This window comes from Rousettus aegyptiacus, unplaced genomic scaffold (genome assembly GCF_014176215.1).
Source record: "Rousettus aegyptiacus isolate mRouAeg1 unplaced genomic scaffold, mRouAeg1.p scaffold_m13_p_5, whole genome shotgun sequence".
Classification (NCBI taxonomy): domain Eukaryota; kingdom Metazoa; phylum Chordata; class Mammalia; order Chiroptera; family Pteropodidae; genus Rousettus; species Rousettus aegyptiacus.
This window is the reverse complement of record NW_023416308.1, coordinates 21,599,800-22,060,177: the sequence shown is the minus strand read 5'-3', so window position 1 is coordinate 22,060,177 and position 460,378 is coordinate 21,599,800. Positions and strand designations below refer to the sequence as shown.

General features: G+C 43.4%; 10 protein-coding genes, 1 long non-coding RNA gene and 6 pseudogenes across 29 annotated transcripts; 10 read left to right on the top strand and 7 right to left on the bottom strand.

Moving 5' to 3' along the window:
- The first annotated feature begins 1,237 nt into the window (after positions 1–1,237).
- FOXN4 (forkhead box N4) lies at positions 1,238–27,562 on the top strand. 3 transcript variants are annotated; one of them, XM_016125058.2, is made up of 11 exons: positions 1,238–1,295; positions 2,209–2,297; positions 16,121–16,266; positions 18,073–18,197; positions 18,300–18,413; positions 18,720–18,847; positions 19,492–19,588; positions 20,661–20,868; positions 22,787–23,179; positions 24,283–24,435; positions 24,717–27,562. In XM_016125058.2, the coding sequence occupies exons 2-11, from the start codon at positions 2,212–2,214 to the stop codon at positions 24,788–24,790; spliced, it is 1,524 nt and encodes a 507-aa protein (XP_015980544.2). In that variant the 5' UTR covers positions 1,238–1,295; positions 2,209–2,211; the 3' UTR covers positions 24,791–27,562. The 3 variants fall into 3 exon arrangements, with proteins under 3 accessions (XP_015980544.2, XP_015980543.1, XP_015980545.1); XM_016125057.2 differs by having other exon boundaries at positions 24,283–27,562; XM_016125059.2 differs by lacking the exons at positions 1,238–1,295; positions 2,209–2,297 and adding an exon at positions 14,824–16,013 and having other exon boundaries at positions 24,283–27,562.
- A 3,872-nt stretch (positions 27,563–31,434) lies between these two features.
- On the bottom strand, positions 31,435–135,697 carry ACACB (acetyl-CoA carboxylase beta). 8 transcript variants are annotated; one of them, XM_036220361.1, is made up of 55 exons: positions 135,605–135,697; positions 133,760–133,892; positions 130,070–130,154; positions 118,520–119,162; positions 99,099–99,231; positions 97,491–97,629; positions 94,123–94,232; positions 93,829–93,910; positions 92,566–92,664; positions 91,453–91,562; positions 91,239–91,349; positions 88,237–88,446; positions 87,772–87,942; positions 85,952–86,113; positions 84,404–84,567; positions 82,374–82,524; positions 82,180–82,283; positions 81,016–81,097; positions 78,451–78,596; positions 77,844–77,994; positions 76,453–76,587; positions 74,786–74,932; positions 73,178–73,366; positions 72,417–72,517; positions 70,810–70,898; positions 70,596–70,720; positions 69,841–69,954; positions 69,540–69,653; positions 68,915–69,004; positions 65,997–66,115; positions 62,500–62,637; positions 61,578–61,677; positions 61,382–61,489; positions 58,576–58,632; positions 58,299–58,340; positions 57,073–57,288; positions 55,360–55,515; positions 54,366–54,569; positions 53,356–53,511; positions 49,202–49,324; positions 48,834–49,103; positions 47,799–47,896; positions 46,643–46,763; positions 44,732–44,842; positions 43,529–43,672; positions 42,794–42,914; positions 41,211–41,307; positions 39,328–39,424; positions 38,658–38,793; positions 37,428–37,605; positions 35,927–36,039; positions 34,850–35,004; positions 34,080–34,250; positions 33,831–33,967; positions 31,435–33,124 (listed from the first exon to the last, which is right to left on the bottom strand). In XM_036220361.1, the coding sequence occupies exons 4-55, from the start codon at positions 119,152–119,154 to the stop codon at positions 32,998–33,000; spliced, it is 7,359 nt and encodes a 2,452-aa protein (XP_036076254.1). In that variant the 5' UTR covers positions 119,155–119,162; positions 130,070–130,154; positions 133,760–133,892; positions 135,605–135,697; the 3' UTR covers positions 31,435–32,997. The 8 variants fall into 8 exon arrangements, with proteins under 8 accessions (XP_036076254.1, XP_036076251.1, XP_036076255.1 ...); XM_036220358.1 differs by lacking the exon at positions 130,070–130,154; XM_036220362.1 differs by lacking the exons at positions 133,760–133,892; positions 135,605–135,697 and adding an exon at positions 131,201–131,459.
- On the bottom strand, positions 39,663–39,781 carry LOC118603535 (annotated as a pseudogene).
- Positions 45,579–45,698, top strand: LOC118603674 (annotated as a pseudogene).
- Positions 130,673–130,791, bottom strand: LOC118603408 (annotated as a pseudogene).
- Positions 135,698–135,800: 103 nt separating the features above from the next.
- On the bottom strand, positions 135,801–145,835 carry UNG (uracil DNA glycosylase). Of its 2 annotated transcripts, none has more exons than XM_016125027.2 (7): positions 145,620–145,833; positions 144,785–144,991; positions 144,150–144,245; positions 141,962–142,059; positions 141,279–141,367; positions 140,373–140,551; positions 135,801–137,031 (listed from the first exon to the last, which is right to left on the bottom strand). In XM_016125027.2, exons 1-7 carry the CDS (start codon positions 145,749–145,751, stop codon positions 136,891–136,893), a joined length of 942 nt encoding a protein of 313 aa, XP_015980513.1. In that variant the 5' UTR covers positions 145,752–145,833; the 3' UTR covers positions 135,801–136,890. The 2 variants fall into 2 exon arrangements, with proteins under 2 accessions (XP_015980513.1, XP_015980514.1); XM_016125028.2 differs by lacking the exon at positions 135,801–137,031 and adding an exon at positions 137,038–139,853 and having other exon boundaries at positions 145,620–145,835.
- On the top strand, positions 143,151–143,736 carry LOC107500123 (annotated as a pseudogene).
- Positions 145,836–147,950: 2,115 nt separating the features above from the next.
- On the top strand, positions 147,951–151,457 carry ALKBH2 (alkB homolog 2, alpha-ketoglutarate dependent dioxygenase). Of its 3 annotated transcripts, none has more exons than XM_016125051.2 (4): positions 147,951–148,030; positions 148,560–148,974; positions 149,947–150,145; positions 151,132–151,457. In XM_016125051.2, exons 2-4 carry the CDS (start codon positions 148,698–148,700, stop codon positions 151,436–151,438), a joined length of 783 nt encoding a protein of 260 aa, XP_015980537.2. In that variant the 5' UTR covers positions 147,951–148,030; positions 148,560–148,697; the 3' UTR covers positions 151,439–151,457. The 3 variants fall into 3 exon arrangements, with proteins under 3 accessions (XP_015980537.2, XP_015980538.2, XP_036076934.1); XM_016125052.2 differs by having other exon boundaries at positions 147,971–148,030; positions 148,676–148,974; XM_036221041.1 differs by having other exon boundaries at positions 148,012–148,077; positions 148,676–148,974.
- A 143-nt stretch (positions 151,458–151,600) lies between these two features.
- On the bottom strand, positions 151,601–178,029 carry USP30 (ubiquitin specific peptidase 30). 2 transcript variants are annotated; one of them, XM_036221040.1, is made up of 13 exons: positions 177,775–178,029; positions 174,492–174,601; positions 173,170–173,352; positions 167,803–167,906; positions 163,207–163,305; positions 162,606–162,648; positions 161,162–161,256; positions 157,932–157,991; positions 157,338–157,424; positions 156,622–156,702; positions 156,311–156,530; positions 154,536–154,656; positions 151,601–154,012 (listed from the first exon to the last, which is right to left on the bottom strand). In XM_036221040.1, the coding sequence occupies exons 1-13, from the start codon at positions 177,855–177,857 to the stop codon at positions 153,748–153,750; spliced, it is 1,551 nt and encodes a 516-aa protein (XP_036076933.1). In that variant the 5' UTR covers positions 177,858–178,029; the 3' UTR covers positions 151,601–153,747. The 2 variants fall into 2 exon arrangements, with proteins under 2 accessions (XP_036076933.1, XP_015980536.2); XM_016125050.2 differs by having other exon boundaries at positions 151,607–154,012; positions 162,606–162,651; positions 177,775–178,023.
- Positions 161,609–161,727, bottom strand: LOC118603512 (annotated as a pseudogene).
- A 5,371-nt stretch (positions 178,030–183,400) lies between the features above and the next one.
- LOC107500144 lies at positions 183,401–186,126 on the top strand (annotated as a pseudogene).
- A 1,885-nt stretch (positions 186,127–188,011) lies between these two features.
- LOC107500141 (SV2 related protein) lies at positions 188,012–253,056 on the top strand. Its single transcript, XM_036221186.1, has 16 exons — positions 188,012–188,255; positions 200,465–200,625; positions 203,068–203,153; positions 204,218–204,316; positions 208,043–208,114; positions 216,091–216,215; positions 227,128–227,191; positions 229,103–229,228; positions 230,985–231,113; positions 233,003–233,076; positions 235,594–235,670; positions 239,096–239,203; positions 241,692–241,803; positions 242,743–242,824; positions 250,677–250,766; positions 251,951–253,056. Exons 1-16 carry the CDS (start codon positions 188,221–188,223, stop codon positions 252,155–252,157), a joined length of 1,647 nt encoding a protein of 548 aa, XP_036077079.1. The 5' UTR covers positions 188,012–188,220; the 3' UTR covers positions 252,158–253,056.
- Positions 253,057–255,197: 2,141 nt separating this feature from the next.
- On the bottom strand, positions 255,198–274,267 carry DAO (D-amino acid oxidase). 3 transcript variants are annotated; one of them, XM_016125046.2, is made up of 12 exons: positions 274,117–274,241; positions 270,513–271,298; positions 269,672–269,874; positions 268,498–268,612; positions 267,171–267,247; positions 266,437–266,502; positions 264,975–265,029; positions 263,625–263,729; positions 262,680–262,762; positions 261,353–261,470; positions 260,588–260,686; positions 255,198–259,313 (listed from the first exon to the last, which is right to left on the bottom strand). In XM_016125046.2, the coding sequence occupies exons 3-12, from the start codon at positions 269,863–269,865 to the stop codon at positions 259,182–259,184; spliced, it is 1,044 nt and encodes a 347-aa protein (XP_015980532.2). In that variant the 5' UTR covers positions 269,866–269,874; positions 270,513–271,298; positions 274,117–274,241; the 3' UTR covers positions 255,198–259,181. The 3 variants fall into 3 exon arrangements, with proteins under 3 accessions (XP_015980532.2, XP_015980531.2, XP_015980534.2); XM_016125045.2 differs by lacking the exon at positions 270,513–271,298 and having other exon boundaries at positions 274,117–274,267; XM_016125048.2 differs by lacking the exons at positions 270,513–271,298; positions 274,117–274,241 and adding an exon at positions 273,999–274,082.
- An 11,721-nt stretch (positions 274,268–285,988) lies between these two features.
- On the top strand, positions 285,989–342,800 carry SSH1 (slingshot protein phosphatase 1). 4 transcript variants are annotated; one of them, XM_036220388.1, is made up of 16 exons: positions 286,048–286,144; positions 290,373–290,413; positions 302,871–302,966; positions 312,290–312,393; positions 316,139–316,203; positions 316,710–316,831; positions 318,981–319,049; positions 320,097–320,162; positions 322,711–322,905; positions 324,107–324,200; positions 325,115–325,243; positions 327,672–327,718; positions 329,102–329,248; positions 330,811–331,011; positions 332,993–333,560; positions 336,806–342,800. In XM_036220388.1, the coding sequence occupies exons 4-16, from the start codon at positions 312,309–312,311 to the stop codon at positions 338,057–338,059; spliced, it is 3,042 nt and encodes a 1,013-aa protein (XP_036076281.1). In that variant the 5' UTR covers positions 286,048–286,144; positions 290,373–290,413; positions 302,871–302,966; positions 312,290–312,308; the 3' UTR covers positions 338,060–342,800. The 4 variants fall into 4 exon arrangements, with proteins under 4 accessions (XP_016015484.2, XP_036076281.1, XP_016015485.2 ...); XM_016159998.2 differs by lacking the exon at positions 302,871–302,966 and having other exon boundaries at positions 285,989–286,144; XM_016159999.2 differs by lacking the exons at positions 286,048–286,144; positions 290,373–290,413; positions 302,871–302,966 and adding an exon at positions 307,484–309,105.
- Positions 342,801–366,823: 24,023 nt separating this feature from the next.
- CORO1C (coronin 1C) lies at positions 366,824–431,465 on the top strand. The gene is made up of 11 exons (XM_016159994.2): positions 366,824–366,949; positions 387,829–388,028; positions 406,227–406,349; positions 418,527–418,656; positions 421,223–421,404; positions 422,568–422,687; positions 423,540–423,644; positions 425,560–425,705; positions 427,413–427,470; positions 427,578–427,823; positions 429,034–431,465. The coding sequence occupies exons 2-11, from the start codon at positions 387,834–387,836 to the stop codon at positions 429,151–429,153; spliced, it is 1,425 nt and encodes a 474-aa protein (XP_016015480.1). The 5' UTR covers positions 366,824–366,949; positions 387,829–387,833; the 3' UTR covers positions 429,154–431,465.
- An 8,567-nt stretch (positions 431,466–440,032) lies between these two features.
- SELPLG (selectin P ligand) lies at positions 440,033–452,070 on the top strand. Its single transcript, XM_016159996.2, has 2 exons — positions 440,033–440,263; positions 445,767–452,070. Exon 2 carries the CDS (start codon positions 445,772–445,774, stop codon positions 447,047–447,049), a length of 1,278 nt encoding a protein of 425 aa, XP_016015482.2. The 5' UTR covers positions 440,033–440,263; positions 445,767–445,771; the 3' UTR covers positions 447,050–452,070.
- A 372-nt stretch (positions 452,071–452,442) lies between these two features.
- On the top strand, positions 452,443–455,121 carry LOC118602872. Its single transcript, XR_004950936.1, has 3 exons — positions 452,443–453,994; positions 454,102–454,192; positions 454,283–455,121. It is a non-coding gene; the product is annotated as an uncharacterized LOC118602872 (long non-coding RNA).
- Positions 455,122–460,378: the final 5,257 nt, after the last annotated feature.

The following is a 460,378-nucleotide window of genomic DNA, read 5'->3' as shown; positions in this document are numbered from 1 at the left end:
AGTTCCTGGCCGGCTGCCCTTGGCTCATTCATTATGGCTCAGAGAGTCAGTTTCCTCGTCTGCAAAAAGGGGCCCATCTTAGTCCCTGAGGGGCTGGTGTGAACAATAAACGAGGCGGCAGAAATAAATAAGTAAATAAAGGGTGAATGTGCCTATTATTATTGTCGTGACCATGGCAAATTATTCCAAAGGAGGCTCAAGAGCGAGGAGGCCGGAAATGCAAACTTTCTCAGGGGATCAAGCTAATCAAGCCCCCTAAGGGAACTGGGGAGACCTTTGTCCGCGCCCGGCCCCGCCCGCTGCCCGCGGTCCGCGCCACCTTTCCCGCGGCGGGCGCCGGGAGGGGCGGGGCGGCCGGCCGCGCGGGCCCGGCGGCGGGGAAGGCGGGAGCGCGGGCGCACCCGCGGGCCGCAGCCCCCAACGGCTCGGCTGGCTGGGATCGCGGCTCCGAACCCGCAGTGTCGCAGCCTCCACCGCAGCGGCAGGCCGGGGCCGCCGCCCAGCACCGCGGCGCTCGCTCGGGGCCCGCTCACTCTCCACGTGGGCCGGGGGTACGCAGCGCGCAGACCCCGGGCGACCCCGCACCCGCCCGCCGCGCTGCGCCCGGCCCCCCCTCGCGGCCCCGGCAGGTGGAGACGCCCGGCGCGAGCGCTCCCAGCCCCGCGGTCCCCTCCCGCCCCGCCTCGCGCGCCAGACCGCGCGGGCGCAACTTTCTTAAAGGGACAGGTGGCCGGAATCCGAATCTACCTGGGGCCGCGATTCGGCCTCCCGTCCGGTTGTCCCTCCTTTAGGGGAGAGACGAGGTTGCAATAGATCTCTCTACCCAACCACCTACTCCCCACTGCCCCAACCCCGACGCAGTGACGGATTGCAAGTTTTAATGCACCCAGCATCCTTTTGCAATTTAAGTCTTTTGGCCTAAATCTCCCTTTTACTGCTACTTAACGCAGGTTCGCAGGCATGCAGTTGCTGCCACTGTGGGCAGAGTGTCCCTACCCTGGAGCCCCACCCCACCTGGAGTCCCGGGGTGTGCAAAGCTTGGTGCTGCTGGGATACGCCCTCTGCAATCCCCTTGACCCTGCCCTGTAACTGACCCTAGGGGAAAAAGCCCCCCGCACGGCTACTGCGCATGCTCTGAGCTGGACAGCTCCAGAGAGGGAAATTTAAAAACGGTTCTTGCTGCGACGGCGGCCAAATTGCAGAACGCGAGGGGCGAGCGCGAGGGTGTATCCCTCCGAAACCCTCGCCCGCCCCAGGAGCGCCGGTAGCGGCGGCCCGGCGAGGATCTGCTCCAGGTACCGCCTTTCAGGGTCGACTTTGCTCCCTCCTCCCGGACAGTGCCCTGCATTGCATTTCCAGGGTGGAGACAGGCGCAGGAGCTGCGGGGGGCTGCCTCTCTCCGCTCCCCCATTTTCCTTCTGGGGAGTACCTGAATGACTTTTGGGGCTGCTCTGAGAGTTTATGGTGGGGTTCTGTGTACGTTTCAGGCTCGGAGTTTGAAACACTTAGGGACGATTTCTTTTTTTAAGGCTGTGTTTGTGTGTGGCCAGGGTGGGGTGGGGGTTGGATTGGTTTTCCGACAAGGGCATGTGGCATTTCTGAAGGCATTCCTAGGGCGGGAGCCATGTGGGATTATTCCCTTTGCAAGTGGGAATTGGGCTTCCCCAGAGATACATACGTGACACATCAAGCCGTCCTTTTTCATTTATTTTTTATTTTCAAAGTGATCATAACTGAGCTGCGGTTGAACATACTAGGCTTGGAAGGGAATTTGATTTTTCTGATTTCTACTTTGCGAACCCACGTTTTCCAAGACTTGACATTTAGATTCTAGAGCTTCCCTCTGCCCTTCCCCCATTAATTAGAAAGAACCTGGAATTTCATTCTATTCTCTTTATTTGCTTCTAAAATCCTGAAGAATTGCCCTGGGAAAGTGACCTGTGACGCCAAGCAATATAGTTCGTTCTTTCTTTTCTTTTCTTTTCTTTTCTTTTCTTTTCTTTTCTTTTCTTTTCTTTTCTTTTCTTTTCTGTTCTGTTCTTTTTTTTCTTCCTTCTTTCCTTCCTTCCTTCCTTTTTTTTTCTTTTTTGAGTATTCTGTTAGTTGTTTAAGCTCCATCCCTTTCTGAATTGTGGGAAAACTGTGGGTTTCTGCCCTGTCCACATCGTTGCTCATGGGAGCTTTGTTTTCTGCTTGTCTTTCCCCAAGGAGATGATAGAAAGTGACATCTCATCCATAATGTCAGGAATTATTCGAAACTCAGGGCAAAATCACCACCCCTCTCCACAGGAATACAGGTGAGGGCTTCAACAATAACAAACAATATATTTTGTAATTGTTTAAAGTGTATATGTGCTGTTTATGGTTTCTGAAAACTATGACATTAAATTCTGAGATTTTGCGGGAGATATAGAAAGTCTTGATTTCAAGGTTGGTCTCTCTGAGGGTGTTGTGCCCATGGGCTTGTGGCCTGGGGCGGTGGGACCACTGAATCCCCGCAGACTTTTGTCCCCTCCAAGAGAGGTCCTCTCCTGGGTTAGAGACTGGGTTATGATGTGAATGTTAAGATAACAAAAGCAGCTGTTGCCTTCCCTCCAATGGTCCTAATGAGGCTCCAGGAAATTCCCCCAAAACTTTTTTAGGGGGTGAGGGATTGACTTCTTTTCTCCTTGGATGTTGGAAAAATTGTGAATTAAAATTCCTGGGTTCTTAGCCTGGTTGTATGACTTTCAGCAAGTCCCTTGCCCTCTCTGGGCCGCTCCTTCTTCAGTTAATGATGCTCTTGAATTAGATGGTCTTAAGGTCTCTTCTAGGTCTCCTTTATTTGAAGATTAAATTAGATGGAGACTGAGGCCAAAATAAATTATTTCTTGAGACCAGATGAAGTGAGATACAAGCATGTGTATCTTTTTCATCTTTTTTATCTTCAAACCTCAGACCTAGAGAACTGGGACTCTGGGTAAACCGGTCCAGCCCCCTTCTTTTACAGATGGGGAAACTGAGGCCAAGAGAGGAGAAGGGGCTTGTCCAAGGTGACACAGTAAATAAGAGAGAGGAGAAGAAAAAAGGAAGGAACTGGAGTTCCTCTCAGCTTCTCTCCCTCAAGCACGGGGTCCGGGCCGGGGTGGGCTACACTGGTTCCCAGCCTTCCCTACCCCATGGCAAGCACCATACTCACGGGTTGAAGGGTACAACCCAGTTATGGAGTGGCGACAGGACAGAGGCTGGCCTGGGAATAGCAGGCTGTCACCTTAGACCACCCCCACGGACCCCCGGGGCCACTACAACTCACCAGCAGTGCCTTGTGGGGCAACCACAGAGGGCCGCTGCTTCCTGAGAGCTGTGGGTCCGGAGGCTGCCTTCTGAGACCCAAATAAGGACACACAGTCAAACGGGAATTTGCCGTGTGTGGAGCTGGGATCCCAAATGTGGGCCAGGCACCCAGCAGTTTGTAAGCACCTACTGCCCTCACTCACTTCAGCCTGGGAGGTTGCTTTGATGAGTCCTGTTGTACAGGTGGGGAAACTGAGGCTCAGAGCAATGAAATGGCTTTTCCCAAGATCATACAACCAAAGACCTCTGGGCTTCCCTCCAATGCTGAATGGGTTTAAATAATGACAGGTGAAGTGGGAGCAGCCTAAGGGTTAGGAGCTTGGGCTCTGGAGTCAGAGTCCCAGTTCTCTGGCTGTGTGGAGCTCTCTGAGCCTCAGTTTCCTCATCTATAAGATGAGGATAGAAATAATACCCACTGCATGGGTACTATGTAAAGATTAAATAACTATTTCTGACTCTGCTGCTTGCCGATTGTATGATCATGGGCAAATCCTGAGTGCCTGCCTGGCCTTTCTTACCCATGTGGATTCAGGGCTGTCTTCTTATATTAAAGAGCTAGCATATCCAGAAGGCAGAATAACATCATCATCATCATCATCATTATAACTGGTGGTGTCTTAACACTTCAGTAGCTGCTGGCCCTGTGCCACAACCACCCCATCAGAGTAGCGCCCGCCATTGTGCCCATGTAGCAAATGAGGAAAACAAGCATCGACCAGATCAAATGGCTTTCATAACAAGATGACACAGCTAGTTATGGGTAAAGTGAGAACTTGAACCTCGCTCGGGCTATCGCACCCAGAAGGTATTGTGGCTACCACACCCCATCGGTGAAGAGCACAGGTGCAAGAACAGAATAAGTTGCTCTACCACCTTGCAACTGCGTGACCCAGAACGAGTAAGTCACTGACCCTCTCTGTTCCTCAGTTTCTTCATCTGTGCAGTGGAACAATGAGAGGACCCAATTCACAGGTTATTGAGAGGATTCTGTGCCTCCATCTAGAAAAGGACTGGAACAGAGTGCTTTCTCATGGAGGGGGAGCTTTAATGATCATGCAGCCACCCCCCTGCCCCTTCCAACCACTCCCATTTTTCTCCCCACATAATAGCCCTGAAGAAGTTTATGGGCTTCTGATCCCCCCTCCCACATCTCCATGAACATTTCCAAGGACCGCTCATGGCTGCCGGTCCCGCCTGGTTCCAGCCCCCATGCAGCCCTCCACTAAGCTGCCTGCCACTCCATCCCCAGGGGCCAAATTTGGCCGTTAACTTTCAATGGCTGTGTGCAGGGAGGTGGAGGGAATGGCAGCAGCTGGAGGCTGCCCTGTCTCCAGGGAGCTGTCGGGAGTCAGTGTCCCAGCCTAGACAGCAAACTGGCTGCACTCTCCCCACCTGCAACACAGTGGCCAGGGGCCAGGGGGTGGGGGCAGCCCTGACCTCCTGGGCAACAGCAAACAGCACTTGCTCAATGTGGGTTAGCCAGCTTCCCCTTGGCTCAAAGGCTAGGAGAGGAGTCCACTCTTAAAGGTACTGAAAAATGGAATTATTAAGCACCTATTGTGTGCTAGGCACCTGCTAAGTTCCTTAGCAAGTGCACTACCCCATTTCATCTTTATAAAAACAACCGTGATATAGGTATTGGCAATATCCCAATTTACAGCCAAGGATGCCAGGGCCCGGAGCCATGACTTGCCCAAAGGCATGCATTGAGGGAGAGTCAGAACTGCAAATATTAACTACCTGCCCCAACTTTTGGAATCTGTTCTAGAGGTCAAGTCCAACAACCTCGTTTTACAATTTGGGAAACCGAGGCCTAAGGAGGCAAGAGAAGGCAGGCTGCTGGCTGCTCGGACCCCCATGTGGCTCAGTGGTTCTCCTTATAAATCCTTGTGTCCCAGACCCTTAGTCTCTCCTCTAAGAAATAAGGTGACTTTGGGCAAAACCCTTCTCTCTGGAAGGTAGTTTCCTCATCTTTGAACCATACTGCAGGGTGCATACTGTTGGGTGGGTGGATGGTTCAATGAATATTGTGAGAAATAATATGTCCATGGAAATGCAGGAAGGCTGTACGCTTGAAGGATGACAAAGTCCTGTTGCATGGTCCAGGACAGGCAGACACCACCTGACTGCCCTCTTAAGCCCCCACTGAGCTGTGTAAGGGGTTGGTTTAACGCCCATATCAGTGTGGTTCCACCCATGAGCCGTAACCTCCTTGCAGGGGGTGTGGGGGCTCCATCTGTCAGGGGCGTGACTATCCCAATATCCTTACAACTCTTCACCCTTAGGGTGCCAGAACAGCTCCTCAGGGTGCCTGTGGGCAAGGAAGAGAAGTAGCTTTCCTGAGGTTTAGCCCTCCTTTGGGGGTCTTGTGGTTCCACTCCCATAAATGTGTGTGTTCATGAGTGTGCGTGCGTGCATGTGCACACACGCACAGACACACACATACACCAAGTTCCAAGCCAATTCCTAGAAAGGGAAATTTCTCTTTTCGAAATTCCTAATCAAATCATTTCACATTATGCTTGCTCTTGGCCCAGCTGGGAATTTCTGAGCTTGCTAAATTGCTTTTGATTTTCTTTTTCCTGGAAACAATTACAAAGGCTATTATAAAAGATATGTTAGCTAAATAAACACCTCTGTGAAATGCTTAATCCTTTTTGTGTAAAAATTGGATTAGAAATAAGAACAGTTTGTGGTGACGTAACAGTTTCTTACTAACCACATCTGGAGAAGGCAGGTGAAATTTCCTCTTGTAACCAGGGCAGATATGATGTCCCAGGGAGGGCTGCATGTGCCTCTGCACTGCTGAGATGGTGAGCTGAACCCTAGGGACAATATCTTCTGGGCAAACCCCTCCCAGGGACCATGCAAGTCAAGAGGAAAGAACACAGTGGGAAGGAAGAAGGAAATGTAGTTTCTGTACTTACTGTATGCAGGACCCTGTGTTACAGTTTCTCTGATCTTATTCTCATGACTGACCCCTGTGGTTGAAATCATTATTGGTCCATTTTATAGATGAGGAAACTGAGGCACAGAGAGGGGAAGTGATTTGCCTAAGTTCCCACAGCTGCAAAGGGGTTGAAATGGGATCTGAACCCCAAAACGGATGGTCCTTCCACTGCACAATTGCTGTATCAGCTCTGAGGAACACCAAGCTAGGAAATAAAGGGTTTGATGTAGGCTCTAGACTTCAGCTCTGTAGGCAAAGATCCCCACAGAAACTGTAATCCATGCACAAATATGCGTGGCCCTGTGTAGGCCCTTGCCAGCTCCTCAGCAAGTGCATCTTCCCATTTTCCCTTTACAACAGGACAGCGATCATGGGGTCCAGTTCACTTTGGGTGCAATCAGGTATGAGACAAAGTCATTCCTGTCCTCTAGGAGTTTAGCATCTAGAAGGTAGAGGTAGATGAGAAGAGACACCTGAGTAAAATTAATGGGCGATCTCAGGAGTCTATGCTGTGTGTAGACACTAATAGCCTGAATCATTCCAGGTGATGAAAGACTGGGAGACTGGTCTGGGAGGGCTTCCTGCGGTGTGTAAGCTGGGCAGGAAATGAATAGAGATTGGGGAATGCAAGATATGTTAGGGCTGAGCTGAGGGATCCTTCCTCCCTCTCCTACTCCAGCAGGTATGTAATAAAGCCGAGAAGATGCCAGGCTTTGTGCTGAGTGGTGAAAAAAACAGAGGGCGTGGCATCCTTGCTCCCTTAGAGTAGAAAGAGTAGAAACACATATATAAATGAATACTTTGTTGCAAAATGCTAAATGTTCTGCAGAACACAGGAACAACCACTAGTGTTAGGGGGTGGCCAGGAAGGACTTCTCTGAGGAGGGGATGTTTAGGTTGAGACCAGAAGCATGAGAAAGAGCCAGCCATGAATGAGTGCATGGAACAGCATTCCAGGCAGAAGGAATGGCAAGTGAAAAGAGAACTTAGAATGTTTGAGGAACTGAAGGATAAGCAGGTTTGCTAGAGCAGAGGGGATGGGAGGGAATAGAAGGGAAAGGGATAGCTAGGGGCCAGGTCATGGCAAGAAGCTGGACTCTTACTCCCCTGGCTGGTTTTAAGGACAGTGACAAGTTCTGATGCCCCTTTTGAAAGGCCACTCTGGCTGCTGAGTGTTTCACAAACACTTCTCTAGCGCTTGAGCCAAACACTGTGCTGTGCTCTTCCTGTGGTTTACTTACTAAGAGGCAAGCCCCGTTATCACCTCTGTTCCACACACAAAGAAACTGAGGCTCAAAGGCATTGAGTCATTTGCCTAAGGAGCCCCATTAGGAGTGGAGCCAGAAGTGGACTTCAAGTTTCCCTGGCCTCGCCCCTCCCGTGCCCTGCTCTCCCAGCTCATCTTCCATCCCTCCAGCAACGCGACTGATTAATTAAGGGCATGGTTAATTAACATTGTCGGATTGGTCCCTCGATTAGTATAGGACGGCACCACAGACTCCAGTGGTGTCTCACTTTGCCCAGGGCCACTGCAGAGTCCCCTGCCCATGGAGGCACCTAGAAAATTTTTCTAAAATTGGTATGATGACAATTTGCCCTTCCTGCCCACAGCCAAAATGGCAGAGTGGCCCAGTGAGGAGGCTGCTGGATGGGCGCTTTAAATCTCAGCTCCTTTGCTGACAAGCTCTGTGGCTGAGGGGCTTCTCTTCCCCTCTCTGGGCCTCAGCCATCCCACAGGCTGTTGGGAGATGGGGAAGGTGCAGAGCTAGGAAGGTGAGCAGGAAGGTAGGCTCGCCACGGGGCACACTTCCCCTCCTTTGTGTTTTAGGTCAGTTAGAAAGTGCTCTTCTTGGACAGAGAGGGAGATTTGTCTGCTTTCCAGAACAAGGCCTGGCAGTTAGGAGTTCAGGAAATATTTATGGAATGAAGCAGATGCTTACTGAGTGCTGGACACTCTGCTGGTCGCTGTCCCCACCAAGGCCGCTTCACACTGAATCCATACTCTTCAGAGGATGTTTACAAAAATATAAACTGCTACCATGAAATGCACATTGACATGCTGGACGCTTCACCTTCATTGTCTCATTTACTCTTCACAATATCCCGTGAGATGGGTACAGGTGTCAGCATCCCCATATTACAGATGAGCAAACTGAGGCAGATGCCTGCAGACAAGTCCCACAGCTATTGAGTGACAGGATGGGATTCAAACCCAGGCCTGGCTGATCCTAGAGCCTACACTTGCAACCAGAACACTGAATTGCCACAAAGAGAGCAATGAGGGACCCCATGGCCCATGGTCCCCAGCTGAGATGTGCTCAGGATGTGGCATTGCTGAGGGCTTGGGCCTTCTGATGAGCCCAAAGCCCTCTGAGCAGAACTCACAAGGGCACACAGGGAATGCATGTGGCGGTAAGCACATAGGAGGCACCCAGAAGATGGTGGCTGGATTATGACACTGAGGACATAGCGTTATTCTGTTGTTGATTTTCCCAGGATGCCGCTTTGCTCCTAGCTGGGGTGTACCCTCTCTTGGACAGTCCATGCTCTGACCCCTTCAGAATGGGGCTAAACCCTTCAGCTTCCCCCCACTGCCTGGCAGAGGTGGGCTGTCCAGCTCTACATTCCCCACCCTGGGTGGACCTGAATGTTGTGGGTTCTAGAGAGATGGAAGGGGCTCAACCCCTTGCATTCCAGGTGGGGAACCTGAGGCCCAGGGAGGGTCAGATGGGAGGTGCTAGGGCAGGTACCTGGGCCGCTGGCAGGAGGCTGCTGAGGCAAGTTCACCCGGCATGGCCTCACCTTTCTGACCTGTGAGAGGGGGTCATGATACCCCTTGGGATGTGTGTATGTTTTAACAATAGAAAGACGGATGTGGCTGAGCTTCGAAAAGGAAGAAGTGCCTCTGTGTGGGGCGGGGAGCTGTGGATGAACTACTGAATTCGGAAGGGAACTCTGAATTCTCAAATGTCTTTTCATTTTCTTTTTGTCCAAAAAGCTCTCCACTTACTAATGAGAACCGCCCCTCCCCCCCATCAGTGACAAATCCCTCAATTGGTTTGAGAAGGATGCATTGTCATGGGGCCACCTGAGGACCCTGAACTAATTTGCAACCTGCTTTTTCAGAGAGGACTAGATGCTTCATCTGATCTGATGCTTGGCTTAACTGAACTGTTAACGAACAGGTGCTATATTCTCCACAGCCACTTGAGTGTATGTGCTACTATCGTGACCCTTTTAGACAGGAGGAAATTGAGGCCCAGGGCAGGTGAGTTTACCTGCCCCAAGTCACACAGCCAAGGAGTTCAGGCCCAGGCCCACCTGCCTTGGGGTTCCTGCCTGCTCCTAACCACGGTGCCACTCTGCCTTCCCAGAGCCCTAACGACAGTGAGGCCCTGGGGGTACCTCTGCTGTGCTGCCGCCGCTTTACAGATGGGGAAACTGAGGCCTGGAGAAGGGAAGGGCATAGAAATTTGGAAATGCAGTTTACCCACACACTGCTCCCATGAATTACAGGGTCTTTGCATTGGAAGGGACCTTGGAGGCCACTTGGGCTCAGCTTTCACCACCAGGGGCCTGGCTCCTGCTTGAATGCTCCTGGGACAGAGAACTCACTACTTTGTTCGTTGCCTCGGTACTTGGCTCCCTGTTTTAGAGTCCTTCCTCGTAACTTCCTCACCAGTGGGGGTGGCCTGGGAGAAACCTTTTTAAGGAAACGTACTAAAACTCAAAATTCCATGAAATCGGCTCCTGAGATTTCCAAACCTAAATCAGATTTCTACTTATGTTAAGCCAATGTAGAAACACTGTAGATTTTTCCATTAAGATCGAAAAGAATGCTCCAGACCACTGTGGCCTAGTGGAACTTTCTGTGATGATGGAAATACTCCATGTTTGCCCTGTCCACTATGGCAGCCACTGGCCACGAGTGGCCACTGAGCACGTGAATGTGGCTAATATGACACACAAACTGAATCTGTAATTTTGATTTTAGTGAAATCAAATTTAAATAGCCACACATGGCTACCTATTGGGTAGCACAGTGGTAGAATTTTCTAGAATTCCCAGAGCACATATCTTCACCCATTCCTCATAGGGCAGGGAGAAAGGACAGTAGAATTGTAATCAACCCAGTCTCTGGCTAGGAGACCTTAGCCGCCGCTTTGCCCTGACCTCTGGGTCCCCATCTGGTGATTGGAAGACAATAATGTTAATACTTGCCTGATAAAACTCTTGCGTGTTTGACATGTGACCAAAAGTGTAACCCCTTTAGCTCAGGGCTGGTCACATACCAGGGGCTCGCCCATCCCAAGCTGTGGCCACAGGCTTTCACCCTGCCTGACCCTGAGGAGAAGGGGGGTGGGGCATCTGGAAAGCTTAGGACTATTTGCTCATTTGTCCAATCTATGAAGACTTATTGAGCACCACTGTGTGCCTCAGCCCTGTGTTAGGCTCTTGGGGGTATGGCTTCTCCCTCAAGGGGTAATGTGGTCCCCACTTCAGCATCAGGGACTCCTAGGGTCTCCTGCACTCAGCAGTGAACTCAGACCCTGTCCTAGCCTCCTCCCTGCCAGACCTGGGGGTCCCAAGACCTTGGGGTGCAGCCCCTGCCCTCCTGGGGACATTAACTTGGCTCAGGAGAAGGTGGAGGCTTGTGTTCAACTAGGGGGCTCCCCGGGACTCAGAGAAATGGGGATTCAGTTGGGAGGACACTAAAGGTACAAAGAGGGAGAAGGAAGACATCCTTTGTGAGAGAGAGAACAGGAGGCACAGAGGAAGATGCATGAATTGTGTTAAAGGAGTCGGGATCGATGCCCCCCAGGCCGCAGGGCTGGTCACACACTGTGCCTGTGTTAGAGCATGGGGTCACCTGAGCCAGCTGCAGGGCAAGGTGGGGGCCGTGGCTTCCGAGCACTGGGTGTGGAGGAATCAACTGAGGGTGGGGGGTGCAGTAAGTGCAGGTATGGGCTTCATCCCCAGAAAGCCTAACTCAGTGGCTCTGGGCAGCTCTGGTGGTGGGGACATAGGATAGACGATGTGTGGGACGGAGACAGGTCTGTTGGAGATTGGGAGGCCCTGGATGCCACATCAGCGGGGGAAGAGGAGAAGATGGATGCTTATTAAGGGCCTGCTATGGGGGCTTTGCCTTGCTTGTCGTTGTCCTCATCTTGCAGATGAGGAAACTGAAGCTCAGGAAGGTTTGGAAATGCAACTGATGTCACCAGACAGGAAGAGTAGGGCCAAGACTTCATCTCAGGGCCCCTTAGGCACAGTGCCAGAGAAAGAGAGGGGTGTGGGGCTCACACACGGAGTGACACGGACACGTTCACAGAGGCACAGAGAGGACAAAGACACAGGAAAGTAGAGTGTGGGAGAGAATCAGACAGGGAGATGGGAGCGATGGGGACCAGGTGAGGTGGTGGAGGAGCAGACAAAAAAAGCAGGGTCTTTGAAGCCTGATTCTTGCTGCTTCCTCTGGAGGTGACCCCAAGTGGGCAGGCATAAGTGACTCGGTGAGCTGGAGTTAGGAGGAGCTGGGTTTCCTCCTCACTCAGGTATTGAAGAGACAAACTAAGAGACAGGGAGAAGGACAGGTCTTGGGCAACCCCAGGGCAATGGGGTTGGTGAATGTTCTATTGTTTTCTAGTAGAAGAGAAACTCATTCAGGACATTGGCCCAGGAACACAGACACACACACGCACGCACGCACGCACGCACACCAGGGAATAAACCCAAATCCTCGCAGATGACAGTATGGTTCACGAAGCCACTTTACCTCCACACCAGCATGCAGTATGCCAGTCCTGGCGGGCAGAGGACAGGTATTGCGGCTGTTTTTATCACTCATGTCCATTTTACAGGTGGGAAACTGAGGCTAGGGGTTAAGTACCCTTCCAAGGGTCTATGGCTGGGAAGCCAGAGTGGTTCCTGAACCAAGAAGTCTTTCCCACATCACAGCTGTTTGGGACCCTGTGGTTTATGCCACTAAAATTAAGTGCCAAGAGATAGTAAGAATGGGGCACCCAGTGACATCTTTAATGAGGGAACTTCAGGCGCTGGTGAGGGCGAGGCTTGGAGAGGCCTTCACATGCCACTGTGAAGAGAGGCCTGTGCTGAGGCGTCTCGGGGGATGGTGGAGGGCAAGGGGACAGAGATGTTTATGCACCTGGGCCAGGCAATGGAGATGAGACACCCATTTAGTCCCTGGCTCAGCCTCCTATTTCTGCGATGCACAGCGAAGGGCTGCCTGCCTGACTGCCAGATGACCCTATGAGGCAACAGGAAGTGAACCAGGCTTTGGGGCCAGCAGTTCCCACCAAGAGCTCCTGGGCATACATGTCCATTGCAGGAGACCAGTAAAGCCAGCTGGGGCCACCTGTCAGGCCCACTGAGGCAGACATTTTGGCATGGGCAGTAGGGAGGACAAGACCACCTTTGGGCTGCCTGAGGCTGCTGGCCAGAATGCACAGCAAACCCCCAAGAAGGGTGAATGGGGGCCAGGCCTATAGCCAAAGTTGAATACAACAGGCTCATTAGATCCTCACAACATCCCAGCGAGATACGAACTATTATTCTCCCATTTTCCAGATAAGAAAATGCAGTCTCAGGGACCTGAAGTGACTTATTTGAGGTCCTGCAGCCAGGAGAATCACAAATATTTGAACCCGGATCTGTTTAGTCAACACCAAGCTGTTTCCAAGCTCCTGCCACACCCCCCCAGGGCTGTGCTGGGAGGCATTAAAATACAGCTTCCCAGGCCTCAGAGCCCATAGGTGGGCCTTGGCCATCTGCATTTGAACCAGCTTCTGGGAAATGCTGGCTCACAAAGCCTCAGATGAGAGTCCCAGATTCAGGTTGAGGGTGCCTCCCCCAGAGGACATCGGGGTCTCTGCCTGTGGTACTGAGATTGGGGCAGACAGACCCAGGTTCGAGTCCTGGTCACGATTTTGCTTTCAGTGGTTTGGCCTCAGCTTTCCCATCTGTGAAGTGGGGCTGCCTACTCCCTGTCGCTCTCCTGAGGGTGTCACAGGGACTCAAGGGGGCAGAGGATGGTTCCATGAGCAATTAAAGTGCTAGACATGACAGTTGTTGTCACTACATTCTCCAGGCTGGTGGCCTGGGGTCATCCTGTTTCAAACAGCCAAGCAGGCATTTAAGTAGCACTACTGTGTACAGGACATGGGGTGATGTGGGACTTAGGGCCAGCCATCCAAGAGGTAGGGTGAGGGCAGAGGGATGGAGGTGTAGGAGCAGTCAGGGAGCAGACAGGTCCCTGAGCTTAGGGTCTGGTGGCAAAGACCTCTCAGGGGAAAGGTGAGGCGGGGCGGGGGCGGGGCCCGTGCTTGGCTGTGTCGAGTGGCACAGACGCCCAGGCAGCTGCAGCTGGCTGCTGTGCCTCACGTGATTGGGCAGGGGCTGAAGGAATGAGGAGCCAGGCGGGGCCCACGAATAGCAGAAAAAATAATAAAAGGACAATCAGATAGCACCATTTATTCAGCCCCTACGAGTCAGCCACGCGCTAAGCGATTACTTCGTGAGCTCCTTCCTCGGTTGGGAAATGGGCTCAGGGTCTCAGCTTCTCTCTCTGTAAGATGGAGAAGCATGTAGCCCAGGGTCTGGCATACAAGAAGTGCTCAATAAATGGAAGCCACTAGGGGTAGCAGCAGCAGAGGCACGTGTGTGTGACCCCGGTGCCTAAAGCTTCGATGTTCTTCCAGTCTCCTGAGGACCTAATAATAACATTAATATTGCTATTAATGTTAATGACAGCTAAGTCAGACACTTCCAAGTGCTTTATGTGCAATAACATGTTTAATCCTCATATCGCCCTGTGAGATAGGAACTATTATCATCCCCATTTCACAGGTGAAAAACTGAGGCTCAGAGAGGTCAAGTCAGTGGCCCAAGGGCACACAGGTAAGTGGAGACCAGGATTAGAACCAGTGCCCAAGCTCTTAACCATCCCGGGTACCGATTGTCAGAGTTACCTGCTTTCAGAGAGTCTGTTCCACAGTAGTGCCCAGGACCCTGGTTTGTTTACAAGCCCTCCGCTGGCATTCAAGGGGCTTTGATGGGACCCACACCGTGAGAAATCTACCAGTAGGAGGTGGCCTGAGCTCCCCACCCCTCCCATGCTCCTCCCTGTGGCCCCAGCGCCAGGCAGCTGTGTGAGGGCAGAGGGAGCCGTTTGCTGAGCAGGAGTGGGGCACGCACCGCCAGACGCTGGGAGGTCTGTTGGCTGTAGGGTGAGGGCGGGCGGGGGCTGGCCAGGCATTCCTGACCAGCAGGCGACACACCAGGCCCTGCCCCTCAGCCTCACCCATGGATCTCCATGGGCCCAAGGGGACAGATGGCATCGCTCAGGCCTGGGCCATGGCTGTCACTCAGCCAGATGAGTTACGAGCAGGCCGAAGGGGTGGCAGCCACGGGGTGGGGGGTAAGGGAGCTGCCGAAACAATTGCATTGAGACCCCAGAACAATGGGGGCCACGTGCCACAGGGGCAACAGTCGTTTGTCACACAATGGGCCGCTGGGGGGACAGCAGCCAGGCCAACTGCTACCGCTGACACGGGCTGGCCGAGTTTTCAAATCATTTCCAGGTCCTGTTTTCCTACAAGGCAGCCAATCACCGGGGCAGTTGCACGGTCACCTGATGCCAGCTTGGTGGGCTGAGGGCCCAGGCCCTGCGACAACTGAGCAGCAGTGGCCATGGCAACGCTAATTGTGGCCCTAAAAACACAAGGAAAGAGAGAGCGGGAGAGATGGGAAGGAGTGGGGAAGAGAGACAGAGAGAGAAAAGGAGAGACAGGAAGAGAGAGAAGGAGAAAGAACACCGGACTGAGGTGGCCCTGCAGATAGCAGGAGGAGGGTACAGGCTGATGTCCCTCTGTGGGTCCATGGTCTCATCCATGAGAACACCAGAGGCTGCATTTCTCTCTCTCTCTCTCTCTCTCTCGCTCTCGCTCTCTCTCGCTCTCTCTCTCCAGCTCTATGAGGCCCTGAGACCTCTATTTTTGAAACTTGGAACTTGGGCCCCTGGCGAGTGGGGTAGCAGGCATAGTGGGGTTTGCAGCCTCATTACAACACAGACAAGATATGTGGGGCCCAGCGCTCTCACAAATTTGGGTACCTCTCTGGCATCCTCACTGGGCAGCCTTTTTTCTTCCATGGGAAGTGATGTTTTTTCTCATGAATCTGTTGAGGGGTGTTGGGCCCGGGTCCTAACTGGTGCCTACAGGGGCTGCCTTAGGTCATGGTGAAGAGCCTCGGCTTCAGGCCACACTGCCTGGATTCCAGCCCCACCATTCCCAGTTCCATGGGGCCTTGAGCAAATGATTCAGTGCTTAGAACCTCAGTTTTTTCATTGATAAAAGGGGGATATGGGCATGTCTTACTTCTCAGGGTTGCTCTGGGGATTGAATGGTACCGTGCCTGCTGAGCGTTGAGTCCAGTGCCTCAGTTTCCCATCTGTAAAATGGGAATAATAATACCTGCCTCAGGGATTAACTGGGAGTGTTAAATGGGTTAATACCTCCGACGGACTTGTATGATGCCTGGCACATAGTAAGTGCTCAAGAAACAATAGTGTTTATTATTTTGAGGTAGAGGCTAAATAGCACGACAAAAGAGCGAATGAAGAAATGATCTGAGGACATGTGATCTGGCTGCCAAAGTGAAGATCCTGGGACCAGGTTCCCACACCTAGGCCCGAGAATGGGCAGATTGAAAGGTGGGGTGGCTTGGGGAAGTGCTAAGGGGGTGATTCCAGAGATCGAGGAGCCCCTGGGAGGTGGCCCGAGCTCCCCACCCCTCCCAAGCTCCTGCCCCTCCCTGCAGGCTCCTGGCCACCACCAGCGATGACGACCTTCCCGGGGACCTGCAGTCACTGTCATGGCTCACAGCTGTGGACGTGCCGCGGCTACAGCAGATGGCAAGTGGCCGTGTGGACCTGGGTGGCCCCAGTGCTCCACATTCCCATCCAGGTAGGCTCATGTGGAAGGTGGGGGTGGCGTGAGGGTGGTGCAGGGAGGGGTGACACCCAGCACTGCCACCCACCTGCTGCGTGGCTGTGGCCAGGTCACTTTCTCTCTCTGGGCCTGTCTCTGGTTCTGTGATATGTGACTAATTCCATCTTCTACAGAAAAAATGTGGTTCATTCATTGCTCACTACTATATACCAGGCCCCATGTAAGCTCAGGTTTTAGTAAAGACTAGACAGACCTACCTGGGCACCTCCTGAAAATCTAGAGCAGTCAGCAAACTATAGTCCACGAGCCAAATGCAGCCTTTGGCCTGTTTTGTGCAGGCTTCCTCTTAAGAATGGTTTTTACATTTTCCCAGTGTTATAAAAAAATAAAGACAGATGCCATATGGCTAGCAAAGTCTAAAATGTTTGCTGTCTGACCCTTTAAGAAATGTCCTGACCCTTGATCAAGAGATTCAAAGAGATAAGACATGGCAAGTGCTGAGCACATGGCCCGGAACGCAGTAGGTAATCAGTAAGCGGCAGCTAGTTGCAGTTATAGCAAATGGATTAAATGCCTAGAGACATAGAAAGTGGTGAAGAAAAACAATCAACAAAAGCAATCATCGCAGCACATTAAAAGTTGACCAATTAGTGTCTAGGAATATTTATTTCGTTGGACAAATTGTTCTTGGCCAGAACATCTATAGCAGAGGCCAGCAAACTTTTTGAAAAGGGTCAGGTAGTAAATATTTTAGACTCTGGAGGCCATACGGTCTTCCGTTAAAACTATTCACCTTTGCCATTGCAGTACAAAACCAGCTGTAGATCATATGTAAATGAATCGGAATGGTTGTGTGCCAACAAAACTTTATTTACAAAACAGATTTGGCCTACTGGCCATAGCTTGTCAACCCCTGGTCCAGAACCTCCAAGAAACAGCTGTGTGACCTTGGGCAGGTGCCTTCCCCTCTGACCTGTTTCCTCATCTGCAATGAGAGAGCAACAGAACTGCCCTCATGGTGTGTTGTGAGGATTCAATGCAGAAAGTATTTTCCACACAATAGATGTTCGATAAAGGGTAACTGTGAAATAAGGCAGTCCTTTCCTTCACGGTATTGCCGCATGCCTCCCGTGTGTCTGTCACTGTGCCAGGCTTTTGGAGCAGTGAGTCGTGTAAGATATGGTCCTGGTTCTCAGGGGGCGGAGGGTCTGGTCAGAGAGAGAACAAAGTAGACAGACCAAGGCACAAAGGCCAGAACGCAGAAAAGGAGCTGAAGGACCCAGAAGGCTTCCTGGAAGAGGTAGCCCTAGGGCAGAAACTTCTTTGGGTTGGCTTTGTTTAATTGGAGGTGGCTGCCTAAAATGAGGCTCAGTGCAAATCTGTGATAGGCTAGCAATGTCCATCATGGGCCCAGCTTGGGATGGTGTGTGTGTGTGTAGCTTCAGGAAGAACAGGAACCAAGGTATTAATTACATCACCATTATCATGATTATTATTAGTGACTCATTTGTTGCGTTATTATTACGTGCCCAGCAATGTGCGTTACAGACATTTTTCCTTTAACCCTCACCACAACCTATAGGTAGGTAATGTCAGCAGTCGCATTGTACAGATGGGGATGCTGGGCTGGCCAGAGGTTATACGACTGACAGGAACCTGCTCTTCATAACTATACCCCAGGGAAGCGATTTACCAAGCACTTATTATGTGCCTGGCCCCACGGTGGGGTGTGGCTCTACTCTCTGGAAGTGTCCAGGGACTGGACTATCCCTGCCCATGGCCACAGTTCTTTCAGCTCATCTGTGTGCTTCCCTTTTGCAGGTGCCTTGGCTGGGGTGGCTGACCTGCATGTGGGAGCCACACCAGGTCCCCTGCTCCATGGCCCCACTGGCATGGCCCCCCCAGGCGTGCTGGGTCTGGGCACCATGGCCAGCTACAGAGCCAGCGTAAGTGCTGCCACATGGGTTGGAAAGCAAGGAGGCTGTCTCTCAGGCCTGGGGCTTCCCCGCCCCACCCCGACCCTCTGTCTTCTCCTTTCCCGGCTCCAGCAGATGAACCAGTTCCCTGTGGGAGGCCAGCCCTCCTCCAGCCTGCAGGACCCACCACAGCTATACTCTTCAGCATCCCAACCACAGTTCCCACTGCCCCCAGGCATCCAGCAGGTACTGGGAGCTTGGGGGGACCCTGAACTCAGAGGCAGACACCCCTGGGACCTCCTGAGCCTCAGTTTACACACCTGGAACATGGGGATAACATTCCCCACCAGACCCATGTCTTGGGGTCTGTTATTCAGCTGCCCACAAAATACCCACAGTGGGCAAAGACAAGATTGTCTCCTGGTGTTGTAAACCCCACATCTCATCTCGCTTTTCAAGACTGGGGTTGGGGTGGGGTTATTGTGAGTGACTTATGCTCTCTCTCACCTTCTTTCTCTCTGCCAACCACACCCTGTCCCTGCCTGTGGGAAGTGCCCTCCCGTGGGCCTGTATGGCTCCCCGTTTGGGGCACGACCTCCCTACCCCCAACCCCGCATGGCTGTGCATTCATCTCAGGAACTGCACCCCAAACACTACCCCAAGCCCATCTACTCATACAGGTGAGGTCCAGAGCGGGCTGAGGCTGTGGGGGGCTCAAGGAGGAGAGGGGTGAGGGCTGCCTAGTTTAGGGTATCTCAAACAGCTAAGTGCGGTGGCACACATTTCCAAGGGGGAGGTTTTGGGGAGTAGAGAACTCCCAGGTGGGATATGCTCTCAGAAGTGACAATAGTGTGATCGGTCAACCCCCCAGGGTTGAGAACCTACTACAGATATCGAGGCCAGGGCTCCACACTGTCACAAGCTGTGTGGCTTTGGGGAAGTGAATTGGCCTCTCCGTGCCTCTGTTCCCACTGATGTCCAAAGTCATCAAAGTAATAGTATTGTGTGCCTCATAAGAATTTGGGGAGGGAGTAAACAGCCTAGTTAAAGTCGAAAGGCCCACAAATATGAACTATGGGGAAGGGATAAAGAGGAAAAGATGAGGTTTCTTGAGTCAGTACCAATGACAGAGCTCAGGGTCGAGGAGAAGGGCAGGGGTAGGAAAGACATAGGGCCATAAAAAGATATCGAGAGCTAACACTGTGTGAATATGCAGGGGCTGGTACTGGCGGGGTCAAGCGGGACAGGTTTCTTGGCACAGGGGACCTTGTGCTGTCAGCCTGAGATGACTTCACACCCGGCCTGCCCTACCTTTTGCCTCCAGCTGCCTGATCGCCATGGCCCTGAAGAACAGCAAAACAGGCAGCCTGCCTGTGAGCGAGATCTACAGCTTCATGAAGGAGCACTTCCCCTACTTCAAGGTGAGGGGCCTCAGACCAGGGTAGTGGGGTGCCAGAGCTGCTCTGGCCTCTCCCTGGCATGGTCAGAACCCAGGACTGACCCCAGGCTGAACTGAACCACCTTGTCAGGCTCCCGGTTATGTCTGTAGACCTGGTAGTAAGGATGCTTGCACATGTGCAGTCACACAGACATGGGCAAAAAAATTCAGACAGACAAGGGGGCATTTGACCTGGGCTTTGATGGACAAAGAGGAGTTCACTACGTATCCCAGGGAGACAAAGAGTAGAGAGGCCAACCGAGGTATTCAGCACAGACTCAGTAAAACATGATACAAAACGCAGATCTGGCAAGAGCTTTTGCCTCTCTGAGCCGCAGCTTCCTCATCTGTAAGAAGGGGAGAATAACACCCAGCTGGCAAGGTGAGTGAGGATTTTGCACGTAAAGGGCCTGGCAGCTCCTGGCACATAGGTGGCCATTAGTAATGTTATCCTTGTTGGCATCAAAGCAAAAAAAGAAGCAAGAGGTCAGAGGGTACAAGCCAAGTAGGGACAGTGTCCTTAGCAGAAATATTGTAGCATAGTGTGTGTGTGTGTGTGTGTGTGTGTGTGTGTGTGTGTGTGTACGTGTATATGTGTGTGAGAGAGAGAGAGAAAGAGAAGGAATAGAGTCGGGTATGAGGTACGTCACAGTATCTGGCTACCTAACAGTAAAGTAAGAGCATTTACAAATTATCGGCATTTAACACACTTGGCCAGTGTACACGTGTGTCAGCATCATCTCGCTTGCTTGCCGAAGGGGAGAGAGCGGAAGAGCCAGCAGCTCTGGGCCCTGTTCATTCTTGTGTAGTAACCAATGGCTAGAGCGAGCTGCAGCTGCCCCTTTAATCAGGGCGAACGCCCTCTAGTTTGCCACAGTCCCCACACTCTCTCTCGTCTTCAGAAATCAGGACCCAGTGACGGCACACCGTCATTTTACCCCTGCCACTCTTGTGCCCTACTCCTCTGGGCCTGAATTTGAGATCCCCCTGAATTTGAGAGGCAGGGATTATAAGGTCTCTGGAGGCGTCTCCTGCGTGCCTGTTTGTCCCCACAGACGGCCCCCGACGGCTGGAAGAACTCAGTACGGCACAACTTGTCCCTGAACAAATGTTTTGAGAAGGTGGAGAACAAGATGAGTGGGTCCTCACGCAAGGGCTGCCTGTGGGCCTTGAACCTGGCCCGCATCGATAAGATGGAAGAGGAGATGCACAAGTGGAAGAGGAAGGACCTAGCTGCCATCCACCGGAGCATGGCCAATCCTGGTGAGACCTGGGCCCCCGCGCTCACACGCACACCTCACACATCACCGCCCCGCCCAGCCCCAGCTCCGCCTGCATCCTTACCCACCAGCAGCAAGTCCTAGCCACGAGGGTGGGGACGTGGGTGCCTGGAGAACTTCATCTCTTTCCCTCCTTCCCTACCCCAGGCTGGGGGACTGAGGGGCCTGGTCAGAAACGAAGGAAAAGCTGTTAAATCTCACTAAGCAATCCCAAGTTTCTCACGTAGAAACACGGAACTAAATAACCCTGGGAGAACAATGTCACCTTACCTTTCCTACCACACTGGCGCAGACTTTAAAAATAATAAAGTAGGAATACCCAGTGTGAACTAGCATGAGGAGAAATAGGCACCGTCATATACAATTGCTGGGAATGTAAGTTGTTCAGCTTTTCCAGGGCAAAGTAATATATCGAAACCCTGCATACTGTACCCATCTATTGGTCCAGTTATTCTACTTTTTGGCAATTAATGCAGAGGAAATCAAAGATCTGAGCAAATGGTTTATGAACAAAATTAGCCATCACAAAATTATTTCTAATAGTAAAAAACTGAAAGCAAGCTAGGTATCCTGCAATAGGGGATTAGTTAAATGGATATAGTGTCATATAATGTAAGTATTAGAGATAAAAATATTTTGGGAATATAAGTGAAAAGCAGCAGGTATGATCACATTTTAAAAAACACATATATCCACATCCATTTATATATGTGTGTGTATATATGTTTACACATATATACACACACATATATACACAGACGCATATATCCACACTCATTTATATATATATTTGTATGTTTGTGTATATATATACACATATCTCTCTGTAGAGAGAGAGAGAGGTTGGTAGAAATACAGCAAAATCTTTACTGTGAATAGAGAGACTGCTGATAATTTTTAGATTCTTCATGTTTCTGTAATTTCCAAATCTTCTACCTGTTCATGAATTACTTTTATATTAGAAAAAAAATTACATTTGCATTTTTAAGAGATGCGAAAGGAAGGACATACGAGTAACACATGAATAGAAAATGGGAAAGGGGAGGCTAATTTCACCCAGCCTTAGGAATATCTGGCCTGGCCCTATGAATATCGTCCTGCTTGAGGTTTGGGTGTGAAGGGGAGTAGGAATATAGCTCGGAGATAAATGATTCAGTATGGTGGGGAGGACCATAGTAGGATCCAGCAGGCCCTCCAGTGAGGGGGTACCACATGATACCCGCCCGCAGAGAACTCTAGGGTCTGGCTTGAGACCCAGGGCCACTTCTGACACATGTAGTGTGACATCCTAGACAGGCCATGTCACCTTCTGGATTCTACATGTCCTTATTTCTAAAATGGATGTAACCCAAACAGATCTAGGGACCCTAGTTGTCCAGTCTCAAAATTGTGTTACATTCAATGAAACACAAACCAATAACCAAAAATAATTCAAGAGTAATTTCAGTTTTGTTTATATCCAAGAACTTTTAGGATCTAATTTTTAACAATACTTTTTGATGTCTCTTTAGTAGCAGGGAGTAGCCAGGACCCCTTGCATGTTAATCAGTTTTGTCCCAGTCTTGTGGGATCTGTAACCCCTGCCTTACCTCCCTCTTGCAAGACTGTTATGAGGTTAAAGTGAAGTCCTAGAGCTCCGGTACAATCCTATAACTCCCAGTGAGAGGAGCCAACGTTATTATCTGAGGCTCCTCTCATTCCTCAAAGTCCCTATATGATTTGTGATTTCAGTACATTTCCATAACAGAGTATTTGATACCATCTCATAGATGAAGAGCCCGAGGTGCAGAGTCCAAAGTCTTACTAAGGTCACAGAGGTGGTAATGCTGGGACTTGAACCCAGGCCCGGGGCCTTGGAACTGTAGGGTGACTTCTGAGTGACCTCTCCCACTTGCCTGCAGAGGAGCTGGACAAGCTGATCTCAGACCGGCCAGAAAGCTGCCGACGCCCTGGCAAACTTGGGGAGCCCAAGGCCCCCGTGCTGACCCATGCCACCTCGGTGGCCATGGCCCATGGCTGCCTGGCCATTCCCCAACTCCCGCCCCAGCCGCTGATGACCCTGTCGCTGCAGTCAGTTCCCCTGCATCACCAGGTCCAGCCCCAGGCACATCTCGCCCCAGACTCTCCTGCCCCAGCCCAGACCCCACCCCTGCATGCTCTGCCGGATCTGAGCCCCAGCCCCCTCCCACACCCCACCATGGGAAGGGCTCCTGTGGACTTCATCAACATCAGCACCGACATGAGCACCGAGGTGGACGCCCTAGACCCCAGCATCATGGACTTTGCTCTGCAGGGTGAGGCTGGGGAAGGGCGTGATGGGAACGGAAGGGGGAGGGAAGAGGCCGGGGGTGCCAGAAAGACAGGGGAGGGCAAGGGAGAGGAGGGCTGTCTGCTTTTACCCCACAGTTCATTTCTTCAACAAACACTTCCCAGCCACCTAATAACAGTGAATTACATCAAGCATTTAATGAGCGTTTACTGTATACCAGTGTCATGCCAAGTGCTTAAGGGCAGCATTCCATCTCATTCTATAACCATCCCATGAGGCCACTGCCATTTCATATCCCTATTCTGCCAATAAGGAACCTGAGGCAAAGACAAATGAAGTCACTGGCCCAAGATCGCCTGGCTAGTAAGTGGCCAAGCCAGGATTTCGACCCAGGTCTCTCTGACCCCAGACTTTCAATCAGTAACTGCTTCGACTTGCATGTCCCAACCTCACGCCAGGTCACACTGACCTGCTCTCTGCCACGGTCATCCTTGATACATGGGGAATAAACAAATGAACAAATGAATAAACAAGAGAAGTTCAGGTTTCAGTGAAGGCTCATGATTCATCCGTTTACTAACACTTATACACCTACTATGTGCCAGCCAACAGCCCCGACAGCCTCTGCCCTCAAGGCATGTCAGGTAAGGGAAATGGACAAGTAAGCTGGTTAGTCAGCAAGTTAGTAAATTAGTTACAGCTGTGAAATGGGTATGTTTAAACCTCCCTGCTCTCCCCCTGGATTATCGTGTGGTTAAACTTATTATTATGTGATAAAGAAGGGAAATCATTGTTTCGTCCCCTGGCTTTGACCATGACGGTACCACTTAATAATGGTTAAGTGCTTTTCACGCATCCCCTGGTTTAAGCCTTGGGTGAGGTCTCTGATCACCTTCATTTAATTCTGCGGAGTGTGAGGGAACTGATTTTTTGAAACAGAACTGATTTTCCCAAGGACGCCCAATGGGAAGGGAAAGGCTGGGGCTGAAACTCTGGCCTCTCCATGTTCTTCTCACGTAACATGCCACTTTAAATTCTACACGTGGCCTTGGCTCGTCCCCGAGACAGCATGCAAAGTCGGGTGTTTGACATGAAGCCAGCTCACCCAAATGTTTTTGTCTTTGAAAGGGAACCTCTGGGAGGAGATGAAGGATGAGGGATTCAGCCTGGACACTCTGGGGGCCTTCGGAGACTCCCTCCTTGGCTGTGAGCTGGGGACCTCAGGTCTGACCCCTGTCTCTGGCAACAGCGACCAGTCCTTCCCAGATTTGCAGGTGACAGGTCTGTATACTGCATACTCGACCCCGGACACTATGGCCACGTCAGCTTCCACTTCCTCCTCTCAGTACCTGGGCACCCCAGGGAACAAGCCCATAGCTCTGCTTTGAGCTGATGGCCTCACCTGCCCCAGAACCTGGGCCTGGGCAGAGGGCTGACTGAGCCAGGCGGTCCTGGAAGAAAGACCCCTCACTGTCCCACAGGCCTCTGAACCTCTTGTGGGGCTGCTGGCTAACAGGGAAGCAGTTCCTCTCACCACCCCATGGCCACTCACACCTCCACAGGAAGACCGTGGGACCTCCCAGGTCAGAAGGACAGAGGAGAGTGGATGAGCGTCCCGGCCTCCCTCACTCCATGACGCTTCTTCGAGACCTGAGATATGAGGCCTCCAGCCTGCTTCCCCGTTGGGCCCCCTCCGTGACCCACAGTCCACTTGGGGATGTCTTGGTGCACTGTGGAAACACCCTGCTGGGAAGAAGGCCCTTTAATTTATTCTTCTTGGATGAAACATCTGCCTCAGCCTCCGGCGGACAGGCCCTGAAGCCTGGACAGGAACTGGCAGACTGTCTCACTTCTCTCGGACCGGGACGGGCTGAACTCTGAAAATGGGTGCCCACCCCGTTGGCCTCCAGGCCCACTTCTGTAGTCTGCTAGAATTTCATAGAGCAGGTACCTGGGCCACGCCTGACACTGTGGCCCTGTATACATTTATTTATATTTATTGGAGCCCATCCGCACCATCTCTTTGAACCCAGCCCACAGCCCCATGGCATGAGACTCCTGGGTCCCTCACTACATCCCAGCGATCCTACTGCCTCAATTACCTGTGAGTCATGCCTCCAACTGGCTCCAATTTTCTTTGCAGCCTAGGGCTGCTTTTTTGGAACAAGCAAGCACTTTTGATACTGTGAAACATCCTGTTTTTAAAAATTAGAAACCAGATATTTTTCTAACTGTTCAGTCATGATTCAAATCTCTCCCTATATGCACCTTAGAGGGGAGGTGCCATAGTTTTGGGTTCCAGGGGCTTTCTAAGGACAAGTTGGGATGGAAATGGGAGGAATAGCGGGGTGGGCGGCTTTTTGTACTGGAATGTAAGACACCCCAATGGAAAGAAAGCAAACTGAACCGTGTAAAGCTTGACCCATTTAGCAAGTGGAGCTGAAGAAGCTGCAATGCAGAGTATTTATTGGCACCTGTTACCTACTTCATTGTCCTGTGACCATTTTAATGTTTTTCCCCGCTCCTGTCACCAATTATTGCCTTTCCAAATGAAGGTTCCAGAAACAGTTGGATTAGAGGGAGCCTGATGAGTGGCTGGAGAAAGGAGGTAAATAGGCATCTTCTAGTAATTTGAGACCGAGAAACTCAGTAGCAGCTCAGCACTTTCTCTCTTGACTATCTGGATATTTGGCTCCTGTGTCTGGGAGTTCCCGAACCCTAGAGCCAGAATTTTCCGATTAATCAACAGGTCGGCCAGCCACCTGGGAGGTTCAGTGTTAAGCCCTGTCTTGAATGACCATCTTTAACTTCTTCCTAGTTCTAAGCTTTCCGCTGAGTATCACCTTTAGATACAGCCCAGGGCTGCCCGTCTGCCCAGCACTGCTCAGCTGCTCTGTGTGACGTGACCTCCGATAAGTCAACGTGTTTGGGTTGTTAATGGAGACCCCGTGTTCGGCTGATGCCAAGCCTATGTAAGCGTAGTGTTGAATTATTGTCTTCTGTCAATAAAGGCTGAATGTCAGCTCTCGTGGCTTCAAGTGAGGTATGAAAGTGTGAAGGAGGGGAAAGGACAACAGTGCCACTCACTCGCCCCTCACTAGTCAGACTCCATTTACGGACGGAGAAACTGAGGCCCAGAGAGGCTGCACCACAGCCGCCCTGCGTCCAGGTCTCCTGATGCCAGGTTCCCACCTCACCAGAAACTGGGCAGAGTTTGTCACCGATAAAATTAGCAGGGTTGCTGTTCACTGTCCTTCAGTGCCAGGCTCTTGAGAGGCATGATCTCAGGTAGGGATGTGAACCCCATTTACTGCTGAGAGAGTGGAGGCTCAGAGAGGTTTGGAAGGACTCAAGATCAACTGAAGAGGAAGGACCGAGTCCGTTGTGCTCGACTCCAGAGCTGGATTTCAGCGGTGCCTCTCGGAGCTGCCTCTTTGGTATATACCTGGGGTCAAAGAAGGCAACAGGTGGAAGGAATTGTACCCTTTATCAGGCCCTGTGCTAGTCACTGCTGCAAATTCGCTCATTCAGTCCTCATTATAACCCTAACAGGCATATCTTATTCATATACCCATTCTGCAGATGAAGAAACTGAGCCCTGGAAGACTTAAGCAAGTGACTTGCCACCCAAGATAACAGCAAAAGGGAGTATTCATTAGGAGTCTAACTCTTACGCCTACCCAGGAAGTGGCTTGCAGCCTCACTGGGGAGGCCGGACTCGCATACATGTAACAATTAGCAAGTAAGGAAGAGAATGGGATTACGGGACAACAGATAGCTACTGGGAAGCACTGAATGGGGCCCCACCTCAGCGGCGACCAGATAGGTGGCAGGGGAGGGTGCCTGGAGCAGCCCGGGGCTTCCTTTCTCTCCCTTGCACCCCTCCTCAGCTTGGCTCCAGGTGGCCCCGTGGCCAGGCCTGGCCAAAGCGGACGTCACAGCTCCCCGCCACCCCAGTGATTGGTTGGGGTTGGGAGCAAGTAACCCTGGTCACAGCCAGTGAGCATTACTCCATGGGACAGGGGTTCCCTCCACGGGAGTGCTAAACTGGGAAGATGAAGCCTGAGCAGTAGGGTCAACATGTGGAGAGGGCTGGAGAGCCCTAACTTGAATGACAGCCATTCCTTACACAGGCAAGTGGGGCCAGGATGCAGAGCCAAGGTGAAAATGCCAAGGTTACAGTTTTTTGTTGTCACAAGCTCTAGGCGAGAGTCCTGTTCACAGCCAGAGCCACACCTGCACAGGGGCCACGCTGGTGCCGGGAGAAAGCACAAAGGAGAGTCTTCACGGAGATTCTTGGGAAGAGAAACGCAAATCGCCACCACTTCAACACCAGCCGCGGGGCTCACTGAACCAAACATCCATCAGGCAGCATCTCCCTGAAACAGCACGACCACCTGCACGCCGTCAGGGGTCTCAAGTCCCTGATGAGGAAACAGGCTCCGAGACGGTGGTCGTGCAGTTTCCCCCTTCAACCAATCACACACATTCTAACAAAAATAATAACACTGGCTATCTACGGGGCTTACTCCATGCTACACGCACTGTGACACCGCTTATCCCGTTTATTCCTCCTACTTCCCATGGAGGAAAGCTGTTACTAGCCCTTGTGGTAGTCAGAAATGATGGCCCCCAGTGGTGGCCATGGCCTAATCCCCAGAGCCGGTGACTATGTTAGATAAGGGGACATGGGCATAGCAGATGGAATTAAGTTTTCTGATCAGCTGATCTAAGATAGGGAGAGTATCCTGGATTACCCAGGTGAGCCCAGGGTAACCATAGGATCCTTAGAAGAGGGAACCAGGAGGGTCAGTGTCGGCTCCGAAGATGGAATGAGGCCTCTCGAAGCTGGATAAAGCAAAAAAACAAACAACGAAAACCAGGTTCTCCCTTAGAACCTTCACAAAACCACAGGCTGCCAGCTCCCTGATTTTAGCCTGAGACCCATTTCAGACATCTGACCTCCAAAACTGTAGAATAAATCTGTGTTGTTTTTAAGTCACAAAATTTGTGGTCATTCTAACAGCAGCCATAGGAAATAAGCGTATCCTCATATTTACGGACGAGGAAACTGAGCAGCTTACCTGTGATGAGTGAGCGATGGAGATAGGATACCAGCTTCCCTAAGGTCTGTGCAATCTCAGAGGGCTCGGCTGACCCCATCTGCTTGCTGGTTTAAAGAGGAGCTAAACCTCTCTGAGGTTACGCAGCTGGGATCTAACCCCAGGTCTGCAGATCTGTCAGCCCCTTCCACGGCACTGTCTGCTGTAGTGTTTGCTCCTGAGTGGAGGTTTAGGAAAAGGGATAAAAGATCTGGTCAGCAGTAGGAGATGAGGTGGCGGAGCCAGGGTTCACCTCCTCTGGACGATGCTGGTTATACCCATGCTGTCCTTCCTGTGTGTGGATGCCGGACCTCCGACCCAGTAGTCACTGTCCCCTGAGTCTAAGAGTAGCAGGATAGACACCAAACTGGTGGCCGAAATATGGGCAACTTCATGGGAGGAAGAAAGGGAGGCATGGCAGCTAGGGCAGGAGCAGCTGGGCGGGCGAGGGAAGCAGGAGGCAGAGGAATCGGGACTTGAAAGGCTCAATGGTGGGGTCTGTCTATCCTGTCCATGACATTTTTGAGGGATGCAAGTAAAAAGGTTCAGTGACTTGAGTTAAAATTACTCTACTCATTAGAATGGCTACTATTAAAAACAAACATTAACCAAGATCGGTGAGGATGTGGGGAAACCAGAACTCTGTGTACTGTTTGTTGGTGGCAATGTAAAATGGTGTAGCTGCTACGGAAAACAGTATGAATGTTCCTCAAAAAATCAAACAGAATCATCATATATCCAGCAATTCTACCTCTGGGTGTCTACCTGAAAGAAATGAAAATAGCAACTTGTATAGCTACGTTCATAGCAGCATGATCCACAAGAGCCAAAAGGTGGAAGCGACTCAAGCGGCCACCAGTGGATGGATGGCTCAACAAAATAAGGTCAACCCACCATAACAGCCTTGAAAAGGAAATTCTGACACCTGCTACAACATGGATGCACCTGGATAACATTACACTGAGTGAAATAAGCAGTCACGAAAGGACGAATATTGTATGACTCCTTCTACGAGATACCTAGAGTAGTCAAATTTGTAGAGACAGAAAGTAAATGGTGGTTACCAGGGGCTGGAAGTAAGGAGAAGTGAGGAGTTAATGGGTATGGAGTTTCACTTTGAGTTGAAGATGTTCTGGAGAGAGATGGTGGTGATGGATGTACAACGAACGATGTGAATATACTTTATGCCACTGAACTTCAAAATGGTTAAAATGTAAATTGCTACATATGTCCTACCATAATTAAAAAATAAAAAATGTCTTTTAGCCTCTTGGCCTGTTTCTTGCATTCAGTGGTGCTCAGGGTATCACAAGATACAGAGAACATCACTGGGAGTGGCCTCTTACCTCACTTCCCAGAAGGGAGCCACCTCTCTACCAGTAGACTGCTGTCCAAAATGCACCCTTGGCTCAGCAGCCACAGGGATCTAGGGACCCCCAGGTCCCTACATTTCACTTACTTCACATATATCCCAGAAAAGGAGCTGTGGTCTAACCCCCTGGAAAGGTGATCAGGGAGGGCTGCCCAGAGGAAGGACCATTTGAGTTGGGTTTTGAGGGATGAGTAGGCGTCAGCCAGGAAAAGACAAGGGGGAAGAGTGTTCCAACAGGAGAAACAGTCTGTGCTCACTTAGAGGCAAGTGAGAGATGAACTGACTGTTGGGTCTGGTTAGTGCATGAGACTCAGTGGCAGGAAAGTAGGGCTGGCATTGGCTTTAGGCCTCCTGGAATGGGGAGGGTGGAGAACTTTGTCCTGGGGGCACTCGGAGCAAGGAGGGGACATGTTGGGAAGATCTTCTGGCTGCTGAGCAGATGTGTTATGGGGCATAAACTACTGGCAGAGAGCCTTGGCGTGGCTCAGGGCGTCAGCCTGAGGGTAGGTTTGCCCATGCTCCTTGGGTGGATACACAGAAGCCTGTCCTCTGCATGGGGGTCATTTATGGAGCCTTTCTGTGGTCTGCTTTGGTGATCCTAGTTTCCTTCTCTATTGCATTTCTATCGCAGTGACTCTGAAAGGTGGATGTCTCTGAAAGAAACAGAACATTAAAATACAACAAACCTGAGGGTACTTGTGGACTTTTACACTGTTTTGACTAGTCTTGACCCTCGAAGTCCCCTTATGGTTAACCACTTGCAATTGCTACCTGCTGGGGACCCCAGATGTCAGCTTCCAGTAAATAATTCAACTTTTTTGTGTTTGGAAATTTTTCATAGTGTCAGGAAAAGCTGACCCTGGAAGAAAAGGCCAAGTGATTTTGGAGCTGAGGAAGGTAATTAAGTGGAGAACAAAGAAAAAGAGGATGGGAAGGCTCTAGCAGTGTTGCGGGGTGGGTGGCGGGGCAAGCACCAAGTTCGGGAGCAGCTCACATTCATGATGTGGACAAGTCAGATGTGCAAGGACATGGGGCTCACCTGGGTGGCTTAGGGAGCTCTGGAATCTGCTGATTCAGGGAGGGGGAGACTTTAGGGAAAGTGGGCAGAGCAGGCGTCCACCCCAGCCCCTGACGTGAGGACCGGCACAAGAAGTGTGAGATTTTTGATGAGGGACCTGGATGACAACATTGGCTGGATTAGCCAGGGAAGGAGAGAGGGAGGGAGGAGTGGAGACTGGTCTAGGTTGTGTTCCCATGTTTCAGAATAACCCTCACAAAGGGTCAGGATATATGGCAAGGCATAGCCAGATTGGGTCTGGGTTAACCCGGGTCCTTGGCCCCACCTCTTGCCAGCTGTGTGACCTTGGACAAGTCTGTTCATCTCTAAGCTGGGGTTTTCCTGTCTATGAAAATGAGGATAGAGTACAGCTCAGAGGCTCATGAGGATTATGTGAGACGAGGCCAGGGCAGTAGCCAGTAGCCATCACCCTGAGCATTCAGTTTGGATCTGAGTTGCTGACCAAGGCCTCTGTCCACACTCGGTAGTCTGATCCCTCTCAGCTGATTGCCAAGAGTCTGAACTCAGACCCTGCAGCCGGTCACTTGTGTCCATGTTTGTGATCAAGCTGAAAAGACTAAATACTCCACCTGTGGCCTTCGGGATACGAACTCCTATCCGAGCTAAGTCCTCCTAAGCTGGGGGCTTGCTGCAGATCTCAGCTGTGGCAGGATGGTGAGCTGCAAGGGACTCGCCCAGGGAGATGGCCTGCCCTTTCTAGTTTAGATAATAAGTCAAGGCCAAAGTAATTCCTTTAAAAATAATTTATTCCACACATCTCCTGGTAGGTTTTTCTGCCCGCCATTCCTGGGTAGCAGCTAGTCATCGACTGGTCTTTCCCTCTAGAACCAAGGGGGCCTTCCATACCCGGAAAACATTGTCCCCACGGCAGCCTGGATTTCCCTCCACTGGCCTCAGGATGGGACAACAGATAATCTGTCTTTCTCCCACCCCTCGCAGCCCCCACGCCACTTTCACTTGCCAGGGCTGTCACTGCCTAATGGCCAGACTATTTTCTCAAGCATCCAGCTTGTAGGGGCTTCCCTAGGCAACCTTTTTGGCCTCCTCACCGTCCTCCAAATTGGCCACACGTTAACATTGGGTGTCCTCAGACAACTGCCCATCACCACAGCGGTGGGTGGCCAGCTCCTCCTATCACTGGCACCCAGGGACGATGGGCAGGGCCAGGAGGATGGCAGGCCCTGATGCCATACAGCCTTTAGGGCTGGGTGTTGATGGCAGTGTTGAAAAGGCCTCCCTGAGCAAATCGGTGTGGTCCTTGTGGGCCAGTCCTTAGAAACTAATGGCTCTGCCCTTGAAGCCAGATCCAGCCATGTACATCAAGGCAACAGGTAAGAGAGTGATGGTGACTTGAACACACCCTCCAAGGGGTAGTGGCAGTCACAGCAGTGAGACTCATCAGTAGGCTAGGCTGTGGGTTTAGGGAGGGCTTGCCCTCCTCTTCTGTCTCTCAGCAGGCCAGGAGGGTGCACGCCAGGAAGGGTGGCCAATCCTATAGTGCGGGAGGGGTTAGTCCTTATTGTCCTCAGAGGGAAGGGGCAGGCAGAGGGCTATGAGTCTCGCAGGAGAGAGAGGGCTATGAGTCTCGCAGAAGAGATCTCCAATGTGCTGGAACTTAAGGCCAAATCATTTGCTTTCCTTCTCTCAAAAAGAGAATCTTTGCTGACGAGTGCTAAGCATGGCCTGCCAATGGGGCATTCCTAGCGATTCACTAGGGGCCACTTGGAGAATAAAATACCATTTTATTACCCTTATAAAAAATCATTCATATTCTTTCCTGGGTGACTTGACAGCCTCCAGATATTATCATTACAAAACCAGGTTTCTTTTCCTCATCTTGTCTCTATTTCTTTCGTTGGCCGCTTTATTCTGCTGAAACAGAAGATGCTTACATCAAGAGCTGGTCTCAGTGTAAAAAAAATAAATGGTTCCATGATCTGATATAAAACAGGTTGAAAAGAACACCTGGATCCTGCATGCCAGGCCAGGCACTGGGAAGGAAAAGGAAACTGGGGTGTTTGGGCTCAATTCAATTCAGTGATGCAGCAAAAATGTCTTAAGAGGAGAAAACAAACTTCCCGATGATGGAGAAAAGGCTCTTTCTGCTTGGAAGGAGGCACTCCTGAGCTGTTTATTGAGATAGGAATGAGTTGGGAGTCAGCAGCCCTGCAGAAATTCCCAGGAATTTTTTTAAAAAAGTAAACCCTCAAGGTCTTGGTGAGGGTTTACGGTCAGCAGGTCAGTGTGGTTTGTCTTGCCCATGGTCCTGCAAGTGGCCGGGTGAGCAGGGGTCAGGTGGAGGCCGGGCTGTCCATGGTGGACAGGAGGTGAGCGACTTGGGCCCGCTCGGCCGGGCTGATGTGCTGGCCCATGTGCATCATGCAGTCCAGGGCCACCTCAGGATTTTCCTGGACCAGGCTGCAGGGATGGGAGAGAGAGATTGGGGTCACTGCTCCCACATAGTTCAGTGGGCCTTAAGGTGGCCCCAAGAATCCCTGTGCAGGGCCATGTCACGTTCCTGGGTGGGCAACAACCTGGAACTCCTGAATCTCTTCCTGCTGTGGTCACCATGGGGACAACAGTTCCATGGAGCAGGAGAAAATATGATCCGAGGAACAACGATGGACCCTGTTGGTCACTAGCTATGTGACCTGAAACATGACATGTCCCCCAAACTTCAGCTTCATGCCTCAAAAGGGTCCCACATGATCTACTGCCTTCTTCCCAGGGGACCCCATGGGGGAAGGAGGAGCAAATCCTCCAGAAAGTCTGATACCAAATGGAGCCAGCAACCTAAGGCCTATGAGTTCAGAATATGGGTTCTCTAAGCAAACATGTTCTAGCTGTGACCTTGGACAAGTCACCTTACATATTCCAACAAGGATCATGAATTGAAGTCACTGCATACCCTCCACGTAGCATCCCCGAGGTTCTGTGCTGAGACAGTGGATATGGGGAAGCTTTGGCCTCTTTCTGGGGGGCTGTAGACCCCAGCCTGAGGCCTGGGACCCTGCAGTATAGTGGATTTGAGTGGCCGCTCTGAGGTCAGGTGGCTGGAGGTGAATCGTGCGTGGCTTGGGTGCTTGCTGCTAAGTCCAAGGGACAGGGTGGGGCAGCCACTCACCCTCGGATGGTCTTAAGGGCAGAGTCTCGCTTCAGATACTTGATGTTTTCTCGGATGGTGGAGTGCAGGCCATCCTCCACCTGCCAGTGCTGCTCCAGCCACTGCACCACCATCTGGTTGTTGTCCCACAGGTAGGCCTGGGGAGGAGGCAGAGGCACCTCAGAGAGGAACCCTGCTACTGGGCAGGCCCACCCCTGGCCCCCCATGACACCCACCCACTCTCCTGCCCTATCTCCGGCCCAGGCCCACCTTGACGGCCCCTTCTGTCTCCACGAACCAGCGGCGCAGCATGGACTGGATGTGCACGTGGCTCAGCTCGCTGCTGATCTGCAGGATCTCCTGCTTGACCTGATCCTCCAGCAGGAGGCGGCGCAGGCGCCAGTACAGGAAGGATCTTGCAGTCTTCCATTCCAGAATGTCCTGCGGACAAGCCCCAGGCCTGAGTCTCCGGAAAGGGGGGAGGGGGTGGGGGGGATGGTGAGGCAGTACGCTGCCTGGAGCTGTGCCCTGTGCAGGGTGCAGCTCTGTGATCATTCCCAGCGTGGGGAGGTAAAGGCACTTTCTAGGGAAGTGGCAGAGCCAGTACTTCTCCGGGACTCTTGACTGGCTTAGCAGAGGCACGACGAGCTCAGGGTGGCTAAGGAGGAGCATGGGACACAGGGATAGGAGGCGACTATGACATGTCCTCTTGGGAGTGGGTGCTAATGCAAGGCAGAAACAATGGAAATCTGGCCCAGCGGTTAGAGACACACACATGAGTCAGACTGATGGTTTTCCCAAATTTTGCAGACTACTAGAATTTCTTGGGGATTTGAAAAAATATATACTGATTCCTGGCTCCCATCTTAGATATTCTGATTTCACTGGTCTGGAGAGCCATTTGAGTACTGGGATTTATTTAAAGCACCCCGGGTGATTCTAATATGCAGCGTTTGAACCCAAGTCTCTTCCATGCGCTGGAAACCAGGTGACCTTAGGATGGGCCATTCGCACGCAGCCATGAAGCTGCCGGCTCTTACAGAGATGACGCCTTTCTCCAGCATCCTGCCGGGCGTATCGTGGAGGTCGGCGAACTGCACCGCCACCTGGTGGTACATGGGAAGCAGCAGGTCCTCACGGGCCTTCAGCTGGCTCTCCAGGTCCTTGCGGTCCTTGCTGGAGAGCTCGGACCTACCTGTGGGCAAGCGCACAAACCAGAGTTTGCAGGACAGGCCTTGCCCCAAGAGAGCTCTGAACTTTAACTCCGACAGCACTCCTCAAATCAAGCTGCTCATGCAGTCTCAGAAATACATGCACTTGAGACGGCATTCAACATGCAACTTTAAAATGCCCCCTTTTATTGGACCCACTGTGCTTGCTTGTAGGATACTGTCAGTTACTATTTCTAATACCTATTATAAAATATAATAAGGGAATATTATAAGCAATTCTATGGCAACTTAACAACTTTGATGAAATAGACAAATTCCTTGAAAGAGAAACTACCAAAGCTCATCCAAGAGGAAAGAGATAACCCAGTTAGCCCTGTACATAAAAAAGATGAATTCAAAGATTTAAAGATATAATGTTAATACAAACTCGGGAAATAGGAGGGAACATTTCCCAACTCATTCTATAATATCAGCATTACTATGATGCCAAATCAAAGAAATTATGCACACATACACAGAGTAATAAATCTTGCAAACAACACAGTTATAAAGACACTGCCACCTAATATTTACTTTCAAAGAGAAATAGATCCAAGGCTACCAGTGAAACAAAGCTATCGCTCAAACAAAATGGTAAAATACTTCATGTCTAACTGGAAATTCTAAAGAGACATTTTGCTACCGCAATTCTGATGCTTCTTCATTGGCCCAAAATACTGCAATGATTATATTTTATGTGTGAGGAGAAAAAAATTTACTAAGGCATTGTGTATGTCTTTTAACGTTAAAGGGACTGATTTGCCATGTGTGCACATTTAAAATACCTCAATTTTTGTAGCTGTGTTTTGGTATATCTTTACTTTAAATTTAAATATTAGAAACCTCAAACAATGGAGTGGTCTGGGCCTCTCGATCTGAGGGGTGATGCATTTTGGACCCTCTCACCTAGCTGTTCCACAAGCTTCTTGTAAGTTGGGTCGATCCTTCTCATGGCCTTTATCAGATCTTTCTTTCGGAACTTAATCTCCACTGTTCCCTCTGGCTCCAGAATACCCCCCCTGAAAAAAGAAGAGGGGGGTGGAGGTGCATGAGGGGTCCACCAGTAAGTAACAGCCAGCCAGAGACACGGGGGTGGAGGTAGAGAACCAGGAAACTGGTGTTAGTTCTTGGCTTGGTCACAGACTCTATGACCTTGGGCAGGTCATTTCTCCTCTCTGGTCATCTTTCTATATCCATACAATGAAGGACTGAACCACTTTTTAAAATAAAGTTTTCAAAACTTGAGAAGGCCCTTGGAGCTTCAAGGGTGTGCGACCACTTCCAGAACAGCACAGCCTCCTGCTCTGCGGCCACAGCCCTTTCTGACCGTCCTGACTTCTGCTCGCCTAGCACTGCGGTGCTGTTTCTGCTCTCCTTAACGCTCACAAAGGCACAATGCGGAGTCCAGTGTGGTCCCATTTCCAACCCCCTCACTCATCCCGCTGCCCCCCTGTCTTCTGATAGCTTGGAAAAACTGAGGAATACTTTATATAGCTCTGAGATTCCTGGTGGCCTGAATAAAAAGTTATTTATGACCCCATTCGAGGCTGCTCATGTCCTGAGTCTTCCTGAAGGGCCGACTTCAGCAACCCCCACGAGAGCCTAGGTGCACTGAAGGCAGGGCAGGTTTGGCTCATTTGCCTAACATAATGCCTGGTATACAGTAGGTACTCAATAAATTTTCACTGAATTGATGAATGAACAAAGAAGTAGACATAGGAATGGGGTGTCTATATTTTGGAAAGAATTACTCTTGAGGCCTTTATGTCCTACACAGCATGTAGTACAGTGTCTTCACTTTGAAGGCACTCAAACAATATTTTGCAAATATTATTGTCATCCTTTCTGTAGAAGTTTCTGGGACAAATTCCACCTACAAAAAAAGTACCAAGAAGGTTTCTCTCCCCAAAGAATGGATATCCTCTCAAGGGAGTATTCATCCAGTCAGTCGTTTGGCCAGTATTTCCCAACCACCCACTAGGAGTCAGGCACTATGCTAGGTATTGGGTTACATAAAATGGATACAATACAGCCCCTATAGAAACTCAGAGTTTTGGGAAAGACTCAAGAGTCTAATGTGAACTAGATGACTGGTCACATTTCCCTTTTCATCTTGGCTGCCAAGAAGCTCAGCTGTTTTGGGTCTTTCCTTATTTGACTGCAAACTTCCTTGGGCAGCGAGTGAGTATAAGTTATGAAAGTAAAAGACAATTCTTCTACCACCTCCATTCTTCAGCCACTGGCTCTACTGGATGCTAGTTTCAGATTGGTAAAACTGAAGGCTCCCTGTCCTTCAGAAACTCAGAACATCCCCGTGACCCACAGCCAGGGGCTCAAAGGTGATGGAGCCTGAGGAATGGCAGTGAGAATAAGAAAAGGCTAAGCCGGTTGAGGGCGACACACCCACCTGCTTTCTTTGTCCGCGTACATTTCTATGCACAGAGGGTTGATGGTGGAGTCCAAGACCACCCAGGAGCCTCCTCTGAGCTCAGCATAGGGTGGGATGTAGATGAGAATGGGCTGTTTGTATTGCCTCAGGCCATCCACGATATAGGCTCCAAACTTCAGCACCTGGTCATACATGTCTGAAAAGCAAAGCAACTGTGTAGTGAGGCAACTTCAGGCCTCAACACTGTCCACATGCAAAGCCCACAGTCTTTGCTGTCCTGGGAGAACGTGTTCAGTGGGGAGGCTTCATAGTGCCATAGGAAGAACACTGGGCTGAGATTCAGGAGCCAGCCCTGACATTAATGGCTTTACCATATGTTTTACCAAGAGGCAGCTAAGTGTCTATGTGACCTTGGACAAGTTACTCTCCTTTCCTGGGCCTTGGTGTTCCCATCTGTAAAGAGAGGCATAGAGAGTAACCAATCTCGAAGATTCTTTTCATCTCTGACCCTTCCCACCGTCCTGTCCCATCGTTTCTAGCACAGAATCATGGAGTGCCTTTTGTCCTGCCCACAGAGAAAAGGCCCTTATTTTCTACTAAGTGCCAAGCAGCTGACTTGTAATAATAATGTAATAATAAAATCAACCATAATCACACCAAGAGCTAATGCCATGTACCAGAGACTGGCTCATCAAATCCTTTCTTTGGCCCTGTGAAGTTGGCCTTATTCTTACCCCCTTCACAGAGGAGGGAAATTGAAGCTCAGAGAGGTTAACTAGCTAGCAAGGAATCACAGAGCAAGTCTGCCCACCTCTCAGGCCAGCTCTTTCTTCAACATTCCACTGAGAGCCACTGTATCTCAAAACATGCTTGAGGACTTAAAAAGCACTCACACGACTGTCAGGTCACTGAGGCTCACAGTAGCCCCTGGAGGAAGGCAGGGCAGACACACCTTCTCCTCATCTTACCCTAAGCAGGAAGGTGACCGCCCAGGTCATTCAGCAGATTCTGAGGTCGCCCCTCCCTGCCCTGTCACTTGAGACCTACAACAAGTCACACTGGGAATCCTCAGTTCATCTGTAAAATGGGCTGACGTTACCTGAACTGCTTCTATCCACAGGGTTGTGTAGGGTGACGACTAAGATGACCGTGGGACCATACACAGAAAAACAGCATCACTACCCCGAGGGGGCTGTCCTGGGTGCTGACCTTGTGGCTTCAGAGCACCCACGGGGGAGGCCACCTTACCTTTCATGCCACCAGAGAAACCCCTCCAGTTAGCGAAGATCATCAGGGGTAACTTCTCCCGGTTGAAATCCTTGATGACCTGGGCTGTTTTGTAGGCTGAGTCTGGGAACCACACCTGGCCTGCCTGCTGGATTATCTGGAACACAGAGTCAGCTGGATGAGACTCTTGTATGCAAGGATAACCTCTGGACATGGGATGGGCAGGCAACTGGCGTTGGCATCAACACCGGAGCCAGGGAAGGCCCAAAGCTGATGTCTAAGGATCCCGCTGGAGCCTCACACTGCAGTGCAGAAGGGTTCCTGTTGCCCCATTTATAGACTCAGAGCGGTGCCAAACTATTTGTCAAGGCCACACTAAGTTGGGTCCTAGGACCCACCCTCTGGCTTCTGAGCTCCTTCCAGTATATGGTATGGCCCAACCTAGAAAAAGCAGGGATTTTTGGAAGCAAGAGGCGGGAGGAATTCTTAGGGACCTTCCGTCATCCTCTGCGGAAGAAGGAAGATGGCGTGGAACACTGCTGCCTGCAGAGAGTGTGCCGGAGAAATGGCACCGAGTCCTGATTCTGGGCTGTGACTCCTCTGAGCTGGAAAGGCAGATATGCAACCACCAGGACCCACTCCTGTTGCTGAGCCAGTTGAAATAGCAGCCCGAGCTCCCCGACCCCCTCACCTTGGCCTCAGAATCTAGGTTGGCAGGGTCCGCGGGCACCGCCACCTCCACTGTCCGTGTCTCCACAGCAATTACTCCAACAGGGATCCCCCCAAGCCTGCAAGGCAGAGCGCAGGTGAGCACAGCTGGGCACCACCTCCATGTAGATTTAAAAGCAGATGGGTCCACCCAGGCTTCACTGACATTCTATGGATGTTCTGGGAGCAGGCACTCATGACTGGAATGAGGGCATGCAGAGGCCTGCACTGCTGTCACTCTGGCAGGGTATTTTATTTTATTTTATTTATTTATTTACTTATTTACTCATTCATTCATTCATTCATTCATTCATTTAAAGCCTACAGCATCTGGTCTTCCTAGGTGGTCTCCCATCCAAGTACTAACCAGGCCCGACCCAGCTTGGCTTCTGAGATCAGGTAAGATCGGGCACGTTCAGGGTGACATGGCTGTAGACTGGCAGGATGTTTTATTAGAAGGCAAAGCAGGAGCCCAAAGCAATAAGCTACATGAGCTGGCCAGCTGAAAAGGTCCTGTTGTGGCCCCCTTATTGGGGCCACAGCCATTCTGGGGGGTGGGTAGGATCAGGTCAGTGCAAGGTTTGAAGCTGCACTGTTCACTATACCTTTCTGTGATGATGACCACGTTCTCTATCTGCTCTGTCCAGTACAATAGCCACAAGCTCCATGTGGCTACTGAGCACTTGAAATGTGATGAGTACAACTGAGGAATGGTTGTCAACCTCTTTCATTGTAATTCATTTAAATTTGAATTGTCACATGTGGCCGGCGGCTACTATATTGGAAGGCACAGGTCTAGACACCAAGTTGCATCTGGAAAGGACTGAGTGATGCTGAGCCCGAAGGAGCTTCAGCTCAGGCGATGCCATGACATCTGTAACTGTCACCGGTGGCTGCTGGCCACTGCCATGCCGTGTGCATCCCTGGATTACTCTCATTTACTCATCTAACAACCCTACAAGGCAGGTGCGGGAGAGGGCAGTCTTGGAATAAAGGAAGGGTTTCCATGCGGAAGGAGTAGATTTAATGTCAGATTAAAAAAAAAAAAAATTTAATGAAATCCTTATGAACTAGTGCCAATACTATAGGCTTAGGGTTATAATGTTTATTGCCCAGGAGGTAGATAATAATAATAATCACGACAGTAATAGCAGCCATTACCACTTACGGAACATGTATGGAATTTTAAGTACTTAACGTGTATTACTCCTAAATTATCACCACAATCCTCTGGGGGTAGAATCATCATCCCCGTTTTATAGATGAGGATGTGAAGGCCCAGAGAGGGCAAATGACAGAGCAGGGGCTTGACCCTGAGTCTGACTCCAGAGCCTAGACGTGCAGTAACTACTGGGTGCCAGGAATCTGAGTGGTACATTATGAGGATGCCCCTTGGGCTCCATAAAAGGAGGAACTTTTGGGTCACCAGAGGTGCACCGAAAAATGGTGGCTACACTGCTGAGGAAGGCATTTCAGCAGTTAAGCCTTCCACGATCTATGGTATACAACAGGGTTCCTGCCCATGGGCCTCCGGAAATGAAATTCACAGTTTTGAATGTCTATGTAGTTTTCTGATGAGAGCACTAAGGGCTGCCTTCTGATTCTCAAAGGGGCCCAAGTCCCCTGTGGCTAGAGAGCCCTGTCCCGGGGGCAGACACTAGGAACAAGGGTCCCGGCCTCCAGCAAGAAGTTGGCTGAGATGCCTTCTAAGGCCACAGACAAATCTAGACTTTATGAAGAAGTTTATCATCCAGAAAACCATCCACCAAGTCAGTCTTTCCTTCAGAAAATCCTGGGGCCAGGAAGAAAGTGTCCCAGTATCCAGTGAGGTCAGGTGTATGCAATCTACCCCGCCCTCAGGGTTACCTTGCTCGTCCCGTCACCACAGTCTGGGCCCAGGGTGCCAGGATTTCTCTGAAACTGTCCTGGTCGAAGAATCCACTCTGCCAGGATCCCTTTAGAACTGTGGGCAGAAGGCAGAAGCCCGGGCTGAGGGGCAGGGTGGATGCGGGCCCCCAGAGTCCACCTGGTGGAGCAGGCTGCTCCACCATCTAAGAATAGAAAGGTCTTCACCTGACAGCCCTGATACCTTTTTCCCTAGAAAACCAGGAAGATCCCAACCCCTGCCAAACAAACCAACCAACCAACAAAAAAACTCAGGGCTGCAAAAAATACACCAAGTCAGGAATTCAGTTCATATAGAATATCCAACCACATCAATTTCCGTCAATGCCAAAAACATGGAGATCCTAATCACAGAGTGATGGACCCCTTCGGAGGGTGGAGATTCAGGAATGGACCGCCTGTCATGAAAAACTTATCCCTGACCTGTTGGCTGCAAGTTAATAACCATTTAACTTTCCACTTAACAGGGAAGAAAATCTTCAATATGCCAGAGGGGGGCGAAGATGGAGGGAGGGAGAAGCGGGGAGAGAGAGAAGGTGTAATGATGTCAGCTGCAGGTCCCCCTAGAAAGGAAATGTGACTTAAACCTACACCGTGGTGTACCTGACTGCAGTTTGTACAAGAGCAGCCAGGCAACAAGGGGAGTCTCGGGTTGCAGGTGAGGTTGCAGATGTCGAAAGCTGGGTACCTGGAACAACGCTGCCCAACTTCAATGTCGGCCTGAGGACTGGCCTGACTAGATGGTGAAACTGTCAGAAGTCAGACATTTTTTTTACCAAGCCAGCTAGCTTCCTCCATTCTCACAAGTGTGAAAGGCCAAAAGCAATGAGAGGGGAGCAAGCCAAGGGGCTTTTGCCAGCAGAGTCCGGCACACTCCCAACGGGCACCTCTCCTGCACCACGCAGCAGGATGAGCAGACTAACTTCTAAAGGTGGCACAGCATGTGAAATTCTAGACTCAGGATGATGGTAACAAACAGGGTAGCTCAGCTTTCCTGTTCTGTTTTGGTTGCTCAGAATGTAATCACATACCTCCAGGGGACAAATCTACCCCTTCTGGAGAGAGAATGTGTGTGTGTGAGTATATGTGTTAACACGTGTGTGCATGTGTCCATACACATGTGTGTGGAAAAGATGCTAACTTGTCTGTCCTGGGTAAACTCATAGAGAGCACCCTTGTGCAGGTTCAACAAAATAGAGAAAGAGGGAAGGAGAAAAGGAGAGAGAGAGGAGTAATCTTTGAAACTGATGTGTCAGCCCTGGATTTTTTCACTTATGTAACCACAGGGCAGTTTGGGGAAGGAAGGCACAATCTCCACTGCACCTGACCTCTATCCATCAGCTCCAAAAACCAGAGGCTGTTTCCATCACTTGGTCAATAGCTCAGGAAAAGCACAAAGTAAAAGCTCAACTCCTCCGCTCTCTCTGCATTTGACCTCAGGTGCACCCCTGGGATATCTGACCAGATATCAATGCTTCTACATCACCCCAGGCCCAGAAAAGAAACCTGAGGCCCCGGTCTCAGGAAAACACATGAGGACTTACTTGGGTGAGGCCTTCCTGCAAGCATCCACCGAGGATCATAGGAAGCTCTGGATGGCAGGAATTCGATTTCTCTGTCAATGGGGTCAGTGGGTGTGATGATAGGGACCGGACTGTGATTATCCTAGGAAAGAAAACCAGGTCTCCAACTTAGTCTCCCTTGCTTATCAACAAAGCCTGGGATTAAGCCTGGTTGTGCAGCAGAAGCCCAACCCTAACTACCTAAATCACCGCAATTCTGAGTAGCATTTGGCGAGGACCTACCAAGTGCTGGGCTCCAAACAGCACTTAGCTTAATCATCAGGATAACACCCTGAGGTAGGGGATACTGTTAATCCCATTTCACAGATGAAGAAACTGAGGCTCAGAGAGATTAAGAGACTGTCCCAAAGTCACACTGCTACTGAGGAGAAAGCCAGAAATCAATTTGGCCAACTGCAAAATTTGAGGATTCTCTATCATCCAATGCTACCTCTTTTGACGAGAGGCAATGCCATCCCTTCCTAAAGGACCAACGGATATCATCCCTATGTTAATTTTTTTTTTTTTTTTTTAAGCAAAAAACAGCTTGTACAGGGCTGGTGTCAGAGCGGGGAGAAGGGAGAAGCCAAGAAAACTTCACCTGGCTACCTCGGCAGCGCTCCTCGCTCCCCGTGTTCCCACACCACCCCGCAAGCGAACCTGCTAAGAGTCTTCCCGGCTCTAAGCTGCAGGGGGCGGGGGGCGAGGATACTGCACCTTCGGCATATAGGACAGCCACTCCAGGATGGTATAAACGCCCTCGAAGTCGTCCGGCACGATGACGTGGGAGATGCCATTGTAATACATGATCTGCACGCCACCCAGCTGGTTGTTGGATGTGTAAACCTCTCTGCCTAGGACCTGCTTTGACACGGCATGGTTAGCAAGTGCTGTCTGGCTGGGTGCCCTTGCATCTACCTGGAAGTCATCTCCCTCAGTGGTCTTCAACCCTGGTTACACGTTAGAATCACCTGGGAGCTTTCAAAAATCTGGAGGCCCATGCTGTACCCAGACTCATGATATGAGAATCTTTGGTAGTATTTTTAATTTCCAGAAAATTCCAACATGCAGCCCGATTTAGAGAATCGGTGATCCAGCTGATTACTTTGGCCATCTCAAAAGCAAAACTCTACCTAGTGTTTCTGAGTCAGCAGGTCTGGGGCGGGGCCTGAGAATCTGTATTTCTAACAAGTTCCCAGAGGATGCTGATGCTGCCAGTTCAGGGCTGGACTTTGAGACTCTCAGTGGGATTTTAGCCAACATTATATTATTATAGAGGCCTTATAGCAATGTGGAAAATGTTTCATAGAATGAAAAAAGTAGAACACTAAACTACATATTTACTATGAGTCATGTAAAGCAGGGGTCCCCAATCCCCAGGCCACGGACCAGTACCGGTCTGTGGCTTGTTAGGAACCTGGCCACCCAGCAGGAGGTAGGCGACAGGCGAGCGAGTGAAGCTTCATCTGTATTTGCAGCCACTCCCCAGAGCTAATATCGCTGCCTCAGCCCCACCTCAGATCATCAGGCATTAGATTCTCATAGGAGCTCTGGTCCCTGGTGCAAAAAAGGTTGGCCGTTGACAGATGATGATGAGAGGGAAATATACCAAAATTATAGAAGGAGCACAATTACTTTTTTTGGCACTTTTCCAATTTCATGCAATGGGTAATGCTATCTTAATATATTTTTTAATTGAATAATGTCTTAAAATTTAAAAATTAAAAATATTTAAATATAGAGTTCTAGCAGAAGAGCCTAATACTTTTGGAGGGAGAGATTCATAAGATGCCCAGATAATTGCAAATTGGAAACACAGCTCTTATGTCAGTAGGAATGAAACTGGCTTTATACTGAGAGAAATTCCCCATCAAGGAACAGTGGGGATGTTACAAGGACCCTAGGCCTCTTCTCCGTCACCTTGTTGAGAGCACTGGCTCCAGTTAAGATGATGTGGGAGTTTTCCACCTGGATCACTCGCTGGCCCAGCCTCACCAAGTAGGCCCCGATCCCAAGGGCTCGGCAGGTCACCTGTGGAGACAGGATCCCTTCTGAATTCCCAAGGGTGGCATACTCCGCCCCACCACAGCAGGGACAGGGGGACAGCTCAGGAACCCACTGGATGCAGATGGAAGCTACGACATTGCCATTGGCAACCTGACTTGGGACCACACAACAGAGGGAAAGCCTGCCCTTCAGGATCCTGCCTAATGTTCGCTTCCTAGCTAAAAAGAACATGGTTAACCAAGAAGAGTGGTGAACCAAGCAGACGTGGAATGTTCTGGTCCTTCTGAGCTGGGTCATTCGCAAGCCATCGCAGCCTCTTACACACCCAAAAGGATGGCTAGGAGTGCGTGTGAAACTGGGGAAATGCGAGAAAGCTCTGCACTAAGAGTACTGCGCCAACGTTGAGGTCCTAGTTTTGACAATGTACTATGGTCATGGAAGACACTGTCATGGGGGAAGCTGGGTGAGGAATACATGGGGGCTCCATATAGTAATCTCATAACTTTGGATGAGTCCAAAACTATTTCAAAATAAAAAAATAAACACAGACACAGTTGACCCTTGAACAACAAAGGAGTTAGGGGCACTGACACCCCTTCCCTTGCAGTCAGAAATCTGCATATAACTTCCTACCCACCTCCTCCAAACCTTAACTACTAATAGCCTACTATTGACCTGAAGCCTTACTGATAACATAAACAGTTGATTCTCACATGTTTTATATGTATTATATGCTCTATTCTTAAAATAGAGTAAGCTAGTCTATGGCCATGCTACCCTGAACATGCCCGATCTCATCCAATCTCGTAAGCTAAGCAGGGTTGGGCCTGGTTAGTACTCGAATGGGAGACCACCTAGGAAGACCAGGTGGTTAAAAAAAATAAAGTAGGCTAGAGAAAAGAAAATGTTATTTAAAAAATCATAAGGAAAAGAGAACACCTTTACAGTATTTATTGAAAAAAAAAATCCACATATAAGTGGATTCAGTTAAACCCATGTTGTCCAAGGGTCAACTGTGTGTGTGTGTGTGTGTGTGTGTGTGTGTGTGTGATATATATACATATAATAAGGTATATCTTTTGGGCTATATAAACATATATATCTTTTTATACAATAAAGATATTTCAAAATGAAAAAATATTTTTAAATATGTAAAATATATATCTTTTTACATACATATTATATTTTTTTATTTTGAAATATATACAAAATAAATACATATAGCATCTAGAAAATAAGCCTAAGGAAGACATTCATGGCTAGCATTTTCGCCCTGGAAACTGAAGATCCAACACTGAATGTAAAAATAAGGTCCTGAATAACAGTTTACCATTAAAGATTACTGCTACTGCTACTATGAAAAATAGAAAATATTTTTGAAAAGGCCCAGAGAGGAGATACTCATCCTCTACCGCTTAAAACTGGACAAAGTTCTTCTGAATACTCAATACCTTCTAAATAAGAGGAGACTGGACCCAGATTCAAACAAACTAAATATTAAAAGGCATTTCTGAAATAACTTAAAACTGAACCCGAAATGGGCTCTGATCATATTAAAGAACTGTTGTTGGTATTGTTGGATGTAATAATAGAATTGCAGTTCTGTAAATTGTGTGTGTGTGGGGGGGAGTCTTTATTTAGTAAAGATCCACACTGTGGTATTTGCAGATGGAAAGATATGATAGGGGGTTTGCTTTAAAATATTCCAAATTGGGAGACAGAGGGGTTGAGGACACAGTTGGAGCTGCAAGATGAACACATAGGGCCCATAAAATCTCTGTAAGAAATAGTTGAGACAGAAAAGAAAATAAAGAGAAAACTCACTAAGCTAATGGTGATAATCTCTTCATAAGCCAGGGAGGACTCCCCAGCAATTTTGCCTGAAGCCCGCAGGTTCTCAACGCCCAGTTCATCATCCTTCCCAATGATATCTGTGATGACATACCTTCAAGAACCAAACACAAGTTAAAGACCGAGATCTAGTCCAGAAAAATCCAAGGCTGATGCGTTTCCCAAGGACCTGAGGCAGGGGAGGCAAGCAAGGTAAGGGACTGAAAGGTGATAAAGCATCCAGAGGTGAAATGAAAGCAGAGGTCTGGAACCTTCACAATTGGCCCTAGAGTTTCTAGAAGAGCAAGGTCAGCATCAATAATTGTCATCCCCCCAATCAAAGATGTCTGCCTGTTCAGGGGCTCTCTTAATGAAATGTCACCCCCTGTGCATTTCTCCAAAAGTAATCCAGAGTAGCATTTCGTCTACAGAGAGAGGGGGTATTCTTGGGAAGACACTTGGTTCACGATCGATTAATCGATCAATCAAATCAATGAATCAAGATTCCATGCCCACATAAGCATGAGAGACACTGTACAGTGTAACCTGTTAGAGATTCATAAGGCACTTCAGCACACGAAAGATTCTGAGAAGGCCTGCAGTAAAGATGCTTGTGAGATCCCATTTAACTCAGTGTTTCCTAAACTTACCTGACTATGGAAAGTTTTCCTCCCTCCCACATATCAACTAACATTCCAGAAAACTCAGCCTGGAAAAATCTATTTAATCAACCTTGCTAAAAAAAAACAAACAAGAAAACGAACCAACAAACAAAAACCCCCAATGATCCCTGGAAAAGACAGCCAGTGGCCTTGACATTCGCAGAGAAGAGACCCCTGCCCTACCCACACCTTCCCAGCTTGCCCAATCACTGCTACAGCAGTGAGCCTGCAGCTCTGAGGACATCAAAGGAATCCAATCTAATTCTCCTGTGTGATGAGCTATTTTTGTGAGAGGCAAGGCTCTTTTGGGGATGACAAAGGTGGATTCACCCTACAGAATGCCCCAGGTAAGCTCAGGAGCCCCACTGCATAAAAAACCCCACCCATTTGAAAACAGCACCACAAGCAGGGAGCCAAAGAGACCGGTTCCCCAGTAGTAGCTGAAATTAACGACAGGCAAAATGAAGCAGCTGCCTGTTGTTGTTTACCTGGATTCTCCTTCTTCTTCTATGTGTTCACAATGGACGGAGTTCAGGGAGCTGATTCTGGTGTAGTCTTGAGGGGTCAGGTACAGGTATTTAAATCCCTTAAAAAATATATACTCCAGTGAGGCTATGACTCCAGTCCCCTGCACTCAGTCACTGTTTTTTTTTTTTAAATGTAAACACTGTAGAGGCAGATGTTAGTAACATGTTAACAATGTCGATAGCATGTTAATGTGTTAATAACATGCTAACGTATCTGATGTTAAATGCCATGTCAATAACAGCTACGAACTGAAGATCTGCTCTGTGCTAAGTGCTTTCTCACTCATCCTTACAACACGACCTCACTTTTTTTTCTGGGCTGACTGTTTCTTAAGCATCTTTTCACTACTGCTCCTCCAAGGAGTCTTCTTAGACTTTTTCTTTATTGCCAGCTCCACCTAATTTTTATTATAGATATATTCTTTAAATGCCATGTGTGTGCATATTTGTGTGTATGCTTTTTACATGAAAAGAATAATTTTGGCCCCTTTGGGGGAAGCAATATCACCATCTCCTTGGAAATGCATGCTCTAGTTGTAAAGAATGACTCTGTCCCCTGCATTTTCAGATCACGAAATGTGTGCTTCTCTCTCATTCATTTGGCCTTTTGTTGTACTTGGTGTCTCTGTATCTCCCAGATGATATTTAAGAACCCTTTGAAGCCAGAAGCTATGTATTTTTCATCTCTGCATTCTCAGTGTCCACCGCATTCAGGAGATGCTCAGTGTGTATCAGCTCAGTGTTCACAAATGTTTTTGCACTATTGTCCCTGTAAAGAGCCTTTTTAGACAGTTTTTCCTAATCACCATTCCCTCCCATTAAACTTTAATACTGACATACTGCATGCCTGTTTATGTACTGTATGGACACTTGTGCTTTATATATAAAGAGGAATAAGACTCTTTCCACTCCCCTTGTGGGTACTATCACCTCCCATACCAAAAACACAATGCTAGCTGAGTGGAATCACACCACCACACCTGCTTCGTGACATACTTTGTGGGGGTCTTCTGGGTTCACCCAAGCCACCTGGAACATGTGTTTGATTTCCTCTGCAAGACCGATACGGGCCCCACTGTTGGCTGCGAGGTAGATTTTGGGGATACCCTCTGCCCGGGCCATCTCGGAGGCCCGCAGGTACAGAAGGTCTTCTTGTAGGCCAAAGGATCCGATGCGGAAGGTGATATCATTGCTAATGATGATCACGTCCCGCCCTTCTGGATACTCTCGGGTCTTCAACTTCATTTTGAAGGCCACCATGCCTATCTGGTGACAAATGCACAAGGAAAACAGGTTTGTGTCTTCAGGTAAAGTTTTTTGAAAGGGTGATTTCAGTCCGGGACTGGGCTCTGCTGAGTTTTTACCTCATTTCCTCCAGGAAGTCGGTTCATTTCTACCAGCTGGCCCTGAGAGTCCAGCACGAGTTCAGTGTATGTCAGGATATCTTGGGGGTACTTGTCTGGGGAGCCCCATAGTTTAAAGAGAGCCTGGAGGGAAAAGAAGAGAAAAACTTGCTTGAAGTCGTCAGTAGGGAGGCACACAGAAAACATGCAGAATAATAAATACCTGAGCATTCAGTTCATGGTTTTGTCAAATCATAATTTTTCCTTAGTTGCTTAAGATTTTTTAAGGAAAAAAGAAAAATGTGGTTGAAGCCCCAAGTGTACCCCTCCCCATCCCATTTGTCCCTCTACCTCCTCCCAAGTAATCATTATCCTGAATTTAGTGTCTACCAATCCTTTGCATGTTTATGTTTTTATTTCATCATGTGTGCATACTTTTAAAATATGTAGTATTATTTTGAGTGACTTAAACTTTAAATAAATGTTATCACAGTGGACACGTTCTTCTGCACCTTGCTTTTTAAAGTCCCTGATGTGTTGGGAGATGTATCCATATAGATAAATTTAGCTCTGGTTTCTTCATTTTCCATGCTATTCAATCTTCCATGGTATGAATATATCGCAACTTATGTATTCGTAACTCTTTTTAGGAACATTTTAGGTTACTTACAATTCTACAGTATTATCAAATGGTATAATAAACATTCTTATATATAGTCTCTTCTTATAAACACGAATGAGTTTCACCAGATATATACCTAAAAGTGGAACTGGTGGGCCATAAGGTTTGTGAAACTTTGATTTTACTCGATATTATTAAATTGTTCTCAAATTTTTGAAACCCTTTACAGTCCCAGTAAGACTTTATAAGAACTCCTCTGCTCCACCTACTTGCCAATACTTAGTTTTGTCAAATGTTAACATTCACCCATCTGCTGAGTGTGAAATTGTATTTTAGTACTGATCTTTACCTCACTGATAATTAGTATAGTAAAAGCCTTTGAATATGTTTATTAACCTGATGAGTTTTTTTTTTGCCAATTTCCTATTTATAATTTCTGCCCATTTTTTAAAAAGTTTTGCTTTTTTTTCTAATTGATTTATAAGAGCTCTCTAAATCTAATTCTAATCCCTTGCTGATAACAGGTATTGAAATATTCTCCCAGTCTGGAGTTGGTCTGTTCTCTTTTAAAAAAGAACTTCCAAATTTTAATATAGTGAATTTTATAGGTCTTTTTTTTGTATAATTTATGCTTTTAATTGACTCCACGTGACTTTAATCCTTTTGAAATTTATTTTTGTATACTAAATGATGTAGAAATCAAAATTCATCTTTTCAGTTAGATATTTCCTTGTATATTTTAGTGTAGTTTGTCCTTTTGACTCACAATCCCACTTCTGTATTCTGTCAAGTTTCTGTTTACGAATGAGTTTTATTCTAGGCTCTAGGCTGTTCCACTGGTCTATTTGTCTAGCTCTGTCACAATCATACTATATTGTATTAAGTACTGCTGCTTTAAATAAGTAATAACATCTGCTAAGATGAGTCCTCTTGGCTCTGTCATGGGCTTTTGCTTTTCCCTATGAATTTTTAGGTTTCACCAAAAAACTCTGAAATTATACTGAATGTATTAATTTGGGCCAAACTAATATCTTTACAATATTAAATCTTCCCATCAAGTTATGCATGATTTATTATACCATTTATTTAGGCTTAAAGTACTTTTAATACAGTTTTAAAATTTCTTCCATAAAGGTCTTGTATGTTATGATTTATTCCTAGGAAACCTTACAGTTGATCTTAATATATTTTTTTCTAATTTCATTCTACGGTTATTGCTGGTTTATGAGAATGCAATTAAGTTTTGTATATTGATCTTGTATCTAGCATTCTTGCTGTGCAATCTAACTGGTTCTATAGATTCTCTTGGACTTCTTATATAAACATTTATATCATCTACAAAAAACACCATTTTGATTTTTCTTTTTTAGTCTTTATATCTTTTATTTTTCTTATCTTATTGCATTAGCCAGGACCTCTCGTAAAAAATACTGAATAGAATTGAGGATAATGGCTAATTCTGTCCTGTACTTGTCTTTAAAGAAAATATTTCATTAGGTTTTATTAAGTTGATATCTTTTATCAAGATAAATTCCTTTCTATTCCTAGTTTATTAAAAGTTTTTATTATGAACAGATGCTATCCTGTCAAATATTTCTTCTATACTTACTAAGAAATAAGGTTTTTCTTAATCTATTAAAATGATAAATTATGTAAATAGATTTAGTAATATCAAATCATATAAGCAGTCAGAAGATAAACCTTGGTCTAAGTATTTTTTTAAAAACCATTACTGGATTTTATTTGCTAATATTTTATTTATAATTTTGTGTAAATGTTCATAAATGAGAACTAATTTCCTTTCTCTTAATGTTCTTACCTGGGATTAACTTTAAGGTAATAATAACCTGAGAAAATAAATTAAAAGGCACTTTTTTTCATACTATCTAAACAATTTGTATACAAAGGGAATTATCTATTATTTGAAGGTTGGATAGAAATGGCTATAAAATCATCTGAGCCCAATTTACTGAATAGATTTTTTTAAACTATTAATTCAATTTCTTTACTGTTTTTAATCTATTTAGATTTTCTACTTGTTCTTCGGTCAGGTTTGATAAGATATTTTTATTGAAAATTTTCCATTTCATCTAAGTTTTCAAATTTATAGGTTGTCCATAGTGTTCTGTTTCCTTATTTAAAAGAAAGGGGATAAACTTATGCCTGATTTGTCTGTTTCTTATCCTATGGTCCTTGAGGTCAAGGCAAAAAGATACAAACTATGACATCCTTAATCTTAAAAGTTTCCATTTATCAGACATCTATTGAATACTTTATATATATATATATATTTCTTACAACCTTGTGAGGTGGATACTACTATTATTCTCATTTTACAGAGAAGGAATTATAGCCCAGAGAGGTAAAGAAACTTGCCCAGATACACACAGGGAGCAAAGGACAGATCCAGGATCCAAGCCCAGACCTCAGTGACTTTAAACAAGTAGTGACTTTAAATAGCTGTTTCTGCTATTCTGTGTCTCCTATGCTTGAAGTGAACTGATGCTTTCCTGCCTACAGTGAAAGGTCCGTGACCTCATTTTCACGAATGTCATTCACAAGGCAATGGAAGGGATGTAACATACATCTATATCACTGATACCAGTGTGTTCAGTCTTCTTGAAAAGCCCTACTATAGAAAAATACTAAAGTCACAGGAAAAAAAAATACTTGAAGGAAACACACTAAAATGTTATTGCAGTCCTCAGTGGCACATAGTACCTATGGGGAAAATTTTATTTGCTTATTCCTATTTTTCTGTTTTTTCCAATAGATACTTTAGTAATCAGAAAACCATGACAAAACATTATTTTTTAAAAGCAAACTAAAAATTCCTCAAAGGCAGTGATTTTATCCTCTTTCTCATGGTCCATCTACTCTTAGAATGGTACCTGAGAAGTAGCAGGTACTTAAATGAGCAGTGAAAAGATCAGAAGGAAACACATCAAAATGTTAAGCAGTCTGTCTTCAGAATGTGGAACTGAGTTACTTTTTTTCTTCTTTCTACTCTCCTTTATTTTCGGAAGTTTCTATATTATATCCCATTTATGACTGGGATGAAATAGGGTTTATTTTAGGAAAAAAATACTATGAAGTCATTCCCAATATTATAGTTGACCCTTGAACAATATGGGTTTGAACTGTGCAAGTCCATTTTGATGGATAATTTTCAATAAATACTGTAAATGTATTTTCTCTTAACATTTTATTTTCTGTAGCTTACTTTATTGTAAGAATACAGTATGTTATAATATACATAACATACAATATACGTGCTAATTGACTATATTATCAGTAAGGCTTCCAGTCAAGTTTTGACTGGTAGTTAAGTTTTTGGGGAGCCAAAAGTTATATGCAGATTTTTCCACTGCAAATGAGGTCTGTGCCCCCAGCTCCCATGTTGTTCAAGGGTCAACTGTAATTTCTTTTTCTTCATGAAGGCCTAGTCCTTTAGGCTGGGGTCTTCAGAGGAGCAACTGAAGGAAAGATGGTGTGGTTTGTGGAGTCCCTAAGGTGACCCAGGGTTTTGCTGTGTCTCAGCCTCAGGACTTGCCTGCCTGAACATTTCTGGGAAGTCGTACACATAGGTGGTTCCCAAGGACTGGGCCTGGAATCGCTTGGCCTGAAGCAGATCCTTGGTGACGTAGGGAGTGTTGATCAGCATTCCATGCTGAGGCCCTTGTTTGTTGCCAAAGGAGTGAAACATGATCTGAATCAAAAAGAAAAACAAAACAAAACAGAGCATAAGGGAGGCAAGTCTCAGAGAACCACATTCCTGCTGAAATTTTATTTTTACCCAGTCCTCAATGAAATGCAGCGGGGTGTGCAAAACATGTCAGATCACATAACAAAGTGAGTGCCTGGGAGACCTAATCTCTTCTCTGCCACTATGGGAAACTAGAATGAGGAGGAGGAGTAGAAGATATGGAAACATAGCCTCCAAAATGTAACTACCATAGTACTATACATAGACACAGACAGAGACACATACACCCCACAAATAACAAGAATGTATAAAAACTGGTGAAACTTGAATAAAGTCTGCATTTGAGTATCCATGTCAATTTCCTATTTTGACAAGGTCCTACAGTTACGTAAGATGCTATCATGGAGAAGTTGGTTGAAGGGTACATGGGAATTCACTGTACTATTTTTTCCTCTGTACTAATTTTGCAACTTCTTGAAAGTAATTATTTCAAAACAAAAAGTTATATAGAACTGGCAGTCAATTGGATATTTGATTCATTTTACAAAAGTCTGTTCTAAAACATAGTTGGGAAAAATACCTCTTTCCCTAAGTGAATCAACATGGAAATTGCATTATAATCAACCACATCTTATCCCAAATACGGTCCTAGAATGAATTAAACATTAGAATCATTCTCCTTTACAGGAGAATAAACAACTGGGATTCAGAAGCTAACTCATTTATTATAAAGCTCAGAGGGGCTATCCAACTCTGGCATGGCAAAGTAAGGCAGCCACCAAATGTCATTTTAATCTACATCTTGATCACCCGAGCAGCCTGCCTCCATGGACCTCCATGACCCGGCCCAAACTTACATTTCCAGATCTGGGGTCGGTGACTTCTTTGTAGAGGCTGATATCCAGGTAGTAGCCTGACTCATTTGTGAGGAACAGGCGGATGGGAATGACACCTCCGGTGGTGGTCTGGCGAATGTTGATCTTGACCTCAGCCTGTAGTACACGGAGTTTCCACAACCGGCTGCCATAGCGCATAACCATGGAACGCACCGACTCCTCAATCTGCCCCAAACCACAGCAATTCCAATTTCAGAACCCATTCTGCGCACATTTGCAATAATTCAAGCACTAGTAATAATGAAATGATGAGATATACTGAACACAAAATGCCTGGGACATAGTATTTACCCAACAGCTATTAGCTATAATAATCGAACCTTGCTAAGCATTTAAAGTTCATTATCTCACCTCATCCTTATAAATACTCGCAGAGGCTGGCATTTGTATGCCCCATTTACATGAGGAAATGGGCTAGTAACTGCAAGTCAGTGCTTCTACATTACACTGCCTTTATCTCCGTCATGCATCTCAAGCCTATGTGTCTTCTCTTCTGGGGACTATGTGGACTGGTGGAGGGGGGCATTAGCATGGACACTCTCTGCATTCCAGATGCCAAGCTAGCATAACAGGACTCCTTTCACTACCATAAACCCTGCCTGCTCACGAACAACCAGCCAATGGAGTTGCCAACAGAACATGGAACCAGGAAGAAGCCAAACTTTTGTTTTGCAAGACATCTGGGGCATCCATGTTGTCCTAAAAGTGAAGCATGGCCATGGAGGGTGAACATCAGAACCGGGGTAGACCTAAGGGCGGAGGCTAAAATACTGCTCTAGAATTAAACAATGGAAGGTTTGTTTTCCACCTACAGCAACTAAAGTTCAAATGTATGCATCCTGGAACTAGGGTCTTAATTGCCAGGAGACAATACCCGAAGCAGTATAGTACAAAGAGACATAGGCCCCAGTGAAGGTGAGCCCAGAGCTCAGCGAGGGCCCCCCAAAGGTAAGACCTTATAGGGGTCCATGATGACAGTGGGCACGAAGTTGAGGAAGATGTGGTTGCAGTCAGTGCGCACGCTGGTGTTGTTGAACGCCACCTCCAGCTCATCCATGGCCTCCAGGAGCAGCCGCTCACCCTCGTTCTGCAGGTACTCGAAGGAGGCTTCCTGCCAAAGGTGAGAGGGGCAGCCGCTGAGGCAAGGGGGAGAGGCAAACGTTCTTCTCCAAAGGCTGTGCCAGGTGAGAATGGCAGAGCCCTGCCTCCAAAGGTGAAGACATGACCAAGGCTGTCTAGTCTTGGCATTCGCCTCTTGTATTTTCTGTATTCTAAAGCTTTGACGAATGGGACTGCTCCTTCCAGAGTTAGCCAAGTCCTAGAGATAGTAAACTCCTCACCCGTGAGCACACTTTTCAAATTCAAACCAACCAATCCAGAACCCATACCCCAACCACCTCCTTTATCAGAGTCTCACACTCCAGGCCACTTTCCTCCTGCCCTCATTACCCCTGGCTCAGGTATCAGATACCTAGAGATAGCCCCTATGCTCGGAACCGGCTGAAATTACTCAAACTAGCCAGTCTCAACCCTGAGTACCTTGCCTCGCCTGTTCCTTCCTGCAGGCTCTTGCCCAAGGTTCCCCCTCCTCTCTTGCCTCCCGCCCAACTCTGGTGCTTCCTGGTGTGGCCCACTATGGAGTGGTGAGCCCCTCCTCTTGGGCATTCTGAGTAATAAATAATCTTTTCAATGGTAACTGTCTTCTGCTCTGTTTGCCTTATTGTTCCTGAATAATAATAAGACTTATTAAAATATCTAGTTGACTGAGGCAGCAAAACATTGAGTTTAGTTTACCATTCATTCGCAGGGGATTAGTAAAATATTACATGAACAGCCCACCCAAGGAAATAGCATGGAGTGGATTATCTTCATTAACATGGAAAGAGGTTTATAAGTAACTGACCAGTTTAAAAAACTGATTTTCACTAGTCTTCAAATAATCTGTCCACCTGAGTTCCATCTGTAATAGTATACCTACAATGCTATATATGGAATTATGCCTAGAAAGGATAACCAACAGGGCTGACCCCTGAATGGCAGGATTCTGGGTCCTTTCTCTTGATTTTTAAAAGTGCAGCTGACCCTTGAACAACACAGGGGTTAGCAGCGCTGACCTCCCACACAGTCAAAAATCCACATATAACTAGAGCCTCTAACATACATGGATTCCCACGCACAGAGTTGACTCTTGAACAACACAGGTTTGAACTGTGCAGGTCAACTGAAAAAAATGTACATAGTTCACACACGCGGTGTTCAAGGGTCAACTGTAGTTTTCAAATTGTTTGAAATTTTCAGAATATAACCATGGGTTACTCTTCTAAATATAAGAAACAATGAAAAATGATCAGACAATCAGCAAATACAAGAAACTTAACATATCAGCATCTTTCTATCCTCTTAATTCTCTCCTCATGCAGAGAGACCCACATGACACAAGAAACAGATCCGCATGACACAAGCCGGGACATGAAAATAGGCCACATGAATATCTGCCTCGCCTCTAGATGGGAGTGACTCCAGGGCAGGGCTGTGTGTGCCCAGTACATCCTGTGATCTCTAGTGTGAAGCCCAGGGCCTGGCACAGAGCAGGAACTCAACAAAGGGAAAGCCAGCACGTATGAGTGACAAGTTCAGAGGGAGAAAGAAACGTCCTGTGACATTTTACCTTTGTAATCAGGTCTGAGTGCCTGATGATGGCGCGGATGAAGAACCTGTGGTCTGTCACTTCTGCACCTTCCTTCACCTTGGCAGCGCCCAAGTAAAGATGCATCTTGTGGTTGGCACAGGGCATGGCCTTCAGATCAAAATTGCGCATCCGGCTAAGCTCCAGCTGGAAGGCCAGGGCAGGCTCCAGGTGACGGTAAATGCAATCTTCTGCAAACTGCAGAAGATCAGAGAGATTAGACAGACAGACACGCATACACACACCGAGTTTGACACTGGGGCCACGAGCCTGCTTGGTCCGCACCCTGCTCTGCAAACCCCTGGTGTCTACAGGTTTAGCACTCAGTCATTGTGTCACCTAACTAGAAGCAATGTCCAGGACTCAAGAGATCTGAGATGTTGTGAAGGTCCGGAGGACAGCCACAGCATGCAAGTCTGGTATACTGGCATAAGCCTCCTGGTGCCCAGATAAGCCCAGCTAGACCCCAGCACCTGCCAGCACAAACAAGCTGATCTTGATCTGCCACAGCACAGAGCATGTCTTAAAAATCACTACTCCCGGTTTCTTTGTGGAAACTGGCCAGAGAGAAACAACTGACAGTGCTGGAGACTGAACTGGAGAGAAAAATGAAGCAGCTAGAGAAAGGATGGGTCTTAACTAGAGAAGGCTTTGGACAAACTAAAATACAAAATTCTGAATCTGGTAGAGTCCTGAATCTATGTTGGGACTGAGTCCATCTGTTCTAGAAGAGAGATCAGCAAACTCTTCCTTAAAAAGACAGAGGGCTGATGGACCACAAAGTCTGTCATGACTACTTGAGAGAGCCACAGCAGACCATATGTGATCACATGGGTATGGCCATGTTCCAATCAGACTTTGTTTATAACAATAGGTGGCCAGCCTATAAGCCATAGTTTGCCAACCACTGTTCTAGAAGAACATAAGTAAAAGAGGTTGGGAGGACCATCTTACTGAGTCTTCCAGCAAGTACAAAAATTGTCCATGTGAGGTGTTTGTAGCGAAGGCTGAGAGGGCGGGAGGCGTGAGGTCTGAGTTCCACATAGAAATACAGGGTTCTTATTGGAAATAAAACCCCAGAAGAAGGCCAGAGTCTACACAAAAGTTGCCATGTTCTAGAACACAGGAATACCTTGAGGACAGGGATATTCTTCCTGAATGTCAAAAAAGGTCAGAGGAGAGAGAACAAATATTGCTTTCGGTCATACCTCATCTCTTGCTCTGAATGTGAAAAACTTGGGAAATTCTTTCTGCAAAAAGAAATCCATACAAAAGACAATTAAATCAAGCAAGACTCATTTGAACATTTGTACACTTGTTTTTAACAATAACCCCATCTGCTTCTAGAATGACTCATTTGGAAAGCCATCTTTTCTCTAGCAATTGATCTCTCCCACTCCAATCTACAGAGTAAATGTCAAATGAATGGCACTGAGTCTTGGAGAACAGAAAAGACTCATATGATGCACTGCAAATCAGACTGACCTCTTGGGCGATCAGGAATGTGATTCTTCGGAGTCCGTAATCCACAAGGATGTTTTTCTGTATTAAAAACCAAACACACAATAGAACTGTATTTAGCCACAAAAAGGAATGAAGTCCTGATACATGTTACCACATGGATGAACTTTGAAAACATTATGCTGAGTGAAAGATGCCATTCACAAGAGACCTCATATTTCATGATTCCACTTACATGAAATATTCAGAAAAAGCAAATCCGTGGAGTTAGAAAGGAGATTAGTAGTCGCCTATGGCAGCAGGGGAAGGTGTTGGATTGAAGAAAAATAGGCAGCAACTGCTAACTGGTACAGGGCTTGGAGAAGGGGGTGATGAAAATGGTCTAAAATATAATAATAATGATGCTTATATAACTCTATAAATATGTCAAGAAACATTGAACTGTACACTTTAAATGTAAGAACAGTGGGGTATGTGAATTATATTCAATAAAGCTGTTATATTAAAAATACATACATACATTTTTTTAACGTTTCATGAAATCTTTAATGAAACTGGTAGGAAGGGGCACTCTTTCTTATATTAAACAGAAGAAGAAAAAGATGAGTCAATTATTCACTTACCCAAAATTCAAGAACAGACCAAACTAAGCTCTATTGTTAGAAGTTAGAACAGTGGTCGATCATCTCTGTGGGGGGGTGGGAAGGTGTAGAGGCCAGAATGGGACTCAAGAAGGGGCCAGAAACATTCATTTCTTGATCTGAATGCTGGTTAGACTTGGGAATTCACTGTGAACAATCATCAGGCTATACATTTATGATTTGTCCACTTTTCTGTATGTTAGACTTCAGTAAAAAAAACCATGCAAGAAAAGTACAAAACTGTTTCTAGTCTTCCCTTAAACAAAAGAAATACTATCAAATATAGTTTTATAGAGAAAGAAAAAAACCCAAAAGACAAAAAAAAAAACAAAAACAAAACAAAACAAAAAACCCTAAGGATATTAATTTGTTTATATGGTAAGAAAAATTATTAGGGGAAATGAATAGTCTTTGCCCATTTCTTAAAGAGATAAATAGATATGCACAAAGGACTGAAATTAATGGGATATAGGCTGGAAAGCGAACAGGAGAAACTGGAAAATGAAGAGGATTCTCATGTGGGGAAATGAGCCTGGTTATGGGAACCTTATTTTTTTGGTTTTCAACTAAAGGTGTGCATGAATGTGTACATGTGCATGTATGAATGTATATGTAAATGTGTGTATGTCAATGTACACATGTATCTGCTTAATGTAAAAAATTTTAAGTCATGTAGAAATATATAACATAACATTTCTTTCCTGTCTCCTAGTAGGTATATATTCTTCTAGCTGTCCTCTCTTCAGGATATCTCTGTCTGTCTGTCTCTCTCTCTCTACACACACATACACACACACACACACACACACACACACACACACACACACACACACACACACGCTTTATTTGTACAGAGATACCCACACTTAATCTTTCCTAGCTCATGAATATCTTCCTGGGTTGGTATTTAGAAAATGGTTTCTTCCCTTTCCATAGCCACATGACATCCATGATGTGGTGCTCCACACTTTCCACAGGTGATTCTGACACTCCTCCCACCGACTTCACTGAACCAAATATCCTGAGTGTCATTTGTTTAGAGAGGCAGGTGAGCTTCCAATCAGTTCTAATGTCACCTTATCTGGGCTACAGGCTGCCAAGATGAAAATCCAGTAAAGGCATCGGTTATGTCAAGAAGGAACAGGCTGGGAAAACTATACCAGTATTTTCACAGTGGCCTCTGGCTGGTGGGACTGTGGGTTTTGTTTTAAAACTTACTTTTCAGATTTGTCTACACCTCAAACATTTTCTACAGTGAACATCATTAACTGTTGATTAACCAAGGAAAGGCTAAGTAAATCATTAACAATGATGTCCACAAGCTTTCATGGCTTTATCCACGACTCAGTATCATTGGTCTGTCTCCTGTCCAGGAAGCACCAGGCCATGTCATTTGAGGGATGCCAAGTTAGAGGAGGTAAGAGTTGTCCCTTCCACCAAGATAATACAGGGAATACAACACAAATACAAAGGAATGGACTAAAAAGTAACAATGGAAAACTTCCGAGTATTCTTAAAGACCAAGTCATGACGGCCAAGAACTAATATGCAGACAGTGTTTAATTTATGAGCTAAGAATCTCAGCATCCCATTTTACAGATGAAGAAACCGAAGATCAGAGAGGTACAGTTACCTGCCTAAGGTCACATAGCACCTTTCTACTCTTTCTACTACCTGCATTTGCCAAGATGCTCCACATCTGTTTGTGGCTGAGGTCCCTGAGCATACATAAGCATTGTTCCTGCTGCCACAGTGAGAATATATGCTGGCAATGATCACCACATGTTTGTAAAAGCAACCTGCAGTTATTTGCATATATAAATGTCAATGTAAGTGACCATTTTAAAATTGTGAGTTTTCTGGGTTATTCCAACAAAAACATTTTCCCCAAACCTCAAACTATTTATTGAATGTGTCTTCTGTGCTAAGTGACATATATACTGTGTGTCATTTTGTCATTGCAACACCCTGGGGGAGAGAAATGCCTCCCTCATGTTATGGAAAGAAGCTGAGGCTCTGCCACATTCGGCCACCTCTTCCCAAGGTCATTGGCAACGAGGAGTAGTAGAGCTAGGAATGGAAGCCAAGTCTATGGCTCTGAAGCACTCAGCAGGTCTCAGGCATGAGACATCTCACCAAGACGATGCTCCGCTCACAGGGACACAGAACCAGAGGCATGCCCAGTCTACCTTGGACTGTACAAACGTCCGTAAAATCGGCACCAGCTCCTCATCCTCCAGGTGGTCCGCATACTGTATGGCCACATTCAAGATGTGGATTGGCTCTTCTCTCAGGTTCTAGGAGTAATAAACAAAAGTGAGTGATAGAAAGACCTGGGGCCGCAGCCCGCCCCCTCCTCTGCTTGCTCCCTGCTCAGACACTTACCTTGCCATCATCCTCAGGGTACAAAGAGGTTTGGGCCTTGCTGAGGATGGGGGTGTTGGTGAGCACGTTGGCAAAGCAGGAGATGACTTCGTCGAAGTTCCTGGGGGCATGGGGCAGAGAGGGAGAGCTGAGGGGCTGCTTCCTCCACAGGGTTGTAGATCAGACCCAGGCCCTTCCTCTTTCCCAACCACTGCCCCACAAGCTCATCCAACTCTGCACAGAGCTCATTTGGTTCCTGACCATTTATTTCCAAGGCACCACTGATGGGGTCTTTTCCAAAAAGGAAGAATAAGCCCATGTTGTCTTAAAGTGTGAATAAAAGAAAGGCTGTCCAAACTCTGGGGCATCAGCTGGGGCCCCCCTTTTACTGTCTAGGAGACCCTCAAAACCTCTCCTCATCTCTCCTAGTCAACTGAGAATAACAGAAGTAACCACTACACATCCTAAGGTTGCTGTGAAGATATAAGACAATCAAAGCATGATGGATAATATGCAGGAACAATTCAAAAGAGTGCGATAATAATAGGACTGATTGCTGACATTTATTGAAAATGTTATTTACTATCGATTATACTTTAAATACAATATTTAATATGCACTACCTTGGTCAATTATCTTGGTGATCCTATGAAGTAGGTCCTTCTCTTATTCTTATTATACAAATAACAAAACTAAGGTACAGAGAGTTAAGTAATTTGCTCAGAGTCTCACAGTTAGGAAGCTCGGAGCCAGAATTCAAGTGCAGGCAGGCTCACACAGAAGCCCACTCTCTTGGCTACACTGATATTATATTATTAACTCGCTGCGCCATGTGTCTGGGCCACCCCCACCCCATGCGTTACATGAACAGGTAGGGGGGTCAGGGAAACCATGCTTGGCTCTTCTGCTCAGGGTGTTTGGGAGGCCAGGCCATGCTGGGTACCTGGTGAATTCCTCGAATCTCCTGAAGGCGACCATGGCCCCCAGCCGCTGGCACAGGGGAGAGAAGCCACTGTCCATGAAGAGCTCAGTGCTGTGCCTCAGCAGGTCGGGGTTGGTGACGTTGACAGGCATGGCTATCCTGCAGGGGGATGGGAAGTGAAGTCAATGAGGCCTCTGTTCACAGATCTGGCTTCAAGAGCTGTTCCTGCCCTGGAAACTTCAGTGAACCAGACCAGCATTAGAGCTGCCCCCCAAAATGGGTGCTTAAAATTGGGGGTGGAGGGTACAGAGGTCAGGGCCAGGGGCTGAGGACTAAGAGCTCAACATGTGAGTAAATGAATGAATGATGCTTGCATATAGGCATACGTGTCCAGCCCCAACATAATTCCCAGGTAAATCCAAAGTAGTGAACTCGGTACAAAGAAGGAAAACTCTCAGTGACAGTTTCTCTTGGAGAGCCCCAGCCCCGGGAGCCTGGTGAGGGGCAGGCTTCTCAAGTGATACTCCAAGCCTCTGCTCCCTTAAGCCCTCCCAAGCCATTACACCTGCCCTTGACGGGGCCAGGAACCAAACCTGGCCCCAAGGCCATCAGCCCATTAGAGTTCAGCCGGCCACTGCTCCCAGGGCTGGCTGCTCACCAGGAGCAGATCCAAGTGGGCCATTTGGGGTCATTAGAACTGGGTCCTAGAATCAAACAAGGGGGTTGTTTATCAGATGGGGTATAGACAAGAGTCAACAGAGCAGGCCTGAGGCTGCCCTCCTGGAAAGGAGACCTGCTTGCAAGGCTGGGCTTTGGATGGCATCTAAGAACTTGAATTGGAGGAGGGTTCCCACTACTCCCTAAGTGATAAGGGAAGGTCACTGTGCCCTAGTTGTTTGTACGGTGTCATTTATGCTGAGCACCTGCTTTCCCTCTGGACTCTGGGACTTGGGTATGTGTTCAGCAGAGGGTGCGGGCATGACCAGCTCCCACTGAAAACCCTGGGCGCTGAATCTCTAATCAGCAGCTAGACAGCATATCACATGTGGTCACAACTCTTTGCTGGGGGAATGAAGCACATCTTGTGTGACTGCACTGGGAGAAGACTCTTGGAAGCTTGTGTCTGGTTTCCTCTGGACTTGACTCCATACCCCTTTTTCCTTTGCTGACTGTATTTTGTGTCCTTTTGCTGTAATAAGTCACAGGGGTGAGCATGGCTATCTACTGAGTCCTGTAAATCTTCCTACTGTATCATGGAACCTGGCGGTTCCCTTAGGGACCCTTGACCCAGGTGAAGCAGGGGCTATGTGCCTTCCTGTTAGATACTTCTGAAATCATCATCCAGGCCCTCTGCTCTGCATGACGAAATGCAGGGGTAGCAAACTGGCATGGCAGCATGGGCTGAATTCAGCCCTCTGTTTGACTTTGGTTTATGTAGCATTTTAAATATATCCCTATACATTAATTCCCTGCCCATATAGCAAATTGAGGAATTGTAGATTTTTTTAAATCTAGATGCTTTCCTCCTCTTGAAAAAACATGGAAAGGTTTGGCCTCGCTGGCCCGTTTTCCTGTAGGACAACAACCAGTGGGCTAGAATAGCACCCCTTAGGCAAAGGCCATGCTCACAGCCCCACTTGCTCCGGACCTAAGTCCTGGCTGCAGGCCACGTGAAACCCTTGCTGTCCTCCCATCTGTCTTCCCCATGGTCTCCTGACCCAATTCTCGACACGCCTGGCTCTATAGACACAGGTGTGGAGGGTCTAGTCAGGTCCTGCTGGGAGATGAGGCTTCATTCCTCGTGGCTTTTCCCAGAGTCATTTTAGAGTAGGGTTGTGGGGCAGCTGCAGGTGGGGTCTCCTCTGAGGCCACAGGCCCCAAAGCTTCTGGCACTTCCAGCTAAAAGCAACGGTGAGAACCTGAGTGAGTCAGGGAATCCCACCAGGCCATCGACATCTTTCTGGGTGAAAACAGGATACTGTGCCCATGCCGAGGGTCAGAAGCAATAACCCTGACACACAAGTAGGTCCTTCCTAAAAACAAGGTGTGACCGACCCACAGGCTTCATGACAGCCGCCCTTCCTTTCCTAACCTAGTTGAGCTTCAGAGACAACGAAATTGAAAAAGAATCCTCCTCAGGGGCGACAAATCAAAAGTTCTCACATCACACCTCCCACAGTGCCCAAAATGATTCCAGGCCATTAGCAATCAGTCCCCTTTTCTCTTCATGGGGCAAAATATCACAATCCTTTTTTCTCCCCTGGAAATAAGAAGGGTAAAAATAAATGATAAATATGAATGGAGGTGACCCATGGGGAAGTACTTCTTTCCCTCATCCATAACAGAGCAACACCTTTGTTCTTGAAACCAAAGGAAAGAGAATCATTTTTTTAAATCCCAAAAGAACAGAAAATTCCAGGCTTCAAGAAAGCATGGACCCTGTTGCCCGTAGAGATACAAAATCTGATCAACTCAACACCTAAATCATGATGAGACCATTCTAGCCACAAGCAAGGCCTTTGGGAACTCCCATGAGAACCAGAAACAGAAGGATGATGAGGAAGTGAATGAGAATGTGCCACATCCCAGGTAGACAGATTGCCTTATAGAAGATACCACACTCTACCTGATCAGAGTGGTATTTCGGGTCCTGCAATAAGATGGATTAGAAATGAGACAGTGAGTAAGCAGCAAAGACATACCATGACGTCCCCAACTGAGAATATCGTGGGGATCCGGAAATAACAACACATGTGCCCATGCTGCCAGCTCTGGAGGGCCCTCAAATGCTCTGGAAAGACCTCTGAGGTGAAAGCATGACCTGGGCTCATGTTCCTGTAATTTGGAAGTGAAGTCCCTAGGGCTCATCTACAAAACGAAGATGAGAACAAATTCTTGACTGATGGTGAGGGCTGACTAAAATAGAGTGTGGGAGCACTCTAGTGGAGGCTTGACCAACGGCGTGCCAGGGGGACAGTGACAATGGTGTCGGACATCATCATCACAGGGATCTCTATCGTACGTCGACGACTTTCTGTGTGCCAGGCACTGTCTTAAATGCTGTGAGAGCCTCATCTCATCTGCTTTTCAAAATGGCCTCTGATAGCACTGTTCAATAGAACTCTCTGTGGTGATGGAACGTTCTACAGCTGTACTGTCCAATATGGCAGCCGCAGGCCGCCTACGCCTACTGAGCACTTTAAATGCAGCTGGTATGACTAAGGAACTGAATTTTTAATTTCCACTCATTTTAATTTAAATAGGCCACATGTGGGTAGTGGCTATCATACCGGACAGTGCCAGGTGTATGAGGCAGGCATCGGATTATCTCCATTTTGTAGGTGAGAGAACAGAATGCAGGCAGATGCCACGGTGGGGAAGTGGTGTCCCCGACATCGCCCCAGCAGTGTTTCCAGACATACTTGCTGGGTCCCTCCAGAGACAGGACTATGACAGTCAGGGAGAAAAGAAACACGAGCCCCCCCTCTTCCCCGTCCTGGGTACGGACCACTCCATACCGGTTTGGGTGGGAGATGGGGAGCATGAACTGGAACTCCACCACGCAGGTGCCATCCGGGAGCTCCCGATGCTGTAGGCTGTTTAACTCATAGGCAATGTAGGCCCTCCGCACATAAACCTAATGGAGCAGAAGCACAGGGGACATTTTCTCAGAGGGCACAGCGGACTACCCTTGAAACCCGAGGAAACTCAGGTTGGAGAAACGATCTCTAAGCAATAGTTAAAAGCAAATTTGTTCACATTTCTGAATGTTAATTTCTCTGCAAAGGACTAGACAGTAAATATTTTAGCCTTTGTGTGATATATCATCTCTGTCTCAACTACTCAGTTCTGCTGTGGTGTCACAGGAGCAGCCATGGACGATATGTAAATAAATGGGCATGGCTGTTCCAATAAAACTTTATTTACAAAAACAGAGTGGGGGGCAGGTGTGGCCTACGAGCTGTAGTTTGCCAACTCCTCTTCTAGAGTAACACTGTCCAACAGAAATATAACATGAGCCACGTATGTAATTTTAACTTAAAATTTTTTAGTAGCAACTTAAAAAAAGGCAACAGGTAAAAATAATTTTAATAATTTCATTTCATCCCCAATACCTAAAATATTCTCATTTCAGCAGGTGATCAACATAAAAATTATTGAGGCATTTTAAATTCTTTCTCCATACGAGACTGTATTTTACACTTAGAGCGCAGCTCAATTCAGACTAGCCGCATTTCAAGTGGCACTCGCCACATGTGACCAGTAGCTGCCATATTGAACAACACGGTTCTAGGGTTTTAGCACTGAGAGTTTTTTTAACTAAACAGAGAATACAAAGACTGTGTAGAGGTAACACAGCAGGGCTAACTGCTATTCTATGAAAGGCTTGCTTCAAGGTTGGTCCTTGGCTAGCATCTAGGAACTTGGATTTTAGAAAAGTTCCCACTACGCCCTGATAAGAATGGTTCACGGTGCCTAAACTGCTCAAACACTATGATTTATGTTCAACATGTGCTTTCTTTCTAGGAGTTTAGAATTTTGGTACGTGCTAGGCAGGGGGTGCCCTACATATAAAAACCCTGGGCGCTGAGTCTCTAATGAGCTTCACTTCACATGCATTGTCACAAGTCGCTGCTCAAAGAATTGGAAGTGCCTGGAGGACCAGTGGAAGCTTGTGCCTTGTTTCCTCTGCTCTTCGCCCCGTGTGCCTCTTCTCCCTGCTGATTGTTTTGTGTCCTTTTGCTATAATAAGTCACACACACCTGTGAGCATAACTGTATGCTATGCCCTATGAATCTTCCTAGGGAATCATCATACCTAAGGGTGGTCTTGGGGGTGCCAGACACATTTAAAGCAGGGACAAATCTCTGCACTTCTCAAAACACCAAGTGCAATACTCATCTTGAGTCATGGAGAAAAGGTTGGACTATGTTCCATAAATCTGAACGAAGTGATGGACTGTGCACAGAACTCTAGAAAATTCTCTAACAGAAATAAATGGGATTCCGCACTTCAAAAAGAAGGTGGGCTGCTGCTTTTCACCTGACATAGGGCCCCCCCAAATAGGATAGGTGCTTGGATAACAGGTGGCAATGGTGACCAATATCCACTTCAGGTGTTTACTCATTTACCTTCAAATTATCCTGTGAGATAGATGTTATTGCCCCCACCTAAAGCACGAGAATCTAAGTCTAGAGAAGAAAAGCAACTTGCCAAAGGTCACGCACCTCCAACCTTTACATAGCTGTTCCCACTGACTGAGCTCTTTCCCCTTCTCCCTTCCACCAATTCCTACTCACTCTTCAGATGCTTGCTTTCATATCATGTTCTCATCAAAGCCTAAGTTGAGTCTCCTGGTAAGATGAAATCGTGCTGTCCAATTCTCACCATAACCCTATTTTCCCACTGCAGCCCTTCCCCATGTGTAATTAAAAGAATTTTAACATATGCCTCTCCCCAACCAGAGAAGCTCCAGAAGGCAAAAACTATGGCTGTTCCCTGCTATATCTCCAGCACTTGGCACACAGTAGGTCTCAATAAATACACTGAAAATTGAAGTATCAAAGAGCTGTACTGGGTCTCACTGCTGGAAACAAAGTGGGACCTGAGGAGGATTCTCTGAGTTGAAACCAGGGAGGGAGTAAAAACTGTAGGCCCAGGAGACTCTGTGGGCTGTGATATGCTCACAAGCCCTAAATGGTCTCCATGGAGACCCAGACAACCTCCTGGCAACAGGATGGGAGACTCACAGGGCCTATAAGATGGCAGAACAGGGAATGGGGACTATCAGAGGAAAAGAGGTTGAAAACATAGGACATCACGTATTTCCTTGAAAGGATTCTGAAAGAACAGATTAAACACCGTGATGCCTTAACACAAAACACCCTTCAGCCCCTGAATTAAGGAAGATTGAAGCTGAAGCAAGATGACTGAGCTCTAATCTGGGTTTTGCTGCTGGTCATCCCTTCTCTGCCCTATCAAACAGGGAGGTCATCTTAAATTGTCACCTAGGCCCTTCCGGCTCTTGTAGTTCTACGTGGAAGTCTTTCAAAGGTATTTGATATAGGTGAGTTGGAAAGTTTGGACGAGGTGACTTGGCCTCGGCTCTTGAGGGTTAATGTTTTAACTGTGCCCTGCCTGGGAGAGGCAGGAATGGCCAATGAGATAGCAGCAGTTACCAGCAAGGACTCTGGACTAAGACAGATCTAGTATGAACCCTGGTTCTGCCACTTCCTAGCTGTGTGGCCTTGAACAAGTTGTCTGATGTCTCTGAGCCTCAGTTCCCTCCTCTGTAAAATGGGGATAGTAGGGGTACCTACCTTATTGGGAGAATGATGAGATCATGTTTGTAAGGCATGTGGCCTGGGATCAAGTGCATGGAGGCTAGAACTGGCAGGTGTGGTACTGTGCTGTTACATGGGCCTTTCCCACTTACCTCCAAAGATGCCATGCAGACCACTTTGTTAGTGTGATAGAAGAAAGTGGGCAGGACATCAAATATGGTCGTTTCTGAGAGTATTAATTTCTACAGGAAATAAGGTAAAAAAGGAAAAAAAGATGTTAAAATATTTTAACCAACAGTCAGATGAGGGGGAAGAGTGGGAGCAGGAGGCAGAAGCCAGCGGTGTTATCATGAAATGCTGCCAGGGCCCCAGGCCTATAAGAGCCAAAAGCGGAAGCAGCCCTGGGCTGGCTGCACCTGGAGGGCTCCCAGTTTCAGATGCAGAGTGGGTACCTGGAAGCTTGTAAATGAGCCAGAGTTAGGACAAGGAGGACCTGGTAATATGAACCCCTGACTCAGCCATGTGAGGCTCCTAGCTTCCAAAAATGCTCCATCACACCTGAATTTTAAGTCATACCTCCCGGGCCGGCCTTCTACCCGAGCCCCTCTTGTAGCCCCCTTGGGGCAGCTCTGGTCACATCAGACTAAACCACTGGCATTTGTGACTCTGTCTCGCACCTGAGTGCCAGCATGCTGAGGACATGGGGTACCTGTGTCCCCCAGGGCTCCACCTGGGCCACAGCATGTGCTCTGTGGAGGTGGATGGAGACAGCCTCACCTTGAGGTTGTCCGGGAAGAATTCGTGGCCGTACATGTCAATGGCAGACAAGAAAATGGACTCCACCTGGTTGTGCCTCAGCTCGTAGGAGGGGAGGTGGGAGGCAATCAGGATCTGCAGGGGGAGAGGACAGAGAGGCTGGGTTGAGCCAACTTTACAGGGGAGGAGCCAAGGGCTGGGCCCATCAGGTAGGACATGGGACAGCAGCAGAGGGGCTGTGCACAGTGGAGGTCAAGCATGGAGGGGAGGGCAGCACCCCAAGACGCCTATGCAAAGTGGGAACCACCCGACATAATCCTACCTGTCTGGCTCTGAGGGCTACTTTGCAGTGCTCGCTCTTGCTCAGCTGAGTGAGATCGTTGAGGATGGAGGTCAGCTCCTCTGACAGGGAAGGGTCTGGGCCACAGAGCTCATCCTTTGGGGGAGGAAACAGAATCCAAGTGGCTTGTTTCACCAGAAGGAAACATGCCAGCTCTCACCCTCTGCCAGAGGTGCAGTGTCCTGGCAAACCAGACAGCTACCTGGTACAGCCTGATGCTCATACCCTTATCCCTTTCCACTGTGTACCCCGCACACATTCATTCACCCATTCGTCCACTCCAAAACGTGCCCTAAGCACCAAGTAAGAAGGAAAACACATCTAAGTCTCACTGCATCACTATTAATGGCCAGCAGCTAGACTATTGACATTCAGCTCCCCAAATTTTCCCAAACCACTGAGGAGTCACTATCATGATCTTCATTTTATAGATGAGGCATAATATGCCTTGCCCCAAGTACGTCAGGAGTGCCTGGCATATAGTAGGTGTTTTGTGAGTGTCGGTTATGATCCCCTCCAAGGACTGACAAATTGCACCCACTGACTGGTTTTATAATGTTTATCATGCCCACAGTCATGCCCACTTGTTTATGTTGCACAAAGGCAGCTTTGAGAGATTAGGCCAGAGACCATATGACCAGAGAAACCTAAAATATTTACTCTAGTTCTTTCCAGGAAAAGTCTGCAGACCCCTGAGCTACCCCGGCTCTGGGTACAGGGTGCCCTTTCCTACTTACAATCAACATGATCACCAGCTGGTTCTTCTTAGCCACCTGCGCATGGGAGAAGATGCAGTCCAGCACGTGGGACATATTTGGCTTCAGCTGTTCCCTGAGGTTTATCACACACTTGTCGTAGTGGGCTACAGGGAGACAAAAGGCCGCAAGGGGATAAGACTTGGGGCCCTGCCCGCCCTGTGGGTTTGTCACCAGTGCCAGTGGCGACTCTTGCCTTGTTGGAAATGGTGCTCAACTTGCAAATATCTTCGCAGAAGATCCAACACCACTGCCTTCATGTAGCCAGGGGTCCCACTACGGTATCTGGGGAGCAAAAAAAGGCTGCTTCAGTGATCAACTCCACTTCTGGGGGAGCCCGAATATCTACAGCCAGGGCTTCTAGGATTTCAAAAAGAAGAAAACTAATAAAGTATCTTAATCCTTAGGTCTGGGAGGGATGTGTGAGTTGGTTCACTGGCTCTAACTCTATAAGCCAAAGAGAACAGTGACTTGCCCAAGGTCATACATCAAACCAGAGGCCAAGACTGGACCTTTGGATGGCACTTGCCCCGTCCCCAGAGAGAGAAAAAAACACTTACAGAACTGATGCTGAAAGGGGTCAGCCTTGCATGCATGGTTGAAAACAAAAATTTTCAATTAAGCATCCGATATATGAAGAACATTTGGGGAAAAAAACAAAGCTTAACATTTGCCAAAAGAGTTCTGTGTAAATTTCACTTCCCCTTTAAAACCAAATTTTAACCTGACGGTCCCTAAACCATTTCCTCTTCTAAATCATTTCTGAACACAAGGAATGAAGTTTCTTAGGAGATATAACACCGCGTTTTAGAGAAGTGGAAACCAGCTTAACCCCAACACCACCAAAGAGCAACAGAAGGACCTGAAGCGCTCATTGATTCAAACGTGATTAAAAATACACACACAGCATAGGAGAGATATTTGATATTTATGTTCCACACAGAAAAATCTGCTAGGGAGTTTGAGAAATTTATTGGTTCATTTATTCTAGCTGTTTCTCTGAAGCTAAAGAACAGGTTTAAGGTTAACAGTTGAAGTATCCTCAGGAGGAATGCCTTCCTAGGCCTTGTCTGTGAAACTTTCTCTTTTTGGGGAATCCACACCAAGACCCCTGTCCTCAGCTGCAATCCTGTATTGTCAGTATGACTCCCCAGGAGCTAGGGAGTCCCCTGAAGAGAAGGACTGTCCCCTACAGGCCTATGATCTCTGCATCTCTGACCGTTTCTAGAAGACAGTACACAAGAGCTGAATTAACTCGCTCAAGTCTTCAATTGTCTTTATAAGCAAAGCTTTCTTGCTGAGATTTTTCATGCAAAATGGCAGTTCTGTTTATCATCAGACTCAGTTTCTCTGCTCAATAGCTATTTAAGGTAAAATACAAATTCTTCATCAATCCTCCTTTGCAATGATGCCCCAAAACCGAAATGATAATTTGTATAATCCTTTGCAGGCGCATAAAGCCATTTTGTCACATTGTCTCAGAGTCGAAGCTGCTACAAGGACTCAATATCAGCACTTTACAAAAATTAATCTGCTCACAACTTGGAATGATTTATTATGTGTGGGGTATTTTTATTCCCATTTTCAAACTGGCAAACTGAGATTCACTAAAGAAAGTTCCTTGCCAGAGAGAGGTTCTACTGTTAAGAATGACTATGCCAGGGCTGTAACTGGGGTCTTTACAACCCACATGCTTTCTGCCAGTTTGAACCTCCTCTTAAGAGAACCCAGAGCGTCACCCTGGTGCAACACACAGGCTGATTCGGTGTATCAACCACACCCCACGGAGGGCCCAGGATTCACCTCTGAACCAACTGCACGATGCTCTGGGTGTTCATAAAGAAGACCTCTCGGTCAGCCTTCCGTTGCAGAGTGGCTGCGTGGCAGTCCAGGATGGTGGCTATCTGGACAGAAAAAGAAGACAGGTGGGCTACTTACAGCCATACAATCTGGTCGCCACACAGAAGTCACTGGAAGGACCCCTCACAGGCTCCCACAGAGGTCCCATCTAAGGCTCATTTGAAATGAGAAAATTCCAGCCCCAAAGCCCTCCAGCCACCCAGAAACGGTTCTGCTCATCCCACTCAATGTACTGCTTGAGGAATTCAAGAGCCCGGAATGACAGCAATAACATAGGGATATACATACATTCATAGGATACCTTGCCACAAATATGGAAAAGAGAAGGGGATTTCCAACCCCAGGGAGTATGAGGGTGCTGGGTGGGGAGGGGTCCTACTTTTATAATTAGATTGAATGTTATTGGCATATTGTGTTTGGCAATAAAAATATTTTTAATGAATAAATCTGCAATAAGGACAAATTCCTGAAAGGTCCAAACATGTACTTTTTTCAATTGGTGTCCTTAGAGTTTTGTTTGGTTATTTTTTAGTTGAAATATAATTCACATACTAGAATATCCCCTCCCCCCCTTTTCAAGTATACAATTAATTTGGTGGTTTTTAGTATATTTAGATTTGTTCAGACTGAATGGGAGCTGAGTTCCTAAGGAGCCACCTGGCCTGGTGCCAGCACCCTGATGGGGCCAGGTGGGGGGCACATACCTGCTGGCTGGGGAACTGGCACAGCACTGAGGTGATGTTGCTGGCGTACTGGGCCATCACCCTGCGGACCGACTTCTCCACAGAGGCAGGGATGCGGCCCGACACGCTGGTCATGATCTCTTGCAGCTCTAGCAGCGGCAGTGATGGGTGTCGGAGAGTCACCATGAGCTTCTGCACCCACTCCTTCAGCTGCAGCAGCGACCACAGCATCAGCCTGAGGCCTTGCAGGGGCACAGGTACCACCATCCACCACAGGCTGTCTGACACGCTCAACCCATCCAGGCAAGTGCGCTCAAGTAGCTCAAGATCTGGACCCAGCAGACTCTGGGACGGTCCCGAGTGGAATGGCCCCCTGACCACAAGGGGAATACCCAGTCTCCCCACCCAGGAAGGGCCCTCACTCCCCTCTGCCTATATCCAGAAAGCCAATGTAGTGTGGGGATAAAACGTAAGACCACGTGAAGCGCTAAAGTTTGTTGGGACACTTGCTTAGACCAGACACAGTTCTAATGACCTTCATTTGCATGTACTCATTCGATCCTCAGAAACAACCCTACGAAGTAGGTATAATCCTTATTTCCATTTTATAGATGAGAAAACTGAAACAGACAGGTTAGTGAAGTTACCCAGTCATCCAGCAAAGCCAAAATGCAAATCCAGGCCATTTAGCTCCAGAAACTATTAATGGCTGCTCCATACTGTTTCCTGGTGTCCCAGGAGTCAATATGTTGATGGTTTTCGAATGAATAGGATAATGGTGCCATAATGTGGTTGTGAGGTTTAAAAATGAAAGGATGCACACACTAGCGAGTGCAAAGACTAAAATAAATGTTGCAATGGTAGCAATCGCAATAAGGAAGCACGGGATCGGGGTTAAGAGCATGCACTCTGAAGCCAGAGGTTCAGATCCGTATTTGGCTCTTTATGGGTGAAACTGGCAAGTTTCTTAGTCTCTCTGTGCCTCAGTTTCCTCACCTGTAAAACGGAAGTAATGAGAGTTTCTACCTCATAGGTTGAAGATTAAATTACCATACATTTTAAGTGCTTAGAGCTGCAGCTGACACATAGTATGTACTCGACAAAGGTTGGCCATTTTTACTACCATTACCACCATAATTTGCTATTCTGAGATGGAATGTGATGCAGCAGTTTTATCACTACTGATGTTGGGTCTTTCACAGACGTCTGCAAATCTGAGAACTTCTTATTTCTCTACAGAGTGAGTAAATGGGACCCTGAGATGGTGAACAGTGAGTAGAGTTGTGTTTCCGAACACAGCACCTTCCCCTGTCTCTCTTTAAGAGGGTGACCCCCACTAACTCCTCTCTTCACTCAGTACTTGAATGTTCTCAGTGTCGAGCTGAACTGAATCCCAAAACCCAACTATCACTTTTACAACCATTTATAATCAAAGAGAAATGTCCATGGACGTTTACAAACTGAGGAATTCTCTGAGAACAGACCCTTTATAAAAACAATAGCGGACTAACCATTTTCTCATTCCTTACATCAATAAAGACCTCTGATCTTATGGAATCAATGAGATCTAGCTCTTCACGTGGACCTAAGGTGTGTAGAATACACACCTACTTTTTACGTGTGACCTACCTTTATGCTAAAAATAGGCTCCGGCAGACAGTAGCCGCTCATGACGTTAGTCAGGTTTTCCAAGACGCTGTGGAAGACCTGGTGCAGCTTCTCCCCAACGATGGGCAGAGTTTGCTGGGAAGGGAACTCTCCTGTGAATGGCTCAGCCTGATGAGATACAACAAGAACCAGGGGTCAAGGACACCGCGGCCTTCTGAGTGAGGCAAGACAAGCCAAGGGCCAAGGCAGAGCTACCAATATCCAACGTCCACAATACACTGAGGGTAAAGTCTGGGGCAGGGGGGAACAGAAGAAAATGTCATATCTGAGAGTGAAAACTGCTAAATTCACAACCCATGTGGGTTCTCCAACTCGGCCCCTTTGGAGATGTCATAGTAAATTATGTCCCCCAAATAATTTTGGAGGGTTAGACTTTTTTTGTTTTGTTTTGATTTCTAACCAAGATTATCTTCTTATTTGCTCTATTGATTTTCAGCACCAAAGATAAATGCCTAGTAGGAAGGAAATTTTTGAAACTCTCATACAAACATACCTGATTTTTGTAAATAATATTTAGCTTCAGAGAACCGAAACATAAAAAGCCCCCCAAAGGGGCAACACAAACTTAATATGCCCATTTGTCTATTAATAATTCAATAAATACCCACTAAATGTCGACTTTGTGTTAGGCACTGGGACCCAGGAAGTTTGGGACATCTGTTCTGCTGGCCTGGAACCCTCAGTTTCCTGTCCCTTTCCCCTCATTCCCAACTCTGCTGGCTCCTCCAGTCTTTGAACAGCTAACTGGAGGGTTTCCTTCTCCACAATGTGATTCTGGCTTCTCCATATGGCCTCCCGTAGAGTAAACTCCTTACTGGACTTACTGAGCTGAATTACAAGGGGTTATTTCATTGGTATATATGGACATGCAGGGACTGATGGCCTAGCCCTGTCTCCTGTACCAAGCCCGGGAAATGTTTGCTGAAAAGAAACACACTGCAGGCACAGAGACCTCCCAGTTATCTAAAAAGGCTCAGTCTATTTCTAGCTTTGAGAATAATGAAAAGAATAAGAAGAAAAAGATGAAACCAACAGAACATCTGGAGGAAAGAAACATTGATTTTTTAAAATGTTTTTCTAGCTTTTTTCCCGGGCATATGCACTAATAAAATGGTAGAGAAAGAGCAAAACACACGTAAATGGCGAGCAACCTCCTACATGCAAGGCATACTTAGGAAGGTGTAAACAGTCATTAAGGAGACCTGTTTCTGCTAAGCACTCTCTGTGCCCGAGCACACATGAATAAAAGCGCTGACAGTGAGAGGGCGAGCCCTACAAACAACTAGGGGAAGGTCCTTCTAGGCAGAAGGAGCAGGCCCTACCCAGGTGGAGGGGTCTGCTTTGTTCAATTAAGTGCCAGAGAGAATGGATGAAGCCAAAGAAGTGAGGACAGCTCATCTGGGATCTTGTAGGTCATTGGAAGAACTTGGGTTTCATTATAAGCAGGCTGAAGAGCCGCTGAGAGGGATTTGAACAAAGGAAGACATGTTTCTGCACCCATCACACTGGCTACTGGGGTACATGGAGGCAGGAGATCCAGGAGCCTCCAGTTGGCGTGGCTCCCTGAACAGGCAGAAGTCACGAGCGTACCTGAGCCAGTCTGGGTGGCCGTTACTGGTGCTACATACCGGGCGCACTTTAGAAGGGTCATCGAGCTCCAGCTTGGCCACCACACAGCCTGCTTCCAGAACGGCACCCGGGCGCTTGATGTACTTCACACAGCCACTTTCCTGCACATTCAGGGCCATGATCATCTTCATCACCTGTTTTCCAGACAGAAGAAATAAGATGGAGCCCACCAGGACTGGCCCAGCTGTATGACACCCAGAATCACCCAGAACTAGTAACTCTGGAGCAGGACCTGCATCATTTAAATAGAATGATTCCCTGGCAGAGTTCAAGTGGGAAGAACAGAGCAAACTGTTATGGGAAGCCTGCTGCATGCCAGGTGTGAATCACCTCTATCTGAAAAGCCAGCCGGGGAGGTAGATGTTTATTGTGCCCATTTCACAGACATGGCAACTGATCCTTCCTTTGGCAGTAAAGCTTCTCTTGGAAATACAGTTAAATCATATTACGTAGGGTGATTAATATACATGTTCCTAAAATGTGGTAGATTTCTAAAGGCAGTGAAGAGAATCCCCTGGGGACACTTTGTCAAATGAAGAATGTGCTTGCGGTACAGTCGGTCACTGGCCCCTTTAACTGGCTCGAGCGTCCAAATATATGGACATGATGGGTTTCTGTCTCTGTGGTGTGGGTTACAGACACTTAGTACTGTGCCCCTGTTGCTCAGTTAGTTCACAGTTTGCACACCCAAGTCAGTCAAGCATGGGCTGTGACCCCAGCACTCCATCCATCACTCTGTGACCTCCAGAAATGACTTCTCCTCTCTGGGCCTCAATTTCCCTTCTTGCAAAATGGAGGATAATGACAGTCGTGCCTCATGGGCCTATTTAAGGAATCAGCATGATAAAGAACCTGACATATGACAGGAGACCAGTTAACCTTGGCTCCTACTGTTGCTATATTTTTCACTGTCATTATCATTTTCTTTGGCTGCAAGAAATGAAGGCTGGATTTGAATCCTGGCCATATGTGACCTCAACTGAGATCCTTAGCCCACCTGGGCACCATTTCTTTGTTTGTATAATGGGGTTCAAATTTGTGCCCATCTCCTATGATTGCTGGGATGATTAAAGAAGGTAATTTAAAACAGATAAATTGCTCAGAATAGTGCCTGCCATGTGGTAAGTGCTCTGCAAGGATCGGCTTAAGATTTTTTAATAGTCACTATCATTATTGATCAGTTCTTACTCATTCTGGGGAGGTGTGCATTTTTGAGGTTTTCCCTTTAAATATTGCAGGAAATCTGGGCTGACCCCCATATACTAGCTCTCTTAGAAATTCACAGCTGGTGGCCCAGGTGAGAGGTGAGGCCCGTTTGCAAAAAAATGCCGGATGGGGAGCGGGGATGTGGGGGAGGCCTGAGTGACCCAAGGGCCTGCTCTGTGCTCACCTCCATCTCAGCGTAGCTGTCCCCAGCCTCCACGTGGCCCCCATCCTCCACCATGTACTGAACCAGCTTCCCAGCTGAGGGGGCTCTCAGGACTGTGGGATCATTCTCCTTCTCAAATACACACATCTTGTTGCCGATGGTAATCCAGTAACTGGGAGAGAGAAGGAGCAGGGAGGTGGGGAGAGACTGGGAGGACCATTGACCCAGTGTGCTTGAGTTAGCAGTTCTAGAGTCTTTTCTCTTCCTAAAGGCAGCCATAAGTGTCATCCTGTGTGTGGTATGGGGAATTCCACTTTCCCAAACGATGGCGTTTGACAATCACTGAAAATTTACTGGGCGTGGGTTAGAGGAGCAAAGGGAGGGACCCTTTTCTGGCTGAAAACTAGTTCCTTTTCATGGACATAATTCCAACAGGCACAGAGAAAACAATCAGTAAATATTAACCAATAAATATTTACCAACTTAAGACTTCACCTTATAACTGAAATAGGGAGAGAGGATGCCCCATGGGTGGAGCCTGCAAAAATCTTGAATATTCTTGGCAGATAGAATATGAGTGAAAAAGAGGGAATAAAATATTGCTCTGGGATGAATCTAGCCCAGGTACCTGTTGATCTCTTCTTTCATGTAGGTCGTGTAGCTGTTGCCATTGTAGGACAGCAAAAGCCCGCCATCGTTTAGCCGGTGGGCATCTATCTCGATGTGACTGCCATTCATGATGAGGACAAACATGGTAAGAGACTGCCGGGCCACCTGTGGGGACAGGTTCAATGTCCTTACCTGAATTCAGGATGCCTGTGTGTCCCTGTGCCCCCAGAGCACCATGTGACCCCCTTGACCAGGAGCTAGAGCTAGTGATCACAGCGGGAGTCCCAGAGTGAACACCTTGCTTGTCTAGTCCCAGCTCTCAGTCACCCCGAGGAAGCAGCTTACAGGGAGAGAGGGGAGTCAGGGCATCACACTTGCCCTGTGGGTAGGATAATGGTTGCTGGCCACATTTCACCAACTGTGTGCCCTCAGGAGCTAGGAGCTTTCTTCCGATTCTTGCTTCCAAGCATCAGCCCCCAGCAGAGCCACCCTGGGTGACAGAGAGAAGGGGCCTCTCTCTGGGTGAGGCAGCCCTGAGACTCCACCAATGACCTGGATGTAGTCTAGGGTTCTGCCCCCTACACTTGGCTCTGCCCAGGGGCACATAAGAGACTTGAGACATTTGAGAGAGGCACAGGTGGCTAGGACCTGGCTGTGGCTGTGCCTTTCAATATGACATTCAACATGTGTATTCTCTTTCAGAAAACAAACACCCGAAGAAGGCTTCGACTTATAAAATATACATTTTGAGACAAAAGATGGTAAGAAATATAGGAATATCTATTGCAATATTATTTATGGTAACAGCAAGACTTAGAACCAAACTAGATATCTGACGATCTGGCAATGAAATATTCTAGACCTGCACTGTTGAATACGGTAGCTCCTAGCCACTCGTGGCTATTTAAACGCAGATTAATTAAAATTAAATAAATGTAAAATTCAGGTCATCAGTTACACCTGCCATATTTCAAGTATCTGAGAGCCACAGGTGGCCCATACTGGACGGTGCAGATCTAGAACATTTCTGTCCCTGTGGGAAGTTCAACTGCACAGTGCTACAGATACTGAACTGATGTTAAAGAAAACTTGTTAAGAACATGGAGAGACTTTATGCCATGATAACATCAAAGCAGTAAAACTGTACTTGCACCATGATCTTAACTTTGTAAAAATTGGTGCATGAGGGGAAAAAAATAAATAAATAACTGAAATGAGATTTGCTAAAATGTTAAGACTGCCTCCAAGGGCCAACACATGCTGGATTCATTTTTCTGATGCTTTATGCTTGTATGAAATCTTGAAGTGTTCTACAATGAGCAGGTGCCATATTTAAAATCAAGTTGGGGAGGCCCTGGCTCCCAAAGGTAGCCAGGAAGCATAGGATAAAAAGGAACTTGGTTTTACAGCACAGTCCCATGGAGTTTGGCTGAACTAAGCCTAAAAATCTGCAAAGTTGAAAGTTCAATGTGTGCTTGGCAGTATTAAAAAAAGAAAATAAAAATTCTGTCTCAGAAGCAGACTTGAACTCCATCCTCTTTTCTCTCCCCAGAATGTAAGGCTAGGAAGTGCCAGGAAGGCCTCAGTTCCTGGGGACACTTTGCGCCTTACAGCTTACCCCAGCTCAGACCTGGGACCTCATCCTGCATTTTCATCTCTCAGATACTGTCGTTCTCTGCTGAAATGACCTCGGATGGCACGGGAAAGGCAACTGAATACTTCCACCAGGGGAGAGCAACCCTGAGAACACTCCAAAGACACCACAGGTGGCACAAGAGGAGGTCAGAATCCCACATGCTAATTCCTGGTTCAGAGGCACAGGACAAAGCCAGCCTCACAGACCTTAGGAATGGACCTGGGCACTATGCCTGCTCTTGCTCTGGAATGGGTTGGACAGTGTCCCCCAAAATTCACGTCCTTCCTGGCACCTCAGAATGTGACCTTATTTGGAAATAGGGTCTTTGCAGATGTAGTTAGTAGAGGTCACACTGGAGCAGGGGGATGGGGGGTGTCCTAAATGCAATCTGACTAGTGTTCTCCTAGAAAGAAGGGACCTAGACACATAGGCACAGAAAGAAGATGGTATGAAGACACACAGAGAGAAGGCAGCCGTATGAAGTTGGAGGCGGAGACTGGCGAGGTGATCTATGAGCCAGGAAAAACGAGGACACAGTGATTCTCAACCAGGGGCAATTTTTGCCCACAACCACCAGAAGCTAGGAAACCAGGGAACAGATTCTCCCCTGGATCCTTCAGAGAGACCAGGGCCCAGGCGACACCTTGATTTTGGACTTCTGGCTACCAAAACTGAAAGAATACATTTCCATTATTTGAAGCCACCAGTTTGTGGTACTTGGCTACAGAAGTCACTGGAAACTAATATACTCTCCATTGTGCCTTGTGCATATTGCTCAAGCCTATGCGTTCTTAAACCGAAGTGTTTGGGTTTTAAGGTCACAGGCTACATGGGGCATCCTGGGACCCAAGCATGACAAAATCCACTCCAGGGAGGGCTCATCACAAAAATAAAAACTCCTTCAAGCCTCCAGAGTACTGGGGACATCCAAGAAACACAGGCCTTTACCGTGAGAATGTATTTAATGCCTCCGTAAATTAATTCCACATCCACGGTGTTCAGGAGGGAATCCGCAGGGAGGACCTGGCCCCTGAAAGAGAAGACAGTCCTGAGGGTCAGCCTTGGGAGTAACAGAACTCTGTGGCCCTCCCCTAGATTTAAAAAGATCACCCAGCTCTTTGCCTTGCCTAAACACCAACACACCTGGCTGTACTAAGAAAGCTAAATCTGGTTAAAAGAAACACGGATCATCCCAAGGAAGCAGACATTCCTCAGGACTTGAGGAAACTGCTCTTGCTGAAGGATGTGAAATTTCAAAAGGGCTTTCCAGGAACCAAAGTTCATAATGGCTTCTTCTTAAAAGCTTCTATGTAGGAATCCTGCTGCCTGCTTATGAAAGAAACCAGTTCACAGACTGATTCTATCACCACTCAAAAAGCATGATAAGTAAGCACTAAAAACTTTTATCCTTTTATTTTCTTTTTGATATTTTCATTTGCCTAGCACAGTGATTCTCAACCAGGGGCAATTTTTGCCTCTACCCCTGGAACATTTGGCACCGTTTAGAGAAATATTTGACTGCCATGAGGCCCCAAGGTGTAATGGTCAGCACTCTGGACTCTGATTGTCATGACTTCTGGGGAGAGAGGGGACACTCTGAATGGGGCCAGGGATGCTACAAACATCCTACACTGCAACAAGACAGTCCCACAACAAAAAATTATCCGGCCCAAAATGTCAATGACGCTGAGGCTGAGAAACTCTGGCTCATCCGAACATTTAGCACCTGCCCACTGCCATGCTTGTCCTTTTCACTAGGCACTTGCTGATTCAGGTGAAGGTCTGGGAAACACCCATTTGTAGAGGTTACCTATAACTGCTTTGCTTCTCAAATCCACAACCTGACTCTGAACTCCTGTGATGATATGCTTTACTCAAATTGGCATGAATAAACACATGACTGTATGTTGACTGCTGTCTTGGCCTTAAGAATCCTGTCCCCCCACCTTTTCTGGAGCAGCCCAGGTACCTATGAGGAATTTCAGAAGTAAGCACGTAAAAGGTGTTCACTAATCACCTGGTGACTGATTTGCAGCCAAATATATTATGTTTGGATTTACTTGCCACTAAGACATATCTCAAAAGGGGAAAAAAATTACCCTCACGCCCTACCTTTCCAGCGAGTGTAAGAAATCTGTCATGCAGGTTCTGAACATCGCATCGGCCACGTTCAAGGCTCCGCACACCACCCCAAGCATGATATCTGGCTTCTCGGCCTAGGAAAGACTATGCACTTCAGTATCCATGGTGACCAAGCCCACAGGGAGCTGGGGGTCTCTGCAATCCAGAGGTGAGACACTCCCCACCTGTACTTTCTCAGCGATGAGATGATCCAGCCACCCAGTGTTGATGTCGTTATTCTGGAAGCTCTCGGTCTCCAGAAGGTTAATGAGATATTCCACAGTCGTCCTGAAGTCACCTCGGATGGACAGTTCCTTCAAAGCCACCACCATGTTCCTTGAGGAAAAAGGCACACACATTGTTTTCCAATTAACATACAAATCGACAAGAGTTCCCGCCAGGTTCCCAGAGAGCCAGAATAGCACAAACTGGAAGAGGGCCCTGAGTCGGGCGGCCTGGGCCCATCTCAGCTCTAGCGTCTACTATTTAAGTCATCCTGGGCAAGTGACTTAACTGCCTGGGCCTCAGTTTCCTCATCTGGAAAATGGGGAAATAACCCTGACAGGGGCTTAAGGATCCTTGAGGCAATCAATATAAAGCACCCAACCTAATCAATAAAAGTCAGCTGCTATGAACATGATTAATTACAGTGAATATAATTTTAATTAACCACTACCAGTCGCTCTGTCTCTTTCTCCTGCTGGACATATTCAAATTCAAATTCCTGTGTCCCTGAGCTAGTGCTGCGCCCCCAGCCCCCGGCCGTGTGCATGGTCCTTCTGACCCCAGGACACAAAGTGCACTTGCAGACGGCTAGCTCTGCTACCCCACCCAGGGCTTGGCAGTCACCAGCCACATGTACTTGGCTGGAAACCATCTCCCATTTCCCAAAGGGGCTGCCTCTCCCCAAAAACGGTCTCCAGTCCAAAGGGCTGAAACCTCCACTTGCTGTGAAGCCACAGAGAGAGTGGTTTGGAGGAAATAAATATGCCAGAGCAAGAAGAGGCATTAGAAGGCGTCCCCTTCTAGAAGAGGAGAGCTTTTACAGCGTTCTTGCGTGCTTTTACAGCAATGGCCACTCTGGATGCAGTGGAGTCAAGCAAGGTGTCAAAAGGCTGCGGTTGTGGAAGCCGAACCTGCATCTAAGAGTTAAGCCACTGCACTCAGGGTGACCAATTTGTCCCAGTTTGCTCAGAACTTTACCAGTGTTAGCACCAAGATATCCCAGTCCCAAGAAAACCTGAATAGTTGATCCCCCTACTAGACTCTGACAGCAGTAAAAAAAAAAATTTTTTTTTAAAATAAGCTGGATTTTTTCCCCCTCTGAATCCTGCTAAAGTTGCTATTAGTCATTCATTCACAGCATGGAACAACCCACAGGCCATTTCTTTTGGAGTAAGCTGGGCTGACTGGCTGACCTCCCTCCCTCTCCCTATTAATTCTTATTTGCTGAAATGCTCCCTAAACTCCAAAGGTCTCCAGTTTTTACTGAGCATCATTAAAATTAATTATTCAAAGCTGGCAAAGAAAGCCAGCTCATCAAATCACTAATCTCAATTTAATTCATGGCTAAGTGCCTTGGGCCAGATAGATTTTAATACTTTTTAAATGAAATATCTACAATGCCTTTAGGATTTCTCACATTAAAGGACAGTTATCTACCCACCCAAGAATGCTGAATAACAAAGTGGACTGGTTTTGACCTTTTTGTGCCCAGGTCAAGGCAGAAGAAAAATAAGGTGTGTTTCAGAATTCCAGGCCCCCTTTGTCAATGTGGGTTTCTCTGGAAACTACTTATGAGACTTAGATTAAGGAGTTCCCACCCCACGATACAACTTTAAAAAAAAAAGAAAAAAAGAAAGAAAGAAAAAAGCTGTAGTACTCAGCACCCTTTAAACTTTTGGAATCACCGTGTGAACATTCTTTGGATCTCCTTCAAGTTCAACCTATAATAAGCTCAGGAGTAATGAATGACCGTGGTGAGGTCATTTTACTTCATGGAGCTCAAATACAGGAAGAAGGTAGGTAGACTTTGTTCTTGAATTCAGCACAAGGTATTTAAAACAAGGTTTGCTCTGTGATTCACTTCCCTTGATCTCCTAACTTGCGAAAGTATCTGAAGCTACAGGCTTTTAGTTTTTCAAAGGAAGAAAGGTAGAGACAGGAAGGAAGAGGGGAGGGAGGGCAGGTGAGAGGGAAGGAGAAAGATACTGACGAAATGGCCTCTTCCCGGTTCTCTCCCCAAGAGAAGCAGTGACCAAACTGCGAATCAGCAAATTCATGTAAGCCACCAGCAGCAGCCACGCTGAAATAACCCCACACATTCTTGCTGCTGCGAAAATTCAATTCCTGGACTGTTCCGGAGCTCGGCTTAAACCCCTGGAACCAAGACAGAAAAAGCAAAATGGAAGAAACCATTACTCCAGACCTATTTTCATCAAAATTAAACTCTAGAAAAAACCAAGAATGCCTGCCACAACCAAAAGACTATTGTGATCAATGAAACATTGATACCTCTTATTCTTAGGGGTATGGGTGTAGCTGTGGGTGTATCCATGTGAGCAATGCATGTAATTTTTACTTTAAAAACACTATTAAAAAATAACAACCAAGTTGCAATGGGGGAAGGAGGTACAGATACAATATGGGTGAATGGTGATCATTGATGGAGCTGAGGGAAGGTACATTCTGATTTTATACTCTTGACACTGTTGACAATAAAAAAATTAAAAAAGACTAGATTTCCAATTTTGAATTATGAAAATTCAAGCATATAAAGAAACCCACTGTTAGCCTTGCTGATGCTAACACACCTGTAGCCTATCCCACTCTGAGTGTAATTTTGGTAAGCAGGGGTGGGGATGGGGGAGTGGATACAGACTCTCTCTCTCTTCTCTGGGATTAGGGCTCTTGACCTGAGTGATGGAGGCATTCATTTTGATAGAAGTGCCTGGAGGCAAAAGATAGAGTTCTAGGTATCTGGGAACTCCATCATTTGGTCTGATCCTCCATCCTCCTAAGGCGCCTGTAAACAAGCCACCATCACTCCTAAAAATTCCCATTTTGCTGTCTACCACCAGAGCTGGTTGTTTGCTTGCAGCCGAAGATCCCAAACTAACACAGCTGCCATAGCTTAATATTCTTTAGTTAAAAGGGGGAGGGGAAAAACAAACCTCTCTTACTCCAAGTTTCTTGAATGTAATCATGAAACGGGTTGTGATAGACTATGGAGATGATGTGACAATCTACCATTAATAAGCATGTAAACTGTGATAGATGCCAGCTGGTTAATTTTTTCAAGGCACAAGTAAGAACAAATCACAGACAGACTCCTTACATTGGGCTAGACTGCATCGATGATGCCGCAAAAATTCACAGGACCAGTAATCCAAGTACCCAGTCTCTAGCCTGGCTGTTTGATCCAAAGATGGACGTGGCCTTTATAGACCACGACGGGGGTTGGCCATGGCCTCAGCATGTCCCAGGCTTGAGGTGTTAGGCAAGTTTCCCCAATCTCTTGAGCTATAATGTGGCAAGGACCGTGACCAGCAGCACCAGCGTCATGTAAGCGAGCAATGAGATGTATAAAGGGATCTGCCCAGTGCCTGGCTCACAGTATGTGTCAATAAACCATGATTTGTCCCTTCCCACACCTCAGTTTCCCCTTCTATAAACTGAGAAGCCTAGGAGTTTCAGCCTGGGGGTCCGTCCCACATGGAGAAATTGGAGATGGCAGAAACACAGAGCCCTCCCCACAACTTGCCTCATCTGGGTTTTCACTGGTGATTCTGGCTGCAATGACGTGGCCTCGGACAAGTGGAGGGTGGGTAGGGTTTTCAAAAGAAATGGGTGTCATCCCCCACGGTGACTCTCCGTACAGAAGTCGGATATCCTTCAGCCGGTGCAGTGGCACACCCATGGCAATCTGAAATCAAAAAATACATCCCGCGACTGTCAGTCCCACGAGACCTCTGGCTCCCAAACACTCAGATACAATGGAAGAGGTGCAGTGAATGAGTTCAGATATCCTGAGAACCTCATGAGCACACCACACTGCTGTGTGGTAGCAGGAGAGACAAAGAAAGACGACGACAAAAATCTTGACTCTGTAATAGTGTCAATGGAGAGGTGACGTTCATAAAACATCACGTGGTAAGAAAATGTCAGATAAAATTTACAAATTTTAGTGCTACAGAAGGTGAGAAGGAAAGGTGTCTACTGGCAGAGTTACAGGTTTTGTGAAGGATTCAGGGAAAGTTGGGCTAGAAGAATGAGTAAAAACCAGAAAGTTATAGACACCAGCTTAGCCACATGATCATAATTAGCATGCTGTGTCTTGTTATATGACTCACAAGGGACACAACAACACTTGTGGGATCCCTTGCCAAAATGTTTAAGATACTTTAACCAGGAAGAACCAATCAGACAAATCCAGATTGAGGGATATTCTGCCTGAACTCTTCATAAATGTCAATGTCAAGAATGAAAAACTAAGACTGAGGAACGGTCACCAGATTAGAGACAAATGAAAAATGACAATGAACTGTAATGTGTGGTCCTGGATTGGATCTTAGATTTAAAAAAAAAAAAAAAAAAAAAACAAGCAACAAACGACTACAAATTTGGGAACTTATTGGGACAACAGGAAAAATTTTAATGTGGGCAGTAATACTAGATTAGATACGTGGTAGCTTCAACGCTCTATTTCCCAAGTGTGGTAATTTTATTGTGGTATTGTAACAAAATGCCCTTGTTCTCAGGAGGTCCTTACACTGAAGTATTTAGAGGCAGAGCGGCATGACAAGTCAAAACATCTCTCAATAGGTTGAGCTCTCCCCCCAAAAAAACAACATTATACACACAAGCACAGATAAGGCAAATATAGAGGTGCTAACAATTGGTATATATATGCATTGGGTATGATATTAACTTGTATTATCCTTGCAATTTTTCCAAAATATTTCAAACCAAAAAAAGGATAATAAAAATTCTAGTGGAGGAAGGAAAGGAGGAAGAAAGAAAACATTAACAACAACAACAAAACTGAGTTCCTATTAATGCAAGAATTCCTACCTCTGAGTCACAAGTTCTCAATGGGAGTGACACTTTCCCCAAGGGGGCAAATACTTGCTCTTAGGAGTGAAAAAATCTTACTCTTTGTATGTATAAAGCACAGGTATATCGACAGTACCCAAACAAATGGGGGAGGAATTAGGGGCAAAAAATGTCTAAAAAGGCTCTTTAGGGGAAAGGTGATAATAAAAAAAAAAAAGGCTGATAAATACTTCTCTGGGTCTATTAATGAGTATCGGCGATCCACAAATGCCCTGAAATTGTAATAAAATACATTTTACCACAGAGAAGGTCTGTGGCTTTTTCCAGTTTCTCAAAGGATTACATGGCAAAGGTGAGAAACCACGTCACAGAAGATTCTTAGTCTGTGTGGCTCTCAGTGCTACTAACGTATTACAACAGTTATTCCTCAGAGACAGCCAGCCAAGAGGAGCAGAAAGGTCTAATCTGGGTAGGACCGGGGACCCCACCCTGGGCAGAAGACCCAGGGCTCAGGGCTCGTTCCCTCACCTGTAGCTGGGCAGCCGGCAGGTTCACATCAGCGATCATTTCTGTGCAGGGGTGTTCCACCTGCAGGCGGGGATTCAGCTCCAAGAAGTGGAAGCTGCCATCCTGGCTATAGAGATATTCAACTGTCCCTGCGCTCACGTAGCCCACCGTCTTGGCCAAGAGGACAGCACACTGCAAAGAAACAGAGACCAAGGGGTTTCAGTGGTTTCCTCAAGTAGTTTTAATGGTGGTTTATTAGTTCCCCCATCAAATGCAGACCTGCTATGTGTCAATTACTTTGGGACCGCACAGCTCATTCTCTAATAAACCCATGCCAGGCTGGAACTATTTCCATGATGGGCCCTCAGTCCCTTCTTGGGCACCCACCCAACTCTGGCGACATGGATGATGGGGAGCTCTTGCTGACTTTAAGCTGACAGGGCTTCCCCTGAAACTGCCCCTGCCCCCCAGCTCTGCAGACCCCACCTGCTCCATGAACTCAAACACAGCAGGGGTAGCGATGGTGGCAGGTGCCTCCTCGATGATTTTCTGATGTCGCCGCTGGATGGAGCAGTCTCGCCCAAACAGGGACACGGCGTTCCCATACTGGTCTGCAAGGATCTGGACCTCCAGGTGACGGGCGTTCTGAGCCAGCTTCATGAGAAAGATGGGGGAGCCTGGGATCTCGCTCTGCACCTGGTGGGGAAGGCAGAGTGGCTGGCTCTTCCCTGGGCAGCCAGGGCTAGAATAGGAAGTTCTCCAAAGAGTGAGAAATGACGGCAGTGACGTTCATGATCTTTTAGTTTTGTTTCACCTCTCTCAAAGACATTACATTCTCACTGTTGTTTTAAATCCAACATTGTGAAAATATATAACGTAGAAGGTAAAATTTCCCCACAATCCCACCGCCTAAAGATAATGTGCTGTTAAGAACTGGTTACAAACCGGTTAAGAGTTTACAGTACTGTTAAAGAGTTACTGTAGTTGAGAGTTAACTAGTTAAGAGTTAATATGCTATTAAAAGTTGGGTGTACAAACTGGTTTTCTGCTAAACATTCAGTAATACACACAGAGAATGTTTCTTTAAACAGAAACAGGACCAAAACACACTACTCTGTAGCTTTCTTTTCCTCCTGCTCAGTGCACTTACTCAGCCAGCTCTCCACAGTAGAACCTATGACTGACTCCATCCTTTTAATGGCTGATATGCATTACAGGGATGTCTTATAGGGATGTCATCTAGAGATTCTTAAAGAAAGATGACATAAAAACAAGTGTTCACATGGAATGATTTCTGGGACAAATATTTTTAAAACACAGGCTATAATTACATATGAGATGACCCCACTTAAGTGAAAAATAGTAAAACCAAATTATATAAATATCTATATAAACGAATATACAGTAAAAATGCTGGAGAGAAACCCAACTGCTAATAGTGCTTCCATCTGAAAAGGGGAGAGGTATTAGGAGGTGATGGTAAAAAAGAAATTTTCCTTTTTCTATTGTTAATATATCACTGAAGTATTTGAATTTTCATATTAAGAACATGTTTATATTACACTCATATAATTAAAAGAGAAAAGCTTGTGGGAGGTCATGCATGTGTAGGGGGCAGAGGTGCACGGGAACTCTACTTGAAGTCCTACCACTTAACACCATCAATGGTGTTAAGGTTCTATGACTTTAAGCAAAATGACACATAACAAAACCAGTTTTACCACAGGCTGACTGACATAAACAAGAGTTCAGTTCTTACAGCATCTCATCGACCTTATAACCAAATGAAACACTATTGAAGGAAACTATGTTATGTGAGGACCTACTGTGCTTTTGGCTCAATTCTACTGTGAATTAGAGAGTGCTCTAAAAAGTAAAGTCTATTTTGAAAAAAGAAACAAAAAAAGCTTTAAAACCTGTACAACCCCTAAATGTAATGGTGAGACCTGAATCACGCCTGGAGTTTCCTTCATATAAACATATCATTGTTAATCTCTGAACTGTGACAAAGACAGCATAGTTACAGAAGATGTTAATAATGGCAGAATCTAGGAAAGGGAGATGGGAGCTCTGTATTACTGTTGCGACCTTCCTGAAAATATAAATTCTTCACCCAAAATACCCCAAAAAGAGACACATGGTAGCAAAACCACTACTTCACATAACACTCACATATGGCCCACAGCTATATAATTGGTAAATTTTTAGAAAGCAATTTACTAATAAGTACACGTAAAGTGTATGCTATTTAACAAAGTCCTTCTCTCCCGATAGTCTTTACCCAAGAAAATAATTCAAAAGAGGGGGAAAAAGCTAAGTATTAAATGCCATGTTATTCTGCTATAATGAAAATGGAAACAAGCTGAACATTCTAAAAGGAAAAGTTTGATAAATGAGACTATGGCCACATAGGGAACACTGCGCAATCATCGAAATCATCATTAAGAACTAGAACAACATGGCAAAAATAAAAATGTTCATGATCCACAATTTAGAACTTTTTAAATGTAGAAGAACAAAATATTGTGTAGATTGAGCACGCCTCTTTAAAATATACACATGAACAAGGTGTAGAAGAAAACCTAGAAATATTAAAATAGTTGGGTTAAGAATAAGAAGATTGTCAGCATTTTTTTTAAGCATTGCCAATAATAGGCATAATATTTTAAAAGTGGAAAACACATACAAATAAGTGAACACACAAACTACAGTCGACCCTTGAACAGCGCGGGGGTATGGGCACTGACTGACCACCCAGGCAGTCAAGAATCTGCCTGTAACTTTTGACTCCTCCAAAAACCTAACTAGTAATAGCTTACTATTGGCCGAAAGCCTTACAAAGAACATAAACACTCAATTAACACACAAGTGTGTATATTTTATGGTAGTAAATGATAAAATAGGCTCGTTATCTACATATATTTTATGCATTCATAACATACAACCTTTTTCTTAATTTTCTCAATATATCTAGGGTATTTAGTTCTTCCATGAGTTTTTTCAAATTATTGCAAATCTATAAAAATTGTTTAAATATATTTATTGAAAAAGTCCATGTATAAGTGGACTCATGCAGTTCAAACCTGTGTTGTTCAAGAGTCGACTGTATAGTTCCTACAATAAAAACCAATCATCTAAAAACATTAAAAATACCAAGACTACTAAAATTTACAAAATATCCCATCTCTCAATAGACAAATATAGTCATAGATATTCTGACCCTATATCTCTGAAACTATTTACAGACATCCTGATTCACAGACCTGAACATCTAAGGAAATGAATGGTACACCGATCGACATAAACCGCGGACTTCTGCGAGTGAAATATACGCATTCGCATCCAAACAGCACATCAATATTCCAGCTCCCACAAATGCCCTCTAAGTTGTGACAGAATAATGCTAATAGAAATAATCTGGTGGCCAACAACTGAATAAAGACAATTTCTAAATATATGTGAAAAAATACACAGCAAGAACAGCTCACTTGTCTGAAGAGGATCGGGAAGTCCTCAGCACTCTCCACTTTTCGGATTCCTTTCCCTCCGCCGCCTTCAGAAGCTTTGATCATCAATGGAAAACCAATTCTTTCTGCTGCCTGGGGACAAAGGACAAACAGACCTCTTTAGAGGTTAGTTTCCATCCCTACGAGGACAGTGGGAAGGTTCTGGCGCCTAGACGCCCACAGACTCTGCGTTTACCTCCAAGGCTTCATCTACATCTTTCACACAACCCTGGTTATAAATGTCTTCTGGGACACTGATTCTTTTTTCCAGCTGCAGATCTTCTTTTTCCCACTTCACTGTCAGACCTGGAAAGGCACAAAGAAAGCTGAATCCTCCAAGGGCAGCAGAGACACACACAACACAGAAATCACAGAGCCTCTCCTCACCAAAGCCACTCTAGACCTGGCCTCTAGACCAAGAGAATGCAGACATGACCCTTCAGCTTTAATTAAGAGCTTTTAATTTTCTTAAAGACTGATTCAACTCTGAATGGGAAATCAAGCTAAAGAAATTCAGACTGAGTTTACAAGACCGACCATATTAAACTGAATCCAAAAATATCCCAAATCTCCCCTATGGAGTAATTTATACACGAATCATTATGTTCTAATACTGTGAAGATTAAAAAACAAAAATGAAAACAAGTTTTCCATTCCAAATTTAAAATTTAATCTTTAGAGGAAAACAAAATCAAATTCAACAGGAAATTCCTGAGACTTTTTCTGTTTATTTTTTAATATAGCCTAGAAATTTCACTTAGAGGAATTTATCATAAGGAAATGCTTAAAATGTACATAGAGATTTAGCTACTAGATGATCAAGCCTCCATTACTTGTAATATTTCTTAAATTAAAACAAACAAAAAAAAAAACTGGAAACAACCTAAATGTACAGCTAGAGAAGACTGTTAAATAAATCATAGTATATCTGTATAGTATAATTTTTTGCAGGCATTTTAAATCTTGTAAAGTATATTTATTGACATAGAAAGATTAGTGAGAAATAAGTCCCGAACTAGTAAATATAAGATCTCTGGTTTTTTAAAAGATGTGCCTTTTAAAAAGGCAGGAAAGGTAGACAGATAGCCTAAAATACAACAAAGTTCAACACCAGATCATAGGATTATGGATGATTTTTTTACTTCTCATATTTTCTAAGTTATCTACGATGAAATTATATCACTTGTTTAATCTAACTTAAAATTTTTAAATGAAAGAATAAAAAAAGAGAGTATTCCTGTCACCCCTCTGCTCACATTAGCAAGACTGAGCCAAGGAGACCCCCAAAGTGAAGCTTGCAGCCCCTTACCACTTCCACTCCAGGGCAGTGTGGGAATCTTCAGCGTCTGGGCCACGATGGTGGAGGCGATCTTATCACCCAGGGCCCACATGGCCTCACTGGGAGGGCCTGAGGGATCAGGGACAAGGGACAAGTCAGAATGAAGTCAGCCACAAGACCCTTGCAGCTGAGTGCCAACCAAATGAAAGAAAAATATTCAAGTCCCAGGTCTCAAGTTTACTGCCAAGTCAGGGAAGAAAAAAATCTTTTAAGTCTGCTACTTTATCAGTCAATCTTCAACATATGTAGATTGTAAACCTAGTCTGACTTATAACTTAAAGCTGTACAGCATACACAAAATTCACTTTGCAGGGGAAGGCAAAAAGTTAAACCAAGGGTCAAGCTAGCATCTCAAAAAACTAGATCATGGTGGGCAAATTTTTCCTATATAGCTGCTGGTCTCTCTGTCACAAATACTAAACTTTGCCAGTTTTGGGCAAAAGCAGCCATATGCAATACATAAATGAATGAGCAGGGCCATGTTTCGATAAAACTTTATTTACAAAAGCAGGCAGTAGGCTAGATTTGGGCTGTGGGTTGTAGTTTGCCAGCTTGTGGGCTGGACCATCAACCTTCAGAGGAGCTAAAACTAAAGGATAAAAGAGTCCTGTGTGACAGGCAATCAAAGACCATGGACAGAAAAAAACATCAGCTAGTAAAGGTCACCAGGCCAACCCTTAGTATATCAGGTGTTAATTGAACCGAGCTGCTTCATACAAAAGTCTGTATTATTGTGGATGATAATTCCCCTAAACCATGAAAGAAAGTCAGATAATATAATTGTACAAAGTTTACAAATGTAAGTTAAAATCTTGAAACCAACAGATGTCATAGATAATAAGTATCCTTTATCTAATAAGTAGTAAAGATGAGGGGCTCTGGTCCCAAGGGGTGAGGGCATTCCGAAGGCCTGAGAATGGCCCAAGGAAAGCTGTGGCCTCATCCGAAATGTGACCTTTAAACCTAGTGATAACTCTGGACCAACAGGAACACTAGCAGAAGTCTGCTTGTCCCAGCATCATTCCACTGTGGTAACCGTTGTAACAGCTCCTATTTCTCTGGGCTGGCTGACCTACCCAGGTGACCTCCTATCCATAGACTGGCTTGCTCCTGACCATGAAGTTTTGAGTGGAAATACTGAAGTGACTCCCACCTTACAGAAAAACAATCTGACCCAGCGGAGTGTTCCATCAATGCCCCAATTCCCATGTATCTGATGGAGACACACTCTACCTAAGAAAGCAATCTTGTACTTGCACAGGAGCTCCGGAAGTTTGGGGTTTTCAGAAGCATGGCCCCAGCCAGCCCACACCGCCTGCAAACACAGAGAGACATGAACAAAGATCTTCCTTCAAGAACCCGCCTCCCATCGCACACCAAAAGCTCTTTGCCAGGTCATATCAGTCTTGGAATTCAGAGTCTCACTGGACCTGGCTTCTCTGCCCCTTCCAAATTACGGAACTGAGCTGCTCCAGGGCTCAGGGCATCACCCGCCGTGGGCAGACTGGGGTGCCCCATCTGACTTGCCTGCACAGGGATTCTCTTGGCAATGTCCACAATCAGCTCCACATTGGCATAATTGTTGTTGTTGGGCCCTCCTGGGACAGGGACATATTGATCTGCCATCTTGATATACTCTGGAATTAAACAGGAGAGAAAAGGAATGAACAACAGAGAGATGGAGTCAACTTGTAGGAAATCTGTCAGACACGACTGCATATGGCATTGAAAGGATAACTGTGACAATTCTAGGGCAAAAATGAACAAATAAGTGTGATAATCAGAAGAAAACCGAATATGACTTTAATTATATACAAATATATGCATGCCTGAACCAGGCCTGGAAGGGAACAAAAAGGAAAGAAGCAAGCTATCAGGATAGTGGATATTTTTAACCCTATTTAAAGTTTATCTTAATATCGTTTAGCCATTAGACAATTCAATGCTTATTTTTCATCATAAGAATAGCATAACAAAATTTACCATCTTACTCATTTTCTGAGTGTCCAGTTCAGAAGTGATAAGTATATTCACATTGTTGTGAAACAGATTTCCAGAAATTTTCACAAATTAGAAACCCCCCCTTCCCCCCCTCTCCCACCCCAGCAGCCACCTTTCTGTCTCTATGATTTTGACCACTCTGTGGACCTCATATAAATGGAATCAGACAGTATCTGTCTTTCTGTGATTGGCTTATTTTACATAGCATAATGTCCTAAAGTTTACCCATATTATAGCATGGGACTTCAATTCTTTCCTTTTTGAAGCTGAGTACAATACAATGTTTTAAGCCACAAATTCTATTTGGAGAAATACATCCTAAAAAAAAATCATTGGTGACATGGACCTCTCTTCTGCCTCCACCCCATGCTGTGAGCCCTCCTTTGCAGCCTGCACATTCCCGCTAGTCACTCCCCTAGCTAGTCGGCCTGTACCCGAAAGGGGCAAGACCCAGCAGTGCATCCAAGTAATCAAGAGAATGTCCATCTACTCCTCCAGGTCTGTGAAATCGGCCACACGTGCCAATAAATATGCCCTCCTCAGCCTCCTCCATGATCCTCCCCAGGGCTAGCTCAGCCCCCTGCATTCATTAAAGCTGGAGATTGCAGCTGCCAGCCAACACACAGCACATGGCCTGGCAATCCCAAGATGATGAATGAAAAAAAAAAAGAAAGAAAGAAAGAATGAACAAATGAACGCGAACGAATGAAAACACACTGGGAAGGTCCCAGCGATTATAAAGAAGTCAGATAAGCACCTTCTCCTCGCAGAGTTTTACCCTAATGTTGGAGAAGATATACAAGAAAACAAATGCAATAACTACAGACTGTGGTCAGTGTCAGAGATGAGATCCACAGGAGGACAAGAACTGAAGGTTGGGGCAGAAAGGCGGGGAAGCCTACTGTGCAAAGAGCTTCAGGAAAAAGCACTATCAGCAGAAGGTCCAGCACATCCCAAGACTCTGCAACAGGAAACAGCAAGGCTAGTCTAGGAACCAACAAGGCCAGTATGACTGGGACCTGGGGATGGAGGGCAAGAGGCATGAGATGGGGCCAGGAGGCCAGCAGAGGCCTAATTGTATGTGGCCTTAATTGGCCTGAGTGAGGATCTGGAATTTTGATCTGAGCATGATGGGAGACTCTACAGGATAAGGCTATGGACTCAGACAGCCCTGGGTTCCAATCCTACCTGTGTCATGTCAAAAAGTAATAATAAATGGAGCCACTTTGAAACGGAGCCAGAGCTGCCATGCCAGAGGAACTGCCTTGCACGTCTTATGCCTCAAATCTTTGAAATGTTAAAAAGGGGAAAATAAGCAGCATTATCCACAGTGGCCAGGACATGGAAGCAACCAAAGTGTCCTGTAATAGATGACTGGATAAAGAAGCTGTGGTACATATATATAATGGAATACTACTCAGCCATAAGAAGAGATGAAATACTGCCACTTGCAACAACATGGATGGACCTTGAGATAATCATGCTAAGCAAAAAAAGCCAGACAGAAAAAGTTGAAAATCACATGATATCATTTTTATGTGAGATATAAATCTTAAAGCAATAAATGACAGGACAGACAAACAGAGACTCATGGACATGGACAATGGACTAGTGGTTACCAGAGGGAAGGAGCGAGGAGGAAGGTCGATGGGGTAAAAGGGGTCAAATATATGGTGACAGACAGAGACCTAACTATGGGAGGTGAATACACAATGTAAAAATATATATATATGCGCCTTACTGTTAAAATGTATGACTGAAACTTGCTGGATTTCATTAACCAATGTCACTATAAAATAATTAATTAATTTGAGGGGGGGGAAGGGCAAAATAACCTTTGGACTGGGCCTAGGACAACATTGTGTCCCCCAAAAAAACTACTTGTAAAGATAATAAGACAGCAGTTAGATTACTGGACTGAAAATTAAAAACACTATTTAGAATTAACATCATGTTGTTATCTGCACCAAAAACAATGCCTTCCTTCTAGTGATATCATTGTTCCCCTTTCCTTTCTCATTGTTTTTAAACCCTAATCCGAACATTATCTGGGCTCCTGCCTGAATCACGCCATCCTAAACAGTTCTTCTTATTGATCGCAAATAAACGTTTTTTACTTATCACTTCGAAAGGCCTTTTTATTTTTAAGTTAGCAGTCACATACCATTTGGATGACCCTACACCAAGTGGTTGGTGTCCCTAGACTTTCACTGTCTCATCTGGAAAATGGGGCTAACAATCAAACCTATCCTCACTGTGCGTTGTGAGTTAGCTGCATCTGTGTAGGGTAGAGCCCAGGGCCTGTGCCCAAGGAGGTTGGGGTGGGGACAGGAGAGGTTCAGGGAATGGGGCTGAGGTTGGTGGTGCTGGGAACAGCACTGCAACCTCTGAAGCGTTTAAGAAAGGCCTGAGCTGTGTTTTTAAAAAGTCAGTTTGGCTTCTCTGTGGAGAAGTGTCTGTAAAGAGATAAGATTGTTCAGGAAAAGAAGCAATTGTCCAATATTTATTTTATAGAATGCTCTAGGCTAACAAAGAAGGTTAAGTGAATAGAAAAATGAACAAATAACTGAAATGTGGTACATACATCTGCAAGAGAAGAAACATCTGGAGGAATAGACACACCAATCTGTGGTAACATGGACATTTCTCAAAGATGGGGTTTCTGCTTTGCATGTTAACCATCTGCATTTTTATAAGGGATGTAGGTCATTCTTGTCATCAACAGACATTTTAATTAAATAAAGAAGAAAGGGCAAATAAATGTGGGCTCATGAGAGGTACCCTGGGGCTCTGTTCGGGGTCCAGAATGGATTTTCCCACATGGGGAACAGGTGAGGACAGGTAAGGAAGGAACGTGATGGGGTGGTAGGGGGAGGGAGTCAAGGACCAAATACCTGCATTGGCTTTGAGGTCCTCTGGAGTCACCATGACTACAAACCGAATGGCCCGCTCATTTCGAAACATCTCGTAGGACCACCTGCGGATGGAACGCATACACTTCACAGCAGCAATGCCATTGTTGGCGATGAGCACCTGGATGGAGAAAAGGACATCTACCTGGACTAGATGTCGTGTGCCACCCCAGGGTCTGTTTCACAGCTACAGAGCCTCCCGCAGTATATAGAGCACATCATCCTTCTTCGTATTTTCACAGCACACAGCCCAACACAGAGCAGGTGCTCAGTCTTCCAACTGCATGAATGAATAATCAGATGGATAGATGGATGGATGGAAAAATAATGGATGGATAGATTAAAAGATGGATGATGGATGAAAGGATGGATGGATGGATGGATAGATGGAAAAAAGGAAGGATAGACAGACAGATGAAGGGATGGAGGGAGGGATGGATGAATGATGAATGATTTTGACTCCTTTATTTGGTGCCACCATGATCACATTTTTTGAGTGTTTCGTATGGACCAAGCTACAGTACAATGTATCTCACCAGCATTACTTCATTCCATCCTCACAACAGGCCTTTGCAAGAGGGTGTATTATTATCCCTACTTGGGATTAAAGACATTAAGACTCAATGGCGTTAAGGCACTTGCTCAAGGTCACACAGCTAGTAAGTGACAGAGCTGAGACTTGAGCTCTCCACAGTGTGACCTGTGTTGTGAATGGACCCCTGTGGCTGCCTCTGCATCCTGCAGGTTAAAGGCTCCAGATTTGGTAAGGAGGAAAGGCAGTAATGTTGGCTGGTCCCAGAAACAGAGAGCAATAGAAGAAACCTGGTTTCATTCTCATTATGAGATGAACTTGGCTGTGTGACGTTAGGCAGATCCTTCTCCCTCTGAGCTCGTCTCCACAAAAAAACTCAGACTGACCAACCACTTGGCCCGGTCTCTAAGAAACAAAACCAAGCTCTAGTTTTCTTATTTAAAAAAATTAGGCACATGTCTGACTTACAGAGCAAGTCCATAATTTTAAGGCCCTTACATCATGGACTAATCTTCACAACAGCCCTGAAGGACAAGTCTCATTAGAGATTTGGAATGTGACTGCCTCTATTTTACAGAAGGGAAAACTGAACCCAGATGTGACATTCTATGAGTGGCCACAGCAGAGAGACTCCAGAACTCCTGGTTTAGGTTTAGCGTTCTTTCTCCCCTTTCAAAAATGGCAAATTTTAGCTGTTTCTTTTCATTACTGTAATTCTAGTAAATAGATCTCCTCTCCTCTAAGAAGCTGTAAACCTTGAGAAGGCAGGGCTGGGTTTCATGAGTCCCTTCCAATAACCTAGGAACCCTTGCACAAAGGCACCTTCGGGTCCTTTGGGGAGCCTCCTGGCCTTCTCAGAGGCCTCAGTCTCCTCCTCTGTGAAATGGAGTCAGGCATGCATCTGCTGCTTCAGGCTGCCATGAGGGTGAAAATCTTAAAAAGTCCGGCACATAGCACTTAGCAAGTGCTTGTCTTCTCTCTGCAGCGTGAGTACCTGCCTGAAGCTGGTCCTCCCACACCACCCAGCCCCACCCAGAGTCCCAGGACCCCATCTGTACCTTCTCAATGACCCGATTCCCCCCAAAGCGTGTGACAAACTCAGCTGGGGAAGCCACGGTGAAGTCTCTCTGTTGATCCACCTTCCTCTGTTCTCGGCCCCTCTTCACCAGGTGGAGTCCCGACATACTGGATCTGCAGAGGGAACAGGACAGACATGCATGAGCCAGGAAGCCTGGGACTCTCAGGGAGGAAGTCGGGTGCCTGGCATCTATAAAACCCACAGGGACCTTGACGCATTTATTTCAAGAGGCCAGCTCACAAATAAAGCAGGTGTGATCCCCTGACCCACACCCCAGGCTGTATATTTAGATTTTTAATCTTAAATTTTTACTTTATATGCCCATAATTTAGGAACCCAAATAATACCGAAAAACTTAGAGGTGGAAGTCTATGATCAGGAAGTCACACATTCTAATACTTCAGATAGGTTAAGCAGTATTGATAACTGTCATGTACTTTTTTGTATGCATATATCAAAAAAATTTTTTTAAGTGAAAACGAACCCAAAAAATATATAATAAAAAAGTTTTGCCCCACCTCCTCCATAACACACCACCAAAGAAAATCACTTGTGTGGCATTTACACATCTCCATAGTTCTTAACAATGTGAGTGGACTATTTTGTGGGTCATCCATCTGAGACACCATCTGTGGCCTTCCTATTTGGGATGAGGAATTAATGCTCTAACTCAGCCATCCCATCCATTTCCCTTCTCCCAACCTCTCAATAAAGCCATGCAATTTGCTAAATTCACTATTTGGTGTTTTATGAGTCTGGGATCATTAGTCACAGGTGAGCGTCAGGTTAAGCCAGATTTTCCTTTATTTTTTTCTTTCCTGGAGTTAATGATTTTTCACTGACTTGGTTTTCCTTTTATGTGTTGCTAATTCATCCCATTCCTTGTCATAGCCTCCCAGTACACAAAAAATAATGGATCATCTCCATTATTTTTCCACTGCTGACACTCCTCCTGGATGACCTCTACTTTCCTTCATCCAGACTGGCTATTCTCTAGACCCCCTATACAATTGTCATTCTGGGACTTCCCATTGCTGACATCCTTAAATTCCCTTTGCCTTTCTTCAGAGACAGATGCCTAATTTGGGGGATCACAGAGCCCTCTCTTCCTTAGAGGACTTTCTTGTTTTGCTAGGGAATATCCTCCAATAGTTTCATCTGGTTAAAAAGATGGTACAATGGCAGGGCCCATGACAATGATGCCCTTGGCATGGCTGTCCTGCCAATGGCTGCACTGGGCTCCATCGTCACTGCCACCACAGATTTCCTTTGATTCCATGTTGGATCTGTTTCTTGTCTTCCTCGTGCTGCTCTTCTTTGATTTACTCTTTTGTTTCAGTGGAAGACATTCTTCAGTAGCTTCCTACGAAAAGATGTTCAGAGGGGTAAATGTTTTGCCGCCAAGCATGTTCGAGAACTGTCTTTCTGCTCACATTTGACCCTCTCATTTGGCTGTGTATGGAATTCTAGCAGGAAAAACCTTCCGTTTTGAAAGGCTGGTGTCATTGCGTTGTGGCTTCCAAGTATGCTAGAACCAGAGCCATTCTGACCCTGGATCCCTTGTGGATGACCTGTTTTTCCATATCCAGAAGCTTATAGGATCTTCTCTGTCTTCTATATTCACAACTTCATAGGGATATGAATTTCCATCAGTGAGGCTGGGGATCTGTTGGGAACCTTCGACATGGAAACTCACGTCCGGTAATTTGTCTTCGAATATTTCCTTGGTGATTTCCCCGCTTCCTTTTTCTCTGTTCTTTCCAGAAGTGCTATTATGTGGATGCTGAAATTCCTGGACTGGCCCGCCATGTTATTATTTTTCTCTCTTCTATTTTTTATCTCTTTTATTTTCTGGATGATTCCTTTAGCCTTTTAATTCCGTTCAGTGGAACTTTTCACTTCTGCTATTGTTTTAAACGTCTAAGAGCCTATTTTTAGTCTGCGAAGGTTTCTTTTTATGCGTCCTGTTCCTATGTGTAAACCTCTCCAACCTTGATGAGTATTATTAATAGCTTTTTCAAGTTCTTGTCTCCTAGCATGATTTGTTTCTTCTAAGTTTCCTGTGTCATTTTGTTGGTTTGTTTGGGGCCTGCCTCCCATATTAGAAACCACCCAAATGTTTGGTAAGCCTCAGACACTTCCTCATGACCAACAGCAGGAACTTAAGGGTTGATCAGAACTACTGGAATGTGATAAGGCCAGTGGACTCTGAGCTCAATACAGGGTGATCTGGAGGACTCTGTCTTCAGAGTCTTCCTCACTGGTCCAATTCCCCTGGGAGAAGTCTCTGGGGCTCCTGCCTGGAGGAAAGGCTGGCCAGGAGCCTGGGCAAAGAAGGAGGCGCAACTTCTCGGACAGGTCTGCGGAGCAGGACAAGTTGTAGGACTGGGTACCTAAACAGACCCTCATCCTCCTGTTAGGAATACTAGCCTCACACTCTCCACTGTGCCCATCATTCCCCAGTCCCAAGGGGCTCTGCCACTCCCTCTCCAGAGAACAAAACTCTTGCCTTCTGTTGGATGGAAGTGGGCAGCCCCCAGACACACAGAGCAAGCGAGGGGATCTGGGAGTCTTTCACCCGATCCTTCTCATTTTGTTACCGCCTTTACCCCCAGTTGCAGAGGCTCTAGGCGCTGCCAGCCCCTGTGCCTATTGACATCTAGTAGGTTTTCAGCACTCCTCACGGCTGCTTTACCAATCTGCCCTCTTGGTTCTGCTCAGCCACTTATTCATCTACTTTCCAGCTTCCAAAATGTTGCTAACCTCCCCTCCTGTCCTCCCAGGCTTGATGAGTTTCTATCTTTTTTTTTTTTTTTTTAAAAATCTCTTCGCTGGCACTTGGTGGGATTTTGACAGGAGTGGAATCAGGCAGACACATTCAGTCCACTTCCACTCACTTAATCCTGCCACAGGGTATTCAAGCTCAAAGCCACTTGCCAGGAATTAGGTTAGAGGTTAGCCACCCAGAGGTGTGTCTAGAGACTATGTCATCAGGCATCTTGGGAGGCTGGGGCTGAGTCAGCTCAGGGGGCCAAAAGCCTGGGTGAAAAACTGACTGCTCATAAGGAACATCACCAGCATGCTGTGGCTACTGCCTGAGCAGGCAACAGCAAGGATGGAAACAAATAAGCAGTCAGGGAAGAGAAGTTCCATTTTATAGCTGAGAAAACTGAGGTCCAGCCAGGCAAAGGGGGTGGGTCACCAGCAAGCCAGCAGGCCTGGGGCTCTTTCTATCACACCAAGAAATGTTGGGTGTAGGTGTTTTCTGCTATACAAAGATTTTACATCCAGTATAGTTTCCCATGGGAAAAAGCCTTCTGCAAACCTACAGTCTGTCCCCAATCCTCAGTGAGCTTACCTGTCAGAGGTGAAAAAACAGACTTCTAGGTTAGAGGAAACAGATATGAGCGACAGAAGTCATCATGTTTATATGCTACTACAGGATATTTTCAAATAGGACCTTTTCCATGCTACTGCGCTTATTCATGGTGACTGATTGAATGAACAAATAAATGAACAAATGATTTCTGGCCCTTAAGACAGCCTCATTGCCTCCTCGAAATTCCAAGCATCTTTTCTTCTAAAACCTCCCAGATTGAACTGCTGCAATGAAATAGGATTTAGAAAAGTATTTTGGAAGGTCAATATCATCTTGCAAATGTAAACAGTACTTTTATCATAAATACATTTCATTAACAAGTAGTTCAATTCATTTTCAAGAATTTTATTTCTTTACAAAAACAAGCATATTTGGCCCAAGGGCCATAACTCGCAGACCCCGATCCAGAGGACTAGACACCAAAATGTTAACAGCAGTTATTCCAGGGATGCTGAAAGCCATGGCCATCCCATTACCCAGGTGTTGGGTAAGGCACTCAGTTTCCTTATCTTTAAAATGAGAATAACATAGACCTTACTGAGGTCTGAGGAGTAAATGAATTAATACACAGAAAGTAAAAGATAGCATCTGGCACACATTATACCTTATATTATTATATCAGTGCAGTAAGGCTTGGGCCTGTTGATCTCTCAACCTCACCAGCAAAGGCATTAGGCCACCCCTCTGCCCAGGCCGGCTCCCCATCTGTGCACTCTCCTCACTCTGTCCAAGACCTTCCCCAACTGGCTGGCTTGATCCTTTGGCTTCAGAAAGTCTGAGACATACCATTTCCACACACACGAACATTAAAACTCCAGCAATCTGACCTAAAGTGCAACAAAGCAAACCTCCACCATTAGAAAAACACCATTGTATGGCCTGGGGAAAAACCATTCGTGGCCACCATTTTGATATCAAAACTGGTGACAGGGCCAGCTGCTCCATCATGTGGGTCACAAACCCATCACAGCAAAGTAGGTTGGTGAACACATATAATGCTTGGCGGGGGAGGGGGGGTGGGGGGGGGGGGCTTGTTTAAGGCCCTGTCTCCAGGCTGATGGCTATTTTTATTTGTTTTTGACAAAGCTGGAGGCCAACCAATGTTGGCTCTGGAGGGCTGACCTTCGGCTTGCATTTGCTCCAAGGCAAGTGTGGTGGCTGAAATATTCCATGGTGACTTTGGAAATGGCTTCAGGTGCTATCAACTATGCAACAGAGCTGTCAGCCAAACACCAACCATAGTCAGCTGCTGAGGTACGAGACCAGGCAGAAGCACACTGGGAGGGGGGAAATAATACTCTGTGGTGTCACGATGGATAAAGCACAGGGGGCTTCTCACTGCATCCTCACAGCCTGTGCAGGAGAGGCCACCATCTCCTGCTCACGATGAGGAAACCGAGGCTCAGACAGGCCCCCACAATCTAATTTTGAAGCAGAAAGCTATCTGAGATAAATGAAAGTACCTCTATTGTCTGGCCTTTAAAAAAACAAGCACAATGAGAGGCAATAAGTGTAATGCAGGATCCTCAGCCAGGGGTGTGGGGGTAGGGGACTACTGTGCTCCCTGGGGACATACAGCAATGTCTGCAGACATGTTTGGTTGTCATAACCTGACGAGTGCTATTGGCATCTAGTGGGCAGAGGGCAGGGATGCCGCTCAACATCCTGCGAAGCTTCCAGGACAGCCTCCACCACAAATAATTATAAGGCCCTGAACGTCAATAGTTCTCAGTTGAGAAACTCTGGTAGACCAAAGCCATTCTCCCAGGCTTTGGGTCTGGAATCTACTGCTTATGACCTGTGTAATTGTGGGAAAGTTGCTTCAGTACTGTGTGTCATAGCTTATCTGCCCCATAGAGCGTATCTGCCTCAGAGGTTTCAGCACTGAGTCTGGCCTGCAGTGAAGAGCTTTATGGGAGGCATCTCTCTGCGGGGAAGCCATTATAAAGGCCCCAGTATGGGGTCATCAGGCTAGGGCCCTAGCATTTACCAGTCTTTAAATCCCTTACCTCCCTTTTCCTTTTTATAATAGGGAGGTAACTGCAGAGAGGTGATGAGCTAACAGAAGTGAAGGCCTAATTATCATCAGCATACAAGTAAGGAAGGAAGGACATTGCATAGCCCATTGTACAGGCTGGTAACTTTGAATTCATCTTTGGGCGGCTTCCAGACAAATGAACCTATGGAAATGTCTCAGGCCACCTGTCCCCTCAGCACTCCTGGGATGACCCCTTTAGCCAGGGGTTAGCCTACTAGGGCCCAAGCGCTAAATCTAGTCTGCCATCTGCTTTCGTACCTCCCACAAGTAAATAATGGTCTTTATGTTTTTTAATGCTTGAGAAAGAATTGTATTTTGTGACATGTGAAAATTACATGAAATTCACATTTCAGTGTCCATTAAGTGTGACTGGAATATAGTCAGGCCCATTTGATTATATATTATCTATGGCTGCTGGCTCAGTAAACAGCAGAACTAAGTAGTTGTGATAGAAAACACACGGCCACAAAGCTGAAAATATATACCATCTGTCTCTTTATGAAATCAGTTTGTCAACTTCGAGTTAGGCAGCAGTTTTCAACTCCAACTGTACACTTCAACCCATGAGAAGCTTTAAAAAATACTGATGCCCAGGCCCCATGTGGACTAATTAATAAACATGGCTGGGGGTGAGGATTGGGTAGCACCTGGACATTCACATTTTTTAAAAGCCTTCTCCCCGTCCCCCTCCGTGCCCCCCTCCCCCTCCTCCTGCCGCTAGGAAATTCTAATGTACAGGCAGGGGTGCAAAACACATATAGATCCACAGCCAGCATTTGAACAGACACAGCTGGCCTTGACTCTGAGCAGAATTCCCATGGCGGTAACATCACTCATAATGGGGCATTGTGGAACTCACTGAAGACCAGATTCCTTCGCCATCCCTTCCTTAATTTTATTTCATCCCACCCAATTCAAGTCTGTTCTAAGAAGTCCTTCTCCCCAGCAACTCTCACTCACATGCATTTCTCTATTCTCTGAGCTCTGGCCCTGCTTGCACAGCAAGCGAAGCAGGTCAGCATTTAATTCTGGCTCTTTAGTAGATAGTCAAGCCTTCAAGAAAGGATCCCAAAAGCTTCTTGACTCCACCACAGGTCTCTTTCACAAAGGAACTCTGTCATTACTGCTATCAGTTGTGCAAACAAAGTTTGTGCTGACCTGGGACAGCACTCGAGGCCAGCACCTCCTGAGCACTGGGCATCTTCCAGAGCTAGATGGACAGTCTCAATACCCCTGGAAAGGCCTATTAGTATTAGTCCCATTGATAGATGAGGAAACTGAGGTTCAAAGGGTTGATGACATTTGCTCAAGGTTGCACAGCTCAGTAGCAGAGTGGGGTTGTCTAACTCCCACCTTTTTAGCAACTCTAAGCTAAGAGAGGAACCTTGCAGTGACCAAATAAAGCATCTTCGAATTATTATAAATACGGTAACCACATGGCCTGGACCTGCAGGGACAATTCCATTTTCTTGCAAGTTTATTCTTCTGGATTAAAGTGGTTTGTGAAAGATATTCTTTTGGATTAATGTGTAAAATTAAATGTGATTCAAGATTTATATGTTAAACTTCTGGTGTGAATAGCTTTATAGATCAGAAAAAAAAAGTATCCTTCATAGGCCACATGGCTTGCTTTGGGTATATTCCAGCACTTGAGTGTTTTTGCCAGAGGAGTTAGATCAGGGCTCCAAATGTGCTAGAAATGCGACCTCTGTGTTCAACAAAAGTCTGAGTACACAAGACGGACTGTGATCCAAACCTAGGCCCCCTGCCCCTCTGCAGGCCCTTTGCTCACACACAACCTAATCACTCCCAGGAGGATCCTCCAAAGACTCTGTTAGTCTCCCCCGCAAAAGGACTGAACAAATGCAAGGTCAGCCTCCCTCCTGTAAGGCTGGACACATGTCTGGAACATGTCTCTTGCCTTTTTTGAATCTCCCATCAAAGGAATTAAACAACCACTAAGGCTCTTCCAGCTCCAAGAGTCCTCACTCCCTGGCGTGCTCATTAGCTGCACTATTTTTCTGTCCAGTCCTTTCATCTTCTGACCAGTCCGACATTAGGAAAGACCTCTTAGTTTTGAAGTTGTGCTCTTAAAGTGGTAGAAATTGGCTGCCTACAGAGAGCCCTTTGGGCAACAGCCTGAGTGAGAATCCCGTTTATACCTAGCACTGAGAGCCTCAGTTTCCTCATCTTTAAAACGGGGATGACAGGCCCCACTTAAGCAGCCCCTGGTGGTGTTGCAAAGATGGCATGAGATCATACTACAAAGCGGTCAGTCTGGCATACTGAAAGCACCTCAAGAATGGTAACAGTGATCACTATTGCACCCCATAGGCCTTGAATTTGAATTACCGAGAAAACACCCAGCTCTCCAACTGGACCAAGAGTTCCTAGAAGACAGAAGCATGTCTCCCAAACATTTGTGTGCCTTCCTGCACCCAGATGCAGGCCTCACCCATGGGAGGCGTACAGGGACTATTTACGGACCAGGTAAAGATATCCTGAGAAAAGGGCAAAAGATGGGGGCAGACTTAGCTACAAAGCTGTCCTTCACTGTGCTGGTTATTAGCCAAAAAAAAAAAAAAAAAAAGGAAAGAAAGAAAGAAAGAAAAAAGAAAAAATGAAAAGCCCACGTATTTGCTATATATAGTGGATTATTTACACATTTTAAGGTGTATCCATTTAAAGGAACCCAACAGACATAGTAAAAAGCATGTTAAAGAAAGGTTGGCCAATGTTTTCTGAAATGAACCAGATAGTAAATACTTTAGGCTTTATGGCCCAGGCAGATTCTGTCCCACTACTTAACTCTGTCCTTGAAGCCTGAAAGCAGCCATAGAAAATAGATAAATAATGAGCATGGCTATTTTCCAATAAAACTTTATTTGCGAACAAAGTTAAATTTCATGTAATTTTCACGCCACTGACTAGTATTCTTTTTTTTTTTCTTTTAATCATCTAAAAGTTAAAAAGCCATTCTTTGCCTGCAAGCCATACAAAAAAATGGGCTGTGGGTCACAGTCCACTGAGCCCACTGGCAGAAAGTTTAATGTCATTTAATATCAATTCAAAAAGCAAGTTACAATACAATATGCTCTGATGCTTCGAATTCATAAATTAAAACATAACTGCATGGGGGAAAAGGCTGCTAATGACACTGTTAATAAATATCATGGTGGATGCAGGTAGGGGTGATTTTTGTTCCTCCTTTCTGTTTATAATTTTCTGAATTTTCAAAAGCAAACATAGCATCACTTTAGTAATTTTTTAAAATGCAATAAAGTGAAGACAAAAAAAAAAATCTAGCAGGTGGGGCTGAGAAGCACTCAAGCACAGAAATGCCTACACTAACCTGCTCAGAAAATACCCTTAAATGTGATGCTTGCTCAGGTGCACGTTGATTCGCTCCGGACTTCATAATCACTAGGTTTCAGAGGCCTGCCTTCTCACGACCATCACCTTTGTCAAGGATAAGGGGAGGAAGAGGTCAAACTTGCGGCACCTGTGTGTTCCTGCGCACCCTCCTCCAACCAACATCACTGCCAAATCGGGCCTCCTCCTCAACCGCCAAGGCCCGGTAGTGTTCATGAAAGTCAGGCTCCGTCTCCCCACCAGATAACTGAAGTTTGCATTTCTTTGGTTAGAGGCAAGGAAGAGGGGGTGGTGCTAAGAGGACACACAGCTTAACTTCGCAAGGGGGCGGGGAAGTGGAGAGGGCGCTGCATAAGTTTGTAAAAGATAAACTTAACACTCATTAAAACTGCAAGCTTGCTTACTTTACTTTGCGATCAAGGAAACAGACCTTGCACTTGGCAGGACTCAGGCTGACCGACCCGCGGACCAATCCCACCGGGCTCCGGCTGGGATGCAGGACATGCAACCCCCTAACCCCCTGAAGCGAACCCAGGTCCCGGGGCCCAACCAGGAAGCCAGGTCGCCACCGGGAGGCGGAGGCGCGGTTCTAGAGCGTGTCTTGGGAAGTTTTGTGCAGCAGCCTGTAGGCACCAAACTTGGCGCTGCGGTTCCTCCATCTCGAAACGCCTCCTGCGCGCAATTGTCCTGGGTGGACACGCCCGTCCTGGGCCCGCCCCCAAGTAGAGCCTTCCTCCACCGAGGGTCCCGCCTCCTGCACCTAGACTGGATCCAGACGCAGCCAACTTCCCCGCCCCGTTCCCGCCCCGTCCCCTCTCCCGCGCCCCGACCCACCAATTGCGGAGCAGCTAACCTGCGGCGCCAGGCCGGACCCGAGACTTGAAAAAAACCTCTTAGCTACTTTCCTCCCAGCTCCCCAAACTGCTGTAGAAGAGTTTTGGGATGGCTGCCTCCTACAGGCAGCTGCAAGAACCTCGCAAGCAATTAATGAGCTTGAATACACACACAATATGGGAGTGTTGGACAATATGGGTTATTTAAAATGAGCCAGCTGTCACCACGGTGCCTGGTAGAAGGGTCCCGTAGCAAGTCAACTTCTGTCTTCCAAGTTCCTGTTTTTGCTTATTCCTTCTTTCACCTCTGCTTCCAGGGACATGTTTGCTCCATGTCCTCTTCCCCCAGTGAGCTTCTAGCACATACTTTGAACCACCTAAGTCCCCTACTAAAGTGAGGGCCTCCTAGACAGGAAACGACCCCACACACAACCTGTGACCCTAAAAAGCTATTCTGGGGAGACTAACATTTACCGAGTGCTCTTTTATGCCTTTATCTCATTTAATCCTCCCAGCAATCTTATTTTTTTCCCCTATAATGCAAATAAGGAACAGTATGACCTGGCGACGTACAGTGACCTAGAGACGTATGTTGCCCAAAGTGACAGAGCAGTGACCTAAACCCGAGCAAACTGATTCTAGTTAGAATAAATAAATGCTTCTCCAAACAGTTGTAATAAATAAAAAAGATACAAAACACTGCCTAGAAAACATTGCAAAAATAAATTGTAGCCTACTTTACAGCAAACAAAAAAATAATGTAAATGTTTACAAATGATTCCCTTCAAAAGGCACAGCAGGGCCACACCTCCAAGGGGGCACCATCTAAGAGGCCAGAACAGGAACAGCGACTTTCCCCTGGAACAGTATAAACAGCCCTGCCTGAGGGCACCGGTTAGCTGTGCTCTAACAGCATATTAAACAATGCTCCAATAATAAGTTTAAAAATTAAAATAAAAGAGGTAAACAAATTTCTTAGTTCTTCAGAGTTCCTAGAAGGTTCTTTGTGACTATATTCATTCCCTCCAAAAACAGAAAGCCTCCTTAAGCTGATTTTTTAAAAATTTCAAACGAAAACCAATAAAGTATTCATCCCCCAAATGACAAAAATTTAAATGTAACTACCTCAAAATAGAAAAAAAAAAAAAAGCAATTAAAATCGTAAAGTCAGGATCATGCAGGAGAGAATTCCCACCAGTTTACTTGCATTGCTCTAGATTTTTATTCTCTGTTAACAAAACCCCAACACTTGTTGAACACTGTGTGGATATAACCTTTAATTTCTCTGCTAATACAGCCTTAGAGACATGCTAACACACCTAGCTTTACCCAGGGCTCTCATGAAAGGGATTTCACTTAGATGGTTGATCTTTCATGTCATCAGAATGATGACGACTTGGGATTTTTCTGCCTGCATTATTAGGGAATAAAAGATGAGGATAACACCACTTTTATGCAAACGTCATTATTTGTGATTTTCAATGAAATAATTCAAACTTGGCTGTACATGTAGTCTTGTGCTATAAACTCTTCTCCTCAGACTTATCAGAGGCTAAATTTAACCTGTTGGTATTGCAGAGGGAAAACCTAGGTCAATGACAACACACACAAGATTAATAAGAAAATCCACGTGCAAGTGACTAGCAACACGGTGGAAAGACCTGAGCAGTGACTGACCTGGGCCCGTCCCTACTTGCTGTGTGACCTTGAGCAAACCCCTTCTCTCCACTTCCTCTTCTGTTTGAGGCAGGTTAGCCGAGGGAAATTTCCCACAGGGCTCCAGAATTTTTCTTAGTCCCTTACTCAGCCCTCTCCAAGTTTTGATTGGCAGCCTGAGACTCAGGCCAGAGAAACAAGCCAAGGCCTGGGAAACAAGATAGATGGCCTTGGGCGCCCCCTTCCTCCAGGATAAGGCTCCACAGCCCTTCCCTTGTCCTTTGTTCAGCTTTGGCTAATTGGAACATCACCTACATTGCCAGTCTCACATTTCCACTCCCACCCTAAGAAAACAAAAGCCTGTAATCCAAACAGCTAGGGTGACTCTCAGAGTTTGCCTTCACTTTTCTTTTAAGTGAGTACTTTTGCTTTAATAAAATGTCCTGCTGGCTGTTTGTCCTGTCCTTGAATTCTTTTCCACAGCTTAAGACAAGAACCTGGTCACCAGAGATCCAGGTCAGGTCCATCTTTGGACTCCTGCCCTGTTGACCTCTCTCACATCACTTTCATTAAAAGAATAAAATAATCCCTTTCAATATATGATGGGGAAAATGTTACATTAAGTACATTAAGAGGAGTTAATGATTTTTCTAAAACAGGATGCTGATGATTAAGGGGAAGGGGAAAAATAAGAATGTTTAGTCACTCCGCACCCTGTATCAATTTAATAGCCAACCTTCCCCCAAACCTCAATATCCATTCCACAAACAGAACAATAAAAAGACAGGGATCCTTTTTATCCCAGGTTCCCATAAAATATCTTGGGGGCTTAAAGATTTGAAAATGGGGTTTTTGCTAGCCTCGTAAATTAACATATGAATAAATAAATAACACATTATAGAACAACCTATGGCATTCCATTTAGGGACAAATAAAAATATTTATAGACAATTTAAAGTGTTATGACCTGCTCACTACTCAGAGCTGATAAGAAAAAGGTGCAGATGGTGACCATGAACAGGAAGGGACTGGGGAAGCACCCACCGCAAGCCTACCCGTGATGCTACTGGGGACAGGGAGGGCGATACAAGGTCCCAGGTGTTCGTTTGCTTTCTAGTGTGCTTTCACTCCCAGTCAAGGCCCCCTCCTCAGAGACCTTCACTTGCCTTCCCAGAATCTGAGGTCTGTGTTGCTAAAGCTCTCTTAAATTCAACACTCTCAGAGTGGAAGTGAGCAGTTTAGGAAATGGCAGGAAAAAGAGCCAGTGACTGTGTGCTAGTTTATATTTTATCCTTGTATAAATCCCTCTTCCTCCTCTGTGAACACAAACTACCATACCTTAAAAGTACATGTCTGGAGGAGTTTGAGGAAAGACATGGCCACAGGCGACAACTCAGAGGGATGCCCATTCAACAAATAGCAACCAGGGGCCGTCTACTCCAGGCACTTCATCCCATGTGCTCTCAACATGCTCCGAGGTAGGCACTATATTATCCTGCTTCAGTAGAGAAGGAAATTGCAGCTCAGCAAGGTCATGGGACTGCTCTGAGATGTGAACCCAGACACATCTGACTGTGAGTCCTGGGCCTCTTTTATGGCACTGTGCTTTGTTTGCACTTAATGACAGTGACTGCAGGGTAGACACTACTATTGCTGTGCTCATAGCAACTCAATTAATGATGACACTGGCCCTGTGAGGTAGATACCAGTGTGGCCTCATTACAGACAGCTTAGGCCCAGGTCACGTGATGGCTGAGTGTAGGAGTCAGCAGGCCAATCCTCAGCTGCCAGCCTCCAGCATGACTGCAATTATCTGCTCCACCATTCTCTCTACGAAAGAAAATGCTCTTGGCTTGTGGCTTCTCGGACCCCTACTCGGGCCTCCCCAAGGGAAGGGGCCGGGTCTCACCATCTACATATTTATAGTACCAACTACAGTGCCTGGTACCCAGGGTTGCAGTAAATGTTCCCAAGAGAATGAATGGAGGGGACAAACCTCAGTTTCTCTCCTTGACCATTTCATCTCTTAACTTGTCCTTAAACTTGCCTGGAACCCAAACCGTCTGCCAAAAGAAAATAGTTAAATTAATAAGCTTTTTCCAATTTTCTAGCCACTCTCTTCCTCCATCTCCTAGCCCCTCAGCTATCTATTCACATACAAATAAATGTAAGCAGAGACTGTAAGAGCCACAAATGACCTTGGAGCATCCAGTCCAGCCAAGAGAAGGTAGGTAATGTCCCCGAGATCACACAGCTGAATGGTTCCCAATAAATTGCCCTGTCTCCTAACTCTTCCCACTAATGGAAAGAATAAGTTAGAAAGACAATGGAGGTGCCTTTGTTGGAGCCCAGATCAGCTGGCAACATCAACACTGGGAGTTCACAGACCACTTTTTTTCCCCCCATAGAACACTTTCTAATCTGTATCTGCTGAAGGTCTGCGTTCAAATGGCACTCTGGGTCTATGGTGATTTTGCTGGGAGACCTCAGACAGACCCCTGAACCTCTCAGCTTCTTATCTAGGAAGTGAGATGACTGGTTCGCTTCCCCCCCCCCAGTGTTTTTTAACAATGTTTTATTATTACATATTGTTAAAACCTGTTATAACAAAATTTACAGCAGAAGATTAGAAAACACAGAATAAAACTTAAATTATTTATAATTGTGCCTCATAAAGACAATGGTTATTAATTATTTGGAGACACTCCTCCAGTCTCCTAGCCACATCCACACATTAAGGACAAACATTTTTTGTGCTTACTATGTGCCAGGAATGTTCTAATCATGTTACATACAGGTCCACAATCCCTTATCCAAAACTCCCAAGGAATTTTGGGGGGTAGGGTTAGCTTTATGTTACACATTTTCATGTTAACATTTCAGTAGTAAATTCACACAAAAATGGAATATATAAAGATTATGAATAACTTCACAACTATTCCAGGCAAGTTTTCTGCTAAATGAGTTCACCATCAATTTATAAACTTGAGTTTCATAACTTTAAATTTCAGGACTGAGTCATGGAATCCTGAACCTGTCCCACCCCACTTCAGTCCACACACGCACCCCATAGGGCAAAACTATTAGGGTAACAAGCTTGTAAGGGGCAGCTCTGGTATCTTACCCCAGGCCCATTATGCCCTAAACACACTGCTGCTCATTAAACAAAAGAAGATAACCCTGTAACCTTCATTTCTTAGTATGTGAGCATCTGTTTTGCCACATTATGTCATGTTCTCATCAGCTCTATTTCTAAGGGTTGCATGGGAATTCTAACCTGCGGAAACTGTTTCCAAGTCCAAGAAAAGGCCAAGCCCTACCTACCCCCTGGCCTGAGATGAACCCAAAAGGGAAGAGAACGGTGGCTGGTGGGGACGAGGGCTGAACAGATAGCACAAAGCCATTGGATCTATTATCTTAGCCAGCTCTTATCAGGTGGGAAAATGGAAGGGAACAGGGAGATTATACAACTGTATTAAAGGCAGAAGAAACATTCAAAATAGTTTAACCCCAGAACTAGTCTATTAAGTCACAAGATGTATGCAAAAAGAATTTTATGAAAACAAAAATTCTATTGCTGACATAGAGCAACAACAAAATGCCTACTCATTTGTTCATTCACTCATCCATTTCGCCTATACATTTTCAGACTCATTCATCAAGTGTTTCGCCTGACCCAGAAACACAGAATTTTGTCTTTGGCCTGTCCGGGTTGCTCATTTCATTCATGCATTTGGCAAATATTTATCCAAAGTCTGCCATGAGCCCACACTAGGTAGCAGGAAAAAGTGGAGACCCCATAAACGTGGCCCTGTTTTCATGGAGCCTACAGTCCAGAGCAGGAGACAGGTAAGAGCCAAGTAAACGAATAAGGAAATTAAAGACATCTTCTCAAGGGGTGATTAAGTATTGTGAAAACAACACATCAAAAGTGATGGATCAAGAAACTGGGGGCATGAGGGGAATACTTTAAAGGTAGTGGGGCAGGGAAAGCCTCAGAGGGGATGACTTTGGTGGGCCAAGAGCTGGAGGTGGAGGCAGGACCAGTTACAGAATTTACGGGGCTCAGTATAAAAAGGGGAGCCCCTTGTTCAAAAGTTATTAAGAATCTCAAGAGGGCGACAGTTGAGCACACAACCAGGTACGTCAGGCCCTGGGTAACTGCATAGGTCACATGCTGTGGAGCAGGCCCTGGAGGCAAGTCTAGGGCATGAAGGGGAAAAGGGAGCATTCCAGTTCAGAGTTCATAGCAAGTGCAAAGGCCCAGAATGAAGCTGCAATTGTGAGTATTCTGGGATGGGAGAGCACAGGAAGAAGAAAAAGGCCCCTTTACAGATGGCTTCAGAAAGAACTTCCTCCCAAACCACAACATTAAACATGAGCATTTTCTATCCCTGGCCTAGCCACTCTCCCAGGTGGTACATGGCAAGAAGAGGCCAGGGTGACCTTCAGGGTGGCACAGAGGCCAAGCGGTAACTGAGGTAACTACAAGGAAGCAGGAAACTATAGGAAGCAGGAAAGATCCACAGACATACATCCCTTCTTTGCTTTGCTTTCCATGAGAGTGAGAGCAAAGCCCTGAAATAAACTCCCCAAGCCTGTTTTATATCTGACAAATAGAAGAGGAGTTAGTACAGGGCTGAAAGGACTAGCCCAAACCTCTCTTCTGTTTTGTAGAAACTGGGCCCAAAAGATTAGGAGATTTGCCTGGGGATCCAGACTATTGAGCAGCTTATCAGGGAAAAACATGACGCTAATAAAGGGAACTTTCTGGAACTATAGGGAGTTTTTGTCATCATGTTTGCTTTCTTACATCAGGATTCGTTTCCTCAATGTTCCAACGAGTTGCAGGCAGCACAGCAGCCTGCTCACCTGGCATTCAGTAACTCACATCCAAAACTGACCTGAGCATTTGACCTGAGGGACCCCAGGAAAAGGTGTCACCACCCTGTATAAGAGAAGCAGCGAGGCAGTGGCCCTCCACAAAGCAACACTCTGGAAGTTTTTATTGGGGTGTGAGCAGAAGGGTCAACAGGAAACTGTTACTGAGGTCCCCAAAGGTGCCAAAACACCAAAGCTGAAAACTCTACAACAGGAAAACAAAACGCTCAGCCTCATTTTGATGTATTGTTTGAAACTGGCTGGAACACACAGGTTTTGAAGTCATTTTTTTCATGTAGCCAAGCCTCAAAGGCAGCAGCACTAGAACAAGCATCTAAGCCTTGACTCCCCAAAGATACATCCACATGGGACTCTGGGGGCTGGAAATGTTCCTCACAGAAATGCCAGTATCTTGGGAGGCACCAGCAGAACTACCCGAGTTGCCCCGGATGCGAAAATTCTGAATTCCCAACTTTGAAAAACACATTGACTTGGGGACAAAAGAATTGTGTGTATAGTGAGTTTTGTGGCCAGTGGTCACACCTCAAGGGGCTGGGCCAGCCTCCTCATGCTACAGATGAGGCACTGGAGGCTGAGAGAGGGTAAGGAACCCACCCGAGGTCACAAAGCACAGAGGTCCTCTCTGTGCCCTTCACCGCCCTTTGTATCTCCCACTACCCCATCTCAATGTTTGGCGCCTCCGGTTTATAGAAAGAGATACCTCTGTCCACCCACCCCCCCTTTGCTGGGACAAGGTACAATAAATGATTTACCTAAGTTGTATGCTAAGTTTCTATGCAATGAAGATACACGGGCAGAAAATTCACTAAATATTCAGCTCACAACAATGCAGACAGGCCCTCAGTTAAATATCTCTTGCTTTCATAAATTCACCAGCTTAACTAAGCTGTGGTTTAAGCCCAAAACACCAAACCTCTCAAAGTGGTGGTGGAAGACAGTGAGTAGAAAGTTGGGAGACTAACCGCCTCCCATCCATATTTTTAATGTTTTATTGAGGGCTTTATTCTCTTGCTAAGTACCTTAGAAATAGTAGTTCATTTACTCCTTACAACTTTCTGAGATGAGAATAATAATAATAATGACATATTGGCTTGATAAATTCTTAATCAGCACCAGCAGAAATAATTCACAGTTGGTTCCTCCTTACCCATTAGGGCTGGGTCTGCATTAATACAGTAACCAGCAGCCACATGAGACCTTAGTTTTAATTTAATTAAAAATTTTTAATTCAGTTCTTCAGTCACACCAGCCACAATTCAATCTCAATAATCACATGTGACTAGTGACCGCCATATTGGACAGCAGAGTTCTAGAATATTTCATTCTAGAACATTCCATCATGGCAGAAAATTGCTTGGGTCTAGTTTGAAAGTTGCCCCTTCCAAGTGCTCTTCCCTCACCTGACCTCATCTTTCTAAAATAGATCCCCTTAGATATTCCCTCTCCTGTACTGTTTCCTTCTTGGCATTGGACACGCTTGGAAACTATGTTATCAGCTTGCTTATTTATTTGTACATTTCCCATCTCAGAGCTAGGACTATCTATCTTGTTTCCTGCTGAAACTATTGTGATAAAAGGATCTTACCATCCTTCTTAGATAGATACCAGTTAGCAATCCCTGACCGGACATCCACTTCTAACAATCTCTGATGTTCACCAGTTTCGGTGAATTGGTTCAATAAACTGGTTTTCTCTAATCCCCTGCTGAAATTGCCACATTGAGGGAAAGAATGGGGTATGGAAGGGAAAGAATGTTGGAGATTACTGGAGAGGGCACACTAAGGCATAGTGGAACCTGGGTTCTGCAGTCTAACGGGTATGGCCTTCAAACTTGGCTCTGCTACTTCACCTCTCTGAGCCTTGGTTTTCTCTTTTGTAAAATGGGGATCTGCTACTAGCCTTGTACCATTGTTAGAAGGGATAACTGGGCAATTTATACAATTTGTAGGTAGAAGAGGGATGAGGAAGCTCTAAGTAAATTAGAGTGGTGTGTGCTGGTGGCCAAAGGACAAGCCCAGGAAAAGCGCTGGGGAGGTATCTACTGCTTTAAGCACCTACTGTGTACCAAACTATGCATACTTTACAAACATTATCCTATTTAATCCCCTCAACATTTCAAAGATGAAAGAGACTGGAAGAGGTAAAGTTTAGCCAAGGACTAAACCCATCTCTGGGTTCTTACTCCAAAGACTGTGCTCTTTGTTCCAGACCCTGAAGCCTTCTCTTCCATTAACCCTTCAAGAAGCTCAAAATAGTCTTCCCTGAAGATCATCAGCATAGGGAACCCGTGTGTGTGTGTGTGTGTGTGTGTGTGTGTGTGTGTGTGTGTGTGTGTTTCTCTATCTCCTGCTTCCAGTAAGGAAATAGATGGAAGAGCGTGTCTCCTTCTCCAGGTTTTTCGTTTTGGTCAAGTGAGCACAAAAGCTGCTTAAAGGAATCGCCGACAAGATTCTACCCCCAGGGAAGACAAACTGGAAGGAGGAAAGAACACTGGAAGGGAGCAGAGTTCTCCGTGGCTGGCAAAGTTGTGGTTGGTGCCTCTTTTCTGCTCTCTGTTTTCTCTTATGTTTCCCAAGTTTCTTTATTTTTTTCCTGGATCTACAGTATTCCATGTGTAATTTGGGAGTGGAGGTGGCAAACCTGATAACAAACAAAAAAGCCACCTCCTACACACCTGGGATAGTCCCACCTGTAACGGACCTATAGGTATTTGTTTCCAACAATCAAACTGACAAATATGGTTACGGTATTTGAGCTTCTGCTCTTTAGACATCACTGAGGGAAGGCACACTTTTCAGTTGTTATCTACCTGTTGAATGCATGAATGAATGAACAACGAACGAACAAACAAACAAATAAATGTCTCTTTAGGAGGCTAGGAAACCATCCCACTCTCCATGCTCCCATCATCCCTTGTGGCTCATGCAGGCCTTAGCTCATTTGGCTTAAGTTAGTTACATGCAAGGTCATCTTCCTCAATTAGGGATCTTGTACAAGAGTGTACATCTTCCCCTGGCAATGGACCCTGTACACACAATAGATACTCAATAAACGATTTTGAAAAGAGAAAAGGAAAGAAGGGAAGGGTAATGTCTCTTGCCTTTCAAATAGCCACTCCAAAAGTGTTGGCATCAGTGGATGGCTTGACTGTGCAGAAAAGGGTGAGACCCTACCCTAATGTTGCTCCTCCCTCCTGGTTACAAGGACAAAAGGCACATTACCTTATAGTGGGGGCAGGGGTCTCGGAGTCGCCTGATGTCAGAGCAGCCTCCAGGGACTGGGCTCCTGAGCTGGCCCGGCTGCCCCTGCGGGAAGAGTCTCCAAACGAGCCAGGGACAGGGTCCTCATCAGATGAGTTGTCATCGAAGGAGCCCAGGATGAAGTTGGTCATCAGCTGCCTCTTGATGTGCGCCTGCTTCTTATCTTCTGCAGAGAGGGGTCTGGTTCGTTGGCCCTGGGACCTGGCTGGTAAGGACAGACCACTGGTATCCAAAGCCTCGAGGCCTTGGGTCCCTGTTCCATTGGCTGGGGAGTCATCACTGGAGGAAACAGAGTTTCTTGGGGGATTCCGATATAGGGGTGGTTTGGAAGTTCTTTGCTGACAAGCGTCTTTGGGATCTTTGTGAGAGGCCAGCTCAGCCTGGTTAGGAGTCTCTGGCAGAGAGCTACTGTCGCCATTTTTCTGCAGTGGCTCTTCTGAGCTGTCGGAGGCTGGAAAGGGCTCCTGACTCGGGACGAAGTTTGCCTCTGATTTATCCTTTGTGACAGCCTTTAAGTCCGTCATTTCCCCCCAGATTTTTAACAAGGAAAAGGTGAGGTAAGAGAAAACCAGACAAGATAAAAAAACCAGGATCATTCAAAAACCTGTAGGGAGAAAAAAAGAGGCGATTTAGTGACTATGTAACTGAGTTATTTCTCTCTTAAAGGAGCGGGAGAGAGGCAGTTGAGATTCTATGTATTTAGCCAAGAGAGCCAGAGGGGAGAAACATTGGACAGAGAGTAGAGAAGGGGTTCTCCTCTTGGCTCTGCCTATATAATGTGCTTTGGTCTTGGACAAATTCTTTAACTCCTTTGAATCTCAGTTTCTCATCTCTAATTTACGTATACTAATGCATGCTCATTGTAAATCATAAACATGCATGTGAGAAAGATCTAAATGAAATGTCTGTTAAAGGACTCTGTTACGGCATCCAAATATCCAAAAAATAGAAGCAATCCAAATGCCCATTAACTGATGAATGGATAAAATGTGGCAAATCCATATAATGGAATATTATAAAGCCATAAAAAAGAATGACACACTGATACATGTTACACGTATGAATCTCAAAAACACTATGCTGAGTGAAAGAAGCCAGTCACAAAGAGTTCATGTAGATGCTATGCCCAGAATTGACAAATTCATTGAGATAGAAGATTAGTAGTTGGCTAAGGCCCGTCAGAGCAAAAGGGTACAAGGTATCTGTTTGGAGTGTTGAGAATGTTCTAAAATTGATTGTGGTGATGGTTGTACAACTCTATGAATACACTAAACACCGCTGAATTGTACACTTAACATGAGTGAATGGTACGGTGTGTGAATAAAGCTGTTATCTAAAAGAAAGACTCTTCGTTATATTCGAATTTGTACATATAAGGAGGCTATTGCTTCTGTCATCATCATCTTCATCACCATCATCACTGTATTATTATCATAATCGTCATCATGGTCCTGGAAGGAGGAAGGGCACCTCGCCTTATTTTCTTCATTGCGCTAGTACACCTGACGTGAGGTATGCTTAAACTAGAATGAAAACTCAACAAGACCAAGGGGAGGCTGTTTTATTCCAGGGTCTAGAATAGTGCCTGGTATAAAGTGCAAGTTTAAGAATTTTGTTAAATAAATGAATCCAGATATTCTGATTTCTAACCCATGCCTCTTCCCACCACACTAACTCTACCCTATTAATGAGTAGATTGTTATTTAAAAGAAATACTGTTAAAAAGCAAATAAACAAAAACACAACCTGAACATGCTGAAATTTCTAAACTAATTTGTCATAATCATATCCTAGAAGCATTAAAAAAGCAGGATCACAAAGCTTAAGCATACCAGTTTAGTATCTAAAAGGTTTTTTTCTCTTTTGGTTTCAACACAATGTTCCTAAGGGAAGAGGAACAGTTCTCAAGATTTCTCAGAACTTACACAGTGCACATTGTACACACTTTGGGCCACAGAGTTTGCTGAAATGTTGTTAAAGGTATTTTCTAGGTAATACACAGTATCAGATGGTTTTTTCTTTTAAGGTCATCAAGTTTCCTTTTAAAGAAATGTTAGTTGAGGGTAATTCAATGAAATAAATCACATGAATAGAACAAAAGAAAAAAAATCATTTCAATTGACAGAGAAAAAACATTTGACAAAATCCAGCACCCTTTCACGATTAAAACACTCAGAAAACTAGGAACAGAAAGAAATTTCTATGTAATAATGCACATTTATAAAAACTCACAGTTAGTATACACTCAATAGTGAAAGACTGCTTTCTCCCTAAGATCAGGAATAAGACAAGGGAGCCCACTTTCACCATTGCTATTCAACACTGTTCTAACCAGAGGAATTAGACAAAAAGAAATAAAAGGCATCCAAATCAGAAAAGACAAAACTACTTTTATTCTCAGATGACATGATCCTTTATATAGAAAATCCTAGAGAACCAACAACAAAAGAAACCTAACAGAGGTAATAAACAAATTAAGCAAAGTTGTAGGATATAAGGTCAACACACAAAAAACCCACCATTGTGTTTCTATACATCAAGATGAACAATCCAAAATGGAAAGTAAGAAAACAATTCCATTTATAATAGCATCCAAAAGAATAAAATACCTAAGAACAAATTAAGCAAGGGAGTGAAACACCTATACATTGAAAATTACCAAACATTGCTGAAAGAAATTAAAGACCTAAATAAATGGAAAGGCATCTCATGATATACTGCTGTTAAGATGCCATACTACCCCCAAAAATATATAGATTCTTACGGGAATTACACCAAATAGCCAAAACAATCTTTAAAAAGAACAAAGTTGGAGGACTCACACTTCCAATTTCAAAATTTACTACAAAACTACATACAGTCAAAACAGTGGTACTGGCATAAAGATAGGCATATAGACCAATGGAATAGAATTGAGAGTTTAAAAATAAACCTATACACCTACAGCCAATTGCTTTTTGACAAAGTATCAAGATCATTTAATGAGGAAAGAACAGTCTCTTAAGCATATGGTTCTGAGACAACTGATCTGCCCATGTTAAAAAAAAAAAATGAAGTTGGACTCCTAACTCATATCTTATACAAAAGTTAATTCAAAATGGATCGACAACCTAAATACAAGAGCTAAAAACACAGATCTCTTTGAAGAAAACAGGGGTAAAGCTTCATGATCTTAGATTTGGAAGTGGATTCTTAGATATGACATCAAAAGCACGGGTAACAGAAGAAAAAATATATATTGAACTCATCAAAATGAAAAACTTTTGTACATCACAAGGGTATCAAAAAAGTAAAAAGCCAACATATAGAATGGGAGAAAATTTTTATAAACCAATTATCCAGTACGGGCCTAGTATCCAAAATATATAAAGAACTCTTACTATTTAACAACAAAAAGACAAAAACAATCCAATTTTTAAATAAGTAAAGGACTTGAATAGATATTTCAACAAAGAAGATATACAAATGGCCAATAGCTCATGAAAAGGGGCTCAACATCCTAATCATTATGGACATGTGAATCAAAACAATATATCACTTCGGGCCACTAGGATGGCAATAATCAGTGAGAGAGGGAGGGAAGAAAGGAGAGAGACAGGGAGAGAGGGCAACAGAGAGACAGACAGACAGAGACAGACAGAGAAAGAGAGAGAGTAAGTGTTGGTGAGGATGTAGAGAAAATGACCTCTTATACAATACTGGTGGGGATGTAAAATGATACAGCTGCTGTAGAAAAGTCTGGTGGTTCCTCAAAAATTTGAACATAGAATATGACTTATTAATTTCACTCCTAGGTATATTCCAAATGAACCAAAAACAGGGACAAAAAAAAAAAAATACATGGACACATGTGTTCATAGCACCACTCCAACTTTCTGATGCCCAAGCCTTGCTCTTATGCCAAGGTTTCTCAGCCACAGCACTACTGACATTTTGGGCTGGAGACTTCTTTGTGGTAGGAGACTGTCCTGTGTACTGTGAGATGTTGAGCAGCATCTCTAGCCAATACCCACTAGATGCCAGTAGCACACTCCCCTCAGTTGTGACAGCCAAAAATGTCTCCAAACATTGCCAAACGTCCCTGGGAAGCAAAAGTGCCCTTAGTGAGAGCCACTCTTCTTAAGTCCTACACCTGCTCCCTCCCTCCTACTTTTATATGGTGAGGTGGGAGCTTCTGGAGAAAGGGTATATTTCTTGCTCATCTTTTGTACATAGTAAGTCTTTAAGAAAGGTTTAAAAAGCATCAGCAAGAAAAGTCAGAGTCCTGAAATTGCTGGCTCACACATGCCCTCGGGAAAAATTTAAACTAGTAATTGGCAAATGGCATCATCAAAAATATTGCAAAGGCTATTCTGGCTTCCCCAGAAGCTCCAATAGATTAGAGTCCTACATCTTCTCCAGGCAGGAAGGCATGCCAGGTAGAAGGGCCACTTGCCTCTCACACCCTCTGCTGGCCATACACAGGCCCAGCACTTTCACATCTCTGCAGCTGGCTCTCACTGAGCTCTCTGCCTAGGCCTCCTGGGCTGAGTTAGCCGGCAGGTACAGACTCCACCGTGGTGATACTAACAACACAGTGTGGAAATGGCCTGTTCACTAGCCCACGCAGCCAACTCCGAAGGCCCTTAAGGACACGAACCAGCTGTCATTCATTTCTGGATTTTTGTGCCCAGCTTGGCGCTTAGTACATTGTAGGTGCTTAAAAGCTGTTTAGCGAATGAATGATAAATCCATGCACATACACTGAGCACCGACTGATGGCTTAAGGTGAGCTAGAAGTTCGATTTTAGGGTCTAATTTCTGAAACTATATCAGGAATGCCCGGGGAACAAGCTGGGTGTCTCCATGCAGTTGAGTGCCAAGCAGGACACCTTATACCAATGTGACCAATTTTAGGCACATTTTAAATGCGCACATTTGAAATTGTGAGATATAAGAAACAATGAGTGCATAAAATTGAAATGCTGGGCATCCCTCTGTCCCAGCAAGGCAGAAATATGCTACAATAATGTGGGACCTAGGAACCCTGAGAATGATTTTTTTTACATTGAGTTCCACTGGAATACCAATCAAAATATGCAAGATTTGTATTATGCAAGCTCTTTGGGAACTTGCTTATGAAATCCTGGCTGGCTAGGGGAAAGGATGGTTGACTAGGACAGTGGGTGGAAGGACGGAGAGGTGGCGCGTGGAGAGGGGTTGAGCTGCCAGGCAAATGGGCAAGATGGACACGAAATGGTGGGTGAAGGTGTCACTCTCTACACTGGAAGCTCTAATGAACAGAGTGACGAGCATTTGTCCCCAGTGTGGGCCCTCTCTCACTCTGCAAATCCTTGTTATTCTGATAGAGGCCAGTGGATCTAACACCCCAAATCTACCTTGCAAGAGGTAACTCCACGAAAAACCTCAGGGTCTTTCCCTTTTCAGAGTAATGACACGGAACACCAAGACTACCACACAAGAACTTTCTCAAGTAAGTACACAGAGACAAATGGGGGAACGGTTTGAGAAAGCTTCCAAAGAAACGTCTGAGCCTCTGTTTCCTGACTCACAGTTACTCTTCGGATGACGTATAAACATATACAGCATTTACGGATACATAAACCATCAAGATTATAGAGGGCCTTCAAGCTTCCAATCCTCAAAACAACTAATGGATATTATTGCTATTGTCATTATTTTAGTACCATTTCACAGTTTGGTAAACTGTGGCTCGGGAAAGCTCGGTACCTTGACTTCGCTCAAAAGCAGGCCCAGCAACCATACCTTCCCCACTGCCTCACCACCAAAACTGGATATAATTAATTCCAAAAAAAGGAGGGCGTTACCACGAGCACATGGATACGATCCTCAAACCAGACAGCTGGCTGTGTACATGGAAGATGATGGAACAGCATAGTGACATGCAAACTAACAATGCCAGACGCGCACAGTAGGCAAGGAGCACTGTGCATGTGGTTTGTTCCATGGGCAGGAAAAGCCAGGGTCCTTCCAATGAACCTCTGTGAACCATGCCATGCCAAGCGGTAGCCCTTCACTGAAATAACGCAGCTGACCAGAAAACTAAGCACCAGTCAACACTATTTTTATTTCTTGCAAAATGAACCCAAGCAACAGCTGCTGGATACCAGGGCAATCATGGCCCTGGCCATAATGAATGCAGAACACCACTCCGCTCCAACAAGTCCTGGCCAGCAGCCAAACGAGGGCTTTGTTTTCCAGCTCCCCCTGCCCATATCCTACCTATCAAGGTCTTTAAGAGAGCGAGGGAAGAATGTCAGCATTCAACCAGCAATCCTGTTTCACACTCAGACTTTTTCTCCTACCAAGATGAACTCCTGAGAGCTTGCTGCCACTTACCGTCACTGAGGACACAGCCACCAGCTCCATTCTCATGTGGGTCTGATACGTGCCCACAGAGTGACTAAGGGAACCAGGCCTGTGGAGTATCACCTTTCAGTGGGAGGCTGGTAGTGTGCATCAGGTCATGGGGGAGGAGTTTGGTCAGCCAGTGCTCCAACACATATAAGTTTTCTCCCAAGGCATCTGTGCAATACATGCCCTTATTTGTCACCTGTAATTAGAAACCGTTCCCAATGGTCCTCACTCAGCCCTTGTCTGGCCTCAAGCTCTGGTACTTAAGAGACTGTCCACGCTATTAGGGATTTGCCAGCCCACCGGACCACCTCCCTTCGGCTTGCCACATTCCTGTACTTAGGCCTACTTTTCTGCTCATGCAATCACCCACTTGCTCAACCCTGTGTCTCTAGAGTATGTTTTAAACACTCCCATAGTCATGAGAGCCCCGTATAGACAGGGAAACCAGATTGAGGAAGCCTCCTATTCCTATAAGGTCATCTTTGTCAGACACCTGCCTGGAGGAGAGGGTGAGTCTCAGCAGAGCCTGGGTTTGGCCAAGTTGGGAAGAGAAGCAAAAGTATCAGGAGGAAGAGCTGTGGTGAAGGACCCTCCTGCTGGTAGGCAACAGCGCAATGTCCTTTTGCAAATTCACAGATAATTAAAGTAATAAGAACAACCACATGAGGCTGACAGGGTATTATTCTGGCCTAATGGGCCAGGGGTATCACTGGTCACAGTGTTTCCCAAAAAGCTACCTGCTCCAACCTGTAACCTAAGGGGCAGGGAATAATTTGCAAGTCTGGTGTCTTTGTTTCATAGATGAACAGAGGCCAGAGGTCACACATGAAATTAGCAGCATGGCCACACTCAGCACCAAAGTCCCAGCTTCAAGCCAGTGCCCCTCCCCTACTGAGGCATCATTCACAGCAAAATCCACTGTCCTTGGGCATCTCGCTTGGTGCCCTAGAAACTGACCTGGGTTCACAGGGTGAACCTTGGGCAAATTCAATACCCTCTCTGAGCCCCAAGTGGCTCATCTGCAAAGTAGGATGTACTTACAAGATAGAGCTGTCGAGAGTTTGATGTGATCACCCACGTGGGGTGCTGGTGCAGCTCATCTTAGTGACTGCCATTAGCGATCATCATCTCGCCCACCGTGATGCTCTGCCATCCAGAGAGTGTTATCTCAGTAAGTCACATCCCGTCTCTGAACCTCAGTGTCCCCTTCTGAAAAATACCCAGCCTCCTCCTCCTCAGAATTATTGGGAGGATCAACCAAGATCCATTTAGTCACTAAACACAACCTTCCCCTTCTTGGTGCGTCAAAATGGAAAGAGGCAGGCGACTAGGAGTGTGATTCTGCTGTAAGGGTCCTTGTCAGGAGCCATTACTAGGCACTGAAGGTGTGACGTAGTTTGGGAGCCATAAAGCAGTTGCTGAGACTGCTTGGAGCCATAAAGCAACTTCTGAGACTATGTTATCAATGGTTAAAGGAAGCAAATGGTTAAGTTAAACATCACTGACCCTGGAGGGGAGGTTTGCCTCCTAAAGAAATCCTTTTAAGATAAGGGGATGTTTTACAACCCAGATAACAAGGATGTTTTATGATCTTGTGTGAATGTCAGCCTTCAAATGATATACCTTATGCTTTGCTATTGTATCCAAAAACTTATATAAAGGCTGTGCTAAATAAACTTGGGGCTGCAGCAGTGAGACAGCAATGACTGTATGCCCTCCCCAAAGTTCTTTCCTGTCTTCTTTTTTCTTAGGCTTCACCCTCCTCTTTCAGGTACTGATCGACTTTAGCCGGCTGGCTCCGGCAGGTCCTGTCCTAGGCATGGACTTATATATATTTGGTTAACGGGCACCAGTGTGTCAGGCATAAGGGCCACTCCCTAAGGATCACCCAGCTCAGCTCCCCACATCAGGGAGAGTCCCAGGACTCACTTTAGCTTTTCAGGGATCCAGCCATGAGCTGCTCGAGAGGGGCAAAGCAGGGCAGGCACTTTCCCAAAGGGGAGAAACCTCAGGGGCTTCAGCATGAGCCAGCCTGAACTAACTTTTCATCCGTTCCCTTTTCCAATGGGGACATTCCCAAGGACTCCGTTTTTGTGGCAGGGGGGTGGGATGCGGGTAGGGGGTGTCACTTTTTATGCTATTTATAGGGAAGACTTTTTAAATGCCAACATAGGGGTTAAGGAAGAGAAGAAAATGTTAGGAGTGCTGTAGGGAATAGAAAGTGATCCCCAATAAAACATAGGTAGTGTTTTTCTGTGTCATTAGCTTCGCTTGAGACACCATGTTACAAGCTTCACATGCGTCAACTCAACTTGTCCCTGAAACCCTCTGCAATACGTACCACTTCTCACTCTTTTTATGGTGAGGTGAGGAAACAGGCCCTGTCACTCTCTAAGTTCACACATTTAGGACCCACGTGGCCTCACTTGGAAGCCCACCATTCCTCATCCTCATGCTTCCCTGTTCTATGTGCACAAACCCTGAGAAAGGTCCCAAGACAGCAGACCTGAGAAGTGACTGTCAGGGTATTCTGTTTGGTTTTGTAGAGCCATGGGCTTGTTTTTAACTCCATGTCCACTCCTAAAGAACAAAAGCACAACTAAGAAATAATGACAGAACTACTTCTCTAGACTTGGGGTTCTTCTCCTGGGATAGATTTTGGGGGAGGACAGGAGAGTTCTGCCCAAATACAGAAAAAGCTTTTCAAATCAAGACCTAGCTGTTAGAATCCCAGAATTAGGAAAAGCCACATCTGGAAGGCAGTTCAAAGAGAACTCGTTACAGGGATGGAGATGGGTAGGAGGGAGAGCTAAGAGAATACATCTCTTCTGGGGCTTTGCAGGGGGAATAGTTCACCGGCTTGCTAGGCGGCAGGACATCTCAAGCAGAATTAGCTCTTGGCACCATGAGTTAATAACTGCTGGCTAAACATGAGCACTCTGCCAAAGGTACTAAGGAGCAGCGATTAGCAAATTGGTTCTATTGTGAAAAATAACATTTTTCTTTAATACTTTTGTATCTGAAGATATGACAATCTTCAAATGACAGTGAGGGAGGTATATCTCCCTGCAAACTGTAAGAGTTGAGAAGGCATATACCCTTGTATACTCCAAAATGTCATTTTCTTACCCCAGAAGACAAATGCTCAGAGAGAACTGCAAACCCCACTTCTAAGAGACTATGCTCTCTGTCACTCTGGAACTACAAACACTAATTAAAGAGCCTTATACCAATAAAACAACACCTTCCATTATAACAAATGTTTTGCATCCAGAATCTCGTTTACTCCTCACAGCAGCCCTACAAGGAAAGTATTATTCTTATCCATTTCAGAGTATTATTATTATTATTACCCCCATTTCACAGATCAGGCATGAAAAAACAATGCCCAGAGAAGGGGGAGTGACTTGCCCACAGTCACACAGACTGGAGGTGCATGGAATGCAAGCCTGCTCTGCCTGACTCCAAAGCCTAGATTTGTAATAGGTGGAAGTGTAATAGCAGGTTGTTGATTCAACTGATTAACTGGCTACCCTCTAAAATGTCTCAATCGAATCATCCCTGAGGAAACTGTTAAAGTGGACTGTCCCACACACCCAAGGCCCACACCCAAGGCCCTGGGCCCCTGCCACCTTTGCAGATGGAATTCCATCCTCCTTCCCTTCTGCTCCTTCTGTGCTGGGAATCAGTCTTCTTCATCCATTCACCCATCTGTCAGTGGGTATTTCCTAGGCACCTGCAAGGCACGGTGCTCGCTGCTGGAGACATGGAACAGATAGTACAGGGACGGCACTGCCCACGAGCAATTTCTATCTCACCATGTAAGAGCACAGATAAGCATTAAGGGCACAGCCAGAAGAATCGCCCCAAAGGAGAAGCCTGTGCTGTACATGGAACTGGGGACGCTGCCTTGGTCTGAAAAGTGAGAGAACGCTTTCTCAGAGTAGGATGCTTCTGCTGAGACAGGAGTGTGGTTCAGCCAGGCAAAGGTACCCGGGCAGGAAGGTAGAGGAAGAGTGTTGGAGGCCCTTCCCCACCTTGCATGGGTTATTGTTCCAAACAGGAAAGTCCCAATGGCACCACTTTGTTGGAAGTGTGACAATCAGAGACCACAGCCTTCCTTAGAATAAGTAGGGAGAGCCTGCTAAGGGGGGTGTTTTCCACCAACAAATTATTCTAGTTACCAGTAGAGCCCATGACTCATTTATTTCCAGATAGAAAGGGGAATGTTCAGGGTTGTTTTTTTCATGTCACTCTCACCGATGGTTTAACTTGAAACAGTAGAGCTTCGGTGAGTTCAACTGGAGTGACATAAAACCCCAGGCTAAGTGAAGAGTGTGGGTGTCTCCCAGGACCCCAGCACAGGTGAAAGTACAAGGTGTGCTGGAGCAGAGAGAGGCTGAGACTAGCACTTCAGGTGTGAGGCTGACCTGGGTGGAGACTCTGCTGTTTTTCACCTGATTAACCTGAGCCTGTCACAGAAATTCTCTGAATTCTAGTTTCCTGGTATGTAGAATAGAGTAAATAATGCCCCCATCTGCCCCCAACCCCTGAGTTTCCTAGTGTATAATCACCTGGTGCATGCCAACTAATTGAGACTTCAAGTTTCCTGCTGTGCTCACCTGGACTGTCCAGTACAAGGAGTCCTGGATCCCTAGAAAAAAGGAACACAGCATAGCTTCCTGGAAGACTATCTTAACTCTACAGTAATGATCTTATTGTTGTGGGCGATTAGACTAGAATGTGTTATGTGCATGAAGTTAGCAGATAAAATACAAGATTTCTGACCATGCTTAAAGGCTTCCCCAGATACAGACGCACAATGCACTCTCCTCTGAAGTAAGGACCCCTGAGTCAAAATTCGGAAGAAGCTTTAGAATAAGGGATCCCAAAGTTTCTCAGGAATACAATTTTGAGGATACCTCATTTCAAAAGGTTAAAATGTTTATTTCCTCATAAAGATGAAGTGTCTCATGTAATACTCTTTTTATCTCAGATCTAAAGGTGATCAAAGTAGGAGGGAGTTTACACAATACCTGAGCAGAAGCAAATATACTCCTTTGCATAAACATAAAATGCTTTCCCCAAGCACCTCAATCGTCACAGACTGGGCATGTTTGCACCTCTGATCACCTGGACTAGTATCGGCTGGGTCTTTCCACTTCAGACTTGGAGAGGTCAGTAAAGAAATCATGTCTTGTAAAGATCTTCTAAGACACTGTTTGAAGGAAAACATAACACAACATCTATACCTTTCAGTTTTTAAATGGAAAGACCCTCTTCCTGGGAACTCCCCTCAGTCCTGGGCAAATCTGGGCGGTGGGTCATTCTGCCCATGGGAAAGCCCATTTATGTTAAAATTATAATAATGATCAGTGTGAGAGATGTAATTATATACCAGGTAAATGCAAAGAATAAAAGGTCTCCAGGCAACAAGGTCTGGGATGTTTTATACTAAACTGTGCACAGCAGCTCACTCCAAGAGGAAGGACAGACAGAAGGATGGTGCAAGATGCCCCATTTTCCTTTGTGCTGCTTCAGTCTTTACTTTGTAATATGTTTTTTAAAAATTAAAGAAAATCGTGTCTTTCTAGCACACAGGACCACTCTAAATGCTTTACTCTTAGAGTCTGCTTTTTCATTATTTGTATTTACTTATTTATTTTAGGTGAGGCAACCCTTGGTTGACCTCACAGATTTCAAGGACCTTGTCAGCTTACAACCCCTTATATTTTATGCCTACAGCACCTGATCTTCCTAGGTGGTCTCCCATCCAAGTACTGAGCAGGCTCGACCCTGCTTAGCTTCCGAGGTCAGACAGGATCAGGCTTGTTCAGGGTGGCATGGCTGTAAACTGCTTTTTGATTTTTAAGTGAGAGATTAGACTTCTATAAGAAACAGAACACTTTTCCTTAAGACAGAAGTTTTGGAGCAAAAAAAAAAAAAAAAAAAATCACAGAACTGTCTTCTAGGAAAACCTAAAACCTAACACCTAAACCATTCTGATGTGCGGAACTGATGAGAGTTTGCACGGGGATTCCCAGAAACATAACCATTTATAGAAGCAAAGAAAGACCTTTCTTCATCTGTGTTACACTGAGCTCTTCAGATCAGCTTCTCCCAGACAGAACAGGAATTGCTGTCCTCCTGGAACCCCTGGATGCACTCATCTGTACAGGGCCTGTTCTCACTATGCACTGAATTCCCACTCACTTGAATGCTGGCATTGAGTCAGTGATCCCAGGGAGGGGCGAGCCCACTTACCACTCCTCTCTCCACCTTTTCTTTTCCCATGTCCTCTCAACTGTGCTTTCAGGATTAGTTTTCCAGGTTCCTTGTTTGCGGAGGGCTTGAATCTAAGCCGGCTAGCTGTGGCTAGCTGCTCCCTGCCATGACTGCAAATGTCACTTTTAGATTAACTGGCCCCTGACGTTTAAAAATATCCTGAGCACACTTAACCTTCAAGGCACCAAAGAGAGCGGTAATAACCCAGGCAAAGTGGGTAATGATCCAACACCAAAGTGTTAGTAGGTCATTTTCCACCTTTTAATCCCGCAACTTACTTTACTTCAAAACTCTGAAGACATCTAAGCCACAAGGTATCTGAAGTCCAAGTTGTAAGCAGTACAAAATGTTGGCCCTCCTACAACATGCTGAAAATTAACTGCATATAAGATGTTGGTTGTTTTGAGAAACAGCTTCTGGAACAAGTCCCCGGTGAATGGGTTCAGGTGATCGCTACAAATAAAGAACACCTGGCTTCTCTCCCTGGAAAAGATTTGGCAAATGCCATTGAAGGAATATTCCTATGTCTTGGGTCTTGGGGAAAAACAAAAACAAAAACAGCTCCATTCCCATTTAGGGTCTGCTGGCTCTTGCTAAAGCTGGGAGGAGAAACCCAGCATATGCTGCAGTTACAGAATGTTCTGCCACGTGGGGAGGACTGGTGGCATGTGGGACAAAGGTCACCTTCAGTTCCAAACAGGAGCTGGCAGCAGGAAAGCAGAGGCCACAAATAGGACACTGTGCTCCAGTAAACCAGGGTGCATCTCACTAAACAGCAAGTGGAAAAACTTGCAAGAGCTGAACTTACGCAAAAACGGTTTAAACAGGGCTGTGCCAAGTGCAGCCTTTACCCTGCTGGAGAAGCTACTTCATTTGTGGGCTTGTTTTCCAAGAAGGAAAAGTCATCCAATAGTGGACTTCTTGGAATTTTCTCCACTGGACTTCTAAGTAGGAAGTACATGTCTTGACTGCTCTTGTGTCCTCTTGAAATCTCAGTATCGTCAGCTGCCACCTGGATAGTGCCACATCTGTTTTATAGGGATTGAGGATGAAATAATGCAGGTTGAGGGCTTAGCACAATGCCTACATATCTTAAGTTCTTAATTGGCAGCCTCTATGATTGTGATTAGATTATGTATCAAGACTACTTCACCCGAGGGTAGCTCATACAATTCTTTCCAAGAGGCCTCTCTCAAACTATAGACATGTCTATCCTTTCATGTTTCCTGGAAGAGTCATCTGTGACTTAAGGGAAAAAAGATTTTAACTTTATTTAAAATTCCTCCCCGATGATGCCAAATAATTATGATCTGGGCAGAGTGTCAATAGTGACAAGACTATTAGGCTTTACAATCAGGTTGGCGTGGGTTTGAATCCTAGCTCCATTACCTGAGGCTTTGAGCAAATGGCCAAGCCAGTATCCTCACCCAACTATTTCAATATATGGTTGAGAAAGCTAAATGAAAAAACATACATTCAGCTTCTAGCATAGTGGCTTGCTCATAACAGGTACTTAATAATATCTTTCTAATGAAACTGCTTAAAACGACTAGAAACACTCCCCACTCCCCTTACACACACTCTCTCTCTCTCTCAGATGAAGAACTCTTTCGTGACTCAGCTCTCCCGTGACTCTCTTTAAGGCACAGGTATTTTCTAGAAGCCAAGCAGAAGGCACGAAACCAGTTATTCATAAACTTTTCCCACCAAACACAATAACAGCAACAGAAAAATATATTTAAGCACATCTCAGATTCAGAAAATCATACATATCAAGATGTTTGCCTGCCCCTCCTCCCCCAAAAAGTGACCACGTGGCCTTAAGAAAAAGGGCATCTGGAAGGAAGTTGCCAGTCTTGCTGCAAACAAGACAGATAATAAAAATGCCTATGCCTTCTCCTCCCCCTGAGGGCCAATTAAATCAGAACTTCTAGGAGTGGGCCTAGCATTAATATTTTTTAAAGTTTCCTGTGGTGAAGCTTGAAGAGCACTCTTTGAAGCCTCTAGACCCCCTACTTGATCATCACAGATACCACTGAGGGGGACACAAGGACACAGGAAATATACAACTGAGCAGAAAAGAATGCAAAGCATTGACTGACCTCCTGCCTGGTCTGCCCCACTCACCAATATCTGCATTTCCAAACATACTTCAAAATTTAAAAACGGGTTCCAACTGAGGTAAACAACAATTCGGTCATGAGATCCAAATTAAGTGTCAGAAGTACTCTAAATAGGAAAAGAGCCATCTTTCTCAGTTTGAGTTACCACTAGTCAATAAGCCAAGACCCTCTAGAGTAGCCCAGAGACCTCTGCCTTGTACACCTCCAAGTTTTGACAAAGATGAAACACACAGACACACCAAAAACTTTGCTTCTCCAATCCAAAACTCTTAAGACTTTTTATGCCAGGAGCAAACCGAAGCAGAAAGTGAATTTTAAAAGTGGGCAGGGAACGAATGTATTATTTTACCTAATAATGGAAGCATAGTAACAACATGCTAAAGTCTAAAAAAAAAAAAAATTCACATGCCCTTACCTTGCCCTGCTGGACTCCGATCACAGATAGTGACTTTCACATGATTATTTTATAACTTGGGGTTCCCAGGACAACATTCTGCATAACTGACTTCCTTGTGTTTCCAAAAAGCCTCAGCAGGTGCTCTTCTTGCCTGAGGATGAAACAGGAATCATTTTTGGTGGCCAGGTTCTCACATACTCCTAGAGCAAGCCACACACAATTGCCCAGAGTGGGAGGACACAACAGATGGGCTCTGGCATTGCTGAAGTCTGAATAGGAACACCTAGAACAGGAGTCTGCAAACTATAGCCCGTGCTGCCCGATGTCCTATGGCTCCCAAACTGAGTGGTTTTACAGTTGTTAAATGCTTAAAAAAAAAAAAAAATTAAGATTCCATGACATGTACAAATCATATTAAATTCCAATTTCAGTGTCCATAGGTTTATTGGAAAACAGCCACGCCTGTTCATTTATATTTTGCACATGGCCACTTTCTCTAGAGTAGTTCCCAGAGACGGGATGACTGCAAAGCTTATCATCTGACCATTTACAGAAAAATATGCTGACCTATGACCTGAAAGGCCAAAATTGCCTTTTATTACAAATATATGCATAATTTCAGTCCATTAAAAAAAAACAAACAAAAAAAACCAGTATTTTGGAATATCCAGTGCTATTACTGTAGCAAATTGAAAATGTGAAAAAAAAACTATATAGCTACAAGTTCATTAAAATGAGCCTTGTTCCTAAAATGTTAGTGATTAAATTAGTATTATTTAGGGGGGAGTCAGATTATTTAAGATGCTGCTGTGTTGTTTAAAATGTCACTGTACTGCTAAGATTCAAAATTTTTTAAAACAGTAAGTTTGCTTGTAGAATTTATTTTTATGTTAAGCAACCCTTGGTTGACCTCACAGATTGCAAGGACCTTGTCAGCTTACAGTCCCTTTATTTTTCATGTCTACAGCACCTGGTCTTCCTAGGTGGTCTCCCATCCTCGCACTAACCAGGTCCGACCCTGCTTAAGCTTCCGGCTTAGTTCCGGCATGGCCTTAGACTAGAATTCTTTATAGTTAACTCGGCTTACTGCTTCCTTCCTACTCATAGAACTGCATTGTGAGGGAAGTGTCAAAACCAAATGGATATAAAAATATTAGCCCCTCATTTCTCCCTTGGTTAAGGAAGCCCATTGTAATGCTAAGAACTGCAAGGTACCCGAGTGCAAATGAATGCATCTTTGTTTTGTGTCTTCCTCTGTGAAAGCCTGCTTGCAACGGCAAAATGTGGGATCACAAGCCCTACTCTCCAAACATCAAAAAACGAAGGCCTTGGAGGGCAAGCAATATTCTCAAGTCAAAGGAAGGTTTCCAACTCCCTGCTTTCATAAGAATCGTCTGTGCCTGTCTAGGAGTCCTTGCCCTCCTGATCGCTTTTACTTCCTTCTTCATCTAACACCAGGGAGTCCAACCTTTCATGTTGATGGGCCACCCTCACTACTCCAGCCAAGTGCTGGCAGGTCAGTGGGCCATCAGGGCATCTTCCCAGTGCCCCAGCCTCACACCTCAACTCCAGGCTCCCTAGTAAGAGTCTGGAAACACTAGCAGAGGGAGGATGGGGAAGCTCCCCTCACACCACCCCAGGGCTTGGCAGGACACAGCCATGACACACATGCCAAGATTCCCGCAAGAATACTTTCCGCCGCAGCGGCCCCTTTAGGATCTCAGCATACTCTGACCCCTGTCTAGTCTCCACAGTGCGCTAGGGCTCGGGTCACAGACCCCAGCTTGGGCGGGTCACAGGCCTTCCGGCCTCACAATCCTCTCGCGCCCTTCCAGGGAACCCTGCCCGGGGCTTGGGGCTTACCGAGGCTTGGCGGAGCGGGTGGGCAGCTCCACCGGTGGAGGGCGGTGCGGAGGCGGGTCTTCCTGCCCACAATGGTTGCCATGGACACCACAGCCCAGGGGCAGGAGATGGGAGTCAGTCCGCGCTGGGCGGCCCTGCCCAGAGGGGGGGGTGACAGGCTCAAGGACGCTAAGCATAAAGAGTACTCGGCACAAAGTGAAAGTTCAACAACCTTTTATTACCAAACTCAAGCAGGGTTGGTTAACTCTTAAACCCCACTAACAGCAAACCATAATCTCTAACAGGATTAAACCCCACTAACAGCAAACCATAATCTCTAACAGGATCTTAAGATGGAGGTGCAGACCTAATAAAAACCGGCTCTCAAAGGATTTTTTTAAAAAAGTATATACACCTGCATAAGTATTTTTTCAAAGAGCAAAATTCTCCAATGCTGCAGAAACAGATATGCGTAATTTCAGTCCATAAGAAACAGCATTTGGCACTATGCTACCTTGAAAATTCAACTCAGGATGCACGTAGAAAAGCATTTCCTCTCAAAAAAAAAATAATAATCCCCCTTTCTCCTCCCCCATGTTCAACTTTCAGGGCTTATTCCTAGAAACACCTGAAGAACAACAGTATAAACAAGGCCAGGCCCACATCTCTCAGCCTCTGCCAGTCTGCGAAACTTCACAAGGATTGCTCCTTAGGAATTTTCACCTCTACTACAGTCGGAAAATTGATCCTGAATTTCTGTTAACTTGTAAAAAATACCCTCGGATTTTCTTCAAGGAGGGGCCTGAAGACTCTGCGAAGGATCAAAGGGGCAGTGAACCCAGCCAAGACTGGAACGCCACCAGACTGGACAAAGGCAGCGTTCTAAATAAAAATACCCAACACCTTATAACCTAAAGTCTAACCTACCAGGTAAAAATAAGTAGCAGCTTGCTATACCAAAAAGGTGCTTATCTCTCCCCTTAAACCATTAAGGTAACAGCAGGGAGAGTCTAGAGTATTAGACCTCCTCTCTCTTCCAAGAACTTTGACACATATTCTAAGCCAAAGCCATGTTTGCAAAGGCCGACATGTGGCCAAAGGGTAGTCTTTGCCGTGTCCAGCTGGATAAGGCTGCCACTTCTATGCAGCCTGGCTCATGACTGATTTACCAAAACTTTTTCCCCTTGTACAGAGTACTTAAGAATCACTAGGGAAATTACTTTTTCAATTCAACTTTGTAACTGACAAATACTTCAAAAACAGCTTCTAGAAAACTGCCTGGAGACCCTCTTGCCCCAGGTCAGGGGTCAAAGATCCTTCCAGTCGATGGGATCCTTGCCGGACTTCTGCAGCAGCTCGTTGGTTTTAGAGAAATGTCTACATCCAAAGAACCCTCTGTACACAGACAAAGGGGAAGGATGAGCAGTCTGCAGCACATGGTGGCGCTTCTGAAAGAGAACAAGAGAATAACTAAAAGATGGTAGGTACATTTGGGACTTCATGGCTGTTGCACTTGAAGACGGCTGTGCCATTCCCTTTGCTTTCTAAATTCCCCCACTTTTCAAAGTGTTATGTACTTGCCTCAGTGTTCATACTAGAACGTCAGTGCATTCATTCATTTGCAAAGCAACTCCCTTTGCTGAGTCCGCAGAGGACTTGGCACCATCTATTCAATGTGTAAGTGCCTATACCTTATGATCTAGCAATTTCACTAAGAATATATTTGCTAAAGCACATCATGATGCATATACCTACACAAAGATGCAGGTTTAAGGAGGTTCACTGCAGCACTGCTTATAGAGAGGTAAAAGCTAATATAAATCCAGTGTTACACAACTGGCTAAAAATATTTTTCTAAAGTTCTTATAATGGAACACCACACGGCCGCTAGGAGAATAAAGCCTCCAAAATAAGATCTCCAAAATATATCAATTGAAATAAATGGAAAAGTGATTGCATTTAAAAAATGTTGAAGGAGGAATACTCGAGACATTATTTAGAGTAGTTCCTTCAGGAAAAAAATATAGGTGAAAGCATTTACTTTCCATTTTGTACTTTACTATCTGAATTATCTCACCACAAAAATGAAATACTTTTGAGTTTTTTAACTGTCAGCTATAGGGAACTGAACAGGAAGATTATAGACTTTTGTTTTCTCCTTTATTCTTTTCTGTATTTAAATAAAAACCACCCAATAATTGTTTTCAAAACATCCCCGCCTTCAAGTAGCTCAGTCTAGGAAGGACCATACTGAAGCCAGGAGGGCCCAGTAGGAGGACAGAGCCTGGATCCATATGGCCTGGGTTGAAGTCCTGGCTCTGTCACTTAGTAGTTAGGTAGCCACGAGGAAGTCAATGACCTCTTAGCTTCACTTTGTCTCAACACCTAGCTCCCAGTTACTGTGAAAGAACAAACGATCATGTGGTACAGAGTATTATGAGAATATAGATCAAGTGTCTGGCAAGTAATAGAGGCCCCTGAAAATGTGAGCTGTACTGAGCTTTGAAGGATGTTAGCCTCTGGGGAAGGCAAAATAGTGGGGCTCAGGAAGAAATCCAGGTGGTTTAATCAGCCTAGAGTTCAGAGTGAAAAGAGGGGAGCTGTGGCTGAGAGGGGCAGACCAGCGCTATGTCCAAGACCCCACTATGTCAGCCTAAGCCAAAACCTTTCAGAGAGAAGGCATTTGACTGCCCCAAGAAAGATCAGAGGAGGGCCTGAACTAAGGCAAAGGTGGGATGAGTTTGAAAGACAGTAGAGAAGATAATGATGTGGGATGGAGAGAGCAGAAAGACAGGGGAGAGGGAAAGGGAGAAGAAAAGAGGTAGGGACATGTCATGGTGACCGATTTCTGGCTGGACACCTGGGTAGATGGTGGTACTTTTTATCCTTGGGTAGTACAGAGAAGCAAGTTTAGTGAGGGATGGATGAGGAAAGGAGAATTTTGCTTGGAAATATTAAATTTAATGTGCTGTGGGTCACTAGTAAGTAGGCAGCTGAGTATATCTACTGCTCAGGAAAGATACTGGGTTGGATATGCGATTTGGTTTAAATGATTTAGCAACTATAATAACTGTTTAACTTTCAAACCAAACCATGCTTAACAATAATAAAGATTACAAATATACTGAGTAAGAGCTATACAGACCACAAACCTCCCTAAGACAGATTGTAAATTACTAATCATATCTTAGCACTTAGTTCATTTGTGCCAGATTTTGTTTCTACAATTCCCTTCCATAAAAGAATACCTGAAAACCACTTGTTCATTTATATAGAAACTTTATAGGGAAAGCTTTATAATCTGACCACACACAATTGTTATTTGCTTATACATGTATAAAAATACACAGGAAGATGGCAGAAACTAAAAGCCACTGCTGATGCAAGCCCAGGAGGAAACTGAACAGATAGGACTTGGAGGGGAAACTTTTCATCATATATCTTAACATCCTTTCTTTTTAATTACGTGAATCTACCTTTAAAAATCTAAATTACAAAATAAAGACAAAACTCAATTTAAGAAAAATAGAGGTATCAGTTGGCATGTGAGCAAAGTCAATAAACCTGAACTCAATCACTGGTTTCAAATCCTAACATACTCACTTATGAACTTCACAGGGTTCACGCCCAAAAACACCCACCAAGATGAGCGGGCTGCTTAGGAAGTCTGAAGCTCCAGAGCAGGTCTCATCTTGGCTGTCATTCAGCCAACTTTGTGCAAGTGACTCTGTCTCTGAGCCCCAATACAAAACTAGGTCAGTGTACGCCTACGCACATAGCCCTTTCTAGAGTATTAAGATTCTGCATTAAAAGTGTTTGACTTGGTACCTAACAGAGGGTAGGGAGGGTATCACTATATTTGCACATTTCTGATACACCAGAAACTATTATTGGGTCACCTCGGTTAATCTCTTAACTTCACTTATTAAAGTGTTTCTAATTTCTTCCCCACCCTCACTTCCTAATTCTGTCTCTCCCAATTGCCCAAACTAAACACTTGTTCTTGACTCCTCACTCTCACCCTCACTGCCATCTCCCCTCTGCATTCTCCATCAAACTACCATCATCTCCAGTCTGTCAGTTATCCTGAAGAGAAATGACAGTGGCTTACCCCAACGTGGCAGTGGTGTCAACTGTGAGAAACAGTAAAATTGGGATGTCTTTAGGAGGCAAGCTGATAGGATTCTCTAATGGACTGCATTTGAGGGGACGAGAGAAAGATTTGAGGAGGACTTCTGGTTGTTAATGTCAGAAACCAGGAACATAAGCACTTCGGTAGGTGAATGGAAAAGGAACAAGTTGGGAAGAAAACACAGAAAAGGCAGTGATTAAAAAACTGATTTGGTGGTGCTGGGTACTGTCAATCAGAGTTCAGGTTTAATAATTATCACCAATAGTATTTTCATGGAGGATGTTAAATTTGTGATTAAGTGGATTACTTTGTGTTTTCTGTATACTCTCAAACTTCTTGAAAGAAATTTACCTCATTCTTCACTTACTACATCATTTGTTAAAAGTAAATGGTATTCAGGAACCAATGTATCTGAGTATATGGCAAGTACATGTCTGTATTACTATTAAATAAGTTGGCCAGTTCCTTTCTTCATACATCGCTCAGCATTCCTATAATTTGACTAAATTGTGTTCTACTTTCAGTGGGAAACCCAACCATAATTATAACAGTCTTAAGGGAAAATAAGTTTCATTTTTATGACATGAATTTTCCAGGACTACACCACAAGATTCCTAGAAGTTTCTAACCTGGATTAAACTGCTAAAAACAACATACCCTATCGATGGCACTGCCCTTCTTCTGAGCATAGGAACCCCAGAGCAAGAAGACAAGTCCATGTGAATTCTGATTTAGCCAGGACACAACTGCATCGGTAAATTGCTCCCAACCTCTCTCCTTATGAGAATTGGCCTGATGAGCCCGGACTGTGAGGACAGCATTGAGTAGGAGAACACCTATGAACACACACCAAAGAAACAGGTTAAAGGCAAGATGAAATGAGTCCCCCCAACACCCAATGACAGGGACCAATCACATGAAAACCATCCTCCTGATGGAATCCAAAACAACTGTCTGAAATTCGGTCATAGAGAAGCGTTACAGCAGACTGCTGGGTACCTCTGGGTGTTCAAACTTTCACCTCCACACTTTCCACATCTTCCGAGTTGGCAAAAGTAAACATTATATATCCCTCATCAGAAGGAATTGTTTTTTAAAAATGTCCTAAGTGCTGTTAAATAACCCCAGAAAATAACAAGATGAGGCCAAAATGTGTTATCCAAACAAAACTCTAACTGCAAGAAACCAAAGAGTAAATATTCTTTCCTCGTCCCAGTAATAATTTGTTAAAAAAGAAAAAAGTCCTGAGAGAGGTATTAAACACATACAACACAACAACATATGATGAAATGACAAAAGTGAGGTCACCTTCTGATTTGTCAAAGTTAAATAGATAAACATAAAATATGAATAACAAGGAACACACTTTTTCAAATTATGGTTGAAGCATGAAAGACTGGATACAGGATAGAATGAAGATATATTTTCTGACTTACATAAGTTTAGCCATTTTATTAGAGCTCTTGTCCTCCATGGCTATCTTTTACAAACAGAAATGAGTGGACAGAAAATGAGGACTGTTGAAATCTGCCCAAGACATATCTAGCAGTGTGGTTGCTTTACCTTGCTTGGCCCACCCAGATAAATCTCCATGACCAGGATGAACAAAACCATCTATGTCTGTAGACAGCTCTTTATAAATGTTTTCCAAACTGAAAGCAAGCCAGAAGAAAAAAAAAAAAAAAAAAAAACAATCTTAAGACAATTCCCAAAATTCAGTAACCTCCAACATACATGTGAATTATAGTGCGTAAAGCAGCCCCTGGAGGGAATGATGCAACAAACTGCAGTGCTTCAAGAGGAAACACCACCTTTCCTTCTAACAGGTAACACTTTATTTTCGTCTGTGCTTAGATTTAAGGAACAGCATTTTGGAAGATATAAGTAAATCAGTCTTTGAGTTATAATTCCCTTCTCCAATTGGTGGTTATTTTTGTCCCAGAGGAGACTTGTAGCAATGACTGAAGACATTTTTCATTGCCATTTTGTTCAAACTCTGGTTCTGGGGAGGGGGACAGTGCTGCTGACATCTAGTGGGTAGAGGCCGGGGGTGCTGCTAAACATCCTACAGTGCATAAGACCAACCTTCTCCATCACAAAGACCCAGCCCCCAAGTACCAACTAGATTGAGAAACCCTGATCCAAAGGCTAGCAAAAGTCCCCCAAATAGGCATACCTGCAATTTGCAAAGTACATACCCAAGAGTAATTGCGATTATACCTGAGCCATCTATAAAGCAATCGTACCTGGGTGGAGGTGGGACAGGTCTTTGAACACTAAAGCAGAGCCCGTGAGCTTGATTGGGTCCATGATATGGATCCTGTCCCAGGATGACAACTTTCACCTGTGAATACCAGGTGGCAAGAAATTAAACACTGTAGTATAGAGCTTAAACAAACAACTGGCTGACTGATGACCTATACAAAAGAGCACTATGAGAGGGCAGCCACCCTTCTGGCACAATTAAGAAGTCCCAGAATAAAGTAGGCAACCTAGTACCTTTACTTTCCATTACCAAATCATCCTTCACTCAATCACCCTGCCACACTGGCCTCTCCCTTCTGACACAGGTATTTGAAACAGGTTTCATTTTTCAAATAACGAAAGTAAATACACCCTTAAAACAAGTACAACCATCCAGAAACATACGAAGTAGATAGAAATCTCCTAGCCATTCCTATCCCATCCTGATTCAACCATTTTTAATTACCTATAGAACTGGGGTTATTGTATTCATTACCCTACATTTTTGTTACTCACATCACACATTTTGGGCATCCTTCAATTCAACAAAGAGCAGTCAGCTTGTTCCCTAATTTTTTTTCCAGTACAAAACAGAACCCAATAAACACCTGAGTACAGATATCCTTATATACTGTTGCTTTTATTTCTTTGCGAGTTACAATAGTGGAGTTGCTGGTCAAAAGGTAAGTGTATTTGAAATTTTCACAGACATATGCCAAATTGCTTTTCAATGAGCAATTAGAAATTCTCAACAGCAGCAGTATGAAGGTGCTTCTTCTCTTCTTATTCCTCCAAGGAAAACATCCTCAAGAAAATGAGGTCAGATCAAAGGGCCATGGGAGTAGGTGGCAAGATGTAATGAAAAGTAATTATGTCACTGTCAAGGGCGGTGCCAAAATACGGCTAGTCATTTTGATCTGGAGACCACCCACCTCTTCATTCTCATGGTATTCTTAGAATCTTCTTCCATAGCCTGGACATATACCTTTATCTTTCAAAATCTAGCTTTAAAAGTTTTCATTATCAGGAAGCTTTTGTGGACCTCTGTTCCTACTGTTGGTGCTCACACTGTCCCCAGCATATTCTTCACCAAGAAGCAACTTGTCCCAGCAGGGAAGCCTTGCAGTTCTGGGCTTGGTTAAGGGATGACCTTGTAGGAGACAGATAACCTCCCAGACCCTCCATATGCTCATGTGCAAAGAAGCCCACGAGCCATCTGATCCTCAGAAGTTTCATGCTGTTTTCTTATTCCTCCCTATTAATATCGATCATTGGTATTCCAAACAGGGCATACTATTCAAACAAGGCACGGTCGGAAGTTCAGAGCTTAAAAGTGTCAACTATAAAAGACAGTGTGTGACTGAGCTGCAAGCTGCTTTAGGGGTGTCTTTAGGATTCAACAACACAGCAGAAGACATAAAGACCAAAATTAAGAACTATCAGAATACCCCTTTTGAGAGTTCCTACCCCAACCAGAACCAGACCGGGAACTGTTGGCAGAAATACCTGGACTTTCATTGCTGAGAAGGCAATGAATGGTAAAGGAGGTGATGTCTCCGTGTGCAGATGGTACCAACACGTGTACAAGTCCCTCTGCCCATATCCTGGGTATCAGCCTGGGATGACCGTAGGGCAGAAGGCATGTTTCCTGGGAAGATCTGAACTGGTTTCACCCAGCCTCTTCTCTGTCCTCCACCCTCCTCCCAGGGAGATGAAGGGGGACCTGGGTATATCCCACTTGGGATCCTGAATCATAGCCTAACTAACCATAAATAGTTGTCAGGGTAAAAAAAAAAAAAAAGTGTAGTCAGACAGAATACTGAGCTACACATCAAGTTGGGGTCAACTACAACCAGGTGAAAAACACTTAACTCTTTCATGGCTCAGTTTCCTCATCACCACCACAATAAAACCTAACACTGGCATGGGGTATGTTTCAAAAATAAATAAAACAGAAAAAATGAGAATGTATAGACACATGACCTATGTACATAGTTTTCTTTTGTGCTGCATAAACAGCACATGGTAAAAGTTAAAAAAAAAAAAAGGAAATATAGGCTAAAATATAGTCTACCAACTCTCACAATTGCAATATTTTATTTACTGAATTATGGACAGTGGCCCTAATTAAGAAATACTATTTGATTCCCATGCCTGTTTTACTAAATTTCATCCACAACTTGTACTTACATCTCTAATGTCACACATTTGGGTCCATGTGAAGACTTGGTCTGGGGGTGGATAAACAGTGTAATGTCTTCTTTCTTCCGCTACAAATCCCATTAACTGATTGAGAGAAAAACTATACTTAAAATCAGAGTCTAACTGGAAACCATAAGGATTAAATAAGAAAGGTAACTGAAGCATTATATAGCTCTATGCCTCTTTTATATCCAAATTCTTTTTAAAAACAACAAAAATTGTACCTACCTGCTCTCCACCAACGTCGCTCAAGCTCTTCAATTCCCTCCCCCTTACTTTGGGCTGGGTCAAAGTTGATTGGCTTGGCAGCTCCGATTTCCTATTGCCAACCCCTCCCACTTTTTTTTAAAGGCCCTGCAAAGTTTGTGGTTCTACTATGCCACCCTTTCCTGGAAAGCAACTAACTGTGTGGATTAAAAGAAGTCATGATATAATCTTACAGTCACTTGAAAACTTTAATATAAACGTGTGGACTCAAAACACCATGGCCGTTCCCCCCCCCCCCCCGTTAGCATTAAAAGGATGTTCGAGGAGGGAAAATAGACTACAAAAGCAACATCCTATAAACGTGGCCTTGGCTTGCAATACTAAGACGACAAAGGTCCTGCAGCCTCCACGTTTACCTTTATAAAATATGGTTTTCCGAACTCTCCACTGAGGTGCTTCTTCCAGCTCTCACCGAAACCCACTGGCACATTGCGCGCAGCAAGTCTGAGCAGGGCTGCGGCCTTGTTCCTCTGGATGCGGACCAACTGTTCGGGGCTCAGCGGCGACAAGGGCGGCATGCCAGGCTCTTCCTGCCCGGCCCGGGCCTTCTTGGCGGGGCTGGCCTGCAAGTGGTCCCCGCAGAGGCGGGTCACGAGGCGCAACGAGCCTCTCCCAGGCGCCCATAGCTTCCGCCCCCAACCCAAAAGCCCATTACAGAGAACGCCCATTTGTGGGTTTCAGCCCCGCCCGAAGTCGGTGCAAAACCGGACTCCGGAAACCCGAGCCTTAGCCCAGTCCCTCACTAGGAGGCCGATGGCCCAAATTTCGAGTTTGGTACTAAACCCGGGCAAGCAGAACGTTTTGCTGCAAGGCTCAGCATCCGGATGCCCCGCCCCGCGGGACCCGCAACTCGCGTCCCAACGTGGCCTTTTCGCGGCAAAAAAACCTCCTCCCACATATCCCGCCCCTCCCCTCTGACTGGATGGCAGGCCGAAGAGGGCGGACCTCTAGCCTCTGATAGGTGCCGCTGGGCCAGAGGCTTGTCCCCATTGGCTGACCCCTCAGCATGGCCGCCGATGGGGCACGGCGGCGGCTGTTTTGAACATGTGGAGACCAGTTTGAACACGGAGCCCCAGCTCACCGAGGCAGCAACGCATTTCTGAAACCCCTCGGTCCCGCGGGGCCCGCCGCTTTCCCCTCTCCCTCTGCCCCTGGCCCCTGGCTTCACCAGAGGTTCCCGGCGCGCCTCACCGCCGCATCCTCGCTCTGCTCAACTACTGCCGCCACGCCGGTTCCCCGGTCCGCCGATTCAGGGCTGCAGGCACGTCGCTTCCTGGCGGGGCTTGGGGAGAAGAAGGAGTAGAGAGTCTTCTGGCCGATCATCCCGAAGCCGAGGGGAGAGCGAACGCGCGCCGCTGGGGGACCCGCGAGGCTCGCTCAGACTGGCGGTCCGCAATTCGCGCCAAGCCACCCGCGCATGCTCCGACCGGGATGTGGGGGCTGGGCGGGGGGCTGGGCGAGGGGCGGTGGAGAGCCTAGTGCGCATGTACAAGAGGGGCTGCTGCGGGCAGGGTTACCTTTTCATTCATTATATTAACGCATCATACTTCTGCCTTGGGGCAAGTCCTTTCATCTCTCCCCAGTAAAAAGAAGATAAAAGCACCTATCCAGTAGAGTTGTGGGAATGGAATTAGCATTGAAATAGTATTTATTTAGCTCTCAGATACATTACCTCATCCAATTTTCACAACCTATTTTACTGACGACAAAGTAAGGCAAGAGTAGTCCAACACTGAGCCTAACCTGTAAGGTTTGGGGGAGACTAATTGAAGTTGTGAAGGTTAAACTCCAAACTAGTTTTAAAGGTACCACTGCACCCCTCAATCCCAATACACCCCAAATTATTCTCTCTCCACCCACATCCAAACCATCTACAGGTCCTCTTGGTCTGTCTCCAAAACAAAATCTGAATTCAGCTGCTGTTCTCCATCTCCTGGCTACAACCACAGCTGGTCTCCTCTTTCCTACCCAATGATCTGTTTGAAATGTAAATTACATTGTGATAATCTCCAGGTTAAAATCCTATAGTTTCCAAATATGCTTAGAGTAAAATCTCAGTTTCTTACTCTGCTGGTAAGGCTGCTTCTCTCTCTGATGGAATCCCCTACTACTGTGGCATGACTGAATCTGAGTCTCAGCATTCACTGAACATAACCAGCTTGTCCCTTGTGTGGCCTTTATGTTCTTATACACTCTATGCACCTGCCTGGAAGCTTCAGGTCTCAGCTCTGTACCTTTCCTGTGAAAGGCTTCTCCTCCTGTCCCACTTTCTAGCTGGTCACTCAATACCTTCAGTAATATCTAAAATTCTCTTATTTATTCTTCCTTTATTTATTTCTGTCTCTATCTCTGAAATGTAACCTGGATGAGGGCAGGGACTTTATGTTACTATTGTGTCCCAGTGCCAAGGACAAGGAGTGTGGTGGATAAGGAGAGAAGCTCATTTAAAATAATTTGCCCTTACATCTACTTTGAAAAAACAGTTCAGCAGTTTTGTATAAAGTGAAATATACTCTTACCAGGCACCCTTGGAATCCCGTTCCTAGGTATTTACCCAAGTTAAATGAAAATCTATATTCACACAAAAGCTTTTACATAAATGGATATAGTGAGTTTCTTTGTAATTGCCCCAAAGGAAACAACCCAAATGTCCCTCAGTGGGTAAGTAGGTAAACTGTGGGGCACTGGCACAATGGATACTACTCAGCAATAAAAGGAACAACTGATGCAAATAAAGATGTATCTTAAAAGCATTATGCTAAGCGAAAGGTCAGACACAAAAAGCTATATATTGTATTTTACTTGTAAGACATTCTGGAAAAAGCAAAACTATAGGGACAGAAAACATAAGTGGTTGGGGGCTTGGGGGAATTTTGTCAGGTGATAGAACTGTCCCGGATCTAGACTGTGGTGGTGGTCACACAACTGTGAACATTTATCAAAATTTGCAGAACTGTATGCTAAGAAGATTCAAAACAAAGCCCTCAATCTCACAGAGCTTTCATTCCATTGGGGAAAACAGAGAGTGAACAAAATTAGGAGCAGTGATAGAACGTGGCATTTATTTGGAACATGGAAGCCCTTCTCAAACGTCCTCTCATTTAATCCTCATGGTGTTCTCATGGCATAGGATTTATAGTCCCCTGGGGACTATAAATTCAAGGCAAATTCAAGCCCAGAGACTTTAACTGACTTGTAAGAGCCGCACAGCTAGAGTGGAGGAGATGGAAATGGAAGCCACGAGTCAGACTGATGAACTCGTGATCCTACCTGCAACAATATGCTAATGGCCCAACTCCCTGTCAGGATGCCAAGTTAATCCCCAAAGAGGAGTGACACGGAACATACAGCTTGAAAATCACAGATGATCCTCAGCAGTTGAAGAGCAAATAGTTAAACTCAAACATAGTAGCGCTTGCATCGCATCCAGAAGGCCAACAGGTGGCGCCCGGAGGCTGCCCGCGGCTTTGTTTTGCAGATTTGCCTACATTTCCCAGCCTGCAGCCGGAATGTACCCGGAAGTCGTGATGCGGCCCCGGTGTGCGTGTTCTCTTTTCCGCCAGCCCCTTTCTACAGTGTTTGCAGAATTCGGAGTCGCGCAGGTGCTGTGTGAAATTTTGAGAACCCTCGCCACCCTCCCCGACTCCATGCACGTGTTACAGTTTGTATTTTCTTTTAGAATTCGGCATGCGTAGGATCACGTTTAACTATTTTATGTTTAGATTCAGAAGCATGTTCATTTGAGGATCAGTATACCTATAAATTTTAATACTGGAGTGGGAGTGCCGGTTATGTATGGGTGAAAAGGAGAGACACATGGCTGGTTGACTTGAGCAAACTCCTCCCCTTCCCCAGGTGTCAGTTTCCCCATTCGTAAAGTGAGGGTTTGTTTGGGTTGTAGTTTCCAAGTTTACCTGTGGCCTACGAATTCCCAGGGCAGATTTCTTTTAAAAATGTGCTTGGGGGTGGAGTGCAGGCATTTGGGTTTTTGCAAGCTAACCAGCTGATTCTAATGCACAGTGAGGTGTTGGAGACCCAGGACCAGATAATCCCGACTGACCTTTTCAGCTTTAACGTCCTCTATTTCCATTCTAGGACAGGGTATAAAACTTTTTCTTTTTTTTTTGTCAGACGAAAGATACCAAAATGTCAATGGTGTAAAACTCAAAACAAGAGGAATGCTGCTGTGGGATCGCTTTGCCACAGAGCAAATTTTTGCATCTCTTTGCCTCGTCACTGGCTCCTAGGTCTTTGCTTTGTGGAGACAACATGGACAGATTCCTGGTGAAGGGGGCTGTAGGAGGCCTTTTGGGAAAGAGAGAGCAAGAACAGACAGGAGAAGGTCCAGCAGAGTTGGGAGAATACGAGGAAAGCACCAGGAAAAGGACCAGGACAGAAACCCCAAGGAATGGTGTTGACTTGGTAGGTCCCAGCTGGCAACACATTCGAGCTGAAGGCCTGGACTGTGATTACACAGTCCTGTTTGGCAAAGCTGAAGCAGACCAGATTTTCCGAGAGTTGGAGCAAGAAGTGGAATATTTTACAGGTAAGCAGAGGACTGCCAGTTTAATAAAACTAGCCTATGTTTAAAGAAATTGGAACTCAGGAGCCATTAATTGCTGATGTGTTTGTTAATTTATTCAGTACATATTTTCTGGGCCCCTGTTGGCCAACACCCTGGTTATGTACTCTGGATACAAACTTGGGGAAAAAAATGGGATTTCCTGCCCACCGGGAGCGGATAGATGACTAAATGGAATCCACCTGACTACTGATTAGAATCACCTGGGAAAGTTGATAAAAATGCTGAGTTCTACCTGAAATCAATTGTATCAGAATAGCTAGGGGTGTGTTAGGAAGATTCTGTGTGATTCCAAAATGCAGCAAGGGCTGAGAACCACTGGTCTAGTAGGAGAAACAGCAAATTACCAGGTAATTATGCACCATGGTCTCAGCATCACCTGGAGGACTTTGTTGCTTGTGTGAACTTGGCTTTTTGGAACCTGTCCCCACAGTCCAGTGTCTACGTTTTCAGGTCATGCCGTTGTTGCTGGTCTGGGGACTGCACGTTGAGAACCGCCGCAAGGTGGCAGTGCACTTGGAGGAGTAGAAAAGTCCACAGGAGACCCCCAACCTGCAGACTAAGCTGTCAGCCCCATCTTTCATGGGATCTTAAACATGTAGTCCCCCACAGTTGGCAAAATCACCCTGTATATAACCTAACTTCATCTTGCTCGCATTTCAGCCTCTTTATCCTGCTCCTGCTGTAGCTAAAACAATTAAGTTATGGTGTTTTAAAAAAAAAATTGGACTAGGACCATGTTTCTCTAAGGACAGGAATCACTTTTCTTACATGCATGTACATGGGCAGGCTACAGTGACTTTTAAGGAGGGGTCTCTGGTCAGGGCATTAAATGTCATTCCTGTTTTACTCCCTTTCAGTCCTGAATACTCAAGGAGAGAGTATGCAGGGCACTCACCTGCCTGGTTTTCTGAGCCGCCATGTTTCACTGCACAGGTGCACTGACCAGGGTGCAGGTGTTTGGAAAGTGGCACAGTGTACCAAGGAAGCAGGCGACGTATGGCGATGCTGGGCTGACCTATACATTTTCAGGCCTTACTCTGTCTCCAAAGCCCTGGATCCCAGTTCTAGAGCAAGTCCGAGATCGTGTTTCTTTGGTGACTGGGCAGACCTTCAACTTTGTGCTCATCAACAGGTGACACCCTACTTGTTTTTTACTTTTTATAGGCCATGGCACCGTATTTTATCCAAAAGGAAGAGTTTAGGATTCCACCATATTTTATTCATTTGTACAATAAATTCTTTAGTGCAACAGGGATGTAATAATGAAACAGTATGAGCAGTCCATCCTCGTGGAGCTCATGCCACAGTGGGAAGTGAGGTGATTAACATGAACAGTTGAACAAGATCATTTCACATGTTGATAAATGTTTTGTTGACTTGACCAGGAGGAAGGGGTCTGCATTTAGGGCAGAGTTTTTTAACAGCAGTACTAATGGGCTAGATAATTCTGTGGCAAGGGCCCATCTTGTGCATCGAAGGATATTGAGCAGAATCCCTGGCCTTTATTCACTAGATGCCAGTAGCGCCCCCTCCCCCAGTCATAGCAACCCAAATGTCTCCAGACATCGCCCAGTCCCCTGAGGCAAAATCATTGTGGTGGAAAACTCTGGGTTTAAGGGATGGTGGTTAGAGGAGGGCTCACAGAAGTGGTGATGTTTGAGCTGATAACTAAATGGGGAGAGCGTGAGCCACACAGCCATCTGGAGGAAGAGTAGAGGATCTTGGAGTGTCTACAGAGTGTAAAATCCATCAATATTGCATGAAAGCAGTGAATGAGAGTATAGGTAGGCAGGGTCCAGACTGTACAAGGAGTATGGATTTTATTCTAGGTATAGAGAGAAACCATTTTATGATAAAAGTTTAAATATGTGAACCAGGAGACCTAGAAGACAGTATTTTTGGCTTTTGTTGGTGTTGAGTTCTAAAGCATGTGATCAGAGGTCTGGATAACAAAGTGAAAAGGCCCCAGGCTTGGCTCACCTGATACAGGCAAGGCCCTGCAGCCCTTGCAGAAACCTGGCATGCTTGGAGCACTGTTTCACACTAAAAATAATGCTGCAATGTTGGCATATTTCAGAAGAGGGTATTCTGTGAAACATGCTTGCTTTCTCACTGCAGGTATAAAGATGGCTGTGACCACATTGGTGAGCACCGAGATGATGAAAGAGAACTGGCCCCTGGGAGCCCCATCGCCTCTGTCTCCTTTGGGGCCTGCCGAGACTTCTTCTTCCGACACAAGGATTCTCGAGGGAAAAATCCCTCCCGGAGGGTGAAGGTGGTTAGGCTTCCGCTGGCCCACGGAAGTTTGCTTATGATGAACCACCCGACCAACACTCACTGGTATCACAGTCTCCCCGTCCGCAAAAAGGTTTTGGCTCCACGGGTCAATCTGACATTTCGTAAAATCCTGCCTACTAAAAAGTAAAGGTATTTTTCAGTTAGTACTTCTATTTTCTCCTTCCCTCTCTAGAAGAGGGAGATGGAATTTCCTTTACCAACAAAGAAAAGGGCTTATTACATAACAGTACAGAATGCATAAAGAGGATGTTTATATCAAACCTGTCAATTATGAAAGCATATCAGTTGATTTTTTCATAACAAAATGATTTTTATTGCTATCATACACAGCAGATACAAAAGGTACCTTTAGCAAGTACATAAATCAGCAGTTATTATGGCATAAACTACTAGTTTAACTTAGGTTTTTGTAAAAATGAAGCTATTTTGTAAATAACTTAAAACTAGAAATAAGATTATTTGGCTGCTGCTTAATGCCTAATAATTTACAAAATAAGGAAGTCGGCTTTAAATCGGGTAAGAGACTGCAGATATCATTCACATTTACAACCTTGGCTCAAACCCTGAACTCTGACCAACAATTTGTTTACAGGTTCAAAGGATTAAGCCCCTTTTGTGCTCAACATCTCTCTTTAATGGCAGATTTCAAGGAGTAGTGGCAGAGCAGCAGTTACTCAGAGCTACAACTTTGTAATGCATTTTAAGTTCATACAATTGGGTATTTGTTCCATCAAACTCAGGTAAACCAGGCACACTCATTTCAACATCAAAGCCAGGGTCTGAAACGGAATCACAAAGGGACTGCAGCAATGAATGCATCAGAAGCTTCAAGCTGCTGCTTTTCCATGATGTTCTGGCCTGGAGAACCTTCACAGTATGTTCTATTGGTAGTGAGTTCACAATTAGGATACATGCTGGGCCCGAGCAGAACGGTGATCCCCGGGGCCTCTTATGCTTTTAGCTGACACACAGACATTGTCTAGAAGTGTCTGCGACCTCACCCCACCAGAGGAAGCATGGCTCTTAGCCTAATCTTAAGTAGCCTTCTGGATAGGTCTGATTCCAGATCTTATCTCTGAAGAGTCTGTTTGAATTTGGTATCTTCTCTTTAAATAAAAAATCTAGCTAAAATATAGATACTCCTGTAATGCCTTCGGCCTGGGCTCCATTCATGAGACTTACCTGAAGGGGGAGGAGAATGCTCACTATAGTCTATTAGGTTACTGGAAATGAATACATTTAGAATATGGACCTATAACAAAGTGGCACTACTACTAGGTGTCAGTTGTAGTTATATATTTCAATACCTTTTTGTGGTATTGAAATATATAACTACAACTGGACTTCGACGGTCATCAAATCTAACCCTTCACTTTACAAATGAGGGAACAGGTCCAGAGAGACTGCAGCAGCACAGCTGGTGCTCTTCCTTCAAAATCCAGCTCTCAAATCAGGGCAGGGTTGTACTTTTACACAGTCCCTAGCCCCACCTGTAAACCTTAAGAGGCCTGCATGGGCAATAAATAGATGTGAATAACTGTCCATTTAAAATGGATCTTTGTGTAAGAAAGGGTTTTCTGCAGAGCCGCGGAATCAGGTATTACACAGGTACTGCTCAATTCTGGCTAGTCACACAGGTTTATAATATGCTGTAATCGCATCTCTTAGTTCAGTATACAAAAGATAAAAGCAACAGTTAAGAGTTTCACTTAGAACTGACAGTAGTGAAAGAATTTCCCAACGGGCAGATTTGGCAGATGAGCTTTTACTATATATAAAGAATCGAAAGACTAGAAAAAGACATACAAAAAGGGAAGGCAGGTGTTCTTTAGGCATCTTTTAGCTGTTCTTTTGCTATCCATTGAGAAACTTCAAAGAGAGCTTTTCAAAATTGTTTCTATGACTCTTAGAGAAAGTGTATTTTCTATAATGGACATGCTACAAAAGTAGTCGAAAGTGAAAGGCACTTTTTCTTCTAAATTGTTGCCTTTAATAATTTCAGTAATTCTCAACAATTTTATGGGCCTGCTTATTAAAAATAAAAGATCTATGCTGAAACATCAGAGGATTAGACAAAGTTAAATAACACCCTTCCGAGAACACCTAACATATTAGAATATAAAAAAGGTAGCTTCTGGAGTCTGATTTCCTTTAATTACCTGTATCAGGTGAGTAAAAAGACACTCGAGACATAATGGATGCTTTCCTAACAGGATAACACCTTCTAACGCACACAGCAGAGCTGTTCAGGGAGCCTGATTTGGTTTGAATTGGGGCCACTGACTCCCAGGTGGAGCCTGCTCTTAGAATGTACCAGAAAGCTGAAGGACTCTAGCGGGGCTGCTTGCATACACACACAACACACACGGTCTGGTTTTGTCTTTCCTGGACAGTGTGGACAATGCCATCAGCTCCAGCTTTGGGGCCAGGGCAGAGTCATTCTTCAGACTTGTATTCCCTGCTCTGGTGCTGTATCTTGGAAAGAACACGCTCATAGAACAGCAGATAAGCACTGGAAGAAAGGACCTCCTGCAGGCTAGCCTTGCGGACAGTGTCATCGGAAATCCACAGCCACTGGTTGCTGGTTGAGAGAGGGTTCTTGGCCGAAGGTGGGGACCGTCGGTAAGTCACAAAGTGTCCCGAGTGCATGTCTCCATGATGGACGACCACTGCCATCAGCCGGAAGAGGTATGTGGAGGAGCTGAACAACAGGAACAAATGCCAGTGGTTTACAAATAAAGTTTATAGGTAAAAACAACAGAACAATCCTAGACATTCACCGATAAGGGACTGATACAATGGTACATCCATACAACTGCATACTACACAACCATCAAAATACATTTACTGGTAAGATGTCCATTCTATGAGTATAGGTATATTGGGTAGTATATGTACAGACACATGACTACCAAGTAGAACACCTTAAAGATTTAACTGGTGATCTCTAGATGGTATCTCAAGAAATTTAAAATTTTCTTTATTATTTATTTCTACATACCTTCACACGTATATACATATATGTACACATAACATTGAAATTTTATGTAGTTTTAAATTTTTTAAAGTGATTTCCATTTTGGACAAAAATAAGAATGAGTCATAGTGAAGTTCCACCTTAAAATGAAAAAAAATCTACATTGTCATTCATTTCTGTGAAAAGCTTATTTTGGAAACCAAGAGAAATAGTCTACAATGAATGAATACTGCAAAGAGTGACTCACCTGTAGTCAGGAACAACCGGGAGGGGGAAGGGCATCGGGGTTGGCAGGGTAGACAACAACGATGGGGAGCAGGTGCCATTCATAAAAATCTGGGTTTGGGGGTCCCCTGGCTGTTTCACAACTACAAGAGAAAAAGGCCTGAGGCAATTAAAACTAGCAGTGGCTCTGGGTAAACAAAACCTGCTTTTGATTACCTTGAAATTTACCCAGTAATATTACAAAGAAAAAACATTTCCGTTTCTATTCTTTTTGTTTATTCATAAAATTTCCTACCTTTCTGTCCCTGTTTTAATCCTGGTCTACTGTTCACGTTGACAGCTTTGTGAATCTTTGAGATTCCTGTTTGCTAAAGACCCATGTCAGAGTTAAGCAGTAGCTAATTTACTGACACTTTGACCTTGACCAATGTTTCTCCACCTTGACACTACTGACATTTGAGATGGATAATTCTTTGTCTGGGGGACTGTCCTGTGTATTGTAAGATATTAAATAGCATCCCTCGCCTCTATCTACTAATGCTGGTAACACCCCTCTCTCAGTTGTGATAGCCAAAAATGTCACTAGTCATTGCCCATTGTCCTCTGGAGGGCAAAACTCCCTGCTGCAAACCACTGATCTAAACAGTCTCTCTTCTCTAATTGGCAACTTCTAAGGAATAATAACATGTAACAGTGTTAAATGTTTATGGGTGTAGATAAAATACAGAAATATTTACATCTCTTGTCCTTTCAAATGCCATAGGTATGGGCATTTAAGTTCCAAGTAGTTCACTGTTGACCTCTTTAACCATAGCTACCATGCTCTGAACATGAGCAGACCTGCAATCTTGCCCAGGAGAGAAGGAAACTAGGGTGAAGAGGTCCTTGATTTAAAACAGGGGCCAAGGACTAAACCTCCTCATCACCCACCACAACTGTTCCTGACATTAATCTATCGATCCACTGAAAAAAGGCAAAATAGTTTTCCTGTGAATGAAATATCCTGCCAGGCCATGCAACGGTAGATGTAAAAAAGAATAAAAGTGGTAAAGGGTACTAATGGGGGAAATCTGGGGTGCAGGGAAGAGAGTCCTGACTTGATTGGGAGCAGCATGTAAATGGTGAGTTTAGGCTTAGAGCCCTTAATGTCAGTCAGTTTTCCCCATCTATAACCCTAAAGAACTCAACATATAATTTAAGATACCTCAAAAAAAAACTGCCCAACGCTACCTTCTATTGCCAGTTCTCCCACGTGCTGTTTGCCCTTGGACCAATCATTTAACCTCTCGAGTCCTCAATTTTCTCAGTAAGACTGAGAGTAATAAGAGCTATCTTCCTTCCACTGGGACCTAATTCAACAAGTAATCTCAAATGAAGACAGTAATGGAACTAGATAAATAAGTCATTCAGTAAACAAGAAATATCAACTCAATTAAGATGTTCAGTGATCTTTAGTCAGGACATTTCCTCCCCATATTTCCAGTTTAATGAGATCACTGTATTGGGGGGGAAAATAGAAGAAATTCACTGGAATATTATAACCCAATTATTGCTTAATCAAAAGATCAGAAAGTAATCTTAGGTTTTTCCTATTTTTTTCAACTGATAGTTTTTAAAACTATACATCTCATACTACATAATTTTTACCTCTTTTAAGAAATCTTCCCCCTCTTGCCCCCAATCCTGTCATTCTAAAGAATTTAAGCAACCACTGGACAAGCCCTCATGGTGTGAGGGCTCCAGAAGGTGGTGATGCCAATTTCTATTTCTCTGTGCCTCAGCACCTTGGGCACACACCTGTTTTGGGGACAGCTGGCCCGTCCTGCAATTCCAACGCAGGCCCTGCCTTCTTGTTCAGTTTAGGGCTGTGTTGACCAGGTTTATGTCCAAGGAGATGATACTTATAGATATCCATCATCAGGAATTCATTAAACTGCACATGCTCGTGCCGCTTCAGGGGTGTGCCGTGGCTGGACCAACTGAGCCGCTGGAGGTGGATGCACAAGCACTGAGGGAGCTGTGGGTGAGAAAGAAACCAGAAAGTGCCAAGTATCAGGAGTGGGCCACAGGGAATCCCTGAATGCAAAGCCAACGAGGTTTGGGCTCACCTTCCCTAGTTTTAACTGTTTAACAAAAGTGGTCCTCTGGTGTTCCACATTTTCCCCATTCAATGTCCCTTTGGCTTCAATCTGAAATAAAAGAAACAACATCTCTGCAAAAATTTTTGAAATAGGACATCTATAGAGAGCTGCCTGTCAAGTTGAGTGTTATACCTGTATTCAATTGGTCCTTGACTTCTATCTGCTGAAATGAGCTCAGCTGCCCGATTGTTTGTGGGTTTTCTCTGTTTTATTCCTTAAGTAACAGTGGAGACAGAGAAATGAAGAGGTTCTGACATTGGCATATAATCTATTTTGTTTTGTGTCTTCAAAACTTCTGTTCCACACAGTCCCTCTTAATTCAAAGGGTAAAATTCAATTGCTTAGGGAGTTAGGCAAATAGCACAGGTAAGGCAGGGTGTGAGACAGGCAGGAATGGAGGGGACTATAGCAAACTGGAGAGGGCCTGTCCCATCTCAAAGCATGGATTCAAATTTCTACTTTAAACATTCTGTGGATGAAACATTCTATGATAAAATCTCTTTCATCAGGGTAAGAGATGTGGTTCATCAGCTGCCAATTTCCTAACCAAGTTAGGTAGGAATGGCTATAGCTGAAAAGATACTCTGGAAATAGAAGAGCTCAAAGCTAATAATGATGCGAGGGGCACTATATCTGAACCCAAAGCCCAGTGAGGGAGATGGCATTTGGGGTTAAAGGCACACCTTTGTACAGTTGTCACATACAACATCCCGCACTGATTCTGACGAGATGAAGTGGTGAAGGCAGTGGTCCAGGGTCAACGGATGACCCTACAGCACAGGAAGAAAAATAGTCTTTATTACCATTCAAAAGGAGAGCTACACTAAAATGATTAACAGATGGCAGTATGAACCCCAGAGCTTTATTTTTGCTTATCCAGGCAATAAAGCTTCACAGACACAACTGGATGGTTCCTAAACAAATGTAGAGCTCAAAGCACCCTAGACTTGTTACCGTGATGCATTCAAGGGTATGAGGACATAACACGGCAGACGATTATGGATTTCCACACTGTTTTAGATATCTTTGAATTTGAGATGAACATGTATGTGTGTATGCATTCAAAAAAGCTAAAAATTTCTGCAGGAAGAGAAAAACTGTCCACCTTCTTCTCCCCCCAAATCGAGCTATGGTACCACATATTAAAACTAAGATGGGTTCACCCAACCATGTATCAGAATAATGCATAGCACCTGAGCTACACAAATGCCTCAAGGCCCTTTCAAATTTAAATGTCTCTGAAAAAGACCCAAAATAAACCAAAGATTAGTACATACCCATGTGGCAGCTGGAATACTTAGTGAAAGGCTATCAAAGGTATCAAATCGAACAGGACTCTGAAACAAATATTGCATAAAATCCTGAAAAAACTTAAGTTCAATTCAAAACTTTATAGATGGAAAGATATATGCTTATTAAACAGTTTAGTACTCAGATGTCCAACATTACCATAATGAAACTATGTACTTACTTAGACGGGAATTTCATGAAAAACAACCTTGTAACATAAGAAGTACAATGACTCTAAAGGACAGCTTGGAGAAACTACGAGGTAACATACCTGACCCAGCATTATTTACAACAGCAAAATGGGAATACTTAAAATTTCTAGGGAATGAATAAATAAATTACAGAATGTCCGCAGAATGGAATACTGTATTAAAAATAGTGCAGCAGAAGAATGAATGATTATGTGGAAAGATGTGGATGTTTTATTAATTACAAAAAACAGATGGTAAAATAGGGTAAGAGTTCCTGTTGTTGGTGATGGCATAGCAGCTTGACTAGACTAATTCTCCTTGAGATAACAACTGTAAAAGCTGGACCAAAATAAAAGTATTTGAATGACTAGAGAGCTACCAAAAGCTGAAGAACACCGAAAATGGCAAATATAAAATTATTTTCTTATTCTTTCTTTTAAACACACATAACTGTTTTAAAGCAAAAATTATGACAGCATTGAGGAGTTTGTAATGAATGTAGATGTATCATATATGAGAAAATATATCACTAAAGATGGGGTAATAGACCTATACTTTGTAAGTTTCCTATATTTTACATGGAATATAATATTAACTCTAAATGGACCATAAGTTAAAATTGCATGATGTCATCATACACAAAAAAATGTAAAACAGTACAGCTAAAAAGCCAACAGAAATTAACACAAATACTAAAAAGTATTCAATTAATACAAAAGACTACAGGAAAGGAGGAACAGAGCAACAAAAACAGACAAATAGAAAACAAATGGTAAGAGAAAAGACCTAAATCCAACCATATAAATACATTAAATTAAATGTAAATGGACTAAACACATCAATTAAAAGGCAGATTATCAAGCTGGATGAAAATGCAAGACCCAATTATATGCTGTCTACAAAAGCCACACTGTAAATACAAAATCAAAGATAGGTCGAAAATAAGAGAACATAAAGAGATACATCATAGAACACAAGTTAAATGGAAACTAATCAAGCAAAACAGAATTCAAGACAAGGAGACTTACCAAAGATAAAGGGACAATTTATCATGACAATAAGAGTCAACATTATAGTTGATACATATCTGCCTGATGGCAAGTCTCAAAAGAAATTTAGCAAAAACAGAACTAAAGAAAGAAAAAGAAACAAATTCTAACATTTAAGAAAGAGACAATACCAATATTAACCAAAGTCCAAACTCCTCCCAGCTTATTTTATGAGGCTAATATAATCCTTATAACAAAACCTAACAAAGACATGACAAATAAAAATGTAAGAACAACAGTCCTCATAAATAGTGACATTAACATCCTTTGGAAAACATTTAAAAAGCCAAATCCAGTAATATATAAAAAGAATAATATAGCACAATAAAGTAGAGTTTATCCCAGAAACACAAGGCTAGTTTAATATTAGAAAAATTAATCACTGCAATTCACCATAGTTACAGAATAAAATCAAAATATGAAAATCTCAATATATGCAGAAAAAGCCTGACAAAATTCAATCACTATTCATGATACAAAAAAAAAAAAAAAAACCTCTCAGCAAACCAGAAATAGAACTTTCTCAGTGTAATAAAAGGGATATAATAAAACCTGAAGCTAATACCATACTCATTTATTAAACACCAAATACTTGCTTCTTAAGATTTGAAACAAGTCAAGGTTGTCTCCTACCACCTCTCATACAACTTTGTATTGGAGATCCTAGCCAAAATAATACGCCAAGAAAAATAAAAGTCATAACAATTAGAAAGGAAGAAGTAAAACTTTTTCTTTTCACAGACAATTGTTTACATACATAACAAATTCTAAGGAATCTACAATAAAACTTCCAGAATAATTAAATTTTTGTAAGATATCAAGATGCAAGGTCAATATACAGCAACTATATTTCTATATACTAGAAAAATATTTTTAAATTCCACTTACAATAGCATTAAAGTACAAATAAAATGCAAGGAAAAATAAGAGAGATGAATGGGCAACTTATAAAAGATATTTAAGACATATAAATTATAATCTATGGACCTTATTTTTTAAAAAAAGATTCAACACCATTAGTCAGAAAGGAAATGACAATTAAAACCACAATAAGATACCACTTCGCACACATTAGGATGGCTATAAACTAAAAAGTCGGATAATAAGTATTAGTGAGGATATGAAACAGTTGGAAACCTCATTCTCTGCTGGTGGGAATGTAAAATGGTGCAGCCACCTTGGAAAACAGTCTGGCAGTTCTTTAACAGGTTAAACACAGAATTACCATGAGCCAGCAATTCTATTTGTAAGTATCCCAAGAGAAATGAAAACATATGCCCACACAAAAACTTGTACATAAATATTCACAGCAGCATTACACATAATAGCCAAAAGGTGGAAACAACCCAAGTGGCCATCAACTGACGAGCAGATAAACAAAATGGGGTCTATCCATGAAAGAAGCTAGTCACAAATGACCATAAATTAATTATATGATTCCATTTATAGGAAATGTCCCAAATAGGCAAATCTATATAGACAAAAAGTAGATTAGTGGTTGTCTAAGACTGGGTGTGTGGGAGGAAAAATAGGGAGTAACTACTAATGGAAACAGATTTGGTAGAGAGGGTAATGAAAACATTCTAAAATCAATTGAGGTCAGAGTCGTAATTCTGCATTATGTTGCATATACGCCAAATAAAAAATTATTTTAAAACCTCAAAAGCAAAAAAAATAAAACAATAGCTTTAGAATCTGTTGTGTATACCATCAGTATAGACCCAACCTTAGGCCTCAAATTCCTGCCAATCCACAATGGGTCTGCTGCTCTTGGCACAGAAGATGCCATCTGAGGATCAGATGACATGTTAGCATTGACCAAAGGGGAACAATCAGCCCACAAAGTGTACAGAGCCCAAGCGACCATAAATACCTTATATCAATGTCAGTCCATACTCTCTAGAACCTTCATGAATCTTAACTTAAAAGAAAACCTCACCAGAACATATCAGAAACAAATATTGGTATTGTATTTACCTGGTGTTCACAGTGTTTGCAGACCATATTACTCGTAAGTCTTCCATGAAAAGGATGCTGAGATTTCCAGTGATTGGATGAGGGATGAGGTGCCCCTGGAACACAAAGCATCTTTTGATATGCCAACTCCAGCCCTTTGGCACCAACCTCAAGATTCACCCTCTTTTTTAGTATGTGGTAGTTAACTCCCTCTTTAGATAACCATGCTCCTGAAAAGTAAATTGAAATAACTTTTCTTATTAATTTCCACCAAAAAGATAAGCCATACCCTTCACAGGAGAATTTATACAGGTTGTTAAATGTGGTTTCTGTATAATGGGTACAGCCACATTTTTTTTAATTTTATTTTTTTTATTTTTTATTTTTTAGGTGAGGCAACCTTTGGTTGACCTCACAGATTGCAAGGATCTTGTCAGCTGACGATCCCTTATTTTTTTTTGTTTTTTATGCCTACAGCACCTGGTCTTCCTAGGCAGTCTCCCATCCAAGTACTAACCAGGCCAGACCCTGCTTAACTTCTGAGATTAGACGGGATTGGGCTTGTTCAGGGTAGTATAGCCATAGACCAATCACATTTTTGTAAAAAATTGTGTTTAGTAATGTCTTTTTACAAACATATGCTTAAAGTGTTTGAGATATCAAAAAAAGGATACCATAAGTGAACATTCCATAAAGTGGAATAAACTTCTGAAATCATCAGAATAAGGAAGGTCTGAAACACTTTATTTATTTTTTTGGATAAGATAGGGGTTAGTGAAATAAACCATGTGATATGCTATTTAGAAGCACATGCCCTAGAGTCAGGCAGCCCTGGGCTTTGTTCCAGCCTTGCTTCTTATTAGCTATGTGACCTAGAAAGTCACTTCACCTTAGTTTGCTAGAAATGGGGATATCTATCCCATTATCCCTAGCATCATCAACTTCATAGAGCTGTTGTGAGGCTTAAATGAGATATTATAGTGACTGGCACATAGTATGGGCTTAAAAGAGAATCTCCTTATTATCACTAATACACAAAGGAATTGATGTCTTTTTTTTTTTTTTTTAAGTTTAAATCTTAAGAAAACAATCATTTCCATCTTAGGAGGACTGTGATCATTTGCAGTAAAAGCTGGCCAAAGTGGAAACGTTTGAGGACATGATGGTTTCAGCTTAAGTTCCTCACCAGATCACTTCGAGAAGGTAAAAAGAAAATCCTTGTTTGAAGTAGAAACACATCCATTTAAAGGAAACCAAGTAGGCCAAGGGTGTGAGGGATCAATTCAAGATATTCACCAAAGGGAACAATTTAAAGAAGCTGCTTCCAAAACACAGTTCCTTTGCAAGTACACAGAGTTCAAACTGGATGTCACCAGAAAAAAAAAATTAAAAAAAAAAAAAGCAAATTATTGTTATATCTAAAAAGTACCCATTTATGTGTTACAGTTCAATGGAAAATGACTACCTCTTGTGCGGCAGGTTATTTGTTTGGGAGTTATTTCTGACTGCTGCTGTAGGGGAAAGAAAAGAAACAGACTGAAAACCTACCACAATCCTCTTAACACCCTCACCCCGCTCCTAAATCTTACAAGTTCCTGACTGCACCACTAAAAATTAACTTTCAACCAAGGTTTCTAAAAGCAATCTTAACCATCCTCCCTGGTTGGTTACCGTGCCTATTTTTTCATCGAATGCAATCAAAACACATTTCCTCTTTCCAGAATATTTCCCCCACTTTACTAGTTAATTTTTATAATGTTCCAGGGAAATGAGGATTCATTTCACATTTCCATAGTTCTTTGTTCCCCTGTGTTAAACAGGAGAAAATAGATTCTTTCTTCTCCAAGTCAATGCAAATTGCAGTGAATCATTTGAAAGAGCCTTCCAAGTCACCAAATGCAAAGTAGGCAGTTTAATTAAGACCCTCCCTCAGCCCCACCCCCACTGCTGATTATTACTGAATCTTACTTGTGAGTTTAAAGTTGTACAAATATTACACTTGTGGTCCCTACACCTATTAAAGATGCACAAATGTATTAAATGTATTCAAAATATTAATGATTTACCTCCAGGGAATGCACATCAAACAAATGTGTAACCCGGGGCTGGCGGTCCCGCTCATCTTCCAATGATGAGGTAATGACATGGAATAATTCGTGAGCATCCTGTGAAAGGGCAGAGCATTCTTCAGAGAGGCGCCAGGAAGCCAGGGCAGCATCAGAACCATCCCCAAGTGGACCACCAGGCCACCCCCCTTCCTGCTAATGTACGTAGGATTTGCTTTTCACCTTCTCGGGGCGCAACTAGTTAAATGGAAACAGTTCCTTTCTAGACATTCTAGACAGCAGAGAGAGGAGGAAAGAAAGCTGATGGGTTGCCAGCTTCTCTGAGCCTGTTTTAAGCTTCAAGATAGATGGCCCCGAACCTCCGCTCCACCTGACAACTCTTTTTATTTTTATTGAGGTAAAATACACAACATAAAATTTACCATTTTAAACATTTTTAAATATTCAGTCTGTAGTGTTAAGTACACTCACACTGTTGTGCTACCATAAGCACCACACATCTTTAGAACTTTTGCATTTTCCCAAACTGAAACTCTGTACCCATTAAATACTAACTCATTTCCCAGCTCACCTCCTAGGCCCTGGCAACCACCATTCTACTTTCTGTCTCTATGAATCCAGCTACTCATATAAGGAATCATACAATGTTTGTCCTTTTTATGACTGGCTTATTGCACTTAGCATAATGTCTTTAAGGTTCATCCATGTTGTAGCATGTGTCAGAATTTCCTTCCTTCTTAAGGATGAATAATATTCCATTGTGTGTGTGTACATATTCCATTATGAGTATACTCATGTTCATATATATGTATAAACACACACATACAACCCCAGTTTATTCATCCATTCATCTGCTGATAGAAAGACACTTGAGCTACTTTCACCTTTTGGCTATTGCAAATACTGATATGAACTGATATGGGTGTACAAATATCTGTTCAAGTCCCTTCTTTAAATACTTTTGGGTGTATACCCAGAAATGGAATTGCTGTATCATACGGCAGGGGGACTACTCTTTAAGGATCAACGCGAACATCCCTCTCCTAAAAACCCAAAGCCACCACTCTTCTGGGATGGGTAGGTCTCTCCTTCCCTGAACTCTGATAAAACTCATCCTCACTGGGCTCTAGGCTTCTGCTCTTATTGTCCCTCCACAGAGTCACCAGGGTGATCTTTTCAAAGGCAAATAAATGACTTTACTCTTCCACTTTCAACCTTCTGATGGCTTTCACTGCTCACGTAAACCCCACCCCGCCTTCTTAGCTGGCCTCCAAAGTCTGATATGATCCAGCCCCTAGAAATCTCCCTCACTAAGCCTTAGCCCTCTTTTTTTTTTTTTAAATCGAGGTAACATCAGTTTATAACGTTATGAGTTTCAGGTGTGCAACATTATACTTCGCTACCTGCATACACTACAGCATACTCATCATCAAAGGTCTAGTTCCCCTGGCCTCTTTTGGCTCCCTGAATGCGCCCAGCTGATTCCCCTCCCAGGGCCTGTCTTTCACGCATTCTCACCTGAGGAGCTCTCCCCAGATCTTCATTGGGCTGCTTCCTTCTCATCCTTCATGTCTCCTCTGAAATGGCATCTCCCCAGGGAGACCCTCCCTGACTTAACTGCATCCCTAGCCAATTCAGCAGCAGTCCAGCAGCCTCTCCCTCCAAAATGTACCCTGAATCTCTGGAGGACTCCCCATCTCACTTGCTCCAACTGCAATTTGAGCCATGCCGTGCCTAGATGTCTGCAGTAACAGCCTCCAGACTTTCCTCTCTGCTTACCTCTTGGCCCCCTACAGTCTCTCTCCTGTACACAGTGACCAGAATGATCCCATTCAAACATAAACTGGATCCCTATTCAAAGCTTCTAGTGCAGGCATCCCCAACCCCCAGACTGCAGACCGGTACCAGTCCATGGCCTGTCAGGAACCAGGCCGCATAGCAGGAGGTGAGCAGCTAGCTAGCAAAGCTTCATCTATATTTGTAGCCGTGCCCCAGCGCTAGCATCACTGCCTCAGCTCCACCTCAGATTATCAGGCATTAAGTTCTCATAGGAGCACCAGTCCCAGGTGCCGAAAAGGTTGGGGACCACTGCTCTAGTGGCTCCTCAATTGCACACAGAGTAGAAGCCCAACTCCTGCCTACGGCCTCCTAGCCTTGCACAATCTGCTGCCTGACAGAGTCTGCGAGCCCCTCTCCTCCACTGTTCTCCCCTCCACTGACCTTAGCCATGCTGGCCTTCTCACTATCCTCCAAACACTGTGTCCTTGTCGCTGTCTCAAGGCTTTCACCTGGCTTGTTCTGTCTGTAACACTCTGCACCCAGACTTTCACAGGCCTCACTTCATTTTAGACTTTAGATCTCAGCAAAAACCCCAGGTCTTCAGAAAAGCCTCACCCATCTAAAGTGGTCTCCCATTGCTTTTCTCTGGCCCCAGCTCTCAGGCCCCCTACACACTTTGTCATATCATCATGCTTATTTTACTATTATTAGCACCTCTTGAAATTATCTGTTTAATGTCTGCAACCCCACTAGAATGTGAGCTCCATGACAGCAGGAACTTCCAGTAAGTCAGTTTTGCTACTATAACCCCAGGCCCTCGACACACCCTGCCAGAGGCACACTTCAATAAATCTTTGTTGTAGATACAAATGAATGCCCCAGGCTAGGAACAGTAGTTAGCAAGACAGTGATAGAGATTCAAAATAAATAAGGTAAGGCTCTTGCCCTCCGGGGACTCACAATCCTGGCACAGATGTGGCAGCCTAGCTATCATCCAGCAGCACAATGGTATAGCCCTGTTCTGACCAGGGAGCCAGAGGAGACTGAGAATCAGCTCTTCCTGGGAAGCTCAGGGAGCCTTCTAAGGCAGACATCTGAACCAGCCCTTGAAGCAATGACCAGGAGTGTACCAGGCAGAAAAATCCCAAGACAGGATGGAATCGAATAGAGTCAGATCCAAACCCTATTATGTCATAATCAGCCACATAACTATTTGGCTTGAGAAAAGGATTGTACCACAGAAAAGGGTGGAGCTTAAGTATATACTTCAGCACAAGACTGGTTCAAAATCTGGCTCTGCCACTTAAATGGCTATGTGACTTTGGGCAAATCACTTCATTTCTCTGGGCCTCAGCGTTCTCATCTGCAAAATGGGAATAATAACAGAAACTCCTTGCAGGGTTGCTGTGATGATTAAATCATATAATTCACATGCGGCAAGTGCTTAGCCTAATGCATCTTCCACAGCTCTACATGCAGACACTGAAAAGTAGCTGATAGTGGAAGTCTGCTGTCCATTGACTAATGGACAAGGCTCTGTGCTAGTGCTCTGGATGCCTTCAAAGTGGAAGACAGATGTGCTTATTTCTTTTCCACGCACAGCACAGCACCCCACTACCTGGCTCAGTGGCCGCTGTGGGCTGAAGATGTTGGAAATACATCAAAGGAGTAACTGGGACTTGAGTGAGTTCTGGAGAGAAGAGCAGGACTTAGAAAAGGAATCTTATGTCTTTGGTGGCTAAATTCAATCATTCTTAGTTCGGGAAAATGAAAAATGCAGCTAAATAATTCCAGTTATAGAAGGATTTAAAAAGTATTTTCTAAATGGAAAAACATTTCAACATACAATAGATTGAGAAGCATTTTAAGAAAGTATAGATAGCAATGTCATGTTTTAAAAAATGCATATACGGTTTCAAATTAAAGTGGAAACAGAAATAATCTTTAAAAATAAGAGGAGCTAGAAAGCCTTCCCACCTCACTTTCCAGAGCTTTCCAATGCTTTTCACTTTAGCCCCACAGTTATGGGAGCTGAAAGGCCATCTCCCATTTCTCTGGTCCAGTGTCTGGATGGTGGCAGCAGAAGTAGCCAACATAAAACTGGACAAGGCCATCCTGGAAATTTGGCTAGCGAGGATGTACCACTGTAAACTAAATTTCTTGTCTTTAGAACTTCAGTCTCTCAGCCTTGGCCTCAGACTTGCCACTGGTAATAGTGGTCTGGGGAGAAGGAGAGTGGCCAGAACCAAAGAAAACAGTGAAGCTGTAGTTGTGGGAAAGGAGGTGGAAGTGGCTCGATCGAGGCCCTGAGGTTGCATATGACAGCTGCTTCCGGTTTGAGGCAACTTTAGGCCAGCCTCTGAAAGCTGATTTCTTTTTAATGAGGGTGTTGTACAAAAAAGGGTCTCACTGAACCTCTGAGCCTCTAAGGTGAAGCCACCTGCCACTCTCTAAAGGACTCAGGTGTCCCTATACTCCACTGAAGTACAGTCATTCAAGAATTTAAAAAATTTTGCTCTCTGGCACCTGTGTTTATGCTCTACCCTGCTAACGTTCCAGCCCTCGGGTGAAAAAGAACTATATTTCTCCTCTGATCATAAGAGCAGGAGCAAAGCTCATAATATAGCCTAGAACATGAAGGCTGCCTAAAATGTTACAGAAATGTACACCCAGGCCAGGCAACTGCAAGGTCAATACTGGCATTTATTCTTCCTGCTGCAACAGTGCAGGTGTTTTTTAGCCATCACTGCAAGCTTAAACCCCAGCTCATTAGTGGGAAGGATTTCCAAGTAAATCTGTTTTGAATGTTGTAGTCACCTGTTCTTCAAATGAAGAAATCTGCCATCTGTACATTCTTAAGACATCCAACAAGCAACTTGCATCCAAAACCTCATCATCGGTTACTTCTTGGCAGGATAAAGCTGGAAACAAAAAAGATGGCACAATTATTAAATTTGCCAGCATAACAATGAAGAAAATCTGCACCACACAATGTATTCAAGCTAAATAAGAATTTAAGAACTATAAAATTCACCTTGTAATTCTAGCTCTTTCATCATTCTTTGTAACCTTACCCAATGCTTAGTATACTATGAGGCACTTTGTTGAATGAATATAATTTTTAATAAGGCTGTAGCATTTAAATGAAGTAATGATCTTCAGTTATGTGAATTACCATCAATATAAATTTATTGTTATAAGATTCTTATTGAATAAAATGATTTTAACTCACAACTCTCAGGGTTGGGAGGACCCTTAACACTCATCTAGTCCAACCCTACACAGTAGCTTAACTACTCTCCACAGGACTCTCTCCTGCGGCCATAAGGCCTTCACTTTTATTTGTCTACATAAGTTTCTGATTGTCACTGCAAAACATCAATGTATATGCGGCAGCCTGAACAGTTATGTTTCAATCACGCCTAATAAAAATAAAAGTTTGATGGGCTTATGAATTTATAACTACATCTAGATCAGGGGTTGGTAAACATTTTAGGCTTCCTGGGTCTCTTTAGCAACTACTCAATTCTACCATTGTAACAAAAAAGCAGTCACAGACAATACTAAACGAATGAGCATGGCTGTGTTTCAATAAAACTTCACAAAAACAGGTGATGGACCAGATCTGGCCAATGGACCATAGTTTGCTGATTCCTGATCTTGACCATCCTCCATCTCACAGTGTAGTGCACTGGACCAGAGTATGGGAGATAAAAATATAGGGCCCTGTCATCTCAGTACAGTTTCTGGGAGTTCCAACTCCCCAGATAAACTAAGCCAGACTGTTTCTTCTCTTTGACTTATAGCAGTGAACCTGAAAGATTCCTTTGAATACTTCAGGCTCTGACCCTACAGGTTCTGAATACTGCCACTCACACCCTTGTCTGACTGTGGCCAATGATTTTGTGAGTGGTGACCTGTGGAGAAACAGCAGCCCTCAGGTTTCCCAGAGTTATCTAGGGAAACCAATGGTTCTCAAACTTTAGTGAGCTCCAAGAAGTCCTGAGGCCTGTCTTACAGAGTGAATATACCCTGAGGTCTGAATTTACCCTCCACAACGAAGACCCTCCACAACAAAGGAAGCACATGAGGAAAGGAACTGTACCTCCTTTTTCCTCCTACACCTACTGAGCATCCCTCTGTTAGCTTTTTCCATCCAAAAAAAATTTTAATGTCTCCATTAGGCTAATATTGCCTAAAATGCAGTGGGGCCATTTGGCAATGTCTCCTAGTTTTCATATCCTACAATCCAGCAATTTCGCTTTCTCAGGATACACCCCAGGGAAATATGTGTTGACATACATGTCAGACATGTACAAGGTGTTCACTATACAGCCTGTTTATCATGACAAGGCACTGGAAGCAAATGGTTAATTAAACTGAGGTGTCTCAACCATAAACATGAATAAGGCTGGCAAATCGCATATCTGATAAGGGACTGATATTCAGCATACATAAAGAACTCCTGAAACTTTGCAACAAAAATATAGACAATTCGAAAATGAACAAAGGGTAGTAGGTGGGCACTAGATTTATCAGGGTGATCACTTTGTAAGTTATATAATGTCTAATCACCATGTTGTATACCTGAAACTAATATATTTCAACTGTAATTTAAAAATTATTTTTTAAAAAGGTAACAGATGCTGTGGTTGAGGTCTATATACGGTCAGGGGAAGGGGAGCAAAGGACGGATGTGGGAGTCTGATCTAGGAAGGTTCATACAGGAGGTAGCATTTGAGCGGAGTCTTTAAAATGTTCACCAGGTGGACAAAGGAGGGAAGAGTTATCTAGGGAAACCAATGGTTCTCAAACTTTAGTGAGGATCAGAATAATCTGGAGGAAGGGAGGTTACTTATTAAAATGTCTGTTCCTAGGATAAGCCCCCAAAGATTCTGATCCATTAAGTCCGAGAATTTGCATCTTTAGTATAGCTATTATTGTTTGAGCACTTACTATGTGACAGAGATTATGCTAAGTGAGATAATTCAGACAGAGAAAGACAAATACTGTATGCTATCACTCATAAGTGGAATTCAGAAAAACAGAGTAAAACGGTGATTATCAGGAGCTGGGGGGTTGGGGTAGAACAGATGTTTAAGGGTACAAACTTGCAATGAGTAATAAAGAAGCCCTAGAGCTCTCATGCCCATTACAGTGCCTATAGATAATAACATCATATTATAATCAAACTGGATAAGAGACTAGACCTTAATTATCTCAACCACTAAAAAGAAATGATAATTATGCTACATGATCGAGGTATTAGTTATCACTAGAATGGCAATCAGATTACACATATAAATTTATCAAATTCACATGTTGTATACCTTAAGTTTACATAATGTTGTATGTCAAATATAGTCCAATAAAAAACAAACACTTAGTATGAAAAAAATGAACAAAGGACTTGGAACTTTTCAAAAAAAAAGACATACTAATGACTAATAAACACATGAAAAGATACTTAATATCACTATCATTAGGGAAATGCAAATCAAAACCACAATATACCACTTCACACCCATTAGAATAGCTGTTATCAAAAAGATAAGTGTTGGTAAGAATGTAGAGAATTGGAATGCTTTGTGCACTGCTGGTGGTAATGTAAAATGGTACCGCCACTAGAGAAAACACTGTGGCGGCTCCTTATAAAATTAGACGGAATTACCATTTGATCCAGCAATTCCACTTCTGAGTATATACCAAAAACAATTAAATGCAGGGACTTGAATAAAATTTGTACAGCAATGTTCATAGCAGCATTGTTCACAATAGCCAAAAGGTGAAAACAATTCAAATGTCCATTGCTTATGAATGGATAAATAAAATGTAGACTATATAATCAAATATTATTCATATTCAGCCTTAACAAGGAATGAAACTCTGACACATGCTACAAGGTAGATGAACCTTGACAACATTATGCTAAGATAAATATTCTATGATTCCATTTAAATGAGGTACATAAGTCAAATTCACAGAAACTGAAAGAATAGTGGGGGTAGCAGAGAACGGGGAGTTGTTTATTGGATATAGAGTTTCATTATGGGAAGACAAAAATTCTAGAGATGAATAGTGGTTATGGCTGCGCAACAAAGTAAATGTATTTAATGCTACAGAGTTGTATATTTAAAAATGGTTAAGATGATAAATGTTATGTTATGGATGATTCTTTTTAAATGGGCAAAGGATACGAGCAAGCAATTCACAAAAGACAACATATATAAGGTCAATAAATGTGCAAAAAAAAAAAAAAATGAACGAGGTAGAGGTTATATGTAATGAAATGAACATTCCTCTACAGCATATTGTTATTTGGTTATAAAAAGAATAAGCAAAACAATATATAATTCCTATGAGCACTCAGAAAATGGTCTGGAAGGGTACACTTATATCTTACTTTGCAGAAGGAAGGAGGGGAACAGGATTGGGGTAGTAATAAATGGGACTTGAGCCTTTCTGTAATGTCTTAATTTTTGACTATTTATTAACGAACTACTTATATAACAAAAAATTATTTCTAAAAGTCAAAATAAGACACTGAAAAATAAATAAAATAAAACAAAAGATACTGAAAGCTGAAGCGAAGAAGGGAGCATATATTCTAGGAGCAGCAGATCATGGACGGCTCCAGATACCAGCACTGGGTGAAATGTGTCAAAGAGGGAAGGCCTGCGGGCATAGTTAATAACTCTTAAACCTGTGTCATAACACCTATGCACACATTTCAGCTTTTCACACAGTCTTTGCAATGGTCTTTTTTCAACAGGGCAGTAAATTATTTTCAAATTGCCTGACAAAAGGGGAACAAGCTTCAAAAAGATAGTTCTGTGTCAAGCTGAGCTCACATGGGAAAATACCTCAGTGAAGCAATAATTAGCCAAGGATTTTTAAATCTAACTTTCTCTATGAGAATATATATGCTTATTGTTGAAAGTTTTAGAAGTATAGCGTTTTTTAAAAATGTTTTCAAGCTATCAACTGCACAATGTCAAAATGGCCATGGCCAACGTTTTGGTCTTTTTCTGTCCAATCTTTATCTGTAGAATTTTTCCTTCACTGAAGTCAAATTACATCATACTTTGTATACTGCTCTTTTAAACTTATTATAATAAGCTATTCCTTCTCCCAAATTTAAAAATAAAAAAACTTCACAAAGATGATTCTTAGTGGCTTATGTACTATTCCACTGATTGCTTATTGGTCCACTGTTGAACAACCACATTCTTTCTTTCCTTTTCCATTATATCTGGGTGTTGGAGATGTTTCTACTAAAATGCTATGACAGCATTTCCCAAATTGTGTTCTGTGGAATGTCCTCAGGATGTTAACAAATGTTGGGGGGTGGGAGGGAGGCCGGAAGGGAACTAGTTCTATAGTCAAAAATAGTGGTTTAAAAAGGAAGTTAGATCAGTGACCTCTTAAAATTCCACGTATATTGTGACTCTTTAAGCTCAGGGCCAGTATCCAGACATTCCTAAACTTGTGTGTTCTTAGAACTTCACTTCAGTCTAGTGTAAAGCACAGTCCACTTTTCTGTTTCCATTAAGACAGACTTCCAGACAAAGCATTCCTAGGTCAAATGAAACTGAACCCTTGGCAAGCTATTACTGTGTAATTCCGAACTGCTATCCCGGAAGGTTGCCCTAAGTTACACCCACACTAGTGTGTAAGAACATGTCGTCCAATAGCTAATCGGGGTCGTCAATCTGTTTTTCAACCTTTGCTAACAATTAAAAACATGGTACCTCACTATTATTTTATTTATATTTCTTTGATTATGGTCAATTTGAACATTTGAGTGTTTGTTAAATACTTTCTATCTATTGAAATACAATTCGTATTATTTATCTTGCTACTTAGCTTACTACCTAGGCTGAGATACTTTTAATAAAAAAAAAAAAATTTTGTTTTTGAAACAAGAGTATTCTTATAATCAAAATGGTTATGTTGCAGTGGATTTTATTCTTCCCTAAAAAGCTGTTACTAAACTGACAATTTGTAAAATAGACGGTTATATCTTTGAGTTTAAAAAATTGCTGTTTGTATCTATTAGTGCTTTTATTTTTCCATAATGATCTGTATAATTTTTTTCTAAACCAAGGCTATTATCCTTTGCCTGTCATCTGGGCTGCTGCTTAGAAAATGCACAGAATCCCCTTTAAATTCCCAGCAAGATACCTTTCAGGAGATGCAAAAGTGTTAAGGATAAATACTGCTGTGGGGGGGGCTCCTTCTGATCCTTGGTGTACTGGGTGGTGAACTCTTCCAGCCACTTGATGAAAGCAGGGCAGGCAGACAAGCCTTGCAGCAGGGAGTTCATGAAGCAGGTGTTCCCCAAGTTGACAAGGCCAGGCACAAGCCCTAGAAAAAGTGGGGATGGTAGGGTGGGATGGTGCAGAGAAGAGAACAGCACATCACAGTCGACCAACTCTTTTCTTTCCCTTTGGTGACCCAGAGTTTCTGTACTGTGGCTTTGAATTTCAAATCCCAATGTGAGAAAGTCCTTATCCACAGAAGGGCAAGCATTCTGTTCATGCTGAGGCCCAGTCTTAGTACTGTTCCTTCAGGAAACTCTAGTGATAAAAGGACAAGTCCCCATCCTGTGTTACTTTTGAAACCCACCATGATGTCTGGCACAGTTTGGTTTGCAATGAATGTACAAAAACACTTAGTAACATCTTTCTCTTTCCCTCTCTCATTCTCTTTCCCTCCCTCATTCTCTCTCTCTTTTCCCCTCCCTCCGTTGGTAGGAAAGCAATGTTTCTCAGAATAGAAGAAAACAATTATTCTGTTGTTGCTCCCCTGGACAATGATTTTGTTCTTATAATCAGTGGGAAAGACTCCATTATTCCGATTCTAATCAGTCTTTCTGCAACGAGATCAACAAAATATTTCCCTCTTCTGCTGAAAAATTTTAAAAACTTTTTATTATGAAAGTTCTCAAACAAGTGAGAGGATCTATAATAAACCCTAATTATAACCATCCTTAGATTTAACAATGATCAATATTTTGCTACATTTATTCCTCTTCCCCCCCCTTTTTTTTTGATGATTTTTAATCACTATAAGTAGAGCAACACGTACAAAAAGGGGCATTTTAAAAAATAAGAAAATGGATGTTGCGTTAATGAAGACACTAACTTTAAACATTTTCTAGTGACTAGCAGGTAGTCAGTGAAACCACAAATGCATTACACAATTGGTCTGTTGTACTACTGAAAAACACAATTGCTGTATTAATCAAAACACTTAGACAATTATACCACTGAAATTTTCATTATAAAGCATGTCTCAAACTCAAGACTTTTTAGAGAGGGTGAAATATCTTTTTACTGTAAGATAAAAAATAACGAGTCATTAAAATCAACTTCTGTTAAAAACAAATACAGCTCAAAAACTGAAGATACAAGAAGACCAAAAATGCCCTGCCCTCCCCTTTTTGTACTGTTTTTGGATAATAACAGTTCGGGTCAGGTCTAAATGTAATGCCTCATTCTTACCTTTCCTACGCTTCTTTCTTTCTGTAATGGGACCCCAAATAACATATATTCCTGCTGCAAGAGCAGCGGCGATTCCACCTATAACACCCCAGTTCTTCATGACTTTATATCTAAAAAAGAAAATAAGTTTACTGTCTTCCATTATCACAAACACGGTAAGTATATATAGAGATTAGGTATATAGAAATAACGTATTATCAAAATAATCCACTGGCCCACCAAATACCTAACTTTCAAGTTAAAGTAATACTCAGTAAGATACATAGGATCATGTCTTGAAAATCAGCACATTTAGACATTAGGATTTAATACCTAAGTTAGAGCACAACCTTACAAAAGTCCCGTCTCACTGAGAGAAGAAGCCAAGTACTCGCCTCTTTTTTGGCCGCCACAATGGCTGCCACCCCAGCCACGATCCTTTGCCAGCTGCCCACTCTGTGTGGTATGCTCTTTCCCCAGATCACTGCTTGGCTCACTCTTCATTTCCCCTTCACGTCTAACAAAGTACTAGAACCTGCATTCCTGGTTCCTTTTACCTGTTTCTCCTTTTTTACCATGGTACTTACCACCTTCTAGCATAACATTCACTTATTCACTAGTTTATTGTCTGCTTCACTCAACTGGAATGCAAAGTCCCTGACGGCAGGAATCTTCAGCTATTTTACTCACTGACATATCCCAAGTGTCTAGATCATGTCTGGCATATAGTAGGTTCTATAATATTTGCTGAATGACTGGGTACTGGAGAATAACATATAGAAATGGATTATCTTTTAGTATTAAGTGGGGAGGGGACGTACAATAGTATTAAAAGAACTTATAGTATTTATGAAATTAAAGATTCCTAATTTGAGGTTTGACTTGAATACTGAAGTTATATTTTTTACTACTAATGAAGAAATTTCACCAACAATTTAAAAGTTTTTGCACAAAGTTATGTATTTCCACTGAATAAGGCAAACCACATGTGTATCTATCTATGTGCATATATACCTGTATATGTGTTAGATATGTGTGTATATACACGTGTATGTAATGTATTCATATCTCAACATTTGAATCATATAAATATTGTTTTGATCATAGCTCAGTCAATATTAACCTGCAAAGAGTCACTGGCAATACTAGGGACTCTATCTTACAACAATGAACATTTTCCTAGAGTCATAACTGATATGATACAAAACCGATAACTGAATTACAAATAAATCTATGTTCTCCCAAGAATCAATAGTGCACAGCACTTGCTTAAAAAAGTGGAATCACATCAATCTGGTTCAATCCTGGCTCCAATATTCCCTAGGACATCATTTTACCCTCTAAATCTCAGCTTCCTCGTCTATACAATGGACAATCATGAGACCTACCTCACAGGGTTGTTCTGAGGATTAAATAAGTGCTAATGCATAGGATGCATAGTAAAAGCTTAGTTAATGTTAGCTACTATGATTATTAAGTATTATAATTTCATGAAAGTTACACTTAAAGTTTCTTAATGCATCACTGTGCTTTTACACAACAGGTATATTCACAAAAGTGCCTGGAAAGGTTAAAAAGGGCCATCATTGAAAGGCTAAAGCACTCTAGACATGCTCTCAAATCCCCTTATCAAACACTAATATTTCAGGGTGCATACTCTATGTCAGGCACAGTGATAATCTTAACTCATTCTCAAAACAATCCCATGGAGGTAGGTTCCATTATCATCTTCACTTTTATAAATGAGGAAACTAAAAGATGTAGCCAACTTGGATGTAAGGGCGATCTGGCTGAGACAATCTGTCACCCACTGATCACCAGGGTTGATTCAGCTGATCTGGCTGGCTAGGCAGGTGTCCTCTTCTTCCCTCACTGCTCCACGTGCATCCCTCCTGAAGCTGCGCACTTAAGTCTAAAAGGAGAACTTTACCCCATAGAGGAGAGGACCGCTCTTCGGTCAAGTGTATACAAGTAGCTGCACTCCCCTGCTAGAACCTCCAAACAAGCTCTCAAGATGTAGCCAACTTGGTCAAAGTGAATGAAATAGCATTAATGTGAACTTTTGCCTGTCAAGCTGCCAAGTCTGTGCTTAAAACCACAAAGCTCATGAAGAAAACTGAAGAACAGAGTGTCAAAGGGTTGAGGGAAGGGGCTTTCCCATGTTCTTAGCAGGGCATGGACAAAAAAATCAAAGAGCAAGTGGTAACTCTGGAAATGCCATTCCTCTGCAAAATGACATGAGGAGAGTAGTGGGGCTTGGGAATGAAAACATCTAACTTCTCCTCCCAGCTCTCCTATCAGTTAGTTGTAGGACCATAGGCAAGGCTGTCTCAAGGCCCATTTCCCATCTACAGAATGGGGGCACAGGACAGCCACTGATGGCTTCCAGGTCTAGGGATAATAAGTCCTAGACCTGCTCCAGTTCCAAAGGAAGGAAGCTGACCTGAACAACAGGTCTCAGTCATTTAGGGACAATAATGGCGGTGCAGTGTCCAGCTCTGAAGCCTGAAGCCTATGGGAGGGTGGAAAAGAGGAGAGAAATAGGGGCTCTGACAGGACTAGAGACAATACTATTGGGGAATACTAGCAGGAATGGAGGACCTTAGCAGGACTGGGAGCTTTAGCAGATAAAGGGGTCCTGACTGGTTTAACTATTGCAAAATAATGAGTCACTAATAAGACTGAGAGGACTCATACAGAGTAGGGAATCCCTGGCAAAACTGGGAGAGGGGTACTGACAATACATGGAGAGGGGTAGAGGAGAGGACGGTGCTAGCAAGCCCAGGGCACTTTACAGGATTGAGAAGCATGGCAAGACTGGCTAGCTTGACGAGACTGGGGGACCTTGGCAGGCCAGGAACAGACAGACTGGAAGCCGATAAGGACTGGGGGTTTCCTGAAAAGATTACAGGCTCTTGAAAGGCCTGCAAAGCACTGAGAGGTCCGAGAGGCATGACAGAATTCTGGGCCTTGACAAACCTGAGGGTCCCTGGAAGCTCTGGGAACAATGACAGGATTGGAGAAGGCCCTGGAAGAGCAGCGTGGGGCACGCTGATAGAATTGGGGTCACTAGTAGAACTGGGGAGTGCATACAGAATTGGCGTTGCCGAAGGCCTAGAAGCTCTAGGGACCCGTCGTCCCTCCCGCCTCAGGGGCTGGGCTTTCAACCCTGCAGGACGCAGAAGCCTCCAGAATGTTCGCTCCGGCCCTGGGGACCCTGACTGGGGCGTGAATAGGAAGCCGCAGGCCATAGCTGTGGACCCAGGTCCGGGCCTCTCTGGCCGCCCCGCCCCCCAAAGCTCACCTGACTGCCGTCCCGGTTTGCAGAAAGCGCTGAATGGCCCTGTCGGCCGCGCTCACTGCCTCCTGAGCCTGGGAGCTCAGCATTGCGGCCGCGCGGGAAGCCCGCCCCCGCCGCCGCTGTCCCCGCCGCCGCAGCCCCCGCCACTATCACCGAGAATTGACCGGAGCTTCCTAGGGCTTCTGAGGCGGCGGAACCCGCGGTTAAAGAACAAGTTTCTAGGGGGACAGTAAGCCGAAGGACGGGCTCCTGGGAGGACCGGAAGCAACCTCCACCGGTAAGGAGAAGCCGACGGAACATATCCTTGTTCTCTCTGCTCTTCCCCTGTCCCCGCCCCGTTTAGCAATGGGTGCTGGCGTCGGTTGCCAAGGGAACCCCTATGGCACAAGGCTTTTGTTTTCAGGTTTTGCCAGGGCTTCGTTCATAAAATATAGATATCTCACTTTCAAGAAGGACCTTGTGTCATTTTAATTTTTGATATGAAGAGGGCGTCCCCTACCGGAAGGCAGGACCAGGCCTCAGACAGCATTAGTTGTTAATGTGATCAGAGTGGAAATAGGTCACAGAGGAAGGGCCTTTAATGAGCATACATGGCCTGTCTCTGATGGCATCAACAGAGAAACCGAAAGCTTTAACAACAGTCACCAAACTTGTTTACTTAGGTGGTTGCTAATCACGTATCTGCATTTTCATTCACATTCAGTTTTCACACCAACCTTAACCTTACCCGCGTTTTACATCCCAGGAAACCCAAGAAGTTTAGAGAAGTAATAAATCTGTGATTGGTGGAAGCACAATTGACAGTCGAGCCTGTATGTCTCCAGAATAATGCTGCTCAATAGAAATATAATGAAGCTACATTTAACATTTTCTAGTAGCCACATTAAAGTAAAAAACAGATGAAATTAATTTTAACAATATCTTTTATTTACCCAGTATGTCCAAATTGTCATTTCTATGTAAAAATGAGATATAATTTACAATCTTTTTTTTTATATTAAGTACATTTCATTTGGATGAGTCACTTTTCATGTACTCAATACATGTAGTTGGTTACTACCACATTGGACAGCACAACTTATAAAGCATTAGAGCCAGAGAGAATTTGCCCTCCCCACTTGCCCCAACTTCAGAGAAAACAATTGCAACTACTTTAAGTAAGAAATTAATATTTTAACTCAGTGGTTGTCAAAGCTTATTACCTAAGGACTCCTTGGAATGCTTTAAAATTATTGAGAGCTTTTGTTTACATGGGTTATACATAACTATATTAACACTATTAGAAATTAAAATTAAGGAATAACTTTTGGTTTTTTAAATTTTTAAGTATCATTTATACAATAAAGTTCACCTAGTTTAAATTACCTACAGTCCTTTTGTAGGCAACTCCTCCACTGACTCCTAGCCTCTGGAAACCACTTATCAAGACTGGGAAAAATTTTAACATCCAATAACACCAAAGCATACATTCCATTAGACATCAGAGTTCTGACTCCAATGCATGTTTGTGTAGCCTCTGGAAAATTCTAGGGTACACCCATGAGTGAATGAGAGTGGGAAAGGCAAATATGTCTAAGTGTTGCTGTGAAAATTGTCTTGTCCTCAATAACCCCCAGAAGGGGTCCCCAAGAAGGGTTCCTGCAACTACACTTTGAGAACCACTACTTGAGCCTCTTGAGTGAGTACCCTGTCATCCCAGCCACCGACCTACTTAGAACTCTACATTCCAGATTATTTTAAATAATTGGCACTTATAAAGTATCCATAACCAATACATTCACAAGTATTTTTGAGCATTTTGTATGCTTTATCTCATTTTAATTCTCGCAGTGACCACATGAGTAATAACAGTACTGCACATTTCATAAGGTTAACAATGTCTCCTGTAGTCTGGCTTTCACTGCTCCTCTAATCAGTGGAGGGGTGGCTGACCTTAACTAACAGATGTTCCTATAAATAAAGGTATATTACTAATTTATGATAATGTCACAACCAGGAACCAGTGGGGCCTGCTCTAACACCTATCAGGCAGATCGAGATTTTTGGCACCTTAGACGATCATAGGGTCACTCACTATCCACAGCCTTAGAGATTTTTCGGCTGCTAGAATTATTCTACAGGTAAATGGTTTCTTCAGGACCCTCAGCTCCTAGGGATTAAAAACCTGAAGTGGCATTTTCCTGACTGTTCTCATGTATACTAAGTCAGACCGCTCCCTTTCACACTACGGAGTAGGTCCCTTAATAATGCAACTTTGCATTCACTTTCAGAGATCCATTTTATTTCAATATGTAAATTAGTGTTCTCTTTATCTTTTAATTTAAAAGTCAAATGTGATTCAAACATCTTTGACTCCAGAGGAGAGAGTGGCCTAGAGAGAGAGGAGAAGTATAGCTCTGAATGCCTTCTCTACTTCCTCTTCTGGCTCTCCCATGCCTCAGAAGAAAGACCTCATAAATTGTGGTTGCATTGTCACACAAAGCCAAAAGAAAGATCTTGAATCCAATTGAATATCTTTTAAATATTTTTAAAAGTTATAGTCTTATATTATCCTTCAGATAGGTAGGAATGCCAATAGTAGGGAATTTGGAGAGCTTCCAGGTCAGCAAACACATCCATACCAGGAGGGTAGCATACCCCAACTCCATGGGAACAGAAGCTCTTGTACACTAAAGAGCCTCCCAGACCTCTTTAACTGGTTGTTCATCTGTACCCTTTACTATATCCTTTAATAAACTGGTAACTGTAAGTGTTTCCATGAGTTCTCTGAGTAATGCTAGCAAACTAATCAAACCTGAGGAGAAGGTCATGGGGACTCCTGATTCTTAGCCAAATCAGACAGAAGTGTGGATAATCTGAGGACCTACTCCTTACAACTGGTATCTGAAGTAGGGTGGGAATAGTCTTGTGGAATTGAGCTCTTGATCTTGACATGTTGGATATGACACTATCTCCAGGTAGATAGTGTCAGAATTGACGTTAATTGTAGGACACCTAGCAGGTGTCACAGAGAGTTGTTTGACATTTGAGAAAACCCCTACATATCTGGTGTTAGAAGTATTGTGAGTATGGTATTAGTGTAAAAGGAATTGAGAAACATACATGGAGAACTGTGGCTTTCCCTGCTGAGGAAAACTGGTATTAATTTTTCCACCCTTGTTAATCCCCACCCCTCACTTTCACTCCTGAACTATGGATGTTGCTATCTCCCTTTTTTTTAAGAACTGGAAGGTGAGGGGTCTCCTCCAACGTGCTTGCGGCATGCACCTGGGAACTGGCACACCCGGGGCCTGGTTCACCTGAAGCCTGGCACTCCCGGTGCACTCGGGGGCCCTGGCGCACCAGAGGTATGGTCCGTGGCTCCACCTGGGGCACAAATCCAGGACCTTCTGCATGTAAAGCAGACATGCTAACCATTACACTATGGAGCCACTCCCAAAAATTGGTATTAAGAACTAAAGGAAAGAATGAGAACAATGTCTCACCGAATAGAGAATATTAATAAAGAGATATAGAGCATAAAAATAAACCAAATAGAAACTCTGGAGTTGGAAAAAATAACTGAAATTTAAAAAGTTACTAGAGGGACTTGATGGCAGACTTGAGCAGGCAGAAGAAAGAATCAATGAACTTTAACATAGAGCAATTGAGATTATTCATCTGAGGAACAGAAACAAAAAGAAATGAAGAAAAATGAACAGAACCTTAGAAATCTGCGATACACCATCTGCATAATGGGAATCCCAGAAGAGAAGAGAAAGGGGCAGAAAGAATATTTGAAAAAGTAATGGCCAAAAATTTTCAAAATTTGATGGGAAACAATAACCTACACATCCGGGAAACTCAGCGAACTCCAAGGAGGATAACTTCATTCCAGTTTTAGTAAATGTGCTGCTGAAGCAAACACAAGGAGGGTAAATTCAAAGAGATTCACTCCTGACGCACCATAAGAAACAACCAAAAGACAAAGGGAATTTTGAAATCAGACAGATGGCTTACATGAAAGGAATCTCGATAAGATTAATAGCTGATTTCTCATCAGAAACCATATGGGTCAGAAGGAATTAGTATGACATATTTGAAGTTATTTTTTTTTCAAAAGCCCCTGCCAACCAAGAATTCTTTATCTGCCAAACTATTCTTCAAAAATGAAAGACAAATTAAGACACTTTCAGATAAGCAAATACAAGTGAGATTTCTCACTTGTAGACTTGCCCTCAAGAAATACTAAAAGGAATGCTTTAGTCTAAAATGAAAGGACACTAGATAGCAATTCAAACTCACATGAAGAAATAAAAAACATCAGTAAAGGTGTCTATATAGGTAAATATAAGAGATGGAAAATTGTATTTTTTGTAACTCCATTTTGTCTTCTACCTCATTTGAAAGACAACTGCATAAAGCAATAATTATAAACCAAATGTTGATTGGCACACAGTACGTAAAGATGCAATCTGTGACAATCAGCTTCAAAGGGGCAGAGTGTAGAAATGGAGATATATAAGAGCAAAGTTTTTGTATACTATTGAAATTAATTTGGTATTAATCCAAACCAGATTGTTATAAATTGAGATGTTAGTGCTAGTCTCCAGGGCAACCACTAAGAAAATAACTAAAAAATATATAGTAAAAGAAATGACAAGGAACTTAAAATGGTATACAAGAAAATACATATTTAACACAAAAGATCTCAATAATATAATAATTGAAAAACAAAATAGACATAAAACGTTGAAAATAAATAGTACAATGGTAATGTAATTATCATATGATCTGTGATTACATTCAATTTAAATGTATTAAACTCTCCATTTAAAAGCCAAAGACTGGCAGAATGGACATAACAAGAGCCTCATTTTCAATTCAAAGATGTAAGTAGGTTGAAAGTAAAAGAACGGAAAAATTTTGCCATGCAAACAGTAATCAAAAGAGAGCTGGAGTGACTATGCTAGTATCAGACAAAATAGACTTTACGACAAAAATTGTTACTAGAGATAAAAAAGGACATTTTATAATAATAAAAGGATCAATCCATCAAGAACTTATAACAGGCTCCAGCACCAGTGAAGGCCCCTAACAGGCCCAGCTGCTGTGTGACAGGCCTGCTTGTCTGCATGCTGTGTGATAGGACCAAGCCCATGACTGCCCTAGGAAACTGGTGCTGGGACATTGTTTTAAAATTAAATCGTTGTCTAGAATTAAATCTGGACACATGCCATTAATGTCCCCTTGATCCTGAGGGTGATTTACAGTGGGTTTGGTGGAGTGCCACCCATATCCAATAACCTTGTGATCGCTCACACCTTCTAGACCTTTTTCTCCAGGTTATGAGATCATACTCTCCCTCGCCCTAATACAGTCCCTATTTCTCATGTTTTTGCTTCCTTCCACAGCCCTTAGCCAAAAAGATTTGTTTTCTTTTGTGCATGTGACCATTCCTTAATGTCAGTGATATATACCTCACTTTATTAAAAAGTTACTCAACAAGAAAAAAAAAGAAGATATAATAATTGTAATCATTCATGCACTTAACAATAGAGCCCCAAAATACAGGAAGAAAAATAGGACAAAACTGAAGGGAGAAATTGGCAATTTAAGAATAATAGACTCTTTTATCTCAGCTGCTGGCATGCTCTCCAGACTGAAGAAGACCTGGAAACTTCAGGGCCATATGAGCCACACCCATGACTGCATCACCAAGCACCAGAAGTACCTGGAACTGAGGTAATGCTGGAGGCATATATCACCACAGGATCAACTGCAGGAAATATCACCCAGGTTACTTTGGGAAAGTTGGTAGGAGACATTACTATTTTAAAAGGAACTGGAGTTTCTGCCCAACTGTCAGCTTTGATCAACTATGGACCTTGGTCTGTGAGCTACCAAAAACAAGACTGGAGCTGTTTCTATCATTGATATGGTGTGATTGGGCTACTATAAAGTTCTGGGGAAAGGAAAGCTCCCAAAGTAGCTTGTAATTGTGAAGGCCAAAATCTTCAGCAAAAGAGCTGAGAAAGTTAAGGGTGTTGGGAGTTGGGGGAGGCTGTGTCCTAGTAGCTTGAAATTACATGGAGGGAAGTTCATTAAATGCTCACAAGTGTTTTTTGTTGTTGTTGTTGTTGTTGTTGTTGTTTTTAAAGAAATAATAGTTGGAGATTTCAATACCTCACTTTAACTATTAAATAGAGCAACCAGACAGATTAGCAAAGAGAAGACTTGAGTAACAGTATTAATCAACTAGATCTAACAGATATCTGTAAAACACTCCACCCAACAACAGCTGAAATCACTTTCTTCTCAAATGCACATGAAACATTCTCCACGATAGACCATATTTAGTCCATAAAACAAGTCACAATAAATTTTAAAAGATCAAAGTCATATCAATTATGTTCTCTGACCACAATGGAATGAAATTAAAAATCAATAACAGAAATCTGGGAAATAAGTATGTGGTAATCTCATAACACATAAGTATATGGCAATTTCATAACACATTTCTAAATAATCACTGGGTCAGTGATGAATTAACAAGGAAAATTAGGAAGTATTTTAAATGAATGAAAATGAACAAACAAAATATTGTAGAGAGAAGACAACTATTTCTTTGATGACTAGTCAGACATCTTGAACTGCTTCTGCTTGATAATCTCTCTCCTAGGTCTCGACAGGCTTACGTACTACTGATTCATTGCAATCTTTTTCTTATGTAATATCCCTCCAGAAACACATCATCTGAGGGATCGTAGTTTCATAAGATGAGTTTGAGAGTTTGTCTTTTAAACCAGCTGCACAGATGTTCTCTCTGCTCTCTTCAGACCTCTCTAGTCTCAAATTAGACAGCTATATTTCACAGCAGAGTGGTACATGTGACCAAGGGACTCTTTGAAGTTGCATGTGTTGACATTTTTTAACAAGCCAAATCTCCCCTTTCTGCTGGCTCCTGTGGCAACGTCAGGAAGTATTTACACCTCCCATCACAATGCCAGGGACCTGGGAGTGATTCCAGATGGAGGTGCCATCCTACCAGCATGACTAGCAGAGCAGAGATCTACCACCAAAATTTTATTTTTCCCTTTTGGTTTTTTATCCAATGTCAGTTCTCAAGGAAAAAAAAAAAAGACAACTCTTTTTATGAATTTAAATCCAGACTTCCTTTTAAAAATTAAGTGCCATTTTTATAACTAGTAGAATATTGTCTTGATAAAAATAGGCGTTAGAACACAGTTGATTAGAGAACCACTTATACATAACACACGCTTTTTGTATTCAGTATTTCAGGCATGCATGTCAGTCTCTACTCGAGCCTCTATTTTTAAAATATTTTAAATATTCACTTTTGTTTTAAGAATCTGAGGGGAGAAATCATGATGCATTACTCTGATGTGAAATAAAGCCCATATGGCTTCTGGCATGCCCCCATTTCCCAGACAGATGGATAATGTGGTTAGCTGGAGGCAGCTGCCTTTATAATATTTTTATCTGCCCAAGGATGCCTCAAAGATCAGAGATATAAACAAATATGGGCCATATTTTTCTTGGCTGATAATACCATCCAGATATAATTTTAGAACAGGGAAATAGGATCACTATCACCTGGGACCATGTTAGGAATGTAAACTCTCAGGCTTTGCCACAGACCTGCTGAATTAGACTCCGGGGGTGAGGCCCAGCCATCTGTATGTTAACAAGCTCTCTAGAGGATGCCGACCCACACTTAAAGGTGAAACCCAATGCCTTATAAAAATATAACATTTCTAAGAAAGAAGAGAAAACATTACATATTAATTCTCTACAGTTCTTTTCAATGCCTATTACATACTAAGTACTGTTCTTCCAGTTTTGAGGCAGTGAATAAAAATGTGCAAAGCTTGCTACAGCCTGGCTGCAGCCTGGGTAGTGCAGGGCAGACTGCTTCAAAGCCCCTGTCGCTAGTGACCAGAGAAAAGGCAGAGCTGCCTCCTTTTTTCTCAATAAAAGAATAATCCTATTATGTAAAATCTCTCTATTTAAATGTTGGAAAAATTGGAAACCAATTTAAAAACTAATTATTATTTTAAAGGAACAGCTGTATTGGCATATAATTCACATACCATACAACTCACTATTTTTAAGTGTACAATTTGATTTTTTTGTTGTTGTTATATTCACAGAGTTGTGCAAACTATCACCACATCTAATTTGGGAAAACTCGCATTCATTAGCAGTTACTCCCCATTCTCTGCTCCCCACTCTCACTCCTAGACAACCATTAATCTACTTTCCACCTTTATAGATTTGCCTATTCGTATTTTATATAAATGGAAATTATATAACATGGCCTTCAGTGTCTGATTGTTTCACTTAGCTTAAGTTTTCAAGGTTCATTCTTATTATAGCATGAATCGGTACTCTATTTCTTTTTATTGCTGAATAATATTTTATTGTATAGAGACCACATTTTGTTTATCCATTCATCAGTTGATGGATTTTTGGGTTGTCTCTACTTCTTGCTATTATGAATAATGATGCTATGAACATTCGTGTGCAAATTTTGTGTGAACTATATTTTCATTTCTTTTGGGTATATAGCTAGGAGTGGTATTGCCAGGTCATGTGATAACTGTGTGTTTAAATTTTTTAGGAACTGCCAAACTGTTTTCCACAGCAGCTGCACCATTTTACATTCTCAACAGTGGCAGTATGAAGGATATGTCCACATCCTCACCAACACTTGTTTATTGTCTGCCTTTTTTATTTTAGCTCCTCTAGTGGATGTGAAGTGGTATTTCATTGTGGTTTTGATTATCATTTTCCTAATGACTAGTGAGGTATCTTTTCAAATGCTTATTGGCTATTTATATGCCTTCTTTGAAGAAATGTCTATTCATATCCTTTTCCCATTTTAAAATTGGGTATTTGTATTTCTATTATTGAGTTGTACAAGTTTTTTATATATTTTAAATGTATGTCCCTTATATATATTATTTACAAATGTTTTCTCTCATTTGCAGGTTCTTTTCATTTTATCGATGGTATTATTTGCAGCATAAAAGCTTTTAACTTTGATATAATTCAATGCATCTGTTTTTTTTTCTTTTGTCTCTTGTGCTTTCGATGTCATCTAAGAAACCACTGCCTAACTCAAGGTCATGAAGATTTACCCCTATATTTTCTTCTAAGAGTTTTATAGTTTCAAATCTCGCCCTTCAAAGTATGATTTTTTAACCCTTCAGGCTACTCAAAACACATTTTTATACTGGTTCTGGCTTATGGTTGTTGAGTAACCAAAGTTAAAGTTTGCCTGGGACTCAGGGCTTCCCAGAACATGGAATTTCCATGCTAAAACTCAAAGTCCTGGGCAAACAAAGATGAGTTGGACGTCCTGCCAATAAACCTCCAACTTGTACCTTTGATATAAATCATTATCACTGCTCTCCATGGCTTACAACAGATATTGAACCCCTCCTCACCCGAATGAACAGTTTGTTTTCAGTTTAAGGTATTTATTGAGTGCCCCCAATACAAAGCCCTGGGGTTGAGTGTATTGAGGAATAAAATACCAATTTCAGTGTCTATAAATAAAGTTTTATTGTTCCAGGCCCTTGGGGTGCATCAGCAAACCTTTATGGAGCTTAAGTTCTAAAGGGGAAAGGGCAGGCAGTCTAGTGAGAGGGGGGTAGGGAGACCATGGAACTAGGTGGGGAGAATTTTGAAGGCAGGGATTTGGTTGAGTTAATCTTTGATTCCCCATTGTCAGGGTTGTACAAATCATTTAACAATGCTTGTCGAATGATTAAATGAGTGATCTTTGGCCTTTTCATATTTACATTTTTTCTTGATTCATTTCACTAGACTTTCAGCTCTTTGATGACAATGACATGTCTAACTTGTTCTATCATATGGTCAGTGCCGATTACATTGCCTGGCACCACGTAGGTGCTCAATAAACAGTGCTCTAATACATAAATACAGTAAAAAAAAAAAAAAATCATGCCCTGCATTTGTTATGTTAGCCTGAGTTTCAAGAATATTATACTCATAACCACGTTAATGAATCCCGGCAGATAAACACTGAGAGAGGGGTCCTTAACGGAAGAGTGCTCACTGGTACCTCGACAGCCATTTCACAGGCTGGTGTGCCCTACAGGCACCCCAGCGAAACACCACCAGCCACAGAGAGCCTGTAAATTTCTCTAACCAGAAGGGCTCTCCCCACCCCCTCTCCCCGCACAGCTTGCTCTGCCCTCCGCCTCCTCATCTCCGCCCACTCTCCCCGCGGTCTCCTGGCGGCGGCGGCTTTGTCTCGTGGGCTGGTCCCTGGCGGCTCCCTCCCCCTGAACAGCTGCCGCCGAGGGAGGAAGCGGCGCGGGAGCTGTCCAGAACCCCGGTGCTGAAACCACGAGCGCTCGTCATTCACCACCACCATGTAAGGGCCATGAAAAGGGCTCGTCCTGGCGCAGCGCGGACATGGAGGAGGACTTATTCCAGCTAAGGCAGCTGCCGTGAGTATCATGGGGGCGAGTGAGAGGCAGACAAGCTTTCTTTTAAAACATGAAAACCTGCAGGGGGGCATCTCTGCATGGCTTCTTGAATTTAAAGGGAACTGTTTCAGAGGAGAGAATTAGGCCTGGAGGAGAAAAGCCATTTTCCTACCCCAGGAGCCCAGCTTCTCTGTATCTCTGACAGTTCGATTTTTCAGATCCATCAGAATCTTTATGGGTACCCTCGGGGTGTTATGATTTCCCTCTCAATTGTTTTCAATCCCAAAGGGATTTTAAGGTCTGTGTTTTAGGAATGCATTAGCTGCTGTTTTGAAATGTGGACTGAATTGATGAGTCCATGCAATGACATTGGTTATTTCCAGCCCATCTCCTATGCTGTTAAATTCCTAGTTTTTCTGCAAGGTCTTTTGGAAAGGAATGATAACTGATGTTGCAAACCGGTTTCTAAAAAGCTACGATTCCTTCCTAGAGTGGAGGCTTGGGCAAAGTCCGGCCGTTTATGAAGTGTGTGAATGAGAGGGCTGTGCACCCTCCTTGAAACCTCTTGCCTTCTTCTGAATGAAAGATTTTTGTAATAGCTAGCTAGAGTGAGACATGCCGTTGTTGACTATCCTTGGGAACATCAGGAATACACTTCTTAGAGGATGGGAATTTTTGAGGAATACCAAATTTACTCTGAGAATCTTGAGGGAATACCACCAAGAAATAGAAAGGATAGGGGCCTTGCAGAGGGGCTTATATACATCTACTTCAAGCTGATGGTGATTCGTTAAGCAAATACTAAGAGTATGAGATGGAGCATTAAAAAGAACATGAATGGGGCCTGTTGCTTTAATTTTTAGAAGTGTTAGCCATTTAGATGGTAAAAGTAGACACCATTTGGATTTGTTGGGAAGGATCCAGTATTGTTAGTATGTGTGTATTTTTTTGACTTGAAAAAACTGAAAAAAATTTTCTCTCTCTAAACCACTGAGGAATTCTCCCAAGTGACTTTTAGTGTGACTGACATAGCTCTCTGAGGCTCTGAGCACTGAAAGCTGTTGTAGTATTTACTTCTCAAGCAGTGTAAAATTAATTTTTGTTTCAAATTTTTAATTAATTAAAATCTTTAATTAGTTTAAATGCTTTAAGCTTTTATTAACTGATCCACAAATAGCATATCTTATGTAATATAACATTATTTCAAAACGGCTAAAAGATACTCAGTTAAAATATCCAGAGGTTGATATATGAATACATAAAAATGTACCTATCAGAGTGTGAATCTCTCAAAGAAAATATACCACTTTCATTGAGAATAAATATCATATTTAAAAAAACAACCTATTATTTCACAATAAAAATGATTCAGAAACTGAAATATGAAATTTGGTTCTCAGAATAACAATATGATTCATATTGGAACTGCAGTTTTACAGGGATAAATTTTCAAAAACTGTCAGACCATATGAACTTTGCAAATTACTCAAAGATTCATGTATATTTAATTTACTAATATATAGAGATGACACTGTCGTGACTATTCCTTCCTTAATTAAAAATATAGAATAATGAAATTTATTTTATATTAATGTACTAAATGATGTATATAACCTATATAAGGTAAATAAAGTTAGGAAATAAGCACACAAATGAAAACTCCCTCTTCCCAAACACCAATTTTAAGTTTCTTGATTATTCTTTCTGATATTTTATGCACATAAATACATATAGTATCTATGAGGGGTACCAAATTGTGTACTGGTTAAGAGCATTGGCTCTTCAATAAGACAGACTTTGGTTCAGGTCTTTCTTTTGGGGGGGGGGGGAATTTTAGGTCTTGACTGCCACTTCCTAGTTATGTGACTTTGAGCAAGTGACTTAACTTTTCTGAGATTCAGTTTCCCTAGCCATAAAACGGGGGTCACAATAGTACTTGATTCATAGGGTTATTGTGAAGATCAAATGAGATAATATGTGCTAAATGCCTGGCAGATACAAAATACTCAACACATTTAATTATTATTAGATTTGAAAGATCACTTATAAAAACAATATATAGGCTTCCTGTTCTGAACTTCCAAATATTGTGACCTGCAAACCCCAAACTACATGTGAATGAAGTCAAAATTAGCCCTGAAATGTGCTCAGCTTGATTTATCTATTTAAAAAAGAGTAAAGTAAAAGGAATGGCCATGTGAATCTGAGTGGGTTACAAATCACGACTTAGATGGTTTTTTAAATTGCGCCCTTTGTATATTATGCACAGATTGCAAGCAGCAGATTTCTTGAGAGCAATATGGTTTTAAAAAAAATCAGAGTGCCTTGTAGAGAGTTGGCAAGAGTGGGCTTTGGGACAGGTTTAGTCCCATGGGAGGCCAAGTGTTGATAGATTATAAGCCACTAAGTAGTTTACAGGGTCAGGGGAGGGGTAAAGGGGATGATGATAACTAAGAAAACAGTCCTCCCTTATACCTGGTGTCTCTCTCACATAGCTCTAGATTAGTTCATTTGAGACCATAAATAAACTTCTTTTCACCCGCTGTTTACTCAGGCAAAGCACTATATACAGGAGATTCAGGAGGCTGAGATTTTGTATCTACTTCTGCCTTATTGTGACCTTGCACAAGTTGGACTTTTCTGGGTCTCCCCTTTCTAGGATGAGTGCGCGAAAGCAAGTTTTGCAGACTATATAGATTATGTATCTATTCATTTATTCAACTTACTTGGGCACCCTCGATAGAAGAGGTTCCACAACTAAATAGGATAGATATTATCCTTGCCCTCAAGGAGCATGCAGTCTAGAGTTGCAATGTCCAATATGGTAGTCACCAGCTACATGTGGCTATTTAAATATAAATTATATCATTTGGATATAAAATAACTTCTATAGTGTAATATACAGTAAAAAATATAATTTATAAGTTTACTTATATGTGAAATATGTGAAATTTGAAAAAAAAAATCAGCCCCTTGGTCACACTAACTACATTTTAAGTGCTCAATAACTCTATGTGGTTGGTGGCTGCTGTATGGACAGCTTAGGTCTGAAATATTTCTATAACTGCAGAAAGTTCTATTGGACACCACTGGTCTGGTGGGAGAGGCAGACACTAAACAAATAATTGCACAATTATGAGAATTGTCTTAAGGGCTACAAAGGACAAGTGCAGGGTGCAATGAGACTAGGTCTAGATGGGTGAGGGAGAGATCAAAGAAGATATCCTCAAGGAAGTAACATTGGAGCTGAGTCCCCAGAGATGTGTAGGAGTCATTCAGGAAAAGAGATGGGATGAGGAGCATTCCAGACAGAGGGAACTGTGTGGGGAAAAGCTCAAAGTCAGGCCAGTGGGACATAATGAACAAGTGGCTTGAAGGAAGGATGCTGAGGATGGCAGGGACCAGGCTACAACATGGATAGACCTTGAGAACATTATGCTAAATAAAATAAGCCAGTCACAGAAAGACAACTACTCTATGATTCTACTTACATGAAGTTCTTTCATAGAGACAGAAAGTAGAATGGCAGTTGCCAGGAGCTGTGTGTGGAAGGGGGACAGGGGAGTTGTTCAATGTATACAGTGTTTCAGTTTTGTAAGATGAAAGAGTTCTGTGGATGGATGGTGATTGCACAACATTGTGAATGTACTTAATGCCACTGAGCTGTACTTTTTAAAATGGTTAGAATGGTAAGTTTTATCTTATGTACATTTTACCACAATCAAAAAAAAATTGCAGCCCTCTCACCCCATCCTCCCGCATTGTTCTACTTTTCTCTTTTTATCATAGCACCTATCACCTTCTAACATATTATATAATTTACTTATTTGTTGTTTAGTGTGTCTTTCCTTGCTAGAGTGAAAGCTTCACATGGCAGAGATCTGATGGATCCCAAGTACGTGCGACATTGCTTAGATTTCATCTGATAACTGGATTCAAGTGTAGACTAGTATGTGTCAGACAAGAGAGAAAAAAAATAAATAAATTTTATGAATGAAAAATCAGAAAAATCTGTTCATCAGCTTAATCATTTATTTTAACAGGAGTGGCCGCCATTATTAACTTTTGGCGGCTACACAGCTGAGTCTACCTGGAAAGATCAGACACAGCCTTATTTCATCGTATTTGCCTATCTGCTTCCCCATCGCCTTTCATTTAATCAGGAAGATTGGGAAGATGCAATTTGACTTACTAATTAAATGACTATGTTCTTGAAATTGTCCCAGACAAACTCTTTGGGCCCATGGTAACCCTGATAAGGACTCATTTTTAAGTTCTAGAGAAAGAGCTAGAAGTAGGTTTTGTTTTCTCTAAATGAGGAGACCTCTGCACAGAGACATAGGACCAGAATAGATGGCTAAGGTACATGTAAGACTTCATGCTGGCTCCCTTCCGCCTGAGACTCAATGGGGCAAAAGGGGAGGATTCTTGGCCAAGGAGGAGAAATGGGAGTTCGTTGTCACCCGCTTCTGGCAAAAAGTAGGGAGCTATTATAATAGCCTAGGGATCCTCAAAGTTAACTCACTAAATCCTTTTTAAACCTCAAACCTAAAGCTGCTCACTCACACTGTATTATTTCAAACACATACCAGCTAGCTTCACTCTCAGGGATATGTGTTTCAGCAACTTAAGGGGAATATTCTAGAGGGCAAAGAAAGAAGATCTCACAAAGAGGCCATTGCTTGGATGATGGCTTAGGTCTTAGGGAGGATTGTTCCTGGGCCTCCAGGCCCAGATTGTGGCTTTACAGCCCCACCCAAGCTCTTCTCTGGGCTCTCTTGAAGAATTATGCAGATCTGCACAAATCGTTGTGTGATCTTGGGCGAGTCATTTAAATTCATTGTGACTTAAGGGTGTGCCTAGACCACCTTCAAGGACATTTTTAGCTTTAAAAGACTTATTCTAAGCTCTCTGGATGGGTGTGCCTGGTACCATCCTGGCTCAGGGAGATTGTTCTGCTGTGATTAACAGCATCTCTTTTCTCTCTTTAATACTGGGTTGTATTAAATCTTAACCTTGACACTATTCACATTTTAGACCAAATAATACTTTGTCGTAAGAGATTGTTCTATGGATTATAGGATATTTTGCAGCATCCTTGGCCTCTATGCACAAGATCCCATAACCACACACTCTTCCCCGTGAGTTGTGACAGTTAAAACTGTCTCCAAACATTGCCAATGTCCTCTGGGAGACTAAATCACCCCCTATTGAGAACCACTGGTTTAAAATGTTCTGATTTAGACAATAAACTACTCAGTCTATTTCTAGAGCATCTTTGGATGCTCTAGACTTTAGTCATGTCAGGACCCTGGTACATGCTCTGCCAGCAAATAGTGCCTCTTCCTTCAATCACAGTATACCTTTGGCAAGAGACTATAAACTCCAGGAGGGCAAGAATTTGGTCTGACACATAGAAGGACTTCACTGCATGTTTGTTGAATGACTGAGTAATAAATAAGTTACAGAGATAAGCTACCTAGAAAGTTGTAGCACAGGTCTTCTGCTTCCCCAGTCAGAAGTTACCTACCCTACTCTCCTGAAGCTATGTCACAGAATGATTACCTGCATGGTCTCTCTACTCAAGCAGACCTGGACTCAAATCTTAACTTTCCTGTGAACTTGGAAGGTAATCTTGGGCAAGTTACTTTTCTTCTCTAGGCCTTAGTTTTATTGTCTATAAAATGGGGCAAGCAGTAGCACCCACTTCATAGGGCAAAAGGCTCATGAGTGCTTAACAGACCTACTAGCATATGGTTAGGGCTTGATGAATGTTAACTATTATTTATTTGTGATCATTACCTTCTGTCCAGAATATGAGCTAGTGGTCCACTATTCAGGGAAGAAGCTCGATGCTATTCAGGTCAATGGAAGTGGCAGGAAAATACAAATAAGAAACATCCACAGAGAATAAAATTTCCATTAATTATAGTCTCCTAGACCAGGAACAGAAGAGACCTTAAAAGCTGTTCCATCCAACCCCTTACACTCAGCTTCTTAATTCTGGCAGAAAGGCATCAAGTGGTAGCTTTTAAATGTCTGGGCCCACCACCAACATCTTATGAAAATTCAGATTTCTGGGCCCTACTCTGCAGAAATGTAAAAGCCTTAGGTTTGGAGAATGGCTCAGAATGAGCATTTTAATTGGTTCCATAGGAGTGTTTTTGGCCTCAGTTAAAGAAGCATCAGCTGATTGGTTAAAATCATGGGTTCTGGAACTACTCAGGTCAGGGACCTATTATCCAGGGGACCTGGGGCGATTAATGTAACCTCTCTGAGCCTAGTTTACTTGTATATAAACTGGGGAAATTAATAACACCTCTTTCCTAGGGTTGTTGACGGGATTACATAATAGTAAGCAGATAGAGCACTTAGGCTTGCCCCTCGCCTGTTGGGTATGGCTGCATATTAAATATCATTACTCCTGAGTCACACACGTAGATACCTACTTTTTCTAGACCATCTCTGTGAAGGGCAGCCCACTGCCTCCTAAAGCAGCCTTTTTCATGTCTGGATTTCTCTGCCTGAGAAGGCTCCTTATATTGAGTTGAAATTTGCTTCCCTCTTCTTTATACCCAGAAGTTCAAGCTCTGTTTTCAGAATCCAAGTTGAACAAGCACCTTCTTTCACATGCCAGAACTTCAAATATTTGAAGGTGAAGGTCCAGACCCTGAGAAGATGCTTCTCAAATCATACAGATATAGAGTGCTCAGGACTTGTCTTGAAGGAGACAAAGCAAGTTCATTTTCAGTGACCTTTGCAATTTCTGCCTCTCCAGGTCCCCAGCCCCTGACCTCATTTGTCAATAAGTTTCAGATTCCAAAGAAACGCCAATGTGACATAGATGAGTACCTGAGACAAAGTTGAAGATTGCTGGTTGTCTGAATTCCCTAAACATGTGGACACTTGTTATAACTTGACCCTTTGCTGGTTAGCCTTGCAGATGGGCTTCTCTGTAAAGATGTCTTTTTCTATTGATTGGATGAGTCAGGGGAGCAGAAATAATAAAAGCTTCAGTACCCCCAATCCTCACTGTAAACCCTCTAGCCCAAACCACCATCACATCTTACCCAGCTGACCATATAACCTCTTCCCTGTTTTCCTACTTCCTTTCTTGCCATCTTTCAGTGTTAATATGCCTTTGATTTTCTGTATTCTTATGTCTTGACATCTTGGGGACTTGCTGTCCTTGGAGACACCGTTCTTCTCGAGGTTAACAAGTAAATTAATTGCCTGCTAGTGTACCTTTCATATACAAACTAACCAACAGAGAGCCACTATCCATTCACCTGCCTGGACCACCTAGGTCCAAGTACCTGGCAACTAGAGATAGCCCCTATGCCCCAGAGCTTGTCGAAATTATTTAAACTAGTTAATCCTCAACTCGTGTAACCACAGTAAGGACTCTTGTCCGCATTTTCCCCTCACTCTCTCTGCCTCCTGACTGACCCTGGTGCTTCCTCGTATAGCCCCCAAGGTGTGGCAAGCCCCCTCCTCTCAGGATCTCTGAGCATAACAGAATATATTTTTTCAATGATATCTGTCACCTGATCTTTTAGCCTTGCCACACCTAAATAATTATAAAATCTATACTTTAAAACACTTTCTACAATCTGTTCTTCTTTTTGTAGAAAAATGTGCCTGAGTGTCTCAAAACTCAACTCTGATCATCTTCCACCCTCTCACCCTACTTGAAACCTTTCAATGGCATCCCACTGGTCTCAGGATAACAAGAAATATCCTGTGGTCTCCATAGCTCTGCATGATCTAGTCTGTCTCTCCTTGGCCCTACCTCTGGGCCTTTGCACTAGCTCTTCTCTATTCTCTTCCCATCTGTGTGTTACTCTACTTTGTCCTCTTGACCTCAGCCTCCTCGGGAGGTCTTTCCTGATTGCTCTTCCCTGAAATTGTTCTTTACCGCGGCACCTTTTTGTTTCCTTCTCAAAATCCATCCACTTACAAATGTATAAAGATTTCTTTGTTTACTTGTAATATTAACCATCTCTCCAATTAGAGTATCCACTTCATGAGGGAAGAGACCACATTGATTTTGTCTCCCTTTGTATCCCAGAACTTTGCATGCAGTCAGCATTCAATAAACAGTTATTGAAATACTGAATGATTGGCTCTGCATGACCCTCTTTCTCTGTTGACTCCTTTAATCTCCATGGCAACCCTGTGAGAAAAGAATTACCATTTTCACTCTACCAGGGAGGAAGCTGAGACTCAGAGAGGTAAAGTAACCTACCCAGGGTCACACAGCTACTGAATGGTGTGGGCACAGGGTTCAAACCCAGATCAGTTTGTGTGCCAGAGTTGGGCCTGCCCTACGGCAGACTGCTTCTGTTTAAGACTCTAACATTCACTCTTAGATAATCACAATTAAGTTTAAGCTTCCTCTTCAGTCTGATAGATTCATGAACTCAGGGGATAAATGTCCAGAAGCACAGATGAAAAGAGAAGAAAACTTCCTTATCTAAAATACCCTAATCGAATCTCAGACCCTATCTTAAGGTACGAGGTGAATTAAATGATGGTACAAACAAGATCTTTAAGTTGACAGCTATTTCCTCAAGCTCTTTTTTAAAATAGCAAAATTATGTAAAATAAATGTTCCCTGCTATTTTAGTGAATTATATGCTATCTATACACCACAAATGCCAAGAAATTGTGAGCCAGCCTGTTTTGAAGCCCTCATATATTTAACATATGCCACTGCTATTTTCTTTTTCTTTCATTTTTTTTCCCTTGGGAAATCTTGGCTTGTGTAGTTGATAAATACTTTTAGGAACCCAACTGATTCAAAATGTAGCCTGGCTTTCTGAGTCTAATTTAATGTCAAAGGTTTCTCCTTCATTTCTTAAAACAAGCGTTCATAAAATAAAGGTGCCCTAGTGGTTTGCCAGGGAGGGAAGGTGAACAGATCCTGGTTTGAAACTGCAGGGAGCTAAGGCACTTTCTCAAAGTCATATTTCACAAAGGTCAGTGTACTCCATACTCAAGGCAGAAAGGTGACTTGAGTGAGCAGGTAGGAGGGAAGCTAATATTTACTCAATGCCCACAATTTCCAATTCGTCAAGCCCAGTTAATCTTCAAGATGGTCCAGCAACCCCGTCATTGTCCCTATTTCACAGATGAAGGCATCTGTCACACGCTTAGCAGATGCTACCTGCCTGCTCAAGAGCTTTGTAAATATTCGCTATTGTTATGTGTATTTGTTAGGTAGTTAGGCAGACCTGAGCGACAAGAGCAAAGGCCTAGCTCTGTAACCATAGAAACCTCCCTTGCAGTCCTTCCTTAAGGACCTCCCAGAAACACCACCCCCTTTTGTGTTATAAATTAACCCAAATCCTAGAGCACAAAGCCCATAAAAGCTGCTGGCTAATCCAGCCACAAAATGCAAGCACAGAATGTACTACACTAACTTGCCCACAACCTCAGTTTCATTATACCATCATTATAATGCCATTCGTATGTCCAGAAGTTCATGAATCTAATTATAACAGACAGAATTCTGGGTAAGCACATGCGCAGTAGGCAAAGTGTTATATAGCAGCCAACTGTCAGTCAAGGTAACCTCACATCTGGATCATCTAGGACTTCCCATCACAGCCCAAATATACACAGACCTTGCCACTTCGGCCTTGTTACAGCCCTCTTCACTGAAAACCCACTCCACCCTTGGAGCATACTCTGTCTTTTTTATCTTTCACCTTCCAAATTCCATAGGGCCGTGGTATCCCTTAGCGTACCCCATCTCCTTTTAAAATATACTTTCAATAAATCTTACTTCTGAATCTCGCTGACCTGTAATTCTTTGCTGCGTCAGTGGGGAAGAACTAGGGACATCACCACCACTCTGCCCCCATGCCCCAGGGCAGCACCAGATTTCACATCACCCCAGTGGTAACATATTTATTAAAGTATAAATGCCCAGGTCGAAAATTGCTAACATCACAGAAGGGTCCAAAATAAAAATAAAATAAAAAGAATGCCCTCCCTCAAAACTCCTTGTTTCCATCCAGTGTTCCTCCCCAGAAGCAACCAGTCTTTAGCTCTTACGTATCCTTCCAGACCGTCTAGTACTGTAGAAACATAAATACTCTACAGCAGTGCTTCTTGGACTTTAATGTACACACAAATTTCCTGGGGACCTGGTTGAAATGATTCAATAGATCTGGGTTAGGCCTGAGACTGCAGTTCTGATAAGCCCCTAGGGGATGCTGGGCCCCTTGTTGACCACACTTAAGTCTTAGGAGTAAGGACCTAAGTTATGGGATCATGTTCCAGTATATTTAATAATGAGCCCAACAATCTTTTCCTGTGGACCCTTAAAGATCAACGTGTGTAGTGTGTGTGTGTGTGTGTGTGTGTGTGTGTTTTGTGTGTATCTGTGTGTTTATTGTGGTAAAATATGCACAATATAAAATTTACCATTTTGAGTGTACAGTTAGTGACATTAAGTGCATTCATAACATTGTGCAATGATCACCACCATCTATCTCCCAAATTTTTTCATCTACCCCAGCTGAAACTCTGTACCATTAAGCACTAACTCCCTATTCCTCACTCCCCTCAGCCCCTACTTTCTCTCTCTGTGAATTTGACTATTCTTGGTACCCCTATATAGGTGGGCAATATTTGTCCTTTCGTGTTAGGCTTATTTCACTCAGCATAATGTCTTCAAAGTTCATCCATATTGTAGCACAGAATTCCTTCCTTCTTAAGGCAAAATAATATTCCATTTTATGTATAGACCATACTTTGTTTATCCATTCATTCATTGATGGACACTTGGATTGTTTCCATCTTTGGCTATTGTGATACAGATTGCAATTTTAAAAAACATTTTCTTTAGTGGATGTGTCATAATCTACTTAATTACTCACTCCTGATGATTGTTTCCAATTTCGTTAGTACAACATTTCATTAATAATTATTACATGCAAAGCTGCAAATGGCATGCTAGCACCAGAGGAGAATATAGCAGGGTGGCTGGGGGTGGGGACTCTGAAGTCAGGTGGCTTTGCCAAAGTCTGGCTTAGACAACCACTGTGTGACCTTGGACAAGCTCCCAGTCTCTCTGTGCTTCAGTGTCCTTATCTGGAACATGGGGGTAGTGAAAGTGAAGGTTAAATAAGGTAGTCGCTAGAAAGCACAAACACTATACTTAACACATGGCAAACTAACAATCTATATCATCGCCTACTGTATCTATCTCTAAAGTGAATTACCAGCCTGACAATTCTAGGTGGGAGCACAGAGATTTAAAATTTTGAGAGATATCACAGCTTACCTTCCAAAAAAATTGCAGTGGTTGCTATTAGTCACAGAAAGAAGTACGGCGCCCTGGACAATCCTGGAGGAAAGGATATGATAAAAGCAGTATTCAAAGAAGATTATCAAGCCACATGGCCATTCTGCAATGTTACTCTCAAAGTTAAGGGTGATCCATCAACCTTCCCTTCATCCCTGAAAATAAAGTGATAATGCACATAAATGATCGTGACCTTCCTTTGCCTAATCTCTGTTTTTATCTTCTGTGAATACCTTTGGAGACAGTTTATGTTTTTTATTTTGGGGTTGACTGTTGGGGACAAAGAGTCCCTTCCCAGACCTATTTCACACCACCCCTTAACTCAGTGGACCGCAGAGTTGAAATGTCCTGTCTACAGGGGCCGCACTGCCCAAATCTAGCCATACTGTTCTCTTAGAGGAAGGTGGGCCCCAAATGGCCAGGTACTCTACTTTTTAAGAGAGATCAGAAATATTGCTTTTTATGTCAATTCTCCCATTTAAAAAGTTTGTTATCTGCTTGAAAAAATACCATGCAAGCAAATTTTGTGGGCGTAATGTAACTTTTAGGTGACCAAAGTATTTCTTTTCTGAAGAGATTAGTCTAAATTCTGACACATACGTGCTTCCAAACAATATTCAAGTCTAGAATGAAGGTATCCTCATTCCCATGTGAATCTGGTCCCCCTGGAGTTGTGTGGTGCCCAACCTGTACACCTGTATGTGGCAGCTCTGACGTACAGCTCTTGAAATGAGAGTCATGTGTCAGGGCTGCTACATACAGTGCACCTCAATAGAAATGCCAGCCTTCTACTCATTCAACAATCTTGACCATGAAAAGAAAGTTTTTCACCTGTCTTGGGCACAAGAGCTGTGCAGAAAAGCTGTTGAGGGAGAGTTCTAGCCTTCATGACCAGATTTCCTCTGTCCTCTAGGGTGGTGAAATTTCGTCGTACGGGCGAGAGTGCAAGGTCAGAGGACGACGCAGCTTCGGGAGAGCATGAGGTCCAGATTGAAGGGGTCCGCGCAGGCTTAGAGGCCGTCGAGCTAGACGATGGGGCAGCTGTGCCCAAGGAGTTTGCCAATCCCACTGACGGTGAGGGGGCTCTGGAATTCGGCATCAGCCCCAGGCCACAGTCAGGGGCTCTGAGATGCCAGGGTTGTCTCCCCAGGTGGCACTTTCAGAGGGATCTAGTGAAGGGGTAGGTAGGAGGGCCCAGAGGGCCCGGGGTGACACTGGAAGTGTGAGCTGGACCTACATGGCTTACTTCAGCAGACAAAGTTACATCACAATCCCTGCCAGTGAGCATCATTGTGTAACACTTGGCTGAGGACAGCAGCAATGACGATGATGATGATGATGATGATGATGATGATGATGATGATGATGATAACGGTGATGATGGTGATGCTGCTGCTGATGGTGGTGGTGGTGGTGATTATGACAGTGTAATGATGATGTGGCGATGATGATGGTGGTGGTGACAGTAATGGTGATGACAATGATAGTGATGATGATGGTGGTGATGATGGTGGTGGCAGTGGTGGTGATGATAATGGTGGTGGTGGCGATGACGATGGTGATGATGACAATAGTGATGGGAATAGCTGACATTGGCTGAAGACTTACTCTGTGCCAGGCACTGTTCTAAGCACTTTACACATATTACCCATTTAATCTTCATAGCATTTTTAACTGGGACCGTTAACGATCATCTTCACTCTTTTGCAGAAGAGGAAACTGAAGCACAGAAAGGTTAAGTATCTTGCCCAGAGTCACACAGCCAAGCTAGATTAATACCTAGGTCATCTGACCTCAGAGTCCACATTCTCATTCATGACCTTGCACTGCCTGTGAGCTGAGCTAGTCAAACAAGAGACCTCGGGTAGTGCTGTTGGGACCCAGTCTCATCACATGGTGCTGATGAGTGAAAACTTTCCATGCATTCTTGAGAATTCCCAGATTCCCAACACAAAAGAGAATTAATGACCTGAACCCAAGGCCTGTTGTTGACAATGACTGGGGAGAGGGGAGGCAGCAGTTAGGAGTGGTGGCTCTACTGTTAGGCTGGTCTGGGCACAACTCCCAGAATGACAGTGTGTCAGCTGTGTGACACTGGGAAAGTCCATTTCCTCCTCTGTAAACGGGGCTATGAGTGGGCCTGAACTAATAATTGTGATACGGACTTAATGAGATATTGTACATCAAGCTTTAGTGCAGTGCCTGGCACACGGTAAGCACTGAATTGGGCACCATTATATCATTACTGTTCATATTATTGATGATGTTATAAGGCTCACTCTGCTTTCTCCTCAATATTTTTGCTGGGCGAAACCAGAACCTGCCGATGTGATAAATGCCAACCCACACTTCTGGAGAAAATTATGATTGATGTAAAAGGTCCATGATTAAAATTCCAAAGATGACAATTTCCAGCAGGGGCTTATCCTCAGAAGCAGCCTACAAAATCCCACAGCATGCTCCTTTATTGTTTTTTATTTTTAAATTAACTTTTTATTTTGGAATCATTTTAGATTTACAGAGAAGTTGCAAAGATACCACCGAGAGTTCCCATACACCTTTCATGCTGCTTCCCCTCATGTAATTTTCTTATCTAAACAAGGTTTGTCGCAACTAAGAAATATTTTATACTAAACCCCATACTTTAGTCAAATCTCACCAGTTTTTGCAGCCGTGCTATTGCAGCACAGAATCCAGCATACCACATTACATTTAGTCTTTTAGTCTTTTTCAAAAACACTTATTAGCTTATAAATTATATCCTTTTTTTCTGAGCATACAAATAACATATGTTTATTTGGAATGCATTCAGACATGACAGAACTGTTCAGAGGAAAGCAAGTGCTGTCCTCAGAGATGACCTTGTTAACAGATTTTAAACATTCGATCTTCCTTCCCCTGTGTGGTACACACACATATGTGGAAATCCATTTTTACGAAATATTTCTTTCTGACTACGGAATAAGTTGTAAAAGTTAAAGTCTCATATGATTTCTCCCTCTTTCCCTCCAAAGATAACAAAATAAAACTAATGTAAAGTTTTGTATATATTCTATATAGTCATATATACATATACTTATATGCACTCATGCATACATCTCCAAGAAGAGAACCATACTAAATGTTTTGTCATCCATCTCGCTTTGTTTTTAAAAATGAATTAACAATATATTGTGTGCATGTTTCTCTATGGCACATTCTTTTTTATCAGTTGAGCCATCTTTCATAATGTGGCTACATAACAATTTATAATTATTATATATGCAATCATTTACTTAACCAACCTTCTGTTGATTGACATTCTGGATTTTTCAGTTTTCCCTCTTAAAACAATGTCGCAGTAGATTTCAGAACAAGGTATCTTTTCACACTTGCTGGTGTATTTTTCTAAGATACATTCTAGAAGCAGCATGTGCTGCCTTTAAGGAGCTTGGCTGGGGACCCTCCAGACACCCCCACATTAGGACAACTGCAAGATGCACTGATCTTCCCTCCCTTCCCCTTTCTCTTTCCCAGATACTTTCATGGTGGAAGATGCGGTGGAAGCCATTGGGTTTGGAAAATTTCAATGGAAGCTGTCTGTTCTCACAGGCTTGGCCTGGGCAAGTATTTCTGGGGGTACTGACGTCACATTCAGTCTCCAAGAAACCTTTATGCTACACAACGGGGTTTCCATGATCTACAAGGAAGGACGCAGTTCTCTCCACATAGAGCCTTTGCTTGAATCCACAAAGTTTTTGCCGAGTGACTTACCCTGGTGATAATGAAGATCTGTGCTTGGGAGAAGTTGGGTGTGTTGGAGATTGCCCTCATGGAAGAGTTGAAAATTCTAGCTAATTAAATGGTTCTCAGTCTTTTGGGGCTCAGGGCTACTTTGAAATTATGATGTCATCTGTGGAGCTCATCCTGGAAAAATATGCACAGATAAAAATTAGCCCTCTGCTTCAAGAGGCTCATGATCCCTTATTAGAAATCCCTCATCTACCCATAGCGAATAACTCATCTAGAACTTTAATACAACTGAAATTGATTTTTGTGAATGGTGTCCGATGATGACCTAACTAAATATTTTTCCAAATGGATCTTCGATTTCCCCACATCATTTTCCTCAATAATTTAAAGGCCACTTATATCTTTCATCACATTTCTGTGGCCACAGGGATCTGCTTCTAGATTCTCATTTCTGTCCCATCATAGTGTACATCTAGCGCCATAAAGGATGTTTAATTACTGGGGCTTCTTAGTATGTTTTAATACATTAAAAAAGTTGTACTTGTTAAATATGCTGATAATTCTACATGAACAATGACTTCTAAAGCAAAACAAACCAGTCTCTTACTGAGCTAAAGAGAAAAGATAATTGCTGCTCTACCTCTATAAAAATGTTTTTCTCAGATTTTCAAAATATGACGTTTTCCTACTTCATTCGAGGAGTGCCCTGTTTTTTTAAACATGGAAACACAGACACAGACACACACACAAGAATGTTTAATGTCTAATTGTCAGTTTCCACATGACACCTCATTGTTTTACTACTAGTATGTTGACGTGTGGTAGGGCACTCGGCAGGCAGTAGAAAAGGGGTTTTGTACATGCTTTCTCTGAGGTCACAGACTTGGCGAGGGGTCAGCATCCTGGCCTCATGATGTTTGCTTCCTCCCTGCAGATGGCCGATGCCATGGAAATGATGATCCTGAGCATCCTTGCGCCACAGCTGCACTGTGAGTGGCGGCTCCCCAGCTGGCAGGTTGCGTTGCTGACCTCGGTAGGCAGCCAGCAGCTCTCTCCCATTGTGTACAATTCTGGTCCGCTGGGGTGGTCTGTGGGGTATCCCCCTCCTCCTGCTGCTGCCAAAGGCTCAGCAGAAAAGAAGTAACCATGCATAGAAATACCATGACCTCAGCTCCCTCTACTTCTCTCCTTACTTCACATATCCTGGCTGGTTGGCAGCCAACTCTATTGCATGCTGGGGTTCAACTACCTGGAAGCCCTACACATCCTGCTCAATTGCTGGAAAGTTGGAACCCACCTGGGCACATCACTTAAACCTTATAAGCCTTACTCTTCCAAAAAGGAGATGCCAATACTGCCCGTGCAAGGATGATTTGAGGACTGGAAACGACAGTGCCTGACACATAGTAGATGATCAATAAACAGTAGGGAGCTACTGCTCCTTAGAATTAAGGCTTGATAAAGAGTGAGGCAGAACCCTCAATTTTTGTTAGGGGGAGTTCAGCAGTAACCTTCTAAAAGGGAGGGACTGCCAGGCTGGATAAGAGGATAATAATAACCATCTTTACAAAAGCTAATATTTATTGAGCATTTACTGTGCAAATGGCTTTGTAGACATTGTATATAACATATGCATAATGTACATTGTGCTCTTTAATCCTCACAACCCTATGAGGCAGGTACTATTATTAGCTGAGGAAAGTGAAGCATGGAGTTGTTAAATCACTCAGGAAAAGCCACACGGCTTAACTAGTGGCAGAGTAATTGCTAACTAGGAATGCTTCCCAGAGTGCTGTTTTTCTACGGACGACTGGTTGCCTTCAGCAACCAGGACTAGTCTGATACTAGCAATAAGGTCATGAAGCTCAGTGGGAGGAACATCATAAGTACATATACCTGCATACATGTGGCTTACTCACCTGCTAGATGTGTGACCTTGAGTGACATACTTTTTGGCTCTATTTCATCATCTGCAAAGTGGGAGTGATAACACCCGGTTTTCTGCAGATGGGCAACAAAATCCCTACAGTGCTTAGCACATAATGGGGGCGTGTAAATGATTTCTTTCTCATATTCCTCATTTTCACTGATACCTAGTAAAGAATAATCACAATTCTGTGTTTTTGCAATGCAGGGTCTTTTTGGTCTTTTGTCATTAGTTCATAACAACCACCGTTTATTGAGCACTTATCTTATGCCAGGCTCTGTGCATTACTTCTTTAACCCTCTCCACCCTATGAAAGAGGTGCTATTATTATATTACTCCCATTTCTGCAGGCAAAGAAACTAAGGCTCAGAGAGGGGTGATGACTGCCCAAGCTCAAATAACCCATAAGAGGCAGAGGCCAAATTGAAATCCAGGCCTGGCGGACTCAGAGTCCCTGCTGCCAGCCCTTGCCCTGGACTACTGGTATAAAGTTCGGACTCATGGGCTGTGAAGTTCTATGGCTAAGTTTTCTGTGGAAAAGTTAGAGCACTGCAGGAATTGCTTTCACTGCACAATGTACGTGAGGGTAAGATGGACCTGTCATTGCTGCCACAGGAAATACTATGTGAGATTACTGTAATTACTGTAATAGAACTACTGCTCTGCTATGCCTAAATTTCTCCCTTGGGGATGGGAGAATGGGGAAAATTTGCGTTTGGGAGGATGCTCAAGGATATCACTTAGCACATGACTAAGGCAACACTTCACCCCAAGACAGTAATCTTCAAACATTTTTGTTCTTGCTAATCTAAAAAAGAAGTGTGTAAGAACTATGCAGCCCCCAGGACTATCACAAGTTTTTAAATTGAGATTAAAATTTTAAAAAGTATAGGTTGCAGATTATATAATCTCTGGTATATTGAAATATTAAAAATTTAAATAAAATTATCATATCATTTTTTAAAATGTTTCCAACAGAATTGAAATGTTTACCTGATAGCCACCATTATCCGTTTAAAAATAACATGAATAAGCTCTTCGAAAGAATTTGGAAGTTTTGCATTGTCTCGTTTTCTTCTTAAACTGGTATTTCCATTCCTTTTCTTCATATAACTTTATCCTAATGTAATGTTTTGCTATGCTTGAAAGTATTTCATTTGTCACACTATCATAATTTTTTGTGACAAAGTATATAAATTCTAAATTATTATTTTTAATTTTCTGAGATCATAAAGCTATAGTATTAAATTTTTTCTCCAGCATTGAGTTATCATAATTCTTAGTAACACACAATAGATCAAAACAGTAAGAGATAATTAATTTTGATATATAATTATTAAACATAAGTAAATTTTTATTTGGAATATACCCTTAATGAGTAGTATGGAGTGTTTCTCAATTACATCACATATTCTTGGTTGAATACTTATTGCTAAATTGAGACAGGCCTCAGCAGCAATTCTATTCCTATTTTTCACTTTTACTGAATGGATGTGACTACGAAGAGCATTGTTCACTCAAAAAAAAGTTTAGGAGGAACTGAAGTTTGTAATCACTCAATAAAGTAATGCCACTTGATTTTTTTTCAACAACTTCTAATTTATACGCCAAAGAGCCCACAACAGTCACTTATGAAACATTATTTTTAGTGATCAAATTTGCTGACTGCTCAATTTGGCTTTCCTTCATTTTGGTTAAAAAATAGAAAAGAATTGGAATCTGGATGAGTTGCAAAGGAATTTTTAACAGTGTCATTGCTGTCTGTTTTGAGGCATTCTGGAGGGTTTAACTTCAAAGCAATGCTATGTGAGGTGCCTGGTGAGACTGGGGGAGGGGCAGTTGAGAAAGGAAGAGTGGAACAATGACAGGTGAGCACTCTAACCTGTTTCCAGGAAAGAGTATGGAAGTTGAGGACCTGGAAATTAATTCCTTTAAAATTAGCCATGTTGGGTTTTCCCATGGCATTTATCTGTGGAGCCCTTAGGACTTGCCTGGAAGAATCCTTTTGGGGTCAGACTGCACTAGGCAGTGCCTTAACCGTTCTGGGACTCAGTTGCTTTATCTGCAGTTGGGAATAAAATAGTGCCTGTCATTGTAGGGATGCTGTGAGCATTAGGTAAGCCATGGGGACAGAGCATTCAGCGTGGTGTTGGCACTTGGTGAGGACCCAGGAAAGGCTGGAGCAGTGGTGAAAGCTCTAGTGATCCTGCCTGGATTTAAGACCTGCTCTATTCTCTCTTCTTGGAGATTCTGAGCAGGTTTCTTAATCCTTTTGAGCCTCAGGCTTCCCATCTATAAAATGGGTATGATTCAAACCTCATCCACTCTGTTCAAGGATTAACAATGTAACAATGACTTTGCCTGGCACAGAGTGAGTGCTCCATGAATGCTTTCACTTGCTAATAGCTTACAGCTCCCACCCCAACCTCCTGTTTCTTTTTTATACTCTCCAAACCCTACCTTGCAACCTGTGATATTTTCTTAGCAATAGGGCAAGACATTTCTTTGGTATGGAGAGAAATCAATAAAATGCTAGCTCTGCAGCCACACTGCCTGATTCCAGCCTCGGCTGTACCACTTACAGATGTGCAGCTTTACAGATGTGTGACCCCAGCCAAGTGTCCTCCCCTCTCTGAGTCTCATTTTCTTCATCTGTAAAATGGGGAGAATAGACCCCCATAGGATTGGTGTGAGGTTTAAAGAGTAACATGTAGCACACAGAATAGCATTTGCACCTTGCAATTACTGTGATGTTACAAGTTCAGTTTATTGTTCTCTTTCTCTGCGACTCTCCTTTACACTGTCTAACAGAAACTGTCTTTCCACCCACAGGTGGTCTTTGTTGGCATGATGTCCAGCTCCACCCTCTGGGGAAACATCTCAGACCAGTACGGCAGGAAAACAGTAAGGCGACCTCTTCTAAACACATGTCCCCTGGGTTATCTCCATGATGGTGGTAACGAGTAGCAAAATGTGTGATTCTTAGGCACTTGGGAGGCCTCTTTAGGAGCTAGGTTGTTGTGCAGTGAGAAGACTTCTCTGAGGCTGCTGTAGATTCGTGAAATCACACATTCCCAGTGGGGCCCAACCATGTGCATTTCACAGTGCAGAAGATGCCGTTGGTCCCCACCTGACTCCCTTGGCACTCACCATTTACACAAGGGTAGGGGCAGACAAAGGTTGGTAGAGAACGACACCAGCTTTCTTGCCGTAAAATGGATCATCTCTCAATCCTAGCAGGAATGAGCTCTGGCGCCGCCAGGAGAACCTGTTCATTAAATCACCCCGAATTTTCCGCTGTCCCCACCCCTTCCAGGTTACCACCTAAATAAACTATTTGCACTAGAATCCTTGTTTTAGGGTCTGCTTTTGGGGAAGCCCAGCCTAAGAGATGACATGAGATGGATTTGTAAACACGAGGGGAATTCACTGGTCTTGAATTGCATTGAGCTCTTGTTCTATTTGTTACACCACGGCTTTGATGGCCCCCTTTGTGTGTTATGCTGCTCTTGTTTTGCTGGCCTGCCTTTGGACTCCTTGATTCTTTCAGCATGTGAAACTACAGTCCGACAAATTATGAACTTGGGCCTTAGTGGAGAAAAAATCTTTATAGATCCAGATAAGATTTACTTAGTTATGTGACCTGCTCAGGAAAAAACGCCACTCCAGTCGTGTGCATTCCGAGCTATTGCGTTCCTTGACTGTTTTATTCTTCTCTTTTTGGACTCTCCTCATCAGCCTGCAGTTTCTCCAGAGGCAGGGGGGTGTAGTGGCTACAAACTTGGGCTCTGAAGTCATGTGGACCTGGATTCAAGCCTGACTCTGCCACTCCTGGCTGTGTGACCTTGGGCAATTGAATTGGCCTCTCTGAACATCAATTTCCTCACATGTGTAAAGAAGAAATAACAGAATCTACACTGGAGAGTTATTTGAGGTCACGAGTGTGAATCATTGTGCACAAGGCCTAACCACAGGACATATGTGAGCCAGTCTGGCAACAATATCATTTCTAACAAGTTCTCAGGTATCGCTGATGCTGTGAGTCCGGGGACTACGCTTTGACAATTAGTGGCTCAGACTAATAAAAATCTACTCCTAGAACTAGGAATGGGGTAGATATCTAAACCCACTTAGAATTCTGTTAAGATGGAAGAAGGGATATATGGATGCTGGGTGGTTAACAGGCAGGCCTGCTACAACTGGTATGCCACAGACTGAAAATAAAACGAGGTCCTGCATGGCAGGCTCAGTACCAAGCATGATACGTGCATTAGCCAACCCCCACAACAAGCAATGAGGAAGGTTCTGTTTTCACTCTGATTTTACAGAAGAGGAAACTGAGGCACAGGGAGTGAGCAACTTGCCCAAGGTCACACATTTTATATATCGCAGAGCCAATCTCACTCTTTCTCATTCTAGACCCTTGTCTTAACTATGATGCTAGTGGCTTGAATCTGTAGGTGCTCGATAAATAAAACGTGTTGACTCAGTGAGTAAATGAAAGTTTGAACAGTGCTGCACAGGAAGTAGACTCCAGCTACAGCTCCTCCTACTGGAACTGGACAGTAAACACGTGGGCTAGCAGACACCTGGGAGATACTGACAAATAAAACCTCTGAGAAGTGGCTTCTGGCTGGGCCAGAAGGGGAAGGGCTGGAAAACTAACTGCAACCATTGTAGCCAAGAGAATCTCGGTTGGATTACTCTGGCCTTCAGGTGGTAGTTTTCTAGACTCTGCCCCAATTTACTCTCCTACCCACTTCCTGTTTCTGGAGGGTGTGAGTCACTGCTATAGTGATTTTCTGGCTGGAAGAAAGACCAGAGTGAGAGCTAGAAAGAGGAAGGAAAGGAGGGAGGGAGGAAAGAAGGAAGGAAGGAAAGAAGGAAGAAAGGAAAGAAGAAAGAAGAAAGGGAAAAGAAAAATTTCTTAAAATAAAATCGAGTCTTTTCTATGGTGGAGCTGAGCACCAGTTAAATAGACTGTAAACCTGTGGCTGTCTGAGGCTGGACCTAACATAAATCTTCAGGTCTATAAAATAATGGAAGGAAAATGTTCTTTTAACGTCTTAATGTGGCTTCTTTCTAAGCAGACTGGGCATGGAGGTGGACGGCTCATTCCTCTGTCTCTGGCTAAAAACATTTTTTATTTACTTGTTCTTGAGGCAAACGTGCACACACACACACACACACACGTACACACACACATGCGCACGCGCACACACACACACACACGCAAATGCAGGAACTTGTAATGAGGAATTTTACTGTGTCCCAAATTCTGTTATCTAATTGCTGAATACTGAAGCCATGAGGAATCTAGGGATTAAGGAGAAAAAAATCCCTTAATTTGGGGCCTAAATCTGCCACTGGGTGACTAAAGTAAGTCACTACTCCATCTTGGACCTTGGTTTCCTTATTTATATTAAAGGAGGTTGGATTAGATAGTAGTTGATATTAATAATTACCATTTATTGAATTCACTAAACTAAAGGGCAAACGGGTTTTTGTCTCTTGGGTCTGTTCTAATCCTTCAGTAGAGGATGTCAGGAACATGGATTCAAGGAGTCAGAAGACTTTACTGATCAATCTTCCTTATTTACCCGAAAACTCCTGACTTCCCTTGGAAGAGTACATTTACCAAGGGCAGTGAGTCATATGGTGTTCCCAGGAGGTAGCCCTCTAGAATATAGAAGTCTTCGTGTTTATGATGGGCCTCAGGAGAAAGCCATAAGCTTGGATTTTAAAAAGATTCATAGATGGGTTTTTAGTAATGCCATTTACTGAATCTTATGACTTCTAAACACATTTTGGCAACTTCTAGAACAGTGGTTTTTGGGGGGAGGGAGATTTTGCTTCTCCCTCTCCCCACACACACTTAGCAATGTCTGCAGGTAATTTTGGTCGTTGCAACTGCGGGGAGGGGTGAGCAGAAGTCAGAGAGTCTGCTTGAAATCCCACAGGCCACAGGAGAGTCCCCACCACAAAGAATTACCAGGTCCAAAATGGGAATGGTGTTAGGTTGGGAAACCAGGTGTCGAGGGGGAATGCACAGACAGTGCCAAGTTGCTGTACTGTGAAGAGTTCGTTTTCCAACATCTTATTCCATCCCCCAGAACTCCTCAACCCTCATTTCAGTATTTGCCTGAGGGGCTCATTTGGACAAATGAAATATTGACATAGCATCATTGTGAGAAGCATGGGCTCTGAGGCCAAACTGCTCACATTCGAATCCCAGCTTCTTCACTTATAGGCTGCATGAGCTTGGGCAAGTTATTCAGCCTCTCTGTGCCTCAGTTTCCTCATCTGTAAATGGGATAATAATAATCTCCCATTGGACTGTTATGAGGCGTAAGTGGGTCCTTGTACAGAGAGCTCTTGGTTAAGAGGAAGCATTTCATCAATGTCCATTTTTATTCCTATTATTTGCCAAGCTCATGGTGCCAATACTGGCAAGGCCAGTGTTAAAATGCAGATGTGTCATCTCCAGAGTCCACATTTTCCCCCTGACTTTGTCTGCAGGAAGACATAACTGAATTATCCCCTAGAATTCAGTTGATCAGTAGGACATCCATCCATCTCAAAGAGATGAATCTTGGGGGGCTGCCTAGTGTGTCCCTCCAGCTCTCCTGACCAGCTAGGTAAATTCCAAAGCCCAGGTAAAGCTAGCGTGACTGGAGGCAGAGGAGAAGAGAGAAGGCACCCCCAGACTCCAGGGCCCCCTTGTCCCCTGCATGGCATCTGGCCCAACCTCAGGGAAGATGGATCAGGCTCTAATTATAAACCTTCCCCAGAACTCCTCCAGGAACAGCGGGCGAAGGGGCAGCTGGCGAGTTTTAGCAAGTGCTGAAAATTTCCTCTTAGCTCCTTGATCTGCCTCAGCCTGGCTGGGAGGTTTCTGTGAGGGCGTCCACTGCGTGACTTTGCAGGGAAATCATATATGCGGTTGGGACTGAGTGGGCCACTTTGATCCCTACAGATGTTGCTGCAGCCTGGAGGCTTATGGCGGCCAAGTAAATGAAGGGCAATTGTGGGTGTGTGGCTTTGAAGGGATGGAGATAAATGCATCCAAGTTCATATCCCAGTGACCCCTGCCGAGCGAGGTCATCTTGGGCAAGTTGCTTCACCTCTCTGAGCCTGTTCCTGCATCTGTGAAATAGGGTGCATAATAGTAGGGAGCCTTATAGGTCTGTTGGAAGGATTAAATAAGAAAACGTATGTAATACTTCAAACAGTATTTACTGCTGCATGGTTAGCCCGCGATTAATGGTTACTGCTATTGGTTAGGACACAAAGAAAAACAATGTCAGAATACAATTAGGTCACTAGTTCAATGGCTATAGGTCCATGTTACTTCTAAGGAGGAAAAGGAAGTGACTAGCAGGCACTATATTTTTTGAAGATTCAGATGTCCTTGACCTGTGACTATATCCTTTCTACTTGAGCATGATTGGAGAATACCAAGGTGATTTAGAGTCAGATATCCCTGCAGGTGACTGAGCCATGCTCACGATGAAACCATGAAATCGGTGTGCTCCTCTTGGGGATGGCAGGCCTGGTGCCTAAGACTTTCAGTTTCTTAGAGCAGGAGGTGGAAGCCTTTCCAGGCTTCAGGTTGCAAATGAATGAGCCACGGGCTGAATATGGCCCACACATGTGTTTTCTTTATCCATACAATGCTTCATAAGATTTTGAATCAGTTGCCTCCATTTCAAAAACGACAGATTTGCATAAAAATAGAGTTATGTGTTTTTAGGGGGCTATCTGGCAGCCTGGGAGCCACATTCTGAGATGGTAACTTTTGACCAGAGCTGAGTAAAAGCTGACAAGAGAGGGATAGTTGTCTTCCATTCATCCAGGCCCACCTGCTCTTGCTGCATTACACTGCATGGTGCATGTATGTTCTCTACTAGAGGTAATGAGGAGACATTAAATGCACTGGAGGAGGGAGCAGCTCATTCATGGTATAGCATTTGGGGGTGAAAATCCTGGCTCCAGTTTTGACTCTGTTGATCCTGTTTGACTCTGTTGAACGAATCATTCGACTACTTCAAACATCATTGTGCTGCTTTGTAAAGTGGAAAATGAAAATAACAGACTCTTTCCAAAGGTCATTATGAGGATCCAGCATAATGATGTGACAGTAATTAAAAATATGAATGAAAGTTCCATGAAGTCAGAGATTCTGATTGTCATGTTCCATGCTGAATTTCAGAACAAAGCCCAATGCCTAGCAAACAGCAAGCATTCAATATATGCAGTGTGAATGGATGAATGAATAATAGTACCTCAACACACAACAGATGCAACAAATGCTCAATACATGCATAGTGACCAAAGAGTGAATGCATGAATGATATATATATCAGTACTTATAGTGCTGGGCACACAGCAGATGTTCGATGCATGTATATTGAATGAATAATATGTATCCGTATTCTAGTGTCTGGCATACAGCAGGTACTCACAACATGGTTATTGTTGAATGAATAACTGAATGAGCAAGTTAATGAATGCGTAATGTCTATGTACCTATTTCTAGAGCTTGGTATACGGAGGATGCCCAATATAGAAATATGGAAGGGAGGGAGGGAGGAAGAAAAGAAAAGGGAAGGAAAAGGGAAGGGAAGGGAAGGGAAGGGAAGGGAAGGGAAGGGAAGGGAAGGGAAGGGAAGGGAAGGGAAAGAGGGGCTAACAATCTAAAAGGTAGAACAGATGTTATTAGGTAGAATAACAAGTGTACTTAATGAGAAGCACAAAGACATTTCTGCAGTGTCCATGACCAGTGCTTAGCTAGGGCTTGCTGGCAGTGCCCATGCCTTTGCAATAGTCATGACAGTACTTACACGTGGTTTCTGAGTCCTCATTTTCTGGGCAGCTGGAAAGCCCCGGCATCAGCAGGCAAATTCAGAGCCAGCTGCAATCTGCTGTGACCCGACAGGACAGGGCAGTGTGCCTGTCTGTGCTGCCTGTCATGGGGGTCATTGGTGACCTCACTGGGATGATGTAACTCCCAGTCACCTGGGAGGGACAGTTAGCTCCCATGCCCCAGTCTGGGTGCCCTATTGTCTGCTGTCTACTCTTCTCCTGGTTTTCCTTTTTATCTTCTCTGCTGCTAATGATATCCTGTTTCTGATTCAAGACTCGTTGGGTTCCAGGGAAGAGAATCTCTACTGAGTTAGCTTAAGCCAAAGGAAAGTAATTAAAGTATATATGTGTTAGGTACCAATTTCATAGTGGTGTGTTTAAGGATGCAGAAATGTTGCTTTATTATTATTTCAATAGATTCAGGGCTTCCTACTTTAATAATTCTTGTCCTACCTGTTCTTTTATGTACACAGTATCTGTCTTTGTATCAACTTTTTTTTAAATGAAATTAATTTTCTTTGTAAAAGAAACTTTATAGAGTGTCTTAAATGGAAAATCAGTAACAATTGCCCTAAGGAAATATCTTCAAAATAAATACAGTGAAAATAAAACAATGTTATTAAATTCTGGCTGGTTATGGTTGCTCCACTGTTCTCCCTGCTAAAAAGAGATTACTAGGAGTTGAAAAGGGTGTTTAAGACAGACTAGCACCACTAGCACCGCTAGCATCCTTCCTTTTAGACATAATCGAAGATTGAAGGTCAAAATGAAAAAGAAATCACTTTCTTGCAAGATAATTCAAAGTTATTTAAAACATTCTCTCTACTATCTAAAACCATTTTCCAAAAGACCTAAAGTCACCTGGTAGACCTTTAATTTTCCTCTCTAGTCTTTTTAATTCAGTTTAAGATGTTAAGATTGTAAAGACTGTAAATTATATGCTTCACACTTTTCCGCTAAAGTGTCCCCAGTGGGGGCTGGAGTGTGAACTGAACCCCGGACCCGAGAGGAGTGCTTCAGAGAGAGACCTGTCCAGAATTTTCTCAATCTCTGAGGAATGTACACTATGGCAGGTAGTTCTCAATCTTGTCAAACATAATGTTCCCTTTATTTAAAAGAGTTATTAAAAAGTTTAATAATGTTTCTTAATTATACAGAAATAATTTCAAAGGTGAAATAGCCACTCACATAATTGAAATAATAAATCACCTATTGAGGGAGAAAATTTTTTAAATAATTAATAAAATAAGATGATTTTAACATGCAAATGTTCATGTACAACTCTGCCTAGATAATAAAAGGAATTAATATTTGCCCTTGATTATAAATAAGCTTGTATTTAACTGAATCTTGTTGGTGTTTTTTCTTCATATTTGACGTTTGGAATAAGATTCAGTTGAGCCTATTCACAGATATGCACCGAAGACCTGTCAGTGCAGGCAGAACCTGAAGTGTTCCCTCAGTGACTCAAACACCACATACAGCATTGCCATTGACAACACGGTTTTCTAAAATGATGAACAATTTTGTAAACTTCCAGATAAAACAGAGCACAGTCTTCCTTTGATTTACCCGCAAGTTGCCTTCCTAAAAAATTAAGTGTAGTATATTCAAACTATACCAAAAAAAATCCTGTTTATATGTACAATAAAGTGAAGGTCTAGATATAAATAATCATCAACAGAGTTTACAGCTGTGTGACTGCAAGGTGAGAAGTTCGACTCGAGATGGTGCAGGATGCAGGGCAAATCTTTATTGGGTTTCAACCATGGTGGGACATCTAATATCTCTGGGCCCTGACTATTAAATGCCAATCATTGGGACAATGGCCCACAGTTTTGCCACATACCCCCTAGGGGTTGGCACTACCCATATGGAAAAACCCTGGCTGGCATCCACTTGGCTGTGTGGGTTACCCTTTGACATGACCCTATTAGTGATGTTAAACATGTGTGGGGGCCATGTGACCTGGAGGTGCTGAGAAGCCCTGTGACTTGGTGTCTCCTTCTCTGCAGGGGCTGAAGGTCAGCGTGCTCTGGACTCTGTACTATGGCATTCTTAGTGCTTTCGCACCTGTGTACAGCTGGATCCTGGTGCTCCGGGGCCTCGTGGGCTTCGGGATCGGAGGGGTCCCCCAGTCGTAAGTAAATACCCAGCTCTGGCCTTCCAGCCAGGCAGCCAGTCAACAATATTCATGGCCTTGAGGGATGTAAAGATGGCTACGCCAGGGCCTCTGGTATCAGGAGCTATGATGTAACCAGAGAATAGTATCATTATCAGAACTGTAATGAGTAACAACAACAAAATCGATACAATAGCTGGCAGATCATGAATGTGAAATAATAATAAAAATAATAGATTTAGCACAGATTGGACATTTCTCTTTAACATATCACGGCAGATCCAAGAATTATTGCCATCTTCATTTTACAGTTGAGGAAACTGAGACTCCATGGGTGAAATCGTTTGCTCAGGTCACGCAGTGTACAGGTGGAGCTAAGAACCCCAGTTTATCTGCCTACGACATCCGTGCTCATAGTATGTATGCTGCCTCTCACTCCCTTCTAATGTAAGCACGAAGCAGGGCATGGGGCTAATGATTTGTGATTGGGTGCTGTTTTGTGGTTGCCACTGGCGAGGTGCTGAGAGTACTCAGAGTTGTAGGAAGAAGTCACTCTCTCCTGGGAGTTTGGGGAATTCTAAAGCAGAGATTGGCAGATGATGGCATGCAGGCTGAATCCAATGTGCTGATTGGTTTTTAAACAAAGTTTTATTGGAACACAGCCACACTCATTCATTTACATATTACATTATGCCTATTTTCATGCTGTAGCAACAGAGTCGTCACAGCAGAGACTCTGCATCTTGCAAACCCTGAAATATTTCCTATCTGGCCCAAAGTGTTGGCCCCACTCTAAATGATGATGATAGCCAATATTCTGAGTTTATTAATAGACAGGTACTATTCTAAACAGTTTATCCAGATTATCTCATTTAAGCCCCCCAAATTCCCTATCGAATAAATTCTATGATTAATCCCATTGTACATATAAAGAAACCTAGGCACAGAGACATAAGTAACTTGCCCCAGGAGACATAATGAAGAAGAGGCAGAGCCAGAATCTGAACTCAGGCCCTCCAACTCCAGATGCCTGTTTTCTAACCATTGAATTTTACTTCCCTGCTATTAAGAATGTAAAGGATCTGGAAAGACTCAGAAGGGGGATTAGGAAGATATAAACTATTTCCTAGGAAGGAAAATGCATGAAAAGAGAAAGCCATAGCTGAATCTGAGGAAGGCTAACTTCCCAGTTTAGTTAGCTTGTTGGGGTGATATATGTGAGAATTGAAAGCTGAGGTCAGACAGATAGACCAGGGCACGCTCGTTAAAGCCTTGAATGCCAGCCCAAAGGGATTGTCTACAGGTAGTGAGGAGCCACTGAGAGTTCATGAACAGAGGAGGTGCCTCAGAAGTGTTAATTGGCAGTGGTTGGTAGGATGGGTTGGAGGTAAGGAATACTACTGCAGTAATTTAGGGAAATTTTGTCACGAGGATCAGGTCATTCCCTTCTAGTTTATTTATTCATTCAACCAATATTTCTTGAGCACCTACTATGGCACAGACCTGTGCTAGGTGCTGGGAATACAGCGGTGAGCAAAACAGACATGGTTCCTGATACAGGTTGGTATCCTGGGAAACAGACCCTGCGATAAAGATTTGTGTGCAAGTAATTATCGGGATAAACATCTGTAAACAGAGTGAGAAAAGCATGAATGGGCAGAGGAAGAAATTGGGTTGCAATGTGATAGCAACAGAAGCCTCAGCTGATTCTGTAGAGGTTCAGAAGCTGGGATGGACCTTTAGAGTTGTTCCAAATTGAGGCATGGAGGCTGGAAATTTGAGCCTCACATCAGCCACATTGGATATGGGCTGCCCTCAAAGAGGGAGCTCTTAGCAGGCAATACTCCTGATCATTCCAGAAGGACTGTGTGCCTCAGTCCTAAAGGTTGATTCCAGGTTGTATATCACAGCATCCATTACAGTTCATCCCTGGCACTTCTTGGAGGCACTTGCTTCATATTATATATTCACCTCATCTGGGAATAGCTCCTTCAGGATTCTGGTTGGTCTTTTTCCTGAAAAGACTTGTAAGAGGATGGTTAGTGAGATAAACTATGGCCCCTGCTAGTGCTTCTAGCTACATGCCTATAACCAGTGCCTAGTATCTCCTTCCTGTTACCCATCCTAGATTCCCCTCACCTTTGACTAGCACTTCTACTGCTCTGCCTCATACTTTACCTGGTGGTGTGACTCAGATCTCATGCCCGAGGTCCCTGTTCACCATGCTCTTCTCAGGCCATAGCCGCTGCTTGTCCATTTAACACCAAAATTGGATGGTCTGCCATCTGGGTACCTTATTAGGTAGCCCCAATACCTCCTGATATTTAGGATCAATTCCTCAGACAAAATGCTGACTCTTTTTCTGCCTGCTTATTTTGTGGGACAAAGAACCCAAAGTCAGCAGGTGGCAGCTGTTGCTTAAAGTCTAATGGGAATCTTACTATGTCCTCTGGTAGAAGCATGTCATCTCTGGGAGCCAGGACCTCTAGACCCACAGAGCCTAGAAGTTGCAAGATTGGTGAAGTATAAATTCCCCCAACTGGGTCTTTGGGAATAATGGTAATGAAAGCCACCCCTACTTCAACACTTTGATTTCTAGAACCATGTATTCTTTCTATATAGTACCACATAATGGTCATTGGTTGAACGGTGTACTGTGTCCTGGAAACAGTGCCATCTCCAAGCTGATGCCTCCATGGCACCTTCAAAAGGCTGGTCCATCACTCTCTCAAGCCAGCAGCTTCAGGGTGGCAAATTTGATAGGACCAGTATATTCCATGGTCGTATACACACTGCTGCATCTTCTTTGTTATAAATTGGCTCCCTTGGTCTAGTGCATTGTTATCAGGGACCATGTGTCAATGGGCCAAATACTTTGAAAGCCCTCAGATAATGGTGCTGGTTGAGACCCTACGGGCAGGAAAGGAAAAGTAATACCCAGAGTATGTGCCAGTTCTGATCAGGATGAATCATTGCTCCTTCTGAAATGGAAGGAGTCCAATGTAAATAGCTTGCAACCAAGTGACGTGGATGGTTCTGTCCTGGGAACTCCTTGTTGATCTCTGTTGCTAGAAGTTTGGCCTTGGTGGGTGAGGTTCTGGGCATTGCAGTCTCTCCCTCTCAGGGATAATGGTTTGGTGATTGACTTCTTGAGCCTGTTGAGTGTCACTACTGGGAAGAGGTGATTTAGAAGAGTAATGCTAATGCTGAGGTAGTGTGGCTAGACCATTGGATCTGAAACCAGATTATCCGGTTTCGAACCCCGACTCTGTCACATAATAGCTGTGAGACCTTAGGCAAGTCACTAAACCTTTCTACATCTCAGTTTCTCCATCTTTAAAATGAGGGTGTGATCAGTTAGAATATGAAATGACGATACATAAAAAGTGCCCAGGACAGTGCCTTGATAAAGGTTAGCATACATCTGGTCTGTTGAAGGCTTTGGTAAGGAACTCAAGTGTCAGCCTGATGGACGATGGACATAGTGTATAATTGTAGACTGAACACGCAAAGAGTTAACACAGGATCAAATCCCCAGACTCTTCCTGCCACTTGACTGGAGGAACAGTGAGTAGCTCTTAGTTCTCCTCAGTCTTTCCCTTCCTTCTCCATTATCGATCCCTGCCAGGCTCTACAGAGTAGGCATTTGACAAATCCTTCTGGATCTGGGATGAGCTTAAAAACCACTGTGGCTCGAAGCAGAGACCATTAAGCAAAGCCCATAAATCTGGGCTGGCAGGGGCTTGTGGCCTATTTGCTCTACTTCTGGCCCAACTCCAGGAATTCCTGCAGACACTAGCTACTGCTCCATTCATGAGCCATTCATTGACCAGGGGACAGTTGTCTCCTAGTGGCTGGAAGGAATATACTCACAGAAGTACACATTAAATTTCTTTCCCAGGGATGCTCAGGTAGTTGATAGCAAAGCCAGCCTTGAAACAGCCACCTAAATTTTCTTCCAATTTGTGGGAAGAGAAAAGAACTAAGTATTCAGAATGCTCACAGTGATTCTCGTTCACAATTGGTGGAATGAGAACCACTATTTTTTACTTCTTCCTCCACATTTTCTGAAAATGACATAAAAGGCATAAGAAATAGAATAGATCTTTAATTGTGCTGGAAAACAAGAAAAGATTGCCATCAGCAGACCAGAAAATTTGAGGAACTTCTGGAAGATTGAAAGCAGATAGGATTGCAATGGCAGAGTAGCTAGAAGAGAGAAAAACCACCTCCTAAAGTTGCAAAGGGAAGAGATCTTTGGGGAGAGAGGACAGGGAAGCCAGGAGAATGAAATAAGGGACACAGAGCGGCTAGGAGGGCCTTTACCCCTTATGTTTGTGTTGTGAGGGTTCTCAGCTTTCACACCTGCTCCCTACCCCCACACCCCAAATGTCATGCCTCCCCATTAAGGTGTTCATTTATTGAACACTACTATATCTTTCGATTTCTTTATTGAGCTATTACGACATTGCAGGCACCAAACCATGTGCTTTATACACATAACCATTTTAAAACTCACAAAACCTTAAGACATACATATTATTATCTCCATTTTACAGATAAGAAAACTAGGACTTTAAAATAGTAACAAGCCCAACATCACATAGCTAGTAAATTGCAGAGCTGAGATTTAAATGTCACTTGACTCTGCAAACGTATTCTCTTAATTACTCAATCTTATAGCTTTTTGTCCATGAGGTGAGCAAATGAAAACCACAGAATTACAGAAGAAATATTTTGCCACCCAAGAGAGCCGTTGGCTTCCCAGCACTTTCATTCCATCTATTTACATAAAAATAATTGTCTTAATTATGCAGTGTTCTTATCTGGTTATACAAATGGCTCCCCTAAGTTCATTATTTGGAAACATTTAGTTAAGATATTTTTATGTAATTAAATGTAACTAAGAGTTTCCTTTCATTTAAAATAGCTTTATCCAATTGCACCCCTCGCAAAACCAAATGAGCAAGATTTTGCTGTATAATTTTATATGCCTAACAATCAGAAGTCCTTATAACGTACTATGAATTTCTAGTATAAATTCAAATTATATTATTAAAATTTTAAAAATTGTTTTCTTTTGGTGTTATTGAGATATAATTAACATACATCACTGCACAAGTTTAAGGTGTACAGCATAATGACTTGACTTATATATCTTGCAAAATGATTACCTCAATGAGTTTAGATAACATCCATCATCTCATCCAAATTATATTATTAATGCGGAGCCCGTCCCTCTGCCCTGATCTGTGCTTTTCTATATCCTGCTTTTTTTCTCTCTCTTCTTTCTTCCTTCTCCCAAAATATGTTTTCACATTGGTTCTTAATTATAACAACAATAACATTAATAGTGATGATGATGATGATGATGATGATAGTGTTAACTAGGTACTTACCAAGTGCTAGGTATTATGCTAAGTGCTCTCTTCAGACCACTTCATCTAGTCCATTGAACAATCCTATTATCCCTATTTTACAGAGGAGAAAACTGAGGCTAAGTGACTTGATGGTTATTAAGTGGAATGTAGAGATTACCTTTCACTTTGTAACAAACCATCCCAAAACACCTGGCCTAAAGCAACAATATATTTAACTAACGATTTAACGGCTCAGCTGTTTGGTTGGTCTGGTCTTAGTGGGGCTTACTCACGTGTCTTCAGTCAATTGGTAAATTAGATGGGGGCTGGTTAGGCTAGTGAGGCCACAGCTCCTCTATGCTCCATAAGCCTCTCATCCTCCAGCTGGCTAGCCAAGGGACCTAGTCACATGGTACTTGGACAGGGGTCCCAGAGAGCAAGCAGAAGCCACAAAACCTCTTGAGACCCAAGTTTGGAACTGGCACAACATCACTTCTGCTACATTCTATTGATCAAAAGCAAGACAACAGGCTGAGATTCAAGGGATGGAGAAATAGATTCTGGGTGGAGTGAACTACAAAGTCACACTGCAAAAGAGCATAGATACAAGAAGGAAAATAAGGCAACTTGCACAAACCATCTACCACATGGAGAAACTGTGTTCAAATCCAGGTCTGTCTAATGCCGAGGCTCTTCCATTTGAACAAACCTTGGGAAGAGTTCTCAACTTACTTAGTCAAAAGGTCTTGGAAATTCATTAATATCCATTGGGTCTCTGATACTGATTTGGAGGTGATTCTGGGAATGTAGAATGAGTGCTTCTGAGAAGTTCTAGTCTCTTTAATTAAGGCAGGACAGAGAAATCACATTTAGGATATCAAATAATTCCATTTTCTGTCTATGAAGGAGCATTAAAAAGGAAGAGACTTTACTTCAAGCAAGGGATTAAATGTAACTTTATTTTTATCATTTCAAATACATTTTTGTTTTAGAAATTTTAAAGAATGTAAATAAGCATCGAAAAAATGAAAATCACCTCTAATTGCACCTACCGCCACACACACACACACACACACACACACACCACACACACACACACACACACCACACACACACACACACACACAACATATGTGGGCATCTGGGCACATCATTTCTTATTTCCAGTAGAGGGTGCTGTGTACTTCAGCAGAAATGACACCTAAGAGTCTTGGATAGAAACCTTGGTTAACTGGCATTGTACTTGTGTTTTAGCTTTTCTCAAAGATGCATACCGCCTGATCTACCTTGAAATCTACCTCAGAAGGTTCTTCAGATTGGTGTCTAAAATGAGCTTACTCATAAAGCTGTTCTTGGAACTGCTCTTTCCTCCAAAGACTAAGAAGAAATGCCAAATGGAGATCACAGGTCATTTCTTCCCAAGCATGTGATCCAAATGGCAAATCTCTAATTGCCAAAGCACTGTAAATGCAATTATTCGCAGGAGAGGTTTATTTATGCCAGTATTGGCTGCTTCTTGGCATTGCTAATTACATTGCTCATTCTTTTATCCTTTAGTGTGATTGTAATAATCACCATGCTTTGGATGAAGATCAAACAGCTCATTTTCATAATGAACTGCTATGAATAATGGCCAAGCGCGGGGCACAACCATTACAGGAAAGGATGTTTCTCGTGGCATAGGTTGCAAAAACAAGACATTGAAGACAATCTAAATATTAATCAACAGGTTTTCAGCTGTAAAAATGTTATGTGGTAGATCTACATATGTTAACATGAAAAAATTTCCAAACTGTCTTATTGGAAGCAGATCCTGACACAGATTCAAGAGCAAGGACAGTCAACCCTTGAACAGCACGGGGGTTAGGGGGACCCACTCCAGCGCAGCCAAAAATCTAAGTGTAAATTTTGGCTCCTCCAAAACTTAACTACAGTCAGCCCTTCATGTCCATAGATTTTGCATCCTCGGATTCAACCAACCATGGATGGAAAACAGTATCTTCTATTCATGAATGGGAAACTGCTACTGGGAATGTGAACATAGTTTTCCATCTCTGGTTGATTGAATCTGCGAATGTGAAACCCACGGATGGGAAGGGCTGAACTCTATGTGTAAGTGAACTCACCTGGTTCAAACCTGTGTTGTTCAAGGGTCAGCTGTAATAGTGTACTCTGGGAGACCACAGCATACATCTCCAAATTGTCCCATTCAAGAGACAAGTCGAAGGCTGTTCCTGGGAAGTTTACATTCTTTGACACTTCTGGTCTGCCACACAGGTTGGCAAAGCAACTTTTAGTGATCAGAGAAAGCACTCAGGGAAGAGTTGGTGCTGGCAACTGGAAGTTGGAGTGGCATGCCAGGAAGTAGTCAGAGTCAGGGTGTTGGTATGAGTGGAACAATGACAGTATGCTGCATGTGCTAAGAAAAGAAAGGAAGGGTGAGAGGAAGGGAGGAAGGAAGGATGGAAGAGAGAGAGGAAGGGGAAGGGAAGTAAAGAAAAAAGAAACATACTATGTTGCTGAAATGTATTTATTTACATAGAGAATAGCTGAAAGGTTGCAAAACAAATAGCTGGTAATAATGGCTTTGAGGGAGGGGAATAGAAGAATGCTTATGAGGAAGAGGAAGGACCATCATATACTCTGTATATTTATGTATTGCTACATTGTTTTACAATGAGATGCATTCATATGCACCTCTGTAACTTAAAAAAAAAAAAAAGGACTGCATGCTATAGGTTCATAATAAAAAGAAATCCTTGACATCTAAGGACAGAAATAGCTTTGCCCTTAGGATATGCTTTTTGCATGATTAGTAGTTTGGCTTTAATTTGGTGGGGGGAACTACACATACTTCTCAATTTATTGTTACTATTAATTTTAAAAAGTAATATAAGCGCATGTTTTGGAGACTAGAATAAAATTTCAAAGAAGTCACTAATGGTGATTGTTGTAATCTTTTGTAACCACAGTAATCTTGGTCCCTGTTTTCAGAGCTGAGTTAATGAAATTTCTAATGGTTTTTTTTGGAGAGATACTTATAGGAATATAAATTGAAACAACTTTTTTTTGTAAATTGCTTTGATATGTATATGTATATATGTATATATACATATATATATCAAAAGTCTTAAAAATAAGCACACCTTCTGACTTAAATTCTACTTATGGGATTCTCCTAAGGAAACCACATGAAGACAAAAATTTCATCCTAGAGATGTTTATTGAAGTATTGGTCACAATTGTGAAACTGTTGAAATAGGCAAATGATTGATGAGCTGTATAATATAGACAGAACTGGGTTAAAATTTGGCTCTTCCACTTATTAACTTACTAGCTGTGTGATCCTGGTCAACTAGCAACTTATCTGACATAGATAGATGTCGATATAAAGGTGGGGATTAAAAATATATGCACGTGTATAATAGTAATTATAATTACCTGCTCTTATTGACTTGCTATGCTTATTGAGTAGACAATCCAGGTAAAACATCTAGAACAATGTTGGGCATGTAGTAGGTCCTCAAGAAAAGCTATTATTCATTCATATGATAGAATATATGTCTGTAAGAGGTTTTAAAATAGCATGGAAATATTTATAAACTGAATAAAAAATAGTGTTCATAGTTCTTGAGTATGATTTCAGCTAGGAGATCAAGGGAGTGGGGGGCAGGGAGAGAGAACGAGAGAACCAGGGCAGAGAGGGAATAATAAAATAAACTGTGAGGTAAGACTAGATGACATTGACTTTTACTTCGTACTTTTCTCTGAATGGAGTACACATGAATTACGGAAGACTCAGCCTTTACTCTGATGCTCTTGAGAATTCTTTCTTTTCTGGACAGAGGTGCCTTATGTTATTACCCTAAGAAGGGCTTTTACGAGTGACAGAACTGTTTCTAAATCTCTATGGTATTAGTGAGGCCAATTTTTAAAGAGATAGACGCTCTGCAGGGCAAGGTGTAGGCTGGGGTCCATAGAAACAGACAGCCTGAGGCAGAGATTCTTGTACAAGGGATTTATTTAGAGAAAGCTCTCAGGAGGAGCCTGTGAAAGAGTGAACAATGCAAGAAAAGTGAAGGGAAGAAGTTAAGCAAGGATATGGTCTCAGGTGAAATTTGGACCCAGCCTGATCCCACAGGAAGTTCAGAAGTGTTCATTGTTCCTCAGGGTCTACCTTGAGGTAGGGAGTGTGGGTCTTTTGTACCTAACACCAGTCTGCAGCCTGCCCTCTGGAGAAGGGCTGTAGCTCCCAGGTACCTTTGTGGTAAGGCAGCTCCAATTGCTTAGGAGTAATCCTAAGAGAGGGTTGCAAGGATGAGCCATTAGCAGCAGCAGCTGGGATGTAGGTACACTGACCTAGTAAAGAGGTTTCAAGAGGTTGAGATAGGTCACCAGCACCACGTGCCTCAAAAGGGTTTATGGAAATTAGCTTCCTTCTACCCCCACCTCCCTTATGAGGAGCCAGGAGAATAACATGAGGCCACTGAATAGCTCAGATGCCTAGCTTAGGTGGGAGATGACAGGAAAGGTAAGGCCTCCTCTTCCTAGCAAAATGGAAGGCGACATGAAGGAGCTCTCTAGAAGTTTCCTTCTCTTCCCAGCGTGTCCAGTGGCTGAGGAAGTGAAAGGGAGGGGAAGGGAGTGTGGAGGTAGTGGATGGAGGAGGCTGCCAGTGCAGTAAAGACATTGGTTCAATTGAGTAAACAAGTAAATTGAGCAGATAAGTAAATATATTGAGGACAACGAGACCTGGTTTTCACAATGTTGCAGAAGGGAATTACCAACGTTGAGACCGGGAAGATTAAAAAGAACGTAACCTGCTGGTTGGACTAGAATTGAAAGTACCAGTATACACTCATTGTTTTTTTAAACACATATACACAGATAGATATGCGTAGAAACAGATATAGATGTATGGTGTGCATGTGGGGCAGATGGATGGGTGAATGGATTGATGGATGGATGGATGGATGGATGGATGGATAGATAGATAGATAGATAGGCAGACAGACAGATAGATAGAGCGAATGAGCTCTTAGCTGTGTCTACTGTGAGGGCTTAGAAGCGACACATCCCAATAGCAATGAGCACACCCCAATCTTGGTTTCTAAATACCATCCTTTGCCAAAAGAACTGTTGCAGAAAAGATCCAAAATCGGACCGCCGAGAAACCAAGCAACACTCGGAGAGTTGGAGAACTCAGGTTTATTATGCTGGCAGTCCCAGAGGAGCTAGCACTCTGAAGATCTGGGCCCAGAGATCAGTTGCAACATTCCTTATATAGACCCTTTTTGGTACAGGTTGCTCAATGGCAACAATTATTAAATTTGAGAATCATATAGGGAGTTATTTAAAAATGTAGATGCCAGAACACCACCCCTAAGAGTCTGTTTCTGTGGGTCTGGGGTTGGACCTGGGGATTTACATATAAAATTATATCCCAGGAAATTCTGATGTAAGTGGTCCCATAGCCCACACTCAGAGGAATGTTGACGGAGAAAAAAGCTGTAGCAATCTTCCCTCTCAGTCTTGACCTTAATCTCCTTTCTGTCTCTTTATTTTCCCAGGGTGACGCTGTATGCTGAATTCCTCCCCATGAAAGCCAGAGCTAAGTGTATTTTGCTGATTGAGGTAAGGAGGGTGGCTGGGTTTCTGGAGAATTCTCATTCGTTGGTAGGAGGTTCTCAGGTGTCTTGAGCCACATGGCAAAGAGAATAGTTAAAAAAAAAATAACAAACTTAGTATGCAAAGACTTAAATGGATCAGTTATATTGATTTTGACATGGTTGTCTTAAAATATATGTAAGTTCTTCAGTTGACAAGAAAATTCAATCTACTGTCTCTTTGAAAAATGCTGGCGGGTGGGTGGTATGTCTTTCTTGAACTGAAAATGGTTTTTACCTGAAAGTTGGTGCAGCTTGAGTGGACAAAAACTCCTCCCCTGCCATGTTATCACCTTCTACCCCTTTGTTTACCCAGATTCACCAGTGTCTTGTCTGAGATCTCTGTTGTTGGTCACCTCTGTGGTCTATAGTTTGCCTTAAAACTCTCGTGGTCCAGCCAGTCCCCCTCAAGCCCTGCTTCTACCAGGGTCCTGTTACCCATTTTCCAACTATGATCTGGAAGGTCTCAGGGCAAATACTTAGCTGCCCTCTCCTCCATGCAGTAGCAGAATGGTTTTATTTGTTTCTGCTGAACACTAATGTCCACAATTTTGAATGTGATGCCCCTCTGACCTCCCCAGTCTCCATGACCACATTGATGATACTGATCACATTGACCCCACAGCTCAACGTAACCATCCTGACTTCATCCAACCCCAACCAGTCAGGATGGTTGTCAGCTGGTTCACATAGGTATGGATGAACCAGTTGTATAAATACTGAAGTACATCTGCGACAGCTGACCGTGAGCCCTGACTACCCCTCAGCACCTGACACCCTGTCCTCTCTTAGAACTCCCTCTAGAACTCTTCATAATTCTCACCTAAAGCATTAACTCCTGACATAGTCATGGTGAGGAATGGGGGAATGTATGACCATTGTCCATTCTGATTGGTCAGTGCTGTATGGCGTCTATTATGATTGTTCAGTGCTATACCAGTAGTTAGACATTTTGACGATCATCCTGTTTGTCAGCACAGAAATGGACTGTGGCTTATTTAAGCAAAATAGGATTTAGGAAGGCTCTTGGGAGCTCCTAGAACTGTTGGCGTAGCTAAAGGACCAGTTTTGGAATGGACAATAGTTGTTGAGTCAGGGTGGCAGCAGAAAATAGCATATTCAAATTAAGATAATTTGAAGAGGGTTTTACAAAGGGACTTTTTATAAAGTCCTTGGAGGAGTGTTACCACCCCAGGCCTGGTGAGGCAAAGGGAGGGAATACTTAGCAGGAAGTGTGGGGAGTGAGTTGTATGGCGAGGGCTGTTGGAGGGCTGTTGGATGGGAGCTGGTGCTGTGACCTTCAGCTGAGGGATGCGGCCAACCCATGACCATTCTGCAGAGAGGAAGCCAGAGGAATAAACAACCCTCCCTCTCTGTGAGTGTCCTCGTTGGCTGCACCCAATGAGAAGTCAGAGGACAGGGAGCCTGTGTATGCAGTCTATCCAAAGAAGGATCAAGAGTGACTTGGAGAAGCAAACAGAAGATATTCAGCCCCACAGGGGGCAATGCTAATAAAGGATATTGAGGCACTGTCAGGCAGGGGAAATGGATATCAGTAGACAAAAACCAACATGTTCACTGTCATATTGGACTCATACAATATTGATCATATCGATCTCCTTAAGCAGAGCTGCCACATTGCACACTCCAGTGGGCACCATGCAGGTATTATATATTGTGGATGGTTCCCGCAGGAGATGGATAACATGCAGGCTCTGGCCGAACCATGTGAACCACAGGAAAAGTGGTGGCCATTCTGACCTTGTTGACCCCAAGAACCCCTTACCCACATGTGTTATGTTGTCTACAAAGACCTTGAAATTGCCCACTGTGTTGACCAATGCTGTCCCTATCACTGACCTCCTTTCTCTTGTGCCAGGTGTTCTGGGCCATTGGGACAGTGTTCGAGGTCATCCTGGCTGTGTTTGTGATGCCCAGCTTGGGCTGGCGTTGGCTGCTCATCCTCTCGGCTGTCCCGCTGCTCCTCTTTGCTGTCCTATGTTTTGTAGGTATCTTTAATAGATCTCAACCTTTGCTACGTGACATCCTGCTGTTCACTATATTTTGGTGGAGAGGGAGTAGAGGAGGCCATCAAAGCCACCTTTTAAGATTGCTTTTTTTTTTAAATCAGGAAATAAGACAGAGAAATAGGGCCTGGGGTATGTTCATTATGGGGTACTGGGTTTCCTCCAGACAGACACCATTGGGATGTTCTTTAGGAGGATAGCAGGAGATGGAGGATACCTTATCCCGATCCCTGCAAGGACTACACTTAAAGTAACTTGTATTGGAATAGTTGGGACTCTTAAGTTTTGAGCGTCAGAAACCCAATCCAAACTGGCTTGAGTAAAAGAGAAATAAACACATGACAGAGGATTAAGTAACTGACTTCAGGCATGGCTGGGTCTAGGGGCTTAAATGATCTCTCCATCTCAGCTCTGCATAAACTGCACGCCCCCCCCCCCAATGAGATCACCCTACATATGTATCATTTCATGTGTAGACTGCATGCGTGAAACACTTTATAGCCAGTGGGCCCCAAAATAAACCTTTAGATGGGAAAGTCTCATTTGTAGTAAATAATGTAATAATGACAATAGGTATCATCTGAGTAGCAAGCTCTACGCTAGTTCTTTACATGCATTATCATATTTATCCCTCCCAATAACCATAGGAGGTAGGACTATCTTGGTTAGGATGACACCAGCTGCTGTAACAAATAAAGCCCATACATTCAGTATCTTAACACAATAGGAGTTTATTTTTCACTCACATAACAATCCAGAATGGGTGCTTCTGTGTGGCAATATGATTCCCACACCAGGTTCCTTCCAGCTTGTAGCTCTGCCATTGTTTAGGGCTTTGGGGTCATCTACTTGCATACTCACTCCTTAAAACCTTGGGCAGGAATATTCTGCTCATATGTTGTTGGTGGAAGCATGTCACATGACCTCACCTACATGCAAGAGGGACTGAGAAATGTAATTCGTGACTGGCAGCCATATCCAAGGCCAACTTTATACTATGGAAAGGGAAACATAAATTTAAATGGACATTAGTGATCTCTGTTCCATTCTCATTTTACCAAAAAGGAAACTGAGGCTCAGAGAGGTTGATTGACTTGTCAGAAGATACACAGCAAATAAGAAGGTCTAATCTGACCCAGATCTTCTTACTCCAATTCTTATACTTTCTTGTTTCACAGATTGCTATTTGCTTCTTTTGATAAAAATATATTTGTCTAGTTACTTGGGGTTGGGACTCTATTAGACCTAAAGGTCTGATTTTTTTTTTTTTTCCTGTATCTTAGAGTAAGTTTGCAAGATAATGCTGAACATAAGTGAGGTATAGTTTTCTGAGAGGCGGGGATGATAAAGATGATGGTGAGAGTGGCAGTCTTTCTTTTTTGAGTGGCAGTCTTAATGTTATTCAACCTCCACGTGGAACTCTGACAGTGGCACCAAGTAACAGTAGTAGGAATGGCGATAATAATAACTATGTTAACCTATTCTAGCCACTGTGCTAAACACTTCGCCTGGATCGTCCTATTTTATGGATGAGGAAATGGAGGCACAGAGAGCTCAAGTAATAGCTCAAGGTCACACAACCAATATTCTCAGTGGCAGAGTCAGGATTTGAAGCTCATCTTCTGGCTCCAGAGCCCCAACCCTTCAGGTCTCCACACACAGATGAGTGTGTGGCTGGGACTCAGTTTTCTGTTCCACCCTAAACAGCCATTCCTGGGTCTCCTGTTCCCACAGTGGCTGCCTGAGAGTGCAAGGTATGATGTGCTGTCTGGGAACCAGGAAAAAGCTATTGCCACCTTAAAGAGGATAGCGACAGAAAATGGAGCCCCCATGCCACTGGGGAAACTCATCATCTCCAGACAGGTCAGTGCCTGGCCCACTGGCTCTCCGGCTTGGCGTCCCTGTGCATGCACGGGTGCTGGTGTGCTTGGGTGGGGCATGCATGTTTGGGTGTTCGTGAGTGAACACAGAGTGGATGAGGGTGCACTGGGCAGGACTTGCAAGGGGAATTGGGCAACTCCAATCTGTGTATTTTCACCTCCAAGTCCCAAAAGTGTCACTTGGAGAATTTAGTCAGTGATTAGGAAAATGTAATGCCGTGTCCACTAATGGATTCTGTAACTACTTCTGCTTCGGTTTAGCCTTTCATCGCTGATGAAGTCTGATTAGCAAATGTGATTGATGGGCAAAGGCGGGACCAAAAACAAACAAAACAAAACAAAAAACCCACACACATTAGAAAGTGACGCTATAAGATTAGATGCAGGCCGCCAAACCACGCCTGGGTTGACTCCCTTAATGGGTGGTAGTGTATCACTCCCCATGGCAACATGGTCGCGGATTCCACCACAGTGAGAATTTGTAATCAATTTCCCTCTGCGCAGGCGCACCGCGCACTTTGCGGAGAAGGGAGACAGAATAGAGGGCACCTCATCCATGAGAAATACCCTTAAGCAAACAACAGATCCTACAAGGCAGTTATATTTTAAAATAAAATTATATTTTTGATTGTTTCTATACTATGCAAAAAGAACTGAGTGGAATTTTGCCAGACCGAAAGGAGGTGTCTGGCATGGTCTGACAATATGCAGGCCAGGAGTCATATCCAAATTCACTTTGGGAAGCATGATGAGCCAGGAAGGCTCCAAGGAGGTGGCGAATCCTGAGACAAGCAAAAGAGGAGAGAAGGGCTTCCCAGAAGCAGACCAGTTTTCCAAAAAGCAAATTTTCTTGAATTAACATGCCATTGTATCACTTTACTGAAAACGTGTTTTGAGAAGTACTTCTAAAAATATATTTAGTAAACAGGAATATATTCTCCCTGTGTACATATTAATACATTTATTGATTAATACATTCTCTCTATAAATATTCCAAAATATAGTCGATAAATGCAAACCTTATCAAATATATTCAATAAACATATTTAATGAATGCTGTCTTTTCATTGAAGACTATATTACAAAAATATTCATAGACAATACTCATAGATAGACTAAGCAGCATATGACCTGTAATCTCTTTTTTTTCACTTTTAGCATGTTTAAATAAGCATTTCTTAAACTGTTATTTAGAAAAATATGTTCATTAAGTATATCTAAGAAGAATAGAATCAGTCATAGAATATATTTTTAGAAGAACATTGTTATGGGTGGTGAACACAATGCAATATATATATGCCTTACTGTTAAATTGTACATTTGCAACTTACTAGATTTCATTAACCTTTACCATCATAATAAAAATATAATAATAATAATAATAATAATAATAATAAAGAACATTGTAAAGCAAAGGTTTTATAAATTAGCAAATTATATGAAATTGGAAAATGGATCATTTAGTTAATCTTTTGGCGAATTGGCTGTTAATGAATTGATTGTCAGCCCATTAATTTTTTGACATAAAGCTGGCTTTTGAGGGCAAGGCATGAAATGATTCGGTACCCCTTGGACTGGTGTTCTGCTCCCTGCATCCATGGGACCACCCGAGAGGCCTCAGGGGGGCCAAACCCAAGGGATCTGCTTCCCAGGTTCAGGATTCCTTCAGAATCAAACCTCTGGACGTTACTGGGCCTTGGCTGGAGGGGCCAAGTCGGCTGCACTGGGCTAGGGAGATGAGTGCCCTGGATTTGAACCCTGGATTCCAGGCCACCAGAAACCTCCTCCCTCTCAGCCTGTCTCCAGCCACCAGCCAGGGCCCACACATCTGGTAGAGAGGACAGTAAACCAAATGTTTTTGTCTCGAAACAGGAAGACCGAGGCAAAATAAGGGACCTTTTCACGCCCCATTTTAGATGGACAACCCTGTTGCTGTGGTTTATATGGTAAGAGCTGTTTCTCAACATTTTGATTCCCTTTATCTGTGCCCTTTGGAGTTTTGTTTTAAGAGGAAGCACAGAGAACTTTTTGATCTCATGCAGCGTTCGCAAAATTCAGTAGTTTGCATATCACTTTCCTGACTTCTGTCTTATCCAGATAACACCTGTACTATTATTTTCCTAGCCTTTTTGTTTAATTTGACTCACTCTTTACTCAGATAAATGTGTTTTAAAAGGAAACTTTATATGTCTGCTTTAAAAAAAAACAAAAAAAAACCTTAATTTCAGGCCATAAAAGACACTCTTAAAGATAAATACAGTAAAAAGTAGCTAGTCTGATGGTTTGCCAAGGCACCGAGTGGCTGTATGTAAGAGAAAGAGACATACAGAGCGGGGAGGTGCTAAGGACTCACTGACATAAGTAACTCATCACTTAAGATTGTGATACAATCAAAACAATTGAAAGGAAACTTAAAACGGAATTTTTTTTCACAATGAGTTTTCATTTCAATGCTGTATCAGTTCCCCTCTCCGCCCATATCGCCTTAGGTACCACCAGTGGCACAGGGCCCATATTTTGGGAACCACTGATTTGGTCAACATGGGCACTCTTACAATTTTTAGTCCTAATCTTGCTCTACTTTTCTTAAATAACAACCATTGGTGGGGGCCGGAGGGGGCATTTGCAGAGAGAAATTACCTTGAACTCCACACCTAGTCAAATTTCAGCTATTCTTCTGACTCTCTTTCTATGCAACACTAACAGTGAACAAAATTGGCCTGGGTAAGGCTCTGTGTTCTGTTCTAACCAGTTCTCACCTTTCCTATTCACCTTTGAGGAGAGGTGCTAATTAGCAGGGAATGTTGTTAAAATGGTCAATTGCAGCTGGAGAGTAGGGGAAAGCTTTGATAATATACAGAACCTACTTCGTTTACAGAACTCCATAGGGAACTCTGCCCCTACATTCCTGAGAGCTGAATCAACTCACTACACATTTATTAAATACCTGCTGTGTGCACAGTACAAGTAGGGCCTCTGCAGGATTTTTAAAAGAGAATGTGTGTGGGGGAAGAGAGTTGAGGATATCTATCTTTGAGTGCATGTGATTCCGCTGAGCCGACACTACTCAAATACCAAAGCAATTAAGTAGAGACTAAGTTTAGCACACTACAGAAATCACTAAATTTGCCAGTTCATATTGTAACCCAAGGAAATTAATCATCAGTGTCTGATTGTGACTGAGTTCCCACATACTGTACTATACAGGATGAGAACAGTCTTGTCCTACAAACTTGAGTATTCTGGTTCCCGGCGATGCAGGAAACAGAGCAAATTCCCCCGAGTGGAGGAAACTCAAGCCCTGTTCCGAGAGAGAGAGAGTTCTTGGCTGAGCGCAAAGAAGAATTCAAACACCCACGAGTCAAAAGGAAAGTTTATCAGAGAAATGGTAATGCCCATAGAGCGTGAGAGAGAGCCTAAGAGAGACTCAGAGGGACACAGAGAAACAGAGACAGTGACAGAGAGTAAAGAAAGACGCTGAGAAAGGACTGAGAAAAGGACACCGAGAGGGACCCTGGATGTTCAGGAAATTCAGTTTATGTATTATTCTTAGTTTCTATGAATTACAGATTAAAGACTGCTTACCCATTTTCCTTTGATGGTATGGACATACAGTGTGAAAGGATAAGAGCATGTAGAAAGAAAAGGTAAGAATACGTAGCATGAAAAGCCTGCTGGCAATTCCATAGGTTCCTCATAGTTTTAGCCATAGGAGATGAAGGATTTTATTTTGTGTAGGGTGGGCTTAAAGACTCTGTTTTCCTGTTTAGCAATCTCAGCAGAAATCTTTCTTTGTTCTGCAGGTTTCCTATAGTCTGGCTGTAGGGATGATCAGTATATTGCAGTCTCTGAGTATAGCTCGATTTAACATTTTAGTTCTCTTGCCTCCTCCCTACATTAATGGGATAGTCGGGAATTTAATTAAATGTATTATTCTGGTCTGAAATTCTAGAGAACTCTACAGACTCTACACTTATACTGAGCACATAGCAGGTGTTTAATAAATGCTTGGCGCATTGATTTATCTCTCAGGGATGTGGCAGCAGAGCTGGAGCCCAGTTCTGTATATTATGAAGGCTTTTCCCTCCTCTTCCCTACCCAAGTTTGCCAACTCAACCCAGAAGCTCTGACGGATGTCAACACTGTTTTCTTCCAAATTTTGGTCACCAATCCCCTCCCCCACTGCCAGTTGAGTGAACAGCCTTGGGGTGGCATGACCGTGATATAATACAGTTCTTGATTTTTCAAAGGACACAGGATCACTTCCCTTTATCATATCACTCTGCTTTGTACCTGCCATCTTCCTGCTCAAGGGCCCCAGGAAAGTCCCCAAGGCCCAGCTCGGCCAGTGGCATAAAGAGGAGTTACTGCTGATTAGGTGCAAGTCCTTCTCAAGGGTATAGGGAAAGGGGACTTGCATTTCCCTGATCATTGCTTTACCTTTCTTGCCTTCTTCCTGGCAGGTTTTCCAATGCATTTTCTTACTATGGATTAGTTCTGCTCACCACAGAGCTCTTCCAGGCAGGAGATGTCTGCAGCAGTGAGTATGGAAGCCCCTTTTATCCGTTAACCACCCACACTTTCAACACACACAGTAACACACACACTCCCACCCCAGGTTCTGCCCTTACGGGGCCTAGATTTGCACAAATCCCAGTGACTTTTACCCCAGTAGTGTTGGCCCAACAAACTCAAGAGAGAAAGTTTCTGCAAAATCTGAGCATAGAAGATCTGGGCTGTGGTTTCCAAGACTCTCTGTAGAAACCTGGACAATCTTGTCATAATAGACAGGACATGACAGTGGAAGCACTGTCATGAAGCACAGCACTGACTTTGAGGGCTATGACCTGTAAAGTTCGGCCGCTCAACAGACAGAGTCTGACTCAGGAATAACAGGCGTCCTTTATCGAAAGGCAAGCGGTCCCGGGCGAGGTTCTCAGGTCAAGCACGTTGGCCAGAGTAGTCGCCCTCGGGCGGGGTCAGGGCAGGGTTTTAAGGGTTGCGTCCAGGAAGGGGAAGATTCAAAAAAGGCAAAAGCATAGCGTGAGGCTCTTTCACTGGTGCAGCAGTTTGGCCCCACAAGTGTAGTCCTGGCACCCGCGGATTGGTCCATGGGCTTCAGGTGGCTAGCAGGTGGGAGCTAGGGGCAGGGACCTGATGTCCTTGGGGCCTTTTCCGAGAGCACTGGCCTTACATGACTCTGTGCAGCAATTCTCATGTGCACATTAAATTTGAGAAGCAGGTTGGATCTCAACCTGGCCACACAGCAGTATCACGTGGGGAGCTTTTAAACAATACCAGTGCCAGTTAAACAATGCTCAGACCACTTTAATAAGCATCTCTAGGGGGGTGGGGCCCAGGCATAAATGCGTTTTAAAAGCTCCCCAGATGATTCTATTGTGCAGCTGGAGGTGGGAACCCCTGAACAAAAGGGACGAATGAAAAGCAAAGTCTATATGCAGATGTCTGGGCTTTCAAACCATTCAGTCTTTAAGAAAACACTGGATTCCTGGCCTTGAACTCAGAATGGAGGATAAAGGGATCAAGTCGTTTCTTGTCCGCAGGATTTATCCAATTATCTTTTTCATATTAAGCCTCTTTAATCTTAGTTAATAGTTTTGTTTGTTGGTATAGGATTGAATGAGATGGTGGAGTCACATCTCACTGGGGCCTGTGAGAGTCTAAATTAACTGCTCTGAGGAAGCGGCTCAATTGTAGACTTGGGGTTTGTTATTGATTGAGCATGAATCACATGTCCTTAACAGTGGACCTGCTTTAGCAAAATAGAGGATCTAGTGGAATGTTATAAAGCAGAGGTTGAGGACTCTTTTCTATAAAGGGCCAGATAGTAAACATTTTAGGCCTGGTGGGCCATACAGCTCTGCCATTATAGCAGAGAAGCAGCTACGGGCAATGCGTAAATGAATAAGCATTGCCTGACTTCCAATAAAAACCTATTTTTGAATAAAAATTTGAATTTCATATCATTTTTATGTCATGAAATGTTATTTTACTTTGATTTTTAAAAATCATCTTAAACTGGGTTCAGGTAGAAACAGGCAGGAGATCAGATTCGGCCTATAGGTGATAGTTTGCCAATCTCATTTAAAAGGTCTCTTTTATACCTGAATGGAAAAATGATACTGTGGAAGAAGCCCACAGCCAGAAATCAGAGAGCCTGAGTTCTAGCACCAAGTGGCCATGTGACCTTGGGCAAGTCATTCATTAAGTATTTTCTTAGTACCCACCAGGTACTAGTTCACATATTAGGATTTATCTATGAATACAACAGACAAATATCCCTGCTCTGTGAGCTTACATTTTGGTGGGGAAAGAGAAAAAGAGAGAATAACATAATAAGTAAGGAAATTACATAGTATGTTGGAAGGTGATAAGAACATTAAAGAAAAAACTTTAAAGAAAAGGTAAAATCACACCTCTCACACAAACATAAAATGTCAAATATTTTATTGAACTCATCAATTAATGATTGAACCAGTAGTTAAGAACTGTGAAGAGTCTGAGATTTTATCTATTTGCAAGCTAACTAGTTAGCCTTTTACAGTTTGTACAGATGCTAGCAGAAGACACGGGCACTCCTGGGTCAGAGACAAAGGACTTAATTACTCACAGTAATAGCGGTATCAAGAGTGTCAGCATTTTCTTACACCCGTTCCTTGAGCCCCACTTCCCACAGGACAACATGAAGAAGGGCAGGTGATACCTGCAAAAGCAATGGGTTGTGTTGCAAGAGAGGATCTTCAAGCTCAGGGCACCTAGGTCTCTTAGAGTGTGTGGTAAGCCTGTCTGCTTTTTGCTCTGCAGGGAGACACTATATCCTCGAAGGCTATAACCCAAACTGCCCTTCGCTCCAAAGGGAGATACTGTATCTTTCAAGACTATCGGCTAAACAAAAGTCCTTGAAAAGATAGTCCAGAGCAAAGGCACTCGCTTATATAACATGCAGAAACATGAGTGGCCCATGGAGAATTGTCTAAGTAACACCAGTAAAGGTTATAGCTAGTTCAAAGGAGAATTCAAAACACACATATACAGGCAATCAGAAATGCCGAAATGAATTTACAGTTAGAGGCAAAACTTGTCAGTATGCATAAGGAACTAATAATTGAATCACCACCATACACAGTTTGCATTTTGATGGGCAAGAATAATTTGCATTTGATCAATATTCTATAATGTGCAGTTATAGCTCAAAGATAATGAAAGGTGAGATAACCTATAAGGGTGTATTAGATAGGACATTTTTGTCCATTTCAAAGTCTTTCAAGCTATTTCCTACCAAATGATATGGGGGGGGAAGGTAATAGAGCGGCATCAGGGCAGTTGGGGTAGGGCAGAGCAAGGGGCAGCGGGTAGGTTGAAGTTTTAAATGGGGTGGTCAGGGTGGCCTCAACGAGGTGGGATTTAAGGGAAGATTTAAAGCAGGCGAGGAAATTAGTCATGGGGATATAGAAAGTACAATTTAGGAAGAAGGAGCAACCAGCGCAAAGGTCCTGAGGCAGGAGCCTGCCTTGCTGAAAGAACAGGAAAGAGAGCAGTGTGTCTATAGTAGAGTGAGGAGAGCAAGGGAGAAAGAAGATAGGATCGAGGAAGTAAGGGGGCCAGATGATATAGATGGGGATTATTGGGGCCACTGTAGAGTCTGTCCGCCACCAAGGCACCAAGTATGTGCCATTCATATGCACAGCCTGCTTTCATTCTCTCAACCACCTTGCCCAGTGATTTTATTAGCCCCAGTTTTTTGAGGAAACTCAGGCTCGGAGAGATGAAGCTGTAGCACTGTTGTTTGGGATTCAAACCTACGTCTATCTGACTCCTGAACTTGGGCTCTTTCCATGGCACCCCAGCCAAATCGTACCCAGCGAAGGAGGTATGTGGGAGCAGGAAGGTGCGATTTGGGGCTCTGTGCATGGCTCTTCCTCTATGTCTGTCTCCCATTCCCAGTTTCCAGCCGAAAGAAGGCGGTAGAGGCAAAATGCAGCCTGGCCTGCGAGTACCTGAGTGAGGAGGATTACATGGACCTGCTATGGACCACCCTCTCTGAATTCCCAGGTGAGGGGACCTGTGGGAAGTGAGACTGGGATAAGGAAGCCTGAGAATGTGGCAGCTGTTCAGTGCCACATTCCTGGTGCCACCTGGAAGCAAATCCTATTTCCAAGAGAGCCGGGAATTGTTTGTTCAGCCCGTGGCTACAAATTGTCGAGAACTGTGAAGGCTGAGGTTCTATTCTACTTTTAGGCTGATACATTAAGCTGCCCGGTTTCATGCATTCTGGCAGAAGACATGAGACTCCTGGGTCAGAGCCAAAAGACTATTACGGCACAGCAGATAGCATGAGTAGCATGTTAGTGTCAGCTACCCTCACCTCAGGTCCCACAGGGACAATGAAGAAGGGTCCAGGTGGATGCTATGCAAGCAATGCAGCTGAGGAATCTCAAGCTCTGGGAACCCAAATCTTTTGTAATAGGCTGTCAGAAACCTGCCAAGCCTTTGTCCCAGAGAGAGACATCATCTTTATTATATCGGACAGGAAACAGACATGACCTATGCTCTAGATGGAGACTGTATCCCTATCTTCCAAAGCTGTTACTGTATCCCTATCTTCCAAAGCTGTTTCTGTACAAACAACCTTAAATTGAAAACTTGGAACAAAATGGCAGCTGGTCCCTCTGCTCACAAGATGTGGAGAAATACAAGATACCCATGGAGAATTGTCCCTCCAACAGCAGTCACATTAGAAAAGATCTGTGGGGTGTCACAAATCCAAAGCTGCACATAAAATGTGATTTATCTTTTTCCTTTAGAAGAAATAGTGATTATTGTAGCAATAATAATATCTATCTAATAATAAATAAGCAAGCTTTTTGGTGAATTTAAAGGTAGTATTTGAGTGCTTAGTGTATACAAGGCACTGTACTAAATGTTTTACATATATATTTTAATTTAATCTTGTGACTTTCTATAATTATTCCCATTTTACATCTGGAGAAACTGAAACTTGGAGGGGTGTAGCAGAAACTTCCTGTAACTTGCTGCTGCCAGTATGTGCATCTCTGTGCCTGAGGGCTGTTCAGGAGGAATGGAAAGCCTTAGTATCTAAAAGCAAGCGAGGTGAACAGAAGTGCCAGGGAGTTAATGCCTGGGAACAGCCTTCAACCAATGACTATGAGAGTTGGTATGTCAATACCCCAGGTTCCTTGCCCATCAAGCAGGAGAATTCTAAGGCGCATGTTCCACAGTGGCTCCCTGAGTCCTCCAGTGGAATTCAACAGCAATTGCCCACAGTGATAACTTGTTTGATAAGCACCTCCATTAATCATTTCCGTTCCCTGTCTTTCTGACTCTTTTATTGGTGTTTCCTTGGATGACCTCCCAAAGAAATACTTTGTCCTTACAGCCAGAGTCTGCTTCTTGGAAAATCCAACTAAGACATTAATTTCAACAGCTGCCGGAGCTCAGACCCATGGTGCCACCTCAGATCCCAGAGTTCTCGCTCCCCTACTATACTGCCTTTCCTCTAAAACCCTTTCCCCATATAGCTTAGTAAGTAAGAGTAAAGACTCTGGAGTCGATCTCCTCAGCATTGCCAGTTGTCATTTCCATGATTTCAGACACTCATCATTTCCATGATTTAAGCTCTCTAAAACTCAGATTCTTCTTCTTTATTTATTATGTTTATTGTTTTTGTTTTCATTCACCGACACATCCTAAGTTCCTAGAACAGTTCCTGACGCACAGCAGGCACTTAATGTATTAATTGAATAAATGTGGGAAATGAGGCTATTAATAGCATTTCTTTTAGAGGGTTATTTTGACGATTAAACAAGATAATCGATGTAAAAGTACTTTGCACAGATTTAATAATTATTAATAACAACGATAAGTGCTATGCTATACTGCCTCTACAGAGATAAGAAGTGTTATTTTTATTTAATCACATTTTACAGATGAAGAAATTGAGGTTCAGAGAAGGCATGGGACTAATCCAGGACCACATGGCAAGTTCGAGGAAAAATGAGGCCTTAGAACCCATGTGTTTCTGACTCCCATCCCGGGTGTCTGCTGCCTGGGTCCTCTGCCCCAGCATATCTCACGAGGCTGCAGTGGAGGGGTTGGTCCAGGGTCTTCAGTCTCCTTAGAAACCTCAGCTGGGCAGGATCTGCTTCATGCTCACTCACTGTGTTGGTGGCAGAATTCAATTCCTCCAGGGTCATTGAACCAAAGGCCTCAATTTTCTCACTGGCTGTTGGCGAGAGGCCACCTTCAGTTTCTAGCCAACAGGCAAGAGCACGAGAAAAGCCAGAGAGAGAGAATACTGCTCTCCCCCACCCCCAAAAAAGACAGAAGTCACAGCCTTTTATAACCTCATCTCAGAAGTGACATGCCATCACTTTTGCTGTATTCTAGTCATTAGAAGTGAGTCACTAGGTCCAGCCCACTCTCGGAGCGAGGGGGTTATATAGGGTGTGAATACCAGGAGGTGGGGTGGTTGGGAGCCACTTCAGAAGATGCCTGCCATGGTGTTTCTGCTCCCTTCCAGGTATCCTTGTGACTCTATGGATCATTGACCGCCTGGGGCGCAAGAAGACCATGGCTTTGTGCTTTGTCGTCTTCTCTTTCTGCAGCCTCCTGCTGTTTATCTGTGTTGGAAGGTGAGTTGTGAAACTAACTCTCTCTGGCCAGCAGGCTTATTTCTTAGGGCATGGTCAATGCCTCTTTAGGCCTACAGGCTATGGATCGCACTCTCTGTGGGTCATCTGAGGGATCCAGCCTCTCACTGGAATGAAGGCTCTTGGTTGCCTTAAAACTGACTAAAAGTTCAGGCTCAGAGTTGAGGCTTCTAATGGAGGTGGGGTACAGGTTTTCCTCCAACATCATCACATTTAGACTTTTGACATCATCTCCCAATGAGATCGTACATAGAGGTGTTTAGTTTACGTGTAGGTTAAAAGTATTCATTTGTTCCATAGAAATATCTCCAATAGGTTCTGTTTTATAATCTCCTTTTGGCATTTCTCCATTTTTTTCCCATCTATCAAGAGGCTCAAAATATGGAAGTGGCCTGTGCCTCTCTTGACTTCTAAGAGCCAAACCTGATGAGGAATCTGTGAAAGGTCTGGGGATACAGTTTAGATTCTGGAATGTCGATACTATGGGACATTTATGGAAACAATAGAACAGAGGGTTGGGGATCAGGATTATCGAAAAAGTACTGAAGAGAAGTTTACTTTCTCTAGTTCTGCTGAAACTTTCTCTAGTTCTGCTGGTCCCTGGCTAAACATCTGCCCTCACTAGGTCCTACTTAGACTTTAGATAATTTACATTACTTCTCCCAACCTTGACCCCAACCTGAGTACCACAGATGTTTCCATATCTTAGCCTGGTGCTTTGGAGAATGATAAACTTATATAAAGCATATCTTTAGAGAGGGCACTAGGAAGTGAATGCCTGCATGCCTGCGTGAATGTATCTTGGGTGGGGGATGGGCTTTGCCAGTTTCTGGGGTCTAAATTCTGCCTGGGCAGATAGGACTTTGCTGAAGCAAGCTGACAGATAAAATACCTGTTCATCTGCTTTTTTTCTCTCCTTAGAAATATGCTCACTCTGTTACTCTTTGTTGCAAGAGCGTTTATTTCTGGAGGCTTCCAAGCAGCCTATGTTTACACGCCTGAGGTAGGAAGGGTGTGTGGGAACAGCCGGGTCAGAGATGGAGGGAGACCAGAAACACCCAGCCTGGGCTCCTTTGTATGAAATTTGTCCTTGGGTCTGAGTGACAGCTCTGAAGCTCTTCCTTATTTCAGCTGTCTTTTAATATATATATTTTTCTGCTTGTAAAAGCATATGTTCAATGTAAAAGTTCTAAATGTTACAGAGCTGTATAAACCAAAAATTAAAGGGGCCCCTATTCCCCTATTCTAAACATTTACTAATATATGTTAGTGCCTGCATCAAATCGAATACTTGAGCAGTTGGGAAGAGTTTAATAAAGGGACTAATTATAATAGTGTGAGTCGGGGCTTAGGGAAACTGAAAAATGGTAGAGCAGTGCCCCAGAGTTTGCAATGGGGTGGAGGTGACTGGGGACACTGTTACCATCCAAGCCCAGTAGGGTGAGAAGGGATGTCGCACAGTCACAGGAGAGAGGTGGGTAGAGGGAAACTGTGACCTTTAGTTGAGGGACACAGGTGGCCTAAGGCAACCTGGAAGGGAAGGAGAAGGAAAATAAATACCCCGGCCTCTCTCTCCCACCTTCTGCTCATCTCCCAGTGGGGCTTTCCATTGGCTGAACCCCTAGCAGAAGCCAGAGGGCAAAGGAGCTCTTGAAGGTCCACATAGGCCAGCCCCCAGGGCAGAGAATAAGGTGGGGAAGGGTAGAGAAGTTCTGGAGAGGAAGATGAAAGACAATGAACACAGAATCTACTTTGTTCTTTTTAATAGCTCCTATACTATACTATAGAACGTATGTACAGCATATGTTATAAACTCTACAATACTATATAGTGTATATACTATGTATTATATATTCTGCTATATATATTCTATATATTATATACTGTATTACCTACTATATATTCTATTATTCATTGTGGTATATTATAGAGTGTTTATATACTACATATAATATACTGTACTTCACTATACTATATAGTATATATACTATACTTATATAGATACTGTATATATACTATACTATATATAATTGTACATGTTTATTAATTGATATATTAACATATATTACTATATATAAATGCATTATATTATATTTATTTTTATATAATAGAATATGTAGTTCTAGTATATGTAGGTAATACATGCACACTAAATATAATGTCTATTAATCTCTACTGAATTGTAAACTGTGGAATATCCATTGTGGAATTCAGTTATAGCTGTTAAAAAGAATGAGATAGCTGTCTGTACACTGATGTAGATAGGATTTTAAGGCATACTGCTGAATGGAAAAAGCAAATTTCATACTAATATGTATAGTGGGATACCATCTGTATGTTTAAAACAATGCTGTATATTTTCCATACCCATATTTTTTAACACCTCTGGGAGGATAGGTTTCAATCTTCATAATAGTGGGGTCCTATGGGGAGAATTTTTCTGAGACAGGGAGTTGATTAATAGGGAATTTAGGTTTTTCACAAGAATATATTTATATGTTGCTTGTGTAATTCGGTGAATTAAAATGTCATATGTAAATGTATACCATACACACTCAAGTATTTGTTGAATGAATAAATGAATGAATATGTATATATGATCACAGAAAAACTAGAAGAATATACATGATAATGTGACAGTGGTTATCTCTGAGTGCTGGGATCAAGTATGAACTTTGTTTTTCCTCTTTAGGGTTTTCATTCTTTTTTTAAAAAAAAATTTTTAAATTAAGTTTATTGGGGTAACATTGGTTAATACAATTATATAATTTTCAGGTATACATTATAATTTGACATCTGTATATTCTATTGTGTTTACCACCCACATTCCAGTTTCCTTTAGCTACCATATATTTGATCCCCTTTACCCACTTTGCCTTCCCCCTATCTCCCTATCTTTGACCTGCTTTATCCCATCTACCACCTCCCTCCTCCCCCATCCTACTAGTAACCACTAGTCTATAGTCCTCTGGTAACCACTAGTCTATAGCCCATGTTCATGAGTCTCTGTCTGTTTGTCCTGCTCATTTGTTGCTTTTAGGTTTATATCCCACATATAAGTGATATCGTGTGATTTTCAACTTTTTCTGTCTGGCTTATTTCACTTAGCCTGATTATCTTGAGGTCCATCCATGTTGTCAAAATGGAAGTATTTCATCTCTTCTTATGGCTGAGTAATATTCCATTTTATATATGTACCACAGCTTCTTTAGCCAATCATCTATTATAGGACACTTAGATTGCTTCCATGTCATGGCCACTGGGAATAATGCTGCTATGAGCATTAGTGTGCAAGTATCTTTTTGGATATGGGTTTTCAAGTCTTTGGGGTAAATACCCAGTAGAGGGATTGCTGGATCATGTGGTAAATCAATTCTTAGTTTTTTGAGGAACCTCAATACTGTTTTCCATAGTAGCTGTACCAATTTGCGATCCCACAAACAGTATATGAAGTTTCCTTTTTCTCCACATCCTCTCCAACATTTGTTATTACTTATTCTGTTGATTATAGCTATTCTAACAGGTGTGAAATGGTATCTCATTGTGGTTTTGATTTGCATTTCCGTAATAGCTAGCGAGTTGAGCATCTTTTCATATATTCGTTAGCCATTTGTATGTCCTCTAGGGAGAAGTGTCTGCTCAGGTCCTCTGCCCATTTTTTTGATTGGATCATTTGTTTTTGTTATTATTGAGTTGTATGAGTTTTTTGTACATTTTGGATATTAGGCCCTTATCGGAGGCGTTGCTTGCAAATATATTTCCCCATTCAGATGGTTCTCTCTTTACCTTGTTGATGATTTCTTTTGCTGAGCAGAAGCTTTTTAATTTGATGTAGTCCCATTCATTTATTTTAGATTTTACTTCCCTTACCTTTGAGGTCAAATTCATAAAATCCTCTTTAAGTCCAAGGTCCTTGAGTTTAGTTCTTATGTTTTCTTCTACGCATTTTATTGTTTCAGGTCTTATATTCAGGTCCTTAATTTATTTTGGGTTAATTTTGGTGTGCGGCGATAGACAACAGTCTAGTTTCATTTGCAGGTGGCTTTCCAGTTTTCCCAGCACCATTTATTGAAGAAGCTTTCCTTTTTAATATGTTGCTGTATTCAGTTTGCTAGTATCTTATTTAGGATTTTTGCATCTGTGTTCATGAGAGATATTGGTTTGTAGTTTTCTTTTTTGGTGTTGTCTTTACCAGGTTTTGGCCTCATAGAATGAGTTGGGAAGTATTGTCTCCTCTTCGATTTTTTGGAAAAGTTTTGAGGAGAATAGGTATTAAATCTTCTTTGAATGTTTGGTAGAATTCACTGGTGAAAACTTCTGGTCCTGGACTTTTACTATTTGGTAGGTTTTTGATGATTGTTTCAATTTCCATACTGCTGATCGGTCTATTTAGATTTTCCATCTTCTTGATTCAGTCTAGGAAGATTATATTTTTCTAAGTACTGGTTCATTTCTTCTAGGTTATTAAATTTGGCGTTATATACTTTTTCACAGTATTCTTATATGATCCTTTGTATTTCTACGATGTCAGTCATAATTTCCCCTCTTTCATCTCTGATTTTATTTGTGTCTTCCTTTTTTTTTTCTTTAGTGAGTCTAGCCAGGGGTTTGTCAATTTTATTCACCTCAAAGAATCAGCTCTTTGTTCTATTGTTTATTTTTTGTTTTGTTGTCAGTTTCATTTATTTCTCTTCTAATTTTGACTTCTGCTGACTTTAGGCCTCATTTGTTCTTCTTTTTCTAGTTTTTTTTAAGATGAAGCATTAAGTTGTTTATTTGGGCTCATTCTTGTTTTTGGAGATAGGCCTGTGATGATACAAACTTTCCTCTTATGACTGCTTTTGCCATGTCCCAAAAGTTCTGATATGTTGTACTATCATTATCATTCGTTTCTATGTATCTCTTGATTTCTCTTTTTATTTCTTCTCTGACTGAGTTATTCCTCAGTAGCATGTTGTTTAATCTTCATGAATTTGTGGTTCTTTCCGCTTTCTTTCTGCAGTTAATTTCTAGTTTTAAAGGATTATGATTAGATAATATGGTTGGTATGATTTCAACCCTCTTATATTTGTTGAGGCTATCTCTGTGTCCCAGTATGTGGTCAATTCTTGAGAATATTCCATGTACACTAGAGAAGAATATATAAGCAGCTGTTTTGAGATAAAAGGCTCTATAAATGTCAATTATGTCCAGTTGGTCTAATGTGTCATTTAAAAATGTTATTTCCTTATTAATTTTCTTTTTGGATGATCTGTCCATATCCAACAGTAGGGTATTTAGGTCCTCTACTATGATAGTGTTTTGATCTGTTTCTTTCTTTAGTTCTGTTAGTAATTGCTTTACATATTTCAGGGCTCCCTGATTGGGAGCATAGATATTAATAAGTGTTATGTCTTCTTGGTGCATGATTCCCTTTATCATTATGAAGTGTTCTTCAGTATCTTTCTTTACTTTTTTTATTTTGAAGTCTATTTCGTCTGACACTAGGACTGCTATTTCCGCTTTTCTCTGAATGCCATTTGCTTGAAATATCATTTTCCACCCTTTCACTTTGAGTCTATATTTATCTTTGGAGCTGAGATGTGCCTCCTGGAGGCATATGGATAAGTTTTGATTTTTGATCCATTCTGCAACTCTGTGTCTTTTTATTGGTGAGTTCAGTGCATTTACATTTAGGGTGATTATTGAAATATGAGGTCTTCTTATAGCCATTTTATCTTTTGCTTCTTTGTCCTTGTGTTTCTGTTTTCTTTATTTTGGTTGGCTTTTGTGGGTTTTCCTTCTGGTCCTTCTTGTTTTATTTTATATACTTCAGTTCTGAATCTTTAGTGGGTGGTTACCATTATGAATATAGTCATCCATTTTCTTCTGCACATGCCTTATCTCCATTTCCCTTTCCAAATGTGAATCTCTGAATCCTCCCTTTTCAGTCATTGTTTTCTCAATTTGTCCCTATGTATGCTGAACATTCATTACTATCTTCTTATAACAATTCCCTTCTTATCATTTCAGCTTATAATGCCCCTTTCTTAGTTAGGGTTGCACTTCTCTGCTTCTATTTGCCTGATATTCACTTTACTCCTTATGTATTTTTTTTTTTTTTTGTCTTTTTGTTTTAGGTGAATTGACCCCTTTCAGTATTTCCTGTAGTGCAGGCCTTGTAGTGGAGAATTCCCTCAATTTTTGTATGTCTGGAAAGGTCTTAATTTCTCCTTCATATCTAAAGAAGAGTTTAGCTGGATACGTTATTTTAAGCTGATAGTTTCTTTCACTTAACAGTTTAAATATTTAATTCCATTCCTTTCTGGCTTGTAAGGTTTGCGCTGAGAAGCTGACGATAATCTAATGGGTTTACCTTTATAAGTTACTATTTTTTTTTCTCTTTGGCTGTCCTGAGAATTCTGTATTTGTCGTTGATTTTTGATAATTTTAATACAATGTGTCTTGGTGAGTGACTTTTTGGGTTGAGATAATTAGGTGTTCTGTTGACTTCTTGAATTCCAAGCTCCAGCTCATTCTTTAGATTTGGGAAATTCTTGTCAACTATTTGTCTGAAAACGCTTTCTAATTCTTGTTCTTTTTCCTCACCTTCGATATTGCCCATTGTTCTTATGTTTCCTCTCCTAATGGTATCAGCTAGTTCTTGTATTTATCTTTCATTATTTTTCATTCTTTGGTTTCTCTTGTCTTCCTTCTGATTTATTTCTAGATTTTTGTTTTCAGTATCACTGATCGTTTACTTCATTTGGTTGACTCTATTTCCCAAGCTTACTATTTCATTTTTCAACTCTTGCAGTGTATGCATGTGTGTGTGTGTGTGTGTGTGTGTGTGTGTATCTAGAAGGTCTATTCCGTTCTTTTGAGGGTTTCAATCTCCTTGCTCTGCTCATCTAGTTGTTTTTTTCAATTCCTGAAATTGTGGATATGACTCATTTCTGAACTCACTGAGTTTTTTCAGAAGTACCATTCTGAATTCTCTGTCATTTAAGTTGCATATTTCCATGTCTATAAGCTTATTTCTGGAGATTTTTATCTTTGTTTCTGAGATGCCTTGTCACCTTGGTTGTTCATGGTGTTTAGTGGACTGTTTCTCCGCTTGGGCATTAGTGAAAATGTATTCTGCTTTTTTCCCAGAAGGAGTATTTGTCATATAAAGGTCTCTCTTTAGTCTGCTGCAAAGAAGGTGCTTTTCTTCTGGTTTCCAGTAGGTGGCGTCTAAACCTCTTGAATTTCTGCTTTATATAAAGCCTTAAAAATGCTTTTTTTTTTCCCCTGAGAGATATTTAATCATGCTCGCTACCCTCAGTTTCAGTCCCTGTCAGTGTTAGCAACAGTCTCGGCAGCGTTTGCTCAGATTCCCCTGGGGCTCTGCAGTGTTCCATCTTGGAGGGTATGGGGGGAGGGCTCTCTGGGTTGGGGGTTGGGGGCTGTGGCCCAGCCTTGGTTTTGCAACCCGGTCTCTAAAAATCAACTGTTATTTCTCTGCTGGCTGCTTCTCTGCTTTCTGCCCTGATGACTGGGCCCTGCCGCCAGCTGGTCACGGGGAGCTCACAGCTTTCCCAGGCAGGGCTGTTCAGGAAACTCGAAGGACAAACTCCTGCTCCTTCTCCCTCCCCCTCCTCCTGCAGGGAGCTCTGCGGACTTCGAGAGGCAGTATCTTTATTTTTCCCAGTCTACTGCCTGACACCCAGGGTTCTGACTTGTGGTAGGTCTTATGCGCAGATCCCATGCTCAGATGTGCTGGTGTGCAATTTGGGTGTTTTTCATTGAGTTTTAGATGTTCAACTTATTGTTGTTTCAAGGAGAGAGATCTGGGAAGGTCTCTCACTTCGCCATGTTTCCAAAGATCAACCAGGGTTTTCATTCATTTTAAGCCTTCTCCATTGAACATTATGTTTGTTAGAGGCGTGCTAGCTGCTGTAACATATAACCCCCAGAACAGAACATACTGACACAGCAGAAGTTTCTCACCTGTGAAACAGTTCAATATGGTGTTCTAGGAGGTCGGCGGACAGCTTTTCTCCCCACAGCAATTCAGGGACCCAGGTTCCTGGCATCTTGTGCCTCCCTCATCCAGTAATTGTTAACCAAGGGTGATTTTGCCTTCTGGGGGACATTTGGCAATATCTCGAGATACTTTCGCTTGTCACGACTGGGATGGTAGGTGCAGAAGTGTGACCATATCTAGTAGGTAGAGGCCAGGGATGCTGCTAAACATTCTATACTGCCCAGGACAGCCTCACCACCACCACCCTCACCCCGCACCCCGCGCCTACTCATCCATAGTGCCAAAGTTGAAAAACCCTACCCTAGGACCTCGGAGTCCTCCTTCCAGCCAGCAGTCAGGGGAGGGGAGTTGAGAAGTCATGCCCTCTTCTTAATTACTGTGGCCTGGAAGATGCTAGTCCCTTCTCACTTTGCCTGGGGAGAACTGGACACATGGCCGCTCCTAGGTAAGAATTGAGAAACTATGTGAACATTTTAGTCTCTCTCTTTATGAAATGCCTTGAAAGCCTGTGACCAGCACTTCAAGATGAGCTAGTGAAAAGTGACAGGTAGGACAGTGCCTGGATCCCGCGAGAAGTTCCTGGCGGAGTCCATGGTGACCACCAGAGCAAGAGGACCCCTTATTGGGTTCCCACCCACAGCTCACCCTCTTGCCTTCTTTCTCATTTTACTTCCTATCTCCTTTGGGGAGAGAATCTCCACCCATTCTCCTAAATAGTATCACCAACCCCTGAGGAAGTCGCCCTAATTTTAGGCCCACCCATGGGGGCCAATCCCATTATTCCTGAACTGGGGAGCAGGGAAGGGCTTGCATTTTCTCAAGGCTACACCTGGCTGCTGTGTTTCAGGTCTACCCCACGGCGACTCGAGCGCTCGGCCTGGGCACCTGCAGTGGCATGGCAAGAGTGGGTGCTCTCATCACTCCGTTCATTGCTCAGGTAGGTTGCATGCAGGTAAAGAGGGAGTGGGTGTGACGAAAGCCAGTGCAGGGCAAGAAGTTACTTCATGCCGAACCTTCTGCAGAGCCCTCTGTATGCATTATCTTGTTTTACCCTAACAACTCATCTTATGAGAAAAGAGATATTGCTTGCAGATGAGAAGCTGGAGGCTTAGAAGGGTAGAGGAACTTACCGAGATCACACAGCTGGGAGTAGAGAAACTGGGAATCAAACCCAGCTCTTTCCCATGCAGAAGACCCTGGAGGTGTTCTATGATTTGGCCAAAAACAAGTTGGATGGAAACAAATAGGTCAACATGATCTCATGGGAAACAAATGTTGCTGTCCCTGATTTCTGAATCGGATAAATAGGTGTAATGGTAGAATTTTGCAACTCTTTGTGTGTCTTGAAGTATTTCTACCCATTTTTAGGGATCTTATTTTGAAATATTTTGAAAAAATTTTGCTTTTTCAAATATTTGATTAATTTTTCCTGTTTTTATCACTTTTTAAAATTGAGACAAAAGCCATATAACATAAAAATTAACCATTTTAAAGTGACTAATTCAGTGGCATTTAGCACATTCACAATGTTGTGCAACCAAAATGTGGGTTCTCTCAGTGTGGATGTATCTATTTTGGATATTTCATGTACAGAAAATTGAAACATGTTTTAGCTAAATAGTTCTGTTGTGTGCTCTTGTGTTTGGCCATTGTGCATCACTGCTAACAAATATGATTGAGAGCCTGACATGTGCCTGCATGGTACCAAGTGCTCCTGAGATATCCTCCCACTAAGACGTGGACACTGCCCTTAGGCCCATTTAGCAGATGAGGAAATGAGGTTCAGCTCTGTCGTGTGATTTGCCCGGTGACATGAAGCTAGGGAGTTGGCCGAGGTACTGCTCTGGGAGAGAGTTATAAGGAATACAAACTCTTGGGCCTGGTGGGGTCTGGGTTCAAGTCTCATCCTTAGTATCTACGTGAACTTGGGTATAGTACTTAACCCTCGTTGAGTCTCAGTGTTTCACTCTGTAAAATGGAGTTGAAGTACCTACCTAATAAAGTTGTCATGAGGACTAACTAGGCCAATCACACAGAGTGCTTATAAGAGGGGCTTGTGCTATCCATATTATCTGAATGGTTGGTGGTCCACTCTGACCAGAATACATCTCCCTCCCTCAGGTGATGTTGGAATCCTCCGTGTACCTGTCACTGGCAGTTTACAGTGGCTGCTGCCTTCTGGCTGCTGTGGCCTCCTGCTTTTTGCCCATCGAGACCAAAGGCCGTGGCCTGCAGGAGTCCAGCCACCGGGAGTGGGGCCAGGAGATGGTTGGCCGAGGAATGCATGGCACAAGTGTCACCAGGTCGAACTCTGGCTCTCAGGAGTAGTGACCGATGGGGGGCTGAGCTGGTCTTTGAGGCTGTAGAGCACGGGGAGCTGGTGGAGCCTGACTGGGGCACTGACCATCACTGCCGACACCAAGAACTCACCTAAGAGTACAACCTGGACCCTGGTTGCTCGTATTCATTGAGACCCACACAGAGATGGGGAGGTATTTGCTCTGGGGGTTCTATGTATGTGTGGGGAGAGGTTTGTTAATAACCTGTGGATCTGCATGGGAAAACTGCCACACTAGGAGTGCCTGGTGACGCCAGTAGCCAACCAGACACCATCCAGAGTCAGCTAGTCACACCCTTGGTGAACAACAACCAAAAGATCTCTGTAGATACAGTCCAGGCCCAGACCCCTGTGAGACCTGCTACCCAGTGAGTTGATACCTGCCACCCACCAACTGAACCTGTTCAGTAGGTTTCTCCTATGCCCCTGGCTCCCAGCTTTCTTCTTTAAAAATTGAAAGTGACCTGGGTGTGGCCTGAGCAGCTTTTTCTTGGGTCTGAGAACCACTCCTTCGGATGGGGCTCCTCGGTTTGTGTCTCCAGGCAGGGGCCTGACTGGTGGAGACTATGGCAGATGGACATGCATTTAAACTTGAGCCATGTGCCCCACGTGGCCCCCTTTGCAGTTGCTTGAGGGGATTCAAATGTATCCATAGGGACAGCTGGGCTTGCACCAGATGACAACCTCAGAAAACTGGTACCTCTCAGCATTGGGGACTGAGGCCGAAGCAAGGTGAGAATCAAGCCCAAAGCCAAAACAGGGGCCTCCTGTTTGGAAGCAGCAAGGCAACACTGGGGCTTCTTTTCTGGCCCCTGCCTCATTTGGGCAGGTTGGTGACTCTTGGGGAAAGAAAACAGTTAACTCAGGTCTCAGTGCTTTAGATTTAGTGTGTGGGTGGATGACTAAATGAACAGAGAAAACAAAAGGATTCTACACCAACCACCCACTCCCAACAGTGTCAGGGGACCAGGAATCTTTCCTCCTGGTTTCCTCTGCCATCCTTGCTGTCAGGGGCTGGCTTGGGGTTCTGGTGATGGAACACATGGCAGGGATGCGTGGGGGTAGAGAGGAATGATTGGACCCAGATATGTGAAATGTGTACATTTTCAAAGGAGGAGAAGGGAGATCAATTGGGTTTTGGGTTGGCCTTGGAAGGAAGGGCTGGTACCATGCCTCAGCAGACAACATCCACCTCCAGGATATGGTTTACATGAGCCTTTTCCCCATGATGAAGGCAGGGAACCTAGAGAAGGAGGGAGGAAGCTGCCAGATCCCATCAAAGGCCAGAAAAGACTGGCCCTCTGCTTAGAGATATCCGCTTGAGGTTAACATTGTGAGGAAGCCAAATGTGTACTTTCATCTCTTATTAAAACATGTTGGTAGTGAACATCGTGAGAGGCAAAGTTTGTTTGTTACAACGTCCTAGTAACAGTTCAGCTTAATGGTCCAGGCAACTTTCTCCATCCAGGGTCACCTCAATGTTTTAATATACTTTAACATGACAGTCTCTACTAAAAGCGGGGAAAGTTGCACAGTTGGCTGCCAACATTGCGACTTTGAGTCTGTTGGAGACAACACTTTCTTCTAACAGTGTTGTAGTCACAGTGGGTAACTTTTTCAGGCTCAAGTCCTAGGTTGACTACAAACAATCCTGTGTCACTGAAATATGGGTTGTAGCCCCCTCAGCCCAGGCAGTCAGAGAGGCAGTGGTTTGGCAGATCTGCCTCTCACTGACAATGTGAGTGTATCCTTGAAACCTGAGTGGCTATAGCTCTAATTATTTCTGGTCTGCTGAGCTCTCCTGGGTAACACAGAATCTTTGCTTGTCTTTTTTGCCTTCCAGCTGGCCAGACACTGCCGGATGACCATGTCCACTCCCTTCCTCCTCAAATAACCTGGAGGAACTGAGGGCTGGGATGAAGAAGGAGTGTTTGGCTGGCAGAAATGTTGTCCAGAGGCTAGGGTAAAGACGCCTTTAGTTGAGAGCTTCTCTTCTTGAGAAAATGAAAGATAAAAACTCTTTGCCTTCTAAATTCCCTGCTCTTAAAAAAAAAATCGATATTATTGAATGATACAAGAGCTGCCACAGAAGTTGCCAAAGCCTTTAGCTAAGGACGTTTCAATCTAATTTTGAACTATCCAAAAGCTCCTGTTTCCATTAATGGAAATGTCATCTATTTCTCTGAGTGTTAGGACAGATTTCAGAAAATGACAAGATGTTCAGTGTAGCCAGGGTTATGAAGTTTCTTTCTTTCTCTTACCTCGAGTGTTCTCGGGAACACATAAATGACCCTGGTAATGTTGGCAGTGAGATGAAAGACCATCCTGAGTGGTCTTTGAAATGAAAATAGACACTCATTAGTTTTAAATAATATTAACCAATAGAGAGGCTCGAAGAATGAGATTAAGAGTCTCCCTTAGTTATGCCCAATAAACATTGAAGGACTGGATACCTTGCACCACAAGCAGCAGTAAAACTAGTTAATAATAGCTTAAACCATTAAAATATTAATTGTTCATTTAAAAACAAGTCCAAAGTCAGGCAGTTCTAGGAAAAGCTCAGCACCTCAACAATGTCTTCAAAGACTCAACTTCTTTTTGCCTCTGCCATCCTCTGCATGTTGGCCATTTGAAACTTCATCATCATAAGATGGCTGCTGAAGTGCCAGGCATCATATTCTTTGCAAAAGGGGTAGAATGGAGAAGGAGCAGTCACAAAATTTGTTCTTTCAAATGATCGTATGGTTTCTGGTTAAAAGGAAAGTCCTTCAGCAGATTTACCATTCCTGTGCCCATTGAGTCCCGTGCCCATCCTGGCATGAATCCTTCCCTAGGTCTGGGGAAAGAAGGACCTACTTTCCACAGGATCAAGGGATACCCACAGCCTCTTGAACACAAAGTCGAGATTCTGGTAGCATGGGAGAAGGAAGACAATGGTCGTGGGATGGGGGATGGTGGAGAGGAGCCTTGCTATAAAGTTCTCATCGAGGCTGTTTTAATTGCAAGAAATAGTGATTGGACTCAGGTTAATTCAAATTAAGAAGCATAGTTTTATTATAAGGCTTGGATCGGTAGTTAATTTCCTACAGGGGATAGTCAAGGAACGTAAATGAGTGAAATGGAGGTATAAGGAAAGGGGAAGGACTGTGGCAGCGTAAGGAGGAGCATAGGCCCCATCCAAAGGGGACAGCTCCTACCCAATTCTAGCTGATTTTGTTGCATGGTGGGATCTCCCAAATTTCAAGACAAGAATCTAGATTTTTATGTGAAATCTCCAAATTTTAGTATGTTGACTCAAAACTTTTTAAATGATGTGTGAGCCAGTAAAATTCATCTGCAGCCAGGTTTGGTTCATGGGTTACCAGTTTACAGCCCCTGAAAGGTTTGAAAGATCTCAGAAATAAAGTACAGCCTGGTCTCACACATGGAACAGGAAACTGGGGGGCCACCAAGGCCTTAGGCGGCCCGCTCTCTGGATCTGTGGCCCCCATTTCCACCTTTCTCTGTAGGCTGGTTTCCTTCTGCCTCCTCATGGCTGCTGCATATGCCTAACCATGTATATGACTTCTGCTCACGTGGCTTAGCTCTGCAAACATATTTGACTCAGCTGTTCAGTGTCCCACTTCCAAATCCTCAGGAGAGAAAGCTGATTGGCCCAGTTTAGTGATGGCTCCAATCCTGGTCCAATTAAAATGGGTCAGGGAGGGATGGGGTCAAGAGGCACAAACATGGTGACTTTGGCCTGCCCTTTCAGCAGAGTGGCACAGTTACAGGAACTCGTAGCGACACATATGTAGTCTCCCGAGTCTGTTCATCATAACTATTACGTATCCTGTCATGGCATGTGGTCAGTATGCGTGGAGTTTCCGCCATGCATCAAGCATGATATTTAATGCTGAAGATGCAAAAAAGAGTAAGACATGGTCCTTATGTTCTTACACTCACAGCATAGTGCGGGGAACAGGCATAAACGGATGATTGTGGTATAGGGTGATATAAGCACTAATAGAGGGATGCAGAGCATTGTGGGAAGCACATAAGATGCCAACTCTGAAGCTCTAGAATGTTCTGAAGGCCTTTCTGACTCCTCAAGGACTCAGTGGTTTCAGTCAGACTTTAGTTACTGCTGGTGCTTTACAGTATTTGACTCAGCTGTATTTGACATTTGAACACCCATGATTACATCACATTTAATCGTTCTCGATTAATCAAGAAGATTTGATGATGAGCCACTTCAAATGCCACTACACCCCACCATGCCAGAGAGCAGAGTACTTTCTAAATTCATCAGTAGGAAAACAATTCCACTCACAATAACATTAAAAGGAATAAAGTACTTGGGAATAAATTTAACAAAAGGAGTGCAAAACTTGTACAAACTACAAAACTGCTGAAAGAAATTGAAAATCAAAATAAATGGAGAGACATTCCAGGATCATGGATTAGCAGCCTTAAAACTGTTAAGATAGCTGTCAGTACTCTGCAAATTGATCTATAAATTAAACACAATTCCTATCAAAATCCCAGCTGGCTTTTTGTGCAGAAATTGGCAAACCAATTGTAAAATTCATATGGAAACGCAAAGGACTCAGAATTGCAATGTAGATGAATAAAACAGAATTGAGAGTCTAAAAATAAACCCCATAAATTTATAGTCAATTAACAAAATTCCAAGACAATTCAATGGAGAACGTTAATCTTTTCTTAATTCATCAAGCGGACAAAAACTCATTGAAAATACAGTTGCAGATCACTTTCAGAGAAGGAGCAGGCATGTTAGGTGAAGGGAAAATGAAGAGAAGAAGCATCACCACATCCCCTGTAGCACAACATGCAGAATTTCCCCATGTTCCTTTTGAATTTTAGGACATTTCAAATGTCACTTTGGGTCTGAATGTGGACTTGTCTGGTCCCATACATTTTTATGAGTTCTCCATGCTGAGTCTATTTATAGAGGCTCTGTCGATGACTAACCTTGATCAGTAGGGGTCGCTCTCCCTGGGGAATTTTAGTTTGGGTGACAAAATCACTTTGGTCAAAAACTAAAAGTTGTGTTCCATTCCCAGCACCAGGAAGTGCTCCCCTCTCCAGGTCCCTAGCCTTGTGAGAGTCCTCTTGTCTTGGACCAAATATGGCTATGAGGAGGAAAGAGCTAGTTCCTTCTCAAGTGTCTGCAGGAAGAGTTAGGGAAAAAGCCCAACCAATTCTTTTATAAGTGTATATTTCTCTCCAGACCTAGGATTCAGTGTCATGTGGTCCTTGAAAGTGAGGCACTGGACTCACACGATTTCGGGCTCTAAACCTTCATTCTACATTTATAGTCAATTAACAAAAGTTCCAAGACAATTCAATGGAGAACGTTAATCTTTTCTTAATTCATCAAGTGGACAAAAACTCATTGAAAATAGTTTTCAACTGACCTCATACTGCTTCTCACCTATGAAATGGGAATAATAGCTACTTTATGGTGGGGAGAGGGTTGTAGGAATTAAATGAATAATGTGTGCAAGAGTTTAGCACAGAGCCTACTACCCAGTTAGAACGCAATGAATTTTAGTTACCATAATTATAATTTTTATTCCAGATGCTCTTTGACTTATGATAGGGTTATGTCTAGATAAATTCATCATAAGTTGAAAATATCGTAACCTGAAAATGCATTTTATACACCTAATCTACTGAACACCATCGCCTCGCCTACCTTAAACATGCTCAGAACACTTACATTAGCCTAGAGTTGGGCAAAATCATCTAACACAAAGCCTATTTTATAATAAAGTATTGAATATCTGGTGTAATTTAACATGCATATTGCTTTTGCACCATTGCAAAGTAAAAAAAAGATCAAAGTCAACCATCATAAGTGAGGGACTATCATCATGTATTATTATTATTATTATTATTATTATAGGAATTCTAACTTAGATCTTGGCTCTCACCCTATTTATCTTGGGGCCAGCCAAAATCATGGCAGATACTTCACGAAGGACCCATCAGGGGAAACAGTACAGGAAGGAACAGACAGCGATGGCATGGACATAGCATGGCGTGGGCCCTTCCACACCTCTTCATAGCACTCGGGGTGTCACTGGTCCCAGAGGCATGAAGACTCCTAGGCTCTGGTCCTCCACAAAAAAACAGGCAGATGAAAATTCAACCTTAGAGATCGAGGCAGATAACTAGGGATGAAGATGTTCAGGTGCCTTTTAGGCTCATTTAAGACTTTTAAAAAATATCTGGAAACCTATTTGTCATCTCAGAGAGTACCAGCCAGAAGATAGAGGGTTGTTAAGTTTGCCCCCCAAACAAGGAGTATGCCTGGTGAGTTTATTCTCTGTGGAGTTCCTTGAGAGATAATCCTTCCAGTAGTCCCTCCTCGAGGGTTGCATGGAGCCCAGGGGGCCCCTCAATGGGCCACTGATGCTATTTGGGATCCCGGGTGTATAACAGGTATCATATATTGTAGTTCCGTGCCTCACCTCTTTTGCCTCCTTTAGGCTCCAATTCTACATATAACTTCCTGTAATGACATCTATTACAGCATTCTCTCAAGTTCATTCTGTGGTATTAGTGCTCTGGGCAAAAGGTCTCCAGAGCCAGACAGGCTTAGGAAGACTGGTTGAACAACATCAGGTAGGTGTCTCTGCTACAGGACTTTTCAGAACCTTTAACATGTTGGTGTGACTTGTCGTCAGGTTACTTAACCTCAACTATCTTCAATATTCTCCTTTCCTTCTTGATTTTCTGAGTTCTTTCTTCTGAGGACTCATGGAATAAGTCTTCATAATGTCAGGCCAGAGAGAGTAGAAAGACCTCAGTGATCAGAGGGTCCCCAGGTAAGGTGGGACTCACCTCCAGAAACTGACCTGTGGTTCCCTTCTTGCCATGAGCTTCTTGCAAACAGGAGCCAGGGCTGAGGTCAGGGGTAAGCGATTGCTTAGAGAGGAGCACATTGATTAGTTGGCCGAGGAAAGTGGGGAGTCCTTATGGGGGAAACAGTGGTCACTGGCACCCTCAGAGGTGGGGTGGTGGCATGCTGAGCAACTTCCTTTCTTCCAGAACTTTCCCAAAGAGCTTGGCTGCCTCCAGGGCACAGCCCCAGTGGATAGTGAGCCCATAGCCTCCATGGCCATAATTGTGGATGACCTAGGAAAAGCAAGAGATAAGGTGGCCTGCTCTGCCCTAGAACATTCAGGAACTTTCCAAAGAGATCAGGGCAAAGCCTGATGGCATCAGAGCTCCTCTCAGCACTCTGGTGGTGGGGGGCGGGTGGAGGAGGCACCTGGGAACAGCAGTAAGTTTGGGGAGCTTGAGGTTCAAACCCTAGACTCCTCTTCTGTTTAGGAGATGGACCTGCTTTATACACTCAGCACAGGAATCATCTAAAACTTGAGGTCAGAAATTCCCCCCACCCACCCAACACACAAGTTGTCTGAAGCTCCCTAAATCACTTTCCTTATTCCTAGCCTGCTCTGAATTGCTTAACCTCTTGTATTAATAGATAACTTGTTTACCCACTTTGGGAGGAAAGAAAACCAGAGACACCATTGGGTGGACTTTGGTAAAGTGCTAACGCATCCTGGGGACAGAGGCAAGTACCCCGGGGCCTTTTTCAAAACTAAAACCATTGGCGGAGAGTTAAACTCCATATGTGACTCTCGACTCTCTCCTCTACACACACACACACACTCTCTCTCTCTCTCTCTCTCTCTCTCTCTCTCTCTCTCTCTCTCTCTCTCTCCACAAACACACAACCCTCTGTAAACACACATCAATCATATACACTCATACACGAAACTTCTATACATACACACATTAAGAAAGGAAGGTGACCTAGATAGGGAGGATTGCTTTCCTGGTGGGAGCCCGGTCATCACCTACTCAGGTTAGTGCCTTCAGCCCAGGACAACTCCTGCCATTTCAATAAGCCTAGTTCCTACCCCATGAGAGAGAACGAGAGGGGAGCCCAGAGAGATGATTGGGTAGCCACAAATGGACATCTAGGCATGGCTCTGGAGTTAAATTCAAACCACATCCCAGCCCTGGACCTCAACAGTAGTCTGATTCGAGTAATGACTTCACCTCTTGGAGCCTCAGTGTTCTCGTCTGAAGCCTGAGGAGAACAGCCCCAATCTTAAAGAAGATTCCATAAGGTCGTTCGTGTCATGGACACAAAGTAGATGTTCAGTAAGTGCTCATTTCCTTCAGTTCAACCATAGCATTAGCAAACTGAGGAACTAACCTTGGGCAGGTCCTTTATCATCATTGAGCCTCAATTTCCCCACTGATAGTGAAGGAGATATTAACCACCACTGCCAAGAAGCTGTATGGAGCAGAGGTCAGGCAAGACTGTTCTCTGGAAGTGTCAGAGTCCTCTAAGGAGTGGGGAGGGCATTGCTTTCCTTTCCAGGAGAGCATACCTCTGTGTTTGATGATCCAAAGTGCAGCTGTTCTCTTTCTAGCCGAATCTGGGGACGTACTGGCCGGAAGCCAGTCAATTCAGCAACAAGTCTGGCATCCTGGAAAGAAAAGTGTTAGTATTTCATCTCTGGATTATTCTGCTGCCACGACAGTTAGCCTTTGGAACCTCATTGTCATTACCGCCACGACTAGCACCATCGCTGTCTATTTTGTGAATCACCACAACCATCATCACCACCTTTATCAGCCACCGGCATCACCACCATCACCACTCCCGCCTCACCGCCAGTCCTACCAACCACCTCATCCTCATCAATCACCACCACCAGCAGCCATCGCCACGATATGATCAACAGTCGCCACTTCATTACCATCCCAATCACCATCCTCAGCATTTTCATCACCATCACCAACTACTACTTCCACCCTCACCCTCATCACCAACATCATTGTCATTGCCACTAGCAGCAAATGTGAAAACTGAGGTTTCTGCAACAAATACACATGCTCCTTGTGAACATAGAATAATGTGTTTTAGGGATGTCACCTTAAAAGAGAACAACTCTTAGTCATGGCCATATAAGTTTCATAGGCCCACAGTGGGACTTCCCTGTACATTATCAAATCCTGGTGTATTCCACAGACCCTTGCTGGAATTAATTTGCCCAGTTATCCCAGTGGTGGAATCTTCCAATCATCAAGTGTCCTCATGATCAAGCTGCCAGGAACTTGTTGTAGGGCACTGATACCTCTCCCTACCTTACCTTCAGTGTGGGTTCCAGTCTGCAGCAGCCTTCCCAAATAGTGTTGTGGTCTTGGATTTTGTTCACCTCATTCCAGTTCCCCAGCTGGAATATGCCTCCAAGAGTCACTGCCTGGATCCTGGATAAAAGTAAGGAGGATAAAGGATGAAGGAAAACGAAGCCTTTGAGATGAATGAGGGTCATCACGATGTTCACCCTTACCATCCTCTCTGCCTAAATCACTACCACCATCGGCATCGTCATACCCGCTCACAATACCATCCACACTACGACAATTGGCATTATCATCGCCATCACCCACCACCTGCACCATCGCCATTAATATCACTGTCAACATTGTCATCTCTTCTAACATACAACACGGTGACTATAGTTAACGATACTGTATAATATACTTGAAAGTTGCTGAATGAGCAGATCTTAAATGTTCTCACTACAGATACAAAAAAAAAAAAGTAATTTTGTGAAGTAATGGGTGTGTAAGCCAACCTTATTGGGGTATATACATATTTTGCAATATATACATATATCAAATTATCATGTTATACATCTTAGACATATACAATGTTATATGTCAATTATATCTCAATAAAATGGGAAAAAATATTGTCATGTCCATCAGCATCATCTTTACTACTGCCTTCCTTGCTACCATTAATGTCATCACCATCAACCCCAGTCATCATTTCTACCACCACCGTTAGCTATCGATATTGTCATATCCACCACACCACTGACATCGCCATTGAGAGAGCACGGCCACAACATTAACATTGCCTTTGAGACTGTCATCTCTGCTGCACTATTAGCATCACTGATAGTGCCATCTCCATCAGCACCAACTGCTGCTCCCAATCCTAGTCACCACCATCATCAACATTGATCTCCTCAACAATACCAATACTATCTTTACTGCCACTATTTCACTACCAACAATACTGTCATCCCTTCAACAAACACAACCACTGTCTTCACTAACATCGTCACCTCTGTCATTAATGTTGTCATCACTTCAACCCCAATCACCATTCCTGCCACTACTCCTGTTATTGACATTCACACCACTTCTAATGTCATTGCCGTCTCGTCTTTGTCTCCAGCATCACATTTGTCTCCAGTTTCAGCACTACTTTCATCTAAAATTATGTTCAAGATATAGCCCAGTTAGGGCTAAGTCCTGCCTTCTTAGGGTTTTAAAGGCTCAAGCGCACTTAAAATACATTGGAAGAAAACAATTGAAGAGACTAAGGGGCTTGGGACAGGCATCAGGGACATAAAAAAGGCATAAATATGACCCCTCTTCTGCCCTAGGATGTCAGATTTTTACCCTGGGATGATGTATGGGGAATTGTAGATGCCTCTGTCTCGGTCATGGGTGATAATGAAGTGTTTCATCCAAGGAGCATCCACCTGTTGATAAAAGATGGAGATGTCTCATCGGGGGAGTTGGATCAACGGACACCCCTGCCCTGCTCCTCTCTATGACCAGATGTTCTGACAACAGTGGCCGATTTCTGAGCCCTTCCATGAACCCCTTGCCCCAAGTATGCACCTAACTATCTACTCTTGCAGAAAGAGCACCCTGAGAGCCACCCTGCTTCCTGAAGCATCACACATTTTCACCCATGACCACAGAAAAACCCAGCACACATGTGCAATTGCACACACACATTAGCCCACCTCAGGAACGCACTCACCAAACACCTATGAAGGCACACAGGCACACTCACAAATAAGTATGCCTCAGCACATGCACACGCACCCATTGAGAGGCAGCATAGGCCAACGCTTGCACACTTAGGCTCTTATACCAGGTTGCCTGGTTTCTAATCCCAGTTCCACAATTTACAACTGTGTGAACTTATGTACATTACTTAATTCCTCTGTGCCTCAGTTTCCCCCATCTGTAAGGTGGCCGTGGTGATATGATAGACTCCATCTCAAAGCACGGAGGTAAGGATTAAATGAACACTATGAAGTGCTCAGGCCTGTGCCTCGTACTTAGTAAACACTCCATAAATGTTTGCTCTTTTTATTACAATACAGGCATATGCAGCTCCCACATATGTACAAACATATACATACATGTTTTGCTATTAAGAAGAAACCCCAAAAGAGAACATTTGGGAGCGCCATGTTGGGTTGGTCCTTCTTGTTTCTTTAATGTGTCGGTTCCTCTAACGGTGTCCCTAATACTTCCTCTATCTTTGGAGATGAAATAATCTTCTTAGCAACAAAAGTCAGAGGTGTTATCCCTCACCTTGACACTCACCTTAATGATCTGCCCCCGGCCTGGCTGCAGCAGGGGATCTGGTTGCAAGGCCCCAGCCCACACACCGGTGCAGTTGATAATCATGTCAGTGCCTCCTCTTGCCACCTGGCAGCAAGGAGCAAGTCAGGTAGGGTGGAAGGGGGTAAGGACCCTGGTATTCTCTGTTCCTCTTTCTCTCTTTCTCCCACCTCTAAGCTCCCAGCTTTCTGTGGCACAGCAGTGTGGGGGCTCAATGAGGAATTGATGGGCCGTCTCCAAATGTCCACTCTGACAGCAGTTTACCTGCAATGTGGCCCCAGAAATGTCCTGTAACCTCCTCAAAGCTCAGCTACCTTAGCTATAAAATAGGGCTGGAAATGCATGTTCATAAGCTAATGCAAAGATCCAGTGTGACTCAGGATATAAAAGTGCATAGCAAAAAGTACTGTGCAAGGTGGGGACCTTTTTGGAACTTTCCAGAAGGAGTTAGGAAGCAAGCAGAGATAGTTCTCTTCCTTCTTCTGACTCCTTTTTATTTTATTCTCTTGCCTTCTACTCTGCCGAGAAGGCATGTTGGAACCCCAAGTTCTGGGCACGTATAGAATACTTAACAACTCAGGGATGTAGCCTGATGGGCACCAAAACTCCCATCCCAGCCCCCAATTCTCCTCCCAGTTCAGTCATGGGATGTGCACACATGTACTATTACTATGCATAAGCCAGTACTTGCTACATTAGACTGTGAGCTCCTTAGAAATGAGGGCTGCGCCTGACTCAATTATATTTCCCAGTACCTATCAAGGCTGGACCCAGAGCAGGTACCTATTATAGAATACTAATAGCTGTGTGTACTGAGCACCTTCCGTGTGCCAAGCACTATTCCAGGTTCTGGGACTGAGTGAAGTTATAGAGCAAAGCTCCTGATGCACAGTCAGTCCCAGATGATGGTAGCTGTTACTAGCCTTATTATTGGTGGTGGTGGTACTTCAGAAGTGAGTCAGCTAAGGACTGTGACTTTGCAGAAATATCAACCAAGATGTTGACAGGAGGCAGCCAAGTGTCTAGAACTTGGGTTTGGGGTGCAGCTGATACTGGGAAGAGGCAGCCAGCTTTCTGATCCTGAAACTCGATGAGGCTCGAATATAGATCAGCCCCTAATGGCCATCATGATCCCGCTGTCCCTTTGCTTCTGCCACCAATATCAAGGTGAAATGCCTGAATCTTTCTGGGATTGACAAAATGCCTGGAGACTGAGATGAGCTTTAAGGGGATCCTGGAAAGCTGAGAAGGGAGCCCCCAACCGAGCAACAGGAAACAAAAAACTCCCTTCTTCTCTCTCCCACATTAAGCCCTTCTAGCCCTGAAGCTCACCTCTTCAAAAGACTCCACCTTCCTCTGGAAGAACTTCACTCCCCTCTCAGTTAACCTAGGATGATCAGACACATCAAAAAGCCCAGCGTTCAATTCTCTGCACCATCTCTCCAAGAAGATGGCATAGGGAATATTTCCCAAAGAAGCTTCTGTCTCACAGAATGCTCCTTGAGAAAACGACTGTATAGTCAGATCAGTTCATGGACACCTTGAATGACTAGTGGGCCATAAAATGTCCCTTGGGAAACCTGAGATGGTTCAAGCCCTTCATCAGACAGATGGAGATGGGAGAAGGGACTTGCTGAAGGACATACAGTGAGTCAGTGATCAGACTGGGACTCAAACCCAGACTTCTTGGTTGGAAATGCTTCCTCCTGCTACCACATTGCTTTTTACTATCAAAGGAGTGACATGCAGGGTGGGTACAGGACAGGGTTGGACCAATGCAACATACCCTTTTGTCAGAAGCAAGCATGGGGAGGGAGGTGGGATGAGTACACTCCCTAAATGTCCCAGCAGAAAAATATCTGTCACCATTAGAAATATGGTAGAAATATCCAAAGAACAGTAAATAAAACATAGAAAGCCTGGAGCATAATCTCAGGACTATTTTACCTATGTAGTTTCCTCAAGATAGTAAAACTGGGAGCATCCTTTCCTGGAAGAAGCTAAACAACTTTAGAAGAAATAACCATATTATAGCACAATGTTTCCCAAACTTGGCTGGTAATTAAAATCATGCAAGGAAACTTCTTAAAATGCAAGCTTATGAGCTCCATCACAGAGGTTTTAATTCAGTAGATATAAAGCAGCGTCCTGAAATTTATGTTTTTAAAAATGTCTCCAGGTTATTTAGTAAAAGCCACCATTCGCTACATATTTTTTTTAAAAAAAACTTAATGAAGTAGTAACATATAAGAAGTATATGGAATCTTCCTTAATATGAAAGTATGTGAATGTAAATATAAGCATATCTCTCAAGCTAATGTTTGCTCATGTAGAACATTGAAAGTTTCCTATCAACATCAGGACAAGACAGGGACATCCACTATCACTTGTATTAGTGAACATTGTTCTAGAGGTACTGGTTACAGCAGTTAGACAAGAAAAACATGAGATATAAACATAAGGCAACTTACATTTTGTAGATGATGTAAATATATATGGAAAACTTAAGAGAATCCATTTAAAGCATTTAAAAAATCCATTACACAAACATTTCAGATTTAGTGAGGTCAATAATAACTATCACATGAATGAGCTGCCTAGGTGATTCTGTTGCCAGGTGTGGGAACCACTGTCCTACTCCGCAGAAGTGATCAGGACCAAGGATAGCTCCCACCACGCCTACAGGTTAGCATTTGGCTGTTGGTCAATACAAAGATGAATCCTATGAACAATCATCTACTGCAATCCTGGCTCCTGGGAGGTGCTTTCCTGAAACTAAAGTTGAAAATCTCACCTTTTAGTCAGCCACTGTAGATACTTCCTCCCTTCAATAATCAGGCTTGTGTCGAACCAGCCATAGCTAGAGTCACAGCAGGCGAACATGGGAGTAAAGGATCACAATCAGAGGTATATTTGAAAGCTGCCCAGCGGAGTTGGGAGCAGTGTCACTTTGGGAGCCCCCAAATGTAGAGTCAGGGCCACTGGGTGAAGTTCAAGGGAGAAGTGGTTTTCAGTTCAATGCAAGGAAACATTTTCTATCAGACAAAGCCGTCCCTGACATTGAGATGTGCAAGTGGAGACTGGACACTCATTTGCAGAGAGGATTCAAGAATTGAGCCAGGTGAGGGGAGAACCAAAGAGGCGTTGGTTTATAGAGAAAAGAATGGAGGGGTTTGGAATCACACAGACTTGGTTGGAGTTTCATTTTGGTCAGTTGGCTATGTGACCTTGGGAAGTGACTTAGCCTCTCTGAAGCTCAGTTTCCTCATCTACAAAAGAGGATACTGCAATAAAGTGTCTGGGCCCTGAGATCTATGATTCCTTATCCTCCACATCCTTAGCCCAAGCCCCAGTTTAGGCGGGTGGCCTTTCTGAAGGAGCTGGACAGAGCACGAGGAGACCAAGGTACCAGGGGCTCGAGGCCTGGGATGGTACAGGAAATTTGGCGACTCCATATTCTGCTGCCTTCTGTACAGGCATGTCTGAATTGTAGGGCTTCAGCCCCTTTGCCCATGACAATAACCTTACTTGTAATCAGGGAACATGTCTAGCTCCCTGGGGGTCAGCTTCCGAAATCCCAAAACTGTGTCTTTCCAGTAAGGGTCCTGCAGGGGAAGAAGAGAAGAGGACACAGGAATGGGCAAAAATCAATAATAATGATACCAACAAAAACTTACATAATGGTTAATGTGCGTAAGGCACTGTTCCAAGCATTTTACTTATACCACTCCATTTAATCTTCACAATCACCCACTGAGGTAGACACTATTCTTATTCTTATTTTACAGACAGGTCCATTGAAGCTTAGAGAGGTTAAGTAACTTGTCTAAGGTCACATAGCTAATAAATGGTGGAGGCTGAGATCTGAACCCACAGTTTGGCTTCAAAGTCCAAATTCTTAACTATTAGGTCATGCTAAGACCAAGAGTAAGATGGGGTGAGTGATAGGGCAAGGGTTAGACATATGAGGGAAAAAAGTGGTGACGGTAAGAGTTGCCAAGGGTTAAGAGTGGGCGGCAGTAGAGCACAGGGTCAGACAACTTAAATGAAGATTTTTACCTCACCACTGACCATCTTGAATTCTCTTAGACTCAGTTTTCTTGTCCGTATCATGAAGCGAATAGTCACTCTTGATCCCACAGAAGGTAACAGATAATATGGGTAATGCCCTCAGCTAAATTTGACTAAATTTGACTAAACCCTGGAGAGCTGGCATGGGGTTCTGGGAACCCAGGAAAATCACCCTTTCCAAGCAACCTGAGACCATCCTCCAAGGCTGTGCCCTTTTTAGCACATTAGGCGCCATGTGGCCACAGATTGCCTGGGTTCAAATGTCAGCTCTGCCACTTTATAGCTTTGTGAGCTCAGGTAAGTGACTCTATTTCACCTGCAAAGGGAAGATAACAACAGCACTTACTTCCTGGTTATTAAGAGAATTAAATGAGTCACTATTTATAAAGTAGTTAGGACAGGGCCTGGCACACAGTTAGTGCTTTAGAAGTTCGTATCATGATGAGAGTTTTAGTCCATCTTGATGAAGAGCCGTGGGACCTCCAAGGGTACGGAAAACCTTTGGCTTCAGCACCAAGTGCCCACCACTACAAGATATGTCTGCATTTTATCCATGGCAATCAAAGGCTCGTTGCCCCAATTCATCATAAGATCATTTTTTCTCTGCCAATTTAATAACAAAATTGGAAACAAAAATAATTATAAAAGCAAAAGTAGATTTAAAGTAAACCTATTTGAACACAGGAGTCTGCCACCTATGAGACTCAAAGTACTCCCAAACTCGGGGCCCCAGCACTGGTCTGTGATCAAGGCTCTGCCTCAGAGGCAGGGACTCCTTACTCACCGGAACAGCTTCACGGAAGATGTTGTAGCCTGAGATTAGGGCCAGGCCCATGTTTGCAGCATTAGGAGAATGGATGTGGCTCAGAAGATAGTCAAAGGTCTGCTGGTTCCAATGCCTGGAAAAGTACCCCAGAGAATCACCACCTAATACCGTGAGCTGGGTAAGACAGCTTTGAGGGTCGGCTTGCATGGGTCTGTGATCAGTCTGGTGCAGGTGTGTCCAAATCCAGAAATCCATCATGTTCCACTCCTGCAGCACCCCAAGTGCCTATGGGTCTTCCCCCTCCTGAAACTTTCCAACATTTCCCCATTAATAGGGTAGAGAGGAGGAGGAACAAAGGATATTCTGTCACAATCATTTGGAGCCCACATCTGGCTTGGGATCACATAGCTGCTGAGTTTAAATGAAGGCTTTCGCTTGTTTTGAAGACTGTGAGCCACATGGTTCAGGCTCTCTCTGGGAACCCCCCATTGTAAACACTGGTGGTAGACATAGCTTGCTCCTATCAAACGTTTTTCTCTTCTCTCTTGGCACACAGCTCAATTACATTTCCATGACTCCTTTGCACCTAGGTATGGCTATGTGACTGCATCCTGGTCAATGGACCCTAAAGACTCTGCACATGTGATCCTCAGGTGCCAGCCCATAAGAATGGCAATGTTGGAAGCCACAGAGGAGGATGGCAGAGCCATGAGTTGGAAGGAGCCTGATCTCTGAGTTGCTACCCACTCATCAGGAAAACTGGTTTTTGAACTTGTGGAAAGAAAGACAGTTTTGTTTGAACCATTATTCATCTGAGGCTTCCTTTGTTGAAGCAGCTGGGGGTCTCTAAACTGACATAATGACCTTTGGCACTTCTTTGCTAAACCTAAATATTGATTCACCCATTTAGAAGTATTCCTGATTCAGCAATGCATATGGCATTGACAGCCACCTGGTCTAGGGAAAGAATGGAGATAAAGCCTCCATCTGTCTGGCACACATCATTTCTATCACTGCTAAGATCAAGTATAGCATCTGTCTGGCACATAGAAGGGACTTAATATTTATTATTATTTTTACTTGATGCCAGGCTATAGCCTCCACAAAGGTGACAGGGACCCTGAGAGGGAGTATCTCCTCTGCAGACTCAGCCCCTCTGGTCCCCCGGCCACCCTCTGGGACCCTCACTCACGCCTCTTGTGGGTTGCTAGGGTCGGAGAGGTAGGGCTGCCAGAGGCCAGCAGCTACATCGGTGTTGGTGAGCGGTGTGAAGCGATCTGCGTAGACCTTCATGTCCAGTGACTGCAGGACCGAGTGGTAGTGCTCATGAATGCAGAGAGCGGTGGACAACCCAATGACCCCTGCTCCGATCACTACCACACGCATTATGCCAGCCTGCAGGAAAGAAGTGTTGAGGTGTGCTGTCATCACAATCATCTCTATCACCGTCACCGCCATCGCCACCACCCACTGAAAGCTTAGAAAGTGATCTTCTCAATGACATTCACAAATGGAAAAACAGGTACTGAGAGACAAAGCACCTTGCCCAAGGTCACACAGCTGGTAAGCGATACCACTTTCTCTGGGAATCCTCCCCAAATACCCTGTTCTGAGCAGGGAATCTATAAAAGGCCTAGCAAAGTGCCCGGCCAGCGCTAGACTACAGAGAAATGATTAGAACAATGGACCATCTTTAAATCTCAAATTTGTTGCCCACTGGCCATTAACCTTGGGCAAGAGGCTTTATGACTCTTTAATTTCTTCTTCTAGAAAATGGGAAAATTAACTTGTGCCTCAAAGAGTAGATTGGAGATTTATCAAGATGGCAAATGTAAAATGCTTAACACTGTCTAGTACAAAAGAGTGACTTACTGATGTTTGTGGAACACCTACTGTGTGCTAGCCCCAGCGCTATGAGCTTCCCATGAATCATTTCATCTAAGTCTTCCAACTTCTCATGAGGTAGGGACTAGTGTTGTCGGCTCCACTTTACAGATGAGGAAACTGAGGCTCAGAGAGGCGAGGTCACTTACCTGAGGTCACACAGTCAGGAAGTGGTGTTGCTGAGATTTAATTTCAATTCAAGTAAATTAGACACCCACTTATTGCACACCTACTGTGTGCCAGGCTGGCAGCTAGTGGATGCAGCTGTGAACACATCGGATGCAATGCCTGGCCTTAGAACTCAGGTCTTCCAGCATACCCCCTCAGGGCCTGCCTTGGGGTGCTGGGCTGCCTGCGTCCTCAGAAGTTTAGAAGGCCTGGCAGCTTTTGACCTTGAGGCTGCTTGGGCTCACACAACAGGGAAATATTCTGCCGGCTCCTGCAGAGGCAGAACAAGGGGATGTTTTGTGTCCGGAAGGGCCAAATTCAACTTTCCCTCCTTTTTACTCACAACTCTCCTCCCACAGACTTTGGCTCTTGGCAACTTGGCAACTTGGGCCTGTGGCCCTGAACAGCAGGACATTCTCAGTATGGCCTAGTTTTGTAAAGAGGGAAACAGCTCTGGCGTACAAGAACTGGATTCTATTGGGTTTTCAGCAGCCAAGTTGGAGATAAAACCAAAAAACAAAAAGGCATCATTGCTCTGGATGATTCTCCTTCCAGCTGCCAGCCTGGGCTTGGTTGAGGGGTGGAGAACAGACCTTCCTAAGGACCCCAGCTTCCCCCTGCAACCTCCTTGTCTATAAAATAAGAGTCGACTGATCTCATGGAGTTGTCCTGAAGATTAAATGACCAGCTTGGTAACAGTTCCTGGTACAATGCTTGGCACGGAGTAGGCCTTCAATACATGGAAGCCTCCTTTTGTCCCCCAACACCTTGGAAATATCAAAAGAAAGAACATCAGACGGAAAGAAAATGAGAGAAAGAAGGGCGAGTCAGACCTGGCTTTACTTCTTGCTAGCTGTGTGATCTTGGCCAAGTTACCTGCCCCTTTTGACTGTCTTTGCATAATCTCTAAATTGACCACTTTTACACATTAACAGTAAGAGGGGGAAATAGAGGGCTTTCCTGTATTTTCAAAATTCCCCAAAATGCATCCAGAAGGTGGCATGACATGAGGAGGAAGCAATAATAACAGTAATAACCCAGGCTGGGGGTCAGACACTCCCAGGTTCATAGTCTGGCCCTGGCACACACCAGCTGTGTCACTGTAAACAAGTTGCTTAACTTTATTGAGCCAGGGTGACCAACCTCCTTGATTTTCCAGGACTGAGGGTGTCCCCAAGATGTGGACTCTGAGTGCTAAAACCAGGAGACTCCCGTGGCAAACCCGAATCGGTTAGTCATTCTGAGTTTCTCCCTGCCTATTGTCTCCCCACCAGAATATCAGCTCCAAAATAGCAGGGACTTTTGTCTTCTGCTCTATCCCCAGAGCCTAGAATAATACCTGGCACATAGCAAGTACTAATGAATGAATGAATGAATGAATGAATGAACAAACTAATGAATGGAATTCTCGTGAGAATCAAAAGAGAAAATACTCATAAAGTGCAAGAGAGCTCATAAATGACAGCAATAATTATCATCATCCCCAGTTTACAAATGAGGCAGCTGTGGCTGGGAGAAAGCAAAGTTAATTATTCAAGGTCATAGCAAGAGTTGGAGGAAGGAAAGGGGTATGAACCCAGCTCTGCCTTTTCCAGTACTGGAGTATTTTCCATTCTCATGCCACCTAAAAAAACAGTAAAGGATTGGAAAAAAAAAAAAGAGCTACTTATATAATAAAAGTATGCGAGGTGAGAGAAGGAGTTTGAAAATCCTTATGATGTTTCTGGGCAGGGAGAAAGAGCCTTCTGACCAAAGCAGAGCAATGTCACATGCCCAAGAGAAAAGCATAAGAAAGGAGCCAGAGCAACTTCTGGAACCAGCTGGCAAGATAAAAAGGGAAAAAGAGCAGCATGGGCCTCAGTTTCTCCCAGTGTAAAATCCTAAAGATGAGGAAGACGTCATCATGCAGATGGAGAAACTGAGACCCAGAGAAGAGAAGCAAATCATCCAAAGTCACACATTTGTGATAAAAGGATTTGTGGGGTCTTGGGGTTAAAAAGTCTCTGTGAAAGACAGGAATAGGTCACGTCAAGAGAAAAACCGCCATGGGGAGATAAACAATAGTGATGGCAGCTGCTAGTTTTCCAACTCCTAGGTTCGTGCTGAGAACCTTACGTGCATTATCTGCTTTAATCTTCTAACAACCCTTGGGGTTATCATTATGCCCATTTTATAGATCAGGCGCCTGAGACTCAGCCAGCCAGCTGGTGAGAAGCAGAGCCCAGGCCGGCCTGACTCCCCAGTGAAAAATCTGAGGGACAAGCAGGTGAACAGAAACCCCCATGTTACAAGATTTTGTATTGAAAAAAAAAAAACCATAAAATACAACAAATGTAGGAATTTTTAGTATGTTGGTGATAGGCACAGAATCGAAGAGAAAAAAATGCGTCTCGCAAGTCAATTACCTTAATCAACTATGTGAATCAAATTTGATACTGACTACAGCAACCCTGTGTGTGTGTTAAAATGCAATATAAATGCATGAGGTTCTTATTAGAAGTGGGAGCCAGGCTGTAGAATCTGACAGACCCAGCCTCAGGTGAAATTATTCACGCATGTGGGCAATGATCTGCATAGAGCTCAGTTATTAAGTCAGCCATTTTCTTGTTGTTGCTAATGTTTTCATTAGTGTTTCAGTTCACCTCCATTTAATGCCATTACTTCAGTGAAACACGCTTGGAGTGTGCATCCAGGAAAATGCAAACGTCTGGGTTATTACATTTATCTGTGTGCGTGTGTGTGTGTGTGTGTGTGTGTGTGTGTAATTATAATGTCTGTGTAAGTGTGGAGCAGGAACAGAATACTTTTGGTTGTCTGTCACTTGCCAGACACATGTAGTTGCAGTACAGACATCCTCTTACTTAAAGGTTCTACAGAGGTGGGACTGAGGTTCAGAGAGAGGAAGTCACTCTCCCAAAGTCACATAGCCTGCGTGGGCCAGCATTTGAATCTGGACTCAGTTCTATCTGAGCTTTCTACACTGTGCCGTTAAACTATTTAGGCAGCCAGCAATAAGTTGGCACTGACATTTTCTACTTGCATTTCAGTCTTGTATTTGTTTGGTTATAATTTTTCTTGTCCCCAGAAAGGAATTTGAGGCAGCTTATGTCTTTGATGGCTATATGCATGAAGCAAAGAATAGGAAAGACTTGTTCTGAAAAAATCACCAAGTCACGGGTGACATATTTGAATGCATATAATTAGCTCTTCCAGGTTGCTCCATACGGCTGCTTCTTATAAGGTTGATATTTTCAGTTTATCTTTAAGACGGAACAGATTCTATAAATGTTCAACAACCAGGCTACCAGCTCCCGCTATGTGCCCAGTTCTTGCTATGTGCCCAGTTCTGTGCTAAGTACTTGACATTAATCACCTCTTTTAATACTCAAATTAACCCTGTAAGAGGTGAGTTATGATCCCATCTTTCAGATAAGGAAACTGAGGCTTGGAGAGGTGAAGGTGCTTACCTGAGGTCCTTGCCCAACTCAAGGCTGTCACTGGCCTCAGGCTCTAATGTGAAGCCTACTTTGTTGATGTTGAGAGGACATTAAGTTCTGCTGTGTCCCCCCACACACCCTCACTTACCTGGCGTGACAAACTGCTGGAGAAAAGAGGCAGCTGCTGTGGGCTCAGAGTCCTGTCTCCTGAGGGGAGGCTCCTGATTCTGGGGCGTCCCTTCCTCAGCCCTCTGCCTACCAGCTGGGACTGAAGCTCAGGGTCAAAGTCTGGAGTTATGGACAGGACACGGCTTGGCACTTCACTGCTCACAGGGGCTGGATCTGGGCCAGGCTGAGAGATCTCCCCTCCCCTCACTCCCGGTCCTTGAAAAGCTGCCTGACTTTTCTGGCTGATCCTAAGCCCTTTGTATAGGACTGGAATGGGGGTGGAGGGGAGAGGGAGGATAGGCCAGGGTTCTCAGAGGGCTGATGGGCACAAGGTCTGGCTCCTCGGCCAGCTAGAGACGATTCTCTTTTTTTCTTCTTCTTGCTGCCACCCTGGGGGAGGGGAGGGTCGGTCCCTGGCCTGCAGGGTGGGGAGTGATCCATCTGGCAGCCCCCGAAGGGAGGCCAGAAGTACAGGACAGGGGCTCCCAGGGCCAGCCAGCCACCCCATTGCCATTCTGGGATGCTAGGTAAATGAAGCCGAGGAGAGACTCAAGGTGATGCCTGTTCTGGCTAAGAGGATATGTGGCTCTTTCCTCTGGTATCCCTAAGACATGAGTGGTGAGACTTCAGGTCCCTCCTCTGCCAGGGCTAGACCTGGAGCTGTGACGATTAGAGCCCTGAGGTCATCAGGTGCCTCACTGTATGGGTGAGGAGACTGAGGCCCATAGAGAGGGACCAACCAGCACTGGGTGAGGCATCTCTTGGGTGAGCTTTGAAAGTCCAGCCTCTACCCTCCTCTACTGTCAGCATCATCAAATAAGATGGTAAAGATGAAATAAGGAAATGCATGAAAATCTCTTAATGCATAGCATTGTTCTTTAATAATAAAAAAGAATGGGATGAACTTCACCTTTTACTCTATACACTTCCATTTTATTTGAATTTTTTTTAAGAGTCGTCATGTGTTAGTTTTATATCACGCCACCTTAAGAAAATTCCTTGTGCCTCCAGTTCTTTGTAGAAACACTTAAAAGTTAATAAAAGTTAGCCAGAAATCTTCATGCTTTCCCCAACTCCTATCCTAGCAATGTTTTACTTTTTGTGAATTTTGATGGGTCAGTTTTAAATACTTTACCTGAATTATCTCATTTAACCTCACGACAGCCATATATAAACTAGGTGCCGTTATTATCATCTCTCCTTCCGATTCAAAAATTTGTTCCCAATATCCACAACAACTAAATATATGCCTATCCTAAAATTCAGCAACCCTAGTCTTATATACATACCCAAGAGAAATGAAAACATATATCAACCAAGAATCTTGTACAAGAACATTCATAGCCCCAAACTGGAAACAACAAAATGTCTACTAGCTAGAAAATAAACAGACTGTAGTGTTTTCTGACAATTTGTATCATGGAATATTATATAGCAATGAAAAAGACAAATACTGCAACACACAACAACTTGGATGAATCTCACAGTCATTATGTTGAGCAGAAACTAGACAGAAAAGAGCCTGTACTGCATTATTCCATATATATGAAATTCAAGAAAAGGCAAAAGTGTTCAGTGGTGATAGAGAATATTGGAGGAGCAATTATCTCTGAGGGAGGCACTGACCAAGAAGGGACACAAAGAGGTATTCCAGGATTTTGAAAATGTGCCCCTTAATCTGTGTGGTGTTTTAAAGAGTAGATGCTTATGCAAAAGTTCATCAAGCACATATTCAAGATTAAGAATAATGTACTTGATATGATTATAAAGAAAGAGGGAAGGAGTGAGAGATCGAATGAGGAAGGAAAGAAGGAAGAAATGAAGGGAGGGCGGAAGGAGGAAAGAAGCAAGGAAAGAAGGAGATAAAGAGAGAGAAAGAAGAATGAATGGGTCCATAGTGACACTGCCTATAAGCAGAGGCCCATATTCAAACCCAGGTTAAGGTTGCCAGATCTATTTTTTACAAGACATCCTATATTTTTTTAAAAAAATTTATATCAGCTTCTTTATTCCAAATTCCCTTCGGTGTGCATGTGTCATACATTTGTAATACATTTAGATTCGTTGCCATAGTCTATATTCCATCCTGCATAATACTGGTTGACTTTTTAAAAATATGCATGTAATAGAATATACTTGTTATGTTGTACAGTTCTGTGGCATCTTGCAAATACGTAGTCTTGTATCCAGCACCAGATAACCATACAGAACAGTTCCATCATCTTCCAAAATTCCCTGTGCTACCCCTTTGTAGTCAAACCCTCTTCTCATTCCCCATTCCTGGCAACTGCTCACCTGTTTTTGTTTCCTACAGTTTTGCCTTTTTCAGGATGTCATATGAATAGACATACAATATGTAACTTTTGGGTCTGGTTTCCTACAGTTAGCAAAATGCATTTAAGATTCATTTATGTTTTTGTATGAATCAATCATTTGTTCTTTTTTTAATCTCTCAGTAGTTTTGATTAGTAGTAAACGTTGAATTTCGTGAAATGCTTTTTCTGCATCTATTGAGATGATATGGTTTTACTTCTTTAGTCTTTTATATAGTGAATTACACTGATATTTAAATGTTGAACCAGTCTTGGTTTCGTGATGTGAATCCCACTCAGTTGTGTGGCTGATATATTCTTTTCATGTATTACTGGATATAATTTGTTAATATTTTGAGTTTTGTTTCTATGTTCACAAGGAATACTGGTCTGTAGTTTTCTTGTAACATGTTTTCAGGTTTTGATACTAGTATAATCCCATTTTCTTTTTAACTTAATTTTAATTTTTCATTTTTCAATTATGGTTGAGATTCAATATTATTTTATATTAGTTTCAAGTGTACAGCATAGAGATTAGACATATATATAATTTACAAAGTGATCTCCCCAATAAATCTAGTACCCACATGGCATCATAGTTATTACAATATCATTGACTATGCTGTACTTTACAGCCCCATGACTATTTTGTAGTTACCAATTTGTACTTCTTACTGCCTTCACATTTTCACCCATCTCCCAACCCCTCACTCATCTGGCAACCATCAGTTTTTTTCTCTGTATCTATGAATCTGTTTCTGTTTTGTCTGTTCAGTTATTTTGTTCTTTAGATTTCACATATGAGTGAAACTCTATGATATTTGTCTTTCTCTATTTTCACTTAGCATAATACCCTCTAGGTCCATCCATTTTGTCACAGATGGTACGATTCCATTCTTTTTTTATGGCTGAGTAATATTCCATTTTATATATGTACTACATCTTCTTTATCCAATCATCTATAGATGGACACTTACGTTGCTTCTATATATTGGCTATCGTATTATCTTTTTGAATTGGTGTTTTGGATTTCTTTGGATAAATACTCAGAAGGGGACTTGCTAACTCTTAAAGTTAATAAAATTTTCTCACTATTGGAAAAATAACTAGAGATTTTCTCTTATTGTGGAATTAAGATGAAACAGTGATAGTCACAGGGCACAATGCAGACGGTATGCCCAGTAAATATGTTAAACAAAATTCAACTGAATACAGTTTTAAAGATCTTATTGGCTTTATTCAACAATTCATGAATCGGGCAGCACCCAATCTAGCAGGCAGAAAAGGAGCTCTGAGGAGCTGTACAAAATGAAAGGCTTTTATAGGCAGAAGGGAGATGGAACAAGGAAGTTATATGTACCAGGCAAAAAAAAAAGTGAATTAGTTATTACAGGTTATTTTCCTTTAAAGAATGGCAAAGGTCTATCAGGAAGATTTCCTAACTGGTACTGATTAGGCAGTTTCTGTTTGACTTGTTTAAGATTCCATTTCTTGGAGAGCCAGAACTGTAATTAAATTAAATCTAGGGTTGATGACGTGGGGCTTAGCATAAGCAATTCTATTTTGGGCCTGATGTTTTTAATAAATGTTAACTTGTTCAATATTTATTTTAAACAAAAGTTAGCTTGTTTGATAATAAGTGCTATTATCTCTTATTAAGATCCTTTACACCCAAAAAAATTAGGTTGAGATTTTCATTGGAATTGCATTTAATATAATTTAGAGATTGATAATTCTACTATGGTGACTCTTTTCATGCAAAAACAAATCATCTCCATTTCTTCATTTATGTCTTCTCTTTTGTTGTTTAAGAGTTTTCTAACTCTTCATATTTTGCTTCCAAAAACTGGGATCCCACTCTCATTGCTCATTTACTGTTAGGTGACTTGCTTTATTTTTCCCTCACTTAACATTTTATAAAACTTTTTATGCAGTAGTACATTGTTTTATAACATGTTTTGTATGGCTGCTGTATTCATTTTCTATTGCTGCATAACAAATTACCTCAAAATCTAGCAACCTAAAACTGTAATCATTTATGACCTCACACATTTTCTGTGAATGTGAAATCTGGGAGCAGCTTCACTGGGTGATTCTGTCTCAGTGTCTCTCACAAGACTGCAGTCAGGACATTGCCATGGCTACAGCCTCATCTGAAGGCTTGGTAGGGGCTGGAGGGTCCACTTTCAAGGTAGTTCCCTCACATGGCTGGTAGGTTGGTGGTAGCTGTTCATAGGAGGCTTCAGTTCCTTGCCATGAGGACCTCTTTCCATAGGGCAGCTTGATTGTCTTCATGACATGGCAGCTGAATTGCCCCAGACAGAGTGGTCTAAAGGAAAGCAAGATGGAAGCCACAGTGTCTTTCATGACTTAGCCTCAGAAGACATACACTGTCATATCTGCAATATTCTTAGGGTTACAGACTAGAGGGCTCCACGAAGGCATGGATGCTGGGAGTTGTGGATCATTGAGGGCCATCAAGGAGGGCCATTATATACATATACCAAAACTTATCTAACCAATCGCCTCTCATAGGATGTATAATCATTCTCTCTTATAAGCTGGTCAGTGTATTCATTGCCTGTGGTCATACAGTGAGTCAAAGGCAGAGTCAGGATAGCCCAAATCCTGTGAATATACCCACTGTAGAAGGGAGGAGAGGCATGGAATAAAAATCCAAGAAACCAGATTATATCAGTGGGGAGTAGAAGAAGGGAACTTTCAACCAATTCCACTCAGGGACAAGGATTTCTTGTCCACCTGGTTGCTGATGCTTTGGATACCAGTGACACCTGGACACCGTAGGCCAAGTGGCCAAGGTTTTGAGTCCCAGAATACCATACCCTACATGTAGGGGTGCATCTAAACTGTCACCTCTCAGGCTAGAAAGACCTATAACCTACACATGGGCCCTGGGGTCTTTTTGGCCTGGGTTCAAATCCTATCTCTGCTCTGAGTCTCAGTTTCTGCATCCAAAGAAGTGATAATATTAGGTATATTAGTTTCTTAGGACTGTTGTAACAAAGTACTACAAAATGGGTGGTTTATAAAGTAGAAATCTGCTGCCTCATGGATCTGGAGACCAGAAGTCTTAAATCGAGCTGTTGGTAGTGTTGGTTCCTTCTGAGAGCTGTGAGAATCTGTTCTATGCTGCTCTCCTAGTTTCTAGGGTCTGTGTTCCTTGGCTTATAGTGGGAAAATGCTGGTCTTCACATAGTGACTTCCCTGTGTCTCTGCCTCTAAATTTCCCCTTTTCGTAATGACACAGTCATATTGGACTAGGCCTCACCCTAATGACCTTATCTTAACTTGCAGACATCTACACAGACCCTATTTCCAAATAAGGTCAAATTCATGGGTCCTGAGGGTTAAGATTTTGACATTCAATCTCACAATCAACCCATGAGATAAGTACTGTTATTCTTATTCCCTTTACAGAGGGAGAAAGTGAGCCTCTGACAAAGGAAATGCCTGACCTGGCTCCCAAACTGGGGGTAGTTTGAACTAGGTGGATCCCAGGATCTTTATGCCTCTCTGATGGGGTTTTCTCGTGATGCTTCTGCTCAAATGTCACCTTGGCTAGAGGGTTCCTTGACCACCTGCCTAAACAGCCCTCACCTCACCCTTTCCCCTAACCCTACTTTGTTTTTCTCGCAAGCCCTTTTTACTACTTGACATCATATTTCATTTACTTAACATTTATCTATTCCTGTCTCATTCAAAGAACTTCACCAATATTAATTTATTTAATCAGAACCTATTTTGCACATATTCTTGTAAATACACTTGCTTATGTGGTGTTCGATTTCATCCTCGCCTTGTTTGGATGCCCTCAAAGGACACTGACTCTGCTACATTCACTAATGAACTCCAAATTCCTAGACCAGTGCCCCGCAGAATGTAGGTACTCCATAAAGGGTTGTTGAATGAAAGAATTGAGTGAATGAAAAAATGATATAATATTCAAGAAATGCCTGAAACATAGTGGATTATGACATTATAATGACTTTTTTTTTTATAGTATAGGTGTAGTTTGGTTTTTATATTCATTTCTTACGGATGCTGTAACCAATTCCCAGAAACCTAGTGGCTTAAGACAACAGAAATTTGTCGTCTTGTAGTTCTAAAGGTCAGAAGTCTAAAATGAAGGTACCTGCAGGGCCCGTGCTTTCTGGAGACTGAGGGGCAAACCCATTCCCTTGTTTTTCTGCTTCTGGAGGCCGCCTGCATCCCTTGGCTTGTGGCCTTTCTCATATCACTCCAGCCTCCCACTTCTGTCATCAAACCTCCTACTCCTCACTCTTATCCTTCTGTCTCATTCATATAAGGACCCTTGAGATTATATCAAGCCCACCTGGATAATCCAGGAAATCCAGGATAATCTCTCTTTCTCAACATCCTGAATTTAATCGCATCTGCAAAATCCTCCTCACCATGTCAGGATGCAGATTCCCATGTTCTAGTGACTGGAGTATGGGCATATTTGTGTGGCAGGGGGAGCATTATTCAGTCTACTGTCTCTGAATTTCATTTCGGAATAGATAAGAAGAAATTGCAAATTAATTGCTGTAAGAAGAAAATTATTAGCAGCGTTCTCTTCCCTTTCTCCCTCTTAGGCTGTCCTCAAAGAACCTTTATCTTTTGCCAGAGTCCTAAAGTAGAAAAACACGGGTTCAAATACCAGCTTCTTCACTGTCTAGTGACTGTGGGAGTGTGACTTAACCATTCTGTGCATCAATTCCCTCATCCATGAAATGAGAATCACAACAGTGACAAAAAAAATAAATAAAGAGGCCCAACTCAGTAACTAACAGGCACAGAGGCTGCAGGAGCACAGATAAGAGGTACCTAATCTTCCTGAAGGAGGAGACCCTGGAGCTTGAATGGGGGACATTTACATGTTAATAAACAAGTATCCCAACACAACTTGCAAATCACTCTGTATAACACCTAGCAGACAGCAAATAACTTGCTGCAAATTGAGCTGAGACTCCAAGGAGGAGGTCAAAGATAAATAATGATAAAAAGAAATAGTACAATGATACCAATGAAAAGGGCTCTCTCCACTGGATGCAAGGAAATTTTGGAGCTGCCTCTTCCTGCCGGCTCCACTCCTCCGCCCCTGGGGTTCCTTGAGGTCTACATACTGAGGGCAGAGGGCTTTCACTTCTCTTTTCTCCTTTCAGCTTCTCTTACAGGAGTCAAGCTTATGGGCACTTTTCACTGAAGGGGTTTAGAATGACCAAAATTTTAAATAAAGACAGGGTCAAATCAAAACAGGATAAGTAAAAGTGTCTTGTGCCATATTGAATCTTGAGGAAAAAGGAAAGACCAGTAATATAATATAGTACTGATCCTGACTTTATTCTAAAATGTCTCTATTGCATGCATTGTGAATTTTTAACATAAATTTTGTTTCTCTAAAATGTTGCATTAAAATGTTATTTCTCTTGGTTACTGAGTTTTGGGTTTTTTTGGTACCCCCGTAAATTTGTGCCCTCTCCCTTGTCCCATCCCTGCCCCTGAGGTTTTTCTTAGGAACCATATGACGAGACAGAGAGAGAGTTATGACAATGCCAGTGACACTTGCTGTGTGTGTGAGGGTAAAAGGTGAGGAAGGCTATGGAAACCTGGAAAGGACACTGTGTCCAGCCTAGGGGGCAGGAGAGCTTTTGGAAGTGGTGTCTGGCAAGAGTTAGTTGTAGAAAGGAAGAGGATCTCTCATCTGTAGGAGGAAGTGAGATGGGTGGGGATCGCCTCTGACAAAGTCGGGGCTGGTGGAGAGGTAGGCGGAACCTGGGCCACAGGGATTAGGGTTTAGTGCTGTTGGGGTGGCTGGATCAGATATTGGTACGAATTTCCTGATGGATTGAAGAGGAAGAGAACACAGGAGGGTTTGGCATTCGTGTGGGTAGGTAGTGGTTCTCCAACCGGAGTCCCCAGGACCATGAGCAGCACCTGGGAATTGTTCCAAATGCAAAATTTCCAGCCTCCCTGAAAATTTAGTGAATCAAAAACTCTGGAAGGTGGGGCCTACGAGTCTGTGTTTTCTCAAGGGAATTCTCAAGCATTAATTTGAGAAATACTGGCCTAAGTTTCCCAACCCTAAAAACCCATACCCTTATTACAAATAGTTTATAATAAATAGATGCTTTACTCACTGGAAACACATTTATAGATAATAAAGCCCACCTAGACATGTCATCTAAAAGACCGAAATCTGTAATGCTCTAACATAAAAGAAAAATAAATCATAACAAAATAACATACATTTCAATATGTAAAAGCTTGGGCATAACTCCCCTGGAGGACACAGGGAAGTCTCAGAAGCTTGTGTATGTTTTTAATGAATGTGTTTATATTTGGGAAGTATGATATCACTAGTCAATTGAATATTGTCCATGATTTTGTCTTATACTGGACATTTAAAAATAACTGCTAAATAAGTATGGCAGTCTGTCCACCAGGAGCACAGCTATAAGTACAGGTACTTTGGGTGGACTGTTCTAATATTAGGAGTCGTTGCCATCTATAAACTCCTTTTCCCAAATGGTGACCAACTCCTGACAAAGCTCTCAAACAGAACAAAGTATATTCTCCCCTCTAAACATAGTTGCATTACTGAAAATTCAGTAAAAAATACGTTGTGCTAATATATAAAATGGAGTTAGGTTTTGGCTTCAGATAATTAGGAATGGGGTTTTCACCCATATAGGTGTCTTGTGGGAATGGAAAAATTCTCTTCTAGGGGGATCATCCAGTACATTGCAGGACATTTAGCATTCCTGGCTCCTGCCCTCTAAATGCCAGTAGTGCCAATAGCTCTATCCTCCCCACTGGAAAGATAATAAAAAAATTTCCCCCCAAAAACTGCTCCATAGGTGCTATAGTGCCCCTCATCGAGAATTACCTTTGAGATAAATGGTGCTGAGGGCCAGACCTCAGGATTATATAGGAGGTCCCAGCTCTTGGACCTGGGGGAGGCTGGGAGAGGCTGGGGGAGGGGTCCAGGAGGCTGCCTGGGTTTCTGGTTAGACAGTAAGAGGGATGGTGGAGACAGTTTGCTGTGGTGAGAAGCAGGCATGGACTACTACATTAGGGGGTGCTTGTGCAGTGTGGGCATGGAGACCAAGGCGAGGGAAGGGATTTGGGATGAAAGAGAAGTTTCCTATTACCAAGTCAAGCCAGTACCATCTTCTTGGCATCTTACTCCCTGTCCCTCTCCCTTCTAATACTGGTCACCTCTCTCAAGATGACAACAGCAGCCCTCTTGCTAATCTTCCTTCACTCCCTTGTCCCACAGTCCGTTCTCCATGCAGCAGCTAGAGCTTTCTACAGTGACCCCTGACTCTTAACATTTTTTTTCTCAGGAAAGCCTTCTTTGATATCCCTGCTCCCTTACACCCTCTTCCTGCCAAGAGTTGGCTAGTGAGAGACAGAGTGAAGAAATAAAATGGAGTCACTACAGTCAAGATGCCAAATTACTAAAATCAAGTAGGTTGAGGTATGAGGAAATGGTTCTTGTTGTAACTAGCCTGGGAACTTAAACTTTTGAACTTTCCAGTCCTGTGTAAATACCTGGTTATACATTAGGTTATACACCAGGTAAACCTCTGATTACCCCCAAAAGACTCATGTTTCCAGACTACCTGGCATCCATCATCCAGACTGCCTCTCATCTGACTGGTAATGGTCCTGGACCAATCCTAGGACTAAGAACGCAGAACTGTTATTCTCATGAATGCACTTTTTAGTATAAGAACTCATTTATTTTCTTTGTATTACTTCTGGGTTTTTGCCTAGCTGTGTTTCAAGTTTGCAGTCCTGAAGATCCTTGAATAAATCTTTACCATTTACTTCTAGCCAAAGCCTCTTGTTTCATTTATGCTCAGTCGACACTGGGTTTTTGGACACAGAGAAGGAATTAATATAAAAAGATTAGCAAAATAATTTTTAAACCATGCCTAGCACAGTAGCCCCCACCTTTTATCTGCAGAAGATACATTTCAAGACTCCAGTGAATTGTCTGAAACTGTGGATGGTACTGAACCCAATATGTACTATGTTTTTTCATATATATACATATATATGTATATATGTATATATATACCTATGATAAAGTTTAACTTACAAATTAAGCACAGTTAGAGATTAACAATAATAACTAATAAAATAGAACAATTATAACAATTACTGTAATAAATGTTATGTGGATGTGGTCTCTATCTCAAAACATCTTATTGTACTGTAGTCACCTCTCTTTTCCTTGTGGTGATGTAAGATGATAAAATGCCAGATCTATCCCTGAATTTGTGTACCCATCTCTTACTTGCAGTAAATGGCTTAGTCATTTGTTTCAGGGCCCCTTGCTGAAGTCTTCCTATAGGCTCAGTGCTTTCTGGCACAACACATTGCTGTTAATTAGAACATGTTTTCTGTTCATATCTTCCACCTCAAATTTAATGCCTTTTCCATCTTAACTAAGCATTTATCATGCACTGTGGCTGTAACTTTTGCATTTTGACTGCAAAATCAGCACAAATATCTTTTTCCTTCCTCATATTTTCACCAATACAAGTTTGTTCTTACCCTAGATCTTAGCAATCTCAGCATACAATTTTTTTCGGCATGTAATTTTTTTTCTTTCCTTACTGAGAACTTTCACCTTGTCACTGAAAGGAAGCACTTTACAGCCTCTCCTTGGCATGTCTGAATTGTGATTTTCACTACTCTAGAACTTTGGGGCCATTATTATGTAAAATAAGTGTTACTTAAACACTAGCATTGTGATCCTGAAAGAGTTGATCACAGTTAATCTGATAATTGATGACTAAGTGACTATTAGGCAAGGAGCCACACTGGACAATAGGATGATTCACGTATTGGTGGGACCAAGCTGGATGACTTGAGATTTCATCACATTAGTCCGACTCATGCACGATTTAAAATTTATGAATTGTTCATGTCTGAAATTTTCTTAGTGTTTTCAGACCGCAGGTAACTGAAATTAGGAAAAGTGAAACTTCAGGTAAAGGGGGACCATTGTAATGTGATTAACCTCTGTAAAATTTCCAGAAGGCATGCCTAACCTATTTGCTCACAGTTAAATACTCCAGGCCTGACAGTAGGTGCTGAATAAATATTTCATAAATGAATGAATGAACTAATGAATTTCTACAAAGATCCTGTCGCCAGCGCAGCCGGCCTCCGGGGCCGGGGTGGCGGACGCGCTGGCAGCCGCGCGCCGGAGGGGTTTGAAGCCGAGGGCCCGGCACGCGGGCGAGGGCGCGTGTGCGGGGCGCGCGGGAAACGTGACTGGTTCGCCGAGGCTTCCAGCGCCGCTGGGGCAGCCGCGCCGCGCACGCGCGCAGCTCCACGCTCCGCCCCGGCCCTCGCCCCGGCGCTTCAGGCCCGGCGCGCGCCGGCGCGGGAGGCAGGGGGGCGGGGGCGGCCGACGGCGTAGAGGAGGGGCGGCCCGGCCCGGCTCTGCCCGGCCGCCCGCTCGCGGCTCCTGCAGCGCCCCGGGCCGGGCCCGGGCGGTGGCGGCGGCGGCGGCGGCGGCGGCAGCAGCGGCGGCGGGGGCTCTAGCCCGAGGCTTAGGCGGCACCGGCGCGCCGCGCCACAGTCATGGCCCTGGTGACCCTGCAGCGCTCACCCACACCCAGCGCCGCCTCCTCCTCGGCCAGCAACAGCGAGGTGAGTCCCGGGCCCGTGGTTCGGCAGGGCAGACCAGCCACCGCGCCAGGCCTGGGCCGCGAGCTCCGGACAGAGGGTGGCGGGGGCGCCTCTCTACGACCCAAACGAACTCGGTGACTGTGCGGGAAACTGACTGTGACCCGCCCCCCCCCTCGGTGTGACTGTGCAGACACTGTGTGTGTGTGTGTGTGTGTGTGTGTGTGTGTGTGTGAGACAGTGACCCCCATATGAGGTTGACTTTGCGGGAGAATGGATGTGCGACTGGGACTCCTAATTCGGTGACTATGCGAGACACCGGTTCTGTGATTTGTGACCCTGTGGCTGGTCTAGGCCCTTTTCCTGAGTGCCTGGCTGTGTTTATGTGAGATTGTGTGTGACTCTAGCCTGTGTGCTAGGAACTGTGCTTGTGATGCTGTGAGAGACCACCAGGATGCCCTAGTGAATATGAGTGTTTCCCTGACTGCTCACTCTTGGAGTTTTAGCTCTTCGAGTCAATGGCTGTCCCCCTCTGGGCCTGTGTCACACTGTGTGACAGTAACTGAGCTCAGGGTGCTATGTGACTGACTGTGTCATGGCTTTGTGTGCAGCTGAGTCTGAGTTTTTCCTTTTTGTAGTATCATTCCAGACTTCATGTTTACCATGCATCTTGGCTGTGTGGTGGAGGTGGATTCTGGGGTTTCTGTGGTTGGATGGGTGCGTTTTGGAGCTACATGGCTGCCCTGTGTAGGTTCCTGTGGGTTTGCCTGTGACCAGGCTGCTTCTTGCTCTGAGGTTGATTGAGGTTGGACCTCTGAGTCTACAGTTGGGCTGGACTCTTCTAAGCCGTGGCCTCAGGCCTCTGAGCAGGTCACTCCTGCAGCTCCAGGGCCGACCCTCTCCTCCCCACTCTTGCCCACCTTTTTTCTTGGAGAACCGGTTAAGGCCTCTGGTCTAAACTCATGTCCATAGCAAGGCCTGAAGACACAGCAGCTGGAGGATGAGACTGTGGACTGTTTAGAGAAGGGAGAGAAAGCTGGAGGAGGAGCCCTGCAGGCCCAGGAAGTGGCCACGCCAGAGTCTGGGTGATTCAGGCCTCTTCTTTGTGGGGGAATTTGACTGATAACACGGAAAGGTTTCTGTGTGTCTGTAGGGACAGAGATGAGGACCTGGATTTGGTTTAGCAGTCCTGTCTGTCCCCCTGGCTCCTGGCAGAGTAGCTCTTTAGCCTGTTTTGCTGGGACCGGCAGGAACATTTTCAGAGAGGCTGCCCCCTCCTCTGGAGGAGAGGCCACCAATGAATTATCTTGTCTGCAGACAGAACATTCTGACAGTCCCTCCTCTGCACGCTGAGAAAGAACATTGGTGGCCAGTTGCCTGCAACTGAGAAGTCAGACTTGTAGTAGCTTCTCTCCTTCCCACAGAGACATCTGTTCTTCTGCATCATTCTTATTATTGCTGTCTTGCAGTTGACAAAGTACTTCCATGCACTTAATCTCATGTTCCCTCCTCAGAAACTATGTGAGATGAAGAGTTCAGCTTCAGAAAGATTATACAGAGGATCTCTTAGCTTGGGTCTGTGATTCTAAACTTTTGTGTTACTTAACACTTGATCTGTTCCTGCCTGCGACACATTAAACATTTTTTATTTTACTATTTTTTAGCTGAGATATCATTCATATACCATAAATTCACCATTTTAAAGTATACAATTCAATGTTTTTTTAGTATATTCACAGAGTTGTGCAACCATCACCACTAAGCCCAGAACATTTTCCTCACTCCAAACAGAAACCCCACACCCCTTAATCATCATCACCCACAGCTTCTGTTCCACCCATCTCCACCCTACCCTATTTTAACTCTAGGCAACCACTAATGTACTTTCTGTCTCTATGGATTTGCCTATTTGGGGCATTTCATATGCAAGGAATGATATACGTGGTCTTTTGTGTCTGGCTTCTTTCATTTAGCATCATGTTTTCAAGGCTTATTCATGTTGTAGCATGTGTCAGTACTTCATTCCTTTTTATGGCCAACTAATATTCCCTTGTATGGATAGACCACATTTTGTTGGGCATTTGGTTATTTCCACTAGACATTTTAAATTTTATAGAAAGTATTTTTTTCACAAGGTGCCAATGACCTGATAAATATAGAGTAAAACTTAGCCAGCTTTTATTTGACTTGAGTAAATCGGCAGCATTAGTCACCTAGTGAGCGAGCAGAGACAGGGATGTCCCCTGGAAGGCAAGGTTTTCTTCCAGATGGGATGGGGCATGAAGAAGCAAGACAGAATGGCAAGTGCAAGCACATGGGCACAGAGTCAGGAGACGAGGGGCTGGGCAACCCTGCCTCTAGCCTGACCTTCCTCAGGTTACTTCCCTTCTCTGGGCCTCATCTGAAAGGGCTGGCTTCCTTCTTGTGTGTGGTTTTTTGACGTATATAGCTTGCTTCTCTGGAATCACTGACCTTATGTTACCTTTCATCATGAGAATCACAAAGAGTGACCAAGAATTAAATAGTCTTGAATTCAAACCCCCAGATCACTTCATCACTCATCAAAATCCTTCGCCAAGTTAGAGACACTTAGGGCAGCTGTTTCCTGACCCAGGCTGTCCTGCTGCGTAGCGTGGGGACAGAGGGAAATCACAGACTGGTCAGCAAACAACGCTCCTCTCTTTATTCCTCCCCCCCATCTTAAATTATCTCCTTTATGCCATTTTACTGTTAATCTTATCTCATTCCTTTTTAAGAATTGGAGAGAGCACAAAAATAGATAAATCAATAACTTTCAGAAATGGATTGTCACACTGTTATTTTTTGATAAATGTTCAAGGTGACTAATTTCCCTGGGCAGATCTTCAGTCTCTCTTTTGGGGTTGACATTGGGGACCCAAAATTTCGCTTATGGGGAGCCTTCTTGTGTATCGTAGAATGTTTAGCAGCACTCTGTTCTTTACCCACTAGATGCCAGTAGCACACCCCAAAAAATGGCTCCAAACATTGCCCAGCGTCCCCTGCTGAGAAAAATTGTCCCAGGGCAAGAATCACTGGGTTAGACCCAACATTCTCTTCTAAGTTTGTGGTGGTTGTTGTGTGAGTGGTTTTGTGTATGCTTCACTTCAGGACTGAAGATCATGGCCCTGTGGTCAGCAAAGCACTCCCTGATTTTTTCACTTCTTCAGTGTGGCGTAGGGAGCGTGAGAACTAACTGGCCATCAGTGTAGGCCTCTGCATCATACTATACATACATTATCGTAATAAAATTTAGAGGCTCCAGGACCCTCTGGTGTGTGTCCCTTGCTGCCTAGATCTGTACCCTTTTCCCATCCCTTTTGGCTTCTGTCTGGTTTCTGTCCTCGATCAGCCTTGCATCTCTCCCAGCCATCACTGCTTTCCAGGTTTCTCTTTCCCATTCAATAGGCTCCTCTATGTAACATAGAAAACATGCCAAGTCCCAATGGTATAGTTGTTTGGAGATGTGTGTGTGTTTTCTTCATGTTTCAGTTTTCTCTATGAAAGAAAAAAAAAAAAGAAAAATTGCAATTGAGGCTTACGTCAAGGTTACTTCTAGAGCCTCCCCTCTTGGCCTTTTAACTTTTAGAAAATATAAAATGTCCTTTTTTACATTTATATAAATAAACCAATTGCCTACAAAGTTTTATATTCAACATTTAAGCCTTTTTAAGAACCTAAGAGCTTTTGAGACCCACACACAGCCTGATCCTGGCCACTTTCCATTATGAAAGACTTGCCTGGAATGGTTTTTTAAATTAAAAAAAAATTAAAAAAAATTTTTTGTCAATCTTTTAGGGCTTATAATGGTGTTGAGCACCCATCTATGGTCTAGCTTGAAGGAGGAAATGGATTCTCTGAAAACACAGCCCCCTCCCCTTAAAAAAGAAAAATAGGATAAGATCCAAAATAACCCTGGAAAGTTGAGAACTGAGGGCTGGATGAGTGTTTTAAGCAACAATGCCAGGTAGTAATGTTCACTTACCAGATATCGATCCATGATACTGTGGAAGGAATGTGGGTAAACCTTGGGAAACCTCTAAATTCCTCCGTGGAAACGACTCCAAGGACCAGCAGATTGGGTTTGGTAAGGAAAGGGTGCGGCTGTTTAGAAATACCCAGGTTTCCTGGACATCCGTATCTTTCAGACACCAGAGCAGAAAATGTGAGACTTGTGTCTGAGGCTTGTTGCTCATGGTGTCTATGGTGTGACAATCTCTTTCTTTCTCTGTAGTTGGAGGTTGGCAGCGATGAAGATCGAAAGTTAAACCTCAGGTAAGCAGACTTTTAATTTTTTGTTCTTAAGTCTTCCAAGCAGGTAAGAAATACTCTTGTTTTTTTTTTTTCCGAAAGGGAGAATCCTCAAAAAAAAAACAACAAAAACAAAAAAACCCACCAATTTTTTAGTAGTTCTTTAAAAGTTATACATATGTTCTGCTATAAACAGCTTTAAAAACATCGTATAACGTTTAGAAAAGAAGGAAAACAATTGCCATTCTGCCATTCTTGCTTTAACTATTAAGAGCATCTTTATGTGGTTTTTTCCAGATTTTACCCTTTGCTTTAAAAAAATAATTGTGTAATATGCTCTCACATTTCTGTCCTGCTTTTGGTAAGGTCTTCCTTTTGAGGTAAGCACATTGCTGATTTGAAACAGACATTCAGGCCCCTAAGTTTATTAATTCAAGGTGGTTTTGTGTGTGTGAGCTTGTGAGAAATCTTTAGCTATGCTCATTTTAAAAGTTCCTGAAGCTGTAATCCTTAGTTGCTGTACTCACTCGTAAACACCAAAAGCATTTTTGTTCTTCCTTGCCAAAAATTAAGGCTTTCCCTTTGGGTATTTTGTTGTTTTACAGAAGATTTAGCGCTTCATTATATAATGTATTTCTCTGCACCAAAGAGCCATTCTTAAACTCTGACTCTTAATTAAGAGTTTAAAAAAGTAAACCGTTTCAGAGATATTGTTCTTTAAAAAAAAAAAAAAGTGTCGATTTCATCTTGTGAGGAGGAGGAAAATTAATTGGAAAAGGAAGTATGTGTTCAGAAACTTGGGGTCAACCATTTGTTACTGAGAGCAGGATGTTCTGGTTAAACTCAGAAGCAGAATGCAGAAGTGGTAGAAATATATTTAGCCTGTTTTCGAAGTTCCTGTGTGTTTGAGGGAGGGAAAATACTCACTTTTATTGTGGCACACGTTATTTCCAAAGATTATATTTTAAAGGAAATAACAGCCTGCAAAAATTAGATGTCTTATTTCAATTGCCAGGTCCTTATTTTAATGTTACATGCAAGAACGATGAGCAACAGTGGCAAATTTACTCTTTCACCTGAGATTTTCGGTTGCTCAGGGTCTTGGTCAGGGCTGGAAGGCTGGATTCAGTTGGATTCCCTAGTGGGGGCAGTAGTGGGCTATGCTGTAGATAACTTTGGCCTTCAGCTCTCTGCTTGGAGGCAGAGAGGGGAAGTAAAGCTATGCTCCTATGAGAAGGGCTTGCTCACCACTGTGTAGGACCCTCAGAGCAGCTCCAAGCATTAGTCTTCCCGTCCCAGCCTCCCTCCAGTTCTTACCCGGAGTCAGAATCTCTTCCACCCTTTGACCCGCATCCCTTTCCTTCAGGGCTGTTGCCCAGGAGTTAGATAGCTCACTTAGATTGTCTTTGGGACAAAGAGCTATTTTTTTTAATTGCCTTTAATTGACTGACAGCATAGTGTCTTGAATTGTTTACTATTAGTAAGAACTTAGAAATAGCAGTGATATGAAAATGTGTATGTGCCAATAAAAGGCCCCTTTCTCTGCACAGTTTGGAGCTGGAGAGGACTTACAAGGGGAAAAGAAGTAATGTGTCAGCAGCTCTATGTATTTGCATGTTTAATCCCACAACAACCCCTAAGGGGGTGGGGTGGGTATTTTCCCAGTTCATAGGTGAGGAACCTCAGGCCCACAGTTGCCCATGGAACATATTTGAAGTGAGGCCTCTGTGCTTCTAATACCTGAGTTTATTATACTGCTCTGCCTTTTGGGACCAGTATAGTTGTTCAGTTAAATCAGCTGTCTTGGACGTGTAGGTGAGGGAACTTGCCTAATGTCACCCAGGTGGTTAGAGGCAGTGCCAAGGCCAGAACTGAGGGCCACCACTAACTCGTGGCAGTGCCTCCCAGGATGTCAGATCAGTACGATGACCGCTGTGAGTCCCTTCTCACTGCTTTCAGCATGTCCCCAATGGCTCTGTCAGCACTGAGAGACCCTAGGCTGGAGTCGGGGACCTGGTTCTGAGCTTATCCTTTCAGGTTCCCTTTTCAGTCCCTCTTCACTCACCTTGACATTCCAGTCCCCCTTGTTAGGCAGGGGACACCGTCCTGCTTTCTGACCCTTCTAGCCAAACAAGAATAGTTCTGATGTCCTGGTTTAAGCTTTGGCTGAAACTCATTCACATCTCTGTGTTAATTTGTATTTTTAGCCTGTCCTAGAGAAGAAAATGTGTGGAAAAGTCAGTGGTTTTTGCTTGTCCAGCAGGAGGAGAGTTAGGGAGAGCAGATTTCTCTTTTCTTCAGATTGAATCTGATGGTAAACTGACGTGATTTAGTTTCTAAGGGATACTGGTAAGGGAGCAAAACTGAAGACAGCAGGATAGTCCTCTTTCCTCATCTCTCCCCTCTGTCGGCCCTTAGTTGATAGTTTCATCTTTGGAGTCATCCAAGAAGTTGTCTTTGACTCACTCATAGTTACTGAATTGCTGAATTATGGGGATTGGATCTTGTCTCACCTGCCCTCTCATTTCCCAGTACCCTTGGTGACAGGTTCCTATACCTCCACCATTCTATCCCGGGCCACACATTAATCCATCCCTCCATCCCGACTCATGTATCGACGCTAATCTCAAAGCATCCCTGCGCTTCTTCCAGTCCCCATAGTCTTTTATACATTCCTCTTCACCCTCTCTTGCTGACCTTTCCTCCCAACCCCTCTTACATGTGCTGTTTTTCAACCCAACAGGATGTTGCCCTGCTCCCTGACTGTGCTCTTTCTCTAAGCCAGTTCCCTTTTCAGTGGGCTGCAGTCCTCACAGCCAGGTCAAAGTGCTCTCACCCCAACATTCGTAACTCCCTCTGCAGAGGAAGCAGGTAGCTCTTGGCTTCTCCCTCTGTTCCAGGTACCACACCTGCCTGAGGTGGCAGGTACGCATGCTTTTGTGTCATCCTTAACTTTTGGCGCTTCCTTTAGTGATAGTTCCTTAGTTCCCTGCCTGCACAGAGCATCTTAACAGCTTAAATATATTAACTTAGTTTTGAGCCTGCAGAAAATTGTGTCCATGTATGAGAAAAAGCAAGCTGGAGAGGAAAGATGTGGGGTTTGGGGTCAGGCATACACAGCTTCAGGACCTGGCTCCTGCTCTAGCAGCCGGGTTCCTTCACCTCTGTGTGTCTCTCTGGGTCTTAGTAGTTCATCTGTAAGACAGAGATGAAACTGCGACATTTCAGGGTTATTGTGTAGTTTGGGTCTCCTCACACAGAGTCAGGTCCACGATAGGTTTGGAGAACAGTTGCTGCCTTTAGTCTATATAAAATTTTGCTCAAATTGGTGTTAGTGCACAACGTAGAATTAGAGGGGCTGACTCGCTGCAAGTGCTGTGTCCACTGTGTTGCCCTGGGCTGGCCCTGAGAGGGCCACCACTGTGGATGCTCTGTGACTTGGAGCCGCCTAAATCCTTTATCCCGCTACATCCCTGTAATATGCAAATAGGAACGCACACTTTGCAGAATCAACGTTGTACTTCAGACAGTTTCCCTGAAGGCCTTCTGGAAAATGTCTCAGGAACTGATCATCTCCTGCCCAGAATAGAGCTGACTGACACAGAGCAGCCTAGACCCTGTTCTTTCGCTCCTCTCCCCTGCTCTCTGCGTGTGCAGACTGCTGCTGGCCTCCAGCAATACCCATTTGGAAGCCGTGCTGTTCAGACTGTGGGAATTGGTGAGCAGATGGCCCTGCTGGCAGCAGCTCCTGGCTCCCTCACCATCCTGGGAGCTGCCTCAACCTGGCATGAGATGTGAGTGGTTGTGTGCCAGTCCGGGCCCCAGGAGAGAATATGGTTGTGTCGTCTCCAGAGTGTGGATCAGGAGTGAAGGTTTTTTTGTTTTGTTTTGTTTTGTTTTTGTTTTTTTAAATCCATTGTTTCTAGGTCAAGCGCATAAAAATGCTCATTAGAGCTTTTTCATTTTTTTCTTGCCTTCCCAAGCAAATGTTTGGGTCAGAGCAGCAGGATTCTGTCTTTGTTTTATCTGTTATCAGTAGTAAACTGTAAAGTCCCCTTCACCTCTGCCTTTCCCTGCATGTCCCCTTCCCCTTTTGGTCTTGGCCTGGAATTCCCCAGAGGACCCAGTTCTCCTCATAACCTTGTGAAGTGTGGCTGTGCTTTCTTTCCCTCCCCTGTAGTGCCAGGGGAGGGCAGGATTTGGCATGTTCTTTTTCATTGTCTTCATTCAGCATCTCTTCTCTTATGCCTGTCCAACCTTTGGGGTTCCTCTCTGCCTTTCTTGGTGATTTCTTAGCCTGGATTTTATTTTCCCTGCTGGTGATCTGTGTAGTTAAGGCCTGCCAGGTGGTCTTAGGCATCTGCTGCATCCAGGCTCTATGCAACAGATTGCTGTATCAGTTAGCTAGTGCTGTGTAACAAGTTACTACAGACTCTGGAGTCCAAAACAATAACTGGTTCTTATCTCACAGTTTCCATTGGTCAGGAAACCTGACACGGTTTAGCTGGGTCCTCTGCTTTAGGTCTTATACGGCTGCAGTCAAGGTGTTATCCAGGCCTGAAGTCTCATCTGAGGCTTAGGTCCTCTTCCAAGCTCACATTGTTCTTGGCAGAATTCATTTTCTTGCCGCCTTAGAAGCCGTGGCAGCTTGCTTCTTCAAGGTTGACAGGAGAAACTGTTGCTACAGAGTCCTGTAATGGAATGCCATCACAGGAGTGACCATCACCTTTTTCCCATGCAGCATAACCTAATTCAGGGGACAGCTGTGAGATCCTGTCCCCTGGTCCCACCACACTCAGGATAGGGGCTCACCTGGGGCCCCTGCACCAGGGGCTAGGATCTTGGGTCATCTCAAGAATTCTGCCCACCAGTCTCAGTCTGTGGGAGTTCTTGAGATGCCCTCAGGTAAAGTAAACATTCACGTAAACGAGCAGGTTTCCGTTCAGTGTTATGGAAGTAGCAGCGGTGTGATATGTCAGGGTGATGCCAACTGAGAGATGCTCAGGCCTCGTGAGAGTAGGCCAGGAGCACCAGGAGCCCACAGGGTTTGACCACCGTGCCAGTGACCACGTGCTCTCTCCGCTTGGATCCCACATGCTTGTCCACAGTCAGAGGCATGGGATTTCTTGGATTCCTGCCCACTTTGAATATTTTAGCCTCTGAAATACCATTTCCATTGACCTTTAAACATTTTTTTTTTCCTTGAATTTTGGTCTTACGGAGAAATAGGCCTAGATTTGGCTCTGATCTCTGTCATCTCAGCTGGCTATTATATTACCTTGGGTAGGCCTCAGTTCCAGTGGGCAAAATCACATGCAGCTTGTAGCGTTGTTGTCAGAATAAATGTGAGGGTTACATGAATCCCTTTTCCCACAGCAGCCACCCAACAAACATCCCTACCTGTGCCTCCTTCAGGGCCCGATTACTGTGGACAATTCATGACCCTCCCTTTCCATAGCCTTTTTCTCTCCTTAGTGTTTCTTTAGGACTTGGCCCTCACTTTGTAGTATTAAGTACATAAGTGTTCCCCACTAGCAGAACTGGCTATATAGTTTGTGGATCCCAGTACAACATGGAAATTGTAGAGCCTCTTGTTAAAAAATTAAGAATTTCAAGATGGCGACAGCAGAGCATTATTCCCTCTTGGATCCCTGAGCCTGGGGCCTTGAGTGACTGCACAGGGTACCTGCCCACCAGACCACATGCCCACCTTAAGGACAGGGCTTTCCTGTCCTCTGCCTTTATAGTGCCTGGTATGCACTGGGTGGGCCATCGAGGTCTTGTAAATTGAATCTTCTGGGTTGGTTTCCCGTTGAGGAACTGAAAGTGATCATGGATGACATACAGGAAACAAAGGACAGAGACATTTTCCTGCAATTTCACCCTACAGTTTGGTACTGTTAGATCAGTCTCAATATCCCTCTGTCCTAATTTGTCTGCTTATGAGCCATTCATTCAGCAAATATTTATTGAGCACCTACCATGTGCCAAGCACTGTTCTAGGAGCTGGCAATATAGCAGTGAACAAAACAAACAAAAAACCTGCGTGTCCTTGTGGCCAACATTCTGTTGGGGCAGATAAGACAGCGAGATAAACAAGTATGTTAGCATGTGCATAGCTGCTAAGAACGTAATGCAGGGACAGCAGACATGGAAGCGAATACTTCAAACGTACCCTGCTCTGTGAGTCGCCTTATGTGCATTATTTTATTTCATCTATGCAAAAATCCTGTCAGGAAGATGCCACTTTTATTCTCATTCTCTGGATGAGAAGACAGAGCCTCAGAGGTAACTTGGCCTGATTTCATTTAATAGGAAGTGGTAGTGCCAAGACCTTTCATGCTCCATGTCTCTTTGACTTCAAAACTTGTGCTATTGACCCCATAATTCAAGAGCCATCTCTACTAACCCTCCTGCCAGTTTCATATCTCTCACCAGGGGGCAGAGTGGCATTCATGAGTTTTTCTGGAAGAATTGTAGTTTTACAGACAGTTCTTCCTGCTCGAAACCTAGGGGTCCTACTGTGTGAGCTGCGCTTTAGGCAAGTCCTGCCACCTCCCTGAACTCCACTTAGAGCAAGAATTATAATATTTTCTCTTCTCGTATGGTCACCTGGGCAGAATACCTGGGGAATAATGATACCCGTTATGTTTATTTGGGTACCTGTAGGAACAAACACTGCATTTGGAACTTTGATCTTTGTTGTCACCTCAAGCCTACACAGTGGGTGCCTGTCTCATCTGAAGAAACTACAGCGCAGAGAGGCCAGTGAGAGGCCAGAGCCAGGATTTGAACATAGGTTGCTGTGACTCAAAAACACATGTCTTTTCATTTCTTTTTTGGTCCCTCAAAGGAGATGTGCAAATTTGTATTCAGCTTGTCCCTTCCTGTCCCCAACCCCATGGCTTTATAGGCAGCGGCCTCCCATTGGCTCCCAATTTTAATTACTATAATATACAAACTTCAAATTCTGAGGCCATTAAGCTGTTTTGCTGTTTCAGTTTATCTCAGATATTATTCCAGGAAGTTTGTTGGAAAATTTGATTGTGAAATCAGAAATTGCCTTCAGTAGGTGTTAAATATTTTTGTTGTTAGAAAACTTATCCTAGAGTGGGGACAAATGAGGATGGAGGCAAAGAGTTAATTTGATTTTGTTAGAACTTAATTAAACTTATTATTAAGATTAATTTAAAATGACTTTTGCTCAGAGTTTAGTAGGTTTTATCAAACTTTCCGAAGACCAGTACTTAGACTTCAAAAGAATGTCGTGGGGCCCCTGTCTCATTCTTCCCAAGCACTTAGCACTCCACGGAAGCATGTGCACACACTAGGAATGCTTGTAGGTGACGATGGTACCAAAGATCACCCTCTTCGTAAATGGAACGAAGCCGTGAGAGAGAGTCCCGAGGTGTGTCACCTGCTGTGCAATCTTAGGCAAGTCACTAAATGTCTCTGGGCTCCCATTTCCCCCTTTGTAAAGTGAAGAGACCGATTAGGCGAGGGCTTCCAAATCCAAGAATGAGAGCCAGACCTGTCAGTCTGATTCTGTGCTGCACTGGGCTTCTAACTGTTTTTGGTAGATTTGTAATAGACCGTCAAGAGTTTCTCCTTGATTCCCACACTGAGAGCAAGGGCAGACATTTGTGGGGTGTCTAGATGGGTTAGGGTTATGGTCTGCCCCTGAGGCAGAGAAAACTAGTGTGACCACTGAGAGGAAGTGGACCCTTTGCTCAGACCCACCTCCTCCTAAGGCATGCCTCGCCCTCAGGAGCAGGGCCAGTGCACAGCAGCAGCCATTCAGAGAGAGGGAACTCTCATCTTTAGAGCTGGTCTTTGGCATCTGTTGTACTGTGGTTAGATCTCTGGATTTGGACAGCTTATTAGAAAATTCCTAAGGCTAGGAGAACATCCAAATGAGTCGTTCTGCTTCAAGAAAGGCTGCAATAAAAAAACAGCTTTAATCAAAATAGGATTAATCAAAGTAGGGAGAAGCCATCTTCAAGGTGTGCTGAATGATTGGGCCAGGGTAGGGGCAAGACCATGAGTCTGGCCCGTGGGACTCCCACTTTGAGGATGTGGGAAGTGTTTGCAGTGGTTCCCATGGCAGAGGTGATATGTTCGCTGCCTCGTTGGCAAGCATCTCAGTGAGATGCATGAGACTGCCGAGTGAATTATAGAGGTTACACAAGCAGGACTGTGCTTGGACAGAGCAGGGCCTCTGGATGGGTACAGGCCCTACCACCTAACTACCTGCATGACTGTGACCTTGGGCCAGCCACCTGCTCTCCCTGAAACTGAGGGCATTTGTGAGGCTGAGAGTCTTGTACCATGTGTAGTGCCTAGTCTGTGTCTGATACCACCTGACACAAAGTACTGTGTGTTACTTTCATTGATAGTGGTAAATGAGGGCCCCTCCTTCCATCCTTCCTGACTGACCATCTGCCCTTCCATTGATGAACTCAAGGCAGTTTCACTGCAAAGACCAAAAGGTCAACTAGGTAGAAGCTAAGAGGAAAAACAACTGATGCTTGTCCTGTTTTCCTCCAAGTTCTGCTGCACCTTGTACCAGACTGTCAGCATGCTGGTACAAATTGAGTGTGAAAGAGTCATTAGATTCTTGGGAGGGGCGGGGTAGGAGGGAGGGAGGAGTCGTTCGTTAGGAGTGATGAGGGAGGAGGGAGAGGAGGGGGGGGAGGGAGGGAGGGAGGAGGGAGGGAGGGAGGTGTAGGGAGGGATAGAGAGAGAGAGCGAGAGAGAGAGAGAGACGAGAAGCGGAAGGGCGGAAAGACCAGTAAGAGAACAAACACAGCAACCAATCACATCCCTACCTCCGTATTTACACCAACTCCCTCCATCCCCCTTTCTAGATATTCCTTTCCTCCCTCCCTCTCTCTCTTTCTTTTTTCTTGAATGACTACTTTTGAAGCTATTTTTAAAAAGATTGTTTCAGAGAAGGCAGTTGGAGGTCCCAGGTTAGGAAATGTCTGGTACTCTCCCTCCTGGGGGCCACCCTACATTGGCAGAAGGAATTCCCAGTCAGGGCTTGGCACAGACTTGCCAAGAGTTCTCAAGGCGTTTCCCCAAATCTAGGCCCAGTCAGAAGGGAGGAGACCATTGGTGTGGTTTGGAGAGAGCCAGGCCAGCTGCCGCCTCTGGAAATCACTTATCACTTCCTAGATGTCCAGACCCACCTGTTCTGTGCTGGGCCTGTTGCAGGTGAAGTTTGGGAGTGGCTCTTTAGGGTTGAGGTTGAGGCCACTGAGGCAAGAGGGCTCCTGAAGAAGTCTGCTCTCCCAGCCCTGGGCACCCCTTTACGGGCTCCACCACGTTCCATAGGATGGAGAAGTGTCTCTTGTGAAGCAACCTGGTATTGGAGGCAGTTTTCATTTAGTTATTTGCTTCATTTATCTATTCAGCCAATGTATATTTGGTGCCTGTATATGTAATGGGTTCTGTGCTGAATGCTGAGGATTCCATATTAATTTAAAAACCTCTGGAGGTAACATGTGTTCTGTGTCTACCATAGCTCTGTCCAGAGAGATTTGAAACAACTTTTAAAATTCCTAGAAAACAATATAATTTAAAATGAGAAAAGTGGAATGCAGAGAAAGTAGGGGAAAATAAGAGGAAGTCATGAAAAGGTTTGTATGTGGAATACATGGAATAATGTTAGTATAGTTAACATATTTTGGCCCCAAATCTGACTTTGAGCTTCCTAGGTGTCAAAGCAAAGAGAGAAACAAGATCAGTTGCTTGATTCATGGTGTCCTTAAAATACCTCAGGTCAGTTCCTCTGAAGAACTCTTCCTGATAGGTACCCTGATAGATAATCTTGATAAATAGTGGATGTTCATAAGGAAACACAGTGTGATGGGCAGACACGCAGGTTGTGGGCTGATGCTGTGTGCCTATCCCACCAATTAACCTGGGTATTTGTGGTCCTGAGAGGTGAAGTCAGCAGCAATGCTTGGTGCCAAAGCTGCTGGCTGCCCCAAATATTGAAAACAGGATGCTGAGTCACATCCTGCAGGCCTGTAGCATCCTGACTTTGCGTGCCCTTCACAATGGGAGGCTCACACAGGCAGGTTGGCCCCCTGCTGTTCCAAAGCATGGTCTCAGAACAGGAAAATGTTAAAATTAGGTTTTACATGAGCCAAGGCTATGTGTGTGTGAGGTCCTCAAAATCTGGACACACATTGACCAAGAGGAACTGGGAGAGCAGAGCTTCCCATCATTTTCCACTGCCTAGTAAATGAAACAAGGTGGCTTCCATTCTGAAAAGCGCAGAGGGAAAATGTTCCTGAGGCAGGGAGAGATCTTGGTTGCTGAGGGTCAAAGTATCCAAGGGATGGATACGGAAAGCCAGGAAGTATGCCAGTTGCAGTAACCAGTAATGGTCTTAAGCTTTTATCACCTGCCAATAAAAAATGTCATATTTAGCAAAATCCAAGTAAGTGGAATTTAAAAAAATAATTAAAAAAATTTTCGAAACAATAAAAACATACAGAAAAGTTGCAAATACAGTACAAAGAACTTTTTTTCTGAGCTGTTTTGAGAGTAAATTGCCAGCCTAATACTTTTTGAATACAGGTAAGGATGTTCTAAAGGGCAGACCCTCAACCAATGACCAGTGACCGGTGGCCATTGGCCCTGATACATTACTACCAGATGATCCTCAGACCCCATTCAGGGTCCACCATTTAATTCAGTAATGTCCAGTTCAGTAAAATCCAGTTCAGGATTGCCTGTTGCATGTAATTGTTCTCTCTCTAGAGTCTCTTTCAGTCTGGGACATTCCTCAGTCTTTCTTTCACTCTCGTGACCTGGACACCTTTGAAGAAGGCAGGCCCATCATTTTGTAGACTGTCCTTCATTTTAGGTTTGTCCGATGTTCCCTCGTAATTAGATTCGGGTCACGCATCTTTGGCAGGAATAGCACTGGAGCGATGTTGTGTCCTCATAGAATCCCCACCAAATTGCACATGGTTTCATTTTGTCCCATTACTGGTGATATTCACTTTGGTCACCAAGGAGAGTTTTGCTTGGCTTCTCTACTGAACAGTTATTCTTTTTCCTTTTATTATTAAGAAGTATTTCTTAGGGGGATACTTTGAAATTATGTTAATGTCCTGTCTCCTGCCAACTTATTTATTTATTCATATCTTATGGACTCGTCTGTTTTATTCATGGGTCATAATTGGTTAATTGTGTTATCGACTTCGAAGTTCAAATTGTTCCTGATTTGGCCAGTGGGGTCTTATCCAAGCTGGTTTCCATGTCTTTTGAAATGTCTACATTATCTTTTAAGCACTTCCTTGCTTTCTGATACCAGATATTCCAGGTCTCATCTTGTACTTTCTGTAACTCATCCCTGGGATCAACCATTATTCCACGAGCCCTTTTTCCTTTTGCTGGAAAATGGAATTCAGAAGCTTAGGTAGGTATGCTTATTACTACTGGAGTGGTGCTATCCTCAGGCCCTCTCAGTGGGCAGAATGAGGGAATATGTATGAGTGTGTGCATACATACACACATCTACATTTATTTCTAAATCTGTTTAAATATGTTGAAAAGTACACATTCAGACTGATTGATGCCTTCAATTCTGATCCAACACCTTTGGGTTCATTCTAGTTTTCTCTTCATATTTGTAATTCCTTTCTCTTAACATGGTTCCTAGTTGTCCCTAAAATATTTACCTGTTTAATCAACCCTCCTGTCTGCAACCAACCTCTAATCTCTGTAGCTACCTCTCCCCTGCGTGGATAGCTTCCTCTCCCTGCTCACCATCAAGTACCCTAATTTGAAGTACCATGACTGACCCCTCCCTAACTCAGATGCCCACCTTTATCTGCTCACAAAATGGTTTTAGGTCTGAATTGTTGGAGAAGAAAAATGGACTTTTTTGATGCTGTGTTTTCCCGAGGTGTTAATTTAGCAGAGGTACAATGCTTCAGAGTCAGACTTCTGGTTCCCTCTCCTGGCTTCTCTGCTTCTTGGCTGTGTGAACTTGGCAAGTGACATAACCTTGCTGAGCCTCAGTTTTCCTATGTAAAAAACACAAATGGAGGCTGAAGATTAGGTTAGGTGATATGTGTAATGTGTCTAGCATGGCACTCCATGATGTTTATTATTAGTGTTACGTTCACTGAGTGCACACTATCTTGTGAGCACTGAGAAGGGTCTGCAGATGGCCCCAGCACCGAAGGCACTCATGGCCATATGGGGAACTTAGTTGTTGTGTTGTTTGAAGCAGTTGGTTACCAAGAGGACCTGACCACCAGGTGACTGTAACTCCACTTTGAGCATTGATGTGGTAAGCCATTTCTGTCCAGGTCATCCTGTGTGTGGTGAGCACCTGGTATTCCAGCAGGTCAGAGATTGCCAAGATGAGTTAGTTATGAAATGCTCTTAAGACTGGAGAGGAAACTGCTTGGTCAGTTAATTTATGAATATTTACTTAGAATCTACTATGTTTCAGGCAGGGAAGGAGATTTTGGAAATTGTGTGTCCTGGCCCTTGAGTCCCATTGCGAAGTTAAAATCTACTGACATGAAGATAACTTCATCAGCAATTGGTAGGTCTAGAAGCACAGTCTAGGAATCAGGGGCTTGGGTTCCTGTGACTTAACCTCTTAACCTATTTCCTTACCTGAAGAATGAGGCAAGGTGCTATAAAATCCTGGAAGGGAAAAGCCAAAGGCTTGTAGCTAGGGTGGGGGGGGAGAAAGCATGAAGTTGGCAGATGGGCATGATGCGGGGAGGCAGACAATAGAGAGAAGGCTGTGAATAGAGACCCAGAATAGAAGAGTTTAAAAGGACAAGGATGTAGGTTGGGATAGAGCAGAGAATATGTAGAGTATGGGAGAAATAATGTGAGAAGTAACACAAGAAAGGTTTTTACCATAAAGCACTTTTCTAATTGTGTTATAAGCTTCTTGAAATCAGGGGGTTGTCAAGTGAATGAAATTTAGGTTAGTGACATATAAGGGCTAATTGTGGCTACCATAGAAAGCTGGCACACGAAGCTTGGACTGTAATCTAAAGATAAGGTCATGTCATTGAAAGTCCTGCAGCTGGAAAATAATGTAACAAGAGTTGTGGTTAGGGACTGCATGGAGTGGGTTACAGGACAAAGGTCCCTGCCCTGATTCTCAGTAGGCCGAAAGGTCCCAGAACTGCGCTGTCCTGTTTCACAGCCGCTAGCCACATGGGACTATTTAAAATTTAATGTGGTTAAAATTAAATAAAATGACAAATTCAGTTCATTGGCCATACTCACCACATTTTAAATATTCAATAGGCACCTATGGCTAGTGGCTACCATATTGGACAGCATGGGTCGAGAACATGTCCATTCTCTTGGACAGCACAGCCCTGCAGGGACATTGAGTACCCAGCAGAGAGCCAGGCACACAGTGGGGCCCAGTGGTTACTGCATGGCTCTCGGGGGCGGGGAGGGCCAGGACGGAAGTGGAGGCGGAGGTACTGGGAAGGAAGGGGCCCCTGGAAAGATTGGGACTTGGCGACCAATGAATATGGGATGGAGCTACATACCAAAGAAAGGGTTATGAACCTGGGATAGTTGAGACAGTCCATTCTTGGAATTTTTGAGTTGTTTCACAAACATTTTCTTTATGTGCCTGTTATTTCTGGCTGGCTAGGTTGTATTTGCTGCCATTGCATTTCCTGCATTGTGCAGCTTTTATACCTTCTGCTTTAAGGAGGGCTTAGATCCTGGTATACCAGATGTACAGAGGAGGATGGAACTAGTTGTAGCTTCCACAGATGGAGTCTGAGGGCTATCGAGGGGCCATTGAAGAACTATCCTAAGGTTTGTCAAGCCAGCTCAGGGCACATCATTTACTCTCATTAATGCAGGAGAAATATCCTGCTATTGCAAGCTTGCCTAGAATATTCAGCTGCTTGCTCCTACCCATTGGTATGAAGGAGAGCTGTGTAGCTGGCTTCGGAGAATGTCTTTTACTGTCTGAAATACTTCTGGACATTCCTTCTCTGTGAGAGAGGCCTACGCCTCTAGCCAAACAATACATGCCCCAGCAGCAAAGACATTTGTAATGAGCCCTGCCAGCATTTCTTGCCTGTGACCCCATTCCCGAAGTTCTAAGCATATTGTGTTTAGGGCAACAATTTGGGAGTTCTAGCTGATAGGCGTGTCAGGTGAGTTACTTGTTTTCTTATGCTCTGAAAAGTGGTGTTTGGAACAAGACCTTGCCAAATTACACTGTGAAGCACAAAGTAAAAAAAAGAGCAAGGCCTTGGTACAACTCAGGGGCTTTGTGACTTTGAACATGAGTTTGAAATGAGGGAAGGACTGGGAGAGCAATGGAAGCAGTTTTCTGTCTCCACATTCAGTCTAAGCTTACTCCACATAGTAAGTCTTTAATCTCCTTTACATCTTCATGAATTTCGCTTTGCTAGGAATGGGATTCTGAATCCGTCTAAACCATCACCAGTAGTGGTTTTGAGGTAGATCTGTGTCCATCCAGCTTTACCTACTGCCACTGTTGCTGTAGTTCAGACCATCCTGCCCTTTGACCTAGGGATTCTTCAGGAAGAGGTCTGAACTTGAAGCCTCTCAGTCCAGTTCTGCCCCTTATTAGCCATATGACCAGAGATAAGTCATTTATCTTCTGCCTTAGTTCTTTTATCAGAAGAATGAAATTGTATGAATTAAGAGCGAAAATATAGGAGCAAGCCGTCTGTAAACTATAAAACACCATTCAGATCAAAGGTATCATTTTCTTATTTAAAACAGCACTTGAGTGCTTGTGGTGTACCAGGCATTTAGGTGCTGAGAACTTGGGTTGACAGATTGGTGGCTCAATCATAAGCCCAAGGTTTGATTCTTAGCTTTGCACATTCTGAAACTTGAATTTATTAAGGATGATCACGTTCTGAGAAACCAACTTATGCTAACTAGATTTATAAAAAAACTGATTTATAAACCAGAATAGACATTTATGAATTCATAGTGGGGCCTTTTACAAAAGAGACCAAGTCTTCCTCTGTTCACTCACTATAGGACACTATAGTGTAACGTAATCTTCTGACTCTCCTGCTCCCTGTACCCCTCTTTGTTTATTGATCCTTCAAGGCCCAAATTAGTGTTGTTTCTTCCAGGGAAATGTTCCTGAACCCCCAGGCAGGGCTGGGCATCTCCCCCATGTGTGTGTGCATATGCAGCACCCTTACATTTCTTTACTGGGCAGACTGCTGCATTACGTTGTGGTTACTGTCCTTTGGCCCACTAGAATGTGATGTTGTTCCAGGACAGGAACTGTATCCATTTTATTTCTGAATTCCCAGGGCTTAGTGCAGACCAGGCACAGTAAATATTTGTTAATCGAATGGAATTAACAGAACCTCCCCTTGGGGGTGTTAAGTGGCACCCACCTTTTCTGTGGTGACAACTTTACATTCATTCTCCCTTTTCGAGAATTATTAAGTCTGCTGGATGAACTGTATAGTCCATTCAGTAATCATTGTGCAGAGCTGAGTGCAATCGAGGGTTAGTTCTGTAGCTGTAAAATTAGTTTGGTTCATTTCAAGCAGTCCAGCCAATTTGAGGCTTTTTTCCGAGCCTGATCTTTAGGCACATATTCTTTGATTTTGTGTGCGATGTCGTGTCAGAAATTATATACCATTTAAGTAACTTTGTGTTTCCTCATTTGTAAAACAAGAACAATAATGTCTGCTTAGTCCATCTGGAATAATGTCTAGAAGATCAAACGAGTTGACATTAGCTACAGTGCTTTGTCAACAGCAGAGCTTATCAAAGGTCTGATCTGTCCTTGTTGTTGTTATTGTCATTTCATATCGTTGTAATGCAGGGCTGCCTTTCAAGGGCAAGAACACTTGTGACTGTGAAGGTATTTGGTAGAAGATGGGCACAGGCACTTATCTGTTAACCTGTTTTGCTGCTTCCAAGAGGGTATTATTTTGTTTTTTAACCTGGCATGACCCTCCTTCATTGTGCCTAATTGTGTTACTCTCCTTCTGAGAGGACTGTGTGTTTTCATAGGTACTGTCTTTCACCAGCAGAAAACATTTATCGTGTACCTACTATGTGTAAGGTATTTTTATGAAGCCCATGGGAGAAGCCAGTTTTCTCGGTATCATCCCTTACCTGTGAAATTCAAAGGTTCTTAACCCTGGCTAAGTGTCAGAAGCACTTCTTGAACTTTTTTAAAAAGCAGATGCCGGGACTTACTGCAGACTTTTTGAATTAGAATCAGTTAAGGTTAGACCTCAGCATGAATATATTTTAGAAGTTTCCTGGGTTCTTCAGATGAATAGCCAGAGGTGGAAATCAGGGGTATTAGCATAATATTCTATAGTATCATGTTTCTGCACCTAATATTTTTGTTTTTCAAGGAATTAAGTGTCTTAAGTGGCATGGCACACACCCAAACCACCTAAACATATGACTATCCCTTAAAGGATTGCTACCTTTGCCCTTGTGGACACTTGGGCAGGGTTAGCTTAGCACTGCACTCCTTAGTGTGCAAATATTTGGCTATTTGAATGAATGAACAGAACCCTGTAAGTGAATATCAGAATATACATATAGTAGAACATAAATTAGAACCCAGAAATATGGATTCCCAGACCAGTGCATTTTATTTTCTTAAACTTCTACATGTACCAGGATCACTAAGGAAGTTGATTAAAAATGAGGTTCCTCCCTCTATCCCTGGAGACTGTTTCAGGAACTTGACTAGCTTCCTTCCTGCATTTGTCTACTGAAGAAAATCATGTCTGCCCTGCAGAGCTCTGGGAACTATAGGTGCCATGGCATAGCTAAGTGCCTGGTACAGTCTCTGCCATGTGGCAGGTGCCCTGTAAGTGACAGTACTGTTGATGAGAAGTGGCTTCTTGACCAGCATGGCTATGCTGCCCACAGACCTCTTCAAGATCCTCATTCATTCCAGAAGGATTGCATGATGTGTTCTGTCCCATAACTGTGAAGGTGACTATGGGCAGGGTGATCACAGTGGCCCCCACAAGCCTTCTAAGCTTGTCCCCAGGACTGGTGGAAGAATTCTGATGCTGAGGCTTCTTCTCTTCCTAGGATTCTGTTTCCTTGAATGATTCCTTCGCTTCATTTTCTGCACACAATGCTTTCACATGCTGGAGACAAGCACTGAAGATGAGTTTGTATTCTGACTTCTCAGTGATGTGTGCTTTAATGCAGCGGTCCCCAATATTTTTGGCACCAGGGACTGGTGCTCCTCTGAGACTTTAACGCCTCATGGCCTGAGGTGGAACTGAGGTGGTGATGCTAGCACTGGGGAGTGGATGCAAATACAGATGAAGCTTCACTTGCTTGCTCACTGCTCACCTGCTGTTGGGCCCTGGTCCTAACAGACCACGTGCCAGTACTGGTTCATATTTTAGTGGAACCAAAGCAGCTACACTGCATTTAGCCATCTGGGCAGAGGTGAGGGCAGAATAAGGGCTCCGATTTCACTCTGGGTGGGTAGGGATGACGGGCATTCCAGGGGTTAAGAAGGTGGGTGTGGTACAGACAGATTTGAGTCTAGTCTCATAAAGACCTATGCTCCTGGGGAAGCTGTAGTTTCCTCAAAATAATAATTGTAGTAGGTTTCACTTAATCCTCTTGTGAGAATTAATTCATTATTTGGGAGTTGGAGGACACTTCCAGAAAAGATCTTCCCTAAAGTCTCTACTCAGTGCTGCCTCCTTCACGAAGAGTTCCAAAATCCACCATTTAGATGCTCTCTCTTCCCTCTTCTAAACACTAGCAGGGTTTGTTTCTTAAGGTACTTCTGCCCTGCATTATGGTTATTCATATCCTTAATTTATTTCACCAGCTGAAAGTATATTAGAACATACATAAATAGAACATAAATTAGTGGTAAAAACAGACAGCTCCTGGCTGGCTCCTGCTGGGTGGGATTTAGGGTCCCGTACCTGGCCCTCCAGGACCTGGGCCTGCTTTACCTTTGCAGACAGTCCTGAGCACCTTGGTACTCAGAGCTCCTCACATGTGTGCACATGTAGTTCCCTCTACCTGGAATGGCACCCCCTCTCCAACATCCCTTATTTGCCTTCTCAAGTAGCGATTAGCATGACTGAAGAATTTCCAGAATTTAAAAGCGCTTTTGAAAGTGCCAAATAACTGTGGCAGCTGCCCACAGTCACCGTTGGGTAAATGGATAGTGGTTTGAAAGAAATAGAAATCCTTCAATATGTCGATTTCAACAAGAATGGGGTCCTCCTTGCTTGGGATCTATGACTCGGCAGCCAGCTGTTTTCCCTCACAATTTCTAATACACACCCTATTGCTTGTTCCCAAGGCCTACAGAACAGCCGTGGGAGGAAAGTGATTAGAGGAACTTCAGCTGTTTTGCTCCCTCTGAATGGCCCTCTTTCATCAAGATGTGCAGGGACAAGGGCCTTTTTTAACCCAAATATCAGGGGAAGACGAGAGTTCCACAAGAGCCGGGTGCTTTCAGGGTGGGAACATCATCTGAGGACGATGACTCCTTGCTGAAGGATTATAGCTTCTTCCTCACCTTTCTGCTTTCTCCAGAGGGGTGGAAGGCAGGCGCTCTGGGCAGTTCGAGATGCGACTATGACAGTCATGAACCTCTTTTATTTAACTGACTTCTGCATCTCCCTTCAGCCACCTCCCTACTTCTGCTCTTCAGAGGTTTCCAGACCAAATTAGTACGTATCATCACCTCTGGTTCCTTTTTTTTTTTTAAATCATGTATCTGTGTCTGGGTGATTCTGGCTGTTTATTCTCTGAGGGCTGGGTTTTTTTTGGGTTATTTTTTTTGAGAAGCAGCGATTGAGGTTTTCATTTCTTTTCAGTGCCTTGTAGAAACTTTAATCTCATGTCATCTTCTAAAAGGGCAGTAAAACGTGAGAACACGTTTGTACTGTGGTGATAACAGTGTTGAAGATGGGGGCTGGGAGGGCAAGGGCTGAATTCGTTTTAAATCCCCCATCAAGATTTTTCTTAAAGTGGTGGAGGAAAACAGTTACATTTTGTTTGTCTGGGTCTGGCCTTCTGGAACTTTAGTCACTCTTTTTTAGGACACCAGCATCTTTTGGGAAAAGGCTTATTTTTCTGTAGCTGGGAAAAGTAGTTTGTGGGTTTGTGCTTCCTATCCCCGAGTACCTAGGATAGTGCATGTGTCACCACCAAAATGGATTTGTTAAAGGACTTCCTTCCCCAGAAGGGCACCTTGAAACTCATGAATCGGGGTACAGTGCCTCTCGGTATTAGAAAGCTGACAAAGATAGCCCCATGGAGTGCTGGCAGCAGGAAATAGTGTTCGCGTCAGCCACCCAGAGGGTGCGTGAGGCTCTGAGTCCTGAGTTCAGATGATGGGAAACAGGGTCATGAAGAATATCTGCATCTTGTTTTCATAAATCCTGTGACTGCTCATGCTCTGCAGCCTCTTGACCCCGCGAGTCAGTTTGTGCAGTCATCCATGTGCTGTATCCTCTCACTGTCTCCCCAGACGCAGGACAATGGCACAGGCTTGGCATAATGTGTTGTCTGGGCTTCCCCGCAATGCCTAGTCTCACTCTTTCCAGTAAACGCCTCTGACCAGGAAGACAGAGTCAAAGTAATCTTGGGCCCCATGCATATAGCCACCCCCCCCCCCAACTTCATGTGCAGATGGGAGGCTCTGAGTCTTCATCAGTCTCAAGAACACTGAGGAACAACTGGCTTCGTCAGTGATCACAGGCTAAAACCAGCCTGTTCTTTTGCATTGTTCCCCTTTTTTTCCAAAGGAAGTGTAAGGGAAACCAAGGGGAATTTTCGCCCATGATTTTCAAGGCAAAGGTCACTTGTAATGGCTGGCTGTTTCCAGAGTGCTTGGGTCTCTGGTCAGTATGGATTTTTTTTTTTTTTTAAATTTATGAACAAAAGAAGCTGATGTCTTTGCCTGCTTTGATGAAGTGATTGTTGTTTTAAGTTTCCTGGGTTTTGGAGTCCCTTGGGCAGCTCTTTTAAATTTTGACACAAATAAGTGGTTAAGTGATCTGTGTCTAAAACAGAATAGTTCTGAAAATAAACTTGGTTGTAAAATCTTAAAAGAGAGGGTGACAAGTTTTAATGGTAGAAAAGTGTTGGGTGATTCTGCAGCCTGCTAAAATAAGATAACCTGGATTTTAAGTTAGCCAGCTGAGTGCTAAAGAGCTTCTTGTCTTCCATAGATGAGGGTGAGACTGCAAAGAAAGGGTGCTCTCATTTCTTCCATTATTTATAATCCTTGGCTTCTCAACACTTGAAACTTGCAGCACAAATACATGACTAATAGATGGGAAAGGATAACTTGGCAGTACATTTGCGATAATACATGAAGAAGTGTCGTACAGATGTAAAGTATTTGTGAAATCTATAAAGCTAGTTATCAATAATTCAAAGGCCCGAATAAGAAAGGCAGAACTAAGCCTTATTTGATGTTTCAGCAGTCACTATTTTTAGCATGGGAATTCAACTAGGAAAATAACAGATTTTATTTGTGGACTCATATTCTAGAAGATAACCATTTTCTGATACCATGAGCTGCTGACTTAAATGCTAGTTTGCTTGCTGCATTTTCTTAGCACCTAGAGTTATATATTAGACTTAGCAGAGTCTTTTATTCTAGAATTAGAACTTTAACTATTATCATTAGATATCTGGGGCAAAGGTGATCTTGCTTTATTATATTGTAGGAAATGTTCTTATATATTCTATCAGGAATTGATTTGCTTTCTGTTAAAACAAAAAAAGTACTGCTTTTTCTTGGAGAGTTTCCCTTTGAATCATTTATATGTTAATTGGTTGCTCAAGAGAGAATTAATGATTTTTACAGTTCCCTAAAACTTTTTTCACAAAATTAATAAAAATAAGATGTATTTTTCATTATAACATCTAGTACATGTTTTGTATTACTTTGAAAATCAAACAAAAATAATCATTTATCAAAGTTAATATTTGCTCAGCATAGAAGATTTGGAAGATACTAGGAGGTAGAAAGGTAATCATAGGTAGTCCAACTCCCAAAAAAACACTGTTAATAATTTTGGTGTATTTTATGGGTAATTTTCAGAGTTGGTGGGATTTTTGAATAATTGGCAATAGTAGCTAATTATAGTCTGTCAATGGATAGTCTTAATTTCTGCATAAATATTTTTTTTTGATGGCTTAATCATGAAAGTGGAAAAAATTTTAAATGCAAATTTTAAAGTTGCAAGTTTAATATAAATGTTATCAATAGCTAAAATAAAAAAAGGCCAAAGATTCATTTTTCTGAGAAATTCATTGGGTCAACTTGAGGTTTTCTATAAACAGTAGTGGGCATAGTAACTTTGACTAAGTTAAATCACAAGTCAACAGCTACCCACTTTTCTTAAGATGCAAATAAACAGTGAAAGTATAATTTCTTCTTCCTTGTAGTCAATCAACGGAAGGCACCAGGAAGCAATGAGGTAGTTAAAAGTCAGGGAGTTAGAAACAAATCAACAGCAAGAGTAAGAAAAATTCACAAAGTGAATCACCCCCATTCTAATCAGAGAGTCGGCCTCTCTGATTAGATTTAGAAGCTGCGGTACAACAGGGATATCCCTTTATAGTATCCTGCAGGGAGGAAGTCTTAGCCCTGGAAGAGCCCACATAGAACCTTGGGTATTTTACCAGAAGCATTATTTCATCACGCTAACTCTCCTTAGCAAGCTTGTATCAAAGGTTTGGGAAGAGTACTATGTGAAATTGTTCTAAAAGCTGTTTTATCCCATTTTAATTTTGCATGCCATTTGTCCACAGTCAAACTTTTCCTCTGCAGCATGTCTTTGCCCATTTTCCTCTCACAATTGCAGCCTAACCGTGTTCTGGTTTTATTCTTTCTAGCTTAAGTGAGAGCTTTTTCATGGTGAAAGGAGCAGCCCTCTTCTTACAACAGGGAAACAGCCCTCAAGGCCAGCGAAGTCTTCAGCATCCCCATAAGCATGCAGGTAAATTGATGTTCTTACATTGGAACTTATTTTCTGTGCAACTAGAGGAATCTTCCATTACTGGTGGTGAACTATTTGTTGGTTTTCAAGTCCAGAGAAATAGCAAAACCAGGTTTGTAATGATGTTTAGGTCGAAGCTCTATTCTTGAGCAGGCAGGCCGTGAATGTTTTCCAGGTAGTACGGGGAGCAAGCGACCCTTTTGATCATATGTGTCTACATAAGAAGTAAGGCTGTCAGCAGCAGTGTTCTGTTTGGATGTAAAGATTCCCTATTCACAATTTATCCATTACCAGCAGATTTTGAGTTATAGCATGACTTTTTTTTAACAAATGTACCACAACACGTGATAGCCAGAAGTTGTCCACTTGAAAATAGCCACCTTGTGGTGCTACTTACCGAACCCGGGGGCACTGCCATTTCTCCAAGCATTTGTAATACTCTTCATTTGGAGATGTTCTTCATGAGCCTTTGCATGCACTGAGATGAGAAGTCTTTATTTTTTAAGGGCGGATTTGGTTTTGAGAAGTAGACAGAAGTGATAAAGTGAGGATCAGACCTCATTAATTTAGGACCAAAAGCAAACAGATAGGAAATGCCTATAAACTAATAAGACTGGTTTTCCTACTTGACTTGACTCTGAAAATTTGAAAAGGGGAAATCAGAAAACATTTGCTCATAGGTTCATCTTTGTAATACATGAGTAGCCTCTCCAGGCACTTCTTGGATGGGTGGCACATGTCTGAATGTGAGCTAGAAAGACCTCTGACTCTCAGAACAACAGGTGAAAGCACCTAGCAATCGGGGCCAGTTTTCTTGTCACTTTGATCATTTTGGTTGTCCAACCTTAAGTCATCCAGCCTCATTTTGAATCTAAGTGCCTAGGTTAGAATTTCATATCTTATAATTTATAGCAAACAGCAAGACTCAGTCAATATTTTCACACAGTGATATTTATAATCAAGGTTTAAATCTGTTTTAAGCTAAGAAAATAATTGTCCTGCACAAGAAAGAAGTGTGGTTTAGGGAAAGAATATGTACTTGGGAGCCAGACAGACCTGGCTTCTGATCCCAGTTCCTGTAACTTACTGCGCTGTCGTAGTCAACCTCTGAGCCTCATAATCTTTGCAATGGGCACTACATACTGGTATCTCAGATGATATGGAATTTAAAATTTAGGCAGGGTAGCATATTTACTTCCTTGTTGGTACTCCATGTATGGTGGCTGTAATTATTACTACAGTGATGTCTAGTACAAAACTAAAGAGAACCTTATTCTTGAATTTGCTAACTTTTTTGTTCTGTTAGGAATTTAACCATTGTTTATGTCTTACCTATAACACATACAACAAAGCAAGCTTTGTTCACTAAGTATAAAATATCTCCATCCTCTAAATCGAACAATACTTTCATACGGTGTGAGAACTTGGAGAAGTAAGTGCAAAACCATTTTGTAAAACCCTAAGCCAGACTGTTTCATGCATCTCTTGAATGTACATGAGAGTAGGAAGAAAGCCACTGGCTCTGTTGGTTCTTCTGCCCTCGCGGTCTGGACTGCCAGTGAGCGTACAGAGGCAGAGGGGCTGCTGACCATCCAAGGACTCTCAGTAATGACCTTGGGGCAGGCACAGACTAGACTTTGTGTCAATTCCTTTTTTTCTAGAGTTATTGTCCCATGGACAACCTACAGACCCATCAGTAATCACCATGCAGAGCTGAGTACAGTCGAGGGTTAATTCTGTCTGTATAAAAGTAATTCAGTTCCTCTCAGCCAGTCCAGTCAGTCTGAGACTCTTGCTGGGGCCTCTACTTTAGGCTTACGTTCTCTGATTTTTTTTTTTTTTGAAAGTGCTTAGTGAACACTTGAATATGTAGAGATTGTGTGTGGACGCACACAGGGGCGAGATTTCTGTCTGTCAGCAATTCCACATCTCCACAAGCAATCCCACTGACAGGAGCTGATCTTTGTAGAAAATATCCCTTTCCTTTAGGCACTCCTCAGACAGGCAGCTGGTTTTTGCTTTATCTGTATGCTTCTGTGACTCGGAGTGGATGGTGGTGGGGCCCAGGCAAGCCAAGAACCAGTTGTGGTGGTTGTATAGCATTGGTGACACTACAGATGAGGGTTTTTGTTAGGTAGAGGAAGGGAACGGAGAACTTTGTGTCCTTCTTTAACATGAATCCTGACTTCCAAGTCATTCCGCATAGAAAGTGGTGCCAATGTCAGGTGTCGTATGCACACTGTGGAATCCTGTGATAGACAGAACAGACAAGGGGGACAACTTTCTAATGACCTGATTCCTCTCTGAGGCAGGAAATACTATTTGGACATCATACATCAGTCTGCCCTAAAATTTAAAAGATAACTTTCGCAAAAGGAATGAATCCAATATATTGATCCTTCTGGGTTTCTAATTATGATCTATAAGGTAATTTTTTTAAAAAAGATAATTCTATTTCTATTAGAATGTTGCCCATATCGAAATTTATACAGATTTTCTATGAGTCATTCCTTGTACTTTCTTAGACCAGCATCTTTACAGATGAACCTTTTCTTCAGAAAGAAACTCTTGCAAACAATTAAAAAAATTTTTTGATTACTGTTGACATACAACATTATATTAGTTTCAGATGAACAATATAGTAGTTAGATATTTATATAACTTACAAAGTGATCTCCCTGATAAGTCTAGTACTGCCTGATACCATGCACAGTTATTACAATATTATTGACTATACTCCCTGTGCTGTACTTTACATCCCCAAAACTGTTTTTATAACTGGCAATTTATATATTTCGATCCCTTCCCGTTTTTCACTCAGCACCCAACCCCCCTCCTATCTGGCAGCCATCAGTTTGTTCTCTAGCTATGAGTTTGTTTCTGTAAACATTTTTTAAAATGTATAAACTAGGGAAAAAGTAGTGTTAGTCACACTTGCAACTTATTAATTATAAAGCTCAGTTATGGGGGCCTGGAGGGCACAGCTCTTCTTCAGTTAGGTTGAACCTGCATGGCCATGACTCACCTGCATGACTCACCATCTGGGAGAAACTTGCCTCCCCTCACTGCAGCCCAGAGGCACCCCCTGGACAGTGGGGCCACTCAAAGAAGTTTGAAGCCTGGCTCTAGATTACTGCCTCTTAAATAACCAGGGTGGGAGGTGGGGTGTAATTTTTAGAAAGAAAAGAGAAAATAACATTGCTGTGTTACCCAGATTATTTCCCTGGGCACTCAGCATGTACCTGCTATCTGCAGGGTTGCATAAGCATTTGCCCTCCTGGTTGTGGAAATAACATCTATCTCTTACAGAAAATGCGGAAGTCACCCCCAGTGCTTTCTCCTTCGGACCGACTCCTAGCAAATCCCGTTTCAGAAGCCATGTCTGTAGTGGCTGCTGTCCCACCCTGCAAAGTGATATTTCCTTGACTTTAATAATATTTCTTCTCTGGGATTGCCTGTATTTGCCGAAGTTTGTATTTATAACCCCACCTTGCAAGTATTTCAGAAAATAAAAGTGACTTTTGAAAACATGGCAATATCCTCTGTCTCACTCATCCTCATTATACATTTGAGGAGTTGAATAAGACAAGTCAAGACTTTAAGTTGTTCTGATGTTTCTCCTGTGGTGTAGGTAGAGGAATTTTAACATTTAGGTCTTCTCCTAGGCCCTTAAAATCAGCCTCATAGGTTTCTGCTTAGAAAGTAAGTGGGTGACCTTTTAAAACTTTCTTCATTGGTCCAATAGGTGACTTGCCCCAACATCTTCAAGTAATGATCAACCTTCTGCGTTGTGAAGATAGAATCAAGCTGGTAAGAAGAGATGAGAGTGGCAAGTTTTAATTTTTAATTGTGAAATTTGGTAGGGAATTATTCATGAGCAATGGGTACATACAGTGGTAGGGGGTGTGAGTTTTTACTGCTAGCAAAGTTTTCCAAATTGTTCACAAAAGCCAAAGCCAGGTTTGCCCCTCAGTACCCAGAGGCTCCAGGGAAGGGATGTTTTAGGACTCTATATCTGTCTGTGCTAGGTCAGAATCTTCATTCTCTGGATTTTATTTACCCATTTAACAAAATTTAAGTGGGGGGAGGGGTGGGTGGCAGTTCTTCTTTGAGCCAAGCAGTGCCCTTCAAGTTGGGGATATAAATGAGAAGAGGCCCCTGTGCCTTAGGATCTCATGTTAATTGTTAAACTCACAGAGGGAAAGGTAGACAACAGAAGTCCTTAATCTTGGTTTGGTGAAACAGGAGGGGGGCGCATTGGGGGTGGGGCGGCACAGCCTTGGAAGGCTGGCCAGTGAAAGCATCCGTTTGTCCAGGCTGTGCGCTTGGAGAGTGCCTGGGCGGAGCGCGTCCGGTACATGGTGGTGGTGGACAGCAGTGGGCGCCAGGACACAGAAGAGAGTATCTTGCTGGGAGTCGACTTCTCCAGTAAGGAAAGGTGAGTCTAATGGGACAGTGGTTCCCTTCTGTGATGGGGACAGGGGTTGCGCTGGCAAAAGATTTTTGTGGTACTGTGTCCATGGGAAATGATGGCGGGGCGCGTGACGGCTGGTAGGCCACAGGGATGATCAGGCACTGAGAACAGTAGAAGATGCCATTTTAGCTCTTGTGTGTCGAACGCCATGCTAGATCTAGTCTCTGCTCTCAGAGAGCTCAGGATCTACTGACAGGATAGAAAAGTTACACTGTGCTTAGAGTTTTAACATTAGGTGTTATTGGGGGTGCTGTACAAGAAGGCACCTTAGCCAGGAGGGCTTCCCGAAGGAGGCGATAACTGTGGTGAACAGCCAAGTAAAAGCAGAAGCCAGTTCAGTGAAGCAAGGAGGACGCCTTCCAGGCACACGGGCCCATATAAGAAATATGTGATTGATCGGCATTGTATCCAGTACCTTGTCCAGTACTCCTATTCCATGGATTCCCAAGTACTTGTTGACAGGTCCTGGGTCAGAGGCTTGAAGAGAGGTTTGGAATTTCCTAATAACTGTTGGCCAAGTTAGTTATATCATAGGCCCTATTATGTGTGTGAAGTGAGGGTGAACGGCTCTCCTTACCTAGGATAAGTTAATGCATGTGAGATCACTGCAAAGGCTGGATTCGTTAAAACTGGATTAAATGGACTCCCTTTAGTCATCATTCATTAATGTACTAATTCATTAAGCAAATAACTTATTTGCATTCTCCTGTGTATGAAGCAATAGGCTAGGCCCAGGTAAACAAAGAAGCCACAGTGTACACAGTTCTCGACATCAGAGAGCCTAAGCTTAGTGAGGAAGAGCGCCATGACCAGATGCTGGGGCGGTGGGCTCAGTGATGCAGAGATGCACAGGGGTGTCCTGGGAATGCAGGAGAGGGCTGGGTGTTGGGGGCCCATCCCGAAGGCCTCTGGAGCATGCAGTGGCTAAGCCAAGGACAAGTGGGCACTTGGGCAAGTTCAGGAGTAGGGGCATGTTGGTTTTGGTCTCTGAGGGTTCCCCTCCTTGCCTTGCCCTAGTACTGACACAGCCAGGAGCTCTGAGTCTCATCATAAATTGTCTTTTGTAGCTCTGCAGAAGAAATGTAATTAGCCTATCAGGGATCGGTAGGACTGCAGGGTTGTATCTGAGAATTGGCCTCGTATGGAAGGCTTAGTTTAATTTTACCTGAGGGGCTTGAAACTACCTGCCCCACAGCTACAGAAGCAGAGGGTGGAAGAGCTCAGCCTGGTCACAGAAGCTCTGGAGGAAGAGTTGTTGTGTGGGTCCAGAGCTCCCTGTTTGCAGAGTTGCAAGCTCGTAACATTACTTACTCCCTGGGGGAACTGTTAAGTGGTAGCAGAGATGTTAGCTCGAGATCCCTGGAGGTTGTCGAGCTGGCCTTGGCACAGTTACAGCAGCTTCGCCGACTCTTTTTTAAATGCCTGAAGAATTTTCATAATGATCTGAGGAGGCTTTCTGATAAAGCCCTTTCTTTTCATCTGTGTGTTTCAGCCACTCCAGTCTCTAAAGTATCGTTTTACTGTTATGATGGGCAAAATAAAAGTAGATTAAGCTAGTTTTTAAAATGGCAGCTGCATAAAAGGTACAGAAACAGATACCCAGACATGAACTTCAGTAATGGTGTTGGCATGCTCTCCTCCCCATCACCTCAGGGCAGGAGGCTGGGGTTGGCTTCCAGTACACACCTGTTGTGTCCCCCAGAGGGCATGTGACCTTGTGCCAGGAGTGCGCCAGCCATTGGTGGCTTCACTCCTGCCACAGCGAGGGCATTTGGTCAGCTGGTTACTCCTTGTCCCCTGAGAGCTGCAGCTGAGACCTGGCGTTTATGGAGCTACAGCCATACCAAATAGTGGGGTCATGTCTCCAAGCAGGGTCACTGGCGACTCCCTCTAGCGGGGCCATCGCAGACCCCTGACTTGTAGATATCAGTGGCGAACAGTCCCTAAAGACAGCCTTGGAGTTTCTCCCAGATACACACCCAGCTGCTGGACCCAGGTCAGGGAGTTGGTCCCCTTTGTGAGCTGGATGGGCTGAGTGAAGACACAGAGAGGGAAGATTGTGTGTAAGAGGGTGGATTCTAACTCTAGATGTCTTTTCTTTCCTCACATGTAGTAAAAGCTGTACCATTGGGATGGTTCTCAGACTGTGGAGCGACACGAAGATCCACCTTGATGGTGACGGGTAAGTAGATCTTTTTAAAGGATTCTTTTAATCACTGTAGATTCTGAAAAACAAGTTGGTTGGGGCATCATTGTGTACTCATTTGCAATAGAATTATGTGTGCAACATGTTTATTAATCAGGGAAAATAATATAGGCCCCCAGTGAGCCATGTAAGGAAGGGCACATTCCAGACATGTAAGGGAGTTTGGGTCATGAAGTACCAATGGAAGCATATTACAGAAGATCCACTGCTATTTGAAATTCAAGAACAGCAGTAAACTGACATTCATTTATTTACTTTGATTTATTGAATGAATACTCCCTATGTGCCCTACATTTGGGGCTGGTCCCTGAAAGTTTACAGATAGATGTGACACAGCAGGAGCTCTCAGTCTTCGGGGGTGCAGGAAAAGACATACAACTGATAGGTACAACCCGCTGTGTTTCAAGTGCCACTTTGGGGGCTGCAGGGGAGGAATCATTTAGTTCGTCCTGGGCAGGTAGATAAGTGATGAAGGGCAATCTGAGTTTTGCGTATGTTTGCGCCTAAGGGGAAATCTGCATGTTCTGTGATGAGTGGAAGGAAGCAAAATAGGAAATTGTCCCTACATTAGGATTCTAACAGTAAAAGTTATGTTGCCTCCTAGATAGAGCCGGGAGAGAAAAAAAATTTGATTTTTTGATGAGGTAGGATTATGGTTTTCTTTTTTCTTTTTAAAATTTTATTTCCTATTAATATATTATCCACGCAGGAATGTAAACACGGTGGTGTCAAATGCTGTCATTTCCTCAAACCCTTTGCTGGGTTCAGTTTTTGGTAGACCTTGCATTGCTGGGTTAGAAACAAGCCTTCCACATTTGAAAGCCCGTTTGTTTGTTTGTCGGTTGGTTTTTGCATCTGCCCCTATCTGTGATGCAGTGGGCCTATTGTCCCTCGTCAGACATCATGTGACACAGTTGTCCTCAGGGTGTCCACAGTTGGCCTGCCCCCATCATCTTGCAGTGATGTGATTAGAGGGTCTGATTTCCTTTCATGGTATCCTTCTTCCTTGTTTTTCATTCTCAGTGGATTCAGCGTCAGCACAGCAGGAAGGATGCACGTCTTCAAGCCCGTATCTGTCCAGGCCATGTGGTAAGTGTGTTTTTAGGGACTTTTAACCCCTTAGAAATATTTTCCTAGCTGACAGTGTGACTAGAAAAACCCCTTCTGCTTAGAAGCCCGTTTAGGTGCGTTTATTTTGTGTGTATGGAAAAATATACAAAACTAAATTTACTATTTTTACCATTTTATGTATAATTCAGTGACATTAAGTAGATTAACAGTATTGTGCAGCCATCACCACCATCCATCTCTAGAACTTTTCCATCATCCCAAACAGAAACTCTGTACCCATTTAAACACTAACCCCCTATCTCCACACCCCAGCCGTGGCAATCACCATTCTACTTCCCATCTCTATGGATTTGCCTGTTCTAGATTCTTCACGTATGTGGAATCATACTTGTCCTCCTGTATCTGGCATCATTCCCTTAGTGTAATGCTTTCAGGGTTCATTCATGCTGTAGCAAATGTCAGAATTTCATTCCTTTTTAAGACAGTAATATTTCATTATATGGTCATACCACTTTTTGTTTACCCATTCATTTGTTGATAGACTTTTGAGTTGTTACCATCATTTGGCTATTGTGAATAGAACCGCCGTGAACATTGCTGAACAGAGTATCTCTTTTAAGTCCCTGCTTTCATTTCTTTTGGTTATATACCTAGGAGTGGAATTTCTAGATCATATGGTAATTCTATGTTTAACTTTTTGAGGACCCACCAAACTGTTTTCTATAGCAACTATACCGTTTTACACTCCCACCAGCAATGTACAAGGGTTCCAGTTTCTCCACACCCTAGTCTTTTTTTCATATAGCCACCCTAATGGATGTGAAGTGGTATCTCATTATGGTTTTGATTTGCGTTTCCCTAATTAATTAATGTTGAGCATCATTTTTCATGTGCTTATTGGCCATTCGTATATCTTCTTTGGAGAAATGTCTAGTTTGTCCTTCGGTCACTTTTTATTTTGATTGATTTTTGTTGTTTTTAAAACATGTTGTTTTACATATGTGCAAAGTTCCTCCCGACAAATGTCATTCTAGCATAAATTCAATTACTCATTGTACCTGGTACACAATAGGTATTCACTTTGCCTTATGAAGGGAAGGGTACTGTGGTAGGCACTGTGCGTCTGGGAGGCATAAAACAGACATAATTCCTATCCTTGTGGAGTTTAAAGTCTGTAGAGGGAGGTGGCCAGAAACACAAAACGAAGTCATGTTGCTCCGCAGGGCGCTGGGAAGGCATTCTCACAGGGCACCAGGCTATGGGATACTGACTGCAGCATGCAGGAGCCTGGGTAGGGGTAGGGCCTCCATGGATACTGTGCTTTGGGAATGAGGTCACTGTGGGTCAAGGCTGTGTCAGGTTAACTAGGTCATGTCCAGAGCTTCTCTGAACCCAGCACACCCATCTTAGAGCCTTCTGTATCCTTGGAGGGTTTCACAAACTACTCATGCATCAAACTCAGAAGTGCCTCTTCAGTAATCTTGAAAAGACTTGGGAGAAAGCTGCTGGTATTGAATGAGAAGAGTTATGTCCAGTGTTTCAAAATAATTATTCTTTTCTCTGGGACGTAGAGAATTCTCCCATGGACCACAAATTAATATTGTGCTTCATTTTTACACTCCAGTCAGTTCAGGATCATATCTAGAGGTCTCAGATATTTCTTTGTATCCTTGGATGATTTTTTAAAATCCCTTTCTTTATAGGCAAGTAAAAAATAGGCCCACGTGTTTTTATAAAACTTCAGAACCAGACTAAATTTAGTAAGTATTCAGCTCAAGCGTGTTCCTTCAGCCAGCCTAGAGATAGGACAAATATGTACCATCGAGAAAAGTGACGCGGATTGCAGTGGTTTTTATTCTGTTGCTGAACAGTTCTCTGATAACTCTCCCTCCATCTAATGCTTCGCTCTTCCACCCTTCATGGATACCTCATTCACTCTGTATCTTCAGTCTATATTTTTGTAAAAAGAAGTAAAACAGGAACGGAATTGACCATTACAATATACATTTTTAATATTATTTCTTCTACCCCACTCTGCCTTCCCAAACCTATTCAGTTAGTTTCTATATTAAAATGAGTTTTTAGAATTCATTTCTTTGGGAAATCTAAGCATCTGAGTTATTATAACATTGTTGGGAGGGGGTTAGAAATGAAGTCATTTAGAATGCAGTCAAATGTCTCTGCTGCACGGTAATAACTCTTACCTTCCAATTGTTAGGGTTCATTATGGTTCCTTCGTTCAAGGTGACCACAACCTCAGAAGTAAATCTTAATTCTTGTGAGTTAATCAGTGGACTGTAAAATAACATGTGAACCAGCCCGATTGGGGGAGTTATGAAGTCTTTTTGTTTCCTTTTTGGGAATGGTGAAGGACGGTCCATCTGTTCTTAGGTCAATGCATATGACGTGGAGGCTAGAGCTGTGTTACCTGGCAGGCTGGGAGTCCCCAGTAGCGAGTCCTTGATAAATGGCCCTTTCCCCGCCTTATTTTAAGCTTTTTGTCAAGAAGAAAACCCAGCACTCCTTGTGCCTGCCAGCCCTGACCCTCTCCCTCTCCTCACCCCAGGTCTGCCCTGCAGGTCCTTCACAAGGCTTGTGAAGTGGCTCGAAGGCACAACTACTTCCCCGGGGGCGTGGCTCTCATCTGGGCCACCTACTATGAGAGTTGTATCAGCTCCGAGCAGAGCTGCATCAACGAGTGGAATGCCATGCAGGACCTGGAGTCCACTCGGCCTGACTCCCCAGCCCTGTTTGTTGACAAGTAAGTGTTGCACTTCGTCGCCCACCCCCACCCCCTCACCCACCCCAGGCCCAGTCTGCACAGCATCACACTTCGCCGGTCTTCCTTTGATTGAGGGCCACCTCTCCTTGAACCAGCATTTCAAGTAGGGGTTCCCAACCTGCTGTCCATGGGCAATCTTTGGCCGAGGAAAGGGTCTGTGACCACCATTCCCCTTTTAAAATTAAGACAAATTTGGGTTCGAGTACATTTCTGGGGAACTGCATCATAGCTTCTGTCAGACTCCCAAAGGAGCTTGGGGCCCGCATACTTCACAAGCTCTCAGGCAGTAACTTGGCTTCCAAAGCGTCTTTCTCTGCCCTTAGGAGTATTATTAATGTGAGTCCAGCTCCTTGGGTCCCAAAACAACTGCACCAACACAGACCAAGGACAGCCTGCCTTCAAGGCAGCAACAGTAATTGTGTGGCCTGTGTCCCATGGCCTGAGGCCGCACTAAATTAAAGTGTAGTTCTAGAAGAAGAAAGCGCTCTCCCCTTCTTTTGGTTAGGACCCTACTACCTCAGAGTACTGTTCCTCTGGGACACTGCATTTAAAAGGGCTGTGGACAGAGGGGAGCAGGCCGAATGAGGACAGGACTGAAGCCATGCCATACGAAGTCTCACAGAAATGAGATGGTTGGGGAGAAATGATAGCTGCCGCCTTTGAACATATCAGGGAGCAGTGTCATGTGGAAGAAGGATTAGCCTGGTTCATGTGGCCCCTAAAGTGAGAACCACAGTTGATATGTAGAAATGAACAGGAAATACAGATTTTGATTCTATTTAAGAAGGCTGTCATGGGAGCTGGACATAGCTGGGACTGTAGGCTGGATCAGGACGCAGCAGTGTCCTCAGCAGAGACTGAAGGGCCCAGTGGCGTGGCGATGTTACACTGGCAGTTCATCCTGCCCTGAGAGCCTGACACTTGGCAGGACCTGGACGAGGAGCGTGTGTCCCAACCACCGTGTGCTCTTGATCTACTGCACTCTGTTGACTCCTGTAGGAGTTCTGGACACAGAGCAGGACCTCTCTGTCCCTCCTCACACCTGCTGAGGATGCGCACACCAAGAAGGTAGCTCTGTGAGCCCAAGCCATGTTCTGTTTAGTCCAGGAGCATCGGGTGTTTCTGTAAACTCTGCCCTCAGGCCTCCTATAGTTCTGCACTTTCCTATATTTATTTCCAGACCAACTGAAGGAGAGAGGACTGAGCGCCTCATCAAAGCCAAACTCCGGAGCATCATGATGAGCCAGGACCTAGAAAATGTGACCTCCAAAGAAGTAAGAAAATTCTTCTCTTCTTAGCAGAGGTCATGTGGCATTTTTTTGTCCAGAGCATGGCGGAGGCAGGCCCAGTATCTGATCTTTACTGATCGGTGCACCAGCTCTCAGAGGCTTTTTCCTGTAAGACTTACTGTAGTGGAAAGAGCACAGGCCTTAGAGTCACACCCTAGTTTGAATCCAGCCCTGCTACATAGAAGCTATGAGGTTTGTGGCAAATTTCCTTACGTCTCTGAGCCTACTAGACCTTTGGTGAGAATTGCACGAGACCTATAGATTGCACCGAGAGGCATTTATCTGTTAGCACCTTCTCCTTTGCCCTCCATTGCCTTGTGTTTTACTTGAAATAGAGCAAACTCTTATTTCTCCACAAGATTGCAACTTAAATCAGCAAGTTTCTAACCTTGGATCACCTCCCATCTGCCTTGTGATGTTTCTCTGGATCACTTTTTTCTTTTTTCGTTGCATTTTCCTTCAAAGGATGCACTGAATTATAATAGCAGCTTAAACTGGGTAGATCTAAGAGGTTGAAATGGCCATTTTAAAAAGTCGTATACTTTTTTTTTATTAATACATGTAAAACATCATATTGTGATACTTTCCAAAGCAAGGTGAAACAGATTTTAGGTTTTCATTACGATGAATTGTAAAGGTAGGAGTGCTTTAAACTCAGAGAAAAGATCCCATAGGAATCAAATTCCTCATTTGAAATAAACTACTCCCCCCACCAGATTTGCTTTGAGGCTGAGTAGCCTGCATTCCTACCACCCATGCATGTGCACCCCATGTGTCTAAATGCAAAAAAAACACCTTTTTTGAAAACAGTCGTGGTTTGTGTTGTGACTTAATTTCTTTGGAGAGAGACAACTGTGTGCTTTAACAAGTCATTTTTCTTAATATTTTTCATTCCATAGATTCGTAATGAATTGGAGAAACAGATGAACTGTAACTTGAAAGAATTCAAGGAATTCATAGACAACGAGATGCTACTTATCTTGGGACAGATGGACAAGCCCTCCCTCATCTTCGATCATCTTTATCTGGTATGAGGCTTAGCACATGGCAGGATCTGGTTTGAGGAAAATAAATCAGACTTTGATTATTTGGAGCAAGTCAGAGAGGGAGAAACTCGAGTTCCTGGAGCCTCGATCCTGACTTTTACGGGAACTCCCCTTTCTGACCCCCTCCTCTGGCCTGCAACCTAGTGGTTTGCTCTCCAGCCAGATGCTTGCAATGTGGCTCCTGGCTGGGTTGCGGGGAGTTCTTTGAAAGTTCTTTGGCATAGTCAGCTGGCAGCTGTTTTCAGACCCTTGCCACCTTTTGCCACCTTCAGTCACCAACACACGGGCCCCATCCAGTTATCTCCAAATGGTTTGCAAGCTCAAAACCCCCAGCTACAAAATAGAGCATGCTTGCCAAACCCCAGGATTATGCCTTGGCATCCTGAGACATAAGAAGCAGGAGGGAAGGCAAAGCAGACACCTCTAGTGCAGCTTCCCCTCTGCTTGTCCAGGCAGCCACTCTGTGCCCTGCTCCTAAAGACCATTGAAGGGACAGGCCCTGGCGATGCAGCTGTGGCGGGTGGTGCGTGTTCTCACCTCCATCTCTTGCTCACATTTTCTTAAAGCTGTAAATCTCCATAGAAGGCAACTGGCAAGTTTTCAAAGTCAGACTGTAGAGGAAGGCACGTTACTAAAATTAGAGAGGCAGCACAGTGTAGTAATGAAAATCAACCCCACCAGGCCAAGTTCTTACTCCCCAGCCTGAACAGCGATGTGACTGGGAGCAAGTCTTTCTGCTTTCTTCCTTCATCATATACATTGTGGATTGATTATAAGGATTCAATAAAATACAGGTTTAAAGAACCAAGTGCAGTTTCTGTAGGTGCTAATAAATGGTAACTATCATTAGAGCATGCATCACTTCTTGGAGAAATTGAGAAAGTATAAGTTGCTGTAGAAGGCATGAATGATTTTGTTCTTGGCCTGTAGGAGGTAATCAGTTCTCCAAATGCATATTTAATATATTGAATATATTTATGATATATAGAATGTATTTATAGATATACATTTAATATATTTAATATCATAAATATATAGAGTGTGTGTGTGTGCGCACGCGCGTGTGTGTTTAACATATATGTTAAAATGTATATAAACGCGTGGGTTCGAACCCTGTATCTTGAAAGCTATGGGGCAGCACAGGGCTCCAGTCTCCTCCCTGGGAAATTGATGGTTTTCCCTGGCGCAGACAGACAGAGGGCACCTTTAGCCCATCTCTCCACTAGGTGGCAATCCCAGCAAGAGGACACACAGCCTTAGTGAGTGTTTGTTATTTTTCAGTGTGGTTGGTGCTTTTTGTCACTTTTTCCATGAGAGATACTAAAGGAATTTTTATGTTTGAGCCTCTTCCTCCAATATGAAAACCCAGCTAGCACCCACACGTGGCCAGCCCCATCAAGGTCCCTGCCTCTTGAGGGGTCCGCCTGCTTGGGGAAGGAAGTTTACAGGGAGACTAAGCCTGTTCTTCTGTTCTTTTACTCTGTGACTCTTGTTTGCATTTCCTAAGAGCAAAGTGATGGTTTTCTTCTTCTTTTTTTTCCCCTCCTTCTGTGTTCTTTCTTTGCAGGCTCAGAAATGGTTTGTTTTTTAAATGATATTTTAGAAGTTTGAAATTAAAACACCTTATAGAAAATTAGGAAATATAAATAAGTCCAAAGAATAAAATTAAAAATATTCCCAATTTCATAAATCTAGAGGTAATCACTGTTAACATTTTGGTATATACTTTTTTTCTATCTTCTGGGTTTTTTTTAATGCATATATAGCTTTTTTAAAAAAGGAAGAGAAAGAAAAGGAAAGAACCATACTGTTTATGTTACATAGTTTTGTATCACACTTAAGAAAATTTTTTTTTCATTATGTGGTATTCCCTGTGTCTTTAAATATTCTCCAAAAGTATGAGTTATTTTAATAGCTCCATCATATGGATCTATCATTGTTTATTTTACGTAAATCTTTGTGCAAATTCTGGGTATTTCCTCAGGGTAGCTTTTTGTAAGTGTAATTTCCGCGTCAGAGGGTGGGAACTTTTTTAATATTACCAAAACATTTCCCAGAAAAGGTAGGTTGATTCCTTCTTTAATTAGTGGTATGTGAAAGTGCCCTTTCCTGAGTGGGGGGTCAGAGGTCATTGCCTCTGGTGAGAGGACCCCGCTAGAGTCTCAGGAAAGGAAGTGGTGAGAGGGGAGCAGGTTTTCCTGAACTTGCCCTTCCTCCGTTGTGCTGACTATGTTGTAAATGCCTCTGGAACCTGCTTTGATACTAGCCTCTGTCAGTTCTCTGTTCTCTGAGGCCAGGGTCCCATGAAATCCAAATCGCCATCAGGCCTAGTGCTCACACCCTGCATCCCGTAAGCAGCTCTGAGGCAGACATGTGACACTCATAGGGGTTTGTGTGATCTGTCCCCCAGGGCTCTGAATGGAATGCATCCAATCTGGAGGAACTGCAGGGCTCAGGGTGAGTCTGCTCCCCTTGTCTTCCCTTGTCCTTTTAGGCAGCTTAGAAACCCTCTGCTCTGCCACTGAGGTCAAGCCCTTGTGCTGCCCGCCTGTAATTGCCTGTACCCCAGCAGCCAGGCCTGTTTGCATTGCTAAACAGATGTGCTTCAGAGTGCCACCTCCTGAATAATTCATAGATTTCAGATTTTCTTGGGGTTTGTGTGATAGTGTGTGTCCGGGAGAATGATCCAAAATCACAGTCCAGTAGTATAGACAGCCTGGATGCTGGTAGGGCCATGAGCCCCCTCTCATTGCCCCACTGTCTGGCAGAGCTCCTGAGAGTCCTTGTATGGACACACCTATCTGATGGGCCAGTCAGCAGCTCTGATCCCTTGACCCCTCCTGGTTCTATCTGAGCTTATACTTTTGGGCCTGGTGGGAATCTTGCAGCTAAATGCTCCATGTCGGCTAGAAACACATGCCTGTCTTAGTTTTCCCTAAGAAATGCTCAGCAGCAGAAATAAAAAATGTTTAAATCTAGACCTTCAAGAACAGATGTCCGGACATTTTTTTTTTTTAAACACAGCCACAAAATCACCATTCTGTGGGTCTGACATGACATCCTTGAATTACTGCATTTAAAAGTCAAGACTAAACAAACCTTAAAATATATCTTTAGAACTACTGATTAAGATGTGTTCTTTCAACAGAAAGTATTCTTAAAATGTAGGGTGATACTGCCTATGTTTTCTATCTTGCTGGGAATAAGTAAGTTATTTTAAAGGTATTTTTTAAAGCATTTGTAAGGATTTGCTTATGAAATCTATTTGAGGTATTTTAAAATTTCTGGAATTATTTTGGTCTTCCAGGAATATAAGTATTAAGTTTAGAGACCTATGAAACCAGGGTTAGTAGACTCTCTTAACTATTTATTTATTTATAGCCTGCCTTGTTTCAAAAAAGATGTAAGGCAGTTCCCAAAGACATAAATAATGGACAGATATATTCTGCTTTTTAACAATTTAAAAGTGGAGACTTAGTTTTTTTTTTAAAGCCTTCATATGCTAATAATATCTACAAATTTTGAAATTTTAAGAGGGTTTAAAAATATATTTAAGTAATGCATATATCTACTTTCCAGAATTAACATTGCTTAGCAATGCTTTGAACTGAGTTTTCTTTTGTTTTCTATTATAAATGCAATACATTCTCATCATAGAGAAGGCATTTAGAAAATACCAAAAAACAATTACTATTTAGGAAAAACAGAAGTCTTACCATAAAAATACATATCCTTTATTAATATATATTTGTTTTTTTTCCTCTGGCAGTTTTTTGTTAGATTTTTTGTAGCGCCTCATTCTGATTCTCCAAATTTGTTCTGTATTTTTTCTCATTGCAGTGTTGACTACATTTTAAATGTCACTAGAGAAATAGATAATTTTTTCCCTGGCTTATTTGCATATCATAACATCCGAGTCTATGATGAAGAGACAACAGATCTTCTTGCCCACTGGAACGAAGCATACCATTTTATAAACAAAGCGAAGTAAGTGGGTGGAGAAGCCAAAGAAACTGGTCTAAGGAAGAAACTGCAGATGTCGGGTGGGCAGAAATTAATGACAATCCCAGACACAGATGTCTGCTAGCTTAGGGAGCCCTGGACGCCTGATGGCCCTCTCTGATTTTAGCCCACAGCACCAAAGGGGCAAAGTGCTGACCTCCAGGTGGGGGCCCAAATGAGCTTGTTTTCTCCTACCTGTCACTGATTGTGACATTTGACTCCAGTTTTGTCATCAACACTGGTTCTGGGTAAGGATCTAATACCAAGTGGACACTATTGGAAGCTCTGCCTGTGGGGAGTCACTGAGCCAAAGGTGAAAGATGGGTGGGCCAGGTGGTACCTGCACTTACAGTGCACTTGGTACTGCTTCCCCAAGGAATTCTACTCAGGCAGGTGCCTGGAGCTATAGCTTGCCTTCTCCACCTGAGTTAGTGTAGTTTTCCTGTTTGAGCAGAACGGGACAGACCATGAGCGGTCCCTACTGCCTTAAGCCTGTCATTGATTTCACCTAACTTTTGTTCTACCCTTATTCTGTTCTCTGAGGCTAGGGTCCCATGGAACAGAATAACTCTGTTTTACTGAAGTCAGAAAGAGACAACTTTGGAATCCCATCTCCTATTTTGTACCCTTCCTGGTCAAAGCTACAAAATGTGTCCTTACCAGAGTGGCCTAATAGTTTACTTGCATTCCTGGGGTACAGACGTCAGACCAACAGTCCAAAAAAAGGCAGAGAGATTGGGTGATGGATTTTAAGCCTGAGGTTCAGGAAATGAGTCTACTCATACCTGACAGGCTGGCTCCTTCTAACATAAACAGGCAGGCTGGTGGGCTTGCCTCCTGTACAAATAAAACGTCCCAGGTGTTGCGCTTTCCAGCCTGGTGTTCCCTCACATTCCTGAGCAAGCGATAGCTAGAGAGCCACTGTGCCTGGCCTTGCCACAAGTTAAATCAGCCAGCACTGTCTAACCGATGGCCCCATCCTCTCCTGGCTGCTTTCTGTCTTTGCTGAGTTAGGGTGCTGCCGCCCTTGCTCTGGCTCCTTGACCCTCCTGTGTCCCAAGGGCCTTGCAGCTTTCTGTTCACTGACCCCATTTTTCTACAGGAACCCATTCCCTGTCTCCATCTGCTCTAGCAGCTGAGTAGCTTTTGCTTATCTCCCTTTCACTGCCTAGTTGCTTCCTGCAAAAGGGTTTCTTAGTCTGAGAAATGCTTAGCAGCAGGAATACTTCCTAGCCTGTCCCAGCGATGTGGGAAGATCCCCACTTTGTCCCTAAGTGCAGCCGATTTTGGAGGTCTCCCTGTAAAACCTGCCCAGGCAAGGACAGATTTATCTTGATTTCCCATTGTGTGCTAACTGATTCCTCAGTAACGTTATTTCCTTTTGAGAGTGTGTGGACATCTGCTGTGTAAACATCAGGACATAGGACGATTTGGACAATGAGATAACTTCATGGTTTAAAACAGTCCATTGGGTAAAACCTGAGAGAATGAAGTTGTTTAAGCTTTTTAAAAACTTTCTTCCCTACCACCCACCCCGGCCCCTGCAGGAGGAATCATTCCAAGTGCCTGGTACATTGCAAAATGGGTGTCAGTCGATCTGCTTCCACAGTCATAGCCTATGCGATGAAGGAATTCGGCTGGCCCCTGGAGAAGGCGTACAACTATGTGAAGCAAAAGCGCAGTATAACGCGCCCTAATGCAGGCTTTATGAGGCAGCTGTCTGAGTACGAAGGCATCTTGGACGCGAGGTGAGTGACTGTCTGCAGAGGACTGGCAGGACTGAGCTTGAGGAGCCACTGTCCGTATCTGAGCAGTGGCTTACACAGCCAAAATCCTGCCTCTTGGGAAGCCGGTTTGAGAAAAACAACTATTGTTTGAGATTTGATTAGTAGTTTCCAGGAGGGATCTGTTGTGATTTTGTTGGCACATTCAGCTATTTTGCTGCAGGAGAGAACGGTGCTTAACTTCCAGTCTAAGGCACGGCTTCTTGTGTGGCACGGGCACGTGGATGGATGCCCGTCTCCTGAGCATCGGCTTTGAGCCAAGCGCTGTGCCGGGCTTCGCCGCAGGACAATTCCAAGGACTGCAGAAGCAGACTGGGTTGCCCCCACTGACGAGCTGGGCAACTTAGGGCAAGCTCGTCAATCTCCCCCAGCCTCAGTTTCCTCTTTCTGAGCTAAGGATTAATACCCACCTGATAGGGTTGTTGTGAGATTTAAATGAGTACCATATAGGTTTACCTTCATAGAGGCTTTGATAGACCTGGCTCATGGTAAATAATGATGTAGCTTCTTTTTAAATTTCTAACTCCCACCTGAAAAAAGTCTGCAAGCTATAGGTTATTCCCCATTTATGGAGGAATAAGGAACTGATGCTGGAGGTCTTATCCCACATCCCACAGCCAGTGGACAGTGGACAGCAGAAGGGAACACATGCCCGGGTCTGTCAGCCTTTAAGGCGGAGAAGCCTCGAGGTTCTCCTGCCCCCACAGTCGCCCCAGGAGGATCCCTCCTGGACTCAGGGGTTCACTTTTTCCCTGTTTCTCTTTTAATTCAGCCTGCAGGAGGCCTCCCTGGGTTGTTTCTGACTGATATTGTGAGGGAGCTGCAGGCTAAGTGTTGGCCTCCTGACCACGTTTGGGGAAGCTGGAGCGCCCTGGCAGGGCTGAACAGGGTCCAGAGCTGCTCCAGACATCTCCACTATCACCCAGAGTGAGAGTGGCTGGACAGATCCCCAGGCAGGGCCGAGGAGTGGTGGAGGTGCGGGGAGCGTGTGCGTCCTGCTCTCCTCTCTCTTAGCCCCCATTCATGCTCTCCCATCAACGCCCTTTGCAGCCTGACCAGGTCAGGTTCACGGCAGCACAGCACTGGCCTTGAGTTGCAGCCTTCTCTGAGGGTCCCTTGGCCTTGCCTGGAATGTGCACACAGAGCGGTCATGAATGATTGTGACGCTCTCTTGCATTGAACAACAGCAAATCCTTAGTTTATATTTACTTCTTTCTCATCTTAATCTGAACAACCCCATGCTGTTGGTATTGCTCTATCTAAGGGTCATTCGTGGAGGTGACCTCTTTCTTACCTTATTTCGCTATAAGCCTTTCTCTTTTTTTACCTTTATGTTTTAAAAATGTAAAAATAACACCATAGTATTAGAAGACATATTTTAAAAACTGATATATAACTTCTCTGACCTAAACAAATATTTCCAATTTTCCGTTATCGTCCCAACTTTATTCTAGTACATTTGTGTTTACATAGTTATGTTAGCATAAATACATATAAATATAAATACATATATTTGTATAAATCTTTACATACTTTCTGCTTTGAGCCCCATTATTTCCCTGCTGTATAGGTAGGTGAGGATTATCATTCTTATTTGAAAGATGGAGAAACCGAGAGATGGAACATTAAGTGGCATCCCTGTGTTCACCACATGAAAAGGTACACTGGGATCGTGATAACATTTCCGGTCTAAACTCCTTCACATGTCTGCCACATTTTTGTCATATGACAGAAAGTCATTTAAGGCTTCTCATGCAAGCCGCACTGATTTAGGGTCCTAGTGCTGTTTCTCTCATCCTTGCGTTTCTTGGGGACAGATGAACAGAGAGAAGCTTTACCTAAGTGCACCCCCTACATCCAGCAAAGGACAGCACCTGAGCCTGGTGCTGTCCTTTGCTGGCTCACCCCCACCCCTCTGCTGACTTCCTCTGCCTTCCTCCCCCAGCAAACAAAGGCACAACAAGCTGTGGCGCCAGCAGACCAAGAGCTGCCTCCAGCCGCCAGTGGATGACCCTGCGGAGCCTGGGGAATTCCTGCCAGAGACCCTGGATGGTACCCTGGAGGCCCAGCCTCCTTGCTTGGATGATGCTGCCCAGCCTGGGATCCCAGGCAGCAGGGCCCTAGGAGAACCCGCTCTCCCCTGCTGTTTCCGACGGCTCTCAGACCCCCTCCTGCATTCCCCCAGGGAAGAAACTGGCAGTTTGGCCCAGCTGGAGGATCTGGAGAAGGATGCGCTGCTGGAGGAAGCAGCTCAGCCAGCAGAGGCGCACAAGCCAGTCAGACAGCCTCAGGAAGGCCCTGGCCTCTGTGAGAAGGAAGTGAGAAAGAAACCTGAGTTTGGGAGCCCGAAAACCCGGAGTGGCCCCTTGCCACAGGTGGAGGAGATGCAAAGGGAGGAGGCTCCAGGAGCTGGGAAGTGGGGGAGGTCCCCAACCCAACTTGATAGAAACCTGCTCAACCGGGAAAACCTAAATAATAACAACAGCAAGAGGAGCTGTCCCGATGACTTTGAGGTAGGGGTTCGACCAGCATGTGGGGCAGCGGACCATATCACTCACTCCCTGCAGAGCAGCCCCCTCACAGCCACCTTTGCTACTCTGCCAGCTTGGCAGTTCTTACCCCTTATGACCCGTGCGTTTATTTCAGTGATTCTGCAGGGTGATTGGGAATGCGGACAATAGGGGATTGGGGATCTATGGGGGACAACACCAACTCCCGTGTTCCCCTTTCACCCCACATGCCTCATTCATATCTTGGGCTGGGCTTCCAACTCTTTCTATTTTCTTAGGTAAAATGTAAAACATACCTTATCACCCAGCTTCAACATTTCTCAATATGCAGCTATTCTTAGTTCATCACACCCCACTCATTCTCCCACATATATTATTTATTCACAAATGCTTCAGCATAGAACAGCCACAGTACCATTCATTGCCACCCTTTAAGCAATTGATATAGTAATTCCTCACCATCATCCCATAACTGGATTTGAACTCAGATTAACACTTAACTCCTTAACACTTAACTCCCATCAGTCCCCTTTAGGTGTCATGTTCAGTGGGTTGTGTGCAGTAAGGTTTTAGCCTCAACCTGGCATGTACTTAGAAAACCATAAATTTCTCCAGCCTTTTTCCTCCTCCAAGTGGCCCAGGAATGGAGGCTGGTCTCCTGGAGGGGTGCGCCATGCTGCCAGGGCTTGTGTTCCTCCCTTGCTCTGTGCTGGCTCACCATGGGCACGGTGAGGCGCTCCATTTCCCCTAGGCTCACCCCATCTCCCAAGGCAGCTTTGATTCTCAAGTAAATTGGAAAGCTGACAGACACATTCCAATCTATAGAGGATCTGTCATCATGTTATAATGCAAACAAAACTGGGATGTTAGATACTAATCTCCAAATCATAAAACATATTGCAAACCAAGTATTAATTACTCATGAATTCCCTCCACTGTCTACCTTTCCCTCAAAGATCAAATGCCTGTAAAGGTAGATGACACATAACCTCTTGGCCGAGGATAGCGGTGCCATGGTTTGTCCTAAATGGCATAGCCGTGAGTCGTAAAATGGTGAGCACAAGAGAAGCTTGGACATAACCCTCCTTTCCTGGCCAGAATTGGATTAAATGGGTGATGTTATCTAGGGAATAGGACCTAGAGATATTCACTCGTTTGTTCAACTCATGTTTATTACTTATGGTGCCTGGATGGTGAAGGATACAGCTGTAAGACAACTGAGCACACATAGTCTCATGGGAGAGATGGATGACAAACCCGTAAGGATGCAACAAAACAAATGCAGGTGGTACTCGGTGTGATGACACAGATAAACTGTGGCATGGTGGAGAATAACTTGGGAGGGGAGGGGACGACAAGGAGCTGGCCATGCAAAGAGCCAGGAGCACAGTCTTTGGGCCCAAGGAGCAGCAGGTCCCAAGGTGTTCCCTGAGGGCAGAGCCCTTGGTGTGCTTGAGGAGCAGTGGTCTGAGGTGCAGTTAAACAGGTGGCCAGGGCCTGCAAAGCCTCCAGGTGCAAGGGCAGGTCTCTGCGAATTGTTTCAGGGGCACTGGGAAGCCATGGGAGGGCTTTAAGCAGGAAAGTGATAAAGTTCCTCTGGTGCAGTCCACAGGGAGGCCGGTGGGGTGAGAGTGGAAGCAGGAACCTGAGATGATGGTGGCTCAGAGGACAGGGCAAGGACAGACATGCACAGCTTGGGAGGCATTTTGGAGGCAGAGCCCTGCTGCTGAGGTATCATTTCCTCTGGGAAGCCCTTTCTCTCAGAAAGACTTTGTGCTAGCACTTTTCACCTGGTTTCTGGTCCATTCCACCAATGGACAGTAGGCCCTCTGAGGGCAGGGTCTGTGTCTTGTTTGCAGCCCCTACACCTAATGCAACTTCTGGCACAGGAGAGGTGCTCCTTGAATGTGAGCTGGAGGAATAGGTTCTCTCCCACCCTGGGGACCCATGGGCTCTGAAAGGTGCTCTCAAATCTCCCACCATAGTAGATTTTACCACATTTTAGAATGTTAGGTTCTAAAGGTTTTAGAAGAGATAAACAGGGAGACACTTTGGTTAGAGCTTCAGAAAAATTCCTGGGTCGAGAGTTCAGGCCTTACTGTGAGGGTGACCAGGTTTTACTGGTCAGCCTGGAGCCAGCTAAGATAGGATTCTGTGGGAGACCTGGCCTCCCAACTCCCCCACCACACACTCCCCTGCAGCCTCCAGGAATCTTGCCTGAGTTTCTGTTTGACTCCTCCAGTATTGGACCTGCCTGTGACTTCTTACCTTGAGGGACCTCGGTCTGCCACACAGTATGGTATTAATGTCTGACAGTAAGAGTGGTGGGGGAACAAGCCTCACTTGGCAGGAGAAGCCTACATCTACTCTTTGCCAGGAGGGCTTCATTTTAGAGAAGCTTAGGAATCTCACAGCTAAATAGCTCTCAAGGGGAGAGTGTTGGCTTTCGCTACCTCTACATTTGCTGCTTTCAACTCAGTCTCAGCCTTGAGGAGCAGCCCTGATGCCTTCAATGGGCACAGGAGGGAGGCAAACAGGGACGTAGAGGCACATGTCACGTTCACTTAGCCGCCCTGATGACAGAGGCAGGTGATTTTCTTTGGAAAACAGTGCCAATGTGTTTTCCATTGGTATTTAAAACCCACCTCAGCCTGGCTCCTTCCTCGGGGCTGTGAGCACCTGTGTCTGGGTCCGTATTAGAGTCCTTCTAAAACTGTTTGTGCCACTTACTACCTCTCTGAGAAGAGCACAGCTGGGTGATGGTTCTTTGGAGCCATTGCTGTATTCGTGCTAAAAGGGAAAAGTTTCATTGTCAGGCTGTAGACTCCTCAAATGCAGATTCTTTCCGAAAGGGGAAGAAAGGGAGAGGTACCTACTGTGCCCAAAATGTTATTCCATGTAATTATCACAATGCCATGAGGTTGGAATGTTCAGATGAGACCAAGGCTCAGAAAAGGATCATTTGGTGCAGGTGGCAGAGGTGGGTGTGAGAAGGGAGGCCCTGAGGCCCTGCTGACAGTGTGGCTGAAGGTTTGCCCAGGATTGTGGGCACTCTGGAAAGTTTGGTTCAGCATCTCTAACCTACATCAGTTGTGGTCAAGTGGGTTCTGAGGTCTTTGTTCCTGCACTCGCTGAAGTGAGAGTGCCGCCCCTCCAGGGCCCGTCCCCCAACCCTTCCCCCCATGCCGTCCTGGTCCTTGGTGGTCTTTGCCTCATATTGCTGTCACTGTGTTCTTGTCCCCTTCCAGCACGATGCTATATTTGGGATCCTCAACAAAGTGAAGCCTTCCTACAAATCCTGTGCCGACTGCATGTATCCTACAGCCAGTGAGGCTCCCGAGGCCTTCAGGGAGCGACTTGAGAACCCGGGTGCTCCCGCCATCTGCACCCAGCCAACCTTCCTGCCCCACCTCACGTCTTCCCCCACAACCCACACATTGGGCAGGTCACGAACTTTGGAGAAGCTGGCCTCCGGCCTGACTGAAACTCCCCCATTTCTACTACCAGCAGGCCCAAGGAGGCTGGACACTGATGGCTCTGGGGCCGGGGCTGCCCTGGAACTACCAGCTGGCCTTTTGGAACCTTCCAGAGAAACCCAAAAAGTCCTGCCAAAGTCCCTCCTTTTGAAGAATTCTCACTGTGATAAAAATCCTCCCAGCATGGAAGTAGTGAAAGAAGACTCACAACCCAAGAAAGACATGAAGCCGGCCAAGGACCTGCGGCTTCTGTTCAGTAAAGAAGCTGAGAAACCGACAACGCACAGCTACCTGATGCAGCACCAGGAATCCATCATTCAGTTGCAGAAGGCTGGCTTGGTCCGCAAGCACACCAAAGAACTAGAGAGGTTGAAGGGTATGCCCACTGACCCCGTGTCTCCCCTCAGGGACGGTGCCACCAGCAGGCTGGAGGCCAGTATACCTGAGGAGAACCAGGACCTGGCTCCTGCCCCTCTGCCAGGGACCCTGGCTCTGCCAGACCAAGCAGGGAGTGATGAGAAGCCAGAGGCCACCCCTCCTACATCAGAAGGCGCCTCGCTGAAAAGCCCTCCTCCCTTCCTCTGCCGCCTGGATCACACCAGTCATTTTTCGAAAGACTTTCTGAAGACCATCTGCTACACCCCCACCTCATCTTCCATGAGTTCCAACCTGACCCGGAGCTCTAGCAGTGACAGCATCCACAGTGTCCGCGGAAAGCCGGGGCTGGTGAAACAGCGGACGCAGGAGATTGAGACTCGGCTCCGGCTGGCGGGCCTTACCGTCTCGTCCCCACTCAAGCGCTCACACTCTCTTGCCAAGCTTGGAAGTCTCAACTTCTCAACAGAAGACCTGACCAGTGAGGCTGACGCATCCACCACTGCTGACTCCCAGGATGCCAAGTTGAGTGAGACTTCCTTCTTACATGAGCCCCAGGCAACCCCAAGGAACCCAACCACCACCTCTAAACCGTCAGGGAAATCTGCCCCAGAAAACTTGAAAAGCCCCTCATGGATGTCCAAAAGCTGACCCATCTTTAGCCAATCATGTGATTCTCCCCAAGTTTCAGCCCCTCATGTCTCGATTGTTCTTAAACAACTAGCATCCTCTGAACTTTCCCCCCTCTCACCATAGAGATGAGAAGCAAACATGCAGCCCAAAAAGAAAGGGGAGTGTCAGTTGTGTGGCTGGGAGAACCGGAAGCTGTCGGCCAGCAGACTCAGAGCCCAAGTCATGTGTTTTCAAGAAGAATTGTGTCTTAAGAAAGGGATATACAGATATCACACACATCAAAAATATTCCATTTGCAACATGCAAAAGTTGCGGTTATGGCATCTTCACCGTAGCACATGTTCCTAGCTCATTCAGGCCCTTGTGGGAAAACTCTTGGATGGCAGTATAAGTCCTACCTCTGTTCTTGCTGTGCTTTTTATTTTTAAAATTTAGTAATGACTGAGGCTTGTTACAGGGAGTAATGCTGTGTCAGAAAAACATTTTCCAGAAAGAATTTTTTTTTTTTGGTTGTGACCCCCAAAAAGTGTTAAGATTTCTAACTCTTCTGCACCAAGCACTGCTGCGTAAATTTACACGAAAGAGTTGACGCTGTCGTTGGACCAGCTCTGGTGCATGGAGATCGTCCGTGTGGTTGACTTCTCTGTGCTGGTGTGGTATTAACAGCTGCGTGGGGTGTGTCTGGCCAGCACTGGGGTTTGGCGAGGGTAAATGTGTGTGATGTCCTCAGTTGCTAATGGTGGAGTTTAAATGGCCCCCAGCCTGGGGAGAAGGACCCCCGCAAGCATGTTGAGTCTCCTGTGCTGTTGAGCCCAGTAGATGTGCTGAGGTTTTGAAAGCACTCTAGTGTCTGAGGGTTCTGAGAAGCAAATCATCCTGCCAGGACCCCCAGCATGCAGGATCATTTGGTCATATCTACTTATATTGGGGGAGGAAAGGAGATTCCAGCTGAGAGAAATGTGGCCGTTGAAAAGCTTCATGGATGTTTACAGTCGCCCCTTCCTGTAGGGAGAATTCTGCCTGTTTTTCTTCGGCTCTAACTTGCGGTGAGGACAGGGTACAGGAGGGGTCTGCAGTTCCAGCCTGGGCTCCATTAGGAGCCCCTTTACGATCAGGTGAGCGTAGTGTGTCATGCTCCCGCGGGCTGTGGGCTTAAGTGGAGGGTCATCTGGTGTCAGTCAGCAAGAGAGAAGCAGCTTGATTAGAAAGGTTTAATTCAGGGGTCAGCAGACTCTGGTGTGTGGCCCTATGAGCTAAGAATGGTTTTACATTTTTCAGGGGTTATAAAAAAATAATAGGCAACAAAGATCGGTAGCCTGCAAAGCCTGAGAAATTTGCTATCAGGCACTGTGTAAAAAAGTGCTGACCTCTGGTTTTATTTGACAACACAGAGCTGCCCAGGGCCCTCTGGGAACAAAGGGGGAAAATGTGAAGGCCTCCCTTCTTCTTCAACACCTCAGGCCAAATCCTCCCAGCCCAGACCTTGTCAGCCCACCCCCACGGTGGCAGGGTGGGGTGGCTGTGTTAGTGGAGGGCTGCCGCCTGAAGCTTTCCCACAGCTGGAGCTAGCCTTCAAGGAGCAGCCGAATTCTAAAAGTGGGCGAATGAGTCACCATCTTATATTGGTCAGAACTGGGGCTCCAAGAGCAGCCATTCTAGAGAGCACCCAGGGTCTTCAGGAACAAGGCCAGTCCATATTTCAACTGGTAGGTAGTTTTTGCAAAATCCCTCTCGCTGGGAACTTTTTCTCACTTTATTATTATTTTTTAAGTATACATTATTTTACTTTATACAAATTTATTTTCCCACCACTGTCCATTGAAATTACCTTAATGGGTGATTATCCACTTATTCCTGAAAGCCCTATTAGGTTTTTCTTCCTCTCTCTCAGCCAACAAAAGTATATTCTCAAAAAAAAAAAAATCAAGTTCAATATGTTTTGCCAAATTAAATTTCATGTGGTAGATCAATTTTTGTGTCAAAATAATCCTTTAGATTTGGTGATGACAGGCTTATGTTTTTTTTAAAACCATGCCCATGTATTAGAGTGATATATTTTTGAAAACTTTAATTTTGAAAGCCATAATTTTGCTAATCCAGTTAAAGGGTGGGAGGAGGACTACAAATATGAGTAAGATTTTGGCTTTGTCAAAAATAATCCATTTGTTCTCAGAAGCACAGCTCGAATGTTTACAGCGAAACAGACCAGGGTGTAGGGCCCTATCAGAGCAAAATGAAGCATTCTTGATCTGATGGATAATTCTCTGGCCTGAAGGAAAGGTTGAAGATATCTCTCCCAGACCCAGGTCAGATGCACGTTAACATATGGCAAGTTGCTATTTGAAATATACTAACAAGACGAGCATTTGTCAGACTTGGGAGCATCTTGGCAAAAACAGATTCATACCAGTCTCCGAAAAGAAATTTTGCCCAATAAGATATGCCATATCCTGATTGATGCTATGCCTGTAATCATAGCTGATGAGGAAGATTCCGAAAATGAGTGGCATAAGTGAGAGGCAGGGATGTATGCCATAAAAATCACTGATTTTGGTGACTCCCATTTTCATGGAATGCCTTGGTCGAATTAGGAGAGAACAAAAATTTTGTAAATCAGCTTGATTTCCTGTATTCGGCTGCATTTCATCATCCACCTCGCCTTTCCCTCACTTTCATACAGCGTGCCGTAAGTTAGCCTGACGTAGATCTTCATGGTGCATTGATATAGGGAGGTCGTCTTGTCAAGTTTTGTTAAGTGTAAAGGAGAAACTGGCCCCAGAGAGGAGAAATTATGCTGCCCCCTGACCTTGCTTTGAAAATGCCAATTTGCATTTCTTTGTCTTGGAGCAATGTCTGTCATTGCATGAGCTTCATAAGAACAAAGTTCTTTTCCTTGGTATTCCTTGCCTCCTTTGTCTCAATGTGGGGACCTAAACCAACCTCCTGGGGGTGGAGGTGGTGAACAGTCTCTGCCAGGTAGTAGTACCCTGTCCATCTGGTATGCAGATCACTCACCAGGTGCTCACAGATGGCTGCACAGTTCAGCCCCCTTCAGTTCCACCCCGCCCTCCCAGCATAAAAGCATTCCAGTCCATTCTAAAGCCTTTTCCCTCATGAGTAAGCCCAGAGAATGTCACAGGATGGAGCCGAGTTTGCAATAGAATTAACAGCTTCAGGACAACCCTGTACTTCAGCACTCTTCTCACCGCACAGGCCTGATCCCAGAAGGCCAATGACTCCCCCTGGTCCCCTGGAGCCATTTCTCCCCATTAGGAACAAATGTGGTATCATTTAGTCAAACTCTTATAAGTAACTTCGCCCAAGGTGTCCAAAGAGAGACTTTGCTCTCTATTGGCTGGAAATGCTTGGTGCCAGAATACATTTCGCCCAGCTCTACTCTGGCTTGCCACCTAGCAGGGCTTCCCCAGACACACAACGATGCAGTGAAGACAATGCTCCACCTCCAGCAGGAAACCTGGGTGGGCCGGGACATTTGTGACATCTGGTCAGCATGGCGTAGGGTCACTTGCTGTGTTCTCTCTCACCCTACAGGTTCTTGTCATTTCTTCATGCCAATCCAAGGTAGTTGATTGACCTCCATGGTTGGCTACTTGGTTTTTTAATTGTCTGCTCTGCAACGGAATACCTGTGTGTATGAGTTCATGCCGCATGTGTATGTATGTGTGTGTATGTATATTTGAATATATATATATATATAACTTGAATCAAATCATGTGCATCACTTCTCACATTTACACACATGCTGTCACCCGAGCTGTGAAGCGGACCACCTGGAACAATCTGGAGTGACACTGCGTAGTGTTACTCCCGGTAGATCTGGACATGACTGCCTTGTTTTGGTCTCGGGTTAGGTGCCACAGCTGTGGCTTCAGTCGGTCTCTTAAACAGGAGTCTTTATAACCAGACCGCCGGTCCTCTGCTGTTCTTTCTGTTGGCCATACTTCATGAGAAGGTGGCTACTTCCTCCCTCTTTTCCAACACTGTAATTATTGTTTTACAATTGAGTGCCTTAATAATAGTTTACAAATACTATGTATTTATGGGAAACTGTTAAGCTCTCACCTTCTGTGATTGGATACTTTGCCTTGTCTGTGGTTGGTGTTAGGGCTGGAGCTTGGCCTGCCCCGTACTGTGCTCATCTGCTGTGCAGTCTTACACGTGTGCCCACAACTGTCTAAGGAGCATTGCTGGAAACGCACTGGTAGTTCCTACAGATGAGGCAGGCACTGGCTCATGCTGCATCCCGTAGTAGTGAGGAAAAAATTAGAATTCGGTGTGCTAGCCAGCCGGGGGCGGTGTAGTCCAGGTGTTCTCTGGACCGCAGCCCAGCCCCTCACCATTCCTGCCATCACACAGTTATACTTTTTTTTAATAGAGATTTTTATTACCACCTAGACCATCCTATTTTCCTCTCTGTTGGTATCGTGACCTCTTTGTGACAAAATACAGGTACTGACCCCCACCCCCAAATCAGGAGCTCCACCAGATGGGTTGCCCTTTGGTTTTCAGAAGCTGCCAGTGGGTTCCAGTGTGTTGCATAATGATATCAATTATTTTTTTATTACATTGGTTTTTCTCTCTCTTTTTTTTTGATATATTATATATTTAAAAGGCAGTATCTTTTGTACTGTGAATTTGCAGTAGAAGATGCATAATGCACTTTTTTTTACTTCTGTTGTGTACTGTATATAGTCTGTGTGCTTCTTGTGATGAAAATAAACTTTTTGTTTATAAATGCCTGATGACCTATGAATTTGTGCAAAAGGAAACTGCCTCTTCAACCCCTGCCAAGACGGTTGGATGTGTCTTCATCACCATGATGGCCAGTCTTTACTGAGCACCTACTATGTGCTGGGCCCCATGCTGAAAATCTGAGCAAGCTAGACCAAAGAAAGACCCAAGAGCAGACTTATTGGTTCCTCCAGAAATTGTCTTTTTTCCCTGATTTTGTCAGTGAAGAAGAGCAAGCCCACTTGTGGGTAGTCATTTGTATACCAAAGAAAACTGCCTCCACCACAGTGGGACTTGGACTTTGGGTAGTGTCTCTTTCTTTAGAAAAACAAAATATAAAGCTAGAAGTGTACTCAAGAGAACCACCTAAGCTACTGCTACCATACCTCGTGGGAGAGGAGGCTGTAGAGGCGATTATTGTTAACAGCCGGGGCAGGACTCCCAGGGATTCTCAGTTGCTGAACACGGGAAAGGCTTAGCTTGCTCTTAAGTCACAATCCACTGCAGGTCAGGACCCTAGGTGACTAGCAAAGCCAGCTGTTTCTGTTTAAAACCCTGCCATCTTTGAGTTCCTTGCTTCTAGCTATGCAGTCAGGGGAAAGAACATGGGGACTCATGTTCACTCTTACCTACCTTTATCTGGTTGCAATATGTGAAATCTCACGTTCTAATGGGAGAAACCTCTGACATGGCCCCACCCCACCTGCTGGGGGCTGGGAGATGTAAGGCGCATATATTCTTGGTGAGCACTCACTGCCACAAGCACCTTAGCGTGTCTACTAAATTTCATTGCCTGTGGGTTCAGAAAATACTATGTGTCATTCACCTAGACTTGCTCTGTCTCACCTGGGCTCAGAGGAGAGTGATGGATAAACCAGAATACAAGTTTATTATTTTAAGAATTGCAGCTTTAAAGTAGGCCAGATATTCTCACTTAGCATTTAGCACACTGAGTCCTAGATAAATCTTCATGTGAAGTCAAATGATAGTTAGGAATTACTTACTTGAGCATAAAAGCAAATGGTCAGTGGAATGATTCTAACGGTTGACATTGACAAGCAGTAACTCAGCCTTCTTTGTAAGATGTTTTTGAAACTAAACCTTTGAGGGTCATAGTACAGGACACTTTTCCTTGGCTAGGCTGGAGGCACCTAAAAATTCTCTTCAGGCTCCGACCATGAATCAGAGCCTGGGGATGGGGCCCAGCACTATGTTTTTGATGGATTCCCTGACAGCCAAGTTTAGAAGCCGTCGAAATAAGAATATGATGCAATCGAGCAGGCTTCCACTTGGCTAGTTACAATTACATTCCACACATGCTTTCTGGAGACAACACCCACATCACCCTAACAGAATGTGGGTGTTCCCAAAACTCGTCAGATACTCATTTACCCAGGGCCCTCAGAGAATGTTTCTAGAATAGCTGCATTTACCCTGATTTCATCCTCAGAGTAGCAATCCCAAAGTTGAGTGTGATTTCAGATCACACCTCCAAAGAGGGTGGTTTCTCAGGGAGGACCCAAGTGCTTGCTTGTGTTTATACCTGGAGAAGCCCCTCTTGGCAAGATGCATGGAAGAAGCTTCAGCAGGAAGAGCTTGGAGGATGATGGCCATTTCAGGAGGATTCATGGTAGGAAAACCCTTTCCAAAGGAGATATCCACCAACAGTGCACAAAGTGAGGCCTGCCCAGAAAACACCCCCCCCCCCCGTCTTGCACTCAACACGAGGGAGGAGAGTGTATTTCTCCTGTGCCTTTGTGTGCCCAGCACTTCACATAAGGAATCCCTTTACACTGAGTCCTCTAAGTGGCCCTGTTGACATTATCCTCAGTTTACAGATGAAGAAACAGGCAGTGTCAGTCATTTGCCCAAGATTGCATGTAAAAATGGTGAAGCCAAATACAGAAAAAGAAAGGAAAAAGTGGCGAAGCCAGACAGTAGTGTTCCACCTGAAACCCTGTTCCCTGCCTCAGAAGTAGAAAAAAGCAAGCTGAGGCTGCATCTGAGTCTCCCTTTAGATGTCAGTAAGGATACTCAGGAGTCTGAAATGAAACCTCCAGCCCTGGGAAATCTGACGCTTGTCCCTGCCCCAAAGGCTGTCTAGGCAACACGTGTTTCCCTCCCCCAAATCGTAGTCACCACGCTTTGCCTTTAAAGCAGAATTGCTTACGCATTCTGAAATACACTTGCAGAAGGTACCGTTTCAGCCCAAATTTTTTTTTTTTTTTTTTTTGTAAACTGCTTCAGCATATAAAATGACGTTGGCATGAGCAGCCTCCCAGCATAGGAGAGCATGCCGGGGACGGGGGAGAGAGGGGTCTGGCAACAAGAGACAAATTGTCCCACGAGTGGTTTGTTGGAGGTGATGAGCTCCCTCTGGTTTTGAAATTCGATATCAAGCAGTTAAGTGACAAGGCTACCTGCCTCATGGCTGATAATTCGAGATTTAGCCGATAATATATGCAAACCCCCTTCTGCCTGATACACTATTCATGTTGAATCGTGGTGGCTATTATTGTTGGTACTGGTGGGAGGGATGATGGGAAAGGAGGTTGGAAGGAAGTAACCTACGCTGAGCATCTACTAGTTGCAAATGTTTCACATATATTACCAAGTTGATCCTCATAGCAGGTGTGACCTGTGTTTAAAAAAGACGGAACCTCAGAGAGGTTAGGTAAAATGAGTCAGTGTCACACAGCTAGGAAGAGACAGAGACTCATGATGCCTTACTCCAGATTCATCTTTCTACTTCATCATCTTCTCCTCAAAGAGAATAGCCCTTAATGTACTCAGTGCAATAATTAGCACATAGTAGTTGCTTCAAGAATATTTGCTGAAATTGAACGAGTAAATGAATGAAATATGCTGTGAAAATGAGTCCCAGTTTCATTCACCAAAGCTTGGAAAGTGGAGACACCCATGATTGCCTAAACCAAGATCCTCTAGGGTAGGGACAGTGTTTCAGTCACCTCTGAGACCCCAGCAAGGGCTTGGCATGTTGGACTGAACCCCAGGTCAACAACAGGCATTTGCTATGAATCAAAGAATCCTGAGTTTCTCAGAGTCCAGAAGAATCCAAAAGGTCATCCGAGCCAATTCCCTTTATACTATACATCCATTCCCGCATTCCTCCCCCATTCATTCATGGTTCCTCTGCCATGTGCCAGGCCCTGGGGACAAAGAAGGGGCCATCCATTTCATCCCTAGAGTCCTGATGGAAAGCCCTTCTGTAAAAGAAAGTACACACCACCTGCTAACAGCAAAGGGGTTACATGGGTAGGACTCGAGGTTTATGTGTTTTCCTCCTTTTATTTTCCAAAATATCTGCAACAGGATTATGTTACTTTTATAATAAAAAAGGAAAATGTAAAGATTTAATAAAAAGAAGTTTTTGTATTGAGCTTAACTTTACACTCCAAGCTCCCGGGCCAGTGGTTTTAGGAAATTCAGCACAGCATTGTGGGGAGAAAGTCTTTCTCCTCTGCTGAGGTAGCATGGGTGCCCTCCAACAGAGAGATCATTCTGATTTCTATGGCTCAGGGGTGCCGGGCAGGCTCACTATTCTGGGATGTATGCTTCTCCAGGCTGCTTGCACCCAACACTCTCTGAGCATCTGAGGATTGGCAGTGGAACCGAGTGGCATGTTGAAAGTACAGTATCCGGGGCTGGCTTCGTGGGAAGTTGCACAGGACTCCACACTTGCAAGTCTCTGCCATTGATCTAATGCTTTGCTGTTGCTGTCTTGAAATTCCTAATAATCCTTTATCGAGTGTCAGGCCTTTTCTTTTTGCACAGAGCCCTGCAAATTGGGTAGCTGGTCCTGGCAGTGTCACCACGCTGATCAAAGGCTTTGGAGCAAGACAGTCTCACTCCCTAACTTACCCACTCTGTGGCCTGGAACAAGAGACTTAACCTCTGTGTGCCTCAGTCTCCTCATTTGAAAAATGAGAATAACCTCAGAGTGGTGTAAAGATTTGCGCCGTGTAATCAGCACATAGTAAACACCCCTGAAATTATATATTCTTTGCTATATAAAGTCCTTAGCACAGGTCCTGCCACAGATAATCCCTCAGTGAGTAGCTGGAGAAGACATTGGTCGCTGCCCGCAGACCAACTGCTGCCGGGCAGCCCCTCTTCCCACCCTACTTCCTTAGCATGGCACCGAAGGGCAGAGGAGAGCAAACATAAGCTCCCTGGACTAGGAAGGACTCAGCTGGGATGTGCACATGTGTCCTCCCCCTCCTCTGCCACTGACCCCGAGGAGGACACTGGCTCTGCCTCTCTCCCATACAAACACCATTTGTCCCCGACCTGGACCCCAGTGGTTCTTCCCAGCAAGTCTTTGGGGAGGGAAACAGTGAGGGCAGCCTGGGAGTGTGGGCTTGTCCCTGCTGCGATCCAGAGGTACATCCTGTTCTGGCGTTGCCATGGCACAGCCAAACATCTGCCACAACAGACATCTGGGGCTGGTGGCTGCAGTGGGGCTGTGGATGGGCGAGGGCGTGAACAGGCACAGGAGGCGGGTGGAGGGGACGCAGACCCAGCAAGACTTGAGCCTGGGAAGGAAACCCCCCAAAGCGTGCGTGCACACCCGTATGCACACACAAACACACATACATGGTACACACACGCATGCCTACATGCGACTTGGCTTCTTGGACAGGCAGATGTCCCATGGGGAAGAGTTCCTAATTTTCAACTTTCTTCCTGGAGGTCCTGGGAGATTTCACATGCATAGTCCTGGCAGGGCTGGGCCCTCCTGAATTCTTGTCCTGGTCCAGCTCACAGCCAGGCTCCTGGTACTGCCTGAGGTCGCATCCTGCTCCCAAGATGAAATTTGCTTTCCTGGTTATGATCGTTGTTTTTCCTGATTAGAAAGTAAAACAGTCACTGTAACAAAATCACGTCATATAGAGGAGTGATGATAGCTGCACGCCTGCTGTATGAGCCGGCTGCTATAACGCGTAGCTCATTAAAAACATACAAGCATAAGGTGCTTAGAAGGGTGGCCCCCAAGCCCATCTAACTTCAAAGCCTGTGATATTTCCACTAAAAATGCTGCCTCCTCAGATCATCAATTTGAGCCCCACAAGAGCTGGATCCTCAGTAAATGACCAGGGGTCCTCACTCTTGTTGCCAGTTGCCGTCCCTCTGCTCCGTCAGGCCACCTTCCCAGGTTATCCTTGGGAGTCCCTGGGGAACATCCTGTGGGGTGGGGCAGCCAGTGTGGACATTGCATCACTGGCCCAGCCTAGCAGCATGACCCAAAGCTTCCACTCAAAATGAAGGAGAAGTCTAACAGGGACCCTGATTTGAGAGTCAGAGTAGGTGAAGAAGTGGGGGTTGCATAGGAAACTTGAGGTGGAAAGAGTGTTCCGGGCAGAGGAAATTATTGGTGCAAAGGCCCAGAGGTGAAGTCCAGGGCTCCTGCTTCCACAAACTCCAAGAAGTCAGGATAACAGAACAAAGCCTGCGGTGGGCAGGGTGCAGACCCTGCAGGACCTTGTAGGTCATTGTCAGGAGTCTGGAATTGATCCTGAGGGCACAGGGGAGCCATGGCAAGGCTGCAAATTGTGGAGGGATGTGATAAGCTTTCCCTCTAGAGCCACATTGTCTAACATGATAGCCATTAGCCGCACTGTTAGGGAATGAATGTTTATGCCCGCCTCCCCAGATTGAAGCCTTAACCCCTGTGATTATGTTTGGAGATAGGGACTGAGGGGAGGTAATAAAGGTTAAATGAGGACATATGAGTAGGGCCCTAATTCTACAGGGCTGGTGCCCTAGTAAGAACAGGAAGAAACACCAGAGCTCTCCAGCTTACTCGCTCTCTCTCTCTCTCTCTATCTCTTCCTGCCATGTGAGGACACTGCAAGCTATGAAGAGAGCTTGCAACAGGAAGTGAGTTGGCTGGTACCTTGATCTTGGACTTCCCAGCCTCTGGAACTGTGAGGAAATAAATTTCTTTTGTTTAAGTCATCCAGGATGGTATTTTTTTTTTTTTATGGCAGCTCGATCTGATTAACTAAAATTAAATTAAAAATTCAGTTCCTCGGTTGTACTACCCACATTTTAAGTGTTCAGTACCTACATGTGGCTACCATATTGGACAATGAGGATACAAAACATTTTTATCATTATGATAAGTTCTACGGACAGCACTGTGCTAGAGGGATCACTTAGGTTTCCTGGTGAAAAAGGTTTTCAGAGGAGACCAGCGAAGATAGGGTGTCCAGAATCCAATGAGAAATGCTAGTGGCCAGTGCCTAGCACAATGCCTGGAACACAGTAGATGCTCAGTAAACGTCCATCGAACAAATGAATGGCCTGAATTAGGATGAGGTGATGGGAATGGAGATTTAGATCTCAAGTACACTTCAGGAGGCTGAATTGATAGGCCATGGTGACTGGTTGAAGAATCAAAATTCTGACGTAAGGTCTGGCATGGGAAGCTGAGTGGTTGGTGGAGCTGTTGCCTAAGATGGGAACCTGGGAGGGAGGCAGTGGGTGTAGGGGATAAGGACGAGCTTATATCTGGCGTACCTGTGGAGTGGCCACATGGAGAAGTCGAGGAGGCCATTGGATCTTTGGGCCTGGAGGCTAGTAATGAGGTATGGGCCAGGCAGAAGTTTAGGAATGTATGAACGTGTTCAGGAGAGAATGCAGATACAAGGAGCAGGGTTATGGGGGAGGGCCCTTGGGACACTGACACTGGAGAGGTGACCAGAGGAGCAGGAGCAAAGCCAAGAATGAGCAGTGCCGGAAGTGCTGAGATCAATGGGCAGGGTTGTCAACCAGGACTAGAATGCCTTGGGTGCAATCCTAGGAGGTTGTCACTGACCTTGGAAAGAGCAGATTCAGGGTGAGGAGGGAGAAGTCAGATGGCAGCTGGCCAGGCAGACAGGAAGTGAAGAAGAGCCAGCAAGTGGCTACAACTTTTGAAGCTTGGTGGAGAAAGGGTTAAGGCTGCTACCCGAAGGGCAGTGCAGGGTAAGAGAAGGTCATTTCTTCCCTGGGATGGGCAAGACCTGACCTCGCTCACAGGTTAATGGGAAATGGGGTGGAGGGAGGCAACTGAAGATCAAGGGAAAGAGCAGGTAAAGTTAATGTAGTGAGGTCCAACAAGTGAGTTTTGCAATCTGCTTAACCATCTTCACCAGATCTGACAGTTGATCTGAATATCCCAGTGAGTGGGTGTGTCTTATTTATCCCCATTTCAGAAATGAGGCAGCTGAGGTCAGGATGGTTCCATGATATGCCCGTGGTCACTCTGGGCACCTTCTCCTAATTTTGCGAAGGCTCTGTCTAGGCTGGCAGGGTCTGATCTGGAATCTAGATCTGGCTCGGACTCCAGGGTGCATTCCTCACACTTTTTCTCCTTGGGGATAAATAACTATAAAGTGATAAACAACAACAACAACAACAACAACAACAACAACAACAACAACAACAACAACAAACATACCACAATTCCCAAGTGTGAATAATTTAGCCAGTGAGAAGAAGTAAGGGATATCTCTCACATTACTGCTGGTATTTTCAAATTTACAACTACATATCCTGTCATCTCCCCATGAATATGGTGTCTTGTGAACCTACAGTAGTGTCATTCTGATAGCCATTTACTATGTTTTGCTTGTGTGCCATATGCTTTGCTAAGCGTTTAAACGTGATCTCCTTAATCCTCAAAGCAACCATGAGAGACAGGCCCTATTACTCTCCCCTTTTTAAGGTGTGGAAATGGAGGCACAGAGAGGCAAGTGACTTGCCTGAGGTCACACAGCATGTCTCTGGGAGAGATGGAAATCAAAATAGAGTCTCTTCATAGCCAAAGCCGATGCTTGTTTGCCAAACTGCGTCATTGATGTTAGAATGATAACAGAAAGGCTTGTTCTTTTCCTCTGTCATGTATGGCTTGCTGGCTGAGGAAGGCGGAAGAGTTAGCATCCAGTTCTATCACCGTATCAGCCTCTTCTCCCTTAGGGATGTAATTGTCCCTGGCCCTGGGAAAGACCCGGTTTGATCTGCAGGGAGACTGCAGCAGATTGGCTGGAAGAAAACTGTATTTGCATCCACTAAAAGCTTTTTGAGACCTGGGAGCCTTAGGGAAATGGAGACAGATGGGGTCATAGATTTCTTCCAGAAATGGTCTCATTTTCTTTCCAATCCTTGGATAATTAATGAATCGGGGTCAAGAAAATGGCTGGTCATTTCCCACTAAACTGGTGGTGGAGGGGAAGGGAGCAAGGGATGAATGTCTGTTTCTAATTAACAGAAGGAGGGTCCCTGTGGCCCTTCCTTACCCTGGGTTCTAGAGAGAACTCTCAGTCTCCTAATCAGTGGAAGGGACAAAGAGCATCAGGGAGGTGGATCAGAGATGACTTCTGATATCTTGCTGGGCTATCTACTACTAGGAATGAAGCCCTATGGGTGGCTGGTAAAACACTGGTTTGAAAAGATACAGCATGTTTAAAGGGGTGTTTCAGCCCAATGGTACTCAGAAACCAAAATGCTCAACTCTTGAGGAGAAAGAGCCCAGCAGGATGGATTTATAATGAAGAGCCAACTTCCTTCCTTCCTTCCTTGGTCCCACACTGAGGCTCCTTGAGCCTCAGTTTTCTACCTGTGCTACTCAATGACGTGCCCACCCACAGAAATAGCCATTGCTCCCAGTGTAACGATTTCTTCCCAGCTCTTTTTCTGAGCATCTACATGTATATGTAATCATTATCTTATTGTGTAGCTGTGCTGGTGATGACTCAGCCAACCTCATACAGAAGGATGCAAGGTTATTTCCAGTTCTTTACTATTGTAAACAATGGTGTGATGAACATCTCTGTGCCCAAAACATTTGTATCACCTGCCGTCTTTCTTTAGGTTAGATTCTCAGAAATGGTAGCCTACCTCCAAGGGCCTCCCCCAATGATCCACACCTCTTAATATTCATGTCCTTATGTATTTGCCTTTCACACTGAATCAGGATTAGCCTTAAAGGGCAATAAGATATGACAGAAGTGACAGTGTGTGGCTTTCAAGGCTAAGTCATAAAAGGCATTGCAGCTTTTGTATTGGTTTCTTGAATCTCTTGGTCTGGAGTAGCTAGCTGCCATGAAGTGAGGACACTCAAACAGCCCGTGGAGACACACACCTCAATGAGGAACTTAGGCCTCCTGCTAACAGCTACATTAGCTTGTCAGCCATGTTAGTAAGCCAACTCGGAAAGGGGAATGGGGCTCAGCCAAGCCTTCCCTGACTACAGCCGCATGAGAGGATCTGAGCCAGAACCATACAGCTAGCCTATGCTCCCAAATTGCTGACCTACAAGAGATGATAAATGATTTTGCTGTTTTAAGCCAATATGTTTTGGGTGATTTGTTTCACAGTCATAGCTAACTAATATACTGGATCAAAGACAAGAGCACTCTGAAGACTTATGATGGAGAATGTCATTTTTTCTTTCTTTTTATATCTCCAGATTGTCAGTGTGTACTTTGACATGTAAGTGGCCTGCATGATCTAAGGTGACCTCCTGATAGGGGTTCCTATCAGCTCTGGGATATGGAATATATTTGGAAAGCCCCATGGGTGACCAACAGCCCTTTCCATGCTGTTACTACACAAAGATTGGATTTTAAAAAATATAATGATTATTAATTTATAAAGCATAACAGATAGTTAAATATAGGAAATATTTAGAGATGAGTGTAACACTTTTCTTCACCACCATCTCTCCCAATGTTCAAACTACCATGTTAACTTTTGAAAATTTTTATTTTATTATTAGTTTCAAGTATACAGTACATTGATTAGCCATTTACATAGTTTATAAAATGATCTCCTTAATTGCTTTCTCTCCTCTGGCTCTCCATCTAGCCATTACATTGATGCTGACTGCATTCCCTATGCCGTGCTCCCCATCCCCATGACCATCTATCAACTTCTAATTTGTACTTCTTTAACCCTTCACTCATTTCTCTCAGCCCCAAAACCCCCTTCCCTCTGGCCATCACCAGGTTGTCCTCTATATTTGTAAGTCTGTTTTTAATTAGTTTTTTCTTTTTATTCCTTAGATTCCATATATAAGTGAAATCATATGATATCTATCTTTCTCTGTCTGACTTTCTTCACTTAGCCTTATAACCTCTGGGTCCATCCCTGTCATTGAAAATGGTAGGATTTCACTTTTTTAATGGCTGAGTAATATTCCATTGTATATATGAACCATAACTTCTTTATCCAATCGTCTTGATGGGCATTTAGATTGCTTCCATATCTTGGCTATTGTAAATTGTGCTACCATGAACATAGGGGTGGATAGATCTTTACAAATTATCGTTTTGGTTTTCTTTGGATAAATACCCAGAAGTGTAATTGTTGGGTCAAAAGTTATATCCATTTTTAATTTTTTGGGAAACCTCCAAACTGTTTTTCATAGTGGCTGTACCATTTGCAATCCCACCAACAGTGTATGAGGGTTCCCTTTTCTCCACATACAAAGGTTGGTTTTTGATTTGTGGCTGCGAGCACTTCCAGAGAGAGGTGTTCGCAGCTTGTTTCTGGTACCCAGCTGAACCATCCAATAGCCTAAGCAGGGCAGCAGAGTAAGCCCAGCCCATTGAAAGTTACTTGCTCCTTTCTTTCTATGAATTCTCAGGCTTTTTAAGGAGTATAAGCAAAAACATCTGGCTCGCTAAGAAATATTTTATCAGAAAACATACAACCAGGATAAAGGTTATGGTGAAGAAGTTGGTTTCTATTTCTCTGGCTCACATACTCAAAAGATCCTCCACATGATGCACAGACCTAAGGACCCTGCATGGACACTTGGAGAAATATCTAAGGCCCCATTCATTTAATCATCAATATGTTCAGTAAATATATTTTTAGCATCCCAGACACTGTTGAGAACATGCAAAGGAGTGTAAATCATGGTCTTTGTGCTTGAGGTTGTTCATGAATGGAGTAAAAAGTCCATAGATTATAGTTTGTATTAGGTTCAAATCCCAGCTATACCATCTACAAGCTGTGTGACACTGGACTGGTTTCTGGACTTTTCTGAGTCTCAGTTTTCTCTTTTAAAATGAGAGGATAATAGTATTTATTTACAATGTTTTGAGGATTAAATGAGATGTGCATATGAAACAATGCTAGGACTAGAGCATAGCGTGTGTTTAACAGCTGCTGTGTTTATTATTGTTAGTAGAAAAAGGTCCTACATTGCCTCCAATCAGCCTACATCACAAAATAAGACACACCTATATTTGAATACCAACTGTATGCCATAGATCATATGCCTTTACCACACTGAGCTTTGCCTTCTTGATCTCTAGAATAGGTCTAATCAATGTACCTGGCTGGGTTGTTGTTTAAACAGTTTAAATAGGGCAATGTGTGCATATGGATGCTCAGCACACAGAGGACCCACAATATATGAAAGCTATTTCTATTAGTAAGGAGGGCGATCAAAGAAGCAAATAATTGCAATATAGTATGATAAATGCTATAACAAAGCTCTTGGTCTGATATGGGTTGCGAGGCTTGGATGTGGATTTCTGAGGAACAGTCTGCAATCCGTTTGTGTAGCAAAGACCTTAAAGAACAAGTCCTTGTTTGACTTTGGGGTAGGGACTCTGGCTGCAGAGGCAGGATCCTGTATGGTGGACAAATAGTCTTGGAACTTCCAGGAGTGATAGGGCTGCTATTAAGAATCTGTCAGACCAGGGTCCAAAAGTTGTCTTCACCATTGACTTAACCAAGTACAATTAATAAATGCAGTCACTTCTTTGAGCCTCAGTATCTTCTATAAAATAGGGTTTATAATGACAGTGTACACTGAGTGCCAGCTGTATGCCAGGCTCATTTTAAGTACTTTACATTTATTAACTCACTTAGTTGTCATAACAGTGCAATGAAGTAGGTGCTATTATCATATTCCCATTTTATGGAGGGGGGAGGCATGGCTGAGCCAGGTTTTAAAACCAAGCCATCTGAGTCCTTAGCTAGCACTCTGTATTTTTAACTCTGCAGCTTTATATCCATTCGATGGGGTCTGGGGAGAGTATAAAGTCAGACGACACAGGTAAACTGCCAAACTCAGAGTTTGCAATGTAGGATGTGCTCGGTAAAGGGAAATACTGGGTATTTTTTGCTAATATTCCTTCTTGTCCAAAGGAAAACATTTTTTCATTCATAAAAATTTTAGAAACGTCATTATGAACACATAGTCCTTTATGTTGGCTGTTAGATACAAAGAGCAGGTGGCCAGGACACAGAAGGGACTGATGAACATTTGAGGGTCCCTGAATGAATGGTGGGTTCTCAAAGAGCTTGTGATCTCTAGATCATTGTGTGGGTCTCCACCGCATGCTACAGGCTGGACATGGCTCTACAAGGATTTTGAGCAGCTGATTACAGGTCCACCAGGCTAAGGAGGCCTAGGGCATGGCCCGGGTCTCCCAGAAGGCCACTGAACTGAGGCAGTGAGCACAGTCCTCACTCTGTCAGCTATCTTATCAATAATTGGGCCTGCTTTAGGATGTCAGAGAATGTCAGAGGGACCCTCATTGCTGTGTAGCTGAAAGAGACTGAGCTTTGGCTCCATATCCTCAGGCAAGTCTCTCTAAGCTTCAGTTTCCTTATCTGTAAAGCAGGAGGATAAGGGGAATGTATCAGTTATCTGTTGCTGTGTAATAAACCACCCCAAAGTGTTAGTGGCTTAAGATAACACACATTATTTAGCTCACTTCTTTGGGGGCTGGCTTGGCTGTGGTTTTGCTCTGCATCTGTGGTTAGCTGGAAAATCGGCTCATGGCTGAGTGGGCTAGGATGTCCTCACTCACATGTCTGGTGTTTGGCAGCTGATGACTAGGGTGGTGAGGTGCTACTGAGCCATGGGACTCTCATTGTCCAGCAGGTTAGCTTCTTCCTAGGCTTCTTCACATGGTGGCTGGGATCCAAGTACAGCAAAAGATCAAGTTACACACATTTAAAAAATCTTTACAAGTGTCACGTTTGCTGATGTCCCATTTGCTAAAGCTGGCCATGTGGTCAAGGCCAGAGTCAGAATGGAGAGCAACTCCACAGGGTATGGCTAGATGGAGGAAAACAATTGTGCCCACTTTTACAATCTACCTCAGTGTCCCTGGTAGAGATATTGGGAAGCCCAAAGGAACAATGATAGTGTTCTTAGTAATCAAGATAATAAAAATCATTTATTGGCACATATCAGGGGCTTGAAACACAGTGAATGAACAATCCTTACTTTCCAGGTAAGGGAACTGTGGTTCAGAGAGGTGAATAACTTATCTAGAGTCACATAGCTAATTGTGGAACAGCTGGATTCCAAACAAAGGCTCTCTGATTCCAGAGCTCACGTTCATCGATGTCCTTTCTGCTGCTTTCCCAGCACATATGATTCAGTTCAAACATTAATAGGGGCTAATAAGAGCTTTTCCCTGGTTATAAACCTGTCCCATCATAAAGATCTGGCTCATTTGAAAGAAGCCACTGACTGTTGCTTGATGTCTATAGTACTATATTGAGTGTAGTCAAGACTAACACAAAGTAGAAACTGAAAAACATGTGTCTGAATAAAAGATATTGCCACTTATTTCCATAAGAATTTATGTATGCCCACAGACACGAGGGAGAGCTGCTTAACTTCCCCATTGTAAATAATTTCTTCCTGCTACTAACACTTTGGATGGCAAAAGTGTCTGTATTTCAGAGCATACATTCTCTCAGCTCAGCTTTCCTTTGGGAAAAGCCTCTCAGAAAAGGAGGTGATGCTTCCTTGGGGAGAGAACAGATGATCTTATACCTAACCCTTCTGCACAGAAAGGCAATAATGGATAGGGCTATGATCAAAACCTATAAAAGAATAGGGAACAAATTCCAAACCATGTATCCTTGAGGGCCCAGGCCTGGTGTGATTTATCTTAGCATGTTCAGGGATTCTTGATTCTACAGGAGAGCAGGATTTCCTAGAGGTCCCAAGTGCAGCCCTGACACTGGAGAGTGGGACCATGGGGCCTCATTCAATTTTTTTTTTTTTACTTTTGTTTATATATGAATGTTTCCATAATTAAAAAAACAAAACAAAACAAAACAAACAAAAACCACCTATAACAGCAATTCAGGCACAGGGGCGGGGAGGGGAGATTGCAGTGTCTGAAGTCAGAAACACTATGTTGATTCTTGATTCTGGAAGACATAACTATATAATCTCCCAAGTCCTTTCTCCTCCCAAAGGCTCAGTTTCCTCTCCTGTGAAATGAGCGTGATAACAAGTCCTATCTGCTAGGATTGCTGTGAAGATTAAATGAGATCTTTCCTGTACAGCCCCTAGCCCCGTAAGACTGAATGACGCCATATGTCTGAGCCAGGTTTTCTCAATCTTGCTATAATCAACATTTGGAGTCTAAACACTTCTTTGTTATGGGGTAAGATGGAGGCTGTCCTGTGTATCATAGGATATTTGACAGCATCCTTGTCCTCTACTCACTAGAAGCCAGTCACACCCTCCCAGTTTTGACAACCAAAAATGTCTCCAGACATTTCCAAATGTTCCTTGGGTGTGGGGAGCAAATTGCCCCATTGAGAACCACTGATCTAAGTCTTTATTGTTGTTATTAATTAACAATAATTCCATTTTTGTGTGAGGCTGGGATGTCTGATTTTTTAAATTTAAGTTTATTGAAGTAACATTGGTTAATGCAATTATATAATTTTCAGGTGTACATTATCATTTGACATCTGTATATTCTATTGTGTTTACCACCCAAAGTCCAGTTTCCTTCAGCTACCATATATTTGACCCCCTTTACCTCATCTACCTCCCTCCTCTTCCCCCATCCCCTACCCTCTGGTAACCATTAGTCCATTGTTCATGTCCATGAGTCTCTGTTTGTTTGTCCTGCTCATTTGTTGCTTTTAGGTTTATATCCCATATATAAATGGTATCATGTGATTTTCAACTTTTTCTGTCTGGCTAATTTTGCTTAGCATGATTATCTCGAGGTCCATCCATGTTGTCACAAATGGCAGTATTTCATCTCTTCTTATGGCTGAGTATGTACCACAGCTTCTTTAGCTAATCATCTATCAAAGGACACTTTGGTTGTTTGCATATCCTGGCCACCATGAATGATGCTGCTATGAACATCAGTGTGCAAATATCTTTTTGTATATGAGTTTTCAAGTCTTTGGGGTAAATACCCAGTAGAGAGATTGCTGGATCATATGGTAGATCAATTCTTATTTTTTTGAGAAACCTCCATACTGTTTTCCATAGTAGCTGTACCAATGTGCAGTCCCACCAGCAGCGTATGAGGGTTCCTTTTTGAGATGACTGATTTTTAAGGGGAGCACTGGCTAGGTTGGGCTTTGGAAGCTGTAGCATGTGCCATACAAGCAATTGCAAGATTTATTAACTCAATAATGAGATTTATGTGGATGAGTGAATACTTTGTATGCCAAGATTCATGTTTAAATTTTGAAAAATCTTCACAGGAGCTTTGTCTGGAAATTCTTCCAGCTGGGGTTCTGCTGAGCTCATCAAAAAGTGACATTGGGCTTGGGGTCTTAATCTAACACCTTAAATTCATAGAATTTCTTCTCCCCTTTCAAAAAGACAATTTTTAAAATTTTAAACCATTGAATGTACTTTGTAAAAAAAATTACAAAATATAGAAGAGGATACATAAAAAGGAAACTCGCCTATAACTCAAATCCTATCACTGAGAGACAATTTCTTTTATAATGTGTGTGTGTGTGTGTGTGTGTGTGTGTGTGTGTGTGTTTTATAAAAATGGGACATATTCTTTTCTGATCTGCCATTTTCATCTAACAGCACATCTGGAATATCTTTACAAATATTCTCCACAACTTCTTCTATTTTTCCTGCTTAAAAACCTTTGGTGATTCCTCATGGCCTGGAAATAGTCAGACTTCACAAGGAGAAATGGCTAAGGCCACACTCCATAGTTTGTGTTGAACTACAGTCCTTTACAGATATCGCCTGGACATGTGGAGGCTGGAGACTCCAGACCTCATGAAGGGAGAGGATAGATTTTGGGTCTGGGAAGTCATTTCTACCTTCAGGATGAGGTGCAGATATTTTTGTCTGCTGCACATTCTCTCCAGTGCTTGGCCTCAGGGTGTCCTTCTGATTCCCTCATTGATAGAATTCCTTCCAATTACTGTACTGGAATGCATCTCCTCTTGTTGTTTCCATCAGGGCTGTTTCCATAGCAAACAGTGGTGTGATAAATGTCCTTACACATATACAGTTGATTCTGTGTTTGCAAAGTTGTGGACTCTGTATTTGTTAATTCAGAAAAATTTATTTGTAACCCCCAAAGCAATACTCATGGTGCTTTGGGAGTCATTCATGGGCATGTGCATGTGAAGAGTGGTGAAAAATTTGTCACCCAATGTACACACTGCCAGCTGAGGTGGAACAAGTCAATGCTGTGCCTTCTTGTCTCAGCTCTCATACTGCAAACAAGTGTCATTTCACAGTATATTTAGTGCCACATTTTTAGTATTTGTTTGCTTTCTTTGGTATGGTTTTACTATTTAAAATGGCCCCCAAGTGTAGTGTTACTAAACAAGAGTTATAGTGCTATTGTCCATGAGTTCGATGTTAATAAATTATACACAAACACACACACACACACACACACACACATACACACATACATACACATACACATATATATGCACTATATATAAAAATTTATATATACATATTTATGTATAATATATATATTTATATATAGATCAACAATGCATATATTAAATAAGGTGTCTTTAAATGGAAATAGACATAAAACAAGGTTATATACTGATTAGCTGATAAAAATGTGGGAATGATTCAGTATTTGTGACTTGTTTTCATCATAATTTCATAGAATATAAATATAGCAAATAATGAGAATTGACTATATATTTGCATGTGACCATGATTATTGCCTTAGGATACAGTCTTGAGATTGGAACTACTGAATCCAAATAGAATATCTCCTCTAAGGTCTTTGGGGTTTATATCAATTAGTTCTTGCCCTGTAAGAAATCTCAGTTTCCAACTCTGTAAAATGGGGATTTAAAAAAGCCACATTATTTTTCATCAGCCTAGTTCGAAGATTCATTGAGTTATTGCCTGATAAATTGGTAATACTGGGCCTGGTAATCTGTAAGTGCTCCATTATCGCATTTATTTGTATTAAGGATTTGTGGCAGGTGCTCTCACAAACATAATCTCAGAGTAGCATCATTTCTTCCCACTGAAGAGTTGAGGAAACTGAGGCCCAGAGAGGTGACATGACTTGCTCAAAATCTCAGAGCCAGGAAGTGGCAGGGCCTGTTATCACATCAATGCTTCTATCATCAGCTCAATCTATCATGGTAATCATGCATGGACTCACCCTGCAATATGTTCTAGGTCTTGAGCCAAGTGTGCAACCTGTACTTTTTCGTGGATGCTCCCACAGTACCATGAGGTGGCGTCAGAAAAGACTGAGTAGGGAGCAGGGACTTTCATTCCCACTGGGTGGTCATGAGGCCCTTCCCTCGCTGGTGTCAGTGGAGACTATAGATTTCCACTCTCATGCAAAGGAAATAACGTGCTCTTCTCTCTCCTCTAGTGTGGCATCAGAGGAGGAATAATGGAGAGTTGGGAGTTTCACCATTCTCTGGGAATACCTTCCTGTGTGTCAGAGGAGGACACACGGGGACAGTAATGATTGATACCTAAAGCAAAAATTATAACACTGTCTGATATGGTTCTAAATGTATGAAGAGGAAATCTTTAAGACAATTATATTACAAATGAAAGAGGGTAGATGGACATAAAGGGAGACAAGGGCTCTACACTACCTTTGAACTGGGAAAATAATGACAGCAGTAGACTCTGAACATATCTACCGATATGGAGATACAGATATAGACTTATCTATATCTATAATGTAATACTTAGGGTAACCACTCAAAAGCTATACAAAGAGATATACTCAAAAACACTATAGATAAATCAAAATGGAATTTTTAAAATGTTCAAGTAACCCACAGGAAAGCAGAAAAAAAAAAAAAAAACCAGAAATGAAAAACAGAGAACAAGCACAAAGCACAAAACAAAATAGCAGACTTAAGCTCCAACATATCAACAGTTACCTTAAAAGGTGTAAGAGGTCAAAATATATCAATTAAAAGACAGATTGGCAAAGTGAATTAAAAATCATGAATCAACTATATGTTATCTATAGGGAACTCTCTTCAAATATGCTTATACAGGCAAGATGAAAGTAAAAGGATGGAAAAAGGACATATATAAACATTAAAGGAATGCAGGTGTGCCTATGTTAGTGTTAGATAAAGTATACCTCAGAGCAAAGAAAATTAGCAGAGAAGGACATTCTTTAATGATAAAAAGTCAATCCATCAAGAAGACCTAACAAATGTGTATACACCAAACAACAGAGCTATAGAATATGTGAAGCAAAACTGATAAAACTGAAAAGTGAAACAGACAAATCCATCATTATAGTTTAAAATTTCAGTACTCCTCTCTCAATGACTGAAAGAACATCTTCAAAGAAAATCAGCAAGAACACCATCAACAAATAGGATCTGATCAACATTTGTAGAACACTCTGTTGACCAACAGAATACACACGTTCTTTTCATGTACCCATAGAGCATAATACCAAGATAGATTGTATCCTGAGCCATAAAACAAATTCTAACAAATTTTAAATAATTATAATTGTATGGAGTATTTTCTGACTACAATAGAGTCAAATTAGAAATCAGTAACAGGAAAATAATAGGATAATCTCCAAATACTTGGAAAGTAAACAACACATAAATAAATAATTCATGAGTCAAAGAGGAAATCTCAAAGGAAATTTTAAAATATATTAAACTGAATAAAAGTGATAATACAACATAATAAAATTGGTGGCACGCAGCTAAAGCAGTGCTGAGAGGGAAATTTATAGCATTAAAATGCACATATTGTAAAAAAAAAAAAAAGTCTCATAGCAATAATCTAAGTTTCTACTTCAAGAACCTAGAACAAGAACAAAATAAACTCAAAGCACACAGAAGAAAGGAAATAATCAGGGTAAGAGCACAAATCATTGAAACCAAAAACAGGGAAACAATAGAGAAAACTCCGTGAAATGAAGAGCAAGGTTTTTTGTTTTGTTTTGTTTTTTAAGATCAGTAAGATGATCAAATCTCTAAGAACGACCAAGGAAAAAAAAGAAGACACCATTCACCCATATCAGGAATGAAACAGGAGCTTACTACAGACCCACAAAATCCAAAGATAAGAAAATTCTACAAATAACTCTACACACATACGTTTGGCAACTGAAATGAAATGGACCAATTCCTTATAAAACACAAACTACAGTAATTCACCCATATGGAATAGATCATTTGAATAGCAATGTAACTATTAAGGAAATTGAATTTGTAATTTAGCAGCTTCCAAAAAAGAAATCTCTAGGTCCAGGTGGTTTCACTGGAGAAGCCTATCAAACACTTAAAGAATTAAATATAATTCACATTATCTCTTCTAGAAAATAGAAGAAGTGGAAACATGTCTCAACTCATTTTATTAAGCTAGGGTTACTTTGATATCAAAACCAGACAAAGACAGTAAAAAAGGGAACTACAGACCAATATCCCTCATTAGTTTAGAAACACAAATGCTTAATAATACATTAGCAAATAGAATTCAGCACTATATAAAAAGAACTATATACCATGACCAAGTAGAATTTATTCCAATGATGCAAAGGTGACTCGGTATTAAAAAATCGATCGATGTAATCCACCATGTTCATAGGCTAAAGAAGAAAAATCACATGGTCATATCATTTGAGGTAGAAAAAGTATTTGACCATATTCAATTCCTTTTCATAGTAAAAACTCTTAGAAAAATAGGAATAAAGGGTAACTTTTTTGACTTGGTAAAGAGCATCTACAAAAAATCTATAGCTAACTTTATACTAAACGATGAAAGACTAAATGCTTTCCTCCTAAGATCAGGAAGAAAGTAAGGATGTTTGCTCTCACTACTTATTCAGCACAATGCTGGGGGTTTTAGTCAGTACATTTAGGCAGGAAAAGGGACTAAAATGCATACTGATCAGAAAGACAGAAATAAAACTGTTCATATTTATAGATGACATGGTTTTCTAAATAGAAAATCCCAGGGAATCTACAAAACACCTCACAGCATAAGTGAGTTTGTCAAGGTTACAGGATACAAGTTAAACACACACACAAAAATCAATTATATTTCAATATATTAGCAATGAACTCATGGACACCAAAATTTAAAAAATGCAATGCTATTTATAATTTCAACAAAAACGTTAATTAGGTGTAAATCTCACAAAACATGTATAGGACTTACATACAAAAACTATACAATACAGTGAAAGAAATCAAAGAGGAGCTAAACATCTAGATGTGTGAAATTTATGGATTGGAGGATAGTATAGTAAAGCTATCATTCCTCCTCAAATTGATATATAGGTTTAACATCATTTCTATAAAATTGCAGAAAGGTTTTTCTTTTTTCTGATAGAGACAAAAGTATTCTAAAATTTGTATGGAAAGGAAAAGAAGCTAGAACATTTTTTAAAAAAGAAGAATAAAGTGGGAAGCAGTCTACCCAACTTCAAGATTTATTATATAGTTATAGTAATCATGACCATGCAGTAAAGGCAGAAGATTGATCAATGCAACAGAGTAGAGAACCTATATATTGGCCCACATAAATATGTCCGAGTGATTTTTGACAAAGGTGTAAAATTAATTCAATGGAGGAAAGATAGCCTTTCAACAAATGTACCTCAATTATTCTGCAGGCAAAAAAATGAACCTCAACCTAAGTCTCAAGTTTTATACAAAAATTAATTCAGTATGGATCATGGACCTAGATATGAAATGTAAAAATATAAAACTTTTAGTAAAAGCATAGGAGAGACTCTTTGGGATATAGGCAAAGCATTCTTAGATTTAATACCAAAGTCTGATCCATAAAAGCAAAGGGGCGACTTGGACATAATCAAAATAAAAACTCTTAGAAAAATAGGAATAAAGGGTAACTTTATTAATAGGATGAAAAAACTATAGACTGGGAGAAATTATTTGCAAACCACAAATCCAACAAAGGGCTAGTATAAAGAATATATAAAGAACTTTGCAAACTCAACAGTGTCAAAACAAACAGTCCAAATAAAAAATGGGCAAAAAATGTAAAGAGACATAAAGATGGCAAATAAGCACATGAAAAAAATTTTCAACATTAGATGCAAATTAAAGCCACGACAAGGTATCACTATATACCTATCAGAATGGTGATTTCATTTATCATTCTTGAAATGACAAAATTGTAGAAATTGAGAACAGATCAGTGGTTGCCAAGGATAAAGAAAGGAGTGGGGCAGAAGAAGGGAAGTAGGTGTGGCTCTACAAGGGCAATGCAAGAAGTTCTTTTGATGGAAATATTCTGTATCTTGATTGTATCAATGTCAATATTCAGGCTCTATTGTGCTATAGTTTTGCAAGATGCTACCACTGGAGGAAACTGGGTAAAGCATACATGTGATCTCTTTGTACTATTTCTTACACCTGCATATGAATCTATAACTATCTCAAAATATAAAATTTAACTTAAAAAAGACATCCCTCTGCAGCCGGCCAATCATTTCTAGCTTTTATTTTGCAGAAAGCAACAAAGCAGTGAAAATCAAGATTTAACAATGTAGGGTGAATTTTAATATTCTGTGTTTTGTCCTCTTCTGTTGCTCAATTAGGGGTCTTGCCTACTGAGATTACTCTAAGGAGCTTCCAGTCTCTCATTTATTTATTAATATTACTAGTGTTTGTTAATGCTTCCATAGGGTATTTCACTTAGCTTCTAGGTTGCCCTAGCAACCTAAGATTAATGTCCTCCATTTGCTACTCAGAGAAACTAGAAAAATGATTTGCTCAGGAACCTCAGAGTGTAGCTCCCACAATTCTTCCTTCTTCATATATGACTGATTTGGAATCACTCTTATTTTCCTGATCATTAAATTCGTCTTTATCTAGCATCTATCTTAGGCCACCCAGAAATCACCACCTTTTGAGAACAGAAAAAGACTCTCAAATCCAGCATTTTACCTAGCTTTCCATTTAGGGACAGCTTAAACAGAGCCTAGGTTTCCTCAGGGCCCACAAAGGGGTTGCTATGGATTCAAGAACAGCAAGATGAAGGGGGATTTTCTCTCATAAAAGAGCTATGCAATTTTCCTACTGCTTCTGGGGGTAGTAACTCTCAGCTGACCACATTTGGGGCATGCGTGGGGTGGAGGTGGTTGAGGTGGCATTGCTTCTGGCTTTAGATGCTTCCTGTGTAAGAATTGCCTCTCTCAAACCAGGGATAAAGACAAGGAACCAAAACAGGTACCTGGAAGGCAAAGGCTTTGAGATCGTTCTTTCTCAGCATATACCATGGCTGCTCTACATGGTGTCATTGTGGAGAATTGGTGTCATGGAAAATTTTACTTCTAATATCATCACTTAAAGAACTGGGAGAAGGGAATCAACATATTTTAAACTATAATACCTACTTTGTACGGGGCACTATGTTGGATGCTTTGCCATCTTATTGAATCTAAATTCTTGAATCTTCAGAACCACTCCCTGAAGTCAGAATTTGGATTAACCCATTATATAGATGTGGGGAGTAGGGCTCAGAAAGGGGAAGCTTATGGAATCATTCAGGGAGAGAATGCTACTACACTATCCCTATTTGCTGATAGAGAAACAGGCTTAGAGAGGATAATTTGCTGTCATAGCTGTTTTGGTTCAGGTGGACAATGATTTACATACTACACATTTCTGAGGCTGACTCTTAAAACGAAAAAATTCTCCTGTGAATTGCAAAGATGCCTGGTTTTGGGAAGTAAATAGCCTACTTTCTGCAGGTCTGCTTTGTGAATTTGGCTTCTCAGGCCCAGGTTCCCCAAATCTTGGTATTTCAGAGCTTGGTATTTCAGAAAGGGACTCTGGCGATTATTAACAGGACAACTTAACGCTAAAGATCAGGAAATTCAGACTTATAGAGGTGAAGGGAACCGCCCCGGGACACAGTATGACAGCAGCAGAGCTGGGTCTCAATCCCAGTCCTCTGACTTTCAGGCATGGGACATCCAGTTATTAAGAAAATGGGTGAGGGACTTTGGCCAGGAAAAGGAAGGGAGGGACCATGTATCTTTCATTTCCTCACCTGTGAAATGGGGTCAACGGGCCCTCAAGTTTGTGGTGGGGAATACGTAGGTGTGGCCCAGCCCAGGAGAAGCCACCCTGCACCAGGAATGTGACAACGGAAAGTGGAGATAGAGCCAGAGCGTCCCGGGTACCCAGAAGTGGTTGGAAGGTATGATGGGAGCAGAGGCGGAGTTTCGGGAACCAGGGCGGGGATTCGAGAATTAGGGGCGGGGCATGGAATTTTAAGCGTTTAGATGAGCAGTGGGCGGGGCTTGCGATGCGGCGAATAGGGTTGCTGGTCCGTGGGCGTGGCTTTTAGAAATTGGGGTGCCGATAGGCCAGTTCTGAAGGGGAGCCAGGCTTAGAGAGCCAGGAGGCTGGCTAAGGGGTTGGATAGGTAGTGGGCGGGGCTCACGGGAACTGATGTACTGGTTATAAGGGAATCTTTGAAGAGCCGGGGATGCGGCCCTGCAGAGTCAAGCAGGTCAGTGGGCGGAGCTCAAAGCGCTTGTAGGCGTGGCCCTCCGGCCACTGCCGTGAATAGTGGGCGGTACGTGTGCCTGGGCACCGCCTTCGCCGCGGCCTACCTGCATCTCTCCGCGCAACCAGAGGGGGCGCTAGGGAAGAGTGAGGCGTGGAACAGAGGGTGGGAAGCGGGCTTCCCCTGCCGGAAGTGGGCGTGGCGCGCCGCAGCTGGGGTTCTGGTTGGGCGCGGCGCGGCGCGGGGGCGGGGCTTGCGTGCGGTGGCGGGGGCGGTGGTGCCTGCCCGCGCCCCACCCCCGCGCGGCGCTCAGTGCCAGGCGGGAGGCGACAGCGGTTGGAGGCTTCATCGGGCTTTGCATTGGGGACCTCGGCGGCGGCGCCTCAGGCAGCTCAGCCTTGGTGAGCAGCGCGCGCCCGACGGGCCCTCTCGGGAGCGAGCCGAGCGGGTGGACCTGTCCTCTCAGCATGTGCAGGCGCCGGCTGACAGGAGCCGGCGGGCGTGGGGCAGGGCGGGGTGGAGGGGAGTGGGCTGAGGTGCGCGCGCGGCATCGCGGGTCCTTGGGCCGGGGGCCCACCCTGCCAGTGTGCAGGGGGTTGGGGCCGGGGCTACTACCCGAGGCTCGGGGCCTGGGGAAAAGGGAGTTGGGGACAGAACTGCTGGCCCAGGGAGAGTGAACCCAGGTCCCTGTGGGGAGGAAGCTGCCCAGGGGAGGCTTTTAGGTGTCCGGAACCCTCCTGGCCGGGTGAGGATCCCGGGCCAAGTAGGGACAGGGCTGTCTGAGGGAGGTTGTTAGGGGTCAGGAACCCGTCTGGTTGGGTGGGGTCCTAGGTGGGGAGGGGCTGCTCGAGGCTAGGGCGTAGAACCTGGGGCGCTAGGGCTGGGGGCGGGGTATGAGCGGCCCTAAGGAGTGAGTGGGTGGGGGATAGGTAGGGGTCGGGTTCACGTGGGGACAGGGCGAGCTGGGCCCTGCGTGGGAGGGTTGAGAGTAGTGCTCTCGGCTGGGGGGTTGCCTGGCTTTTGGTGCGAAGCCAACTGTGGGCCCTGAAGATCTGAGTTGGGGGTCGGGAAGGGCGGGGCAGGGCCAGAGCTGGAGTAACGAGGGTGGGGGAGCTTTGGGAAGAGGATGAGCCCAGCAGTGGGAGCCGAGGGCTGGGACTGGTGGGGGATTGGGAGAGGAAGAATGAAGCAGGAATGCTGCAGGGTCAGGGGCATGGAGCGTCAGAGTGAACTGAGTGATTCAGAGATGTGCTCCCCGAATAGCGGAGCAGCTGGCGGGGGACGCAGTAAAAAGGAGCGAGGTGCAGGTGGGGCTCCGCTGCGCCTAGATGACTGAGGATGAGGTCAGTTGTTGAGGGTGGAAATGCAGGAACCGAGCTCTCCCGCCTGTCCACCCAGGCGCTCATACACAAGCTTTCAGTCTCTCAAATGACTTGAATGTGTTGGGGGAAGTGGCAGGCTGCGGGAGAGCGAAGAAGAAAGGGGCTTCCTTCTTGGAGAGAGGCGCTGGCCCTCCCGTCCTTTTTTGGGAGTGTTCAAAGGGTTTTGATCGCTGGAAAAGGAAACGTAGGCTTTACTGCATAGTGATTTAGAATCACATCCTATATTTGGCCGTAATGTAGGCTGCCCTTGTTTTGTGGTGTCTGAAGTCCTTGCTCTACATGTTGCAAACGTGGAATTCAGTGTGAGAAGCAAATTGCAAGTTGTTCATTTCCCCCTGGATAGCGAGATACAAAGGCCTTTCTTACCTATAAGACATTTTAAAAGAACTGAATTTAGTGGTGTTTTTAAACTGATAATAGGTGGCGAATAAGTTTACTTTTGGACATAGTTATCCCGATATAGTAGGCTCTTTTGCCACAGTCTTCTTGCCTGGAATTACATTATACTCTTACGGCTCTTAGTCACTCTATATAATAATGCATTTCATTGTCCTTATCTGGCAAAACTCTCTCCTGACACCAGGGCCTGCTAGAATAGACAGAAACATGATTAAGTAGAAGCAGTTGCTTTGCACCGTCTGTTCATTTGTGAAGGCAGATAGATATCCGTTTATGTTACTTACCTTTCCGAATTCCTTGTAAAAACGCATAAATGGGTTTTGTATGGTTCAGAAAACTAATTTAAGGAAATGAATTTTTTTTTGGATTGGAGGTACATTTCAGAGTTGCGGTGTTTGGATATGAAACCCAATAGTAACTGCTGGGTCTGAGAGGTAACATAAATCAGAAGAAAAAAGTCAAATAAAACTGGAATTGTGTTGTGTGTTAGGTCTTGAAGTGCTTTGTTTTGTGGTAGGTGATAGTCATGTGTACTGAAGATGGAACCAAGATTGGTATAAAGGTTGGGTACACACCTTTAGACATATCCGGAATGTGCCTTGTCTGTATTTGTTTTTGATTATTTGTTGGAGGTACAGTAAAGCCCAATGAATTTTAATAGACACGTACCAATGAACTATCACTGCACACAGTATTGAATTTTTCATGATCATTTGTTACTTTGCCTGCAGATTGTGTTAATAAGCATTTGTGTCTATTTATATATAGTTTAGGATTAGGTTTAGGGTTGAGAAATAGCACTTTTTAAAATGTTGGGTTTTTTTTTCTTATTTAAGTTTTATGCTTAATGCATCTGTCAGTTTGGGGATCCCTTCCAACTATGAGAAAAAGAATTGCTCTAATGTCCGTGAAATGGATTGTTTAAAAGGATATATTACCTGTTCTTAGTTATGCAATGGGGAATATGTGGAGATTTGGTTCTTTACGATGGCAAATTATTTCTTAGTACTTTGATTTGCCACAAACTGGTGCTCTAGAACATATTATTTATTGGGCTGTTTTATCTTTGACTTCTTTTTCAGAGGTGAAACAGTAATAAATTTGGGTGCCACTTTCATATCAGGGTACAAATCCATGTTTGTTTTCAGTTTGATGAGTTCTCTGTGTTATTCTGAGTTATTAGCTCTTTTCTGATACTTGTATGTCTTTTTAAACTTAAGATGCATTTTCTGTATTAAAACATGGAAATCCTCATGAATATTTCAGTATGACCTAGTACCTAGAATGTTAAGTAATAGAATCTCTCTGGGTTTTCATTGCCCTAGTTTAGATCTTTTAAAGTGAGTGAACAAGATTCTGTACTCCTTTTTGAGACCTTATTTTGTATTTCAATAGTGCATATGGAATGCTTTTTTTGTTTTATAACCACTTTATTGAGATATAATTCACATACCATACAGTTCATCCACTTAAAGTGTACAATTCAGTGGTTTTTAGTATATTCTCAGAGTTGCATAGTCATCACCACAATTTTAGAATATTTCATCTGCCCAAAAAGAAACCCCATACCCATTAGCAGCCCTCCCTTTCCCCATTCTCCTTCTTCTGCCTTTGGCAACCACTACTCTACTTTTTGTCTCTGAATTTGCTTGTTTTGGACAGTTCATATAAATAGAATTATACAATATGGGGTCTTTTGTGTCTATCCTTTAATAAGCATAATGTTTTCAAGGTTTATCTGGGTCGTAGCATGTATTAGTACTTTGTTCTTTTTTTATGATCGAATAATATTCCATCGTATGAATATACCGTGTTTTGTTTATCCATTCATCAGCTGATGGACATTGCTTATTTTTCTTTTCTGGCCATTATGAATAATGCTGCTATGAACATTTATGTACAAGTTTCTCTGTGAACATATGTTTTCATTTCTCTTGGGACCTGCTGGGACATGTAGGTAACTCTTTAACTGTTAGGGGAACCGCCAGACTGTTTTCCAAATCAGCTACACCATTTTACAATCCGACCAGCAATATATAATGTTTCAATTTTTCACATCCTTCCCAACATTTGTTATTCTCTGTCTTTTTGATTTTGGCCATCCTAGTGGGCATTAAGTGGTATCTCATTGTGGTGGCTAATGATGTCCAGTATCTTATGTGATTAGTGGACAATTGTATATTTCCTTTGGAGATTTATCTATTCAGATACTTTAATTTTGGCGAAGTCTAATTATGTATGATGGAATTCGAATTGATAATAATGGAGTTAGAAATTATTTAGACCTTAAATCATATTCTCAACAGTTTTTTGGTTATGTAACTTAAAAGACAAAAGTTAGGGAAAGATTTGAATTAGTCCTAGATCAAAAGGGTTCATCAGAGAACAGTGTCATTCTGCTGTTTAAATCCATAGTGGTCTCCCACCCCATTGTCTATGGTTAAAGTTCAGACTTCTGAATGTGATGTAAACTGAAGTGTCTCTGATTTCAGCCTGCCTTATCTCTCATTACTCCCTTTCCTATGTTTTCATCCCCACTGCCATTCCCTGAAACATTCCAACCTCAGGTCTACTTGTGATGCACTTATTATCTCACCCATTTCCATTTGCCAAATCATACTTATCTTTTAGGAACTTCCATGAAACCTTCCTCGTTCTTGAAGGCAGATGTTGTCTCTGCCCTCATGCATCCTACATTCATCACTACTGTCTGCTCCAAGGATCTAGCCCTGAACTTGCGATTATGGTCTGAAAGGCACTTTCCTGTAGAAGGGGGGGGGATGTGAGAGGGAAATTCACATGTCTCCAGTGCCTAATGGATATTTATTGAATGAATGATTATTGAAGTTAACTGGAAAGATCCCAAGGTCAGTGGGTTTCTCTTGATTATTATTCACAACTTTGTTGCCTGTGATAGAATAACATGAAGTACAGGGGTAATTCCCCTCTACCTTTCTGGCATCCAAGTTAAGCTCTTACCAAAAAATTACTCAGATTGTAAAACTCAGTGTTTGAAACATTTTCCTGAGGGCAGAACATTCTCATCCAGGTTCCTTTCCCCTAATGAACAGTAATGACTGGCTCACAGCCTTCACAGTAGGGCAGGTGACCAGGGAGCACTTTTACTTTGGTACTATTTAGCCACACCAAATGCGACGGGCCAGCCCTGATGGTATTGAGTTGTCAGTACTGGAATTACCCCTGTGGAGGCTTGTTAAAGGGCATAAACTGATTGTAGGGTGCATACTTTCTTCCTTTTCATTCTTTTGTTCATGTTCTCTTGCTTTTCTTAGAGCATCTGACCCAAGTAGTAGTCTTTAGTTCTTTCTTGTATTCTTATATTCACTTTTACTACTTTAATTTAAAATGCTTAGTATCTTCCTGGGACTTAGGAGAAACTAGTTGGCCATTTGGGGTACATTTTCTGCATCAAGTCCATTGAAGTGGTTGGATTGTAGATTATAGCAAGGTAGTAAAGAGAAGAAAAATACCTTATGTAGTTTCTTGCTCTAAGAGGGTTTTGTACTTGGAGAAACCTGAGGCAATGAAGGGTGCAAGCCTTTAGAACCAGATAGAGCTGGGTTTCATTCTTGGCTCCACTTCTTAGTAACTGTGATTTTTCCAGTTACTTCACATCCCAAGCCTCAGTTTCCTCTTCTGTTGTATGAGACGTTAATGACTACCTTCCTGGGTTATTGTCAAGATTAAATGAGAAAAAGTATAAATAGTGCTTAATAATGAGTAGCACTGAATAAATATGTGTTCCCTTGGTCTTCACTCTTAAATGTCAGTTAATGAATGGAACCGTGGAGAATCAATAGAGTAAGCTTAATACATTCTATTTCTGATGCTAAGCTATAAATATATAGATTGCCACTCTTACCTCAGCATTTTAGACTTTGAATCAAGTTGAATCACTGAAGAGGGAAAAAAAATCTCTAATTTTAGCATAGAAAGGTGGTACAAATGAGGTAGTGTTTTGCCATTTTATCTGAATTAGAAATGTCTGTTCAGACAAGCTTCTCTTATTCAGGCCTTATGCTTGAACATTCAGTGTTCAGTCTGTCTGTCTGTCTGTTTTAAAGACAAAGGTTTAGTTCCTGGCAAATGATTTATCTTTTTAAGATTTGAAAAGAGATTGCACTGCAGTGTGTGAGATACTCATCTGGTGATAATGTGAATGGCAGGCAGCATTGTGATAAAGTGTAACATTCTTTGTGGGAAAAAAGCCATAGTAGTTTCATGGGATGTTAAATTAGTCCTGTCATTTGAATCTTACATTTTAACAAAAATGGTCCTTCCTGTTTGCCACAGTAAAGAGAAATTAAATCAAATTAATGTACAGGTCAAGTGAGAGAAACTGGAATATAAATAGGAGTAGGAGGCTTATATTTTGTAAGACTGAAGGAAGTAATTTCACAATACTATATATTTATTTTTTTTTCTCCTTTGGTCATGCAGTTATCTACATGTCTTTTTTTTTTTTTAAATTTATGAATAATGGATCATATTTAGCACCAGTATATCAACCACCATTAGAGGGATTCGGGAGATTATTTCTCAGGTCCAGAGGTCCTCATTCATGACTGCCTGTGAGGATCAGTTGAAGACCTTTATAAATAGAGCTGCCTGGGCTTGAGCTCCCTGGTGACTCTGAATCACAGCCCGAGTGGGAAGTACCTAGCTGGTCTATTCCTCATCTTACACTAGGGGACTGTAGTCGCAGGAGCTCATAGGAGCTTGAGAGACTTGCCCAAGATCAGGAACTTAACTTGTCCCTTCCTTCCTCCACCGCCTCCTTCCTTGAGTAGTGTGAATTTATTTTTATAGTTATAGTGTGAATTTATTTTTATAGTTAGTAGTATAGATTTATAGTATAGAGTTAAAAAATATTTTTACATTGTGAACCTGATGTTGGCTTTCCCTTTTTAGTCCTTAATCCAGTGCAACAGTTCTCTCTCAACTTTCCACCATAGTCTTTTGCCAGATTACAAACTGAGCCTACCTACAGTTTATCTCTTCAGTTCATCATCACAATTGGTAGGTAGTACCAATGTTTATTTGTTTTATTTTCACATTTTAAGATTGTACATGTATTAATCTATTAAGCTTGGTCCAGATTTTTTGAAAGTTTTTTAGATGCATTTTTGGAAAACTAGAAAATACATGGAATCTACTGGATAAGCCTGTGGTAGACTTGATTTACTTGTTTTAATGTAAAGTTCCTTAAGTATTTTATTGATCCCCCTCATTTTCTCAATCTTATAATCTGATCATTAGTAAGCAGTGATTGAAAGGACTTAATCTCCAATGTTTCAAAGACCAATCATTAATACTGCAAAAGTGCCCTTGCATTGTGTCTTACCAGAATAATTGGCACCATTAGGCCATCTGTATATGCAAATACTAAGTTTAACAGGAACAACACACATCCAGTACAGAACTGCTAACCCTTTGGGATTAGCAGAAGTTATCATCGATTCACAGTGCAATCATTCTTTCTCTGGGGAATCAAGACAGACTGGGAATGCGGGCACATGGCAGGTTGGTGTAAGAGCCTTTTTACCCCATTGTGGAATTAAATATGTGTCCACATGTTTTGACAAATGTTGAGGTCTTCATCCTGGATGAAAAAGCCATAGTTTTTCAGTTTCATGGAAGGCCATAAACACACTTGGGAAAGGAAGTGTTGGGAAAGTAAAGCCTTCGGCAGGTGTATTTTTCACTCTTGACATTGTAGGGGTTCTTGACAAACTTTATAAACATCCTCTCCTTAGGACAAATGTTTAATCACCATTATTTGCTTACTTCACATGAAAGATACTTAAATTCCTTTTCATAATGGTCAAGCATTCTTTTCTAGTTAAAGATTCTAATTCCTTTCATTCTTAGGAACTTAAAGAATTGAGGCTGATTTAGTAATATAAAAACTCAAATGCTGCCTGAGTGGTGACTGAAAAACACATAAACTTGAGCTATCATCTCCATTAAGCAGAAGAATTTATTAGGAGACTAGTCACTTTACAAGCTAAATGGTGAATTAATTTGTGATTGGTAGTGTCTTTACCTTAATATTGTCATCCTAGTTTTTCTTGGCAAGCAAGAGAGAGGTTAGAGCCAACAAGAGCTGGCCTCAGCTCTTTAGGGGCGATATTGAATACGATATGTGTTGGCTATTTTAGAAACAGAGTGACCATCCCTTAAGCTCTTGTTTGAGCCACTGTTGCTGTACAGTACTACTATAGGAAAATATAAATTGTAAGGTGTGTGTGTGTGTGTTTCACCCTAAGACTTCCAGTTTGATCATGTAGTATCGAGATATCTTGCATATATCTTGCATGCCGTGGCTGAGTTTCATTGTTAAGTGGAACAAATAAAGCATCTTGCCTGTGAAGGATAGTTATGGACCATGTGGCTCTCTAAAAGTGAGTGATTGAGAGCCCAGATGCAATTTCTGTTTTCGAGGCAGTGTGTACATTCAGTCCTCACCCTAGCACTGGTTTGTGTTCCAGTTATTTGGAACTCAGATGGCATTTTTTGGTATAGATGCACTATTACAAGTGGTGGGTAAATTCCCAGCCTAGGCTGAAGAAATATGTTTAATTCACAGCACAGCTTTTGAAACTGTTAATGGCGATAATGGGATTCTGGATCTTGGGAGCTGGGAGTCATGTGAAACAGAAATAAAGAACCATGCTCCACTTCTCAGGTGCCTGTCTGCAGGCTATGGGGCATCCTGAGGCCTCATGCCACAACAGCCCTCCAAGTTCTTTATCCTTCTCTCTTAATTTGAAGCTTCTACACCATGGATCAATTCAAATACCTTTAAATTGTAGTAGCAAAGCAAATGATTCAAATTTATTTCCACTACTGTGTTCCTGGATGGCCACAATTATTACTAAACTATCATTTTTATTCAGCGTTAGGACAGCTGTGGGCCTTATTTATATTATTTTATTTTACTCATGTCTCTTAACCCTTATAGAAATACAATATTCATATTTTTAAAAAGAAGGTTCCTTATTAAACAGACTGTCTCTCTGAAATTTGCCTCTTTAAAGGGTTTGGGTGACGTGGTTTCCAAAGACCTCTTCTCATTCAAACAAGTAATGAAGCTAAGTGGAATAAGGATTAGGTTGGAACCTGATTTTTCTGGTGCAATTTGAAAAGTTGCCTTAACAAAGTGTTAATTGCAGGCTTAATGTTTTGATTTACTTATAAAATGTGCAGTTGTTTAAAAAATACATTTATTACAAGGTCCCCCTAACCCTCAAGTGTTTAATTCTTGGTGCTGAGTTCTTTGTGGGTACTGAGCTCTGTGGGGGGTGAGAAGACAGGGTGTTGGAGATTCGGTATTTCTGGAAACTAAGGGTGAGGCTCTGCCTATGAGTGTGCAAAATAGCACTGGGATGACTCAGAATAGGTGTAATTGGGAAGAGTAGTGTGAGATAGAGGAGCAGGATGGCTCAGGTTGTAGAAAGTCATCATAATAGAATGTACATTTATATATTCGAGTGAAAAGTAAATATAGTTCGGATATGGAGTTATAAAAGTAGATGCAAATGTAATTTGTAAGTGTCACTAGTGTTAATGATTTCTGTGCTAATACTAATTACATTTTAGGTTATATGAGTAGAAATTTAAAAATGTAAGTATGGAATTATTCTTTTCCAGTTTGTGAAAGTAAACACCAGTACCACTATATTGCATGTTTACTGAAAGGAAAAGAATGTCTTGCACTTTTTTGCGCCTCTATTTCACAGCACAGTGCCTGGCACACAGTAGGTGCTCAGTAAATGTTAGTTGAATAATTGAATTTCAGTTTTACCTGATACACTTGTGAAATAATTGTCAGTCTTCCCATTTTCCTAGAAGATGAAAGGAATAAAGAGGAAGTTTTCTATGGCATAGGACTGCTAATTTTAAACATTTGCTTCTTAAATTATCTTATGATAAGCTAATTTCATACTTTTTATTATAAATAAATGTTATCAAAGTGTGTGTATATATGTATATTTATTTTATTGAAATGTTTTATTTGCAAAGCAAATTTTGGAGTTCTTATTATTTAAAGCATGAATTCTGATGAAAAACAGGGTAAATATTACATTTTGGTGCTTTATTGCAAATTTACTTAACTGACTTCTTGAAAGTATTGATAGCATGGGGTTCTTAAGGCTTTGTTTTGTAGTCCAGTTAGCAACTTTGACTTTAGAAAAAAAGTTGATGAAGTCACATCCTAGTGGAAGCATGTTTTCATCTTGAGAGTTTTTTTTTTTTAAATCAATGTGAGAAGAACCATAATTTGTATCAAGATGAGGATTTAAAGTTAAAGTAGCCATTGAACAGCTGAGTTTCCCTTTATTATTTCTCTTCTTGAGGTTTCTCATCCTTTAATGCACTCACTAACTTACTGGAAAGTGTCATTGTCTCACTTGATGATTTGGCCTAAGAGCTCCAGGCCCAGCCCCAGAAGAATCACTGGGCAAGTCTCAGGGCATTTGAGTGGCTCCTGGAGCTCCAAGGATTCAATGTGTTTGGATTCATTTTGACTTGAGAATTTGACAAGAACTGAGTAACTTAAAATAGGGCAAATTGTGAACCATTTCAAATGTTGAAATATCTCATCATTTAGGAGTTTATTTGTGCAATGTTAAAATTTCAAACGTGATAGTCTTTGGTTTATATCATGTTAGTGATAAATGTTGTGATAAGTGATCACAAAAAGAGAATTGTTTTTGTAATTGTGTATGTATGTGTGTGTTTCTGGTAGTTCAGTATTTCAGAGGTTACAAAAAGTATTTATTTGATCGTAACTACATTTTCCCCAATGAGTTACATTGTTACAGTTTCTTGAAATCTGTTATAGATACTGATATTATGTATTTTTTTCCCCCTTTAGAAAAGAGGTGTGCTGATAAGGAAATAGTTTGTAATTTTACCAAAAAGAATCAGACAGACAAAATGATTTGTCCTAAGTTGCAGTAAGATTTTAAGAGGTATACTTTCCTGTTTCTATAGGATGTCCGAAAATTCTGGAAACATAGGGAGATTTTTTTTTTAAAGCGTTAATTTCGTTTTCAGATACCATTCTTAATATGTTTACCTTCAAGTTCCGGGCACTTTTCTTGGCAAACTCCCTTAATTTTAAAGCCACAGATCCAGTTATTAATCTGAAAAGTACAATACATAATTTCAATATTTTTCCTATGTGTTTACTCTTTCAAAACACCCTACTTGTAAAGAGAAGGGTCTTTTGGTGCTAATACAGAGAGCTGGTTCTTTTCCTTGGTTATTGATTACAGCCAGAGTTTTTCTTACTGTACCTTATCGTTCCTTTGAAACATTGTCAAAAGCATGTTTATTTAATCGCTGCTTGTCCCCAGTATAGGGTATTAAAAAGGAAAGACTGAAATTCTTCAGTTGAAGGTGATTACTTTGTTTTCTGACATTGCTAGTTTTGCGTGTGACTAGCTTTTATGAGCGTCTTCATAAAAATGCCTTAAGAAAAAAAAAAAGATCCGAGAGTCCAGTCATTTCATTTCCCAGTATAAGAGTATTGCCAAAGAATTATTAAAATTTTATTCCAAGAGAAACTCCATCTGACTAAGTAGTGCAAACAGACTAAGCAAGTTTGGACAGTCATGCACAGTGTGCTTTTTACCAGTTGTTGATAAGAAAAGTAGGTCATCAGTATAGAAAGAGTATTTTGAAACACATTCATTGTTAATTTTTAAGTGAGATTGCTGTGTCAGCCATGTCTGTAAACTGCAGTTGGGATGAGAACTCTTGGGATTAATTTGGCTCTTTGAAGGGAGAGACAGAGTTCAGCTTCTGAGTCTAGTCTCCTGTGGTGCACGTTAGGGAGATGACTGCAACCTCAGATGATGATTTTATATAGTTCTACAGTGTCCTCTGTACAGTTAGTGTCTGCCTGTGTCTCCATGATGGAGGTTTCTTCATTTTTTTTCAAAGCTCCAGGGAAAGGTGGAGGTGTTTGTGTTTATAAAGATGCTGTTGATAAGCAGAAAGTTGGGAGAGATGAGGAATTGTAAACACATCATCCTTACCCATTATCTCAGGTAAAAAATAAATAAATAATCTGTTCTTATTTTGATAGTGTAATGAAAATATGCATTTCTGTCATTGAAGAGAAAGAGATGACCCCTAAAACCTTGTAATCTCACATTCTAGTAGCTATAGATTTTCTGTAAAGTCATTCTTACTTATTATATTTTAAGTGAGTTACAGGCCTCATTAGGGCATCTTTTAGTTAATAAGGGGGTCTCTCTTTAATACCAGTGCGAAAGTTAATTTGAGGGTTTTTTTTGTATTGAGGATCTTTATGTTGTTATTTTTTCATATGTTCATTTCATTTTCTAAAAAATTTCAGCTTTATTGAGGTATAATTGACTTAAATTGTAAGATATTTATAAAGCGTACATCATGGTTATTTGCTTTATGTATATAGCTTATTTCATTTTTTGTCAGACTTCATTTTTAGCAGTCATTTTCTTAGCTTCACATTCTGCTCTAAATCATTAGTCAGTGCTTATGTGGATTGACATTAGGTGTTCCCCAACATCTCTTTGTAATAATTCCTAAAATAAGTGCAAAATTGTAAAATGTAAAAATAGGAGTTCTTAGAAAGCTTTAAAAAGTATAAACCTCTTTATTATATCTCACCTTTTAGAAATTGTCCTTGATATATATAATTTCAGTGTTTTATGCCTGTCTTTTCATGCCATTGTCTTGAACAATTGAGCACATAGTCCTCTGGGTTACGCCTAAGGGTTTTCGTTCGGAAGTAATGATATGCTTCCTTTGGCATACCTAATACTCTCTGTCATTTGTCTCAGAGTATTTGAATGCTTACAGCCAGTTTCTGTATTTCGAATTTTCTGTGTTTACTCCTATGGTCTGAGCAAAATGCAATTTCACATTTAAAAATTGCACAAAGTTGTTGAGGCAGCGCACCCCCATGAAAGAGCTCTGAGTGGCACTCTTGGCTGTTGTGGGAAAGCCAAATTGTATGTATGATGGGGAGTTTATCATTGAAAAACCATGAAAATTCAAGGGGTAGACAGTTGAACTGCCCTGTACTTTGTGGTTCAAGGTCATTGTGTCTCTCTCAGAAGTCCTTTATCTTTGGGCGAGTCACATAATGTCTCTGGGCTGAAAATGAAGGTCCTGAACTAGATGAGCTTTGGAACCCTTTCCACTCCAGGCTTCTACAAGGACTGAGGCTAGATGCTTTTTGGTAGGTCTTACTTGTATTTTCTTGTCTTTTGGTTCTTAGAAACATTTTAAAACAAAATATTGGGTTATTGAATTTAAACAAAGTATGTTTGTAATGAGTACCCCTCATTCTTGGCATCTTACGTTATTACTTGCATGAATAATGAGACGATACTATTTGGAAGGCTATGAGTATGGTTTTCCCCCCTTTTTTCTTTCTTTCTTTCTTTTTTTTTTTTTAAACTTGTCTCTCTCCAACTCGCTTCTTTATTCTTACCATTCTTGATGTTATGATAAATTGAACCAACATCAAGGCTGTTCCAGAGTTGGAGTCAGTTGTCTTAAATGGTCAACAGTTTTTCTAGGGAACACATTTTCCAACACCTTAATGTTATCAGTGGAGCGCAAATCTCTTTTAGCCACAGCTGCTGTGTTAAGAGGTATGTTGTATTTCTGACTTTCTGCTATGCTTTATAGCAAATGTTGCATGTAGTCTTTTCTTTTTTAAAACAACTCGATTAAAGGAGATAAATTAGGCATTTTCTTTTCTTGAAATGTTTCGTATATGTATCTATTAATGAAGGAATTGGATGCAGTGAAAATGATTTGTTAGGTGAACTCTTCGAGTGTCACTGGTAGGTTTTGTAAGAAAATTCAAAGAAGCTCAGCCATCTCATATCCAGAAATGAATTGTTATACTTAATCAGAGTACCTCTCATATTTAGGTGTCTGCTTTTTTGTGAATATGTGTAGGTTTACATATTACATTTCTAGCCTGTTAAAAGGAATTTTTAACTGTTGGCATTGCCATATAAATAGCTGATTTTAGGACTTTTTTTCCTCATTGTTATTCTACTTACCATTTTCTATTAAATAATGCATCGTATCTCTTCCACATTAAAAAAAGTACCTGTCATAAAAGTAGCAACTTAGTGGGAACATGTTCTTTCCCTGTTGAGATATTTTGGAGTCTTCTTGGGTTCTGGCTAGCGTGCATTTTCAGCCTAGTGAGCAGTTGAATAATTGATGCTTGGGATTGGTCTCAGAAAATGTGCCGAGCAGGATTTTGCTACTAGTAGGGGTTTTCCTGTATGTGTTCCTAGCAGGATGTGTTTCCTTTCATATGAACCATAGAAGTACATCTGCTGGAATCTTTAAACAGATAACCTCTCAATAAACAGGAAAATGTCCAAATTGTCATTTTTTAAATGAGATTGTTGGAAATAGAATAGAGAAAATGTAGTAACATTTACTCAGGTGTTTTGAATGTATTTTATTTGGTGTCATTACAGTATAAACACCCTGTCTTGTCTACATTTTTTTCGCCTAACATCTAATATATTTCTTGTATATGACCTATGAAATAAATTGTCTATGTTTAACTTGAATTGGTGGCAGTATCATAAGAAGCATGCCTTTACACTGTCCTAGTGGTTGAGGATTATTAATTGAATGTATTTTATTCTGAGAATGATTTTTAGCGAACTTTCCTTCGATATTTATAAAATATAAGTCTTTAAACCACAAAGGTAGACCTTATTTTTACAGCGTGTTCTTGGTCAGGATGTTCACCCAACATATAAAGAAAATTTTAATAGTCTTTGGTTTCCTTAAGTGAGCTAAGTGAGTTAATATTGTGAATATGGGTAGCCAGCTCTAGATTTTCTTGAAGCTAAAAACAGGAGTATGTTATCTATTGATTAGAAATTTATGTGGGAATGTAAGCTGGTATAGCCACTAAGGAAAATAGTATGGAAGTTCCTCAAAAAATTAAAATGAGAACTACCATATGATCTAGCAATTCCACCTCTGGGTATTTATCCAAAGGAAACAAAATCACTATCTTGAAATGATATCTGCACCCCCATGTTCTTGCTGCATTGTTTATAATAGCCAAGATATGGAAACAACCTAAGTGCCCATCAGCAGATGAAAGGGTAAAGAGAATGTGATATGTGTATGTGTGTGTGGGAGGAGGAACTTCTGACTTCAACCTTAAAAAGAGGGGGGCACTTCAAACAAAGTTAAATAACAGCTTTATTGAGATATAGTTCACATACCATATAATTTACACATTTAAAGTATACAGTTCATTGTTTTTTAGTATATTTACAAATACATGCAGCTATTACCATAGTCAATTTTAGAACACTTTCGTTACTTCAAAAAGGAACCCTGTACTCTTTAGCTATAACCCCCGTATCTCCCTGCACTGCCCCCCACCCCAGCAATCACTAACTTACTTTCTGTGTCTGATAATTTGCCTTTTCTGGATTTTCCTATGACTGGAATTGTAATATATAGACTTTTGTGATTGGCTTCTTTCCCTTAGTGTAATGTTTTCAAGGTTCATTCAAGTTGTAGCAGATATTATTACTTTATTCCTTTTTATTGCCAAATGGTATTCTATTATATGACTATATCACATTTTGTGTTTCTGTTCATCCACTTGATATTCAACATATGAGTTGTTTCCTTTGGCTTTTGTGAATATGCTACTATGAACATTCACGTATAAGTATTTGTTCTAGTACCTGCTTTCAGTTCTTTTTCAGTTCTTCCAAGATTAGAATTTCTGGGTCACATGGTAACTGTTTGTTTAATCATTTCAGGAACTTTCAGACCGTTTTCCAAAGAAGCTGTACCATTTTACATTCCCACTAGCAGTGTACAGAGTTCTGATTTCTTTGTGTCCTCATCAACACTTAATATTCTCTGACTTTTTAATTCTAGCTATCCTAGTAGATGTGAAATGTTATTTCATTGTGGTTTTGATTTACATTTCCCTAGTGACTTAATGATGTTTAGCATCTTTTCATGTGCTTATAGGACATTTCTATATCTTCTTTGGAAAAATTCAAGTTCTTTGCCCGTTTTAAAATTGGATTACTTGTCTTTTTATTATTGAGTTGTAGGAATTCTTTATGTATGGTAGGTGCAGGTGCCTTATCAGGTATAGGATTTGCAAAAGTTTTCTCCCATTCTGTCAGTCGTCTTTTCACCTTTTTGATGGTGTTCTTTGACGTATAAAAGTTTTAAATTTTGATGAAATCAATTTATCTGTTTATTTTGTTGCTTGCACTTTTGGTGTCTTTGCTAGTTCCAAAGTCATGAAGATTTTTCTTGTTTTTTTTTTTTTTGCTTATAAGAGTTTTATAGTCTTAGCTCTTAATAACTATAATCCTGATACTGTAACTATTGTCTTTGGTACATTTTAAGTTAATTATTTTATATGATATGAGGTCAGGGAAAACCTTATTTTTGCACGTGGCTATCCAGTGGTCCCAGCACCACTTATTGAAACAACTATTCTTTCTCCATTGAATAGTTTTGGTGCCTTTGATAAAATCACTTGACTAAAGATGTTGTATGAATTTATTTCTGGACTTTCAATTCTGTTCCATTGATCTATGTGTCTTGATTTCAATTGCTTTGTAGTAAGTTTTGTAATCAAGAAGTGTGAATCTTCTTAATTTTTTCTCCCCTTTCAAGGTTGTTTTGGCTACTTTTGTGTCCCTTGCATTTCCATATGAATTTTTGAATGAGTTTGTTAATTTTCACAAAGAAGTCAGCTGGGATTCTGATAGGGCTTGCATTGAATTTATAGCTCAGTTTGGGAGAGTATTGCCATCTTAATGTTAAGTCTTCTGATGGATGAACACAAAATATGTCTTTACATTTAATTGTGTCTTTAATTTCTTTTAGCAGTGTTTTTAATACAGGCATACCTCAGAAATATTGCAGGTTCAGTTCCAGACCACCACAATAAAGCGAGTAGTAATCTTTTTGCTGGTGGAGGGTCTTCCCTTCAATTTATATATATAAAAAAATAAAATCTGTGAAACATTATAAAGCAAAGAACTATAAAATGAGGTATGCCAGTATACAAGTCTTTCAACTGTCTTGGTTAGGTTTATTCCTAAGTATTTTATTCTTTTTGATAATACTGTGAATGGAATTGTTTTCAGATTATTTGTTATGAGTGCACAGAAATAGAGTTGATTCTCATATATTAATCTGCAACCTTGCCAAACTTGTATATTAATTCTAATAGTTCTTTAGTGGATTTCTTAGAATTTTCTATATGTAAGATAATGTTATCTGCATTCAGAGATGATTTTCCTTCTTCCTTTCTAATATGAATGCCTTTTTTTTTTCATTTTTTCTTGTCTAATTTCCCTGGCAGGAACCTGTAATACATTGCTGAATAGAAGTGACTAAAGTAGACACCTTGTCTGGCTCTTAATTTTAGGGAGAAAGCATCTTTTGCAGTTGGATATTGTGTTACCTATGGATGTTTTTAATTTTTTTTTTTTTAAATCAGTTTGAGGAAATTTCTTCCTGTTCCTAGTGTATTGAGTGTTTTTATTGTGAAAGAATGTTGGATTTTGTCAAATGCTTTTTGTGTGTGAGATGATCCTGTGATTTTTGTTTTTTATTCGATTGATATGTTGCATTGATTTTCGGATGTTGAACCAACCTTGCATTCCTGAGAAAAGTCCCTCTTGGTCGTGGTATATAATCCATTTCATATGTTGCTAGATTTGATCTGCTAGTATTTTGTTGACAGTTTTCTGCATCTATAGTCAAAAGATTATTTGTCCAGTTTTCTTGTCATATCTGTCTGATTTTAGTATCAGAGTAACACTGGGCTCATAACATTAATTTGGAAGTGTTCTCTCCTTTTCTGTTCTTTGGAAGAATTTGTGAAGAATTGGTTTTCTTTAAATGCTTGATAGACTTTGGCAGTAAAGCCTTCTGGACATGGGCTTTGTCAGATACTGTTTTAATTTTTATTATAGGTGTCATTCACTTCATTTTAGAAACCAGGAAACTGAGGCTCAGAAAAGTTAAATAAGTTGCTAATAAATGGCAGAGCTGGGATTTGAATCAGGATTATTTTATGTCAAGTTCTAGGGTGATAACAATAGCTGACATTTATTGTGTTATTAGATGTGTCTTTAACCATACGAGGTACTTTAATATATTACTCTCCTGCTGCACTCCCTTCACCAAGTGCCCATTTAATGATCACTTCAGCTTTATATGTATTGTACACATTTTCGGATAGAGAATCTGACACTTAAGGAGATTCATTGACTTGCCCTACTGAACCATGGTAAACCTGCACTTCTCACTCACAAGGCTCTCTGACTTTGGACCTTGGTCTCAACTGCTTTTCTCTGTTCTGGGCAGCAAAACAGCTGTTCTACATGGGGGCAGCTGAACCCAGGTCAAGTTCAACCTTGGATGTGAATGAGTTCACACTGCCTTTCAAACTCCACTTGGACATGCGTGGCTCAGTCAGCACAGGACTGTGGAAGTACCAGCTTTTCTCACTCTCTCTGTGTAGCTAACACTCTACCCCTTGGCTGTAGAAAAAGAACTAGTGTAGCGTTCTGACTCCATGTAGTCAGGTTGAAAATAAGTTGTCACTATGTGTAATAATACCAATGACTTTTAAAGGTATTTTAGTATGTAAGTCAGCCAGCACATTCGTGTAATATCTTTCAATGAACACATTTGAAGAACTTTGCATATTAATATTTATATTCCTGGTGAGATTAGATGGTATCTAGCCTATTTGAGTAAAAGGAAAACTTGTCTTTATTTTTCAATGTACAAAATGTCCATTCACATTCAAAAGTGAGCCACAAAAAGCTGACCTGATGCTTGTGTGTAGGCGGAGGGGCTGGTAGGATAGTGGACTTCATAGAGGATGGTGAGGACTCATCTCCTGCCAGCTAGGGCTGGTGGTGTCTAGGCCTGGGAGCCAGTGTTCTGGAAGCTCTGGGCGAGAGGCTCCACTATACAGAACCAGGTTGTGTGACACCTGTTTATACCTGTGCTCACTTGTGCTGGGTGTCATCCTGCCCAGGGCTTGCAGTCTGGCTTCTGCTGGGGCAGGGTGCAGGGCAGTCCTCTGACTGTGCAGCACTTAGAGGAGGCGATCTGGGGGTTTAGCTGCTTTTGATGTAGACTTGCAGTCAATTTTCTCTGCAGTCCCCTCTTCCACATACCTGTCTTTAGAGACACAGTTTCTCTTCTGAGTGCTCTGGAGTTTCCATTGGGCATTGGCATCCTATCGTGAGCCTCTCTTCCTGAGACACTGAGCTGAGTGGAGAACATTCACAATTCAGTCAGTTACATGTACATGACAGCTTTCCATATTCCAAGATTTTATTGTCATGTTTGCTTTCCTCCTCCTTTCTAGTATCCTTTCTCTTGTCCTTTGGTGTTTATATCTGCTTTTATTCTTCGATTGTCATTTTATTAGGATTTTAGGAAGGAATGGAGATAAATGCCATTTGCATTTCTTTTGTAAATTAGCTTCTCGTGTCCTTTGTGTAATTTTCTATTGGAATTTTCATGTTCTGAATTTGTAAAAACTTTATGAAGGATATTCACTCTGACATATGGTGCAATTCTTTCTTCTTCTGTGTTAACTTACTTTTGAAACACTTGATATCAGGTACTGGTGGGAATTCGAGCTTTTGATATACAGGTGGTTATATAAGGAAATGGATCCCGGGACCAGCTGGCTATATACATTGGCTTTTGTCTGGATGTGCTTTTCTTGTGGTTTTCACCACTTCATGGAAGCTGTCTTATCTACTTGTACTTGAGAATTATTCATACCGTTTCACAAATGAAGAACCCTAGCCAAGTGGAAGCAAATCATTTGCCATCTCTTGTACTAAGTACTCTAGATGTATGGTCCTGGTAGCTGGAAAAGCCTGGCAACAGCTGGGTTGAGGAACATGGGTACTCAACTGCTTGCCAAGGGTCTGTTGCCTCAGCCCAGCCAGGCTGGGAGAGAGGCCACTTTTATACATTCCTTGGAAGGGTAGAAAGAAGCTCTGACAAAAATAAATTCTCTCTGCATTGAGCAGTGGGCCCAGAGCCATGAGGAAGGAAATTAGAGGGAAGGAATTAGCAAGAGCCCACCATGTGTCCCATTTGGCACAAGTGGGCAGGTGTTAGCTCTTCTCTGGTCCATGGGGATCAGGAAGACTGGTTTTCAACCGAATTGTCAACATTTGACCATACACCATTTCCATTTATGTTTTCTCTCGACCCCTTCTATTCTAGTCAATATGAACAGTATCCAGCATTAGCAGGTAGAAAAATTACACTGAGTGCAGTCTAGGTAACCTCAACCAGGTAGGGCCTGGTGATCCTAAAACAGGAAGCTTTCAGTGCACGTATCTATAGGACAACTTAGTGGAACTGGAATCTGAAATAACCCATGAGGAAGCACAGGAATACCAGCTCAGTGTCACTTCCCCTCCCCCAGGTAAACGATCAACTCTGATGTGAAAACCCATCCTGGTTTCATTTCCCCTCCCTGAGGTTTTCATTTCCTCTGTCCAGTTGTTTCTGCCACGATCATTCTAGGCCTTTCCAGGACTGGTTTACTGTCACAGCAATTAGCCCTTGCTTTTAGCTTCTTCCTGTCTAATATGTCTAGTTGCTACTGTCAGACTTCTTGTCATCCTAAACATCACTTTTATCACATTGCTTTCCATTTCGATCCTTGCTAGCTTTTACCCTATTGGCTGCCTTAGGCTCCTGGTAGCACTCAGCACCAGGAGTTTGACTCTTAGTTGCTCTGATCATTATGCCTGTGTTGGAAGGCTCTTGAAGTCAAGGGTGGTTGCTTATATGTCTTGAATTCTCTACTACACATAGTCTTGTGGAAGTACTCATGAGCAGGCACAGTTCTCAAACAGCAGAGTGCTGATGTCTGGGGAAAATATTTAAAACTGAAAAATTACCTTGGTATACTGAGGAAAAAGCCACAGTATTGTGTGTGTGTGTGTGTGTGTGTGTGTGTGTGTGTGTGTGTGTGTTGGGGCGTTTCTTGAGCTTCAAATCTACTGCAGAACTTTGGAGTCTTCTTATCTCCAAGAGGGAAGGATTGGAGCTAATTATCTTTCATTTCTCGCTCAATCCTGAAAGCTAATTTTCCTTCATTCTTTGCCTTGATCTTTCTCCTGAAATTAAAACTCATGAGCTGTTTCTGGATCTTGAATTAGGAATTTTTCATTTCTTTGTAATTTTTTCCCTGACGCATTTTTTCAGCTTTCTCTGGGTGTGTGCTGCTAAAGGAAATTTGGATTTGCCATTTGGCTACTTTTTTAGTAGAACAGACAAAATGCCATACTATTCTGTTTTTTTCTACTTGGAGCTTTTCATTTGTAAAAGTTAAAGCTTTCAGTTAGGTGCATGATTTTAACATAACTTTTGCTCCTCTACAGACACGATGAGGCGAGTGGTACGGCAGAGCAAGTTTCGGCACGTATTTGGACAAGCGGTGAAAAATGACCAGTGTTATGATGACATTCGGGTTTCTCGAGTGACCTGGGATAGTTCCTTTTGCGCTGTCAATCCCAGATTTGTTGCCATAATCATAGAAGCAAGCGGGGGAGGAGCCTTTCTTGTGCTCCCTTTGCACAAGGTAAGTAATCTGACTTTCTGTTAAACACCCTCTGGTAATCTCTGTTCCATAATAGATAGACAGTTCAGTAATTGTGTGATTACTGAGACCATTAGACTCTGATGTAACTGAGGTTACATTCTGTACATGTTCCTAACCATAACAGTTTTTCTCTAATGGAGAATCATTAAACAGAATGGTGAACTGTTCTGGGTGTGCCCTCTGTGGATGAAAAAGATTATTATAATGACACTGTGAGCATGGGATGGCACAGGAATTTTATTATTTGCTTAGTAATCATCCACTTAAAAAAAAAATTTCCAAAATGCAATTTTAAAGACACATTTTTAAATGAGGAGTGAGACTTTTGGTTTTTTGAATGGTAAATGGGATGAGAGCTCAAGAAAATGTCCCCAACAATGCAAATTTAAAATCTAGGCAATAGTAAGTTTCAGCCTAGCATCTAAACAGTGTTATTAAGTGGTAGAAATAAAAAATCTTTACTGAAAGTGGTTTCATGTGACCTTCCATTTCAGTGGGCTTCCTAGTCCTCCCTTCTCCTGTCTTTCTCAGTCTGAGAACTCTCTTCAACATGGGGTGAAAGATAGGAGATTTGTGATTTTCTGATTATTCTTGAATATTGTAGATGAAAATCTGTACTTGCTTCAACAGGAAATCCCAGAATCACAAATATTTGGGGGGAGGGGTTGCTTTGAAAAGAAAGAGAGAGAGAGAGAGAGAGAGAGAGAGAGAGAGAGAGAGAGAGAGTGTCAGTCTGGAAGGAGTCATTTTCCAGTTAGTTTTTAGGAGGAAAATAAGTTTGTTGAGTCCTGAGCTCTAATGATAAGGGCTTAGTGCCCGTGAGGATGCAGATGTTGGGTCACATTACAGCTATTTCCACTGTACCGAGAATAAGGGGGCTCTGTGAGTCTAAGCAATGCATATCAGGGATACATCTCATCATAATGGACCATGTCATTCTGAAAGTGGTTACCATAAAGTGACTTCTGTCAAAGTATTGTTTCCCATTATATTTTTGGTGATTTTTCCTTGAGAAAACTTCAATTCTCTTGTACTTTTCTTTCTCTCAAATGCTTATGACTAACTCGTTTTACTTTAACGTCTGATTTTTATTTTGGTTACTGGATCGATGTGATATACAATAGGGCCATCTCACTTCAGAAATAAGAGATGGATGCCTTTGGGGAACAAATTTGATATGTGTTTTCAAATGTACCTTCATACGGGCAAGGTTGTTGCTCATATTTATAGGAGAATCTTTTCATTAAATTGAAATTTAATTTTCTACTTGGATACTTTTATCTCTCTGGAGAAAATTGTTGTTTGATGGCAAATAATACATTACACTATTATAATTGTACTTAAGCCTGATTTTAGAGTGAGATTTAAATATAATGCCTGTTGCATTTGATCTCCACGACTTTTTACTTCATTAGTTCACTAAGAACAAGGAGAAGTTGGAAACTTGACTTTTTAGTGGTGGGTTTTATGGCAGCCAGCTGAGAAGTCATTTCTGCTTGTCAACCAAAGAAAGGCACTGGAGCACCATGATCTGTTTCTGAGTTAAGAGTTTTTATTCTGTCTTTATATAGACTGAGGGATAAATGTAAGACTTTTTTTTTTTTTTTTTACTTTAAAGAAATGGAACAAACCAATTAAGAAGCCTGAAATAAACTTTTAAATGGCTAATCTTCCCCTCAGTTCAGACAGTTTCACATCCCCAGAAAGCTTTGTGAGTCTATCTTTGCTTTTACAAACCGTGAGAAATTTCGAGTATCCTTTATGCCATTTAAGGGAGACCTGCATATCATTCTTAAGCTAACTGGGTATTAAGATTTGGTTTTCACTTGCATTAAGTAGCCTACACTTAATAAATAGATGTTAGTATTTTTTTTCTTTAGATGTTAGTATTTTTTTCTTTAATCAACTATATAGGAATTAGGATAGAATAAATTGTTTTGAAAATAATCATGTTTAGATGTAGTGTTGATTTTTGGAGGAGCCTAAAGGGTCTTTCTAAGACTATAATGTTGTCTGTGTGGCTCTTTAAATATTAATTTGTTTTGGAGAAGGTGACATTGGTGTAAATTAAGCCCAGTGATAGCTGTCAGAAATAGGGTCAGTACTTGGGGTTATCAACTTTTATATTCTATAGGTTTACATATACAATGTTGGATTTTTATGTATTAAAGTATATGTAGTTAGCCCTTAAGGTCAGTGTGGTGTAGAGGATAAAACACAGGTCTGGGAATCTGGAAGCCTGGGGTTCAGTCCTAGCTTAGTCACTGACTTATAGTGGATAATGGATATATCACTCTGTCCTTCTTTTCTGTTTCTCTATATGTGACATGAGGGCCTATATATGAAAGTGATTTTCTGACTTGGAAATTTTAGATCATCTTAGAAGCGCCTCTCATGGCCTGTGGTTCTCAATTATAAAGTGATTTCTAATACAGATAGTTTGGTACCAAAATTCAGCAAAGGAACACTGTTCCATTTTTTTTTTTCCTTCCTTAGTGCCAATGCACAACTTTGGAAAGTAGATGCCTTTTTATTTGTGACTGCTTTTCCGCCAAGGTCAAGGCTGAGCCCAACAATGAAGAGTGGCCTTGTGGCCCTGTAGATAGTTCTGTGCCTGGGGAGCTCGTAAAGTCTTGATCGTGGTGGCAGGGTCTAGCCCACGAGCCTGCAGTGTCAGGTGACACTCTCCTTTCTTTTCTTCCTAACACCCTGTCCCTTGACTATTTATTACCTAAACTGGACATCAGTAGCTGCTAGAAAATAGAACTGTGTTCTACATCGCCAGGAAACGTACATTTCTGTCTGCTTTATGGGGCTGACTGCTCTCTCGATATCTATCTACCTTATAATTTTGATATAATAATATTTGAATAAGGATCATAAGTTTTACATTTTTATAGATGTTAATACAATACAGAGTTACTGTTCTTTGAGTATTTTAAATGTAATCATTTGGTTTAATCATCTATAAAGGGAGTCTCTCCTGGGTGCCAGCACCTCTGCCCTCCAGGACCACTTGCATCTATTTTTCATTGTGATCAGTTTCTCAGTCTCCCCCAGATGGCTGGTACTGAGGTGTTTGTCTTCTCTTCAGAAATGCAGCCTAGAAGAAATATTGTGGGGAACCATTAATCCTAATACAGGGCTCTGTCCCAAATGTCAGTATTTTCAGCTTTAAAATAGTTTTATAACGAGGTGCTACTTTTGTTTAAAAGTGAAGAAAAACCAAATTTCCACATATAATATGAAGTGATGCTTGAAATCAGTATTGCAGGAAATGATGCTCTAGGTGTATATTGGGCTTCATTCAGTATGTGTTGATAGCAGTCTGGGATCACTCTAAACATGAACTTTAGGAGATGGGTATGGTTTTTAATAACTATCTCAGAGACTGTTGGTGATGTTTCCTCACCTTTTATATCTTTTTTTTTTTCTTTTTAGATTATAAACAGGTGGGTTGGTTTTGGTGATGATTTGGGGGCTCTCTGTACATATTAATTTTAAATATGCATGTATTAATCTGAAGATGTATCGTGACACTTTCAGAAAGGCTCCCATTGAAAAACATGGCCTTTCATGAATTTCTTTTCAAAACTTGTGTTAGCAGTAAATAGGGCTTATTATTGCAGTTCATGAGGCTCGTGGTTAGATTCTGGGAGAATCATGGTCTCTGTCGTCTGGGACTTAAAAAAATGGAGAGAGTAGTAGGAACAGATACACAGCAAGAGGTAGACTTAGGGAATGAATGTATGTTTAACTGTATGGTTTATGGTTTTTGTTAAGAGGGTTTATTAGAGAAAGTGGGATTTTAAGAGGTCACTGCTAGAGGAATATGGAAAGTACTCAGCTCTGAGGTGGGGTGATTTAGATTAGCACACATGATTCAGAATCTCTTTTGCAATGCTTCCATCAAGCTGTGGCATGCCATCTATCATGACTTTTCAAGGTGTGGCTTAGTACATTTTCTTATTCTTTGGTCTTTCAGAGGATGAATAATAGCAGTCTTGCTGAACAGAAGTCAGCTTTGTGGTTTTGGCTATAGAGGTCTTTTTTTTTTTTTTTTTACCTCACAACTGCATAAGCTGCCTTGTCTCAGCCCCTGTGCACTCTACCACGTGGGCATGAACAAGCCTCTCCTGTGTGAAGTAGCCACACTCGTGATGTGGGACTGAGACATTCCCATCCCTGTAATGAACCATGTGGCATATTTAAACACACCGATGTTTGTTGTTAGGTGCTATGCCTTCTAGATATAAAAAGAAAAATTAATTCATTACATACAATAGCTGCTTAGGGCATTAGGACTAATTCTCTCACAGAACCTGGGTTGACAAGGGCCACTTGAGATAGTTTTTCTATCATATTTATTGAGGAAGAAATCTTGATTCATTTCAGTAAATATTCTCAGTGTCTTGTGTAAGTGTTTAATACCCAACTCACATGTTACTTCTAATTTACTGAGACAGTAGGAATCATTCTTTGGTTTCTCTTAGATGCTTGTCCATAGACTACACTATTACATTGTATTATAATAATTTTTTTTATCACTTAACGTAGGATGGCAGTTAAAATTGTATGCTCTTGATCTCCTGACATTCACTCGGACAGAGGATGCAAATGAGATGGCTGTTCGAATGGTAGCTGTTGATAACAGATTCTCTAAAATCTGGCTTTACTCTGTCGTGGTAGCAGCCTCCAAGATGGCCTCCAGTGTTTCTTATCTCCTTGTGGTCTTGCTGTTGTGTGGTTCTTTCCCACATTAAGTAGAGCTGACTCTATAACCACTAGGATATGGTAAAATTGTTGGAGTGTGACTTTGAGGCTAGGTCATAAAAGCGTATTGGCTTCCATTTTATCTCTTTTGGAGCCACCATGTTGGGAGCGTACACAAGCAGCTCAGTGGGGAGGTCCATAGGACTGCTTTCAATAGCCAGCGTCAACCACTAACCAAACATGTGAGTGATCAACCCTCTTGAAAGTGGATCCTGCAGCCCTGCCCGCCATCAGGACTCATGAGAATCTGGAGCCAGAATCACTCAGATAAGCTGCTTTTGCACTCTTGACCCTCAGAAACTGAGATAATAAAAAGGTATTGTTTTAAGTAGCTAAGTTTTAGGGTTAAGCAACAATTGATAACTAATACATGTATTTATAGAATGTGGTGCTTGATTCATAATCTTAGGTCACACAATAGATAAATAAATGAGTACTTAACAGTGACCTAAAAGACCATCTGGTAGTTTTAAGCACTTTCTACTGTTCTTTTGAAAAAAAAAAAAAATATATATATATATATGTGTATATATATATATATATGTATATATATATATACACACACATACATACATATTTAGAAGCTGAAGGAAACTTGACTTTAGGTGGTAAACACACAATAGAATATACAGATGTCAAATTATCATGTACACCTGAAAATTATATAATTGTATTAACCAATGTTACTCCAATAAACTTAATTAAAAAATACATTTAGAGACATAACATTCTTAAATAAATCTTAATAATTGAAGGATTCTGTACAGTAGCAGGAGAAAGTTATGTTGTATGGCAAGACTTGGTGATCCTTATGTTCCATGATACTGTCACATAACCTAAGAAAATACGTTGTAAGGTCATAGTCACTATTTTATGTGTAACTTCAGATTACATTATTGATTTTTCAGAGAAAATCTGGAATGTTAACATTGATAGTGAGACTAATCGTAATTTTTATTTTCTTTAAAATTACCTTTACTTTTTCTAAAATGTTTTAAATGAACTAATTACATGAAAAGGTTATTTTTTAAAAGTATCATCAGTAATATTACAGTGCATATATAAAGAGCTAAATATTATTTAAGCATTAGTGAAATCTAAAACTGTACTTTAAAAAAATCTCATTCATTCATTCATTCATTCATTCACATACCCATTCCTTAGACATTTGAGCACTTACTTTGTGCCGTGACTTGTGTTGGGTTCTTGCTCTTACCAAGCTTTGATAACAGTTGACCTTGATAACTCTAATGGGGAGCTTTGTGTGTGCATAAGGTACTCTGACATAGCTATGAGAGATGAGTGCCAGCTGAGGCTCAGAAGGCAAGGAAGATGGCATGAAACAGAAGAGGAGCCCAGCCAGTTCACTAAACTGATGAGTTAGAAAGGTGCTCTGTTCCAGGAGGGTGAATGGGTTGGGAGCTACATTCCTCCTTCAGATTCCTGGGTCTCTGGGAATTTAGTTGGATTTTTCTGGTATTGGCAAAATGGGATGTTTGATTGGAGGGGGGATTAAGGGGACCTGAGGGGTAGCTTTTTGATAGAAAATCACATTTCTCGACTCCTTTTTTTTTGGTCTTCTCTTCCATTGTAAATAGTGCAGAATCGGTGTTTTCTGTGACCATTATATGCAGAAGAACCAGAATAAGCACTGTTCAACAATTTTAGATTATTGCTATAACTGGAATGACATAATATGTTTCCTCTGTATCATCTTCAGGAATAAGCAGTGACTTCATGTCATATTCTTAAAAACAAGACTCTAAAAAGACATCCAAATTTGCTTGGGAGGTCCCTTACGTAAACAGTGTCTCAGTTTTTGCACATGGTAGGACTGCTGTCCATACCTCTGTTTTACAGTTGCAGAATTTGAAACTCAGATTGAGTCTTCAGAACTGTGAATCTTTTATGGAGTAGATCCTAGTTTTCTGAGTCTTTATTTAATTTTGTACATGTATATTTTTGATGAACATTTTCCCTGCACTGAGTGTGAAATTTTTTGTTGTTGTTGTTATAGAAACTGCAATCTAATCAACACTTAATCCTTTGCATTTTTTTTTTTCTTCTGGGATTAGAAGGCTTAATAACAAAAACACTAGCTTGTCAGCTTGGAGAATTGTCTTAAGGTTTAGAAAGTATTTGGTGTATACCATGCCTTGTTTGGCAGTTGCGACAATGATGAAATTGCAGCAGTTCACGTTTTTGAGAGCTTCCTTTAAGTGCCAGGCACCGTGCTGATAAGGGCCCTCTTTCATGGACTTGTTCAAAAGGAATGGCAGTCTCCCGATGGTGCTTTTAAGCAACACCTGCTGGATTTGCATTGGCTGTATTTTCCCCCCTTACTGTACACTGCTGACAGGCAATTTTCATTCCCACAAATAGTGGCGCTCTATTTGGACAGGGTAGCAATGCCAGTAGCCCTTTGTACAGATGTGGACATTTGGCACATGCTATGGCTTTGGTGTTATGGGCAGGCAGTTTTATTCAGTACCAGTGTCCTGAGTGTCCTAAAAAGCCCATTCACTGCCTCTTGATATAGATGCTGTCTGATGCCCTGAGCACCTTAAACTGTCAACTGTATGGGCCATGGAGGGCTAGGAGGCAAGAGTGTGTGTGTGTTGGGGGTAGGGGGGTGGAAGATACAGGGGGTGGACGCCAGGTGCAGAACAATGACTTCCAAATTATGTCACGAGCTGCCAGCCACACGAGGGCCTCATTACCACATGAAGTGCCACAGAAGGGCCTTTTCATTTTCTCCCAGTGACTCTGTTTTCCATAGTCTTGCTGTGGAGGGAGGGGAGGAGGGACACCCTACTCAACCCCAGTTAACAATGGAGCACAAAGTCCTGGCAGAAGGAACCTCACAATGTACCCTGGGGCTATTTTTGATTACAGTGAGTGGCTGTGACTCAGAGTGTGCCCTGGCAGATGACAGGCTTCCACCCTCCCCTCCTCTCCCTCCTCCCCTGGAGATGAGCAGGCAGCCTGTCTTTTGTGCATTTCCTTGGCTGGCTCCCCAACTGCTGCAGTTCACTGATATGTCCACAGCAGCCGGCCTGCAGGCTTGACAGGGCTCTGACAGTGGTTTTTACCATATATGGCCATGAGAGCTCTGGGGCTGTCAGCTGGCCAGGATAATTTCCTTCCTTTGCTTTGATTGGCTGCATGGGTGGCTCAGAGAATGGTGGGATCCGGGAGTGTGTGGTAAAGGGAAGCCACTGAGTCAAGTGCAAAGAACCTTTAACTCTTTCCTGGTTTTCTGGCGCATGAGACCATGTTGAGCAAGATAAGTGCTGAGGGCAGAAGCCCTGAGCATATAAACATCATAGTCTAAGTCTGGGAAAGTGGAAAAGAAAAGGTTCCCGAATACAGACTACTTTGAAATAGACTCAAGTTCTAACGGGTAAATTTTTGCAGTCTCTGTTTGTCCAGGAGCTACCTTATAACCATAGGTAGCAAATTTTCTGTTCCTACCAAGTTGACTATCTGTGCTAGTTAGGGCTGGGACCTGAGTTGATTCCAGGGAAGGCTGAGCGGGGAGGGCAAATGATGGAGCATGTGTTGGGTCCCTCAGAGGAGAGGTGACTTGGATTTCTTTCTGGCTGAGCTTTAAGTCATGAGTAAATGATACAGGCTACTGAATTGGGTCTCTACTCCAGCCCTGCTTGTTTACAACTGCTGCAAGGTGTGAACTACCTCAGCCATGGAGCCCAACCATTTACCTAAAATAATTGCGATTTTTTTTTTCCTGTTTTTCATCCCCACTTCAAGGAGAGAGGGCTTTTGTTCTGAGGCATGTCCGTAAACCACGGGGATTGGAAGGGGTAGACCTGGAGCTCTTCATCATTCACAGAGGGTCAGGAAGAAAATCTCCAGTGCAGTTTGCTCAGAGTGCAGGGGGCAGGGTGAGGCAACCAGTTACCATCCTTTCCGATTTGACATTGAATGCTTTGTTTTAATTTCCCGTATTTGCACTTATATCAATAGTTCTTTTGCTTTTCAGCTTTTCTTCCTAAGCAGTTTTATTTTGACTTGGTTCTGCCTCATCTTAGGTCCATGGGTTTCATTTGTTCTCAGACCAGAGTATATGGAATTAACTTGTCTGCAGTAATGAGGTTTTTACTTCATAAATTTTTTTGTTAAGTCAGGAAGTTAGGAAATATAGCTTCTCTGATTGCAATTACATATTTGGGTGTGGCTGAATATGATGTTAAACTCTTCCACTTTTTTGCTTTTTGATAATAAAATATCCATGGTTTTAGAGGAACTTCCCTCAGGTTCTTAATGGGCTTTTAAAAGGGTCTTTCGCTATGGAAGCCATTTGTAAAGAGGACCCGTGATGGCAAATGATTTGCTTGGTATTTTTATTGTGATCATAAAGGCTCTTATTTTTCACTCACAGTGAAGTGAGGTCTCTGCAGAACCACACTGCCACTCCCTGGCAGCTTTAATACTTAGCTTACCTTACAGAACTGTGTAACCAGATCTGTATGTTTCATTCTAGGAGCACCTCTTCTTACCTTCAAGGTTGGTGTTTCTGGTTTCCTTAAAGTAAAACCTCAGAATGTTTTATTCCTGGGTCATGAGCTGTCACTTTTAGTGACCAGCCTGTCAACAAGTCGTATATTTTGTGAATTAATCTTTCTAGTCTGCTGCAGAAAGTCCCTGTCTCATTATCTGGGCCATTCTTCCTCCTCTTCTGTCCCAAGACCACAATCACTGTAGCTTCTCCCTGTGGGACAACAGAGCCTTAAGAGATTTCAACAGAACACGTATCCACATAAATAATACTGTTAGAAGTAAAAGGAAGTTGGAAAAAAGGAAAACCCACTTCAATAGACATCCTTTTTTGACTCCTTTGAACTCTGTACAGTGTGAATGGAGCCCTTATGCCTGGACTGGAAACTTTTCCTTTGCTTCCGAGCACATGTTTGACTTAACCATTCTCCTTGCTGAGAGTTTAAGACTTCTCACTGTATTATACCAAGGCCAGTAATGAGTTATTATCAATACCTTTGAAAGATCTTTTAATTTAGAGGCAGTATGATAAAGTTTTTGAAATTTAGACACATGAAGTGATTTTGATTAGCATTTTTCCCTAAAATGAAAACCATTATGGAATATAAAATAGGAATGAACAGTTTGGAAAATCTTTATACTTTGCTTGTTCCTTAAGGCAGGATGGGGTGTGCACTGTTTAGGCCTTTAACATCAGAGGGTGGTGTAACCAGTCTGAATAATAAGCCCAGATTATAATAATGGATTATAAAATGGCTGGATGATAAGATGACTGTAGATTAGAAGTTGGAAAAGTACTGGGAAGCTGCCTGTGCTGGACTAGTAAAGGGAGATAGTATAGAAAGCAGTCAGAACCCAGCAAGGGAAAGGCTTGGGAATATATGATGGAACTCCAGAATGCAGAGTAGAAAGAAATGGTTTGTGGAATATCTTGAGCATCTTAAATGGGAATATTTGATTTGACTGATTAATGTGTGTCACTTTTTATCACCATGTGAGTTTATTAGCTTTATGGAAACATGTTAGTTATGAGAAAGAGTAAGCCTGCTGGGTAGAGTTGTGTGGCTTTTATAACACGTTACAAGGAACCAGTAATTATTAGATTGATCCTCCTTTGCACTAGTTTGGTTAGCATCTTCAGCCTCATACTAAGCAAGCTACTGTGTAGATTGAAAACAATTATCATGTGAGGGGTCATTCTTACATTAAGAAGTAATCATTCTGAATGATCTTTTATATAATGCATAGGTCGTATTAGAAGCATCCCAGTGTTGAATTTTGAGAATTTGGGTGCATAAAAATGCCTACGGGTACATTAGCTCCTTTAAAAGGAGATTTGTGAGATTTCTGTACCTGCTCGTTAGTGTATATTTAGAATGTTTTGATTGCATATAGAATGAGTGTACTTCTTAAGTATGGATTCTTTTTTGAAATGAAGTGTGAGAATTAAGACACACTGTTACATGTAAATGGAAACAATGGTGTTTTTTCATTGAAATTGATAGCAAATAATCCTTACAACTAGAAATGTCATTTCATGACAGTTAACATTGAATTTTGTATGTAAGAGGAATGATTTTGCAGTTATTTAAACTTATGAACATTACTTCTTAGAGCAGTTAAAATTATGTATTTTACCTATGTTGAAATTTTGATTTTCACCCACCCTCCACCCCAATGCTTATTGGGAAAGTGTTGCCTTACTCTGTGGGTTTAGTTGAAATATCAGTCTCCAGGAGCTCTGCTCAGTCTTTTCACTACTTTGAAATGTTTGATCACTTTCCCTCAACCCAAAGCAAATGATAGTGCTGTTGACTAGAAGATTTTCTGCCACCGTGAGGGTTACTGGCTAGAACATGTCAAAGCCATCAATGTCAGCTCTGGCCAGCCACATGGAAATTGTGCTGTCACACCTCACTGTTGTGCCAACTGTACACACACTTTGGAGGTTGAGTTTTCCCTGGGGCTCATGTTGCTTGGCTCCTCGTGGGGCACTGGATGTTTTAGATAAAGTCTGTAAGCTAGCGCCCTGACCTATTTCACCACTGTCCCACAAATTTTGAACTGGGCTCTGGGTCAGAGCCTTTGAAGACCTTGGTGTCGGTCATTTTCACCACTTGAGTTGACTTGCTGGTAATTCCCACTACTTGGAGTTTTAGCTAGAGAGGTACAAAGCTCTCCTATAGCATGTGATTGGGACTAGTAAGTAATGAATAAATAAAATTTAAAGAGTGGAGTCTAAATGGCTGGCTGACTATTCTGAGCCCAACTTTCAATTCCATGCTAGAAGAGTTATAATATCCTAGATGATGCAAAGGCGATGCAGCCCTAATGAAACAGTAGACTGCTTTCTTAGTAAATGAAATTGTTCAGTATACAAGCCTTGGAAAATTGATGGGTAGTTTGTAAAATAAATCACCATTTAATCAAAAAAAGATACTTAAGAGCTGGCATTAAATTCTTGTACATCTTCCTTCCAGTCTCAGCATTCATTTAAATTTGCCGCTGAGAGGTGCAGGTAAGAAGCTGCGTTGTCAATGTGACTTCAGTGATTGTCTTTCTGAATGGTCCCTCAGTCTAGCAAATTAGACATGGATTCCTTGATTTATTCACTGGATGTGTCATGGGTATGAATGAGAAATGCATTCTCATTAGATCCTAGTACAAAATGTCTTTCAGAAATGATGTGTTCTCAACTTTACCATATAAGGCTATTATTTTATAGTTTCCTTCAGTTTCCATGTACTTGAGCTCTCAGTAGTTTATAATTGCCCAGCTCTGCCCTTTTAATAATAATATATACACTCATTTGGTGAACTATGAGATGCTTTTCTTTTGATTCAATTATGTTATGGTTAAGAAGGAGATAGGGAGGTATAAGCCCATAAAAGCAAGATAGTTAATTCGTGACTGTGTGTTGTGAACATCCTGTATGTAAAATGATCAGTGTACATTTAAAATGCAAATTTTCTTAAACTTTCTTCTCCTTTTTGTTTCTTTATCACTATCAGATATTTAGTCAATTCCCTTTTTGTTGTGCTGAGATATGATGCTATTTTCCCTGTTTTATTTGTTAGGATTATCACCACCAGGGAAAGCAGCTGTTTGCAGTATATCATTTTTTATTAACTCTGTTTCTGATGACCAGCTGCCAATAAGTTCAGCATTACTTTTGTGCCTTTTCCACAACCCCATGGCAGAGTAGAAATTTTCTTCCCTATAGAAATCTAATATGGATGGTTAGTGATATTTTAGATCTGCTTCTTTACTTTCTCTCGTACCTCAGTTTCTTTATTTAGAAAACAGGGATAATAAAGTTCTTATATCGTAAGGGTACTTGTGAGAATGAAGATATAAAGGTTTTCAAACAATTCCTAGCATAAGCACTCTAAAAGTGTTAGTTGCTGTTATTATTTTTGATAGAGTGGAAGGAAATACGTGGCAGTTGCCCTTTACGTGACATTCAAATTCATATGAAAACATTGGACTCTTTAGTGCTTTTATGCTATAGACTTGTCAGGGCCGAGCTGGAAATGGCAGAAATATTTTATTACTATTCTCAAATATTTTACTTGACTGAAGAATACTGGTGAATAGCTATTAACTTTTAGCCAGGGTTGCTTAATTTTAACCTTAAAAAAAAAAATGTCATTTAGTAAGCTTCTCCATGTCTAATTAAGAACATCTAGTATTAGTACTTTCAGATTCCCCTCAAAATTGCCTTATGTCTGAGCAAAAGCTCTTCTTATCCCAGACTGAAAAAATAATTCTTTGGTATCCTTGGGAGTTCAGAGTTCAGTGACTGTACTTTGCCATCGAGGATGCCAGATGTAGTTTGCTGGGGAGAGCGTAAGGATGCAAAGACCCTGGGTTAAAATAAAACAATTCAGATAGAAAAATTTTTTTCCTGGAGGTTAAGATTTTCTTTTAATGTAAAGTTAGTAACAGTACATTGGCATGTTTCTCAACTTTATTATATTAATCATTTTTTAAAATAGGAAACATCAAAAAATAAAATAATAGGACGCTCGTGTACTCACCCACAAGACTAAACAGATGTTAATATTTTGCCATGTTTGTTTCATATCTCTGTTTTTTGAATAACAGTAAAACATAACAGATGTAGCTAAAATACCATTCCCCTTCTTTTCTGCTCCCCCATCCCCAGAGGTAATTATTTCCTCAAAGTTGGTATGCATCATATTTTCGTACTTTTAATTCATGTGTATCTATAACATAGACTGTTATTTTGTGTTAAGCTTTTATGTGTTTTTATTCCCATACCAAAGGACAGTTCAATTGCTTCTGCTTTTTTCACTATTCCCAGCAGTGCTGCAGTTAATACCCTTCTTGTGTAAAATATGGGGCTTTTCTCTCACAGACCACCTAGAAGTGGGTCTCCTGAGGGGTGGGCATCTTCACCTTCAGCTATTTGGAGATTGCTCTCAATTTGTAGCAGGGTAGTCTCTCCTATGAAAAGTTTTTATGAGTTCCTCTTTCTTGACATCCTTGTCAGCACTTCTATTTAGACTTCTAAATTGTTGCCGATTTTAATAGGTGTAAAATGTTGCCTTATTGGTTTGATTTGCGGTTCCCTGAGTAGAGTGAGATTAAATATCTTTTCATCCATTGGTTTTTCTTCAGGTTTCCTTCCCTGTAAATTCCCTGCTGATATCATTTGCCCATCATTCTGCTACATCCTTTGTTGACTTTTTCAGATCTATATGTTGCATATATATCTTCTCTCAGTCTGCAGCTTGTCTGTTCACTTCGCTTATGTTTTTTGAGAACAACTCATGCTGCTGAATTTGTTTCTTTTTTTTCTTATGAAGGAAATTCACATCAATATTTATGAGTCATATAGGCTTGAATTTCTTTTATACCATCTTTCGTATAAAGTGGTACATTCCTTACATAAGGAGTTTAGTGCTGCTCCTCCTTTTTCTATTCTCTTGGAACATTTGAGATAATCTCTTCTTTGAATGTTTGGTAAAGTTCACCTGTAAAACTGTCTGGGTCTAGTGATTGATTTATGGGGGGAAGATATATGTGGAGTTATACTATTGGTTCTTTTATGGTAATAGGTCTATTCAGATTTTCTGTTTATTAAAAAAATTTTGATAAATTAGATTTTTTCCTAGATTACTCATTTTATCTGATATTTTTACATTTATTATCAAATGTTATTCCTAGTATTTTCATGTTCTGTTAATTTCTACCATATTTGTATTATGTTCCTTTTTTCTGGGATTTATGCCTTCTCTCTTCCTAATTTGTCCAATTTAGTTCATTACTTATTTCTTTCTCATTAATTTCTGATCTTAAAATTTTATGTTCTTTAGGTGTCCTCTGTGTATTTGCTAGCTTCTCAGGTTAGATGGTTAACTAACATTTTCAGTTTTCTCTCATATTTGCATTTAAGGCTACAAAATTTCCCCTAAGATCTGGTTTAGCTATAATGCCACAGATTTTGACATGTCATTGAAAAGGATTCCCAGGGCCAATTCTGATATGTGTGTAGGGTTCTCTACACCAACAAACAATTCTCAGACACCACAGTGTGCAAGAATTCAACTCATTCTGACACTGTCTGCCCAGAGATAACCCCAGATTCCACAGGTTAAGGGTTCAGGTCCAACAAGACTGCACTCCCTCCATCAATACTTTAGATGCTTGTCACAAGCCCAGGTTACCTGTGCTTCTGACTCACAAACTGGATGTTCCAATTGGGCCTCCTCCTTAGGTTCGATTGATTTGCTAGAATGGCTCACAGAACTCAGGAAAACCCCTTTATGCAGTAGATTTATTACAAAATATATTAAAGGATACGAATCAACAGCCAGATGAAGCGATCGATACACAGGATGAGGTCCCGAACAAAAGGGTTTCTGTCCCTGTGGAGCTTGGGGCCTGGCCTGGTGGCACGTGGAAGTGTTTTCCAACAAGAGACCAACTCACTGTCTTTGGGTTTTTATGGAGGCTTCACTACATAGTCCTCATTGACTCAGTCATTGGCCATTGGCACTCCAGTTCCTCTCTCTTCCCCAGAGGTTTGGGGGCAGGACTGAAAAGTTCCAAACCTCTAATCACATGGTTGGTTCTCGTGGCAATCAGCTCCTGCTCTTGGGTGGGGTCCAAAAATTCACCTCATTAACATAACAAAAACACTTTTTTATCACTTCCTAGTTAGGGAATTTCAAGGGTTTTGAGAGCTGTGAATCAGGAGTTATGGGTGAAGGCCGAATATCTTACAAAGCACAATATCACAGACATGTATTTATTGATCAGTTAAAACATTTTCCTATTGGCTATTATGATTTCCTGTGAATTATTTAGTAAATTAAAAAATATTTATATACATTAGAGAGTTTTGGTTTATGTTTTTCTAATTTTAATTGTATTGTACTCAGAAAAGCTCTACAGCAGTGGTTTCCAGGGACCAGTGCTCCATGAGAATCTAATGCCTAATGATGTGAGGCGGCTGAGCTGGTGATGCTGGTGCTGGGGAGCAGCTGCAAATGCAGATGAAGCTTTGCTCCCTAGCCCGCCTCTCACCTGCTGTGTGGTGTGGTTCCTAAGAGGCCAGGAACCAGTACTGGTCCCTGGCCCTGGGTGGTGGTGGTGGGGTGGAACGCTTCTCTATGGGATACTGATTCTTTGGTGTATTTTTTGAGATTTGCTTTGTGTTGTGCTAATTGGTCATTAAAAAAGGTTTAATGTTTGCTTGAAAAAATGTGTATTTTAAATGTTGGCTACTAGGTCATGTGTATTCATTAGATCAAACTTGTTAACTTTTGTTAAAGTCTTCTGTATTTTAATTTTTGTCTGTCTGCTTGATCTCTTAAATATTTATTAAAATCTCTTCAATATTGAAGCTTTGTCATTTTCTCCTGATTGTTCTTGTGGATGGAAAAGGGGCTCTGTGATCTAACCAAAAGTAACCTCAAGGTGATCTGATCATAAATTTCTAACTGGGCAGGTCGTGGTAGGTAGTTAACACCTCAAACTTGTAACTTCCCCAGTAAAAAGATATCTTTGCCTTACGCAAGCCCTATTATTTTCGCGCATCTTGGTTAATACACCTCTGAAATGCCTCTTCAGAGCGTAAACCACCCCCAAGAGAGTACATAATCTTGTTAATTATTCTGTAATACAGTCATAGAGGTCTTCTTGCCTTACTTGTCCCAGATTCATGTAATCTTTCTTATGTTCCTTCCTTAATTCCAAATATATAAAAAGAACTGCAAAACTGCCATTCTCCAGAGCATTTGAGATCTTGTTTCCCAGCATGTCCTAAAGAAAACCTTTCCAAACTGTGACCCCTACAAGCCTGATTGAATGCCCTTCTGTGTTCCCGCCACCCCTATACCTGTCCTGTTGGAGCAGGTCTCATGCTACATGTAGTTGGTAGTTTAAATACATGTCTTCTGTCCTCTCACTGGACTCCATGCTCAGCCAGGACAGACAGGACTGCCCTGTTCAGTTTTGTATTGCCAACACTTGGCACATTGGCCCATAAAAGTTAACAACTGACATATATTTGTAATTCTTAATGGTGGAGTAAATATATTATGCTAGGAAAACTAATAATAAATGATAGTAGTTTTTATTTAGTATTTCCTATATTCTAGGTACTATAATTAGAATATTTACATCCCTTGTACAGACGATTGTAATACTGAGTTATAAGTTACCCAAAAAACGTTCTCTCATTTAATCCTTACAGTCATCCTGGGACATAGAAATTTTTGTTACTCATTTTACAGATGATAAGCTGAAGCTCAGAGAGATTATGTGACTTGCCGTGCTGTTTAAGTAGCATAGCCTGCATTTGAACCATATCTGTCTGACTCTGGCGGCTATGGTCTTTGCACTTTAGCATATTGCTTCTCTGGAGATTTCCACAGCCAAGTCTAAGTGGAGAAATCATAGAATTTATTGGTCTTGGAAAATTACCAAGAAGCCCGCCCCAGTGCTGTGATGGCTTGCTGTAACAGGAGAGCAACAACAACAACAAATGGGTTGTGTTGCATTGCAGTGATTTCTTTTTGTTTACCTGTCGTTAGAGCATGTAGAACCTCAACATGAATTGACATTAACCTTCTTAAAAAGGAAGTAGCTTTTGTACACCTGTTAATAACAACAGCATTTGTCTTGGTTAACAAAATTGATCTAAGCCAGATTGGTTTGTTAGATTCAAATGTGTAGCATGAGCAAATTGTGATGGCTACTTATGACCAACATTAGAAATTACATTCTTAATGAGATGTGGAACTGGATAATGGATGAGATCTAAGTTGGTGTTAATTAGACTGGCTGGCTGGCATTTCTGTTGATTAAAGACAGCAGAGAGACTGAGACATTTAAATTCAGTATGTCCTTTAACCCCTAAGCAATAGCTAAAGCATTTCTTTTTATTACCTTAACTTTGCTTACAGTGCTATTCATTTCCAGAACTGTTAATTTGTATTTTCAAGGATATTAGCTTCTTATATAAAAAGTTATATTTTCTATTTTGAATAATATAAAGTTTTGTTTTGTTTTGTTTTGCAGTAGAAACACACCTATAATTTATAATTTGGCTATCATAGAATTTCATTTTGGTAAAAGACTTTTCTCTTTTTCTATGTCTATTAATACAGTTGATTAAATAAAATCTTTGCAATTTTAAAAATTAGGATTCTTAATTTGGTGGAGTGTCCTCAATAGCAGCTGTTTCAAGAAATGAAAATTGACAGTTCTTACTACTTGACATTGGCTGATATGAATGTCATCATATGCAGACCACTGAAAGTTTTGGGTGGAGGTGATAAAGGGAAAATGGATCTAAGAGAACACACAAACTCTGGTGTTATTACATATAAGTTTGTTTATCTCTTCTTTCAGACTGGTCGAATTGACAAATCCTACCCTACAGTATGTGGCCACACAGGACCAGTGCTCGACATAGACTGGTGCCCACATAACGATCAGGTCATTGCCAGTGGTTCAGAAGACTGCACGGTTATGGTAAGCTCCCATGGTGTGATATCACACAGGCCAATGAGACTCACCACTAGCTTCAAAAAGCGCGCGCGTGTGTGTGTGTGTGTGTGTGTGTGTAGGGAGGTTTGAAAAGCAGAAAATCATAGCAGTTTAACTGCAGATAAGCTTTTTATAAGCCCTTATTTCAAGAGGTTGTACTATGATGTTCTTTTTTTTTCTTTAGTGTGAGTGTATGTTTGTATGTGTTCATTGGCAGTTGACACATCAGCTCCATAGAAGGACGTTAGAGAAACTGAAATGACTTTTCACTGAATGCCAGAGGACCACATGACCCCCCTCCGAAAAGGAGAGAAAAAACTGTAGCATGAATTATGTATTACAATGAAATAAGTTGCCAAAGGTTATATAGATAAAATGGGGTTGTAATAGATATTGAGAGATAGTAAAGAGTTTTTACAAGTGCTTCTTTCCAAGCTAATGTCAGAAGGTGTGTTCTGTCTGGTTGACCCCTCGTTAAGAAGGTTCTTTTTATCTAGCTGTACAAACATTTTGGAAGATTTTTAAAGTAAGTTCTTTATATTCTCTCATTTGGATTCCAAAAGTAGGTTATTTATGAAACCAGGCTTTGGGGAACTTTTTAATGTAAAGTTATTCTTGACTATATTCTTCTTAGTCTTAAAATGTAATTATTGGTTTGGATCAGTTTTTAATCCTAGTGCAAAATATGTTGAAAAGGTTAGGCATAAACATAGATGGGGGAGTACTGAAGTACTGAAATATGTATTAAAATAAGTGAAGATAGTCACTAAGTTGCAAGCTCTTTACATGCGTCAAGAGGAGAGCTTGGAGAACCACACAGCTTTCATTTCTTCTTTCATTTTCTGTGGATTGAACCAGACTCAGGAACATTGTTTGGAAGCCTTCGTTTATTAAAATTATTTTACATAAATACAAAATAATTCCTGAACTGTGTCATTTAAACATTTACTCATTTTTCCTCATGGACTTTTGGCTGAGGATAACGCCTCCTGTGATCTCATAATTTTGGCAGCCAAAGCATATTAAAGAAATATACTGCCATTAAAAGGAATTGTTCGGTTTAATGCGCCTTGCTAAATTGATCATTTTTATGGCTGCAGACATATTTTTCTAAGGGAAAGGAATAGTATTTCGACCTTATGCCAAAATCTTAAACTGAGAGTCTCAGCCTCTCTTGAAGAAGTAGGTTTGATCCCTCTTTCTTTGTCTCTAGCATTATTGGTCTTGTTACTCCTTTAAGAAAACTTTATATTATAAAACATACTAAACTAAAGTGAATTTAGTTAAGTGAGTTAAGTGAATTAACTAACTTATTACAAAGTGAACAACCTGTAATCATCATCCAGGTCAAGACATAGAATTTTCTTGGCCTGTCAGACTCTTCCATGTGCCCCATCCCAACCATAACCCCCTCCTTCCCTAAAAATAATCACTATCCCGACTTTACTAATACTTCCTTGCCTTTTTTATGGTTTTAATCACTCCAGTGTACAACTGTAGACACTGTAGTTTAGCCTTGCAAGTTTTAAAAATTTTATCATATTTTTTAAGTCTTTATTAATCTTCCTCCATCTTTTTCTTGTCCTAAACAGTTTATCTGTTGAAGGAGCCTTTCCTTTTCCTTCCAACAGTCTAGATTTTGCTGATTGCACCCGCATGGTGCAATTAAACATGCTGTCTGTCCTCTGAATTCCTGCAAATTGGCAGCTGTATCCTGAAGTGTGATCAGATTCAGATTCAGTCCCTTTGGCAAGACTTTATAGCTGCTAGCTAGTGTTATGCTCTTTCATCAGGTGACACATGATGTCAAGATGTCTGGTTTTTGTTTTGATTTGTGTAGCTATTGACACTCAACACCTAGATCCAGCAATTCATTAGAAGTCACAAAATGGTGCGATTAATTTGTTTCCAATTTTTAGCTGGTAAAAATTTTAAAGTAAAGCTTCCTTTTACCTGCTTATTTATCAAATAGTACAATTCATATAGGAAAGCAAGGTATATGTTTAATTCTTTCCTTTTATTTACTTAGTTTTCAAGATAATGAATTGGTACTCTGTCTTCCTCAGAAGGTGAACAGCTTGTCCCCCCCCCCCGCCCCTTTTATCGTGACAGGACAGAGAGCATGTTTAACATGTTTCACAGGTTTCAATCCATCACAGTTTTTTTTCAAAGTTCAGTTCACCCAGTCTTTGTTAATAGGAACTTGTCAAGGTTCTTGAGTCCTTTTGACATGACCCTAGTTGTTTTGATAGCTTCCTTGCTATTTAGTATGTTAAGGCCAGCTATTAACCCACACCTCAAATCAGCCACTTCTCTCAGAAGCCCTGGTTTATTTTAATGGAAGATGGCATTTCTGGATCACAATCTGGGTGCTAGGGATGCTCGTTGTTACCAAGGTGATCATTATTTTTAAGACTTTGCTATTGTAATAACTGCATGTTTGTCGGGTGGGTACTAGACTTATTGGAGGAATTATTTAAAGATACAGTACCTTATGACAAATCTTAGTATTTCTAATTCAAATTAAGACCTATAGAATTTTTACTTAACCTCTTTAATATTGCATCTTTATCTCCTTTCTTCCACACTACAAATCCTATTCTCAAGGACTTAAGAGGATGAATTAGAATATCCTGGTCTATCTCATTTGCTTTTTCATAGTATACATACAGTAATCTCAGAGTAAAAATACTAGTATCACAACTAATTATGATTACAGAAAACAGTTTTTTAAAAAACTGTTCTTCCTCCATTTAAAAATGATATACTCTATATTTTCAAGATCACATAGCCATCACATTCAACAGCCTGAACTCTTAGTTCTGCAGGTAACCACATTTAGTGCTGTCCATCAGTCCTTATGGTAATCTCTCTCTAGTCATTTGGGTCATCTGAAGCTCCTTCTCTGGTGAGTTCTAGAGAATCCGACCAGAGAGGGCTCCCTTCTGGGACAGGGCCCCATATTGAGAGAAATTCCAAATAGGAAAAGCTCATGGGAACAACATTCTCTAAGTTCTCCTGTATTGATAATGACCTTTATACTTGAAGGTTTATTTTTCTGCATATAAAATTCTTGGCTCACAGTTTTTCCTCGAGCATCAAAATATATTATTTCATTTTTTTTTTTGGCATAAAGTGTTGTCGAAAAAAAAAATCAGATGATCATCTAATTTTCTTTCTTTTATAAACCATGTTCTTGTTGCCTAGATGTTCACAAGATTTTTTCTTAAAACATAGTAATTTTACTAGAATTTTTATTTATTATTCTGAATTGATATTCCTAAGTTCAGCGTGTGTCTGCTCTTAGAATATATAGTTCCAAGTGCCCTCTCCTGCATCCCTCCCCTAGAAAGTTTTCTCAAATTATAGCCTTTAGGATTTGTTCTGTTCCTTGCTTTGATTTCTTCTTCAGAGACTCCTGTTATCCATATGCTTTATCTTCTTTACCTATCATCAGTATTTTTCAATTTCTGCCCCCCATCCCGATCTTTTTTCTTGTTCATTTCTTTTAGACTAAAAATTTTCTGCTTTTTACCTTTGTATTTCTTTGGGGGCATTATCTATTGTGTTTCTTTGATGTTAGGTTCTTTCTTGGTTTGTCTTCACTTCTACAGTGTTTTCTTATTTCCAACGTTTTATTGATTTATGCCACCCTACTTTTGAGTTTTTCAAGTTCTGATTTATAAAGTTTCCTATCTTGTATGATTTCCTTAATGTCTTTTATCTTGTTTTGAAGTAGCATGTGATAGTTTTTCTCTTTCTTGAGCATGTCTTTTTTAGCATTCTTTCATTGTCTGTAGAGATATTATTCTGTGCCTTATTCTCCTTTTTTCTTATAGTAATTTTGGAACTTTGATTTTTTTTTTCTTATTTTAATGTGAACTTAGTTTTCCCTGAACTTGTAGAAGGTGGCTTGGTTCACATAGATGTTCTAATTTCACAGAGCTCCACCTTCTGTCATTTTCAGGTAGTGTTCATAAGCCTGGTGGCTTGCTTTCTGAGATTCCCTGGTCTGCTTTTATTTGGCCTTTCTCATTCCTTTGTCTCTCTTGTTTCTATCCTGCTCAGATTTGATTTCGTTCCTTGAAGTTTGTCCTCGGTGTGAGGCCTATCTTGGAAGGGAGCCCTCTCTAGCTGGTTTCTAGACTACGGGAATCCACACTGCTCCAGCTTCTTCAGACCTTTTTATTTCTGGCCCCTACAGTCACCTGTTGGAGAGGGCTAAACCACTCCCAGCATCCACTGCCAGTCTTGTATTGGCCTGCTGTTCTCCGGTCTGTGAGGTACCCCATTGCTGCCCTATGATTTTTTTTCCACAGAGGCTCATAACATGCGGATTACCTGGCTGTTTGTTGGTGTTCTTCCACTCACTTTCCTTTGAGTGTTTGGTTTTGTTATCTGCTTGCTCTGTGTTTTTATGGAGAGACTTGGGAAGATGCCAAAACTATGCTGCCACTGATACCACCACCTTCTCTGAATCCTCCAATGTTGCCTCTTTATTGGTATTTCCAGAGTGAACATTTTGGTAAATTAAATATTACTTTGGAATAAATCTTCCTTCTAGTTTTTTTCTTAAGCCCTAAAGTTTGACACTGATAATTTTAATCATTTAATGTTCCCTAAATCATTTGTTATTATTATTGGCGTAATTAGAAGAAGATTTTATAACTTAGCGGGTGAAATTAAATTTTAAAGAAATATTCGATCTTCTACTCCACCTTCTTCTTAATATCTAATTTTCCACTTTGTCATCCTGAAAATAAAAGAACACCGTACAGTTGATTGAATAGTTTCAAACAACACCATTTTTATTTAAACAGAAAAGTTCTTTTTAGTTTCCCAAGCCTTGGCTGTTGGCAGTAACCCATGAGCTACAAATAGATAGTATATCAAGACCTAGTTCTAGTAGAGAAAGGACATGAAGAAAAGCCCGAGACTGGAAGTTCTGAGGATATGCAGGTCACAAAAATGCTTTCAACCTCAGGTGTCTTACATGTAAAATAATAATGCCAATTGACAGGATCAAGGGGAGGTATTTTTTGCAGTGAGTTTGGACATGTATCTGTAGTAAATGAATAGCAGTAAGAATATCTTTAGCAAATATTCAGTAGAAAAAGTACAATAGAACCAGTTTGTCAAATGAACTGTAAAAGTATTTAATTTTAAAAACTGCTTTTTGTATTTGTCTAATTCCATTGAGTCCTAAGCAGTTAAGCATTGATTTGTTAATTTTGCGAGCATCGATTTCATGACAGTGATGTCACTTTGGTTGCAGTTTTAGGAGAAAGAATGCCAGCCTTATGCTATAGTCTTCTATTTTTTAGAGATGACTGCTTTAAGCAGCCTAAAAGTAAATATATTGGCATAGTTTAATGTACTGTAATGTTCTTCGAAGGTACTACTTTTAATGTACTACTGCTTGAAGCAATGTTTTATACCAGCAAGTAGCAATTGTATAAACCCTCCTCCTAGAAACTATATTCTGCTCCCAGGTTTTCTATATTTTGAGTATAGTAAATTTTTTTCTTTAGCAATATCTTCTTATAGAGAGTTTAAGAAGTTGTGGCTACTAGTATTTTACTTGGGAAAATTTCAGCTCCAAGAAAAGAATAGGGCTTTAAATAATACAGAGCAGTCAAGTTAAGTTTTGTGAATGATGTTAATTCAACATTGTCCATTATAGTCAGGTTAGTAATCAAGTATAAATTTTAAAAAATAGCTAATTCAGACAGTAGGCTTATATAGCTAGTTGTTTCCTCAGAGTCTGGGCAAGGAAAAGATCTTGCAGGCAGAGTAGGAGTCTTACTTTTCTCCAGCTAGGTGTTCTAAACAGTCCCGAATGACTGAACTTAATGGACACTTTTCCCTTCTCCCAAATTAGCCTATACTCACTCCTGTAGAAATCAACAAAAATAAACTCCCCATTTTACACATTTTTGCTTCTGTTGTAAATTTTCCTTATACAATGTTTGCCTTGAAATAAAAATGGTTGTGATGTTGTAGTTGGTGATGCCAGTACATTCCTCAGGATTCTTGTCCCTCTTAGTCCTTCGGCAGGGTTTCATATTGTTTCTATTTCATACAGATTGCATCTGGGCCATTTGCCAGTGGGTGTTATAGCCTTGGCAATCAGAACCCAGCTCTCAGTTCTTGATTTTCCCAAAACTAATGTTGTTCTCAGTGTCATGGCACATTTAGGAATGCCCTGACTTTCTGCATCCCACTCCTTGGGCTATTGGATCAGCACCTTTTGTAGGGCAGTGGTCCCTAACCTTTTTGGCACCAGGGACGGGTGCTCCTATGAGAATCTAATGCCTGATGATCTGAGGTGAAGCCGAAGTGGTGATACTGGTGCTGAGGAGCAGCTGCAAGTACAGATGAAGCTTCTTCACCCACTTGCTGGCTTGCTCACCTGCTGTTCACCTCCTGCTGTGTGGGCCGATTCCTAACAGGCCACAGACCACTACCAGTCAGCAGCCCAGGGGTTGAGGACTCCTGCTATAGGGGATTGTGCTGCTCTGTAGTTGCTACAGAATCTATAAGCCTCCTCCTGTCTCTTTCCTTCATTTTCCCTTTGGAATTGGTTTCCTTAGTATTTAAAAAAAATATGGCTTCTGAGGGGAATGGCCTTTTTATGACTATAACTCTAGTGCTTAGCCCAGTAGCAAGTTCATGATGGGTGATTACAATAGGGAAGCAGCGTCTGGAAACACTTTGTATATGTTTTTAATTTGCACTGTGTTCGAGAAATGAAACCATCAAACAAATTGCACTTTAAAATTACTACTTGAGAGAAACCCAAGTTTCTTAAAATTTTCCTTTTTTCTTGTTGGAAATGTTCTCTTGAGCTGTCCTTTTTCCATATTCAGAATTTCACATTTGAAAAGGATGCCAGTGATACAATAGTTCCTGAACGTGGGCTTTAAAGTTGTTTTTTTCCAGAGCCACGATGGATTTTCACTGATTGATTTACTTTTTCATCTGGAAGCCCTTGGGAGTGATTACATTTTTTCCCTTACTTTCAAAACAAAACAAAACATTGCCATAGTAATATATTGTCCAAATAGAAAATTTCAGGAACACACGGTATTATTTAGAAAAAAAAAAAAACAAAAAACAAAAAATCAAGTGGAGAGGGCATAGCTTGTAGTCCCTGCAGGACTCACATGCCCACTCTGGGCACAGCAGAGGATGTTTGGTACCTGTTTTCCTCTCTGCTCACTACACATGTATTTGTAAAAGCCGATTGGTATTAGAGTACTAGTCTGTACACATGGCGAAGAGAAAGGCTAATGGATCTGCCTAGAGATAAAAGCAGTTCTCACCTGCGCTAATTGGCCTTAGTGTGAACTCATGTGGTATCTTGGACATAAATTAGATATTTGGGTACAGTGCTGAATTAATTTGAAGATAAGACTCATTCTAAGAATTATGATTTTTTAGATGTAAAAATACCTGAGGGTCATAGTGGTCATAGTAACAGCAAGAAAAATAATCATGAACTATATATAGTAGGTACTATTTTTTTTGCCAATCGTCTTTTAAGCCTTTATGTGCATGATTATATTGAATCATTGTAACAGTACAGTCAGGAGTATGTCCCATTTTAGGAAACACAGGTCTAGGGAATGACAGTTTTGTCAAAGTTCACCCAGTTTTCAGTATTTCATTCAGTGTTTCAGTGCTTGGGTGTGCAAAGAGTTTTAGCTCATTTGACCTCTCCAAGAACCCCTGAGGAAGCAGATCTGATACATTTCCCGGTATCAAATGAGGATATTGAAACTCGCGGAACTGAACTCCCTTCTTAATGCTAACATGGCCAGTTAGCATCCAGTTCAGACAAGAGTCCATACCTTCTGACATCTAGACCAGCGTCCTTTCTAACACAACAGGCTGCATCCCAGGTTATACACAAGAATACTAAACATGTACTAAGTGGCACTTTGCTCTTTGTTGTCCTGCTGCTACAGGCAATACCTCTTCAGTTCAAACTGGTAGGCCATTGGCTGGAAGCATCAGAGAGCCACAAAATGGCAGGGTTGTAACTAGTTGTCCGTCGCCTTGTCCTTTCATTTAGTTTCACAGGCTTTTTTAGTCATTTTCTCCTCCCACTGTAAATCCGTATGCCTGTGCTATCTTTTTCACTCTGCCCTTTTCCCTGTCAGTTACGCAGCAGCCTCTTGGGGGCATCCACTTTTTAGAAAAGTGCTTTTTATTTTGAAACTTGATACTTGATTTCCTTCCTTCCTCATCCCTTTCCTTCTTCCTCCTGTCACCTAACTCTTCTTCATCCTTAGAGGTCATCTTCCTAGGAGCCTTCCCAGACATACCAAGTTTGGACAGCAAGAAAGTAACCTCATGACACTTGTATTTTTGTTCAGCACTTGGCTTCTACTAATATAGTCTTGGTTACATACACAGTGTGGTTTCATTGTATATAATACAAATAATAACAATAGCTAACACTTATCCAGAGCCTGCCTTATGCTAGGTATTATTCTAAATGTTTTAGACTCATTACCATATTGGTCCTCAAAACAAACAACCCAGTGAAGACAGGTTCATTATTATTCCTATTTTATAGGTGAGGAAACTTAAGGCCCAGACGGTTAGGTGAATGTCCCCAAGGTCATATAGCTGATATGTGGCTGAATCAGGAATTGAAAAGTCAGTTCTAGTTCAGGAGCCCATGTACTTAACCACTGCACTGTACCATCTCTGCATTTTGGGGGTACTGATTATATTCCAGGCACTGTCCTAAGGGCCTTACTAACTCATTTAATCCTCACAGCAGCCCTAGGAAGTATAGTACTGATGTTGCCTCTGTGCACAGTGATGCTGAGTTGTTTGCCCAGAACCATCACAGTAAGCGGCCTGGGCAGGATTTGAACTAGGGTCTGTTTGGCTCCAGAGCCCATGCTCCAAACCTCTACATCACACCCCTTGTCTTTGCTTAGTTTGGTTTTTGGTCTCATAGAAGTCTCTGCTTTCTGTTACGCAGTAAACTCCTCAAGAAGATAGCCTGTGTTTCATTGCCCTTCCTCCCCTTGCCTGGTAACGAACGGGCCTCCCTTATAATGTAGCTACTCAAGAAATGTGTTACATGAATGAGGAACCAAGGTTGTAAAATGGGTTAAGTGCCTGTATTAAATGCATAAACCTAATAGAGGGAACCATTGAATCTGCTGAAAGTGACATAAAGAAGGAACAGCATTTCCTTATTTTAAAAATTATATTAATGTTTTGCTCCATCACTAAGATTTCCTCACAATCCAAGGAGAAGATGAAGGAGCTAGAGACAGGGAAAGATGACATCTCATCATAAGCACTGCTTCCTTCCTCATATTTAAGACTGGAAATGCTGATTACAAACAAAGCCTCTCATCGCTCCATGCTTCATTAGGGACTTAGAAAATGCGCTATTTCTTTAATCGTGGTCAGTCAGGCAGAGGTTTTGCAGTCCTGGCAAGAAAACCCAGCAGCCCGTGGTTATGGTGCCATCTGGAGATGGAAGGTGGCATTACCACTCCTTCAGTTCTAAGCGTGGGTCAGGTTTATCTTGCAAAATGCATTTCCTGTTGAGTCACTAGTTTCATTTCAAGATTGTTTCTCTGCCAACTTCATGGTTTGATCAAATCAGTAGTCATTTTCTGTTCATTTTATTCAAAATTTCAGCTTTCCTTTATATTCAGATAGCCAAATTCAGTCTGGAGCTGTTTTATTTATTATAAATCTTCAAATAAAAATAGGCATACCAGGATGGAAGCATATATAGTGCTGGGCAGGTGGGGGCTGGGGACAGAAGCCCACACACACTCTCCCAAGGGAGAGTCTGTGGTCTGGGTGATGGTTAGAAAGAGGCAAGGTAGGTTTTCTGTTTGCCTTCTATGTTTGCATTTGCTTTGTTTAAAATTTGCTGATGAGGGTTCAGGGGAAATTAGGTGACATCCTAAACTTGGGCTTTCAAAATTCATGTTTCTTTTGCTGTGATTTTCATAAAGGGCTATATTTAGCTGGGCAGACTTTAGGGGTAAAAATGAAGTCACTTAACTCCTGACTTTTTCCCACTCTTGAGGATGGCACACTTTTTGTTCTAATTTTTTGCAGGACAACTGAACTGAACCTTAAACACTCATCTAATCCAGATCTCTGCCTTCCTCTAAGCAACTGAAAACAGTTGTTTGTCTCCTTCTTAAAAATTCCCAGCAAAGGAAAATTCTGTTTCTCACTTTTTCCACTGTTGAACATGACTTTTCACTGGAAAGTTTTAATTTTTCACGAACTAGTTCCTTAAGAGTCTTTTTTGGTGGTAAATTATATATCTTCATATATAAGAAGGTAATTTCTTTAAACTTGAGCCTTTTTGCAAACTTAAATATTACTTAATATCTGATTCTACACAGTTCTTGGTGCTATTCGACTTAGCCATGACTCAGCCCCTTTCTTCTTAAAGGCCGTTCCTTTGTTTTTTAAAACCTAGGCCTTCTGTTGTTAAACACAAAGTTTCTTGTTCCTATATTCTGATGCTTGTCCTGTCCCCTTTCCCCCTGCTGTGCAGCGTGTCTCCAATCAGGATATGGTGATTCTTCTGAGTATTCACCACTCAAGAGGATTTTTTAACAGCTTCATTGAGATACAATTCCTATATAGTCCACCCATTTAAAGTGTACAATTCATTGGGTTTTGGTACATTCACAGATAATGTATAATCATCACCATAGACAATTTTCGAATATTTTCATCACCTCAAGAACAAACCTCATGTTCTTGAGCTATTTACCAGTCTTTCAACCTCCCAGCCCTAAGCAGACTCTAACATACTTTCTGTCTCTCTGTATTTTCCAATTCTGGACATTTCATATACTCATAATCCTACCATATGTGGTCTTTTATGACTTGCTTCTTTTACTTAGCGAAATATTTTAAGTTTTGTCTATGTCGTAGTGTATATCAGTACTTCATTCCTTTTTACCAACAAATAGTATTATTCCATTGTACAAGCATACCACATTTTGTTTATCCATTTATCAGTTGCTGGACATTTAGGTTGTTTCCATCTTTTGGCTATTACAAAAAAAAGCTACTATGAACAAGTTCATGTACAAGTTTTTGTGTGAATATATTCATTTATCTTGGGTAGATACCTAGGAGAGGTATTGCTGGGACACATGGTAATAACTGTGTTTAATCGTTTGAGGAACTTTGGGCTGTTTTCCAAAGCGGCTGCAACATTGGCATTCCCACCAGCAGTGTATGAGGGCTCTGATTTCTCCACATCCTCACCAATGCTTGTTGTCATCTGTCTTTTTGATTCCATCCTCCCAGTGGGTACGATGTTTTATTATGGTTTTGATTTGCATTTCCCTAATGACTAATAATGTTGAACATCTTTTCATATTTGTGTATCTTCCTCGAAGAAATGTCTATTTGGATTCCTTACTCATTTTAAAAATTGGGTTATTTTCCTGTTATTGAATTATAAGAGTTCTTTATATTTTTTAGATAAAGGACTCATCAGATGTATGACTTGCAGACCATTTTTTTCCCATTCTTTTGGTTATCTTTCACTTTCTTGATAGTGTCCTTTGAAACACAAAAGTTTTTAATTTTGATGAGGTCCACTTTATTTTTGTGCCTTTGTAAGATTTGCTTTCTCTGGTACATGTTACAAAACTATTAGGTACATTTTTATTTTCCAAATGTAAAATTATGGAAAATGGTTTAAAAACTGCACCATCGTCCAAGAGCCCTTGCGGGATAGAGTTTGCTCTGCCCTCAGGACTTAGGGAATCTCAACCCAGTGCTGCTTTTCATAGCTACTGAATCATTTTGTATTTTTCTTTTAATTTTTTTTTGGGGGGGGGCATGCTTCTGACTGGAGAGTTTTGAACTTCACAGGCAATTTAAAATAGAGCCTTAAGCGATATTAAATAAAAATAGAAAGGTAATGTTTTGTAGGCCTTATGGGTATTCCGATTTTTAATATCCTGTTTATTTTAAAAACAACTGTACACAGTCATTTTATAATATTCTGCATTTCTTCCAAAGACCATGGTATGTTCTTTTTATTCAGAGCAAGTCTTCAAACTGGATGGTCACAGTAACTGTGATAATGAAAGGTGATCACCTTCGTATGGATCGTCTTTCTTCCTTTTCTAACAGGTGTGGCAGATCCCAGAAAATGGACTCACCCTTTCCCTGACCGAACCTGTGGTGATTTTAGAAGGCCACTCAAAGAGAGTCGGCATCGTCGCCTGGCACCCAACAGCCCGCAACGTGCTTCTTAGTGCAGGTAGGAACTAAAGCAGAACTCTCCTTTCCCCTCACCGTCACTTCTCACAACCTTTTCTTGTGGAAGGGAGCAGCAGATTTATTTGTGTGCTATACAGTTTTAAAGCAGACCATTAGGAATCCATGATAAGGTGTTAAGATGCAGTGGTTCCCTAACCCATGTGCACATGTGGGGGGTGGGGCTACTTTGACATTCTGATGGAAGCTATAGCCTTCCTGCTTAGAAAAATGGATAGATACATACTTATTTGCCTGTAATTTCAGCAGATTCATGATTTCTGCTGGGGCCACAGTTTTAGTTATTCCTGAGATAGTAGAAGGAGCACGGGGAGGAGCCAGGAACCTTGGCTTGGGTTCCAGATCTAGTGTTGCTGCCAACATTAGGGTGATACCATTAGGTGAATGCCCTTCTTTGTAAAAACTGCTTTCATTTTTTTCCTTAATACAAGTAGTACATGTATGTTATATAGAATACATATAAACAAAAGGAAGAAAAAATATCACTTATTATCCTACCACCTAGAGGAATAACTTTTCATTATTATCATTTTGGTGTTTCTTTTCAGAAGATATTTCTGTGCACAAATGTATACATGAAGATGGATTTGGACACTTTACATATGACCTGCTTTCTATACTTAGCGGCACGCCATGGCCACTTTTTCATGTGCCGTTAAATGTTCTTCCTATGATATTTTTAATGACTCCATTAATAGTCCATTATCTGGATACTTTAATGTTTTAAATCAATTTTGTATTTATGGGCTTTGAGGCTGTTTCTAATTTTTCACTGTTAAACAGCACTGCAGTGAACCTTTATGACTAAGACAGTGTTCTTATTGGTTTCCCACTTGAGTAGTTGCCAAGTTTTATCTTTCAGAAATCTGTTTCATCTCTAAAATTTGAGATTTCATCTTTTATAGAAGCAATACAGAGGGACCTTTGTGGGGTGATGGAAATGTTCTATATCTTAATCGTGATGGTGGCTATATGACTATATCCACTTGTCAAAACTTAATTAATGTATACTTCAAATAGGTGCATTGTGTTGTATGGATATTATACCATGATAAAATTGGTTTATAAAAAAAAGAATACTAACGTTAGTGGTAGAATTGTAAAGATCTTTCTCTTCACTAGAAAAAAGGGGAGCAGTACAGTTTTTAACTGAGAATAAAGGATATTTATGATACAGTGAGTTAAGTAAAAAATGCCAGATACCTATTGAAACCAAGGACTGCTTGGACTACTTTTTAAAAAAGACACTATGTAGTATTCTTTTTTAAAAAATTACAATTTCCTATATTTGGGAGCCCTTCTAGTGTTCTACTCAGAACCTCAGTCTGATAAGGCGAGAAAACAAGTCCAAAGCTGGAATACCATCATGGAAAATTTCCTGCTCCTCTTCTTACTGAGGCCAAACATTAGGGTATCATCAGCAGACTGATCCCCATGCTCCCCTTTACAAGCAAAGGAAAACGGTTGATTGCAGTGTTCTGCATATTTTAAGACTGTATATGATCCATCCACAGAGGCTGAAGTTACCTATTTGCCTGTGATAAACAAGGCAGAGGAAGGGCCAAGTCTCTACTCCAGAGTTCTGCTCCAACTTTTCATATCGTTGTGCAGTATTTTCACCCATTTCCTGCGTCTCACCCTTAGGTAACTTAGGTTTCCTAGGTATTGGTGGTTAATTTTTCAAAAGCACTTACAGAATTGGTTTATTGGCAAGAATTCACCTTTAGGATGTCCCTCTCTTATTTTGCTTCATCCCTGAACTAGTGTCCTGGAAGCAACAAATGATGGTTCTTTTTAATGGTGCCTCAGGGTCTTAGGGCAGACTTTGAAGAAAGGACGAATTGATGAACTGAAGGGTTGTGGCTTAGCCAACAGTGTGGCCTTTTCGGGGGTCAGTTTTGGAATCATCACATGCTTTCTTGATTATAATTTGAGCTTCTCAAAGTAGGCCAATCTTGGCCTATTTTTTCTCTCCTTTTAAAGATAATGATCTGTTGTGAGCAGATGGTTAGGCCAGTCCTTGCATTTTTCCTCCACCTATTGTAATTTGCTGTGCTTTAATCCAAGACTGTGTTGTACAGCATCATTGATTTGAATAACCTGCTATCCACTTTCTGTTCAGTGTCTTAAACAGTTATTTAAGCTCTTTATTTTTAGTTCCTCTGGGAAAGAAGTAAAGCGTATTCATTCTGAAGCTTGTTTTACTAGAAAAAGAAACCAACAGTTACTTGGGGTCTACCAGCCCAGTTAACTCTTAAAAAAACATAGCATTCTTTTTCTTGCAGTTATTTGTTTTGTTTTGGTTGTTGTTTGTTTCATATATGAACTCAAACTTAACAAGCTGTTATTTTTCCTTTAACACTGATGTCTTTTATACAAATATCTGTTTTCTTTGTCACTTCAGTTTTTGATGCCCAGTAAGTAGGGCCTCTTACCATTAGTACCTTCCTTTCAATGCATGTATATATCCTCCTTGTATTGGTGGTATTCATAAATGTCTTGTAAAGGTGTTTCTAATCTCTGGGAGGCGTGGTTGTGCTTGCTCTTAGGCTGTGATAATGCCATCATCATCTGGAATGTGGGGACGGGGGAAGCCCTGATAAACTTGGATGACATGCATTCAGACATGATTTACAATGTAAGCTGGAACCGGAATGGCAGTCTGATCTGCACAGCTTCCAAAGACAAGAAAGTGAGAGTAATTGATCCTAGGAAACAAGAGATTGTTGCTGTAAGTATTCTTCAGACAAAAAACAAAACAAAACAAAACAGTATTTGTAGTACTTCAGTGAATGTGAACTTTCTAAGGCAGGCTGCAGAGGCTATTGTACTGGCCAGTGGAACCTTGCTGTGTATAAATGCCTGCGATTTAGAAAAGGCTTGTACAAGCTTCTGACTGTCTCCCAATCATGCTTCTCTTCAGAGCTGTACATTTCCAGCTTTTACTCAAATCATATCTCTTACTTCATGACCATTTTTCATGAAGAAACAAAGTTTTTATCAGTTCACTAGAGTCCTAATGCAGGTAATGGCATTCCTGGCTTAGTACTGAATATTGATTAATTCATGACCACCTGTTCTAAAAACAACCATTAAAGTGCCTCAGAAAGATGCAGCATCTCATCAACTTAGTGTCTTAGGTTTCTGCCACCCAAACTAAGCCTCAGCAAAAGCACATACCATGACAAAAGATGACTATTTGGGGCTTCAGTCAGGGTTGAAACTGCAGGTGTTGAATCCAAGAATGCAACACTTCAACTCCACCATGATGTCCTAAATTGCCCTTCTGTGAGATGTGCTGGGTTTGGGGCAGTATTGCTTCTCCAGACTCAGATGACAATCGTAGCTACTGCTCAGTGAGCACCGGGAACTCTCCTGGCTTTATGCAAAGTGCTTTCTCCACCAGAATCTTCTAAAGGGAGGTACTAGTGCACTCTCATTGAACAAATGAGGTTAAGGAAGGGGCTGACTAGCTAGGCTCTCTGTCCCATGAAATTGGTAGGAACTTTGAGTATATCCAGCCTTAAGGTTATTATCCTCTTGAGAAACATTTGGCAGAGTCCTCTCATGTGTTTTATTTTTGCAGTGCGTGGACTTGGGTTGGCAGCAGGGCATGGTGAAAGGAGTGAGGCTTTCGAGGCAAGTCCTGACACTTGCTAACTACCTGAGGGACCTTGACCAAATCACTTAGAGTCTCTTGGTTTCCTCATCTGGGGTGGGGAGGTGGTTATTACACACACACACACACACACACACACACACACACACACCAGTTAACATGAATGGCATGTGGGGTGTGGTCGAGTTTGGTGTATGGGCCCCCATTCTCCCACCCCACCTTCCTTCTTGTAGTTCGAATGAGTGTAATGTGCCTCTTTGCTCTTTCTCCCCCAGGAGAAGGAGAAAGCACACGAAGGAGCACGACCCATGAGAGCCATCTTTCTGGCCGACGGTAATGTCTTCACCACTGGTTTCAGTCGCATGAGCGAGCGGCAGCTGGCTCTCTGGAATCCGGTATGCCCCTTCCCAGCTTTTCCACTGGTGTACACTTGAGCTTCCTCTCTTTTCCGAGCAGGTCTTTGGGTTGGTATGTCAATGATGGGGTTCTTAGTGTAGATTTCTGAACTTTCACCTCTTAAGTTGGATGTAAGCTCTCATTCTCACTGGAGACTTATTGCTAAATGTATTTCAAAAATGCATTCTTGATACTCCCAAGGAGTCTATGTTGACTGTATTTTTAAAAAAGAATGCATGAGGAATCCAGTCTTTTAAACTTAGGAAATAAGTTCTAAACTTAGTTATATTTTATAAAGACTACGACCAAATGTCTAAATCAAAATAATCATGCTTGGAAAAAAGTTCATAATAGCATAAGAGGAAAAAAACCTAAAGTATCTATGTGTATGATCCCAATCTGCGTGTGAACCTGTGTTGGAAGGAAATAGACCAAAATGATCACTGTTTCTGCCATCCACTGGGATTATATGGGGTTATGGCATATGGGACAATTTTTATGTTCTTCCTTATATCTTTTAACTTTTCAAAGAACATATATTTATTTTATAAGAAAAAACATACTTTAAAAAAGTCACAAAGGATAAGTCACTCTTGTCTTTGTCATAGGATCACAGTGGTATGTGCATTAATCATGTTGTCAAATTGACATATTTTCAGTGAGTTGGATCTCATTAGCATCCCTGTTGCTATTTACATATCTGAATATTATAAGTGAATTGTTCAAATTTTCATTCTAGGGAAATGGCTAATTTAATTAGGGAGAAAAGAATGCATACGATGAAGTTACAAAAATTCATCTTAAAAATCGTGCGTATGTGTTTTTTGTTTTTGTTTTGTTTTGTTTTTCAGAAAAATATGCAGGAACCAATTGCTCTTCATGAAATGGACACTAGCAATGGGGTGTTGCTGCCTTTCTATGACCCCGACACCAGTATCATTTACCTGTGTGGAAAGGTAAATAATAATTTTTATTTTTGATACTAAATTTAATCCGATCAGAGAAAAAGTTTATCTTTAGAGATTTAGTAGATGGGTAATGTATTGTGTCAATTTAATTAATTTGCCTGGTGTGTGTATATGTGTCTTAAGCTGAAATAAGGACATATAATTTGGTGAGACTCGACTGTTGTATGGTAATAACATACCGTGTTTAGTACTTTTGACTAAAGCAGGAATTGGGCAAGGGTATTGGGACAAGTGCTGACAGGGAAATCTGTGCTTGGGGTACCAACTGAGAAATGAGTACATGGCAGGTGTTTTGTAGTCACCTAGTGGTGCTGATTGGTTGGCCATTTTAGATTTCTTTGCATTAGTATTAAGGATGAGTAACTACTTTGCCACATGTAAGTGCTGAAATCTACTGGATAGCTCTAGATTGGCATTTCGGTACTTCTTACCGCATGCTATGGACTCATAAAGAGAATGGTGCTTTTGTGGATATGAGCTTTTGAGGACCCCAGTGATTCTGCAGAGGGTTCTTGCTCCTGGATTTCAATGTTAGAGCCGGTTCTTGCTCCTGGATTTCAATGTTAGGGCCCTGGGCTTGAAAACATGTGGCCCAGCTAAAGTTTTAGGAGGTAACGTAACAGTTGTTATATGAAGACTCACACTGAAATCAGAAAACCTTCCTCCTGCCAAATGATCCCTGCCTAAATAAACTGTTGTGGCATTATTATTATTATTATTAATTTCATTTTAGTAGATGATATTTAGTAGTAGTATTCTTTTGTAGGTTCATTTTTCCTTAGAAATTTTTGTATTTTTAAATAAATGCATTAATAAAAATGGAGTGATGTAGCTCCTCAGACCTGTTAGGATGCCCCTTGCTGGGTAAAGCTGAGGATGTTTTATTTCTTATCATAGTTGACTAAGCATCCTGCAGAGCTGCTTTGCATTTTTATAGGTCAGTTACTTAGAAACTGTGATCTCGTTGTTTCCTTGAGAGTCATTTTACTTCAGATGTTAACATCTGCCACAGAATGCGTGAAAACAAATAAAAGGAACTGTTACCCAGAGGTTATTAACTCTAGGTGGAAAATTACTTTTAGTATGCAGAGAACAAATAGTATGTATTTAGCTTATTTTCCGTTGCTTTAGATATTTATTTACATCATTGAAACAAATGGAAATCTTGAGAACTGAGAGGATCGTTAGGGTGTGATACTGCCTATTAGTGTCTGTCCGTCTATCTGTCTCTCTTCCACCCCTCCCCTTTCTCTCAAGCAGGATTGCCATTATACTTCAGGTTAGGGACTAGCATATGCTTCAGATCTCCAAAAAAAATCTGATCATTCTAAGCAAAATGATTGTAGATTTTTATGCATTGCAATGAAATAGCAGACCTTGTGAAGGTAAAGGATACTCACTAAAACTAATGTTTCTTAATTAGAAAAATCTTGCTTTATATTGTTATCTGATTGTGTGGTGTTAGTGCCCTCAGGTCTCGAACAACACTGCTCTATGCCAGTGAACAAATAAATCAGTAATTGCCCTCTCAGTGGTCTCCTGGTCTTTTGTTTCGTTTTGTTTATCTTTTGAAGTTGAATTGCAATGCAGTTGTTTAGCAGCAGTGTTAACATTTTTTGCCCTGACTGACTTGGTGTCTAGGCTCAGTGGAGTTAACATTTGAGCCTTCAGTAGGAGGCAGAAGAGACTGTTTAAAGGGCATGCTAGTGTTTGATAAGTGAGGGCTTCCTCTGCCAGGAAGAGAAACTGCCATATGCTTTAGGCAAGCCTCTTAAGAGGAGGAAAAGGTCAGCCCTTGTAGTGGAGTCCTAGTTAATGCTGGATTTTTGGGAAGAGAGGACACTCTCCTAAATCAGATGTTTTGGTTAACATTAAACACATACTTGCCTTTGTTTTCTTGTAGGGTGACAGCAGTATCCGCTATTTTGAGATCACGGATGAATCCCCATATGTCCACTACCTCAACACATTTAGCAGCAAGGAGCCTCAGAGAGGGATGGGTTACATGCCCAAAAGGGGACTTGATGTTAACAAATGTGAGATTGCCAGGTAAAGAATCCGCATCATAAAGTATCAAAATCGTTTATACCGTCCATTTTCTACAAGAACAACACAACTAAATGTAATTCTGTGATGCTTTCTACCCTTGTGTGTGGTGTCTGCCCATACTTAGAGACATAAAGTTTTAGAGCAAAATCATTTACTACAACCATGCCTCTCCATTCTTCAGATTTATAACTTGAAGTGCAGCAGTTGTGTGGCTTAGCGGAGATGTATGTTGTTTACTTATTTGAATAGTGAAACCTTCATCTCTTGTCTTCAGGCTGAGGCTGTGGCCATTGTGCCCTGGGAGGCAAACAGGGGAGAGCCTTTTCCGGGGATGGAAATAAGGGATGGTTTACCTGCCCTGCAGGAGGTCAGACTGGGTTCTAAGCTGAATTTGTGCAGACCACCGGATCCTAAAGTAGAGAAGCCAAAGATCTACAGAGGGTGTTGGGTTTGCTTGATTTTTTAAAAACTTTATCTTCCATAATGCTAGTGGATTTCCTAAGGGACAGGCTTTTATACTAGTCAACAGAAGATGGTGAGACTCACTGATGACTGCTCATTTTAAACAACAGAATGAGTAGCATCACTTTATCACGTATAAGACCCTACGTTGTGTAATACTGTGTTTCTATGGACGGTTTGTCTAAGTACGCTATTCTGGTCACACAGATAATTGACACATCTTTAAAGGTAAAGAGAAGAGCAGTTTTTAAGCCCTTTTTCATATTAATCACTATGGGTTTTTTTTTTTTTTAATTCAACTCTGTAGTTGGAGCAATGAAGGAAAGCTTTAACAGATAATTCAAAATTATAGTTTAAACCAAACTAATTAAGTGTGGTTCAAAATATATTGAATATGAATTTTTAAGATTACATCTAAAATCTGGGAACACATTTATTGTATTGTCACCGAAAAGTTTAAAAGACTATAAGCACAGTTGTTCAGTGCTTAAAAATAAACTATCATTTCTTGAGCATTCATTATGTGTTGGGCACTGTGTATAACATGCTGTGTGAATTCCTTCTTTTACCTTTTATTATAACCCTGTGAGTAGGTGCTGTTTTTACCCCCATGTTATGGATGAGGAACTTGTTTAGGTCACACACTCAGACATTGTAGCAGTTAGTTGAGCTAGAAGTCAAATCCAGGTTGTCTTTTTTTCCACTACACTGACTGTAGAAGTTTCATGCTTTATGATAATTTAAAATTTTTGATTATTATGTATAATATGGTTTGTATAGACACCAACATTTTAATTCCTAGGATTGTTTTCTTTTTTAAAATTATACTTACAAATGTTTGACCACCTCGGCTTGTCAGATTACCTGGCGTTCTAGTCATAGATGCTATCAAATATGTAGGTAATTTTTTACAAATGGATCATTGTCTCTAGTGGTATCATTCCCACTGCAGTTTATCTGCCCCCAGGTAATTGGAATCTGACTGTCACTACAATGCATAGACCTTTTCCTCGTTCTTATCTCCAATTCTTTTATTTCCTGGCATAGCTACTCTGGCTTCAGTTTTCTCATCTATAAACTGGGAATGCTAAGGTTTACCTATTCCTAAGGTGGGGCAGCAGAGGTGGTGGGCAGAGCATTTTATGTCCCATACAGTAGTGTAGAAAAGGGGTTGTCATTAAGCCTGCTTGTTACTTGGCCTCCTGTTCTACTTAATGCAACTTTGACTTTATTTCCCCTTTGAAGATTCTTCAAACTTCATGAGAGAAAGTGTGAGCCTATTATCATGACTGTTCCCAGGAAGGTAAGTGCCCAGTTTTCTGGGCAATCCATATTTAAAAAAAAATTTTTTTTAAATACCGGAACTTTCTTCTTTCTTACCTAACGATTTCCCCAAAATGTCTTTTCTAGTCGGACCTTTTCCAGGATGACCTGTATCCTGACACAGCAGGGCCCGAAGCAGCACTGGAGGCAGAAGAATGGTTTGAGGGGAAAAACGCAGATCCAATCCTTATCTCCTTGAAGCACGGATACATTCCAGGCAAAAACAGGGATCTCAAGGTAGTCAAGAAGAACATTCTGGATAGCAAGCCCACTGCAAACAAAAAGTGCGACCTGATCAACATTCCCAAGAAAGCTGCAGACACGACCAGTGTGGTAAGGACTACAGGTGGTTAAGGGTTGTGCTTGGCCGGCTCCAGCCTGGTCCTCTTAAAAGCTTCTTCCAGCCCTGGGCACTGGTGGATGCTGTCCCAGCTGTGGACAGATGGGACTTTCAGTAAGTGATAACACATACTGGTTATAAGAACATCCTCAGTCATAACATTTGGTTTGTGTCCACATTTGTCTCCTTTAGCTTTCTTTTTTATGATGACTAGAATAGAATTTGTTCTACTACCATCTCTGAGAGTAAACAGGAGCCCTTTCTTTGGGTTTTTCTTAACTGTCTTTCCCCAAACTGTGTATACCCATCTCTGATTTGGAGAAAAATGAAACATGAGGGCACAGGGTCACATATGCCAAGAAGAGAAGGTCCTGGGAAGGGCGGAATGGTGAGTGGATTCAGATGTTGCTAAGTATTTGAGTGACAAAAGGATCTAGCACTGAGTGGGACTCAACAACTAAGAGCATCTTGGGCATCTTGGCAAGAACCATTTGAGTGGAGTGGCAGAAACTGAAGCCTGACATTGAAGATCCGCATGGCCACTGGAGAGTACTGCTACTGGGAGAGCAGATTCAAGCCGGGGAGGGGAGACAGGCGGGATGTTGGTGGGTTGTTCTAAGGAGCTAGAGGAGAAGGCAGTGAATTGTCAGTGGGAAGTAAGCAGAACAAAGAGGCAAAGTGCCTTGGGGAAATGGCCTTCTGGCCACAACCAAGAAAGCCTGTTGAATGCTGCACCGTGGATTTCGGTGACTGTAAGGTTTTCAAAGGAATCAGCTCCACATAGGAGAGGCTCAGGCCTCCTTAGAAGCGTTAGCAGGCAGGGCAAGGGATTTAGTTTCCAGGAAGGCACCAGGAAGGTCACCCCTCACCCTGGTCACATAGAAGGCAAGCTCCAGGTAGAGTTGTGTGATTGGGTAGTTGGGATATAGGGTGGCCTTGAAGGGTCTTGTCCTACGGTTTGTGTCCTGAGAGCCTGCCCCTGCCAGTGCACCAGAAGCAGCGCTGCGAAATTGTCGTTTTGCTGGGCGTGTCAGATGGCCCAACCAGCATTAATTACCATGAGGTCCAACCTGGCAGCTATGCCTTGCCACTTGCAAAATGGAACATTCCATTTTATGCCTTATAAATTCTCCACTGCGTTGAAGTTTGTTTACTACTTTTTAGTTACCCTCTCCCTCTCCCTCTTTTTTTTTGTTTCTTTAGCAAAATGAAGCCAAGTTGGATGAAATTTTAAAAGAGATCAAATCTATAAAAGACACAATCTGCAATCAAGATGAGCGTATTTCCAAGTTAGAACAGCAGATGGCGAAGATAGCTGCCTGAAGGTCCACCCCCACCCCCAAAATGGGAGCAAGAACTTGTGCTCAGTAGCTGGTTGTTGGTGTGGTCCCAGGGAGGGCGAGAGGGAGGCACTGCCATTTGGAGACATTCATTTCAGATTTGTCAACCAGCGATAGGCCACATTCCAGTAAGAACTCAATTCGTCTCCCAAATTTGCAGAAACAAAATGTGATTTAAAAGCTGAACGTTTTATCAGAAAGCTTTTTTGATGTTTTAAGTGTTATATGTGACTTGTTGAACTTTTAAAAGACAAAAGTGCTACTTTTAAAATCCCCGATATTCTGAATTTTAGAGAACCAACCAATTCTGATTCAGTGTCGTGCCCAAGTACCTTTTTTTAAAAAAAAAAAACAAAAAACAAATAGGGACCAATGCCACATTGCTTTTTATATTTCTTTTTTTTAATATTGCCAAAACCAAAAGTCGCTTTTTTTCTTTGTATTTTGCTACTTTGCAGTATTTGTGTGTGGTTTTTTCCTTAATTTGAAAGGGACAGCACTGTGTATGTTTATAAACTAAATGAAGATAAGATATTATTTTGTATAAACATTCATCTGAGAACAATCAGAGCAGTAGCCACATCGTGCTGCCTTGTCTTGCAGCACAAACCTGGTCATCTTAATGACTGTACACAAGGAAGACGAAAAATCACGCGGATTCGTATTACCATCCCTCTCATTTCATTGAGTCTTCTGATCAAAAAAGCTCATATCGTATCATTTCCTTAATTTCCTTTCTTTTTCCTAGAAATTGGGTGGTTGTACCAGAATGGAATTTTGCTTCTTGGTTATCCTGTGCTTCAGATGATTATAATCTAACCTAAACTAGCATGTGTTTCTGCAGTTTTGTACACACGTAGACTCTGTTGCATTCATCACTTGAAACATTATGGTTCAGGTTTCAGTGAATACTTGACAAGGGTGCCCAGGACAAGAAGACACACATACCATGGAGTGTTCCTTCTTGCCTATTTCAGCAGTTTGCCTAGCTCTCGAGTATAGTGGGAGACTAAAAACTAGAGAACTTGGAGGGGTGTGTTGGCTCCGCACGATCCTCTGCTTTTCTGTGTCCCGTGCTGTCCTCAAGATGTGCTGGAGGAGGAAGTGGTTCTCCATGCACCACCAGAACGCCTTCCCTTTTCCTCAGTATGCAGCCACCTCTCTCAGGGCTCACCCAGCCATTCCTCTCTGCCTTTCAGCCCTAACCGCATTCAGCTAAGATGGGGATGGAGGGTGCATTGAATACTGAGACTGAGAATGGTCTAGAATGAAGCAAGACCAGGAGCAAAGACCTCTGCTGTAGCTTTAATGTGTACAAACATGTCACTTTGCACCCTGCATACAAACTAACCTGGTCCGCCCCTCCAGCTCACACTAAGGCTCTGTCAAAGCACAGAGGCTCCCCAGACTCAGGGGGGCCAGAGACTGAGCTCTGCTCACCTGTTCCGTTCTGAGGTTAGCTAGAACTTCTTTCCATTTCCATTTTCTCATATTGCATGTTCGAGAAACAAGATTTAAGGAGCTTCTGTTTTGGAAGGGCTGAGTGTGTGATTGAATGTGAAACGTATAGTGCCATTGGGATCACGACAGGAACTCGTTTGCACATGCTTGTGCTGGTGTCGGGGCAGGACTGGCTGGAAGCATCTGAATACAGGGAACCAGGATGGAGGCAGAGTGTGGACAGTGGGTTGGAATGCACAGCCGAGCTGGGGGTGATGTCCATGTGAAAAGGTACCTGTTCTTCACTGATATTAGGGTCGCTCTCTCCATAATTTAAGGGCATCTGAATGTTTGGTGTGGTTTCGTGTGTGTGTATATGTGTGTATTTTAAATATTGAGTAGATAATGAGATGTAAAGAAAACAGTAATTATGGTGACTTATGTTCAAACCTGTACATGTTTCTTTATCAACGTAATCTGCTGAGGACCTTCATTTTTCAGATTCGGAAATGTTTTAAGGTTCTGATATCTAATTAAGTAAACGAAATTGTCGATGGTGGTGAAACACCATAGGGAATGTGGATCAAAGAGAAGAGGGCAAGGAAAAGTTATCCTGTTCTTAGTGTGTAGCTTATGACTTATTTAATGAACGGATGCCCAGCCAGGCTCAGAGTCGGCACCTGAAGCATTGTGGATTATTTTTCCTGTTTTGTCATTTTTTTTTTTTTTAAAGCCGTGCTATCCCAGAGGAGAACCAGTGAATTACTCCTAGATCGGCTCTTATAGAGCGGCCATAGTATTCTGTCAAAACACTTGCTTCCATTTTCAAAGATAAAAAATTCATTGACTACAAAATGGTGTCTGTGTTTATTTCACAACTCAACGGTCTTTGAGGCAGCCCACATCTCTGCCTGCCACAGCTTCTCTGACTCAGTGGAAGCAGCCAGGTGACTTTTTCCTCTCTGAAGGTAAGTACTGAGGAAGTGTGGGTGGGTCGGTCAGCTCCAGCAAAGGGGTAGATACAGTGAGGTCTAGTAGAGTGCAGACAGGCCAGGTTCCAGCAGGCCTGGATGTTTGAATACTGCCAGCAGCCTTCACCGAGGCTGTGACCTGGGGAGATTTCCTAATCTCAGTTAATCCTGTTTCTTATCATGAAAGAGGGATGAGAATTCCATGATAGTACAGATGAGAGAAATACTTGTGTTTGGCTACTCAAGGAGCCCTCGCTGTATTGCCGCCATTGATACAGCAATGAGCAGATTCCCTGAGAGGGCCTTTGAAAGCATTTTTTTCTTCTGTCGAAGTAAAATTGTCTTGGCTGTGATTTTTATTCCAGCAGAAGGTTGTCAGGGTCATTTGAATTTCATGGCCCTTTCTCGGCTTCCCTTTTTGCACTAAAACATTGTCTCGTGATACTTCAGTCATCGTAGCAAAGAATTTCCCACTGTTTGGTTTTCCTCAATGTTTGTGAATATGATAAATACTTGGCACAAAGCTACCCTTCCTCCTAAAGTTGCTGTAGTCTGTGAGAAGAACGGTGGCCAGATCCGTGATCAGCTCATGGCTGCAGGAAGTAGAAGTTGGCAGATGCTGTCTGCAGCTCCTTGGTGCCCAGGGTCAGGGGGAAGATGCGTAGTGTGGGATGTTCACGGCTGACCGGTCTGCTCACTTGGTGCCTTGCTTCTTTGCCAGAAGACCTAAAAATCACCACGTTGGCCCCAGACGGCCATTCAAGCCCCATTGAGGAAGAACCGTTTTTTCTAAAGGTGACTTCCTCTGCTGTACTTGGTGTGTGTCCAGAAAAACTTTGTTGGCTCTTAAGAATCTGTTAACCCTAAGTGGCCCTCTCTCTTTCTGCTAGCACATAGAATGTCGTAAAGCCATGATTGGGTCACTGCATGAGTTACTGTCACGGACACACCTTTCCTCAATCAGACAGGCTGTACTTGTTGCCCAGGCTGGACAGTGCCCCTGTTACTTTTTTTTTTCTTTTTAATTTAAAAAAAGTTCTTTCCTCCACTGCTAGAAGGAGTGAATGCAAATTGGTAAACCTTTCTCAAGGGCAGTGTGACAGGGTATATCGGAAGTCTTAAGTGTTTTTACCTTGTCACCCAGGCTTTTTACTTCTGGGAATTTTGTCCCAAGAAAACTAGTGGGAGATATATCCAGGGTTAGTTTACTTGTCACAGCCATATGTTGTAACAATGTGTAGTTATTTAAAGTCATTTAATATTATTTCAGGGTGTTGGATTTCTGCCACCAAATATATTCCAAGTGTCCCACAGTGAACTTTGTAACTAATATCAGAAAGTAAAATTTGTGTTTAAAAAAGAATTCTCACCAACTCTCACTGCCCTCAATTCACTGTGGTAAATGACATTCGTTGGCTTATAAAAGTACTTTTTTAAAAGTAAGAGGGAGGAGGGGTTTGAAGTCCATTAGACCTCATACCAACAGAGAAGACCAGAATTTCTGGTCAGAAGGCTAGGCTCAGCTCCATGACCTTTGATTAAAGATAGACATAATGGATTTAACCAGAACAGATTATTTTTGGCACACCGTTTTAAGAGGATATGCATATACAATGTGTATGTGTAGAATAAATATCATCAATGTTAGCAGTTGTGGATAGTCTTTATTTGGATTTTTCTGGATTTCCTATAAATGTCATTTTCCCAGAAAGAAATTATTAAAACTGATGTGTGAATGATAAATTAGCAACACATTCAACAGGCGTCGTACATCAGTGGTGGGAAGGAAATGGTGTAGCAACAGTAAGTAGCCCTGGTGAGGCAGTGACTCAGAGCCTCCCAGAGACACCAGTGTGCATCCTTAAGTCAATAGTGAAAGGAAACTTTTTTTTTTTTTTTTAAATTTGAAAGGACAAAAATCCTTTTTATCTAGACCTCAGACCGGGGGAAACCTTTTAAGTCTCAAAGCAATGGAATAAGTCACAAAGGAAAAAGATAACATTGAAATCAAACTACCTAAGACTTGAGTATGTCAAAACAAATTACATAAGACTTTAATATGTCAAAAAATGAAGGCCATACAAACTTAGAAATATACTTTCCACCTATATGATATGGGACAATACATCAGTCCCAGCTACCACCTCTAGTTGAAGTAGAGAAGACATGGCCTTCCTGGCCAGGTGTGTCATATTTTAAGTCTGAAAGAGCTGATGCAGATAGCAACATTCTTCGTTCCTGCCCCCTGGAATTTAGTCCACCAGCAAAGGGTTTATCACAAACTTAGAGGCGGAAGGACTTCTCTAGGAGACACTAGTCATCGTGTCCTTTGTGAATGTTCCCCAATTGCAAGGTTTTTGAAAAGGTGGGATGGAGAAGTGGGGAGTAAAATTGCTTCAGATCCAAAGGTACTCAAGGTAGCTGCTAAGTTTGTTAGATTGTTTGACGTGTGGAGGAAAGTGATTTTAGAGAGGCTGGTGGGATCTTTGAAATTAAATGTCATTTTACTTATGGCATAGAAATACAACTGGGAAAGAAAATTGATTTTAAGAGCCTGAGTTAGTAAATGGGGCTGGGCTGGGGTGAGGTGGAGGGAGTGTTTGGGTGAAGGACACAGCTCCCGTGACAGACTTCGTGACAGACTTCGTGGTAAGGGACCTTGGAAAGCAATGCTAATCCGTTGCTTGGAGAGCCTGGGGTCAGAAAAAAAGAATTTAACTCCACTTTAGTATTCAACTCAGAGGCCAAAAGGCAGTTGAAAAGCAGTAGATAGGCCTCTTCCATTACCAGGAGGAATCTATGCACTCTTGAGTTTAGGGACTGATCACTAAGTGCTTAGGTTTTTGTATGGGTTTTTTTGTTGTTGTTTTTTTAATGAAGGTTTAGTCACATTTCAAAGACTAAATGATATTTTTGGGAAAGGATATGGCGGGTCTGGAGCAGCACAGGGAAGAAATGATTCGGATAAGATCCCAGCAGGCAGTTACGGGCGTAAGGAAAGCTTTGAGTTGAAAGAGACAATCATCATTAGTGTTTCAAACGGGAAAAGCAAGGGGCTCACCTGGTACTAGGTGCTGTGTGTGTGCGTGCTAGGGCTTCATATAAAAATAAGGCACCTTCACCGCCAACCTATAGATAATAATGTAAAGGGATCACACACACGCTTCCCAAGGTTCCTGAGGTGTGCAGAAGCTGTGAGGGCAGGTTGCCAGGTTTGTTAAGCTTCACCTCCACCAGGTGCCTCTCAGGTCCCAGCAACATTGCTCGCCTTCATTATAGCCCTGCTGTCTCACCATTCATTTCTAATATCTCCCCACTGGACACGGTTTTATTTATCTTGGCATTCATTGGGTAAATATTTTTACAGTGAGAGTGTAAAGGTCCTGGAGAAAATTGTAGTGGAGCAGATGGCCAAGTGGCCCAGTAAAGAAAGGTGTTTGCATTCAGTGCTCTGAGGGTCAAGAAGTCAGCCATCAGGATTTCAGCAACAAAATCCAAGCTTTGGGGCTATAGTGACAAGCCTGAGAACTGAGAAGTTGCCCCATAAATAACAGGAAGCTGTTGCAGGTTCATTTCCTGCTAAGATGCTCTTTGGGTTATAAAAGGTAGACAGAGCTCCTCATGGTTAACAAACACCTAGGCTGCTTACTGCTATCCTCAGCTGCAGTTCTAAAATGATGAGTTCTCACTCTGGCCAGTTTCTACCAGAGGCAGTGTGGCAAAATGTCACAAAAGATGGCAGATTTCTATAGGGCATCTTTCCTTAGAGACCAAACTATTGCTTAAACTGTTTCTTCTTCTACCCACCTGTTCCCTTTTTTGCTTCCAGAGTGATGTTTTCTGGAACAGTCTGTCAAGATCTCAAGAGATACGGTCCACCCTCTTCAGCTACCTCTATGAGAGTCCCCTTGGTCCTTGCATCCCCGCTACCTGATTCCCGTCTCTTCATACCTCACACGCAGGCTGTCAGCTTTTTAACTACTCATTTGGCTCCAACTTCAAAATACGTCCACATTCTAGCAACTTCTCACCCTCCCCCCTCCACACACACACTGTTACCTCACTTGTTTGTGTCTTCCTCATCTCTGATGTAGACTGAGCCCCTACAGCAGGGTTCTCCAGAGAGACGACCAATAGGATGGGCAGAAATATATAGAGAGAAAGAGATTCATTATAAGGAATTGGCTCACACAATTACAGAGGCCAACAAGTCCAATGATCTCCAGTCGTCAAGCTGGAGACTCTGGAGAGCCGATGTTTCAGGTCAAGTCTGACGGCAGAAAAGCAATGCTCAAAGGTAGCCAGGCAAGGAGTTCCCTCTCAGCCTTCCTATTCTGGTCTGGCCTTCAACTGATTGGATGGGGCTCACGCACACTGGAGAGCAATTTGCTTTCCTCAGTCTACTGATTCAATTGTTAATCTTTTCCAGAAACACCTTCGCTGACACACCCAGAGTAACATTTGACCAAATATCTGGGCACCTGGAGCCCAGTCAAAGTGACACAAAATTAACCAGTTTCCAAACCAAGCTTCCTGTTATCCCCTGCTTTAGTCTTCTTAATACAGCAGCCAGAGTAACCTTTTAAGATATTGAGGCACAGGAGTAGTCAAACTAAGACCCATAGGCCAAAACCAGCCCACCGGAAGTTTCTGTGTAGCCCACAAGCTAAGTGTAGTTTTTAGATTTTTACATGGTTAGAGGGAAGAAAGAATGACAAGTAAAATTTACATGAAATTCAAATTTCAGTGTCCATAAATTAATTGGAATACAGCCACACCCATTTGTTTAAGCATCATCTATGGCTGCTTTTCTACTTTAGCAGAGTTGAGTCGTCACAGCAGAGACCCCGTGGCCACAAAGTAAGATGTTTCCTGTCTGGCCCTTTAAGAAAAAACTTGCTGACCCTTACTTATATTTAGGCTTAAAACCCTCCATGGCTTCTTATCCCACTCACAATAAAAGCAAAATTCTCACAACTGGCAGAGACGGTATGTCCCTGCAGCCTCCTCAGCCTCCTCTTCTGATTCCCCAGTGCGTTCATGAATCCTCCTGTCTCTGAGCCTTCGCACGTGCCGTTCTCTGGGCCACCCATCCTTTCCCCACTTCCCGAATTGGCACAGCTCGACACTTTACCCTCCCTTCTCTGCCATCTTCCCCGTACATGTTACTATCACCAGATCTATTGACTGGAGTTTTTGACTGTCTCCCCCAAATCGAATGTAAAGTCCACAAGAACAGGCACTTATTCAGAGTGATACCCCAGGATTTGGCACATTGTGTCAATAAATTAAAAATAGACATATGGGGTGGGGTACCTATTGGATTGTCTGTGCGACACTACTTTGCTTCCAGAATACAGTTCTTCCGTAACCTCAGTTGGCCCCAGACTGGGCCATTGAGCCCCTTGGAGTCACCTCCAGTGTGTCAAATCTGAATTTGAGTTGGGGAAGCCAGGGAGCTAGCAGTCCAGAGCAGGTGTATAGTGATAGAGAAAGGGCTTCTGGGTTCCTTCCACTCCCTACGTCCCTGCCTACGGTCCAGCTGCATTTCTGACTTTAAATTCCATGAGATACCCCAGGGATGCTAATTCCCCTTACACTGATTTGAGCTGAGTTGACTCCTTCCTCATTCAGGTTTGCTTCCTTCATCAGAGCCCCTTGAAGCCTAAAATCTGGGGCTCTTCGTCTGTGTACTGCCAGGGCCACGCCCAGGCCCGGTGCTCTGGGTGGCTGTTGGAGGCACAGATTCCTCCAGCTGCTACCATTCTTGGAAGAGCACTGAGTCTGGATCTCATTACTAGACTTGATTGCCTTCTGGCCTTCTGAGACCAGCCCCTGTGCTGGCTACCTCCAAGTGCTCAAACTGACCCCAGTCCTGGGAGCCCCTGTTCTCTTCCCCTCTGGATAAATGGCTTCACTCTGCAGACCCAGAAGCCTGCTCCTGGGGCTGCCCAGATTGGCAACCAGAACCAGGCTGAACAGGAACTCACTGAAGTTCAGTTCTCATTCGAGAAGGGGAATTGCTTCCCAGTTGAGGTGGCCCCAGAGTAATCGTTTCCCCTTTAAATGATTCAGATAGGCAAAAATCTCAGCCTGTGAGCTGCCCCTTAAATCAAAGAGGATGTTTGGGGAGTGAGGAGGCAAGTGTGACCCCATCGTCCCCCTGCTCTGTTCTCTATTTTATGAGACTTTTGCTTTCATTTGAACAAAAGGTCCCATGGGTAGTGAGCTTTCTGGTCTGGCTGCTGTGGGCTCTTCCTTGAGCCTCAGCTTCCTAGGATAATGGCCACTTGGGAAGGCAGGTGTGATTCTGTGACAGACATCACCCCTGTTTTCCTGCAGTTTTCTCCATTTTCATGGAAATGGACATAGGGTCCTATAGGAAGTGGACATCGCATTTGGGAGGGGCCACAGTGAGTTCCTAGCTGATTACAAATAGAGGATCAGATCTCAACCATACCTAGTCTGTCAGATATAGCCCTTGCCCAACCATGAATTTCTAGGATTCCACGAGTGTTTAAATTTTTCTTCCTTTTCCTTGACTGAGGACATAGTTGACCAGCGTAGGCCTGCTGAATATCAGCTAGAAGCTAAACTTCGCTTGCTTTGGCCACCTAATGCATCCTGTCTTTGTCTCTATGGTATTAAGGTTTCTTTAGAGCTATCTATTCTTGTCACTGGTGTGACTAATTTCTCACTCCACTCCCCATCCACATAAAACAAAAGAGCAAAAGATGCAAAAAAGAAAAAAAAAAAAACAGGCCACCGCACAAGCACAGCTGGATGGGCAGAGGTGATGCCCCTGGACTCAGTGTGCACTGTGATGCTGGTGTGAACACCACTCGGCAGCTACAGGAACTGTCATCCATCAGCGAACGTAAGGAAGACTTCAGTTAGTGTTCAGAGGGTCATTTAGGACTGTCCAAGAACAGGCACACCTTAGAGATACTGCAGGTTCCATTCCAGACCACTGCGATAAAGCAAGTCACATGAACATTTTGGTTTCTCAGTGTGTATAACAGCTTCGTTTCTACTATCCTGTAGTCTAGTAAGTGTCCAATAGTCTTATGTCTGAACAACAATGTACATTAAAAATACTGCTAAAAAATGCTAACCATCAATCTGAGGTTTCAGCAAGTTATAATCTTCTCACTGGTTGAGGGTTTTGCCTCAGCATCAGTGGCCGCTGACTGATCAGGGAGGTGGTTGCTAAAGGTTGGAGTGGCTGTGGCAAGTTCTCAAAATAAGAAACCAATGAAGTTTGTCATATCGATTCCTTTCGTGAGAGAGTTCTCCAAGATCACTGATCACAGATCACCATAACAAGTATAAGAATAATAAAAAACTTTGAAATATTGCCAGAGTGACTAAAATGTGACAGAGACACGAAATGAGCCAACGGCTGTTGAAATAATGGACTTCCTCTACAAAAGGTTGCCACAAACCTTCAATTTGTTTAAAAAAAAAAAAAAAAAAAAAAACGAAACACCGCAGTATGTGTGAAGCACAATAAAGTGAAACGTAATAAAGCAGGGTATGTCTATATAAAGACACCACTCACCGGGTCTTCAGTTTTCATTTTGAAACAACCAGTTGTGCGAGACAGGGTGTGAGTCTCTCTTTGTACATGTTCTGAGCCCCACCTGTCAAAGCACAGAACAGACCCCGGGGCACGCCCCTTCCCCCACTTTCTTGTGAGCTCTGTGCGTTCCTAGGCCTCACAGCCTTTGCCCATGCTCTGCTCTCTGCTTGGGCTGCCCACAAAGCCTGACCTATTTGTCATCTCAAGGGCTACTTCTCCTAGGAAGAGTCTCCTGATGCCCCCTCCTCTACCCAGCATGGGTTAGGTGCTCTTCCCTGGCTCACCACAGGGTGAAATTACCTCATTGTCATGGTCTGTTTACTTGCCAGCTTCCCCACCAGATGAAGAGTTACTGGAGGGCTGGAGTCTGAAATTGCCATTGGATCCTGGGGCATCAGCCTTGGGTGCCTGATTTATTTGACTAAATGAACAAATCGGGAACGAGTAAGAAAATAAGCAGGTCTTGCTCTTGTGGAACTGGCAACCAAGCTCCTCAGAGAGGTTCATGGTTGCAGCCAAAAGGATCACCAGTGCACCCAGACAGAGCGTTTGGATCTCAAAAGAATGACTACCTCGTATTTGTAAAGCTCAGGAAGGTCTGTGTTTTGTGTTTTCTCCCCGTCCTCTGTTCCTGGGAAAAAAGTGAGAATCATCCTTCTTGCATCCGGTTACTGCCTTCCTGGGTGGGGTCCCCCCTCACTTACACTCTCCGTCATTCGTAGAGTAATGCCGTGGCCTTTCTCAACCACCACTCCCCAGAAAGTTTCCACATGGTTCTTGGTGTTTTCATGGTTACCAGAAACCAAGGGTGACATCAGGCTCAGCAGGCCCCCGTTTCCCACTACGACCCAGTTCTGATCAACGGTATCTCCAAAGCTGCTACAAACAAGGAGATATGCGCTGTCACGTGGCCCTGTCTTAGTAACCACATTCTCGCTTCCTTCTTTCGCACACGGCCGTTGGGGGTTGGCAGAGTCTGGGACCACTGCAAGGGGCGCCACAGCAGTGCCTGGGAGCGTGGGCTGGGTCTTTGCCGCCAAAACAGAGAAGCCACTTCTCCTGGGCCCACCAGGCCGCTGTCCCATGCTTTGCTGAGCACGGTAAGTACTGGTTTGCAAAACCACAGGGAGTGGCTGAGGGAGCCCAAGGGACCAGCAGTCCTGCCTGACAGCTAGCTAAGGAGAGGCCCGAGGGGCAGGCTACAGGCATGACCGGAGCTGCAGCCCCAGGGGAGGGCAAACCGAAGCTCCGGGGCTCAGGATCAAGGTCTGTCTGTCTGGAGTCTGCGGCCTCGCGCTGCTGTCTCTTCCGGATCCTTCTCCCCCTTCACGTTCATCTTGTCCTCCCCAGCAGGTTTGCCAGCAGCTGCTGCTGGCTTAGGAGCCATCCGAATTAAAAAAATTGGAGAAATCAGGAGCATTTCCCTAGAGTTCATCCTACCCCTCCTTTTATGCGTGGGACACCGAGGCCCAAAGAGGTGAAAGGATTTGCTTGGAGCAGAGCTGGGGTATGGTCTGGGCGATTCCTTAGGAGGGGGTGCAGGATTTGTCTTGAAGCCGTGTAGGTTATGGGTCCATAAAAATATCGTTTCCAAAGCTGTGTTCTTCACATTTTTTTTATATGATTGAGGAAATGATACTTGGCCAAAGCAAATTATTAAAATATTAGAATTAATATACTATTGCTAGCAAAAGGGAAAATAATAATTAGAAAACTATTATTAATTTGTATGTGAGGCGCTTTAGAGGCAAAAAGGAGAATGGGGGGCCAGTAGCTAAAGCTGTAACACTGACAGACACACACACACACACACACACACACACACACACACACACACACACACACACACACACCCAGGGCTCGGTTGCATGAAATTCTCCTTTCCTCCCTCCTGGACCTTCTTATTTTCTCCCTTCTTCCATCTGACTTTGAGTTCCCTGGGTCAGGCCTCTCGAGGCCCCTAGGACAGGGGCCTCTGCAGGTTGCTCCCTGGCCCCAGGCCCCAGAGTGGCTTTCTCTGGGGGTTGGCTGGGCTGACCACACCCTAAATGGCAGATGCTTCCCTCACCAGGCTTGGTTAGCTGCAAGAGGATAGTGAAACCCAAACAGGGGAAGGTCCTGGGCCGCTGGGCTCGAGTGCTTCTGGGAACCTTGGCTAGGTGGAGCAGGGCCTTCAGGGTAGTGGGAATCATCTGAGAACCCTGAGTCCCCTTTTTACATATGAGAAAACCAAGGCTCAGATGGGAGAAGCAGCTACTTCAGGTTGTGGGGCCCAATTGAGCTAATAATTCATTTATAGCTCTTAGACCAGGGCTGGCTGGGCACATTGTCTACATTCGATAGTGCAATTTACAAGCCAGAGGAGACTGAGGGTGTGCACAGCACCCAGGGCTTGCTGTGGAGACAGGTTTCTAGGGCTTCCTGCCCCAGCCCTCTGTGACTAACAATGTCACAGGTGTGTCAAAGCTGTCCTGGGGTTGGGGCTTTTTCAGAGACATGGCCTTAAATGCAGAAGAATAATGACAACAGCTGGCCTTTATTGAGCACTTACTGTATACTAAACACAAAGCCTGAACCAGCTCACTTGCACCCACGGCAGCTCCATGAGCTGTAGATGTTACTGTTTTCCTTGTGTTTCAGCCAGGAACCTGTGGCTCAGAGAGGTGAATTCAGTTGCCCAAGGTCACACAGCTTGTAAGCCACAGGCTGGGACTGGATCTGGTTTGATACTGGATTCAAACCCGAATTGGGCCGGCACCTGTCCTACCCGCCAGGACTTAGATCTGCACTGGGATCTGGGAGTGGGGGTTGCCTGGGCCTCTGTCTGACCTGCAGTAGATGTGGAGATCTTTCGATTTCTTGGAGTCCCGTGGGCGTCTTTTCTGAGCAGCTCGGGGTGACCACACTAGTGCGGAGATGTGAGCCCTCTTGCAGCCCAGCCCCCCTGCCCACCCCAAGCCAGGTAGAATTGGGGGAAGAAGCAACTTGGTTTTAGGGGGAAACACAGGAAATGGGCACTATCTGACCTACTCCATCAGACAAGTAGAAGACAAATAGGATGTGGCAGCTCTTTATCTCTCTCTCAGAGCCCTGCACAGCCCCGCTCCTGTAGTAAGTGGCTGTTTTCACCATCTGAGGTCAAAAGTGGGGCCTGGAAGATGTGATGTTACCGCTCTGAGCCTTGCTTTCCTAATCAGTATAATGGGAATCGTAAAAGCCAGTGTGGCGTGAAGATGAATGAGTTCCCCCAATTGATGAGAGAATAAGATAATCTATCTGCGGTGAGGGCTTTAACACATGCCATTATATTACAATACATTTTTTTTTATTATTATTGTTTTTGTCCCACCTGCCACACACACCACTTGTCCTCCACTCCTCTCCTCACTACCTGAGTGGCCCCCTTGGACCCATAGAACCTCTGGGAGCCTGGTTTCTTCTGGTCAAATGGTCTGATAGATACTCAGCCATGGCCTGGCAAAAGGCTGCTGTGTTTGCGGCTCCTTCCCCTTGAAGCCCATGCGATGGTAGGCACCAGGCTGGGGTGAGACTGGCCATCTGGTTTGCCTGGGATCGAGGGGTATGGAGATGAGGGATTTCTAGTGCTAACCCTGGAGATTTCTGGGACAAGCTGGTGGCCCTACTAGGTACAGGCTGGGAGGTACTGGTTTTCCCAGGTGGCTTGCGTTTTATCTCAACAGGTGGAGAGGTCTCTGCTTTCTTGCAGGACACCCTCACCCAGCTTCCCTCACTGCCCACAGGGAAGATAGGGAGGTCACCACCTCCGTATCCTCCTTGAGTCTGAGGTCTCCCTTTATTCTGCTCCTTTGTCCGCACTGCCCCTCAAATAAAATACCCCTGCTGGATGCCAGCCTTGGGAACTTTCCTGCAGCATCTCATTCCATTCTCATGATTGTTCTTTGAGGCAATACCACCCCTTTTCAGGTAAAGAAATAGGCTCAGAGAGGTTGAAGTGACCTGCTCAAGGTCAGACACAGCTAAGTGTTCTTTCCTCTACCCCAGGCTGCCTCTGCATGCAGGGGACTGTGGGAATGGGTGCAAGAGTGAGGGCAGCCAAGAGTGAGAGCCCACCTGGGGAATGGGGCCCTGGCCCCCTCCACGGTATCTCCTCAGCCTCCGGGCCGCATAAAGTTGGGTCCTGATTTGCCAAGATGCCTCCCTGACTCAGGAACTTGTGGACTGGGTATTGCACCCCACCCTCACCCCACCACCTCTCTGCTTCTAGGAAGTGGCTAAAGGCTTGGCCTTCTAAGAACCGAGAACTGCCCAAGTGTGTATGTGTGTAGCAGCTGGGATTGGGGTGGGGTGCAAATCTTTTCATAATTATGAAATATTTCTCTGAGCTGGTGGCTTCTTCCTAAATTCCTCTGCTATACTCTGGTTTCTCTTCAGGTTGTATAAATCTTTCGCCTTTTACTAAATTCCTCTGCCCCCAGGAAAGCAGGCCGAGATTAGGCCATGTACTCTGCCTCATGGGGAACGCCACCACATGTGCAAAAAAGCCTCTCCCTTGAAGGTAGGTTAGGAGGCAAAGAATGTGCATGCGTGTGTGTACGCACATGCACGTGTGTGTGGCAGACACATTTATTAAGCACCTACTGTGATCCTGGAACTTTTGAATTCATCATCTTATTGCATTCTCTCAATAGCCCTACGAGATAGGTAGAGTTTGTTATCCCTATTTTACATGTGAGAAAATTGAGACTCAGAAAAACAAATATCTGTGTCGAGGTCATGCAACTTGTAAGGGACACAGCTGGGACTCAAACATTCTTTTGTCTGATCTCATAGTGTGTGCTCTCAGTCCTGCTGAACTTTCTAGATTATGTGGCCTTCAAGGTCCTCCTTACTTTTACCCTGCCCTCTCTCTCCTGACTAGGTCCCCAAACCCAGCCATAATCACAGCAAGCTAAACTCTCTTCCAAGCCTTTGCTCCTTCTGCCCCCACAGCGAGATCAGATCTCTCCCCAAAGCCTTCCTGAATCTTCACCGAATTCAAATCTGATCTCTGCCACTCATCAGCTATGTCTTTGAGCAAATTGCTTCACCTCTCTGAGCCTCATTCCTCCTCAGTAAAATGAAGATAATTGTGAGAGACGAGTGTTTCTGTTGCAAATATTATAAAGTTTGGTTTAAGAAATTATTTTAAGAGAGCATCATATTGGCATTTTAGAAACCAACATAATTTTCACCACATGTGAAGGGAGTTGGATTGAGGCTGGAAACTGAGGGGTCTATGAGTAAGTTACAGTCACTCAAGGAGTGATGAGCAACTGCCCTCTGCTCCAAATCACATGAAGTGCAGGGGAAGGTACTGAAAAGTATCCAGGCTCACTCTGCCCCAGGCGGTACGGCAGGGGCTGCACACTGCTGGAGGTATTGCGTCCAGGACCCAGGAATACCTGGATCCTGCCCTGGAACACAGCTGTCACTCATCACAGGATTCTCTAGAGTAAGAGTTCGAATTCCACAAACACCAGTCAGTGCCAGGGGGAGCATGAGGAGAGAGAGAAAGACAAACAAGAAAGCTCGAGTGTTCACAATAACAAGAAGAAAGACCAGTGAGACAGCCGAAAGGAGAGGCATTGCCTTTTCTAGTTACCTGGTCTGCAGGCCAAAGGTGATGCCAGGATGGATGGCGACCTTACCCACAGGCAAATGAGATGACTGTCAGCTGAGGACAGGGCTGTTCTGAGAAGATTTCAGTTTTCTCCTGGACTCAGATAGTGCAGTTAATGGCTCTGGGCCCCGGAGGACTTACAGGGTAGGTTTACTGAAAGAACCAGAGTGGCCGCCCTTTGCTGGAGCTTGCCGTGAGAACAAAGGGCTTTGCAAGCATCACCTGATTTCATCTCCACAATAGCCTAAGAGGTAGGTGCTGTCACCCCTATCATGTAAGTAAGGACATAGCCAAAGGGAGCCAGATCAAGCAGAGACATTAAGAAAGGATGAGAAAAACTGAGAATTTGTGAGATAGGCCAGGGCTGTGCCTGGGCGGGAGCCAAGACAGGGGCAAATAGAACAGAGGGACTTGGTGGGGTCAGGATCAGACTGTAAGAGGCCTCAAGGGTCCAAACAAGCAGCTTTATCCTGTAGATCTGTGGTCTCCATCAGCGGACAATATGCGCATATGGATTTTTTATGAATTGTATACAGGTACTACTATAACCATGATATATATTATAAATGTATAAAAAATAGAGATTAACAAGGGGTGTCCTGAAAGTTAATATAACTAGAAGCTCTACTATGTTCTATCTATACCCCAATAGATCTTCTTGCTCACAAATAAAAAGTTTTAATCAAAAAGGATAGGGAGACAAATAATTACTGTGCACCATTTAGAGGGAGTCAAAGGCCCTACTGGATGGATTTATTCATGGTAATAAATAGTAGTGCTGCTCTTTACTTAGGGCCTACTGTGCTCCAGCCATGTGCTGGGTCATGAGGATGCCTAAAGCCAAGTATCTGCCCAGACCAGACATACAGCCAACTGTGGCCATCTAGGATCACAGTCAAGGGTGCTTGGCAGGCCCAGGGGTGAAACGGTCCTGATGTCCCTCTGTCTGTGTCTTTCTCCAGGTGCCATGCCTCTGCAACTCCTCTTGCTGCTGACCTTGCTGGGCCCTGGCAGCAGCCTCAAGCCATGGGAGACCTGGAAGAGTGGAGCCAAGGAGGTCCCAGGCCCCCTGCTTGCCCGGGGCAGGAGACAGCTGGCCGTGGATATAGACTCAGACATGTACGATTATTCTGAGGGCACGGACCCTCCAGAAATGCTTGAAACGAGCACATGGGCTGTGGTCTGGAGCCCCAAGCAGAGGGATTCTTCAGGGCCTGGTACACCTGAGCCAGCCACTCTGGAGGGAGCTACAGGGCACTCTCTTCACCTGGATACAGAAGGGGCAGCTATTGGGAATCTAAGCACAGAATTGGCCACACAGGCAGTTCCTGTCACACGGAGTCCTCTGCCCGAAGAACAGGTCATTACGATCCCTCCCATCATGGAGGCTCCATCCACAGAAGCTCCATCCATGGAGCTGGCTACCATCAGGGACTCGTCCACGGGGCCAGCAGCCACGGAGGCACTGACCACGCAACCAGCAGCCACGGAGGCACTGACCACACAACCAGCAGCCACGGAGGCACTGACCATGCACCCAGCAGCCACGGAGGGACTGACTATGCACCCAGCAGCCACGGAGGCACTGACCACGCAACCAGCAGTCACGGAGGCACTGACTATGAAATCCACTGTTATGGAGGCTCCGTCCATGGGACCAGCAGTCATAGAGACCCTGTCCACAGAGCCGGCTGACACAGCAGTCCCTACCACGGAGCCCACTGCCACAGAGGCCCTGTCCACAGGTCCGGCCACCACGAAGGACCCATCCACACAACCTGCTACCACAAGGAACCTAACCACAGCCCTTCTTGTGCCCTCTGATTTTCACAGGGGCATCACTGTGTCAGCCAGCAATTCCTCTAATGGCTTCATCAACCAATGGAAAAACAGACAGGGTCTTTCCCCCCGGAGCTCTGTGGCCCCCAGCCCCGCAGAGAGTCTGGATTACATCCCAGTGAAGCAGTGCTTGCTGGCCATCCTCATTCTGGCACTGGTGGCCACCATCTTTCTCATATGTACCGTGGTGCTGGCTGTACGCCTCTCCCGCAAGAACCACATGTATCCTGTGCGCAGTTACTCACCCACAGAGATGGTCTGCATCTCATCCCTACTGCCTGAGGGGGGTGAGGGGCCCACAGCTACAGCCAATGGGAGCCTGCCTACCAAGGGCCAGGGCCTAAAGGTGGGGCCCGGGAAGGACCGTGAGGGGGATGACCTCACCCTGCATAGCTTCCTGCCTTAGCTCTCCCTGCCCAAAATCCTAAGGAGGACGCCTGACCTCCTTGCTCCCTCTGCAGCCCGCCAGGCCACCACTGAGCACCCAGGCTCTATTCCACAAGTCTGGGCTTCGTTAGAGCCCCTTGGAGGTGGGGATCTTTAGGGCAGGGCTCTCAGCTGCTCCAACAGGACCAAGAGCAGCCAAGGTTCCTCCTTCCTCCTGGCCATTGGAATCTTGTTCCCATGCACCCAGGAGGACTCAGGGTTTCCTGCCCCCACTGCACTGTCATTGTCTTCTGGTTGCCATGGTCACCATGCATTTTTTGAGATGGGTATGTTCTAGAGGCCATTTTCTGCTACTACCCAACTGGAGGCAGCTTGGATTTTCTTGGATACCTCTCTGGGGAGCCCAGGGTGAGGTCTCACTGTGAGAGCTGGGTCAGGTGCGGAGAGCCCGAGGTTACACCCTTCTCTGAAACTCTGTGGACTAAAGCTTCCTTTTGGTGACAGAGTAACCCCGATCCTGCCCTCTCTTGCCTTCTTCTGTGTCAGCGTTGTAGGGTGGGCTCTATCTTGTTCACTGAAGTATCCCACTGCCCAGCCGAGGGCCCAGTACAGTCCAGGCGCTCAATAAATATTTGATGAACAAATGCTGGCTGAATGCTTCAAGGCAGGGTGCCTCTTTCAGGTAGGGAATTGGTCTTTGCTGTTTGCATCCAGCCCTAAGGAACTACCTGAACTACCTAGGCTGTTAGCTTGACTTCAGTATTGTCTCTTGGACACTGGACACTGGAGGTATCTTGGTATATCCTTGAGTACCCGGGGAAAATTTCAGGCTATTTGGGGGGTAAACGGGAGCTGGCCTCAAGGACCACTTGATTTGACTCCCGCTATGACCCAGTTCTGGCCTACGAAATTGGGTTCCCCAAATCTCAAACAAATACCCCTTCTCAACATCAATGCCAGCCTCCCCGGAAGCCCCCCATGACCTCTTCATTCCACACGAGGCCTGTCTTTCATTAACACCCAGTGCCCATGCATTCCTCACACAGGTGAGCACGGCTGCACCCTACCAGGCTTTTGGACAACTCACAGGAGTACCAACCAGCTCTCATTTCAAGTTTGGGGCCAGCAGACTTTTTCTTAAAGGGCCAGACAGTAAATATTTTAGGTTTTGCAGGCCACGTGGTCTGCAACTTCTCACCTCTGTCATCATAGCAGCATGAATGTGGCAACTGACAATATGTCATAGATAAATGAGTTTGGCTGAGTTCTACTTTAACGCTATAAACAGGCAGCAGGCTAGATTAGGCTCTACAAGTTTGCTGACCCCTGATTTAAGTATTGGGTGAACAGAGGTCCCAATTTGCCTGAGACTTTCCTGATTTTAGCACTGAAAGTTTTATATATCATGGGAAATTCTGCAGGCCTAGCAAACCAGGACAGTGGCGACTCCATTAAAACAGCACTTACCCTGTGCATGCATCACCACGTTTGAAACCCACTTTGACCCTGAGGGTCAGATCAGAAAGCCAAGGCTTACAGAGGTCAAGTGATTTGTCCCGCTGATAGCAACAGAGTGTGGCGGGGGAGGGGCATGGTTCAGACTCTTGATCTTCTACCTCCCAATGCCTTGTAGTCATTTTCCTGCAGGGAGGAAGATGCTGCCACTTAGGGCGCACACTACTCTGGCTTCCAGGAGAGGAGGAAAACTCATCTCGGGAGACTTTTTCTCTTCTAGAAAAGCACCTCCAGCGGCCTCATTGGAGGTGAAGGACCCCACCCCTCCAGGACATAACCTGCAAAGAGGGAGTTCAAAGAGAGCATTGAGTCTGGAGGTACTGACTGCAGCTCAGGAGAGAGGGTTGGGGGGAAGAGGAGAGATTGGGGAAAGGCAGGAGGGGACATGGCCTGCAGTGGGCTGTGGGGGACGGAGTCGATGAGAAGTGGAGGAGTGCCTGCCCCTCCCCGAACCTCTACAACCAGTAGGACACACGAGGAAGGTGTGTTCGAGGTGCTTTGGTGGCGGCCATGGTGGGAAGAGGCGTGTCCACTGTGGGCTGGGGTGGCCGACCCTGGAGAAGGAGAGCTGATGTGTTGGGAGCAACACAAGTACATTTCTCCTTCGAGAACGATCAGAAAAATCAGCTGAGGGAGCTCCACATTATGGGGGTGGGGTCCCAGAGCCTGAAAGACTTGGGAGAAATCGGAAGAGTCTTCTCAGCGCCTCATCAGCCAGCCCTTCTGGTGGGCGGGAAGCAGATCTTCCTTTTTCCTGAGAGCTTCTGGAGGGCCTGGCTTTCCATCTACTTCTCCAAGATGCGGCGTTTAAGTTGGTTAGCATCAATGATGATGGGTGCTGAAAGCCGCCACCAGGGGGCACCCGCCACCAGCTCTTAGAGCCATTGGCAGCCCTGCGCTTCTGCGCAGTGTTTGAGGACGAAAGAGGAGAGACTGTGTATACAGAACTCAGTTCCAACCCCCGAAGGGTGCTGGTAAATGTTTAACAATTGGCTCCTTGGGCAGATTGGTACCCGAGCCATGATCTGTAGTGCTTGTCCATTTCCTCGGTGTAAATACTCCCATGGCTGATTTTGAGCAACCAACCATCGTAGTAGATGATGCAAAAAAATTTAAATCATCTCAAGAGCATAGATAATGGTAGAATGTAGTAAAAATATTTAGAAAGTGATGGGTTTTGAGTATCGTAGACCTCGATTTTTAATGTAATATAATTTAACTTATGAAATAACTGGCTCACAAAATTCTGAAGATTTGACAATTGGCTCTCAGAGATGAGTAGTCTGGTTCCTGCATACCACTGTGGCCCTTCCCCCTACCCGGACCTCCCTTTGCCCTTGAACATCAGCACCTGCATTGCCCCTTTCATCCATTTAGCAAATATATCCTGAACAGGAACATCTGCAGTACATCCATGAGTCCTCTCAAATTGCCTGGGAAGAAGGAACTAGTTAGTATCTCTCCCGTCACACAGAAGAGGAAACTGAGGCCCAGAGAGGTGAAGTCACTTGCCCCAGGTCATGCATGAGGATCCATGATTGGAATCCAGGCCTGACTCAGTAAGCCATGTTCTTACCACTATGTCGTGCTGTCCTTGAGATCATGGTGGGGTTCTAGGGGAATCCCATGCCCCCAACTCTCACCCCTATTGACCAGCTCTGGGGCCTGGAAATCCCCAGCAGTCACCCTTTATGGTTCCTGGTTGCTGAGGGAAGACATTGGTACTTGTGAGGATGACAAAGTTGAACTCAGCCCCCTCCTTGCAGAGAGCAGGACGCAGCAGAGGTGGGGCTTGGGATGAAGAAAGATGCCTACAGGCAAGGAGCTGGCATTTATTGGGCACTGACTGCATGCCTGGCCTCAATCCAAACACTTTATCTGCATGACCACACTTAGGCCTCTTAACAGCCTCATGATATGTGTATAATAATTACCCCTGTTTTACTGCCCAGGAAGCTGAGGTTCAGAAAGCTGGACCACTCACTCCAGCAGAATTCAGGGCTAAGGAACTAGACACTGCTGACTTCAGCTCTGATGACAGGGAAGGAAGGCGGGTAGACGGGAAATGGCGGGGCGGAGGGGGCATGCTAACTTCATTCCAGCTCCCTTCTGTCTTATGAGCTGGGGCTACCAGCCCTGCAGGTGGTTCATCCAGTAATCGATCTGGGCAGAGGTTTCCCAAATGCACCCTACATATCCCACCCCCATTGCCACTCAGCCAAACCCCATAACTTGATTGGAATTCTATGCCAGGCACTATGCTAGGTCCTGGGATGTCAGGTGAGCAGGAGAGGACTGATGATTCCCTTTGATACTCATGAGTCTAGAGGGAGAGAGAGATTAATCAAATGATCATCCAGAGAAATATCAGATTATGGCAGGGCCCAGAGCCCAGAGGAGAGGTGCTGGGGGTTCTGAGTATGTGCAATGTGGCCAGACCTTAGGGTTGGGGTGGGGAGGAGAATGTTTGAGACTTGAAAGGTGTGGAGTTGACTTGGGAGGGAGGACATAGAGAAAAGAATGTTCCAGGCATCAAGAACAGCATGGAGAACAGGGGAGTGCGTTGGGGGAATGAACGAGACTGGGGTGGCTGGAAGGGACCAGAGTGGCTGTAGGGAGGAAGGGAGGTTGTGTGTAGGTGAAGGGGGCTTGGGCCAGAGTGTGGGTCGAATCAAGAGAATCGAGAAGGACCACACCCCTGTGTGTGAGACGTCACGTGAATTCAGGATCTAAAATGATTGGCTGCAAGGACATATGTGCTACATGCCGCTCTCTCCTTCACCCCTAGCGGTTAGAGATGGGCAGAGCTCCGATTGCTGGGCTTTTAGGGACACTCAGCCTCTGGCCTGGACACTCGCTCCACATGTGGTCCCCAGGCACCAGGTGGTGGGCATTTGCGGGCGGGAACTGTGACTCAGTCTCTAGTGTGATCCTGGCACAGAGCAGATGACTGGGACATGTTTGTGGACTATTCCAACAACTGGGAATGGATAAAGATAAGTAAGGCAGCCTCAGTCTATGATCAATAGTATGTTACTCAGCAATTGAAAAGAATGTTTTTGTAGAAAAATGCCCATGATGTAACATTAAGTGAACTCTGAGTTTTAGTTTCCTCCTCTGTGAAGTAATAATAGTGTCACTCCGTAAGGGTATTGGGAGAATTAATGAAACAAGGCACAGAAAACTCTTGGCCCAATGCCTGGCACAGGGCAAGTACTCAACAAATCATAGCTATAGTATTAGGATGATCAAATGTAGAAAAAAGACTGCAAGGAAGTCTAGTAACTTGTTAAGAGAGGTCAGCCATCAAGTGTAGGGATTGCTTCCTTTGACTTTTCTGTGTTTTTCTAGTATTTGTCAATGGACAGAACTAAACCATAAGTGTTAGGAAATCTGGGGGTCCCAGGCCTCAACAGCTGGTGGGTAGGACAATCTTCTTATAGCTATTAGCACCCACACAGGAAGACTGTAAGCCAGTGGTCCTCACCTGGGGGTGATTTTGACTCCCATTGGACATTTGGCAGTGTCTGGAGATACTTTTTGGTTGTCACCACTGAAAGGAAATGCTGCTGGCATCTAGTAGGTGGTTGAGGACGCTGCAAAACATCCTATTATGCATGTGACAGCTCCCCACAGCGAAGAGGTGTCCGGTCCCAAATCCCAACAGTGTTGAGGTGTAGAAACCTTGTTTTTCCGACTCAGCAGTGAGAGCGCCACAGAACTGGCACCCCCATGACCAAGGTCAGCAGAACCAGGAAGCTGCCTCTGAGCCTCATAGCTGGATAGCCTCCGTGCTGCTTTTCCTGAGAAAGGAGCAGAGCAGAATGATCCCACGGCGGACCAGAGCATCAAGGTGGCCCAGGCCTCGTCCTGTTTCCCAGGCACCCTTCCAGGGGAGCTCCATGTGGGTGAACCAAGCACGCCTCCAGCCTCAGCACTAGATCTGGGCTGCCCCTGCTCTCCTGGGGGAGCTCTTTCAGGAGGCCCTGTCATCCTGACTTGTGTCTGGTCTCCAGGCCCCCAAACGGACAGGTTTCAAGTGATTTCACCCAGAATTTCAGCAGCCCCTCAGCAAACCACTGGATATAAATGAATATGTAGGAGAGTGGGGTCCTCTAATGCCACCAGACAAAGCATCTGGACCCCAGCTCCTGCCCAGCTAAGACCCCCATCTGGCCTATTGACAAATGTGTTGTGTGGTGAGTGAAGGAAAACTGTCATCTCTCACTCTGCTCCGGCGCCACAAGTCTTCTTACTTTTTCACATGCTCCTGCCTCAGGACCTTTGCACTTGCTGTTGCTGCTGCCTGGTAATCTCTTCCCATATGTCTGAACAGCTGGCGTCTTCTCATCTTTTAGGTCTCAGCTTTAATGTCACCTCCTCAGAGACGCCTTATCTGCAGCCCTGACCCAATTTTCCTTCAAACAACCCACTTTTTTCCCCCCTTTTAAGGCGCTGATGATTGCCTGGAGTGATGTCCTTGATATATTAATTTTTGCTGTACAAGGGTGGGGGCCTCTATCCCCTATGTTCACTCTTTCCTCGTCACTGCACAGTGCCAGGCACACAGTAGGGGTTCAGGAAACATTTGCTGAATGAATAAATGAGCTGGGGAGGCTTCGCAAGGGCGTGAGGGCAGAGGCAAGGCAATGGGACTGACAAAATATAAGCGCAAGGGGCAGAGATCAAGGGAGCCTTAGGTTTAAGGATTGGAGTCATGCCCACCTGGTTCAAATCCTGGCTCCACTTCTTACTAGCTGCAGGGTGTTGGCCATCTCTCTAACCTCTGGGGGCCTCAGCTTTCATACCTGTGAGATGGAGAGAAGTGTCTGGGGTGGGAGGGTGAGATGAGCATGGACTTGGCTCGGTTAGCAACCATTCTGAGAGGAACAGTTCCTGGCTGCCGGGCAGGCGTGGACTATCTGAGGGGCACCATGGAGGCCTCCGCGTTCCCCCAAGCCTCGAAGCCCCGCCCATGTGGTTTGGGTAGCCAGCCTCAGCCCTGCTTAAACTCTAGGTCTTTTAGCCTAAAATTAGCTCACAAATTCCTTGGCTGCCTGGCTGGTGCTTCCAGACCTACAATTCAAACCAGATGTTACCAGCTGTTGTGGCCCATCCCCCGCTGGCCAGCGCCCGCTAGCGCGTCGTGACTCAGGGAGGCGGGACTCAGCCAGGCGCAGATTGATCGACCTGCTGCACGCATGCGCGCACGCCATGTACGCAGGAGCTCAGGCTGGGCAGCGGGATGGGGGATGGAGGGGTGGGAGTATGGGTGCCCACTACTCCTAGGATGGGGGGTGTCCCTTGTTGACCTGTCTGCTGGCAGGTGGGGGCTGGAGTGGCTATTTGCTCTACCTCTTAACATCCAGTAACATTATGGAGCGTCCGCTGTATGCCAAGCCTATGTGTTTGCTGCTGTCCAGATGGTACCACAGATTCTCAGTCCCAGGTGTTACTTGTGTTGCTATTATTATTATTTAGCGCCAGGTGCCGAGGCCCATTACCTTCTCACAGGAACTCAGGGATGGGGGTGTTATTATTACCCTCATTTTACAGATGAGAAAACCGAGGCCCAGAGTGGTTGAGTAACTTAGCTCAAGGTCACTCAGCTCTGATGCAGCAGAACACAAAGGTCCCTGGATGGCAGGTGATCTTGGCACAGCCTGCGGAGGGGCGGGGGGAGGGTGATGGTTACCCCCTTGCCTGTTCCCCCATGTGGCCCTTTCCTTCATGGCAGATGGATCTGGATGTCGTGGAATCCCTGTGAAGTCAGCCCTGGGCCCAGGTGCAAAAGTCTGACTCACTGCAGCTTCCAGGAAGAAGTGGTTCATCAGAAGCCCCCAGCAGCCAACCCTCTGGTCCCTGCTGAGTCAGAAGCTGGTGGTCTGGGCTGGGGATCTGCATGGCCTTTGTGGAAGCTTTCTATGGAGTCACTTCTTTTCTCTAGGGATGGGATCCAGAGCCATCTCTTGGTTAGGGTCCTCAAGAGGAAGGGTCTGTGTGTGTGTGCGCATGGGGCATAAAGAGAACAGGGGCTTAATACACAGAGAGGAGGAGAAGTGGCGAAGCGTTTCACACTTGCAGGGGACCACTATTGGCTTTCTTCACTCGCGGTGAAAGCTGTACCCCTACGAATGCCTGCAGAGTCCCTGCACATCTGTGCCTTGGTGCCCTCTGGCTTCAGTTTCCCCCATTGTCCCTTCTCTCTCTCTGTCCCAGCCATACCAGATGCTTCTCTTTTCCGTTCCTTGAAAATGCCAGGTACCCTCTGTCTCAGGACCTTTGCACTGGCTCTTCCCTCTGCCTGGAATGCTCTGATCATCCTCGAATGTTACCCTTTCCCTGCTTTAGTTTTTTCCATACCATTTGCCACCATCTTTCCCACCGGATATACATAACTAAGTTATCCTTGTGATTGTCTTCCTTGTCCTACTAGAATGCAACCTCCATAGGATAGAGGTTTTTATCTGTGGGGTTTTTTTGTTTGTTTGTTTTTTGTAGCCCCAGTGCTTAGGAAGTGTCCGGCACATAGTATGTGTTTAGTAAGTACCTGCTGACAGAGAGAGAGAGAGAGAGAGAGAGAGAGAGAGAGAGAGAGAGAGAGAAGATGAGGAAGAGGGGGGAAGGGGGAAGGAAGAGGGAGAGGAAGAAAGGGAAAGGAAAGGAAGGGAAAAGAAGGAAAGGAGGGAGGAGAAGGGAAAGAAGGGACAGAGAGAAAGAGAAGATGGAACAGAAGGTCTTAGTGTAGAGCGAGAGGGTAGAGAGGTAGAGAGCAGGAGAAATGAGAGATGACTGCTGAGTGTTTGGGCGACTCAGGGCCCTGAGGTTCAGCTTCGATCCCTCCCCAGTTCTCACTCTTAGCCAACCCCCTTCTCAAAAATGGGGAGAGGTCTCCCATTTCCAACAGTCTTGAAAAGGAAGTTCAGAAGCTTCACCAGTGCAGAATTCCTTCTTGTACTTGGGATGGGGGCTGGAGTTGGAGCAGGGGTGGGTGAGCAGTGGGGGCTCCTGGGGAGCGAACTACCCAATGGAACGGAGGGGGCAGGGAGCAGTCGCCAGAGCAGGAGAGGCAGAGCAGGAGACTGGCCAGGTCAGCAGTGCGGCCATGTGTGTTTACATTTTCACTCTCCACGATGGCTTCCATGTTGGGCTAATATTGGGCCCCTTGCATGGGGCTCCGGGGAATGTAAATGTTTACAAGGCAGTGTGCAGCTGGCCAGGCCACCACCATCACAGGAAGCCAGAGATCTACTAGCTCTGCACGCCCCCACACCCCCCCCAAAAGAAAGGGATGCAGGATTCATTTTTTTTTTTCCAGAAAGCTTTTAATGGTGCCATAACCTGCAGAAAGCACACGCACAGCCGAAGTGTGCAGCCAGATGTTTCCATATGCACCCATGTAACCACCAGCCATGCCTAGATACTGTGTGTTTTCACCCCAGAAGTCTCCCTTGTGCTTCTTTCCAGTAAATAACCCCCCAAGGGTGACTGCTTTTCAGACTTCTGTCCTCATGGCTTAGTTCCGCTTTTGTTCTAGAATGATGTAAAATGCAATCACCCAGTGTGTGTTCCTTTGGGTCTGGTTCTTTCGCTTGGGTTGTCTAGGAGATTCGCTCAATTTGTTGTAGGTCTCACTCACATCTCTTCCTTTCACTGCTGAGAAGTGTTCCACTAACTGGACATACCGCAGTCTGTTCATCCAGTCTTCTGGGTAGACATTTGGGTTGTTTTCAGTTTGTTTGTTTGTTTGTTTGTTTTCCTGTTATGGATAAAGCATCTATGGACATTTTTTTGTGTTTCTGTGGATCTGTGTTTTTATTTCTCTTGAGTAAAGACCTGGGAGTGAGATTGTTGGGTCATCTGGGAAGTGCCTGGTTAACTTTATAAAAACTGCCATACTGGGTTCCAAAGTGGCTGCGCTGTTTTTCTCTCCCGTCAGTAGTGGGTGAGTATCTGGTTGTTTGCTGGGGTAGGCAAACAAATGAAAACAGGTGGAAAACGTACTAAGAATCACAAAACGACAGATCTTGGAGGAACCTGTACTAGGAAGGGAACCTGAGACTTGGATCTCACAGAGCACGAGGGGCTGAGCCAGGAGCTAATATAAATCTCCCAGTTTCAAAGCTAACTACTCCCTGGTGAGAACAGATCAGCACCTGGTCTAATTTCCCTGGAGGAGGCCTTATGCTAAGCCCTTTCCCACCTCAGGGCCTTCTCACTTGCTGTTCTCCTGGCCCAGGAAGCTCTTCCTCCTGCTTTTTGAGTGTCTGGTTCCTCTTATTCTACAGGCAACAGTTCAGACACCTCTTTGGAAAGGCCGTTTCTGACCACAGTTGCTAACATAGCTGCCTAAACATCTGCCCTCACCCCTTCCAAACTGCTTCCTGTCTTCTTATCCTTTTTATCTCCTCGATAGCACTTCACGATGCTGGGTTATCTTCTCAATTTGCCAGTTGATTTGTTTCTCGTGTATCGACCCTACAGGAAGGTCCCTGAGTCAGGAAACTGGTCTCTCCTGTTTCCACACAGAAGCTGGTGCAGAGCAAAAATAATGTCATCTTAACCTCACCCCGTGCCTTGGTTTCCCCATTTGTAACATGGGCAGTTTGGATGAGAGTCGTTCAGCCAGCAGATGGGCATTTACTGAGCACTGCTGTGTTTTAGGTGCTGGTGCTGACAGAAGAGGCCCCAGTTCTGCACTGGTGAAGAGGACGATCTAGAGACACATGTAAATAGACCATTACAGCCCAGTGTGCTCAGGGCTCTGAGTGGAGAGCCCGGGAGTGTAGGAGCTTGAGGAAGCGACTGAGCTCCGTCCCCAGAGGCTGGGGTTCAGGAAAGGTTTCCTGGAGGCAGTGATGACTGAGCCACAAGATGCACAGGGGGTTGGTTAGGCAACGGGGGTGAGGGGGGGGGGTTGGGGCGTGGAGAGTGGAAGATGGTGTTTCTGTCAGAGGGAACAGCCCGAGCAGCTTGAGCGAAGGTGCGGCAGTGTCTGTCTCGTTTATCCCTCTCTCTGTGCCTGGCGTGGTGCCTGGCGCATATCAGTGCTCAGCTGGGGAATAGCTGGGAAATAAGTGAGCATCTCGAGTTTACACGTGGGGAAACTGAAGCCCTGGGAGGTTTCACAGCCTAGAGCTCTGGCCTGCCTGCATGAGGCCCGTTCTGCCTCCTTGGAGCACCCAACAGGAGACCGCTCCATGTGTGTCCCTCCGAATGCCAGGCCTGTGGGGCCACAGTCCTGGCCTCTCCAGCCACATGAAAGGTTTGGGCTATTTTTTCCCAGAACACAGGCCCCAGTGATCCCAGAAGCTGTATAATTAGAATGGGTTCTGAGCACATGAGAGGCTGGAGCTAGGGCTGTGGTGGGCCAGGCAACCTGCCCCAGGCTCAACGGGGGAGGACCCTGGTAGAGGCTCGAAGCGAGTGGGTTTTACCCTCACCCTCCCTGCCTCTTCGGCCATGGCTACTCAGCAGGGTGGGGGTCATGGCTGCTAATTGCATGGTGGGCGCGGGGTGGGGCCTCTGCATGGCTTCAAGCCTGGGCAGAGAGCCCATTGCTCTGAAATTACAGGCTACAAACAAGTGGCCCAGCCTGCTCCACGTCACAGGCCTGCCCACACCCCCTTGGAGCCATGGCAGTACGAGCCATGGGGATCATCCAGGCCATGCGACACAAGAGGTCCTGGAACTGGAGAATGTGGGAGACCCTCGGGATGGAGGAGTTGTGGATGGAGCAAACTCTCAGAGCATTCATTAGGTCGTTGAAACCTGGGAATGCCACAGTGGAGGTCTGCCATTCACACATCAACTGTATTAATTGAGTACCTCCTGTGTTCTAGGCACTGATCTAGATGCTGGAGTTATGGCAATACACAAAACAGGTCCCCATGGACCTGGCTCATCTTCTCTCACTCGATAATAATCATCTTCAGGAACTGCTCTGAAGGTGCTGGTTCCCCACCTGCCCCAGGGCTTTTGCAGGTGCTGTTCTCACCGCAAGGAATTCTCTTGCATCCTTTTTTCCCCTGAATACCTCCTTCTTATCCTCATGAGCCCTCCTTATTGGAGGCCCCCATGAGCTTCAAGACCAGACTAGACCTCCAGACACGCCTCCCACAGTCCCTGAACTCTCCCTTCCCACTTCTTAGCCCAGTTTGCAGTTTGATATTTACTCGTTTGTTTACATATTGCTGGTCTCCCCTCTACTCCATAAGCTCTGTGCCTATGTTTGTTCATCGCTAACTCCCAGGGCCTGACTGGACTGGATATAAAGTAAATGCTCAAAAAAATAATTGTAGAATGAATGAAATGTAGAAGGTTAGAGTGTTGGAAACTTAGTGCTGGCAGGCTTGTGGCAGGCATCTAGTCCAACCTGACATTTAGCCGTGGCCCAGAGAGGGGCAGTGATTTGCCCTGCCACCCACAATTGATATGCAAGCTGGAGCTGGAACTCAGGGATCCTTTTACCTCCCATTGGTGACTGACATTGTTGCTGTACAATCCTCAGTGAGTTGGGAGGTTTGGGTGAAGGAGAGCCCGTGCGTCTTTGTGTGTGTGTGTGTCTGTTGACATGATCTGATAGCCCTTTAATGGGGCAGACGGGGGTAGTATGGGGATCTCACTGTGGGAGATAGAGGGTCACTGGCTTGGCAGTTCCATTTTCAGATAAGACACAGGGCTGGTGAAGAAGAAAGGGCTCTAATTCCCTACACATTTTTGGATCCCGGTAGGTCATGCTGCCGTGAACCTCAGTTTCTACATCTGTCAAATGGTCTTTGTTTATTTATTCATATCTCCTCAAACACTTACCACCTGCAGAGCGGCAGGCTCTATGGGGAGAGATTCCCAAGTGCTTTGGAGGCTGGATGATTCCAGCTCCCCAGGAAACAAGTAATAATGTTCAACCACAGTGTGGGAGACAGAATAATGCCCCTCCCCCAGAGATGTCCACATCCCTGTCTCTGAAACCTGAGAACGTGAATAGGTCTGTCACCTGACATGGCAAAAACCATTTGCAGGTGTGAGTAAATTAAGGCTCTTAGATGGGGAGATTATCCTGGATTATCTAGTCGGGCCCAGTGTCTTCACGAGGGTTCTTAAAAGTGGGAAAGGGATTGGAAGAGAGAACCAGAGACCTGGCGGCATGACGAGGACTCAGCCCACTGCGGCCAGCTGTGAAGACGGAGGAACAGCCCTATCAGCAGAGGAATGCAGGTGGTTTCTAGACGCTTCAAAAGGCAAAGAAACGGATTCCCCCGGCTGAAGATACCAGGATGAAGGCAGCCCTATCGACACCTTGATTTTAGCCCAGTGAGACCCGTTGCTGACTTCTGGCTGCCAGAACTAAATGTGTATTGTCTGAAGCCATTCTGGTGTGGTAATTTGTTACAGCAGCAACGGGAAACTCATACACTTGGCCTCTGGCCAGTGCTTTTATGTTGCCCAGCACACTCACGCCATTCATCGCCTCTGATTTTTCCCAGCAGCCTTGTGAACCTTGTCATCTTAAAGATGACCAAACAGAGGGTCTGTGTGGGGCAGGAAATGGTGGGGGCAGGATTTAAACCCCGGACTGTCTGCCTTTGGGTCTGGGGCTCCTTGTAGGGGCTTGTCTGCCTCCAAAGGAGGGTCGCAGAATGGGACCTTGCCTTAGGTTGGGTGAACGACATTCTGAGACTTTAGCTCGGCTCCTGCTGACTTCCCCAACCTTCATTACCTGCTCCTCCCTTTGGGTCACTTCTTGCTCCAGCGGAATTTACGTACTGTGCCTGGTCCGTGTGTGGCATTCCCAGCCCCTCTGCTTTATCCATGCTGGTCTTTTCACCTGGGA

Excerpts from the sequence above, each read along its gene's own strand:
- FOXN4 (XM_016125057.2), top strand. The coding sequence starts at position 2,212 with ATGATAGAAAGTGACATCTCATCCATAATGTCAGGAATTATTCGAAAC. Across the intron at positions 2,298-16,120 it reads CCCTCTCCACAGGAATACAG|GCTCCTGGCCACCACCAGCG; the intron begins GTGAGGGCTTCA and ends CCCTCCCTGCAG. Across the intron at positions 18,848-19,491 it reads AAGCCCATCTACTCATACAG|CTGCCTGATCGCCATGGCCC; the intron begins GTGAGGTCCAGA and ends TTTTGCCTCCAG.
- ACACB (XM_036220361.1), bottom strand. The coding sequence starts at position 119,154 with ATGATCCTGGTTTTTTTATCTTGTCTGGTTTTCTCTTACCTCACCTTT. Across the intron at positions 78,597-81,015 it reads GCATTAAATACATTCTCACG|GTGGCCCGGCAGTCTCTTAC; the intron begins GTAAAGGCCTGT and ends CTGTCCCCACAG. Across the intron at positions 43,673-44,731 it reads GAGCCAGTGCTCTCAACAAG|GTCCTAGGCAGAGAGGTTTA; the intron begins GTGACGGAGAAG and ends GTGTCAAAGCAG.
- UNG (XM_016125027.2), bottom strand. The coding sequence starts at position 145,751 with ATGATCGGCCAGAAGACTCTCTACTCCTTCTTCTCCCCAAGCCCCGCC. Across the intron at positions 142,060-144,149 it reads AAATGTGTGACATTAGAGAT|GTGAAAGTTGTCATCCTGGG; the intron begins GTAAGTACAAGT and ends TGGTATTCACAG. Across the intron at positions 137,032-140,372 it reads AGGGCAGTGCCATCGATAGG|AAGCGCCACCATGTGCTGCA; the intron begins GTATGTTGTTTT and ends GTTCTCTTTCAG.
- ALKBH2 (XM_036221041.1), top strand. Across the intron at positions 148,975-149,946 it reads AGAAGTGGAATATTTTACAG|GTGCACTGACCAGGGTGCAG; the intron begins GTAAGCAGAGGA and ends TTCACTGCACAG. Across the intron at positions 150,146-151,131 it reads AACTTTGTGCTCATCAACAG|GTATAAAGATGGCTGTGACC; the intron begins GTGACACCCTAC and ends TTCTCACTGCAG.
- USP30 (XM_016125050.2), bottom strand. The coding sequence starts at position 177,857 with ATGCTGAGCTCCCAGGCTCAGGAGGCAGTGAGCGCGGCCGACAGGGCC. Across the intron at positions 163,306-167,802 it reads TTTCTTCATTTGAAGAACAG|GATGCTCACGAATTATTCCA; the intron begins GTGACTACAACA and ends GCCCTTTCACAG. Across the intron at positions 154,657-156,310 it reads GCCAGCTGTCCCCAAAACAG|TTGTGAAACAGCCAGGGGAC; the intron begins GTGTGTGCCCAA and ends TTTCTCTTGTAG.
- LOC107500141 (XM_036221186.1), top strand. The coding sequence starts at position 188,221 with ATGGAGGAGGACTTATTCCAGCTAAGGCAGCTGCC. Across the intron at positions 227,192-229,102 it reads AGTGTATTTTGCTGATTGAG|GTGTTCTGGGCCATTGGGAC; the intron begins GTAAGGAGGGTG and ends CTCTTGTGCCAG. Across the intron at positions 231,114-233,002 it reads AACTCATCATCTCCAGACAG|GAAGACCGAGGCAAAATAAG; the intron begins GTCAGTGCCTGG and ends GTCTCGAAACAG.
- DAO (XM_016125045.2), bottom strand. The coding sequence starts at position 269,865 with ATGCGTGTGGTAGTGATCGGAGCAGGGGTCATTGGGTTGTCCACCGCT. Across the intron at positions 267,248-268,497 it reads TCTTCCGTGAAGCTGTTCCG|GACCCTTACTGGAAAGACAC; the intron begins GTGAGTAAGGAG and ends CTTCCCCTGCAG. Across the intron at positions 261,471-262,679 it reads TCCCCATACATCATCCCAGG|GATCCAGGCAGTGACTCTTG; the intron begins GTAAAAATCTGA and ends ACTTTTATCCAG.
- SSH1 (XM_016159998.2), top strand. The coding sequence starts at position 286,076 with ATGGCCCTGGTGACCCTGCAGCGCTCACCCACACCCAGCGCCGCCTCC. Across the intron at positions 290,414-312,289 it reads GATCGAAAGTTAAACCTCAG|CTTAAGTGAGAGCTTTTTCA; the intron begins GTAAGCAGACTT and ends TATTCTTTCTAG. Across the intron at positions 325,244-327,671 it reads TCTTCGATCATCTTTATCTG|GGCTCTGAATGGAATGCATC; the intron begins GTATGAGGCTTA and ends TCTGTCCCCCAG.
- CORO1C (XM_016159994.2), top strand. The coding sequence starts at position 387,834 with ATGAGGCGAGTGGTACGGCAGAGCAAGTTTCGGCACGTATTTGGACAA. Across the intron at positions 425,706-427,412 it reads AACAAATGTGAGATTGCCAG|ATTCTTCAAACTTCATGAGA; the intron begins GTAAAGAATCCG and ends TCCCCTTTGAAG. Across the intron at positions 427,824-429,033 it reads CTGCAGACACGACCAGTGTG|CAAAATGAAGCCAAGTTGGA; the intron begins GTAAGGACTACA and ends TTGTTTCTTTAG.
- SELPLG (XM_016159996.2), top strand. The coding sequence starts at position 445,772 with ATGCCTCTGCAACTCCTCTTGCTGCTGACCTTGCTGGGCCCTGGCAGC.